Source organism: Strix aluco, chromosome Z, assembly GCF_031877795.1.
Source record: "Strix aluco isolate bStrAlu1 chromosome Z, bStrAlu1.hap1, whole genome shotgun sequence".
In the NCBI taxonomy this organism is placed as follows: domain Eukaryota; kingdom Metazoa; phylum Chordata; class Aves; order Strigiformes; family Strigidae; genus Strix; species Strix aluco.
The window spans coordinates 11,069,960-11,646,675 of NC_133971.1; the positions used below are offsets into that span (position 1 = coordinate 11,069,960).

Sequence of the window (576,716 nt, forward strand, 5' to 3'; positions counted from 1 at the left end):
ATTTTGTTAGACTAGCCTATCTGCAATGAATTAGACTTCTCTGTTGGTTGGTGTCTTCTATGGTGCAATATAATCCTCTCTGACACTGACTTGCTATATTAAGGAATGGCCATCTCAAGGTAGAGGTCATGTAAAGATGCAATCTAATAACTGGAAACCCGAACAGTAACTCAAACAGTCAATTGATCAGCACCTTAAAATATGATAGTATTACGAGCCTAGACAATACATCAGCCTGACACAAAACATCCCTATAATTTTTTTATCTATATCATGTTTTGGTAATTTAGTCTCTGGGGTACTATTCCTGATTGCCACCAAATTGTCATCTGAAAAGGTTATTGAACTGTACCCTGCATGTAACAGCAGCAGCTATACTTCACTGCATATTGTGAAGCTTAATGAGTGTTCTTAATGAGCTCTCAAAGATCATCAAAACAAAGTAACTACCTCATCAGTGCATAGGAAAACTGAAATTAAAATAGAGAATCAGTATGTGTGGGGGTGATTGTTCATATGCATTAATTTCATCTGTCATTTCTCTGTGTGTTCCTTTCAGTTCTATAACGAAGCAATTTCAAACCAGACATTTAAGGTGACATATGCAGCCACATTTTAAAACTACCAATTTAAAATTCTAAAGAGCCATGTCCATAATTTCCAAATTCAATTAAATATGAGAAATATTTATAGGTACAATTATTACTTCTACCATTACACTATGGCAAATTGAATCATCTACTAGAGATACTGCAGTGATCAAAAGGATTCAAATCAATCACTCAGAAATAAGGGAGTGAGAGATCTGCAGGCCTGACATTCCAGCCTATCAATATTATGATAAGATTACTATGTTTATTCTAGAGTTTCTTGACCTCTTAATATCATGACTATTAGAAAGCATCCTGTCTAAAGGTCTTTTTTGTATATCTGTCAGTTCCACTTTTACTGTTCTGTTTTCCCCACATTTCCTGCTCTGTACTTCTACCAAGAGACTTCTATATCAAGAATCACAGTACTTTTCCAAACTGGATGCTGTTGGCCTCAGTTTCCTTCCTTCTGCAGAATGCTCCTCAAATCCTCAGCTCAGATGGTGACTTTTGCTACAAACCCTTCATATGGGCAACCCTTTACAAATTAACTCCACCCTTTTCTCTTGTGCATGGGCCTAAGCCTTTCTCCTGCTTTGGCACAAGGCTTAACAGTAATTCTTTGCTTTTCTTCTGCACTTCATCAAAATGCCTTAAGGCCCCTGCCAACCTTGTTTCTCAACTTCTGGCTGTGTTTGCTGTTGTACAGAAAAGTTCTGGGTTATCCATGTCACCCATGGTAGTGCTTGTCTGACACAGGTGCTTGGCTGCTTTGTGCAGAGGACAATCCACCTGGAGTCCTTGTAGGTCTCAGCCCAGACTGGATGAAACACATCATACAACTGCATCAAAATCTGAACCTGAAGAAAAAAACGGTTTTATTCTTATCACTGAAAGAACCAGGAGTATAAACCTGAGGAGAATGCAGGGAGAGCTGAAAACAGCTTTCATCCAGAGCCCAAGAAGTATGAGCTAATACTGGGGAATTTCTCCAGGTACCGGCTAAAGACAGTTAAAAATTTGCCAATGAGATATTTCATCAAGAACAAAAGGCTGTGTGGAAATATATTCATTTCAAAGTAAGTTTGCTTCAAAAAGGCACTTACAGAGATAAAAAACATTTTGATATAGCTGAAGAATTGCTTTGACCTTTTAAAAAAGGAACGTTTCTATCTGCCACTTCAACAGAACTCTTCACGTTTTAGAGAACACAGAATTACCGTCAAAATGGAAACAAAACAACTCATGTCAAGTCAAATGGATTTCCAGAGTTTGTTTCACTGAGAACACTGAAATGTATTGTTTTCATTAGATTGTGGGACAGATATGACTTTTCTAGCTGTGGATTTGCAGCTATAAACCAAGATCCCACCCAGTTCAAGTCCTTATTGTGCCAAAAGACACTGCTGAGGGAAGCTGCAAATATTGTGCTCATACCAGTACACCAAGCTACAAGGATCTCCCCTTGCTCTCCAGAGAATGGAAAAGAAGCAGATATCTAATGCTGCTTTAATAAGCAATGACAGAAATTAGAAGGAAGACTCTTAAACACTGCTACTCACTTGCATTCACCTAGGGTGGCTACACTGAACATAAACCTTACCTAGAACACCCAAAACAACTCTGGCTCATGCAAGTTGCTGAGGCAAAATGCCACACAGTTTACTTATACATATACAAGACAATTGTTTTACTTTTGTCGTAGATTTCTTTACAGTGGCTCACTTTTGTGATATTTAATGTTTCTGGAGAATGATGGTTTACTTGAATTTAAATCCTTGGACAGAAAAAGTTGCAAAAAACATGGGAGTATGTGAATTGAGTCTATGGAAAAGTGATGACTTCATGTAACAATTCTCAGTAATTTCTACCTACTTGTTCTCAAGACTGTGTTTTCCCAGAAACACTCCTGGAATTTAGGACACAAGGATGCTAGCCTATGCATATCTACTCCAAATAAGGCAATTGTTAAAAACTCTTAGTGCACAAACAATCTTGGCCTAAAGTAAAATATAAGTCTAATCTTGGTGAAACTCATTCTGTCCTATTTTGATGGTAGTAAGAAAAGAGGCAGGGTCAGAGGAATGGAAAGTTCCCAAACAGAAAATAAAGAATCCAGCTAACAAAAGTGGCTTTTAAAGGCTAAAATACTAAGAAAATCAGGAAGGTATAGAGGCACATGATTCTTAGTGGGAGCTTTGACTCCTAGTGAAGCTGAAAGGAAGCTGGCACACAGGAAGAAGCCAAAGGAGCAGCCAGGAAAAACCTTGGTAGAGAGAACTTACAAAACAACATGGAGAAAAATCCCTGGGAAAACTCAAGCATACAGAGGAAACTGACACCAGAAATGGCAAAGAAATAGTTCACTGTGTTGCCCAGATATCCTGCAGCCAAACTGAGCTTGTGTACAAGCGTTACAAAGTGATACTCCAAACAGGCTTAATAGTAAATGTGCTGATTATGGCAGCTCAAAATGAAGTCATGCTGGACTTCTATACCTATACAGACCACTGCCTATTGCTATGCATTCCCTGTACTTTCCAAAGCAAAGAGCATTTGCTTTATAAATACATCAGGATAAACTACATGCTACTTGCTTACTATAATTTGTTCTTGAAAGGATAAAAAGAATACCAATGCAGGGAGGGGGAAATGGGAAATGCAGAATATCTGCTCAAATCACTAGAGAGTTTGGGAGATGTTCAATATTTATGGCCAAGCAGATCATAGTATCCTACTACATGTTCCTTATGGACTCCTGTAAACACCTCTGCATTGGTTACACAGGCCTTGGTTCTGAATGCTTTTTCACATCCAGGGCAGCTAGGTAATTACCTTTTTCCTAAGTAAGACTCTAGAGGAATGATGGGCATCTGTATACCACGAGGAGGTACAAATCGCTCTATACCACAAGGAGGTACAAATCGCTCTATGTTAACATGTCCTGTGCTGACCATGACAGTGGCTGTGCCAGCAGCAGCTGTGCCAGCAGCTTTGACAACAACTAATGGTGCGTGCTCACAGGACAGTGCCTAAGCTAGTAAAATTCACCTGATGCTTGCCGAAAGGGACATGCTAATAGGCTACAACGTCTCAGAGGCTCTTGAAGTAGTGTCAGCTTGTCTTCTGCAGGCCTGGAATACATTAATCACATGATTATGCTTTGGAGAACTACAGCTTGCTTTCCATGTCCATCACATGCCTGCTCTCATCATGGAAAAGGGAGGCAACTGCCCTTCTTGCCTGTTCTGAAGTAGGGCATCAGCTGATCTTTTTCCCCAGAAAACAAATAAACAGTAAAAAACAACCCTTAGAAGACAGTACTGCAGGTCAGAATGATAGTGAAAACTGAAGTGTGGGAATACAGCAACGGGAATGAATGCTGCACTCCCACAGCGGCACAGTGAGGGGGGGGAGGAAGCTGAACAGCTGCTTTGCTTTAAGATATATATTTATACCATTTGTCAAACTTCACAGCTCCTTACTACCCAGTAGACACTGTGGGGGTGGATAGAAGAATGTCATGACCATCTTCATGAATCTCATAATCTTCCAGAGAGATGGATAATGATGTTCTGAGGAAGGGGCTGCAGCTCTGCCTGAATGCTGCCTAACAGGGCAGGAGCTAATCCGCTCATGCAGAGGGGTCAAACAATACAGATGCAGGAAAAATTTACCCAGGAACTGTTTTACTACAGTGGAACAAAAGCCTCGGAAACTGAATGTAACAAACCCAAACTGCAATTCTACAATGAGAAGGACAACAAAAAGCCTTTTCTTCAGCCCCTTTGGAAAGCCAAATTTGATGTCTGCAGCTTCCCCTGCAGGACTCTGCTCTATAGCCATTCCAGGCTGAAAGAACACTGGACTTGAAAGCCAGAAATCACCAAAAACCATAACCACATTGAAACAGGAACTTTCATTATTGCATTCCCACTTATATACATGGGTCATACCACTTCACATAAATCAGCTCAAATTAGAAACCTGTTTTTACCTACCAACCTCGGATGGGGTTATATCAATATCAAAGTTGTTCATGATGATATTTGTGTGACTACTAAACATTAGCTTCTGAAAAGACGTTGTTTGAAGCAAAAAATGAGCTTATACATGTTCTTCACTGGGCGAATGTGAGGGATCATAATTAAAAATGATGCTTATATGTCTGTGTGTACACATGTATATCGCCAGGCTTTGTGGGTTTTTTAAAATGAGCTAATGTGTTTCCCTTCACAAATCTTGTTCCTACTAAGCAACTTACTTAGGGCATTTCCTTTTATGTACATCTTCTAAATAAAGCAGTCTTCTATCCTGCATCTCCCTTGATTCTTATCAGATGCCTGCAAATGCCATGTACAGTCTGCACTGGACTTTCCAGACAGAAAAGTACAAAATCCCTAACCATGATGTATTTTAAGCAGTAAGGATCAAAACCATTCATAGGAGAGGTAGTAAAAGCAAATAAACATATTTATAACATCAGACTGAAAGCATCTGAAATCTTTTCCTGGCCCATACTGCAGTGAATAAAGAACACTACTGACACAAGCAATGATGATATGAGAGAGAAAACTTGGTATCTCTAGGATTAGAAATGCAGATTTCTACTTTTCTACATTTCTACGCTGCACCAGAAGATTGCATTTGCTATTATTTCTTTATCATTTAAAACTGTTATGCTCCTCTAAACATCAAGTTTGTATCAGAGATTTGTCTCTACCACTGTATTTCAATATAAACCAATATCTTCTTTACTCCACCTTAACCTTTGGGTGTTGTCACACTACAATATATCTTCCCTAGAGCAGAAGGGAACCCTTTGGTTGCACTACCAGTTGCATGCCCAACAATACCTGGGAACAAAGGGAAGACCTGCACTCTTGGTATGGAGGAAGGGAGAGAAATCAGTCTGAACTCTAATGACATGTGGTGTGCTTGCTTATTTTCTCAAGTATGGGCCTCAGATGCCAATACAAAGATACAAAGGGGCTCAAATACTCTTTCACTAGACAACTTCAAGAAACCAAAAATATACAGTCAGTGATTATTATCTAAATAAGAGTTATTTTGTTAACTCAGACAAATAATATAACCATGACGTACTTCAAGTTGTCTTGTTAACTTAGGACTAATAAAATATGTTTATGGACAGGACACTTAAAGATTAGTCACTTGCAAGTCACAAGGCAACCTTAAATGAAGCAAACCTTATAAGTGAACAGTCTTATATTTGTCGATTATGTTTTCAATACAGATCTCTTCCATTCAGAAAGATTTCATTTTTCTTTAATTATTTTTTATGTTATTTTTCCTCTTAATAGTAGTTTCATTTTTAATTTTCTACTGACAATATAAGATTATGCTTTGTTGGCTGGAAGATGCATTCTATCAATTTGTGAGATTGGTCATACGTGGGCATAAACAGCTTGAGCATATTCCCTGAAAAATAGCAATTTTAATTTACTGTGAAACAAGGCATAAAAGTAAGTAATTTTGACAGCCGCATGTTAGAAATTGTTTCATTATTGATATTTGCACTCCATTTTAATATATGGCTAATGAATGTAAAAGATACCACATGAAAGTAAATGAATATTTCTCAAATTTTCTCTGCAGATTGCCAAGTTTACTTGAACTGCTCTTATTCATGTCTGTTATACAAAAAAGTCAGTGAGTAATGACAGCTAAGCCAGACACACTTGAAGATGCATTATTAATAAATTTCAGGGATTTTCCTGTGAAAGATGCATAACAAGAACCTTGAACTGTCAGGAAGATAAATATCTTCAATTTAAGTGCATCTTTCCTATCTAGCTTCTTTCATGTCTTTTTCCAATATACGTAGCCATTATATCTGTCATAATAAAAACACATATAAAATTTAGCTAGGCACCTAACTGTGGAAATAGGCAACTAATAGGTTTTTCAGAGGAAATGGGAGTATAAATGCCCTACATAATTTTAATCTTCAGATACCTTAATGTGCCCAAATGATAGCCTAAAATTTTCTTATGTGTGTGCCCATGTTTAGGCACTTAAGTCACCCTTTAGTTCTTAACTAAAGCCAAGTTTAGAAAACTTACCCAGTTGAAGAAATAAAACAGCATGAAACATTAGTGAACAGAAACCCTTCTCCCTGAGCAGCTTTACATACCAGGCTCTCTTGTTTAACCATACATGGCACCATCTTGGCAGTCATCCCCACTCATAATAAAATTTCCTGGACAAAGTGTAGCTAAACTAAGAAATGCGAAGTCAGAGAACACAGACTGTACACAGTAACTCCCAAGTTCCCATTGCTCAAAGATCCTCATCCTCATTTTTGGTCAACAAAATCCACAGCTATGTTTTAGCACAAATGTCATCCCTTCTTTAAAAGTGTTGAAACTGTCAACTGAATTGCCTCCATTAGCTTATGAGTCATCTTTGATTTTTAGTTTGCAATTAGTTTGAGACTATTTTTGTTTTCACTCCCTGCTTCTTCTAATTTTCTCATACTGAACTGGTCAAAAAAAAAAAGGAAAAAAAAAAAAAAAACCAAAACCAAGCAAGCAAACAAATAAAGGCTTCCTTAAATCAGGGTTATATTTAAAGGAGTTACTTCCTCTCAGCTTCATCATACCATACCTCTAGGCATTCTGCTTAAAGTCTGAATTCCTTTCTGCATTCTGGAAAATCATACTCAGTTTCTTGTTTACTGACTGTTTTCTGAAAGTTTTCCCCATATCATTAACTTCTGCTTAAAGGCTAAGCATCCCTAGATTTCTTTATGCTATGTCTTTCATCTTGACAAATACTCTCATCCAGTTTTTACTGTATTAGATATTCTCTACTACCAGATTTATACTATTACTTGCAATTACTTTTTTAGGCCATGACTGACATATCCTTGTGGATCTCTCTGCAGCACTACCTTGGAGTTCTCACCTTTGGCTATTTACCACAATTGCTTGTACACAACCCTTAGAGACAGCATCAGAAGAAGCCCCCATGCACATACCTATAGCATGTTTACAACATAGGTACAACATACAGTGCTCCTGTGTGTACTCACAGCAATCTCATTCTCTTCTCAGAAATAGACTATTGCTCTCCTTTCTGGATCTATTGCCATTTTAGTTGAATTTTGTAGAAGCTCAAAAACCACATTCAGTTCTCTTTATGATCACATCTCCATTGTGCACTGTCAATTACTCTTTATCCCTGCAATACAGGATTTCCAAATACTGCCTAGCACATGGCCATCACAAAAAGGCTGTTCTTCATTTTAAAGAGCTGACCTCACCACGGAATACATTTATTTCATTTTCTATCCTGTAGCATTAGCTCATCACCCAATGGTAACATGTCGTACACTTTGTCTAGCTCCCATCCCACTCTTCAGCATGTGGTATGAGAGTTAACTGCCTTCAAGGCCAGGTTCCTGCATGAAATTAGGAAATTTACCAAGGATGAATTTCAGACGTTTTGTATCAAGGAACGAGTTAGGGGTACAGTAACATCAAAACTTAAGTCTAAATACCTAGGTAGTCCTTGTAAAGAAGGAGAAATTAGAAATGATTCTACCAAGCAAATTTTTTCAGTGCTTTTTTCTCCTCAGTCCGTTTTAAGTAGAAGGCAGTAGAGGAAAAAATTAATTAGTCCTGAGAGGACTTGAATGACTTCAGAAGCTTCTTCATACCAGGTGAAGAAATCATGCACAGAAGAAGAAACGTGTAGAATTCCCAGAGTACCACAGTCCTTGGCAAATCCCTTTGTTTAAGAAGCTGATCGCACTGAACTCCATTCAGTGCTTTTATCAGGACCTGCAAGACCTTGAGCTCTTCTTTTGCCAGGCAGCAAAACCAATGTTTGACAATTTTGAGGACAAACTCTCAAGAGGAGTACCCACACCCCCCACTGAGACTTGAGTTTAACTCATTTAAATGCTATGATGTTTTCTTACAAATAGTCTCACTTTTACAGAATCACAGAATCATCTAGGTTGAAAAAGACCTTGAAGATCACCTAACCCAACCATTAACCTAACATTGGCAGTTCCCAACTACACCATATCCCTAAGCACTATGTTGACCTGACTCTTAAACACCTCCAGGGATGGGGACTCCACCACCTCCCTGGGCAGCCCATTCCAACGCCTAACAACCTGTTCCGTAAAGAAATGCTTCCTAATATCTAGTCTAAACCTTCCCTGGCAAAACTTGAGGCCATTACCTCTTGTCCTATTGCTTGTTACTTGGTTCAAGAGACTCATCCCCAGTTCTCTGCAACCTCCTTTCAGGTAGTTGTAGAGGGCGATGAGGTCTCCCCTCAGCCTCCTCTTCTCCAGACTAAACAACCCCAGTTCCCTCAGCCGCTCCTTGTAAGACCTGTGCTCCAGACCCTTCACCAGCTTCATTGCCCTTCTTTGGACAGGCTCGAGTAATTCAATGTCCTTTTTGTAGTGAGGGGCCCAAAACTGAACACAGTCATCGAGGTGCGGCCTCACTAGTGCCAAGTACAGGGGTAAGATCCCTTCCCTGTCCCTGCTGGCCACACTATTTCTGATACAAGCCAGGATGCCATTGACCTTCTTGGCCACCTGGGCACACTGCTGGCTGCTGTTCAGACGGCTGTCAATCAACACCCCCAGGTCCCTCTCTGACTGGCAGCTCTCCAGCCACTCCTCCCCAAGCCTGTAGCGCTGCTGGGGGTTGTTGTGGCCCAAGTGCAGTACCCAGCATTTGGCCTTATTGAAACTCCTACTGTTGGCCTCAGCCCATCACTCCAGCCTGTCCAGGTCTCTCTGCAGAGCCTCCCTACCCTCGAGCAGATCAACACTCCCACCCAACTTGGTGTCATCTGCAAACTTACTGAGGGTGCACTCAATCCCCTCGTCTAGATCATCAATAAAGACGTTAAACAGGAGAGGCCCCAAAACCGAGCCCTGGGGGACACCACTCATGACCGGCTGCCAACTGGATTTAACTCCATTCACCACAACTCTTTGGGCCCGGCCATCCAGCCAGTTTTTTACCCAGCAAAGCGTGTGCCCATCCAAGCCTCGAGCAGCCAGTTTCGCCAGGAGAATGCTGTGGGAAACGGTGACAAAGGCCTTACTGAAGTCAAGGCAAACTACATCCACAGCCTTTCCCTCATGCAATAAGCAGGTCGCCCTGTTGTAGAAGGAGATCAGGTTTGTCAAGCAGGACCTGCCTTTCATAAACCCATGCTGACTGGGCCTGATCATCTGGTTGTCCTGCATGTGTTGTATGATGGTACTCAGGATGAACTGCTCCATCAGCTTCCCGGGCACCGAAGTCAAACTGACAGGCCTGTGATTTCCCAACAGATTTGTTGCAAACTTTAGCACCAAGTAACCTAACAACCTAGAACATCCTTCTCAAACAAATTTCTCTCAAGCCAAGGGCTCTTGTATTTTTCAGAAATATTCCACTAATAAAAAAAGACAAATATGTTGTTCTCTCTGTGGCATATCTCTTTTACCCAAAGCATCAGCCTCAGTTAGTGAGAGAAGGTCTCAGCTGGACCCTGAAGAAAAGAGGGAAACTGCCTAACTTTCTTGAAGTAGTGTGGTGGTTTGACCTTGGCTAAATGCCAGGTACCCACCAAGTCGCTCTATCACTTCCCCCCCTTCCCCTTTTTTTCTCAACAGGGCAAAGAGGGGAAAGAAAATAAGATAGGAAAAAAAACCCCAACCCTTGTGGGTAAAACAAAAGCAGTTTTAATATAAGCAAAGTGAAGCAAAGGTCCACGCGCAGAGGCAAAAAAAGAAAACATATTTATTCTCTACTTCCCATGAACAGGCGATGTCGGGCCTTCTCAGGAATCAGGGCTCCAATACGCGTAGTGGTTGCCTCGGAGGACCAAGGGTGACCCCACCCCCTTCCTCCTTTCTCCCAGCTTTATACTGAGCAGACGTCATATGGTCTGGAATATCCCTTTGGTCAGTTCGGGTCAGCTGTCCTGGTTGTGTCCCCTCCCAAGATCTTGCCCACCCTGTCCCACTGTGGGGGGGAAATGTCAGAAAGAGCCTTGTTGCTGTGTAAGCACTACTCAGCAGTAGCCACAACACCAGTGTGCTATCAACACCCTGCCAGCTCCCAACATAAAACACAGCACCATGAGGGCTGCTACAGGGGAAAACCAATTCTGGCTCAGCCAGACCCGGTACAAGTAGACAAGAATAAAATGGAAAAAAAACAAAACAAAACAAACAAACAAAAAAAACCCAAAACCAAAACAAAAACCACAAGCAGGATCAACATTGCTACCTGTAGCTGAAAATTTTTAAGATGCAGTTATACATATTTACAAAATGTAGTACTGAGAATTAATCCACAAAGACAGCCTGTATAAAAACTTAAAATTAGTTTCTGCCATGATGGAATCTGCCATCCAAAGGAAAATGCTCCTCTAATTCTCAGTTCTGCCTGACCCTGTTTTCATTTCTACAGATGCTTTTGCTGTTAAATAAATACCAGCTGAGATAGTTTCACACTTCAAGAGGACTCACAGGAAGCAATGTGTTGCACTGGAGCACAACACTATAGACCTCTTTATTTCATCCTGTGGGAATGCAATACTTTAAAGTATTTATCATTCTTCAAAGAATTTAATAAAAATAGTTTTAGGCCTACCTCTAGCACAGACTAAAGAAGGATACTTTCTTGAACATATAATGCCTAGGACTGGAAGGGATGAGGGAAGAAAAGGAAGAACTTATGATTCCAATTATCATCACAGCCTGAAACATCAGTGCTTGTTTAATAGTGTTATCTTAGTCACACCATTCAGAAAATTTATTTCATTATTCCCCTTCATTCCTATCAAAAATCTTATTAGGTGATGACGTCAAATTTTGATTTCCAATAAGGGAATAATTATTTGTGATTTGTCAAAAACCTCATTTATCTTTAAAACAAGGATTTGAAAGACTTTGTCAAACACCTTGACAAAAAATGCAAGGAAATAGTGGAGAGTGAAGCAGGGGGCCAGTAAGATTGTGAACGGACAGGAGCATCCCACATAGAAAAGCTGAAAGAGGTGGGAATGTTCAGCCTGGAGAGCCTGTTCAGCTCTTCCCAGTGTTACCCAGTGACAAGAGAAGAGGCAATGGGCACAAATTGAAATACAAGTGGTTCCCTGTGAAGACTGTGCTGAAGGAGGTTGTCAAGTCTCCATCCTTGGACATACTCAGAAACCCTCAGGAAGTGGTCCTGAGCAACTTGTTCTAGGAGACCCTGCCTGAGCAGGGGAGTTGCACAAGATGACCTCCAGAGGTCCCGGCCAACCTCAATCTTTTTGTGATCTCTAGGGCTTTCCCAATGGAGACCTCAGGTTAGTCCTCACATGACAGCCCTCGCAGAAGCAGAATCCAAGTGCTTCATTGGCAATGAGGATGTCACCAGGGTATCCCACCTGCATTGCTGTACTGCCCCATTGCTCTGTCTGTGCACTTTCAGGCACCAGCCTCTCACCACAGGAGCTGACCTGAGGTTAAACCGTCCCCACAAGGCCATGAGAAGATGGCCAACATCCTCTGAAGCAGAGGTTTTCCTGCATTGGGTCATCTGTTGTCCTCACTTGGACAGCAGCTGGTGGGCAGCCCCAGAGATGTCACAGGGGAGTGTCTGCAATGGCATCAACCTCACTGCTCTGGAGCAGCCACAGGCTCTGCCCTGCCACATTTGTCCCAGATCTCTGGTGGGTGCACACGCACCATGCGCAATCTGTGACAAGACTGTGGACCTACACTGGGAGTGCTGCATTTAAGCAGAGCCTTGGCTGGCCGGGACTGCCGGGTCCCACATGGTGGCTGTCCCAGGGCTGTGGGTGCAAGGCAGGTGCTGGCACCTTTGGCACCACTGATGCCCCCAGCCAGTTCTTGTGCCTTCCTTGACTGCCTCCTGCAGGTATCCTGTGTTAGCTCGAGTCATGTTGGCCCTCTGGGGAGGAGCAGAATGGCAGACGGGTGTGGAGGCAACCCTCAGTGTTGGCTGGCCACTTTCCAGCCTGGAAGGAGACCCTGAGGGAGGCCCCTACCTCCCATTTCCCACCGCCCTCTCAGGTTTTATTTGCTTTTGCGCTCCTGGCACCAGGAAAACTCAAGAACTTTACACCTCTCTCTTGGCAGGACATGACGTTGGGTGCCGAGGAGTCTCGGGAGCAGAGCAGCTCTGCTGCCATGGCCAGCACAAGCCAGGGGCAGCGGGCAGGACAGTGGGAGGCAGTAGCAGGTGGCCCGTGTCCCCTTCGCCTGAGCAAGGCGGACAACACAGCCTATGTCGACACCTGCTGCCACCGCTTTTGCTTCGTCTGCATCTGGCAGTGGGCTGCCATGAGAGCTGCCTTCTCGCTCTGCAGGCAGCCTTTCCACCATGTCCTGTACATGGTGAGGGCGGATGACAACTACCAAGTACGTGTTTGGCTTGTCTGCCTGTTGGCAGAGGACAGCGGCCCGGGAGCAGATGTGCTGCAGATCCCCACAGCAGCACTACCACCTGAGCCGGGGGCCCACCAACACCGGCCCCACTGCTGGGAGGAGGGGGCCTGCAGGGAGGGACCAAGTGGCACAGGGCGACGCAGCTCCAGGGCCCTCCAACACCTCCACCCGGCAGGCTGCACCACCCGTCCTCCACAGCAGCGTGGTGGTGCTGCGCATTGAGTGCTCCGAAAGGAGGCTCCAGGTAACATCTGGACACCTCCAAGCACTGGCACAGGCCTGTCCAAGCCCTCTGACCATCAGCCAGACTGCGGGTCCTGGACACCCGCTAGTCCAGGTGACAGCACAGCCCTGCCCCTGTTGGGTCCTCCTGAGCAACCTGGTCTGCCTCACCCTGCCTGAGCAGGGGAGGGGAACAAGAAGACCTCCGGAGGACCCTGTCAACATACTCCATTCTGGGACTAGTGTTTTAAAGTAAAACTCTTTCCAACTTGACAAAGCAGGTCCCAACGGTGGTCAGAAATACTTTCTTTCAAAGAAGGAACATTTGATCAAGCTGTCCCCAAGAGGCAATAGGTTTCCAGACAAGACAGCACCTCTGTATACTTTGGGCTTCAGCTGAAAGGGAGCACTGCTCCCTACGGCGATTTTACCAAGATGGAGAGAAGCAATCCCATCTATTCTCGCAACAGTACTGCACTGAACCTTCTGAGACAGGCTGGCAGGCAGAGAAGTGGTATTACCAAGCCCACTGCTTCCTTCCCCATCCAGTGGGACCCATCCCATTCCCCCACCATGGGGCTTTCTCTGAGACAGCCCATGACAAGCCTCACATCTGTCCACAAGCCCCTGAACAGCATCCCCTCGCAACATTGGGGCACCCCCAGATGCTCTTGCCCCACATCCTGCAAGGATTCTCCCAGCCCTGCAGGCAGTGATCCCGTGCAGTCAGCAAGACCCTCAGGCAGCGTTGTTGCAGCTGAGCCCTCTCAGCTCTGCAAAAAAGGCCCTGGGGGTCCTGGAGGACACCCACTCACTTGAACATGAGCCACCAACATGCCCTTGCTGGAAAGGGGGCTCATGGACTGGAGCACCCACTACAGGAGGAGGGCAAGCTGAGAGATCTGGGACTGCTCAGCCTGGAGAGGAGGTTCAAGGGAGGATCTCATCCAGGTGTACGAATACATGAAGGGAGGGTGAAGAGAGGATGGAGAAGATGCTATTCCCAGTGGTACCCAGTGGTAGAACAAGAGGCAATGGACACAATCTGAAATACATGTGGTTCCCCCTGAACATCAGAAAACACTTCATTACTGTGAGGGTGATTGCGCACGGACACAGATGGCCCAGAGATGTTGTGAAGGCTATTCTACGGAGGAGAACATCAGCTATCTAAGCACGAAAGCAATCCTATTATTGTGACAGCACTACAGCAAGCCCTCTGAGACACTTTGGCAGTGGGAGAAGTATCACATAAAAGAAAAAATTCCTGCAAAATGTTCTGACAAAATACAGCTGGGGCACGACAGTGCCAAGTATTTATGGATTAACTCATAAGCTTTGGAGGAGGCTACCTGATGATATGAGGCATTCCTGCAGGCCATTGATTTGCTCCCAACGACTGAGTTCTTTTCATGACAAAGACATCTGGAAAGACCATGGTGCTCAGTAAAGTCTTTCATTTGACTTTCTATTTTACTATAGAGCAGATTCTAAATACCTGTAACTTTTAATGTAATCACATAAAGAATTTTTTCATATATTTACATTACCTGCTACTGTACAAGAGATTTATTCTACCCATTCCTACGTTTAGATCCCCATTCTTTTGCATAGTCAAACATCTAGACAAAGGGTGCATTGAGATTAATCTGAGAGTTGGAAATGCCAACTTCTGTGCAATACACAAACATTCAATAAAGGAAGAAGAACGCAAGTAAAGAAAAAACTAGGGTAGGCAGTACTCACACTCCACCATAGGTAAATATCCAAGTATTTACCACTGCATTCTTCTCAATATGGCAATGTGTATTTTTATTATAGAAATACATACGAAGATCTGCAGGGCTTTTATTTTTTTGTCAACAAATAGCAAGTCTGCTCCTTCTACAGGTACATGCCTTAATGAAAATAACCTTTAATCTGCAAACTGTTTGGGAATAAACTTGGTTACATGTCCTTTTTCTTTCCTGTTTGCACCAGGTTTTGCTGGGCCAAGTCAAGACCCCCTGTTAGTTGTTGTAATTCAGCTTGTTTATTTTGTAGACATAATGCTGTTCTCAGGACAGTGTGTTTGTGGTAACTGGGTGAGCCACGAGGCACTTCTGTTTTTTCAAATTTTCTTCTAAAAGAATTTTCAAACTTTCATGTTTTCATAGCCTGAGAGATTTTTGTGTTCCTTATGTGAAAGAGGGACAAGTGTTTTAGGGGAAAATTATCTGGAAAAATATTTTTCCACCAAAAGATGTGTATCCTGGGCAAACAGAGTATGACAGGCACTTTCACATGTTGCTTGACTTAAATGGTAAAAATGTTTTGGTAATAGAAAAATAGTGAAAGAAACTAAATAAAGTATTCAGAAACATTACAGGAACTACCTGACTGGACATGGTCCTGAGCACCCTGCTCTAGGTGACCCTGCTTTGAGCAAGGGATTGGGCTAAATGAGCTCCTGAGATGTCATCCAGCTTCAACTGCTCTATGATTTTCTCTATTGTAATTAAACGGAAACAGAAGATTACTAGGTACAGAATATGATGCATTTTTTCTCCAATTTTAAATTACACATACAACTTTATTATGTCATATGCACTGGTCAGTTGTTCAACAAAACAGACATTCTCTTAAGCAGCTGAATGAACTCTATGCACTTTAAAATATACCTTTCAGCAGCTCTGATGTACATTTGAACAGGAAGATTCATTCCTGACTTTTCTTTAGAAAGGAGAGACTGAAACTATGGAACTATCTTTGTAAATCTGTCTTAATTTAGCCAAACTATCTATACAGTTTCCTTTCAACATCCACTTGGTATTGAAGCAGGAAATGGAAAGTATTATCTTGGATTTTTCTTAGTGTTTTTTTAACAAAACTAATTCAGATTTCAGACTAATGATACTTAACATTTACATAATTTATATAACACAATCATTTACATAACATTTGCAGAACTGCCTTAAAAAATTTTCTGAGAAATTAAAGCCATATAACTGAATTTAAAACTTCCATTTCCTCTGTAAAGCTTGTGCAAAGCTTTTAAAAATGCATTTCAATTCACATGAGTTGGAAGAACCACATTTTTATTTGACCTTGTCTAGCAAATGTTAAAAACAACATTTACATTAAAAATAATAATAATTTGCTCTCTAAAACAGCTTTATATTTAAGGTAAAAATTTCCAGATGTACAGAATCTGCCCTATACATATCAAAAACATATTTCCCAAGTAACAGAATTAAAACTAGATGAATATGTAGCAGAGGGGAATGCTAAGCCTGATTTGGAAAGAACCCTTTAGAAATTCAGGGTCCAGATGGTCAGCTGCATCTCCAGTCGGGCTAATGCTGGTATGTAGATATGCTTTGTCAGACAACAACAAACATAGGCATGTTCTGGTTTAGGGGCAACTGTGTAAGCCAGCTCCCAGCTACAGGAGGAAGCAAGGCAGCAAATACTGCCACAGCTGCCATGGTTCATGACTGTGAAGCTGGCTGCCATCTAGCCTAGCCGCATTGTGTCTTTGAGCAGCACCAAGAGCTCCACTTCCCCACTGCTCTCTGAAGAGACCAACACCTGTCATGTCATCTTTACAGATACAACCACAAAGGGCTCCTGGGATAAGGACTGCTAACCATCCTCCAGCTACTCCTTTTTGATAAAATTCCTTTACTCTTCTTCTCACACGAACCTATTTTCAGTCGTTGATAAATTTTGCCAAACTTCATTTGTTTAGAGTGAAATTTCTCTTAACAGATGTTTACTTCAAACTGAATTTTTGGGATACAGGTTAGCCAGGGAGTGAATCTGGAAAAGGCAATGAAATGAAAATTTGAATAAATGAAGCACATCAGGAATGTGCTTTCAGCTATCCCTACAAACATTCCTAAATAATAAAACCTCTGAGAGGAAGAGAAAAAAAATCATCTGACACATGCATTACAGGGACCAAGTTCTGCAGCTAAGTTTTCTGAAGACTTGGATCAGCTGATTATATTCTGTCTTGTCTCAACTCCTGTAGGCATCACATCTATGTTATGCTTGAGTATGCGGAGACTGAAAAGGATAAACAGTTGCCATGTCTACAGCTGAAGAGTCATAGTAGACTGACATCCCAAATGCAGAGCAAGTACAGGTTCCCTTAACCTCCATGACTTTCCTCACTATTACAAGACTGATTTTGATTTTACATGAGGCTAGTACTAAGGCATAAGCAACCATGATAATACCTCAGGGAGTGTAATTATCTGCATAGAAAAGGAAAAGACTGAGACAGAGAGTTTAACAGCTTGGGAAAAACAGAGGAAAGTAAGTAGGAACAGGAATCAACATGGATAGTTAGCTGGGAAAGGGGAAAAGCTACTACAGACTGACACAGGAGAGGCTGCCAAAGGTCACGACTGAATTGGTGTACAGGAAGGAAAGACACATGGGGAGACACAGAGACAACTATAACTACCAGATTATAATCATAGAATCATAGAATGGTTTGGGTTTGAAGGGACCTTAAAGATCATCTAGTTCCAGCCCCCCTGCCATGGGCAGGGACACCTTCCACTAGACCAGGTTGCTCAAAGCCCCTTCCAACCTGGCCTTGGACACTGCCAGGGAGGGGGCAGCCACAACTTCTCTGGGCAACCTGTGCCAGTGTCTCACCACCCTCACAGGGAGGAATTTCTTCTTTATATCTAATCTAAATCTGCCCTCTTTCAGTTTAAAACCATTGCTGCTTGTCCTGTCATTATAGGCTCTGGTAAAAAGTCTCTGTCTTTCTTTTACGCCACCTTTATATATTGAAAGGCCACAATAAGGTCTCCGCAGAGCCTTCTCTCCTCCAGGCTGAACAATAATCCCTCAGAAAACCTGAAAATTAACCCAGAATTCCAGTGTCCCTAAAAGGGACTGCCCCGACACAGTAAACACACCTGAAACTGCTGCCCACATGCATTCCCTTTCCCTTACTGAATCATCTGCACAGGAGTAACTGGCAGCATTAGTCCTAAACTTTTGCTACAGTTTCATGTTTTCTATGACCTGCATTTTGATTTCAAAGATCCAAATCAAAATCTGTGGGGACCAGCTGCACAGCACATGTCACAATCCAATGCTGGTTTATATTTCTGCTTTCTTCAAATCTAGTGCCATGTAAAGTCTTGCCATGAAACTGGTTTTGTTTAAATCTAGGGTTTTTAGAATTATGAAGGTAAAATGTAATTTCATGAATGGATTATTATAAATGCTTTTAGCACTGTGTTGTTTTAAAATAGGTTATCTGCAATATGATTATTTATATGGTCTTATATAAGTTATTTCACTGAATTTTATTAATAAAAGTGTAATTGAATTCCAAAATTACTGTTTGACAGCTGATCACTTACAAATCTGAATGATGAGAAATGAGTTTAAGTAGCAACCAGGGAAAAAATAGGAATAATAATAAAACCAATAAATTACTATAAACTGTCATTCCATGGTAATTACATGATTTGCCTCTCAATTTAGCTGTTCTTTAATTCAGTCATTAGTGAATATCTGATCATCACAGAGTAGAGCACACTTTAAAATATTTAATGCATGTGTGTCAGCAAGACTTTAAACACGAAGTGGCACGTGTACATTTCAATTGTTCAGTAGTAGTTTTACAGTCAGATTCATTTCACCTGGTGATATATCGAGGGGGGTTTGTGTGTGTATGTGTCTTTATACTTTCACAGCCTGTCTGTCAGTGAATTAACACTCTCAAGCAACAACATTTTGTTATTTCAGATTTCCTAAGGAATTGATCCAGATTTCAGAATCTTGATTTTACGTGCATATCAACCAGTTCCCTGAAGTAAGATGATTTTTTTTTTTTTCACCACAGGAAAGGACAACTTTATTCAAATTAAAGTACATGTGTAATATTGGATAGTCAAATATATGATGCTGTAAAGCAAATCAATAAAAAACTAAGCAAATACAAAGTGCTTTAAAAAATGCCTGCACACTAAGCTGCCTATGGATTATCCCTATGATGAACAGCAAAAACTACAGGCTTTATTATAAGAATAGCACAAGCTACACAATGAGAGAAAAGTTACATTTTTCAAACACTTCACTGGAGTTCTCTGAAATGTATTGCTAACCAAAGACAGCAAGGGACTATGTTAGTGCCTAATTCCAAGCAGGTAAAACCACTGAAATCCATTAGCTTAACTTCTTGTATGCTTTAAAATGTTTTGTGCTGTTTCTTTGTGCTATCTTGCTATATTGTAATTGTAAACACCTTGATGAGCCCAGATACAGCTTCCCATGGCAAAGCCTCAATTCAGTGTTTTTAACACAAAGTTTTCTTAAAGTACTTTTGAACCAAACTCCCAGAGCACTTGCAAGCAAGGTAACTGAAGGAGGAAAGGGGGCTGGTCTGGAGCCACAGCCCTGGGGTCACTCAGGTTGGCTGTTGACTGTGCCCAAAGCCATTGTAGCCCATGCGTACAAATCCCTGTATAAAGGACACAGCTGGTGTCCCTGGTAGTATACATCCTGCGGGAGGTAAAGCACATGCAGACCCTGCTCTGGGGGGAGGAATTCCTCTTACCTGTAGTGTTTTCTTCAGGGAGATGCCCTTCATTAGGCAACCAGAGGGCCTTTGGCTGGGGAGGACCTGCCTTCCCGAGCAACCAAAGAGCGGATTGGGAAGCTGGTCAGCAGGTGTAGGAAGCAGCCTGAGAAGTTACCCAGACAAAAGACAACATGGTAGCACAACAAGTAAACACAGCGGATAGATCTGTACTCCTGAAAGCCAAACAAAACGTGGCTGGGGTGCAAGCTTGAACCCTGGACTACTGATCCCCCACAGGAACTGCAAACATATTCTTGGCACAGTACTAGCTGTGCCAGCTAGCATGTGGGAAAAATGCACGCTAGCTGGCACAGTCTTGAAGGGCAGCACATTATGGAGAATGTTACCAGTAGAAGAACAGACAAGGTTTTACTAGGATTGTCTCCCTCCACCTTTCACTGACCCAAGCCAGCTTTTTATCTTTAAATACTTCCACCGTGCCAGACACCAGAGCATACTGAATATATCACATTTCATACTATGAAAATGTCACCTGCAGGAAATTTTCTGCAGGAAAGCATAATTTCAACATGCTTTTAGATATTTTCCACCAGAGAGGTGGGGTTGAGGGGGGTGGAGAGATAAATAAATACATAAATGAAGCCTGAACTCATTTAGGGCCGTGGTACCCAGAGCTGCATAACATGGCCTCAGGTTCATAGTGAACTTCATTCCTGCATTATTGAGGATTCCAACACTGCAGTCTTGCAAACAGCTACCAGTTAAAAAAAAAAAAATATCACAACAACACAGACTTTGCTTACAATCAGGAAAGTACAGTTATAACTTTCAGTGGTCAACTTGCAGCAAATTGTGATCAAGAAAGATCAGGCCCCATTACACTGACGTAGCTCTTTTCTAGTGTTATGATTTTTGTGGATTTTAAATGCTATCTTTCATTATTCCTCTTGTACAGAAAAACCACTAGAAGACTGCCCTTTGATCAGTCCTTATTGCACTTTTTGGGGACCATGAGCATTGTGACTATCTCTTCCCATGGTTATCCTATACATCAGTATTCCCACAGCTAGGCACATGACATAGCAATTGAATCTGAATGTTTGAATAAAGGGCCTTAGTGTTATTTCTGTGAGAAGGCTTCAGGAAATGGCTGTAATGACTGGGGTTTATGTTCTCAAACTTTGTTTTGTCATCAGGAGTAGCTGTCTTCATCCAAAATAAACTTGGACAGATTATTCAGAGCAACAGATGTTTTTCAAACAGAGACATTTATGTTTAAATAAAAAAAAATACATGACGTCAATTAGCAGGGCATTAGATAGATATTTCTATACCTTTTAATTTTAATTAAATGTGCAGCATATTGATAACTGGTCTTTTCAGGTCTCAGTTAATTGTTTCATTTACTGTATACACACATGCTGTGCCATATGTGCTATATGGGAATCTATTATAAAAAAAGCTAGTGACTAATAGCTTCCCCTGTCTTCATAATTAAATACTTGATAGGAACCATCCATACGGAGGCAAGTAACAGATTTTATATCCCTGAAGTCCAAGAGCAGCATACTGCTGGAAATTTCATATACTAAAAGGATGGAGGAAGGCCAGTGTTTTTAATGGTCAAAGATAGGTGGATGTACAAATACATTTGTGCCAGACACCTCGTTACACCACAAATGCCTGGGACATCACAGACCTTACCATCTGTTTAAATGGATGAGCCACAGATGTTCAAACCTCCGTATGAGCTGAGTCCAGAAGCTGCATACAGCATTCAGATTCTGAAAAGTGCAAATATTAAAAATCCAGCCCTTGATTTAATTTTTAGAGTGGTTTCAAGTATAATTTGCATTTTATAGTTTTTCTCTGTGTAAATGATAGTTTGTACTCATAAATATCTACTCACGATAGTAATTTTATGTCGATACATGTATTACTGTGTTTTCTACTTTCTTTACCCTCATTCTCATACAAATATATCTTATCTTTTATATCATGTTACTCATGAGGCAGGAAAGAAGATACAGAAAAGGAATCGATGTAGACTCCTTGGAGATAAACTAATGAAACTACCACCCTTCACATCAATGCCCAAGTCTCAAAGAGATTAGGGAGGTTGAGAGCCCTAGATAATAAAGTAAAGAATAAACAGACTACTTTTCAACTTCTTAGCTGTTAAATGTTGATTTTTTTAAAAAATCAAAATGTTTTGATACAGATTGAATAAAATCTATTTAAGATTTTAAAACAGCAAGCAAAATCAGCATCACTAAAATTCAACATTTAATTGTGCATGTAAATTTTTATACATGTACAAACACACATTCACTCTGTTTTGGGGGTATATCATCATACATATCACATGCAAAACACCTTTTTTTAAATGCTGCAATAATAACTACATTAAGGAACTTAATGTCAAGTAAGGGCCTACAATTTCAAAATTCTAAGATAAAATGAGCAAAATCTTTTTTTACTTTTAATTGTATCTGCAAAAAGGTTGGACCTTTGGGGAAATACTGTTATCACTGAAAATTGGTTGAGTCATATATTGAAATTCATCATAGCGAGATCAGCAGTATTCCTCTCCTCTACTGTGTCAGGCATTTATGTACTATGGTCAAGTGGAATTTTTTTTAACAGTAACCAAAAAGCTTAAGATGTAGGAGAGCTGTTTGGGATAACCACAGACAAACATAGATTTGATTAATCACGTTTCATGGCATGCACATCCCTTATGTTCTCACAATTCTGGTTTTCCAGTGAAACTGAGTATAACACAGCTTTCAAGCTTTGCCAGCTCAGTTTACATAGCAGAGTCCCTTTAGTCCATCTAGATCATTTTCTGTCACAGGCCATAAAGCCACCTTCTACCTTCTTCCACTTCAGCTCCTAACTTGCCCTCAGACCACTTCCAAACACGCATCAAGCACAAAGAAAATATTTGTCATCCACACCTTAAAAAAAGAAAAAAAATGTATACACAACTAATTCCATACAGCTAATACACAGAAAGCTGTTTCTCTCCCTTAATCATCTTTTCAAACCCACTACTGAACTGGAATAATTTCACTTTGTAGCTTGGCAACCTACAAGTTGTATACTTGCAGTCCTTACTTGAGAGCCTCTGACCATGAAAATTCGAAAAGTTTTGGTCTACAGTGATTTGGCAGAACTGGAGAAATGAATGAGATCATACTTAAGATATGATGTATCAAGAAAGCTAACAGACTATCCATGGGCTGTAATTCAGAACCCAGGCTATAGGAAGGCTGAGCTTTGCTACCTCTCAAAATCACTGTGACAGGTAAAACTTGCCGGCAAATTATTTAACACAAAAGACACCATCATTTCTTATATGGAGAACAGCAAGTTCCAGCGAGCCCCCGAAAGAACAGCGTGTTCTCTGTACAAGAGTCAGGAGCTATGCTACTGAAAATGTAAATACTCCGGTTTGGGTAACAGTACTTTCATTCAAGGAAAGCAAGCTGGAACACAGGAACAGAGTATTATTTTTTCAGATGCCCCAAACTCAAATCCTGACACAACAAAACAAAAGCAATCCCGTCCTTGATCCTTAGAATGCAAATACATGCAAACAAGCATAGGTTTTTGCTTAAGGCCTTTTCCACATATACGCAAATGTAAATGCTCACCTGCTATGAATATCCACACATGCATCTTTGAAGTACATTTTAGTTTTAGCACAAACACTGCACAACTATTTACAAAAAGTGACTGCAAAGACAAAATTACACAAGCAAGCCAAAAGCTGCTTCATTAATAATATGATATGAAGGTTTTTTCTTTTCTCCTCTGAGTCAAATTGCATCATTCACTTTGTTTAAAAGTATAAATGAAACATTTTTGAACATTTTCAAGATTCTTTGAAGATATCAATTTTAATAGCTAATTCTAGCTTCAACATTCCCACTTATTACCTTTGGTTTCCTCCTATCTCCAAATATGATTGGAACTCACTTGTTTTTTCTTCTAGATTTATTTCTTCCCTCTCTCTCCCTGCCTCTCCCACTCCACACCTTTCAATCTGATGAGTAATCTATCAGAACACAGATATCACAGATATATCTTTATGTCATTTTAAGAGGATATAATACATTATTGTACTGATGTGATTACACGATTTTGCTTTTACCAAGACTGTTTTAACTCTTAATGATCAGACAAGAAGAAAGAAAAATTCCTCCCATTTAAAGAGAAAAGAAAAAGAAAATATTTGTTGATCTTAACCTAGTTATTTATTTTTCAGGCTCTGGAATAATCTTTATATAGTGCATAGTTAATTCGGAAATTTAATTGGCCACTTCAAATGAGAGAAGAAAAAGTACACTATACCTTAGGCTAAATGAAATTCTTTTTCTTTTCTTGTGAAGTCTAAATTTCTGTTTATAAATTCTATATTTTTCGTATGAAAGTTTGTAGCATAACAATGCAGTCACATTGATACATTCTTCTGTGAAGCCAAAGTATTTTAGATCTGTAAAACTGAGGTATATAGAAATATTTATTTCCAAGATAAGGAGTGCTACACTCAAAGTCACTTAATGTTATCATTCAAATAATATTACATAGCAACAGCAACAGAAGGTCCTGTCAGATCCTCTACTAATTTTGACCTGTACTTAATTCCCAAGGCTGCCATGAAATACTAGCAGAAGCAAAGGCACAGGCTAACTGCCCTACTGAGCAATGCTTGTGCCCTTCTGGGGTATTTTAGGACCACTCCTGTCTGTTGTCTGCATAAAGACCCCACCACTTCTACAGGCTTAAGATGTGTCCAGTGACTACAGTGGGCACAATTTTTTGTGGGTGTCCCCCACATTTTTTTTTTGTTAGTGTTTTGAGATGGGGTTTTTTTCACACAACTGACATCTGGCACACAGAGACACCAATGGAAGAAACGTTTCTACCAACTGCAAATGGCTTACAATTAACTTCTCATCATGCGACTCTAACACGGGTACAAAGCAGGACACACCTGCAGTCAGTACTCTGTTGCTGTACTGAGCAGACATAGTTTCAATATTTATGAGCAAAATGTTTACAAAAATATTTTCCAAACTGTGTTGGAGTTTTTATATAAATCATGTGGCTGATACGGATACTTGAATTCACACTGAAAATTCACTAGCAAAGCATCAGACCTTCGAGTTTAAAGGGAAGTTTAGTTCTTTTTAAAACCTTTTCCAAATTATGTAAAGCATTTCTTCATCTCAATCTTACATTTAAGCAGACAAACATGCATGAATTTTACCTGCTTTGACCAAGCACCAATACATACAACTCAGCCAGTAGAACTCACGGTAGGTACTATATAAAAGCTATAACTTGGGCTGTCTTCAGTGGAAAGTTAAGCTTCCTTGCATGTATAGAGGAAAGCCTCTGACATGTTTTAAACAAGGATGTAAATCTGAGACTCTCTACTAAACACTGGGAAAACCTTTCCAAAGAGTTCTGAAAAAAAACAGCTATCTAGACTTCCTAAAGTGGATGTAAAATATTGGAATAGTTATTTAATATAATAGGAGACAAAACGTTTCTTTCAAGTAACATCAGTATAGTCAAGGAGGCACTGAACTATGAATTAGGATACCATCTATACAAGAAGCAGTAAAATGTTCAGTGCAAGCTAATTCTGCCCTAATTAGACTTGGCACTATGTACCTATACTGCTTCTGGGATCAAACAGGTGTCCTAATGTGGATGTCCACTGCCCCAGTGCTCTCCTACAGGTATCTCTAATACATCATATTGCAGATATATTCCAGGATTTCATTCCTTCTTTGGCTGCTGACCTGCTCTGACTTGCCCAAGGTTATGTTTAAATTGTGCATATTTCCATCCTGTGCCTACAATCCTGTTTAGTTTATAATCTCGTAAGGGCAGGGACTGCCTTTTACTACTTGTTTGAACAGCATCCAGCACAACAGGACTTTGATCCAGCCTGTAGGCACTGCTTGTGGTATGTTAGATTCCAAATATCACCTATAGAACTCTGTATCAATACAGTTTCTGTTCCTGGAAACATAGTATTAACAGTATTGAAACAGTACAGGTACTCAGCTACAGCACAGGACCAATTTTCCACATTATTCCCCTTAAAATCACAGCAAACACAGTGCCATAAGAAACTTACTTAAACTTGCGAGGTTTTTTCCATAGTCTCTCTTTCTTGTTGAGCACAGGAAAAGTAAAGTGGCAATGTTCAGAGCTAAACAGTCTGACTAGATTAAAAAATTTTCACAGCAGAGATAATTTTCATTCAAATGAGACATGACATGTCACATGGCTGTTCAGACCACAATACCATGTTCTCCAAGTTTAATGTCTCACCGGGTTATTTCCTTGTGCTTCACATATGTGAGAGAAACTATGCTGAAACTAGCTTTTCATATCTAAGAGAACTACTTTGGATTTCTTATTTCAGAAATATCGTAGAACCTAATAGTTTATATTATAATTTGCTACATCACTTAATGCATACCATCTCAGTCAAATTGATTTCACTGTGGTTTAACTTTCATATTACATATATAATATTGTACTTATTTATTATACCTGACCATTAAAGTAAAGACAGCAAAAGTTATCTCAAGTGTTACCTGTGTGAGCAAAACACTTTTTTAACTTCATAAAGGCATTTAGAGGAATTAAACAGTTTACTTTTATGGCCTACATCTAACCAAAATACTTTAGACAGTATCACTGTAGTATTGACTTTGTTTGTGATGGCCACTTTAATTTTGCATGATTCTATGCATTACAACATAAGACATGCAAGCAGCAATGTTGCTAAAATTACATTCTTATTTTCTATTACATGTTCAAAAATAATTCCTTTGCTAGCAAAAAAATATTTTTACAGAAGTTTTACAAGCATATTTTATAACCCCAGAAGCTATAATACTCATTAGAAAGAGCAAATCAGCTGTCTGAAGAACATTTTTAAAATTATTTACTCACACAAACCCGTCTGAAAATCCATGGCTTCAAGAAGGAAAGCTAATAAGAAACAGATAGGCTTATATCCTGCTAGCAGAATGTACTTCTTGGTATAACCCAAGATATTTACCCACAAACGCTAGCTTTATTACACCACACAATGAAATGATGTTTCCAGTGGAAAAACAAGCAACGTGGAAAGTTCTTTGCATGCACTAATAGATTTATACCAATGAATATGACCTTGTAGCATTTACTAGAGAGGTGTAGAGCACTAGATTAGTAGCTTTCTAATTTCTGATTTCAATCTGCTGCTCTATTGTTTTAAACCTCAGTTGCGCAGAGGTAACACCCGACAATCTCAGGAAACCAACAAGGGAGTCACTGTGATAACTCCATCTGATTAAACCACGGATCCTGAACAGCATTTCCCACTGTTTTCTAATTCACTGTGAGTAGAATTTGTTTTTAAACATGTGAACTCTAACGTGCTGGCATTTCGCTTGCTACAAAAACAACTTCTACAAATTAAGGAAAGCATCGTAGCACCATTAAAAAAAAAAAAAAAAAAAGTGTGGGGGGTGTTAGTTAAGCTTTGCAGTTGTTTAAAATACTAGATGGTAACACTGTCCTGCTTTTTACTGGCATGTCTGTTATTTAAAGAGGTGCAGGGGGAGAGTGTGAAAGGAGTGGGGGTTCTTTATTATACTGCAAGCTGAGAACTGTGTTCGTTTTTTCAATAGTTCTACCACAACTGCTAGTATAAAATATACAAATTATATGAAAATGTAAGGCAAACCACATGTCTTGATTAGGCACATATGAGGTGTAATGCAGCATCACTATATTTTATTACAGAAGAACAAAAAACATAGGGATGAAACACAGCCCATTTCTGACATGAATGATGCCCAAATTCACTGACCACATGCAACACCATGAAGCTATTTTAACCCTAGCAAGAGCAGAGCTACAAAGCTAACTGCACCTGGTTTCACACAGCACAGAATCTCAAATGTTAGCTGCTAGTGAACTACTTCCTAAACACAAGCATTCTTGTTTACGGTATGTAATTAACAGAGTAGAAAAAGTCAAAATTACTCACAGAGTCCTGAAGATGCAATACCAAACTATCTAAGACAGGAAATTCCAGTGCAATATTACAAAACAAGTAGGAATAAACATGCATAAAGTCAGGAACTGACAGGCCTCTGGATTACTGCAACTGTAGGAATCATGCTCGTGCATGCTGGGCTATAATTTATGAAACGGAGCCCAGGAAACAACCAATCGCTTAGCTCCTCCTAACAAGTCCAACTGGCTATGAAAAGCTGGAAGTGCTGCACAGAACAATGAAGAGGAGCTACCCCACATATTAATCTGCTTATCTAGGATTGCCTTCTGTGTAGAGAAAGGGAAGCATGTAACAAGGAGAGTAAAAACCAGAAAGAAAAATCAGAGCTTCACTGCTGAAACAACAGAATAAATTTCAATCAACAGCCAAATCTTCCATTGTACTCATATGGTTAGTACTATAGTCAAACATTCATAGCATCAGCTAAAACATTTCAGAAGACTGTCATCCTCCTCAGTAGTGATTTTTTCCACATTATTGACAGAAAGCTATGCAAACTGGATTTATATTTCCTATGCAATTGTTTCAGTGCTCTCCCACTCTTAATTTAAATATAAGGTTACTGCTTAATGTGAAACATCCTTCCATAAAATCTGATTAGAGTAAGATTAATTCTTTTTCAGATCACAGGTGGTTGTTCAGTGCATTAATGAGCAGTCCTTCCTGGAAAGCCATCTGCATGGTCCTAAGGTTTAAGATTTAAAAGACCATCGTTTACCATAGAGATAAGAAGAGGAACTAGAAAGTGTGTCTTCAATTAATAACCAAAAAAGGAACACTTTAAACAATCTGGAACAGACCAGGATTTACACACTAGACCACATGGAGCTAAAGTTGTCCTTCCTGGGAAATTCCATGGTTCCGAAACATGGGTTTGACCAATTTGAAAGTAACACCACTTTGATATTTTCTAGTAAATAACTTTTTGGAAGTGCTTCAGACTACAGAAAACATTTTATACTCAATTCTGGTTTATTTTATAAAAAATTATAGAATAGCATTTATTGTTTCATTTAGTGAAAAATACATAAGAATCTGGCAAGGTAAGAAATTTTGATCTTACAGAACTATCTTCCTGTAAACATGCCCACTTAATTATCCATGTTGATAAATTTCTATTTACTCAAAAAAAGAAGCAAGAAACAAACTTTAACATATAAAAAAGCTACAGTTTTTGAAAAGACCTGTTAGGCTGTTTATACAGAAATCCTAATAATATTGAAAGAAAACAGATATCTTGGAGTGAGTTAGCATGAATTTCACAAGAATGGAAATCACACAGGTTTGGTTACTTTATCTTTAAATCCTTTTTACATATGGTTATTCTTCACATTCCTTCCCTTTTCTCCTTCCTCTTGTAATCCATGCCTTAATCATTTTGGAAATCTCCTTGGCAAAATGTATTTTATAAAACCTGTTCCAGTATTTGCTGTCATGACACCCATATTCAACATATTCTACAGATATTTTGCAGCTTTAGATACTTTCCCAGAAGACAGTAGCTGCAGATGACCATCTGCACCATCTTGTCCTGCTGAGCATCATTACTTGAATTAGAGAAACAGAAGCCTTTAATCTCAAATCAGGTCTTTTTGCATACTTCAGCAGTCTCCTCCCCAGGTCTCCAGTCTGTCACTACATGTAGTAATCATGAGCTATTTCAGTGTTGCGTCCTTTTAAATGGCTCTTGATGAACATTTACTGTGCAAAAAGAAAAAAGTGTGCTGAAAATCATCTGTTTATACTAGATACTCAGAGTGATTTTCAGCTACCTTGTTTCCATTAATTAGAAGAAATTCTCGAAGTCACACAGATTTCTGAGCAACAGATAAAAGGAATAACTTTACTCAAAGATTCTACAATTCCACAATGACCGAAGAGCAGTCACCTCCAAAGAAAAGCATTTGCTAACCAAAAGGGCAAATGGAAGTGATAGCATACATAAAAATAAAATATAAAAATATTCTTTTAAAAGGGTAATATTATACAATTTAACCTAGAAATTTGAAAATATTCTAGTCATACCTATGGGATGCATACTAAATCTTCAGTTATCTATATCCATTGGCAACCTTGTCATAAGCCCAAATTTTATTTGACAAATACTAGAAAGAAACATAGTCTTCAGACTTGGAACTAGAGTTCATTAACTTTGCAAGCCACACCTCCAACTTGAAAAAGGAAACCCTATAAATTTCAATTTCAGCTTCCCTCTGCCATAACATAAGGAAAACAAAGCAATTACCAGCAGATTTCTTTCCATGATGCCCAAGGAATAGCCTCCTCTAAATAGCATTTGCTAACAAAAGGGATAAATGAATATACATACACACATGCTAAGGTGGGATTTTTCAGACTAGTTTGAGTAGGATGCGGCCTTTCCCCCAAAAATAGGATTCATATTCTTCCCTTGCACCCCACCATCCATTGAGACTATAACAGGCTCTACAGGTACAAGGGAGAATGCTTCCCCATCTCACTGACAAAAGCATTCTTTTTACACCTTTTGCTTCTTCTTATGACTTTCCCAATTAAAATGTGAAGGTGTTAGCTCTAGTCCCCTCAACAAAGAAACCTACCAAAACTCTCAGCTCCACCTCAAAAAGTGGCAGTCTGTGGTTTTCTTTCTCAAGATCACAAAGAGCATTAGCTCCTACCATTTCTATCAGTGCAGGAGATATACATAGCCTGACACCCACAGTCAATGTTTTGAAAACAAAATCCCCTGCAGTACCAAAATAAATTGGTACCAGTCCCTTATTTGCTGTATAACTCTGGACAATGTCACATTGCCAGTTTACTGTAGTTAAATTTAAAAATCAAATAATTTACTGAAACAAAATCTGCAGTTAAGAAAAGCCTTCACTGAATAACGAATGTCTGAGGTAAAGCAATACAGTTAATCCTTCAGTACTTAAGATATCATATCCTTGGCATTTCCTTCTTTCTATCTTGTTAAATTATTCGTCTCCATAATAGGACTTTTCTGCATGTAATTCATTCTTTCTGTACCAGGCTCTCTTTCAGAACTCCCTGATTTATTGTGTTTCTGGGTCTGCCATACTGTTATCAACTTCACATCTACTAATAAAGTCAGCAACCTTAAAAGTAGTGCATTCCTCTGCCAGTTACTTTTTTTTTTTTTAATGGTTCACCCACAAATGATTTCTCTTTGTCAATATTTGAAATATTTCTGTTAGCTGAAAACTTTTTAAACACTATAGCATACACCTTAAAAGGAAAACATATCAAGCAGGAACTTCGGCACTTATCTGCCTGGAGGTTAGTCTTTCTGGTAGACTGAAGGGGAATCCCATTTTCATACATGAAAGTGCCTGGGCATAGTAGACTCTGAACGTTTAACTAATTGAAAGAGGCAGGCACAGCCTAGGTATTAGCGACACAGCTTGGTAGTTGCAGCTGTCTCTATATTAAAGTGCTAACGGTGAGCACTTCCTTCCTCATCTCTGCTTAGCTAAGTTGGGACCTGTGAAAAAAGAGATACTCCTGTCAATGACTATTAGGTTGTCCAAAAATAGAATCTGAGATTAAGATACATTCCAATATATTTCAATTTTTTTCAACACAATTTCAAACCCATTGTGAATTATGCTACTCATCCCTTAGGTTTAATATTCCTTAATTTTTGCAGTTACAAAAGTGTCTTATAGATGACCAGATATATGAGCTGAAATATCTGCAGATTTACTTGTTCCTGCAGAACATATTTGTGCTTAGTTTTCTAGGATCACTTGCAATCCATGATGTTCATACAGAGGTGACTGTTACCAATTTCTCTGTATAGACTAACTGTATATCTACAAAATATCTACAAAATCACTCCTTGCAATGCACACACAAAAATTATACGGAAAGGTATATTGCTATCACCCAGCTCTAAAAACAGCAGGGAAATTCTACATACTAGGACAGCATTGAAAATAGCAGACACGAACAATGGAAGTAGAGATCTGCAGGAGGCTACAGGAGAAAATCTGACTGTTTACTCATCTGATTAATCAGCAGGTATAATCTGCTAGTGAATGTTACATGAAGAATATGGTTTCTCTGATAATATTAGAAAACAAGCACTGTGAGTTGAATGACTTGAGGTATAAACAAACATACAATAGTTTAATAAACAATTTGTTCATGTCTCCAGATGCTGATTTTCTTTTATACAGGAGCAATGCCAACAAATACCAGATCATAAAAGATAATTGTACTCTGTGTGATAGTTTTCTGAAGGAAATATTTTGAACAGTGGACAAAGAAACATGGAAAATATGCAAGGAATGGAACATATGATCCATGAATACACATCCTACGTCAGAAGCAAAAAGATCTCTTCCATCATGTAACTATATAATGATTCAGCAAAACAATATGTAAAAAATTGTGAGACTCCTGCTTACAGTAAACAAGAACAACCTCTAGTTCAGGTTACATTATGTGGCTACAAAATCCATGCTGAAGAAACAGAGCGTATGCATAGCAGATTTTTTGGGGAAAAAAAATAAATTATATACATATATTCATTTAGGAATCCAAGGATTCATCTGTACTACTGATTCAGATGCACGTGAACAAGCTCAGCCAATGCTAAACTCGCCACTAGATGCACAGTTACATGATGACTTCAATACAAAAGCAATATAAGCAATCTTCAGTTCTTCATGGAGGGAGAACAGTGTTGTACAGTCTGGCTGTATTACTTGTACACCTTAGTATATAAGCCTGTGCAAAATTATGCTGTATTATATGCATATGCTTGTATCGCGCTCAGGATGGAGGTGCTTCAAGACCCCAAAGAACTTCTAAGTCAACTTGATATTTAGTAAATCTTCTTATTTTGGTAGCTAGAATAACTATCTACTATGTTTTTTCTTAATAGAACAATTGTACTAAGTCAGACTGAAAATTAATTCACCCCAGTATGTCAAATTTGACAGTGAGCTATATGGGATGCTTAGTGGAAGGCATGCCCACCACCACCAAAATAAAAACAAAAGAAAAGAAAAGAAAAAAAAAAAAGGGGAGAAAGAAAAAAGAGCAGGAAGGGAGACAGTAGGCTTTATTATTAGCATCCTTTGCCTTTTAATAAAACCTGGAGGGTTTGACTGAGATCTAGAACCCATTTCACACACAAAGAAAGGAAAAACCCACACTCTGTACAGCACTTATTAAAAAATATGGGAGTGTAGAATTCCTCAGTTTAACACATGCCAAGGGAGACATAATATTAAACAACTTTTCTCATGACTCTGGAATGGAATCCAGTCTTCCAAGTCTTACTCCAGGATTTAAGGCTCAAGATACCCATCTCCATCACTTTCCTGCAGCAAGTTACATCTTATAAATTACCTATGAGGCAGTGAGGTTATATAAACTGCTACTGTATGACTGAGCAACCTGAATATGTAGAATCAAACGCTATCAAAGTTGTATTACCTGTATCCCAGACTAGCAATGATGAAAGATTGGGAAATCAGTCCACCCACACTGGCTGGTCCATGCAGGGAGAACAGTAATAGAATTATTCCAGAAACTGCAGAAGATATGGGGACATCCTTAGGAGTCTCAGTAACTAGAGAGCTATAGAAGAATTTATAGACTCCTACAGATATTCAGGAAGCTTGATCCAAGGGAGAAGATCACAGCAGACATATACAAAAAATGCTTTCACTTGCACATATTCTCTCTCCCACAGAGGTAAGAAATTCAGATGAAGAGATGGGAGAGAAACTCTGTGGTCTAAAGAATTAATTTTCATAAGAAGGGACTCCTTTTCTCCATAGTAACTACCAATATCTGATCAGGAATGATGAAACTGTCTCCAAAAGCCTAAGACAGCATGTCTTTAAAAGAATTATAAAACTTATGCTGAGACTCTTGCCAGATAAGCTAAGAAAGCAACCAACTGAAGTTCAGCACGTCACACACCCAATGTGTTTGCAGCCCTGTTGATAAACCTAGTAAGTACCGAGAGGGGAAAGCCCTACAAAGCTTCCATTTTCTTGCACCCAGAAAAGTCTGACTGTATTAGAAAAACTTGTTTGCACTGAGAACCTAACCGCTAGAAAGTTTAAAAGTGACAGCTCTACAGTTGCACACAAAATTGATGCATTCAGTCCCAGCAGTAAGAAAGTTTGGAGTCCTTTGAGAATAGATAGCAACTGTGTTAGAAACTAGCTATAAAACTATAAAACCTGGCATTTCCAACTTCTGAATACTAGATTTCAGAAACAGTGTAATATTTTGCACAGGATTTTCAGGGGAGGTTTTTCCTGGGGAGAGAAATGGTGATATGTATGTAGCTTCCTAGGTTTATACTGAGAATAAGAGTATACATTATTATCTGCCACTTTAAACCTTTAGCAATGGTTGAAAGGAGCTGATAGTCATCAGCCCACAGCAGATTAAGCACTGAAGCAATACAGTTACCATTTAAAGACATTACTGAAGGGCCAGGAACTTGGTAGCCTGCTGGTGTGGATGGATCACTGGAGCCAAGCACTGACTCTCAAGGAGTGAGAATGACTACTGAAGAATGAACCCTCACATTATCTCTCTCCCTATCCTAACCTGGAAACATCAGGCTTTTCTTTCATTGCTCCCAGGTGGGAAAAGCAGGAATATTCAAAGTATTTGTTGCATCTTGGTCTCCTATAAATAGAACCAGGTACAAAATAGAGTGGGGAAGATTAAACCAGCATATTTCCTGTTTAGTGCACTTCCCAGAGGTACCATGAGTCAGGAGATGCATGCAGAGTGATATTAACACCAGAAAAACCCCTCACCCTTTCTGAGACCCCCAACAAGTCACTGAGAGAGGGAAAGGAGAAGCACAAGGCTGTCAGGAAGAAATTAAAGTTACAATGTCAAGGGAGAAGAGGAAAACAAAACAACTTACACTAACTTTTGGGAGACCCACAAGTTCAGTGGTAGTGATGGATTTGTCCAGGGCTGGACTCTTGCCCCAATCTTCCCTCTCACCCCCTCTGGCAGTCTTAGATGCTCTTAGTGAAGCAGCAGATGTCACTCTGGCAGCAATAGTGTGAGCCCAGCTGAGTTTATACTGCAGTTACTTTAGCACATTGCCATTTTCTTTCTTCTCAGAAAAAACTCTGGCAATTTAATCCTTTGGATAGCTCAGCTGAACCTGGATAGGATTTGACTGGGTAGAGAAAGAAAAAGCTCTAAACAAAACAGTTCTTTCAGTCCTGGTATTCTTTTTCTCAAACAACAGTTGTGAAGAAGGGAAAAAGAAATTTAAGAGGAAGAGTTTTCTTTCTGGTGGGAAATATTAAGCAATCAAGATATAAGCAGAGCAGGTCACATTTTTGGTTGCAAAATGCCAACTGAAATTGTCTGAAGAACATGAAATTGTTTTTTAAGAACTGCCAGTGCCATCTCTAGACCACAATCAAATTGCATAAGCCTGTGACAGAGAAAACCATGCTGGCTCTTGCTTTCACCCTTTCTTCTCTGTTGCTCAACTCATAGCAAGCAATAGCCTGGAAGCTGAGTCATGGTTTAACTCACACTTCTGTCCAATTCATCCTTCTCTAAAGTCACAGTCTATCCACTGTCTAGACATAGATCATCCACAGCTTTTTCTGGTCAAAGGTTTTCCACTCTATACAAAATATGCAAAGATTGGAGAGGACAATTGAACATCCTGTGTCCTTTTACCTTTATTCCAAAGAGAGGCCATATCTTTCTGTCTTCATAAATAAGTTTTAATAAATTCATAAATATCATCACCTTGAGTACTGTGTGCAGTTCTGGGCCCCAGAATTTAAGGATGTGAAGGTGTTTGAATGCATCCAGAGGGGGGCAACAAAGCTGGTGAAAAGGCTGGAAGACATGTCCTATGTGGAGTGGCTGAGGACTTTGAGCTTGCCTAGTTTGGATAAAAGGAGGCTGAGTGGCAACCCCGTTGCTCTCTACAGCTTCCTGAGGAGGGGAAGCGGAGAGAGAGGTCCTGGTCCCTTCTCCTGGGTAACCAGTGATAGGATGCATGGGAACAGTTCAAAGCTGTGTCAGGAGAGGTTTAGACTGCACATTAGGAAGCATTTCTTTACTGAGAGGGTGGCCAAACACTGGAACAGGCTTCCTAGAGAGGTGGTCGATGTCCCAAGACTGACAGTGTTAAGAGGCATTTGGAGAATGCCCTTAATAATATGCTTTAACTTTTGGTCAGGTAGTTGGACTAGATGATCGTTGTAGCTCCCTTCCAACTGAAATAGTCTAGTCTATTCTAGACTAGAGAAGGTAAGAGCTTTGAAATTGCACTGCACTGAAACATCGCTAACAATGGACAACCATGTAGTAAGAATGGCCACACATGTCAAACCTAATGTTCATAGAGTTTGGGATCCTCTCTCACACTGGCAAGAAAACAATGCCAATGAAAGAGTGAACATCTAAAAAACACCTCTCCAGAATGCACTTGCAAACTTCATCAAGCTATGGATTAGCAATGCACTGAGCCAAAGTTGACATTATGACTTAAAATAACTCCCAATTAATTCTTTTCTTCCATTAATTTATCCAACCACATTTTGAATCCACATAAGACTTCAGCATTTATAGGAACTTGTTAGAAGGAAGTCCACAGATTAACGACACAGCCTATAAAACCTACATCCTTTAATTCCAAACATGGTACCTCCCTCTAGGTTCATTGGATGATTCCAAGTTTTTGTGTTTGAAAATGCAACAAATAATTGTTCTCTATTCTTCTCTCTCTCTCATTATATCATAGACATCAATTTTACCTCTCCATCATCTTTTCTCCAGGCTGAAGATTTCTGGTCTGTTTATTCATTTCTCAGGTGGAAACCCTTCCAATATTCTCTATATGGCTACACCAACAACTTTTACAATGGCATAACAATATTCTTTTGATAGTAAATTGTTATATATCTTATACTGACAGCAAGTGTCCTACCTGTCAAACAACTGTCATGTCTTATACTTGGGCTCTGTGAAGAACTGAAAGAGGTTCCTGGTATTGTCCCTTCTGATTCTCTTCCTTCTTATCTAAGAGGGAGACATTTTCCACCTTCTATAGTAGTGAAATAACAGAAAAGCCTCTTACTGCACTGTGTGTCTCAGAATTTTCAGTGTATATTAGAAGACCAGAACTATAAATCAGACACAAGGACTTCTTTCCAGCTGAGGGTCACTTCCAGCAATTCCATTTATTTCCCTTTTTAAGATTGGATTAAGTAATTTAATAGCTACATAATTATTCTTAATATTGTTGCTGAATCTGATCTTTTAGTAATTATTAATTTTCAGTACTTCTATTATATTTTCCTGTTAGCATAAGTTGCTTTGGCAGGCAAGGCAGCAGGCTTAATAGTTGTCCTCCTTGTGCTATCACTTTTTTCAACCATCCATGTGAACAGCTTTGTTTTTAAAGGTTATTAAATTCATCAAAGGTTATGTTCCCGGATTCATTATTGTTCAATTTTAGGGATAGTTCACTTGCTAAACTCCTGGAAAAGGCTTACATTCTCTGAGATTTACTTGCGTCATTGTTGAAACTGAAATCTGTTCATCCCATTTGAGAGACAGAATAATGACTAGTTTTGTTTTATTGTCACATACAATGAGAACCTGACCTTTGCATTTGAGCACAGGTTGAGTGGGAAAAATTATTCTTCAGGGCATCTGTGTAATCAGGCCCTAAATGGAATCTGAACCTTTAGTAGTAAGGGAGACCATTGTCTAAGACTGGTGCTAAACCTTTAACCCCATTTCACGTCCAAATGCATGATAAGCTACTTGGCAGCAGACACCGAAAGAGCAGGCACAAGTTTGACCTTTATAGGGTAGGATGAGTGAAAGAATTACTAGTTCAGACTCTGTTATTGGAAGTTAAAAAGTAAACAAGTTGAGATACATGATGAAAACCCTTTCAATTTCACATAATTAATGCAAGGCATTCAACTCAATTTAAGACCATAAATTCACAGACATTCATTTAAAAAATCTAAGCTGTTTTTTAAGAATCAACTGCCACTTAAAATCATTCTTTGGTCTTTAAGACCATATATCCTGCTGACATGTTTAAGATGGCTTCTCTCTATTGCAAGTTCTCTCTTCTAATTAAATATATGTAAATAGTTTTTCTTTCTCAAAAAATTTATGACACACTTGGAATTGTTACCATTTCCTTACGCACGTCTTCTAGCTTCATGTGATAAAAGTGCTTGAGACAAATTCCTGTGAAATTGGTGCTTATTGTGCTATGCTGGATCTCTGAAGCAAAGATCAAACATTCTAGAAGACAAAGTATACATTTTAATTTAGTAGTGTTTTGTTTCCTTACAATACTGTTACAGATCGAGAAGAGGAAGAAATCTTTATATACATAACTTATCACAATACCAATAAAATTTTGTTGTGTGTTTTTTTTAAATCATTCCATAATAAGACATTCCTCTCAACCCACTACATATCTAAAGAACTGAGAGTCATGCAGCCAATAATTTTTGTATTGGCAGAGTAAAATGACCAGACCTCCAGGCTGAAAATATATTTCAGTCAAATCAAGTGCCCAAGATTTAAAAGCAGTTCAACAGAGTTCTGCAGCTGTCATTCATATACAAATATTTAGTCAGTGAATGGGGAGGAGCAATAGACTAAAAATCAGACCCTGTGTAAAGTTGTAAACAAGTTAAAGCCTTAAAGTGGTCTTTTAGGTGACCTAAAGTTTCTGGATGTATTGGGTCTGTGTGGCAAGGTTTTGGTAGCGGGGGTCTACAGGGGTGTCTTCTGTGAGAAGGTGCTAGAAGCTTCCCCTATGTCTGACAGAGCCAATGTCAGCTGACTCCAAGACAGACCCACCACTGGCCAAGGCCGAGCCCATCAGCAACGGTGGTAGCACCTCTGTGATAACATATTTAAGAGGGGGAAAAACTGCTGCACAACAGCAACCAGAAAGAGAAGTGAGAATATGTGAGAGGAATAACTCTGCAGACACTAAGGTCAGTGAAGAAGGAGCGGGAGGAGTTGCTCCAGGCACCAGGGCAGAGGTTCCCCTGCAGACCATGGTGGGGCAGGCTGTGCCCCTGCAGCCCGTGGAGGTCCACAGGGGAGCAGATCTCCACCTGCAGCCCCTGGAGGACCTCTCTCAGAGCAGGTGTATGACCGAAGGAGGCTGTGACCCCATGGAGAGCCCACACTGGAGCAGGCTCCTGGCAGGACCTGTGGACCTGTGGAGAGAGGAGCCCACGCTGGAGCAGGTTTGCTGACAGGACTTGTGACCCCATGGGGGACCCATGCTGGAGCAGTCTGTTCCTGAAGGACTGCAGCCCGTGGGGGGCCCACAATGGAGAAGTTTGTGAAGAGCTGTCTCCCATGGGAGGGACCCCACACTAGAACAGGGGAAGAGAGCAAGGAGGAAGGAGTGGCAGATAAATGTGATGAACTGACCACAACCCTCATTCCCCGTTCCCCTGCACCACTGAGGGGGAGGAGGTAGAGAATCAGGAGTGAAATTGAGCCTGGGAAGAAGGGAGGGGTAGGGGAAATGTTTTTTAAGGTTTGGTTTTATTTCTCATTATCCTACTCTGATGTGATTCATAATAAATTAAATTAATTTCCACGAGTCAAGTCTGTTTTGCCTGTGACGGTAATTGGTGAGTGATCGCTCCCTGTCCTTATCTTGACCCATGAGCCCTTCATTATATTTTCTCTCCCATGCCCAACTGATGAGGGGGAGTGATAGAGCAGCTTTGGTGGCACCTGGCACCCAACCAGGGTCAACCCACCACACTGGAGAACTATATAAAGCAACAGAGAGTAACATATGAAGATTATATGCATAAGCTGAACAGCAGCCATATGGCCTTGTTGCCAAAAGACTGGTTCCTTATCTTTCCTCCTAACAGAGGGAACTTTGTGCTACATACACACAGACACAGAAATAATATAGGATACTGTAATTTCTATAGTCTTAACATGAGGACAAATGTTCATACTATTCTATGAATGTTAATTATCTTACATTACCCAAACATTCATTTCAGTAATCACTGAAATGCTCAACCATCTTTCTGTGGCTTGTTTTGTACAGTAGCAAGAGAAGAAAGAATAATATTTCTATAATCTCCTTAAAAATAAATGGTTACAGTAAGCAGAATGCCACTCAACTACCCTTAGGCAGTGCCTCAAGCACTTCAGCTACAATACCCACAGTATCTGTGGGACTAGACAAAAAGAGTCCTTACTAACCTGACCACTGAAATTGAACATTTCACTTAAATGTAGATTTTATAATACTTTTTAATCCACTATCTGCCACAGTGAAAGCTACTGAAATTTGGAAAATGTTCAAAAGTGTGGTCAATATATCCTTCCTGTCTTCAGCCATTCATATTTTTTGTTCTAAAAAATCAAACTGTTTCAAATCACTCCTAAGAAATGCCTTCAATTTCTATCTATCTGCTAATTATTTCTTCAGTTTTCTTTCCATTAAACTGCAAACATTAGTACAGAAACAGAACAGTACTTGTAAATAGTCAGATAATTATTTAGGTTGACTAGACATGTCAAGTTGTATATAGTAGTAGACTGTAGCTTTTCAGTCATTTTAGTTATGTCACTAACAAAAAGTTTCCAGATACTGAGGATGAGGGGCCAGTGGAGAGGGATGCAGTGGAAGAGTATAAAAGAAGGGTCAGGTTATAAAAAACATATAGAAAAGAAATCTACAGAAAAGAAATCTACAGAAAAGAAATCTAGAGAAAGCACACAGAAAAACTGTATGATTTAGATTTTTAAACAAATTCACATGTCACATAGATTTGTTTGACTAGTCAAGAAGTGACAAATGTACAGTCTTGGGCAACCATTTTGAAATATACTGTTTCAAAAAAAAAGAAATTTAATTCTCTGTTTTATGTTACTAAGGAAGCTAAATTTACAGACCAAACTCTGATAAATACTGCTGAACCAGAATAAGTTTTTTGATAGTTTGTGCAAAGTATCCAAGTTATCTAACTGATGAATTTCATATTAGAGCTCAAAGTGGTTGATGGTTCACTGGGGACCACATTTCCCATATTACAAGCCACAGGTAAGGGCTTGCAAAGCATCCACAAGGACCTCCCCAGCATATTCTCCCTGCAAGGAAAGTAACCAGATCATCTCATCCCAATGGAGAACAGTATGTTACTGTACCAACTGCATTCTGTGGGCTCAGCCAGCCATGAGCCAGAAGGAGCTCGTGATCACATCTATATATCCTAAAAAGCTAACATTGTGGCAACCTAATAAAATAATTGGCACAAAATGTGTAAGCTTCCAAGTGTAAGCAAGAATGCTAAGTTGCTTTTAGAAAAGAACAGAGTAAGAACTGAAAGTTATAGTACGACTTTATTTTCTCATCTCTTCAATTCCGGTCACTCAGTATCCAAGAAGATACAGCATAAATGAAAAATAGAAAAGGACTATCAAAGTGTTTAGAGTCGCTGAGAACCCTACATATAAAAAGCAATTCAGAGAAATCACGACATAAGCTCTCTCTGGAAAACAGAAAACATATTTGTCTCAAAAAACCCTAGAACCAGTGGATATATACTGAAATTAAAAGGCAACAAACTGACAAAAAGTTGTTTTCTGATTTGCAATTATGTATTCAAAGTAAGTACTTAAAGATGTATAAATATCAACAAAGTTATCATATGTCCAATGTAAAAGTTTGCTAGACTTTCCATTTTTCGTATTCAATAGCCCTTCAAGCTACTTCCAGGTAAGGAAGAGATTGCCTTTACAGATATACCACAATGTAATGAATAGGATTGGGGGTCCCTTTGGAAATATCTCATTTCTGGTACAGAATACTAGCTTTTTTTCATTGGCATTACCTGTTCTCTTTAAAAAAAAAAAAAAAAAAACCTATGCAAGATCAGCAGTGTTAACATGCTTTTGGGTACTTATGTGAGATGAATACTGTAACCTTTTTAGGTGTTGCAATGAAAGAGCACTAAATCTTTTTCTCTTTTAAAAAAAATATTTCAAGTCGCTTGACAACAAAAATGTTAGACAGTCTGTATTCCAGCCAACTGACCTTTAAAATGCATTTGACTATCAAGCACTTTTAAAAAAGTATGGATTTGGCACTAGACACATTCTTGCATAATTCCTGTTTCCATAATACATATGATGCAGTTCAGGAGCTATTAAAGAAAAAAAACCTTACAAAGTAGCCTTTGTCAACAACTGAGCCATAGCTTTCCAGTTACTGAGTTTCCTGCATCCCACCTTAATGCCAGCAAACATCAGCACAAAGGAGTCCTTCATTCTCCCAGGCCAATAATGAACTGGAGAAGGTACCACTTTTTTGAACCTACTGTCTTTTCCCTCAAAAGGACTTAACAGCTCAAATTTGTCTTGCCCTGTTAAGCCAGTGTGAGCATACATTGGAGACAGAGTTTGGGAGATCAATAGCATCTAAGTGATTAATATTGTATGTGGTCTAAATAAAGAAATATTTATAATTATTTTTATCTATAAATAAAAAGTTATTCTATGAAAATTACCTACAAACTTTATAGCCAACATTTAAATGCTTTTATTGAGTATATCTGTCAACATATTGATCACTGCAGAATCTATAAAGATCCAATGTGAGAGACTTTTAATATTGAATCTTACTGATGCGCCATGCAATAGGAGGGGGAAAAGACTTATGTTTCATTAGAGTAAGGAGCCAAGCTAGTCCAATATAGAAGGCAATACCTAACAGAAGTAAAACAATTCTTGTTTTAATTAAGGAGAATAGCTGACTACCTCCTGAACACAAAAAAGTAAGATGAGTTTCAGGAAGGAAGACTAAAGATTTATAGATGTTTCAAATATTACTCCGTACTGATTTTAAGGTTCTGACTGAAAATCCACTACAACATCTTTGTAGGCTTTTTTAATAGTTAACTTTTTCTACTAATATAATAAATATGTGCCTCCTAATTTCTAATCCAGATTTGTCTAAATTCAGTTTCTAGTTTCTTTAGTCTGTTATGTTGCATCTCATAGACAATGAGACTCCTGTTACTAAAATTTCTCTCTTCATAATGATGAAGTCATCTCTTAAAATACTTCGAATGTTATGCAGATCTCTTGTTAGGGACATCATTCCTAACTATAGCAGTAAATTAAAAAGACATGTCCTGTAGGAAGCCATGACATTTAGACATAGTAGATGAAAATTCTCAACTTCTATATAATACATAAAACAAGCTTTCTTTGAAGCTTCAACTCAAAGAACACTCACTTAAACTTTTTGGACAAGCCAACCAGGTTGAAGTCAAAGAAAATGTAACTGTGTAAGCATGACAGCCCTTACCTATGACAGCTTGTTTGGGTTCCTAGGTCTGCTTGCCAAGAAAGGAGTTAAACAAGGCAACAATATGGAAACAGTTATAAAGAAATAGAGTCACTAAAGACAAAAGCGTTCACAGGAAAACAGGAAGGGTGAAATAATTCAAGGGATTGCAGTCAGAGAAGCAAAGACAGTTTTGGCTTTTAAAATGTGAGAGGCAAAGAAGCCATGAGGTAGCAGTAGATCTGTCACAAGGAGAGGTGTGTGGCACACTAAGGTTGGTGCTGAATAGCTGTCGCTGATAAAAGGTTTGAGGCCTTGACATTAGTCTGGAAGAAGTATGGATGTCACTGGTTTAAGACTCTGGGGAAAAGCTTACCTATTAACTGAAAGAAATGCAGTTGGAAACAGAACCTGGAAATATGTTCTTGTGCTTTTTAAGAGGTGTGACGCAAGCTTGGCACATACTGCAGGGTTGGCAGCCCTACAAAGGCAGTTACAGCATCCTGCATGGTGCCAATTCAGTGAAATTCACGTGCAACTGCTCCAAGCAAAGGAAAACCAATGTCTCAGTGAAAACCCAAAGGATGATTAATGTGAGGCATTTCAAGCATTACTAGCAGTGTGTCTTCAAGATAAAAAAACATTATGCTTCTTTACCATCTAAGGCAATGCCTTTGAAGAACTTCCTGCAGCGTCAGAACAGCCTGTGGTGCAGCAAAATTATTTTCTAGCCCTATATCCAAGTGCCAGGCCCCAAAGGTACAGTGGCCCTCTAGAAGGGGCATAATATCTTCAATGCTGCCCTAAAGGAAGAAGATACAACAAAACAGAATTCCAAACATGAGGTGTTTCAGCATCATTGAACAGACTAGAACTGCACTAAAAGCAGGATCCTCCCAAAGCAATGAAATAGGCTCACTGATAGAAGCATCATCAAGGTCTGAGATGGAAAGAGAAGGTGTAATAAGGTGTGTAAAAAAAGAAAAAAAAATCCACAACACTAACAGATTGTACTAGCTTTAGCAATAATACAGCATGTTTTAAAGAATGACCTAAAGCACTAAAGCATATGGACAAATCCTTTGCGGTTTATTATTCATAAATAGGTAGTTCTAGTGATATTTTCTCATTAAAAATGAAACAAAAAATACTGTCATATAGTTTGAATTCCTACCTGTAATAAAACATCCTTGCACATTTGCTGCAGAAGAATGGCAATTAGAAGCTGGATTGATCTTTGTTTACAAGCATTTGTAACCACCTGTTATAATTACAGGTCTCAAAACCTTTACAGCTTTTTGAACAAAGAATTTAACGCCCTGGTCACAATTCCAGGAGCATGCCTTGGATTATCTACAAAATAGCATACCTATTCTCCATACTCTTTTTGAGGCAGGTATGGAATAACAGCAAAACATGCCCGCATGCTCACACCAGACACGAATAGACAACTACAAAAAATAAATGGTAACAAAGTTTCTAATTTAACCTACCAGTTTGTACCTCACAATAATACAATCAAAAAAACGGCTTCGTGAAACCAAGATTACAATTAGCAACTGTTAAGCTCTTAAGGCACTCTGAGGAAATATCAGTCCTGCTACTCTGAAGAGTCCTAAGATAGGGTCCAAAATAGATGAGTATCTCTGCTCATGAAGGCAATACAGATGCAGAAGCTTACCCATCAATCTCTTTCTTGAAACCCACAGCAGTGAACCACAATTTAAACTACAGCACAGTATTGTGAAGCAAGCATCCTCTACAGAAGATGTTGTCTGCAGTATATACAAAGGGAAATACTTACAAGACTAAAAGCATTCTTGCTGATAACTTATTATTTCAATTTTGCTTGTGTTGTTTAGATAGGGAAATGCATGTGATACTGGCGAGACCATAGCTAGTTTGCAACAGTGGAGACATACCTCTCATCCTGAAAGGTAACACAGAACCATTCCCCCTGAGCTGGAAGACAGGGACAGGGAGCAAAATGAAGCCCCCATAATCCAAGCGGAAATGGTCAGCGACCTGCTGCACACGCAGGTCTATGGGGCTGGATGGGATCCACCCAAGGCTACTGAGGGAGTGGCAAAGTGCTCAATAAGCCACTTTCCATCCTTATCAGCAGTCCTGGCTAACTGGGGAGGTGCCAGTTGACTGGAGGTTAGCAAATGTGATGCCCATCTACAAGAAGGGCCGGAAGGAGGATCCGGGGAACTACAGGCCTGTCAGTCTGACCTCAGTGCCAGGGAAGGTTATGGAGCAGATCATCTTGAGTGCCATCACGTGCCATGTACAGGACAATAAGGTGATCAGGCCCAGCCAGCATGGGTTTATGAAAGGCAGGTCCTGCTTGACCAACCTGATCTCCTTCTACGACAGGGCGACCTGCTTATTGGATGACAGAAAGGCTGCAGATGTTGTTACCTGGACTTTAGTAAGGCCTTCGACACTGTTTCCCACCACATTCTCCTGGAGAAACGGTCTGATCATGGCTTAGACAGGCGTACGCTTCCCTGGATAAAAAACTGGCTACATGGCCAGGTCCTGAATGGTGGTGAATGGAGTTAAATCCAATGGGTGACCGGTCACAAATGGTGTTCCACAGGGCTCAGTCCTGGGGCCAGATCTCTTTAATATCTTCATCAGTGATCTGAATGAGGGGATCAAGTGCACTCTCAGCATTTTTGCAGATGACACCAAGTTGGGTGGGAGTGTTGATCTGCTTGAGCGTAGAAGGGCCTACAGAGGGATCTGGACAGGCTGGATCAATGGGCCGAGGCCAAGTATATGAGGTTCAACAAGGCTGAGTGCCGGGTCCTGCACCTGGGTCACAACAACTCCACGCAATGCTACAGGCTTGGGGAAGAGTGGCTGGAAATCTGCCTGGAAGGAAAGGACCTGGGGGTGTTGGTCAACAGCCGGCTGAATATGAGCCAGCAGTGTGCCCAGGTGGCCAAGAAGGCCAACAGCATCCTGGCTTGTACCAGAAATAGTGTGGCCAGCAGGACTAAAGAAGTGATTGTCCCCCTGTACTCAACACTGGTGAGGCTGCACCTCAAATACTGTGTTCAGTTTTGGGCCCCTCACTACAAAATAGACATTGAAGTGCTGGAGCGTGTCCAAAGAAGGGCAATGAAGCTGGTGAAGGGTCTAGAGAACAAGTCTCACTAGGAGTGGCTGAGGAAACTGGAGTTGTTTAGTCTGGAGAAAAAGAGGCTGAGGGGAGACCTTATTGCTCTCTACAACTACCTGAAAGAAGGTTGTAGTGAGGTGGGTGTCAGTCTCTTCTCCCAAATAACAAGTGATAGGACAAGAGGAAACAGCCTCAAGTCGCACCAGGGGAGGTTTAGTTTGGATATTAGGAAAATATTTCTTCACTGAAAGGGTTGTCAAGCATTGGAACAGGCTGCCCAGGGAAGTGGTGGAGTCACCATCCCTGGAGGTATTGAAAAGATGAGCAGACGTGGCGTTTAGCAACATGGTTTAGTGGTGGACTTCATAGTGTTAGGTTAACAGTCAGACTCAATGATCTTAAAGGTCTTTTCCAACCTAAATGATTCTATGATTTTGTACTTTCAGCTTTGTTCCTGAAGACACTTAGTGGTTTTTCTATTTCTTCAAGTAAACTTGCAAGAGGTCCTCTGAATACAGAACACTACATGATTCTATTATTGTTTATTGCAGATTAACAATCCTTTAAAAAGAGATCCTTTCCTGCCTCCTAAGCACACATTAGCTTTCAGCATTTCTTCACACAGAACCGTTGGACACCTTTTCCCTCCCACAGTTTTATGTTTCATTTTGGGAAAGATAGAAACATGTCCTCAGTAGAAAACAACTCAGCCAACTGCAAGCCTTCAAAACTATCAATGGAAAGAAGAGAAAGACAACAGGCTTTCCTCCTCCCTGGTGAACCCCTATCTACCCACATGTAGCCATCTTTACTTTCCAAGTCTCTCTTAGTTTAATTTCCATTAAGTAAAGACAATATCAGACTCAGCCAGTCTCGTTACAGAATCTTTTTGATTACTCTCTTGTGCACTTTTTTAATTTCTGTTGTTCGTATGCTAATATATAAAGTTGAATGAAACCATATTAAGTACTAACAGTGCCAGACAATTCCCACATGGTTATAACAGGCATCTTGCCAACCAGAGAAGGTTTCATCTCCTTCCAATAACATTACTCCATTGATTTTGTCCAAATAATATCTACTCTCATGGCTCACCTTTTTCCACACACCTGTTTTTGTCCCATCTTTCTGTATTACCCTCAACATTTAACTTATTCTGCCAAACTGCATAATGGCCTTGTGCAGTGTTTCAAGATAACATTAAAAAGGTCTTGTTAGTCTCAGAGACAACCAAGTGCAATCATGATCATACTTGGAGAACAGTCTTCTCGAGAGTCAAGCTTGGAGCTAGAATTATAGAGGTCATATACAGAACCTGGTCCTTACTCTGGTAACAGAGAATGTCTAAGTATTCGATATATCAGCATCAGAAAAAATTGTGAGAAAAAAAAAGTGTCTGCATATACTACATTTAGGCAATTACCAACAAAGCAATAACCATGGTGGGACAAGGAGTAAACATATGGGAAGCTGAAGATATCAACTTACTTAATGCTTTCAGTGGCTTAGAAATATTTTTGGCATAAGTTTTTATTAATAATGGCTGCTCTTCCCTGAGCAAAGATACTTACACACATTGAAAAAACTTTCGCACCAAAAGCAAACACCTTGGAGGATAAGTGTTTAAAAAAAAATTTTTTTTTCATAAAGTGGGATGATTCACAGTTTGTGTCTTTCTCCTCAATCTGGAGCAATGTGGATAGCACTCAGCCTTGTTTGTTCAACACTTGTCTCAAGACAGCTTCTACTCTGAGCTAAGCTTCTACTCTGAGCTAAGCCTTTACACTTGTATCAGTAGTGTTGCTTAAGCATACTTTTATCCAGCCATTGAGACAACCTACCTGTACCAACAGGGGTGGCCACTCTTCCCTGCTACACCCATGACATGCCGTAGCATCATTATCAAGATACCTCACCCCACAGCATTATTGCAATTTCTTTGTCCAGGCTAGATGGCAGCAGAAAATATTCTTCTTTACTGTCTGAAATTAAAAATGAAGTATTACCAAAATTCTTCAAATATCACACCAGAAATAATACAAAAACAAGAGGTCCACATGCTCTCTGTGTTTAGCAATCAGTGACATCAGACACCTGTCCATCCTATGCAAACACTCTATAGAGTGACCTCAAGCAGCGTCACACTACTCTTTGCTACTCTTAGATGTCAGTAAAGTACCCTGTGAGCCAAAGCATCAGGGCAAAATTTTAATTGTATGCTGTGAATCGTTATTTGTACAGTTTTCATTTTCTTATTGATTTTTTGTCCATGTGGGGAAAGAAAATTAAAGCTCTTACCATGTCACTGTCCTCTGCTTTGACCTTCAGTTTGTGAGGAATAAGCTGAAAAAAAAAAAGAAAAAAAAAATTTTCCTCTGTATGTTAGATTTAGCATTCAAAAACTTTTGAGGCTAATGTCCCTCCTGCCTCCCTGACTGCTTAACGTCTCCTATTTAAACAGTTAGAGATTTTATATAATTTTTTTTTTTTTTTTTTTTACTTCCCTTCAGTTATTTCATGGCTGGGTACCACTCGTCGTGATTCCTGTGTCAAGTTGTTTTTCTTCAGTTATTTCATGGCTGGATACTCCTCTTATCATGATTCCTGTGTTAAGTTGCTTCTCCCCTATCTTGAAGAAAATATCTTTATACTTGTATGTCACAGCACTTCTTTCATAGATAAATACTGAGAATCAGAGAAAATGTCAGAATATAAAAATTCTTTTCAACTCTTTCGTTTTTGTTAGATACATTTCTAAAGTTAATACTCACCATAACACTCTTTAAGAGATGGTAGAGTCTTTCTTCATTTATCTCATAAATCATGTAGGATTATCAATTCCTTTCTTTAAATGTATGTTTACTACTTACTATATGTTTAAACAGTTCAGTTTTACTAACATTTTTGCAATACAAGCAAGATCATCAAAATTGTATACAAGACAACACTCTGTAAACCGGTATTTGGATTAATATTTTCTTCAAAAATTTCTGGTCAGGTAGCCTCTAAAATCTCCTTTTTCCCAAATACATATTTAATTATATCTACAAAGAGGACACAGCCATAGTTTTGAGCTAACCTAGCACTAATAACAGTCCTAGCAAAGGTCTTGAGGGCAAGGGCTTCGAGTAAGCCAGAAACCTGAGTACACCTCCATGGCTCCTGGCAGGCTTTCAAGCTGCATTGAAAGTTATGTTTCTTCACTGTTATCACCCATGTTACCACATCAAATTGAATTTAGCATATTATAGAGTGCTGCAGTCTTACCTACATTTGGCTTCATAAACATGAGAAAAAAATACTAGGCTGATTTTTTTTGGATTATAAAGTTTATCTACACTTCTGTTACATCAACAGAGCAATACAGGCACTTTCTGAAAACAATTTATCTCAAAAGACACTAGACAAATAGCCCCCTGAAAATAGCAATAAAAAGGGATTCAGTTGGGATTTAGCTTTTACATGGCTAAAGTTGCATATAACAGTTCACACCTTAAGAATAATGAGCCTACCAAGCTTTCTCAATCATTTCACCTCTGAATTTAAATTTCATTTTCATGGTTTCAGGCAATAGTTTTCTTCATTAACAGGAATCTGAAAAATTAACAAAACTGAGTGAAAAGTACAAGGAAGATTGCAATATTTGGTAGTGAATTTACCCTGATAATGCAAGCTTGACTTCCAACTGAATTTAAAGGTATGGAAAAAGAAAAATCATATTTTATGCCAATATTATAAAACTGATATTGCATCTAAGAATATTTTATTCCAACCTGATTCAAGCACCTAAACAAAGGTGTATTCTTCATGTTAACAATAATATTTCAATGTTGCAGTGTTTTTAAAATAAAATTGGAAAAATTTTGAATTTGATCTAATAAAACTTTCTAGATGGGTAAAGATTTCTTCAGATGTTATAAACCAAGTCTATTCTTGTCTTTACTTACACATTTGGCATTGGAATTGTATATAACTTTCTTTTTTCTTTGATTCTATTTTCTGACATGATAGGAACTAAAACCTACCAAAAAATTTGTTTATGCTTTTAGATACCTTCAAAATGAGCAAATAGGTTGTCTAGAATAAATCATTAGTTATTTTATATCAGTTAATATTTTGCAGATATTTTCACTATATTCAGACACAATAACAACCAAATATGCAGAATAGTTTGGGGAATCAGGCAGTAAAACAGGATGCCCAGCACAAACCTGGACTCCCTTCTTTTTCTTTCCTACATGTAAGAAAATGAGCACTATCATGGTAATCACAAACATTACTATTCCACACTCAGGTAATCTGCACAACATCACAGAGCAGTAGATGAACCAGGCTACAGAAAAACACCACCTATTATTATTGGAAATAAAGTTATAAGAGGAAGTCAACAAAGGAAAATTTGAGCCTATTTGACCTTAAGCAAGAAAAAATCCTCTTAGCAGTCTGTCCTGTAAGAAGACTAGCTTGAGGTAAAGAAATTTAGACAGGTGTTTCCCAGATGAACCTAAACAAAGACTTCACAGATGAGCTTGTAGCCTCAGGAAGTCAAACCTTATTTGTACAGTCCACTACATATTCCTAGTTTGTTAAAAAAATGAGAACCATTACAAAATTTAAAGTGTGAACTAGTTGCACATCATAGAATGTCTTGTTCTCCAAATCTGAGCTGAGTAGGCAGTGTTCCTCATTTAGGTGCACATGGTGCAACTTTTCTGTGCAGATTTGCACAATAACTCTTGCATTTTCTCAAGTTATGTAACCTCTTGTATTGGGTTTGCATGGCAAGGTTTTGATAGCAGGGGGGCTACAGGGGTGACTCTGTGAGAAGCTGCTAGAAGCTTCCCCTATACACACAGGGGAACAGAGTCAGTGCCAGCTGTCTCCAAGATGGAGCCACCACTGGCCAAGGCTGAGCCCATCAGCAACAGTGGTAGCGCCTATGTGATAATTTAGATTTTTCATTTAAGAATTTAAGAAGGGGAAAACAACTCCCCTGTGAAACTGTAGACAGAAGACAGGCGTGAGAATATGTGAGAGGAACAACTCTGCAGACACCAAGGGCAGTGAAGAAGGAGGGTGAGGAGTTGCTCCAGGCACCAGAGCAGAGATTCCCCTGCAGCACCTGGTGCAGCCCATGGTGGGGCAGGCCGTGCCCCTACAGCCCATGAAGGTCCACAGGGGAGCAGATCTCCACCTGCAGCCCCTGAAGGACCCCTCTCAGAGCAGGTGGATGCACCTGAAGGAGGCTGTGACCCTGTGGGAAGTCCACACTGGAGCAGGCTCCTGGCAGGACCTGTGGACCCGTGGAGAGAGGAGCCCACGCTGGAGCAGGTTTGCTGGCAGGACTTGTGACCCCATGGGGGACCCACGCTGGAGCAGTCTGTTTCTGAAGGATTGTAGCCCGTGGAAGGGACCCACAGTGGAACAGTTCATGAAGAACTGTAGCCCGTGGGATGGACCCACAATGGAGCAGGGGAAGAGTGTGAGGAGTCCTCCCTCTGAGGAGGAAGGAGCGGCAGAGACAATGGGTGATGAACTGACCACAACCCCCATCCCCTGCCCTCTGCACCAATTGTGGGTAGGAGGTAGAGAATTCGGGAGCAAAGTTAAGCCCAGGAAGAAGGGAGGAGTGGGGGAAGGTGTTTTAAGATTTCTTTTTTATTTTTCTCATGTCCTTACTCTGATCTGATTGGTAATAAATAAAATTAATTTCTCCGAGTTGAGCCTGTTTTGCCCACGATGGTAATTGGTGAGTGATCTCTCCCAGTCTTTATCTTGACCCATGAACCTTTCATTGTATTTTCTCTCCCCTGTCCAGCTGAGGAGGGAGGTGATAGAGCAGCTTTGGTGGGCAGCTGGTGTCCAGCCAGGGTCAACCCACCACACCTCTCCTAACCGCAAACTGGGAAAAAAGTAGTTTTTACCAGAATTTGTTGTTTTCTTACAGCCTATGTTGTTTATCTGTCTCATAATCTACCATGTTAAATTTGAAATGTCAGAAATAGGCTGATGTTGTTTCTATTTCATCTACATGTGCCGAAATTCAGGAGTAACACATGCTGGGTAGAAGTGTTTAGATCTTTTGAAGGCTTAGGACAAGCTTTGTAAACAGCATCCCAGAAGAACCGAGGCAGTGCTGAGTCTTTCCATTCACCTGAATTGCTTGTTTGAATTACTTGTTTGAGGCAAGTTTATGGATGAGGTAAGTTTATGCACCCTTTATGGATGCAGATGTCTAAACTCTGAAGAGGTTATAAGCTGAGGCTTACATACCCAATGTGACACCTTAAGAAGTAGACTTCTTTGTAAAAACCAGAACAGGCATTTCTACACTGTGTTCTCAAAAGGAAGTGTGGTGGGGAGCACAGTGCAAACATCCCAGTGATTTTTCTGCTTAGATAGTCTAAGTTCAGTTGGGTTTATTACTTTCAGTACACCTGGACCCAAGCTGATTCTATTCAGAGCATATGCCTCTGCACCTACTTTTGTTTCTCTTTGTTAAAGGAAGGCTTATGAAATTGAAGATTTGCTCACAAATCTGGGGTTTCTATATAACAACTGAAGTGCTGGGCAAAAGCCATTACGCTAAAGACAAAACATGCTTTTGAGTAAGAGATTTTCAAGAGAGCAGAGCCAAGTACTCAAGATCTAGAAAATACCATAAAGTGATAGTTATCATGCAACATTAATCCACAGTATCTTTTCTTTTGCACAGCCATTAGGTTAGGGCCTAATTACATAAGCACATGCTATTAAGTCCACAGGATGTCCAAAGCATTCAACACTGTTTTCATTTCAGTGGAGTGAGTGGACAGGAACAAGAACAACGTACACTATTGTTGATTAACATTAAATAGGGTTCTCTGTCTTAATACCTTGGCTTTCCTATACTCCAGCCAATAATAAACATTTAGTGTCCTCAATAACATATTCAAAAAGAATGTGTTACAGTATTGTGGTCACAGCACAGTAATAAAAGCTTCCATCTCAGGGAAGCCTTCCATTTGAGCAAAGTTCTTATTTTCTCTCTCTAGTTGGAGAACATTTGTGTAAGATAATGCTCTGTCTGGCAGGGTGGTTTGTAACCATCTTTTGCAAAAGATAAACATAGTAGCTGCTGTTGCTCCAAGCTGATCTTGCCTCCTTGAAGGCAAACAAACAAAAAAAGATAAAAAGAGGGTTTTAAAAGAAAACCAAGTATTAAAAAGCACAGTTTCTATTCCTGAGGCTGATTTTTACTTGCAGCCTTGCTGCTGTGAGATACACAGAATATGTTTTTATTAGCTAGTCCAAAATGTCAGAATATTATTCTCATCACAGTGTGTTTTTAATGTCTGAAAAACAACTTCAGAATATACAAAAAATGTAGTAACAATAAAGGAGTAACACATCATTGCAAAGTTCAGAAGACAAACTGGCTGAATGAAAAAAGGCAACATGTTTTCCCAGTTCCCAGTGTGATGCTCAAGTCATTTAAGCATGTTTTATTGCAGACAACTCAGCTGCAGCCTTGACAATGCTGTTACTGCATACTCAGTTCTACTGTCTAACTGTATAAAATTACTTTGGAGCTCGCTCAAGGTACATAGAAGATTGTGTTCAGGCAGAGCAATTACATCAGCCACTGTTGAGTTTGCCATTGAAACTGAATTTATAAACTGGGTAGTCAGCCAATCTAAGACAGGACTGCCACTATTCCTGATGAGGATTATAATCTAAATCATCAACTTTATATACGATTAGACCCTTATTAGCATCAAAGAAACCAACACTGATCATTCTAGCATTATGACACAACACAGGAATAGCAATTTTTCATTGTGAATAAATAATTTGTGCTTCTGAGCTGGTGTAGGGGATGAATATTGATTTCCCTCCATTTCACAACTTTCTTTTTTTTTTTGGCATCACACAGGAAAAAAATGTTCTTTTATGGAAAGGTAAGAACCCCTTTTATTCTCATAGACTCTTATGAAGAAGTGACAAAATGCTTGCCTATTCTTTCCACCTCCCTCCCCACTTTTTCTTGCCCTACCCCAGTCATTACTGTTATACAGACACACTACTTCAGGACATCATTGTGAACCTGAAGCATGTAGCATTCAAATGACAGTTCCATATGTTCCTTCCTGATGTTTTTTCACTGAACTGCACAACCAACTCTGGAAATACAACACTTACCTAATCAAATCAGTAAGCAAGTATTTAAGTATACCAATGAGGCTAACATTTGAGAAATTTTGTAACAATTTTTCAAAACAATAAACATTCCAATTACATAAAGAGAAGTTACACTGAGATATTTAAACCACACATCTAGCTACCACACAGTAATATCACACCAACTCTAATTTGCAGGAATGTATTTTATAAAACAAAGTTCCAAAGGGTTTTATAATCAGAATTTTGTCTGTAGTCCTTTTCTTTGAGCCTATGTGTTGAAAAATGTCACAAGGCTGACCTCTGCTGGGTCATAAATTACCAAGCATGTAGAATGATACACAAAACATTAAATAATTGTCAAGGAGGAGAAAAGGAAGGAATTTTTCATAGGATCCCAAAATATTTTGCATAGATTTCAACATCAAAAAGACATATTATTCTTCACACGGTCTCTTGGAACAAGAAAGTGAATATACTGCAAGTCACTATAACAAACAAGGAACAAACCATCCCCCTACTCATTCTCTCAGCAGTATATGAATACAAAATTAGCTACAGGACTCAGAACTACTGTTTTTTATGAGATTAAATTTAAAAGGTAGCACTGCATATTAGCTTTGAAATCACATAGCAAATCTTAGTCATGCACAAGGCCAGATCCTCTCATGAATAAGCACTCAGATTAAACAAGGAAACAAAAGAAAGATTTTCAAACATGTAAATATATTACATTGCGCCTTTTATCCACCTTTGGCGTCTGTGTAGAAGTACCAAGGTCAGTTCATCCTCTCTTCAGCAGGCAAGCTCAGGAATCATTGCCAGAAGCTTCTCTCTGTCACTGCTAAAGTTTCAGAAAACCTTACAGCGATTTCAAATCACAAATATAGAGAAAGTATAAAAAATTCACAGGAAGAAGTAGCTATAGACAGCCTTAAGTTAGTGCTAAGACAAGAGATATTTCAGTCTGCTTTGGATGTTCAAGAGTTGTCTTTCCTAGAGATGAATATGATCAGTTCAGACACATAATCCCGGGTTAAAAAAAAACAAGAGTAAGACATAAATTTTAAAATACCTACTTAGATCATAAAGCAACAATGACTGTATTACTATAATTCATACCAGCCAGCAGATCACGTTTCTATGTATCTTATTCTCTCTCTCAATCCCGAGGCAAAGCAACAGCAGCACACCAGAGATATACCCTCCCTGACCAGACTGATGGGCAGAGCAGAACTGATTTTCGCTATCCCCAGAAGCAGCTGTGCCCTGGCAAAAGGTGACCCCTCTTTACCTATATTCACTGAGGTTTGGCTGAAGAACAAAAGTAACAAATGTTGCTTTCTTTAGTTGCCTCAAAACTCAAGAGAGGAATGACAAATCAGCAGTTCCACATTACCTCCTAAATATCATCACTGACTGAAGATAGTGAATTTGAACAGATATGTGACTCACATGTGAAAATCCAGAGTGTGCAAAGACTGAGGAGCCCTGAGATTTTGTCCAGTCTTCCACACATCATGAGTCATTATACTTCCTCTGCCCACCCTGTCCTGAGCTCAATTACTTGGGTCTCAGTAAATATTCACCAGAGAGATCTTGGACACCAGGAAAAGTGAAAATTCATCACATTCCCATCATTCAGTACCCTCAACATAAAAAAATCGTATCTGGCTCCATCTTCTATCCACTATTACTCCCTGCTCAGCTCAAGTCTTTGCTGCTTACCATCTAAGTACTTCTTTTTGTGAATGTACTCCACAAGATAATCAAGTGACCTCCCGTTCTTGTTTCTCATTAAGTGGGAAAGACTGAAGTAACGCAAACTCTTAGTTTAAGGAAATAATTCCAAATACTCACCTTGCATCATCTACAGTTTTATAAAAGCTGGAAAACCTGCAGTGTTTCAGTGTCAGTCAGTCAGTACTGAGTGTAGAGGTCACACGAGATGAGTCAGCTGATTTTATGTAACAACTTCCAATTTAGACCTTCAAGAACCACATTAGCCTTTGCTTCAGCATAATGTCGGAAAGCCTTGTTCACTGTGAGAGAAACCTTTTACAGAGCTGTAGTTTTCCAGAATACAGTCTTTCCTCCTCTTTTTTTTTTCCTTTTTCATGACCTATATATCTTGTTCTCAGACATACAACTTTGAAGTGACCACATTTGAATTGATTTTCAACCTGCACTGTTCCCATATTAATGCCTCTATGATTACTGAACAGCCTGAAAACACTAATGAGATTAGCTAATGATGCTAACAGTTATTTTTATATTTATTTTCACATCCTCAAGGGAAACACTGGCTGACAGAAAAATCTAGCACCGATTTCCTGCAAAAACCCATAAAGAGTATCTCCATCATGATTCCCTTGTGACTACACTTAGGCAGTTCTTAATCACTTAAACATTTACTGACATCATCCAGGGATAACTTTAACAAATATTACTAAATGAAATGCCATAAAAAGCCTATTGTACCCACAATTTTCAGCCATATCCATGGCTCCATCAGTACTTCCAAGGAATCCGTGAAAAACAAATGAGAGCTAAGTTTATTGTCACTGTACCTAAATCTGCTATATAAATATCCCACCTTCACTGAAAAATTTTCAGCAGTCAAAAACCGACAGACATTGTAAAACAAATTTGCAATCTCCATCACTAACAAAAGCAAGTTTACCATGTAAGACAGTATACTTTCCATAAAGAATTAAAACAATGCACTGACTAAGCTTTAGCTCTGTTACTGTGCTTAGGTTTTCCCACTAAAATTCTGTATCAGTTTTTCCACCATTTTGCCCAGGTTTGCCATCAGACTCATTCACTATTGGCTATTTGCAATATTCTCAATTATCCTCTTGAATAACGGTGTATTTGACACTGTTCTGGTATTTCTGCTTTTGCCAGGACAAGCAAGAGATTTTTGCAGGCAGCTTTAGATACACAAAGTTCAAAAATAGCAATGAAATTGAAAGTTACTGTCCCTAAACAATACTGTTTTAATATCCTCCCTCTTTCAATTACTTTTAGAAAGGACTTCACAAACATGTATCAGCTTCCTTCTTTTTAAACACAGACTTGAGCATCTCCTCTATGTTATTTATCTTGGTAAAATTAAGTGGGAGCTGAGCATCCAAACAGAAACTCGTGAAGAGGGATGTATTTCACCTAATTTTATATGCTTATACTTAGTAATTTTGTCAACTCCTTCTACAGACAGTAGAATACAATGCTCACTTCTCAAACACAATCCCTACAGAAATAGGAAATAGTGTCCTGTATGCATAACTATTTTATAATCTGGGTTTCTGGGGAAGAAAAAAAAAAAACACAAAACCCAACAGAACTGAAATCTAACACAGGAAGATATGTGGATAAATAAATACCATACAACAGATACTTGAAAACAGAGTTAAAAACTTGTATAAATTCTAATCCCATTTTACAGGCTTTGTTTTCCTGAAAAGTTTGTCACCTTGTATTTTTGTTTCAAGCCTAATGAACTGATGAAAATAGTAATGTTAATGCATTACAGCTGGTATAAAGTACACCAGCTGTTCCAAGCTAATAAAATTATTTCAAGAGCACTTATATACTTACAGAATGGTATCTACGAGTTTGTGGATGTAAAAATCTAAGAAGTATGAGCTTACCTAGAACTACAATAACTAAAATCATAAGATCTGAGGCAGTAGGAGACTTTAAAAACTGTGATCAAGAGATAAAGCAAGTCATTTGAGTTAGCACAGTCTCTGTGAAAGAAAAAGATGCTGTTACACTGTAAAACAGCTTTCTAGGAAAGAGGGGAAAAAAGCTCTGGCATATCACAGCACCAACTTAAAAAGCATGGTATGTTAACGTGCTACCTTATTCACTTTAGTTCTTGTTTCCACTTAGTAGAATGAGAAAACGAAATAATCCAGATTTTTCCTAAACTTCCTCTGATATGAAGTGAAGTAACATCTGAAAACAGTTTCAGAAAATAACATCAGTCATCAATCATTCTCTGTAGTCATAAGGGTAAACAGCTGATATCACAATCCTGGCAAATTAGGTGAGTTAGACTACTTACAAAATATGAGCAATTAACTAATCTTTATGTATTAGCAACTAACAATGGAAGCTATTACTCAAAGAACATCAGGGGACTAAAGCAGAAACAGAGACATGTGAACCAAAACGTTATCCAGATTGCTGTTTAGGAGTTGGAGCAAACTGTGTTTGCGTAAGTAAAGCAAGCAATGCAACAATCGGCAAGAAAGAGCAGATCCCTTCCCAAGAAAGGAAGATAAAAACTGTTCTTCCCTCTTCCAGGAAATTCTGGAGCAAAGCTCATAGGTATATTACTAGGAACCAATAGGTCAGGAGAGAGGTTATGCTCAAGATGGGGTGGGGGGTGAGGGAGAAGAGATTGCTCTGCCAGGAGCAAAGAACTTTGCAAAGCAAAAAAAAACCCTAACAGCCAAACAAAAATCCCCACTGAAAAACCAATCAGAAACACCCATACAATAGAAGTTTCTACTCAAAGATCTTGTTCAAAAAACCTAACAGTGCCATGACAGCTAATGGCATTATGCTAGAAGTTTCAGTACTAAGGATTTAAACAGCAAAATTTAGCAAGAAATGGCTCCTACTTACATACGAGCTTACAGGTGGGTATTTCACATGCTCCTCTTAGATGACAAACATTTGTCTAAGTAGACTGAAAAAGCAGGTGAAACAACATCTATTTTTATTCAGTCTTCCACCTGATGTGTTTTAAAAAAGTGTCAGCTAGTACTCCATTTAGTAAGCCTTTTCAGAAAATAGCCACTAGCTTAAGCAAAAGAATGTCTGGCTTATGGTCCTCAGAGTTCAAGGGAAATAAATCCAGCAGAGCTCATGTCTTAGCAACATCAAGACACTGCAGGGCTTTAACACAGAAGGTTAAATTCCTGACAAAGTTAATACCAAAACTGAAGTTTCTATTGACTATAGCTTAGGAATACAGAACCTGTTTTTTCTAAGACACTTCATCAAGCCCACAGTCTTCTCTGAACTAGTTTTCATTCTTTCTTTTTCTAATGTCCACACTGAAAGGAATACACAAACATACTTTTGTGTCATACCACATTCATCTTGCATATTTGCAGTTGGTTTAGTTATGAGATGAGGAAAAACTGTAAGCAGCTGCCATAGTCGGATATCTTCTAGTACTAAGATAAGCTTTCTTAAGTGTCTCCCAAGATAGGGCAACAGTTAAAATTCAGTCTGTGCGATTATGATCTCAGATAAAATTCCCTCCCTACAGTCCCTTCAGGGTTTTACAGGACAGTTTGTGGTGGTATTTTTCACAGACTTGGGAACCGTGAGCTTGGGAACTTGCTTGATTTGTTTTTACCAGAGTCAAGGAAATAATTCTTTGAAACAACAGTACAATTGATCCATAGAAACATATGAGATATCTTCAACTTTTCATGAAAACTAATGAGTAAACTCTAATTATTGTTTAAAATAGGCTCATGAAGGCTACAGATTTTTAAATCTGCATTTATTTCAAATGGCAAATAGATTGTCTCTACTTCTCTGCAATTTAGGAACTGATGTCAGAGATCACTTAGGGTGGGTTTCCACTTTTATGCAAGACTTGCTTTCCAAGTAGCCTTACTGATTATTGAGTGCTGTAACCAAATTATTCTATATGAGTAGTCAGATCATAGTCTGACTGCATGTAAGCATACACAGAATACTATGACACATCTAAAAGGTTATGTCACCCTTGAAGACTTAGTACAAAAGGTAAAAAGTGGTCTCAGACTACTTTTAATATTAATTTTAATATTTTCTTATTATTTGAAAAATGTATCAATTTTGCTTAAGGAAAAGATTATGAAAGAAAAATAAAAAGATATGAAGAAAAAAGAAAAAGATATTTAAGAAAAAAATATGAAGTCCAAGTGTAACAGATGTGTGAAAACAGATCATGAAAACATGTAATGTTCAAAATCACATTGACCAAGAAATATTCCAACCTATTAAACCCACAACCTTGTAATATACATCTTAAAGCTCATTGCCTGGTTAAGAGGTTGGCAAAGTGAAATCCTGTCAATGTTGCATTACAGGATAGTTACTGTATTGCTTACTAAAATGTCAGATAGACATTTGTTGAGATGTCAGCTACCTTCTCTCCTGCATAGCCTACTCTGACATTCAATAAAGTATGAAATGTTGCTCTTTATATCCCTAATGGATAATGTGAAATCACCACTCTAAATATGGGAAAATGATAATGCTTTAATAGTTCAAAAGTGCTGTCAGAATCAAGTATGTTATATGCACAGTCAAGTTATAGGTACGGTAGATTTCATAATGCAAACCAAATGAAATCATTAAAGGCATGTATGGTTCAATGTCACTTCAATATTTGAATTCCATTCCCAGAGGAAATGCAAGGTTTCAGATTTTTCTGATAAAATATGTTCTATCATCAAGCATCCAATTTTTTATGGCAATATTTAGTAACAGCATATGGGAAAAGAGTTAAAAGACTGGTTTGCTTAAAAGAATGGGTCAGCAATACAGAAGGTAGGTGTAATGCATCATATGAATCCAAAATTAAGAATGAGTTTTTACAGTTTTCCAAAATAAATCTTTACATATCAGGAACACCAAGGTGTACAACAGCAAAACAAAATCCAGTGTTTCATACTTATTTAAGCATGTACAGCAAATTAATTCCTCAAGCTACGTATGAACAAGCACAGCCTAATTTATGCAAGACTCATTTTCAGGGCAACAAAATCTGTTGACTAGTTACCAAAAATACATTACATACAAATATATTTAGACCTTGAAATAATGGTCAAATCAAACTACAGCAAGTATACTTTATCATCCATGAGATTAATCACCTTGAGTTTGTTGGGTTCTGTTTTATTTTTTTAAAAATAACAGACATTTAAAAAAATAATTATTTACAAAAATATTGATAATGGCTCACATTTCTACCACCTCAATACTTTCCTCTTCTTTTGACCTTTTCTACCATGTCAGCAGTATCTCTGGTAGCTTTTTGGAGTAACTACGTGCTGCTCAGGCTCCTTTTGCATAAGATCCATTGATAATATGCTCTGACTCAGTTCGCTGATATATTTCAGACCATTTACATCCGAAAGCTTCTGGTTCTGTGAAATGGTTGAAAAGGCTTTTTTAAGGCCCACATCAGTATTGGTGGTTTCTGTTTATTTTTTTCTGGAAATAGCACCGCTTCAGTTTCAGGGGTAGGAAATCGTACTCTATACACTTCAGGGTAAGATTTCTGAAACTAGAAAAATATATCAATTTAAATAAACAATTCGCTCAAACTTATAATATAAAAAACTATTAAAGTGCAACCTCCACCTCTGGAGCAGGAAAATTATTATTTTTCTAAGGGACTTTCTATACCTCTATATAGAGAATTAGGTGATATTTTCTAATATGTCTTGATTCATCACAGTACTCCCATTGCAAATTATTAAAAAGTTTGAAAACCCCAAGAGTAACTACTACCTTAAATGCCAGTATTTTTCTAGAGGACTACACGTCTAAGACTTGATAAAGCCTTTTAAGTTAAAATTAAAGACTGTGGAGGAATTTTTATTTACTTTCTTGAGTTTCTTCTTCTTATCTTTCACAGATATTTCTTTATTCATTGCAATTTCTTCCAGTAAGGCTGCCAGCGGTTCTTGAGAGCCAGTTGCCCTTTGGCAAGATTCAAATTCATCTGTACTGATTTGGTGACAAAATGATGGAGGAGGAAACGTCACATCAGTATCAGGTCCAGCATATTTTATCTGAAGAAAGAGTAAAAAATGAGCAGTTATGATTTCTGCAATAAATCTGAAAAAAAATGGCATAATTAAACTGACCACCTAAAATCATGAAGTAAAGAAGACACGGAATAAAGACCCTAAATTATATCTCCTATCTCCTGCACTAACTGGATTCTAGTAAGTCAAAAAACATGACACAAAGGAAGCCTGTTTAACTCTTGGAATAAGTTAAAAATTACTTTTTCAATAAAAATTAAAGAAAGAAGAACTAAAAAGCAGCTTTGAACAGAACAAAATACAGTATCAGGAAACAGAAAGAGTTATGAAAAAGCTGAACAAGTAAGAATGGCTCTAAAAGAAAATCAGAACATTAATGGAAACACTTTTTAACTATCCATAGTTTTCCTCACTACCAGAAACATAGTTTTCTCATTCCATGGAGAAGATTGTGCTGACTAACAGGGTAATACATTTTAGAGTTCTTGTCTCTAAACCATTGAAGATCCGCTCAATTTCATTTAAATACATGGTTATGGTTGAATATCAGCAGTGAATATTAATTAGCTCTTCACAAGCAAGCAGAGACAGAAGAAAGTCTTTAAGAGCTGAGAAACTTTGGGAGCAGAAAGGCTAAATTAGATCTAGAAGCAGAGACTTAAGAGGCTTTTTTCACTAGATACCTACTTGGACTCTCTGGAGATGTACAACATGTTCCTCTATGGAAGATTTTAAGGCAGAAGGAACACTTAAGATCTCTTGATAATTGTCCATGAGAAAAGATACTAGTTTAGCAGCAAGCAGTTCATCCAAGTCCATTTCATCCTTTGAGCAGAGAATACAACGGGAAAATGCCTGAACCATCTGAGACAAAAAAGATCATTATTGTATATTTTTCTGTTTGGGTGTGGGGGATGGGAAATCAGACTGTATTTAAAAAGTGATCTTTTAGAAAAAAAGATTTTAACAGGACAATACTTACCATACTTCCAACACATCAATATATTAATAAAGTAAATATTCTGTACAGTAACATTACCTGAGTGGACTGAAGATGTCTTTTGCCTCATATACATAATCTAACCCTGACATTAGACTTAGAATGGCCGAATTCCATTTTATTCTCAAGACCTTAGTCAAATAGCCACTTCACATGGCTTTTCCAGTTAAACAGTTAAATATTTCAGAGATTTTAAAAATAACACAGGAATTTAATAGAAGTTAAGCACCAGAGGGAAAACTTAATACCATTATTTTGAAATCATCAAAGAAAAATATCAGGTCCAGCTTACTTTATATAGTCTCATGCTCAAGCATTCAGTTACAAGAGTTTTCTGTCTGTGCACCAGTCACTATTAACATTAAAAGCACAGAAGACAATCAAGGTTTTCTGTCATGTACCACAGACTACACTGCTGAATTAACACTTAGTACAAAATACTTGGACTGTAAGGGATTCACTTCTAAAAATAACATTTAGATTATAACATAATTATTTTAATCAAAGACCATTTCCAGTTAATTAAATTATAACCTTAGTAGTCAAAAATTTAATTATTTTAATCAAATACTATTCATAGGTAATTAAAAACTTAATTGCTAAGGAACAAATTTAGATTTATGCATGCTACTACAGGATTTTTATGGAGTGGCTCTACAGCTGAGTTTTCTGTTGCCCTTCTTGTAAAAGACTTGAAAATTAACTGAAAAAAATACATGTTCTTAGCCAGTCAGAACTGCTAAGTTATGCCTAATAACTTTGTAATAACATGTTGTTGCAAACATCAATGATAACTCTACAAGTAATCCTACAGAAAGAGCATTAGCAAAACTAGGGCTTTGTCAAAATCTGATTAAAAATATTTTCAGAGATTTCTGTAGTTCAGTGATTAAAAAAACAATACTGAAATAAACTGGTAGGAATTTTTTTTTTAAATGGCTGAGAACAGGTTAATCAAAACATTCAGCTACATATTTCTAACTATGATTGAAAGAGGCAGTCTGTTTCTCTCACACTGTCTGCAACGATAAAGAACAGCAGACTTCTACTGCATTTTATTTTTTTCCTACTCAATGGTGAAATCAGTGGTGATTTAACTTTGAAAGATAAGGAAACCTCCAAATTTTGAGCAAATTCTTCATTTGCTCACAACTTACCAAGAAATCAGGATTTATTCAAATTCAGAATAGCTTTCCACATAGCTAGAATAGTCAAACTGTTCCTCAAACAAGTAAACTGTAGTTCATATACACACTCCAGTAAGAATCTTTTATCTGTGCTACTCCAAAAGCTTTGTCTATACCTTTTGCCTTACACTATACATACCAAGTTTCTGGTCCTCACTGATTCAGAAAGAGGTGGAAAATCCTTGTTAAAGCTAATTCTTGCCATCATCCTCACCAACAGCTGCAGTCTTTTCCGATTTTCTGGTGGCAGCAGGAGACAAGATATCTGAAGAGCTTCTATGGCCTTGCTGTGTTTTTGCAGCAGACCTGGTTTATACAAGATTGGGAGATTGGGCAACATTTCTCAATTATATATTTCCATAACATTTAATATAACATTTCTACATCTGTCTCTCCAAATTCCTTTCCTACTCATTCAGGACTGCCTTAGAACTCCACTCCCCAAAGAGTCAGGGAAGATATCCCTAGACCTAAACTGCTAGAACTGGGCACCTTGTTTTAATATTTACAGGATTTCCTTTTGATGTATCAGGAGATATTAATAAACACAACCAACAACTCTAGATATTAGCAGACATGAAAAACTACAATGTTTTGGTTTATCCTTTGGTCTTTCATAATCCTCAGCTCTAAACACAACTGAGATGTATTCACAGATGTAGCAACCACATAAAAAAGTCTGTGGAAACAATCAGAGAATATAAACAAAAGACATGCTTATGCATCAGTGACAGCTATGACAATACTGACATGTCCCTCACTCCTATAGAAATTAAATATATGACTAATCCTACTTACAAACTCTTGAGAAAACACAGAATGTGAGAATGGTAGAGATATTAGAAGACTAGACAGACACATTAGAATCTGATAGTAGTTTAGGTACCTGTAAAAAGGTCTCACCACCAAAATGCCATCATCTTGTTTCTAAGGCTCAGTGAAGGGAGCATCTACCACACATTTGCCTAAATAGCGCTAGCATCATAACAAAACAGAAGTCAGGAGCAAAATCTGCACGACTGAAGTCTAACAGTAATTTCTCTTAAAAAATGAACAAGGAATACAACAAAGAGATACACTTCTTTTTTTTCCATAGGATTATAGAGGTTGGAAGGGATCTCTGGAGATTATCTAGACCTCTTCCCCTACCCAAAGTCGGGTCATCTACAGAAAGCCCAGGAATATGTCCAGTCAGGTTTTAAATATCTCCAAAGATGGAGATTCTACAGCCTTTCTGGACAACATCTTCCAGTGATTGATCACCTTCCAATTAAAAAAGCTATTTTCCTATGTATAGGAAGTTTCCTGCATTTCTGTTCATGCCCATTGCCTCTTGTCCTGTTACTGGGTATCACTGAGAGAAGTCTGGCTTCCTCTTCTTTACTCCTCCCACATCAGTCTTTTGTACACATTAATAAGATCCTCCCTGAGCCTTCTCTCCAGGCTAAACAGTCCCTGCTCTCAGCCTCTCCCCATATGATAGATGCTCCAAGCCCTGAACAATTTCTGTGGTCCTCCACTGGAGTCACTGACCAGTGCTGAGGAAAGGTCTCCCTCTAACTGCTGGCAATGTTTTTAATGCAGCTAAAGATGCTGCTGGTCACCTTTGCCACAAGGACACACTGTTGGCTCATGGTCACACTGGTGCCCACCAGGACTGCCAAGTCCTTCCCAGTAAAGCTGCTTTCAAATCAGACAATCCCAGCACAAACTAGTGCATGGGGTTATTCATCCGCAGGAGAGGACTTGGCATTTCCCTTTGTTGAACATTATGAGATTCCTGTTTGCCTTTTTCTCCAGCCTGTCGATGTCCCTCTGCATGGCAGTACAACCCTCTACTGCATAAACTGCTCTTCCACATTTTGTATTATCTGCACGCTTGTTTAGGGCACTCTGTCCTTGTTTAGGACAGTGTTCCACCATCCAGGTAATTAATAAATTATTAACCACTACTGGTCCCATTCCAGCTCTGAGGTCTGATTGAACCCCAGCTGGACTTTGTGCCATTGATCACAACCTTCTGAGACCAGCAATTCAGCTGATTTTAAGTCTACCTCACTACCCACCTATCTAGCCTGTAATTCCTTAGTTTGCCTATAAAGATGTGATGAAGTTTGCCTATAAGGATGTGATGCCTGTAAGGACAGTGTTGAAAGTTTTACTACAGTCAACATAAACAGCATCCACTGCTGTCAACTCATCCACCATGGCAGTCAGTTCCACACTGTGCAAAAATAGAAGCTGTTTGTTATTAAAAAGAGAACAGAAATGTACAGTAGTAAGTAGGGCAGCCAAAACAGTAGCTCAAGAACAGAGTGGTAAAGCAGTGTAGTTAATTTCATTTTCAAAGCCAAGCTTCTTCTAATTTCAAAGGAAGATTTGGCAAGCACACTAGTGCATATGTTTAGAAGAGGCCCTGAGAAATAATAATTAACCTTAATGAGGTTTGTACATAAAGAATCATTTTAAACTGTGCAAAGAATAAGTTTAATCTTACCAAGTCAGTAAAATATCTGATGAGCAGTGGTACCTTAGTCCTATTTTCTTAGCTATTCTGAAAACTGATTTCAGCCAACCTCTTGGAAGAGAAGTGCTCTAGACAGTCTTCATTTGAAAACAGAAGTAAATGAAGCATCTTGATATGGTTACACAAGATACCTATGATTTCTGAAAATATTTCTCAGCTTTTAAGATGGAGCTTGTAGACATGTACAAATCATATTATGGCTGCCTCAAATGACTAAAAATATCATCTGATAACACTTTCTTTGCTATTTCCTGAAGTCTTCCACTAAAGAGAAAGCTTATACACAGAAGGAAAAAAGAAGTTCTATAATCACTGTGAAAAGGTTGTAATTCCCTGAGGGCAGCAACATGAAAAGTCAAAGACTCAAAGACTGAAATCTTGGTTTTAAGTCTTAAGATTGAGAATTATTGCCAATTTAACAAGCCATATTCCATTAAAAAACACAGTAATGCAACTGCAGACATAGATCTGCTTTCCCATGTTTTGTAAATGCACAACTTGCTAAGCAATTACTGCTTCACAAACAGCATTCAGTACTAGCATTGATACTTATTACAAAATAGTATTCTATGGAGTGTGCATTATCCTCTACAGTTACTTACAACTTCATAATGGTCTGTACATTAGCCTCATTGTTAAGACTTAATTACATATTGAGCAGAAACCAAAACTTTCCCCTTTCTCTCTCAGCTGAATCCCCCAAAAAGCCCTTCCTCCTCCCACTCCCTCTCCCCCACCCTCCAGAATCACAGATCAAATCTCAGAAGAGAGTCTGAGTGGTTAGAGAAGACCTTGCTATGGAAACTACAGATCGGACATCTCTGCCTCTTATTTATTTGTTTATTTTCTTACTGCTGGTACTAAGTAGTTTGGAGTACAAAAGGGGGAGTTAAGCTTCACCACGGGTATGTTGAATTGTCTTCTTGAGCTCCTTCCACTGGCTAGATAGGGATTGTAGTCTTGAATTATAAAAAAAGTGGAAAAGACACCTGGGGATCATCTGGCCCAACACCATCCACATCAGTGAGGGTGCCTAACGCAGGTATCCCAAATCTAAGGCCAAATGCAGCTTTTTAAGCCATTCAAATACCTGTGCTAGGTGTCTGAAGGAGGCTGTTAGTCAAGACTTCTAGAGAAATATGACATTTGCAAAGAAGGGCAACAAAGCTGATGAAGGGTCTGGAGGACAGGTCTTACGAGGAGCGGCTGAGGGAACTGGAGGCGTTTAGTCTGGAGAAGAGGAGGCTGAGGGGAGACCTCATCACCCTCTACAACTACCTGAAAGGAGGTTGCAAAGAGCTGGGGATGAGTCTCTTTAACCAGGTAACAAGCGATAGGACAAGAGGTAATGGCCTCAAGTTGTGCCAGGGAAGGTTTAGACTGGATATTAGGAAGCATTTCTTTACAGAACAGGTTGTTAGGCGTTGGAATGGGCTGCCCAGGGCAGTGGTGGAGTCCCCATCCCTGGAGGTGTTTAAGAGTCGGGTTGACATAGTGCTGAGGGATATGGTGTAGTTGGGAACTGTCAATGTTAGGTTAATGGTTGGACTAGGTGATCTTCTAGGTCTTTTCCAACCTAGATGATTCTGTGATATACTGCCAGTATTTTAAAGAAAATTGTTTAAGTATGAAGATGTAAAACAAACTAGGCAGTTTTGAAAGCCTGTATCCTCATGATTTCTTTGTGTAAATCTACTTTTGTTAGTAAGGAAGGATTCCATATTAACACCTAATTTTTTTGTGAAAGAGACCAAAAAATGATTTTTTGACTTTTTGAAACAGTGCACGATTTCCTTTCATTTTCACATAAACATTGGCATGAATTCTTTCTTCTCATTTTTACATCTGTGAAGTACTGCGAAATATAACTCTTAAAACCTGAAAGATGTGAAATACAGTGGAAAAGCAAACAGAAAGAGAGCATGCAAGGAGAGGAAGAATTTGTAAAAATATTATCAAGACTATCTGTTATCTAAGAAAAAGAAGCAGAAAAGGAACTATATTCAGTTTGAAGCAAGATTGTCAACAAACAAGGTATACAAATTTTAAATTCCAGAAATAAAAGTGTTATTCTGAATTGTTTTTTCATCTCCATAATTTATTAAAAGCAATGTTGTTCCCATTTAAACAAGCTCAGAAAAGTGAAGTGCTACAAAGCATGCTTACTTTTCAACTCAGTTGTTCTTTTCTGAAACGCAGCCATAAAATGTAATCAAATATTTTCACATTTATTGTCTTTCAATGGGCCATCTATAGCTACAGGATAGGTGAATTTGGCATAGTGTGAACCCTTGAAAAGTTATAGTTAATAACTAAACTATTGTTTCTTTAAAGCACTAGGTTAGTCAATGTCTTTTCTAAGTTTAAGCAATGAAGGATTTTAATTTCCTTCAGATGTCATATTGCCAGGGTTAAAAACAGTCCTTACAGCCCTAATCCTTTTTAATCTACACTTCAGTCAAGCAATTTCTAAGAGTTTATGTGAGTTTTTAAGATGCTTAGCCATTTGTAAAAAAAGAAAAATCTCTTAAATTTCGTTAGGTGTGGCAGTGTTAAGCAATGAACAGAGGACTTTAAAAATTATAAAGACAACCAATGGAAGAGTTTTGAACTATTGTGATCAAAAAGACACAAGAATAAAACTGCCCTGTGATATGAAATAAATTTAAATATTAAACTGTTCTGTATGTAGAATGGACAGGACAGGTCCTAAAGAAATAAGATGTGATACTCTTTGGGTATGGTAAATTAATTTCAGGAAGTTAATTCAGAAGAATAATTTTTTCATTATATCCCAAACTACTTACCTAACACACTAACAAAAACATCAAAAAAATGAAATGTGAGAAGAGGTTCTTTTGTCTGGCCAAAATAGTCCACTATAGTTTTGAAGACATCTCTTTCAAATCCTGAGTATGTAGGCTGCTTCAAATCTGAGCAGCTGGGCCCTACAATGAAAAAAAAAAAAAAAAACAAAAAAAAAACACCAAAGAAAATTGATTTGCAGCCACCAACTAGATCATTATTTTCTATTCCAGCCAATAAAAATGCAATGTCAAGGAGAAAAAAAAAAACCAACATATTTAGACTCATTCTTCAAAATATAAGTGAAATTGTATTATCTGTTGAAGTGATCTATTTCCAACAGGCCTAGTGAAAACACACAGTAGAGGAAAAATATTAATAGAATAGTTAAACCTTAATATATTTCATTGTAATAAACTGCACTGGCAGGAGAATATATGCTGGCTGATCTTTCCCAGTTTTGTTTAAGGCAATGATCAGAAAAAATAATGACTGTGAATATAAACAGGATTTGATAAAGCGGTAAAGGCACAGTCAGTTCAATTGATTTTTATGGGGGTTGTTTTTATGGGGGTTGTTTTTTTCCCCACCTCCTGAATTTACTTACAATTTGCTAGACATTTCATTGCTGATAAAATCCAGTGAGGTAGTTCCTCTGCATGTAGGAAAAACAGAGAAAAATTAAAAGGAGAAAAAAACTGAGAAAAATGTTAAACTGCAAGATAAAAGTGAAGCTGAAAATTCTTTAAGTTCCTCCTATATAGTAGATTGACTGATTGCAAAGGCAGGCTATGCCTTAATGTAGGATCTAGCTTGAATTACATCTATACTTTACTACCTCCAGTACTCAGTATCAACCAGTTATGCCCACTGCTTTTACAACTAAAATCAACAAAATGGATCATACAGCAAATCCTTAACCTGCCCTACAAAAATCATCCAAACTAGTTCAAGATACACCTTCACTAGTTCATTACAGTGAAACATTCACTCTGCACTGAAGATGATGAAAAGCACTCATACATTCAGTTCTGTGATTTCTGCAAGGAGGAAGTTAATATCTTGAGGTGCTCAAACTGTCTTTAAAATGAACATGTGTATGCTCTGGAGAGAAGGTTTCGTTCACAAACCAAACCAGGTTCCAATCTCATATTTCTCTTCTCTACAAATCTTGCAGTAAACATGGTAGCAACAATATTGTGACATATCACAGTAACAAAGATGCTTTACTTCCTCCCTGATGTGCAAAGCAGTTTTAAACTTGGCACTAGTTTCAAAATACATTGACTGAAAGCTCAAAACTGAGAAATTTTAAGCATCAATCAGTGTACAGCTTGATTCTTCCTCAATTTTTAATACACATTTTGTTCATGTAAAGTCTCCAGTTCAAGCAGTTAAGGGCTGGGCTGACAAAGTCAGCTTGAAGTGAATAATATCCCTGTCTCTATAAATTAAAAGTTGCTGCTCTTTTACCTTCATCTATCAACCCTGCTAAAGCAGGAATATGTTTAAGAGAGTAAATGTGGAATAAACACTGATTCTTACTATTGGGATGTCAGAGGACAACAATGGCATACTTTGTAAAAACTCTAGTATAGATGTGGTCATATGAGTATAAAGGTGGTACATGTTAGTATGTGTTAGAACTAATACTTTTTTTAATACTAGTAAACTACAGTATAAAAAAGTTAAACGAAAACTTCTAAAATACTCACTTGATTTGTCTTCTAAAGTGACAATGCCTTGTTTATTGACATTGTATGCATTTTGGACTATATGCTTTGAATTCACAAGTTTTGTGTCTAACACTTCATCCAGAGAGTCCAAACCCAAAACCTTTTGTAATCTGTAAAAATACATAAACACATAGTTCATACATCATCTAATCTGAAAAAGGCAAACAAGTAGTATTAGGACAGATACAATTCTGAAAAAGAGACTTCTCTATTTCATAGAATCATAGAATATCTCAAGTTGGAAGGGACCCATAAGGATCATTAAGTCTAACTCCCTTCTCCTTGCAGGACTACCTAAAACTAAACCATATGACTAAGAATGTCATTCAGATGCTCCTTGAATTCTGACAGGCTTGATGCTGTGACCACTTCCCTGGGGAGCCTGTTCCAGTGACTGACCACCCCCTCAGTGAAGAACTAATGTCCAGTATGAACTTTCCCTGACACAGTTTCATTCCATTTCCTCAGGTCCTATTGCTGGTCACCAAAAAGAGATCAGCACCTTTCCCTCTGCTCCTCCCCTTAAGGAAGTCGTAGACTACAATGAGGTCACCCCTCAGGCTTCTCCAAGCTGAACAAACTAAGTGACCTCAGCTGCTCTTCCTAAGTCTTGCCCTCAAGACATTTCACCATCTTGGTCGCCCTCCTCTGGACACACTCTAACAGTTTGATGTCCTTATATTGAGGTGCCCCAAGGTGCACACAGTACTCGAGGTGGGGCTGTACCAGTGCAGTGTAGAGTGGAACAATCACATCCCTCAACCAGCCAGCTATGCTGTGCTTGATGCACCTCAGGACATGGTCAGCCCTTTGGGCTGCCAGGGCACTCTGTTGACTCATATTCAATTTGCCTTCAACCCAAACCCCCAGATCTCTTTCTGCAGAGCTGGTCTCCAGCTTCTCATCTCCCAGTTTGTATGTATATCCAGGGTTACCCCATCCCAAGTGCAGAATCTGACACTTGCTCTTGTTAAATTTCATACAGTTGGTGATTGGCCAGCTCTCTAGTCTATCTACATCTCCCTGTGAGGCCTCTCTACCCTCGAGGGAATCCACAGCTCCTCCTAATACAGTATCATCAGCAAACTTACTCAATACACATTCGATTCCTGCATCCAGATCATTTGAGCCCTGGGGAACACCACTAGTGACTGGTGTGCCTGATGTAACCCCATTTACTATAACCCTTTGAGTCCAACCCTTCAGCCAATTGCTCACTCAACATCTTATGGACTTGTCTAGCTGTGTGCTGGACAGTTTATCTAGGATACTCTGAGAGACACTATCAGGAGCTTTGCTAAAATCCAAAAACCCCACATCTACTGGCTTCCCTTGGTCAACTAGATAGGTGACCATGTCATAAAAGGAAATTAAGTTGGTTAAGGAAAACTTTTCCCTTGTGAACCCATGCTGGCTATGACCAATGACTGCATTGTCTCTCAAGTGTTTTTCAGTAACTCCCAGAATAATCTTCTCCATAATTTTACCAGGCATTGAAGCAAGACAGACAGGCCTGTAATTACCAGGGTATTCCTCCTTACCCTTCTTGAAAATTGGGACAACATTTGCCAGCTTCTAGTCAACTGGGACCTCTCCAGACCACCAGGACTGTAGAAAAAAAACGTAGAGAGGTCCCATGATGACATCAGCCAGCTTTTTCGGTACCCTGGGATGAACCCCATTAGGCCCCATAGATTTAGCACATCCAGCTGGAGTGGCAAGTCTCAAGCAAGTTCAGAGGTCAGCTGGGAGTTTATCATCCTCTCAGTCACAGTCTTCAAACACAGGGCTCCAGGAGTCCCATAGCCCATCATCAGTGTTGAATACAGAGGTGTAGAAGGCATTAAATGTCTCCACTTTGTCTACATCCCTATTTCTGAGGTGACTGACTTTGTCAAGAAATGGACCAATGTTATCTCAGAGTCTCTTCTTGCTATTAACATATTTTTAAAAGCCCATTTTGTTGTCCTTCACAGTGCTGGCCAGCTTGAACTCTAACAAGCTCTAGCTGCATGAATTTTCTCCCTACAGTGGTGAACAGGCTCTCTGTAGTCCTCCTAAGTCACCTGTCCTTGCTTCCATAGTCTGTATGCTTTCTTCTTCTGCCTAAATTCTAGGAGAAGATCTCTACTCAGCCAAGCCACTCTTCTGCCCTGCTTGTTTGACTTCCAACACTTTGGAATTGCCTGCTCCTGTGCTCTTAAGAGATGGCTGTTAAAAAGTGACCAGCATTCACGGACCCCAATACCTTCAAAAGCAGATTCCCAGGGAACCTTACTAACTAGCTCCTTCAGCAGCCTGAAGTCTGCTCTCCCCAAATCGAGGGTCGATGTTTTGCTGGCAGTTTTTCTCCTGTTGCCAATGATTTCAAACTCAACTACTTCATGGTCACTGTGACCAAGACAGCCACGAATCACCACTTAGTCCACAAGTCCATCTGTTTACAAATAAAAAATCTAGGAGGGCACCTTTCCTTGTCAGCTCCCTTACTACCGGCACCAAGAAGTAATCTTCAACACACTTCAGAAATTTCCTGGACCTGTTTGTCAGCTGTATGATATTCCATTGATGTCTGGGCAATTAAAATCACCCGTAAGGACAAGGGCAGTTCATCTAGAGATACCCCTTAATTCCTTGTAGAATAATTCATTGGTTTCCTCATCCTGGCTGGGTGGTCACTAGTAGACTCCCACAACAACGTCCACTTTATTTGCTTTCCCATTCATCCTTAACCGGAGGCTCTCAATCACTTTGTCGCCAACTGTAAACGCCATACAATCCAACCCCTCCTTTACATACAGTGCCACCCACCGCCTCGCTGGCCCTGTCTATCCTTCTTGAAGACCCTATAAATATCCACCATGGCACCCCAGACACAGGACTCATCCCATCAGGTTTCACTTATGCCAATGATGTTGTAGCTCTGGGACTGTGCCAAAGCTTCTAGCTCCTCTTTCTTATTCCTCATGCTGTGCACACTAGTATAAAGACATTTCAAATGTGCTCCAGTGTACTCAGCACATCATGGAGCATGACAGAAGGACCTTGCTAGTCCCTCAAACATCGGTATGCTGCCCCCAGGCTTATCTCTACAAGCCTGGTTTTATCCCTTTCCACCTTTAAATCTAGTTTAAAACTCCTTAAATGAGCCCTGCTAACTCCTGCGCAAAGGTCCTTTTCCCTCTTTGACACAGGTGTACCCCATCTGTCACCAGAAGGCCTGGTGTTGTATAGACCAACCTGTGATCAAAAAGCCAACATTCTGCTGGTGACACCAGTCTTGGAGCCACATATTGATCTGTTGGTTCTTCTTGTTTCTTCCCTCATCATTCCCTGTAACTGGAAGGACACAGAACACTACCTGTCCTTCTGATCCCTTAACCAGTCATCCCAAGGCCCTGAAGTCTCTCTTTATTGCCCTTGGACTTCTTACTGGAACTTCATCGCTGCCTAAATGAAAAGTCAATAACAGATAATAATCTGGCTGTACCAGGGTAGGAAGTTTTCTCTTTGCATCTTTAACCCAGGCCCCAGGGAGGCAGCGGACTTCCCTAAGAAGTAGGTCTTATCTGCATATTGGGCCTTCTGTTCCCCTCAGAAGAGAGTCTCCTATGACAGTGTGCCATCTTTTTTTCTTTATGGAAGTGGTTTTGATGCAGGGTGTAGGCCTACTTAACCTTGGTGATACCTCCAACCTAGATGAGCCATTGTCTTCATCATTGTTTGGTCCCACTTGCAGAGCCTCATAACTATTATGCAAAGGCACCTGGGAAGGTGGGGTAGTCACAGAGGATATAGATGTGTCCGTTGCTCCGGGCAGGAACTTGTTTTCATTGTCCTCTGTCTCTTTAGTCACCATGTTCAGCCAGACAGAGGGAGGATATGGAATCCTTCGTACCATGCGTCCTGTCCACCTTCCAGGCCTGTCCCAGGGAAGGTAGGGTGCGGTTCCAGTAATCTGTCTCTCTCTCCAACTCCCTGATACTCCTCAGTCTACTCACCTCCTCCTTGAGCTCTGTCACTAAGCAGAGGAGTTCTGCCTGGGCGCACCTCCCACAGCTGTGCTTGCTGCTGCTGTCCAGTACTGGCCTAAGAACAGGGCCCACCCTGCCGTCTGGCACCTGGGTGTCAGCATGTTCCCACTGGAGCTCTGTCTGGGCAGCCACATCAGTTGTGGTGGATGCAGAGTTTAGAGAGAAAATGTGTTTTTGCTGTGCAGATACCACCGCTCCCTGGTTGAGATGGCAGTTCTACACTGCCCTCCCTGTGCACCCTTCCACGCAAACTGCCATGCAAGCTGCTGCACCGTGCCTTGTTTGCCTGCCCTAGTTGCTAGCACTCCATAGGGGCTTCTTTTAAACTGGTCAGGGGTGGACGGGGGTTGGCCACCATTGCTCCTGGCCCTACCCAGGTCTTGTCAGCCGCTGTTGTGTGAGCTGTGGGCTCCCAGCAGGTCTCTCGGCTCCCTTGATGTTTCCCCAGTTAAGGAAACCCCATTTTGAACCGTGCTAGATTACTCTGCTGCAGATCATGCCAGCATTGGAGCTGCTTGCCTCAGCATCAAGTTTATTACATGGAGATAATGTGCTAGGTTTAGCCGAAAGTAACATAACACCCATTTTTAAAAAGGGAAATAAAGAGAACCTGGGGAACTACAGACCGGTTAGCCTCACTTCTGTGCCCAGGAAGATCATGAAGCAGATCCTCCTGGAAGTGATGCTAGGGCACATGGAAAATAAGCAGGTGATTGGCATGGCTTCACAAAGGGCAAATCATGCCTGACAAATTTGGTGGCCTTCTATAACAGGGTTACAGCGTTGGTGGATAAGGGAAGAGCAACTGACATCATCTACCTGGACTTGTGCAAAGCATTTGACACTGTTCCATATGACATCCTTGTCTCTGAATTGGAGACACATGGATTTGACAGATGGACAACTCGGTGCATAAGGAATCGGCTGGATGGTCGCACTCAAAGAGTTGTGGTCAACAGCTCAATGTCCAGGTGAAGAGCAGTGACGAGTGGCATTCCTCAGAGGTTGGTGTTGGGAGCAGTGCTGTTTAACATCTTTATTGGCGACATGGACAGTGGGATCAAGTGCACCCTCAGCAGTTTGCTGACGACACCAAGCTGTGTGGTGCGGTTGACACGCTGGAGGGAAGGGATGTGCCATCCAGAGGGACCTGGACAGGCTTGAGAGGTGGGCCTGTGCAAACCTCATGAAGTTCAACAAGGCCAAGTGTAAGGTCCTGCACATGGGTCAGGGCAATCTCAAGCACAAATACAGGCTGGGCAATGAGTGGATTGAGAGCAGCTCTGTAAAGAAGGATGTGAGAGTAGTAGTGGATGGAAAAACTGACTATGAGCCAGCAATGTGTGCTCGCAGCCCAGAAAGCCAACAGTATCCTGGGCTGCATCAAAAGAGTTTGGCCAGCAGGATGAGGGAGGTGATTGTCCCCCTCTACTCTGGTCTTGTGCCTGCAGTACTGTACTCGCCTCTGGGGCCTCCAACATAAGAAGGACATGGACCTGCTCAAGCGAGTCCAGAGGGCCACAAAGATAATGGGGGGCCTGTAGCACCTTCCTTATGAGGACAGGCTGAGAAGGTGGGGTTGCTCAGCCTGGAGAAGGCTCTGGGGAGAACTTACAGTGGCCTTCCAGTACTTAAATGGGGCTACAGGAAAGATGGGGAGGGACTGTTTGTCAGGGAGTGTAGTGATCGGATAAGGAGTAATGGTTTTGAACTGAAAGAGGGTAGATTAGATCTAAGGAAGAAATTCTTTACTGTGAGGGTGGTGAGACACTGGAACAGGTTGCCCAGAGAGGCTGTGGCTGCACCCTCCCTGGAAGTGTCCAAGGCCAGGTTGGACGGGGCTTTGAGCAACCTGGTCTAGTGGAAGGTGTCCCTGCCCATGGCAGGGGGGTAGGAACTAGATGGTCTTTAAGGTCCCTTCCAACCCAAACCATTCTATGATTCGTAAGGCCTCAACTGTACTGTAAAAATATCTATTATTTTTTTTCTCCTGTATAAACAGTCTAAAGCAATGCCTTTAACTTTGCATAGGATATTCCTTTTGGAAATAGTAAAGAATATCTGAATCTCAGAGCCTTCAGCACTCAATTAGCTACTCCATTTCTTATCTCATACAAAGTATTGTACTTGTCATTGAAAGGTTCATGTTATCACACTTCTGTAGAAGTGCTTCTATTTCATAGCTATGGCAGTTTGCTCCCTTCCCCAACCCTGCTTAAACTATAACCACCAGTGGCTATTGTAATCCAGCTTACTCTGGACTTCGGGTGACAGATAGCAACATAGTAGCCAAGGGCTCTCTGGAATGGTGAGCCAGACATTTTGCCGGCATGCAAGTATGACTACAAGTCAATCATCTTACTCCATAAATGCTGGACAGCCCAGGGCCCGTTGAACTCTCCTACACAGCAGTGGGCTGCACGCCAGCATCTCCCCTTGAGGAGGGACACCTCTCAAGGTTGCTCCTCAAGCTTGCAAGTCCTTGCTGCAACAGATTCTCATTAAGTGATTAATAACATGCTAAACTTTGAAGTGATAACTATGTGTTATAAAGGATTGATTGTGCATATATAATCCTTTAGACATAAACATTTGACCAAGTCTGGGACTAGGAGTGGATCCAGCTGTGCCTAGATTCCTCTCTGAGGAGGAGTTTAGGATGCAAGTGGGTCCTTTCTGAACTTCATGAGTCAATGGGAGGGTCTCCCTGACAGTTTTGTCTGACCCTGTCCTCTATGCTACAAATAATCTAGTGTACCTTGTCATCTAATCTTGTTAAACGACTGTCACATTTACCATTGAACTTTGTTAACTCACTACTTTATATCAATAAAATATAGTTGCTTCTCTCTTATGAGTGAAGTGCACAACTCCATCTGTGACCATAGCAACAAGAAAAAAAGAGAATGAGGAAAGAAGTGATTAAACAAGACAAAGCCCACACAACAAAAGGACTTGTATAACACAACAGGAAAAAGTCAAAAGGTATTAAACACTGTAAAGTTTCTTTGCAAACTTTATTTGCTGAATTCATTAGTTGAATAACAAGCAGTATAGTTAGTCTAGCCACTGTGGCTTTTATGGCAATGATTAAAAGTGAGCAGGTGAAATTACAAGCATTACCAGAGAAGACAGACAAAACCATTACCGACTACACAGTTTTATAATAGCAGCAAATGACTCACAAGTATACTCACCGTGACAAAGTCATGGATTTCCATATCTCTTCTATATTTCTTTGTGTTAGCTCTCTGCGGAACACAAGTTTGCATGCTGGTACTTCCCCTATAGCTATACTGTGTCTCTTGTACCACATCTCAGAGTTCTGAAATCAGAAAAAACACTCCTCGTTAACTGGTGACTTTGCAAGTATTAAATAATATAATACATTTAAAGCACAGCATGCTCTTTATTATAAGTATTTTAAATATTCTTAAATTCCAGTAGAGTTTCCAGAATACAAATGATTGTTTAGGTTTCACAGACGTGCAGCATCTTTTGTCAGCTACGTAACTTGTCCAAAGGTGAAAAATTATGTGTCAGAAGAACCATTACAGATCAGGAGTCAGTGATCTCTAGTCATAAGTTCAGATCTTCTTCATGATTAAAATCAGTTCAACTCACTTGTTTTCAACTACCACTCTAAGATTAAACATCTGCTTATGGAAAAATTATTGGATAATTATTAGATGAGATAAAGACTTACATTCATCTTTGTTCAGCATATACTGATGATAACTAAACAGTAAGTTCACTAGCAGGTTCTATACATGAAGAAAGTAAAAGCAAATAGCTACAGCTGAAGACAACCATCAGATCTGGTCCACCATTATAACAATAAAGCAGAGAATGCAAGAGACTATCCTTTACTCAACCTTCACATCGAAGCTTGATGCTTGAAGATTATCATCAGCGTGTGGATGGGTGGACATACAATACAGTCTGTCAGCAGTGTTCTTTTCAAGGCAAAACTCCTAATCATTCCCAGTTCTTTGATTTACATCACAGAGCAGCCCTAAAGCACTTTAACAGTATTACTTGTGATCACAACCAAACCACAAAATGCACTCCAGGAATGCACTTAGTTACTCCAAATACTAATCATCTGTCAATCTATGACACTAGATTAGAGCTAGTTTGAAAAAAATAGCACCCTCTGAAATTAGTATCTGGTCTTCCACATCAGTATTTCACTACACAGACCCTTGCCAATCAATCCACACACCGCCAGGAAGTCCTCTGATGCTGAAGCAATTTAAGGTGCCCACATTTTCAGCTACCTATGTACTTCACCATTTCAGTGGAAGATACACCTTTCTATAAAGGAGCCAGCAGAAAGAAGCTTATTCCTTTGCCTCAGTTGCTTCAATTTACAGTCCACTGTATTAACCAAAACTGCTAATGCAAGAGATTTTGAGCTATGCCAGACTGTATGCTGTTGCATCTGAGTCAGAGTTAGAAAAGGACTGCCTATATACATCTGACCAAGAAATCCAAGGCTACTGTCTTGCACTGATAAGTATTAACAAAAAGGCAAAAACTATCAAAGAAGTCCCAAGAGTTCACAAAATATGAGAACATTCACATACCAGATGCACTGGAGGAAGGGTTTAGAATATGCATAACTTCAGAAGCCTAGGCTTCTGAATGTCCAAGTGGCAAGAGTGGATACAGTTTTGGTTTACTAATAAAAGCAACCATTTTTTCAACAACTTTACAAAGGCTGGATCAATGCAGGTAAGTATGGGGCAGGAGGATTATCTAAACTTACAATGTGTAACAATGAAATCAAGACCACTTCTCCTTAGCCACAACATATTCCTTACAAAAAAGGAAACTGAATCACGAACAAGCTCATAGTATCTAGGAGGAAGTAATACTGTATATATTCTGCTACATGAAGTGTCTGAATAAGAGTTACAGTGTAAGTGACAGTAAAGTAACAATTTTGTCTTGCATAATAAATGCCCTGTTGGAATTTGGGCAAACTGCAATGCAAGCATACCAGCAAATACAGACATGCAAATACAGACATGCTGAATTTAGGATGCTTGGGACATCATAATTTGTAGCAGAAAGAACACACAAAGCCAACATCCCCAGCAAATCATTAAGAACAACTTTACTTCATGTAAGTTTAAAATAAAAGCATTTTGCATTTAATAACCAAGTATTTTGTGCCAAAGAGTTTGTTAGTTCAGTTTTGCTTTCCAAATATGCTTATGTCTGGGGAAATGAAAACTGGACATCTTACCATCATGACTGATTTCACTGGGATGTGTTCTTGCGAAGTGCCAGCCTTCGGTTCATTCCAGTCTGGAAATTTAATTACTTCCTTTCCACATGAAGGTTTCTTTGGATATGACTTCAGCGGTGAGGAAGGAGGAAATCTACAATTAGAAAATATTTGTAATGTCTCTGAACTCCAGCCTATTCCATATTTACCAGCGCGAAACTGTAGTAGGCTTTCACATGCAAAAATACAAATAATGTCTTAGACATTCACGGTGCGACTTAGTTGCCTGAAGACTGGTGTTGAGTGACACATAAAGCATCCTAAGGTGCCTTGTTTGGCCTCCCTCTGCTGCTCCAGAACAGTTCAGGTCCTTTGTACCTCCCATGACATAGCTAAGCCTTGGGTGAATGTCTGATATCCCAGTGCATCTCAGATAGCACCAGCTGCCTGTGCATAGACAACTGACTCAGATCTTCATTAGAATATGTTGATTCCACTGAAAAAGCTGTGGGTAGATTTTCCCCATGTCAAGTGCACTCCTAGCATGCATCTCCAAAAGCAAAGCTACATAACTAAGTCACTTGGCTAATGCTTGGATTTAATTAGTGCGCATGCAAGTGTCTACACAAAGTTTTGTCCACATTACCATGATCTTCTGTGTTTATATGCTTTCTACCCGAAGATCATACCCTGCAGTTTTTTTCTGGAGTGTTTTTCCAGCTGATTGTGCAGGAAATTCACTCACTTTCTAAGGCATTTCAAGAAGTGCCTTGAAGAAACTACCAGAAATAAACCCTAAGCTAGCCCTTGCAGAAAACAAGAAAAATAATCTATTCCACATCACATTCATCTCAGTCACATCTCCAGCTTGACCAGAATTAAATTACTGCCAAACCTAGGTCCGAGCATGTGCAAAGGAATTAATGGCAGCACATCAGAAAGACAAATCAGTTTGATGGCAACATATCATCAGACTAGCCCAGGTAAGATCTTGTTTACCTGCATTCCTAGGTTTTAGATGCTGAGATTCCTGATGCTTTAAGAAATGGCTTCAGCCTTTTAATCAGAATGTAAAAGACAGTTATGTCTGCGACCATGCAACAGGGGCTTGTACACTGCTGGATAGCATGCATTTATATCTTAGTAGAAGGATTCTCATGCTCAACAATTCTTCAGGTTTTCTCTAAAATTCCACCCCATCCTATCAAGGCCGTTCCACCATTTAGTTAGTTTTAAAATTAGTTTCGTATTGCAGTTTTATTAGTCCAGTAGTGTTATAATGCATAGATTAAACACGTTATGGTTTTGACCATACACACTGAGCCTATTTGGCATATTCCACAATGTTCTTCAACAGAATACCTGCAACACAAGGAGACACCGCTTCCTTTGGACAAACCCTGAGGGGAAGTAATAAACACCTTGAACTAATCCTGCAAGACGTATTCCGCCTTTTAAAAGTAAATCAGATTGTTGGTGTTCAGCTGTTGAGTGTTCTCTATTTTTCAGCTATTTGTTATTTCTTAATGTTAAAACATCTGCAGCCTTTTTTTACTTTGTCTTACAGTATTCTCAACAGTTCCCCATTTTCCTTCCAGTTCTTCACAATTTTTAGTTTTATGTAATTTGCTCCCCTGATTCTCAAACAACTGGTGAATGAATGAGTTCTTACAAGCAGAAAAAGGAGATACATTCCCCTTTTTCAGATATCATTACAGCAAGATCTAGATAGAGTCAAATTTTTGGATGAACAATAAAAAGCCTCTGATTTTATGATGAACAGAGTAGTGTTACCTAAGCCTAGCAACTGGGGAGCATTCTAGGGTTGACAGGTCAAGATTAGCATCATTTACAGACATAAACACTAGTTTTAGGAGTTTATACAAGGAGGAAATAGATACCTGTTTGTGTCCGGGGCAATGGATAGAGAACAGGGTCAGCTAACATTAGTATCAATGGTATAACAAGTACCACTGCTGAATTCCCGATTTACTAGCACTGCAAGAGTACTAACCCTTTTGCTTTTAGTACAACTGCTTAGATTTCAAAAAATGTAAAGCCTAACAGCTTCCAAAACTGTAACTTCTCATTTATTATTGTAGACTACACTGAGCCAGTAAGTCAGGACACAGAGACAGTCTTTGCTATTTTTAGAAGCCACACTAGTTCTCACCTTCACAGCTAATACTTGCCCAATACTTTAAGGCAAATCAACATTTGGCAACATCTCTTTTGCATATTCTGTGGAGTGAACAACTACACATACAAGCAAAGTTAACGAATGACACAACTGTGCATCACAGCGTACTGTTACAGTAAATTAACACATGAATTTATAGAAAAGGTATGAAGCGTATCAAGGTTTCCAGAGTAAGCAGTGCCAGTGGAATTAAAAGCAACTTGTACTGCTACCATATCAACATGGTGAGAAATGTATTTACAACGTAACATTAGGAAAGTCCACCAGAGGGAGCTGCCAGGACATTAAATGCATGAATAAAGGCGAACTGGAAAACTGATGTTTAGCTCCATAAATAGGAGAAGAGCATGCTTTAATACTTAAAGTCAAACACCAAAACCATGAGTAGCATACATAGTTTACTTATGCACCAAGCCCAGTGGGAGAAAGCTGGCTCCAATTCAAGGTGCATGAAAGGTATGCAGCTTTAGTAAAAAAAAAAAAAAAATAATGTTCAATTAGTAACTTAGTTATCTTTTGAATGGGAGGTAGAGAAATAACACCATTGAGATAGCTACAGCAAGAGAGCTCTCTTGTCCAATAACAGATCATCAGGCAGAGCACACAGAAAATGAAAAGCACAGAAATACTTCACCCAACCAACTTCCACAGCCTGCAGCTCAGGAAAGTCATGGCTCAAAATACAAAGGAGAAAAGAACAAAATAATTTGAATGTGTCACAATGCCAATGCAAAACAAACAAACGATCCAACCACAACAACAACACAAACACAACAAACCCAGACAAAGAGATACCGCATAATACCAGCAGTTACCAAAAAACATATTCAATCTCCTGACAAAGAGTCAATGCCCAGAAAGAATGGAGACGAAATACTTAACTATGGCACATGTGAAAAAACTGTACAAGTAGTGCTGTCCTAAGAACAGACAAAGTGGGACTGGGCTAGGAACATACCAAACCAATAACACACCTACCACCACGTGCTGTACAGCACCTAACTGCTGTTTTACCTTTGTTTAAACAAGTGAAAAGCCCACTCCACACCACTCCTTTACATTTAACCTTCTCTAGGCCGAAGTCAAGATGTAAGCTCCCTGCAGCTCTTCTCGTCTTCCATGCCTGTTTTCCAACCTTAACTAGTCAATGACTAGGTAAACTATCACAGTATCTTGTCCTTCTACAGCAGCCATAAGCAGATGGCCAGAGAACAATGTAAGAACAGGACAAGCATACATGATACTTCCTCAGCATCATTTCCCAGCCTTTGGTCATGTTCAGCTCTCAGACTGCAGAACCACATAGTGTTTTGAGATACTTAGCAACAGAGCTTCTTGGGTGAGCTTTTCCAAGTATCTTCAGATACAAGTCCTTTGATACACTGGGTGCTTCAAATTTGAGTCTCAAATTCTAAAATTTCAGATTTTCCTTGATTAATTGTTACACTGAATTTCCCTCTACAGAGCTACGTTGGGAAAAAAATATTCATTTTTTTTTATTCCCCCCAAATTAGTTAAAATTTCTTCCATTAAAGTTGATTGAAATTGGTTTGAATATTTAACTTATCTGGCAGGGAAGCTGTAGCATTCAGTGTTGCTTCCTTCAGAGGCAGACTGAAAAACAGCAGTATCATAAAAAACAAGTTGAATCAGTGCTAATTTATTAATGGAATTAAACACAAATGTGATCCAATCTGACTGTAAGTCAGCTGAAATGTAGTAAAACAAATTTAACATAAACCATGGTTCTTTTACCATGTATCTTGACCTAAGTTTGTTTATGACGAAGAATTACATCATACATACCTCTTACTTTTAAAGTATTCCAAGTTAATAAATAAAATTAGGAGAGTAATGAACAACTGCTCTTACAGCACAGGCATACAGACTAGACAACAAAAAAGCTTAGGCACACTCTACAAACAAACTAATTAAGAACATGGAGCAAAATGAAAAACTGACTTCATCCGCATCAAGTGGAAATTAGTATTACATATATTTTCTCAAAGACAATATTAAAAATTCATTACCAAAAAACTAATACATAAAATTTCTTTACATACATAACAATAGGTATAATAACTAGAAACATAACATTATCGCTGACTTATTTTCCCTGTTGCTCTGCATGAAGATAGATCTAATTTCCTCAAAAGACTTGCCATTATCAAAGTTACAAATCCATACTTAAGGTAATGGCAATTTTTACACTACTTTTTCACTGAACAGGACACTACAAGATGGTACAAATTCAAAACCTTCAACTTCTGCACACCCAAACCTTAACTGAGGTCACAAGAGATCAAAGAACCCACTCCAGTAATGCTAAGCTTTCATTACAGAGTAACTTCTTTTCCTCTGTTCACAAGCCACCAGCTGAGAGGCTAAATAGGGCTAAGTAAGCAAGCATCCTTAAGGACAAGCAAACCAAACTTTGTCTCTTTTAAGACAATTTCAATCTACAACCCAAGGAGTATAGAAAAAGGTTATATATCATGAATGACTTCTTAATTCAGAAGGCCTTTCTCTTCTCTCCGGAGTAGAAACAGCATCACAAATAGTCAGGGGGTTGGTCAAGAGGGAGGACAAGTAGAGCTAGATGCTCAATGGCATCCTCACTTCCATCCATGTCTTCCATGACATGCACTCTTCCAACACTGACAAATCTGATGTCTACCAACAGCAAACAGAACTCACTACCTTGTAAAAGCTGCAAAAGCTTTTGTTAGTATTCATAGAAAGTAATCAAATGCCCTTCAAAAATATTTAAAAACAAGCAAAAAAAAAAACCCACCAAAACAAGCCAAATATTAAATCATGACAGTTGCCTATCACTAAAGAAAATAAAGCCTTTAAAAAGAAGGAAGGGAAGACATATTAACGCCTTTTCAAACACATTCCACAAAAATATTTGTAAAAACCAATGCACAGAATTATTACTCCCCGTTTCCAAAACCAAAAATTTTTCAGTCACTATGTAGGTTTACCTATATAAATGGCCATCATCTTGAAAGTCCTCTTTGCCCCATCTGCCTTTAATATCTTCTATAACATGATTTTTCAGGAATTTTTTAAGCAGCTTAACTGTTTGATTTCGAGTCACTTCTGGGCCAAAGTTTTGATTAGAGCCAAGCAGTTCATGTAAACAGTCCACTGCCTCCGAGGCTTTGAAGCAACGCTCGTAGCTTTTGAAGCGACACCGATGCTTTCGTAAAGGCATCCCAGCACGAAAAAGTTCTATTATCTCGTTCCACTAGGGAAGAAGCACAAAGCAAACCGTTACGGGAGCTCTCCTCTTAGCATTTCAGTTGTACAAAGCGAGAACAGTATGCAGCCAGATCTGAATGTAGAACTACGTATTTTTTTGATCATCTGCGTTTATGAGCACACTGAAAACTAAAACTATGATTTAAACAGTTGAGATCTGAGAAAAAACACCAAGATTTAGGAAGCTGAAAGATTTAGAGCCCCATACTACCTACGGCTCTAGAGACACAGCTTTAACCTCTCCTTAACTTTTAACTTGACAAAAGGCTGGACTAAAGCTCCAGTCTGCCGGGCTCCACCGCTGCTCCAGTCACACGGGGCGCACGGGTCCAGCCGCCCCACACAGGCTCAGCGCGGGGAGCACCGGACGGCGGCTGGGGACCGCCCCGCCGCGTCCCGACCGGGGACCGGCTGCCCGGGACAGGCGCATGGCCTGCTCGGACACAGGCCGCAGACAACAGGGCAGTGGGGCAGGCCCAGGCGGCCAGACTGGCTCAAGGCGCCCGGTCGGTACCCAGGAGACTCTAGAGAGTCGCCGTCGGACACGGAGCAAACCCCCACCCCCCCGGACGAGATAAGGCGACACAGTGGACAAAGGCGGGACGGGGCATCCCAGGCAGGGGGCGACTCACCAGGCGGGTGGCGCGGTAGGGCCCGGGGCCGACGAGCCTCGGCTCCATGGGCGCGGCCGGGCCTCGCCGTCTCCACGGAAACGGGCAGCTGCACGCGCCGCGCCCGCCGACCGTTTGAATCCGGGCCCGAGAAGCGCCGCCTTCACCTATTGGGTGGCGGCGGCGGCACGTGACGAAGCCGCACCGCCCTTGATTGGCGGCGGGGCGCGCGGCCCGCCCCCCCCCGCCCCCACCCCGGTCAGCGCGGGGCGGCGGCCCCTGTTCTCCCACCGCAGCCCCGGGCTCCCCCGCTACCCCTCCCCGGCAGCGGCCGCCTCTGCTCCACGGGCGGTCCCGCCGACAGGCTTCCATGCGTGCCCGCGCTCCTCGGCCGGAAGGCGGGCCCTGGGGCGCCAGGGAGAGGACGGGAAGCAAGACCGCTAGGGGGAGCGCCGGCGGAGAAACTCGCCTCCTCCCGAGCAGGCAGGGCGGGAGCGTCTCCTTCGGGGCGGCCCACTGCAGGGGGACGTCTTGGCTTCCCAGAAGATAACATCACTTGATTTTTAGAACGTGCTGTTGTTTGTACTTACTCAGACAGTAAGTGGTTCAGGACAGGGGCCCAGGCTTAGGTTTGGAAAACAGTAAAACCACCTCAGTGAAATATTGAGGGGTGAATTGCCACCTTGATGAAGAGAATACAGCCTTTTCATTAATTTACGAAGGGAAGAGAAGGGGAAAAAATATCACACCAATTTCTTAGGAGACAAATAGGTAGTAACACCAGTGTTTCTCCTCCATCAAATCTAAGGAATTCAAAATTTCAATGCCGTTCTCCTCATCATAGTGAACATTCGCTCTAACTATTTTGCTGTTACGCTCCTCTTTCTAGCATAACTCAGATGTATAATACACTTCAGCATGTAAATTGCACAGTTTTTAGGCAGAAAAATTTAACTGTCCAGATTGTGTGATTCTCACAGGTTGCAACATTGTACGTAGAAAGACATAGTTTAGTAAATTTTCTACTGATGTCATGAGCATAGTTAAACTATATGCAACCTCTTAGGATACATCCATACAAGTTGCTGAAACAATGAATTCTCTTTCTCCAAATGCTTCATAACTACAGAAAATTAAACGAGTGTGCAAGAAATTATGCAGTAGGAGTCTGAAATGGCACTTGCCGACAGCCCACTGGATGATTAGCATCTCCAGTTTCTGCTCCTGATTATTAATTCTTAATCTCAAACTGAGTCTGGAGGCAGCTGGCTACTGTAAAACTGCTGGACATTCAGGTTTTTCCTGCCTCCTTTCTGTTCAGCACCTGCCCACGTGCTGAGCTGCTTAGTTTTGAATGTGTATAGTCTCAGCTCCTACTTAAACCCAAGTGAGTTTAAAGAATCAGTTGCAGATCTAGGTCTCAAATCAACAAACAAGTATCTGTCCCCCCACATCCAGCTGCAGGATGCATTCCTCCATGCATATTTATGGGGCAGGGACAGGGAGATAATTGCAAAACTGGAGACCAGAACTAGGACCTTCACTACAAGCACAGGAGTCACCTGCAAGACTAGAGTAATGCCCACTTCCCTCCAGAAGAAGCAGAGTAGCATCATCCAGTTTACACTACCAACTAGCTATTACAGCTTTTCCCCAAAAGGCCTGCATTTCCCAAGCACATTTGAACCTACAGGCTCAAGAAGGCCTAAATGAACCAAATTGCCCCACTTTCTTCATCAGTACTTACTTAATAAATTATTATATAAAAAGTAGGCACCATTCAAGATTTAAAAATATATCAGAGGCTAATCCTTTCTGTTTGAAAAAACAGCAATGAGCTTCTGTCTTTAGGAGATAATTCCCTCCTTTGGAAGCCAGGGGCATACACACAGGCTGGAGGCTGGCAGGGTTTGAGACTTAAGTCAGTGATTGCCTTTCCCACTGAAAATCTGTGTGGCCCCTGACCAGCATCCCAGCTGTCTTGGATTCTGTGCTAAAGCAGCTCTCCACATGCACTGCCAGGCAGCCAAATCTTAGCACTGAAGATTCTAGGATCAAGCATCTAAAATTCAGGAGTCATAATATACATCTCAAGCAATCTATCTTCTATCTGCCAGGGCAGTTGAAAGCTACAGGGATTAAGTAGTGGAAAGATAAAATACAGGTTTTTTTGAATTTGTTTTATAAAGACTACCTGTATGTAATCTCATAAGAAGTCATCTGCAACTCATGTCCAAGATAAAGTTTATATTTTTTTTAGCATTAACAATGCATCATAAATGTGAGTATTCCCATAAAAGTATTCAGGTAACAAAACTTACTTTCTTGGAATTGTACAACAGGGAACCAATTAAAACCTGTCCCAAAGTTTTGGGTATTTGAAAATCCCACAGATCAGATCAAGCACAACTCAAATATCACAAGCTGCTTCTCTGTTAGCAGTGAATATAACAGAAAACAGTACTCTTAAACGTAACTAATCTGAACACCTTCAGCTCCTCATTTAGACGTCTGTTGCATGCACCAATTCTTTAATAAACCCATACAGTACAAATGTAACTTGCACACAGATAGCTAGGTCCTTTGATTTCTGTACATGTGTGACCATAACAATCTGCCTAACCATGGAAAACAACATACTGGAAAACTACATGGACTGGAGTCTTGCCCAGTCACCACTGCCTGCCCCACTCAGCAGCTCAAAATGGTACATATATTTTTGCCTTGTTCAGGACAAGGTAAGTGGTGCTATTAACGGAGAAACTTTAACCTTAAGTTGTTAAAAACAATAATAATAATGAAAAAAACAACAGAAAATCTTTCTAGGCATGTATTTCAGTAGATAATGAAAATGGAAGAAAATAGAGCACAGTACAATCATGCTAGGTGACATTTAGGCTTCAATCAAAAAATATTTTTTTAAAAACTTGAGGACTAAGATTTTGACTATCAAATTACAAGATTTTTTTTCCTTCCTAAACAGCCTAGACTACCAATATCAAAATATAACCATAGATACATTGAATAATAAGTATATTAGGCTTCAGCCATTTTGATCATTATGCTACAAGAGTTCAGATAATCCCCAAATCAGTAGGTTCCTGACATTTAGAATAATATTCAAGTGAGTAGAGCATGAAATGAATTAAGTTATCTTAGTAAAAGACAGTATATCCAAAAATCTATGATCTTCGATGAAACACCATACCTTGACAGATTAACATACATTCCTTTCTTTAAAGTAATATAGTTTGTAAACAGATGTAGCAATGTTTATGTATTAACTATATTAATAAGCTTTAGATTCCATAAACAGTACTTACGGAAGATTCATTCTATTAATAAAATGCAGCTGACAGTCTCAGCAACTTACAACATTTAAGGTGAAGTAATTTTTTCCCCCTCGGTATTCAGACTACTCACTACTTGTCATACACATTTTAATTTTCCCAGTGAGTATCTTCATTTTCATGCATCTTCTAGACAGAGATCATCTATCCATTGATTTCTTATAGGATAGACATGAACAAGTTGTTGAAAAAATGCCTTTTTTTAAAATCAGTGATCCATGCTGCTTCCCTGCTCCCCCAAATTCTGAATCCCAAATAACTTATGGTAAAAATACAAATTCTGTTTTGGAAGAAAACATACAAAATATACATCATGTAGTGTGTGCACCTAAATATCTTGATTGTCAAGTAGTGCAAGTTTCCAATTTGACATATACACTTTTTTGGTTTTAGAGACAAAAATTTTTTTCACTGATCTTTGCTGATCCCATTTCTTGCCATCTTTGGTAGTCTTTGTCCCTTTGTGTAAGCGTGGTACCAGAAGTGGAGGAACAAGACTAAAAACATAGAGCCATATAGCCAAATAATAAACATGAAAATTGGATACTGGTACGGACAATCATCCATGATGTAGATTTGTCCTATATGGCATGTAATCATAATAAACTGGACCTGGAGAAAAAAAGGTGAAGAAAAGAAATACTTTTTAAATAAATGACAAACTTGCCACAGGAGTTTAGAAAGATTCAGCATAACTTGTATACAGAAAAACAGAAGGGAGGGGTCTTTTTAAAATGACAGATATGCACCTTTAATGCTCGTCTCCCAAAACCGTTACTTCACTGAAAAACACTTTCACAGAGTAAAGAAAGGTAAGTCCTGGGATGAACTGAATTACAAGCAGCACTGAGAAACCCATACTAGGAGAATGGGAGTCTGCTCTGGCCAGTTCAGAGAAGAAAGGAGGCAGACAGTGTTTGACCAGTGACAAATGGGAGGTTCCTTTAGAAAAATTAGCTAGAAAAAAACCCAAAAAGGTAACCATTACAGGGTTGGTGAATGTGAATTCCCACCTTCCTTGCACACTAGCATGTGACAGAAAGGCCTGCAGGTCCCCAAAAAACAATTTAATGGAAGATTTTTAAAAAAAAATTTCCACATGAACTCCAAGTTAATAATCTACTGCTAGTGCCTCCAAGACAAAAGGACTTTAAGTAAGTTACAAATATTCAAGCTAATTTGTTTAGAATTACAGATGGTTATATGAACTATTCTGTTAATGCCAAACCTGGTGCAAGCAGACAGCCATGGCTGCTTCTCCCTGCTCTTGTCCATCTTCCATCAGCATACTTGCTCAGGCCAAGCTAATTGTTTAGCCAGAAGCTGAATTTTGAAAATTTGGCTATTAAAAAAACTGGGCATGAAAAGCACCCACAGCACTAACCTTTTGAAAGTGATCTAAGGTTGATAAAACACTTAATGTAATTACTGCAAGAGTGGTTTTTAATGCTCTGAGTTAGAGAGAGGCAAATTCTCTAAACATAAACATTTCCTTGTGAAAGAACACACATGGAATTCTAAAGAAATACTTTATTTCCTTTCCTCACTACTAGTCCCATGTGTATTCTGTACATTAATTATGTTTTCTTGGTGTAAACTTACATTCTAATCATTTTTACACAGGCAATGAGTTTTGTAAGTATATTTATCAAGTACCGCATAACTGAAAAGATCATGTGTCTGAATCTGTGATTATAGTGAAAGCTGAAGTCAGCAGATTAAATATGTAACTGAGGGGAGCTCACGACTTTTGTTTTACTCAATTAAAACATGAGTAAACTTTGTACCAACTGTAAGCTACACACGTGAACATAATTAAATGTACAAATGTATTGCATTAAATTTGTGTTAGCCACAATCAGCTTTGAGAGGTGTTTATGTCAAAAAGAAAGTTACTCACAAGTTGTATAGTTGTCATGTATTTTTTCCACCATAAATATTTATGATAGGCTGGTCCCAAAGAACAGATTCCGTAATAAGTGTACATGACAACATGGACAATACAGTTCAGCAAAGCATGAAATGTTCCTAAACCACCTGTAGAAAACCAAAACATAGTAGTAGTATTATTGCATCAGGTATTTAGAAAGCCACCTCAGGTCCTAGTACTTTGTTCTGAGTCAGGGTAGAAAAAAAAAAATATACCACAAAACCTACAGACCACCAATTCTGAGGAATTGTATCAGTTTTCTTTCTCAGAAAAGGCTTATTTAAGCATTTCCAAAACAGCTATAAAGCCTAGATGATCTAATACTCTGTAAAAGGTTTTAAAGGAATTTTTTGTTCTTTGGTTCATTTTTTATTATTTTTTATTAAAGTATATACATGATGGAGATGCAGAGAATTTAGTAGAAACAGTATTCCTCCTGTTTTACACCTCTTTTCTAGACATAATGCTGAACTTTGCAAACTTCTGGAGGATAAGTAAAAATTCTCTCCCCAACACAAATTTCCAGATTCCTAGGGAAAGAATCACAGTTTCGGACAGTAAGTTTTTGGAATCATGACCTAAATGAGTGTCTCACAAATTCATTGTCCATCTCAAAAGCATTCTTACAGTGAAAAGGAAATTTAAGGCCAAGTAGCCCCATTTGGGGCAAACTCATGACTGAAGCTAGTAAGATAGGAACATTTCACAAAGCAAGTAAGGAAATACTTCCTTTTCCATTGGATCAACTGTGGACTTAGACGATGAAGTCATCTTATTTTAATGAACACAAGAAATTATAGGTAAAAATGATCCAAGAAGTGGCAGACAGCAAAGTATTTTTAAGAGAAATATGAACATGAAAATACTGAGCATCGGGAAGAAAACAAAATTACATAAAAGCAAACATTTAGTGAGGGGAAAAAAGGTAATTTTCCGTTAAGAATCAAGTTAATATAAAACATATTTTGTGACTTTAGTAGCTCACACTAATCTTCCAGCTTGATAGATAACACCTCCAACTGTGATTGCAAACTTTCTTTGAAACTTAGCTATTTGTATTTTTAAAAATAATTTGAGTGTTCTTACAGTTCAAACATACATACTTTTTTTGGCTTGTACAGTGAATATTCAGAAGAAAAAATAAATACTTAAAGCAGAGAAAAAACAACCTAATCGACAGTACAAAACTATGCTCCAAAAAGCAACAACATACATAAGCACCATTTTACAATTCCCTGTTTATATCAGATAAAAGAAGAGTCAGCATTTCCATTCAAACCCGTTTTTTTACAAACAGGTTGAAGACTTGATCAATGTCACTCTTCAGAAGGACAAACAGTGATGAAAATGAATAGAAGATAATCAGCAGCAGGACTGAAATGCTCGGAAAAAAAATGAAGTTATCACACAGACAACATTTGGAAAGATTAGTATAAAGATAAGCAATACAGTTGTAGGAATACACACAGCTCTGCATGAGTATGAGGGACTATTATTAGCAGAGGACAAAACAGTTCTTGCACACTTTGCTGAAAGTATTTGTGAAATTATCACATGGGAAATTTGAATCTGATACAAAATCAGAAGCCTGTAGCTGGTATACTGATCTGATGTCCAGATAAAAGGCAGAAAGTTAATCACCTATAAATGGAAACTTTTCAAGGTTGAAAAGGAGGGACTGTTAGTTGCTGGTTTTTGGTTTGGGTTTTGGGGTTGGGTTTTTTTTGCAAATCTATAAACACACTGAACTGTATGCTGAGAAAGCTATTCACAATTTCATCATTAATTTAAAATACCAGTTACTCGTGAACATTTGAGAATGACACGATTAAGGAACCAGCTTCCTAGTAACAGAAACTCGACAAACAACAGCAGAAGTATATCCTTTTATACACTAGGAAAATCTGCACACCAGACATGTTCAAAATATCCCATTTACAAATTTTCTGGACTGCTTTGTATTCATAAACAGATACTAACAGATCAGATTTAATAAGCAGTTGCTCTCTTCTATTCATCACTGATTTTTCTGGGAGATAAAAACATGCCAGAGAACATGAGTGAAGAAACATGGACAAAACCCCTTATTTTTCAGTAGAAAAAACCCCACACACCTACTACAAATGGACTAGTAAAAGACTTCATTTCTCCACTCTGTGCTTATCAGACTATTCTCATGGCAAGCTATATTTATTAGTGGTGCACACTAATAATGTATCATAGGAAGATGCATGCATAGACACACAGAGCAGGAAAGGAGAAAGTGAAGGTAAGCTAGAAGTGGACAAAGACTTTCAATTCAGTACAATTCAAATAAGCTTCTGTAATAAGTAAGGTCCAGAAAAATATTTCTGTCATTTTGTGAAAGCCAAAGTATTAGATGTAAATGAACCCCAATTAAGCTACCTAAAGCCAGTAAAAAAAAACTGAATTCAAAGACTGAATAATTTCTTAAACAGGTGAGAAAAAAAAATGTTAACACAGTCCTCCCGTACAACTCACTTCTTACATTTCAGGGGGACAAACAACTGTTGAAACTACTTTAAAGCCATCTGCTTCATACATCTCTCCTAGCACTTCTGACTTTGCAGTCACATCTCTTTTTCATGTAATAATGCTCTTTGCTTATATACAACTCTCTCCTCTGCACCTTCCCCCGCCATGAGAAACCAACACTGCACGAAATGCTGTTAAATAGGAAAGATGAGTACTCCCCACCCATTTAAATAATTATGATCTCAGATGTTCCATGAAATACTGCAGACATTTAAATTTAAAAACATTGAGGTTTGCAAGGTTTTTAATTCTGGTTTTTAAATATTTCTGTCCAGCATAATTAACTTTTACTACCAGAAGACAGGTACAACTTAAACTCTCTCCCCACTACCTGCAGCAAATTTGACTCCAAACCACCAGGTCCATGGCATGATGGAATGATGAAAGACATGCAGGAATGTGACTTGGTTGTTTTTCTTACGCAGCACAAAAAATATCTGAAACAGATTTTTAATGAACAGAATGTTACAGGAGATAATTAAGCCCAGCATACTGACAGAAAACTGTATGCATCAGTTTTCTCACTGGTTGCTCACTACTATACGTTTAAAAATTTTTCACAGTTGCAGTCTTGGGAGAAGGGAAACAGGCTCTGGATATGCAGGCTAGTTTTCAAAAAAAAAAAAATTAAGCCAGTATGTAAAATCCACCTGTAGAGTCTGAAAAGCCAGGGCAAGCTCTGAAAGCAAATGTCCAAGGTTGAGCCATCACCTGCATGTGCAACAGACAGCGTAAGATGGACTTGCTTGGATTGAGAAGTATCTAGAAGCATCAGAATTTAAGTCCCCTGAACTACTAATGCAAGGCCATTTGAGAAAATGAACCAAAGGACTAGCAACAGATAGAGACAGCAAAAAATGGTAAGTTACATAAATAGCACTTTTTATATATATATAGAGAGAGAGAGAGAGCACTGACTTAGCTTCCTCTGGAAAAAGGCAAAATTGGACAAAATATATGTAGGTATTCTTAATCAATATTGACAAGCCACATTTTAAAGGACAGACATCAATGGTACTGTTAAGGGAAGACGGAGCAAGAAAACTCTAAGGAGAAGTCAGGTCATGCAAAGGGTAGTATCAAATGGTGAGCAAATGAACACAGAGGAAGTCTGATGTGCCAGGGAAAACATTTGGCAACAGCTGAATTAGACAGCTAAAAATTACTTTTGCAATAAAACCAAAAAGCTGCTGAGAAACAGGTACCTGATTGGGTAGATTCAAACAAACCAATTTTTTTATTAAATTTTTCAGGCCCAGGACTAATTAAAAAGGAGCAGTCTAACTAGTGGGTAGTGAGGGTAAATAGAGGACTAAACTTCTCAGGCTTTTCCAGTTTAGCATTCCTGGCCCTTCCATTACCATTCCATTTGGCTCAGTCAGTAAGATCTTCCAGTGGTGAATCATGGACATTTGCAGATGAAAGTCAGATGGCTAACTTTGCTCCCAGGGTGTAGAACATCCTAACTGCTCATGAGTCAGATCCTGAATCATCACTATTGTGCCCCACACAACAGGGCAAATGACATTGCAGCTGATTCCAACACTCAGAAGCTGGTTTGAAAATAGCTAAATCAATCCTACTAGGTGTCGGTCTCGGGAAGAAGGTAAGGCAGATGGCTGCTGGTGGTGAGCAAGGTCTGCGTTCTGCTTCAGTGCATTGCTGCTCAGACTTTCTTTGAAACAGGTTAGAGTGACAGCCTGATATCAAGCACATCTAAAGTCATGACCCTCAAGACATACACAGGAATTTAGACCAGGTAGGTATGGCAAGTTATGCTGTATTCAGAGCTGCTGATGCAAATGTTGTGAATGTGGAAGATAAAATCTGAAGATGACATGGAAAAAAAAAAATCAGCGTGATCAACACTGTTTATCATCTGCAGTGTTGAGACAATATTGCCATAGCACAACAGGGTAGTGTATTCAGCTGTTAAAGAGACAAGTTATCAGGGCTTCCTAAATCTTTAAAGGTGTGTTCCCTCATTAAAAAATTTCCTGATAACCAAGGAACAACAGTGTAATAAAACAGTAAGATGAACAGAGATAATAAGAGTAAACACCTTGATGGTGTTTCAATAATGGAAGATAGGAGGACTAAATAAAAAGCAAATTGTGTCCCCAGCCCCCAACAGCACTAGTTCCTCTACTGTGAAAAGGAAACATCTCTACTTCTTCTATTAGGCTACAAATACTTACAGTGTCTAATAATTCAATGAACTTGGAAAAGTAGTAAAGCCAACAAGTTCGTACCATCTGCAAGAGCAAAAAAACAGAAATTGTCTAATCATAATAGTAATAAATAAAACTAAGTAGCTGCAGGAAAAATAAGTGACTAAATAAAGGAAAGTATTAGGACAAGTAAGTGGTGTCATAAAGTTGGCAGAAATATTTAAATGTACAGTTTGTTTGGTTTTTCTTTAAAAACACAAACCAATTTTTAATCCTGAAGGAATTTTAAAACCAAGAAAAACAAGCTAACAAATATGTTGCCTCTTCTCCCAAACAATCAACCTCTCCAGTTAACTCATGCTCTACATTATGAAAGAGGGCATTTCCATTTAGTGCATTCCACTCTACAACAGTGCATTTGGTTGTTCAAAAAGCATTTCTAAAAATAAAGTCAGTGTGGCATAACAATTCAGCTTTGTGCTTGGCAACTTACTCTTAGAGCTGTAGGTGACCTCGAGTAGTCAACAATATCGCACCGGAATGAGTACCCTGTGGCCCAACCTGACATAAGAAACTGAAGCAAAGAAAAGGGAAAGGGCAAAGACTTACTTCATGTCTTTTGAAAAATTCATTAATTTCGGATTACTATAGCAATCACTAAGCAGGAAGGGAAAACAATATTAAAAACTTGTTGAGTCATCAACCTTGTCAATCATGTGGTCTAGCTACCATGAAATCCTTTGCTATTGCAGATTAATTAATTTCTAATTCCAGGACTACACCTATAGACACGAACTTTCTTCTTACAACTATTATTGCAGCACTAGTAACTGAAGAGGAGAAACAGCTGCATCTCAAAACCAGAGTTAAAAAGGCAATTTACTGTGTAAATCAGACCACAAAAACAAATCAAAAATATTGAAATTTTGAAAGTTGCTATCACAGCCACCGACCTTAATACTGAAAAGAAACCAGCACAGCATCTTAATACTGAAAGAAAACCAGCACAACAGAAACGTATGGCTTAATATCATTGAAGATAAGGAATGAATCAATATGCACTGTATTTTCAGTTATCATTGTTTCTAAAATTTTGCTTGAACTGCATGGTTCAATTAGTCTTTCACTGATAGAAGCGTGAGAAGCTAGGGTTTTACAATTGAGAGCACATGTATCACCAAAGAACTGCATGTAACAAATATAATTTAATCTTTTCTCTTTGAATACATTAAAGCTTGAACAAGAGCAACATTGTTAATATTATACTTGGCTCATTTCCCTGCCAGCTACTAGGACTACTGTATCTTATATCTGTTTATAAAGCGCTTCTCATCCATTGATCATCATCCACTCACGCACGATAGGAGGTTCAGCTCTCTTAACAGATGGAGGGTTTTAGTCCATTTAACTTCCTAAAAGAATCAGTTACTTAAATAAAACAAGATTTGAAACAACACCGAGACAGCACAATACTAAAACACCCACCAAATGGCTTGGTTCCAAAGAGGAAAAGAATCAGCTTTTTGCTGACCACCAGATAATAGCAGAAATTCAATCTGTTACACTCTATCCATGCATTCTTTCACGGAATTGTAACAGGGAATTCTTGACAGCAGGTTAATTGAATACTGTCTTAGTGTCAGACACTCACAAAAGTTTAATATTGTTTTTGTTTCTGAGGGTTATAACCAAAACCAAACTTGGCACCAAATCACAAAAGGAAGTTTGGTGATTTTTCAAAACAAAGTCTAAATAGCAAATGCATTCATGTTGCCCACCACTTTCCACACAACAGTCATGACACAAAGTAGCTGCTCTGCCTTTAGAGTGCTGTTAGAAGAAATGTCAAGCAGTTCACTAACTCACGATGAAATTTATGCAAATTGAGCTAACAGAAAGGTATCCTGACAATTTGGCACAATAATCTGATAACTTTTCATTAGCAGTTTGCCAAATCTGAAATAGCCACATAGACAGATTTAACACAAAGAGGGTCAATGCTAGCATAGTGGCGCTTCACCAAGCAAATGTATAAGGCTATCATTCACACATTACTATTGTTAAATGGCTACACTTTAAAAAACAAGGAACCAAAAAAACCCCCAATAACCAACCAAAAAACAACTCCACAAAAAACTCGGACATTAGGTATCTTAAGGTTTAAGGTTCTAAATTATAGCTTCTACATGGTCTATACCACTACAGACTGTTAAGGATTTTTAGGTCATTCAACCCATAACACTATACAAATCAGGTCTTCCAGTCTTAAAGTCTAAATTGGCTACAAACTACAGCAAAATCTTAAAATACCTTTTGAGAGAAAGAGTATTTGCTATTTTGGGGTTGGGGGGCGGGGGGGGGGGAATATCAATGCTAAAGATTTTCATGGTTTGGGTGGGGTTTTTTGTTAGCTTTTTCACTGGTTTTGTTTTGGGGTTTTTTTAAAGGATGAAGATCTCCAACTTAGATTTTGTTAACTTCTGTCATTTAAAAGGCAGGTCTAACTGACGATTTTTCCATAGTAAACACACTCTATACAGTGTCTGAAACATCAGTGTTGACTATCACGTAGTAGGGCAGAAACAATTACAACAGACTAAAAAAACATGTAGTCTGCTTTACCTGCTACAGCCCAAGGAAATTAAATATTATAAGACTTGTTAATTTTGTAAATTATATATAATGACACATAAAATAATTTACAATCTTTCTAGGTATGACATTCCCTTTTTTCAAGTGTCAGCTCAATTATTTTAGCATGTTGTAATGATATTCCTCCAAGCAATAATCAGAACAATAGTTTTTTTGAGAATTTCAGAGTAGGGATTATATTTATAAATTTATTAAAAGTTAGTAGACACATGAATTATATAAATACATTACAAATAAAAGTAGTACTTACTTCATAAGTCATATATAAAGAGAGGGCTACCACACTAAAATTATAAAATGCCATTATCTGCCTAAGTTCAAAAGGTTTTTTATTTTCCATGAGTTTGGGTCCCAAGGACGTGACAAAATAAATGTAGGTTCCAATGATAAAGGTTGTTGGAAAAGGGGAAGACATGAGTGGCCAGCCTTCCAGTCTTGGATCTAGAGGAGGGGGGGGAAAAAAAAGAAATCAGATCTTTCCAGTACTTACTAAATCCTGAAACAGTTACAGAAAGATACATAATTCTTAACGGTTTAGGTTTTGCTGTCACTGATGATGTTTCAGAGTCTGTTCACCTCAAATCCATACTGACTGGGTAACAAGATTTAGCACCTGTAGGATTCAATCCTTCTTTCTGCATCAATTCTTCACACATAATGAATAGGAGACACAGAATCATGAGTGACACAATTTTCTGTTTAGAGCTCTCCTTCATGAGAAGTCTGTTTTCACACATGAATGGGGTTCAGAGGGCAGCATAGGATGGCAGTGCACAAGTAGATCACCAAGGCTGTATTACCACATGAGACTTCATTCTTCTGGAAGAGCATGAACCTTATATCACAAGTTCAAGTCACAGAAGGGGAGTTGCCCCATTTTCAAGATCCTTGAGCTTTATAAGCAGTACGATGTTAGACTTAGTAAATACAGGGATTTTAAAGTCTGTCCCATCAGTTGGTATTCATAGCTTAGTACTTGAGGCTTGTGCCTATTCAGTCCAGATACATCACCACTTTCACAGCACTATGAAACACACACTTTCACATTACAAGCCTCCAAACTGCAAAAATGTTGCCGGTTGCTCTCCAGTTATCCTAGAAGTAATGCTGAGAGTCCTCCTCCTATGCATGCCCCACTCCCTTTCCCCCTAGCTGAGTCTGGCAGGTGCTCCCTGAGCTTCACCATGATTCCACTGCACCCTTCTGCAGTTCATCACCAAGTCCCAGCTCACCAAAGACTTCCACATTTCTCCATAAGCAGAACTGATATGAACTTCATGTTTTGGTTTGATTTTTTTTTAATTTTTATAAACTGACTTTTGGAAGATTCATTTCTGAATGACCCCAAACTTAATTATTGACTCAAACTGCTGCTTTCATGCTTTGCTGCTGTATTTTGGGGATGAAATTAGACCACTGCAATTTTTATTAAGTGTGTAATTCATGGCTAAATGTCTTATGTTAGTGATTTTCAACCCACAGCAGTCAAGCAACCTATCACCCATTAGACCCTCTGATGTTGTTTACAGCCACTGGAAGTTTTAAAACAGACTAAGGAGGAAAGCACATTATAATGCTGCTCACAGCCTGAAACGTGCCCACTGCTGCTGTCCACAGACCAACAAGAGTTGTGAACCACAGCACTGGGCATCTGTATGTGTTGCAGCAGCAGGAAGAGAATCACCAGCTCTTCACAACCAACTGCTTTTTCTGCATCCACCCCTTGCACTGGTACTACCAAAACTTTCTCATTGGTCTTCCAAGCTTGATCCTGAGGAAACCATGTCCTGCCACTAACAGCATGCTACGAGATGCCAAATACAAGCATTGGTAGGCAGGGAGATGAGAAACTCAAATTCTGAAGTCATGGACACTGCAGCAGAAATACTCCCTCACCCAGCTCTGTCCCAATCCACTTCACTCCATGAGTCATACTGATAAAAATCCCTTCTCTGTTGCATGCTGTGGTTCTACAGAACAAGAGAAACGGTTCTCAGCTGTACTGGAAAAGATAAATTAGTAATTTTAGCGATCAAACCTTAACTGCTTCTTAAATTGTCTCCAGGAGTTAGCTAATCCCTGTCACTATGTGTCTACCACAGTGAGGAACACCCAGGAATGCCACTGGGACAGATGAGTCCTAACCCCAAAATTGAAATGTTCTGTAATTTTTTGGTAAGCATGTAGAACTACAGAACAACATTAAAGCAAAGTGTGTTTAATATCCTCATACCAGTTGCAACAAGAGACTAACATGCCTTTTCAAAATAGAGTTAATTAATCTGAGGATTAATTTCAAGATACTGTAATTGAACAGGTTTTTTATTTCTTTCACTTTGCAAAAGCAAAATACAGTAACAACACGCAGCTAGCTCAATTAACTGCTAAAATACCATGGTTCAGTACCGAAGAGGAGTTCAAGCTTTCTGTTCAGCAGCACAGGAAAAACATAAACTCTGTATTCAGTCAAGCCAGAAGCTCTTACAGAAGAATCACTGTCTGCACTTTTAGTCTGAGGTTATACCTGTAAACTAGCTGAATTTTGCTTTTTTCCTTTTTTAAAACACAGAAACTAGTCTGTTCTTTATAGTTAAAAATGTCAATAGGTAACCTGGCAACTCATGGAAACATTTACAGGAAGACAAAGCTCCTTTAAGTTGATAAACAAACCCAAAATAGCTACACATAGCTATTCAAAATTATTGAAAATTAGTAAATTTCAGAATTAAATGACTCACCGGCATCTTTAATCCATTCATCATACAGTAGTACAGCCTTTGATGTCAGATTGCTAATGGCCATTTTCACTTGATTAAGATTTTATGATGCTGCCTGCAGGAAAACAAACCAAAACAGAAATATGGATTTTTGAAATAAAGGTCAGTAAAGTGTTTTGGAAAAGATTTTCAGGAAACAGAATGGAAAAAAAATAGAGAGGGCTAACAGAGCACATGTGAAATACAGATCAGGGAGTGTTAGCTGACCACATCGCACTATGCTTGGGGCTAATTTATAGCTGAGCTGTTATGCACAACAATATGATTTCGTAATCTCTATATACCAAACGAGATGCTTCCATGCTATAAAGCATTATCTCAAGAAACCATGCTGTGGTTAACCATTACAGTTAAGAGGAAAATATAAATAAAGAGCAGCTGTTCAAATTCATTTTTATTACCATCTCCACCTAAAGTCCAAGTTACTCATATGTGTAGAAGTTCAGCTTTGCAACATGTACTATTGAAAATTTTAATTTTCGAAGAAGTATTTCTAAGGTAGGTGTGAGGGAAGAAAGTTGCCAATATGTCTGCATACTCCTTTTAAATACAATAATTAGCTATGTTATAATTAGAACACACTCTGATGAATCAACTGTTTCCACACCTGGATCATGAAGTGTCATAGCACCACTGGTAATACCATTAACTCACAAAAATTATCCAGCACATCCAATTTGCATGCAGTGCCACCTACATATGTAAAACTTTTCAAATAAGTATGCTTATATGAATACTAATTTTTGCTCCAAAATCAAGTACTTATCAGCCCTTCTCTTGCCTCATTCCCCCTAGAAAATGCTTTTTAAAAATCACAGCACATTTGAAGGGTGTCTCTCCTATTCCCACTCAGTGTCTCACTTTGCCATATGACTTCTCTCCATACCCCTGTGCAATCACCTTTGTTAGTCCAGACTGCAGCACACCTTGAAAACTAGCTCCTTTTCTCTGGCTGCCCTTCTGCATCTCCTCCAGGCTAAGCCAGCCGCAGGTTTGGAGAGCCAGTTCTGACCTCATGATGGTAATGCATCTCTCTCCTCAGATCTCCCCACTATCACCTTCTCATTTGTCCTCACCTTAACACTCCTGAAAAATAATTTCACCCTTATTTCCACTTCTACAAGTACCTCCTGTTCACTGCCATTTCACTGGAGTTTTTAGGCATCTCAGAGTACACTACACCCACCCTTCATCACAAGATGCAACACAGAGAAGCTTGCCTTCATTGGAGTTCATCTGATCTACCCCTCCCCAATTCTCACTCTGCTACCCACTTGTTTTCCTGCTTGCACTTCTGTCCTGTGTCTGAACATCTGAAATCACCATTAATTTTGTGCTCAGAAAATATTCTCTCTGCAAGTCTCTTTGAAGTCCACATTTTCCAGCATCAGCATTTCCCAGCTCAATGACACTGCCTTTATGCTGACCATTTTTGCGTGCCCTATGTTTATATTACAATGTGTGCTGGCTTTGGCTGGAATAGAGTTAATTTTCTTTATAGTAGATAGCATGGGGCTATGGTTTGGATTTGTGCTGGAAACTTGGTAACACAGGGATGTTTTAGTTATTGCTGAGAGGTGCTTACTCAAGAGTCAAGACCTTTTCTGCTTCACACAACCCCACCAGCAACTAGGCTGGGGGTGCATGAAAAGTCAGGAGGGGACACAGCTAGGACAGCTGACCCCAGCTGACCACAGGGATATCCCAGACGATTTGACATCATGCTGAGCATATAAAGCTGGGGGAAGAAGGAGGAAGGGGCAAAGGTTTGTAGTTAGGACATCTGTCTTCCCAAGTAACTACTACATGTGATGGACCCCTACTTTCCTGGAGATGGCTGAACATCTGCCTGCCAATAGGAAGTACTGAATCAGTTCCTTGTTTTGCTTTGCTTGTGTGCATGGCCTTTGCTTTACCCTGTCTTTATCTCAACCCACCTGTTTTCTCACTTTTACTCTTCTGATTCTCTCCACCATCCCACCAAGGGTGAGTGAGTGAGCGGCTGAGTGGGGCTTAGCTGCTGGCTGTTGTTAAACCACAGCACAACGTTTGCTACAAAGCTCTGTATTTATAAAGGTGCTGGCAAAATCAGATGCAGGGGACATCTTCTTCCTTTTCTAATGGAAATTTGAGTGACCCTCTTCCTTTTGGCACTAGCAATCACACAAGAGAAAAGATTTTATGGGTAGAGACAAATTATAAATATCCCTGCCATCTTGCTTTATAAGCCAAACTATGGATGATAATCAAATATACGAAACCCAACCCTGACCTCAACACCAGGTGCTTCAGACTGCCCAACTACGACAGCCAGGCAACTCAGCTGTAAGTAACTGGTGCTGTGGGGAAGTGTTAAAAATCTGTATTTTATAAATAATTATTTTATTGGTTAGATTGATTACAGTAAGTTATCCTTAAAATCCAATATTCTTTCCATTTCGGTCTCAAGAGAACAGTCTATCAAGAGGCAAGGCATGGCAAACAAGGTACATTGTTCAGTGGTTATAATGATATTCTACCAAAGCCCACAGACACCTTGTGCACATTATGGCTCAATTTTTCAATAAACATATCCACTGAATACAAATCACATTACATTTAATCAGTTCTTCAATAAGAAAAATAGTTTACCAATGTAACTGCCAGTCAGTTTTCTTGCTCTCATTCTGATGAAGATGGTACTGGAACTCAGACTAGCTAGCTCAACACGCTGACCAAAACCTAAACGTGCAACCTAACTTAAACCTTATCACGTAGGTTAAACATGTAACCTACTGCTTCAAAACATGTTCTCAAAAAAATCCAGAAAATTCTGTGCAGATGATGGCTCAAAATGAATTGCCATTTATTATGGGTTTGGGGGTGTTGATTGACTTTTCCCTCTTACAATGCAAACCTCTCATTCTGACAACTGCAACCTCACAAATAGACAACTCTTTACATTTATCCACCTAACTTGTCAACAACCTTAATTTTGTGTTAGGACCCAAACATGCTGCTGGTGTTTAAATAGCAACTCTTATGCCTGTTAGGCACTAAGACCAAAAGCAAGCTTATTTGGAACCAGACTACTTCCAATATATTACTTCTGCTCATATTAGAAAGGCAGCAGATGAAAATAGTCAATCTTCACATTTCCCACCCCCTCCCATACTGACAGAGACACATTTGTCCCACCTCTCCTGACCCCAGCACTCACAGCTCTTCTCCCTTTAAAATATTTCACAAGAGCTAAAGGCAGTACAGGCTCTTAGACTTCAACATTTATTTTCTGTTCATAACCAAGCAAGCAAGATACAACTCCCCAGCAGTTGCTAAACCTACTCTGAAAAGTTTTCACCACTGAGTTACTATCCTGAGAGAAGGATATACCAGAGAGCAGCCACAGCCCTGCCACCATACTGACTGATCAATTACTCTGAATCTGGAGGTAAGCAAAGAACAATAAGTTAAAACTAATTATTTTAAGGGTAGCAGTAATGTGTGCAAGAAAGACAGTTCTGTTCAGAACTTTTCTACAGTTAAGATTTATTCAAAATCAACTTTCATATATAACACCACTACTTTACTTTCACTGTGCTTTACAATTCTACTTATTTTCTTAACTTAGCTAGCTACCTAGTTTTCCTTTGTAAGTTCGTTTCTATGAACAACTGTTTGCATTAATGTCAGGTTTTCAGGATTTTTTTGTTTGTTAACTACCTACAAGTAGGGTGAATGGCAGCACGGAAGGTATTTTGTCTTATCCTGTTACACTTACTTCACACACAAATTCCAACGTGCTGGAAAATAATACAACCAAACCTTGGGGTTTTTTTTTTAAAAAAATATAGAAGAGTAAAAAACCCCACACACAAGATAAACAACTAGCTTCTGCTTCAGGGAAAAAAAAAATTTTTGGAAGACTGCTTTTTTACAGTACAACCATGCTCTTAAGTAGTAACCTGATAACGCTTTGACCATAATACAGTCTTCCATAACATTTGGCAGTTCTGAAGTCTACAGAACTTATACTCTAAATGTGAGACTGGAAATATTTGGCCTGAAGGGACAAAGCCTGAGGGGCAGAGAAGGCCATTTGTTAAATATACAGCTTTAGTCCTTCATGCTGTAAATTCATCTGCAACATTAAGCATTTTTATAGCCACAGTTCAGTCAGGAAAATATGCATTTAGTTTACATACCTGCTAATCTACTTACAGAATCAGCACATCTGCACTTTTATTTCTAATGTTCCACTTTCTGCTTGTAACAAAATTTAAAAATGCAAGTAAAATGCACTAACAATAGGGAACTTTTTTTTTCAAATGCAGTGTCTAGATTGCAGTAAACTCTCTCAAAATTAGGGAAGTCACACTAGCAGACTCATTTTCAAAATTAGGTTATTTTAAATGACATATTGGAAGCAATTTACATGAACTTAAAAAAATGCAGTCATATAAGTTCAGTCTGCCCGGCTTGAAAAATACTAAAGAACATAGAGGCAGTCCTTTCAAGCACACACATCTGGGAAATAAGCACTGAAATTACCTCAAACACATGTGCAAGGTACTCAGCTGTTAGAAAGAAATAAGCCCTATTTTTCTTTTGTCTCCTTTTTATTTAAAAATGTCAATGGAAGTAATATTGTGCACCTAGGTTCAAGTCAGCTGCACAAATATAACTTCTGGAGACATCTTCAAACATATGTGTCTTCACCATTATAAAAATACAGAGTGTAAGTGAGGCAAAGGAGGGAAAGGGCTGTGTTAAAAGAGCAAGGTAATTTGCTGGCCTCTGGTTCCCTGCAGCTCAGCAGACAGCTGAAAGAGGCCACTAACTGGAGCTGAGTTAAGGCATACAGCTTTGCAGAACCAATTTCAAGTTGGACCATTACTTTTACTGGAGAGGCAAGGGTAGGTAAAATCATTTACACCAGCCAAAAATGCCACAAATACAACAGCAAACCATATGAGAATGCCTCATGATGACAAGTAGTAGGCAATAAGTTGTTGGAAGTACTCAAGTCTGGTTAGCACATAAAACTATTAGTGATTCTTGTAATGGGAATTACTGGTATGCCTCAAACATTCCTTATTTTTAAATGAGAACAAGAAGTTTCTCACATTTCTTTGTTTAACCCACATGAAAGATATTTGCCATTCCTGATGCTTATTTATTCCCCCACATAGTTTTTAAATACTAGAGTAGATGTCAAGATCTGCTTTTAAATAGTAATTTTACAAGTGTTACATTGATGGCTACTGAACAAAACAAGCAAACAAAAGAACCTGACAGAAAACCAAGCAAAATTAAACAATCTAATGAAAGCTCCATCACTTCAGAAAAATTATTCTAAAACTCAGTGGGAACTTAAAACACTTAAAGTGAAGAATTTGCATTAGAGAAGAAAGCTAATTATTACAAAGACAGACAAGCTACTTTTACAGGGAACCCTTAGCAGAAGAGTAGAGAATATGACAATGCAGTACAGACTTCAGTGGGATAATTTCCGCCCAAGACAGATCCCAAAAGCAAATGTTCTGGAGCATTACCCCCTGGCCCAACAAGCAGGTAATGACAGGGGGACCCTCCACCCCACAGAGCCCACTGGAAGATGGGGAAAGCCTGCAGAAAGCAATGGCCCATGCAGATCTCATTTCAAAATGATAGCTTAAGAAGTGACAGTAATATTGGCTCACATTGAGGCACAATTATGAAACTTTCATGTTTCAGAATCAGTACTATTCTTAATTCTGCTCTTAAGTTCAGAAGGCAATTAAATCAAAATGTTTCACAGATGGTATCTTGAGCTTTACCTGGGAAATACTGGCTCTGCCCTTCCTATTTCCCAAGGCTGTGTGCTTACATAATTGCAGTTATTTTAACTACATTACTCCCTTATGCCACATGGCAAACGTACATGCTGCCTATTACATTTGATGGATTACTCACCTATATTCTGCAACAAAGCTTTAAAATTTAGCTGGGTGTCGTCTGTTGTTATGAATTTCCATGAGAGAAGTTTCCATCATCTTCCCCATCCTTTACGTCTTCTCTCAACCACCCAGCCCATTTTTTAAAAGATTCATCTCACAGTCAAGTTGGCTACATCCTGCTTAGCATTAGGTGGCCTTTTCTTTTTTGATAATATTGCTTTTAAACACTGTTCCTGTTAGATAACAGTTCTGGCCAAGTGAGTGACAGAAAGAAGGTAGGCAAGGCAGCTCTACACAACTGAGGTACTTTGAGAAATTTCCAAGTTTTAAGAGATCTATTAGTTAGTCATTACCTTGATTAAGTGTCAAACTTTGTCTTTGAAGCAAGTCCACTCTAAAACAAAATTCGTAACTCCTTAGAGTGCATCAACAGTATCTGCATGTATATTATAGAGTAGACATTGGGGAGAGAATAGAAAGTTTCAAAATAAATAAAAATTCCTTCTAAAAAAGTGGAGATCCCAAAAACAGATGAAAGAGGTTTAGAAACTATTATGACAACATCTACCTGTAAAATTCCCCATTGGAATTATTCAATAAGAGATCTAATACACTCACCCCTTACTGAATTATTTACACAGCACCTCTTTATTTAATGTTTTGCTTTTCAAATTAGCATCAAATCTGTCATTCACCAAAGCAAATAAAGCAGTCTGTAAACAGCAGAGCTAGTGAAAAGACATTTCATTTCAATCACACTTTAGATTGGTTTTCTGCCAGACTAATGGATTTCCCATTCTGATGTTGGGTAAAATAAAGACTAATTTGTATTTCCTTCCACACCTGCCTATAAATTGGTAAAAGAACTGATACAGCAGACTTCACAGCAAGGCTAAACACTGGCAATAGGCGTAGAAAAGACCCTTCCTATGAGAATTATTTCAAGGGTACAGCCCCATTGTGTACCCAACTCCAAGCCAGAATCACATGGGCATTCTCCTGGTCCACATACACTGATCCACTCACCAGCAACAGCTGAACAGAGAAGCCCCAGTGTACAGTCCCACAGCATCACTGCCAAAGTTTGGTCTGGTCCTCAGACAGCTGCAGGATAAGTCACAGCAGCTCACTGACCCAACTGAAAGCTTAGTCTTTTGAGAAAAAACTATTTTTCAGTCAACTTGGACCTGAAAGGCTGAACCGGCTTGTGCAAAGGAAACATTGAGACACATGGACTGGGATGTCGCAGGCAAGGAGAAAGTTGGGAGGAGCAGCCCTATCATAGATCCCTTTAAACTGATAGTGAAATGACATAGGGTGGACACAGGATCATCATGTTCAGTCATGCATACTCATAGACAAGCATGTACTAGATCCATAGTCAAGCAGTTCACACACTGCACTTCAGCAAGCCATCACCACCCATCAAAAGCCACAAGGGACACTCTACAACATGAGAACCAAAGCCACAAAAATTACATTGTGCTACAGGAAGGCAGGAAAATATCTGGCATCGCCAGTACCTTAAATGCATCACCTGGGGTTGCAGTAATGCATGTGAAATCTTAGGGACTAATGTCCCACATGACATAGAAAGACACATCAAGTCCGAACAGTCCCTGCAATCATAGCCTGGAAGGAAGTTTCTTTACAAGTTTGAACCCAGTTATCAGTTTAATTCAAGTATGAGAAAGACTTTGGGCAGGCCCCTGAAAAGACTCCTACTTTCACTTGTGAAGTGAACACCATGGATATTAGTGTATCTTCCCAAGGCTTCTCTCCCCATATTGCCAATCTTTCAGAGAAAGGCAAAAACATAAGCAGGGGGAAAAGCTCCTAGAATTTTAACTTATCAGTACCCCCCCCTGCCTTTACCAAAAACTCTTCACTTGAGCATGTGCATGTCAGCCATCCTGCAGTCAACTAGTCTCACCTGCCTACTCTGCTGTGGTGAGTAGTTCCTGCACCCAGCTTAGGACAGAAGCTCTTTTCATTGGTCCTCCAGTGCATGACTTGCATTTGGTTCTTTTAAGTTTGATTCTGGCTCAGTAATGCCAGCTCACCTAGCCCTGCCTACATGGTGAGCCCTGTGGCACATAGTACATGACAACTTTCACCTAAAAGTGAAATAAGGCTCACCTATGACGTAATTCTCACTTCCATTATGATATATCATTAAGCTTATCAAAGATTTTTGTCAAAGTATTGATTTAGTAATTGGACCATATCCAACTCATGTTAATCTCCTCCTTATCCAAAGGACTTAACAGATTCTCGTTTTTCCTCTTTGCTTATTATGTAACTGGAAAACTTTCAAGACCAGATCAACTTAACTTTGGGTCAGTTTAAACAGGCTTTTGCAAAATGAGAACCAGGGGCTAGAGAGCAGTAACACAATCTATTTTCAGCTGTGCTACACAATCACACTAACTCATACACCCCGTGCTCCTAGTCATTCCTCTACAAGCCAACATCTCTGTAATATGCTGAGCTTTTAACCATTCTGTTTTTTTTTTCCTCTACAGCAAAGACAAAATATATGTAAGAATTACTTACAGTTGTGGTGTTTTTAAAGTGCATACACATCATTAGTAACCAAGCAAACCAGAATACAAAATTCTGTACTGAACTAGAGGGGTAAGGAGTGGTATCCACCTGCACTGCAAAGATAGCAGAGTCTTTAACCTGCACAGGAAGTACATTATTTTTAAGATACAATTTATAGGTAAGTTCTAAAAAGGTAGACGGAGTATGAGTGCTAACTAAATACTTTGAATGAAAGGGGTCAAAGATGTCTGATGACATCAAAAGTTTGCATTTTATAAACCTAAAAATGAAGAGGCTTTGTGGATGCATCCACAAAATAGGACTAGTGACATTTAATTTCTTCTCATGGTGGTGATGAAAATTGCTTCTTTTGAATACATACTGTAGTTATTTGAATGCTTTGGTAAGACTCTTCAGCTTTCTACTGGACACCCCTTTCAAGGTGAAGCATATGGAATGCAAGTAAGAGCATCCTCATATCAGTTACATCAATACCTTCCCAACATACCTGACAAAGGGCGGGCCACAGTAAAACAGACTCAGCTAACATTGCCAAGATCCGTGATCTGTCTAAAGCTCTCCCTCCTTCTCCTCTGTGAAACCATTACCCGTGGTCTGTATCATTCTTGAATCTCCAGGTAGGATGGCTTAGAGTTGACTATAGTTATGAGAACTATAGCTTGTATCTACCTGTCTGATTAAAGTAGCCCATGTCAAACTATGAGAAGGGATGTGAGACCATTCTCTTCCTTCTGCAGCAAGCTGAGTCACAATTGGCTCCTTCATGTCATCTATCATCATTAACAGTTAAGAGTTAATGCATTATCTCATACATTCAATTCATTACAGTAGAAGCAGTTTGTTACCAAGAACCATTAAAGAACTTAGTTTGTGTTCACCCATCACTTAATAGATCAATGAAATAAATTGTCATGAAATAGTCACAGTGGGGGGCACTCCACTCCATGGAAGCTAAACAGGGAAAGAAATGCAGAGCTAGACTTCAGCTTCCAGTGAAGACTTCTTAAAACAAATGGAAACACGACTTGTTGCACAGCTAACATCTTGCTAATCTAGCCAACGCCAATGGATAAAAAGCAGACAAGCCCTCTTACTTCCAAAAACATCCTGTAACCACGTAATCAATGGCAATGTACCTGTAGCTATTCAGCACTAAAGAAAAATAAATACGGAAAGATTAGACCATAAATTTCACCTGTGGTAGACAAAGACAGGGAGACAGTGCTCTTTTGTAACATAAAAGTACGGTAGAAAGGAGTTTCATAGGAAGGGGAGATAAAAAGATATATGTAATTACCTTAAGAACATAATATTCACCTTAAGAAAGAAGAGATGAGCAAGTGAAAAGCCTTCATTATCAAAGGAAGAGGTAATTTTTACACTCACATCTTGCCTAGCATACGCTCAACTCAGCTACTGCCACTGTAGTTGCTGTGGCAAAATGACATTGCAAAGTCAATGTCATTTTATGGAACTTTTATTGCACCATGTAATCTTGCTGGGAGTTGCAACATACTTTTTTGTTCACTCTTTAGTGCAGCAACTTACAAGAGCTGGACTGCTCCCACATCACTCTCTCATGCTGAGGCTAGCTAATTTCCTTTACCATTGTTTCCCACTGCCTTGCACTTGCCCAACTTACCCACCCTCTGGGTCCTAGGTGGTTATCCTAGGCAGCGAAATAATGCACCACTCCTGCTCCAATTTTGCGTGCACTGCATTAGGCAGACATAAATTCTAAAGGCAGCTGACCTAGAACTGACATCCCGCCACCTTTTTTTAAGCTACAATGCAGCATAGCAGACATACTGTTGAGCACTGTAAACATCAGCAACTGCATCCTCCTTAGGAGACTCTTTCAAAAGAAAGCTAGAACCAGCTGTGCCCACACATTCTGCAATGACCCACATAGACCACCCATGAACTTTGGCAAGTGTGATGCAGGCAGTGGCTGCATAGCAAGAGGTGATGGCAGAGCTTTAGGGTGACAAAAGCCATGTTAAAGGAAATCTGTGCTAAATGTTTTAAAGTCTCAAAACACTCCCCCTACCCCAATAAGCGTGCTGACAGTATCATAAAAAAAGCTGCCGCTCCCAAATTCAGTCTTGGCACATCAACTACTGTTGTGAATGCGCTTTCTGGAGTGCTCCAGGAAGCTACTACACTGCCACATCCTAAATCTTTCCAGTCTGGAGCTGGTAATTTGTACAGCTGCAGTTGGAGGTTCCAAATCACAGAGGGATATGCAAAGAGATATTAAGGCCTTGGGTTTTTGTTTTTTTAGCTGTTGAAATCAACATTCTTCAGCATGATGAAAGGTCTAGTTAATCACTACAAAACATACTCAAGAATATCAGTGTCAGGCAACCCATGAAGGCACATTATACCATTGTTTGGAGACTCAGGCCTCTCCGCCAGAACAACTAAACAGAGTAGTAAGAACATGAATAGACTTCTAATTTCTCCCAGTGCTCCTGTTTTTTCTCCTGCATCCCAAAGAAAATCTCCACTTAAAAAAAAATAATTAGTTTACACTTGACCAGTTACTGCAGAAGTGAAATATAGTTTCAGAAATGGAGGTGAAGTGGAAAAGCCAGGTGTTTTCCCAGTAAGTGCCTGTTGATGTTGAACTCTGTACTTAAGGGAGGAATCACAGAAGGACGGAGAACAGATGGCAAAGAGACATCTGAATGTTAGGGACAGCTGGAGGAAGTGACCCTGCAGACTCATCCTGCAGTCAAAGCCACTTGTCAAGGTTGCATTGTGCTTATATTTTGAGTCCAGGGATGAATGCATGGAAATTAGTATATTATAAAACCCCATTTGATTTTGTTTGAGTAAGCTTTTGGGTACTATTCAAGCCATCTTGAATGCTCTTTACACTACTTCATGGTTGATAACTTTCCACAGCATCCTTCCCTTTTGAGGTGTCTGCACCCCTTAGAGAGTGATCCAGTTTGACAGAGGTTGGGCACACGGTGTGAACACAAGAATGGGGGCACCTTTGCTTCGACTCAGTACTAACAGCAGTTCCAGAAACACTTTTTTCCGCTTGCTGTGCAGGTACCCTCCTAAGGGCCACAGAAGTGCTGGACTTCCAAAGGGTTCCCATGAAAGCCCTGGGTGTCAGGACTTAACAAACAGTATTGAATAGGAACATTCATAGCTGCCTACAAGCATTAGAGAGAGGAAACATACAGTCAAGGTGACTCAGAGCAGTTAAAGGCCTATGGAGACAAATGAAAAAGGTTGCTCCAAGGGCAAAGCAATGCTGCATGGGACAGTACCCAGATGACAACTTAAGCTCAAAAGCTTACATGAAAACAAAACTCTTCATCACCAAAAAACATTGACTGAGTTGATTAGCAAAATTGTCTTACAACATTTTTTAAAACCACATCCTTTTATAAAAATCCAATTTTAAAAATATCAGTCATTTGTTCAACTTCCAAGCAATCAGCATGCAGGAGTTTGCATAATACAAAATGCAAAGTAGACACTGATATTATGTGCAAAATATATTAATGACATTACACAGCTGTGAAGGTTTACTGCTGCTCCAGATCTAGTTAGCTAGACCTCAGTTCCTTTGCTAAGCGGACTTTTTAAGTTTTCATTATTTTGCACTTTCAGGAAGCTCAAGAAGAGCGTATAAAGCAGCATTATGCAGGCTGTGAGTTTGTAACAGTTGAGCTTTTTAAAATCAGCTTAAAACAAATAACTTCACAGAAGAACAGAATGAAACGCCACATTAAAGCACAGGTTTAATCACAGGTACGGTGTAAGGATTTTCCATCTTCTATGAGTATTTTCCACTACTACAGTAGAGTGTGGTTTTTATCATCTTTCCAAGCATTCAGAGACCACCCAGGACCACAAGACATCACTGCAGTTTAAAACAGATCAGCTCAGCCAGAGAGCATGTAGGGATGAACCACCTACATCTGACCAAATCAACTGCACTAATTTTTTTTCCCCTCTTTACGATTCTGAAAGATTGCCAAATACAAATAGCTCAAAAAAACGTATCACATCAACAAAGTGCATTAGGCAATGGATGCATCACATCAGAATAACACAGGAGACAATACCACTTCCAGTGCAGACGCTTGGCAAGCAGCAGAGTACTCAGCCCAATACTAATATTCCTGTAAAACACTAGTATAAAAGGAACAGACAAGTGTCTAATAGTCTACTCAGCATGCAACAGCAGTAAAAGGGAAGAAAACTGGACTGTCTCCAGTAAAAAGAAAGATTAGGTTTATATATAACTATGCATTTAAGTTATCAAAAAAGGTCTTAGATAGCATTTTTTACATACAGGTTTCAGTGCTTTGCAGAAGAGGTCAGTGTGTTTGGTTGACTCTTTGTATGGAGCACTCAGTCACCAGAGAAAAAGGAGCACCTTTTCCATCAGTGAGCACAGGAAAGCTGTGAACAAAACTAGTGTTGGGTGCCAGTTCAGTATTCCAGTTACTATGCAAAACTACCAGGCCACACACCACTTTCCAAACCTAAAGCAACACCACAGCCCTCATCACTCAAGCAGGCTTCTAAGCACAGTGGTTTGTCTTCACTCTTCTACCTCACTTCAGGATGATTTTATTGTTCACAATCAAACCAAGGATTTGCTTTCACCCATACTCACTGTCTTCCATATACAACATATAGCTGCAAGTTCATCCAGCTGACTATATCCAAAAAGCATGGTGCTTTCCCACTGACTGGAATGGAGGACTAGACCTCTTCCCACTGCTGTTGTCTCAACAAGTGAGCCAAGGTCATATAATTTCACCATCTGTTAAAGCAGCTCTCCTGCTTATCACAGAAGTCCTTCTAGATTTAGTTAAGTTTTGTCTGATGCTCCAGCACCTTGGATGAAAGCAACCAATGGCATGCAATCACACTTGACAAAATTATGTATAAAATCTCTACAGGATAAAAGCAAGTACACCGAATTGCACAACTTGCACAGCTACAGAGGCAATTTTCCATTCCATACTTTTAAACGTAGTTCAAATTGGGTATCTAAGCTGTTCAGTTTTAAAATACAATAGCAACCTCATTTCAACAGATACGAAAAACTCCAGACCAAATTAGAGCTCAGAATGGTCCAGTCCATGTTCAGGAATCTTTTTTCTGCAAATTTCAGATAAGCTTCCCTAGTTGATCAAGTGGACCACTTCAGTTTATGAGAAGAAGTTTCAGGATAACCTGAAATTCAGCTGGAGGATTTTTCACCCCCTAAGATTTCAAACACTCATTAAAGTACTTCCTGAAGGAAGGCACAGAGAGCTCTGTGTTTTGCACTATGTTTTGCTCCTATGTTTTACACACCCTCCTCCAAAATGTAAGAGTGGTGTTCGTGGTTAGAAGCAAAAATGAGTGTATTTCCTGAACCCCAGAGCTATGCACAAAGTTACTTACAGCCTTGCCTTAGAGTTTTATCACTTTGTGTAAAACTAAACTCAAGCAGACTCTTCTTTAACATCCTAACTTGGTACAGAACAAAAGGTGCTACAGAAACAATGTTGTTAGCACAATAGTAGTAATGTAAGTGACCAAAGGAATTGATAACTGTAACAAAGCTTCTGAGTAATACAGCTCAAAAGTAGTTTTGTGAAAGGTTTAATTTCAAAGTTGACAGTGAACACTGAGCTTAACTCCATCAGCCCCTTAGCTTTTTGGACACTGTCTTCTACACATGTCAGTCACAAAAGACAAGGGTGGACAAGGCATTTCCAAAGCACATTACAATAACTTCATTAAGCTTGACAGACCCTTTCTGTACAGTTAAAGTTTCAAAAGTCAACCTTTTATTTCAGTAACGAAAAGACAAGCCACAGAACCCCACTACAAAAGTGATTAAAGTATTTAATCCAGATATTTCCAACTGTACATCTAAACAAACAAAAAGGGGATTGTAGTGGATGTTATAAATGCAAATACTGTAAAATACACCAAAGTATTCACTTGCAACATACCTGAATCTAAGTAATTTTCACCTGTACAGGAAAAGGCAACATTACCAGCTACTACTTCTCTGACCAGACTATAGACATCTCCATGCTGCACACCCCCATCTATTCATAATCATAGAATGGTTTGAGTTTGAAGGGACCTTAAAGATCATCTAGTTCCAACCCCCCTGCCATGGACAGGGACACCTTCCACTAGACCAGGTTGCTCAAAGCCCCGTCCAACCTGGCCTTGAACACTGCCAGGGAGGGGGCAGCCACAGCTTCTCTGGGCAACCTGTTCCAGTGTCTCACCACTCTCACAGGGAAGAATTTCTTCCTTAAATCTAATCTAAATATACCCTCTTTCAGTTTAAAATCATTACCCCTCATCCTATCCCTACACTCCCTGATAAAGGCTTCCTGTAGTTTCCTGTAGGCTCCCTTTAATGCTGCATGTTAAACAAATACTGCAGTATTTACTTAACAGAATAAATGAGCACATCTGATACACCCTGATACTCTTGATGATTCAGCCAATAGCTTTCATTAAAAGCAATACAAAAAAAAAAATTTACCAAAAGAAAACAACTGAAAATATTGGCTGTGAAGTGTTTTCAAAAAAATCAGATACATTTGACAAATATTTTATTTCAAACTTTAACTAAACATAAACAACTCCTCCCCCCCTCCCCCCAAAAAAAAAAAAAGATCTTTTCTCCTCCACCAGTGACAACACTTCTAAACCAAGATGTTTCTCCTTCCCTGTTGCCTTGCACTCTGCTCGTGTACACATCAAAAAACATCAGCATCAACTAGTGGTAACAATTTCCAGGCACTTTACTTTTTAACAGATCAGGCAAAAACCAATTAAAAAAAACCCTCTACTTGTCACCTCAAATAACTTTACTGAAAGAAAGTGCACAGTACCAACATGAACCATACCCACAGTCTAAAAGCATACAGAGAGGCATTGAATCAGGTTTTTGTGACTTTGTTTTAAGCCATTTCAGGACTGAAGATACAATGCAAATTTTTTTCCAAATCAACAAACTGATCTTTGTGTTTCAGATTCCAGCAAGAGTTGTCTCCTCCTTTTGTTAGAAAACAAAGAATAAAAGAAATAGAGTTATTCTTAGTAAGCTATATTTTTATCTCAGACATACCCATAAACTCAGAATGCTGTCACTGGGATAGAAACATTCTTTTGAATTCCAGTCCGGGAGATGCCTGTAGAAATTTAACAACTTTTCGCACTGTACATACCATTCCTTTGTTCAACATTTTGCAGTGCACCAGTTACTCATATTCACACACATTCGGTGAGGTACTGCTTTAAATAAACAAAACAACAAATTTGAATAGAGACTCCAGGCACAGGGTCCAGTGTGCAAGGCAGCATATCAATATAAGAGATAATCCAAACTACAAAGAATTCACAATACAACTAAACGCACACATGCAGCGTGTAGAAATTCACACAGCTGCTACCAGCAGTTTCTCTTGAGCATAGCCTGCTCAAGCAGAGCAAGTCTGACTGTTTACAGGGTAAGTTTGCAATTATAAGAGCACTTTTAATGGTAGCAATGTCATTTTAATAAACTTCTCCCTTGTTGTAATCATACCTGCTCCTATGTTACCTTTGGCTTGTGCTGGAATAACCACTTTTCTGGCTGCATAATAAAACAGATTGGGAAAAAGACCCAGGGCAGGGGAGACAGCCTCACAGAAAAGGAAAGGGTATTCTTAACCCAGACCAGTTCCTCAGTGCTTTTCAGCACCAGCCTTCACCAAGGGTTATACCAGCACAACAGAAAGGTGACACAAGGGCAAAAGCACTTAGGATAAAAGAAATGCTGGTGAAACTACACCACCAGCCTAAGTTGGTATCATAAGCAGAGTGGAGATAAGAGACTTGTTCACTGCTTTTACCATGACGAGTAATATATAGCTTTGACACAGTTAAGAGGGGCAATCTGAACACCATTACTCCTTGCAAATAAAAGGATTCATATTTTATTGACACATATTTTTGTCCTCCTTCTGACATCTGTGACACTCTGCAGGTGGAACCCAGAGCTTGCTTTGGGCTGGACAGTCTTTACAAGTAGTTTTTAAGGGATTGGTTTTGTGTGCTAGATCATGATTTCAAAGTTAAAAATGCTACTGAAATTCAGTTCCTCAGATTGTCATCCAGAACCAAGACAACAACCAAGACACTTTTAAACCTGTGCTGCTCTAAACTCTGTATTCTTCTCACACTATGCAATTTATGAACTACTTACATGTCTCTTCTAGTCAACTTCTTCAGTGATAAAAGGTTTTGTGTACTCATCATAAGCAAACACAACATAAATAGCAGAACAAAAAAAGTAAAAATCAAGACATACATCAACAGACATACAGAAAGCATTTTACTACAGGAATTTAGTAAAGAGGAGACAAAAAAAACCCCCAACCTATTCAACATTTCTAGTTCAATGGTCAGCATTAAACACTGAAACCAAAGACAGGTAGAGAAAAGAGACACCTGAGTTGCTCTTGTGTCTCCCATCAGCAAAAACTTACATATTTAATTTCAGCTGAAATAGTTGAAATTCAAAAAAAAGTAAAAAATAAAGCATTAGAAGGATAGAAAAAAATTCTTAACTTCTGCATAACTTGCAACTCTGCAAAACTTCTTGTAAATTGAACATGTGACAACAGGCTACAGAAAATAAAAACTATTGTATGACCCTTTGGCTTTTATTTTCTTGCCTGTTAAAGGGACTACACTAAAAAAGTACAATCAGGTTTACAAAAGGAATTATTTTCTTAATGCAATGCTTTTGTTCTAATAATTTGATATTTTCAAGGGGTAAAAGGTTTACTTTTTACCATTTAGACTGCACTTGCCCTCTAGATGCAGCACTGAGCCTGGGTACCAGAGGGAGGCCCCCAGGCAAGCACATGGGACCTGTTCCCTAGCACTGTCCAACAATGCAGAGTAACTACCCACCTTTTAAATACCAAGTAAAGTAATTTTAAGTGAGCAGAAAGATCCTAAAATCAAACCCAAAACAACAGTGAAGCTTTTGTGACATGCTTTAAATCTATTTTATGGCAACAATTATTCTTAATTTTGGAACAGCCTCTATTCATTTCCCAGTGCTTAGCTCCCATCCCTTTCCACCTCGGAGGCAGCTTCCAAGCACAGACTAGCTTCCTCCTAAATACTCAGAAAGGCCTACCAGAACTGCTGTTTGAAGCATTCATAAATTGCAATAGAGAAAAACATAATAAAATCTGTCAGTTCTCAAACTTCATATATACTTGGGCATTGAGGAAACTGATAAAAACACTGCACCTATGTGTGTCATCTGCTGTGACTTCAGGAAAGAAAACCAGAACAACGAAGAGCTGCAGAGAGGGACAGAGGAATAGTGAGAGGAATGGAGTATTTCTTCCTTTTCAGCTACCCAGGCTTTGGGAAGTAACTTAAAGCTTTACAGATCCACTAGTCTGAAGTCAATATGACTGTTGGGCTATAAAATTATTTTTACAAAGTCATGTTGTGCCACTGAAGATTGCACCACCCCATCTATTCATCCTTGCCTATGTGCCATAGCTCTACTACCCATATTTTACAAATGGTCCTTAATCCACTTCACACAAAGCAAGTCAGATTAGTTTAACCCATAGTCAGGAGCTAAACGATCTCATTTGGGTTGGGGCAGACCAGAGAGATCACACCCCCTTTCACGAGAATTACAGGGCGACAGCCTCTGACAGCCATGCTGAGACAGAGGGGTATCAGGGAGAGAGAGATGCCACCTGAAGTCTGCCAAATTAGGTCCAGATTACAAACAACATGATTTCACAAGCAGCTAATGAAGATCCAGGAAGGGATCCTGGCTTCCTTCCACCTCCTGCACCTGAACACAACAGAAACTTCCCTCACCACACATGCGGTGCCTCCCATGCCCATCCCATGCGCTGCTCACCCCTCTGCCTTGCTCCGCATCTGCCCACCCCTCCAGAAATCTGTGGGTTAAGCACCCAGACAGGAGCAGGCCAGAGAAGGACATAAGTATTAAACCAGAAGCACTGGGCAGAAGTAGATTCAAGAGGAAGATCAGGAGTTCAAGGTAGCAAAAAAATGTTTATTGCAGTGGAACTAAACAAAGCCAGGAAGGGCACAGCATGGCAAAGGGAGCACAGGCAGCAAAGGTCATCAAGTCATGTAAGGATACAGAAACGTACCTGATTAATTCTTTTACTGGTATGTAATTAGTTGATAGATATTTCATGGTATTTGGCAAGCTTCATAACTAGTTAAGTCCTATTTGGCATGTATTACTTGACTAATACCATGGCAGATTTCCCAACGCATTCCATAAATATTGCTTCCTGTACCATAACCTGCCTCACTCTACTGGTAAAAAATACTATTTAATAGAAAGTTGATTGATACATTGAAATGAAATACCATAAAGTTGCATTATTCCCCACTCTTGCCACAGAGGTTCTGCCTAGGAAGATTTTAAGCCTAGGTTTCACTAGGTTTTCACATCCTAGCTCTTTGTACTTTTTATTCAAGCAAATGTGTAAGTATAAGTGCTCCCATTCCTCAGTGAGGCATTTTCAGGGTATGTCCGCACTGCCTAACGCGGTGTCGATAAACAAGGATGCTACCTCTCCCTGAGGGAGCTCCAAGGCAGCCTGAAAGCTTCCCGGGCAGCAACCCAGATGCTGAGCAGCAGAGTAAGTCAGGCAGCACACAGTTCCCAGGCTGCTCCCAACAACCAGAAAAACTCGTTCAAGCTTCTCCCACATGGCAATGTTCAGTACAGTCCTACACACTGTCTGGAAAGGACTGAGTTACAATGGAGTAAGTAAGAGGGTATCTATACACAGCTGTAAGGTTTCTGGTTTGTCTGAACAGCTTTAGTTCACTTAGCTTGATTTCCTACACAAGCAAGCAAAGAAATCAGTAAGAGTTGGTCTGCAGCGTCACTATGACTTTTCAAGCATTACACAATTCTTTCTTTGTGGCAGCAACACCCAAACTCCAAAGCACCAACGTACTTAAAACATATTTACAAATTAAGTATCAATGTACTTACAACACCCAAACAACATACATGATATCCACAGTTGCAAAGGGTAAGTCCAAGAGACTGGCCCAATGCAGCCTTGTCAGCCACACGAGCCAGCACCCACACGTTTCCTCAGATCATGCTGCTGCTGCTGCCGGTCCTTAAGGAAAGGCCCACCACACACAGCAGCAAAGGAGACCTGTCTCTGAGGAGAAGGAAGGCAGCAGGCCAGACAGATGCTCCTTCAACTTGCCAGACAACCCCTGACTAGACATCATCCCTCCAGCCCTACATTTTAATATCATCATCTCAAGTATATGGGCCACACCTTGCTGCCTCCAACCTTTGCCCCTGCAGAGAAAGAAGCATCCATTTCTTGATGCCTGGGACCACTCTTGTCTCTGGGGGGTGAGTGGGGGAAAAGACATTTTTCGAGAATAAAATCGCTGATGCAGCCTCCTGCACAAGGTGGAGGCCATCCCCACGCCTCATCCTTGGCGTGACTTGTTCTTCAAGACAGGAGGATGAGCTCAGTGCAGTCGGGGCACTGCCAGAGGGCTTGGACGGACAGGCACCACAGGGCGTGGGGCACGGCCAGAAGGTTTGGGGGCCAGGTGTGAGGTACAGCCAGGGGGGTGTGGGAACAAGCACCGTGGGGCACAGCTTGAAGGTCTGGGGGTAAGACACATCAGGGTGCAGAGAGCGACAGGGACCGGGGATGCTGGTGCAGGCACAGGACAAAGGGATTGGGGGGGGGGGGGGGGGGGGGGGGGCGTGGGAAGGCACAGCGTGGGACAGCCGGGGGTTTGCGGGAGAGGCGCGTGGGACGTGGGCGCAATCAGGGAGTTTTGGCAGCAGGTGTGCAGGAAGCACCCTCGAGCCCATCCCCACCCTCCTCCTCTTCCTCCCGCCCAGCCCTGCGCGCCAGAGACCCCGCGGAAGGACACCGGCGACTCCCCGTCTTAACACCACCCCGCGGCCGCGGAGGCCAGCGGGCAGGGAAGCACCGAGCCCCCGCTGCCGCCCCCGCCCCGCAGCTTCCCGCTCCCGCCGGGACCACTCACGCGACACCGGCGCGGCCCCTCCTGTCCCTGCAGCCGCTGGGCAGCAACTGCGCGGCGGGACGGCTCAGCCGGCGGGAAGGCGCCGAGGTGGGGGCGGCCACGCCCCCCCACGCCCGCTCGCCACGCCCCCCCGAGCGCCACGCCCTCCCAGCCGACGGCCACGCCCCCCCGGCGCCCGCTTGCCACGCCCCCTCTCTATCGCCACGCCCCCCTCGCCCGCTCGCCACGCCCCGCCGCTCTCCCACCTGTGCCCGGGGTCGTGCCGCAGACGCCGGATCACGGGCCTCGGCGCTCCCTCCCGACGGGCCGAGGGGGCGGTTCGTGCCCCTTCCCCCGCGGCCAGGCTCCCCGGGGTGCCGGGGCCGAGGAGAGGGAGGAGACCAGACCGCTGGTCCAGTCGAGCTGTTGCGGCACCTCCGCCGCGGCGCTCAGGGGTTTCTCCAGACGCCCCTCCACCGCCCGGTCCCCAGCGCTTGCTGCCAGCACGGAGAAGCGCGGAGCGCAGCGCGGCTTCCGACGCCGCTCCGGGATCGGTGGCAACACGAAGGAGACATAATATTTACTTGTTTTAAGAACCAAAGCACAACCGGTCAGCTTTAGCTCCATGCTTTAGGGCACACCCTCACCCCAGAAAGCCGGCAGTACTCCTCTCTCGGAAGCTAAAATGAAGATAACGCTTCCCAGCGCCTCCCATCCAGAGAAGTGTGGGGCACAAACGTGATGGGGAATTCCTAGTGTATAAATAGGAGCTCCGTTTATAGTTTGTTTGTCACTTTAGTTGACAGATAGAAATTACAGCTTTCTGAGATGGTTAGCATGGAGATGGTAGCTTGAGACAAAAGAAGAGGCAAAAACAAGGAGCAGGCAGAGGGTATGAATCCAAATTGAGGAAAAGAAGCAAACTCCTTTCATGATGTGCAGAAAAGTGCAAGATGGACTGTGAGCTGATGCCATGAAAAGAATACATAGTCAACGTGTAAGTGCAGAAGGGTCCTCTGAGTTGGAGGACAACAATAAACTCAAACAAGAAGTCGAAGACCACAACAGGCAGAACCAGCATAGAAAGCTTGTTAGGTGCGTGGAAATATAAGAGGCTGAAAAACAGGTAGTGGGATGGGGACGGAGAAACACAACTTGTAACAGAGATCCTGCAGAAACTCCACTAAGTGATTGATTAGGCTGGACATTAGGAGGGCTTTGACTTCTTAGATCTGCTTCATGATCCTATTGGAATTGTTAGGATTACAACAGATGAAGAAATCCTGGGGCTTTTGAAACAACATCTTAATAAGGCCAAAAAGGATATGTAGAAATATGATAATCCATTGAGCAATACTGTATGTCTCACCTAGGAGGGGAAAGTCATGAAACCAAATTAAAACACCCCAGCTCCCCACCCCCTTAATTTTCAGCAGAAAAAAAGCAGAACCTTTTATTTGATTTCTTGGTTCAAAACCATTTTTTTCTAAGACATCAGCCAAGAAAAACTACAAACAGACCTTAAAAACCAGCACATCCCTGCTCAGACAGAGCCCTTGGGAGCCTTAAGACTAATAAGTCTTGACTTGTCCAGAGGGATGCGGCTATGTGGCTCAGCAAGCAACTAATATTCCTCTTGTGTTGTAATATCTGTTTTGCCATGCCTGATAGGACTGCCTTGGCTGACACAAAATGGGACACTGGGGTGCATAACAATAAAAAGTAAGTAGGTCACCTGTAGACTTCAAAATGCAAGACTGTTTTCATTAATAGAAATAAACAACAATTACCAGATGCATGCTAACAGCTCTAACACATTTGATGCCAACAGTGTAAGCAACAGGTCCTCTCTCTCTGGAGCCCCATAAAGAGAGGTAAGCGGCCTCACCTTCCATGCAACTTCAGGAGCAAAGGTAATTTGAATCATCAAGCAAGTCTGTGAGGGTTGGGAGAGGACAGAAATAATGGTTGGCCTGCTCATGGCAGGTAAATGATTAACATGCAGCAGGGAAAAGGCAGCATGAAGGAGACAGCTGTACCCTGCACACAAAGGAAAGAGAGAGGACAGGAAGTCAGAGGCATTTGCATTGTAAAAGAGGGAGCCAGCAGGAACCAGGTTTTCTCAGTGCTTAGTGCATGAAAGCTGCACATGAGATTTATTGTAAATCTAAGGAATCTTTTAAGTTCCCTGCATTCAGCATCCAAGAACAGGGCAAGAGGGAATTGAATGTAAGACACTGGAGACAGCTCTCCAGATTTTATAAGACACAAGATTTAACTCCTGGTCTACACTGAATGAAGAACTGTGCTTGCTGTGAATACTGCTAACCAACACCTTTCCTTATTTTGTTGTCTTACTAGAATGAAGATAGCTCAGATGCTACTTTTCTACCGACTAAAGACTCTCATTCTGCTGCTGAGGTTGTGTTTTAAGAGTCTTTTAGAGATGTGTACTCTCTAGGATTGTATTTGAAGCCTGAAGGGCTGATCAGGAAAACCACAGGAGTGGCTCCCTAGTGCACCAACAGTGTTGGTCACTTTTGCTGAAATGGTAACAGTTGTAACCAAGCAAGGTAGTCATCCAAAGAACACCAACACTTATCTGCATACCAATCTTGAGGAGATGCAAAGGCTACCCAAATCTTGTTTGCAAGTTTTGCTTTCCTGGAGAACATCTGGTTTGCCTGTGCACCTGTATGGGTGTTCTGAGTCACAGCTGCCAAACCTGTCCCAGACAGGTTCTATTGCGAACGGCCTGTATCCCACAGCTGTAACAGCACAGAGTGTTGCTGTGTTTGGCAGCTGGACTGGTTACAAAAGGGCTCTTGTGGCCCTTCTCATTTTCCAGTTGGCATTACTTTCAGACTTCTCTTAACTGCTTATTGCAGGGAAAAAATTGCTTTCTCTGTCTAATCTCTGAGCCGGAACAGTGTCCTTTGTGTGGCTCGGGCATTACTGAACATTCCTCTGCCTAGGTCTGTTCTGGAGAGCCATGCATGGGTCCTTGTGTAATGCTGGTGGTGACCTTCCAGGAGCAGTTTCCAAACATCAGAGAAATTCCTCCTCTGACATGTATCACCACTTTTGCTGTGGCACAAGGTAAGAAGATGACACAGTCCTGCTCATCTGTCTGTGGATGAGCTGAGTTGTTCAAGGAGGTTTCCCCCTCTCTCTATGGACATAGACTGCAGGTGACTGTACAGAAGTGAGTAGCTGGTTTTACAAGGGTTCCTGACACCATGAACCCACCGCAAACTACTCCAGTATTGTCAAGTCAGCTCTGTTTCAACAGTTACAAGTTTACCTACATGTTGAGCTCCAGTTTTGCCATTTGAACAATAGTGAATTTGATAAATTCTTGCAAATATGACAAGGCTATTCAGATAGGGAACTTTCCATATAAAGCCACCTATCTTGAGTAAGAGTATTAAAATCATTAGGTCCTTACAATAAAAAATTGGTTTACTATCATGCAGCTGAGACTGGCGCTAGGCAGGAGTGAAGGAAGGTGCTCCAAGAGTAGGGTGAAAAATGGCTATTGCAAAAGTGGAAGAAATAATGGTAAGTGTATGAAAAATGTCTTTAAAGGGGATGTTTAACAGAAATAGTGTCACGGTGTCATATATTTATATATGATATATATATGTGATATATGCCACATTTTATTATACGATATACATATGCGATATACACACATTTTATTATGTATGTATAAATTTTAAAGTTTATGTGTGTATAGTACATACACATTATATACAAATATACATAAATATAATATACTGTATTTATAAATATAATGCACACACACACATTATATAATACAGTTTATGATATACACACTGTGCTTCTCAAATGAAAACTGGTAGTGACACATCTCTTTAAAGTGTATTGCTTAAATACAGGCTGACTGCAACTCAATCTATACCAGAAAGAAGTAAATCACCTGCAAAAAATGTGTTACTGTTAGCCAAAGAAGCCTTACTGAACATAATGAGAAAACCAAAGCCAACACACTTGTCCAGCCTATTCCCAAAAATCATAACCTTGCATCACGAGATTTTTCATTTTAATTTTTCCCATCTCTGAAAACAAGAAAAAAAGAGCCAATCTCACTAACATTGTGAATATAATCTCCAATTTAAAAATGTATAAATGTGAAGATTTAACTGCCTGTTGCACAGGGTGGATAACCATTGAATGAACACTCCAAGCATGTTCCATGATACTGCAGACAGTGGCTATTCTGGAGCTCACAACTTCTTGCAGCTTTTCACAGCTGAGAACTCTAGTTCAGATGCCATCTACCAACTGTTTTGTTATACCAAATTTATAGCTGAATCTTTCATAAGTCAAATTTTAACTGTATGTGTTATTGACACTGATGGGAGCAAATATTTTATTCTGTAGGATCTCATCTAGACGAAGCTAAAGGAAGTAGTAATCTCTTCAGGATGCTGGAGGGTTGTGGGGCATGTTTGTTGTACCTGGGTCACAACATTATGCCATAATCACAGCCTTATCTGTGAGCTGGGTGCATAAACATGTCTGGAAAAATAAGTTCCTTTTAGAGATCAGCGCTCCACAACTGTAAAAGCATTCTAATATGTCTAATTTTAAAAAATAAATAAATAAACAAAATAATGTCAACAAAGAAGTGAATATTAACTCTGCAGAATACCTGTGCTGTGCTCAATAGGCTTTAACTGCCCAAACTGGCAGGTGCAGGAATGTTATGGTGCAATATGCCAGAAGGGTGCAGAGCTCTAGGAAGATCAATAAGCTGTTAGTACAAACTACACCACTTCTAAATCAGAGTAATCAACAAGAATTTTCACATGATTTAAAGTTTGCTTTGTGCTGTTAGAAGCAAGTGAGTTAATTAGGCAAGCTGAAGATAAACCAGTATAGCCTAGGGAGACTCTTTGGTGCTAGTGAAGACTTAGCTGTGCATGTCATCGCAGCATGCCATGTCCTGCACAACATCTGCAAGGATAAGAGTAAGATCTTTCTCAGGTGTGGGCTTGAGTAGCTGCTGATTTGCATTTTTCCGAACACAAAAGGGACAGCTTCTTTATCCAAGCAGCATGTAACGACAGGAAGATGTGTAAACAGCTGTATCTCATATCATTTTCCTATTCCGTTGCTAGTGAAAAGACCACGCTCTGGGAGTTTGTGGGCTGCCATGTTCCCTGAGCAGGAGAGACAGGGATGCCTGTCAAAGATTGCTCTCTTTATCACGTTCAGTGTCCATGCAAAAACTCCAACTAATTTTGCCAGTTTCCAGACATTTTGCTGTGAGAATGCATTACAAAGATGGTACACCTTGGTTAAGGACTGAAAAGAGACCTTCAAACCAGAGCCCTTGAGTTGTTTCATTTGTTTCATACTCAGACAGCCAAGGCTCAGGAGATAACTTATCAACCAACTGAGTATCACAGTGAGAAATGAACATCCACAAAACTTCTGAGGAAGACACTGAAAGCCCACTTCCCCTTCTTCAAAACCCAACTGTCTATTTTCCTTCTCCGGTCTCTTCTCATGTTTCTCATCCTGACATCCGCAAGAATTCCCATGAATCTTCCTAAACTGCAGAGCCTTTCTAACAGAAAACCAGGTTCTCTTTCCTTTCTCTGTCAATCTCTGAGATATGAGCAAAACCAAAGGACCAGAAAAGGGAATTTTACCATTAATTACAATCCACAGTCCATTCTGCCTTGACAGATATGCCAGTACTCATAGGATGCAAAACTACATTAAAATCTTACCAAGAAATTATTTTCCAGAATTGATTCTTAGCCACAGTACATGTAGTTAACAATGCACTATGGAAACCTAAGTCTTTCATTGATTTTTATTTTTTTTGACTTTTCTAAAACTTTCTCCAGTCAGGATAGGGAAGAAGAACGGGAAAGTAAAAGGAAAGAAACAGATAAGCAAAAGGGAAAGAGGTATTCAGCACCATTTCTGTGAATACATTATAGCTTTCCCTGGTTGGGGTTTCCATCTGATTTCAGACAAATCAGGCTATCTTTGCCCCCATTCCCCCATGACACTAATGTCACCTGTGTTTGTTACACAGGCTACAGATTAATAAATTACTTTGAAAGTGAAGATACCCTCTCATGCTCAAGGAAAGTGAAACCATGGAAAAATAAACTTGTGGCAGACATGCTTTTCAAGACACTCAGAAAAGGACCTATAGACAAGATATGTTTCAAATGGGCTAAAATAAGTACTGTCGCTTTTCTAATAAGGGCTTCAATAAATTCAGAAGAAACCAACTGATCAGGTATAAGAACTTGATAATTTAGATTAATTTTTAGATAAGATATTAAGTAGAATTGGCTGGGAATTTCAACACATTTTGGATCTTGCGGCATGATAGAGGAGTCTTTGTAGTTTGTACTGTGTTGTCATAGCTAAGTTGCACACATAAACAGGTTGGTTTTGAAACTGAACCTCTTCACTGGCAATATAAGACCCGTGAGACATCGATTCCTGAAAAAGAAATCCCATGAGCTAATTACCAATCAATCAATCAATCAATCAAAAATCTATATTACATTTCATAGCTAATCACACTTCTGTGGTCTCTCATACCTATAGTACTACCACAGATCAGGTATTTTAATTTAGGCTTTTGATATTAAGCAAAAAGAACAAATTACAAAACCCTCCAAAAAACAAAACAAAAACCCCACCAAAACAAACAACAAAAGAATTCTTCACTTATGTATTTGTTTTTCTAGAAATATTTGCCAAGGCATTAAGGACATCTCCAAATATCACGTTCGTATACATAGAAATTTGGACACCCAATGACTTTCCCTTATGAAAGGATGCACTGCACAGGTCTGCAGTTACATCCATAACTTATTAGAGTCACAAAAGCCCATCTCTCACAGTCTCACAGTGCATGTTCAGATGGAGCAGGTGCGCTGCAAAGTAGTGGTGGCAGACTTGAAGAAAACGCTGGAGAGTCACAGATCTGTTTTAAACTGAAGAGTGAGAAAGCACCATCTGTCACTCAATAGAAAGGCTGTTTTATGCTTCGCTTTGGAGTGAGGAAGACACCGATCAAAGCATTTAAATCAACTAGATGCATGGTAACATTTTACAAGGACTAAGCTGCAGCATCTTAAAGATATTTTTTCCTAGGACAGGTTACAATCTTCCAGTCTCTACAAACGATGAGCTGAAACTGCAGGAGAGAGCAAAAAAGGGAAATGTGTACAAACAAAACTTTTGGAGTAAGCTAAGAAACAATTTCTCATAGAGACACTATCCTTACGGAAATCAGATTCCTGAAGAAGGAGGCTGTCAGCTTGAGGTTTTTCCCCTGTTATTTAGGACAAACATTGTTTTTTAAGGAAACACGGTTCTACAAGAGAATATACCCAGTTGTCTCAAGAGTTTCTTTCTAAAGAAAACCAAAACCATCAGGACCCTAAATGCTGGCTATATGCTGCACCCCAAAGAATAATCATGCTCAGGGAGTAAAAACAGCCAAACAAGGTATACTTTTCTGCTTATTGACAGTATTCCCTGCATGGTGGATCCCCATCTTAGTTATGTCAGTGAGAATTTGGAGCAAGTTCATTGAGTCGGGCAATTTTCATAAAATCTGCAGTAAGAAAAAAATTTGCCAAGAGTTGATATTATTGTATATTTGATCCAGAAGAATGGCTGAAAATATTATTGAGTGATACATCTTCATCCTGCATAAGCATGAGAAAGAGCAGTAAGAGGGAAATGAGTAACTAGTTCTGGTATTTCTCAGTTTAAACACCTAACCCTGAAGCCGCAGCAAATCACACTTTCCCAGTAAGAAGTGCAGCAGCGATGCACTGAGCCTCTCCGTTGTTATCCATCTGCCCATCATGAAAGCCTGGGAAGATCACAGTTCTGTTATACTAGGCTGGTCCCATCAGCACTCTGCCTGGATGGGATGATGCAGATTCCACCTCACAGCATTGTTATCCAAACAACTTTACCCCCAAACCTGCTCAGTTCTGCCCATGGTCTTCCCCTTCCTTTCAGTTGACAAGTTCATGCCATAGAAATAGGCATCAAGAATATACTTCTTTCTTGCATCTTCTCTCTTTTACACTCTCTCCAAGGTGTAGCAGGGAGGCCACAATCTGAGCTTTAAGACTTCAACAAAACAAAATGAAAACAAGATCACATGCACAAATAACTAAGGTGTGCTTGACAGTTCTCATGCACTTACATGACTCTATCCCTAGCCCTCTCCAAACAAAAAATTCTGATCCTTTCTACACTCTCCTGATCAGCTAGCACAGACATGCATACACATCATTATCTTTTCCTTCATGAAGAAGAAGGCAGTGTTAGAGTATAACAGAAACTTTTATTCAAAGCATTACTTGTTGTATCTCTCTTTCCTTTAACTTTTACAATCAAATCTTGCATTTTCACAGGAAGCACCTGAGCCACCACCACACACCAGCAAGACAACACATGATTTCCCATTGTGATTAAAGTTCTCTTTCTAAATAAGGGCACACACTTACACTACTATCACAACAGTTCACATACACATACCTGAATTCCTTTTATCCTTCCCAGCTCGTGTCTGTAGTAGCATAACCACAGCAACAGCAAACTCAGAGCAAGTAACTAGAGCTTTCTTGAGGGCTGAGTAAACACTTTTCAGACTGCTGAGCTTGACAAAGCTGAGCTGTACTTAGTTGGCACCATGGCAGTAGTGGAGGAAAGAGGAGAGGAGCTAACCCCATGAGGTTATCACACAGTTGTTTGGGTTGTTATTGGGCTGGGCATTGCCTCCTTTCAGGGACTTTACTGGCCTGGCTTTATTACTGCCTCACGGAAAAAAATCCTGCACACCCCTTTGCATAGATGCATTTTTGTTGCCATACTATCCTTGATCTTCCAGGCAGCTATGAGAGTGTCTTTTAAGCAGATAGTACTAACAAGCAGCACTACTGCTGATACAGAGGTGACATGCTTACAGAGGTGAGCTAAGTAATCTTATTTTTTTACAAAGTGTTTGAAATTCCTTTATTACTACTAACTATGAATGTCACTTGCAGCAGTTCAGAACAATGAATTTTTGCAGATAAAGATGTCTTCTTTATGTGTTTAAAGGAGGGCAGCAGAGCTACCAGTGAGGCTCCAGGCAAGGCTTAAAGATATTAATAGTAACATGACTGGAAAAAAACATTTTATCTTGGAGAATCTGCAGTGAAACCTAAAATGGTCTGTGAAGGAGTCTAAGGCCAGTATGGAAGAAAGGTGGGGAAAAACCCACCAAACAAACTAGTGAAACTTTTAGCCTGAATTCAGTGAAGCAAATGGTTTCTTCCAAAAAAGATCACTATCTTCCTATTCTAGCTGAGAAATCAGACTTGTCAGTGAGAGACTTTAAATGGAACAGGGTATGTCATTGCTACAGGGTATGTCCTGGGCTGATATTCCCACTGAGAACACTCTCCCAGGCAGACTCCTGTCATCTTCAACAGCTGCATCTGGGGACATGTTAGACAACTGCATGAAACAACTTTATTTCTTACAATGCACTTCATAGTAGGTGCTGTCGTTCCTTCTCTCCTCCTGCTATTTCTTTACTGTTGGGGTTGAGAATTTAAATAGGTCAAGAGTAAAACATGGAAGTGGGAATGTGGCTTCATATCAGACAGCAGAGCGTTATTTGACTTTTAGGTGTAGGTGGGAACTGAGAAAAATCCTTTTAATTGTACTTGTTTTCATATCTCCACCCATTTTTACATGCCTTCACACTCACTCTAGAGTAGCCACTGGCAAAGTAATGAGTTATAAGAACAGCTCAAACAAAGGTTGGCTGAGATTAATGCAACTCTTTACAGCATGTTGAATCTTATTTTAAAATCCCAACATTTCAAAAAACCACTTACACTTCCTTAGTTGTTATCATTCAATGAATTGTTACTTACGTATTAGTCTAGGGCATATTACTATGGAATAATACACAGTCTGATGTTCTCAAGCTGGAGAAATTTTGGGGGCTAAATCTTCAGTGAATTTTACAAGACCTACATTCATAGAACAGTTTTTCATCTGAGGTTTTGTCTGTGCATGTGACAGTCACAAACACATAAAACGATGATTTTTAGACAGAGCGTAGGAAGAACTCTGTATTCTCAGAAGGCAATAGTTTCTCTTCAAAGCTTAATCACTGGATAGTAGAAAACTATTAACTGAGGCTACTGGTCTTTTTCTGTGATTCTAATATGGCTTCTCAAGTATTTCTAAAGAGCACGCTGAAGCTTTCTTTCCACTCTTTTTCCTTCCTGACAACTATTGTCTTATCCAGAGACTTAACGTGGTTGAGGTAAACCATTATTATATTTATTGTGCTCACCTTTTCTACAGAGAGATGCAGTAAGAGGACAGAATGGAAATTTTAAACTTATGTCAAGGTTTTCAGACATTTCAGTCTCTGGTCTTCCAGGCTGCTCTTGGCTTGATCTTGGTCTTTATCGTTTATAATGAGTTCTGCATACATAAAAAATCTCAAAGGCTACACAAGCTTATACATACAAATGCAGCTGAAATCTCTCTCGGCAGATATAACGTCATTGTGTAAAAATAAAGGATTAAATTACTTACTGTTGGTTACTATTTTCTCCTAACATTTTTAAGGCAGCTTGTCTCTTTGTCATGAACTGAAGATAAAGAAAAAGAAATTAACTCCGAATATCTTTTTTTCTTCTGGTGGCAGTATTTTCATATATGAAACCATACAAGAATTAGTGTTATTTGTCAGGACATGCCCCCTAATCTTTCTGGTCTAAGATTCTGCAAATTGCGGAAGATACTGAAGTAAATCATCCTACATATTATCAGTTAATGTAATAACAACAACCACAAAAACCCAACTGAAAATAAATAATTGTGAAAAATCAACATCATTCCCTTTCGCCCACTCTATTTTTGTTTGTCACTTGGGTTAGTTCTTGTCCTAGGATGTTTGGTCTTTGATTCTGCTAGAGGATGCTTCCAAAGCACAAATTAATTTATAATAAAACTAATTACTTCTATTTTTAAGGCAGAAATTGAAAAACCATTTGAAATTTCACTGAAATTCCTAAACCCAAAGAAATTTCACAATCTAGTCTGCCTGCCTGTGATTTTATGGTGAGGTAGAAACAAATATTTCAATATCCCTAAAAAGGGACTAAGCAAAATGCTGTGTAGGAAATCTCTCACTGACACTGGAAACGGCTTTTGATCACCTTGTGTAAAGGAAAGGTCAAAATATCTACTAATCTAATAGGGAAATCCAGGTAAAGTTGTAAAGTTTTGAGCATTTAGACCATGTTTGTCCCCCAAATTCAACATTAGTGTAGATACCTTTTGGAAAACTCCTACCCGTGCCATAGTTTTCTTATGTGAAGCGTATTGAGTGCTTTGAAATAGTAATTTCAGAACTTTGCTTCTTTCCAGCTGCATGTACACATCATCCTCTTTAAAAATCCCTTTTTTTTTTTTATGTCACCCACCTGGGCCTGATTTGCTGTATTCATCCTTTTTCCTCTGTGCAGAGGCATGTGTGCAACCCTCCTCTCTCCACTCTGAAAGCACCCAAGCCACTCTCAGAAAACTTGCTAGAAAGCTTCATCAGAATCAAAATCTCCAACAAATTGTGCCACTGAAAGACAGATTCTTACACCTGCTTGCTCACAGTTAGAGGCATTTGTGGCTCCCCACCCAGGCATACGATACTAGCTTACATTTCTGTATTTTCTATGTATGATCTGAGCTTGTCTTCCTATCAGCCTGTTAAGCATAAAGAACCTATTGAAGCGTTAATAATAGCTGAGTTTTAGAATGCAGCAGGCTGGAGTCAAGTGTCAGGGAAATGCATGCTTTTCCACAGATGTTTAATAGTTAATCTTTAACAGTTAAAAGGCTTTTAGGTTAGAGTTCCTAAAAGTTCCTAAGAAAACACCTTATTTTTCCAAACAGGCTACAGAGAAAGGGAGGCCAAGAATGGTTCTAAGTAATATAAAAGGGAAATGGATGAGACAGAAAAACAGGAGAGAAATAACCAGAGTAGACAAAGCAGTGGAGTGAGTTTCCCTACAAACTCCTTCCATAATGCTGGATTTGTTTTTAAGACTCTGCCAAGACATAGCAGGATTTTCCTGCATGGAAAGTAAAGAAGCAATCCAGTTCTGCACCAGAGCTTTCATTCTTGCCACCTGAGGAGAGGTGAGGCAAAGTTAATTTTAACCATTTTGAACTCTCTCACCCAATTGCCAAGGACCTAGCTGTGCCTGTTTGGCCTGTCTTTAACTTAACAGCCCTGAGGGGCTCAAACGCTGCAGACTGGTGACTGCTGTGCTGCCGGCCAGGAAGGCAGAGATGGTGAAGACATAAAGAGGGCTGTTTCTGCTGCTTGTCCCTGACTTTGTCATCTCTGGACACGCCTTTGTCTTCTTAAATAGGTGATAGCTCTGAGTGGGATAACATTGGGTGGATTTGGTATAATGCAGAATATCTACTTACTTGCAGATTTCTGCAGACTCCAGTCACAGAAATATTCTCTGCTTTGTGCAGCATGAGCTCAGATTTTATAAGATTCAGAGAACTGGTTTTTTCCTCAAAGCTGTTTTGACAACAGCCTTTAACAAAGTTAAGCATCTCTGTCAAGGCACTGTAACTCAATGTACCTTAGATATCCGCTGTATTTCTTGGTTAATTATCCTGTAATAATTTAGAATACACGTGGATGTAATAAAACACTGTTTTGTTTTTCTGCTACTGTTAGATGGTTTACCTCCTATATTAAATAATTCATACATTTAATATACCTGTGTTACAGTATTGAGTGATGTGAGTCCTGATACAATGAAGCGGTTAAAGCTTTAGGACAGCAGAAAGGAAGAGGCGTGGATGATGTGATCATGCAAAAGAAGCAAGATCTAATGCTTGTCACCTATGGTCAGTTGTCCATTTTCTGGGTTAATGATGGCCTGGGACACCCATGACACTGGGACACCATGAGATGCAGCTGAAAGCAGAATGCAGAAAATCTCATGAGTATTTAAAACGTAACCATAAATAAATGTCTGACTCATTTTCTGAAAATAGTGACAGAAATTAATCTTGACACATGGTAAGAGTGAAAAGTTACAACCTGGGTAGACCAGCTTGGAGTAAGGTAGTAAAAAGAGTGGAGGTAGTGGCTGAAAGAGTAAATGAATGAAGCTTATGCAGGCAGGCTAGGTAAGAATTACGAAATGTATTGGAGAGAAAGAAAAGTGATTTAAAGAGGAGGTGATATGTTGGGAGAATAAAAGCAAAGGTAAAAATAAGCAAAAAAAGTGAAGGTAAAAATGAAATAGCTAGATCTTAGCACAGGAGCTATCTTAAGATTTGTGGCACCTTTCATTAAATAGGTGGCAGACTGGAAATGTGGGAGTAGGTGAAGAGGAAGCCATCAAGATGGGAGGTGAGGGAATGAAAGTTAGTAGACTTTGTACACACAAAAAGAAGAAGTTAGGCCAGACTTTAGTTATACAGGAAAAAGTGATAAAATCTCAACACTGGGTGGAGCACAGTTTGCAGCTTTGTATCATGGAAGCTGCTGGTCTTAGTTATGGTGACAGGAGACAAGGCAGTGAGAATACTCTGGGATGAATTAAGTAATTCAGTTTGGACTAGTGAAATGGCATTTAAGAAATTATGGGGAGAAAGGCAGAAATGTGAACTTGGGTAAAGAAATTTCATGGAGAAGTAGCATCTACTAATGAGGACAAGCATCAAAGCTGGCAGCAGTTCTGTATTGCACAAAGTTATAAAACTGAGAAATATTTTGATATGGCAGTTAGTGCTGCTGATTTTCAAAGATTTCTGCAATATTTCACCTAAATTTTTATTTAACTGTCTCTTTTTAGATAAACCAGACCTTGAACATTTATATGGTCACTTTTGTTAATCACTGTAAGGTTTTAGGAAGCTGCAGGTGACAGAGGAAAATAATGATAAACATAGGTCAATTATAAAATGAAAATGTCAATTATAAAGTGAAAATAATATTTAAATGCCAGGTTTTCAAGGCAGCTCTTTTCTTCTGACTGTAATGAACAAATGCTGCAAGTCTGGGAACTTATAAGCTGCTTCTTCATAGAAAAAAAATTGCATTGGGTCCAAGTGAGTTAACAAGCAGCTAATGTTCTTCCAGAAACTGCATGTATGTGTTAACATGGAATTATGAAAAAGCTAATAAAACCTTCCTCCCATTTTTCTTATTCTGTGGGTACAGTTCTGCTCTAACATGGCCAAATGGCTTTCAGATCAAAGGTCTCATGTTCTTCTACTCAAAACACTATTTGAACTGACAAACCACCGTATGCACCTAAGCATGTAGCCATGCCAGCCAAATGGAAATAGAGAAAAAAGATATTTCAAAACTACACAGAACTACCAGTTTTAAGCAGAAGAACTTGATGAATAATACTGGATGAGGACTTCAGTGTAGAGACAGGGCAGGGTTAAGTCCTGGCTTGGAGAGCTGTGTGTGGGCATGGCTCTGTGCAGCAGAGAAAGGGGATGCAAATTAACAGCAACGATTATGAACAGTCTCCTAGGGAGAGAGGGAGAGGAGGCAGGAGTTGGGGACCATGAAAGATCTGTATTCAACTGACCCTAGGTAAAACAGTAGAGACAGAGGGAAGACAGAGCAGTGTGAAAGCCATTGCTTTCACAGCTCCTGTGCACTGACTCATGTGGAGCAGGACCCTCACCTCAGGCTTCGGGGAGGTCAGGGTGCCACAGAAGTGAGCACTGGCCTTGGTGATACACCACGGAGCATGGAGGATTGTCAAACATGCATACCCTGTGTGTCTTGGGGCACAAGCAGAGCTCTACCTTTCCTTTTATAAACTAAAATGGCTTCTTCGTCTCCTTTCTCTATGTGCTGTTTTGGTCTGGGGTAGAGTTAATTTTCTTCATAGTAACTAGAATGGGGCTATGTTTTGGATTTGTGCTGGAAGCAGTGTTGGTAACGCAGGTTATGTTTTCATTATTGCTGAGCAGTAGTTACACAGAGCCAGGAACTTTTCTGCTCCTCACCCCACCCCACCAGCGAGTAGGCTGGGGGTGCATAAGAAGTTGGGAGGGGACACAGCTGGGACAGCTGACCCCAGATGACCACAGGGGTATTCTGTACCATATGGCATTGTGCTCAGCAATAAAACTAGGGGGAAGGTTGATGGTGGGCTGCTGCTCAGGGATTGGCTGGGCATTTGTTTGGCTAGTAGTGAGCAATTGTTTTCATTTGCATCACTTGTCTTTCTTGGGTTTTATTTATCTCTCTTTGTTATTTTCCTTTTCATTAAATTTATTATTATTTTTTAAATTTTTATTTTGATTTTTTACTATTTCAATTATTAAACTGTTCTTATCTCAACCCATGAGTTTTCTCACTTTTACCCTTCCAATTCTCTTCCCCTCATCCCACTGCAAGGGTGAGTGAACTAACAAGCGGCTCTGTGGTGCTTGGTTGCCAGCTGCGGTTAAACCAAGACATTCTGTCTTCATTTTTCTGGTGCCTGTCAAGCTTAATTGTTGAGCAATCTTGGGAACTACTGGACCACTTTCCACTCTTTGACTTGCATCTCTTCTCTCTGGTGGGGAAAAAGCTTTGCTAGCACAGTTTTCAAGGTCACTGTAATATATAATAAGACTTCCTACTGATACGAGATGTGACAGTGAGATGTGTTCAGGGCACACAGACCAAGTCTCCTGAAGCACTGAAACCTATAATGCAACACAGGGGAATTCTGCTAAGCAGTGATATAATCCTTATATCCCAGAGTTCTGCATGTCTCACAGGTATCTACATTTATTATAGTAGCCTATCACTAAGTGTTATTTAAATTACTTTGATATACCTCATTAGTCAACCTAAACTTTAGTAGTTATCCATAGTGGTAGAACAGGATGAAGCAGCTGTTTCAAACATTCATTTAGGCCCTCAGGTACATTAGCTGTCTGCAAAACAATTAAATGTTCTCGAAACTTTCTTTATAAACAATTAATAGCATTCAGATGGCAAAGTTCCACGCAACTCTAGAGATGCATTTTTTTTCCTTGGGAAACAATTTATGCACTACGCTGAGAATGTGCAATACAGTCCAAGTAAGTGCCAAATGTGACCGTTTCCCACCGAAGATGTGCAGAAGAACTGCTTAATATAAGGCTCCTGTTGCACTAGTGGCAGTGCAAAACCACAGAACTGCATCAGACCATTTGGATATTTAAGATGGTTAGCTTCAACTCACATACGCCATAATGCATGCTTCAGGTACAAAAATACGTTCTCTGGACTATATATTCCACCTGGAAGAACTAGTAATGGGCAAAAGAAAAGAGCTTCATACAAACCTACTATTTTATAAAGTCCTAAACCATTTTTTTCATGTTTGCTAGCATGAGAATCACAAGCAGCTGATTTCCTGAGATGTTCCAGAGTGTAGGAGGTGATAGTAACAGTAATTAACTGTTGAGCAACATGAGACACTCCCTACTGACTGCCACAAAACATGAGAACTTGATATTCTTACCATACACCTCCTGTATGGTGTATCCTTTATCACAGAAAATACAGGCTCCCCAAACTGCTGCATTCATTGTGCCATGTTGACACAGCATATCTACAGAAGATAGGAAAGAAACATATTAACACAGTAACAAAGTAGTCTAGCCATGGCAGCATTAAGCTCCATAGAGGTGAATTGATGCAGCATCCAGCTAAGTACATTAGCCTGTGGTGGGATTGATCATGTAAGCCAGACATCTCTGTGTTATGCTGCTGCCTGAAGAACAGACATACCCTAAGTTAGAGGAAAAGATTCTCTTTTTTATCTTTTTTCCAGGCTACTCCCCTTTCTTAAAATGGCACTAACAATTAAACATCCACCATACAGACCAGGATATATTTGTGGGGATCAAAGTAAAACATTGCAGGCAGGCATTAATAGCTACGGTTCCTTCAGAGACCATCCTGAATCACTAAAGAGAGAATTAAGAATCAACTTACAATTTTAAATACAAATGGAACTGGCTGGCTACCAAATATAAGTTTATTCTTGCCAATGATCTCCAGCAAGAGCATAATATATTTCCTCATTTATTGTGAATATATTTTTTGAGCTAACTTTTCTAAAAATATGATTCCAAATTTTCTTAGAATGTTTTAATAATTCCATTGAAGGCTAAGACCTGTAACTAACATAAAACATGTTAAAAAAATACTTTTCAGTCAATAGGAAAGAAAAATTCTCAGTATCTTTCAAATGTGGCTGCTGAGAAGAGTGAAAAAAAGTTTTAATAACTCTCATTTTCTCTGGCCCCCACGTTAATCTATTTTGTATTAAATGAAGGCATATTATTTTTGTTGCTGAATAAATTACCCCATTCTTGCTTAGACACGTTACTTTAGATTACAAACATATGGCTGCAAAAATAACTGGTTGGACTGATTTAAACTGCTGATTTTAATCTCTGATTTGACATGAGGAAATTTACTGTAAAACCTGTTCAGGATTGCAGATGCATCTCTGTCCCACATCTGCATGAAAATGGTGGATTTGTAATCTCCCAAGTGTACAGACCTCAGTGACTGACTGAAAGTCTCCTTCTTAGCCCAAAGCTAAAATGCATAACTAAAAATATCCTGGTTTCTTTCTGCCTTAAATTGAAAGCAAATGGTGACAAAATGAAAATTAAGAACAAAGCTGTATGCCTATGCAATTAAAAAATTCTTTCATATGTAAATAGAAAACTGCGTTAATAGCCCCAAATACTTTTTTCCACTCTCTTGGGCTTGGTGGAATTTGGCAGGACTGGGCGTGGTTAAGGGTTGCCAGTGTGGTGGATGACATCAGTTAGCTGTCATCTGGGCAGAACGTGTGGGTTGGTGGGTAAGGCTGACTACAGAGCACACAGATATGATTAGAAGGGATGAAGCTGTGGGGAGTAGTTATGCACCTGCCTGAATTCCTGGGCACTCAGTCATCTTCTTTTATCCTTCATTCCCACTGTTTTTATAAAATAGACAAAAAGAAAACAAAAGGGGAGGATGGAAGAAGGCACGTCCATTTCATAACTCAGCTTTAGCCACACAACTTTATTGATACATTTTACATACTTTTGTTTAGATGGGTATTGTAAGCGTTAACTGCTGTCCACTGAAACCAATATACTGCCTTCAAGAACATCTCTCAGGTGTCAAAACCTCAGCACGCATCTTAGTGGCTAAGCACATGGCAAATACTCAAGTTCTCTTTCTTTATGGACTTTAACCATGTTAGTTCCCATGTTCTACATGCCAAAATATGTATCTGGACAGTTCCCATGGTTTAACTAATATGCCCATAACTTGACCATGTATTGTATCTCAAACTTTAGTTGTACTAAGGTAACAGTAGGTTTACCCGTTCATTGTGGCAGATCCTGGGCCAACGTTCACTGAAGAGCTTACAATTCTCAACTGTATGCACTAGACCTTTACCTGCATTAAAAAATGACGTAGGAAGAAAACTGAGAACTATCCTCCAATAGTGCTAGAGCAGTGGTAAATATATTTTTAATATATTTATAATCTGTGTGCATATATATGTGTGTGTGTATACATATATCTATCTCTGTATCTCCATTCAAGGTAGGATAAAGACTATAACACAAGTGTAAAAAAAAAAAATGTAACAGTCAGTTCTATTGATGTTCCCAAATCTAAGAACTTTCCAGCTTTACAATGATAGAGGTCTTAAATTCTGAGCCCTAAGCTGACTGAGCATATGAGGAACTCATCCTTGATTAAAAAACCCAGATGTCTTGTGTAGTGAGAAGCCTTGCTGGACTACAAATCCAAACAATGCAAAAAAAGGTGGCAAACAAATCCCCACATTTAGTATTGTCAGCCTGTGTGTAAGAGTGAGTGTACTGGGGACAGAGAAAAGGGCAAAGGGAGGTAAGCACATGGTGTTAACTTGTTCTTCCCAATGCTTGGGAGTTAACCACATTTAAATTCTCATGTGCTAATGCTTTTTTCCAGGTCTGTGTACAGGAAGAAAAAAAGAACCAGGTTTTTGCTTGGATGTCTCTATACTAGATTCTTTCTGAGCATCATAACCTAGACATAAATAATCAGAGTCCTATCTTACTGTCTCTTCAGAACTCAACTTTCACTTAAGCTAAAGGAGGTTTGTCTTAGGCTCTCTGGACTTCTTTAGCTTGGCTGGCTCAGACTGACTCTGATCTCCATTGTTTCCTTAGGCTAGAAGGGAAAGGAAATTCTTTGATCTTTTGTTAGAACAAATAAATTCTTTTTCCTCTTTTTGTACCTGCTGCAAGCCTAAGCAACAGTCAATTCCCAGAACAGCCTGAAAAGATGAAAGCACTTCTCTACATATTCTGATACAGAGTATGACTACTAAATCCCAGTACCACTGCTGCAATAAGAGTACAGTCCATTCCAGTTTAAGCTCTCTCTTTAAACTCTTAACTTTCTTACTGTTTTTAACAGGAATTTAGAATCCAGCTATCAGCTAGTTGCCTCTCAAGTGAATAACTTCATTTCAACATGAATACAGCACCTCTTTTGACACCTGACTGGATTTTCAAATATGGTTTTTTTTCTGACTGACATAAGGATGGGAAGAGCAATTAAGCCTATATTACTCCCCTTGCTGCATTTCTGGTTCTGAAAGAGCTCTGATACTATAAAAATACATGCTATAAGCATAGAAGCAGAATACAGATAAATGAAGGGGAAGACTCTGGTTTAATTATCACATTTAACTTACACACAAGCAAGACATGCACAGTTGCAACTGGCACCATTGGCTTAGTACTTGGTTCTTTTCAGTGAAAAATAATATACAGCATACCTTCACTGTCCTTTAAATTTTTTTCATTTTGAAGATACCAACACTTTACTTGGCAATTAAGTACAGCCACCATAAGAATTCAGCAGAAATAAAATGAAAATAATCTTTTTTTTTTCTAGAAAAAACTTAGATAAGTTTACCACATCTAGAGAAAATGGGGAAAAAAATATAATATATATGCCATTATTCAAAGCAGAATTTTCACAAAAATTGGTGTTTGAGATGTTGGCTAGTACCAAGATGTTTCAAACCTTGCAAACTAAATACCACCTATCAGCTACTGCCATTATATGGAAGGTTTGCAGGTGCTGCATTGTAGAATGTGCCTGGATCCTTGCCCAGAGGAGACACAGATGTTTTTAATTTCCCTCACCAGAAATGCCTCTCCTTCCAGCAGAGGACAACAGTCAAGAGGGATAATAATGACATCATCAACTGATACCAGAAGACAAATTGGAAAGGTTCCTGTGTAGCAGATACTAACTGTTAGTAGGAGCAATAAGCCCCCAAGGCAACTAATTTGTATATTCAAGTATTTGGGATAGCTTCAGACACTAAACCAAAAGGTGACTGGATGGATAGATACTTGGGCTCACCTCTTCCTGAGCTGAATCCCACATTGAATTCATGGTGCAACTTACACAAAACTGATACGCAAAAAGTTATTCAGAAACAGTATGAAAATAAGCCCCATAAAAGTATAGGGGAAAGTTTCCACACTTCCAGATAAATCCCTATTCAGGGTTCTCTCTGGAAAAATTCCATGGGATATAGCCCTGATGAGAAGGATGGTCCAGGAGAGCTGGTTGATTTTTGAGGATGGTCCAACCCCACATGCAGGAAAACAAAGAAAAGGTGGAAGGATGTCTGCATGCATGAAGAGGGAGCTCCTGACAAAACTCAAGATGCAAAAAGGAAGCATACAAGGGGTGGAAGCAGGGATATACAGAGAAAACGTCTAGCATGCACAGATAGGGCTAGGAAACCCAAAACCCACCTGGAGTTAAATCTGGTAAGGAATATGAAAAGCAAAACTAAAACCCACAGCAGCAGAAGGAAGACTAGGGAAAATGTGGGCCCACTGCTAAACAGGACAGGGGAACTGGAGACAAAGGACACATAAAAGGCTGAGGTACTCAATGCTTCTTCACCATGACCTTTAGTGGCAAGACTGGACTTTAGCAACCCCAGGTCCCTGAGACCACTAGAAAGTCTGGAGCAAGGCAGGCATACCCTTGGTGAAAGAGGATCAGTTAGGGCAACACTTACACAAACTGGACATATGCAAGTCCATGGTGCTTGACTGGATGTACCCACAACTGGCTGATATCATTGTAAGACCACTTTCAGTTACTTTGGAAAGGTCCCGCTGAGCAGGAGAGGTTTCTGAGGATTGTAAGAAAGCCAAGGTCACCCATGTTTTCCAAGAAGGAAGATCCAGAAAACACAGGTCAATCCCTCACCCCTATCCCTGTGAAGGTGATAGAGCAGATTATCATGGAAACCACTTCCAGACACATAAAGGACAAGAAGGTACCGGTCAGCATAGATTTATGAAAGGAAGACCATGCCTGACCAACCTGATAGCCTTCTACAACATGGTGGCTAGCTTGGTGGATGAGTGGAGAACAGTGGATGATGCCTACCTTTACACTAGCAAGGCTTCTGACAGTTTCCCAAAACACCCTTATGGATAAACTGACAAAGTACAGACTAGATAAGTGAACAGTAAGACTGAAAAACAGATGAAAGGCCAGAGGGTTGGGATCAGTGGCAAAGTCCCATTGGAAGCCAGTCACTAGTGGCATAGTCCAGGGGTCCATACTTGATCCAGTCCTATTCAACATCTTCACTGATGACAGAATGTACCTTCAACAAGTTTGCAGATGGTTGTGCTGCCACCATTCAGAGGTACCTCAACAGGAGAAGTAGGCAAACAGGAATCTCATGATGTTCAATAAAGGCAAATGCCAAATCCTGCACCCAGGGATGAAAAAGCCCAGGGACCAATCTGCTGGAAAGCAGCTTTGTGGAGAAGGACCCAGCACTCCTGGTGGACACTAAAGTGACCACAAGCTAGTAATGTGCCCTAGAAAGAAGGCCAACAGCATCCTGGGTTGCATTAGGAAGAGTGCTGTCGGTGGGCTGAGGAAAGTGATTCTTCCTGCGGGGAGACACTGAAAGAGCTGGGACTATTCTGCCTGGAGAAAAGACTCAGGGGGATCTCACCATTGTGTAGAAATATCTCATGGAGCCAGGGAAAGGGACAGCAAAGAAGACTAAGTTGGACTCTTCTCAGTGGTATCCAACAATGGGTCAAGATGCAATGGGTACAAACTGAAATACAGAACACTCCATTTAAATCTAAGAAGAAACTTTTACTCTAAGAATCCTCAAACAGTAGAGCAGGTTTGTAGGTTGTAGAGATATTCAGCCTGACTAGACACAAGCCTGAGCAATCTGATTTAGGTGACCATGTTTAAAGCAGGAAGGTTGGACTAGATTATCTCCAGTGATCCCTTCTAATCTCAATAATTGTGTACTCAAAGCACAGGAAGAGGAACTCATTTGAGAAAGGCCATTCCAAAAACCAGGAGAGTTAATGCAATATTCTTACACATGGGTTTAATTTGATTTCTCATCTTCTTTAAGTGTAATTTTTCCACCTCTTCCATTTATATACCATTCCCAGTCCACCACAGAGCTGGTATTTTTGACAGATTTTTTGTTTGTTTTAAAATCAACACCATTTGTAGTCACATTACAGATAACTGAAAATTGACTGAAAAATGCATTTATTCTTCGATAACTGACATACTGAGCACATTTTTAGAAATTCAAATACAAAATACATGCACTGCAGTTGCCATATACAAATGATATGCACAATTATAACATGCACAAAACCCATTACAGATAACTGAAAGCTGATTAAAAAAAGCATTTATTCTTTGATAACTATGACATACTGAGCACATTTTTAGAAATTAAAATACATAAACTGTAACTGGCATATACAAATGATATGTACAGTTACAACACAAAAAAGTCATCCTCTTCAAGACAAAAATCAAGATGTGTAATACCTTTCCTCAGGTTTGTTCCTCAGTTTTTCCAGTTTTAGAGTGAACCACTGGTAATGAAAACTATCATTTAAAAAAAAATAATTATCTTCTCTACTCCTGTAAAGTGACAGTGTCAGGCTGGTTCTTAACTTCAGCTGAAACTTCTGGAAGTCTTCTACCCTGCAGCTATCCACTTCACAGTGTGTCTCTCCCAGCATATACACAGTACATATGGAGCTTGTTTAATTACAATATTCCCTTGATACGCCCACTCCTCACTTTGTTTCATTTTACAATGGTAGACTAGATTGATACAGAAACTGACAGCCTATATCTTTTATAGATATTAAAATACAGAAGCACAGTGAATTAATCCTACAATGCATACAAGTTGTAGAACTAATACACACTATACAAAGATTATATTATTTTCTTTGATTTGTACAAGATTTTTTTCCTATTGTCTGAATGTGTGGTCCTAATATGTGCTCTGGAAGGAATTTTTTCTCTATAGAGCTGCATCTACATCTGATGGGAACCTCTAACTCAGCTCTCAGCTTGGTGACTACACTATGTCTGAAGCACAAACTAGTGATTGAGATTAGACAATATTCCCATAAAGCTCCTCCCTTTCAAAACAGAGCAGGCATTAAGATCACAAATTCAGATGAAAACAGTTTTGAAGGACTACATTGGATATTTTGAACTTGAAATGTGATCCACTCAAGCCTGTTTCTGTCCAGGAATTCTTCATGCTGGCTAAGGAAGTGTGAGAGATTCATATATAAAAGACTGATTTTAAAAACCTGCTAACAGGAACAACACTCTATTTAAACTAGTTCCTATTCTTAACTTTCTGGGACAGATTCAGACACTGCTTGATGGGGTCACCATATAAATACTTGAATAGATGATCCCAGCTATACCTCTTTCTGAACTGAATACCGCATTTAATGGAAAAACACAGAACCGAAAATGCAAAATAGGCACAAAATCCTGTGGGGTCCCACAGCACATAAACAATTGAAAATGGACACAGACTGCTCCATCTAGACATGGATAAAAATAAGCTGGAGGTATCCCTGAACTAGTTCACCTTCAGGTAAAATCCTCTGTATCATGTCTCTTAGAAATAAAATGATTACCTCCTTATGTATTAGTGATACCAGACAAAATGCAATATTAAAGGAAAAATAAAAGCCCTTGGGACCAGTTATCAGCTGTTCAACACTGAATGAAGTGTACCAATGCATAAAGTATGCAAAAGTAATCCTTAGATTTAACTATAACAGTGAAGAAAGAACAGAGAGAACAGTGGAAACTTATTTCTGAAAGACCTTGCTGTGATAGAACTGTAATAAAAATCCAGTCGTAGTAAATCCGACAATATCAAATCCTGTAGATAAAGCCTGTGAATACAGCAATATCAGCACATAATTGAAAATCAGTCTTCACTATCACTGCTGCTCCATGCCTCTTCATATGCTGGATTGGAATGCTGCTGACACAGAGACTAAAGAAAATAAAAATTCTCTCAGTGGTTTGCTCAATTAACAATACTAAAATCAAATAAGGGCAATGCTAAAGGCATTTCCTAATTACTGTATGTAGACAAACGATTGTGTCTCTTATGGGTACTGGATATTTTTCACCACTTCTTTGGCCATTCCACTGACTAGAGACAGCATAAACTATGAAATAGTACTATTATTTAATTGTAATTTCAACAAAAAAATATCTGGAGCACTGACTGGAAGTGTCACAAATGTCTGGTATAAAATATAACAGATAGATTGTCTGTGTTTGTTTTGTGTCATTGGCTTTAAGTCATAACTCCCTTGGCCCAGTGTAACAGAGCACTACTATCTCAAGAAGTAGTCCTGGTCTCTACCCACATCCAACAACTATTTATCACCTCAGCCCTGCTAGGGTCAAGCTAAAGGGTTTGTGCAGCTATGCAGTGTGCTGAATCGCAGTGACTTGGGGTAAAGTTTTTTCTTGTTTCTTTCTATCCTGGGTTCAGATTCTGGTCATACAGGTGCTCAAACAGCTGCTCTAGCACATGAGAGGGTGCAGAAACTAGTGGTCTGCGGACAGCAGAACTGCTTCTTTTGGAGGCAGTCCTCATATACAATATTTGCAAAAGCATCTGTTGGTTAACAGATTTCAGAACAATGGCACATATTACGTACCTCCACCACATCAGATTTAAAGGGACAATTCTAATCAGAGCTGGGTAAGTGATCTTGTTGATGTGGGTTTGTTTTTCAGACTAAGAAAAAGCAATTCATACACATCAACATTTCGGTTACAGCAAAAATGTTTATTTCTGGTGAACTGAACACATTTTGGGTTTAGGCTATCTAACCTTTGAAACTACTTTTTTCTTCTTTGCTTAAGTGTAGGATAGTTCTGAAATAAGTTGTCTTATAAAGCAAAGCAACTGAGAAATTTTATGCTTATTTCCCAGTCCAAAATGGAACATTTCAGAAATTTTTAGAAGTGCAATTTTTGTATGCTATGAGCCAAAACACTAATATAACTTGTCTATTTAACATTAGTACAGTTTGCCAGACTGATACTGTGAATGGATTCAGTTTCTTAAAATCTACAAGTTTTCACCTCAAACCGTTCACTGAAATTTTTATTGCCCAGCTCTAATACTAAGAGAGAGAAAGTACCCGCTTGGAAAACAGTGTTACATATGATCCTCCCTGCAACACCCCGAATGTCTTGCCTCAGACACTGAAATAAGCTGTCTTAGAATCTTCTTTATTATATTTCTACGTCAAAAATATTTGGATATTAAGTGTGGTATCCCTAATCTTCCTGTTTCATACACAGTATATCCTTAAAACTATTTAAAATAGAATCTCTGGCACCTTTCAAATTCCAAAATAGCATAAACTACAGAAAACAATTTGGAAACTAAAGAAACTAAAGTAGAAGTTGAAAAACTGATAGCCAAATGACAAGTACTACTGTTAAATAAGTGATAAGCTAGAAGTCTGCAAAAGACTTTAGTATGAAAGAAAATGTCCTCTCAAAACCCTACAACAATCAAAAAACGGAACAAAACAATAGGTGATTCTCCCCTTAATTAGGAATTGTTACAAATTTTGATGGTGAAACAATGACTTCATACTTAATTTCCACACCACCTCCCCAAGTATAACAGCCATAAAATTACAGTTCAAACTCACAAATTCATTACCTTTTCAGAAGTGTCATCAAGACCTGACTCTTGAGGAGCTGGTATCCACGCAAGGATATTGGAATCTTTGCTACCACTATAAATTTCCTTTAAGAAAGTAAGCAAAAATTACTTTTACACAAATTTACTGAACAGTGACACAGATACAATGCTAGGAAAAAAAGTCCATGAAATATTTAAAAATAAAGACAAATATACAATTTCTAATTTGTACTATATTATTAAAGACTTTTAAATAATATGCCAAAACAAAATAAGTTTCTATATTTTTCCCAGATCGTTCACCAAAACAGCACTGCCCACATTTAAATGAGCTTTATTGCTTAAATGCATTTTTCTTTTTCTTTCTCTCACGTCTTCTGAAAAGACACTTTTTTTAACAGTTAAGAAGCTTAAGAGATGATTTATCTTTGGTGGAGAACTAAAAAAAACAGAGAATATTTTTTATTAAAAAATACGAACCAACTCAGAAGCATCTAGTAATACATGTTAGAAGAGTGCATATGTATGGAACAAAGAGGTATTAAGTCAGTGTAGTTTAAGTATGCATAGGGAAGGAAAAGAACAAATAATTTGAAACCTGTATCCTGTTGGGAAGGCAGAGATCAGAAAGACAATTTTATTATTTTTAGTATAAATAACTATTATGGTAATGACTAAGGACTGAGATCCCATTGCGCAAGGCACCCTGCAAACACATAGAAGCAAACAATCTCTACACCACATAGCTAACAGTCAAATATAGCTTAGTTTTCTTAGTTCTTTATTAAAGGAAATACAGACTTCTTTGTCACTTTAAACTGAGGAAATTTTGCTAGTGAGAAATACTGCACCATCTTTGCAATAAATTTTCCACTAATAATGCTTCTATTTTCTAAAGTGCTATTTAAATGAACATGCATGAAGATATTCTCATACGCTTTCGATCTTGATTCATACTCCTGCATATTATATGCAATGTCTGACAACAATTGAGTATTGCTATGTGTTCAAACTGCCCAAGTGAAATATATCACGTATTTTCTCTGTTTCAGGTTGACAGCATGAAAGCCTAGCAACTACGTGCATACATGCACATTATTATGACATTGATTCAACATAAGTTCAAGAAGTAATTACAGTCCTGTCTCCAAGATTATTTATACTTAATTCTAATTACTTAATATACTTAATTTTAAAACTGCATGAATTACACTGAATTGTGCAGGAACTTAATGTCTAATTCCTATAAATACTCGTTTATGTGGGTAATCTTATTCAAGAGAGCTGACATACTCACTTCTATAAAACTGGTCCCATGCATGAAGTTGTTCATGCATAAAAAAAACAATAAAAGATTAGAGTTTCTAACTTTTGAGAGAAACATCCTACTTACTTTGTTTAAAGGGAAACAGGTTGAAGTCACACCAAGGTATAGGTCAAATCCCACTTTATCCTGTCAGCAGTACTCTACTCAGGTCTCCTGTCTTTGACAGGATACAGGATACCACCAGAACTTTAAAACCTCTTCCCACACCAAAATCTCTCCTTGTGAGCAAGGTCATAGTGACATCACCATAATTCCATTTAATCTTTACTACCACTTGTTGCACTTTCTGATCCTGGCATTGCAAGATCTTCAGTTACTATCCACTGCATTCAGTAATAGTTACAATTAATTATTACAACCTGAAATGGTGAGCTCCATGCATGTTTATGGTACAATATATGGAAATATTATGCTTTAAGACTAAGGAAAGATTGCAAATAAAACCTAATTTAACTTTCAGTTATTTTTACTTATTAGCCTAGCACTAGATTTGCCAAATACCTTTGCAGATGTCACTGGCATTTCTTGAACAATAGAAGCAACTATTATTTAAAGCAAAATTGTTTCCTGATGCATACCTAATATTTTATGATGTGTTATTTGTGCATGGTGCTTTACTCCATTTCCCTTTCAGAAAAGGAAACGTAGGTCTTGTTTGTTTACTTAAATTATTTTAAGCCACCAGTATGGCATAATGGTACCTAGCATGTTAGATCCACCAGTAAAAAAATCATCTAAGAGTCTGCACAATGAAGATTTCTTCTTCCACACAACCCTTGAAATTACCAACCTCCTATTAAATTAATGGCTCTTATTTAAGGGCCAAATTCTGTAGCTCTTACTACTCAAGCAGACTAGCATCTTATTAACTTTACAGAGCTATTTATGTAAAATCAATTTTGGCCAACAATAATATAGTGGATTTTATGGCTCTATTCCCAGGATCTCAAAAGGCATTATACACACATTAACTAAATCTCACACCACTCTGGAGACAGCTCCACACAATATCTCAAACACAAAAGGTATTCCACACAAACCCAATAATTTGGACCACATAAGAACAGATAAAGACTAATATCACTGGATTGCAAATAGCTAGTTGCTTGAGTATCAGTGATCATACAGTTCTGATTAAACAGAAGACACTTCTCACCTCAAATACATAATTGGTGAACATTTAAAGTTCCTTTTAGAACCTGTTCCAGTTATGAGGTGAAACAAAGAGTGATTAAAATACAGTTAGTGAACAGAAAGAACGTGAGGGACTGGCAGCAACCAATATCAATCAGAAGTTTTGAACATAGGAAAAAAAATAGTAAGGAAATCTAAGGACCAGATTCGAGGGCAGGCGGGACTAAAAATCACTCTGCAGGGTTAAAGACAGGAGAAAAGGTTTAGAAGACTATTAATATGAAGAAAACTCTTAATAGAGACTCACTACTAGATGGAAATCGTAGAAACTATGCAGAAGAGATGTTTCATATGAAGATAGTGTACTAATTTCAAATGTACTAATAAGAAAAAAGTTAGAAAGCCATCCGCTACACATTTCACCAGTAGATGCATAACTTATATCAGAGAGACTTAGAGTTGTCTAAGAAAACTTCTTGTTTCCTCAAGTTAATTATGTTTTAATACTTATTGAAATACTAAGCTGGAAGTGAGCTAATATGCCATTCAGGGAAAAAAAGTGGAATGATACAGATACAAATGAAGTAACTGACATTTTTTTATTCTGAAACAAGACAAAGGGAAATGTGATTAAACAATTCAGTTACTGTAGAGTTAAGATATAGTAATATAAACAATCAACACAGTTTGCAAAGCAGCAGGTTTTGTCAAGATTTTATTTATAACTAGTAACTGAAAATAGAAGTGCACAGCTGTGAATAACATTGACTTAATATTGCTTGAAAGAGTGAAATAGAACAGGTAACTACAAATTTTACGAACAACTGCATTCTCAGAAAAGGAGTTTTAACTGGGAAATCATAATTTCTATTATATATACAATCATATGAAATCTGATGAATGTACTTAATTGTTTCAAGACAGAACGAGCTATTTGGAAGTATAGGTGTGAACATAAACAGTCAAAATAACACTTCCACTAGCTTTGGTGTTGACACACTGACTACAGTAATGTTATTCCACCAGAGTAACAGTTTAATACAACTAGAAGAGCATTTAAAGAAAAAGAAAATCCAGTTTCAGTCACACTTCTAGAATATAGAACTGAACTCTAGAAGAGGGTGATTCTGAAAAAGAATCAGAAATCACAACAGAAACAAATGAATTTGTTGCCAACATAAACCTATAGCTATAGTGGCTGAGGCAGTTCTTGTGTGCATGCTCACACATGAGTGATCCTTTTCTAAAGATCTTAAAAGCCAAGACAGAGACACTATGAAGAGATTTACATTTCCAGAGCTGGAAAACATGATTTACAGTGAGATTTAATGAGCCTCATCTCTTCAGCTTATCAAAAAGAAATCCAAAGATGATTTAATATAAACACATTAGTACATTTTTGGAAACTATTCTTAAGAACAAAGGGCTTAAGCTAGTCAAACACAGTCCAGAAAAGATGTGCTTTAGCTATAAATGTGAATATTCCACCTTTCAGTGGATCTCATACATCACTGCCCATTCAGGGCAAAACTGCTTTTCAGGTCTATCAGGGCTTATTAGCTTGGGCTATATTGCCACATTTGTAATGTGTCCAAAACTTTCAGTGAAGTCCATCTCAGTGATGAAAGATTCTTTCAAAGTTACTGGACTCAAAGCAAGAGCTACCAAATTCACTTCTATGATGTATTGTATAAGAGGTCATGAGAAGATATCCACATGGCCCTTCTGCCTCAAATATTTCTGCCTGATATTTCAGAAACAAAAGAGGACCAGTTCTCCAGGAGGACCTGGAACATGGAGTACAATCCTCAACACCTGAGGGCAACTATGTAACAGCCTTAAAATCCATACTAACATCTAACTCTTGTCACACCACAAGCCATAACAACAATCTGTTGTAAAGTATCTCATAACAAATTAAGCCTTGCTAACCTTAAGCCTTTTATTACAAGAGGAAAATATACTATAGGGGGAGAGGAAAAAAAAAGGCTGTCAGCACCATGAGTCCCTGTAATGCTATGGTATTTCTTAAGTGAAATGTTCTCAGATTCATTAAAGAAGCTCATGTTCTCAACGCTTCATCCAAACTGTTCATTCACCCAGTGATTGGTATAACTACAGGCATTTGAGCAAGATTACCTTAGCAAAGTACTTGAGAGGTTCTCAGTACTGATAGCAATACTAATGCACTTCACCTAAACACACTTCACATTCTTTCTTACTGTGATTAGTCTTACACATCTCAGAAAGTCAAATGCCTCCTCTTCAGTCTTACAGAAAACAGGCAAAAGTCTTCATGCATATGATTTACTAATAGCAACACAAGTCAAAAAAATTACTATAGTATATTGAAAAGATACCTGCGTGAGACAAAATGAACAATGGAAGGAACCCTTTCTGGGCCATCCCAAGAACTTAACAAACTTTTCTTGCTTTCCACATAGGTTGCAGAACTCCCTCTTACGTCAAGATCTTTGATTAAAGCACATCCTTGAAAAGTTAATGTTTTTTGTGCAAATGGTTTGGGTAATGCGCATAAATATTCCAGGTTGTCTGGAATATTGTTTGTACTTTACTTACCTGAAAATTATATTGATATGCACAGCAGTTAACAGTACTATAATGCCCTCTAAGCACAGTTATCAGTTCTCCTGTGAAGACTGCATAAACAGCAATGGTACTAGCACATGGTACAAAGGCAAACTCTGGATTGCAGCCATTAGAGACGGTGCATTTGACTGCTTTTCTGCTTTCATTACGGATTTTCCCATAATTCACCTGTAAAATGAAGGATTATGCAGTTAGCTATTAATGAAAACTACAGGAAGTTACATGAAAAGGTCAATTCCATTTCTTCTTTAATACACAATTAAATTTAAGCTTCCCAACGTTAACACAACCCTTGACATTTCCAATTACAGATGTCTACCCAGAAAATTTTCCTGTTCATTGAAGTTCACTCTCCTTAATATTAACTTTAAGAAAGGCAAAGAAAGATATGCCTAAAAATCAGCAGTTCCACACCTGGAAATAGAATTTGCACAGGCTGTTGTGTGGCAGATCTACACCAAGCACCCAAACTATCACTGAAATTAGAACTGGTTCAAGAATTGCTGCCTTAAATATTTTCCTAGGTGACCAACATAATAATTTTCTCTCAGGTATTGAAACTACACAAGAACTCTTTATGCACAACAGTATACAATTATAAAAGATACAATAGAGTAGTTTGAGTAGGAAGGAACCTTTAAAGGTCATCTAGTCCAACCCTCATTGCAATGAGCAGGGACATCCTCAGCTAGACCAAGCTGCTCAGAGCCCCATCCAACCTAATCCTGAATGTTTCCAGGGATGGGGCTTCTACCACCCCCCTGTGCAACATGTTCCAGTGTTTCACCACCCCCATCAAAAAGAAGAGGAGGAAGAAAAATACCATCAAAGGAAGAAAAAAATTTCTTCCTTATATCCAGTCTAAATCTATTCTCTTGTTTAAAACCATTACCTCTTGTCTATCACAATGGGCCCTACTCAAAAGTCTGACACTAGCTTTCTTATAAGCTCCCTTTAAATATTGAAAGGCTGCAAAAACATGTCCCCAGAGCCTTCTGTTCTCCATGCTGAACAACCCCAACTCTTTCAGCCTGTCCTCACAGGAGAGATGCTCATCTTTCTGACCCTCCTCTGGACCTACTCCAACAGGCCCATGCTTTTCCTGTGCTGAGGACTGCAGAGCTGGACGCAGTACTCCAGGTGGGGTCTTACCAGAGAAGAGGGGCAAAATCACCTCCCTCAGCCTGCTGGCCACACTTCTTTTGATGTGGCCCAGGATATGGTTGGCTTTCTGGACTGCAAGTGCACATGCTAGCTCATGTTCAGTTTTCCATCCACTAATGCCCCCAAGTCCTTCTCCATAGGGCTGCTCTCAATCCACTCATTGCCCAGCCTGTATTTGTGCTGGGGATTGCCCCAACCCAGGTGCAGGACCTTGCACTTGGCCTTGTTGAACTTCATGAGGTCTGCATGGGCCCACCTCTCCAGCCTGTCCAGGTCCCTCTGGATGGCATCCCATCCCTCAGGCGTGTCAACCTCACCACTCAGCTTGGTGTTGTCTGCAAACTTGCTGAGGCTGCACTTGATCGCACTGTTTATGTCACTGATGATGTTACACATCCCAACACTGTCCCAATACTGCAAGAATTTAGCTCATAGATTGAACAAAAATTGACCTACAATACCTTCCACCCTGTAAGTGCCTTTTGTTTACCAGAGTTGACTAGTGTTGCAGAAAACTACATTTCTCAAGTGTATATGGCAGTAGGATGGCAAAGAACAGAAGCATCAGTCTAGACAACACACGAACTAACCCTAAGGATTTCTCACAGCAAGTCATCCCTTGCTCAGACAAGAAGGAGCAGAGGAAAAACATCTGCAATGTAGGGAAAGATTCTGCATCGTTCCCTCATGAGTAACAAAGAAAAGTAGGAGATGAATACGCAGTATGAAAAGAATGGAAGGGCAAGCAGAAGGATGGCATAAGTAAAGGGTAAAGTAAAGAGGTTAGAAGAAAGACTCAGGAAAGAAGCAAATAAAGAATAACTTGCTAAGTTATTATGGAATAGTTAGGGTGATAAAAAAGCCCATCTTTTGACTAAAGGTAAATCACCACTGAGATATTCAATACCGTTCCCTATAAGGGCAGCTGGTACAGAAGTAAATGCTACATTTCTAAGGCCTGGCTTCTGAGGTGTGTGGGAAGCCTTGCAAATAAAAGTGGTGTAGGTAGTATAGCTTATTAATGTCTCCATGTTTCAAGCTCTTGACAAGTCCTACATAGATAAAAATATCACCAAGGGTTGAAAGTGGAAAGTTTCCAAACATGCTAGGAAATATTCCAGCTGGATACATCAGTCTAATTAGGTCCTACCAGACATCAGAAGTGCATTAATGAGAAAATACAGAAATATATTAATGAGAACAGTATAGCTTACAGTTAAACAAACATAATTAAAACAATGCATTAGACTGTTGACAAATAAAACATACTTTTTTTCATGAACAGGGAGAAGCCCACTACAAACACCTGAAGTTCACACATATATTTTATGATTTAAAAGAGTTTTTTTCTAATAAAAATAATAGTATTTTAAAATTAGTTTCCATAATACTACATAGCATTATATATAAAATATTTTGTTTTCAAATAGTGTTGTCCTACAAGCTATGCTCTTAATTTGTGATGAAACACAGATTCACTTATACATACAGTGTTAGTAAAGCTCCCTGGTTTAATTTTAAGGCTCCCTACCTAAACCTCATGGCCTATAGTTAAAAAAATATTCCAGTACAAGTGTCCTGCTTTGTCAGGTACTTGATCCATACTGCTTCAATTGCCTGAGTCCAAAGTTTGAGGCAAACTTAAGCATCAGTCAGCATAAGCCAGGCAAGGAAGATGACTACTTGTTGCTGTTTTTAAAGTATGCTTTTTTCATAAAAAAGAGCACACATAACAAAAGCATAATAAAAAGAAGTCCTGAGAAAATATCACAATCATCATAAAATTGTATACGAAAAGAGTTTGATTAGCTTACAGAGTAGGTTTATATTCCTTCATATTGAGAGGATACTTTTATGCTATGTGGAGCTTACGTCATGTCCTTTGTGGATAATACTGCTCATTTTGTAAAAACAGTGTTTGCAAGTATTGACTGTGTTAAGTCTTGTTAACGCTAGTCATTTTAAGAGGCATATTACTCTGCTGATAAAGAGCAATCAAACTCCTTTACACAGCATGTGAGCTGTAACAGCAACAATTCCCAAGCCACAACACTGCTTCTAACAAAGGCATGTACAATGAAAGGGAGGGGTGGAGGCTGGGGAAAATAAATTATATGGATATGTTCAGTGTAAACGTTCCTGCTTGATAGAGGAGCAATGGCAAGGGAAGGATGCTGACAAAACAAGAATTGAAGATCTTAAAAACTGGTTTTGTCTTTTGAGCACACAAACAGAAAACCTGCTTCCTTCTGTTTGATTCTTCCTATACACAGCGAATCAGGACTTCCTCTTCCTTCTCATGATAAAGGATGTACACAAGATGTGCATGACTCCAACACTCATTTCTCTTACTAAGCAAAACAATCCACTAGGCCCCAAATTTGGCTAATTGCTCAAAAAAAAATCATATACATGGCTTAATTTCTTTACCTTTCAAAAAGTATAGAAAAAAATTATGGAGATCAAAACAACTGGCTAGTAGAGGAAATAAAGAGACTATGGTGTGAACTCTTAATACCTGTGCATGCATTTATTTGTCAGTTGGTACCTAAAATTATTTTAAGCAATACCTCTGGTCAGTGTGTGAAAATACAGTACTCTGGACAATATAGTTCTGGACTTGAAAAAGCAAGACAAGATCAAGCTATTCCACACCAAATAAGAAAACTGTAAGATAGCTGATGAAACAAGTGAATGAACTAACAGGCACAAAAAACCCCAAAACCCAGTGATCCAGCTGATGATATGAGAATGAACAAACTGTATTATCTACTTTGGTGATGGTGATTTAAAGACAAAGATGCCTATATATGAAGTGCTGAGAACAAGCTGGCAAATATGGGGAGCATAGAGATAGAAAGTCCTTTCATTTGCATGTCTAGAAGGAATTCTTTCTGCTGTATTCTGAAACTCAGTAGCAGAATTAAAATTTCTAAGGTAGAGTAAAATTTCTTCCTTTCCTGATAACAATGACAGACCAGAATCACAACTGGCTAAATAAACATAGGAAACAACTTTCTTTACTGAACCTTCAGCAAAAAACAAGACATAGAAAGGGCTGGAGCATCAGCAGAGATTTCATCACCCCCCCGCTCCCCGCTTTTGTTTGTAATGCAAATGTAGGGGGATAGATATTTTTAACACTGCTATACAACTCCACAAGAGAGATTCCACAAAACCAAAGGAAGTTGCAAGAAAGCCAGGCAGTCAATCAGTGAAACTCTCAGGTATGGACAACTGCCCTGTGGACAGCATGCTGACAGCTAATAGTTAAAAAAAAAATATTCTACCAACAGTCACTACATATTAAGGTTTTCATTACTGTCTGAAGCGTTTTCAGATACGCTCACAAATTAATGAATTTAAAGTTAACATATTCAACATTTAAGTAGATCCAGGCTTCCTCATACTCTTTTTTTAATAACTAGAAATAAGAAATCTGGAAAAAAATGCTCACAAGATCTTCTAATGATGAGATTAAGCAGGTATATCTTTTATGAAAATGAATAAATATCCGAAGTTGTAATGACAATTGCACAATTATAACTCTTCTAAAACTAAGTGCAAGTAAAAGCATAACCAAAGATCCTTGAACACTCACTAATGTGTTTTCTCCAGTGGAGCTGTTCCAGAGTCGCATCCGATGATCTGTACCAACGGTCAACAGATAAAGTCCATCACTCGTATAGCATAAACCATTAACTCTCCCATCATGAGCAGTGTTTGCTGTCAGGAAAGAGAGCTGGTTCAGATTTCTACAGAAGAATTACTATTTCTATACACATTTTATTTCAATGTATAGTACAGAAAATGCTGTTTAAATGATAACATATCAGTAAATTAATAATTTAACTTTTGGCTTATAAAAGCATCTGGCTGGCAACAGGTCACCAGTGGTGTTCCTCAGGGCTCAATCCTAGGGCCAGTCCTGTTCAATATATTTATCTATGATCTGGATGCAGGAGCTGAATGCATCATGAGCAAGTTTGCTGATGATACCAAACTGGAAGGTGCTGTTGACTCTCTGAGGGACAAGAGGCCTTGCAGAGAGATCTGGATAGATTGCAGCATTGGGCAGTCATCAGTGGGATGACATTTAACAAGTCCAAATGTCCGACGCTGCACCCAAGATGGAGTAATGGCAGGCACAGGTATAAACTGGGAGAGGAGCTGCTGGAGAGCAGCCCTGCAGAAAGGGATCTGGGGGTGCTGGTGTGACACTAAGCTCAACATGAGTCAGCAGTGTGCCCTGGCAGCCAAGAGAGCAAACGGCATCTTGGGGTGCATCCAACACAGCGTAACCAGCCGGTCAAAAGAGGGGATTATCCCGCTGTATTCAGTGTTGGTGCAGCCTCACCTTGAGTGCTGTGGGCAGTGCTGGGCCCCAGGGTTTAAGAAGGATGTGAAGGTCCTTGAATGTTGCCAGAGGAGGGCAACAACTCTGGTGAAAGGGCTGGAAGGCACGTCCTGTGAGGAGTGGCTGAGGACTCTGGGTTTGTCTAGTTTGGAGAGAAGGAGGCTGAAGGGTGACCTTGTTGCTCTCTACAGCTTGCTGAGGAGGGGAAGGGGAGAGGGAGGTGCTGAGCTCTTCTCCTGGGTATCCACTGATTGGATGTGTGGGAATGGTTCAAAGCTGCACCAGTGGAGGTTTAGACTGGATATTAGGAAGCATTTCTTTACCAAGAAGGTGATCAAATCTTGGAACAGGCTTCCTAGAGAGGTGATCAATGCCCCAAGCCTGACACTGTTGAAGAAGCATTCGGACAATGCCCTTAATAACATGCTTTAACTTTTGGTCAGTCCTGAAGTTGTCAGTCAGTTGGACTAGATGATCACTGTAGGTCTCTTCCAACTGAGTATTCTATTCTATATGGTTTAGAGAGTAACTATAATTAATTCCATTGAGTTCACCCTGCAATACTGCACATTAAGTATGTTAAAGTAACTAAAATGCCATTCAGTGCTACCACAGCAAACCTAATTATGGTGCCCATAAATTAACTCACTGAAAAATGGATAAGGTATCTCTGCATTATACAGCAGCACATGACTTAGACATACCTCTTAGGTAAAAAGTGTTATCTTGTTTTACAAAGATTTTATAAAATATCATTAGCTGCATTTGGTTTAGTTCAGCTATATTTCAATATATTTAATATCCTAGTCTACGTGATTGCCATTAATTATCAAAAAATCATCTTGAATCTGTCAGAAAGAAAGTTAAAAAAGAAAGTGGTTGTGTTTGAACAGGACATGTCATTCAAAGGAATGTATAAAATGACACTAATTATCTTGGGAGTTACACAGAATTGCTTTTTTGTAGAAGAAAAATTTGGATAAATTATGTTTTTCCGTAAGTCTTAGATTTAACTAGAGCATCAGTAATTTCTTGAATTTCATCGAAATTTAAAATTGTCAAAACCAAACATCTATATTACCACATTACAATTTACATAGTAGAGAACATGGTTATTAAAAGAGATACTTACTGTTATTTCACATCCTCTAACTGTACATTTTGGAAAATTAGTTTGCGTTCAGAGATTTGCATCTGTTTTCCTATGTGCAATTTAAGTTGCACATAATAAGTCAGAGTGACTTCTAGCTTTAACCACTATGATTTATGCTATGCAAATCCCTTTGTTCAGAGCCATGATATACAGTTTCTATTTTATGAATCAATTCCAAATACTATGTATTTCTACCTCAGAGCAGCAACTGTTCAAGTACTTTTCTGGCCTGCCAAAATTAAGTATCTTTTGTCCAGAATTGACCAAAATTCATGCACTATAATTCAACATTCAGAAGCTTCCCTTTAATTTAGATTTTTTTGTGTTTTAGTATGGAAATGTGAAGATACATTAAAAATGTTAATGTTGTAGCTAATAACTGATACAAGGCACCATTAATGCATTTGACTGTCCTGAAATGGGTGTAATTGAGCTTCCTGTAAAATTAGACATAAATTTTTACTGTGTTGTATACCTAATGCAGTATAAAAGTAATATAATTGATTTTACAGCACCACATATGAGAAAGTATTCTAGAAGCTTGCACTGGAAGCAAGACTAATTTAAACAGGAAAAGGAATGCGCTTTTGTGGGTTTTGTTCATGTTGTCTTTGTTTTTAAAGGAGGGTAATTAACTACTAGAACAGCTTATGAAGTCTGAAGTGATTGCTGTTTATATGAAACCTATTCTACAGTGGGAATTAATTCTTCCACCCATAAAACGGATGGCAAAATTTCCATTTTAGGAGGAAAAGCATTTAGAACAGATACTGCTGCCAAGGAGATCTCTCTAAACGAGGTCCCCAACCACAAACACTGTCTCTGTAACAAAAGTAACAGAATAAAATTCTATGCCCTGTGTTACACAGTAGATAACAACTCGATTATCACTACTTTTCTTGCTGGTCTTAGTATTGGACACATTTGTGAACTGTAAGAATGCTTTGGGTTACATATGGATTACCACCAGTCATATTACCTGCCTCAGAAGATGCTTGGGACTTTTCTCCATTGTGCTGATCAAGTGTACTCAGACATCCAGATGCTCTCCTCACATCCCATAATTTTACTCTACTGTCAGCACTAAGAAAACCAGATTTGCATACATTAGGGAAATTGTGTGCACCCTGGTTCAATAACTCTCTTTAGTCAACCCACCTGGCTCTCACCCTGGTCCAGCAACTACTCTGAACTGCTCATCATGCAGTCACATTCAAGCCAATACAATTTTATGAAATTTTAAAGACAGACTTCAGACATTCATTTACATGTATTAATAGATACAGCTTGTATACTACAGGCAAAGTTAAGAGTGAGTCTTTGTCTACAATACACCTGCCTCTGTCTACAACATAACACCCTTGCATACATGCACAGACTAGGAAGACACTTTCTAGTTCTTATGCTGATTAAACTGTAGCTACAGATTTCAGTATTGTTTATAATGGCTGTCTGGAAACTTGGGCTCTTGCTATCACAGATCTATAGTATGATTGGTACAGATGTTGGCTACATACATGTAGGCTGGATAGGTCTTCACAGAGTGCTATGGCAGAGATAAACTAAGAGCTTGCTTCTGTAGGAACTCACTGGCTTTGTCTACATAACCAGTGTGGCACAAGGAAGGAAAGACCAAGATTCAGGCTGCTGTGATTCATTCTGGTTCCCAGGCTGCACGCTCATGCTTTGCTCACACTGTCTTTGCCAGCAAGAAAAACTGTGATAATTGTTGGTACTAGGTGCATGCTTAGACAGCAACATTGCAGGCAGTGCACTTTGTATGGCACCTTGATGTGCCGTTTAAGCATTACAGTATTCCAGCAGTGTACTTCTGTGTGCACCACAAGACTCCCAGGTGTAGATAGGAGGTAAATTCATAGATAAGACCACTTCCCATGCACTGAATCACCAGTGTAGATCTATTTACTGAAACTTTTTGGACAGTTCTCAGCAACTTAACTGGCCTTTTATAAAAAAAAGCCCACAACATAAATCACTTTTCACACCAGCTAAACAAAAACAACTGCATCTCTGATCTGCAGCTGGGAAATATACCCAATCAAACTGCTTCTTAGATAAGCAGTCTTCTAAGTGAAGTACTACATGCTTTTTCCTGTGTGTTCTCAAGTTACATCACTGCATTAATCTCAGGAATATATATGGTATACATATACCAACTGATCAAAGCAAACTCAATTGTTACTCCTTATCTGTTCTGCATCTGACAAAGCTAATGACTGATTTGTTCTTTTGTGCTCCTCTCCGCTGCAGATTGATTCTATTAACTTCCAAGTGTTATTCCAACTGAACATTACTTTGCTGCAAACCAATACTCCAAGAGATACAAGACAGACATATTGCTGATGTTTGAGATGACTGTAAAGTGAGCAATAAACCGCACGTAGTTCATTGAAATATTCTTAACAAAGTCATAGAAACAGCTTCCTTATTATGAAAGCCTACAGTTGTCCATTTTTGGTGATACAGTTTCTATTGGCTAATCTTTTCTAGCCAATTCTAATGAGCAAGAAAGAGTTTATCATCTTCTCTAGTGCCTGGAACTGAAGTGTGTGAAAGACACAGAAAACACACATCTCTTCTCTGACCATTCCAGTCTCCTGCCAAAACTATGGAAGAGCTCAATATCACAGAGAAATCTGAAATAACATGTTTCACATGCAAGCCACAAACCCCCAAAATATATTTTCCTTCCCCTGACACGATCACAAGCAAACATACAATTGTCCTGGAAAACAGTCACTTCTTCTGATACTCAAGATTAGTCCAGATCCTCTTTTTAGCAATACCAGTCATTTTCTCCTCACTACCTCTTCATTATCTCAGTGTTGCCAGTTCTTGCCCATATCTGTCTCAGCAAATGGCAAAACCGAGTTATGTTATTAGGGACTAATAGTCCAACTATAGTACTGAATTGAGTAATGGAGCCATAAGAAACATGTTTAACATGCAGTTATCATAAGGCAACATGACCACATAGATGCAGTTTACAGTTATACGACTTTGAAGCAAAATGTTTTGGGAGACATCAATAAGTCAATATTTAATAAACAGAATTTACTACTATTTCTGTGATGGAAAAACAAGGAAACAATTTTTCATTTACTAAAGCAAACAAACAAGTTACACTGTTAGAAAATTCCCCCACTATGTTGAGCCTTTCAGAAGCTTGGCATCAGAAGCCAAAAGGTATGCAATTCTGATATCAAGTTACTAGAATTTCACTCTCAACTTATAAAACTGTCATTCCTCTCTGCAATTCAGAAGAAAAAATATGCCAACCATGAAACTGAGAAATGTAATGTTAGAATCAAAAGTTAACATATGCAAAAGTTATAGGAAAGCCAAGAGGACTTTTTAGACTGAAAATGGCTGGAATAGAAAAAAAAAGCCTGGGAGTATCAGCACATAATCCATACTCAGTAATTACTGCAGTTTAGAAAGTTACTACCTGTCAGCTAAGCTGAGTTATGCTCTTTGATATAGTTAAGCATGATTAACCAGGATGGTACTTTGAGCTAAACATGTTTTATTTTGTTATAAACAAGATTAGCAGTGCACACACTAATAAACAGTAAGAAGTAAGTATCTCTATATTGATCTATCATTTTCCTATACCTTCAAATGCAATCACTATTTCAAAATTCTGTATGATCTTCCTATAAAATAAACATCACTTGGATAGCTCTTCAGGCTGAGTTTTTCTAGGCAAGATCTACAAAACTGTGAATAGGTTAAAGCAAATTATGAAGATTAACTTTAAAAGTGCATCTGAATTGTAACACACATGCATAATGAATATATAAAATTCTACCTTCAGACATTTTTAGTGCATATAGCAGCCCAGCAACATCCCTACCTTGCTGTTGCCAATACATATTCATGACGTGGGGACCAAGACACTGCCAGTACTTCTTGCTTATGACCTAAAAATTACATGAAAAAGTTTCTACACACCATTTTATGTAAATAACTAAAAATAAAAGCAAATACTTAGTCCTATAGGATCCACCAATCCAGAACAATAATCTAAATTGTAATGTGAATTTGAATTTCATGAAAATATATTATTTTGGGCTATAGTTTATTTCTCTTTCTTCCTCTTGCTTGAGTGAGATTACAGTGAGCTGAAAGTGATACATGGAGTATTATACGTGTGTAACTTTTGATAACAAAGACGGTTTTACCAATGCAAAACACATAGCAGTGACAGCTACTGAGTTTATTTTAAATACTGTTACTAAATTTTGTGTTAGCACTGGTGTTCTCAGACACAGAAGGGACTTTCCATTTGTTTTACTTCAAATCCTTTTAAAATGTCCAATAAAAAGTATATTTACCGTATGTACTTAAAATTAAAACTTTATTCAGCTTGTCCTCAAATACTCTTGTCCTGAATTTGGGATTTTTTTCCCTCTTAATTAGGTCTGAAATATTAAGATATTAAGATAAATATTGTCTTAGCAATGTTATACCCAGCACAGCTTAGTGGCAAGTAATACACAGATATATATATATACACACACACACTTTAAGACTTGGAAAGTTTAAAAAAAATGTTCAATACAGACAATAGGAAGTGTAAGGTGTCCTATATGGAAAGACTCCAATCACACTTTGTGTAATCACAGAAACACATTGCTGAAAAACAAATGAAGTTACACAAATACATTTTTGCTAATGCAGTTTAGAGCTACATGGTGAACCACCTCGTTTCTGGTACATCTTCTAGTAGATGTTTTTTCATTACCTGAAGTAATCAATAGGCTGTGAGGCCCTGGATGATGGAAAAAATCTCCGTAATACACATACTACAGGATACACATTTATCTGGATCCGTTAAATAAACTACAGCCAAGCATTTAGCTCTATTTCAGCCGCTGGAGTTTACTTATGTGAAACATATTCATACCTATATTCAAGACACTATTGAGTGGTTCAAGTTCTGTAAAGAACGATTAGATTATGTTTAGTGGAGTACACAATCTGCTTCCACTTCTTCCTCTGATACTGCACTTCAGCTAACTGTACCAGGCTGTGTACAAAGATCCAACCAGCTTGTGCCTGGAAACCACTAACTCTTGTGTCAAAATTAAGAAGTCCTGCTGAAACCAAACTGATTCTCTAGAGAACTATTTTCTGTCTGCGCTCTCTGGTGCTCTCAGTTCTAGAAACTGAACATTGAGATGCCCACTGTGGACAATTCTGTCCAGAAGGACTTAATGGCTTAAGCTCTACATCACACAAAAGCACCTAAGGTGAAGCTGCTTTTAGACTTGAGTTTGCTAGTGAAGAAACAGAACTGAATTTGCACATTGCTGTGTCTGAGCTAACACTTCTCTACAGTTTCTAGATCAGATCTGGCTCTTGTTCTGATGGTTTGAAGCATGAAGATTTACCTTGTATTTGCCTTAACTTGAGCTTTTGTATATATACTCATACTCCAAAAAGTAAACATTAGAAAAGACATTAAGGGTAAATTCTCAGTAAGTGCAAAAACTAATGGATTATGGAACAATAAACCCCTACGTTTACTGAATTAGGTAAATGCTAAAGATTAGATACTACCCTTCTATAGCAAGTAATATCTTGCCTGTTATACAGAAACTTGTGAACAAATACATGCAAGCACCTCCATAGGTGTGAAGGCTTTTTTGTTTCGGGATTTTCAATGGTTTGGGGTTGGTCTTTTCTTTAAAAAAAGACCAAATAGAACCCCATATTGAATTTCCATGAACACAAAACCAATGCCTACATTTGACCATGTAATAAATATTAATCACTATTGATTAGATCATGAAAATGCCCAAATAGCCATAATAACTTCATTCATTAACAGTTATATTCTCTAATTCATTAGCACTAGACTAACACCCAGAAGAACCTTTTGCCACTGTGTAACTTTCACAACTGGTAATAAATAAGTTAATCATATTACTTAAAAGACTACATTGTATATGTCTCTTTACAGGACTTGTTTTACTCAGAGTAGTTACTGTTTAACATTCATGTTTCAGACTAAGAAGTACCCTGCAGAATGTGACAACAGGATCCAGACTTCAAGTCACACAGCTGTACTTTGGGGCTTTTGGTACCAACTGTAAGAGAAACAAAGACAGCTAGAAAAAAACCCAGCATCTGAGAAAACAAGATCTTAGCAGTGACAAAGAACTAGAAGAAAAACATTAGCTGCATAACAGTTCATTTAGTCAGAGCAATGGATTCCATCAATAGATTCACATTTTTAGTCTAAGTAAATTTACCATATAACAAATAAAATCTAAAAACTGAGGGTAAACAGGACAGTATTATGAAACTTAAAAATTAAAAATATATTTTTTCTAAGCATACTTAAACTGTGTACATGTAAGCAATACACACACACCCCTATTTACACAATTTTCTATGTTTGGATCTAACAACATCAAATGCTAACTCATGTAGTGAAAGGTAATCTAATTACAGCTAGAAGTTTTTATCTAGGAGAATTAATTGATGCATTATTTCAGAACAAATGTGATCTTCTCATTGACATAATCTGACTAACCAGTAATATTTTATTTTACCAATGACAGTGTGCCTTATGACATAAATTATGCAAAAATACAACAGAGAAAGGAACAAACCCTACTGAGTATTATGTGCTTTTTACTATAAGACCAAAATACACAGGGTATTTCTTAAAAATACATACATACCTGCTATTAAAGTATGTTTTGTAGCAACTGGAGACATGTGATGACTATAGACTGTTCCGTCAAAGCTGAATGTGTCTGCAGGCTGATAATGAAAAGATTAAATGAATCACAGTGCAAGTATGTTATCAGAATGTAAATCCTCATTATTAAGTATTTTTCAAGTAACAGCCACAAATGAGACTAATACAAATATTAGTATTTACATACTAACAATAGCTCTTCTTGTTAGAAACCAGATCACACAAACGTCGCAAAGTCTGTTTCCAAGACTAGCACAACCACGTCAGAGATCAGAAAGATCATTAAAATTGTCTAATCAGAACCATGAATAGAAATTATTAGAAAAACCCCAAAAATTTAAAAAGCTAGCAAGAAAAAACAGGAAACAAGAAGGTTATAATATGGATATAGGAAAGAGGTATGTAAGACTAAATTTTGAAGCCCCTTGTCATTCACAGACATCGCATATAAAAACCTCGCATATAGAAGTCCTCAAAAAAAACCCTGGAACAACCCCATACAAAATTAGCAGCTCTCTTGTGAGTGTGACAAATTATTGAAATATAATATTTGCTTTAATAATCACTACAATTACTTTCAGGCACAATTGCTTCTGTTATCTCATTCTAAAACACTGTATATTTAAAAAACTCCTTAAAACTAGGTTGTTGGTGTGTTCAAATACACCATTTGGTGGCAGAACAGATCAATCAATACCCTTCACATGCACATTGTGCCTTAAGTGATGCTTACAAAGGGAATTGTACTTTGCATTTATAAGAAGATTTAGTAACTGCAAATACAGCTTCACATCTCACAAAAAGTCAAAATTTGTTCTTTATTGTGTCCCTAGGATGACAAACATCTTATTTTTTTTCAAATTCTTTCACTGTGCATGAAACAACATTCAAATAGCATCAGTGTGAATCCATTAATACATGCATACCGGAAACAAGACAAACTGCAGTCATGAATTCATAGTTCAACAATTAGATGTGAGGATTAGTAAGTCAAAGCATCTTAAAATCCTATAGTACCTGTTTATTTTAATAACGCCAGTTACCTTGGTTAGCATTTTCTTAATGTCTTCTCTCATTCTCCATCGATTTTTAGAAATCATGTCTATAGTACTTACAACAGCTGAATTTGGGACCTAATGAGCCTGAATGCCAAGACCACCAGTCCTTCAAAAGCCGTATTTAGGTTTTGGTTACTAAAAATAATCAGCCCTGCTGTACACTACCATTACACTCAATCCCCAAGAATGAACTTCAGACCAGTCCTCAGTTGACAAGTTTACATAGCATAAATTCAAATAGCTGTATTCCTATTCACAGCAAAAGCAGAAGGGAATTGTTCCAAGAGTTCCAAGCTGTCATACAGTTTAGATATTCAGGTCTTCAGAAACAGACCAAGATATGCATGAATACCAGAACGACACCACCCTGCTGCTGCACCCACAGTTCTACCAGCTGATTTTCATTCTCCTAGATGCTTGGTCCTGTAGAGCTCTAGGAGACCTGCAGATGAGGAATAAGATGTATACAAAGAAGCCTGCAACTGTAAAAGTCCTCTTACTTGTAAAACATTTGTATCCCATATTTTCAAGGTCTTATCAAATGAGCTGGATGTAAACATGCCAGTGTCATGAGGATACCACTGAACAGTCTCCACACTGAATCTATGTACATAAGGATGGCTCCTAAAAATCAAGGAAAATATTTGAATTGGTTAGTCTTGATAATCATCTTACAATTGTCTTAATATTCAATGACAAGTTGAGAACACAGTTTAAACATTTTTTTTTTAAATTTATACTGAAATTTTCAAGAACTAGTTGTTTTAGTGCCTCGACTTTCAATCAACCAATGTTAATTACTTTGAAGAGCCTTCACTTCAAGAAACTACAGATTATTTACCTTTTCAAAATATTGTATCTGTAGCATATATCAAGTTAAGACAGTCTGAGGCATAAAAGGCACTAATGTCTTGAAATTTTAAAATTCTAATGTTTAGAGTGCCTAGCACTACAAACCACTTATGCTTGTGGAATCTCACTCTTAGAAATGTATCTACTGAAAAATACAATCACATATACGGTTCAAAAAAATTCATAATTATTAGCTAATAATTACAGCTACAAAATTACTGGAAATTCATGTATACTGAAGTCATCAGATAGCAGTGAACTGAGTTACTGAGAGTTTATTATTTTTACATTCAGAAATAAAAGAGAAACAATATGAAACTTTCAGCTCAGCTATGCATAATAACAGAATTCAACATAATTAATAATACATTAACAGTGGCGGGAAGAAGGGACACCAGAGCCAATCTTGACAGCTCCAGGATATGATTCAACTGACCAGGCTCTGAACAATACAGGTCATTCCACATACCTGCTAGGCCACTCATACCTGAGCTGGATCCACATGGATCCAGATTCAGTGCCCAAATCCATTCTCCCAGACTCAGAAGTACCATGCTATTGTGGGTTAACCCTAGGCAGCTAAGCACCACCACAGCTACTTGCCCATTCCCCCCCACAGTGCAATGAGGGACAGAATCCAAACAGCAAAGGTGAGAAAGCTCATGGATTGAAAGAAAGACATTTTAATAAGTAAAAGGGAAAGAAACAACTCACAAAAAAAAAAGAAAAACAAGTGACACAGAAGGAGACCCTCATCACAGGCTGACTGATGCCCATACAGACCCCAAGCAATGGCAAGCCCTGGAAAAGTCCCCCCCCAGTTTTATTGCTGCACATGACCTTGTATGGTATGGATATCAATATCCCTTCGGTCAATTCAGGTCAGGTGTCCCACAGCTGTGTCATTCCCAACCTGTTTTCCACCCCTAGTCTATTTGCTGAGGGGGCAGAATGAGGAACAGAGAATGCCTTGACACTAAAGAAGCACTGTTCAGCAACAGCCAAAACATTGGTGTGTTATCAAGACTAGTCACAAATCCAAACCAGCACCACACAAGCTACTATGAAGAAAATTAACTCCATCCCAGTCACATGCAGTACACATGCATAGTCCAACTGGCTCTATCTGCAGTTAGTGAAGATCTCACAAGATTTCTTCACTTCAGCTCCTAACTTTGCATTGTTTTCTCAAGCGTCCTGGCCTCCAGTGAGACAACTATTGCAGGGGTATAACTGTGTAAATGCAGATACAGATCTTCTGTATAGATCTGTGACATGGTTTAAACCTGTCTGGCAGTCAAACACCAGAACTGCTCACTCACCCTCGCCCACCCCAGGGGATAGGGGAGAGAATTGGGGGTGTAAAGGTAAGGAGACTTGTCGTTTCAGGTAACAGTTTCTTAATTGAAATAAAATAAAATTGAAATAATAATGGTAATAAAAACAGTAATAATAAAATATACAAGCGAGCAATGCACAGTACAACTGCTCACCACCCACTGACCGATGGACAGCCTGTTCCTGACTAGCAATCCCAGAGGAGATAAAAATCTCAAAACCACAACCCTGGAAGAGGGAGAGGGTAAGCTTTCCAGACAACCTTTAATCTATATACTGATCATGACATTATATGACATGGCATAGTCCATTGGTCAGTTTGGCTCTGTTGTTCTGGCTGTGCTCCCTTCTTAGCAAGAACTAAAACTATCAGTATATTATCAACGTTGTTCTCATACCAAATCCCATGCTAATACAAAACCCAGAAGTATTCTAGCTACTAAGGAGAAAAAATTAGCTCTATCCCAAGGAAAATCAGAACAATCTGGCACTACACCTAGGCTAATAGGTCTTCCTGCTTACCTGGGTTTCTAGAAAGCACAAAAGACTATTTAAATAGAGTTGGCCTGAAGTCAGCACTGACAATACTAAGCAAGAGCCATTGAGCAACTGTTAAGCTTAGTTTAATAACTACTACATTGCTTATCTCTGAGGCATACCCTAGAATGGCCTGTTACTTCGTCACAGTGGTAAGATCAACATACTTGTGCACTTACGCTACAGCGGGTCAAGCTAAAAATCTCCAGTGCCTGCAGTGCCAAGAAATCAAGCCTGATTCCACATGAACTTACTCCTGCAGAGGCATTTGTATGTACCGTGCAGAGAAATCTAAACTCATGGAACTAATTATCCCGGTACAATAAATATAAGTGCACAACACTGGACTGTGTTCAGCACTGCACCAAAGCAATCAATTTTCCCATAATCCACATAGTTGTGGAATGAACTAAAAGACTCTTGAGTAGCTCTGCAGGAACCACCTTTGATCTGGCTAGGCTTAGTAGTGGTCACATGTCATTCAGCCTGGCATCGTGTCTCACTGTTGTATGTTATTCCCAGTTCATTCTATATGCAGTATTCTCTCCCATTACTCTGAATATCCCGACCTTTACTACCAAAGAAAAATATAGAATTAATTATATGGATACTAAGGTCACTGCCATTCATTCTTCCCACACAGGTTTTGAGTACAAGAGACTAGCTTACACACATGCATCAGCTATATATTATCTAGAAGCTGGTACTACTGTTCAGTTACTCTCAAATGCCAGTTTCTGCCACAGGACAGCATAGATCATATGAAACCATGTAAAGCTGACTCCCAGTAGAACAAGGAAAGTTCTTTTTTGCAGTAGTGGCCCTACATTCTAGATGAGAAACAACAGGTAAATAAGTCACAGCCAACCATCAGGAATTACCTCCTCTGATGTTCTAAACTACTAGACCTTCAGTAGGCCCCGTTCAGAGTCTATTCAGAAATAGCTTCAAAGAGCCTCTAGCAAGAGCTTAACCTTTAAGCAACTTTGAGACCTGAGTTGCGTTGTGCCCTGCAAAGTTGGAACAGAGGCAAACTATTCAACACGTTATTATCTGCAAATATAGCCAGATAGTCAGATCAGAAGCCTTTCTTACTGGTAATTATAAATTCATTTATGATGTCATAAATATGACTCTGGATGAATAATATTCCAATACCTGAAACTTTATCTGTAGCTAATTAGCTACAGTAAGCATTTAAAACATACTAGGAAGCTACATGAATACTGGGAATAAGTAATCAAGGCAAAAAACCTACTATGGTTACTTTAAGCAATAATAAGCCTACCATTTAGAACATTGTGTCTGAAGTGCTAAGGCTTGGACAATAAGCCCAAGCCAGAGTTGACCTATAGATGAATCCTGTACATTTTATAACTGATAACCATTGTGCTAACAGGTACTGTACTAAGTTATAGCAAACCAACTATTCTGATGTAAAAGGTGGGAGTACTGAAGCCTGAGCAACAGGCCCTGAACTGAAACTGCTAACTCTGTATGTAGTCATTAGTGAAATATGCATAGAAGATACAGCTTAAACATCATAAAACATGTCTATCTTGAATGTATCCTTATATTTCTTTATGTGTGAGCAGGATAACAAGGCCACAGAAACAGTTGTCTGGCCTTGTGACCTTGCTCATAAATTAACTAGACCAGCAGGGAAACTCCCTTAGCTTCTCCCTTAAGCCCTGGCCAGGCTCTGGGGGGGGAACCTAACGTGAGATGAAAACCAGATGTTTCCGCTTAAAACAAAGGTGCCAGCTATTCTGGCTTACTGATTTTTAGGTATATAAGGCTGGACCCGCTCACAGCGACTTTGGAAGCCTCACCTATGGGTGGACGCACCGCGCAGGATTTCCCACTTGCAGGGAAAGGTTCTCCAAATCCTCACTGTAACTGGGGCTGCCCAGCGACTGCGGATCTGGATGATGGTAACGTATGCAAGTGGTGATGGATCTTTCTTAATCACTATTCTCTCTCTCTCAGGTAGTAATGATTTGATGCATTACCCTGTATTTTCCTATTTGTTTAAGTGCACTATTCTGTCTTTTCTTACTGTATGTTTTCTGTATTATTCTGTTACATTATTTAGTTATTTCTAGTAAAATATGCCTGCTCTTTTCACTCTGGTGTCTGAGTTTAATTGATATCCCTGATCAGCAAAACAGTGTCGCACAAAATCAGATTCTACTAGTATGATTTATGCCTCTACTCAACTGATAAGAAATAAAAGCTGCACCTACAAAAATTAACACCTATACAAGAAACAGACTATCAACTAACTATGCTCATAAACAGAATTTTCAAGTATGGAATATTTCTACTGACCTAACTGAAGTCAATGATGGCATGACTTTAGCACAGATTTGCCAGTTTTCATGCTGTGTCTTCTCAGCATGTATTTCTTCATTTTGCTGTATCTGTTTCAGAATTCATTTCAGTTTTGAGACTTTGAGATGTACTTAAGAACAAATAATGACTATATAATTTCAATCACTTCCATTCAAGAAGTCCCAGCCATCACCACTTACCAAATACAGCTTACTTGCAGTAGATTCTGTTCCTACTCATTTGTTTTGATGCATGTTCTATTACCCTTTTTCTTTCTTATGGTACAAGATACCATTTAGGCCTTTCATTTTTACAGATCTGTCCTGTTCTTGTTGATCTTATTAATGAAGTTCTTAGACCTCAAATAATTTGAGGACTGGGAAACAATAAGAGGAAAATGAAGCTACTAATCTTTTACACTGTAGGCAATAATGTCATTATGAGTCTCAGATAAAGTCCTAACCTAGTAGACAACTGTACTATCTAAACACAAGGAAAAAACAGCTTTTGCTAGAAGACTTAATGCCCATAAAGGGCAAATTTATACTGCCTGCAGGGAAAGCCTGAAAAATTAATAATGGCTTTGAGTCGTTATATAGATCACACACAGTATGGTAATACCCTGTTATTCAGAAAAATATGTTCTGTTTTTGTCAGTAACACACCTGTCTTCATTCAAACATATTCTTAAGAAGTCCGGTATTAATTATGTCTGTACCTGATGAACACCCGATGAACTTAAAATAGCTATTAGTAAAGCTGGGAGCAAGAGAGGGGAAATAAAACCAATACCTTCAAATTTGTATTAGATTTTTTTTTTCCAATCACATGAATAGGTTTTGCAAAGATAATTTCTCTTTTGCCTAAACACATACTTATTTAAAGATACAATTATTATATACATAGGATACAAGGAATATTTCTACAACAGTCCCAAAATTACTTTCTCAAAGTTACTGGCATAGAGTCAGCAAATTTCAACAGTAAGAAAATTCACAGGTGAGAAACTGTGATCTGGAAGAGGGTTGTTTTTTTTAAAAACCTTTTTTCTAGTGTTAAAACAGGAGATTGGACTACTAACTCTAACTTTTTTTTTTGTGTGTGGTCTACAGCAGCACAAGCCTGTCTAGTTTTCATATGCATACAATTAATAACCTCCATTTTAACTTTCAAACTGCCAAAAATCTGGTCAAACAATGTCATAGAGTCACTGTAAATATACTGTAACTGTTAGGGTAGACAATCAAGAAAAACCAATTAGTCTCTGCTATTTAGTAAATCACATAAATCCTCACAAAAGTTTCTTGCTTTATTTTTGCATGTCAAAAAACATAACGCATCATGCTACCCTTCAAAGATTTCTGACAATGTTTTCTACAGTCTTTTTATCCTAGAAATAAGAACACACATTAAATTTCTGAGTTTAATGCTAGTCACACACATCACTATGAACTTTTAATAGAATTTTTGAGTACCTACCTTCCCACAAAATGAATTGCTTTACATATGTAGTGTGGTTCTCTGCTCAAGTTTTCAAGGTCATAAATTACAATAACACCATCTGATCCACCGGATAACATGCTGAAAGTGTCAATAAAGCACACAAGTTACAACATTCACGATCTTAATATAATTGAGTGTTCATCAAGAAAATAAATCCATAGTACCAAAACACAGTGAAGTACTCACATACATTTTTACCTTCTAAAGTATATACTTACTATCGTCCCTCAACAGTCTCAATATCAAGGCTGTTGATACCACTCTTATGTATTCTTTCCACATCTCTATCTTTATTTAATTCCAAATGTAGAACCCTTAAAAACAGCAAAGAAGAAAAACAAAGATATGAACAAGAACAGAATTGTAGAATGTTACTGTGTAACTCTGAACAGCTCAAACCATAGTCTCACACTTCCTCAATGCATTTAACACATCCCTGTTATTTTTTGCAAAACTAGAGTTGCAGACACCATACAGGGCTGGAAATAAATCCTGTCAAGTTGGCAGAAAAAAATATTTTATGCTTTATGTTGTTTGGAAGATAAGAGAGAAATAAATGCGTAAACTGAGCTCAAAGAAATAGCAAAACTGCATTTAGGGTCCACACACGAGACAAAAAAACGTAATTTGAAAACACGGAGCAAAACAAACCATTAAGAAGCAGTTGTAGTCGCAACAATATTAGTTACTTTGAAGCTTCATCATGTAGTATCTTTCCAAGTGTAATCCTACTTGGAAGTACAGGCACCTAGTGGACAATTCATTTAGTTTAACAAGTTACAGTATTTCCTTTAAGGAAACTGTGTTATGCTTTCTTTAACATTAACTAAAAACTACACTATCTACACGATGAAGTCTGCCAGAAAAACTTTTCTGAGCTGCAATTAGTATCCTGTACTATTTTGCAGTAGCCTGTATATTTAAATATGCCAATACTACATAGTCAGAAAGAGACAGATTCTGCTTCCTTTAAACCACGGTATCTAATATAAAATTAGCCTCACAAGATGATCAGAGCTTCCAACAGCACTATTTTGTAAAATCCACTATCAATAAAAACATAAGCAGATAACTGAAAAGCTCTAAGGCAGTGACCCTACTTAGCTTCATCTTGGTTGGCAAAAATCTTGATGTGAAAAACTTGGGCTCCCAGAGGCAGACCCCCAACAGCATGTCTCAAAAGCAGCAAGTCATTTAAGCTCTTTTAAAATATGAGAAATACGACTATGCATAATTGTATGCAAATTGAAACATCCGGTGAGACCGATAAAATAGCAAGGTGTGCCTACTCAGCCTATCAAAACACCATTACTCAGCCCATCCCAGGGCTGCTAATGCACACACGTAAAGAAAAAAAAAAATATATAACCCCCAGACACTGCGAAACGCGGCACAACAGACAACGCGGGAGCCTCCACCGGGGAGCCCAGGCCGGCCCCTAAGGCTCCGGGCTCCTCTGCTCCAGCTCCCCGCGCCCGTATCACACAGCGGGGCACCGGCAGGTCACAGCTCCCCGCTCTCGGCCGGAGCGGCAGCGAGGGCGGCCCCGGGAGCCACCTCAGGCCGGCCCAGCCCGTGTCAGGCGAGAGCTCCCTACCAGAGCTACATCAGGCTCTGCCGCCCCGCCGGCCTGAAGCGGCCGCTCGGGGGCCTCCCCGCGCAGCGCAGCTCGGCGCGGCGCGGCCCGTCCCGGCCCCGCCCCAGCTCCAGGTCCAGGTCCCCACCGGTCCCCGCTACCTCCGGGTGGCCTCGGCCCGGCGCAGCCGCACTGGGTCGCCAAGCCCGATTTGACGAGCCCAAAGGGACGCCAACATGGCGGACCAACGACGGCGCTCCCCACGCCTCGGCCATCTTGGCCCAGGGGCGGCCCAGATTAGCTCTGGGCAGGCCGGCCTCCGCCAATGGCGAGCGGCGTTGCTGGCATGCCCGCCACCGATGGGCGGGGCCGGGCCGGCGCGGGGGCGCAGGGGAGCGTGGTCAGCTGGGCAGGGCGAGGCGCGGGACGGGGCGCGCGCACGTGACGCGGCCCGCCGGGGGTGGGGCTTGAGGGGCGGCGGCGACCTTGGCGACGGGAGTCCCCGCTCGCTCACCCGCCGGGATGAGCCGGGCCTGGCGGGCGCTGCGCGCCCTGCGCCTGCGGCTCTTCGGGCCCGCCAAGGAGCTGGTGGGCACCGACCAGTTCGGCAACAAGTACTACCGGCTGCCCAAGCACGAGACCCGCGCAGGTAGGCACGCGGGGCCTGGCGGGCCGGCGGCGGGCGTCGGCTGCGGCCAGACGTGCGGGGCGAGCCGTGCGCGCTGAGCCGTGCGCGCTCGTGCGAGAAGATGCCAACGGCAGGCAGCTAGAGGAGTGGGAGCGTGGCTGTCGCCCTGTGGCAGGGCAGCAGGAGACGGGCTGGCTCTTCGGAATAATTCGGAGCACTTCTGCGTATGTTTTTAAATGCATCCCTGTATGTGTGTTTACTGCGCTCCTGAGGAAAAACAGTTTCCTAGGTTTCTGCCTGGGTGCTCTTACAGCATGTCCTCGGGTCATTCTCTGCAGATGCTGTGCTCACGCCGCGCCGTTATGTCTAATTTACTGAAGGCAGCTTCCCGGAAGGTGTCTTAAGTGCACGTGCGTGGTCGGTGACCGTGCTGCTGCTGTCCAGCCAGTTAGCAGGGCAGTATGGCTGCTGCTGACCTGTTGCAAAAAAAGAGCGACTTCTAAGTGAAGGAACGGGTGCAGCTTTTCATATTTTACAGTCCTGCTTCCACTCCCTGCACAGGCTTGGTTATCTGCTTGCTCTACTCCATATGTTTTGTATGACCGCATCAACTAGAGCAACCCCAGGCCGTGGAGACTTTCTACTTGATATTCTTCAGAGTACAAGGAGAAGCAGAAAGTCTGAGACTGTGCAGCCACTTAAGTCAGTACCCTTCCTAAAAGGAAGGGAGAGAGGGAGCGCACACTTTCCCTTTGGAAACATGTAATGTCTTCTGGAGTTATTTTGCCTTCAGAGCAATTCCCTTAACCTGTTTTGCTGTGGAACTTCATGAACTGCTGGCAGTGACTTATAGCAGGTGAAACAAAGAGCTTCACTCCACATCAGGATTGAGTATAACTGTTAAGCAAGTATTCTTTTCTGCAGCGCTGGGCAGCGCTGGAGATCCACCACAAGTGCCACACTTACTAACAAAACTCTCTGACTAATATACACGAAAAGTAAACACATGCATCAGATTTCTTAGAAAAGGCAGTCTTATGCTAATGAGTTCTCAGAATTCATGTACATAGTCTGAGTGTGCCTAGTAAAAATAGAGTGAGGGTCATCTCCCCTCCTTAGGGGTCCACACACTGTCTGTGGTTTCTCACACTGTCTGTTGTGAACTTTAGGTTTCTCGTGTCCATATATGGTCATAGAGTGACCTCATCTGTCCTTCAGCTCCTCTTTCTTCCAAGGAGGTTAGTTTAGACCAGCTTCCAGTCACTTATCTTGACACTGGCATCTTCTTAGGCACTTGTTTTTAGGTTCCTGTTATCAGGGATATACTCAGGGAGTTTTTCAGACTGCCCAAGGTCTGTCTTATCTTTACTAGGCAAGGAGTTAAAGGTTTCAAAACATCTTACAAGTGGGTAATGACTACAGAGGGTAGTTAGGAAAAAGTATAAATGAATTATATACATTGCAGTAAAATACAGGAAAAATAAAAGCTAGTAAAACACAAGTGATAGTTAACGTTAAAACTAAATATCCTACTCTACAGGTCCCTGTACATTAGCAATTTCAAGTATACTTGTAGCAACTTACCTTCACAGGTCTGCTCAAACAAGTGTCTGGGAAGAAGATGTGAGCACCCTTTTGTCAGCAGTGTGTTTTTCCTCTGGGTTAATATGATGGTCTAGCACTTCCAGGCTTTCTGCATCTTGCTTTCAGCTTTTGTTCTCCTCACTGTTGGGGTTCATGTTGACTTTGGGGGGTGTGCAAAAAGCTGTGTCTTGTAGCATAACGGGAGCAGTAAAAACTACAGTCAAATTTCTTGTGTGTGATTCCTGGAGTGTTAGTTCTTTTTTACCAGTAAAAATGACTTGTTTCATAAGAAATAGGAGCAGTCTTTTACTTGATGTTTGAATTTATGCTGGCATGCCTTTCACAGTGAAAGCTCTCTGCTGAAACTTTAAGGTTCATCTCTGTATTTAGAACTTAATTATACAGTAGTTGTAGCAGGAGTAAGAGGGCAGGGGAGGTGAGATTTAGCCACTGAACTCAGCAGGAGCACAGTATAAGAGGCTTTTAAAGTTACCAATGTATCGAAATAGTTGTATCTAAGAACCTATCATGGTAGCCTTTGTTTTTCTCAGTTTTTCTTCGGATGTAGGAATACTGAGTATAACACTTTAGAGGCGAAGTTGCGCTGATTTTTCTTTGAGCAGGGAGGGCTGGCTCTTAAATGCTCTGCAGTTTCAACTCTGGCTGAAGTCAGTGAGAACATCACTTCTGTAAATCTTAAGGTTCTTGCACGTTAAGTCTATTTTAGTGGTACAGATAACACAATGTAGGTCTACTGAATTATCAGTACTCTTCTGTTACTGGATTTTCCTCTTTCATTCTTCTTGTCTTACTTTTTTTGTCTTGATACATGGAAAATTCTGCACCACCAGCTTGCACTGATGTAATGTTTCACTGCCACCAAAAGGGAGAGATGTTATAGTGCCCCTGTTTTCTTTCTTACTGCTGCTAACTTTTCACTATCATTTATTTGACCTTCCTATAGAAAACTTTTATAGAAAAATGGATTAAAATGACCTGACAAAGAATAAATTGCAAGCTAGAACTGGCACAGGATCGGGAATGAAGATGATAAGCTGTTAGATAGCATAAGGTTATACAAGACGTCTTGAAACAAAGTGAAGAACTAGAACTTTTACAGAGTCTCTAATACTTCCTAACCATATTCACCAGTTTTCCTCTGCCTTCTACTAGTTTGCTATTAAGCTTTTTAATTCCTTTGATCCGACCCAATCAAATGCGTATTATCTGGGAAAAATTGTGTATTTAAAAAAAAATATTAAAAAGCAGAATAAGAAAAAAAAGTATCTGGCAAAGGGCTAATGTTTTATTCAGTCTTCCCATGCTTCTCTTCTATCTTTGGAATGAAAGTAAGAGAAATCTGAGATATTCAAAATTAATACCACATCTTCCTTAAATGTGTTCATTCACACTCAGTTAAGTCTCCCTTATTGTCCTTTTTTATGTAACTAGAGAACAGGAGAGTGCATATGAAAAATACTACCAGAATTCTGCATGAAAATACTACTTTTGACAATTCTGTTTAATTTACTGACGTATATTTGATATTGTGCACTAGCTGTGGCTTTAGATGATCTAAAAAAACCTAACCCCTCAGCATCACCAGAATGAAAGAACTCTGAAATAATCGAGCAAGACTTCCCCACACAAAGAAGAAATTGATGGTGAAACTTTTTCATGGAAGTGTTCAAACTGCTTTTTATTCTGTTGATTTGTTCTCTGTTACATTAATTGATGGAACTCACTGTTAGAATCAGACATACATGACCATGAGATGTGGAATGTAACAATCATTAAGGAGGGAGGGAAATAAATAGAATGAAAACAACTTACTTGAGGAAAATAGGCTTCAGTAAGTTCAGAAAACAGGAGAACCTGTGAATGTCTAAGAAGAATAAGTGAAAAGGTAAGTAGGGCAATTCATACCTGTACCTTCTACAACTGTTAAAGGCCCAAGTACAAATTACCCTAATGTGAATGAAGGCTAAGAAGTATAGCAATAAATTGACCTGGCTGAATCATGAGTTTTTAGTGACTCAAAAGACAAAAAGCCTCCATGGGTCAGGTTAACTGGCATGGGTGCTAGAAAAATAGGGAAACAAGTAATAACTTCTAAGTATAGTCACAAGGTAATGAGTGAAAACTGATGTGAAATTGTCGGTTTGACAAGGTAGGTTCTTATGAAAATTGTTTTCTGAGTGGACAATACTTCCATGTTTTTTAGACCTTTTTGTGTGCAAAATTTAAGACTGGATTATGAATTTGCTGTATGGGTGCATAGCAGGTTGGAAACTGTTCTTGGAATAGTCAGAAATGTTACCCTGTCAACTGGAGGGGAGTATTCAGAAGGATCCACCAGCTGTCTGTCAAAGTTCAGAACTACTCAGAGTTTTTATTAGTGATTTGTCTGAAAAACAAGGAAGTATTTTGGTTACATTTGCAGGTCAAACTGTGTAGGAGGAAACTGGGAGTAGCCGTGAGCATCTGATGTCAGGTCAACTGTCATACGTTTCAACTGGGATCAAGCCATGCTTATTTCTAAACAAAGAACATATAATTTAGTGATTAAAGGGTTCTGAGAACATGGATCTACACAACTGACTGATTTTCTGTAGTACAGCATGTATTGTATTAGTACTGTTATAAATTTCATTTCTGTGTTCTCTTAATTTGGATACCCATTTTCTCCCTCCATTTCCAACTTACAGACCGTTATCCACTTTCCTTGCAAAACAGACTTCCTCATGAGTGTTCATTATTACTATGTTAAAATATAGTCTTTCCTGAACCTAGCCAGCCTCTTGTGGCAGTCCGTTGGTTTTTGGGTTACTTAGGTTTAGGAGATTCTATATCGGTTAAATTTCCCCACCCACTGGTGACTCATTTCCACTCTAATTTGTGCTTTTACTTCTGTGGATGGCAATCCTTGTGGTGTCAGCAGAGAAAAGATACTAGGTTTGGTCTATTCCAGAGCAGGAAAGTATGCCTGTCCTCCCTCAGGTTTGTATTACTTTGTGGTTGAGGATGAGTCAGTTCATTCTGTCACTAGGGAAGGGATTACAGGTGGTTACACCCACAGCCTTGGGTGATGGTAACTTAACTTGCTCTCACCTTATAACATTTTCGAAGAACATCCTTCACCAGGGTCACACCAGGACTTGCGGGCTTTTAAAACTAATGAAGAAGTTTAAAGATACGGGATGGGGAAGGAAATGTGTTTTAGTCTATAGAAACTAAAATGTACACATGCAGAAAATTTCTGAAGCTCAGTTTTAAAAGAAATCAGGAATTTAAAAGTGTGGAGAAAGCAATGCTCTGTTCTTAAGTGTTGGAAAGCATTATTTATTATACCTTAGGAGAACCTGCAGCATATATAGTTCATATCTTACCCTGTGTCCGAGCTGTATGGAGATCAGTGCAGGATGGGAACAGCACTGGAAAGAAAAAGAAATGTAGAGGAAGCCTTGTAGAGACACTCAGCCATAGTGTATAGGTTCCACTGCAAGGTCACCACAGTGTGTCTGCATCATGCTTTGCTGTCCTCCAGATTTGGGGAGGACTGCATAGCTCTAGCACAGTACTGGACCGGACGTGCTTTATCCCTTTGTACTGTGCTTGAGCAAATAAGATCTTGCAGAAAGAGAGTGCAGAACAGAGAAGTGCTACTTTCTCTTTTATGTCTTAAACACGGTAGGTCTATCAGGACCAGCTGGGCTCTGTTTCAGACCAGCAGGGAGATCCCACCTTCAGCTAAAGGTGAGAATGGATGGCATAGGTAGTAGCTATGCCTTCTTGTGCTTTAAGCAAAAGCTGGCTGACAACTTTCTTTTGGCCTGCCTTGGTCCTTGGGAGGGATTCAGAATAGAAGTACTACGATGCAAAGAATTCATGTTTAGTTTCTTTCAGTTGTGAATTGTTCTCTCCTACACTCAGTCCAGAGTCCATGACACTCTTGGACCCTAGGGCCTTGCCTACATTAATAAGGAGTAGTAGAAACAGATCAGTGGATCCAAGTGGTTGATGCTGAATTTCCTAACACGTCATTATGTGATCATCAACATGTGATTCAGAGTTTACTTCAAATTAAGTTTAGTCTGTTTCCCCAGACTGAACGTCTACAATACGTGTAGTTTGAATATCTCAAAAAGGTAAAAAAGTGTTAGGTAAGTGCTGCAGTTGTGTCTTTCACATTGCTTTGGCACCTAATATCCTGTTAATTTTTGAAATGTTTTATAATTGAGGATTTCTTCTCAAAAAACCCAAGTTGTGCACACAGAAACTACTTTGAGATCCAACTGAGCATGTAGTAAGTAGAGGCAGCATGGGATTCACTACAAAACCACACTTGCTTTGAATCAAGTCACTATGGTAGACATAGTCTCAGAAATATCCTAAACACTCGGACGTCCAGGTCAAACTCAAGATACAGCAGCTGTAACCTAAGACCAACTTTACCTTTTTGTAGTCACAGGTATATTATCTTGCATTCCTGATTTTGATGGTCTCTGAATAATTAGGTTATTGGAAAAAGAGCTAGCAACTTGAATGTATTTCGTTATGATGTAGGGAATCATTGTGGATATTTAAGCAGCGGTATCAGCTGTTAGTGACGTGGAAAGGTGCTGATTTTAAGAGGTATTTTGCCTTATTTTAAAAAGGTCTAATGAGTAATGGCAAAAGGTTAGGAATTTGCAAGGGTATCATAGTTCTCCTGGGTGAATATAGAAAGGATTGGCAGTTTGGGGAGGAAGGGAAGGAAAATGTAAAACTGAGCTGTTTTGAGTCTGCGTTAATTCTCTTGAAAGAGAGAAAGTGAACATTAAAAGTCCCTAGACTGTAAGAATAAGAAGTTAGTAGATTCAGTAAAGAAAGTAATTGCTAGAAATAGAAAATGAGTTAAAAAAAATTTGAGTGTCAATACAGAGGGGAAAGACCCTGAAAAAGGAACTGTTCTGCCCACAGGAATACAAAAGAATTGAGAATTAGAGTAGTTAATTTTCTGAAAACATGGAACTTCAGGCACAGTGGATTGAGAGCAGCCCTGTGGAGAAGGACTTGGGGATATTAGTGGATGGAAAACTGAACATGAGCCAGAAATGTGTGCTTGCAGCCCAGAAAGCCAACAGTATACTGGGCTGCATCAAGAGTGTGTGGCCAGCAGGTCGAGGGAAGTGATTCTGCCCCTCTACTCTGCTCTCGTGAGACCCCAGCTGGAGTCCTGTGTCCAGATCTGGGGTCCCCAGCATAAGAAAGACATGGGCCTGTTGGAGCGGGTCCAGAGGAGGGCCACAAAGCTAATTGGGGGGGCTGGAGCACCTCCCCTGTGAGGACAGGCTGAGAGAGTTGGGGTTGTTCAGCCTGGAGAAGAGAAGGCTCCGAGGAGACCTTAGAGCAGCCTTCCAGTACCTAAAGGGGGCCTACAAAAAGCTGGATAGGGACTTTTTACAAGGGCATGTAGTGATAGGATGAGGGGTAATGGTTTTAAACTAAAAGAGGGTAGATTAGATTAGATATGAGGAAGAAATTCCTCCCTGTCAGGGTGGTGAGACACTGGCACAGGTTGCCCAGAGAAGCTGTAGATGCCCCCTCCCTGGAAGTGTCCAAGGCCAGGTTGGACAGGGCTTTGAGCAACCTGGTCTAGTGGAAGGTGTCCCTGTCCATGGCAGGGGGGTTCAGAACTAGATCCTTAAGGTCCTTTCCAACTCAAGCCATTCTATGATTCTATGACTTTAATTTTCAAGTGAGAAGAAACTATCATCTTCAAAGTCATGTCAAACCTTCAACACTATGGTGTGGTAGGCTCATTTGGAAGAAGAGATGACTCTGTTTAATGACATTCTGCAAGTGGTATTTTTTTACAAGATTATCTTAAAGTGATGACAGCGATTAAACAGTACAACTACACCATGCCTGTAATGAGAGGAACATTCAGCATAAATCATTAACTATGAGATGACTCTTCAGTTGCCAGTACTGAAACTGGATGTGATAGAAGATAATAGACAGTTGGGTAGTGGTGACTGATGATTCATTTCAGTATCTCAGACAAGTATTTCACTAAACAGACTAGATTTATCAATGTAATGCATTTATTTTTCTTCTTGTATAACATACTGAAAGGTCATTGCCATAGCTTTGCTACATGATATGTTCTTGCTGCAGGACATGGAGTGATACTTAAAATGTTCAATTTTTTTTAAATTACAAAACAAATTTCTTATACAGTCTATGCATTTATTACAACCAACTATATCTTACAGAAAATAGCTGATTCCATTTTCCATTGGAAATAACTTACAAAGACTCTTTAATCAATTTATTTTAAAAATGCAGGAATGTGAGGCACTAAATATTTAAGATCTGATATATATTTTTTATCTTTTCTGAAGGCTGATTAATGAGTATCATATATAAACTTTTTCAAGATCTTCATTTTTACTCTCATCTATTATAATGATTAACAGTTAAAATGAGCACTCTCTGAAATACCAGCATATGCAAGTTTTTATAAGAACAGTAGATCAGCATCAAGAGGGTAGTTTCTCTAAAAGAATATGTATCAGTGCTAAAAGCATGACTCAAGTTTTAAGGTTCTCTTTGGGGAAACAGCAGACTCAGGTTTGACTTGATTTGGAGCTGCAACTTATCAGGAGCAGCTGGAAAAAGCCCCAAGAGTTCTGTATTCTATAGGTTTTTATATGTTGCATAAACTCTGCACTAGGGGGCATATGTGGCCTGAGCCTGTGATGATATGGGCTTTAAGAAGGAAACTGGCAAGCTAAACGTGTTTCTCAGTACTCTTATAAATACCGTCCAAAACAAAAGTGGCATTACCAATTTTCAGTTGTAAATTTTATTGCTAATAATTGAATGCAAGCACTGACTTCTGTGGGAAACGTTTTGTTCATGTGAAATGCCTGCTCACATTCACATAAATGGCCTGTATCTTGTGAAGCCTTCTCAACAAACCAGAAATGTGCAGATAACAAAAAATCTTTGTAAGGAAAAGATACTAAGTGCTGAACTGTGTGAAACTTGTGGGATGTCATAAGTCTTATCAAATTCAGACTTCAATAGAAATATATAAATTTTTTAATGAAAGTTAGAAAAAATTACTATCTGTTGAAATGAAAGGAATCCTCTGTGATTATTTTTGTAGCTGGTTGTTTTCTGTTTTAGATAGTGGCCTGTTGCCTTCCTGTGCATCAGAAGTGTAGAGTAGAATTTCTACTTTTCTTCAAGATTTACTATAAAATAAAATTTTATATTGAAGACTAGACTGAAACATTCCTGTCATGCTGAATAGGATAGAGTGGAAGGAACAACATTTTCTCTGCAAAGGATATATCTTCTGAAGTTAGAGCTATGGTTTTCTTTTGGCTCTATTACCTTTCTCACTAACGGGAATGAAGTCTGAGGAAGAGGCAGAAACTGATTCTGATTGTATGAAGCATGCGTGAACTAATTATCAAGTGTTGCAGATAATTGTACAGAATATTGCTGAACATAAAAAAAGTTTTGCAAGCTAATTTTTCGAGTGTTGGTGAACAGCTAGTAAACTCATTTTAGTTTTACATATCTAAAGATAGTAAGGAAACACGGAATTTGAACTTTGATTAATGAATACGAAACCAGATTTTTAAAGGCTTAATTCTTTTGAATATGGAAATAAGTGTATTGAGAAAGTGTTTTTTTACCACACAGTGAGTTTTTAATCGCGGGCCATACGCTTGCACCCAGTAGTAGCTGGCGGGTACAGGTTTGTCCAGAGGGTGGCAACGTTGTTTCAGAAACGGTGCGTGCTGGAGGCGCGCCGAATATTCCTGTCGGGTGAGACTACGTCACAGAGAAACTAGCTCTGAAATAACTGTGTGTATGTGTGTTTGTACAGAAATAAAACTCTCATTGGAAACTGCCAGCTTCTAGGACAGTAGTTCTGGAATGACAAAATAGCTTGTCTGTCTGGGTGACACATTACGCAGCAAAGGAGTTACACTGTGAAGAGCTCACTGCAGATTATAAAAGTGTTAATCTTTGAAAAACAGTGTTTGAGTGCAATGATGTGTTTTTTCCTTCGGCTGCCAGAAGTGAACTGGCAACAGGCATGGTATCTTAATCTCGCTGATTTGAAAACCAGGAGTAGCAGTAAGTAGTCATATGGACAAGCAGTAACTTGCATGTTACCTGTTGCTATGGTCTGGTCTGATCTTCAGTGTGTATATTGGTATTAAACTGAGATGATGATCTTGTTGAATTTTTCCTCCTAGTATTAAGCTTTATATGCTGTATATTTGTTACTTTTAATTATTCTGGGATTGGTTTGAGAACCTGTTTTGATTCTTTCGGTAGAGGTCTGTTGGAGAGGTGATGGTTTGGGGTTTCTTTTTTGAGGTCTGTTTGATGGCCAAAAAAATCAGTAAAAAGAGAATAATTTCCTGTGTTAATAGCTTTCTTCTACTATGTATAGAAAAAGAAACAGTATAGTACTGGGCAGATACGTGTTTTTAATAGGTGGAAAAATCTTAGCTGATTTTGTTAATCACATCAATTTAAACTGCTGCCACCGGCAGGGTTCAGAATAACAGCCCTTGTAGTGGTTGTTACAAACAAGTTTCGTTAGGCATATCCTTTCTAAGAGTTAAAATAACTATAGGATACCTGTGCTGTCTTGATGGAGTTGCTTGCACTTTCTTTTCCTACCTGTGTATTAAAAAGTGATTCAACTCACCTCTACATCATTCCATTGTAAGGTAACACAGGTGAGCTTGTTGTGGGTTCACAGTGGCAGAAGGAAGACAAGCTGTCCCAAATATAGAGCTTTGTTGTTTTCCTATGAAACTGTCAGTCACACTGCCCATATTTCATCCTTGGAACATGATCACTAGAACTAGCATGTTGCAAACATGATCATTATATCAATCAGGATTGTTGGCATATCATAACTGCTTTATAGCTAAATTCTATCGCTTTTAGTTTCATTATCCTGAAATACAAGGAAAATTCAACTTATTTTTGTGGTTCCAAAGAAGGAAAAAAATCCATCATTAATATGTGTAAGAAGAACAAATCACCTTCTCTGTATAAAGCTTTAGGATTTGAAATTGTATTGGCAAACTAAAGAACAGATTTAACATAGAAGAGACTAGAAATGTGTCTGTAGCTGGTGCAGGAAACATTTTTCTAATATGTCTGTATAATTAATTTGAGCTCATTATTTCTAGGAATTTTGGTTAACAAGATTATAAATACTGTCCAACTGCTTTGTTAATTGTGATTGTCATGAAAATTTTCTATGTCCAATTTTGCTGGTACCTTATTTGGTATATCTTTTTAGAAACTTTATTACTGTAAAATAAGACTAGAAAGAAAATTAAAGTATTTAAATAAAAGTGGTGGGGCTACATTATTTTTAAAAACAAGATAGAAGGATAAAGAGCTGAACAAAATCATCCAGTTGAGAAATCTTAGTAAAAGAGAGGTTAAATAAAAGGAGCTGAGGAAGGTTGGCATGCTACCCTGTGGGCCACTGTAACCTTTTCAGTTTCTCTTGAAGAACAGAGAAGGTGGTAAGAAATTAGGTTTGAATTCTGCTTTGTGCAATAAGTTTTTTGTGTTCTTTATAGATCTTTAAAATACCAAATAAAGTTTCTGTCATAAGAGGCTTGATAATTTTAAGGTCAGATTTGCAGTGATAAGAACTGCTTTGCTTTGAGGAGAGGGAAGAATCGGTTTCATGCTCTGTCTCTGGGTACAGGAGTTGCACAGAAAGGAAGGAGACCTAAAAATGAGTGTGATAGGTTGAGGGAATGGAAATGATGAAATAGGGAGGTAAGTTCTTAGTTTCTAGGTGTCCCTTGTTTATGACCATGTGCATATGAAATGCAATGTGTTATCAATTCACCCTTCTTGAAGTGAAAGTCTAATTTGACTACCCTCCTCAGTCTAGATCATCTGGAGACACCGTCAAGGGGAACTGCAGTTAGTACGAGATTTGCTTCTGATGAGGAGAGATCAAAGAAAGGATGGATTCTGGCAGACTTCTGCAGGCAGTGGTCAGTGCTGTCAGAATTGAAAATGTCACAAGCTTTGGAACTCATGAAGACTTGGATTGATTGATGTTTTGTACCTCTAAGGGATATCAAACTGAGGGATGAAGAAAAGTTGGTCCACAGAGCTACAACCAGAAGGGTAGAATGAAAAGATATGTAGCACTATGCAGCAGGATGTCTACTGCAAAGCCTGAGGAGCACCCTGAAGATACTAGCCACAGCAGACTTTAATCTGGCAGAACTAATGTCCTTGAAAGGGGGTCACATCAAGTCACTGATATCCAGAGAGAAAGTGAAAATGGACGTCAGTGAGAGGGGCATCATCTCAGCCATTTAATAGAGAGAATGGGAGATTACAGTTACATAAAGGTCCACTGCTTACATGTCATCACTGCTTATGCAGGGGTGTTGTTCTGAAGCATATTGGAAGAAAATGCCTGTTTGGCAAATAAGTGCTTCTACATTTAGTACCCTGTCTACATTGTCTTGAGTTTTATTTCAGTCTTGCAGCAGAACTTCCTATAATGCAGAATTTCCAACCACCATAGTTTTCTAAGCAACTAAGACTTCCCACACCCTAAATAGTAGTTATGTATTCCCATCAGTTATTTATTTGCTTCTCTGTCAGAAGAAGACAGAAAGGCCCAGGATATAAATTGAGGCTTTTCTTCCAGTGCTATGGAATAATTGTTTCTTTTCTACTAAGGAATCTTAAATTAAGATGATCTAACGACTCAGCTTAGAATAGCGGAAGACTACCAGTATTTCCCAGCCTCACAGTCCTGCCCACTCCCTTTTCACTTTTATCCATAAACAGCATTTTTTTTTTCTCCTTTTTGCTTAGTGTATAGCAGTGACTGTTTAGTGTGGTCAAGAATGCTCAAATTTGACTGCTGTAACAGTAAGATATACTATGTAGTGAAGAAACTAAGATAAATTAATTGAGCTCAGTTGCTTCTTCATATTTTGGTGTGTAGGAAATTAAATGCACCTCCCACCTCCATTTGGTCAGAAATATTATTTGTCATGTTTTGCTCTCTGGATCAGGATGCACCACCCCAAAGGCTGATAGCAGCCAAGGAGAGGTTCTGCGTGAAGCAGGGGAGTAATTCATTCAGGAGCATAGTTTGTGTTTGATTGGTATAAAGGTTAATCATATAGGTTAAGATAATTAAATTTACCACTGCACTGTTAAGTGAGCTGAACTGTTGGTACTGTTTCTCTGAATGTATGGGGGTAAGAGAGGAACTGAACATCTTCTTAATTCAGCATCATCACTACAATAAATTGGCATTCAGAGAAGACTTATTTTTGTAGCCTGCTGGCTGCTTCTGCTCCTGTAATGCAGACTGGGTGATTAGGAATTGAGCAAGGGGAGATAAAAGTTCCCAGTCATGCAGAGTGGCAAAATCTGTGCTTCCAGTAGGATTGCAGGGAGTTATCTCAAGCAGATGCATCCAGTAATAGGGTACTAAAGGAACATGTGTTTTGCTCCCATGACCAAACTGATCACTAAAGATTTAAATTTTTTTTTTTTTTTTTTTTAAGAAATGGAAGGAAATTTGGAAGGCACAGTTTACAATAGCAATGTATGTGGAAAAAACACAGGCGATTTTTAAAAGAACTTGTGATTGTAAAAGAACTTGCAGTTTAAAAGAACTTCAAGGTAGTTGTTTAAGATAAGCCACATGCTTGGTAGTTCTTGTGGGGGTGTTGTGCCATGGTTATGTTTGCTTGGTCCCTGGATCACCACTTCAGATCATCTTGCATCAGGTATTGTTGGTGGTCCTGTGCCCTTACTCAAGGTGGTCCTTAGTTTTTCAGACCAGCATGGGGCCAGGGCACAGTGAGTTCAGTGTTAGCTTTAATTTGGTTGTATCTAGCAGCTTTTCTTGTTCCTCTATCAATAAGCATTCATTCTGTGTTGAAAGACATGAAAAAAAGGTAAGTTTAGTGAAGAACTTCATGCTATACAAGAGTTGTGAAAGGTTCAGGTGCAGCAGGAGAGAAGCCTCAAAGCTGATTATTGCCAGGAGACTCTACAAAGACTGTTTCAAAATTATGTCTGAAAAGTATTACAGTTGTCTGTTTAGCTTTCAGATCTTGCTTACTTGTACTTCAGAAGTGGTGACTTTTTCTGGTATACTGGCTAGAAATCGAAATCCTGAATGCTGGTTGGTATAGTCATCACAGTATTGAAACAACTAAAGGTTATTTTAAACTTCAGATGAACTGATCTTTTAGAAGCTCTAAAAAAGTATGTCCTGATGTCAACAACGTCTAATTGTGGAACTATGAATGTTTCGGTTATAGTGATGTGACTTTCATAAGCATATGTAATGTATCTTTTTCTATTTTTAGTCAGGCAAGAAACGTTAGTTAATAAATGATGACTTGATTGTGGCCAGACCCATGTTATGCTTGCTTTCTTACTACATCAGATTTTTAAAAAATGGACTTTGAATGTTTTTCCCTAAAAAATGAGAATAAACTGCTTCAGTTGAAGTCAATGACAGAACATGTGTTGTCTTCTAGAATTTCATGTCTCTTTTTGCTATTTTTGCGAAATAACTACTGGGAGAGTTCTGTATGTAAATGTCTATTTAATTTAATGTATGTGGTATGCGTTGGTGTTTAAACTGATTTAAAAACACAAACTGTAAATACTTGATCTGAGCAATATGCTAGAAACACTGGACTCTTTAAGATTACCAAAAATTAAACTGTTCATGATTCCATTTCCTGCAAAACTACTTGGCTATAGTAAAATTAACATCCAGGTTTATTTCCATGATAAATTGATCTGAGAGTTAGTAGAAGCTAGTATTTCTATCAAAAAGAGGCAGAGTGATCCTTCTTCTGGCTGTTCATGTCTACCTTCCAACACTGGCCTCTCTCTCCTTCTCATTACAAGTTTGTGCATCCTTGTGCTGGGTCTGTCATCTGTCTAACCTAGTGCGCTTCCTTTTTTCAGCAAGAGTAGTTACCTAGTCTGGTTCATGGCACAAGCTGTGTAAAGGAGCAAAAAGCACCCAGGGATGACAACAGGGCAGGTCTGCTACTTTCAGTGCCTCTTCTAGTTTGAAAGCGAGTTGAACTGCTAATCCAGGTTCACTGTGGAGTAATTCTAGTAACTCTAAAGAATCAAGGGCTGCGCTGTTCATTTTTACTTATCTGTCAGTAACCAGTGGAGATTTGCAAAGTACTGGTATTGTTTTTCTTAGCTTATGTTTGTAATAGCATTTAGAACTTTGCCACTGTTATGTTATCATACAAAGCAAAATTATGCATTAAACAGAATTAAAATAATGATTATAAAATAATCAAAGGAGTAGTTTTAGAAATAAGTTGTGGTTATTGTCTGTATGGGATTTTTTTTTTTTTACTCAGTATAATAGTTTTGTATTTTTGTAAGAATTTCTTCAGATAAAATAGAATTTGGCCATGGTACTAAAACATACTTGATATTATTATATGGATATTTCCTCATCCAGAAAAAAGAAGTTTTCTTAGTCCATTCCTGATTTGAGAACCAAGAATACAGTACCCATAAGCAAATCATGGCATTGCTTGAGTGTGATACACCAAAATTTCCTAGGTTGTTCTTGAAATAATTAAGTGGGAAAATGACAGGTAGTTTACAAAATCAGCTGGTTTTGTGAAACTTCTGTCATCGTGGATTAAAAAGAGATGCCGTGTAAGCAGTTTCTGAGCCAGAGCTGGAAAATGGGCAGCTCCTAGATTTGGGTCTGACCCAGATATGTAATAGTATGGGATGAAGTTCAGAAAAATGGAGCCAAGATCTCTTGTGAACCTGAAGGCAAAGTGGGGTTTTGTCAGTTAATTCACATGAGTTTGCTCTTGCAGAAAGGGAGAGATCTTGTTCTTTCTTTACTTCTCTTCCTCCAGCTGGCAGTAGCACTCATGAGACCTGTTGTTGAGACAGTTTAAATCAACACAGTAGAAAAGGTGAGCAAGTGGTCCCTTGAGCTGTGAAGCTGGGACAAAAGGGGAGGGTGGAACCTTTGAACTAAATGTGACAGGGGAGGTTGGTGAGTCTGGGTGGGGAAACCTAAGAGACTTGCCTGGAGAACACATCCCTCCTTGTGTAGCTTAATTTTTATAGGATTACCTATGAGATTCTGATTTTTGTTTTGTGTTAGAAGAAAACATGGATCTTTTATATGAGAAAGAAATGGTAGTATTTGCTGAAATATGTTTAGTGTGATTTGTTGTTATGATCACAGGGTTTTGGCAGGTATATAAAACATTTTTCCAGTCCTCGAAGACGCCATTTAACTCTGTCACCGGAAGAGAAGCTTGCCAAACTGAGGATTTTAACAGACTTCACAGAAAGTTTCTGTCAGTGGAATCTCTATTAATATTTGCCTTACCTTCAGCTGGAATGAAGGTTTGTATGGTCCCTGCAGATCCCATAGGATGGTAAGGTAATGCTTCTGAGGAGCTCTTTGTCCATGCCAGGCCAGGACTTTCCTCTCAGAGGGGGAAGGAGATACGAAGGCCCAGTCTCTTTGGAGGTCATATTAATTTTTAGACTTTTGCAACAGCCACAGTATTCCTGAGTGTGATTAACTCTATCACTCTGTCCTCTGAAACAGGAATGTAGGCAGACTCTCAAAGAGGAGTAATTAGTTGTCTGGTTTCTGCTGTTCAGATGTGCAAAAAGGCAGTTCAGTACAGTCCATAACTCTGACCTAGTCTTTTCCATATGTCCTTTGGTTGTTCACATCTTCCCCTCAGTAAAAGAAAGGTGGCTATTCCATATCAGAGTTAGAGGCCATGGACTTTTCTTTAAAAATATTTTTGTTTTTCTTCTGTTGGCAAGCATGTCCTGAGACCAGGTATGGCTTCAGTGTCTGGGTTCCTTGCTGTCTAGGCAGAATACATGTATTAAACAGTCTGAATAAAATATTATTAGGTACTGCTTAATGCTAAAATTGCAGCTACCAGGTCATATGTTCTGCATATTGATCAGATGTAGATTTATATAGGCTGCTAAGTGGATTATAGGCATCTTTACTCTTAACGCTGACATCACCTAGCGTAATGCAATAGGTCATTGATTCTGGCAGCCCCCTTTACTGTATCTTTCTCTCTTCAAGTGTTTTTAAAAAAAGTTAGGAAATCTCAAGGGTTAAATTTCCTCCTTACTGTAGTTTCATTATCTGTAGAGACCTGCTGTCTTTCTCATATATTCTACAAAACAAATCTTAAGAAGAAGTGCCTCTTTCTGAAAGTGGAAGAATACAAAAGAATCATGTGAGGAGAAAAATGAAGTTCAGTTACTCCGTGGTGAAACATGCTGCTTTACATACAGTTATTTCATAGAATCATAGGATTATAGAATGGTTCGGGTTGGAAGGGACCTCAAAGATCATCTCGTTCCAACCCCCCTGCCATGGGCAGGGACACCTTCTACTAGATCAGGTTGCTCAAAGCCCCGTCCAACCTGGCCTTGGACACTTCCAGGGAGGGGGCAGCCACAGCTTCTCTGGGCAACCTGTGCCAGTGTCTCACCACCCTCACAGGGAGGAATTTCTTCCTTAGACCTGATCTAAATCTACCCTCTTTTAGTTTAAGACTATTACCCCTCATCCTATCACTACATGCCCTTGTAAAAAGTCCCTATCCAGCTTTTTGTAGGCCCCCTTTAGGTCCTCCTCTGGACCCGCTCCAACAGGCTCATGTCTTTCTTATGCTGGGGGCCCCAGACCTGGACACAGGACTCCAGCTGGGGTCTCATGAGAGCAGAATAGAGGGGCAGAATCACTTCCCTCGACCTGCTGGCCACACACTCTTGATGCAGCCCAGTATACTGTTGGCTTTCTGGGCTGCAAGCACACATTTCTGGCTCATGTTCAGTTTTCCATCCACTAATATCCCCAAGTCCTTCTCCACAGAGCTGCTCTTAATCCACTCCTCGCCCAGCCTGTATTTGTGCTTGGGATTGCCCCGACCCATGTGCAGGACCTTGCACTTGGCCTTGTTGAACTTCATGAGGTTTGCATGGGCCCACCTCTCCAGCCTGTCCAGGTCCCTCTGGATGCCATCCCTTCCCTCCAGCATGTTGACTGCACCACACAGCTTGGTGTCATCGGCAAACTTGCTGAGGGTGCACTTGATCCCACTGTCCATGTCGCCAACAAAGGTGATAAACAGCACTGCTCCCAACATTGACCCCTGAGGAACGCCACTCGTCACTGCTCTTCACCTGGACATCAAGCCACTGACCACAACTCTTTTGATTGTGACCATCCAGCCAATTCCTTATCCACTGAGTGGTCCATCCATCAAATCCATGGCTCTCCAATTCAGAGACAAGGGTGTTTTGTAGGACAGTGTCAAATGCTTTGCACAAGTCCAGGTAGATGATGTCAGTTGCTCTTCCTTTATCCACCAATGCTGTAGCCCTGTCGTAGAAGGCCACCAAATTTGTCAGGCACGATTTGCCCTTCGTGAAGCCATGTTGGCTGTCACCAATCACCTCCTTATTTTCCATGTGCCCTAGCATCATTTCCAGAAGGATCCACTTCATGATCTTTCTGGGCACAGAGGTGAAGCTGACTGGCCTGTAGTTTCCCAGGTCCTCCTTTTTTCCCTTTTTAAAAATTGGGATTATGTTTCCCTTTTTCCAGTCAGTGAGAACTTCACGGGATGGCCAGGACTTCTCAAATATGATGGATAGTGGCTTAGCCGCTTCATCTGCCAGTTCCCTCAGGACCCTTGAATGCATCCCATCGGGTCCCACAGACCTGTGCACCTTCAGGTTCCTTAGATGGTCTTGAACCTGATCTTTTCCTGCAGTGGGTGGTTCTTCATTCTCCCAGTCCCTGCCTTTGCCTTCGTGTCTTGAGTGGTGTGGCTGGAGCACTTGCCAGTAAAGACTGAGGCAAAAAAGTCATTGAGTACCTCAGCCTTCTCCCTGTCACAGATAACCAGGTCTCCTGTTTCCTTCCAGAGAGGACCGACATTTTCCCTAGTCTTCTTTTTATCACCAACGTACATATAGAAGCTTTTCTTGTTGCCCTTAATGTCCCTGGTCAGATTTTAATTCTATCAGGGCTTTGGCCTTCCTAACCTGATCCCTGGCTGCTCAGACAATTCCTCTGTGTTCCTCCCAGGCTACCTGCCCTTGCTTCCACCCTCTGTAGGCTTCCTTTTTATGTTTGAGCTTGTCCAATAGGTCCTTGTTCATACATGCAGGCCTCCTGGAGTTTTTGCCTGACTTCCTCTTTGTCAGGATGCATCGCTCCTGAGCTTGGAGAAGGGGATCTTTAAATATTAACCAGCTTTCTTGAGCCCCTCTTCCCTCCAGGGCTTTATCCTGTGCCACTCTACCACGCAGATCCCTGAAGAGACCAGTGTCTGTTCTCCTGAAGTCCAGGGTAGGGAGCTTGCTGCGTGCCCTTCTCACCACTTTCAGGACCTTGAACTCCACTATTTCATGGTCACTGTAGCCAAGGCTGTCCTTGAGCTTTACACTCCCCACCAGCCCCTCCTTGTTGTGAGAATAAGGTCCAGCATAGCACCTCTCCTCGTTGGCTCCTCTGTCATTTGGAGGAGGAAGTTATCATCAACACATTCCAGGAATGTCGTGGATTGCTTATGCCCTGCTGTGTTGTCCCTCCAACAGTTATCGTGGTGGCTGAAGTCCCCCATGAGGACCAGGGCTTATGAACATGAGGCTGCTCCTATCTGTCTATCGAGGGCCTCATCCACTTGGTCTTCCTGGTCAGGTGGCCTGTAGCAGACCCCTGCTATAAACCTCCTGGCCCTGCCCTCCCTTTACTTGTGACCCATAAGCTTTCTGTCGGCACCTGATCCATCCCCAGGCAGAGCTCCATGTACTCCAGCTGGTCATTGACATGGAGGCTGACCCCCACTCCTTGTCTCCCCTGCCTGTCCTTCCTAAAGAGCCTCTATCCTTCCATTCCAACACGCCAGTCATAGGAGCCATCCTGCCATGTGTCCATGATGCCAATAAGATTGTAGCTCTGTAGGTGTCTGCACATCTCTAGCTCCTCTTGGTTATTCCCCATGCTATGTGCATTTGCACAGAGGCATTTAAATTGGGTCCTTAATGAAGTTGACTCACTGGCTGGAGCAGCTGGAATTCCTTTGTGCTGCTCTTCAGGTGCTCTCCTGCTGACCTGTGATCCCTCTCCAGGCTCTGGGCATCTATTGCTGGCACTGGCACCAAACTGGTAGGAGTGGGATGGACTGAGGTTCCCCTCCACTTGCAACTTTAGTTTAAAGCCTTCTTCAAATTATTTCAAATTACTGACTTCATAGTAGGAAAACACCCTGCTGTAGAACTATTTCAAAATTTGCTGTACTAATGGGCAAAGAGCAAGAGACATCTATGTAGTTTTATCTTCTCTTCCTGGCTATTGCAGCACTGTTTCTCCCATCTGCGTAGTGTGAATTTATTTACAGGTATTATTCTTCTTATATGTAAGTGTATTGTGCTTATTAGCCAGAAGCTATTGTCTTGCATCCCTGAGTACCTCCCTGGTCATTGAGACAGAAGGACAGTCTTTATCCAAATTGTTTAAAGTTGATGCATAAAAAAAGGTACTCTAGATAAATATGGGTAGTAATGGTCATCCTCATCAGCAAAAATTTAACTCACCTGCAGCTTGACTAACCGAGGCTTTTGTTTTATACTTCATGGCAAAATAGAAAGTAAAGGAAAATTTTGTAATTAGTTTGTGGATTTTTGTGAAGTTTTCCTGTCTAGCCAAGGAGGTAGAAAATCAATTTAGGTTGACTGATACAACCCGTATGTGGTAGGAGTCCACCTATCTCAGGCTATAGAAAGACACAGGAGAAGGGGACATTTGCAGAGGAGTTTGAAAATGAAGTGAAAAAGAGAGATCTTGTGGAGGGTCTAAAGACAGAATTGAAGTGCTCACAGTTTCTGACTAGAAAAGCAGTCTTTGCAACAGTGTTATAAATTCATAAATAAGGTAGGATGCATATGCGAAGTCAAGAGAAAATGATGTAATAATTGAGCTTGGATGACAGATTTAGCAGTGTGTAATATCAGGAAGGTTTTATTGTAAAAAATCTTATGCAGAAGGAACCTATATGTTGAAGAGAAATCCTGAGTATAGAGACAAGATAGCTCCAATTCTAAAACAGTACGAGAAAGAAAGGAGAAGGCTGATGGCATTCTTCATCACAATTGTGCGGAAAGGAAGGAGAATAAGATCTGGTTTAGATATTTGATATTTGCTGATTTTGATATAAAGATAAGGCATCTATTTGGAGGTGTCAGAAAGCAAGAGATCTTAAGGCAAGTCTTGAAATTCTTCGAAGGATTTGGTTTTGTGTATGAGATGGGTGAGCCCTGATAGTAAGCTCAAAACAACTGTGGAGGGTGCTTAGCAGTAATTTGTATCGGAAACAATTGGCGAAAGAAATTGACATTATGTTATGGCATTCTGTACTACAAATATTTGTCTGAAGGATGTTTGTGTTGCAAAGACTGCAATGTCTCCAGAGGTGAAATACAGAAAGAGAAGAGGGGATCAAGGACAGCCAGTGCCATGAGGCAGTAGCCTTGTAAGTATTGCAAGATAATTAATAGTTGTGTATTTCTGAGAGCAGCTGTTAGAACAATTGCTGCAAGTCTTGTAGTGCACTGGAGCTTTCTAGCTCATCTTGCTGTTCAAAATGCTGATGCAACAGAAAAAGCTGGAAGCCGATGAAGTAGTGTAAGAGAGAAAATGTAACTATAACAAGAAGGGGTATGGTGGAGTTTTTTTGAACACTGTCATGAAAGGCCAAACAAGTATACACTGGAAATAGGGTGAGAGGGGACAAAGACTTGGGTCAAATCAGAGATTTTCCTTGTAATGCATGTAGTTAGAAAGAAATGGATTTAGAGAGACTGATGTCATGGCTTAACTCCAGAGGCAGCTTAGCACCACACAGCCATTTGCTCACTCTCCTGCTGCACCAGGATGGGGCAGAGAATCAGGGAAAAAAAAGGTAAGACTTGTGGGTTGAGGTAAACACAGTTTAATAAGAGATAAAAGGAAGAAAGTAATAATAATGATGATAATAAAAGAGTTAGAATATACAAAACAGGTGATGCACAATGCAATTCTCACCACTTGCTGACTGATGCCCAGCCAGTTCCTGGGCAGCAGCCCCTGGCCAGCTTTCCCCCTAGTTTATATACTGAGCGTGACATCATATGGTATGGAATATCCCTTTGGCCAGCTAGGGTCACCTGTCCCAGCTGTGTCCCAGCTTCTTGTGCACCCCGAGCCTAGCCACTGGCAGGGCAGTATGAGAAGCTGAAAAGCTCTTGATTTAGTGTAAGCACTGCTCAGCAACAACTGAAACATCAGTGTCTTATCAACATTGTTTTCCTGCTAACTCCAGAACATAACACAGTACCAGCTACTAGGAAGAAACTTAATCTATCCCAGCTGAAACCGGGACACTGAGAATTTAAAAAAAGCACTTTTCAATGGAAGCTTAATAAAACAATTCAGAGGGGGGGAAGAGAACAGCAGTGTATATACATTTGAAATTTAAGAGTCTTACCCTGCTGAGTTTGGGTTTTTTCTCCACCAAATATGGAATGTGTATTTTTTTTTTCCTCACATTAACACACTGTGCATTAATGCCTATTCTTTCTTCAACATTTAGTTTGAAATATTGCATAAATGTATAATGTGATAAAATACTGTCAGTTAAATTTCTGCAGCACTCAATTGTTTTGGGATGATGCACCTGTTTCTTAGAAGGGAGTAACTTTCAGCTTAATTTGAATTATACTTTAAGTATTGGTCCAGTTAAAAATTGAGAAATTCTATCTCTTCAGTTGTGTAGAAGAATGCTTTCTCTCTGAAGCACATTATCATATCTAAAACTGACAGCATGATCTGTTGTTTGTTGTTTTATTTTTTTATTTTGTGCCGCATCCCCAGGTGTCTCTTGGTACAGTTTTGATTAAAAATAATTAATTCTGTACTTAAAACTGACCTGTCTCCAATGATTTTTGTGTGTCATTTCCATGACGCTGCAGTGGCCATGCAAGTTACGATACGTGTGCAGTATTCATGAGATTTTCCACTTACTTGCCCTTATACCCTCAACCTGTGAAGAGTATAGCAATCACTGTGCTTAATTTTAGTAACAATTCACAAGTAGCAATAACATTTTACCCCTTTATGAATACCCTGCTCATCTGTAGCTGGCACACTGCTGAATAGCTGCATGCACTCCTTTTTCTCAGGGTAGCTTCCCAAGGTGTGTTCCCTGACTTGCCTTCTGTTGTGCTGAAGGAGCTCACAGATGATGAAGCTGTTTTTTCTGTGAATTTAGAAAATTTTGCAGTCTTGTATCAAAATTTGTAATTTACTGAAAATTGCTTTATTGTGAGACTTTTCAAAAGAGGTCCAAATTTACTTCTGAAGAGTTATGGGCAGACTGGAACTTTTATCTTATTCTATTGTAGTTGAAGTTCACACAGTAGGTTAAATCATCAGTATTTATATCAGTATTTAATATCTTTAAAGTGTTAGTACTTTAAAATGATGATGTTATCTTGATATCTTACATAATAGAAGACCTCATAACTGCTAGGTGAAATTGAAACAGTTTATAGGAGGTAATTTCTAGGCAAAAGTTGATAGTCTGCATGAATAAGATGGCAAGCGCTTGGACTGACACTGGCATAATGGGGTTCTGATGCATTTTGTAAGTGAGGGAATGAGGATACGGAGATTCTGAAATGTTTCTGTAACATACTGAGCCATTTCAGCTGTTTTCTCTGAAATTCTGTGCGTGGGAGTTCAGTACATTGACTCTGTATTTCAACCTGTGGGGAGACATGTAGCTGTAGTCCAACTAGATGAACTAAATTGGGGGGGAAAGAGAGTACTAGAATGAAGAACGAGTTGAATAAAAAATGATGACATTGCTAATTAGGAAAAGATACAGTGTAAGAAAGTTGGCTAAAATATAAAGAGGGAGCTGGAGTTGGCTCAAAAAACCAAGATGCTTTTGGGTACATCTGATGATATGCATAAGTGTGGATGAATAATAAATTGCTGAAGATTAATGAGGACTTAAACACAGTATTTAATTCTGTGTAGAGAAGAAGAACCTGCAACTTGTTATAAAATGGGAGAGAGAATACAAAATAAAATACACAATAGAAACTGCCCATTAGAATATTTCAATTAATTTAAGTATAAAAAACACTAAAGACCTAACAAATAGTACGTCTGCATCTGACACACAACAAAATAATGGACTAAAAGGAATCAGTAGTTTCCTCTGTATTAATATTGATAACTGTTTAGATAGTATTCCTAAAAGATGTTTGATAGGTGCTAAAGAAAATAGAATGGAGAAAAAATTATTAGAAGACACATGATCCGATGGTTGCATGGGTTCTGATGTTGAATTGGTCTGATAGTTAGCACTCTATCATACATGGGACATCCTGATGTGAAATGTTAGTGTAACTACCCTTTCCACTGCCAGTTTCCAAAAAAGAAGGTGGATCTCCCATTCTTCCCTCTTTTGCTATTCCCAGCTTGTGGGACACCTTGGATGGAAGAATCCATATAAGGAAGTCCACACTCCTGTTTTCCTTTTCAGTGCTCTCCTTTCCATACTTTTTCATCAGGGCAGTACTCTTGAGCCTCCTATTTGTGATGCAGATTACAAAACGGATTAAATTTAGAGGGCCTTTAGCATCTTGGTGTGCACTGTTGACTGCCAAATGCTGAGACTTACACACTCTAGGGAGGGTAGTTTGTGTGGAGGAAATGCTCTGTCATATGAAGCGACTGTGAAACAGTTTTTTGTTGATGGTGGTTGGTTGGTTGGGTTTTTTCCTCTATTAGGGGAAAATACAGAATAACAGAAGGGTATTTGGGCTAATCTTTGAAGAAGTAAGTGAAAGACGAAACATGCTACTTTTAGGAGGGACTAGGAATGCAGTTGTAAATATTCATGAGCACAGAAGGCTAGGATTGGATGGCAGATACCTAAAAATTAAGTTTAGTGCTTGTCTTCTTCCTGTTACATCAAAGCTGTGGAGAACTCTCATATTGTGCACACAGCCGAATTAGGATTTTTTTATAAAATGTAAATGTTATTGTTATTGATGGGAAATATTTGAAAATGACACAGTAGAATCACAGAAAGACTAAAATATGTGCCGGATTATGCATTAACCAGCATGGCCTCACTCCAGATGAGACTTTCAAGGCCATCATAAATAATTATATTGGAGATCACTGAGCAACATGATTATTCTTATAGTTTTGCAAAGCGTACAACAGCTCTGGAACACGGGCTTTTCCAGAAACATGCACACAAATTTGTATTATACTGGGAACTATTTCTGAGAGTCTGGAGACTGACCATGTTTTCATTTGGAAGATAAATCTTGTGTATGTTGGGAGTGGTGCAATGTTGTTATAGATGCCATTATCCAAGCAATGCTTATAGGATTCTGGAAGTGTTTCAGTTTTTGTCTAAGGGATAAAATAAGCATTTCTATCCACTCTTTAATTTCACTAGGGCTTTACTTGGTTAATATGACAATTTTTCTCTATGGATCCAGCAGCTGATGGAAGCACTCAGATTCTGTTTCCTCCTCCCTCAATGGAAACAGAAAAGGAGAGGCCATTGAAAGAAATAAAAGCAGAAGGGATATGAAAATGCAAGCATGTAGGAACCAAGCTGTCTCCAAAAGGACCAATAGTTTTCAAGCTGTAATGTTGTTTCTTTTCTCCATTCTTGCTAGTGTCCAAGTGCTTTTCTGCAAGCTTTTACTGAGAGCACTCAGGTACAAGGATATCACACTGGACAACTTGGCCACTGTTACAGTTTTAAGCTGTTCTCTGTGTATCATTCCTCTGTTTTCTTGTTAATATATCATAAAATGTGGAGACCCTGTAGAAAGTATGAAAGTTAATGTTCCCAGAGAGGGCACATCTTTTATGCCATATGGTGAATTAACTGACAATCCTGCAGGTAATATAGTTTTAACCACTGCATATTTTCTGTTTTGGAAACTATTTATTATTTGCATTATAAGGCTTGGTTAAACTTCATGCCAATTTTCAAGAAGATATTTTTAGAGTATTTTGAGTGCAATGATTACCTTACTTAGAGATTATCACGTTACAAAATACCTCTGATGAGAAAAGTAGTTGACAGTTGCTAAAACAAAGAGCGAAATCAAACCCTTTTGTTTATTTTTATTATGCACTTCACTTTAGCCTGCTTCTGATACTGTCAATGATTATGCTGTATTTTAAAACAAAAATCAGTTTCACAAGGTGGTAGTGCTACCCACACTTCTAAGCAAAAACTTGTTAGATGTCTTGCTATTTGCAAACTTTTGCAGTTGCCTTAGAAAGAAGGTGAGGAAAAGGAAATCCCCGTGAACTTCTGTGCATGTGTGTGGGTGAGGTGTTATTAAATTAAAAGCAAAGCTAAATCAACTGTTTAATATTATTGGCTATTGAGTAAAAGCCAAGGAAAACATTGTTGTGAGGTTTTAGCTGTGATCATTAAAAGAGATGAGCAAGGCAAGGTTTAGAGGTAGAAGGCAATATTTTTATGAAAACAACCAATATATTTTCAGAAAAAATAAACAGAATGACTTTTGATCCCAGAAACATATCTTTAGTTCTGAGTCAGAAATCAAGTATTTCAATGATAAATATGTGAGTTTGCGGGCATCTGGAAGGAGACTAATACAATCTGCAGGTGGTGAACCTTAATGCCATAAAAATTACAATTTTGTTTATTTGTAATACTTCTGAAATTTAATTTGTAATACCTTGCTGAAATGTAAGTTTAGTGTCATCCTAGGTTTATCTGACTTAAGACATTACTGCTTGATGCATTTTTTATATCAGCAGATGACTGAATTCCTCTTCTAGTGCAACTTTTTATATAGCATAAAATTCTAAAACTGTTTTGCTCAGGATAAGGGATTTTTTTGAGTGCTGTTCTTGTTAATCTGCATATGTAATTGATATACTAATGACTTTCAAGGGTACATTGGAAGGAAAAAGGAAATCACACTTGTTCAGTAGCTGTAACTATGGTGCCAGAAGATGGCACTGAAGAAATATGTAGCACATCTTAGATTTTGTAGGATCATTTATTCGATTTGTACTACAGTGAGTTTTCTTTTGTGCCACTATGTGTTGCTTATTAACAGTGTTTTCAATTTTCATTTTCTTCCCTAAATTTTAAAGTACTTTGGTGTTTCCAGTTTTGGTAAGATGCCTGGAAGTTGGCATGTCTGAGTCCACACAGAAGTTGGAAAATTCTGCACTTTAATGTGTTGGATGGAAGTTTAATCAGCTGCATTTGGAAGTGCTTCAACACTCTGTGCTTGCATCATGATCTAAAACTTGGAAGATATGGATAAAATGGAAGTAATTGTTTTTGAGAATAGAGGTGAGGTTTTGAAATAGCGTGAGACAAAGCTGAACCCTAAAACTGAACAGCAACAGGTACCCAGTAATGGAGGATTAATACGATTAGGGTGAATTCTTGGTTCCTGTCTTCTGCATATATTACAGCAAGCTCTATCAGTAGTGCTCTGGATATTTTGAGAAATAGAACCAGATTTTCTTGTTATGCCTCCCTTCCTTTCTGGCAGGCTCCACAGATAAATAACCAAATAATGCAATATTCAAGAAGCTGTTGTAATGAAAGCTATTATAGTACATTCAGTAATTACCATTCTTGCTACCTACCCTACTGGAATGTGTAGCTATACTTGGGTGCTAAAACTTGTGACTGGAAACTATGTGTGTTACAGAACATCTGCTTCACTATATAAAATTACTGGCATTAGAACAGAGAATGGTGTGTGTTTTTGTTTTGTTGTTAAAGCTGATAAATATATGACCATGCGAAACTGAAATAAAGTCCCAATATTATTTGATTTGGGATGTTGTGACTCAAGGAAGAAAAAAGAGACCTGTTGAAATAAGGCTTTGAGCAAAGTTGAGGGCTTTTGTGTCATGCTGAGCAGGGAACTTGCATTCTAAAAATAGCAAGGATCAGTTTAATAAGCATAGTTTAAAAGGAAGCCCAGTAATTTTCTCTGAGCAACTTGCCCCTCTGACCTCCTTATTTGCCAGAGCATAAGATTTCACCTAACTAGTGCAAGTCCCTCCCGAGCTGCATGCCAGCATTATTTCCTTGGGCCTTTTTTTGAGACAAACCTGATTTTTGACATAGACTAGTTCTCTCGCATAAATTTTTGATTTTAATTAGTAAGTCATACTTAGGGTTAAGAAACCCGTTGGGAAAATTGTATAGATCAGATAGTTTTGAGGGTTTGCAAATATGATCAACTCTTAGGTCATTCCAGCCACATAAACCAGAATGCAGTGCAGGTAACCAAAGGAGGCCAGGGGGTGCTTAAGTGCTGTAGTGACATATTAAGAGTGATAAAAACCTCACTACAGTGAAAGTCTGCTGCAAGGGAATTATTCTGTAGCTACTTATTTTTAGGTTTCTTTCCTCGTGATAACTAACTGAAAGTTTGATGTATACAAAAAGAAGATGCTTCATTGAATTTTCTGTAAACTGCAAGACAGTTTTGTGGTTTGGAATATGGCATCTGTACTGAAACATGCAAAACAGAATCACTCTTTTCAGTGTTAATAAAGTACAGTTCAGTAAGTCCCCCACCCACCCCACCACAATATTTATCCCTGGAGAGAAGAAGACAAATAGAAAGACAGTCAGTTATTAACTGCATGAATAGATAAATCATCTTTATCAGTGAATTCCTCTTTGTGAATGCTGTTTTTATATATGGAAAGGAGATTAGAAGAGTATGTAATGAACAGACGTATTTAGTTTGCTTGCAAATTGGAAAAGTAGTATTGTTTTACATATTTCATGTTAGTATCTACAGAAGAGAGAAACAAATATTCTTCTAAAGCAAAATAATTGAGCTTCTATAGTATACCTGATAGGATATGTGTGCTTTCTAAGTTACTGTAAGAAACAGTAATTGAAGAAAAATTTTATTTTCCTTTACTGTATTCAGAGAACACCAAACTGTTCAAAACTGTACTGATTCGATTTTAGTCCTTTATGTATCTAATTTCATTTTTCCATCACCATTTAATGTAAGTTGAGATTTAGAAGAAACAAACTGTCTCTGTGAACTGAACTTGCTCTCCGTGAATATTGCACCATTTTGACACTATAGAAAATTCTTTAAATTTTATTGCAGCTAATTTCTGGGGCTTTGTCACTGCAAAATACTGTAAAAAAGACTAGTGGGTTCAAATAACTAATTTGAGAGCATTTGGAGTGTATTGAAGGTGTTTCTATTTTCTTCTACTACTAAAAAGAACAGAAAATGTAATTTAATTTTTAATGTAAAAGAAAAAAACAGTCGTTTTTCATTGGTTATTATTTAACCCTTTCAACAGTGGAGCAAGATAATGAGGGGAAAAATAACTTGTCTCAAGCTGGTAGGCACTATATCTGGGCTAGCTCTATTTTAGTGCAGCTTGAATTCTAACATGAGAAAATTGCAGAAATTTACAATTCAAAGTGTATTTCATCAGGGAGAAATCCACAGATTGTTTTGACACTCAGTTAGAAATTCAGCATGAAGATGGACGTCTCATGAAATTTGCAGCTGCTGATTGAATTTATATTTCCATAAAGGCCATCAACAGTAGCAGCCTGCAGGGGAAGTGGGGGAAAAATGACAAAAATTGTAAGGCTAGCATTTTTTCCTCAGCCTTATAGTAGTAAATTACTTGTAATAAGGTCCTACACTGACCAGGATTAAAGAGAAATACAGGCAGCCAGAAGGGAATGATTTCTCAGTTTAATTGATTTGAACTAAAAATGTCTGAATTTGATATTTAAATATATGTTTAGTCATCTGTACAATATGTAAAATGCAACTTCAAATCAAAAGTGTCCTTAAACTGAAAAATAAGAGTCTTACTGGTCATTACAGAAGGTTTATCATACAGGTAATTTGATTTTATAATAAATTCCCAGGATAGAAGATGAATGGTATCAAAATGTACAAAAGTAGGTTGTCTTTATTAGGGGTGAAAAATCTCATCTCTGGTGTGCTCCCTCTCATTCATACACACACACAGATAGGAGAGGATGTGTAAGATCTGAATTTATTTTTATGAGTAACAACTCTCATTACATTGATCATTCAAAAAGCAAACATGCATTCACAAGAACAAGTCCATGATGTCAAAACAATTAGTAAAAAATGCTATTGAGACATGCTATAATAAAATTGAACAGATTTATCTTTTGTTTAGAAGGTTTTATATATTACTGTCTGTTTCTGTTTTCATGGAAGGAACAGGCAGAAGGCTAAATATTTCTAACTTCTTTTTTTGGTAGAAGCAGTTTCATTGTTACCATCTTTGAGAGATTTTAACTCCCTTAGCACCTTTGTTCATCATTGTTTGTGCATCTTAAGACTGTGGGAAAGTTTAATGTTTAGGTATTTTCTTTTATCTTGGTGTTAGAGGTTTCTGCATGCAACTCCCAGTGCATAGCAAGGCAGCTATACTTACCAAGTTATATTCAGAAGCCTCTTCCTCAAAGTGAGTAGTCTGCATCTGTGCCATCCTATGCTACAGTTCCATCATGTCTTGTAAACTAAGGAACGTCGGCAGAAGTAAATTTTGAGATCAGGAGACACCTAAATGTTCCAGAGACTGATAAGGGAGTTCTTCATAGATGAACAACACAGAGTTGTGCTTTAGTTTGGTGAGACATAAATCATATGTAGTCTTGATATCAGTATGGTTTCTTAGGTATGGAGATATTTAAGAATGAAAGTGCTTGTGTGATATCTTAATATAAAAACACAGGAATCACATATCTTAGCTGCTCAAACCAGAGAGGGATGAGTTAGAATTCTAATGAGATTAATTTAATAACTTTGCAATAATAAGAATCACTATGAATGTCATTATTTCTGAGAGTTTACGTTTTAGAGATTAAATTGGTAAAGTGTAGTAAAGTAACTATCTTTACTTTTACTTCTAAAAATTAAAATACAGTTTAGGAACCTACAAGTCTTTGACGTACAAGGAAATGAAATTATTTTATTGGAGAGTTCATAGTATCACAGCTTGTTCTTTTAGTGGTCATAAACTCTGTGTATCAAACACTTGTATTATGGTTATTACAAGCTATGCAAGTCTAAATTAGGTTGCTGTCCAAAGGCAGTCTTTCTTCTTTTCTTTCGCTGGCATCAGCATAAATGCTTTCACATTTTTATACATACTTATTGGCTACAAGAGTTGCACTATTGTAGAAGAATAATAGAAGCTTTAACTTCTAGTAACAGCAAAATGCTTCAAAATCAAGGGGCACAGAATTCAGTATTTACCTGATGATGAGGTACTCACATACTGTGAAAGCACACAGACCTCAATATTGGCTGTTTAGTCTAAAATTTAGTTAAGCTGGAACTGTGGAAGTAGAAAGCAGGAAAAACTGTTAAGTAGGGACTGTATGTTGCTTTTTGTGTGTGCATTTGTTTTTCTAACTTGCAAAGTGACCACAGAAACTCTGAGATTTAAGTAGAAAAATAAATTAATGGGTTGACTCGGATCTAAAACGCTTTGACTTTCAGGTAGACCTTGATCCCTGCTGTTCTACGTGAACTGCTCAGAGTAGCTTTGAAAATGGATCAGATATTGCTGCAGTTCCTTGGCTATGTGAATTTTTTTTTTTACTTCTTCACCACCTACACCACTCTGAGCTCACCAAAACCAACTAAAATGTACTTTTTTTCCCAGATTCATTGTTACGGGAAAATACCTTAACAAATGGGTACACACAGGGCATCCTAAAGAAACAAACATTTGAAGCAGAGCTTTAAAAGTAATCTAACAATGTAAAGTATGAGTTAAATCAGACAAAAATTTTCAACTTGTTGAAAGGTAAGTGATTCCACATTACTAATATTAATCCACTAGGTTTTTGTACTTTTTGGTAAGTATTGTTTAATTTCATTTTTAAAAAGTAGCAGTTACCTTTGATGTACTTGTTTCTCTTAGGACTCTAACCAAGCAAACATTTTTTTTATTTCTATATATAATGAAAGATGACATTTTGCAAACTTCAGTTATTCAAAACTATAGAAGTACACACTAACGTGAACAAGGATACTGAAGCTCCTATAAGCATTAGTATAGCATTCAAATTCTTTTTAAAAGCATACTAATTATGCTTGCAATTTATTTCCTGTTTTTACTTCAAAGCCTTTAAATATTAGATATTATATTTATGTAATATGTATATAATAAAGATATGTGAAAGAGCATACTGTAAATTTATTGTAAATATAAACTTGAAAGTAAAGCAAGATGCAATGGCTGATGAACATAAAAAGAATTTATTGTGCTCACATGTCAAGTGTCAAACTAGAGTCAGAAATATGTTTAGAAAGTTGTTTCTAAAATGGTGTGCACCCTTTTTTAGTTACCTCATTTTAAGGATCTCCCTTTCAGCCCTCATACTTTTTAAACTAATTAGGATACAAGAGTAAAATTGTGGGGAGTTTTTTGGCCTATTAACTGTCTACCCAGCTTCTTCTTAAGGATGCGAGGGTGAAATGCTATTATAATGGTTAATATAAATCACAAAGGTTGGGGCATATCCTCTGTTTTTTAGAACTGAGATGACAGTTTTGAATTCAAGATATATCACCCATATCATATTATAGATACGAAGTTGCCTTTAAGCCCTCTTCAGTAATATTTTTTCTTTCTTATAGTGAGAGTAAGGTATGACTTGTTTATGGGGTAAGGTATTCAAGTTCAGTTAGTTTGAGTAAAAAATGAAACTTGTAAAAAATTAAACTTACCAAGTTGGAAATAAGTGATGATAACATACTTACATTGGAACTCACTGCTGCAGTATGTATGTACTACATAATATTGGTATTTTGAAGCACAGGAACTTTTTGTGATAGCTTTTTGATCTATAAGTTCAATGTACCATGCTTCTTTCCCAGGTCAGTCAATGTTCAAGTTCTTTGTTTTGTTCCAGTACCAATTTTTGTTTCATCTCGAACGTGATTGTTTAGAATTGGTTAAAGCACAATACAAACAAAAGGACTGTGCTTTCAAACAGAAACTTCGGTATTGTTTCATATAAAAGGGTCTGTGTTTTCAAACAGAAACTTCAGTATTGTTTCATATAAAAGATGAATAAAATATCTGGATGCAAAAGATGGTTGCAAGATCCCACTCTTCAGCTGCCAGGCCTGTTGTGACATTCTCAGGCAGCAGTGCCCCTATGTGCACACTCAGATGCTGTGGAGTAACACCATTTGTCATGTTGGTGTCTATGGCATCACAGCCCTTTAGGTTGCTTTTTCTGAGAGCTAAAGTTGCCACTTCACCTGGTTGTGTCGATCCTGACTGCTTCATCTCACAAGACATATCTCTGCCATGAGGTTATTTATAAAAGTACAGAACTTCCTGTTAGACCCAGCTGCATGATGAAATGGAAAATGTTTTCTCTTTTGGCAGCCGCCGTGGCAGACTCTACCATTATCTATGTTTATCTCAGTCTTTGTTAGGTATTTTATTTCCTTGAAGTGTACAGTGTTTCTCTTGATTCTAGTAGGCTACTTAGCAGACATCCTTGCAAACCATTTTGTGTGTTCAGGGTCATACTGTAGTCATTTGTCCTGTCATATTAAAATTGCTTCCTCTTCTCTCAGGGAGGAGTTCTTGCTATTTCCTGAGATCCCTGTCAGGCCTTGTCTTGCCTAGCGGGCTGTCTCTCTGAATCCACCCACGCTAACCTGTTCTCTTTATCAGCCTTCCTTTGAAAATGGCATTTTGGTGGTCATCACCCCAGCTAAAAATGTCAGTGAAATCAAGACAGAGTTCCAGGGTCCTACAGGTGGTGTTCTGTGAAGACCACATCATGTTTAGGCCCTATTTTCTGATATTCTGTCGCCTCCATCTTCCCCCACTTTTTCCCTTGAGCCTTGAGCTTTCACAACACTATTTCTTGTTTTCTTCCCACAGCTGTATTTGAACAAATGAAGAGTAGCGTTCTACCTGCTGGATGAACTGAGAGGCTTTTTTGAATGGAATATACACGTTCAGAATGTCTCCCGAGTTGACTGTGACACTTGCAGAGGGAGCCAGGAGCTCAGTCTGGTTCTACTCAGATTTTCAACCACACCACCAACTTCAGAGTCATGTTGGCACATTTAGAGGGGGACTACTTCCACCTTCTGTGTCTGAAATATTAGGACCTCTGTTCACATTTTGCTCATATGTGAACTTTGCAAGAGTTTTTATGTAATTGTTTTATAGGTGAGAACAAGCAACTTAACTACAGTGGGAGTTTATTTGTTGTGTTATATTGATGTATCTGCATTCCACTTTTTCATCTGAGTCTACATTTGTGAGACTTCTGTTAGTGAAAGAACTAGGTGAGGGTTATATATATACATCTTTGCCTGTGTTCTTAAAACTCTCTGTTTTGGAGTATACCAACAGTGGAAGTGCAGCTTCAAAGGATAATTTTGTAATTTATGTGATAAAATGAGTAGCATATAAATTGTGGGATAAAGAATAGTTTTTAATACTGTTTAAAAGAAATGTCTATAGGATATGCATGTATGTGAAATGGATATGTCTCAAAGGACAAGTTACTTTAGCTACCCTCCCTTTTCTTCAGAAGTTTCACTCTTGTGTTGCCTGTGGCTGAAACATATGAGCATTCTCCCCTATACTCTGCATTGAAAAGTAAACACGATAAAATAGCAGTACTAGTATTCTTTAATCCTTCAAGTGCTATGTACAATATTAGCTGTAATTGTATTCAGACATTGTATAAGACTGAAATTTCTTTGCAAATCTCAAACCCGTATTTTTATAAATTTTTTTATAAATTTATAAATTTTATAATTTTTATAAATTTTATAAATTTTATAAAATTTATTAAAATGTACTAAAAACCAGAAATAGCATTAGCTCCTTGAGAGTGTATGTGCAGCTAGCTGTAGTAATGCCATTTATTCTGAAAAAAATGGAGATAGTAAATGAGTGTTTGCAAATGATTTATAATTGAAATATAATTAATCATCCAAACCAGACTCTAACACTGCTGTGTTGGGTCATAGCATTTAATTGATGTTCTCCACAGCTGCAACTTTCTTTTCATTTCATTTACAATTCATACTTTTGCTGTCATTTGCCCATTTCTCTTCCCTGCATGACTGCCTTTTTGTTTATCTGCCTGCATTATGTTTTTATTTATAGAGTACAAGTTATTGTACACTTTCTATCTGCTTGCTGAATTCCCTTTATGTATGCTAAATCCCCATTTTAAGCTGTTTTTCATACATTTACAGAAAATATTCAGTACTTTATTCCTGGATTTATTCACATTTTGACAGTAATTGGTAGAAAACTGTTTCTCGAATTTGATAGACCAAAACAAACCAAAAGAACAGTTGGGAGAAAGCTTCTGCGTGCCAGAGCACCAAGCATCCATCGGCTCTCCAGGGAGGTGTTATTTGTACTAGTATCATTTACACTTTTGTTGCAAATAGAATGTAACATTGCATATTTCTAGTAAGCTTATTGTAGATTCATTTACAAAACAGTAGTTCCTTGTAAAGGTGTAGTATCTGTTGGGCTTCGTGCTGCTTTGATAAGGTAGAAGGCGCAAGGCTTTCCAGTGAGCAGGGAATGGGAACTGGTGTTGATGCATCCTGCTGCCAGATGAAGAAAGCTCGGGGACTAGAATAACAGTGGGCATTTAGTAGAGGGTTTTTAAATATCTGTTCACTGAGGGAACATGCTTCTTGGACAAAATGCAATGAAAGGTATTTTTACTTGAGTTAACTGCCACAATCTCATATACAGCAGGCTTTCAAAACATAAGGTTTGTTTCACGAAATTACAGGTTCATTATTTTCAGGTTATTAATTTTGTCACTCCTAGAAAGAAAATATAGAACACAGAATGCCTTTTTTCATGTATTTATGACACAGATATAAGTGAATACACATTGACTGCTCAGCAGCTCATAATTATCTATGGCATTCTAATTTTATTAGAAGAAACTATTTAGTGTTAGAGAAACACAGTTCTAATACCACAAAATCACAGAATTGTCTAGGTTGGAAAAGACCTTGAAGATCATCCAGTCCAACTATCAACCCAACATTGACAGTTCCCAACTACACCATATCCCTCAGCGCTATGTCGACCTGACTCTTAAACACCTCCAGAGACGGGGACTCCACTACTGCCCTGGGTGGAGTCACCCTTTCTGACTAGCTCGAATGTCCTACAATGACAAAAGATTTAAAAAAAATAAAAGTAAAATGGCAAATTGCATACAGAAAAGACTGAAAAATTAACCCCCAGAAATGCAAATGAGTATGTTTAAATTAGTTTTGTCCTTACATGTAGAAAACATGAATTTGTGCAGTTCAAGTAGAGGAAAGTTTTCACATACTTATCATAAATGGATAGGTTGTGACACTGTCTCACATGACTTACTTGTCTCTAAATTGGAGAGACATGGATTTGATGGGTGGACCACTTGGTGGATAAGGAGTTGGCTGGATGGTCGCTCTGAAAGAGTTGCAGTCAACGGCTCAATCTCCAAGTGCAGTGATGGGCGGCGTTCCTCAGGGGGGTTGGTGTTGGGACTGGCACTGTTGTTGGTGACATGGAATTGTGTGCAACCTCAGCAAGTTCACTGATGACACCAAGCTGTGTGGTGCGGTTGACACAGTGGAGGGAAGGGATGTGCCATCCAGAGGGCAGAGAGAGTTGGGGTTGTTCAGCCTGGAGAAGAGAAGGCTCCGGGGAGACCTTATAGCGGCCTTCCAGTACTTAAAGGGGGCCTGTAGGAAAGATGGGGAGGGACTTTTTATCAGGTAGTGTGGGGATAGGATGAGGGGTAACGGTTTTAAACTGAAAGAGGGCAGATTTAGATTAGATCTAAGGAAGAAATTACTTCCTGTGAGTGTGGTGAGACACTGGAAGAGGTTGCCCACAGAAGTTGTGGCTGCCCCCTCCCTGGAACGGTTCAAGGCCAGGTTGGACGGGGCTTTGGGCAACCTGGTTTAGTGGAAGGTGTCCCTGCCCATGGCAGGGGGGTTGGGACTAGATGATCTTTAAGGTCCCTTCCAACCCGAACCATTCTATGATTCTATGATTATATCTGAAATGAATGTCAAAGCAGGCTTCTTCCCTAGAGAGCTTTTAGGCTGAACTTGTAAGGGTACTTCCAGCAAGTTCAATATTACCTCCCATTGCTTTTACTGTAAATAATACTGCTAAAAAGAAAAGTATGTTTAATTGTTAGAGGAATATGCAGAATAAAACCTTTATAAGGTGTAGTTTTGCACTGTCATCACCTAAACTAAGGATTTGCAGTTGAAGCCTCTGCCATTTGTCTTGCTCTGCCTGCACACTAGTTTATCGGATAGCAAGTTGGAAGTGATCATTTCTTGCTGAGAACTGAGCCATGTTTTCAGGATAACTCTTAAGTTTTTGAGGAAATGCATAATGTATTATGTTACACAATTATTTTGGTACTTTATAAAAGATCAAATAAAGTTCTAGTTAATTTTTAAAATACTGGAAAAAGAACCTAAAACCAAACCCCCTAATCTATCACTGATTAATGGTTGTGTCTTTTTTTCTCTCTTTCCCTTCTCTTTGGCCTCATTAATGGAAGCGTTGCATGTTTTAGTTTTTTTGAGACTGGTTCATAGCTAGAACAACACTAGAGTCAGAGTTCCAGTAATAACTACCAGTTTGTCAGGGAGCATTTGCAAGTATAGAAACTCTGAAACCATCCTCTTAATCATTAGCTGCTTGATAATCAGGTGTGAATGAAAACAACTTTGAGATGTTTCTGGAAAGTTGTACCTGTCCAGAGACTTCTACTAGGACAGATATTGGCACTATGTATAGCTTTTGACCATTTCTTCAAGAATGACATACTCAAAATGGAATAATTGTAAAAATCACTTTTTTGGTCTTTGTGAAAGGAAAATATTTCTCAATATATATGAACACTAGTGAATCAGTGTATACTGTCTGATTGCTAATCTCCCTGTGAAATAATGTGGAATAGCTATACCAAGATTTAATACAGTTATTCGGACTTCAGGTTCTGCCTTCCTGTTATCTTCCTGCTTGTTCTAAAATACATATTTTTAATTTTTGTACAGGATTGGCTTCCTAGTCACACTGTGGCATGGAGTGTAACATTCTGTATCAGAGAGAAGGTTATATCTTTCTTACTGCTTATTAACTACCCTTCTTTGAGAATAGTGTGATTTTTTTTTTTTTAATGTTTTCTTTTTCTTCAGCAGCACAGGCTACCAGAGATAACAAAGAGTAAGTATGTTTTAATCCTTGTCCATGACCCAGATTTCTATGGTATTGGCATAGTATCTGTAATGGTACCCGTATCCTCAGGAACAGTGATGGCATCCGCATCCTCAAGAACAATGACAGAACAAATTATTTCTAAAATAAAAGCATTTGTCAGAATTCTAGACAAATGGACATGGGCCATGTAAACAATGAACAAATTCAACCCAGCAATGTCAGTAATAGTAGTATTTTAATCAAATGATTCCTGCCACACCAAATCCAGTGAACTAACACACCTCAGATGTCAGTTTAGATGCCTCTATAGAAACTGCTGCCACATCTTTGTATTGGTGCGCAGATGTTAACCCAGACTGCACAGGATGGCTTTTATAGGTTTATACTGAAAAAACATCTTCTGGCCTACTGAAAACTTTGGGCCCTCTCAGCCCAAAGACTATTTTGAGGCCATCTTGGATTGGGTTCACAATTGCCATGAAGAAGGATTTCAAAGCAGTATTCAACAGCAATGGAAAGAGTGTATCAGAATTACGCTGTGAAATCTAATGTGGAGTTGAACTGCCACACTGGTGATCAGCAAAGGTTTTCTCCTTCCACATGCAAATGTTTTACTAAGCTTGTCTTCACATCTGGCAGTATACCAAAAAAGCTATTTTCTACTAGCCTCTAAATGGTTCTGTTTTTTTCCTGATGCATTTATATATATATATGTGTGGACATGTATATGTATTTTTAAACTTTTCATCTCTGAGGTGGTTCCATTCAGAGATGGGTAAAGTGATGCTGGCACACACAGTGCATGGTTTGCACTGAATATTTTGCAAGCTTGCAAAAGTTTCTCTCTGAGTGAACTGAATAATGTCTTTTTTTTCTTTTGTACAAATCTTTTATACTTTGTATTTCTAGCTGTGTCTTGACACCATTAAACTTAATAGAAAACTCATTAATTTTTCTGTGTGTGTGTTTTGGGTTTATTTATCATAAAAATATCAATTGTTCTTTGCAGATTCCCCCCTGCTAAGAACAAAGTAAAAAGTGGTGTCTTCCATTAATGACTTTCTAGAATATTCTCTAGACTTTTTGACAATGTTTGTAAAACAGAAATATATAATTGAAATAAAACATTTATTGTAAAGTTTTTTGAGAACTTGAGCTTTCCATGGCAAAATTTGTTTTAGTTTAGAAAAAATACTTGTTCATGCTTAAGCTAATGGTTAAGAGACTTTTAAATACAGTTGGCCATAATCCAGATAGAATTGTTAAACTTTTGGCAGTTGGAGCAATCAGACAGAAATATGGTTTGTAATTTAGAGAGTCCAGTTTGAAAGAGAAATTGGGACACCTGTACGTTAGTGGTTGGAATTTTTTGATTCTACAGTCATTAACTTAAAATTACTTCTGGGAGACTATTCCTGCTAACTTTTGCTTAAAGTTTGAATTGAGAAACATTCTGAAGATCACCTTCTTTTTGTAAAGGTAACCTTACTAACAATGATATGGTACTATATGGTTGGTCTTCTTAAACTGAGTGGAGGAAGTGTGTTGAGAAAACACCTCCTCCTGATTTCGGTGAGGTCTACTGTTGTAGATCAGCTTAGAAAAATGGATAATGAATTTGTTACTAGCGTTATGCATTGTGTAATTGGTTTACCTCTCTAGTGTTTTCTTCTGTTACTGGTTGTATCATTATTAAAATACATGTTTTATCACCAGTTTCAGAAATTATGGCTTGGTGTATCAATAAGCCTTACAACCCAGACATGTGTTTGGTTTTTTGCGTTCAAAGAGACAGCTTCCAGACAAAATTTCATATTAATTGTTTGTCATTCTCAATAGATATGTGCAGAGCAGAGTCCTAGACTAGGGAGGTAGCAGTCTTCAAAAAGAATAGCATAGACATATGACTAGAAGAGAGGAGGGATATGCAGGCATTTAAAAAACAATAAAGCCCAAAGCCTGTGTTGTTTTGTTTTTTAACTTGCTATTCACATTTTAACTGTAGTAAATGCATTTTTAAACTTAAGAGTTCTTTTTTTCTTTTTTTTTCCTCCCCCCCTCCCTCCCGTCCCACCCCATTCCTTCCTGGCTGATTGTGTAGGTATTTTTCCAAAGTCTCATTGTTTTATGCCATGTCCTTACTATCAGCCCTTTGTCTAAGTAGCTTTCATTTTGAATGTTGCTGTTACCTATATTACATGTGTTATATTATTGTGATTTTTTTTTTCTTCTGAAAGCATAATTAGGCAATGGGTCATAGAAAACACACATGTGTGTATATGTTTATGCATTCAGTATATCAGTGACTGGATACGTGTATGGGAGCAGCTAAGGAAAAATGTGATTAGTGTGGACTAATGACCCACATAAGCATAGGCCTTTTCATTTAAAAGGGGAAAAAAAATCTGCCTTTTATGTCAAACTGGAAAATTATAATATGCATAACTGGTTTTAACTGTGAAACAGAATCAAGTTGCAGCCTGTGCACTCTAGATGTCTTGACAGCTGTTATAAAAGTGGATTGCATTTTCAGAGGGCTGAGGGATAAACTTGTTCTGTAACAAGCAAAATACAGAATATGTCTGTTCAAAGAAACAAAGAAACTAACAATGTCAAAATCATTCTGGTTAGTAGACAAAAGATACAAATTGGTATATGAAATCAGAATAAATCCATATGGTTACCCTGCAGTATTACTTGCGTTGGGTTAAATAGGGCAGGATTGAGTTGTTGCCTGTTTGGAAGGTTCTGTTCTAAGTTTTTCTTGTTTAATTTATAGAAAATGGGCAAAATTTATTAAACTAACAGGATAAGGTGTTTAATTTCCTTACAGTCATACATGACTACAGCAAGAACGATATTGAACAGTTTCTCCTGTTATGTATGCATATAAATAATTTTTCTGCAGGAAGGAAATAAAAATATTCTTAGATATAAAGACTGTGGCTCTTGTTTCAAGGAATAATGTATAGTATTCCTTCTGGACAGAGATTTATTTGGGGTTTTTTTGCTTGCGAAATACATATACATTGTGATAGATCAATTACTAGTTAGTAAATGGTTGGATGGTAAGCCTTGTTTGCAAAAACTTCATTGTTTAGCATATGCTTGTAAGAAGGGCAGAATCTAGATGGCATCGAGAGTCAGATTCATTAAGCTGACATCCTGATTATGGTATAGCTAACCATACCATAAGTGTGTTTTGGTCATGTTTACAAGAGTGAGAACTTTTCCAAAGGACCGACACTCCATCCTAGAGAAGCTTTTGAAGATGATTTATATATATATATCTCCCTATAATAACTGTAATAAATTGTTGTAAGCTGTACTAAGTTGTAATAAATTGAATTAAGTTGTAATAAGTTGTAGTGGCCAAAATAATTCACACGTCACAGTGATCTTCTTTTCTTTCTGCAGGGCAGGGGCTGTTTATTTTCTTTAACCTCTCTTTTTCTTCTTACAATAATACAAACTTATGCTCTCATTCAAGCTCTTACTTCATAATAAGCAAATCAGCAACTAGACAGTCATCAACCGTCTCTCGCAGAAACAGTTCCATCCACCTCAGCACAGCCTGGCAGTTTCTTATCTCTCTTCCAAGGCCTGTTTCTCCTCAAAGCCTTCCTCCTCCAGGCTGGTGCAGCGCAGAGCAGCGCAGCACAGGCACTTCTCCAAGCCTGCACAGAACACTGGCCAGTGTCGGTTTGGCTCTTAAATTATTGAATCTCCCACAGCTGCACAGAGCTGACAGGCCAATGCCAACTTGCCTCTTAATCATTTACCATAACACATTGAATCTCCCACAGCTACGCAGAGCTGACACTCCCACATATCCCCTTCCCTGGGAAACAGACAGTGGATCCTATCAAGATGGGAAAAGTCCTTGTTAGTGGAAATTTCAGAGGAGAAGCAAAGTCCTTTGGGACAGCATCAGGTGTGCTACTATTATGTTAATGCCCACTTCTGACAAAAGATATGATGTTGGGACATGTCTCTGGCAAAGCTAGAACTCTCTCATCTAAACTTCACATTAAAACTTGAATCTTCTCTGGTGACTTCATGATGATTAAAACCAAAAATCTTACTTTCCTGTGAGAGACGCAGACCCGTAAGTCTGATCTTACCTATAGACTATAGGGGTTTTTAAAGTACATTGACTAAAGGCTGCAGTAAATATATGCGCTATTTGGACTAGTATTAGCTGCTGAGGCTGAAGTCTGGAAGACTCTCAAACTCAGGTATAACGTGAGAGAAATTATCAAAACTCTGAATTTGCTGTGACTCTACTTTCTGAGATGTAAGTAAACTTGCTCGAAACTAACATGCCTATCTTCAGCTTCTGATGCAATGTGAGCCTACCCTTAATCTTTTTGTACCATGTCAAATCCTTTGTTAGTGGGATACAAATAATATTTAATGAATTGTATTGGTAAAACCTGCTAACTAAGTTAATTAAGCATAGCAATTTGTTTCCACTTTATTGGTCATTAGTTGTAAATGCTACAGCAAATCAGAGCAAGGTGGGAACAATTATTTTGGTATACAGCATGGCATTGTAAGGACAGCAATTCATCCAAAATGACAAATAATACTAAGATGTTGTGTCTATGACACTGGCATTGTCATTTGTCATTTTACTTGGGAAGTGGAAAGGAACTGCGAGTCTTTTCCTTTGACAGTATGTGTTCCCAAAAATTAAAGCAATTGTCCTGACTTCAAAACTACAGTAGGAATCTGAAGAAACAGATCTTCCTTTGGAAAGAATATAATACTTGCAGACAACTCTGTAAAGCTAAATGTATTGTTGATAAGATGTAGATATAAATAGCAAAATCAAAGCATGATTTTTGACCTTGAATGCCCGGTACTTACAGCTTTCTTGGACTTACTCATTCATCACTTACCAAGTTTAATACTGCTTGATCCTGCATCACTGTAAAACTGGAAGTCACCGATCCCGGTTCTTTTGAGGCTAATGGAAATCAGAACCATAGAACAAAGCAGCCTATGGCCTTACTTGCTGCTCTTAAAAGTTGAAATGAGTTTCTAATATGATTTTATAAAGCATAAAGAGTTTTAGATTACTTCAACTGTATGAATTATTGGAGAAAATATTAACTACATGTGTAAGTGATAGATGTTAGGTACAAATATTAAAATTTTTGTAATTTATTTTAGACTTGATTTGTTGTATGAATACCTATTGAAAGCTATTAATTTGTTGCTCAGAAAAAATTAATGTCATAGAAATCTAAATTTTGAAAAAAATAAAATCAATATTATTTGGGAAAAAAGGTATTATCTTAAAATGTTGGTGTCTTTCCTAAGGTGAAGATTATTATTGCAGAAATACCAGAATTCTGGCCATGAAGTAACAGGAAGATGGTTACCAGTGAACAGGGTCCCTCAGTTAAAAATCCATGCAAAGGAGAGATCTAGGCTTGCACAAATGAATGTTCACCTTTAAAAGGGTTGTTTTTTCCTTTCTTCATAACAGACTTTTTTTTCCCTTCTCCTCCAATGGAGATGAGAACTTCATATCTTGCTCTGAAGGTGATGGGCCACTCCTCAGCCTACAGAGAAGTAATCTACTTTTTGTTGCCTCTAGAGTAGTTCTTTCTCTGCTTTGTGTGAAGAACTGCTGATAGTTCAGTTGCTTTGGTGACTTAAGTACTGCTTCATATTTAGCAAAAACTAGACAGTTTGTTGAGGTGTTACCAGACAAGAGGAAAGAAATAGGGGATCCATTTTGTGAGCTTTGTAAGATTCTGCTGAAAAAATTCTTAGAAACCTTGTTTCCAGTAGGTAATGTTTATGTTGTGTTACTGATGATGAAATAACGTACGTTAGTAAATGAATTACAATATAATCTCTTCAAACCACATAGCGCTTCAGTAAATAGGTATGCTCTAAAAATGCTTATTTCATCATAAAGTTTACAGCAATGCTGTGCAACTGAAATTTAGTCCGTTTGTCTTCAAGTAACAAAGACTGCGTTTTCAGTCTGTGCATTAAAAAAAAAAAAAATTTCTTTAAGTAATTTATAAAGTGTTTCTTCCATGGATTCTTACACAGACAGTGCAAATCAGCTGGCCAAAAGAGTCTTGGTCCTGAGTTCTCATGAACATCTGAGATTCATTCAATTTGAATGGGAATTGTGAATTGTTGCTTTAATGTGGTAGCTCTAAGCATGCATGTGTGTGAGAGGGTGATCCCATTTCCATCTGCTGACTGCAAAACATACTGGTATTTTATAGCCGACAAGGGCTCTTGCTCAGTATAGGAACCAAAACCATCCAGTTCCCTGTTGATGATGTTTTAAGAAATTGATATGGGAAGAATAATAATTTGGTTATAGAATAACACAAGTTTGGGATTATTCATTATTTAACTCTTTTTTGATCTGGAAGATTCTTCAATGGGTTTTTCTTAAGGCAAATGTGGATATATCAGATTTAGTGACTGCAGTGGAAATAGCTAGGATGTTTTGTGTGTAGAAGAGGGGCTCTTCCTTAGAAGAAACTCAAAAATTAAAATACTTACACCACCTGTGCATATCTACAGTTAACCATGGTTTTGCTGTGGAAATATAACTTAATTTCTAGGCTTCATAGTCTGTAGATAGGGCTGTAGAAATTTAGAAAATAATTAAGTCATTTGCTAGCCCCTCACATTTCATTTACTATTCCCCTTGCTGGCTTTAGCTACTCCTTTCTCATGCTGGCAGGCTGCCTGACTTCTGTTAAACACTTTTGCTTTCAGGATTTTGTACAAATTCACTTCAGCCATCACACATTGGCTTTCAGATAGGTTGGGACAGAAAGGCTTAGAGAAATTATGTGCAGTAAGAAAGTATATAAATCTAAAATGTGTAAATACTGTATCACTTGCTGAAAGATCTGTCCATTACTTAGATTTCTTGGCCATTTTGCCTGCTTGTAACTGCTGCAAAGTTGCAAATCTTGGCTACTTAAGAGTTTTGTGTAAATAATGTTATATCTGAGTATTCTAGTGAGTATTCTGTACATCTGTTTAATTCTTTCTGAAGTAATCTGCTTTTTGGTTTATGAGTTATTGGCTGTTACTTTTTGGATATGTTGGGTTTTATATAATCCCAGTTTGAAGTATTAATGGTTCTTCCATGTTTCTAAGATCTAGTGGTCACATGAAAATGAGGTTAATTTTAAAGCTAGAACTGTAAATAGTGGTTCTTACATTGCTGTTTGTAATTGAAATTTATTAAGTTGCAGTAGCAAAGTATTTGTTTGCAAATGTGGGAATGGATTAGTATAAAGCAAAACAGTCAATATCTTTACTATGAAAAAACACTAAACAGTAAAAGGTTTTAATCAAATCTAAAGAGGCTTCAGTGTGATCTTCAGTAGAAAACTATGCAAATTATTTGTCAGTGTTAGTCCACCAAAAGAAACCTAGGGGACAAGGCGAATCAGACAGTTTAAGTTAATTCATGTCACGTGTGCATCACAAATGCAGAGGCTTAAAAGCCAGCAGCACTCCTGCGTGATGATTCTTCAAAATAACATCTTTGGGAAATGATTTTCTGAGTTTGGCTCTACAGTGTGATTTGACTGTGGGATCTGGAAAATGAATTTTTTACATGTGTCTTATGAAAGCTTGAAGCAGAATAAAAAGTGGTATATTTCATTAAAAGTAGATTAGTTAAAAACACTTTATTTGAGAACCCATAAAGATGTAACATCAATCACAAGTTGTGACAGCAGGTAAAAAAAATACACTTCTTTGTTACTTTTGCTTATGTCAGTCTACTCAGACTGTTCCACCTGTGTAGGACTCGAATTATGGACAGTTTTTTAAAAGGTGCTGTGCTAACAGTAAAATCTAGTGACTTTCCAACAATGGAGAAGGGTGCTAATTCTGAGATTTGTATAGGATCAGACCTACATAGATAGGTCTTCAGCTTTTCTGGAAATCTTCTGTATGGGAAGAAAGTAATTCTGTATTTTTGGGTTTTTTTGTGGATAAAGAGGTTGAGAAATAGCATTATCCATTATATTGCTGAAAGGAAATTATTTTAAAGCAAGTGTATGAAGTATAATATCTTCAGCATAGAGGAACTGTGTACTTATAAAACAAGTATAAATCATATACCTTTCAACACTAATTAAAAGTACCTAATCTTGGAGATGAAAGTACGCTACACTATTTTCTTTGCCTGTTGGCATATCTGAAACAGAAAAAATGTTGCATCGCTTAAAAATAAAAAGAAATATTACAAAGCTAAAGGAGGTACTTAAAAAAGGAATTGCAGTTTCTATACAAGTTCTTATTTTACTTTATTAAATACTTAATAATGAACAACAGTAATCAGAGATGGGTGAATTTTAACTCCTGACTACTATCAGTTTTAAAATAACTTCATTTGAAATACTTGTTGAAAGCATATTGAAGGAATGAACCGGATTAATTACATCATTATAAAAGAAAATATTTTATGCAGATATTTCTCTTGAGTTTGCTCCATATGTTAAATTTTTCCGTATCAGCCTCCCAGGAAGGGAAGAAGCTGTGAGAAAAAGCCTGGGGAATGTTGTTAGTTTTTTTCCTTGTGAGAGATGGGGAACTTGCACATCTTTGCAGTATCTGCTAATTTTAAAAGAAAATTAAAATACTCTTTCTCCGTACAGTAGCATGATATCTGACAGTCAGTCTGCTGCGTGCTACATCACTGGTTGAACCTTAATTCTTCCTCTTTGGCAGTAGTAGAATCTGTGGGTGGGATGTAGATCCAGATTCTCCACACTGGCTACTCTTTCGATATACTGAATGTTCCCTATCGGAGAGCTACCTACTGGTTTTTGGTTTTTAACATAGAAAATACTTTGTTTGCAAGCATATATGTAAAGGCTCACATGCACAGAGCAATTGCCAGTGTTTAGAGATGATATGGCCTGACCACTTTGCAAAGCTAACCAGTGAACTTTCAGTGCTGGTTTTTGACTCGAGAACAGCATCAAGCTTCTGATCCCTCACTTGGAATAGTGTGGAAGATATCAAGGTGAAGGAAAAAACTGTTCTTGGAAAACTGATCGACAGTTCTTCAGAGAAGCATTCTCTAAGGGATACACTAAGGTGGATAACTTGGGTTAAAATATTTCTGTCATTAATAATCCAAGTCAGCTGTAGGACATGCAAGCTCTTGTTAAAGTTACTGAAACACATAGCATTTCAAATTGACATCTAGATGGTAATAATTTTCTCAGTATTTTAATCCTTCATTTTTATCCTGTAGATATCGTTGCACTTGTGTGAATAGGTACAGTTCTTTCAACACAATAACATAATTAGCAATTTAAATGTTATATAAAAATATATTTAACGGCCTTTTTTTCTTTTCTTTTTGTTTCCTGGCTATAGGGCAGATTATACCAGAAAGAAGATTTGTAGAAGCAATAAATCGTCAGGCATATCTGTATGAAATGGGTGACTTTCCAACAGAATGGGAAGGTAAATCCTGAATATTATGGGTTTATTTAAAGATAGTTTTGCCATTGCATGTAGATTCAATATTTTTAATGGAAAGCCTGACTACATGAATAGGTTGTCCATTATCCTTCATTTTGAGTAATGTGGGCTTTTGTTTAACTGTGTAATTGCAATTAATTCTTAAGGTAACCCCTTTACAAATAGGATAAATTATGTTTAGGAAATCAGTGCTTTAAAAAAATGTAAATAAAGCCTGTATGATCATGACTTGCTCCTATTAAAGGTGAAAATATTTGTGCCTGAGTGGGACATGATAGAATAACGAAAACTTAATGTGTTAAACTTCCTAATTACACCTTCACTGCAGTGTTAATTTGTAGGTTGGTTCAATTATTGGTGGCACAGTGATTTTTATTTTTTTTATGGTGGTATTTGGTTTCCTATGCTTTTCCTTGCACAAACTTGTAGGAAGTTTGAGAACCATTTTTTCCCACTGCTACTGATGAAAATTTTGTCTGAAAATTTGGGACATAAAAAGAAATTTAGGGAGGTTAGAGAAGTAGTTTAGGATCAGCTAAGCAGCCCTTAGAGAAAGCAGATAGGGAGTGTATGTTGGTCCTTGAGGCTGTAGGAGCTCGAGCCAAATGTGGTGTTAAATGTGGCTTAAAATCCAGGACTCTATAGCATAAGCAAGGAACCCCTGAAATAATAGAATAGTCTACCCATCATTCCACATGGTTTTTGGGGAGAATAATATCTAGGCATCTCGCAGAAGCTGCTAGGTTTAAAGCATCTTAAATTTTAAGCAGTATGTAGTTAAACTGTGGAATTCCTTGTCACTGAATAATCTGCTTGCTGGAAATTTGCATGAGTTCAAAAAACGGTGAAAGAATTTGTGGAAGAAAAATCCTTGTCATGCACAGATATTACTGTGGTTTAATTTGTCAGTGAGCTACAAATTAATGGAGGCTACAGTGTGTTTTGAGGAAATATCATATTATACTTGCTTTACCTCATTCTCTTTCCTTTGCACTCACTGTTGGCCCCTGGGGGAGATGATACTGAGCCAAGAGAAGACTTTGGTCCCATTATATCCCGTCATGGAGTCAGTAGAGAAACATCAAATGTTCCCATCTTGCATTTTATCATTGTCATTACACTGATTCCTATGAATTTTTTTTGGTAATCAACTAAGGCTAGGATTAACAGCTAAAAGCTTCTCAAAGGTGTTTGAACCTTATTAGCAGCATTTGCCAACTGTGGTGAAACCACAATATCAACAGCTTCTGTCTTCTACTGCCGCACTACCCACAATTGGCTGGCAAATCTTATTCTAGTTGCTGCTGTTTCTTTATCAGTCCAAGATAGCCATCTTCTGAAGGAGAGCAGCAGCCTGGCAGATTTATCCTTACTAAATCATCTGGTGCTTGAATGGGTATCTACCTAATCCAACTTTCTGAAGGTCTGCTTCCTCATCCCAAAGTTCTCCAGCCACTGCTGGTCATCTGTGTGTGACTGTCATGCAATCGCTCTGCACCACAAACACTGAGAAAAAGCCTCAGGTAACTGCTCTGCTGTGAATGAATTCTCATCTAAGACTTGCAGCTGCCTTTTAAGAGTTGAAAAGTGCAATCTACTAGTCTCTACCTGCACTTGGCTGGAATTAACAGGAAACAACATGGACAGTCAGACTGTCTCAGGTGTAGGCTAATCACCCTTTCACAAAGTGTCTTAGAGCAGTTCAGCCAGCTTGCTATATGAATCTGTTCCTTAGGACCTCCGGAATTGGTGTAGCACTAATAAGCCTGCACTGTAGCTCTCTGCAGAAACCTTAGCACAAATCCGTGTGACTCACACCACAGTGTGGTGCATGGGAGGGTACAGCTGTTTCGAAGGATGCTTTAGGCAAGCACCAATAATACATGGACCTTAGAGTCAAGGGTCAGGTACACTGCAGTACGGACTTCTCTAAAATGATGCAGCTGCCAGACCTGCGATCCACTTTTGCAAGTCAAGGCATCTTATTCAGGTTTGTTTTAAACAAGAAAAGGTAATTGACTAGGCAGTTGAGCTACATTTACACTCTTAATGCTGAACTTCCTCATCTTTGTAACTGCTTTTTTTTTTCTTTGTGATTTTCTCAGCACCAAATAGAATTCACAGAGAAAAGGAAAAGTATGCAGATAGGTAACAGTCTTTTCCTCTTAAGTACTGGATTTCTCTAGAAACAGAAAAGAAAGATACATGCATCTTTGTTTCCCCTATGCATTCCTTAAGCAGAATGGGTGTATAGTACATGTTTCTGACAGATAAAGTATGGGAATTCCACAAAAAAAGGCTAAGCTATATTTTTTGTCCAATGAGAATTTAGTTTTGTGGAAGTATAACATAATTTTAAAAAGCCAAAACTGGTACTTTTGCTGTGAATATAGAGGCTGTTCAAAGAATTATTGTGCCTTTGCTATATATTGAGGTGTGAATTACGGATGTGGGATGCTTTGAAGTTCAGTTCATCACTACTTCTTTTTTGCCTTCTGTAAAATGAAAAATTCTCAATGAGTAAGAAATGGAAAAGAATGGAAAGAGTAGCGATTCAAATAGTACTGTAAAAGCCAGTTATGTGAGTGGTAGCAGTTTAATACAAGCTTTTTAGACACGCTTTGTTGAAAAGCTCATTACCATTCTGTCCCTATTTTTACCTCTTTAAGATTGGCCTAGAAGTTTCCCAGGCCTGCAAGACCTGTGCTAAACTTTCACTCTGTATCTTCTGTCCAGACTCTTGAAAATTTCCCAATTCATTCTTTCTGTGGGTGTTCACTTTATAATTTGTGCTGTCGTGGATGCTGATCATTCCAGCAAACAGTCTGAGACTTTGCAGAAGGATTTCTAAAATACTTGCTGTTTTCTCTGAACAGTAAAAGATGAAGGTTATAAGGTTAGAAGGCTGTATAATATTTCTCACTTCTGTTTTCTCATTACTCTTGGAAATTTTGTGGATTTTTAGTGTTCTGAGTCCTCTCTTCTGGGCATCTCCCAGGGCCTTCTCTCCAAATCCTGTGTATGCACTTTGACATCTGCAGCCTCTGCTTCAGTTTTGAGTGGTTCAGCAATAGCAGTCTCCTTGCCTAGCCTTCTCAGGCTTTTCACTTTAAGGACTGTGCTAAAGTTTCTGCTGCCTTATTTCCTCTCCTTTTTCTTGGGATCTGCAGAGAGCTGCTTTCACTTGTGCTGTCTTTGTTCTGCCAGGGCTCAGTTTTTTCACTTGTGGATAATCCTTAATGGCCACCTGATTTAAAAGCAGTCATCCCAGCACGCTTTCCCTCTCCTTGTTTTCCTACATCACACTTCGACTAGAAAAGAAATCTCTTGTGACTGAAGTGAATAAAAGTATTGTCCCTGGAAACACTTATGGGCATGAGTTATCTGAGGAGAACTTGCACAAAAGGAGGTACAAGTGATTGTTTAAAGGAGCGGGAGGAGGCTTTAGTGAAATTTGAAGAGAGTCTGAGTTAAATCTCATTGTATATCTAAGACATTCAGCCTGGACAGCTGTTAAACTAAGGGGCTGATTTTGGTGTGGTGTTTATTAAGTTATAAACAAGTAATAAGGTAACTGAGACCAAGTAGAAAGCTATAAAGCAAATAGATACAGATAGATTACAGACTTAGTCTCTGCAAACTGTTTCTGAGACTCCAGAGGGAATGTTTGTGTATTAGTCCTGAGAGTTTACTGAATATAGGAATGAGAGTTTACTCCTGAAGGGGTTGCCTGGAACTTTTCTCCTGAAGATGTTAGTTATAATTGCTCCACAGGATTAAATTTCCTAAATTCTCAGACATGAATTTTACAAAAGTTCTGAATGTCCATTTTGTAAAACTTTCATAAAATTGAAACATGCTCAATATTAAAAGAATAGAATCATAATCCCTTGTGTTATCCTTAGTCATAGTGTTAAGCTATTTGTATACAGAAAATTAAGTTGATTTTCATTTTAAAAATCCAAAAGTGTGTTTCCTTTTGTACTGTACTTTTGAATTTGGAATGTAATCCATATGTCCGATACAAATATTACCTGTTTTTGTTTAGGTGAAGCCCCTTACATTTTACTACAAAGTGGGAGTGCATACTTTTCCCTAGGCAATATGGATCCATACAACCTTTCTGTATTCTTTGTTCTGTAGAATGTGTAATTTACCTCTTTGGGAGAGGTCGATAGTGCTCCTTAGAGGAGATTGATAATTTTACAAACCTATAGAGATTCATGAGATTGCACGCTTCATGCAGCATTTTATTGCCCATCTACTCCTAGTCTTTTTTTTGTGTTTCCTGGTAACATTTAGTGATTAATGGGAGTCTTAATTTGCATGCTCACTTTTACGCTCATTACAGTGTGTTATGTGCCAGTAGGATCTTAAAGTTCAATGAAAAACTCATGCATACTAATAAGAATGCAAATGAGTGCTGATGAAAAAATGTGACGGTCTCAAGGTAGGAAATGTCCAGCTACCTTGCAAATTCCTCATAAAAAGTAGCATTGCGATGAGTACAGAACGCAGGAAGTGCCATCCAAACAAAATTAGAAGCAGCATCTTAATTAGTTTGCAATGGAGGCAATGATACATTTTGCCAGAGCTCTGGGGAGCAGGGAAGTGTGTTGTGGTTGCACTCAGTACCTTCTCTACTTTAGCTGGTTTAAAGCATCTTGGCTGACAATGGTGAGGGCATTTTGTTTTGTTAGTGTAGGGAACGAGAGTGTTCATGTGGAAATCTTTTCCAGCTGTAACTGTCACTGGACACTTTTTAATTAAGTATATGCATGTCTGGATATGTGTTCAAATAATATGTAATAAAGCACCTACCTGCCTTGTTTCCATCAACAAACATTTAACTGTACTGTAAATCTGTTCAGTAATTTAAATCTGCTTTGACTAAAAGTGTAACAGAGACCACAAAGAAAGTTGGAAGAGCCTTTCTTTTGCAAAATTGTATACACTGAGTATTTTTCAAAGACAATGCAAAATGTCTTAATTTCAAGACAACATTTACTTGTTTTTTGTTAAAATCAGTGCTAACTCAGTAGTAAATCACTGGCTATATTTTTGTATACATTCATTCTTCCTTTAAATGTTACCATTAATTTCTCTTATGCCCGAGTTATGAGGTGGTGGTGGGCTTCTGAACCTTGTGTTGGATGCTCAAAATATTGTTGATAATGTAAAAAAAAATTGAAAGGCTTTTTAAAATTTCCTGTCTGAAGGTGGGGATTAAATATATTAGAGTCCTTCTATTCTTCTCCCCAAAGACTGATGAGTGGTCATGTGAATTATTAGAAAAATGTATTACTTCTGAAAGACTGATAAAACTATTAAATGCTAAAGTGCAATATATTACAATGTACTCAATTCAGATTATCACAGAATCACAGAATCATCTAGGTTGGAAAAGACGTTGAAGAACATCCAGTCCAACCATTAACCTAACATTGGCAGTTCTCAACTACACCATATCCCTAAGCGCTATGTCAACCAGACTCTTACACACTTCCAGGGATGGGGACTCCACCACTGCCCTGGGCAGCCCATTCCAACGCCTAACAACCCGTTCTGTAAAGAAATGCTTCCTAATATCCAGTCTAAACCTTCCCTGGCACAACTTGAGGCCATTACCTCTTGTCTTATCGCTCATTACTTGGTTAAAGAGGCTCATCCCCAGCTCTCTGCAACCTCCTTTCAGGTAGTTGTAGAGGGCAATGAGGTCTCCCCTCAGCCTCCTCTTCTCCAGACTAAACACCCCCAGTTCCCTCAGCCGCTCCTCGTACGACCTGTGCTCCAGACCCTTCACCAGCTTCGTTGCCCTTCTCTGGACACGCTCGAGTAATTCAATGTCCTTTTTGTAGTGAGGGGCCCAAAACTGAACACAGTCATCGAGGTGCGGCCTCACCAGTGCCGAGTACAGGGGTAAGATCACTTCCCTGTCCCTGCTGGCCACGCTATTTCTGATACAAGCCAGGATGCCATTGGCCTTCTCGGCCACCTGGGCACACTGCTGGCTCCTGTTCAGCCGGCTGTCAATCAACACCCCCAGGTCCCTCTCTGACTGTCAGCTCTCCAGCCACTCCTCCCCAAGCCTGTAGCGCTGCTGGGGGTTGTTGTGGCCCAAGTGCAGCACCCGGCATTTGGCCTTATTGAAACTCCTACAGTTGGCCTCAGCCCATCGCTCCAGCCTGTCCAGGTCTCTCTGCAGAGCCTCCCTACCCTCGAGCAGATCAACACTCCCACCCAACTTGGTGTCATCTGCAAACTTACTGAGGGTGCACTCGATCCCCTCGTCTAGATCATCAATAAAGATGTTAAACAGGAGTGGCCCCAAAAGCGAGCCCTGGGGGACACCACTCGTGACCGGCCGCCAACTGGATTTAACTCCATTCACCACAACTCTTTGGGCCCGGCCATCCAGCCAGTTTTTTACCCAGCAAAGCGTGTGCCCATCCAAGCCTCAAGCAGCCAGTTTCACCAGGAGAATGCTGTGAGAAACAGTGTCAAAGGCCTTACTGAAGTTAAGGTAAACTACATCCACAGCCTTTCCCTCACCCAATAAGCAGGTCGCCCTGTCGTAGAAGGAGATCAGGTTTGTCAAGCAGGACCTGCCTTTCATAAACCCATGCTGACTGGGCCTGATCATCTGGTTGTCCTGCATGTGTTGTATGATGGTACTCAGGATGAGCTGCTCCATCAGCTTCTTGGGCACCAAAGTCAAACTGACAGGCCTGTAATTTCCTGGATCATCCTTATGACCTTTCTTACATATGGGTGTCACATTGGCCAATTTCCAATCTGTCAGGACCTCCCTGGTCAGCCAGGACTGCTGGTAAACAATGGAAAGCGGCTTGGCGAGCACCCCAGCCAGCTGCTTCAGCACCCTTGGGTGTATCCCATCCAGTCCCATAGACTTGTGTATGTCTATGTGATGCAGTAGGTCACTGGCTATCTCCTCCTGGAATGCGGGGGGGTCGTTCTCCCAGTCTCTGTCCTCTGGCTGAGGAGGCTGGATTCCCTCAGTACAACTAGTCTTGTTATTAAAGACTGAGGCAAAGAAGGCATTAAACACCTTAGCCTTTTCCTCATCACTCATTGCCATGTGTCCTCCTGCGTCTAGCAGGGGATGGAGGCTCTCTCTGGTCTTTCTTTTGCTGCTGACATACTTATAGAAACATTTCTTGTTATCCTTGATTGCTGAAGCCAGATTAATTTCTAACTGGGCTTCAGACCTCCTGATTTCTGCCCTGCATAGCCTCACAGCCTCTTTGTAATCACTGTGTGTGACTAGCCGCTTCTTCCAAAAGCTGTAAACTTTCCTTTTCTCCCTGAGTTGCAGCCAAAGCTCCCTGTTTAGCCAGGGTGATCTTCTCTGTCACTGGTTTCTCTCACAGCACCTGGGGACCGCCTGCTCCTGAGCCATTAAGACTTCCTTCTTAAGGAGTGCCCAGCCTTCCTGGACCCCTATACCCTTCAGGACCGTCTTCCAAGGGATCCTTTGAAGCAGGTGCCCAAACAATACAAAGTCAGCCCTTTGGAAGTCCAGGATGTCAGTTCTGCTTCCCCCTCTCCTGGCCTCTCTAAGGATAGAGAACTCTATTATTTCATGATCACTGTGCCCTAGTTGTCCTCCAACCGCCACATCATCCACCAGTCCTTCTCTGTTCACAAAGAGGAGATCCAGCAGGGCACCTTCTCTGGTTGGTTCGCTCACTAGCTGTGTCAGGAAGTTGTCTCCCACACATTCCAGGGATCTCCAGGACTGATCCCACTCTGCTGTGTTGTATTTCCAGCAGATGTCTGGGAAGTTAAAGTCTCCCACAAGAACAAGGGCAAGTGATTGTGAGATTTCTCCTAAATGCCTATAGAATATTTCATCCACCTCTCTGTCCTGGGTGGGTGGCCTATAGTAGACTCCTACTACAACATCTGCCCTGTTGGCCTTCCCCCTGATTCTAACGCAAAGACACTGCACCCTGTCTTCACTACACTTGTACTCAAAACAATCATAACAGTCCCTAACATACAGCGCCACCCCACCGCCTCTCCTTCCTTGTCTATCCCTCCTAAAGAGCTTGTAGCTATCAACTGGCGCACTCCAGTCATGGGAGACATCCCACCATGTTTCTGTAACAGCCACTACGTCATAATTTTCCTGTTTCATCACGGCTTCAAGCTCCTCCTGTTTGTTACCCATGCTGTGTGCATTGGTATACATGCACTTCAGATGGGCTGATGTTTTGCCCCCTTCCCCCTTCAAATCTAGTTTAAGGCTCTCTCAATGAGCCCAGCTAACTCCTGCCCCAAGATCCTTTCCCCCTCTGGGACAGGTGCATCCCATCTGATGCCAAAAGGACTGGTGTCCTGTATACCAACCCATGACTGAAAAATCCAAAGCCCTGCTGGTAACACCAGTCTTGGAGCCACAGGTTCATCTGTTGAGTTCTCCTGTATGCTTCTTCATCCATCCCCCCAACTGAAGGGATGGAGGAGAATGCAATTTGTGCCCCCGACCCCTTAATCAGTTTCCCCAAGGACCTGAAATCTCTCCTCATTGCTTTAGGAGTTCTCCTGGTAATGTCATCACTACCTACCTGAAAAACCAGGAGAGGGTAGTAGTGCTTGGGTCTCACTAGAGCGCGGAGTTTTGCCTTGAGGTTGGTGCAGGCCTTGGTGCAGGCCCCAGGGAGGCAGCAACTTCCCTATGAAGCAGGTCCAGTCTGCATATTGGGCCTTCGACACCCGCCAGAATGGAGTCACCCACTACACTGACTCTTCTGGGGTTCTTTTTAGAACTGGTTTTAATACCTGGTCCAGAACGACCCGGCCTTGGTGGACCTTGGTCTTCCTCCTTGTTTGTCTCATTTTCTTCCTCCTTCTCCATTCAAAAGTTCCAGGGCCCCAAATCTATTGTGAAGGGACAATTATGTTTTCCTTGCTTTTAATTTTGTAATGTATCTTTAGTTGTGGTTTATATACAATATTTCAGAAATATATTTGCACAGAGAGAATGTTATGTATTAAAGCTAACTAACTTCATTTTATGGCTACAAAGAGATTTTAGTAAATTTTGTTACTGTATTTCTCCTTCAGCAACATAGCAGTGAAGGTATCTTTTATTAAATAATGATTTTCTAATGCAGCTCATTAGACATGTTAAAATTAATTTACCTGTAGTAATTTGGAAAATGGTATCCAATCTTTGTGTCAGCAAGTTTTATTTAGGGTTAAACTGAAAAAGATTTGTGGTTCTGAAATTTATTAGAAAGAAGGAAGGTTGGTAGCTCCTACACATTCAAATGCTTGTTAGAGCTGGAAAGAAAAATAGCACACTGTTATAACTGTCCATTATTTCTGTACTTAAATAGATACAGTCTGATAATGGAATGTTTGAAACGAGAAATCTTCCTAAATTATGGATTATTTTGTTGCTTTTGAGTGTTGGTACTAATTGAGATCTATTAATAAATGAAAATGTGTTGTGTAATGCTCCTTGCTTCGCAGCTTCTGTTCACAGGACACATGTCATTGTGTTACCATTCACTGTTCTGTCTGTGGCTTGTTAAACTGAGGCAGATAATTAAATGATAAAAACTTCTAATAGAAGCATTCCATTCATCTCAAAATTATTAAACAAATAACTGCCTAAAAGTTCCATCCGCTATTGAAAGAAAACCTAAATGTAACTGTTATATTTCAGCAGTAGTTTCTAACTGCAGCTTAATTATTGTAAAATTTCAAATTTTAAGAATTTTTCTTTAAGAATCACTAATTGTAAACAGTTGAAGTTGAAATGCATCTGGTGTCTTAAGAAAATACTGGCAATTTCAAAAAAACGAAGCAGTTTTTAGGTGCTGAGAGCTGTGGAATTGGAACTAGTCATACTGTACTTCCATGTGACAGAAGCAGAACAGAAGATGATACTTTGTTGAAAAGAATCCCTTAAATTTCATCCACAACAACCCCCAGCAGCGCTACAGGCTTGGGGAGGAGTGGCTGGAGAGCTGACAGTCAGAGAGGGACCTGGGGGTGTTGATTGACAGCCGGCTGAACAGGAGCCAGCAGTGTGCCCAGGTGGCCGAGAAGGCCAATGGCATCCTGGCTTGTATCAGAAATAGTGTGGCCAGCAGGGACAGGGAAGTGATCTTACCCCTGTACTCGGCACTGGTGAGGCCACACCTCAATGACTGTGTTCAGTTTTGGGCCCCTCACTACAAAAACGCCATTGAATTACTCGAGTGTGTCCAGAGAAGGGCAACGAAGCTGGTGAAGGGTCTGGAGCACAGGTCGTACGAGGAGCGGCTGAGGGAACTGGGGTTGTTTAGTCTGGAGAAGAGGAGGCTGAGGGGAGACCTCATCACCCTCTACAGCTACCTGAAAGGAGGTTGCAGAGAGCTGGGGATGAGTCTCTTGAACCAAGTAACAAGTGATAGGACAAGAGGTAATGGCCTCAAGTTGCACCAGGGAAGGTTTAGACTAGATATTAGGAAGCATTTCTTTACAGAACGGTTAGTTAGGCATTGGAATGGGCTGCCCAGGGAGGTGGAGGAGTCCCCATCCCTGGAGGTGTTCAAGAGTTGGGTTGACATAGCACTTAGGGATCTGGTGTAGTTGGGATCTGTCAGTGCTTGGTTAATGGTTGGACTAGATGATCTTCAAGGTCCTTTCCAACCTAGATGATTCTGTGAAATTTTGAATGTTTAAAACTTAATTTTTATGAAACTTTTTAAACTGCTACTTTTCCTTTTTTCTCCAGCCATATCTTTTATTGGTGAGTGTCTAGTATACATACTTCACTATACCTGATATCTCTACCACTTCCTTGCTTTTCTGGATGACGTCAGAACTGCTGCTAAGTACAGACAAAGGTGACCTGTCAGGAGGAAAGGCTCATGTCTATGATTTTCTCTAGTAGCATTGTTGATGCTTTTACAAAGAGCATCTGCAAGGCTGCCAGCTGAGAAGTGCCAGTCTTAGTCATGTCAGTTTAGTCTCTGATCTTGCCAGATTTTGTGATTGGAAATCCTCATAAAATTTAAATGTTTGATTTTGCTACAGGTACATGCAAGATTTTCTAGTTCTATAGAAGTAATAGAAAGTCATTTAGTTGTATTTTTGATTATCTTAAGGGACTGTTTTTCCTTCCATTAACATAAAACTTTTTCAGAAAGAGTGATGTTGACTGTTCAGTGCTCAGTCGCTTCACTACAATGACAAATTTGGGTCTAATCTTTGTTAGAACCAAAAGACCTCTGAGAAGAGCTGGCAGGGACTGCTTTTAAGAAAATATTTGAGAATGGTATTTAAAAGAACACATCTTCAAAATGTGTCATCTGATAGACAAGAACCAAAAGTAATACCTTGCTTTGTATTGTTACAGATATTTTACCATTAACCTTGAGTTAAGGCTGTTGGCCTTGCCATCATGGCTAAATTCCAAGATATGTAATACCATTTTGCCTCATTTAATTCCATTGTTAATGTTAATTAGAAGCTATTCCTCCTAAAATCAATTTCATAATGTTGCTGAAGCAGAGTGGTGTTAGTGTTTCACCCTATGTGTAACTGCATTTTCAGTAGTGAGGTGACATTATGACTGTACAGCTTCTAGTGTTTTGGACTTGCTGACTCATTTCCTAGTTCCCCTCAAAATACAACACAGATGGTATTAGAAAATTAAAATTTAGAATAGTTCCTTCTTAAAGCATTTCTGAAGCTTTACAGACAGCTACAGATCAGACCAGGAATTTGACTGGTGATAATGAAAATGTCATTTTTGGTTTAATTTTTCAAGCACAGTACCAAAAGTCTTAATTATCCAAACAAACATACAAAAGAACATTTTGCCATATCTCAGCCCTTGGAACTATCTTTCCTTATGTTTGTCCTTCTGTTCATTACTGGCCCCTTACATTCTGCTACTCATTCTTTTGAAAAATATGAGCAGAAAAGACAAATGTCTACAAAATATGCAACCCAATACCTACCAATTGTGTGGATTGGAAAGGCATGAAAAAATGTTACAGTAATGATACTTTTGAAGAGTGATGGAGATTACCTTGTCCACAGTCAGGTGATTTGTTTGTCTAAATAATGACTGTAATAGTTGAAGCTATCTCTAGTAGTTCATCGACTGAATGAAGCAAGACCCGACAGAGTGCCACTTCTCTCTCTGCATTGGGATCCCTTTGGATTGCTACCTCTAGTCAGTCCCACACTAACCATCAGTGTTTGCAGTGGGAATGGGCATAAGTCTATTGATTTTGATTCAGGACAATTGTCGTTGCCATTGCTTTCATTCCTCTGGTGTCTTTTCCAGCATGAATTGACTGAGATGGAGAGAGCCTTCCTTCAGTTACAGTACCTCCCCCTTGATGGAGTGGGTAGTCCCGCACACCCATAGGGCATGGTGCAGTCAGGGCTCTGCAGCCCCTCAGTCAGGTTTGGGGCTCTATCTTGCATCCCTGTAAAGGAATTCCAGTTGGCACTCACATAGATAGGTTTTCAGCTTTAACAATGCCTGAGGCACGTACAGGAATCCTTTTTCTCCAGAGTGGCAACAGTCATCTTGTAATTTTCTCAGGGTGAAGCTCAGATCTTGTGTAGGAAGCTCAAAAATAGGCCTGGGCCATGAGCCCTGCTTTTTAAGCCCTGTTTTGGCATCCAGGGTGGTGTGTAAACTGTGCCCAAGCTCTTCTCACAGAGGTGATTTTCCCCTCCCCTTTTCCTTCTGTGGAGAGTATTGACATGGGAAATGACATCTTGAGTCTTTATGCTTTGGGAAATGATATGGCTTGCCAGGTTGTGGCAAATTCTATTGTAATGTTTTATGTAAACATTTGTTTTCTGTTACGAATTCATCATAATTTTGAGTTGTAATGATCTTTTAAGTTTTGAGTTTTGGTGATCTTCAAAATAATCCATTTGATTTTTATTTCTTTTGCAGCATGGATAAGGAAGAAAAGAAAGGATCCACCCACCACTGAGGTGAGAGAGATGAATTGTCTTTAAATTTTCAACTGTTGTAATTAAACTACAATAACTAATTTATAGTGGACTCATCTGTCCAGTAATTTGTCACTTTTGGGGGAGAATTCAGCATGCTGCTTGCATAATTAATGACATTATACACAGACTAGATATCTAAGAAAAAGAAAAAGAAAAGGAAATACAAACTCCAGTGTTCTTTATTTGTTACTTTTATCTATGTGAATTCTTTAAGATGATCTACATGGATTCTTTAAGATGATCGTGGCCATTGAAGAGTTTCTTTAACTAAATGAATTCTGAAATTATTGCTATGAATTTTTAAAATAGGTCCCCTATGTATTAATGCAAGGATTTTTTTGTGGTAATTGATGTTAAAATGCAGGTTTCAAATCCAGTTGCCAATGGATTCATCAGTACAGGAAAACAAATTGCACTAACATTTTACAATGCTAATGAGATGGAGGAGTTGCAGCCATGACTTCTTCCTTAAGTGGTTTGTAATGGAATGAAGCAGGGAAATATCCCACAGTCTTTCATGCTGAATGAGTTTGTAAAGAGTGGAAGGCGTTTGGCTGTTGATCTGTGTATACAGATGCACGCACATACACTATTTGCCCTGGATTTGTATTACAAGTTGCTAAGCACCAGCTAGGAATGAGTGAGTAGATGAGGCATGGTTTACTACAGAAGATTCAAACTGACACCCACAGAGGCAGATACTTGACTTGGATCAGTAGGAATAACTGTGTTGAATTCAGTGAAGCTATGCTGGCACGCTCTAGCCAAAGATTTGGTCACTGAGATCTGGAATATGCTGTTTTGTGAAAAGTTTGCCTGCCTGCCTGTGTGCTAAGATGATCTGGGGAAGGGCTATAATACACTTATGAACAGAAGAAGTTTAAGTTAAATTTATCCTTGAAGGTTTTTAGGACTTACAGCAAATTAAGACGCTTTTCTTTGCATTAACATTCGGGGAAGCATTAAGTGTGATTTTTAAAAAAAAAATTTCTTTTTTCCCCCTCCTTCCCCATCCTAGTTACTTGTGAGGAAGTGATACTACACCAGTTGTTCTGTCTAAGCTTGGAATGATCTCCTTTTAAGTAGCTCTGGCTTATAGTAACTGTATACAAACAACTTTTATTGTTGAAATTACCACCTCATTTGGTATTTGAAGATGGGGGGTGTTGCATGTCTTTTATCCTATCATTTCCATGAGACAGACTGCCGTGGTAATTGTGCTAAGGTAAACCTGCTCCAGAGAATGCAGGCAGCCTTGGGTTTGAAATTGGTGTGGTAAAGCTCCTCCTGGCACTGGAGTTGTTGGTTCTGCTTCAAAATAGGGAGCAAGGTGAAAGGTGAGAGAACTGTGGTTCAATAGTGTTCTAAATATTTTACCTTCCAGAAAAAAACAGTTTATGGAGAATGAAAGATTATGGGAGTAATGGTGCACTGAGAGTTTCAGGACTGCTTATACCTTCAGTTTCATGAGATAATAGATCTGAAAAATAGTTTAGCGTCTAGGTTCTTTACCTGCGGGGATGTGCATTGCCCTTATCAGAGCAGAAGTGATATACCAGGAATTTGAAAAGTAATTATCTTTTCTTTCAATTAATCTCTAAATTGTTTTTTTCCTGTATAAGAAAAGGTGGTTCAAATATATGTGTGTTAAAAATTCTTGCTAACATTTTGAGAATAATGCTGCAGTCACATTTTAAACATTTGATAGTGCATCTTAATTTTTTTTTCTGTATTAGTGTAGGGTGATATGTATGATCTACTTTTCTTCTGGTTTGAAACTGTTATACCACAAACTCTTATACCACAATATTGTTATAAATATAATCATACTGGTGAAGTACATATAGAATACTGTTTGATACCTATTTGTAGGACTGATTTGCTTTAGTGTTTTAGCTGCATAAACATTATTGGCTGCTATTCTGTATTATATTCCCTTTTTGACAGTAATGCTGATATGGTAAACTGCTGTTTGACAGCTATGGAACGAGGGAGTATTTGTGACCATATTTCATGTTGAAACACTGTATAACAAATCTCCTTGTTGTTTCACATAATTCTCATGAGACTAGACTATTTCTGAAAAAGGATGCAAAGCCCACAAATTTTGCATTTTTGCTATAATGACATTTTACTGTCAACATCATGTTATAACACCACAAAACAGCATTATAGTTCCTAAAGCATAAGTTTCTGGAGCTGAGCCTATGTTCCTACCTTGATGACATGTAATATCACCTTTTTTGATGGTTTTCCTTTTTTTTCTTGTCCTTTGCCCATTGCTTTTTTTTTCTTTCTAAAATGACATACATTAAATTTTATTAAAATTTCTGTTCCCTTTCTCTGCTCTGTTTGCCTACCATCTCCATTTAGTATTTTATGTTTGGTTTTTTTCATATTTGTCAAACTTGTCTTTTATTCAGCTCTCGGCTATGGATGATAGAGGTTGCCAAACTGCTCAGGCTATCAGGTCACATGATAAGCTCTATGATCAAACTTTAACTGAAAATATTGCAGAGACACGGCTTCACAAATCATCTGGATCTTACTCATCTTAGTGATAGCACTGATAACCATATTTTGGGAACAAATGGTTTGGTGAATACTGTAGGCCAACAAAATGGCCTTCATAATCATCATGAAGTGTCAGTCACCTACGTGAGAAGGAACTTGAGTTGTCCTTCCTTACACTGGTCAAGGTAGCTGGGTCATGACACCAGCTAAGTCTGTTGATGATGTTCTTAAGACTTGATAATGTTTTAGGTTCAGCCCATTCTTTCTTCCACAAACACCTAACTGATCTTTCTCTGTTTCTGTTATAAAGCTTTCATCTTCTCCCAGAAGAAATTGCTTTACATATCTTTTTCTTTAGATTCTACTTTTTTTTAAAATGGAAGAATACTCCAGTGACTTCACAAGACAACTTGTTCAGTGTTAAGTGTCTTGCATACTTAACGTTTTCTTTCCTTCCTGTGCCCCCACTGTTTTTCCCTATTTTTGGAGAAAGTCACTTATTCTGTGTACTGGGCTAGTCATAACCCAAGAATGCTGCTCATCGCTTTGGTTGTTTCTAATCTGACCAGTAATGTAAAGCATGTTAGTGGTCGGAAGCCTTGGATTTTAAAAGCCAGCTTCTGGGATACTGGAAACAGTTGGTTGCCTTTTGGTTTTATTACAGCTTGAAATATGCCAAGTATCAACTCAGTTATGATGAGGGTGATAACTTTGCAAATGAAGGCAGATCAAGTTGTTTCTTGTCTTGTACTTAAAAATATTCTGTTCCTATGGTAATCAGGAAGTCCATCTCAATAGAGAGTTTTGTATCACATCTGCACCCAGTGTAAGCATGCATGTGTGTATACACATACATATACACATACTGCTTTATAACAGGTGAAAATCTGAGCTCATATATATATATATTTGCATTACTATCACATTCTGTCATCTGTCCCTTTATATATATTTTGTGTATGGTTATATATGTTTGGCTGAGGAAAAATTGTCATTACCTTTATTCCTGTGCAGCTGTAAATTATATTTTAACCAATCTAACAAGTGATGAATAGTTAAGTAGACTATTACATTTCTTTGTTATGTATATAGGAAAATAGATGTATGTAGTATGGTTTTGGGCAAATAAGAAATGTGTCCTTGTCTAGAGAGCTTGTAGTTTTAAATTAATGAAAATGTTTTTAAAGCTACAAACATTAAAATATCTTTAATCAAATGCTATTTTGTGGAAGCAGGTTTAATAATTTATCACTTTACATGAAAATTAATTTACCTGCTAGGCATTAATATTGTCAGTATTTATTAACAAAAGTTGTCTTGGGATGTAGCAGTTGTTTTACAGGAGTGATGTTCCATCCATGCAAATTATTTAAGAGGCTATTCCCATCCATTCTTCAAGCCATAGTCCACTTTCAGTATGGCTCATTAACTAGGTTGTAAGGTAAATGGAAACGTGCTGTCTTGCATACACTCCTACCTCCCAGTTTTTCCTTCTGGCTACAGATTTCACTCCCGACTTAAAACATGGCACCTTTATGTTTTGGATTTTTCACATCTCATTTGCAAAGGAAAGAAAAAATGCTCTTGGGAGGCAGGGGGAAAACTCTTGAAGACTCCTGTTCTTGGGCTTATTCCATCACCAAATGTAAAAGATGTTAAACAATGTAACACCTATAGGACCACTGTGGGTATGTCTCATTCTTTCTATGCACCGTCATGAATTTCAGGCAAAGTTCTGCTGGTAATAACTTCTCAAGACTTCTCAGCGCTTTGTTGATAGGCAACTTTGCATGACCTTCACAAGCTTTGCTGCATTCAACATCTGTTTTAATTCTGGGTCACACTACCTTTAAAAAAATGCTTCATTTAAAGTTTCAGACAGCATTATGTAAATATACTAAAAATACTAATGAAAGAGATTGTTATTTTCTGTTGGTGCAGCTCCTGATTGAGATAGTGGTTGGATGTATAAGGTACGTGTAAGCTTTGGTTATGGTGCCTGTTTCAAAAGAGTATCTACCTCTCTATGTGTCTCTCATCTTTATACAATCAGTGCATATGTAACATAAAGCCAGATTTTCCCACACACAGATAGTGGGAGTCATATCAAAATCGGTTTAAGTATCTTGTATCTAAGACACATTGAGTCTTAAGCTTCTAAACCTGGAAGAAACTAAGAGGCATATTTTTAAGGATGTAGCAAACCTTAAAAATATCAGATATATAGTGAGCTTTTCAGCCTTTCTGTGCCTAACTTCTGTTTGATTTCTTTAGTATTTCTGATGTCAGAAGGCATCAGATTTGTTGGGGGTTTTGAAGAATCCTTCTGTCTGTAACACAAGGTACCTGAATGTATTTAGAAATCTAACCCTTATTTTTTCCTGTAACAGACCTTGTAAGTACTCACTACTTCTGACAATGTCCTGAGATTCAGGAATATCTGAGTACTCGGCATTGTTCATGGCCTTGTCTGTAGAATGGAGATAGAAATAAAGTTACAGACTATCTTGGGGGGGGCAGAAAATGCGTGAGGAGGAACCAGACAAGGTTCTCCTGACAGTGCCTAAAGAAACTGCTATGGAGAGAAAAGTGGTTTGTCTCTGAACCTGCCAATGCAATATCCTGCAGTTGCTAGAGGTGTACCTGTAGTAACACTACTCCGTGAACACAGATCCTTAAGTCATCTCACTGTTAAGTTAGATGCCACTTCCTCTGTAGTGCACACAGGACTGCATAGCTACAAGTATTCTCAGTTTGAATTGAAAACTCACTGTTGCTTTATATGCATGTGTATATATGTTAATATTTCATGGGAAGTAAGTAGAATTGAATGTTCCTTTAATTAGTGTTAAGAGCCTGAAAATAGTTTGAAATAGAAAACCACAGTAAATTACTGTTTTTCTCATGCATTATGTACTTGTTACACAGTAATAAAACTCAGTGGCTTCTGAATTGCAGAGTTGGATGGAAGGTGAAATGTTAAAAAAGGAAAATTTTTGTGACAGCTCCTGTCTTCTTTCAAACTATTTCTAGCATTTCCATAATTATCTGTTTTGACAACCTCCTTGTCAAGGGAGGCACAATATACTTCAGTGAGTTGTAATAAGCATAAGGTTTCAACGATTGTTTTTCCCTCCCCCCCACTCCAAATAATTACATTGAAATTACATTCTGTTTGGTTGCCACAATGCATACCCACTTCTCCCATTTATTTGATCACAAGTACTATTTATGTGAGAGATTGTGTGATCAAAACTAGCTTCAGCCATGCAGATTAGTTTACACAGAATTCACAGTCCTTTAACCAGAATGGGATGCAGTTTAAAGAAATTCTTTGTTTGACACTGTTGGGATTGCACGTTATAGTTTTACTTTGATCTTCTTTCACAGATGCTTCAGTCAAGAAGTTTTAAAATGAGAACTCTGTCATGGGATTGTGCATTCTTGCATAGAGAACAGGGCTTAGCAAATGAGTATTTTACTCCTGAAGCCACAAAAAGCTGCAGAGTATGACTTACAGTTCTGGGAAATGCTATTAAAAAAAACACAGGGATAAGCAGCTCTCTGAGTGAAATATTTTCCACCATTGTTGTCCAGGATCACAACCAGGATTGAAAATGTGGGACATATTCAAATTACTTGACTTGCACTAAGTTATGCATGATTCCAGAGAGGATTATTACTCAGTGTGAAGGGCACTAAAATTTGACAGTATAAAGATCTAAACTACAAAGGTCTAAATATCTAAATAGAAGGCATTGGTCAAAGAAGTCACTCAAAAAATTTTTTTTCAAAATTGAGAGCTTGAGAACTTTTAAAAATTGATATCTTTTAGCGTTTTTCCCTCTTATTCCCTTCAACTTTCTCCTCGGATTTGAAACACGGGTGCTTGTCAGCCTCCACAGAAGAGTATTGAGGCACCAGTTTGTCCCATTACTTCCAGTTTGCCTATGCTGCAGATCCTAGGGCTGTAGGGGAGAGAGCTGCTGCCGCTCTGCTACTCCTCTGCATGTGGGAGGGAGTGCATGAAGCACTGGCTCTGTCTTCTAATTCACTGTCAGCACAGCTGAACGGGGGTGGAGGGAGAAGAAACGTGTACCAGGAAATGGGCTGGTACAGATTACATCATATGTAGAGTAAGGGGAAAGCAAGGACCCAACTGGGATGAGTCACAGCTATAGTTCCTTGTTTGCTCTGTGGGCATCAAGGCCTCAAGCATTGCCCTTTATTCAGGGCAGAGTGCAGTGGTGCCCAGCTAGTTTGTGATTTTTGCTGCTTCTACACAGTTTCATCTCTGATCTTGAATGTATATGTAGTTCTGTACAAAAATCTTTGCAGTATTATAAAAATAATTCAGGCACAGCCCCCTACTGACTCCATGTGTTGCCAACATGCTTTACATTCCAGTGTCTGCCCCTTTCCTCTTCCTTTTGTGTCTCATTACATGTTCTTGCCAAATACATGTGTGCTACACTGTGGTGCCCTAGAGACTGTCAGCTCATGCCAGAGATTCTGCAGTGCAGAAGTAGCAATATAGTAATTTAGTAGTAGTTAACATTGCTTCACTGTAGATTTGATTTAAACAAAAATTACTGAGAGTTAGAATAGTATTTAACTGATTTAGCTTGGTAGTAACTGTGGTTCTAGCACTGCATTTAAAACTAAACATTGGGCTGTCATCAAAGCACATATTTATACATAGATTTGTAATCAATATATTGGTTTGACACTTACACATTAATTGTGGAGTGCTTTAAACCTTAATTGCAGTTTTTGTGCTGTTCCTGATTGATTCCAAAGAATTAGTGAACCTCTCATTTACAGGATTAGGAACCCAGAATGCACAAACAGCCTTCATCTGGAATGAACTATAACAGATGATCCTAAGGAGTTACCTTTCCCTTACAATAGAGTGGTAGTCAACATTGCCCATTTCAAAAATCTTTAGTACTATTAGAGGTCCATTTCTGTATCTGCTTGTGTTTAATGGGTGGTTGCAGGTTGCAAGCAAAAATAACTGTTCTAAAACAGCAGCTATGTTAGTTTAGTAGTTTGTTTGGATAATTTATCTGATTTATGTTCAAGGGTCAAAAAACCTGTTCTACAAAGCCTAGAGAATGACAGGTGCCATAAATTGTGATGTATTCAACAAAGATCATTCAGATCTGTTTACTTTTGAATGATGCAGGGTGCATCCTTCTAAAAAATGACATCGAGTACATGGAACACAGTCCATATTTTAAAATTGCAACTGATCAGAGATTTGCTCAAAAGCTACACCTACACCTGAATAAAGCAAATCTTACATTGATTTGACTAATATTGACTGTTGATTGACCAAAGATATTTAGCACATATGAGCAGTCAGTTGGCTTGGTGTTTGATTTAAATAAGTATTTTAGGAAAGCCAGATACACCTTTCTATTTCAAACTGCTCCTCTGTTTTTGCCTTGCACTGACACAGCCCTTCATTTACCACATTATTTCTTACTCCCGACTTGTCACTGCTGAGCTCATGCCCAGTTGCTGAGTTAACAAGACCTGCCCTGGATCAAAACATTCAGTGCTTCCCAGTGGTGGGGTCCTCTCACTGCCTCCTACTCTTGAAATATGATGTAATATCCAATTATTTTGTTTTGCCTATTTAACTTGTCAAACTGGAAAATGGAGTTTAGTTATCCAGTTTGGCAATGTTGTAAAAACAGGTGAATTGTCTTAATTTCTAGCACTTTGCTGGACTTTTAGTTAATTTGTCAGTGAAGAAAATATTCTGGCATGTTAAATTGTCTTATAACAATCAACTTTTTAAATGCTGTTCCAAAACAGATTTTTTTCCTTTCCATTTATAATTTTTTAAAGGTTTGCTAACTTGTATGTATGAATTTTTAACAGGCAGAGATCAAAGTTCAAGTTCATTCGTGATTTAATATAAAATATTCAAACTATACACAAAAAATGCAAGTATTCTATGAATACGTAGTGTCTGTACAGTTCAAACATTAGTTTGAAGCAAGAACATTAATCTGCCCAGATATTTCTCAGTTCTGGCATCAAATAGCTATTGAAATCAAGAGAAATCATGACTATTTCAACATACGTAATTAAGATAACTTAGGAAGTTGGAATAGTTTCTAAGACAACATGAAGCTCTTCATTTTTAATTTAATTGAAATACAAACTCATCTGAAATGAAATGGGACATCTTGCTCAAAATTAATAATACATAAACCCTTTGTATTTATAGGTTTGGATATAGTGTCTTTAGAAAATCATCTGGAAAGAACAAAACCAAAACAAGTACTAGTCTGTTAACCTTTAAACAATCCCTCTTGGACATTGTTACATTGGTACTGTATGTCTAGCCACCTGCATCCTTAGAGCTACTTGTTCACAAGTTTGGGTTGCCCTTTGCCTTCAGGAGATTGAAAATGCTTCATGAGAGGCAAGTGGTGTTATAACCGATGGCTGGCTTGAGGACTGAGAGGGAAACAGTAAGGAAGTAAGAGGAAGGGAAGGAGGAGTTCCTCAGGTTGTGGAGTTCAGGAGGTGCTGTGAGATAGAAAAGATTAAGTACAAACATTTGCCTGTGGAAAAGACTAGCAAGAATGGTTCAATAAAGGCTAGGCACTGCTGAGCAAGACGCCAGCTGAAGGAATAAGCAAGTCTAGAGAAACCTCTTTTCCATGTATGGCATTTTCCTGCCAGAAGGAACTAATTTTATTTATTCTGTAAGGCTACTAGTTTATTCAGAAAAGAGAAAGCACTGACAATAAGAGATCCTTTAAGAGTGAAAGAACACTCCATTCCAAATCTTCAGCCTACAAAGCAGGTCTTCCAGTACAGCCTGGTAGGCATTGAAAATCCTCTGTCTGGAGACAAACTTCTAGATATTTTTCCTTCTATGGAGTAGAGGTGAATACAGTTTCCAAGCAGCAGAGGATGACTGGCCAGAGTTAAGTATGATCTTTAAACAAAAATATGGTTTGCGAGAAAAGCGGAAATTTCATACTGGTGGCATGAAATACAGCCTGATCCCATTTGCAGCAATGCACTTGGAAGGCAGCAACATGTCTTGAGCTGCGTTGCCCCAGTGAACAGGCCATCTTTCATTCTTTGTTCATGCAGCTGTTACCACTACTAAGATGTCAGAATATGCAGAAGTCATCAGTTTCTGGATGAAAAGCAGCTGCCTCAAACTCCACATAAGGACACGCTGGCATTTCCTTAATAATAATATTAGGTTCTTCAAAAAAACCTTAGAGATCACTTTCTTAAACCCTGCCTTTCTAAGGAGGGAAGGCAAGCAGCTCCAATCATCAGAAGGATTAAAAACATCATAGTGCTTACAACAAGTTGTTAGCTGCAGTGAGTAAAATTTCTTGTTTTATATTCCACCTAAAAGTAAACTATAGAACATGTAGTTGGACATAGTTCTTGCCACATCATGTGTGTCTTGTTCCAAATGCTGGGAGCTGATGCATTTCAAGGTGAACATCTACATGTAAGGATTTCAACTGCTATAAAACATGGCTGGATGTCTTCAGGAATTTTTCATTTTTTAGTTTTGCAGCATAATCCAAATCCTTAGATTTCTCTTCTAATAAAACTGATGAAGGGCATGTCTGATACTTTTTATATGCCTTGTGACTCCTGAGAACTGTGGGTTCAGAGGGCTTATGTCATTTATTTGTATAAAGAGAGTGTTGGAAGAACAAGCTAACCCTTAGAAAACTGTAGTTACCAGGTAGTTACCATGTTCTCTGTGTTGGATAGAATGATTTTGCATTTCTCCTAAAGGTCAGAGCACATTACATATTTATGTTCTTATGTATTTCAGCAGAAAACTTAAATGGTATGCTTTGGGGGGCAGTTTATAGTGAAGCCTGCCATTTTATGAAATACTTCAATTCATCTTGGAGGAGGAGAGAAGATAAATGTTTTGAACCTGCCAATGTAATTAAAAAAAATAATAATACTTTTAGCTCCTCACTGTTTACAGTGTATCAAATAGTAAAGGATTGGGTAGCAAGGGAGCGTCAAAGTGAAAATGTAGCTGTGTGCAGGTGAGTTGGTAGAGCCTGTGGTACCATGCAGATTTACGAACATGGGTAGAAGAACCCAGCAGATGTCGGCTTCTCCACCACTGATCAGCAGGTGATAGGAAGCCCTGTAGAACCAGGAGGGTGTCTGGGGGGGTACCTTTCTAAGGCTCACTGTATTTAATTGCAGTGAGCCACACAGCTAAACTGAAGTCAGATTTGGAAGATTAGTTATAAAGATCCTGCACATTCCTAGTGTGTTTTAAGGATAATTCCTTCTGTAAATATGCATGCAATAGTTTTATTAAAATTTGCATCTTGAACCAAGTTGATTACCCCTTCGAATTTGGAACTATTTGGATCTTTTATTCCACTGCCTGTAATGGCAGGGAAACTTCAGTCTTGTAACTGCTTCAAACTGCAGTGGCTATAGTAATTGAACCAATTGTACTTAGAAATACAATCACTGTGTTTAAAAAAAAGAAGTATATGTTCTAGTGAGAATTGAGAATGAAGTATTTGTTGGTGATAATATTAGAAACAGGAAGAGCTCAGTGCCTGTGAGAGAATTCCATGGAACAAATTTGCCAGTATCAAGACAAGATGTTTATGCTAAGAAAATTTGTCTATTTGACCCAACTTTTCTAATGTGCCAGTTGGCACAAGATTCCAGATTCATGTATTTTTTAATTTGAGCACAGGAACCCTGATGTACATGTGGTGTACATGTTAGTGGCATGAATTTAATGCATAAAATGGATGCATGCAGATACTTTGAACTTGAAAAATTTTTGACCTGGTGTGGATTGTATAGAAGATTCTGAACAAGTTACTGCAGTTTTTTTTCTGAGTTTGCTAATGAGGATCTTTTCTCATGCTTTTTTCACAATCGACATCGTTATTTTACTAGATCACAACTATACTTTGGCTAGTGAAAACTGATTAAAAGAGCCTTACTTGCTTCTGAAAAACAGATGATAGTTATACATCAACATTTAAAATGGACTTGGAGCATTTGGAATTTAGTTACAGCTGCTGTTAGCTAAGATAACTTTGTTAAAGTAATCACTGGAAAAGATTTGAAGTTAGTAAGTAGCTGTTCACAGTAAGTGAATTACATTCATATTTTAAAAAATCATTTCATGCAGTTTTAGCGGACTATGATGCAGTCCGTCTTTATATATCACAAAGGTATATGACCTTGTTTGTTAGTAGTGGGGTAATACAAGCACCATAGGAGTAATTCCCTTGAAATCAGTGAGGCCATGGTAGATTTATACAGGCATGTGGTAAACAAGGACAGAATTGAGAGATGTTATAATGAGGTTTTGCTATACTGACTGTTGAAAATTTGACCTTGTTACACTTCATAAAATTTCTGTTTGAGTATGGGCGAATTTTCTCCCTCCCCCCATGCAGTTTGCAGAGTTGTTTTTGTACTGCTTGTGTATTTTCATACTATAGGTATGTAAAGTGTTTTGCCCCTGCTCTGTGCATTTGTGAATTTAAGTATAGAGGCAAACTACGGACTAAGAAAAAGGTGTTAGTTTTCGTGATATCTCTAAGATAAGGTTTTCTTTAAATACTGCCTGTTTAAATGTTCTTAAATGTCCACATGCTTGCTAGGTCAACTCTTGGCCAATACCATGTGTATTCTAATGCAATTCCTAAAATAATGTCATGGTCTTCTGCTCAGAGAGAAGAGTACTGTTTTTTCCTTAGCCCTTCCATATACTTGTAATCTGGAGAAAGTGTTCAGGCTTTTTCCTCCTGTATCCCAGTCTAAATGTGGATATTAGCTGCTTCCTTGTTACATGGTGTTGGCTACAGTTAAGTTCTATGTGGGTTCAAAGTGTTACAAAAATTCCTATCACCTTTGTGTTTCTAATACTCTTCACTATCTGCCCTAACAAAAGCACAGAGGAGTCTTGTTAGCAGAATTTTCAAATCATCCTTCTAACAGAAAACATACGCTAACAGATAAAAAACAAACCAGTATTTTTCAGGACTTTTTGTGTTTACTTTGGGAGTTCTTTGTGTCTTCCTCTGAACAAGATGGCAAGGTCTACTAACAGCTTGTTTTCTGTTACACCTGTGGACAAGCCAGTAATTGCACTTGCTTCAACTAACAACCTCAGCATTTGTCAGTGAAAGCAGCCCAATCCCAGTTCAGTCACCTTTCTTAGTGAATTTCCAGCTTTAACCTGTACGCCCCACCATGTTTCAGTACAGAGCTTCATGAAGTTGAAACAGCAAGCTAGCTGTACGAGCCGTCTCTGAATACACATCCCGGCTGGGGTTTTTGGCCTTGCAGCAGGATCATGCATCAGATAGTTGCTTCAGTTTATCAGGGGTAGAGGTAAACCTCTAAAAGTGGATCACTTTTATTTGTATTTTCTACCTGTGCAGAGGCAGTAGGTAAGATTTTACACCTGTTATGAATGCAGTACATCTAGTTTAGCTAATACACCTGCTAGACATCTAGAATTAACATACAGCTCACCTAAGCAGTGTTGTGCTTAGTGTGCTTATCGCAGTACCCAGTTGACCTTCGCTGGCCAGGCAGTCATCAGCTGCAGATGTGTTGGCCTCCCTTGCTTCTTGGACCATGCTGGTCCTTGGCCTTACTGAGCTGTCTTCCCGTCTGGGGCAAGCTTTCCCTTGGATTTTTATGCTTCCCCCACCCCCTCCAATGTTTTTTCTCCTGAATTGCTAGTACCATCTCAGTAGTTTCAGTTCTGCCCTACTTTTTTTTTTTTTTTGGTTACTATTTTATTATTTTTTAATCTTGCATGGCTTCGGCTTATGTACTAGCAAAGTCAAGGTTGCACATCTTGTTTCTCCCCAAACTGTACCCTGGGGCACAGATACCTAACGTCACAGGCATTGTGAGTTACAGCAAGAGATGCAAGTGATAAATAGCTATATAGTAGCATGTCCTACGTAAAAAACAATATAAAATGTAGCCTTATTTTTAGTGCATTTTCACATTTCTTGATGACTGTATTTGATTTTTCTTTTTTGATCCAACAGGATAGTGAAACTGAAACACCACAATGTAGTTTTGCTTCAACATGATCAAAACATTAAGAATATTCTAAACTAGGGCTGAAACTGGAGATGGAAAAACAATCTTGCCACATTTTATTTTACCTACATACCTGAAAATTTGGATAGTAAAATTAAGAAAAAACAGTAAATGTTTAAAATGTTTTATTTCAACATTGCATATTGCATTTACTTCTGATTTATCTAATTATCTTTCTATTGTATTCTTAGGAGATTCTTAAGAATGAAAATTATAGAGAAGAAATGAAACAGAAAATCAAAGATGTATCTGAAAAGGATAAGCTGCTTCAGGCCAAGGAATACAAGGAGGGACTTGTTGCTGAACCAGCTCATACTCATGTTAAAGGCCACGCATCTGCTCCTTACTACGGCAAGAAAGAGCCTTCACAAGATCCAATGAGCACTGCAAATACCTTTCAGCCAGGCTCCTGGATGCCACCAGGCAGTGGTAGTAATCATAATAAATAAACGTTTGTAATGTGCAGCTATTGCTAATGGATAAATATTCTAACAGACAACACAAACAGCTGTTATATACGTGTACAATAAAGCAATATTAAAGCAGTTTGATTTATTTTTGCAGAACTGTTCAAATAGGTTTAATCAGAACAAATTACTAAAATGTTTGGGTTTATTGAAAAACAGGACATGTTACTAAGTAAGTTTGTTTTCGACAGTCTTTCATCAGTTACTCTTGAAATCATAGGTGGAAGGTTTTCTAGCTAACTTAATTTTCTTAGATAATTCTAAATTGTTTTTTACTTGAAAAGTCATTTACTTTTACATTGTGTTTGATGAATAAATTTTAGTTAATCAGTACCCTTAAATTTTCCCAAACCTAGGTGTCAGTTTAAGATAATTCTTCAGAGTGCTTGTTAAGTCCCTTGGCAGTGCCAGTGTGCTTTTCTCTGGCAAGTGGATGGAAAAGTTGATTTCATTAACAGGAATCACAGGAAACACTACACTGACTACACACTGTATTAACCTTGGAGACATTCTTCTTAGATTTAAGAAAACAACCAACATATTTGAATTATTTGATTTGCAGCCAGCAGTATGCACAGGATAAATCTGTTCAACTACGGATAACTACTATAAGAGAGGTTAGAAGCACTTGGTAAAGCTGCTGAAAAATAACACAGGGTTTGGGACAAGGGACTGTATTAAAAAAAAAAAAATTATTTCTAGTGCACGTGGGGACTTCCCTAAATTATTAGATATATTTGGCCATAGTTTAGATACATAGAATGTGCAGATTATTTGCTTAGAGATGATGTTTGAGAACCTAAAGTCAAAATAAAGACCACACAACTTTTTGAAAAAAAGTATCAAATTTATTTATGCAGTGCATCCTTCATCAGTTCTCCTCCGTGTGTTTTAAGCTATGTAGGTATCAAAGGTGGAACACATAACACATTTGACAACACTTGATACAAAAGGTGGAGACTTAATCCCATGTATTTATAAAATGCCAAAATGTCGTATTCTAATAACCTTGCTTTGACCAACAAAATTGAAAGGGGATCAACAATACTTCACATTTACTGTAATTCATCCCCACTTCTAATCCTCCTTGGTGCCAGGCAGCTCCATAGGTCTCCTCATGTGAACAATGGTATTATTTCAAGGTTTTATTTTTAAATGTAATAAAGGACTAGTTGCTAGAAAGCATAACTCTGTGCTGCTGTTTAGAAATACGCTAAGTCTAAAAACTTAATGACTGGCACTAGCTGTTTAGAACTAGACTATTAATAAAAATTAGACTTTGAAACAAAGTAATCACTTCTGTTAGAAAAACATGAATTTTGGCATATTTACAACACAAACCCCACTTGGACTTTTTCCAGTATGACAGCATTTTGCAACCTGGAAGGCAGCAGAGTTTCAAGGGCCATGAAAACAAAGATCCCACCTAAAGCCAGAAGGTCCTAAATCAAAGGTAGCCAGAAGGTAGCAAGTAGGAAGAACTACGGTTACCAGGGTGCACATCCTCCTCCAGTACTCTCCCACAAACAGACCTGCTATAGGTCACCAGGACACAGAACACTAGGCCACCTGGACCTTTGTTCTCACCCCATTTATGGCTATTCTTTGAGGCATAAAAAGTTTCTGAAGGTAGAAACAAATTAGTTATAGGTGGAGTGTTTGGGTGATCATTAGGGAAAGCCAAACCACATGATAGTGCATAGAACATGAGTGGTGTAAGACAAATGAAGTTAGTAAGAACAAGCAGTCAAGTTTCCTACAGTTTGGGCTGAGTTTAAAGACTCTTGATGGCTGGTAGTTCAAGAAACAAAAAGCTATGGTAGGTTCTTTTTGCAGACAAGCCCCCCTCAAAGACACTACAGCAGCCCCTATGGGCACACAGCTGAATGAACCGCAGGGCCACATCCAGCATCTTTAAAGGAAGTCAGTAAGGTATGCTACCCAACTCCGAAGCTAGCTTAACTACAGCTCTGCTGAAGGTATACCCAAACTTGCCTTTCTGTCATATAGTTTACCATTCACATCTTCCCCATAATTTCACAATTTTAAGACACTTGTTAAGTCATATCTCAGCTAAGGAAAAAAAAAAAAATCTAGCTCCAGAGCCACCCAACAGGTTAATTTTTTTAATTTAACATGCAAATTCAGAAAAGCAACCTGCACTAGGACACAAGTAGTAGATTAAATGACTTGCAACGAGTCACTTGGACAAACTTTAACACAAATCATCTCAGCAGAAAAAATACACTGAAGGGATTAAATTCCATACTTCAAGAAATAACAGGATCAAGTATCAAAGGACAGTTAAAACATGAAACGTACAAGTGTTTAATTTAAAAAGTGGATTCTTTGCACAAGGAAGGCCTTTCTTTGCCCATTTAATCCTTCTTTGTTCGTTTGGCTTTTGCAATATTCTCTTGGCGTTTCTGTTTCTTCTTTTGCTCTCGCTCCCTGGCCTCAATCATTTTTGCAAGCTTCCATGAAAGTGCTGCACTAATTATGAACAACGGTGTAAGGGCCAAGATCACTGTAGTAAGAAAGCCGTATGGGTCCTTTGCAGCCCACTCCACGATGTATTCGGCCCAAGCCTTAATATCGAACATTTTTTCTGTTTTTCTATTGGGAAAACCCTATGGAATACACAAATAATTTCTGAGTATTCAGAAAAATAAAAGCACACATACACAGCAACTACCATTTCAATATGAGTCATCAACTTTCATTATTAAAGAGCAAGCTTATTTTTGCTAGAAGAGTAGCGTATGGTGTGTGAAAGTGTAATACAAAGTGTTGACCCTCCCTTCAAGTACAGCGTTTACAGAACAATTAGGCATGTCATCCAACAGAGCTTCAGATACTGCCACTAAAAAATTGTTAGACGGAAAAAAAGTGAAGTCTGTGCTCCTTTGGACGAGAAGGAAAGAGAACCCAGCTGGTCTACCTTTCTGTAGGATTTACTAGGGAGCTGAGGGAGCCGGGGAAGCGCTTTAACTAGTGAACGAGCAATAGTCGGTGAAGTCGGAAACAGCGTAGAAACCGGGTCGGCAGGGCCGCCACCAAGCCGGGTGGGGGCGCCCAGGCGGGCTGGGGAGGCCCGGCGGAGCAGGAGCCAGGCCAGCCAGCCTGCCAGCCTCCCTCCTCTCCCCGCCCGCCTGCCTCCCTGCCTCCTCTCCCTCCCTGCCTGCCAGCCTCCCTCCTCTCCTCCCTGCCTCCTCTCCCCGCCTGCCTGCCTGCCTGCCTCCCTCCCTCCCTGCCGCCGCGCAGCCATTGCGCTGTGCCCGTCATCCCGCCGCCGCGCGCCCCGTCCCGCCCCCTCCCACCGGCCGTGCTCCGGAGGCCGCCGCACCGCCCTCACCTGCGGCGGGGGGGGGCCCAGCGCCGCCTCGGGCACCCTCCGGGGCTGTCGAGCGGCGGAAGGGTGGCGCCGAGGTCCCTGCGGAGAGAAGACAGAGGCCGTGAGGGAAAGGCGCGCGGCGCGGCCCGTCCCTGGCAGCGCTCGCCTCCGCTCGGCACAGGTAGCGCTGCTCGGGCGGGGCCGGAGGACGGCGGCGAGAAGGCATCGCCAGGGCTCGGGGCGGGGGTGGGGGGGCCGTGCCGTCCCGCCTCCCCTCACGTCCCTCCCGCCGCCCCCCGCCGCCACCCCACGGTACCGCTGCGCTGGAGGGCGCCGGCCTGCCGAGCGGAAACAGGAAGGAGGCGCCCGCCCCGCCTATGCCGGCCGGGCGCGGAGGAAACAGAGCCCGTGTGTGTCCCGTGTCCGGCCCCCCCGCCCCGCCGCGCCGCGCCGCGCTGCGCTGGGACGGCCCCGCCGGGCGCCCAACCCGCCGCGGCCGCGGCCGCCCGCCGGGCGTCACTGCAGGGGCGGGGCAGCGCCTCCGGGCCACGCCTCCAGGGGCGGGACCCGCGGCGTGGCGCGGCGTTAGGGTGGGCCCCGCTCTTCTCGGCGAGGGGCCGCGGCCGGGACAGGAGCCGTTCCGGGGTCTCCGAATGAATTTTCCGCGTTGCAGAATAACCCTGTCGAGGCTGGTGGCAGAGCGCAGCTCGTGCCCGGGACATCCTGGCAGCCACCGGTGCCCCACGCAGGACGGTGCCCGTGCGGGGAGCGGTGCCCGGTGCCCCGCGCCCAGCGTGCCGCCCTGCTCCGCAGCGACTCCGGTTTCTCTCCCGTTCCGGTGCTGCTGCAGTGCGCGGTGCGGTCGGGAGGTCGGCCAATAGTGACTCCTGCCCGTGGCGAGGCGAGGTACCGGCCGTACCTCCTGCGCCTCGCAGGCCTCGCGGCGACGGGCCGCGGCCCTCCGTGCGCTTCCGCGGGTAAAACCGCTGTGCGGCGGCTGCTGGCGGCCGTCAGAGCTCTGGCTGTTGCGCTGCTCCCTACCGAGCTGACCTCGGCAAAAATACTCGGCTGATCTCGGGATAATCTCACTGACTCTTAAATATTCTTTAATATTCTCATACTGAAAATTCAGGGTGCAGTTTTGCTTTATGTGTCTTGCAGAAAGCCTTCCCTTCTGCCATTCTACACAAATGTGCACATATACACACTGACGTGAAAAAAAACTTAGTTATGTTTCCAAAGCAAAGTTAAGCATAGATTAGGCTATTAGCTTAATACACGAGAAGATCTTGCAATCACTTAAAATTGTATTGATCATTTCAGAGGAGTTCCTTTCTCTGTAGCATAACAAGAAATGCCATAAGGGCATTCCACTTCTGTCTTTTCTTTCTGTGAATATTTATATTATTTAAAGCACAGCAAGCAGGCAGATAAATAAATATATTCTGACAATGAGAGAGTATGTTGAAACCAATTTCGTGCTATGTTCATTATTTGTGCATTCTTATTCAAAAACCTGTCTGTAGTGTTCAGGCTCTTGTAATATCTTTTGAGAATAGAATAGAATAGAATAGAATAGAATAGAATAGAATAGAATAGAATAGAATAGAATAGAATAGAATAGAATACTCAGTTGGAAGAGACCTACAGTGATCATCTAGTCCAACTGACTGACAACTTCAGGACTGACCAAAAGTTAAAGCATGTTATTAAGGGCATTGTCCGAATGCTTCTTCAACAGTGTCAGGCTTGGGGCATTGATCACCTCTCTAGGAAGCCTGTTCCAAGATTTGATCACCTTCTTGGTAAAGAAATGCTTCCTAATATCCAGTCTAAACCTCCACTGGTGCAGCTTTGAACCATTCCCACACATCCAATCAGTGGATACCCAGGAGAAGAGCTCAGCACCTCCCTCTCCCCTTCCCCTCCTCAGCAAGCTGTAGAGAGCAACAAGGTCACCCTTCAGCCTCCTTCTCTCCAAACTAGACAAACCCAGAGTCCTCAGCCACTCCTCACAGGACGTGCCTTCCAGCCCTTTCACCAGAGTTGTTGCCCTCCTCTGGCAACATTCAAGGACCTTCACATCCTTCTTAAACCCTGGGGCCCAGCACTGCCCACAGCACTCAAGGTGAGGCTGCACCAACACTGAATACAGCGGGATAATCCCCTCTTTTGACCGGCTGGTTACGCTGTGTTGGATGCACCCCAAGATGCCGTTTGCTCTCTTGGCTGCCAGGGCACACTGCTGACTCATGTTGAGCTTAGTGTCACACCAGCACCCCCAGATCCCTTTCTGCAGGGCTGCTCTCCAGCAGCTCCTCTCCCAGTTTATACCTGTGCCTGCCATTACTCCATCTTGGGTGCAGCGTCGGACATTTGGACTTGTTAAATGTCATCCCACTGATGACTGCCCAATGCTGCAATCTATCCAGATCTCTCTGCAAGGCCTCTTGTCCCTCAAGAGAGTCAACAGCACCTTCCAGTTTGGTATCATCAGCAAACTTGCTCATGATGCATTCAGCTCCTGCATCCAGATCATTGATAAATATATTGAACAGGACTGGCCCTAGGATTGAGCCCTGAGGAACACCACTGGTGACCTGTTGCCTTCAGCTGGTTCTTCACTCAGTGCACCATGAACTCACTCTTTCCACGGCTGGACAACTTGTCCAGAAGGATGCTGTGAGGGACAGTATCAAAAGCCTTACTAAAATCCAGAAAAATACACCCACCACCTTCCCTTCATCCACTGGGCGGGTAACCTTTCATAGAAGGAGGTCAAATTAGTTAAACAGGACTTTCCTCCTGTGAACCCATGTTGACTGTGCCTGATGATTGTCTTGTTCTTATTGTTCTTTAAATGCCTTTCAGTAGCACCCAGTGTGATCTTCTCCATAATTTTTCCAGATACTGAGGTTAGACTAACGGGTCTGTAGTTTCCTGGGTCTTCCCTCATGCCCTTCTTGTAAACTGGAATAACACTGCCTAGCTTCCAGTCAGTGCGGTCCTCCCCAGACTCCCAAGACCATGGTAGGTATCTGTACATTTATCTCTGTATGTGGGTTACTCAGCCATTTACATGAACATTAAAACTCTTAGAGATTTTATGGGTACGTGTTTCATCTGTGACTTGTAAATCTTAAGAAAATGTAACAATCTAAATTTATGGGAGCCTTCTACCAAATTTGGTGGCCTCCTACAACAGGATTACAGCATTGATGAATAAGGGAAGAACAACTGACATCATCTACCTGGACCTGTGCAAAGCATTTGACACTGTCCCACACAACATCCTTGACTAAATTGGAGACACATGGATTTGATGGTTGGACAACTCGGTGCATAAGGAATCGGCTGGATGGTCGCACTCAAAGAGTTGCAGACAACAGCTCGATGTCCAGGTGAAGAGCAGTGACAAGTGGCGTTCCTCAGGGGTCAGTGTTGGGAGAGGCACTGTTTAACATCTTTATTGGTGACATAGACAGTGGGATTGAGGGCACCCTCAGCAAGTTTGCCGATGACACCAAGCTGTGTGGTGTGGTCGACACACTGGAGGGAAGGGATGGCATCCAGAGGGACCTGGACAGGCTTGAGAGGTGGGCCCATGCAAACCTCATGAAGTTCAACAAGGCCAAGTGCAAGGTCCTGCATATGGGTTGGGGCAACCCCAAGCACAAATACAGGCTGGGCAATGAGCAGATTGAGAGCAGACCTGCAGAGAAGGACTTGGAGATATTAGTGGATGGAAAACTGACTATCAGCCAGCAACGTGTGCTTTCAGCCCAGAAAGCCAACCATGTCCTGGGCTGCATCAAGACAATTGTGGCCAGCAGGTCGAGGGAGCGCATTCTCCCCCTCTACTGTGCTTTCATGAGACCCCCACCGTGGAGTGCTGTGTCCAGCTCTGGGACCCCCAACATGAGAAGGACATGGACCTGCTCAAGCAGGTCCAGAGGAGGCCATGAAGATGATCAGGGGCCTGAAGCATCTCCCTGATGAGGACAGGCTGAGAGAGTTGGGGTTGTTCAGCCTGGAGAAGAGAAGGCTCCGAGGAGACCTTAGAGCAGCCTTCCAGTACCTAAAGGGGGCCTGTAGGAAAGATGGGGAGGGACTCTTTATCAGGGACTGTAGTGATAGGATGAGGGGTAATAGTTTTAAACTGAAAGAGGGTAGATTTAGATTAGATCTAGAAGAAGAAATTCTTTCCTGTGAGGGTGGTGAGACACTGGAACAGGTTGCCCAGAGAAGCTGTGGCTGCCCCCTCCCTGGAAGTGTCCAAGGCCAGGTTGGACAGGGCTTTGAGCAACCTGGTCTAGTGGAAGGTGTCCCTGCCCATGGCAGGGGGGTTGGAACTAGATGATCTTTAAGGTCCCTTCCAGCTCAAACCATTCTACCATTCTATGTTTCTATATTAGTTCTGAGGTGTTGTATTTGTTGCTACCATTATAAGATGTTTTGCATGCTGTGTAGCTAAGTTAAAAGTATATGGGCTGTTACGTAAGTATAGCCTATTTCTGGTAAAATTGCATATTGGACTAGAGGGGAGACAGTTATATTTCTGATGCTTCAATGTCAAATTTGGGCACATATGCCAAAATAAGCACTGAGCTAGTCAACAACTATATACAAGCTGCTTGATATCTCCACCTTTAGACCTGCTGCAAAATTAATTTCCAGTTCCAGCCTTTCTGTGTCTTCCCTGCCTTATTGACTTAAAGAGGAAAGTGCCTGATTAATTGTGACACGAAAGAAATAAAAAGTAAGGATTTTTAATTCGCTTTTCCAAGAAAACAGATCTTATGTAATTATCTTTTCTGGTGTCCTTGTACCCCTAATAGCTTCTGAAGTTGTTGACAGGTTATACTGGCAAAGAAATAGAGGTCTTGTACATAATAATTCTGCTCCTTTAAGATATGTGAAAATAGACAGCTAGGTAGAGAAGAGAGGCCCAGGCTACAGCCTTGACTGAAAGCTGCAGTGCATCTGTATTAGGAATGAAGAGATGTTATGGGATTACTACCGAATGGGAAGGCTTCATCTGGGGCTTGCACTCTACCTAATTCAGAATAACACAACCACAAGGCCACAAGAGATTAGGGTATTTTATTTGCTTTTCTGAGTTACTCAGTTGTTGCACTTTATAAGTAGTCAAAGAGAGAACAGAAATTCCAGAATGCACTACAACTCGAACAAAGCAGCACAACCCTTAGCACACCATCAGAATACTTTAAAAGGCCACATTAAGCATATGTTTATGTTAGCTATAATTTTGGCAGTTAACTGCTACTTTGTAAGTTCTGCATTTTCTTTTACATCTTATTTAGAATTCCTTTAGATGACCCTGTTCTGTTATTTATAGCTATGTATGTGCCTGTGTGTATTTTAAGACAGGCACTCTGATTCTGTATCTGTGTCCTGGTTTCAGCTAGGATAGAGTTTATTTTCTTCCCAGTAGCTGGTACAGTGCTGTGTTTTGGATTTAGTGTGAGAATCATGTTGGTAACACACTGGAGTTTTAGTTGTTGCTAAGCAGCACTTGTCCTAAGTTAAGGATTCTTCAGTTTCCTGAAAGCAAACAGGTGCACAAGAAGCTGGGAGGGGGCATGGCCAGGACGGCTGACCTGAGCTATCCAAAGGGATATTTATTCCATACCACAGAACGTCATGGTCAGTATATGAACTGGGGGGAGTTGGCTGGGGGGTGGATTGCTGCTTGGGTGTCAGTCAGCGGGTGGTGAGCAATTGCATTGTGCATCACTTGCTTTATCTTGGGTTTTATTTTCTCTCTCTTTGTTATATTCCTTTTCATTACTATTATTATTATTGTTATTATTAGATTTTATTTTTGTTATTAAACTGTTCTTAGCTCATGAATTTTACTTTTTTTTTTTTCGATTCTTCTCCCTGTCCCCCTGGGAGGGGGGATGAGTGAGTGAGTGACTGTGTGATGCTTAGTTACTGGCTGGGGTTAAACCCCAACAATCTGTCGGTTACAAGTGAATGAGCCAGAGAATTGGAGGACTTAGGAAGCAGCATGAAAAGATCCACCAATGAAAGATCACATTGTTTAAACTGTGAAAGTCACAATTCATACTAAACATCCTAATGGTTTGCCTAGATGTCATTCCTGATAACTAGGCTAGGAAGAAACTTAGGAAGGTTTTTCAGCAACTGCATAACCTCAGTGGTAGCAGCTACAGAAGTAGCATCAAACTATAACATAGTATGAATTTATGAACCATCAACTTTGATAAAATTAAGTCACTAGTTAATTTTTATATATATATATATAAACATATATATGAAGATCATTAAAAGTTCCATTCAAATGGAATTTCATGAGAGCATGCTGGAGGGGGCAAGCATTACTGTCCATTGTCACACTTTCAAAGAGGGAGTGGGCAGAGGAATGGAAATGGCACTCCAAAAATCCAGCAATAATAGAGTAAGATACAATGCAGAGAAATCTACTGAGAACATCATACAGGCATGGAAAGTGGGAGAGTTACTTGCATGAAAGCAAAGCCTTTCTCATGCCAGCAGTGACTGAAGAGTTTTAAGTGTTTGTGTGTGTGTGGTGAAGACAAGCATTGAGTAAATGTGTTCATTTCACTCAGATGTGTTGACATGTATCAGTAGTCCAGAATCATTCTGTTTAAGGAAGCTGCTATGTATTTCGTGCAGTGTAATCTTTAACTACCCTTTTATCATTTGTAAATTCTGAGGATAAACTAGTTCCTTGAAGCTAATTTTTTTCTACATACAGCACGAATTCTCCAGTAATCTTTATGTATAGTTATTAACATCCTGGGCATGTTGTACTCCACCTGTTCAATGTCTCTGTTTCTAGAAGAGCTAGATGGAACCTTGTGCCATTGCACAATGGTGGTTTTGAAGAGTTTTGAAAAGTAACTTGACTATTGCTTTTTTCTCCAGCCTGTAAAATCTCTAAGCTGTGAAAGCTTTATTGGCAGTTTTTTGACCGCATATGATATATCCACAGTATGTGCCAGCCAATAAACATTCTGGTTTTATAGCTTTACTTGAGACAACAAATCTCCTTTGTACCACTGGGGATCAAGGTTTCTTTTTCTGCTACAAACCTTTGTTTAAGAACATTTCTATTTTATGTTTAAGTGGATTTGCAATGTATCTTTATACTGTAAATTGCATTAACAACCCCATATATTTGTAGTTCGTCTACCATTCAACACAGCTAGGTCTGAGTATCCAATGCAGAAGTAGTCAAAAACAGGAGTAATATTGTTGCTCTCCTTAATTAACTTTAAACCATCCTTATAAATTGTTCTGGTACTATGTATTTTCAAGGATAGAGGATGTGTTGGGACAGTGCATGACCACAGGCCAAGTAACATGCTGCACACTATCTTAAGAAAGTGATTGAACATAGAAATATATATATCTAATATTCAATTAAAGAATGATCAAATGCATCTGTGTTCTAGGTGGACTCATTCATGTGATAGCATTGTTTTTACAACCCTTATAATGAATGATATAATTGAAGTGGGTCAGGCCTTACTCCATCCTTCATCTGTTCCTATTTTAGGTCTTATTACAGTTCAAAAAGGGAAAGGAATTATCAAAGATACAAATGGAAGTTATTCAAATAATAGAGACCTTTTCTTCTCCTAGATGATTACTGCATCCTGATATGGTCATGACTGATATGAGTATCAAATGGCTTCTGGAAAGGGAAAGAAAGAAAAAATCATTATTGATGCAGCTTTATAAATCCTCAGAGCTTTTCCCAGAGGTAGCTTAGTGTTCAGGTAAAAAAATGAGAATCACGAGATCGTATACCAACTGACACTAGGCCTGGGCTCATTCTGAAAATCTTAGGCACCTCCGCAGAAGCCCAGGAACAACGGAGAAAGGCAGTGGAGAAAGATTGGTGCCTGTGAGCAGTGGTTCAGGCCCGCCACAATGCGAATCGCTCTCTGAAGCTGCCTGTTTCCTCTACGGACCATAGAGGGCACTAAGGATTGAGGATAGCGTTCCCTGCTTAAAACACCTCAGTTAAATGGCAAATGGAAGTGCACGGAACCCAAACCAAACAGCATATCCTTCGGTGAATCAACTCCATGTCTTTATGTATATGTAGGTGATAATATTTATCCACCTTCTTAAAATATTTTGAGGTTGTTGAACAAAAGAAGCAATGCCAGCATGTCTAGTAGTCGAACTTTTAGGAGTCAGATTTCTCTTGATTTTGTAGAAACTTTAGTTTAACAAGCAATTTATTATAAAACCATATGCAAGTAATGAATCTAAACACAACCTTTTGAATTTCAGGGACTATGAGTGCAGTTCTAATACTTCTTCTATTTGTGGTCTTACCCTATTCTCTATTACAAAAACTCACTGAAAGTTGGTACTTCTAGTGGGTAACTAGACATCTCCCCAAAACTGTGTACAAACAGGTTCATTCTGTGTCTTCTTCAACAGAGAAGCCAAAGTTGAGGAGACTGACATTTAAGTGTTAAATGATGTTATTTTTAGAACTTAACTGATGTACACTCTAAGATAAGAAACTTCGCCTGCTCTGTATGTACTATGTGTGTTCTGAGAACTAGAGAACCAGAACCATACTTCTGTCTAATCCATCACATTTCATAGAAGAGCTGAGCATAGTTATTGTTTTTATAGTTTCTTTTCAAAAGCAGTAGAAAGTAATGATACTGCTTCACTAAGTGGTGTTGTAGCTGCTTCACCAGGTTGCACTGTCCCTAAGTGCAGTTGAACAAATGTCCCAGGATAGTGCCTGAAAGAACCTCTTTACCTGAATCATCATGCTCTGCATATGGTGTAAAAACGAGGTTCTGATACTTGTGGTAATAGTAATTGTGCTGTATGGTGTTTCAGTGCTCTAAAGTGTTCATCGCATAGCCAGGGAATATCTCTTACAGCTGTTCCAGTGTTCTTGTTAAATTCTAGTTCAAGTAACACATTTTCCTAAACAAAAATTCCTTTTCACAACTCCAATGATTTTGATTTACATTTTACAGGATACCACAAGGATTCCTGGTGATCCACGGTAAAAGTGAAGCTTGAGACTCTCGTATGAGTCAGGACTGCTATCATAACAAAGGACCCTAATTCTAATTCCTTATTCCTTTTTGGGCAACTAGACTTCTATGCTATGGAACATTTTTCTCATGTGTTGTATGGCTGCCACTTTCCATCTGAACATGACAGTATCTTTTTTTGCTTATGTGTGTTTAGAAACACTTTATAAAGTATTGTGAGCTCTCTGCTGATGAAAGACACTGTATAAATCTTCAGTACTTATAATAGTGCCCATTTCAGGATTAGATTAACTTACAAGAGTAGTATATGTATGAGTTGCTGAGATCTGAAAGACAGCCAGCATTGTTGGCTGCTTCCTGCACTGTCTTATATAGAAAGAAACTGTTGTCAGTGGAAGTGGGAGTCTGTACCTCATTTGAATTCTTAGTCCTATGGAATAGAATGCTATAGCAGTCTGTAGCATTATGTGTACATCTCTCCTGCCTTCTGCTTGGCAGCAAAGTAGTGTTTAGCAAAAAGGAAAATTTTAGTATGTTCCCTTAGTTCTCATGCTAGAGTTAAAACACTTGAAGTTAAAAGTTTTCAGTTCATTCTTAGCAAAGCAGAATGATCAAACATAAAGAAACATTGCCAAGACTAGAATGTCTAAATATCAGCCAGTCTTGACACCGATTTTGAAGTCTGAAACACCTCAGCTTCAGGATCACATATTTAAACGTACTGCATGTTCAAAAGACAATCAAAAAAGATACATGATTCACTTCTATGGGACTTGTACTTATTTCCTTCTTCCTCAAATTATGGAAAATAATGTTCTTAGAAATGCCCTCACAACTGTGATATCTCACTGACATAAATTTACCTTTAGTTGTAACACCAGTGGTCAATTTTGCAAAACATATAAATGTACGTTCCTGAAATCAAATTGTTAATGACATGCTTATCAGTTTGGGTAATTGTCAGCTTGCCTATCCTTGCCAATGCTAGGTCCACTCCTAATTTTCAAACATATGGAGTATATGCTTAGAACAGGCATCACTTAGCAAAAACTAAGTAACGAACTAAATTTGTGTAGCTTAGATTGTCATGGAATACAGTAGTATACATCTGATTTGTTTAGAAGCAGCTTGGTAGCCTAGCTTGCAAAGCTCAGACAGTTGAGCTCAGGCAACTAAAAATTGCTGTCAGGATGTTTCATCCCTGCAAGAAAATCAGGTGCTGTTTCCTTAACGGTTTCTCCATTCCGAGGCATACAAGAGCAGTAGATTCAAATGAATGCTCATCTGACTTTCCTTTCTCTCAGTAGCAGAAAGGCTTTTTAGAAGAGACCAGATATGTTTTCAGAGGTGGAAATATTCCTTCCTGTATGCATGCATTTTAAGAGTATGAATTAGCATAGGAATTTATTCTGTACCCTCCAAAGGTCATACTTGGCAGGAAGCAGCAAGGGCAGGCCACTCTATAAGGGAAGGCGAGCCAGTGGCCAAGGCAGGCAGGATGGTGGCCTCCTTGACAAGGGTGCAGTCCCACAGTACCTGAACGCAAAGAGCAGAGCAGGCCTGGTGGTGGTAGCAAGGATCAGCCAACACTTCAGATCACCAAGTCTCTACTGATGAGACAGGTCCAAGATCAAGCTAGAAAGTCAAGTGAGGAGGTCAAGATCAGAGTCAAGAGTGAAGAAGGTAGAAGATCAAGCACAGGCATTCCTGCAACAAAATTCAGCAGAGAGAAAGGGCCTAAGCTTAAAAGCACCTTTGAAATGGTGGACAATACTCCACTTTCCATAGGTTTTTCTCACATCACTCTTTCTGCACAGCTCTCTGACTCAAGGTCACAGAGCTGTGTGAAGCTGGTGCAGTGCTTGAGCCATAGACAGCTAAATCATATAGTATCAATCTGGAAGGGACCCATATGGATCACTGAGTCCACCTCCCTGCTCCTTGCAGGACTACCTGAAGCTAAACCATGTGACTAAAAATGTCATCCAGATGCTCCTTGAACTCTGACAGTCTTGGTGCCGTGACCACTTCACTGGGGAGCCTGTTCTAACTACCCGCTCAGTGAAGACCGTTTTCCTAATGTCCAGTATGAACTTCCCCTGACAGTTTGATTCAATTTCCTTGTGCCCTATCGCTGGTTACCAGAGAGAGGAGATCAGCACCTCTGCCTCCGCTGCCCCCTTGAGGAAGTTGCAGACTGCAATGAGGTCACCCCTTGGCCTTCTCGTCTCCAAGCTGAACAAGCCAAGTGACCTTGGTTGCTCCTCCTAAGTCTTGCCCTTGAGGCCTTTCACCATCTTGGTTGCCCTCCTCTGGACACACTCTAATAGTTTGATGTCTTTCTTATATTGAGGCGCCCCAAAGTGCATGCAGTACTTGAGGTGGGGCCACAATCCCTGGTGAACAGGTTCAGCTGGGGCCCTAACAAAGTTTGATACACTAACTGCATGGTTATTTAGTCTGAGTTGACTTGCTTTAATGTCTAGAAAAAAATTAAGTTTCACACCTGTAATTTTGGGCATGGTAAGGTGAACTGTTCTGCCTATAGCTGACAACAAGTTAAGAAGCTGGGCCCCAGTGTTACTTGTGAAAGCTTTTATGTGAGGGGCCACCATCCAACTGAACCTGTGTTGTAATTGCTATCTAACAGTTCTGTCAAAATTACCAGGTTTAAAAACATCTACTAAAAACATGTTTAAGATAAACAGTGTTTAAGATAAACTGAATCATTTAACAGAACTGGGTTAGGGAGCAATTGCATATGCACTCATCCTGCTAGGCCTTTAGGGGAAGCAACCTCTTAATTCAAACTGATTGTGGATAGACCTGGATGTCTACAATGTCCTTACATACCTCATGCTGTAAAAGCCCTAGGTTTGGAAATTAAGACTGGAAGGAATCTTCTGAGTGGATTAGTCTTACTACAAGCTATTGCAGGAAACTGTGTCTTCTAATTCTTTTCATAAACTCATCAAATTCAATCTTTAAACTTTTTTTTCCTGTTGGAGGGTTTGTGCAGAATTTATTCATTCTGAAGGTTTATAACATTTAAATTTCTGATCTAAGTGTATTTATGGCCAGCTTATAAACATTTTCTTGGGTTTTTTATGCCAGCATTGTCCTCTAGTTTCATAGAATCATGGAATGGTTGAGGTCGGAAGGGACCTTAAGATCATCTAGTCCAACTTGAGCAAGGGTAGCCTAAAGCAAGGTGCTCAAGATCATGTTCAGTAGGATTTTGAGTATTTCCAAGGGTGGAGGCTCCACAACCTGTTCCAATGTTTGGCTACCCTCCCAGTGAGAAAGTGTTTTCTTACATTGAAATGGAATTTCCTGGTTCATGCTCATTGCCTCTGGTCCTTTCTTTGGGCTCCAATGGGAAGAGTCTGGCTCCACCTTCTTTGTGCCCCTTCTCCTCCCCCAATCAGGCATTTGTTCAGATTGATGAGATCACTCTGAGCCTTCTCTACTCCAGACTGAACAGTCCCAGCTCTTTCACCCTTTCTTCATACAAGAGATAGTCCAAGCGCTGAATAATTTTGGTTGACATCTGCTGGACTTGCTCTGGTCTCCTTGTCTTTCTTGTATGGAGGAGCCTAGAACTGGACACAACACTCCAACTACCCAACTTTGTCATGGACATATTATGTTTTATGCCAGGCTTATTAATAAAGAATAAACTAAACAGATTCTCGAGATTAATCAATTCTACTAGGAAAATTTTCACTTTATTTTTCAACAATAACTGTTGTAATCTACCAGTTCTTTACCTGCAATAAACCCTATTTTTTACACTTTTTTTTTTTTTTTTGTTTACAGTCTTTCTTTTGTTTGAAAAGAGTCTTTTTTATCAAAATTGTGTTGGGTAATATGTACCTTTCCTAAATTTGTGCTTCATATTTTCCTGTTTCATTAAAAAAAGCTGTAAAATAATTAAAAGCTAAATAACTTATTAAGAAGAAGTGTGAGTGATTATCAGAAGCTTTTAAAGAAGATTTTACTATATGTTCCAAAATCAAAAAGTAGATGACACTGTCTAAAAAACCCATTTAGTGAGAAAATTAAAGCAGCTATTTCAGAAATAATAGATATCAAGGAAGTTAAAACTATCGTATTCTAAAGCAGAAGGTAGGAATTGCAGCAAGGTGGTAAGAGAAGTAAGGACAGGATGACAAGCTTATAGCCAGCAGAGTTAACGGCAACTAGGAGTTTTGATTATATTCTCTTCTAATAAAAAACTGGTCCAGGAACAGTTGAAATGTTCAGTAAATATTTATGATCTACATCTGGAGAAGAGTCTTGTTTATGGCCTAGTATGTGTGTACATTGGCTTATAAAAGGATAGGTCAGGTTTACATATCTCAGAAAGACCCTTTTCCAGGGAAAGAATGATTCTATAAAGAAGCTGGTATGAAGAAATCTCATAGCCAGAATCAAACAGGAGGTAGAATAGGTGGTCACAGGGGATTTCTTATATTACATATTTAATGAATATTCTATCGAATTGAAACTAGTGCTTCTATCAACAATGATGCCAGTTGATGGTGGCACCTGAAGAAAATTTTTGCCTCGTATACTTAGTTTTTATATCCAATTAGAAAGTGTATTTTTATCACTGTTGCTTTTGAAACTGTCTTAGTCAATAGTATTTTACATTGCATAACGGTCTTCCAAATTAAGGGACAGGATGTTTTTGCTATTCTGTTTCTTTTTATTTCCCAACTGTATTATCTTTCATCTATCTTGGATGATGAGGTAGGTGTTCATGCTCTCTGTCACATTTACCCAAGTTGTTTTACACGTTATATAATGTTTGTTGGAGAAAGCAAATGGCTTTGGTGTCCTTTTTGAATGGAAGTGTTTCATAATGTGATTGAAGACTATGATTCAGCTTAACCTTTATATCACATGGGTACTGAATTACCTACTCTCACGTTTCAAGACTCTTTCAGCCTAACATGGCACAATGTTCTTGATTCTGAGACTTGCCAGTGAATTGTGATTAACAAAGAAACACCTGCATAACTAGGACTATTTTTTTCCATTCAGAGTTTTCCTTCATTTCTCTCCTTGAATTTTATGCTTTTTCCTCCAATTTGCTTCTGAAAAGGGAAGCCTTTTCCTCCCTGCTTCCATCAGGCATACATTATAGAAGGCAATGTATTTTCTGCAAGGAAAGCTTTCACTTCATCAAAAACACCAAGGAAGTATTCCAAAAAACAGAGGGCAAACTTTTTCCTGTTCTGATTCAAAACTATTTTCACATTAGTCACAGTTCTTTTCAAGGCAGGGAGAGGAGGAGCCCCTTGTTTTCATTCTCAAAACATTTTGAACGAAACAACTGTGTTTATACTCAGCCCTGAAGTTTAACTACTCCATACTTGTTGTGTTTATTTAATTGCTCAAACATTTCCACTGGAAATGTTGTTCTCTCCATTTTGGAATGGAGAACAGAAAGAGATGTGACTTCTGGTGGTTCCCACAAACTGTCCCAATAATTGCATTGCCCACTCCAGCAGCGGAAAGAACAGCCCTCAGACTCCTTTTTTAGATGAAGGATATTCATGACTTCTGGACCAGTTCTGCCTTGCTGATGTTGGTATTGAATTTCCCATTGACTTGATTGGAAGGAGAATGAAACACAGAAATTACAGTGAGAAGCACGATTCAAATTTTATACCCACAAAACCATTGCTTGCATCAGCATAGGAGAGACAGGTACTGAATTACTTGGCTTTTTTGGAAGCTGCTGCTCAATTTTACACCACTGGAGAATCTGCAGAGAAAAAAGTTGAAGGCAGAGGAGAGGGCTGTTTGATTTGTTTAGAGATGATTACCTATGCTGAATTTGCATGTTGGGCAAGTACTTTACAAAATGCCTCTGCCTCAGGGAGCTAATAAATTAAAACAGATGCACATAACCAAGACAGGTATAACACATAGGAGGACTCCTTCCTTGTACTGCACTCTCCTCAAAAAGCACAAAATATGTGTCTCCCAATCCTCTGCATCAGCTATTCAAATTAGATCCCTTAATGCTAGCAGTGGCTGAGTGGGGAGGAGATATTCTCAGATATTCTTTGCTCTCTTTAACATCCTGGTAGTTTCAGAGAAGTGTAAAAAGCTTCAGTGTAACTGAGGATTGGGCTGCCACAATGGTAGGTTTGTTGCTTCTGTCATAGGAAATGCCTATATTAATTTACAAACACTCCTATAAATCACAGCAGGAAAAAAATGTGTAAGTTAAATATCTTTGCTGCCATGTGGTAGAAGTTGGGGCTTTACTGGCTATTAGCCCTTTGGAGAGAAATCAGTAATGTGATGTTTGGATATCCTGCAAGAACAACTTCTGCAGTTACACTATGTAATGCATCCTTCATTAGAGGTGCTGATAAGCCACACCCAAACAATTCAGTTTTCTCAGAAGTCTTAGGTCTGATTCCGGTCAGCTCCTGGAAACAACTTTTAACAAGACTATGACTTGCTACCAATTCTAGGCTGTGCAAAATGTCCCCACAAAGAATCTGCGTTATAAATAAAACCGATGTGATCCATTGCGCTACATATTTGTCTCTCATGCTGTGTTTAGTGTCTTTCACCTTAAGTTGAGAATGCATTAAAACATGAATTGAACACAATATAGTAAATTCAAATTTAATAATGTAGTGATTTCATGAAATGGTATCAGTTTGATGCTCCCTTAAAAGTAATTTTTTATTATCTGTCCTTCGGCTCTTTAAAATATTGGCCAGTTCACTAATGTGGTCAGTAAATATGGAAGAGAACATGAGATTCTGACATTTACCTTCTACATTAGAGTGCATCACTTTGTTCACCACCTCTGAAATGTTTTCTTGTAGGCAGGTTGCACTTTGGTCATGGTTGCACCTCTCATATGTTTGATGTTCGATACAGAAACTTCTTTGACTGTAACTTAGCCAGGAGTTCTCTCATGGCCACACTTCTCTGCTAACTGGGGAAGTCCGTAGTGAGAATGATATGTAATGGTGTGTACTAATGTATTGTTAAAGCTGTAATTTTATTAATGCACAAGATAGGAAATGGCAAACTTATTTTCAGAGATATTTCTTCTGTCATTTTTCACTTTTACATCCTGATAGGGCATTGAATTGCATAATCCCAAAACATCAGATGCCAAGATGTAATATGATGCAGTCAAAACTGAACTGCACTGTTGTCTGTAATGAGCCGTGCAGATGTATAAATATATGCATATAAATATATGTAGATGTACATATATAATTGAACACATATATATAAAACCACACACGGAGACTAGTGTTCTATCATACTGTATTTGGGGATGTGTATTGTACAATCATGCAATATAAAGGAACACTTAACAGTAATGTCTATCATTGCTGTCTTTAAAGGCATTTGGGATTACGCTATTTGAACACAAGAGGGATTGGATTTAATGTCTGTGCAGAATTCTATAAACGCAGTTCTCAGTGGCACCAAAGCTTCTTTTAGATGGGCCTAATTGTATCTACATTTATGCCTGCTTTAATGAGTGATATAAAGGGGCCATAATGTGGACACGTCTGTCTTTGTAGTTAGTATTATTGCACTTACGTTAAAGGTTTTTATTATTTTGATTTGGAGGGAGATTTGCCTATAATTATTTATCACTAGTTTGGTTAACAATTATAGCATAAACACAGTGCATTAAATAACCTTACAGGCTGCTGAAACTAGATATTGCTCAGACCACTTCAGTTTTCAGACCACTTCAGTATTATTTTAGCATTATTGTATGAATCTTTCTCAGTTATGATTTGTGGTGTTTAAGAATTGTTACTCTTACTGACCAAAATTACTTCAACCATTGCATTTTACTTTTTCTCATAAAAAAATAAAGGACAACATAGTGGAATGCTTTCTTTTTACAGTCTGCATTTCTTTTTATTTATTGATTTGATTTCTGCAGCACCAATTTGATTTCTTAGCGTATAAGGGTACGTTAGTGTCTCTTTAAATCAGTTGTGAACCTTTCAATAGCACCCTCTGTGTTTATAGAAGCTGCCAGAAACCAGTCAGAGCAGCAGCGTGCCCCTAGCTATATCTTCCATGTTTGTGTATTATTTAGTAAGTGCGGTTATTTGGGACTCAATTATACTGCATAGTTTCTTCATACTGGTTTTGTTGTGGATCAAGCAAAAGACATGTATAATGACCCACAGTTCTAAGTACCTTTCAGCATTTAGCATGCTGAAAGCCTGAAAGGTTTAAGTACATACTTCAGTTCATCAAAATTTCCCAACTGTGAATGCTTCTATTTACATATTCTCCCACAAAAAATAAAGACACTCTAGGGACCAATGTTATGAAACCCCACCTACATTGTTCTTCATATTTCCAGCCCTTCCATCTCTCAAGCCTCATCCTCTTTGAAAGCCTGCAAGATAAGAGGGACTATGTAGCATGTCTGGAATGTTTCTAAATCCGGGAACTAGTACACCAAAGCAACAAACAGATTCCAGAGCCTAGGGCCTCACATGGGGAGTACTCTGTTATTCCTGAACTCCCAAATAGTTTGCAAAGCATCAGATTTGGGGCTCCGCTTTTGGGCCACAGCTATCTAACACATATGTAGTGATAACATACAAGAAATGTAAAGAAGAAAATAAGGAATATGTAGTTCCTTTGTCTAAGTGATTGAGAGCAGTGGTAATTCTGAAGTCTGGAAGATTTTTCTGTTCAAACATAACTACATCTTCATAGAGAATGCATATTTAATACAACATTTTCTGCTTATTAAATACAGCTAATTAAACTTAGCGTTTAGCTATTTAAAGAGGAGAATTCTAAATGGAATAGAATATGAGTGAGTGTGAAAACGTGAAGTGTCCATCTCAGGGAGACTGTGGCATTTTCTGTTATTTACCTGAGATTTACTCTTTCTAGAACACATAATGCAGTGGTAAGAGCCAAGTGTTTGCCCTGCACTTTGGTCCATTACTGCAGATGTGTGCAGAGACTGTGGAAGATACAGGTTGCTTTGTGAACTTGATTGTAGAATCATACTTCTTACACCTGTTCCCCCTTTCCTAAGAGATATTGTTAGAGCCCAGAATTTCCAGTTTTTCATAAAAGTTTCACAAAACAAACAATTACATGGGTTCAGGGAAAATACACCTTGCATAAAGCAGGAAGTGAGAGGAATATGGTTTGGGACAGTTTTTATTTAGGTCAATTTTAAGAAAGTATACTGGATTTTAGTTTTTATCTTTTTATTAGCTGAGCGTTCTTCCATATGAAAGACATGTACCACTACTACCAGTGAGTCAAATTATTTTTATTTGTAAAATCCTTAGTGTGTGCTAAAAGATCTCCTTTCCTAGATTAGATTACCACCAAATTTTTACCAACAAAACAGCTGAATACTTGGAACTCATCTGTTTGTGATTGTTAGTGTAAAAATAGAGTGGGATAAGCATTACAGAATAAGTCTGTTTGTGGACACTCAAATTGTGTAAACAGGTTTTCCTGTTTACATTATCTACTTCCAAAGTGAATTAAAGACAACAAATCTCCATTTTGCCTTGATGCTAAGAAATTTGGAGCTGCTGTGGCTACTGAGTCCATTGACAAAGGGTTGTCAAATGAACTAATTCTTATGCCAGGTTAGCTCTCTAGCCCATTTTGCTGCTATGTAGATAAATGCCAGTCCAGGTGAAGGGACAGGACCTATGTGCTAGCATTTCCCCTGCCCGCACCACTTCTTCTCTTCCCTTGAGTCAGAGAAACTCCTCCAACCTTTTCACTTGCCAGGGCATGAAGAAAGAGTGGTGGGGGGAAGAAGTGCCAGTGTTGGTAGCAGATGGTTTGGCTGTAATGTTAAACTACATCATCAGTAACCCAGTCATGGAACTTGCCTGGCATAACAGAATCACATCAGGTCTCTGTCTCTAGGTTCTTTCAGGGATGAGATAGAATTTGATTCTTTTAGATAGCGGGAATAATACAGAGCAATTGTTCTGTAAAGCAAGATTTTCAAATGGTGGTCCATGGGCCATCTCTAGACTTTAGGGCACATCAAAAATATCTAACTCCAGTAGTTGCTAATCCCTAGGATAGATCTAGATTGTAGTGTCACCCACCAAGCCTTTCAGAGTGAAAAGCTTTTAGAAGGTCCCATTTGAATTGGCTCTGCTAGGCATCACAATATCTACCACCTGCATTTTCAGTTCTTCCAATCCGATGGATAGTGCTGTCAGCAATATTGTGGAGGTCAGAGAAGTCTGCTCAAGCAGGAGTCCACAACATCTTTTTCTTCTTCTATATGGCATATAGGGTGAGGAACAATCACTTGCATTTTGGTGCTATGCCAAGAAATAGCTGTGACCTGGGAGATCGATTCCATTCATTCATTTACACTGTGTGCAGTGTTAAGTATTTTGCCTGCAAGGACTTCTCACAAACTGCTGGCACTGTATCTCTCCAGCTAAGGATGGGCCAGAAACAGAGAACTGTTCTGTCCCTAATGCTCTCTCATCCCATCCTCATCCTGAATTTCTAGATGGTTCCCTTTCCTAGATGGTTTTATACATGCTTCTTCCCCTACTTCATGCACTGGATTTTTTCTTCTCTGCTTCTAATTCAGCTGTGTCTCTAACAAGTATTGGTGGAAGGATTCATCTTGTCTGCCCGCTACAGCTGTGCCCTAATACCTCATTACAGCTGCTAGGAAGAAGTGCCAGTTTAAAGGTGAAATTTATCTGATTCGACTCAGACATTCAGTCTGGGATAAGATGAACTGTAACCGTGGAAATGCTTAGTTGTTTCTGCAGTAATGTTAAAGGGACTTCATATGAGAAGTTCATCCATAAACATCTACTTACAGTTCAGTTAATCCCAAATGCATGTGCTGCTCCTCTCCTCCTTCTTCTCATGCTGTACCATAACAGTCCTCCCACTCAAAATTGTGTGACTCCCCCTCATTACTCCAGAAGCACATGTGTGCTTCAGGCACACATACTCTTCAAACTGGACACCTTAAAAATCTAGTACAGCAGTCCTCACAGCAAAGAGAATGGCATTCAGAAGCCATTTTTCTCCAATGTAAAACGAATTTGCACTGTATAGTTTTCATGACTAGACTGGGCTTGCTTTTCATACTACATAAACATTTAGTAAAAAAGATTGTCTCCTTGCCTTCAGAAATAAACACAATTTTATGTTTCTAGGTTTTGTGTTTCAGTACAGATTTTTATATTTTCTTTGCCTGCCACTTTCCAGAATGACACTATGCTTATTGGATTGTATCACGAACTACCGGGTATTGCCTAAACAGCTTTGAAAGCAATTTATAATCCAGAAAGTTACATCCAAGAGAGCCTTTATAAATACACAAGAGGATCTTTTCATTACATCTGGAAATTAAAAGTGGTTGTATTGAGATCATATGTCAGAAATTAGAGAAGCAATTTTTAACATGCATACTTGGTTAACCTGTTTGTCTATAGAAAAAAATACCAATAAGGAAAGAAAAATTTATGATATAAAAATAAACATCTTAGTTATCTATCTAAAAACAGTTTTATTAATGGCAACATTGTGTGTATAAATGTCTATATGAATTTGACTAATTGCATATCACATAAAGGAGAATAGTCTGGTCTCTCAAGTCAGTGCTGTCCCACATAACAAAATTAGGTAGAGAGTGCTGCAGCATCCTGGCAACAGAATCTTCTTGAAGTCATATGATGAGGAGGTGGGATTTTTGTGCTCTCATGCATATCTATGAAGCAAAGCACATGGAAAGACCTTTACCAGCTAAAGGAACATCAGGGTGCCTGTCAAATGGCTTTTCTTACTATTCTTTTTCTAGCAGTACAACTCCTTCCTGAGTCTCACTCCCATTATACAGGGCCCTCACAGGCCTCTCTGCACAGTCAGGATATGTGTGCTGTTGTGAACTATGGAAGAGAATTGCAAAAGTGCTGAATGACCCATAGCTTCAAACTGGGATGAACAGGATAATCTTGCTCTGGCTTGCTCTCACTCTTCCCATATTTATTTCACAGAAAGTGTGTGTCCGTAATTTGTGAAATTCTTTGTGTTAAGTAAGCACTGTAGAAGTCAAAAGACACAAATTGATAAGCTGGAAATGTTTTTGAGAATCTCTCTGAGAGTCTCATATCTTGTACCTTCTCACTCAGTCTCTTGTCCAAAACCAGGAAACACATAGGTCCAGAGCCTGTGCATAGCAGCTGCTGTGCCCCACATGAAGGAAGTATTTCTGTACAAAGTGTAATGCTTTTCAAGTATTTCTGCAGGTGCTTAAGTCATCTTCTTTTTGGGAGTCAGCGCTTGCCTCAGAATATCCTTGAGGTAGCCCAGGGAGATGTTGCTATAAGTAATTCTTGTTCCTGCTGTATATAATTGTTATATAACAGAATCACATATTTTCTTTAGGCTTTGAAATAGCTGTTTTCATTTTCACTTTGTTTGGTACTTGCATGGAAAAATATCTAAAATGCTGTGGATATCCCCTGGGGATGGATACACTTCGATTGCATGGGATAGCTCCCACCTTTGGTAGTAAACCGTGATTAATTTTTGTTCTGTATTTGCCATGTATTTACCTATTCATAAAAAAAAAATAAACTGACTTTTTTTCTGTTGTCCTACACTGGATTAAAACTAGCTCTTTGTTGTATCCATTAAACTTGACTGCAGTCCTCTTATCTAAAATGGAAGTTAAAAGTTAAGAGGTAAGCATATGAGAATCTGACAAAACTCCTGTTTTTCCTTATGTATGCAAAAACTTTTCTATTTTATTTATTTTTGGACATGCAAGATGTTTACTTTAAAAAATCTTATTCCTATTTTCTGTTGAGCACAAGTAAAGATTTGTAAAGAGAACTCTACTTTAGTGATTAAAATATAAGCATATGTATTTATAAGAAGAAGCTACCCATTTGTACGTAGTTTTAAAATCATGCAATGGTGACTAACCACATGACTCAGTTCACTTAGAAGTCAGTGGAAGGAATTCTGTTAATTTCAGTGGGTACTGGATTAATTGGTGCTGTGCACCTGCATTTTGGGACCTGGTCTGGTTTAAGCTCAGGCATATTAATGGATGTAGATATATTTCTGTGTTCACAAGTGTAATAAAGAAAATAAAACAATGCAAATGGACATTCTCTCCTGCATTAAATTAAATTCTGTTAATATTTACTTTGAATGGCTGTTTGCTTAGTGCAGCTGATGTGGAGCATAGTCTACTTCATCCACAGAATGACATTTCCAAGTGCTAAGTAAATAGATAAAGAATTATAAAATTAGTTGTTCGAAATTTAGTCAAAGGGATGATGCCAGTTTCTGCAGACTCTGTGTATATTTCAGGTACTAAGTAGTTTCTGTTTCATTGCCGAAGTGTTAACAAACCAGTTGCAAACAGAAGTGGTGCAAGGTTTTTCTTTCCCTATTTTTAAGAGAAGTATTGTATTATACCTTTTTTTGTAGATTTTTTAAAAATCATTTTGAACAGGAAGCACTAAAAACATGCCTCGCTGAGATTGTTTATACTGTTTATAAAGTACTTTCCATGCACAAAAATATAATTGTGAATCCAGCAGTGAGCACACAAAGAAAACAACCTGTTAGGGTTTTTTTCTCCATCTTTATTTTATAACATACTGCACTTCTATTTATAGGCTAATGTTTCACAGCACAAGTTGCCCTGTTTCTGTGCAGCTTCCTTGCATATAGAAAGCTGGTTCTTCTGTCCCCACAGTCCTACTACTTTACTCATTTAATTTCTCAGCTTGCTTTTGGATGAGGAATAATTCTAGATACGTGTGACTGATGCAAGCCACTTTCAGTTGATGAAGGTCATTCTTACTGAATGTACTGTACTCAGTACATAAATAATTGGTGTGATTTCAGCTAGATGGTCCTAATGATGCCCTAATGTGGTTGCACATCACATTATCAATCTTCAGAATAATATTTAGATATTAATCTTTAATAATAGCCATATATCATCAGTTATATATAAAGCATGAATTTGGGGATATTTGTGTATATTTGAGACTAGGCACCATATTTTGTCCATATTATCAGCTGTCGTGGTTTACCCCCAACCAGCAATTAAGCACCACACAGCCACTCGCTCATTCCTCCTCCCTCCTAGAGGGACGGGGAGGAGAATCGAAAGAAAAGTAAAATTCATAAGCTGAGATAAGAGCAGTTTAATAACTAAAATAAAATATAATAATAACAATAATTATAATAAAATAATAATAATAGTAATGGAATATAACAGAGAGAAAATAAAACCCAAGAAAAGGCAAGTGATGCACAATGCAATTGCTCACCACCCACTGACAGATACCCAAGCAGCAATCCATCCCCAGCCAACTGCCCCCAGTTTATATACTGAGCATGACATTCTATGGTATGGAGTAAATATGTTTTTGGATAGTTCAGGTCAGCTGTTCTGGCCATGCTCCCTCCTGGGTTCTTGTGTACCTGCTTGCTGGTAGAGCATGGGAAACTGAAACATTCCTAACTTAGGACAGGCACTACCTAGCAACAACTAAAACATCAGTGTGTTATCAACATGATTCTCACACTAAATCCAAAACACAGCACTGTACCAGCTACTGGGAAGAAAATAAACTCTATCCCAGCTGAAACCAGGACACCAGGTTATAGGAAGATTACAGGAGTATAACCACATAGCACTGGCTTTTGTTTATTGGTTAGATTGTGTTTCAGTCAGTAAATCTGCTTATAAAATATTTGTATTAAGAAGCAAAATTAATATAACTGAATTGGTTATTGCTATTACTATTATCACTGAGTTGCATAATGAGTCTATCTGTTCATGTGGAAGGTAAAAAACTAAGTTCATGTGAATTTTTTCTAATTAGTTGCTGACAAATGTAGCTTGGTGCTTCTTGTCCTCTTCTCCAGGTAGTCTTTCAGTCTGAAATGTATGGCAAAAAATCCACCATACCTTTCAGCACCTCTTAACTCTAAACATGATTTCCTGTTTAACATCTACCCTGCTTTTCTCACAGCCATGCTAACTGACATATCTATCTCTGTGGGGGCTTTCGTGGTGAAACAGTGGGTGGTCCATAACTACAACAACTCCTGAGTTAACTCAGGAGCAGGGAATAACCTTTTATGGATGAGCCTGAAAATCCTGAGCCCCAGAATGCTGCAACTGCACTTCAAAATGGGTGAAATCTTGGCTTCACTTCACGCAAGTAGCAAAGATCCCACTGCGCTCTTCAGTATAGCCAGGATTTCACTAATTGAGTATTTGAAGTAGTAATCCCTCTCAAAGGCTGACTGTTATGGAGTGTCATTGGCAGACCAGCAGCTATCCATCCTACTGCAAGACTTTTCCTCCCAGCTGATGAATTGGAAGCAGCACCTCCTGTCAGGCTCTAATAAGAGGCACTGATTGAGGAAGTGCTGTTTCAAGGCACAAGAAGCGGCAGCATAGCTGGCGTGAAACTAAAAGTGATAGTCCTGGTTTCAACATACAGGCCTGATTAGAAGTACTATACAGTGGTCATAGTTCAATTAAATTTGAATTGAAACAAATATACGTGTTTAACAGCATTAATAAGGAGAGAGATGAAAATTACTCAATCATCTTAAAGGTCTTTTCCAACCTAAATGGTTCTATGATTCTATGACAAGAAAAGAATACAGTGGGCAGGGCTGTGGAAGAAACATGAAGATAAGAATGTTTTAGTTAAGATTTGTGTTTATATGAAGTTTCTCTTAGTCTTTGTACTTTCTCATTCTTATTCCCATTAGTGTAGGCTTGCAATAACCTGTCCCCATCTGTATTTTACAAATGGTGAGACTGAATCAAGTGAATGGGGAGAATAAGTCTTATGGGTTCAAAATTAGCCTTGAAATGTGGCTGCCTCTGGTCAATCCTTACTCCTCCTTACTGCCTCTATGCTCCCCTACACCCCTCTGGTGCTTGTGAGACCACAAAGGAGGATGACTCAAGGAGCTAATCCAGAAGATATGTAAGCCCCCTCAAGTGGGTATTTCTGCCAGTTTAGCCCCTGGCTCTGTGAGGTCAGATGTATCCCAAGAAAAGCAAAAGCAGCTCGTGGGAGAATCAGGTGGGAGCCGGGCAGCTCTTTTACCGGCAGTTAGCCAGCTGATCAGTTTTGCCATAACATGAAACCTCACTCTTAGTTATTCAGAACTTGACTTCAGATATTTATGACTTCATCCAAAGAGTATCCCATCTGACTGCAAAGAGACCTGCAGGTGTCCAGCACTTTTGAAAAGACAGATTCAGTGTCTAAGGCAAAGCATCTGGAATTAGAAACTGCTTTTGAATATTTGAATCTTTGTGATTCACTCAGTTAAGAAACAAGCCAGTGGCACAGTCTGAAATAGATCTGCTGCCTCCTGCCTCTCAGACATGCTCCCTGTGCAGTAACGCTCATGCTACACTCTGCCATCTCCCACATACTTTGTGACTCATTCTGTCCCTAAAATTATTTGCACCTGGTGTTTTATTAACATTGTAATGGTTAAAAATATGGCCTTCAGAAGTGTTAATTAAACCACAATAATTTTCTTATCACAAATCTCCAAGCTTTTATCCTTTGTATGTTCTCCATACCTGTATTCTTCCATGACATTTTGCCCTTGATTCTATTTAGCAGCAGTTAGGCTCAGATGCACACATATGGGGAGGATGCAACTTCCATCTCCCTTACCTCCACTTGCTCCTTGGTATGCCCAGTGTACTCTTCTTTATCACCATTAAATCCATCTTTAAAAAGCCTTCCTTCCATGAAGCTCTCCTCTCATGCTCCTCAGCAAAGACACATCACTTTTTAATTTCTGTACTGTTCTGTGTTGCTAAGTCAGAGCATATCTTTAGAGCTGTGTGCTTTACTAGAACAACAAAGGCACCAGCAGCCCTCATTAATATTACTACTGCCATTGCTCCCCTGGAATCCTTAAACTCTTATTCCCTTTTACAGAATAATCGATACACAGTGTATGGGTTTTGTATATCTTCTGGCACAAAATTAGGCAGAGCTGAGTTTGTGAATGTGACATACATATCCCTGAAAATAAAAGATGAAGTAAGCTGACTATCTAGCCAGCTAGAAATTTCTCTGCTTAAGGAGCCATTGAGGATTGCTTTTGTGATAAAGGCATAATATTTACAAAGCAGCACGCCTGCATAGTGAAAATATTTTTGAGCATTTTGCACCTTAAAATGAACGCTGTGCTTATGTTTGTTTCACTCTTTCCACTCCAAATGTGTTTGAAGATTCTACCTGGAGGAGAAGCACAAGGTCTATTCTGACTTTTTCGCCAGGAGAAGGCCTGAGAGACACTAAGCACTGCAGAATCATGTCTTTTGCTTGCTATTCTGCTGTCCAGTATATCTTGCTTCTTTGCTTACATTGCCTTCATAGCCTGTATCCTGTGCATTTGGATTGTCTTCTATGAAGGGAGATTTGTGGACTTGAACTCACTGTGGCCAAAGAAGGATCTGAGCTTGGATTTCCCACTTCAGATAAGTGCTCTAGGCATTGGGCTTGATAGATAAATTACCTGTGCCACCAGAAACGGAGTCTGAAAAGAATAACAAATACACTTGCATTTTGTGAAGGATATCATTCTGTCAACTTTACTGAGCAAGGCTTACATGTCACTCTCCAAGTTTCTAGGTCCTGTGGTGATTGTATAGTGCTTGCCTGGTCTGATGAGAGCAGTCACAAATCTGATAGTGCTTACAGTACTCCAAAGTCAAAGGCTGTGAGCCTAATTTATAAAAAGACCACTGTGTGGATGAAGGGTGGCATCACAGATAGGGACTTAAAACACCTCAAGCATACCTAAATCTGATTTTGATTGCTCAAATCTATTGCTATATCTGACTAAGGCTATGAGAGGTAGCAGGAAGAAGAGATGGGAGCAGAATCCAGGGTGGTTTCCGGACCAAACTCTTCTGCTCAAAGTCCTGCTTCAGCAAAACTCATGTATGTAGGTCTCAGTGCTTAAGTTCTCTCAGTGACTTCAACAGCCTGTTTGGCTAATATAGGGCTTTGCTGTGCTATATTAGTCTCAGATTCTTTGTTTTAAGACACTTGCCATTTTGAATTTTGATTCCAAAGGACACTACAGAAAAATAAAAACTTCTGTAGTTCCAGGCTGTCCACTGAGCTCATCCAACAAGGGGTAAAGTCCAGGTACCACACAAATGGCACACAATTTACTCCTAGCATTTCAACCTGTAGCGCTCCAAAGAGAAATTTTTAGATAGAAGTATTTGCCTTTCCTGCAAATTCTCAGTTACAAAGCATGACATTATATGATTTCATTAAAAATAACTGATTCATTATCAACCGGAGTCAATAACCAGCCTCAGGTGGAAAGCTTTTGGAGTGACATTTCACATACTGGAGTGTCATACTTCTACAAATATGCTAATAAACCTTTGTTAGGAGATCTAAAATTAGCTTTGGGGTAAGGACTGGGTTTAAATGAGGTTTCAGAGGCAAATATGTGTATCTGTGATTAAATTATACATTATAGAACAACATATTTTTTGAAATGAAATCAAATTTGATGCTCTTGTATCTTCTGTAGCTGAGGCCAGTGAATTCAGATCCTTTTTGTCAATCACAAGTGATGGGGGTTTCATTCTGTTCACAATTTTGTGGACCACTCAGTCTATTCACAGATCTGGGGGGAGCCTTGACTTCTGCCACTGAGGAATAGTTCCTTTCTGTGAAAGTGCCTGATCTAAACCCTGCAGAAGCAGCTGCAAATGGAGATGAAATCAGCTTTGCTGACAACAGCTGAGCTGGCAGTCCATCTTTATTCTAAGACTTGTAGTTCCCTCCCAGTTTTACTGTTTTTTTGTGTTTTGTTTTATTTTTAATTTTGTGGAAAATACACAATATACTCTAATGATGAGCAAAGAATGGCAAATGTTGTTCTGGATTCCTAGACAATTACACCAATCCTGGTAATGGCAAACATCAGAACTACCAAGTAATACCAAAACAGGAGAGCCATCATGTGTTCTTTCCCTTGTACTTCTTGGGTTACTGGCTGTGTGTCCATTTCGCTAGGACAAAGGCATTGTCTATTTTATAGGCTTAAAATGGATGATTATAATGAGTATCGCATGATTTTACTGGTCTCGGGGCAATGATTAACATGTGATAAGCTCCCCTGAGAGCAAAACCATTAAGTTGTTAACAAGTTGCAAAGTGTGTGTGTGTAGAGTTTACAGTAAGATATTGGATGTCTGCCATAACATGTTTAAGAGTGGCTGAGAAAATCCTGCCAATTAAAGTCAGTGTAGCTTTGCCTCTAACTGCAGTAGATTGGGTTTTCATGTGTTGGGGAGGGCTACTGGAAAGAATTTTGAGCAAAATTCAATATTAGCAACCTGTTTGTCTCTCGTTCAGGAACTTAACCTAAAAGGCAATTTAGTAATGTCTTCATGATAAATGTTTACAAATCTTGTGACAAGAACTAGGGGGACATTTAAACTTGATGAAAAATCTTGATTAAAAAGTAGCAAGGTGAGAATAGTTCATCATCTCCTCTCTGAGGGACAAGAATGGCCACCACCCAGACAAGTTATTTGTTTTGGAGAGTGTAATTCCTCTGATTTTTCCCCCTGCATGGAAAGTAACAAAAAAAATAACCAACCCAAACTTCAGTAGAAAGCTTCTAAGATACTACAGGTTTTCAGTAGCCAAACAGATGTGTCCAATCAGTATGCTATGGAGTGCGTGGGACAACAATGCCAAGCAGCAGAACTGACTATTTGGCTTTGACTTCTTTTTTTAACCTTCACAATTATTCTTTATTCTCATTTTAGTCTTAGTGATTTTGTATTTTTAAATGCCATCGGGTATTTAAATCCATTTTGGTCAGAATTTTCTCTATAATACCAGTTTTCTGTATCAACAGAAAAAGAAATATCTACCACAGGAGCTGACAAATGCTCTGCTTTATGTAGCAGCCACTGCCATGAAATGAAAGAGCACTTGTCTAGTCTAGTTCCTAATACACTTGTATCTATATCAGAAGTCACTGTTACCTGTTGAACAGCTATGCAGAATGGTTCCTGAGAATGACTGGATGTTGAGACCTGCCAATCTTCTCATCTTTACATACAGCCCCTTCAGTAGCTCATGGTAGACCCCTGCACTCTGAAAATGCTTCTGAAGTTGAGAAATAAAGTGCATTCTGAAAGCTGCAGCAGTAGGCTTTGCGTTCAGGTTAGCTAGGCCCAGAAAAATTACCCAAATGATCCTGTCATATGACTGTGTTCTGGTGAAAGGATGGAAATCTTATTTGTGGAAGCACATCTGTTTTCATGGCGTGCAGAACTCAAAGCTAAATTGTCAAGACATTCCCCTCTGAATCAGAAAACAGGGGAAGTGCTGGTAGAAGAGTGCATCTCTGAAGAAAGCAGTATTTCTGTCATTTCAATGAATTGTTAGAGAGAAATTCACTTTGCTGATCAGACAGTTTTGCAGGTGGCAGTTAGAGATCGTGCAGCACTTTTCTGTAGGGGCAGATCCTTGATGTTTTACATAACTTTCTCTGTCACAATGAACAGAAGGGCTCAGGGTGAATGACCATTATTATGCCACCAAAACAATGCCACTAAAAACAGTTTACAAAAAAATAGGACAAATTTCTAGAAGGGAATCACATCCTGAAATTAAAATGAAGGAATATTCTTACTTGAAGAGGGAAATTTCATACAAGCGTAAAATGATATTGAAAAAGCTACACTCTGAAGACACGTTGTCAAAGCAAGTAACAGGATTGTTTGATGTTTACTGAAGAGTGCAGCAGGAAAGAGGGATCTGCTTTCACACTGTAAATGGCTGTTAGTGAAGAAAAAATTGAGTAGTGTTTAATACTTAAGAGAGACAGGTACATAATACTGGAGTTTTCATATAAGCAGAAGAATCAAGCATCCAGTATAAGCTGAAACCATGTCATTCAGAGAGAGACTTAAGGACAAAATTATAGTCTCACCCCTTAAGCTTGTATTTTTTCCTTCATTATTCCCAGACCCCTAGTGTTTTTAGATATCCATGGAGGCTAGACAGCAATGTTACTATTCTGTTGTCTTGTGCTAACATTTACTCTATGTATCATTTATCTTACAGACAAAAATGATTTAAAGGGACATTCCAGTGTATTATTTCAGTGAAAAATCCCACATCTGAATAGCCAATTTGACGGTTTAGAAAATGATTACTCTGACAAATGCACTGCAGTTTTACAAAAGCATGTTTTATTTCTCTCTCACACACATTTAATCAGTATATTGGATTGTAATGGTGCAAAGTCTCATAAGACTTTAATGGCAAGATTTTGGAGCAAGCATGTTTTGGCATAGATTTCTTATGCAGATAATCTAAAATTTTCAGTAATTAAGCCTTCACGGTATCTGTGTGGATTACTGATTTGTTTGTAGAACTTATTTTATCTTTAGTTTTTTCCTCCTCCTCCTTCTCTTATGTTTTTCTCTTGGAGGTACACTATTTTCCAGAGAAACAATGTTGTTATTGCACTAGAGGTTCATCTATGCATTGTATATCAGTTTTAATGACATTTAAAATATTTACAGTGGTTTTTGATAAATCAAAGTTTCTGATAACTCTTTTGATTACACATGGTCAAAGTATGCTTATTGTTACCAATAACAGACTAATTCCTCCCCATTGTATAATATACAGTTCTGGTATCTATATTGCATGCCTATCAAGTTTAGATGAATTAGAAAATATAGTTGTTATGCCTGTGCAGCTTTGACATTAAGGAGATGCTGGTTTGGGGAATGTTTCTGACACTCTTCTGCTATATGAGATGACCTTTTATTTTTAGTTTACATTTTAATTCATTGATGGTTTGTAAAAAAATATTCCATGCTAATGTGGCTCTATTCAGCATGCTTCCTCTGCTGTTACAAAGCCAGTCAACCAGTAAATGGAGCACAGGCTAATAAATAATTATTAATCCCCCAGTTATGTTGAAATCAAACATGTCTAAGACACCAAAATGATTAAAGCAGGATCTCTTTATATCATTCCCCTTAAAAAAGGTTGTTGTAATATTTGCCAAAACAAAGCTGGCAGACAAATGCAATTTAATTTCAATTTTTCTGGTATTACAGTCAACAAGGGTTTAAAAATAAATACTCTAATAATAAGATTAATGCTGTAATAATAATAAAAAGGGCTGACACCTAGGGTTAACAAATGCCAAATGCAACTTTAGCATTCATGTCAAAGATGATCCCCTTGCCATCTTTGCTTTTCTGAGCAAACACATGGACCAGATTTTGGCTCCATTACAGCCTTGTCCATTTATAACACCAGCGGCCGGTATAACAACAATTTAAAAATATTTCCAGGACAGATCCTCTGTAGGCTGAGTCTTAAACATCTTCTACTTCAGGGAGTAGTAGAAGCTGAAGTGGAGAAGGAGAGCAGTCTCAGGAGCCTTGGCCATGAACAACCTGTGGGCAGGTGTGCAAGGTGGTCATGCAGGAGTTGGTCTCTGGTGTAAGCTACAAAACTGTGGGGACCATCCTGCCAGGGTCATCCATATGTCTGTCACAACTCACGCAGTGTAACAGTGTGCATATTTGTCCTTCCTCACAGAGCTGAACTTCTGTTGTACCTCCTTAGTGTAATACCTGATTTGTCAGGTATTACAGTTCTCTCCTTGGATGCAATGGAAAGATTCTCACTGACTTTGGTGGGCTTTGGGACAGTCTGTGATTAGCTGCTGATCATCTTCAGAAGATCACCATGGACATATGTATCTAATTTTCTATTTTAGAACTCTGATCTTCCAGCTGTGCTACAATTACAAAGACCTATTAATTAAAAAAATAAAACCATTTCTTTATACTATGTACAGCAGCTGACGCAAACTATCAAGTAGGGGTTTTTTAATCACCACATAAATAGAACTTCTTAGAACACTTAACACATACCAAACTTCATCAAAGTCATTGGGAGTTTGGGACAGAAGGAATGCTCACTTGTGACATTCTCTGTCTGATGTGCTTCAGATGTAAATCCCGCCAATGGACACTGCTGCAATAACATGCCTGTAAGGAAAAGCGAAAGGACACTTGCTCGCATTTAGGGATTACTTTTTAAATTGGCCCTGAAAGATGGTTCAGAAATTATGTCTGGAAGACCCAACTGAATCACTAAAGCCTACACAGTTTACTTTTAAGGGCATTGTATAAGACTAGTCACAGTTATACTGTTAACACACGCTCTAACCATATGCACAAATGCTGCATTGTTCAGTGTTAAGGACATGACAACTTTTGATCTTTGCTGTAAGTATGTTCAGGGCAATGGCACAGAACAATCTGACCTATTAAAATTCCTGCTGCATGCTTACTTCTACTGGTGAGTGTGACTCACCATGAAATGGGACAGAAATCACACACAGGCTCACAGCTCAGTGCTATAAGACAGAAAAAAAAGAAATTTTTTACTATTTGGATCCTATGAGTTTTTTTCATTAAATCTGAGGGGTTTTTTTAAGCATCTAAGTATTAGGCCTGATCCTGCTGCTTACAGTTAAATCCTGTTCATCCTGTATTTGTGGGTTTCCACACATACCCCTAATTTCAGTAGCATTACGTTTACCTAAATCTGCAGTAAGGAAGATCAGAATCAAAAGAAATAGAAATAGAAATAGAAATAGGGATGAATAGAATAGAATAGAATAGAATAGAATAGAATAGAATAGAATAGAATAGAATAGAATAGAATAGAATAGAATAGAATAGAATAATTCAGTTGGAAGGGACCTACCATGATCATCTAGTCCAACTGACTGACAACTTTAGGGCTATCTAAAAGTTAAAGCATGTTATTAAGGGCATTGTCCAAATGCCTCTTAAACACTGACAGGCGTGGGACATTGACCACCTCTCTAGGAAGCTGTTCCAGAGTTTGGCCACCGTCTTGCTAAAGAAATGCTTCCTAGTGTTCAGTCTAAGCCTCTCCTGGCACAGCTTTGAACTATTCCCATGCTTCTTATCAGTGGATACCCAGGAGAAGAGCTCAGCACCTCCCTCTCCCCTTCCTCTCCTCAGCAAGCTGTAGAGAGCAACAAGGTCACCCTTCAGCCTCCTTCTCTCCAAACTAGACAAACCCAGAGTCCTCAGCCACTCCTCACAGGACGTGCCTTCCAGCCCTTTCACCAGAGTTGTTGCCCTCCTCTGGCAACATTCAAGGACCTTCACATCCTTCTTAAACCCTGGGGCCCAGCACTGCCCACAGCACTCAAGGTGAGGCTGCACCAACACTGAATACAGCGGGATAATCCCCTCTTTTGACCGGCTGGTTACGCTGTGTTGGATGCACCCCAAGATGCCGTTTGCTCTCTTGGCTGCCAGGGCACACTGCTGACTCATGTTGAGCTTAGTGTCACACCAGCACCCCCAGATCCCTTTCTGCAGGGCTGCTCTCCAGCAGCTCCTCTCCCAGTTTATACCTGTGCCTGCCATTACTCCATCTTGGGTGCAGCGTCGGACATTTGGACTTGTTAAATGTCATCCCACTGATGACTGCCCAATGCTGCAATCTATCCAGATCCCTCTGCAAGGCCTCTTGTCCCTCAAGAGAGTCAACAGCACCTTCCAGTTTGGTATCATCAGCAAACTTGCTCATGATGCATTCAGCTCCTGCATCCAGATCATTGATAAATATATTGAACAGGACTGGCCCTAGGATTGAGCCCTGAGGAACACCACTGGTGACCTGTTGCCTTCAGCTGGTTCTTCACTCAGTGCACCATGAACTCACTCTTTCCACGGCTGGACAACTTGTCCAGAAGGATGCTGTGAGGGACAGTATCAAAAGCCTTACTAAAATCCAGAAAAATACACCCACCACCTTCCCTTCATCCACTGGGCGGGTAACCTTTCATAGAAGGAGGTCAAATTAGTTAAACAGGACTTTCCTCCTGTGAACCCATGTTGACTGTGCCTGATGATTGTCTTGTTCTTATTGTTCTTTAAATGCCTTTCAGTAGCACCCAGTGTGATCTTCTCCATAATTTTTCCAGGTACTGAGGTTAGACTAACGGGTCTGTAGTTTCCTGGGTCTTCCCTCATGCCCTTCTTGTAAACTGGAATAACACTGCCTAGCTTCCAGTCAGTGCGGTCCTCCCCAGACTCCCAAGACCTTTGGTAGATAAGAGAGGGGTCCTTCCATAACATCCACTAGCTCCTTCAGTACTCTGGGATGAATTCCAGCAGGGCCCATGGACTTGTGAACATTCAGCTGATACAGCTGGTCCATTACAATTTCAGTGTCCACAAATGGAAAATTGCTGTTCCTGCAGTTGTGGTCCTTCAACTCAGAGGACCAGGTAGGCCAAGGTCTATCAGTATTATTAAATACTGAGGAAAAGAGTGCATTGAATGACTCTGCTTCTTTTTCATCCCTATTCATCATATTACCACCTCCAACAAGTATTGGTCTAATGTTTTCCTTAGACCTTCCCTTGCTATTAACATACTTAAAAAACCCTTTCCTGTTGTCTGATAGAACACTGGCCAGTTTCAACTCTAGCTGAGCTGTGGACGTGCATGTCTTCTCACTGCATATACGAACCACAGCTCTGTAACCTTCCTGTGAAGCCTGACCTCGCTTCCAGAGATCATACAGTTTCTTTTTCTTCTTAAGCTCCACGAGGAATTCCCTGTTCAGCCAAGCTGGACTTCTGTCCCACTTGCTTGTCTTATTACACACTGTGTCATAATTACCTGTTTCTGTGCTTCTAAAAGGTGGTTCTTAAAGACTGACCAGTACTCGTGGACTCCTAAGCCCTCAAAAGCAGATTCCCAGGGTACTCTGCTAAATAGCTCCTTGAATATCTTAAAGTTTGCTCTCCTGAGGTCCAGGGTAGCAACTCTGCCACCCTTTTCTCTCATTACACCGGAAATTTTAAACTCAACTATTTTATGATCACTGTGGCCAAGACAGCCACCTACCATCACATCTCCTGTAAGTCTTTTTCTGTTCACAAATATCAGAATATAAGAGCAGAATAATTGATATAGCTCCATGTTGAAATATGTAGGTACGAAGTGTTGTGATCTTGGTAGATCAACAAAAGGCCTGAGTTAGTTGCAATTGTTTTAGTAGTTGTTCTGATCTCTAAGTGATGACAAAATCTCATGCTATTGGACTGTACAGACAGCTATGGCTAAGAATAATGGCAGCAAACAGAGATAGGAAAGGTGCATGTCCTGAAGGGAACAGCAAGAAAAATCCCCTTCTAAAAATATCTTCTTTCATCTTATGGAAGAAGAGCCACACATACCTATGAAATGCAGATAGAGTTTAGAAGAATCATAACCAACAGAGACGGTGGGGGTGAGCACAGAAGAACATGGTGGAAGTAGGAACACAGGCTGTGAAGCAGGTGTTGCTTTGCCACATCTTCTCTTTGATTTGAAGGGTTCTTATCAGCTGGATGTTCTTCGAAAGGTCACATCTCACCTCCTGTGCTCTCTGCTTTCTGCAGTAGGCTCATATGCAGTGGTTCCCCAGAAAGGCAGTTGATGTATCCTCTCACCAGTGGAACTTTTTCACCTGAGTAGGCATAAAGAAGAGCCCTGAGATGGCTTAGTGACTGGGCCCTCTCAGGGACATAGCAACTCACAGTGTATAAAGTTGCTCCACACCGAGACTGTGATTCTGCTTTTGGCTCTGTCTTTGGGTCTTGGGTGAGTGGTGACTAGTTTTGTCATCTCTTTGTGCCTTCCTTTCCCAGTCTGTCAGACCAAGGTGGGGGGAAACACAGCTCCAATGCTAAAAAATACTAGGTTAAGTATGAAGACCTGAAATTATTGTTGTTTGAGGTTTTATTATTAATGTTATTCTTATTCAGCAAAATTATTGTATTCTGTAACTACTGATCATGGACTGATGCACACACACATTTCATACAGATACTTGTTCATAAACATCTAAATATTTCTTTTTGCAATCATCTTTAATTGCAAATTTGAGACTTTTTTTCATTAATGCTTCTTATGAACACTCAGAGAAAGAACTTCCAAAATATGTAAAAGTTTCTACAGTGACTTTGTTTATAAAAACAGTGTATGTGTATATTTTCAACATACACATCCAAGTGTGGTTGTTACTTCTAGTCATTATAATTTGAAAAGGCTATTTCCTGGTGGAGTGCAGTTTGTTGTTTTCTTTTTTTCCCTTTAAATGAAACTTTTATCAACATTTCAGTTTTGTAAATTAATAACTAGTAGACAAAACTGTTAGTAAATAGTAGACAAAAACTAACTGCAGATAGGCTTCTAATGTATATGAACAGAGACCTGATGTGTATCTTATATTACATCAGAAACAATACCTAATCAGACAGCTTTTTTTTTTTTTTTTTGTTAAAGAAAACAGGGCAATGTCTTTCTTTGGTTTGCATCTCTACAACAAAGTTTTCATTGGGTATCTTTTTCCTGTGTGCCTCTTCAGTGCATGTGTGTATATATATGTGTGTGTGTGTATCCATATTATTATATATGGTAGGTTAAAACTGACTCTCAAACATGTCACCTGTTCAGAAATTATTTTTGCCTTAAAATAGCATGGAGAGTGAGGAATTTCCCTGGAGCATTCCAAAAGGAAATCTGATTTTTCAGCTTGGGAGAAATGGCTGCTAATTCTAAACTACCATTTTCATTTTTCTACAGCAGAAATGCACATTTTCCCCAACCATAAAATTTTCTCATAATAGAAATGAGCCAGTCCCCAAGGGTGTGGTTATCAAAAGATAATCTCACCCCAATCTGATTAGAGGCATAAGGCTCATGCCTCAAAATGTTCCAGGGTGTGATTATCTTATGATAACCATACCCTGTATCATGTCTTATTGATTAACTAATAAAGCTTCAGCATTATTATTCAGAGGAGGAACTAAGATATCAGCAAGAGAACTGATTCTGGAATGGGAAGGATTCTTTGAAGCTCTCCAAATAATCTCTCTTGTTCTGACTATAGTATGTCTGAAATTATGGGGTCACCAGATGCCAGTTTTTATTTCTTATTGGTGATTATATCAATGGTATATTAAAACTGAACCATACCCAGATATATGCTTATATAAAGACACATTTACACTAAACTGTTCACTTTGCATTTTTACTGGAGATTTAAATTACACAGCAGAATAGAAATAGGTTCTCTGGAGAGACACTAACTGTGCTCTTCATTCAGGGCAGCTCTAAATTTTGTGTATGGTTATGGTGTAGAGGGATCTCTATTCTGCCAGGGGATCGCTCCCTCCTTGTCCACACACTGTATACAAAAAGGGATGATAAAGCCAGCCCTTTGGCTCCTGAGTCTCCAAGTCTGTCATCCAGAGCTACAGGCTTAGTAAGGTTGTTTATCCCTTAAATATAAACAGTAGCACAAAGAGGCCTTAAACCAGTATCAGAGCTTTAACTGCAAAGCTACCTCCCCCCTCTCTGTAGTGTAGTTTTGTTCTGTACAAAAAAACTACTTAATGATGTGGGACTTGCTTGAACAGGCAATCTGAAGGTTTATGTCACAGCCAGCAAATTCTGATCTCCTCCGCAATAGTGAAAACCTGGAATTGTTTCACTGACTCCATTGGAGTAAAACCAGGTTAACAGATACATCTAAGAAGAAAATACGGCTGGTGTATGCAAAAAGAAGCTCACTAGGAATTCCCTTGCAGAGCAACTCCTATGTACTGATGGCAAAGGAGGCAATATGCTCCCTCTATTAAGAGTTAGATGCTTTTTTTGAAACAAATGGCAATATTTACATCTGTATTGCAATCTCATCTTTAGAGGAAAATTTAAAACAGTGAAACATTTGATCAAAGCTCTCATGTAGTGATGCGCAGCTTATACCTAACAGAGGGATCATTATACAATAGTGCAATCCACACCACAATAATCCAATATAATGAATTCTTCAGCAAATTTGCTGTGTTTGTTGTGTTGCCATCCATTTCGTTAATGCAGAATGTTAATTTCTGGAGCTAGCTGGAGAGTTGTCATCCTGCCCTTTCATGCTGCGTAGCAAAGATAGCTTGCTGTTCCTATTGCCAGCACAGCTCCCTTTTGGCTAGTCACAGAGGGAATGTGGGTATAGATCTGGTTCTGGAAACCACAGGTATTTGCATTATTGTGTTTCCTACAACAGCCCTACAACATGAAGCAGGTTCACATGACTAGTAGCCAGAAATATTTTCCTTCAGCATTCTCACAGATGTTTCAGCCACTGTGACAGTGCTGCCATTTTGAATTGGGAATTGCTAAAATCTCTGGAAGAGACAAGATGTTAAGACTGTAACCTGTCTCTATTAAAAATTTCTTTCAGAAGGTGAGTGATGTTATCCTAGGACATGAAGGATAGGATAAATCAGCCTCTGGAGTGTCTGTATCTCACCATTAACAACAGGGAAAGAGTCAAGATTATTAGTTTGGATGGGATGCCTTTTGTTATACAGCTAGGTGATGTGAGGGGATTTCTGCCTTTATTATAACCAAGTCTTAACTAGAATGTGGCTTATTAGTATACAGTCTTCACTGTTGCACCTCCTTTACCGATCTGCATAGTAAAAGCTGCTTTGCCAGGCTGTATGCTGTGTAGCTCTGTGCAGCAGACCTGCCTATCTTCTGCACTTAAGATTTGGTGCCAGATGCCAGGCTTGCTCTCAAGTATCATCTTTCTCTGTACAATGTTCTCTTGAAGCAAAATGTACAGTTCCTGCTAAAGACACATCCTACTGAGGAAATCTCCCTCTTCAATGGTACCTTTCTGTTCCATTGTTAATTACTATGAATAGAGTTCATGCTGAATCATAATACATGTTCTTCTTATCTTGAATAGGTTACACTCCAGGTGACAGAAAGGGAAGAGGCAGGGCAGATTTAAAAGCCCAGAAAGCATAAAGTGGTCTTTTAAAATGTCAAGATATTTTATCGCTTTCTTTCAACTCCCTATGACAATTACAACTTTGTTTTTCTACGGTGTCCATAAAGTATTTTTGCAAAAGTGTTTCTGGTTTTGTCCATACTTTTGTAGTGGAAAATGTCATGTTCTCCAAGTATAAGCCTATGTACCATGAACTTAATCTTGTTCCAAGAATCCTTTTTTAATTTTTCCAGAGAGAAAAAAAACAAATGGTCATGCTGACCATCAAAAATAAAGTCAGTATATTTCCATTCCCTGAAACATCCTCGAATGAAAAGCACACCTTCAGGACAGGGCAAATGGGTGACTACTGAAGCAAAGTACTTGCATGGTCCTCATTGTACATCACACTTACTGCTCATCTTAAGCAAAAGCCCACTGGCTAAAGTGTATGTAGAAAGCAGCTCTGCTTCCTTCAATAATATAGACAAGGAACCCAACTCACACTTGAAGAAGAGCTTTGTAATAGTCCCAAAGCCCTTTTGAAATTTAAGAACTGATCATCTGTTTTCAACAGAATTATTTTACATGAAGAAAATTTTAGTTGAATATAAAATCTCTACTCCTTCAAAATCTGAGGTATATCCTTATGAATGAAAAAAAAGCTTGAGGTCCTCCCTGTCAAATTCAGGCTTACATTTAGTGGCTGGGTTTTTTTCCACACTGGCCACAGATGTACAAGCCAACAGCAGATGCTGTGAGAATGTCCATTTGCCTTCCTTTCTTTGCATACGGCTTCTCTCACGCCGCTCTTGTTGCTTAACTGCCCTGGCCCTCACTGTGGGTTCCTGTGAGGTATCTGTTGCAGCAAGGCCCTCCATGTGTGAGCAGGGAGGAGTTCAGAACCCTGCACAGCCTGCAGAGTGCTTCTAGTAGCTACACAGTTAGTCACCTTCCAGCCCCTTTCGTTGTCAGCACAGATCATCAGCAATGAAAAAAAGTAATTTCAATGAGGTAAGGGTAACGCATCTGAACCATGGTGATGCTCTAGAACAAGGTATTCTACATTACTGTGAGCCTAAATGTGTGTGTGTGTGTACAGTCTTCAGAAACTGGTAATACCTCATTTTAAACTTCAAACTTCCCTGATTTCTTGACCCATTTTCCCTAAATCTTAACAATGTTTTAAGCATCTTGGAGGAGTAGAGCATGTGAACAGACTTTAATTTTCTGCATTATAATTCTTAAAAACTAAGTATTTGTTTAAATCCTTATATAAAATAGAGACATAAAAGATATTATATCTGGAAAGTACTAATCCAAGAATTCATATGAAGTTTGTTGTCTATTTAAATGTAAGGACATGCAGTTAATCATGAGGGAGGACTTTTGCTTATTTGTTAATTTGTTTAAGTTTTTTATTGGCATTATTCTAGGCAATGTATTGGGTTTGGTACATGGCTACACTTACAGAGGAACTGCTGTAATGTAGGATTAAATGTCAGTATTTTCACTGTTCCCAAATGGTACCTTATTCCACAGATAGTTTCACTGATTCAATAGGAAAACTTGCACAGTAAAATATTCTACAGTACCAGAAAAGGAATGAGAGCCTGGTTCTGTGCCATCTGGGACACAGTTTTGTCCGCTGGAAGTTAAGAGTAGTTTTAAAAAATGTGTTACTTTCATCCCTGCAACAGGAAATACAGCTACCTAAATCATAAAAAGGCAACCCATAGAGTTAAGTGTGATGCCTAAAAGCAGTGATGCAAGAGAAATAATACTTTAAATGCTGTACAGTGCTATTTTAAGCAGAGGTTTTTGGCAGATATTAATTTTTTGTAAAGACCACAAAAGTGGTGTTATTGTTGGATAAAAATAACAGCTGCAAGGGAGGCTGAAATTCTTTCTGAGATAACAAAGAACAAAGGAAAGACTTTGCATCAGGATTTGTGTCAGCTTTAACAGCTAAATTGTGCTCTCAGCTCAGTGGGCAGTATCACCACTGAAGGTATTGTGTGACCACATTAGGCCATGCCCAAGGGGAGAATTTGGCCCAAGTGGATGACCAAATCCAGGGCTGAAGGCCAGCAGCCAGTGAATGAATTGTCCTTTCATTGAAGCCCTCCAGAAAGTGAAGACGCTCCTTTCTAAGTCTGTGTGCTTCGACAGAAAAGGGAGCAAGAGTGATTTAAGCCATGTTGGTCCTCTACGCTGGCTGATAGTGCAGCCCAGCAAACTCCAGTGCTAGCACAAATAAAGAGGGAGTATGTTGCAGCACAAGACTGAGTACTTACTCTGCCCATTTTAGAGTGCAGATTGGTTTTGCTACTGTTAAAAAAATGAGTAATAACCCTAATTGAAGTCTTTTGTTTTCAGGTCTAAGACCAAACAAAACACAATACAGTCCCCAGTTCCCTAAGCCAGAAATGGGCCTTTGTGTATGATGTGTATCAGTCTGGAATGTTTATTCTGTGCAAACCAAAGAACAACAGGATAAAGCAGAGTTTACTCATTCCTGAATAAGTTAGTACATGTGCCCTGAAGAGGTTCTCATCTCGCAGACTTTGGTCTACTGGCTCTTTGGTCCATGGCTTTGGAATATTATATGCTTTTCTAATTCTTTAACACCCCTTTTTAACAGATAGGGCTGGCTCTGCACATTTTGGCAGTGCAATGTGGAATGAAAAATGCAGATGTGAATGCTCTAAGAATGTATTCTTTTAATTACTAGAATGTGTGTTTCATTTCACTGCAAAGACAAAAGGCAGAAGGGACTAGCAATGTGGAAGGCCCTCAGAGACTGAGACTAAGATACAATGCATCATATTCTGCCCTTGAACAGTGGCCCTGGGTCATATTGCCACACAGGCAGTGGCCAATCAAGCATCATCTTTATGGGATGATAGGCTGAGACAGAAGGATGCAACTTCTGTCAGGCACGGTCGGTGCCAGCAGCCACTCACAGGTCACCAAAGTCCTCAATATCAATCTTATTTGGGACCTAGACTAATGCACGGGACTGTGCATTATGGTTCTCTTGAAAACATGTTTTCTCACTTTGGAAACTGATAATATAATTTGCTTCCAGTTACTGTGGATGTACAATGGGTTTGCTTGATTTAAAAACTTTTCTCCATTTGGGAATGAGAGACAGAACAGAGTAACTTCATGTCGGATCCTTTTGGTGACTTACAAGTTATATTTTAAGCACAATCCTATATTTTCCTGGCTTTTGCCTTGAGCTGGGCAATATAGACCCCTACAAGATATAAATTCAAGCATGTAAATAATAAATCACAGAAAGATGTTCCTGCTGAGCAATACACACCTGAAAACAGGGTAAAGGGAAAGAAAAGATGTACAAATGTGTTTGAATATGAAAGAGATGTTTGTGGCCTTTTTGTTCGCTTCTTACAAATATTTCCATGCTCTCTGATTACTGCAAAGATTGAATATTAAGCTAGACCTGAAATAAATTAACCCTTGCAATGAGTAAAAAGCATATGAGCCCCTCATGAGCCACTAGCACCTCGCTTCTGCTCCTCCAGTCTGAGCCACCAATGCCACTAGGCCACGGAGGACAGGAGGTGAGCAGGTAGGGCTAATGAGGTAATGATCTACAGTTCCTCTCCACTGTGCTGAAAGTATGGGCTAATGGAAAGCAGCCAGGCTAGTCCTACTGCCTTTCCTCTCCAACTCTAAACTGAACTGCTTAGCAATGATCTCTTGTAAGCGAGTTCTCCAGGGTCCATTGCACTCAGCAGTATGACTTGTTTGAATTTTGTATACATTTGGCCCTTGTTCTTAATGTAGCACTTGTCCTATGGATCTTGTTGTAAACCTGGTCTTTTTTCATTTCTTTAGAAAGGGATGGACTGAGCATCCAGTGTGCTCCATATTGGAAGCTGGCAGGGCACAATCTGAGGCAGCCTAGGAAGAGTTGTCCTGTCACTAGCTAAAACATAGGTGAACAGTTTCTCTATTTCTTTTTCTGTGAGGCCCTTCAGTGTCTTTGGTCTATAGCCAAAAAGTGGCTTGAACATTATAATGCTGAAGGTCATAGTTGCTGAGTTGTAGGCACCCAATGGCATTTCTAACATCCAAATCTGATCCATGGGTATGCTGGAAATTTGGCACCCTGGAGAGGGATTTGTGGAAGGCAGCTGAGCGGGGAGCTGCCAAAGCTGGGCAATAGCACTGCCAGGGAGAGAAGGCTATGTTTTAAATCGTATCCTTTGTTGAGAATTGACAGTCTTATTCTGGGCAACAAAAGATGCCATTTTCTAATCAATCTGCTCAACCTTCTCCTTTCTCTGAAGGAGTAGAGAACTTCATGTTGGGCTTTGAGAAATCCCATGTTGTCCTGGTGCTCTGGAGACCTCTGCAAGACTCTGCAGAATGCCAGCTTGTCTCCATCAAGCTCTTTTCTTCCATGACGTTTGCAGAGACTTGAATAAGCCAGGCTGCAGATGTGCAGTGTGTACTGCCTGACAAGCTGTCCATTACTGCCATTTTTCTTGCACTCCCCTCTGTGCTTGCTTATTGTCTCTTTTTTATATTAAGACTGTAAAGTGTTTAGGGAAGGATATGTCATTTTGCTCTTTGTTTTCCTTTTTGGTCTTTGCATGACATTAGTTCATTGTTGTCCTAGACCAGGAAAGAAATGCAGATCTTACTCTGTGTGTGTTCTTGCATCTATTCAGGGAATAGATGCAGTGTCACCTGATGTGTAACCAGGAGACCAGAAATTAGAACTACTGGTGGTAAGCTTTTTACAAACACTTTGTTAGTAAGGAACTACTTGCTGACTACCATCACAGATAAGTAATTTAGAAATCTGCAGTGGTGGGTAGGTTCAAAGACTCTATATACTATACACTGTATATTTATACATGGCCAGCCACCTTTACATCTGAGCAATTCTTTGTCGTCTGGTTAAACAGTAGGGAGTGGAAGAGAGAAACCTTTGAGAATCTTCCCCCGGGATGTCACGGGCTCTATGATATCTTGGATAGACTTTGATTAAAAGGCTACCATGGCACAGGATGGGAATGGTGTGTTACTTGTCTTAAAACTGCTGCTAATCAACAGGCAGATCTATAATAGCTGGTTTGACCTGTTTCACTACTAAATAAATACTTGGCTTCAAATAATAGTTACCATTAAAAAGGAAAAAATCAACAACATTAACTTTGTAGAACAACAGCTGGGGGATGGTATCCAGAGGAAACTCTCATGCCCATGTTTATTTTTATTTATGTTGTGTTGAGCTCATCTCACCTAATTTTTGTCATTTGAAGGTTAGACACCTAGTTGTCTAGACTCCTTTTCTAGTCTGTGGAGAAAGTGCTAGATGGGATGAATCACCTGTCAGAGGTGCTGTCTTTAGATATCTGTCTCAGATGGCATGAATGTGTCTCTGGAAGTGCCTGCTTCTCTCCTTTGTAAGTGAAGGCTTATGACTGCCCCAGCTAAAAGCCTAACTTTTAAATACACACAGCTGAGTAAGAGCAACCCCACCCTTCCATGTGTGCACTCCTCGCCTTTCCATTCGCTCTCTTTCACTGGAAATGGAAAAGTCAGGAATTGTCTTCTATGCCAGAGTGATGGGGTAGCACTATACTACCCCTCACTTGACAGCTTGTCTGGACAGGGAAGGGAAGTCCTGGGCTGATGAGGCACCTCATATCCCACAAGAATCAGTGGGAAGTGCCAGGGCTCCTGGGTGAACCAGCACCTCCTGGCCTCACAGGCCTCGAGGTGGGGTCAGCAGAGGTTCTGCAGGTTACTTGTGGCTATGGTGCCATGTATATATGCATGCACCACAAGAGCTGATTAAGCTAGAGGAACACATGTCAGATTTGTCTAGGAAGCAGGAAATAGATTTCCATGTGTAAATAGTGAGACAGGCACGGAATAGACATGTTTTTTCATGGGAAGGCGAGACTGGCAGAACTGCAGCTACATCACCTCCTGAAAAGCTCCTCCTTTACCCTGAGTAATTCCATCTGCAGCGGACTCCTAACTTGGGTCCCTTGTAGGAGGTGTGGAAAGAAATCAGACTGTGGCTGCCTCTTGTTTCTGCCAATAAAGCAAGAGCCATTCAAGTCATTCATTCCTGTGTTCCATGCAATAACAATCAGTTGTGGACAAGCTGAGATGATTGCCAAATTTCAATTTTCTTAGCAAAAAATTTAATAAACAGCATTGTGAAGCTTAGGTAGAGCTAGCCAGCTTAACCAGCTGCCAAACCCTGCTCAGGAAAGAAAACAGATCAAAAACAAATATATTATCACTCCACCTTAGCTAGCCTGTACCGCAAACTTCTTTCTCTCCACTTGTCTGCCACTCAGACATTTAGACAGGCTGTCATTATCAGCCACCCGCTGCCCCAGCTTTGCCCCAATTTTTTTAAGCCCTACAGCACTGTCATTTGATGTGTCTGGTGAGAGAATTAAAGTAGATGAAGACCAAGGATACCACTCCCTTAGGTAATGATATATTCTGATTCCCTCCAGCTATCTTCCTGACAACCCAGTCCTCCTCATCCTGGCCTTACTCCCCTCTTCCACAGACTGAAGAGTAATTAAAACTCCTCTGCATAAGGCATGGCTTCATTCAACATTCAGCTTAGACTCTGTTAAAAAACGCTTGTGACAGATGGGGTATATTCTGTGCCATAGCAATAAGTTAGTTGGCATGCAATAGCCAGCAGGAAAAGCAGACAAAAATACCTGGCATGCAAAGGCCAGGAAGGAAAGGAGACAAAACCTCTAAAGTGTTATGTACTTTTGAAACACAACCTTAAATAAGGCCTCATCAATTTGAACAACAAATGCTAGACCTTGAAATTTTTATGCAGGTATTATCCTGAATGCATTCAGCAGAGATAAAACCACTGAAATATATTTCTTGATCCATCAGGTATGCAAAAGAGCTTAGGATGAGATAGGATGTACAGTTATTTTGGAAATCCATCAGCACTACGAGGCAGGAGAGCTGCACCTTGGAGGTCAACATGAGTGGGTTGAACTCCCTTGCTCCAAACTGTATTGGAAAGCAAACAGGAGATCTGTAATCAAGTGAAACACAGTGACTTCAAGTTGCCTAATAAGGGAACTTCAGGAAGAAAGTTTCTAGAATAAGCAGTTTAAATACCATCATGCTGTCAAAATGCGAATGCTGGTGTGATCCTGGAAATGTTCATTCTCAGAACTCATTCTTCCTATCAGTGGTAGTACTGCTTGTCTCTGGTGTAATTAGTCACATGTTTAGATGCAGCATTTGGCATTAGGAGACTTCCTTCCTATCTTAAAAGTTCAGGCAAGAGAATCAAAAGCTGTGTCCAGAAAACCCTGCAATACTCATTTTTAATCCAAAGGCATGCACACCCAGTCATTCTGACAAAATCATACTCTCAAAAAAGCAAAGCTCTCATGACTTGTGATATTATCTGTTGCGGATGAAAGTATTAACACAGTAATGATTTAGCAGGAAATCTAGATTTATTAATAGCTAACAGCAATTTATCATTACAAAATAATTCAGAAATGTTGAAAGAAAGAAAAGCGACTTATTTACAGATTCTAAAATGACAAGATTCACACTAACTTACTTAATGGTACCTTAATTTATACATACATGTGTGCGCATACACAAAATGTACAAACACACACAGAGAAACAAAAGTATTTGGATCCAGTAGAATAAGTACATACCCAAACACCAAGAGGCAGAAAAAGAATGGGTGAAAGAGAAGCTAGCTCAAAGTAAAATTTCCCTCCTCTCGAGTTTAGAGTAAATACTCCCAATGCCTTGGCACTCCTCAGTGGGCGATAATTGAGACTCGAGTGGGTTGACTTCACCCTGGCCTTCCGTCAGCTCTGGCAGCAGATGACACCTTAAGGGTTTTGATACCTGAGAGGTGTCCCAGCTCAGGGGAGATGCTGGTCACAGGCCCACTGCAGTCCAGGAGAACTCAAAGGGTCTCCCTTGTGGTCACAATTTATAGGGTCCAAGATAATGACTTTTGTCAAGTATCTTTTGCTCACACGCAGCTCGAACAAAGTAATCTGGTGCCTTCCAGCAGTTGCACAAGAACTTGATGATCATGCAACTTCTGTTATTGTTCCCATTTGACCGCATCCCAGGTACAGGTGTGCCAGGCCATTAGGAAATGATGGGCTGTTATAACGATTTCTGAGCAATCAGGAGGGTTAGCAGCCAGGCTCGTTTAGGGGGCCCTTAATGTTATGAGTCCTTATCTCCACAGATCGGTGTATAGCTCGGGTGAAGTGGATGGAATCACACCTAGCACCAAGCAGCCCAACAAGAAGGGGCGGGGAGGGGTAAGAATTGCACCACCACATTATCACAGCCTTGGACTGTGTGCACAGCCTTACTTGCAGAGTTACTGCTTTTTTTCTTAATTGTATTAGCTAGTTGATGGATCACATGCTGTTGTAACAAGAAAAACAGGTTTGATAAAACCAAACAAATACACCAGTGAATAGAATGTGTAGTCATAATTATTTTTTAAGACATAAAATAGGCAAACATGAGATGTAGGGCCAGAATAAGACTGAATGTGCCATGGTTTCCTTAATTGTGTGGACACAGTTTCATGTTCCTCAAAGATGGTACAAAGAATACATGCTGGCCACCAGATGATTGTTCTCCAAGCAGTTTTTCTTTGCTGCGTATTGGGCAAGGCAACACACATGGCTCTAACCCAGGCTGAAAATGGAGTCCTGGCTGCAGTGAGCCAGGGAACCCTGCAATGTGTACTTATTCTATTCTACAAACTCCCCATCACTTTCAGTGTGACCTGAATCGTCCATTTTATGTCAGGAAAGGGAGACTGTCTGAGAAACTGAGATATTCTTTTAAGAGTAATAATCAATAGAGCTGTCTTGCCTGGGCAATGAAGGGTACCAGCTGCAGACTGCTAACAACTCTTGGTAAGCAAGTTTAAAAGAGGAAGGAGAATGGCAACACCAATAATGGGGAAGAAGTTCTCACCATGACCAGACTGGAAGAGTAGTCCTCAGAGAGTTAAACTGGGAACTGGAACAGCTATGTCATTGACTGCATAATCCCCCAAGAGAGCACCTGTGCCTCAGGAAGATCCATGAAGGCACATGAAGGCTTAGACACTCTATTGGTGCAATTCCAGCTAAGCTGACTTGAAAACAAATAAGATCCAAAAGGTGGATCCAATACCTCAGTCCTGTGACTACTCACAGAGGGGGGGGCTATAACAAGAGTTCCTGTGGGTAAGGGACTATGACTGATGGTGTCAGATAGTCCCAAAAGTTTTGTGGGTTTTCTTTTTGGTTTCATAACCTTCACAGATTAAGTTTTCAGGAGGTGTAGTTTATGTATCAGGGGTCATATATCAGCAATTATACACTTGATTAAAATTTATTTTCATGTAAAATCCTATTGCTGTTTCACTCTATAATTTAATGAACTGTCAGATACTGTTTTTCTCCTGTTTGATTGATGCTGGTAGCCATAATTTTGGGCTTACATGGTGAAGGGACTGGAAGAATCCAGCAGAATGGTGGCTGGGTAAAAGTGTTGTTATCACCACATGTGAGGTATCCACTCTGCACATGGTTATAACCGTAACTAGCCAGTTACAGAAGAAAAAAGAGAATAGACTGTTCCTGGTCAAGATGTCTTGCTTTATTGGCTAATTGAAGAGTCCTTCTGCCAAACTTATGAAGAGGAGAATGTATTTACCCTCTTACCTGGTGAGATATGCAGAAGGTAGCTTGCAAGAATGGGATCTGCTCAGGATTGCTAAGGAAGAAGGTCTGAGCTTGTGGATATGCTTCCTAAAGACGGTTGTGCTGAGCTGACTGGACCAGGAAACTGAATTTCCATCATGTGTGGACTTTGCTTTGATATTTCCCGGTCAATAGTTGACCTTCTTGCCTGAGACTCAGAGGAGGTTTTATGGGAACAGCTCTGCTGAAGGTATAGGCTTTAACACGGAAGGGTCTGGGTTTTCTTGCTTGCATCTGTTACTAATAAAGGAAGAGGGGTCACTTTGTAACATATGCACTTTACACTGTTGCCTATTATTCATGAAAAGACCTGGGATAACAAATGATGCATTGAGCAGAGCCAACCTAACCATTTGGAAGAACATTCACAGCAGGAAAAGCAGGGGCAGTGTGGAAGAATATGGGATGAGAGAGCAGCCTCACTCCTCAAAACTGCTCTTGTAAAAAACCCTGTTAGACATGGGTGGCCCTCACCCTTTTGTTTTTTCTTAAGGGAAGTAAGTTACAGCAGAGCATATTGCCTACCAGTAATTGCTACCTATGCCAAGTGATGGGATAAAATAAACACATTTAAAAGGATATTGTTAAAAAAAACCAAAAACATATTACATATGGTATTTTCATATGAGCGCATTGATCTGAGGTTTGTCCTTTATAACTAGTTAAGTCTAAATGCATTTTTAAGACATTTCAAGTTTTCTAAGCAAGTCCAAGATTTAACATGGCACTCCAATGACAACATGAGAATATGACTTTTCAGTAAGTTGTAGTAGTTTTGCTTAACTTTCCTTAGATCAGCTTGAATGCATAGTGTATGAAGTAAAAATAATTTTGGGATTGAGAGGCCAAATGCTAAAAATCAGAAAATTCTTCAACTTCTGGGTGCAATATTAATTTGTCGGTGCACATCTCGTATGATTTACACAAGAAAGCTAGTAACAAACTGCCCTATGCTTTCATTAGGACTGCATGTACCATATGGTGAGAATATCTTGGGTGTTCCTGGGCATAGTGTCGGCCATCAGAACCATTCTGTTTATCTTAGCAAGGGTGTCAGAGCACATTTGAGACCAAATGGATTCTAGATCTGCCTGCTTCATGTTTCCTCTCTTTCTCTACTTCATTGCTCCCAACCATCTTCCTGACTGTGGTTTCCTGATGGAGTTTTCCTCATTGCTCCATCCCCAGCCACTCCACCAGATCCCACAGCTCTTCACCTTCCTCCCCTGCCTGCGTACCCACTCTAGTCACTTCCCCAGTTTCTGTGACAACCTCAGAGCTCCCTTCAGCTGTCCTACTCCCACCTTTAAGTTTTGTTGCCAAACAACAAAAAGAATGTGAGAATTGAGAAATTAAATAAAATGTGAAACTTGGGGCAGAGTTGTGATTGCTTTGATGCTGATTGTGCAAAGGATCTCAGCGTGAGCCCAGCTGCGTAAGCTGCCTTCTGCAGTGTGACTGGGAGTGTGTGCATCTGCTAATTCTGACTCTGCCTGCATCCAAGGCTGTGTTTAGTTTCACTACAGAGCTATTATTCCTCCCCTTAGTCTCTTTTTTATCTATCCCTACACAGTGAAGTATCAGGTGCACTTTAAGCCTCATAACAGAACAGTGTCAAGAGAGTAACAGGGATTAATGCTGGCTGGAGTGAAAGTGAACCAGTGACAAGAGAGAACATTAAAAGTTCACTATTTGTGATATATATTGTGGGTTTTTTGGTATCTGAGAGGCATTTGGAGACATAGAACATTAGGTCTTTATTGATGCAGCGCTAGAGAGATGTAAAACAGTGCACTCAAACAGGTAAAATGCTGCTGAAAATACTTTTGAGAACATTGTAAGGGGAAATACTGAATCATCATTCAAGGCCTCTTCTCTGTGATATGAGCATTGCTGCCATTATTGGTGACACTAAGTTAGTATTGGCCAACATGACTTACAGTGGCATAAACCTTGGGGTTAAAATCAGCTGGAAGTCTTTTTAGAGATGTCACACCAACTGCAATTTTTCCTGGGAGTGTTACCCACTTTCAGCTGTAGCCCCAAACCTGTTGTTATCACTACAAAACTCAGGAATGACCAAGTGGCAGTGGAATAACTGAAGCATTCTGCATAGCTCCAATCTCTCTTCCCCAAATCTCTCTTCCCAACTTCTCTGCTCCTTGCCCAATAACAGAGGTGATTTGAAGACCATCTCATTTTTAGGTAGGACATCTTCCCATCTCTGCTTAAGAAACTAACAATCCTAATGGTTTCTTTACCTCTGTTCTCACAGTTATAAGTACTGGGAGGCTAAAGCTGTGAGTTCAACCTGTGCAGATTGAGATGAATGCATAGGGTGGAAATAGAGAGAGCTGGTGCTTTCAGTCATGAAGATAGCCATCTGCTTCTTGACTTCCAGTGCTTCCACACTGCCAGTGATATTGAACTGATAGCACCAAATAATTCAGTGTCATGCTCTTGGGTCAGTAAGATCCGTTCTAAGGCAAGCACAGGGATAAACACATCATGCAGGTAACAGAAAACTTTAATCCAGGTGAGGAGTCTTCTGTCCATTCCCCTTTTCCTTATTCATGCACTGTAATTTGCTTAGGCATTTACCGTGCAAATATAAACCAGTGCTGCAACATGAACGGCACCTGATATGCCACTGACACTAGGAAAAAATGTAACTGCTTATTCTACCAGCATGTTATGCAGCTTGCAAGAGCCTAAAAAGTGCAACAATAGGGTTTAAATTCCCTGTAAGAAACAAGACAGGGATGCCCAATCTTGTTCTCCCCTGATTGATTGCAGTGTGTGCTGGCATGCAGCCAGACACCCTGCACTGTGCAAGCCCTGGCAGACCAGCAGAGTGGGTGAACTCAGATTCTTGGTTTGCCACTGCAGATAGGTGCTTTCTGTTTTCTCCAGAATGAACTGTTTGTGTACTTGGTCTTTAGGAGAAGTCCATGGTCCCATGGACATCCCACCGTGCTTCTGGCAAAGCAGGACTCCAGAAGGGTAACACCACATGGTGGAGTGAGAAATGTAGCATTAAAATATTTCTTTTTGGGGCAGTAGAGTATGTACTTGTTTCTCATATACACCAAACAGATCAATGTCACTTGTTTATTTACCACTGTGAATGCACAGCTAGGTGAATGACAGTGTTCTTCAAACTTGAAAGAAGGAGCATATAACTTTTCTTAAATGTATATATATAGGCAAGAAAGACAAAGACACTGAGACACTCTAGCACTGTAAGGTATGGAACAACCTACATGGCTTGATATCCACATTGTTTCAACATCCAAAGGTAAGTGGACCTGGAGTCTAGCACAAACCAACTACCACCTGTTTATTAAATAGGAAACCTTTTCAATAATAATGAGTAATAGGAAGGATGCCAAAAGTTCATCCAGAACTAGCTTGTGCATCCATTCAATGTTAAGTTTATGCACAATCAGCTTTTGTATTTTTTTTATTTACTTAATTTTGTTTATAAAAATCCAGTTTCCTTAACAACAAATCTGGTGTTGAGCGGGAAGAAAAAGGAAATTATTAGGGCTTCCCTTCTTTGCTCCTGTCAGGAGAAAAAAGAAAAGTCAAAACCAAATCTTAGTAGAATAATTATATCTATTGTCCTTTGGATCTTCTCTTAGGACTCCCCATGACCCATCTCAAGTCAAGATCTTTCTCAAAAAAAGTCCTTTAAGAAGCTTTTCTGTGCATTAGGTATCATGAAATTGATTGATGGCTCACAAATGGAAATTATTTGGTGATTTAGACCAGATCTTGCTGCTGAAGTGCTGGTAGGCTGATACACTAAACCTGAATCTCTTTATGTTAGTATGATTCAGACTGGAAAACCTGTATTTATGCAATGTATTTATTAAATGAGTATTTAGGCTGGGTCTCATATGTCAGTGATGCAGACATAAGCAAACATTTTTTTTTGCTTCTTAAAACAGAGTATATTAGCTTTTCTAATTAATTTGCAATGTTGTTAGAAGATGGTGCTTATGATGCATAAGACAAGCATACTAATCATAAATGTGTACTACTACTTAGTAGCATCAGTGTCTGCAGTGCAGGCAAAGTAGGGAGTACTGAAATTGGGATGATTTAACTTGGTTTTGTTGCTTTTAACATCTAAAGAAACACTTTTCTCATCTACAGCACTAGTTTTATAGTTTTTCTTTTTTTTCTGTGAGAAGTGTTCTTCTAAAAATCTCTAACCAAAACGAGAAGGAAGATACTTCTATTGCATAAGGATGATTATCTTGCACCAGTTTGCAGATCTTTTCACATCTAAAGGCCAAAACAAAGGTCAGAAGGGCAGGCTGGGGCACTGGCTACATCCTGAAGCCCTTACTCAAGCCAAACTCCAATCCACCATGTCGCTATAACAGTTTGTAATATAACAGAACCCATGGGTTAAAATCAGATTTAAACACCACAGACCGCACAAATAAATACCAAAATGCCAGCTCCTATCTTGTAGATGTTCTACGTTTATGACATGGTGTAACAGCCTTTAGTGAAAGGAGGGTGAGGGCGGAAGCTAAAGGGAAAACTGAATGAGCAGGGTTTGCATGGCAGACAGGAGTCTTCTCACCTGGTTAGTTCCTATCAGCTGGCACAGTTAAATAGTATCTGTCAGAACTTCAATCACTGTAGTTATAGGTTCAGCTACAATTTTTTTGCATTACTCACAATGTTGCTGCTAACCATCGGCTGGCAAAATTTTCAGTATGTATGTGCAACTTTTTTTGAGCTTTTAACAAAGTTTGAATAAAGTAAGGCTGAAATTAAACTGTTCTGCATGCTCCTTTAAAAAAATCCTTAGTATGGCCATGATATGCATCAGACTTACTTGTTCATTTTATTAACGCCTTGATACCAGCGTAGGTCCAGGACTCACACCGTAAGTTCTTCAGGCACATGGACAGTCATTTGGTTGGTTGCACAGCACCCAGCATGCTGGGCGGGATGCCGGGCAAGCGTTGGTACTGAGGGGCATGTGTAACGGATGGCTGGAAAGGAGCAGTGTTGGTTCCATCTCAGTCAGCTGGGGTGTGAGATCCAGACTGCCTTTGCCTTTACTGGATGGCTTGTGCAAAGTCACACTACCCTGAGTGCTTCTGTTCACACTCTTCTTTCTCGGCATGCTTGTTTCTCCTTGGTGCCCACCCTACTGCAGGAACAGGGCCAGGTTACATTGCAGTTGGCATTTTTCCCTCTGAACTATGTTTAGCCTTTTTATACCTGTTGGGCAAAGCCCTTGACTAGTGCTTGGGCTCTCCCCACTTCTTTGGGCTAAAACCGAATGGATTCTTTAATACTAGTCTGTGCTTTGGGGTTTCCAATCTCTAAAAGGGGTACTAAAATGATGGCAAACTTGCCTTGCTGCTGTTCCTAAATATACTGTTCTGTCCCATTTCTTTTTGTCTGGCTTGAATAGCAAGAACAGACTGGTTTCACTTGCAGTTCTCACTGATGAGAACATTGTTATTCTTCTTTCCAGAAGAGCAGTATTTTTTTTTATCATTACAATTGTTAGATTCACCTCATTGCCCTTCTTTCACCCTTTCTACCATTAAAACCAACAATAAACCTGATACGTGTTAGCAAAGCACAGTCTGTTCCTCCATTGTCTCATCAGAGAACTGGGACACTACTTACTCCATGATATCAAAAGTAATTGATCTGATGCTTTTAATAATGTCCTAGTTTAAGTAAATGTTTTTCTCTATTTTTCATGTCTAGGTCATAGGTATTTTAGCATCATTTTCCAGATTTTTACATACTTACTGGGTCTTAAGACTATAATTTTATTAATATGACAGATACTGATAAAATAGAAATGTGAAACTTCTGTGTGGTATAGAACCAGAAGTGGTACACAAAACTGCTATAGAGATATTGTATATTTATTTAATGAATTTTTGTTTTGATTCTGATAACACCTAATCAGGGCTAATGTAGTTCTCATGAAATTTTCCACAAGTTATCTTGAGGCATGTATGGAGTAATTGGGAGTTCAAAAAATGTGCTTTAGAAACAGCTCTAGACAAGTACAGTCTGTATTACTCAGGAAGCTGTAACATGTAAATACTTAAAGTGCATCTTTGAAATATAATGATACATAAATTCCTAGTCTAAGCATTGTCAGCACAAGGATGTTATTGACGTAGGTGGAAACATTTTGGCGATACGGAACTTGTTTCTTTTCCTCTTTGTTTTGTGAAAGTGAAGTATAGCACTAAAGATGTGAAGGGGGTCTGGTCTTGGCTTGGAGAAATCCAAGAAGTCCTCAGCCCTGTCAATGGCCTGCCAGTGTTTTTGTCCTCTTGAGTCTGACTGGAAAACAACAACTTTGTCTGTGAAAAAATTCAGAATGTCTTTTCTTTCTATATTGGCAGCAGATAATTCCTTTTACATTTTAAAGAGAAACTGTAGAATTTCACTTTCCAAGAAAAGGAGAAAAGATAAGCGAGATGATCCTGCAATGACCAGTTCTGCAGAAGCTCTGGTATTCCCAGGCATGGGGTGAGAAGGCGGGATGGCCTCGCTGCCCCGCAGGGCCTTCAGGCCTGGCACCCACCTGCGAGGCTGGCACCAGCAGCTGGACCCTCTCTCCTGCAGCCCAGCCCAGACAGCTCTTGATTATTTCTCTCAAGTGGAGTATCTCTAGCAGGAAAGCAAGAAGGACAGCATGGCTCTGTGGTCAGGATGTTGGCCAGGGAGATGCGAAAACCCTTTTTCTCCTGATGCATCTGATCAGCCCCGGGGGCATCCCCTTCCTTCTCATCCTGCAAAATCCACCCTGGCCTGGGGATACCATTCATATTTCTGTGTTGTTGTTGCTGTTGTCAAAACTGTGACATTCCTGGGAAACATTCGGTTTAACCAACTGTTATTTTTAGATGGAAAAAAGCTTTCCTCAAAAATGTTTCCACCTGCTGTGCTGAATACACACACTCACTCCTGTGCACAACCCAGTCATTTTGGAAGGACCATTCATGGCAGTCGTTATTTGTGAGACCTTTGCCCTGGCCTGATACCCCATTATTTTAATTGGGGAAAATAGTAACACAAAACTGATCAGGCTGTTATGAATTATTTGAGCCCTTCAAGCTACCACTCACTTAAAAATCAGACCCTATAAACCCAAAGCTACTACAGACATCAAGGTTGCCAGCTAATCAAAAAAGCAGTTGTTAAAAAAATTGACATTTTGTCTTCAAACTTCTCATAATTAGTAATGCTGACAACATGTCTGCCAGCTTTGCAGGAAAAGGAAACTTCCAACACTTGCCTATGGACATTTTTATAGAAATAGAAATATGTTTATTTGGTTTCTTTTTTAAAAAACAATTAAAGAGAAGCATAAAACAAATGACTATCATAATTTAAAATCTGTCTTTGTAACAAAGCAGAGCAAAGCCTGCTGATGCTTTCAGTGATCTGACAGAAGCATATCCAGCTAGGAGAGGACTTCAAATGTGAAAAGAGGGTAGGAGAGGTGTCCCTTTCCATCAGACACCAGCTTGTCAGGAAGCCTTTCTCCCACTGGAGCAGGAGTAGGGCCAAGTGGAGCACCACCACCTGCAAGCCAGCCCAAAGCTGGGGGATTTGCACATGCAGGCTAGTCTCCTCCTTCCTCTGCCAAGCACAGCACTGCTCCAGAAAGGTGCCCCTGGGGGGGCAAGGAGGGCTGGCAGGGTAAGAGAGGCAATTTAGTCTACTTTAAGACCCTTTTTACAGAAGTGTTTGGTAATTACAGAAAATACGTTCGGACTCAGTATTTACATTGTAATTGGATTTATCCAGGAAAATCATTTTGGATTTGGTTTGATAAGGTTTGAATTGCAAAACAAGCTTTGTAACTATATTAATCAAGTCAGTCTGCTATGAGAATGATAGCCTATTTTGCCATAGTGGGACTTTTTTGTTGGTAGACTCAAGTGCCAAAACAAGCAGAAACGATGCGCTTATTCTCTAGGGGCAAGTATAGGCCAGTGTGTTTTCAATTCACCCTTTGAAGACCTACCCACAAAATGATATAGGTGTAAGCCCTGTCAGAAGCTATTTGCAGCTGAGAGGACAGCATGGGAAATGTCTGCACATGGGTCCATGGAGCAGACAGCTGTTCTCTCCAGCCGCAGCTCACCTGCATGGGAAAGCTCAGTTTAGACACAGCATCTGAAGGCTGGCAATGTGGCTCCTTCATTAACTGCCTTTTCAGAGGCTGACCAATGAGACTGAATCTTCACAACCCCGTAGCTTGCAATCCATGACCAAAACTGAAATACATCTAGAGTGGGGATGCTTGCTTAGGGCTCACTGGTGTTGTCCAGCCCCACAGAAGACTCCTGAGTGCTGCATGCTGCTCTCTTCTCCAGAACCCCATGACAGGGCCAGGGAATCACTCTAGCAGCTGTTTCACCCTTGTCCTAAGGGGTCTGTGCGTCTTTCTCCACTACATGCTTGGGAATGCACCCATCCATGACCATGATGTGACTGGTCTGTTCCTGTGGTAGGAGGGTACATAATACTCTCTCTTCTGACCGCACTGTAATGGAAAGCTGAGGAGCTGGAGCCTGTGGGTGCCCCAATAGGAGGTAACAGGGCCTACTAACACTAAAAAAAATCAGATAACACTGCTTTAACATAATAACAAGATGTAATGTAAGCACTTTTGAGGTGAACGTTCACAGACGAAAGGTCTCTGCCAAGGTCCTGTCCTGAACCCCTTAATTAAAGGAGTAGTCCTGTTAATTTTGTAAGATTACTTGCCTAAATACATACCATTCCTGTGAAGAAAGTGGTGTATTATTTAACCCTAAACAAATTAGGCTATGTTAAGCGGATTGACATGTGAGGAGACCATGAAAAGATGAAAGGGATCACAGAGGCTCTTTTGTTTTGAATGTTTGTTTGATTATTCTTTACAAGGGTACAGAGTGGAAGATGTTCACATTTTGTTTTTATCAAAAGTAATCCAACCTTCTCTTAACCTTCGTTTTAGGAGGGTAAATAAGCCAATTTATGGAAATGTCTTTGATTTGTCACTTCCTCTCTGAGAACGGTTGCTGTATGTCCCCAGGACACTCTGCCTCTGGAAGGCTTGTGTCTCCCCAGCACCCCAGCCTGCTTGCTTTCCCTGAGTTTCTCCTGTGGTGCAGATACATCTGAGATCATCTAGAAATCTTCTCCCACTGAACCCAATAGCCTTTTGGGAGACATCTGTGCTGCTTCAGCATAAGCTGGATAAGCAGAAGATAGAAAATAAAACCTCTTTCAGAAGCGTTAGGTGCATTGGTGGCAATGTAAAAAAAAATCGGAGAGAGAGAGAATGATCATTTCATGGTTGCAGTTCCTCATAACTTTCTGCCTAAAGGCACATTTAGAAAAAGTTCAGGCAACACTTTTTTTTTGCAGAATCAGCTATAGAGCCTCAATGCTAGGGTAGAAATAGAGAAGTTAGCGCTCAGCCCAACAGCAGAATGTCTCCGCATGTCTCTCTGAATTTTGCATTTACATCAGCTGAATGCTAAGTCTTTGAAAACTGTATTTATGTATGGTCATTGGTAATTGTTCATATAAGCATTTGCCAACAACTGCTAAAAGATCTGCATTCTGCTTTTTACTTTGTTTATCTGCACTCAGGTGTTTAGAGCTCTCAAGCCAGATAGGTCCTACACCCAGATATCTTTGCCAAAAATCATGCCTTAGAGAAAAAATAGTGGGGTTTTTTTTCCCCTTCCTGAAATTTTATCTTTCAGTTCAGTTAAGAGCAGGCATGTTACTAGCTGATGGTAGTACTTTACCTTTCCTTTGCCATCACTGACTGCTCACAGGCTGTCACCTTCTACCAGAGTCCCAAGGTATCATATTTTGGAAGTTGGTTATTGATGAAAGGGGCTTTATAAATATACTTAATACTTTATCCCAATTCAGTGAGAAAGGGTGTATCAGATCACTTGTTTCACTTAGGTATGAGCTTCAGAAAAAACTTAGTTAATGATACGGGATAAGAATATAAGTTTTGGTTTCTAAAGAAGCTGACAAATCAAGTCTAAATTAATGGGAACAAGAGATATTTATCTAATTTTCTTTCTCCACAATTACTTTTCATAATTGCTAGGACTTCATTTCATGCACTTTCTATGGCAGTGAGGAACTCTTCCACAGCATATTCTAGTGGGGTGCTTTTTTACATATACAAAGCATATTATTTACTGAATGTAGGTTTTTAGATTAAAATATAAATTTGGGTATTTAAGGCAATACAAGTAAAGAGCCCTTCCAGGTAACTAAAAGACTCCTTTTTAATTATAGCTTTATTATCACAGGTTTATTAAAATAATTATCAGCAAAATTAATTTCCTTCCAAGGAACAGAACACTGAATTAAACGAAAATACTGAATCATGTGCTAAGATACCCAGTAGAAGTTACATTTATTCAGTAAGCATTGCATCTAATGAGTCCAGTTGTGGAGCTACCCAGTTAATGTATCCTTGTTATGATGGAGTTAGTCTGAATTAAATGCATAGTACCAAGAAAGAACTAGCTGTTCAATCAGCTCTGTTAAAACACTAGGTTTTTAATCTATTACTACCTAAAGCTGCTACATAATGACGCAAATATCTCTGTCAGTGAAGACAGGAACTTGATATCAAAGACTGAGACATCTGTTTTACTACAAGTATCCAAACATCAGGTAATTTCTCTTAAACAATTACAAGGTAAATTTTCTTTGGTATTGGTTTATCCTCACTAATTTTTTAAAAAACAAAACAAACAAAAAGGATGGAACAAATGCTTGAATGAATGACTCTGACAAACTAACATTGAAGAAATCTCATTGATTTAATATTGTTGAATGGGTTGAGTGGCAAAGCAACTTGGAAGCCAGAGTGAGAGAAACAGAAAATTTTAAAATACAGTAAGCTTTAAATAAAACATAAAAACATTTTGTGTGTATGTGTGTAGGGGAGGACCATTACACGTAAGTCAGTGTTTGATATGTGGCATATAATTACAGGAAGTTTGTAGAAGGTGCCATGATACCTGTCAATTATGAGCAGGCAGAAAATGCAGTTAACATACATAATTCATGAGCATACTGTCCTTTGTTGTTAAGCTGACTGATTTAGCTCCATAACATAACTGCTTATTCAAAACAAGACATTTAAATTTAAATGAAATACTGTTACCTCTTCAAAATGTGTTCAGTTATTATACTGATTCAGATGTATATGTATGCATTCCTAAATGTTAGCATGGAAGACTACCACTACACAAATATGTGTATATATACAACTACACATACATGAGCACACAAATCTGTTGTATTATGAGGAGGAAAAGAGGTGTTATCAGTATCAGTCAGCCCTTATATTCTTGCATGAGAGAATTTGTTAGCCAGTTCTGACTTTTAATAGAAAACATTTAACAATTAAAATTATTTTAATGTTCTTAATATATTTATTGTTTATTCTGCTAGTCTCACACAAATTATTTTCATAATTGCAAATATACTTTAAAATTTATTAAAAATATAGGGTAGAGGTCAATTCAGCTTGATTTCTCCAGCTGTAGCCTTTAATTGTGCCTGCTTGAAGTCAGATGGATTTTAATAAAAAAGCCATCTATCCAGATAAGGGCTAGCAGTAAGTACTGATCAGATACTGTGTGGAGGATTTTCATGCTTTCTTCTGAGTAGGTGTGCCCTCACCTAAGATAAAAAAAGTAAAAAAACTAACATCTAAACTGACATCTACCAAGATTGAAAAAGCCTAACAGAAATACAGAGATTCTGGAAATTACTCGTATCCATTGCTTGGGTATGAAGAGACAGAAAACAGTTCAGTGTTTGGATGGAGACGGATCTGAGATACAACAGAAATTTGTGTACAGTACAAAAAACATAAGGAGGAAAGAAATGAACTGCTTTTATGTACTATTTCAGAATACGAGAAGAAGACACATTGTGAAATCAAAAGGATATCAAATAGGAAACTCATCAAGGGAAATGCCTTCAACATAAAAGAAAGGCTTCCGCAGTTGGAGTGCACTCCCACAAGGTGGGTGGGGGCAAAAAGCTCTTTTGCGTAAGTAGGATTTCTACAAAGTTTGAACTTCTATGGGTGCTGAGTGCATTCGCACCCATATATAAAGGAAGCTGTGAATATTCTTGTTGTGTATGAAGGTCCATGCTAGTGTACCAAAGCTGCCACTATCTGATGGATGCATTTCCTTTATGAGGAGGTTGTCTGCATTTGCCTGTGCTGGGTTGGATTTTGGATAGGTAGACGTACTGTGCACCCAGAGTACACTACATCCTGTGTTATTACTAAATAAGCACAAAAGCCTTCCAAGAGGCAAATCCTCTTTACTCAGAAAATTATTTTCCTAGGAAGAATAACAAAATCTAGTAAATGAGATGACATGTAGAGACACATGACATGGAAGTGATCTGAAAATGTGAAGAAAGGTAGAAAAAAGGGCAAGGGATCTGTCCTCTCCTGCACTGCAGTTAACTAAAGACCCTCGCTGGCAGCTTGGCGTTGGCCTGTAACTCTTTCCAAACCTCTATATTTCCATTACGACCTGAATGAGGCCTTGAACAGGTATAAAGTCTCTCACAGCTGAAGGAGATATCCTACCAGTTCAGCTTTGTAAAATGTTTTGGGTTAAGTTTTCAATAGATTGTTGATGGGAATAGCAAAACAAGAAGCAATTGATTACATCCCAGTTTATAAAGTTTTAAAAAAGGCAGGACAGGCTGAAAAACTAGCTTTGTGGGAGGAGCTCAGGCTGACTCCCTTCTGCGCCTCTGAAGATTCCCCTGGTGCCCAAGTACTTTCCTCCCCAGCTGCCAAGGTGTTTGTCCTTGCTGTGGGGCTTCTGGAGCCAATTGAGGACACAGTGGCTGAGGCATCCTTTGGCTAGACCTGGGGAGAAGTTGCAGGTACTGCATCTAATTTTATATTATATCATCCAAACTCATCTCTGACATAAGATGCTGTCTATTTGTTCTAGCAAATGCAAAACTGAATATCCATAATTAAGATCAGGTTTTGGATATGGTGCTTTGGTTAGCTGCAAATAAATTCAAATCAATTTGTCAGCATGTAAAACAATACAAAGTGTTGCCATATTTGTGTCCAATACATAACATACACTATTTATCTATCCATAGAAGCATTGCAAAAAAAAAAAAAAGCAGCATATTTTGAAGCTCATGCAGAATAAAGCAATTTCTCATTAGAAGGTAAAGCTGTACTCAAACATATGTGCTGCATAAACAAAACATTTATTGTACTCACAAACTATTTGTATACCCTAAATGTAAAAATTACTGTACTACTGATTATTTCCTCTGAGTACACATAAAATAGTGCCAAAGGGCAGAACATTACCAAACTAGTTCAACCACACCTCAGGCTTCCTGCAGGCTCACTGAGACAATGATCTCCATACATTTACTTGTCTTTGTTGCCCTTTCTCTCACCCTTTGTGATTACTTTACACAGGGCAACTACGTGGGAACAAGATGGCAGGAAGACGAGGAATGTAAGAGCTGGAAAACAACTGCAGTTTGGGATGGGCAGATGTTGTCCCTCTGTAGAAGGATGGAGTAAACCAAATATGTGGACAGTGGTCAAACAGCAGTGAGGGTAAAGACACTGGAAGGCCGAGAAAAGGAAAGAAAAGTTCTGGGAGGTCCTTGCTTAAGTTTTGCCACCAACCTACAGACAAGAACATTCTGGTTGCACTTGATGGTGTTTTATTTACCTAGGGCCAGCTGGGTAATTTTTGTCATGCTTCTGGTTGTACCTCCAAGAACCTTCTCAAGGGCAAATGTGTTTCCTTTGTGTGTGGTAGGCTATGTTGGGTAATACAGCAACAGCCATTGTCCAAAGCAACTAATTGAGGACACCCTTAACAGGTCCCATGACTGTGGTAGAACTTGACACATATTGCCAAAATATTTCTCCCCACTTAGGATTGTAAACACCTAGTTTCTTTAGATTGGTGGTTCATAACTCATTTGACAATGGAGGAAAAACCAAAAATACTTCCCCTGCTCTCCCCCCAACACCACCACCATAATCAGAGGGTTTAAGTCTTAGTACTACATAAAGTACATAGAAGGGTATCAAACAAAGGGGATGATGTGGAGGAAGTATGAAACAACCAGCCCTAGATATGTAAAAGATGACCTTCAGCTAGCAGGGAAAAAGTTAATCTCCTAAAATCCAGCGTTCTGTCATTTACCAATGCTTCTACTCATGCATACCAAGTTACTTCTAGGTCTAGATGAATGTAAAGTCTTTGCAAGATGTAAAGACAGTCAGACCAGTGATTTATGAGGAACAAGCTGAAATAAAAGTTTATTCTTTTTCTTGCTGACCTATTAAGGATGTTTTTTGAGCATGGACAGAAACTTGTGTCATTCACTAAAAGTGTCCCCACTGGGTAGCCATCATGGAGTTTGCCTGAGCCAGGACTGAACGTGATTTATAGAAAAGGTGGTGTTTAAAGCTACACCCTGTTGTTACTAAAAGAGCCGAACTGTACATAAATTTTAAAGTAATAGGGGAAATTTGATGCTTTATGGCACAAATAGTTCTTTACAGGCAAAATTGCATAACATACTCTAATATAAAAATCATGATTTGTTCTGTGTGGAGAGTTAAATGAAGAACTGTAAATGAAGACACATTTTCCTCAAACATATAGTGATAGGCACTTTATTTACAGTATCACATTATGACATAGGTATCATGCTTTAAGCCCAGCTGGCAACTAAGCCCCACAGACACTCGCTTACTCACCCCCTGTGGGATAGGGGAGAAAATCGAAGGGTGAAATTGAGAAAATTCATGGGTTAAGATAAAGACAGACTAATAGGTAAAGCAAAAGCCATACACACAAGCAAAGGAAAACAAGGAAGTCATTCACGGCTTCCCATTGGCAGGTAGGTGTTCAGCTGTCTCCAGGAAAGCAGGGCTCCATCACGCGTAATGGTTACTTGGGAAGACAAGCGCCATGACTCCAAATGTCCCTCCTTCCTTCTTCTCCCCCCAGCTTTATATGCTGAGCATGATGACATATGGTGTGGAATATCTCTGTGGTCAGTTGGGGTCAGCTGTCCCAGCTGTGTCCCCTCCCACCTTCTTGTGCAGCCCCAGCCTAGTCACTGGTGTGTGGTGTAAGAATCAGAAGAGGCCTGGGCTCTGTGTAAGCACTGCTCAGCAGTGATGAAAACATCCCTGCGTTATCAAGTTTCCAGCACAAATCCCAAACATAGCCCCATACTAGCTACTATGAAAAAAATTAACTCTATCCCAGCCACACCATAAAATATTGCATATATGTAATGTTCATGGTCAGTATAAAGATATGACTAGCTTCTAGCAGAGCCAAACTCACAGGCTTTCAGGTTTCCCAGCAAAGTTGCTGTCAAGGATTATAGCAGTCTCTGTTCAACTTTCATTCTTGATAAAATACAGGACACGATCCCAGTTACTCAGATGCAGGACAAGGGACTTTAATTCTCCAGTATGCAGTGGTGTGCTGGCAGCTGAGTAACAGGTATTATGACAGCTAGACTCAGACACATACTAGGCACTTATTTTTCAGATTAGTTAAAGTAACAGCTGCTTTTTATTACAGAGTTTTCAGATGCAGAACCTCAGATGGCATACATTATCAAATCCATTGAAGTCAACTGGAACTATGATAATTTACATCAGATGAGAATCTAAGCTATCATTGGAGATACAGCCTCACTACAGGAATCTTAAATGAGAAATGCTGCCTAGTGGATATAGCAAAGAGTCTGGAAAATCATTTGATCTGATTGTGTCAGTCAGCCCATATGTTAAAAGCAAGGTGTGATAGTCTGGGGAATGCCTGCCAGTTTATGGATATGATTTCATTGTAATTTAAAGTGCAGATTAGACTCACCATTTTGTAGCAGAAACAAGATTATATCTATGGAGCTGAATCAGCTTCAAGACTACCTCAGCCAGGAATCCTTTCAGCCTGGAAGAGCAATTAGATTGCTGCTACAAACAACTGACAGTTATCACAGCACTTTGACATAAGCCTGGTGTGTATCCCAGGAGAATCTCATCAGAAGTCTAAAAGACCTAGGCTCTTTCAGGAAAGAAACCTCCTTAACTGCGAAGACAGAAAGCAAAACTGGGGACAGTAGGATAGAGAAGGCTTTGTCTCCTTTCCCCACAGCCACATTCCTCAGATGCCCATGAGAAAGGGGGAACTGATGGTCAAGAGTAGTTGTGCATAGACCAGCAAATGCTGTGCTGCTTTGTAAGGACTTTGTTGCAACACAAACAATAGCATCTGAGACACAAGACTCCAGCAGGAGAAGGCAAAGATCAGCTGTGGAGGTGTGAGGTACTAAGTCATCATCTCATGACATTTGTACGTTGGAGTCTCCTGCCTCAGTGAGAGTTTCCAGGCAGAGTCTTAACCATGGGGGACACACACAAAGGTCCAAAGTTAAAGATGATTCTTAAAAGCACTCAGTCCAAAACTGGAGTTCCCAAGGCATGGAAACATAGGATCACCCACCCAAGAGGTTCAGGTGTATGACATAAGGCTTACAAATTTGATGCTTTGCTTACCTGTAGATTTCCAGAGTAGTTTAAGTATACTGGAACAGCTATCTGACACAAGGATGGATGAGGAAGGAGCGATACATCACACGTACTCCTCAGTGAGTGGTGACCAGTGAAACTACAAAGAACATGCAAGGCACTCTGATGAGAACATAAAAGAGAAAAACTACCTCTAAAAGAGAATAAAGAATATCCTCAGAAGTAAAATACTGTTTGGGAGCTTAGTGAGAAACTGGCTTCATCTGAATAGACCCTGGAGCTACTGATACCAAGGGCAGCAGTTAGTACAGCTCCATCCTGGTCAGTACTGCAATGGTGAGGTCACCAGTGCTACCTACTACTTCCACGACACTACTGTGGCTCCTTCTTCTCTTGATTTCTTGAGCTCACGCAATTTATTAGCTTCTTCAGCACAGGACAGGAAAACACAGCGTCCTTTGTGATGCTTTTTTTTTAAACACATCCCTTCCTTGTCAGTATTGAAGTAATTAAAAGAAGTTGGGAGACTTGTCTAGGATACCAAGGCCAACTTTGCGCCAAAAGCCTGTTAAGGTATCAAGTATAAGGTTTCAGCTTGGAGGAAGCTTAACAGAAAAATTCAGATGATCAGTCATTAAAAAAATGAGTGGCAACAGAGATACAAATATCCAATTCTTGTTAGGGACTACTTGGAATGCTGATCTCACTGAAACATGCCCCCCAACTTATTTTAAATTTCTTACATCATTATACTCTGTTTTCAAGTTCTTGTCACTGCACAGAGGTCCCTTTTGTATAAGTTCATATTCAGGTCAAGTTCAGAGAGGCTTCATAGCCATCAGAGACAAGACATTGTCCTTCTGCCAATGCGGTTATGCCTCAAGCTGCAATGAGGCTGAAGTAGCCATTGTAAGGGATATTTGCATTTTTTATTACTTGCAGAAAGGAAGTTTTCAGCCAAGCAAGGATATAATTTTAGTTCTCTATGCACAAAGAAGGAATTGGTTTGCTGTAAATAATGATAAGCTAATGTTACTAATTACTTCTGCACTTTTTATTTGAAGGACTAAGTATCATTTTACAAACGAGCCCAAACACAAGTTGCAAGTTTTGGACAGGCATACAAGGGTTAATACATGAGCTAAGACTGTTAATCCAAAACAGTATTTCACCTCCTGCATATGACCACAAGCTTATAGAGTAGCTCAGAATCATCACATACATTGTTAATTCACAAGGCTGTTGCTCAGAAACTGGACTAAACATGAAAAGGAGTGCTAAAATTCCATGTGTGGCTGTCTGTCCTCTGTGTACATCTTTAGAACAGGTTTTAATGCAGCCTGTATCCCTTACAACACTATACCATTTACAGACGATTATGCACTTTCTTACACCGCTGCTGAAGTTCCCGTACAAATGTTAGCAAAAAACTGGATCATGAAGTAAGCCCACAGCAGAGCTGAAGGAAGAACCCAGACTACCTTGGTTACCATCAGAGATAAGGCTAGAACATCCACTGTGAGCACATGGGCTGGTCTGTTTTGTCATAGAAGTCCCTGAGATTTCCTAAACTGCTGCAGAATTGAGCTAGAGTATGTCTTTTAAGAAAGACATCTCTTGAGATAAAACTGCTAGAGATGGAAAGCCCCTTATAATTTTAATTAAACTGCTCCAATGATTAACTGCTCATTATTCAAGGAAAATTGTACCACTCAGTTCTAGTCTGATTTTGTTCAGCTTCAACATTGAGCAATCGGATCCTGTTACGTCTTTGTCAGCTAGATGGAAAAAACAGGCATTAAGTTTCTTTCATTGCAGATACTTTTGGACTGCAGTCAATATACTTTTCTGGTTTATAAACCAAATAGAAAAACTTCCTTGTATCATGCCACATGAATCAATGATTTTTCTGGCTCTTCTCTCAACCTTTTCTGTCTACCAACAGTCTTCTTGAATCCTAAACTGGACAAAGCAAATTCCAACAAAAATTGTTTCAGTGCCAAACATATAACTAGTATTGTCTTTCTAGTCCCCAGAGATTTCTCTTTGTATAGTCAACAATTACATGCGGTGTTTTGACCAAAGCACCATATTTAAGAGTTCATACATTGTTACCTTTCTCAACAAATCTCTCTGCACCTCTTCATTCCTCCTCCAAATCCCTAAATAAAAACTCATTAACAGAAGAAAAATTCCAACCAGCATTTTTAGTTCTTCTTAAGTCCAGCAAAACACAAGTGTCTGAAGAAGGCAACAGCAGCCTTAGTTTTGCCATAACATGAAGGGTGATTAGACTATGGGAATTATCTGCAGACATCGGTTTATTCCCTTATTTGTTACAGCTGTACCAATACATGTGAAAAGGCTATTCAAGGCAGAGAAAGGGTAACAATGACGCATCTATGGTATAAGACATATTTAAAAAGACTGCCTTGAGGTTCAAAAGTAGAGTCAATCTATAGCATGGGGATGTTTTAGCGTTACTCTGAGATGCCAAAATAAAGTTGTGTAGGCGTGTAACATAACTGAACGCTTTAGAGATGATCAGACACATGATATACACGGAAACCCAGGAAAAGAAATTGGAGGCTTAGATGTTCCTAAAACAAAAAGCTGAGTTTGCTACGGAATTTTGAGAACACCTTGCTCAACTGACCTTCAATGGCTCCAGATTTGGGTGTCTTCTCTGTTCTTGAGCTCTGGTATTTGGTGGGCAGACCAAAAGTACAGGTAAAAAGGACAGTCTGCTTTCACTCTTCACAGATGTATTACTTTAATAGCTATCCACAAAACATTTGTCTGTTTGCCCTCAACTTATTAAATAAAGTCATGTGGACTGCATCACATCAATGACTTACCTTTGTTGCTTATTGCATCCCCAATCTTTTGGGTCATCTGAGTATCATTAATAATTTTGTACAATGTTTGATGTAATTTAAAATTAAATAACACATGGTCAAAAGCAATTTCTAAAACAGCCGTAATATGAATATACTTGCTCAGTTAGAATCCTCCATTTACTATTTTGTTTTTTGCTGTCAGTTAACCAATATTCTGTTAATTAACAGGTCATATTGATCAATTTAGCATGACATACAGAAAGCGTCATGCAGTGGTAAGTCAAAATGTTTAGAAGAAGTTTAAGTATTACATAAACACTACTGTTATGTAAGCACTATTTTTTTAATCAAGTGTGTTGTTTAATAAAACTGTGGCCAGATCTGTTTTTCATACACCCATATTGACCAACATTAATTCTACTGATCTCCTTTAATAGCTTACATATCAGTTACACATTTTTTGCCTACATGGATGCTAGCCAGTAATCATTGTCCTCTTTACCCTTTCTACTGCCAGTACTTTTAACTTAATCAAGTCCTCTGGATTGTCTTTTCCAATTTCAAATTTATTGGAAACAAACAATAGCAATACAGATAGATATTTGGTCAGTTTGAATATAAACACTGAGTTAAAGTTATCTGGACTTGTTACTTTAAACCTAGCTCCTGAGTTACTGCTGGAATAGGATTTGTTTTCTCACCCTGCGAAGCGATAGAAGCTTGGGGCTTACCCATATGCTTCAAACATAGAAAAAATATTTAATTATTCAGTCTTTTTTGTTTTTCTAGGAACGTTTCCATCATTTCTATAGATCCATTTGATTCTTAGGACTAACATAACCCTCTCTAAATGTACCACCCTAGCCATGAGGGCAGCAAGAGACATGAATGATGCTGTGTTCTTTGCAGACGTAATTGCCATTTACAGCACTGACTCACAGGAAGTAGTAAGTCTACATAAAATATTCCATCAGACTGGCTGATGTATTATCCCAAGATGGAGTGTTGAGGCAATAAAGAGCAGTCACTGTTCTGAGCATCTGTTGAAAGGACAGAGGCAGCTTAAAATCTAGCCAACTTTCAAAAGTTAGTTAAAAGCAGTTCTGTATTTTCTTACACATCTCCTAAATGACTTGTTAAGCTTATTTACAGAAACATGTCTTTCATGCTATGTGACAGATGCACACAAAAGAAGAGACTGACTTAAACAAAAACAGTGAAGTTAACCACAGATAAAAGTGCAGGCAGAGTAACCAGGGAATTATTTTTGTTCAGCATTACTTGCAACAGCTGGTATGACTCAATGAGAAAGGTGTAGTTACATTGACTCTGCTTCTTTCAGAAAGTGACCTGTGGAGGGACATGAAGAAGCAAACTGTAATTCAATCCACCTTCATTCTGCCAGACCACAATTTCCCATATAAAAGATTTCTGCAAGAACATCACAACATGCAACAACAAAAAAATACTTACTCAACTAAATTTATCAACAGTTTATACCTGGGACAGCAGAGAACTAAATCAGATCTAAAATTTCCTTTTATATTCCCCTCTTTATTCCCATTCACCCCACATCTTTTTTCTTTATATGGAGACAGTAGAACCTTCATCTTGTCTAGGAGCTGTCATTATTTTTTTTCCAAGTAAACTTGTAAAAAAGATTTTAACTATCTTTGCACTACCGGTGAACATGAAAGGCTAGTAGTATTTGTAATTTTTAAGTATTCTTCACACAAAATTATGATTGTTATAATCAAAAGGAGAATCACCACTGTCTATCAGTATTTATACCATTGTGCTTTCACTCATCAAGGTAAGATCTATACAAATGCTACCACAAATACTCTTGCTGAGATCAGCATAAGTCAAAGTAGTAAATTTTGCATAATTTTCACTCTGTAGATGCTGAAGTGTATTCTCATCCGGACCGTAGTCTGAAACATTATTTTTCAGTTCTCAGGCTACTTTCAAACAGTTGTCTTCTGAATGCTAATTTCAGTTTTACATTGGCAGCTCCATACAGAGCATGTCATGAATGTTGCTATGGTTATACTCTCCATTTAGTAAACAGTATGAAATAAACCCACATTCAATGGCAATAATGAAACTTAGACCAATCCCCAGGTACTCTTAAAGTGGTTCTTCTTAATTTACACGTTTGAAAATCTAAGTAAGCAGAGACTGCAGTTTCATTTCCAAGACACCAGTATAGGGGACACCATCCCTTTTGATAAGTGCTCAAACTTAGCAAGCAATTTTGTACTCCTAGGACATCACTGCAGGCAAGGCAAGAGATTCTGAGCAAAGGGAAAAAGTTCCCTTCTTCCCCTTAGCAGATGCGGTGACTACAACTCATGAGTGCCAGATGGAGGTTGTCACCACAGCATCAATTATTGGGAGAGGAAACTGCAACTTTTGCAAGGCCCAGAGCTATTTTAGGAGGATTTTCCTGACGCTAGAATCAGTCCTGGGTGGATTCAATTTCCCCAGCAGTAAATGCCATTTAGAGGGTGGAGTTGGCAAGGGACTGGGTTTATACATTCATCTTTAAATCTTATTTGCACTAGTTCTGCCCTTCTCTTCCTCAGTTCTTCCACTCCTAACTCATATCCTAGTGATTTCTCATTTTCTTTTTAAAGAAAAGATCTCTAGCTTTCCTAGTGAACTTCAAAAGCAGCCATTCAACTGCAGCCAGTAAACTTTTGTTTTAAAAAACAAAAAGCAAAGCCTTCATGTTTGCAGGGATAAATTGAAAGGTCAGAGTAGGGTGCAAACCGACTTAGTATTGGTTGTCCAAATGTGCATATGGAGGGCTCTGGTGCCTGTGTGTTGCCCTGAGCACAGTGAAAACTGTGCTCAGGCTTTGCTGCTGCTGCTGCTCAGAACCACTGGAACCACAGAAGAACAAGGTGATTTTTGTGCCGTCTGTAACAAAGCTCTGAGAAGCACATATTAAAATTACTAACTGGGAAGCAGTTCTGAGTTAGGGTACTGGGGAGATGCTTCCATCTTCTCAGATTGGGGGAGCAGTAGCATAGCGTCGGACCTTCACTACAACTGGAATTCAGAGGCTCCATAGAGATCTGTTCCTGCCCAGAGGCTCCATTTTTTTGGAACCACTAAAAAATGTATTTTACATGAATGCAGCAGGATAGATTTTTACATCTTCTGCTCACGAATCATAACATCCGCAGGATGACTGATGGCGACATCTGCCTAAGCTTGCAGTCACAGTATCTGACACAGTATCTCCTGGAGCTTTTGAACCATAACACACACAGTGCCTGTAGCTATTCCCTCTGAAGGACCCCAACACAGCCCAGCAGAGGACAGTGTCTAGCAATAAGACAGCTGTCCCGTGAGTCCTGCCTAATGTACTGAAGCAAAGAAGCATGGATACATATTAAGTATCAAGGGGTCCCTCCCTCTTCAGTAGTAAAACTGCCAAATTCTTGCAACTCCTAATACCCCCCTGGAAGAAGCTCAAAGCACTAACTTTCCGGAAATACAAGAACACATTGTGCCACCATTATTCCAAGTAGCAAGGTGCACCAGAGCATATCTCTCAACTCATCTTAATCCCTGGAGCACAAAAGAGGGAAAAGAAGAATGGTCTCCCTTTCTATTCGGAGCAACTTCAAAAGTTAGGTGCTCTTTAGTGACAGATCAGTAGGAAAAAAAAAAAATATCCCTGCTCCATGAAATGGCTTCTAGTGAAACCTTTGAAGGTACTTAAGTAGAAGGAGTACTGTTTTCTCTGACATAATTTTACTGCAGAGCTCTAACCACAGTTTATCTTCTGAATTTGATTACAAGGCTTAGCTTGAGATATTAGCTCTGGTATGATTTCCAAGACTGCAGGACAGGAAGAATATGAAGAAGGAAGGTAAGCCAATGGAAAGTTTACGGGACATTAGTCAGGACAGAGCAGTACACTGTACTGGCAGCAGCAAAGTATGGTCAAACAAATACGGGAAAGAGAAAGAAGGAATAGAAACTGGCAGAGAGACAATAAAAATACTTACAGTTGCGGTATAAAATAAAGGTGAAAGTATGTCAACATCACCCAAGATATATGTCAGTAAGCTATGTTTAACTTTGAAAATGGATGCAGTTCTGTTACTCGGTCTTGCAGGGGTAACTTGGTAAAACAAGTACACATCAGTCTAATTAGCACTTGGGCTAAAAAAATGTCAAATACTTTCTAAAGTCCTGGAACAAATGCCCAAATATTACTCAGTTAAACCCAGCCCGCAAAAGTACTTCATGCCACTTTGCTTAAGGATGGAGTTTACACCATACAGATACAAACACAAGATGAAATCTGGGTGAGGAAAAAAAAAAAAGTGAAAACAACTCCTCAAAATATTACTCCCTTGCATAGGGTCTTTATTAATTATTCCTCAGTGCACAGTTCTCTTTGGTCAAATGAAGTTTAACCAGATGGTACAGTGTATTTTTTCTGCAATACAGAAAATTCTCAGTATCTGATTTCATAGGGTGTCTGAATTACACAGAAGCTCTCATATTTAGAGCACTACCTTTGCAAGTTTATCTCTGATTCAACCCAAGGAAAGAGCTGTCTGCAAATCCTGACTGGGTGTTTCAGACCCAGCAAAGGAAAAGTCAGGTTTGTGATATTGTTCAAATACTTGTAAACTAAGAATTTAATCAGTAGGAATCAAATTTTAAATAGACTGTTAAGAAAAAAATCCTAATGTCCAGCTCAGTTTCCCCTGCTTGCTAAATGCAATCACTGGAGACCAAGTTAGGGGAAGCAGACATTGTACCCAAGCTTTTTAAAAGAATGCCAGGTGTTTTAGGAACCATTCAGGTGTTGCTTAGCGATCTCTATCTTTTCTCTGCCTCCATACTTTCTGCAGGTCCTCTGTTACAATTCATAAAGGCAGAGAAGTTCACAGAAGACTGGCAAGTATCTGAAGGAATCGCTGGCCAGTTAGCTATACCTTCCTCTTCCTTGAACTGCTGTCTTGGCTGTGCTGGTGGAGGCAAGGATCCTACTGATAGGCACCACATAGTGCCTGGGCAGCAGCTTCAGCTTTGGGCATATCTAAGCTGTTCCCTTGTAAGAACAGCTCTCTTACCATCACAAATGAATCTGGAAGCAGACTTCTTGAAATGGGAGAAAGAGGGGGTTTGTTTTGGATTTGGGGGCTTTTTTTTTTTTAAATTAATGCCATTTTAAAAGCCATTTTACCAGCATTTAGCATCCTCAAAAATGCACTTTTGAGAATTTTAGTATATGTTGTTTCTCTTTCTTTGACACAGGTGAAAAATCTAGGTAAGCAATGTCTTTTGTTCCTAACATTAGCAGATTGAGGTCTGCATGCCCTTCCTCATGCAGAGTTTCTGCCCGAGAATTATTATGTTGCCTGCCACAGCAAGGTAGTTATTTGGTCTAATGCAAGGAAGTCTGAAGTTAAGTGCAGTTTAAAGGGAGGAAGCCCGAGAAGATAAAAAGGAGGTTTGTTAGTGTAGGATGCTTATCCACAGGAAGGCAGTTCAATAATGTTTCCTTTTAGACCACCAGTCCACTTTCTGTACATTGTATGTGCTGAGGTGTTCTTACACATGCTGGTAGACTAATTGGTGGCATTTTGCATCTGATTAACTTCTGAACTGGCCTATCACATTTTTGGTGGAGGATGTCTGACCAGAAGAGGATAAAGCTTTGAGGAATCTTTTTCTTTTGTAACCATGTTACCACAATTAAGTGTATGTGTTTGCAGTAAGGAGAGAATACCTATAAGAAAGTTATTTTAAAACCTGAAGTTTTCATCAAATTTGCTTTTATTTTGATAGTAGAAAAACATAATCCTTTAAAAAGTTTACAAAAGCCTGTGGGAGGAATAACACTGTTTTTACTTTGAATGTTCACGAATTCTGCAACTCAGACCTACAGAAGGTCACAACAAACCCAGAGGCATGTTAAATCTAGAAACCTCTCAGAGACAGGATTTTCTGCTTTTGAATTTTTGCAAATGGTAAGTTAAAACTCTGAAAAAGGTGAAACACTTATTCCTCTATTCCAAGACTTTGAAATTCTGAACCCTCTAAATCAGTTCAACATTTAAGAAGTCACTTGCACATTACCATTTTACTTGTAACAGTGATGCTTTTATCCCTAGTAACTTAGTAGTGAGCTAAACTGTCCCAACAGATATCCCAACACAAGGCTCCTTATAAGGAAAAAATAATTCATTCCCAAGGTCTATTCTCAATAAATGTAAACTGAATGTGCTCATTCCTTGAGGAAATACAGAGCAGCATTAATGCACACAGCCCTGAGACTATGGCATACACAATGCCCTCCCCTTCAGTCCATCTCAGAATGACTTCATACATCAAGTATCAAGCCACAAAAAGGCAGAGGTCACAGAAATGAGTGTCAAGAGGATTTAGCTCAAATTAAGATGTTTGTCTCTTTACATTACTCTAGAATGCTAGTAAAGCATGCTTAATATTTTAAGTACATTTTCCTAAATGCTTTTAGATTCTAGTCTCTGACTCCAGTTTTGGAATCCTCATGGAATGTAATTAGAATAAAAAGCTGCACTTTGAAAGGGCTCATTCAGTGCTGCTGGTTTATTTTCACTTTAATAGAGAGACTCTGAAGAACTGGCAATATTTATCCTAGAGTATTTGATTTAAAAGGCTAGTATAAGGCAAATGTTCTTTTTTTAACTCCTTAAATTAAAAATAGTTTCTGAACATAATGAAGGAAACTATTTTAAGAAAACATTGTAAAACCAAAGATATTGACCAACTACAGCATTTTCTCCCCTGACCATGCTTAAGATGATGCCTTCATCGACATCATTACTGTCTGTTTTTCCTGTATTTGAATTTCCAGAGTCACTACACTGCAAAGCGCAGTGGTAGCCACTACCTTTACCTACAGCAGTCTTTTTCAGGCTTTGAAATGAGAAATACATTTGGTATCCATAAAACCTATAGCTTTCTTATAAGCACTGAAGAGCCTAGCTATCTAAAAAGGCTTAAAGAAACAGGATAAAAAGACTTGGTTTAGCATTATAAATTCAGCTCAGTAGATCCATCAGTCTTTCTTGTATTTGATTATTTTAGTGCTGTCACCTCAAGTTCTTGTGGTTTTTTTCTTAAAGTTCTAGCTCTGAGAACCCTCTAGTCTCCCTTCCTGAGTTTCCTCCTCTTTATCTCTGACCCCCTACCCTCCCAGCATTTAGAAGTATTTTATGAAGCACATAAATCCAGATTCTTGTTCAGCTTCAGTGAAGGAATGCTGAGTCTCATCTTTCCAGATAAGTTTTAACTAGGAGGGTGACTTGTGCTGGCCAGCATTAGGTTGTCTGCCATCCATTTTTCTACACTTAAGACGATTATTTGCTTCGTACAAAGACAACTCTGCAGCTGTAGCAATCTTTGTTCTAAATTAGCTCAACTGGTAGAATGCTCAAGCCCTGTATGTTTTACTGGAATGAGCAAAAATGACTGCAAGTGGCCTAATGCTGTGAAAGATTATTAAGAAGGAATTTCACTGAGTGGTGTCCAAGGGTATTTTTCCAAGCAGCTCCTAGAATAGCCTTTGATTACATGCAGGAAGTTAACCACGTTAAGGTTGCTGTTTTGCAGCCATTTCTTCCTCTCTGCGTAGCTCTGGAATACAGACCTCCCAAAACCGTGAGGCAGAAAAAGAGGATAAGGGTGCTCAGCTCAGCAAGGTCTTTCCACAGGAAGAACATCCACTGAAAGAAAAACTAACTAGAAATTAACATACTTTTCAGGTGTGGCTTTAACACATTTTAATTTCTTCCCTGGAGCTAATACATCTTTCCACTTGCTTTCAGAAAGTTAAAGGAACTCAAGGGGCAAAACTGGCAGGACAAAGGAACTTCAGCCTCAGATGATAATTTGGACGCTGTTACGGTGCTACACCAGTGCAGAGGGAGCCTAAGGAGAAGCATACCTGGTACTTATGGCTGAATGTCAAGAGCAAAGATGCCATTACCTCTTCATGTGCTCCCTAGCCCAGAAATAAAAATGCTTCACCAGCATCCTGTGTAGCTATTAATATTCATAGACTTAATGGGAAGTAGCTAGTCCTGCTGAGTGGTAGACAGATGAAAAAGGTGGATCTATGGGATTTTCCACATGTTTTTCTCTGGGATTTCTTAAGTGAATTTAATAATTTCTGCCCAGATCTGAAAAGATAGAAGAACGACTAAGTTGAGATAACTGACACATGGGCTACTTCTGCTTATTATGGATGTTTGGTTGTTTACTGGCATTCCTCTCATTCCTCTTATTTCTCAATTTTTACTGTAAAGCTCCTTTACTATAATGGGAAGAATTCTTCTGGTGGCATTAGTGTGTTATTTTTATTGCAGCAGGTGGCTAAGACCTGCTAAAGAACAGCCATTACCCAAATTAGAAGAGCATTTTTACTGACTTGCTAGACACTTGTTTAAAACAGAAATAGCACTAGAATAACAGAGAAGAAAAATTGCTTTGAGATGTGAGCAATTATGAACAAAGAGTAAGTGATGGGGTGAAAATTAAGTATCATTTTCCTCTGCTCTCATACACATGCAGTCATGAAGTTTTTTTTTTTTTTTTTTTTCACCTTCTACATATTCCATTTCTCTGCTCTCAGAAACACAATACCGTACTAATAGTAAAAGAAAGTACTATATCCTCATCTCTGGCCTGCAGCATTCAGGCTTCCTAACACCTCCAAAATTTAGTTAGAGTTAAGTTTGTAAATCCTTTTAAATTACTTTTAAAATACATGCCTAGAATGAGGAAGGAGTCAGTTAATATCCCAGCAGAATATCTGAGGACTTACAAAACTGGCATCTCAAAAGTAACTGTTTTGTGCAGTCTATATTCAGAAACACAAGCATTAGTTTAAACTCCTTTCTTACCCAGAAGGTAGCTCTGACGATCCCAAAGAAAAAACAACTTGTACTATATACAAAAAATAAACCATGCAGAACATACACCCTGCCTGTAGTCTGCAGTTTAAACTCATTGGTTAAAAAACATTAGTCATTTTATTAGCATGAGCGACTGACAATAGAAAAAGCAAAAAAAGTTCTATACCTAGACATAAAAAAATTCTCTACCTCTGAAATTTCAAATCAGTGCTATTGTCTAAGAGCTTAAAAGCATATGAAAAAGCCAATACTTGCATATTGCTGATCTTACTTTAAAAATCAAAGTCAGCATACCGACATGATTCTTTCAATTTCCCATCCATTTTTAATCGAAAATGCAGTTTCTGCAAAGCCCTTCAATCCCCTGTTCAGAAAATAATCTATTGTTCTAGTCTGGGATTTTGGTGGAAACAAAAAGTAGATGTCAAGTTTCAAGTCAACCCGGTGCTATTCGCACTTCTTGGATCCCACGCCTGGCACTCTTGGTATTCCCTGACGGATCCACCTCCCGCCTCCGCCCCTCCCAGCTGGAGGGTTGCATTGCATCATGGAAAATGTAGTCTAGCTGGGTAAACCAGCCCACCTGAATGGAGACACTAGGCACTCAAATCACGGCTTCTGCGTTGCATGCTAGCAAGTGCTGTTCATTGTCAAATCCAATACAGATGAGTAAGTATTGTTTTCAGCTGTGAGTCGCCAAAAATGCCATTTCCAAGATAAAGTTCCAATATATTTCATTAATTAAAAATATTGTTCTAAAATGATGCATCAAAGTCTCTCTCCATAGGAAAGGCAGTATCAGCTTTAATTGCTAGCCCTGATCCTTATTGTATGGTATTTTTGCAATATTTTACATTAGCAGCGTGGCTGTAATTAAGGCCAGAACGCCTTGCTACAAGCAGGGGTAGCATTTGGTATTTCCTCAGTGCTGTGCAGGAGTCCGATATCCTCAGCCTGCCCCTGCGCTTCATCTTCTTTTTTTTTTTTTTTTTTTTTTTGTTTTCTCCAGGAAGGCCATTTAATTTGCGGAGACGGTACGATCACGAACGGTATGTCTTTTAACGAACAGAGTAACAGAGGAAGAATCCGTTCGACTTTACGCTCTACTGCAACTGCACCGCCTGCTGAAAATGAACCGGGACAGATGGCCGGCGCCGGCCTTTCCACAGAGCCTCTCCGACACCGAGGCGAACGCGACGCCTTGATTGCGTCAAACTGACTCACCGCGGGTCTGTGGCGCCCAGCCCTCCACCTTGGGCTACCGGAGCCGTTCCAGGCCGGACCGGACCATCTGCGGAGGGAACCGGTCGCCGGCACCTGGCGGCGGGGCCGCACACCCGCCCGCGGCGCGCCGCCGGGCCCGCACGCGCCGGCCGCCCGCGGCCCAGCGGCCGGGCTTACCGTATGCCCTCTAATAAAGGGGAAAAATAATAATAAAAAACATTGGGGCGCATCTCACTGAGGTACCTCACGGGCTTGTTGCGGGCACGCGTGGGGGCACCCGCCCAAGCTCCTGCGCCAGAAGCTTCGCCCATTTCAGCCCGCCTCTGGGACCGCAGCCCAGGCCTTTCCCCCGTGTGGGCACCTCCTACCTGCCCTTCGAGACTCCCCCGCCGCAGCTCTCTACTCCCGTGGAGACCCGGCGAAAAGCGGGCGTTGCTCTGCAAAACCCCCCCCCTCCCCGGCAACGTGCGGGGCGCCGGGGCCGTGCCGACCCCCGCCTCCGCGCGGGCGAGGGCATCCGCCTCAGCCGTTACCGTATTTTCCGGCTGCGAGGCGCGGCCGTCCCCGCCCGGCGGCTTTCCCGGCAGAGGTGACCGGGTTGAGGCCGCGGCGGCCCCGCCCCCGCATTCCATTCCCTAGATGGTGGCGGAGAGGGGCGCCGCCGGCCACGCCCCCTTTCCCACCACGCGCGCGAGGCGCGCCCGGGCCTGCGCGCGTGACATCAGCGGGGGTGGGGGTGGGGAGGGGAGGCAGGAGCGCGCGCCAACCCCCGCCCCCCCGCGCCAGCGCGCGGATCTAGCCTTCCTCGGGCCGTTGTATTTACGTTTGTGGCGCCGATTTGCATAAGGCACCGGCCGTTGGCGGGGCGTCCGGCACCGCCCCCCGCAGCCATATAAGGGCGGGGGCGTGTCCCAAGGGGGCTCGCGGCCGCTCGCTGCCTTCCTGGAGCCGTTTATAGGGTACAGCCACTTCCGCTGTCTGCTTAGAAGCGGCGCGATCATGGCGGAGCGCGGTCAGCTCCCTGCCCCCGCCAAGCGCCTCTGCTGCAGACCCGGCTATGGCTCGGGGTGCAGGCCGGGCCAACGGGCGGGCGGCGCCGGGGCCGGCAGCGGGGCGCTCTGCGCCGGACCCTCCTCCGCAGCTGCCGCCGCCGCCCTGGGGCTGCTGCCGCTCGGCAAGACCCAGAGCCCCGAGTCCCTGCTGGACATCGCGGCTCGCAAGGTGGCGGAGAAGTGGCCCTTCCAGCGGGTGGAGGAGCGGTTCGAGCGGATCCCCGAGCCGGTGCAGCGCAGGATCGTCTACTGGTCCTTTCCCCGCAGCGAGAGGGAGATCTGCATGTACTCCTCCTTCAACACCGGCGCCGAGGACCCCGCCGCCGCCCCCGGGGGGGCCGCCACCGCGCCCGGCGGGGCCGCGGACGCCGCCGCTGCCGCCGACGAGAACCGCCTGCCTTTCCGCAGGGGCATCGCTCTGCTCGACGGCGGCTGCGTCGATAACGTCCTGCAAGTCGGTGAGTCACCGGCCGGGGCCGCGCTCCGGAGCCGGGCCGCCGCCACCCGGGCAGGGCGCCGCCGGCCTCCCCCGCCGCGGGTCTCCCCCCTGCGTGTCACCCGCCTGCTGCCCGGGGAGCCGCCTCCCGCCTGTCCTTCCTCCGCGGCCCGGGCGGCCGGAGCCTCCCCGCCTCGCCCGGCAGCCCCCGGAGGGTGGGGGGGGGGGGGGTCCGGCCGCGCGGGCGGGGAGCTACCCCCTGGCCCCGCGGCCCGGTCCGCACGACTCTTCGATCCCCAGCTGTAATGCGGGGCCGGGCAACTTCCTCCGCCGGTCTCCTCCCCCTCGCACCCAGGACACGGAGTAACTCCCTTGCTCCGTGACACGGCTGCGGCCCCCGGCGCCGGGCGGGCCGTCCCTCGCCTGTCCCTTTAACTCCCCCCTGCCCCCCCCCCGCATCGCACCGCACCGCGCCGTGCCCGCTCCCGGTAATCCAGCCCGTGTAATCCCGTTTGGCTCTGCCCCCTCCCAGCGCCCACCCCCGGTAATCCGGGTCATCGCTTTACCCTGAGCCACAATAGCGAGGAGATGCCTCCCCCCATCCCGGGGGGGACCGCCAGTGGAAATGAATCAGCAGAAGGGCGGCTGGCGGGGGAAGGAGCGGGGGGGCGGGATGTGCCGCCGTCCAAAATAAAGACATAAGAGCAGTGCGAGACCCCGGCAGCGGGTGTGCGGCGGGGGCGGGGGGGGGAATCCGCGAACAAAGGCATTTCTAGGGCAGCGGCGGCGAGCAGGAGGGAGGGGGCGCGATCCGCCCCGCCTGGGGGGGATATGGGGGGAGTGCTTTGGGATGAATCGCTTCGTGACAAGGGGAGGGGGGGGGGGGCGGCGGCGGCGAGGAGCGCTACTCTTTCTCCTCCTGGAACAATACCCCCTCCCTCCTCCTCTTCCTCGCTCCGCCGCCTGCCGCTGCTCTTCACCCGCTGCGGGTGTCTCTGGTTAACTCCTCCCCGCCTGTGTTTAAAGGGCTGCAGAGCTGGGTACCCCCCCACACTTTAGGGGGTCTGTCTGCCGGGGGCGGCTTCTACCCATTTGGGGGAGCGGCTCCCAGCAGACAGGCGCCCCCCCCCCCCCCCCCCCCCCCCCCGCGCCGGTGGGTGATGCTCTTTGTGCGACCCGGCCACTTTGTTCTCATTTTCATGTTTATTTGTGTCCTTCCACCCCCCCACCCTCCCACCCCCAGTTTTCTGTCGCTTCCCCTCCTCCTCCCCCGAAAAGGGGAAGCCAGACAAAAGAGGCTGCTGCTCGCCTTTTGTTGGCGGCGGCGGCTCGGGGTGTGTTTGGGGGGGACGTCGGGATCACCCCTCCACCCTCCCCCAAAACCTCGATCCTGCCAGCGGGAGGGCAGCTTGCAAACGTGCCATCAGTTTTTTTTTTTCCCGAAGGGAAGCCGTGTCCCTACACCTAGGCTTAGTGCCCTTCCCTTCTGCCTAGGGGGACTTCAGTCTTGTTTTTTTAATTTTTTTTTTTTTTAAATCTAATTAACTTTCTGTAAGTTTTATCTTTCGACTTTCTCTTTCCAAAAGTCTGAGGCACATCTGTGGCTCCTCAGGACTGGCAAAACCAGAAGTAGGGCTTTTTTAGTTTGGTTGGCAGTGCTGAGATTATTTTTTTTTTCCTTTTGCTTGCACTTGATTCTGTTTGCAAGAGATGAGGAATGACAGGAGTGCACATAGGGAGGGTTTCTTGGCTGATTACATTTAAGCCAGGAATTCACTGTGAAAATAAAGCCAAGGGGCGATAAATAAAAGATGCAATCTTCTCTAGGAGACAGACACCCAGCGTGGGCTTTGCTTCACTTGCTTTCAGCACTGGAATAGGCCTCAGTGAGTAGTTGTGAAAGAAAAAAAAGTAACTTTTTGTATGGCTTCAAAAGGGGGGGGGGCACTGAGTAATGTTGGCAAGGGTCAATGTGAAGAAAGAAAATATGCATAAATACAACTGAAGTGTTGACTGCTGCTACTGGAGCCCTTAAATGCATTCCAAACAAGTGCTATACCTGCTGCTGAAAATACATTTGCTTTGTGTTTTGGTTTTTGTTGGTTTTTGTTTTTTTTTTTTCTCCAACCTTATGTGAGCCTCTTTTGGAAGGCTGCACAAAAATAGTAGTGAAAGCTGGTGATATGAAACATGTCAATTGTTTTGACAGAGGCCTTTGGCTTGCCTGGAGAGGGAGTCGTGGAGCATTTGGGTAGGCTGGGTCTTGCTGTAGGAAAGTTCTTGTGTAATTTGGATAGGTAGCTGTGTCATTAGGGCCGGCAAGATATTCCTTGTGAAGCAGAAAGGTTCAGCTATTAAAGCCAATTCAAGTGGAGTGAGTTACACTGGGTGGAGAATGGAATTGGTTCCATATAATACGGCTGAATATGTAGCATTGAGGAAAACTTAACATTGAGTTTATGTAAGTGCATGTTTTGTGACCATATAAATGTGAACTTATGTTCTTTGCGGTATGAGTAATGGAAATTCTGTAAATGTTTACTATTGTACTATGGAAAAGTGCTGTTATTGGACAAAGTACATTTCATTACATATCGGTTCTAACAGCCTTACTTGTAACCCTAAGTATTAATATAAACAGGGAATACAGGATTTGATTTCTGAGGGAGGTGCATAAATTTCAGTTCAGTGATAGTTAAATGGAACTGTTTGCTTCTGATTTCTACTTTTTTTTTTTTTTTCAGTCTAGCCCTGAATAAACAATTTTATCATGGCAACTGATTTCAAGTGGGAGAATTTCAAAAACCTTGTGTCTGTGTTCTGCTAAAAATCTTCATGGTATCCTGCTTTGTGCCCCCCAACTTCATCTCATGTGTCTGATGAAAAGAAAGTCCTAAATAAAAGGAAGATGACACATTAGTGATATGCACAAATAATGTTCTTAATAATCAAGCAGTAAAGTTGTCTGCTAACCTATTTTGAAGTTGAATGATACTGTCCTAGCATAATAATTAGCATCACTTAATTTTGAAAGATCTTTCTCCAAGGAAGTTGGCTTCAAAATCTCATTTGCATGTTATTTATTGATGTTTTTATAGCTTTTTGATATGTTTCAATTTAGACATGAAGGATCTTAATTTTGGGGTTATTTTAAAAAAAGTACAGAGTGCAGGCTCCTAAAGCAAACCTTTTCAACTGCATAAAACAGAGCTTTTCTACCATACATGTTTTTCATTTATTTCAAACCAAGTATTTTTAGTAAAAATTGCAGTCTAAACATGAAAGCACTATGTGAGTAAATACAACAATCTGGAAGGAAAATTAGAAATTGTGTTTCATTTGGCCAAATTTGTGAAGATGCCAGGAGCGAGCAGACAGTTTTAGATGGTGAAGTGTATATTTGGTTTCTGAGGTTAGTCCTGAATTAGTATACAGTACTGTATTGTCGTCACAGCTGTGGCTGTCAAGGTTAGGAAGAGGTGTGATCCCTCAATAGCACAGTTGACCTGGCGAGAGCCCTTAATGCAGCTATTCTAGGAGAAGAAAAAAAACCCTGTGCCTCTGCTGGTATGACTCTTCTTGCTTGGGGAAAGACCGAGATTGCCTTTGCTGTAGTGCTGTAAAGCTCGTCTTTGTTTGCTGTAGCTGCATCCACATTAGAAGTAGTTGAAGTGTTTTTTTGATATGTCATATAAGTACTCCTGGAGTATCCTTGTATGTCTGTAATTTGAGGTCGATTTGTCTTTGTTGCATAGACCCTGCTTGCTCATACAGGCCTTCCTTTAAGGCGTTACAGTCCTTTCCATGGCAGCATGAGGCTTTGTAATCACAGTAGTCATGCCTCTTAGGTATGAATGGCAAGGGAGTGAGTTGGAGGGAAGAGACTCCTAAGGAAGGAAAATAATGTAAAGAATTAATTGACTGGCACTTACCATAGCTCTAGAATTTAATGTTAATATTGTGAGCTAGAGAACTGCCTTGTCTGTGGAAGAGGGTTTAGCCAAACAGCCGTCATCAGTGTGAAGCTGCAGGCTAATTTCTCTGAAGCGCTTCAGTGGTATGTGATCAGGGGGATGTAACCAATATACTTTTTAGAGAGAAACAAAGTAAAATTTCTCGAGTGTAAAATAATGGTTGGAGATCTCTGGATGTTTCTTTCATTGGTTCTTAAATAAAGTTAAAGACTTGTGTCTTTTTTTCCCAATTTTATTTCAATGAGAAGTATTTATCTTCTGACTCAGAAGTGCTTTTATCATCTATTCCCCCCTTTTCATTTTTTCTTTTTTCTTTTTTCTTTTTTTAAATATGAACTAAAAGTTGGTGATTGCCATTTTTTTTTTTCACCAGGAAGAGGAGAAAGCTTTACAAGACCATATTGGTAACTACTACATGTAATTCTGGTGGAATGTGTATTGTAGTCAGCAAATTTCAGATCCTTTTAATGGATGATGATTCCAGTTAATAATTTTTTGTTCTTTCTAGCCATCTGTACTCAAAATAACATGAAATTGTGGAACAGGTAAAACAAACGTAATTTGTCTTTTTCAAGGTTTAGTTGAGTGCCAACAGTATAATGTGAAACACCTTTCTGTTGGTACAACCACACCAAGTATTTTATTAGCAAAGCCGGCACAAATGTTTTTGTGCTGTGACTTGAAATGCACCTTTTAGGAGACATGATGATCTTCACTGATGCATGCAATATATACCTAATTGTTGATGAGGCCTGTAGGACACAGGGATTTAGTAAAAAATTTGTATTTAATGCAAGTAACGCTAAGTTGCATGACCAAATGAAGGCTGTCATTTGTGGAGAGGCAAGCACTGTTTTTTGCCTTAATTTCTTGATGTCCCGTGATACCAAATTGTCCTGGTATGTATAGTGAACTTTTTCCAAGAGGAAAAGGTTTTGTTGAACTCTGCCTGTTTAAGGAGGAGAAGTTTATCTGCTGACATGCCAAAGGAACAAGCATGGTTTCTTCTGCAGTCAGCCTGATGCTGGGGTTTGGTTAGGAATGTATGACTAAAACAAGTAATCCAAAATTTGTTAATACAATATTGTGGTAGGGGAGTAAACAAATTATATCTGACTTTTTGCTGGACTTTTTTTTTACTTAGTTCCAAGACTATTAGTCTTGGGAAAATATCTTCATTGATTCCAGTTTGTTTGCTTTAAGAAATAACTACCAATATTTTCAAGTTCTGTAACAGAAACAAGTAAACTAATTTTTAAATATTTCTTCCTGAAAGGGAGACATCTGAATGCATTCCAGTTTCCTTGTTAGATTTGGAATGCAATGCGTTAATTAGGGAATGTTCAAGCTATTTTCAGTGTGTGTGCTCTGATGTACTGTCCTTGACCTTGAATAATTTCTTCGGAAACCCTAAAAGGGAGGGAAAAGAAGGAAAAAAACTTTCGTTCAAGAACAGATCGCTACATGCGGAAAACTTTGTAAATTGGCTCCTGCCTTTTTTCAGTCTTTCTAAAAATACCTAATCTGGATTTCCAGAGAAAGTAAGCATTTTACATGATTTCACAATACAAAAATAAAACTTTATATTAGCTTTCTATGTAATTATTAATAGTAGGATAAATGTAATAGGGCGGTGTCAGTACTGCTCTAGAATTTATTTAGTTTTTAAGGAGAAAATGAATTGTAAATCACTTCCCATCACAGTTTTAAGACAAATAGTCTTCTTTTCTATAAAAGTGTTATATTAGGTTGACCTAACTAATCTTTTCGTTGTTTTACATCAGTTTTCCTGTTTTTCCTGTTTCATTTTTCCTCTAACTTCAAGGCTTTCATCACTTCCAAGAAAACAGTTTTCATTTTCAAAGCTTGCTTTCTGTTTTAGAAAGTGATTCCATCTCTGTATATGATCAGATGTTTTGGTATGTAGTAATTCTTGAATTTGAGCCAGTTGTCATGCCAGCAACTGATGCCTGCGCATGCTCGCTCTCTCTCTGTACTCTAACTTTCAGAGATAAACAAATAATTAAAAGCAAAATCTGTGTGTGAGGGTAGGCTGGAACTATTTGAAAGTCAGCGTTGGATAAACGGGTTTCCTTAAAAATCAGTATCTAGTTGCTGCATTTTGCCATATCATTTGTCTTTTTAATGAACCTGTTAAAACTGAACCCTTATATAAGACACTGGTAAGATTCTAATTTACAAAATATAATTGAGTGAAAAGTATATTATAATGTACAGCAGTTTTTACAGGTGAAGGATAAAGTATATTAGATGTCATTCTGTAAGATATGTCTGCACGGGTTCAATTTTAATATCACCTACTGTGTAGCTAATCTAGTTATGTCAAGACAAATTGTGAAGTTTAGTAGTGTAACAAAATGAGTGCAAAGTTATGGTAGGATAGGGATGCAGCTGACATCCCTTAACTTGCTTTCTCTTTAGCTGGTTTTCTTTGGGGATTAGGTGGGAGAATTTACTGCATCTTTTACACTGCCCCCCCCCCCCCCCCCCCCCCCAAAAAAGAAAAAAAAGGCAACAAAAATACCCAAAGAAAAGACGAAAAGAGACCGCACTATTTTAACTGACAAAAGCTATCCTAATTTATGAATATGCTGTCTGTGACAGGAACTAATTTGAAATTTTAGAAAGCTTTCATGTGCAACAAGGGTACAGATTTAATGTGAATTCTGATTGCCTGGAATGCAGTCAGCCTGACAGCATGTGAATACTTGAGTACTGTCCAACAACTGCACTTGTTCTGGGAGATCTGTCCCCTTGAACTTCCAGTTTTTCCTCTCTGTTTACTATCTAAGACTACCTATGTAAAATGCTTCTCTCAGCTGGATATGTATGCAGCCCTTGACATGGCTTCATAACCTTCTGTGACCTGGATCACTGGAGATGTCGTCTGGTACTGTACGCTGGTTTGCATTCTCTTAGCTACATGCCAATTACCATGATTTATGTGATGCCCTTGCAGTGCATTACAGTGCTATCTCCTGACGAAGTAGCAATATGCAGTCTTTGTTGCCTTGGCCCCGTTATTGAAGACCAGGAAGTCTAGCAAATGTGTGATGTAAGTCACTATCTTAAAATAGTTTTTTCTGACTTAATTCTGCAAATGTGCTAATAGACCAGAGGAGTGTAGCCTTCTAATAGTAACTACAGTGTAGAGAATTCCTTTGTGGTTAAGTCAGAACTGATAAAAGGCCTGCAGTACGAGCTGAGCAGTCCTACAAAAGACTTTCTGGTTTAACACAATCCAGTATAAACTGAAGTGTCTTCTAATGTGGGCTTTTTACCAACACTTTATTAAACCCTTCTGAAAAATGAAAAACAAATTATGAGAGAGGAATCTTTTACAGTGTTTAAAGTATATTTTAAGGTAATTGTGATGCACACCATCACACACTTAATAAAAAAAATCTTAAGCTCTCCTTTTTAATTTTTTCTTCTGACCCTCTATTCCTTGTTGCAAGTGAGTGCATTTGACAGTCTTGAAATGTCTGGAAATTTTTCCTTTGGAAATGCATGGGCAATGGCTCAGAAGGTCTGACGTTAATTGGAATGATGCAGTAAAACCTGTCAATAAGTTTAAACTCACGCTAGTAGAGCTAGCTGATCACATAAATCGAAAGCTCGTTTACTGAATTAATGTGTTAAAAATTCAGGTGACTTACCTTTTGTCCTGCTTTATTTAACAATGTGCCTGTTTACATAAGTCATCTTTCATTGTTAATTGGTGTCAGACCTTTAATATGTTATGGGATTGTTGGAAAAATAAAGTGGGGGGAAATGGCATAATAGAAAGAAATTTCACAGAAATAGGCTTTAATGTATATCTTTATCATGTCTGGTTTTTTTCTGGACAAAAATTAATTGCATTCAAACAATTGTTTTAAAGGCTGGGAAAATCAAACGTTGCATAGCTGTATGACTTTTAAGAAATGAGACACTTTGTTGTATGCATGCTAAATTTAACTGCTAAGTGGTTACTAACAGCCTGTAGTAATGCAAATACAGTACAATGACTGTGCAGGAATTGTGCAGCTGACTACAATGTTTAATTTATACTGACTAATGAAATAAAGAACATTTGACCATAGAGGTACTTAAAAGTTGATAAACTGTTTTATAAAGTGTGAGACAAATTTACAATCTGTAATAGAGGATCAAGTTTGCATGCATTCTAATTATTTTTGTATTTTTAAACTTGTGCTAAGAGCAAGGTTTTGAGTTAAAGTCTTTTACCGGCACTGGCTGTCTCAGATTTGTTTTCTTATGCTTCAAATTTGACTCTTCCTTATTTTATACTAGTGGCCTGCCTTCTCTCTGCATAGCAGTATTCAGCTATGTGTGCAAGGCTTAGTGGCAGCACAAGCTCTCTTCAGCAAATCAGCTTCTAGCTTACCCTTGTCAAGAGCAGCTGCTGAGCTTTATATTAGTATTTAATTTATGCATTCAGCTTTGATGTTCTGACTGGCCTAAAGTTTGTGGAACACCAATCCATATTCAGTGATTAATGATGGGATTGATAGTGCATTATGGAAAGTAAATAAATGCAGATAGTATGGTCTTCAGGGTTTTATATGCTTGGTGGTTGGCCATTTTTGTCACTTACCTGCAGCTTTGGCTATGCAAGGACGACAGATAAAACATCTGTGTTAAGAATTCATTAACAAATAACATCTACACATAATCTTCCTGGAATCTTCTGGAGAACGTGAGCAACTCAGCAAAGTTAAGAGGAGAACCTTACAGTAAGCTATTGATTACTCACACAGCAGTTGCCTCAGTGAAGCATTTATTTTGCTTCTCCTGTTTGTGGAATACAGTGCACTGCTTTGGGAGGGTGAAAAGTAGTTTTAGTAAAACACTTGTTTGCATATTTACAAAGCTGGCCTCATTGACCACGTTAAACATGGCATGTGCTTCTTCAAGACAATTCTGCTGAGTCTGCTGATTTTAAAAGTTCAAGAACAGCGTAAGATCGATAGTCTAAATGAATCGTTTAACACATTAGCTAAAGAAAGAAAACCTGGAATGTTTTTATTCTGAAATACTGTGTTATGACCAGTGACAACTAGGACAAATGGCTGTGCTGCTGCTATTGTACATGCAAAATGAGTCTCAGTTCCTCCATTGATTTAGGATGTAAACTGAAACCTTGCAAACTGACTACAATTAGTGTCTTGGGGATAAAACATCAAGTCCATTATATTCCGTGTCTGGATTTAGTGTAGCTGTATTACAAAGAAGTCTGAAACTTCAATTTTGCTTCTTCTAGAGCAGAGGGATGAGGATGACCTGAAATGTGTAGCTGTTTTTTAGCTTTTTGTTATTGCAAGCCACGATACATGAGAGTGCCATCATACAGCTTTCCTGGTCAAATCTAAATGCATGAATTAGAGGTGATTTTAGCTAAATGTGCTACTAATGCATGAATGAGAAGCAGTGACTAGGAATGGGACTTGATATAACAGATGTCATGGCAGTCTGGAGGGATAAGGAAGCTGAGAATAACTTGATTAGTGCTACTTAAAAATTTAGAAGCAGCATACCACTTAGTTTTGCTGACAGTTTTCAGTGATCAAACTTTACATTGTCATGTATCCTGGAAATAACGTACAGACTTGATTTCTGGGTAGCTATGTAGATGATAAATGTAAGTGGCTGTTTGGTGGCAGGAGTGAGGAAGTGTTTAGGAGTAAACAAGAGTTTGGCTCACTGAATAAGATGTACTTGAAGAGAAGAGACTTTGTAAAATGCTGAGTTGACCTTTACAGATGAGAGGCTAGGAAGAGAAGTGGGGAAGTGGTGATGCCTGAGAGAAGGTAGAGGTCAAAGACCTCAGTAGATCCCTGAAAAGGTGTATTTAAGGAGGATATAGTCAGAATGACTGCTCCCTCTATATGATCTTCTTTCAGTGAGTATTAGTGAAGGCATGGAAGCTGATAGATTCTTTCATACAAAATGAAACAAAGCTTTCAAAGTGGAAATTAGGTTGGCAAACTTAACTTAGCTGTCCTGTAGCTTCTGAAGTTGTAAAATATGTTTAAAGTTATGAAGTGGGTGTTCTTTCACTCTCTCTTCAACCTTATGTCCCAAATTTAAAGGAAACACTCTCTTCTTCAGAAAGTGCAAACTTTATTTATTTGAGGGGTGTTTGTTGGATTGTACTTTGTCAGAAGCAGAAGCTCACTCTGTTGAGTCATGGTGGAGGCTCCACCATTACAGTGGTAAAACAAACCCATTGTCTTAATTTTGTACAACTATTTGAAACAAATTTATTCATAGAGTTAAATATGCATTGATAAGATCATAGAATATAACTGAATTTCCTTTACTGTAAGCCAAATTGTGGCTTAATTCTCCTCAATAGGCAATAAATAGCTTAATTTTCAAGCATTGTGTTGCTTGAAGAGTATTGCAGAAGAGATGTGTTTTCTTATCTTTTTTTCCCACACTAGTGAATATTTGTGGTACTAGACTTTTGAACAACAGAGATTTTTTTTTTTTTTATTTCCAGGGCTATATATTGTCCTGACCTGAATAAGGATTGGGAGTGCAGTGAGGAAAGATAGGAATCTGATGAAGAGTGATGCACAGCTTTGTTAGGCACTTCTTTAGACAAAGGTAGGAAGTAGAAAGGGGAAAGAGGAAGAGAACTGTCTGAGTTGCTATGGTGCTGATCTGAAGGACTGGAGAAGTTTTTCCTTTGGATGAGGGGCCGTGTGGAAGACAAACCTGATATTGATAAGGGACAGAAAATAAATGGTAAAGATTGGAAATGTAGAACAAATGTGAGCATTGTAATCTCAGTAGGTAAGAGAGCCAAAGTTTTTATTTGATTTAAAAGGAAGGAGTTGTATATGTGTGGAGGGGACAAGGAAGGGTGCTGGTGTGGTCAGAAAACTGAATATTCCCAGCATGTAGAGTAAGCTTTAAAGGAGCAAGATGGCAGTAAGATCAAAGCTGCTACTTCCTGATTACTCAGTATGAAATGATAGCTAGTGAAATGTTAGACTGGATGAATGGAAAGAGATGTGAATCATGGGCATGCATTTCAGTGAATCCTGCCTGTTATGAGGTCCATCTTGCCCTCCCTCTTTGAATAACAAAAGGAAGTTAAGAAGTGTTGAGAAATGTCTACTGAAAGGAGGAAGCAGAGGAGGTTGACTGTGCGGTGAGACACTAAGCTGTGATTTTAGGAAGTAAAAGGAGAACCATAAAGTTCTGGGACAGGAATCATCGATTTATAGAAGTGCTGAAAGGTAAAGGAATCCAAATTCTGAAAGGCATCCAGGCAAGATCCCCACCGGGGACCTTGGTGAGAGCCATCCTGGTGTGATGCACTGCACTGGAACCAGCAAAGGCCCAATGGCAGAACCACATTCCAGGCAAGGGCCTTGGCATAGTCAGTGACTTGGCCGTGGGAGCAAGAAGATGGTGTGTGATATAACACAAGCACCTCAGGCAAAAGTTAATGATTGAATGAGGTGGGAGAGTCAGCAGCATAAGGATGCAAAAAGAAGTCTGTATATTAGCCTAGCATGCATGTAGCTTGATTGGTAGGCATGGGGGGTTTACCTGTAGCTGTGTTTTGGGCCAGGCAGCCTGGGAATGGGGTAGCATTACTTGCAACCTTGGTGAGGAAATGAATGTCCTGAGCCTGGGGATGTGGGATTGTGGTGAGTGAATAAGATAGAAAGTCAGAGCAGATCCACCTGTATTGCAGCTGCTGCTGGTTTGAAGTGCCAGAAATAGAGTAGGAATGGTATGTTTGCAGGGTGGGCTGGAGGTGGGGACTGCTGCAGAGGTAGCCTGCTGCTTAATCTTCCATCAGTAGATGGATATAAGTAGTGCAAGTCAACAGCAGCACATTCAGCACAGGCTGGAGGGACCTGTGACAGGACTGTCCCCTGCAGAGCTCAGTGACCTCGCACCCTGCTCTCAGCACTGAGCAGCTCCTCTTCCACAGGCAAAAGCACTGCTGGGCAGTTGGTCAGTTTACTTTTCCACAGGAACCAGTATATTTGTGAGCAGGGGGATATTGTGAGGTTTGTTATCAGTACGTGCTGTAGGTGTCTAATAGCAGTGTCTAGTGTGGTGGTTACAGCTCGTTAGCCCTGACATGGGCATGCTGGTGGTGATGCAGGGCCTCCATTAGCTTGAGCTGTGCTTGTCAGCTGTTCAGAGGCTCTTGTACTGGCCTTCAAAACCTGGACTGTGTCATGAAGGTGGTGTGCTGATCCAAGGCCAACACCAGTAGTCTATGGTCTTTGTAAATGTGAGTTTAAAACTAAAATACAAGCCTGATGTCTATCTTCTTTCTAAGGCTGGTAACCTTAGGTTGCCTGTCAAAGACTATAAAGGACAAAGGCCATAAACCTTTACTCTGAGTGAAGTTGAAACTATATTTCCAGTTACAATTTAGCAGTGTTATCAGTCTTGCCCCTCCCTTTTTCTAGGGAGGGGGCACATTCCTGGTTGACCAAGTCTGCTGTCCTAATGAAAGCTGCTGATATAGGAGCACAGAGCGGTTGTGAGTGCGGGAGCCCCTCTCCAAGAGCCCATTCCAGCAGACTTGCTCCTTCTTGTCACTCAGTGAACTCCTCCAAGGATGGGGTATGAAACAGGCCTATGAAAATAAATGTTTTCCACTGTGAAATACTCTAGTCATGAATATGGTAAATGAAATAACTGACTCATTTGCTGTGCTGTGACTCATTTACTGCTTTGTGCCTCATTGTGTAACTTTTAGAACAGAAAATGCACATTGCTGTGCATATAAACTTGTATTTTGGAGAGGTTTTTCGTGATTGTCATTAACAAACTTCATCCACTGTGAGACCACTGTGTTATTCACCTTGAAGTTACCTGGTTGCTTTAAGCTGGCTTAAATGCAGAGCGCTGTCAAAGGGATGCTGCAGTTCTCAAGCTTGCAGCTTGTGTCAGGGCTTGTGGAGTTGCATGGTGAGACAGAGAACTGGCCTGCTTATGAATTCAGATCTCGCTGGGTGAGTTTTACCTGGTTTATTGGCCAAGAAAATGCTACTGTTGATTCAAGGGAGAGGAGATTGCAAGAGGGGGTTACCAAGAAGGGCAGGGCTCCTTTCTGTGTCAGTCACGCTTAGACTAGCTTAAAGTTATCATGAAGCCCTGACTGCTGCCTGGGGAAAGGAGATGGCTGCTGTGCTTGCGAATGCACCCATGGCAAAAGGTGGCCTGTTTGTTCCAGAGACAGCAGCACAGGCCTTTCTGACCCCAGGTTGTGCGTTGGGCCTATATGAGTGAGCAGTCTTCCACATCTCTTCATCCGCAGTGTTCTTCTGTGTTACAAAACCTCAGCCAAGTCATGAGTACCCCTCCCACACTCCACCAGTAGTTAAAAGAAAGCCAGATAAACGTTTACCTTAAGAGTGCAGGAAAGGGGAAGGAAATACCAGACTATTCACTCCAGTCATACATGTTCATGTCTCTCTATCTGCATAGCTGTTGCAAAAGGTGCGTTTTGCCTTCAAAGTTCATATCTTCTGTCTTTCGAGACAGTGCTGAGCTTCAGCGTATGTATGTGTAACAGACTTTTGAGGCAGTTTTTCTGCTTATTACGCAGTTTGTTTGGTGACCAAAGAATGTATTCTATATTTATTTTCATTCATGGCTATTGATTTCCGTTGCTAAAGTGTTCATAGCTTTTTGTCTGGTTAGGCCTGCTGAGCCAACATAGCTAAGAATGAGCTGGAGTCTCCTCTTTGCTTCTTGGACTTTGATATGTTGCCACTGAGCAGTCTTACTGGAGGCTGCAAAATCATGGTGGTATAGCAGACTTCAGTTGTCTTGCTTGGTCTTTACTACTGATAGTATGCCTGAGAAGAAAATGATAGAGATAACTTGGAGATCTCAAGCTGAGTTTGTAGGGCTAGCACACAGGGTGAAAAAAACACCTTATTGCTTGTAAACTGAGTACTTCTGATACGTACCTCACTGTGAGTCTAAAATAGCTTTGTGAGTTTCCTCAACTGCTTGCACTGGTGGGAGATTAAAGCTTATTACTGGCTTGCTTTCAACAGTAGCCCGCTTTGATGCGGAAGGATTGATCTGAGTTCCTTACTTCTTAGAGCCCTCCTACAGCTCTGCCTAAATGATTGTGGCTGTCAGACTCTTTAAGGCATGCATGAGTGAGAGACCAGATCCTTAAGTTGGACAGAGTTTAAGGAAGGTACTTTACCTCTCTTGGTTTTCTCCTAGAAGGGAACCTGCATGTTCTCCAACCCTAATTGAAGTGTCTAGTTCCTTCCTGACCTCTGCAGGTAAATCATGTTTTAGGCTGATCACAGGTGTTTAATGGGATACTTTTGTAAGATGACCATGATTTCTGCAAGTCAGGATTGTTAAAGAAGTACCAGCTTGAACTCCTGTCCACTTGGGAGAATGAAGAGCAGTCACGTATATCAGTCCTTCAATTTTTGTACCAATTAGTGCGGTTTCACGGCTGTCGTCTTTTTAACCTCTCCACCTCTACCCCTACTTCCTCTTTGCTATTTTGTAGACAAATACAATCAGGGGAAGCTGGTTGTTCAGAACGGGGTATTGAGCTATACACAGTGCTGTTGCTCAGATGAAGCTAGCAAATAGAAAAAAGAACAATCCCTGTGAGTAATACAAGAGGTCCTTTAAACGCAGTCAAATAAAAAAAAATATTCAATTTTGAAGCTTGGGTAAGTTATATTCAGCATAAGAAGTACTTTCCCAGGAAGGATGAAGGCATATGGGATCTGAGTGGGGGAAAAGGAGAGGAGCAGTGCTTCTAGGCTTCTGTTAATTTCGTGAAACTCTTAAGTTATTTCATCTACTATGAGTGGATATGTGAACTTTAATTACTATATTTGCACAAATCCAGGATTGTGACAGATTGAGGTTAGTCTAGGAAAAGTATTTTAAGTCACGTTTTATAACTGAGTATAACCTCAGTATAAAAGCATTATTTTATCAGAAAGGCATGTAAAAGAGGGTTAGAAGCCTAGAATTGTTGTCCACTACAGTTGTGTGAACTTCCTCAAACCTGCCAAACTTAACTTACTGGGGTGGATGTTTCTTAATGGAACAGACAGCTCAGAGTGGATGTTCTTATGATAGCTCTGGGGTTGAGTGGAAAACAGTCTTACCGCGAAAACCCAAAAGAACATACCTAGCTCTTTGCATATAGATTTGCTCACAAGTTCAGAATTTTGCAGAACTGGTTCAGGAATCCTGACTTGCACTTGCCATCCTTGCCAAAGCCCTCCAGAAGTATTACGTAAATACCTTCACACCAGCTGGAGGTGAGAATGCTGCCTGTGGGTGCATGGCCATAAGCTGCTGCGTGTCAGCTGCTTGCTGTAATTTCCTCTCTTCAGTCCTTTATCTTGCACCTTCCTGAAAGACAGCTGACTGCTTTCCACCAAGGGGTAAAGTCCCTTTGTGGATTTGGTAAAGTGGATTACGTTCCAGTCACTGTTGGGAGGCTGTCCACGGGGCAATTTCTGTAGAGGAATGAATGTGCCACCAGCTGTGCCTTAGCATGATTTTTGTTGCTGCAGTAGGTGTGAAGTTATACAAGGTTATTTGACCTAGTAGAGAAGTCTAAGACAACTCTTGGATTTTAAATTTTGAAGATATGAGGAAGAGGTCATAGTGGGTTCAGATTACTATTACTAAAATTGTTCGCTTAGTTTTATCCACTTGGGTGCTATTCGAATTCAGGAGAGAGTTCTGACAGGCTGTGCAGATGGCAGGTTTAGTTCATCTAGTAGTCTCTTTAAAATGTATCCATCTTCAAAGATAAAATTGTGTGCAAACTAGGAGCTGGGACTCATGAAATTACTTTCACCACATAACTTCTGCTAACTTCATCTGAGAAGAATTTAATGGTGGACTTAGGTGATCTTCAAGGTCTTTTTTTTCCAACCTAGATGATTCTGTGATTCTGTGAATTTAGAGGGCGTACAGTGATTTGATAGGCTTCCATCAAGCTGAATCTGTTACAGATTCAGGATGCAAGTACTGGGTCTGTTTTAGCTGATGATAGCACAAAATTGACTAGTCTGAGTCTTTAAGAGGTGCCCTTTAATAGTATCTTCCCAAGAATAGCACCGCACCAGGTAATAAAGGAAACAGAAGATGTTTTGTGCATAATGATAGAAACCTTGGCTATTGGGAGGCCTCAGAACATCATTCATTTGAATCATGTGTATGAAACTTGCTTTTAGGTAGGAGTGGCTATTCTTGACTTAGACTGTTATGAACGCTTAGTAAATCAAGAAATTAAAAGCAGTGGGTCAGTTTTGAAAATACTAACATCCTTAAAAGAAGGGAAAATCTATAATGAATGATGGATTATGGTGAATATACAGGTCCACACTGTGCTTCTCATTGAACTTCGTGATGGTTTCAGTTCATTTCCTTCTCTTCCTCCCCCCTCCCTCCCATGTGGTAGTGATGAGAAAGAAAGGCAAAGGCAAACCTGAACCCCATGCTGTTTACAAAGAGATAGTAGAGGTTTAAACCACCTATTTGTAAGCAGAATGTGACACTGACCTCATTAGATGCAGTGGTTGTGAACCTTTTGAAATCCTTCACCTCTTAATTGCTAAAAATTTGAAGTACATTCTGTATGATTGCTAACTTTTTAATATCTTTTTGTGTTCTGGTTATTCTGAATACAATTTGGCATATCTTTATTAAGCCTGCTTTAACTTGATGCATATGGAGAGAACAGAACAAGAACACAAACGGGAAACCTCAGCTGAAAGTAGAATAGCTTCACCCAACCTGGTCGCTTAGGAAACTGTTTCTCGAAAGATGGGATGAAGTATGTGTGTGCTGTATCTTGGGCATCATTTGAAGTTTATACCTCAAATAAAATATCAGATCAGGAACTGTACCATAAGTAGCAGGTTATTTTAGAGAGAAAAATATAGCAGGTGAAGGGAATCTGTGGCTTTTAACCAGTACACTGAAAGTTATGAAATTGTTGAGCATGCCTGGAAAGGTAGAATAACTTTTTTCTTTTGTTGACAGCGTTCAGAGTTGATAGACATCTACCCTGTTAGATTTATATCAACCCACCTAGCCTTTTACTTAAAGCAGGAACAGAACCTGTAGGAAAACCTTTATTAACCCTATGTGCTGAGGGTGAGACTGCTGCTGTTCTTGCTAATGCTCTCACATTTCATGTTAGCAGTTAGCAGGGGGATAGCCTATTTTTGGCACTCTGAGGTTAACTACATTTATCGTGCTGTTTACACAGACTAACTTTGAAGGCCACTACAACATAGGTGTAAGAGGGAGGAAGAAAAAAAATCTCAGAATATATTGAAATGCTTGTGTGTTTTGGAGACTTTCTTCTGCTGTAAAAACAGAAACTACTTGCCAGCTTTCATTTTCTGTCAGTGGTAACAGGTTTTCCATACATCCACAGCTGTTTATTGTGTGAACAGCTGACAAAAGCTCAGGCTTTTGGGGGTAAGGTGAGCTGGCCTCTGGGTAGAACAAAGATCTTTAGTAGGGGGGGAAAGGCTTTTTTCTGCAGAAGCACGTGTAAAGGCAGCTGGCAGCATGAGTGCAAATCGGAAACGTATCTGGAATCTTAATTCCCCCAATTGTGGTGTTACTGAAGCATAAGGATTTATTTTTATCTTATTGTCTTTAAGGATGTTAATATTTAGTGAATAAAACTGTATGCTTTTGTATACTGCTTTTTGGATTGTAAAAAATGCTGCAATGCACAGAGAATAATTCTGTTAAAATAGAGGGAAGGAAGTGCTTGCACAAGTGGTGTGATTTTGTCTTGTGGTGAGGAATGGGGGGGGTCGCTGAGGTTAAACTAGATTAAATAAATAAACCCTGTAGGTCTTGGAGCTCTTGGGTTTTCCTGAATACAGCATTATGTGGGAGTGTTATGGAAATACTCATTCAAAATAAGCAACCCCTGATGTTTGTAAACCAGTATCTTGATGTGCTTGATTTTGTAATGCTCCCTCCACAGCCATAGTACCTCTTATTTTGCATGTGTGTTATTACTTAGATAACCTTAAAGGAATGCTACTCATCTCCTCCTTAGTTTTTCTTTTCTTTGTATCTAAACCATGACCACAAAGCCTTGATCTAGCTCTGTGACTGCTTTAACTCTTTAGTTGTTTGTTTATTCTGCTGTTTAACCCTATGACTCAGCAGCAATGCTTGGAGAGAGCTTTCTTGAGGAGAAATTTGTGTTCCACTTTGAGGGGTAGCTGCTGCTAACCTGTGACTGAGCTGGGGGAGGGCTGTGCTGGCAGAAATAAAATCAAGTTCTCCAGCCACAAAGAAGAGGAGCTTGAGTGCAACAGCATGATAACAAGAAAGCAGCCCAATTGCACTGTACAGGCTAAATGACATATGGAAAGTAAGCTCTTGTACAAATGGAGCAAGGCGGTGTTGCACAATTCAGCTCGTTCATTTGCTGAGAGCAAATTGCTTTGCCTTGAAGAGCAAAACAAAAAAGAGGTTTTATTACAGCCTTCATAATTGGCAAACAGATGTTTTTGTACTTCGACTTATAAACTGTTATGAACCTAGCAGTCTGAAACCAACAACAGTAACTACTTTCTTCTTTTGTTTGAAGAGCATTTCTAATACAACATGTTACCTCTTTTAAAATGTGCACTATTGAACACTTCGGGAGGCTTCCTGGAGAAAAGAAATTTAAACCTGGATGAGTTGTGTGGTCTCAGACAAAATAACATTTCATTGTTTAATGTTTCACTGGGACCTTTAACAGATACTGAATATTGAAATTGAAATATTTAAATTTACTGTTTAGAATAAGTTGTTATACTGTGTTAGTTGAAGTACATTTTTTACCTTGTTCAGTTCTGTGTCAGTCAAAATCTTAAAAATATTGTGGTTCTAAGTTCCATGTCTTGCATGTAGCAGGCATTGAGCTTAGATACAGCGGAATTGAGTGCTTATGCTGCTTTTACAGAGGATAAGATGCAGTGTGTTCATTAAACAATAGAAAACAATTTAAAATTGGTTACAGCCACGTTTTTTCCTAAGCTCTTTACACTTTTTTTAAATCACTGCTTTGCAATTTTTCGACTGTGTTGTCTGTAAAGAGCAAGAGGTTGTCAGATTTTAGGATTTTTTTTAAAGGGCATAGTGCATATTTGAAAACTGTTTAGAACAGTTCACTGACCGATTATGCAAAGGGTTATCAAAACACAACATGCTCAACACTAAATAGTATAGTGAATTATACTATTAAAAATGTGGTTCTGTATTAGAGATAAAGCTGAGCTGACTCTGACATAGAAAGATCATGAATGGCAATTGCTCTCTTCACCCCACCAAGCCAGAATGACTTGTCTCTATTGTAGACTTTTGCTTTTTTTTTTTTTCCCTTCTTAATCTTTCTTGTGGCAAGCTCTTTCTCGGCTATTGAAGGCACCTTTTGGATTATGTAGAGCAGCATTACTGGAGCTAAAAAAGTCATTTTGGGTTCCCTTTGGCTAGATACTGGTATCAACATGTTCCCTTTCCTGCTCTTCTGCCCCCCTCTCCAAATTTTTGTTCTATACTATGTTCTTTATGTGTTGCAAATGAGTAGTGGAATGAAGTCTCTTGTCTGTGACCCTCATTGCTATAGTTTTTTCTTATGTCATTTGAAAGCTTGGTTGGTTTTTTTTGTAGTTTGATACTTAAATCAGTTCCTTTTCTTACCATATTTATTATGGGTTGTATTTTTGAAAATTTGTATAAAAAGTCTTAAACCTTTTTCAATGGACATCTGCAGTTCTTGAAACGTTCATCCTGTAAAGAGCTGTATGCAGTGGAGCTAATTAGAAGTTACAGTTTACTTTTCCTTTGCTGTTTTAGAACTTGATTGCCTCTGTTGAAGGATGGGGCTGGGTTATACTACAGTGTGTGTCTGCACAGTATGTCATTGGACATTCCTAGTGCTAACATAGCTGTGGCTACATCTGCAGTTGAAGAGCATGTACTCTTGCAGTGTTGATGGGCCTTAAACTGAGTTCACGTGAATTACATGGGCTATGAGGCATATACTGCTAATGTGGAACCTACTGAAAGCTGACTGATTGCAGAACTTGAACCTAATTTTCACCAAAACCAGACATGGTTGGAGTCAGATTTGTATTTTATGCCTAAGTCCATGGACAAGTGTATAGCTCAACAGCAGTTATGCAGCTAATTACTTGGTGCGTGTTTGTATTTGTTGGCACTAAAATGTCTTTAAAAAACCCCAAACAAACAGGTCCTTACTGGTTTCTTTCAAGAAATAACTGCTCCATGAAGAATGAGCTTTAACAAGAGATTTTTAAACAAAAACAACACTGCCCCTTTTCTTTTGAGCTTTTCAAATCTTTCATCAGACATTAACCACTTTTGTGTGTTTGCTGGCAGCTGAATTTAAGCTTTAGAATTTTTGGACAGTTATCAATATAGTTCAGGCCTTTTGTGTCCTTCAGTTGTGTTGTGGTATGGGTGGTTTGTTTTTTTTTTTAAATGACTAACTAAGAATTGAAACTCTTCAGGCAGGATTTTTGGCAGAGTTAATCCAGGGAGAAAACTAGATCTATCTTTCCAATTTTGACCTCTCAGTCAAGATTGAATAATATTGATGGGCATGCTTATCAAACTGATAGGTCAATAAATGTGGGAATCAACTGGTTTAGCTGATTCCTTCCTAAAATTTCTGTCTAGTTTAAAGCCATGGCCTGAAAGACTGGTAAGGAAGTACTCGCACAGTAAAAAAGTGTTTCCTTATGTTCAGGAGGAACCTCCTGCGTTTTACTTTGTCCTGTCACAGGGCACCACTGGCAAGAGCCTGGATCAGTCTTCTTTACACTCTTGCTTCAGATATTTGTACAAATGGATGAGATCCCCCTGAACCTTCTCTTCTCCAGGCCTGAACAGTCCCAGCGGTCTCAGCCTTTTCTGCTGTGTGAGGTGCTCCAGTCCCTTCCTCACCTTTGTGGCCCTTTGCTGGACTCTGTCCAGCATGTACATGTCTGTCTTATACTGGGGAGCCCAGCACTGGACACAGGACTCCAGATGTGGCCTCAGCAGTGCTGAGCAGAGGGGGAGGGTTGCCTCCCTTGACCTGCTGGCAACACTCCTTCTCCTACAGCCTAGGATGTCACTAGCTGCCTTTGCTGCAAGGGCTCCTGTTGAACTCGGTGTCCACAAATAGGTTCTCTTCTGCAAAGTAGCTTTCCAGTTGGTTGGCTTGTAGCACTATACAAATAGGTGGCCACATAAACAAAATTTCTTTTATAGGCTGTTGATAGAAGAGAATGTTACATTTTCTGTGCAGCAGTACAGATACAGCTTGCATTACTGCAGAGCTGAACATTGGTGACCAGAGGCTTGCATAAGCATCGGAACTTGATTTCTTCTTGGGCATGAGAGGCTTCACACAAAGAAGTTCTGACCAAGACAGTGGTGAATCTGAGCTTGCAGTAGCTGCCTTTCTGCGGCCTATGGGATGCACTGGCCCATTAGGGTTTGGGTCTCATTCAGTAAGCTCGGTGATACTGTGCGGGTGCAGTTTAGTTTATAGGAAACCACTGCTAGGACTGAGAAATCTTGCACTCAGTCCTAGTGTACCTTTAAGAAACATTTTGGGTCTTTATTTCAAGCACAGTGTGCATCACTTTGGTTAGTGGGGAGGGGTTTAAAAAAACCCCTTCAATCCCTTTACTCCTTAAATTTACTCAGCATTTGCTTGGAAGGTGGATAAGTGTTGGAGCAAGAGAAAGCTATGTGAAATGGCTAGCCATGTTCTTAATCCAGGGTGTGGGTACCATGGTGATAGTTGTAAACAGCAGTCATGTGTTGGAGGTTTAAAAAAGTTTCTGCTCTATTTAGAAGTGGAAGTGCCACTCATATTCTTCAAACTGTAGTTCTTGGTGGAGTAGGACTCAGTAGAAAGAATTTGTCTTTTTTCAGTCTGGAAGTTCAGAGTAGTTAATGGTGATTCTGGCCAAAAGTAGAATACAAATTACTCACTTATGAGTATCCTTCCAAGCCTGTTAATGAATGAGCACTTGCATTTGTTTGTGAGGTTGGGATTTTCTTTGTTGTTGTATTGATATTTTTTTCCTAATGTAAGTGAAGAGTTTAAGCATTTTGAAGCTTCTAATCATTTTTCAGCTAATAATCAAAAAAGCAATTTAACTTTTTCTGGTTTCAGGAGTTTCAGACTACCCTTAACCCCAAACAGCAGTGAAATAAAAACATGTGCTTAAAAAGCAGTCACAACTCCTCATTTGCCCTGCCTGTGTAACTGGAACAATTTCATTTTTAACTCTTAAGAGGGAATAGTTTTCAAACTAGAATTTGTAACACCAGCATTAACACCAATCTGTTAGTGGATGGGGATTGGAATTGGTGCTGCTTCTATTTGAGACAAGCTACAGAATTCCTCAATGAATTGTGTGTTTTCTTCTCGGTTAGCATATTGTTTGCTAACCAGTGTTAGTTTGTTATAGTTGTTTCTGTGATTTGCTTGGATTTCTGCTTAATAGAGCTTGGTTGCAGGTGACCCGTTGCTGCTTTGGTTCTCACAAACGGTCTCTTGGGGCATGAAGATACTGATGTGAGGTTTACTTGGATTGTCTCTCTTCTCCCCTTTTCCAATTCCCCTAGATTATCTTGAATAGAGCAAAGCATGGGTAAAGAGGAATTGAAAGATAACTTGGGGAAATTTTTGTTATTGTATCTTCTGTTCTGCATACAGTAGAAAACTACTGTGGTTTTTGTTAAGTCCTTTGAATAGGAGGTTATCAGAAAATTCTACAGTAGTTTACCTTGTGGCTTTATTACTAGCCTCAGCTGAAAAGGAAACGATGTAGATGGAGAATGCTATCTGTCAGGATCTATTCCTTACCCTTTCTTTCCTCTCCCAATCTCCCTTTCACCAACAGATGTCAAGATGGCTCCTTCTGACTCTTCCAAAATGTAAACAAATCTTATGATGAATCTCCTACAACTAGATGATACTTAAAAAACAATTATAGTTGCAAAATACATCTCAGTGGCTACTTTCTGGTCACATGGCAAAGAATGTTTCAATGTAGAGTGGAGAATGCTGTGAAAGCAAACTAGTCTTCATGACAATGATTATTTGTCCTTAATAAACATTATATTTTTATAGGTTCAGTTTATCACAGTTAGAAAAGTGACAGGCAAGGAAAAAAGCTACAAAATTATGTTTAAGTGAAAGTATTGAATGTTCTTTTACCAATAAATCTTTTACCAAAAGTAGTCTAAAAGGCTCCCAGTTTCCAGTGTATATGGCTCTTCTGTGTACAGTAAGGCTTACAAAATAAACATTTTCATGCAGGTGAAGGGGTAACTAGCAAGTGTGTACTGATGACTTCTTTTCCTTTCCTAAAGAAAAGTTGGCTTTTCTGTTTGCAGTTCAACTCAGAAGCTAGCTTGCTAATGGAGTGGTAGACAACTGATCCATGCTCCCCTCTCTCTTCCATGCTGTTTGAGAAGTCACTTGCATTTGCAGAAGATAAGTAGTGCAGGAGGGATTTAAAAAAAAAAAAAGAAAAAGAAAGGATTACCACCTTTTTAAACAGGTTTATTTCCTAAAGCTTACACATAGGATCTGCTATTGTATTTGTTGTCATTATAACAAAAAACTTTAAGTTCTCTTTGGTTTTTGATTACACTTGAGAAATACAGGTAGGCTGTGGTTTAGTTAGATAGAAGGCTGGTGTATAGATGGAAGACTGGAAGGTAGGTGATAAAATAGATGTAGATACAGATACCACCTTGCAGTCAAAATTTTAGTCTTCACTCAGAGGAAAATTTGAAGTGCAGTAGTGATAAAAATGTATAGATGTTTGTAGATGATTCCTCCCAAATAAAAAGAGAAGCAAGAAAATTTTCTGGAAACAAGTAAGCAACACGTCTTTGACTTTTAACTCCATTTTATGTGCTTGACCCTATCTCAGTACAATGTATTGTTTCCTTTGCAAACTCTCATGTTCTAAAATGGTCTTCCTTTAGGGGAATTTTGGCAACATTTCCTAGTCCTTCCCCTTCACCTCCCCAATGGTGAAGATCTGCTTATGTCTTTGAACACTTGGTGGAAAACCTCAAGCATTTTCAACCATTACCTCTGGATGTGTAAGTGTGAAGTCATAACCACAACCTAATTGTCAAATACTCGCTTCTTGTTGGGTGTATTAATTTAGGTGGACCTAAACTGACTTGGAATCTGTAAAGCTGTAGCCTTCCTACATGCTCTTGAGGACATCTTGCAGCAGGCGGAGATGAAATGCAGGAAGAGTTCGTGGTAGAGATTAATGGCTGACTCAGTATTTTAGAATACATTACAAATTCCACTGTTCCTTTTAAGAGGATGTTAAAATTTTAAGTTATAGAGAAAGACATAGAGTTGACCTTGAATGTAATACAGAAGATTTCACGCTAATTAAAGATAAGTTCATATACTGTGTAATGGATCACTGAAGATGTGTGACTAGGCAAAAATTTAAAATGTTTAGTATCATGCCAGACACAGGAAAGTATCTCAAGTACAGCTAAGAGGACTCATAATTATTACATTAGTGACAAGTGAGCTTTGCTGATTCGTGTTCCTTCCATGCCATGAACATGTTTAGCGAACTATTCATTTCACCAACCCATCTCCATTAAAATTTTGCCTTGCATCTTGTTTAAAATTATTTTAATCCAGTCATTGAAATTGATAAGAAAATGTCTGTTGGAGTACAAGGGAGCTAGAGTAAATTCGGTTCTTCCAATATGTAATTAGGGAGAATTCAGAGTTTTACAAGTCCGCAGTGAAGTGACAATGTAATGGAATTTAGGGACTGAAGAACACGTTAAAGGCTTTGAATTTGAATACCTAACCAGTTGAGGCAAATGGATGCTTTCAGTCCAAAAGGCAAAGTTATTTGCGTCTAAGCAACTTGGTTTCAAAGGGCATTGGTGATTGGTGCAAATATGTGGGTAGGGTTTTTGTTTTGGATTTTGTTGTTTCTTACTGACAGGGAAATAGCCAACTAATAAAACTCATCTTGGCTCCTTCTGTTTGGGTCCTCTGCCTCAACAGTTCCCTATCACTGTCACTGGAGAGCAGTATGACTGAGATGACATTGGCATGTTTGGGATCTTCTTTAGAAGTTCTGTATACTTGATTTGGTTTTCTGATATGTTTTGTCAAGATGACAATAATGGAAGAGTGCTCAGCAGCAGAGGATGTAAGCAGGCAAAGCAGTGTCTATTGGCTCTGATGGTGCTTCAGACCCTTTCCTCAGTAATTAAGAGTGGCAGGTTGGGCTAAGCTCTGTCCTTCCTAAAATTTTTGGAACACCAAATAGAGCTCTGTGAGATTCAGGCTTTGGTGAGCAGATGTGCCTCTGTTTTGCTGAAGCAGAAACCCTGTCTTTTCTTCAGTGTCTTTACATTAATAAGTTGTTATTTTGTTCAGAGGTTAGGCTATGTCTCATATGGCAACTAGAATGAAGCCATGTTTCCTTCCCAGCTCTCTCATTCTGTGAAAGACCGGTGAAGCAACAGGAGAAACTGGCTTAGAACTTCATCAGTAGATTTCTACCTAGCCCATTTCATTTAACAGAAAGGGAGGTGGCACTTTTGTTCTGGCCAGGACCATCCTAGAGGGAGAAGATAGTGTAACATGGAGAAGTATTTTCTGGCTTAAAGCAGATGTTGCTGCAACCAAATCTGTGACAGGAGTTAAATACTTTGGTTTCACCTGTAAACCATTCATGTCTTCAGCTTCCACAGTAGTTACTAAGGTTGTCCCTTCTGTCAAAAGCCAGCTTCTGTGGAACATGACAGAGTGAATTCTTAGTAGGAGTTTTCGCACAGCTTTGGCTTACATGTTATAATTTATACCCTTGTATGGTGACTAAGTATGGTATCAGGTTTTCAGATAAAATCTGAGGTCACCACCACCACCTAATTAAAGGACTTGAAAGGCTGCTCTTTGTAAAGATAATTTTAAAAAGTTGTGTTCCCTGAAGTAACAGCGATGAAATAGAGGGGTTTGAAGTAGAGAATTTTGATTATGACTTAGTCCTTGAGAAATATGGTAGTTTAGGAGTAACAGGAAGTTCTGTGTATATGTTGTTTGTATTTCATTGTTGCTAAATTATTTGTATTAAAACTTAGGAGACTTTTCTCCAGGAAAGTTAGCCCATCTGAGGAAACAGGTACCGTTTTCTTCCCTAAAGATCTTTGGAGAAGGTGATTTATGAGAGTTTGAGCTGGTTTCTACACTTTAACTTTTCAAAGCCAGTTTCTGTCATTTTGTCTGTTGTGAAGTTTCCAGGAGACAACTAAGAGGTTAGGTGTTTGCTAATCTGCTTTGACCTTCACCCTCATCTTCTCAGAGAGGCTACCCCTTTACAAAGGCAGTCTGAATCAAACTCCCTAGGACCTCAGTACTGTTGTCGTTAGTTAGGACAGTCCTTCCTGTTTTTTAGATCCTATCCTTGACTTGGAGACAAAAATCTTTCAATGCATCAGGATACAAATTACACACCCCCCCCCCCCACCCCCCCCTTCCCTCGAATTCTCTAAATAGAATTAGAGCCTGGAGGCTTTGTTACTAAGTGTGAACATCACTGCTGTAGGTGGTTGTTACTATGATGTTCAAACATCCTGCAAGTTTGGTATTTTAGTAGTGTCTCAATTTTCTTTTTTTTCTGTAATGGTAGCTTTTCTTGGATAGTAAATATGATATTACCCACTTTTTTGGCATTTGGAGTAGCATTGAGTCACTAATGCCTTTTAATTTTGCCCTGTAGCAGTTACACTGCAATATTTCAATATACTTGGCAATCCGGTTTGTTCGTTTTGTTTTATGTTTTGTCTCTGCAATACCACAGTTTTAACAACTGGCTTCTCTGTGATGGTGTAAGACGGGAATATTTCCAATTTTTTCTGATACATTAGAATGTCAATAAGATGGGGTGTTTCCTCAGAAGAGTCTGTTTTGAACAGATAATTGGCTAGCAGCTTATGAGCTACGTTTATTTTAAGTATCTGAAGCTCCTTCTTTGTGTGATGATTTCTGTTGTCGGATACACAACTGTAAGGACTGTACTGCTGGAGCATCCTGATATACTGCCATTGTATTTCTACATTTTGTTTGAACCCTGTGATGATGACACTCCTTCAGTTGCTAAAGCTGCGGTCCTATTCAGGTGATGCTTCCTTGCAGGTTATTGCATTTAATTATGAATGCTGTATTGTAGGCAGAAAATACAAGAAAGTTTGTAGTTTGAACTAGAACAGCTCAGTGTAAGGGCTGGAAGGTACTGTAGTAAACTCCAGCATGTTGCGTAAGCAGGGTTCATGCCCCTTCTTGTAGGGGCTTGACATTTCAAGAAAACATGTTTAACCCTTGCTAGACATGTGCAGAACTGATCTGCGAGAGATTAACTATCAATATATACCCTGAGCCATGTCATAATGAAACACAGAGATTGGAACTTAGTGTCTTTTACTTGAAACTGCATGGGGTACAGTTTTCTGTATTTAGGCAGCTTGTGAAAGTTTCATACTGCTTCATGAGTGTTTATGCTGTGTTGGCTTGTTAGCTAAAGGAGTGGTGAGAACAAAAGAAGTTCAGGGACTGATGTTTTCATGTCAGGTCAGCTACTTAACTGAGTGTAGGTTCTGGTTTTTTTTACAATTTGAAAGTGCAGTGGGGAGAGAACGTTACTGGTGTGTGTGTGTGTGTTTTTACCTACTGTCTTCATGTGAAAGCTGTTTCATTTTTGGTTTAGCCAGTTTTATTTTGAAATTTACATTTTAAACTAGTAGAAGCCTATTAAAATAATTCCAGAGATGGGTTAAATGTTTGCAGGTACATTTTACCATGTGCTGTGGCCAATGGAGGAACTCAGTGCATACTTAAGTATGATTTAGGCTGTACTTTCAAATACATTTATTGCGATGTCAGTATGAGCTGCTTCTTTCTGTCTTTGCCCTGCTCCTTTAATTGTGCCAGTAGAAGTGGGGGTTTTGTTTTGTGTGTTGCCTGGTGTGCTGGTGTGAGTCAGGGAACTCACCCTGTGAAAGATGGTGTGGGTTTTTTCAGGTTTGTTTTTTGTTGTTCTTATGGTTTTTTGTCTTTTTTTCTCCTAGCTGGGTCCATTCCTTGGTTCAGTTCAGGATGTAAGATCACAGAGAAGTTTTGATGAAACTTGAGAGAGTAGAGTAGGGGACAGAAATGAGTGTCAGTGGCTGGTGCTGTCTTCTGCAGTTTCTGCGCTTCCCTCATCCTGAAAGTAATACAGATGAGGTCATGCCTGTAGGTATGTTAACCTGAGGCACTATGGATTTCCCAATCTTAATCATAAACCATTAATGGAATACTTTATCTTCTTTCTTCTAACTTGTGCTTATGCTAAGGCAGCAAATCTTTGAGGAGCAGTGGGGAGTCCCCTTTATATCTGGCTTACCTAGTTTTTCCTAGCCAGCTCTTAAATTACATTAGGCCTGGCTGCTGAGAAATTTTTCAAAAAAACAAGATGTAAGGAGGAAACAATAGCTATCTCCTGCCACCCAAAACTGAGAGGAAGAAGAAAAACACCTGACAGCAAAGTGCCCCTTTCCCCTCTTTGGCTCTTTCAAGGATTTGATCTATCTGATGTAATTCTGCATGTAAAACAGATCGTGTAACAGCTTTGGTGGACTAGCTTCTTCCTACTCCTGTCTTTTGCTGATTAGAAAAGGAATGTGTGCAGCCTTGCTTCCTGAAATATATCTAGATTGGCTGAGAAAATAGAAGGAGAGTTGTTCCCTCTGCAGCATTTGTTGTTCCTTAAGTCTTTGCTGTAGAGTCCATGAAATAATGAAGCTCTGAGCATCAGATTGATACACCACAATGCAAGGTAGTAACAGCTGCCTGAAATCTCTTGATATCTGTACACTTAACTATTTATTGCAGTACAAGCTGTAAAGGTAGGTAAGGGGCAAGTTAAGGTCTTTTGAAACTCCCTTTTTAAAAATCTCTTATGAATGAAATACAGGTTTGTAGAGGTGACCAGGAACAAGATCTTTTGAAAGTGCAAATCTCACAGGAGAAAACCATGTCTTAATCTGCATAAATGAAATGTAGTTCAGTTTGGTCCTAAATAGAACTTGTATATTGTTGCCAACTTTAAAAAGGGTGCAGTTTAGCACTGGAGTTTGTCTTTAGAAATAGTTACAATGCTAGTAATTTTTACTTAACCGCATTAAAAATAAAAGTGCTTCTTGGTTATAAGAGCCACCTTAGCTTTTCTCTTGAAATGGAAATTTTAACTGTATGAACTTGATGCTGAATTGTCCTTTTGCATCCCTTTGCTTCTTTGTTCATGTGTTAGATGTTTTTCCTCTCTGGATTTTCTTTCGTACTATTAATGCTTAGAAGCTTTTTATAATCATACTACCTTACAAAGGATGAATGATTTGGTTAGAGTTTATAAGTCTTCGTCTTTGGTAGACTTTGGTAGAGAAGTCCACAGATGACTGAAGAATTTCTACAGAGCTTGTGTACACTGCCACCCCAATACTTCCTCATCACCTCTGCCCTTACCCACCTGTACTCTACTGCACAGTGTTTTTTCCTGTTTGTGCTAGATCCTGTGTAAACTCACATTACCAGTCAGTCCTAGCTCTGAAAAGTTTATTCCTAAATTATGATGCAAAAGAGCATAGCAAAAAAAAAAAGGGAAGGGGAAGAGTGAATGAGCACAAAGATGTGAATGTGTGGTTTCACAGGCTAAATAGGTATCTAATTAGTGTTGCATAATTGTCAAATGAAGTGTTCAAGAATCATGATTAACTTCTGAAATCAAAAGGCTTAAAAAATAATAATAAAAAAAATGTAGGAGATAATTTTGAAATTCCATAGTTATTTGTCTCTTGTAATGCTTTAGGTGTTTGCAGTTTTCAAAATGGCCTCTGCAGCTAAAAAGCTTATAAGCAATCCAAAGGTCAGAAATCAGACACAAATGAAACTTTACTGTTTTAAATGAGAGAAGCCCAGTGGCAAGTAGAAAACCCTGAGAAATTTAAGAATAGGATTATTCTAAGAAGACTTCTGAAGATAGCAACAGCTGCCCATGCTAGTATTGAGATGTTCAGCTTTTTCAAATGGTAAGCTAGTAGTGAAATGCAAACCTGGTGACACTGAATGCTGGTAGGATTGTAACAGGCTGTAAACCATCAGTCATTTTCCTGTCAAATACCTGAGAGGAGCCAGAAAAAGCACATGATGTGGTTGGCTTCTGTGCTGATGACCATTTTTCTTTTGAGGACTACTGAGATAATTGCGATGGTGATACGGTAAAAACCACCCAGAGGAAAGTGTTGTCAATGAGAGCACTACCTGGAATCTCCCTGAGGAAGTGTTATAAACATGGTGGAAAGTTAAATCTAAATTTAAAGTGTTTGTCCACTTGTACATCTGAAAGTAATCGTTAATTTCAATTTTGTAACACTCGGTACAATGTAGTTTACCTTGACTTCAGTAAGGCCTTTGACACCATTTCCCACAGCATTCTCCTGACAAAACTGGCTGCTCGCGGCTTGGATGATCACACGCTTTGCTGGGAAAAAACTGGCTGGCTGGCCGGGCACAAAGAGTTGTGGTGAATGGAGTTAAATCCGGTTGGCGGCCGGTCACGAGTGGTGTCCCCCAGGGCTCGGTTTTGGGGCCACTCCTGTGTAACATCTTTACTGATGATCTAGACGAGGGGATCGAGTGCACCCTCAGTAAGTTTGCAGATGACACCAAGTTGGGTGGGAGTGTTGATCTGCTCGAGGGTAGGGAGGCTCTGCAGAGAGATCTGGACAGGCTGGAGCGATGGGCTGAGGCCAACTGTAGGAGTTTCAATAAGGCCAAATGCCGGGTGCTGCACTTGGGCCACAACAACCCCCAGCAGCGCTACAGGCTTGGGGAGGAGTGGCTGGAGAGCTGCCAGTCAGAGAGGGACCTGGGGGTGTTGATTGACAGCCGGCTGAACAGGAGCCAGCAGTATGCCCAGGTGGCCAAGAAGGTCAATGGCATCCTGGCTTGTATCAGAAATAGTGTGGCCAGCAGGGACAGGGGAGTGATCTTACCCCTGGACTCGGCACTGGTGAGGCCGCACCTCGATTGCTGTGTTGAGTTTTGGGCCCCTCACTACAAAAAGGACATTGAATTACTCGAGTGTGTCCAGAGAAGGGCAACGAAGCTGGTGAAGGGTCTGGAGCACATGTCCTATGAGGAGCAGCTGAGGGAACTGGGGGTGTTTAGTCTGGAGAAGAGGAGGCTGAGGGGAGACCTCATCGCCCTCTACAACTACCTGAAAGGAGGTTGCAGAGAGCGTGGGATGAGTCTCTTTAACCAAGTAACAAGCAATAGGACAAGAGGTAATGGCCTCAAGTTGTGCCAGGGAAGGTTTAGACTAGATGTTAGGAAGCATTTCTTTCCAGAACGGGTTGTTAGGTGTTGGAATGGGCTGCCCAGGGCAGTGGTGGAGTCCCCATCCCTGGAGGTGTTTAAGAGTTGGGTCGACATAGCGCTTAGGGATATGGTGTAGTTGGGAACTGCCAATGTTAGGTTAATGGTTGGACTGGATGATCTTCAAGGTATTTTCCAACCTGGATGATTCTGTGGCAGTGTCTAAAAAGGAGATGGACTAAATGTTTCTCACCTTATGTTCTTTCAGCAGAGGTGGCTTACAGGCATTACTGAAACAGAAGAAACAGGGGAGGTTCATGGGGAGGTATTTTTAATAGTTCACGCAAGTACCACAAATGAAAGCCTAAAACTAGGAAAGTGGAAGCTCAGTAACTGAAATCCCTTTAATGCTGCTTGTCAGTTACCCAGTGGAACATTTTAGTCAGTTTGTGGAATTGGTATTGTTAGGAGTATTTCAGGAAGATTAATGTCTTTATAAATCTGTGAATTGTACACAGCAATGGTGGAATAGATCAGATACAGCAACAGATCCTTTCCAACTCAATTATCTATTAAAGGTAAAAGAAGTACAGAGCTTGCATGTTTAAAGCAGAGACCAAATTTGTAAATGTCAAGAAAACTAAAAGTTATGGCCCCCACAGCAAGTATTAAGTCATGCCTTAGTGGACTTGAGTTTTTTGTGTTGCTGTATATGTTGATAATATCTTGCCTTAAAATATGTATGTTGTGGCAGTTATAGTAGCTATGGGGAACTTTTATTCAAATAAGCGCCCTGGTGCTTTGAAGACATTGAACTGATTCATTCCATGCATTTAGATACTGGTGTCAGTTATGCATTCAGACAAGGTGCTTTTACTTGTTGTAGTTAACTCTTCAATTTGTCCGGCTTGCCACCACAATGCAATCTGTGCAAGACTTATGAAACTTAATATAAAAGGAGTTGTAGAAATGTTAGGTATTTGTTAATATTTGAAAGTCTTTATGCTCTCAGTGAAAATTGTATGTGCCACATACCTTACAGTCTTACTGTACAGCTTCAGCTCTGGAGAGTCTTAACAACTGGGGCTTCTACACTTCCTAACAGTGATGGTTACAGAACGCTGGAAAAGGCACTTTCCTTGAAACCATGCATAGATGTCACAGAGGGAGTGTGAGGGAAGAGATATCCTTTCTTTTCTCCCACCCTACCTGCTCATTCAGTTTTGGAGCACAGGGTGATACTATGATCTCTCTTTCAAATTAAAATGTAGTGTGAAAAAATTATGGTTCAGAAGTCACAGCTCTTGTTTTGCTTTAACTGTCCCTCAGCAATGTCCTGTTCTGAGGAATGCTAGATGAGATTTGTTTCTGTTTTGTTTTGTTTTTCTTTTTTTAAGTGGGGAACTTTAAAAATCAGAGCTTGTTTTTATGATTAAAAACACGAACATCCACTTTAGGAAATCTAATTTGTCATTTTAAAAAGTAACTGTAAGTGTATTAGTCCTTGCCAACACTGTACCTGCCCCTCTTCAGGAAGTACATAGATGTGGTTTTTTTCTTCAGACTTGGGTCATGTAACATGATTACAGGAATATGATTACTTATGTTGTAAATGGTATCGGGGATCTGGAAACAGCTGATCAAAACTAAACATCTGTAAAATGCTTTCCTGCTTTTTGTAAAAAATTTTCTGTGACAGAGTTGCACATTGCCACCAATCTACTTGCTAGCTGAATTAAAAATTTTCTCTAATTTTACGATGATATTTCTCAATATATGATTCAGGATTGCAATATTTGTATTGCTGTGGTATTGAAGTGATGCTCACAGTCAAAATCGGAAGAATTTTGTACAAATATTTCTTAGGGTGATTACTATTTTAAAACGAGTGCCCCTTGCTGAGTGAGGCAGTGTGTACTAGATGTTCATCTAAAAGGGTAAAAACTCTGTTCTGGAAAAGTATTTTTGTGTGGCATGTGCACAGAAAATGGGAGCTAAACTTGGTGTTGTAGGATAGGGATCTGTGATGAGAGAATGTTACAAACTAGCAGACTGAGTATACTTTATCTAGGAATTTGTGTATGCTGTTGGTGACACTTGCACTTGACAGTGTTAAACCAGTTTGAGCTCTTGTGTTTAACTTCACTCTTGAAAAACTGCTTTTGAAAAAGAGGGTCAAGGGTAGTGAAGCTTTTCTTTGATGTTTGTTGTTATTCTTGGTATTAGTTGCAAAACAACTGATCAGTGTTTAGAGGGGGAGAGTTTGAGCAGTGACAGTTCTGTGGCTGTAACAGAGCTACAATCTGGGTGCGGAAGCCTAAAAAAGGGTCGTCTTCTTCAGAGAGTCACAAAACACTGTGGGTGGGGTGGTGGGAAGGAATTTACTACACTGTGCTGCCTTAGATTAGGAGCCATGTGGTCTCAAAAGTAGCAGCGCTGTGTGAATGAAATGTGGAAAGTAAGGTTACATGACCTTCAGAAAGGTTCCTTCATTTTCTTCACATTTGTAGAGCTTATTGGAAATCATTTGCGTAGCAGATGCAGCAGGCTGTTACCGCAGCTATTCTTAGCCTCCTCCCCACCTCTGGTTTTAGATCTGCTTGTTTTGAGGCTTTTCTTCACTCAGGCAGCCAGCTCGGCATAACAAGGGCCACATCTTCCTGAGTCGACCCTGGGGCCCGAACCCAGCCCCAGAGCAGTACCAGTGGCAGTCTGCCCTGTTCTCTGTTTGTATGGATCAACCTGGGTGACCAGGGGCACCGTCAGGATTCGTGCGTAGGTATGGTATACAAAAATATGATTAAAATCAGAGCTGCTGTAAATATGGTCCATGTGTCTGTCAACACACGGACTTGGGTAAGAACCAGAGGAAATCGAGGTGAACTGGCTATGAATGTTACTGCCCGATTTGCACCTGCTTTGCGGTGCTCAGGATGAGTTCCTCTTTTTCCAACACTGCGGTTTTGGGTAAGCGTGACTGTAAGTCCCTGGTCACCTCTCCGTTCGAAGCGCCGCAGTCGTGAATCCGATTTCAGGGTGTGGGCGAATAAGGGGTTAAAGGTGGAAGGGGCCGAGGCATTATGCAAGCTGTTAAGTAAAAAGGAAGTGCATTACAAAATGCTGAGCTCAGTAGCCTGGCTCCCGGCCAAGCCTGTGCTTTCTTCACTACAGCTGAGGGCTTTGTAAGCTTCCCACCAGTGGGTTTGTCTGAACTGTTGAGGAATGCTGCCGCCGCCGCCGCCAGCTGACGTCGGGCGGGCGGTTCAGCTGAGGGCCAGGCGGCGGAGGGGCGGGGGAGGCAGGAGGCCGCTGCCCGCCACAACCGCGGGCGCCCGCTGCTCCCTCGGGTGCCCTCTTCAGCTCCCCAAAACGCCCGCCTCTTCCCCCCGCCCCCGCCAGGGTCCCGCGGCCTCCCCGCCGCTTCCATCCCCTTCTTCGCCTCGCACCGTCACACCAGGGTCTACGGTGGAAAGGTGAAGTTGTCGTCGAACTGAAAAAATAAGTGTGCCGCCCCCCCCCCCCCCCCCCCCCCGCCAGCGGCGTACAAGTTCTACTTTTGTATTTCGTTGTCGGTGCTGCAGATGACGCCGTGAAGAGGGCGCAAAAAATCGCCCTTAGCGTTTAAGGTGTCAGGGTCGGAGGATTTCGGGAGGCAGTGTGTGTCTAACACCGTCGGAGCTCCTTCCCTGCCGGTCCTACCGGGTGACAGAAGCACTGTAGCAGTGAGGACACCACGGTGCCATCACAGCCCCTTGTATCTTAAATTAGGGGAAACTTCTGTAGAAAAGTATTTCAGGGTGTCAAGGTATTAAGCTTTCAGTTAAAAATGAATAAAAATAGCCTGGTTTCAGATTTGATTGTCTTCTGGATGATGTTCTTTTCAGCTCTATAATCAGATTCAGTGTGGATCTATTGTTCTGGATTATTATGAAACAAATACAAAAAAATGATCATATCTGGAAAATATGAAGGCTGTGGAAGTGTGACAGAAAGCATGTTTCACTATCAGCCTTACTGCCAATACAGGTGAATGGACCTTTATTTAAATGTTTCTCTTTTTTAAAGGATTTTTGGAGAACTGTTGATTGCAGAGGCTTCTGGGCTGCCTGGATAGTTACTGAGCAGGTCCAGGGAGCTTCTTTGAAGCTTCTTCCTTGGCTTTTTTAATTCATTTTTTTGGAGGGCTACCTTTCCTCCTGTAACCAGTCTTGTTGCTTCTAGTCTTCACTGGTAAATCTGTAGAATTTATGGGGCAGTGTTTCTCATCACAGGTCTCTGGTCAGTGTGCGCTTGTCATTAAGTCTTGTATAAAACAGTCTAATCCTGTTGTAAATTAGAGATACAGGTTGCAGGACTCCATTTGGAGTTTAAATATAAGTACATGATGGAACCAGTTTTCTAGTAGTTCTGTGAAGGAGAGGAGAGGTGGAAAAAAAAACCTCAAGTGAAGCCCATTTATCTTTGCTCTCCCACTTCCTATCCTGTGATTGATATTGCAGATGTAGGTGGTATCGGTATAGTTACCTGTTCCTAATAATAAAGAAGACAAATCAGAGAACAGTCAGCAGACTGGAGATAACAAATTTTGAAACTCTTAAAAAGAAAAACTTGTTTGTGCAAGGCAGGACTAGTCATGAAATTAATTGTCAGATGGTATTGGGGCCAAGTCTTAAGCAGAGCCAAAAAAGCTGTGATGTACTGGTAGGGAAAACACCATTTAAAATTTGAGACATAACCTAGTCAGTGGTTGGAGCTTTAGGAGTCAGAAGTAAATTTCTCTGAGCTATTGAGTGCTGCATGACTCTGGGTGAGTCACTCTGCTGTGTGTGTTGCTTTCTCCACTGTTCTTTTCCTGTCTTGTCTGTTGGAGATTATTATTAAATTGCACTGTCCAGCAGCAGTTGTGAATACCACAGCAGTGTCTCAAGTTCTGTCTGGAGCATCCGGGCAGTAGTAATACAGTAGTGTGACTACAAGGAAGCCTCTGGGTTGCCTCTGTGAATCAGACTAGTTTTACACCTCTCATTCCAGCAGGCACAATCTGGGATTTCCTCTTGAGCTATGAAATGACTAAGTCTGGTTAAATGCAGCATAGACCATATAAAACAGGAGTTTGGAGCTTTCAAGCTTCCTAAATATTGCTGTGTATTGAATAGAAATTGCATATACTGGGTTTGAGCCATGAGAGAGTCATTGAAGTTTTGCATTTCCACAAAGGCACCACATAAAGCTTAATGTATTGCTTGCTTCTGAAATTCACTGTCAGAGATTTAATTTGGTGTGTGGAGATGGATTAAACTAAGGTTGTGGATTTTACTAAAATGTCTGTATAAGCATGCTTTTATTTTTCTTTCTTGATTCAATTATGAATTAACATGGCAGAAGCAAACTTGGTTGTGTAGTTGCTTTGCATTGGTGTTATGGTAGATAGTGTTCCCTGTATTTGCTGTTTCACTTCTCTTTTCTTGGAGCCTTTTTTTCAAGGTGCAGTGCTCCTTGCTCTTGTACCTCGAAGTCGCTCAGCATCGTGACTCATAATGAAAGAAATCTCGAAGCACTTCGGGCAGAGAGAGAGGCTCTTCTGCTGTAAACTGAAGGGAAACAAACCCAGTAATGTATCCACTGAGAAATCCTGTGCAGCATAGCAGTTACTGTAATTTTGGAAAGAATAAAAGTATAGACCAGTGCTGCAGTACCAGTACACAAATGGCACATTGTTTTCCCTTTGTGCTCCAACTGGATGATGATCCTGTCTTGTACAGGTCTTGACCGTCTGTACTGATGCAGCATTAGCAATTCAGTACACTAGCAATGTCAGTGTAAGTGTGCAGGAACAAAACACCAGAATACCTCTAAAAAAGCTAAAATGACATAGTAGCAACCTCTTTGCAATTATAGATGGTGTGTCCCTCTTAATAGGCAGAGAGTAATAGTCAAAGTTATCAAACTCCTGATAAATGCCTTGTGTGTACTAGCTGCTTTCCCTGGGTGCTTCTCCTTTCCCTGACAGAGTATTGTGTCATATATTTTTTTTCCTGTATCAGTTTACTTGGCAAAGTTATTTGTATAAAGTAGATTTGCATCCTTGAGTTTTAATAACTAAAGAAACTTGAAACACAACATGTCCTTGCCTCACTTCTTTTCTAGAGGCATTAGCTAAAAGACAACTTCATGTACAGCTTCTACAGAAACTACTTTAGTAAGGGCTGTGATTATGACACCACTTTTTTCCTTCCCCACTGCCCCCTTTCCCCCACTAGGTCTATCTTTGGGGATTACCCAGCTGGTGAACTAGTGCAGCCTGAGAGCTGAGCACCCTCACAGCTGGTGGATAAATTAGGAATAATAAATTAGGCAGCTATTTGATTAGGTAAGAACAGAACTAGTTTCCTGAGTATAAGTAGCCAAAAATAATTTGGTTTTAAGTGCAGCAAAAGGCATATCTAGTGATTTTGAATAGAACTCTTTGCAGAAGGTGAATATGAAAGTTTACCAAGTGTCTCCTCCCCTGCCCTGCCCCCTCCCCCCTTTTTTTTTTCTAATGTGCTGTGACACAAAAATGGCTTTGTTTTGCAGCTGTTTCTTAATTTTCATGGGGTGGGGATGGAAATGCCCCTCTAGCTTTAAAAAGGAAGAGGTTTTATTGTTGTTTTGTTCTCTCTCCCCTCGGTTTGGTAAATCAAGAGAATTAAAATCTCACTTGATGATTGTTTTGGTGGGATTTGGACACAGTAGGGGTGACAGATAAACCACCTTTCTGTCCCATCCCATTTGCTGCCTATCACTTCCTTTTCCATCTCTCCTTCCCCAGATACTTGGCAGCTTTTGCTTCAAGTCTGTCTGCCCAGCATCCCATATTGTCCCTACACCAGGATGTGAGCCATAGTGACAGTGTAATTGGTGCCCTTTGCCAGGAGATCCTGGGGGGGCTACAGGAGTCTCCGCTGAGCAGCAGCAGGGAGACACTGAATGTTAATCTCTTTGGGAACTACACACCAAATGCAGCGTGTGGCTCAGAGAACGCTTCTGCACCATGTAGACTTGACTGCGGGTGGCTGGCTTGACCGTTTTAAGTTATTTAAATTTTTCTCTTGATGCTTCTAATAACAGTAAAACAACTATATCCACAGGGGACTGTAGCTAAATGAATGAATGCAGCCTTTTCTTAAACTTTTTATCAGTCCCCGTGGAAAGTTTTTTTGTGAACTTGTGTCTTTTTGATTTGAACCATGATTTGAATCCTGTATCTTTCTTTGAATTTTGATTTTTGTTTTGACTGTATTCCACTCTTTTTCCTTATTCTGCAAAATATAAACTTCACTTTATTAACTTTTAGGATGTAAATGGTACAGCTCATTGTGCTGAGTGTATCTTCTGTCTGCATACGGAGAGCAAGACAGCAGTTGGCATGGTTTGGATGTGGCTGGTCTGTCATAGTAGGAGGCCCAGAGTTAGGAAAAGCTGGATCCTGCTCAGTTAGACTTTGGTTAAAGAGATTTTGTGTCCTCTTTGTTAACTGCTTTTGATAGCTCAAGTATGGATGATTATTTTCCATGAAACATGGTATAACCTTGTTGTAGCTTTGAAACATATTACAGAGCTCTTTCGTACTAGCTGACAAGTTCTTGTAACACAGTGTGGTACTTATGTCACAGAGATACTGTAATAGTACATTGAGATACTACAGCATCATCATCTGCATTTCTCCAGTGCTTTGAGATTTGTTGTGTCTGTAGGAGCAGACTGGAAGAGTACAGGCCTGGTTTGGATGATTTCATGAAATTTTGGAAACTTTTTCTCTTGAGGCTATGCTGTCTTCAAAGCATGCTCTTTCAAGTGACAGTTGCTGCACAAATCCTTATAATTGAAATGTAAAGCTAGCTGAAATTAGAAAATAATAAGGAAAAGGACTCAAGTTTTGACATAGTTGTTGCTGCCTGTCTGAAATTACATGGTAGTTTTAATGAGAGTCTATTAAAAACTTATTAGCTTCAAAATTGATAATGTAAAAATACAGTCTCTGGCTTTTCAAGCTCATAAATGGCATACTGTAAGAGAATAATTCCTCTGTGTTCAGAAGTAACTTCTGTGTTTAACTCTGTATTAATGGTCTTTCTTTTCTGTGCATTGATGTTTCAACAAATAACGCAAATAATATCCAAAGCGGCATTTTTGTGAGCAGATACATGCAGGTTGGGTTTTTTCTTTGCTCACTGCTCTTTTCCCTGTTTTGGTATAAAGCAGTAAGATACTTTTCACATCGACAGGTGGAAACACGAGGAAAATTTTGACTTCACTTGCGTGTGTAAGGATCTGTTGTCTGAAATTTTTTGCTGCCTTCAAAACAGCTGTTTTTGTACTAGCAATTAACAATTGTATTTTCTATGAACTAGTGCCTAGCAACATCTAGACAGTGCTTTTGCTGCTATGTATTACTCTGTCAGAGTGTAATACTAACCAGTTGATTTTTAGGTGAGCAGTGTCTGTGTAAGGTACCATGAAGTGTCTGAGTTTTCTGTGAGTCTTGCCCTGGCTGGAAGTGAATTGTTACATTTGATAATAGATATTTGAGCTGTCAGGGATGCTGAGTCTGAAATGGTTCTGACTGTGAAAAAGCAGAGAGGAGATTCTTCTTTTTGGCTGAAAGGTTTGGACAAATCTTAAAAGATTTTATGGTGAGTGTGGCTTGTTCTCCATAAATACAAGTTTCCCATTGAGTGGAGCACTAAAAACCAATCCCTGGTGAATTCTGGGTGATTCTTTTTGGCAAGCAGGGACGTTTTCCAGGGAGCTTGCCAATATAAACTTCTTGTGTGTGTACTACCTTGGGCTCCTCCCGCTGCCCCACCTCTTTGAAACAACTCAGTTGGCCCTGGCTTTGCCAGCTGCTCTTGCGCAGGCTGCTGGAGTTGAGCTGGTGGTGCTATTGTTTGGGAATTACTGCCTAAAATTAGACTCTCTTTAGCCAGTAAGACCTCCATGTGGCCGGGAACGTCATACGCAGTTTATCTTCCTGCTTCCATCTACTGGGAGGTGGAAAAGAATGTAACACAGCCGAACAGATTTCGGAGAGCTGGAGAAAGCAAATGACCAGGTATGAGCTTTTGCTCAAACTTTACCTGTTTGGAATAATTTGAGTTCAGCTTGATTGTTTTTGAAGAATATTTGTGGGTTTGTGAATGTTTTGTAAGCTTGTAAGTTTTTCACAGAAATGCAGTTCTCAGTTTAGCTGGTGCTAGTTGTGAAAAGTTGGTGAAAACCACAGGTGCTTTCAGAGGTGAAGAGTAGAAGGCTGAGTGTTGATATCCTGGTCCCAAATACTTAGTTATCTAGCACATAGGCATTATTTCTTTTAAAAACCCCAACACTTACAAATAATTGTATTTGTGTTATGAGTAAAGATGTAGTTTATTAAAATCAGGACCAGAAAGATGAGCAGTGTTGTGTTAATGATTACAAGACAGTGAAAAGCATCCTTGGAAGCTGTTGCTGTTAGTGGGGATTTCACATTGAGTATTACATGTGGAGGGGAGGGGGAAAGTTGTATATGATATGCCAAAAAGTATTTCTTTAGTAACTAAACAATATTTTTGTTTGACACCATTTCAACTACCTGCTTAATTTGTGCCGTTTAATTAAGATATAGTCAGCTTGTACTCACATGGACATAAAATCAATGCCTAGTTTGCCTGAGGAAAAGGCTCTTTTTTCTTTTGGGGTCTGGCTATGCCTTTTTCTTTTTTTCTTTTTTTTTTTTTGTAAGGAAAAATCATTAACAATTCAGAAAGCAGAAGCAAATAGCCATCTTTAAAATTCATGTCCTCAAATGTTAATTTGATGCTTTGAGGCATAAATGACCTTTCTAACCAGCCCAAACTTGTCAAACAAAAGAAGGATAGAAACAAGCAGCTTTGTTCTAATACAACAGGCAGCTTTTCAGGGAGAATTTCAAAACAATTCTGCCTTCCTCTTCTCAACAACATTAAATTAAACTTTGGCCTGTGCTACATTTGAATTTAGCTGTCTATGCATCATGAGAGAGATAGTGATGGAATCTAGACAGCCTGTGCAAATTGAACCATAGACTTCAGCTCCTGAAGCCCATGGCAAGTGAATAATGCTTTCATCCATAGCTACCCCAGCTGGTATCACTTAGTACTGGAAAAGCAGTTAGGTGTGGGTCAGAAGCTGAGGGGAGGATTAAAAGGGGATTTCTTCTTGTCACCAAACTGAAGGTGGGGGAAGGGGAGACGAGAGAAATAAAAGCACCACTTCTTGAAACCTTTCATTTAAGTGTTTAGATTGCTGCATATACCTTGGAGGTCAGATTAAAAAAACTAAATATGATTTTTTTTCTAGCTCCTAGGGATTTCATTGAGATTGGAACTGTGTGTAAGTATACACCGTACAAACAGGAAAAACACTTAGCGCATCCGTGGCAACTCTTTACAATAATCAGATTTACCAGATAAACACGTAAAAGGTCAGGGTGGAAGGTAGCATGCAGTATCGAAAATGAGTATGTCTTTAAACAAGGTAATGCATTCTTTTTCTACCTCTTGCCAAAAAGAAAAACTAAATTTGGGACTTGAATACCATTCTTCCCTGCCAGCTGTGCTTGTAGGATCTCAGATTAATCTATTGAAAGAGTGACATGTTTCTGAAGCAAACACCACAGTAGTAAACTGTTTCTCTGGTGTATGAGTTAGAGTAATAAGCTGGTGTTGCAGTTCTTGTATCTTGTCTGGTTTTGCTTTATCTGTACTCTTTTGTCTTCACTCACTGATTGATCTGTATCCTGAAAAGGAGTATCTAATTCTTGAATTTGTTCAATCTTTAGAAATTGAAATATGTCCTTTAATTGTTGATTATTTTTTTTTTGTTGCTTTTTTTTCCATTCTTTACCTGTTCAGAGATTTGCCTGGCATGTTCTGCTGTATAACCTGTACTGGCTTTATCTAAAGTACAGTCCTGCCATAAGTTGCCCAGCTAGATGGGAGGAGGCAGCACTGGTCATTTTCAAATACTCAGCAGCTAAGCGGTATCATAAAATCGTAGGATCATGTTATTACTGTTCATTAAGACTTGGTTACTGGAGTCTTTAGGCTAGGGTTTATTTTATCTTAGAGATGAAAAATGCAGTATGTTATGAAAATATTTGAGGAAGGCCAATATGGTTCCTTCAGCTTTTCTTTTTGGATGATCTTCTTAAAGCTGTTTTGTATAAAACAGGAATAAAATAGTTACCTTACTGGTTTCTCTTTGGCTGAATAGATGGTTCATATATAACCCTTAATGGTAACTTTTCTGACACTTCAGGATCCATTCATGAATGTATTGTGTTTTGATAGACTCATAGACTCATAGAATACCAGGTTGGAAGGTACCTCAAGGATCATCTGGTCCAACCTTTCTTGGTAAAAGCACAGTCTAGACAAGAAGGCCCAGCACCCTGTCCAGCTGAATCTTAAGTGTCCAGTGTTGGTTTTCACGTGTATTGCATGATTTTCTCATATAATTTTGTAGTGTTGGGTTTTTTGATTGCTTGTGGATCAAATGTATGTACATTTTGGGTTTTGAAATTTTGTTTTGATCCCTAGCAAGAGGAAGCTGCCTTTATGGCCTGAAATCTTATATAAAGCACTCTGGTCAGCTCAGGCTAAAACTTGACCAGATGCTGTACCTGTGTCAGTCATGGTGGACTGGAACATATATCACTTTTTACAGGAACCAGGATTATCTGACTCCAGAGAGAGGAGAAACAAAAGTAAAAGCCCAATTATTACTTCCAAAAATATTAAATTCTTCCTAAAACATCAACACGTGAACAAACTGTAAGACACAATATTCTGCTTTCTGGATGAGAACAAAGAGACCCTTCTTTTCTACTATAGTGTCTCCAGAATCAGCCTGCAGGCTGTTCTGGACTGTAAAGTGCTTTATCAGTCTGCAGTCTTCATTCAGATCTAGGAATGAGCTGTGACTGCCACAAGGAATGCATATGCATGTACCAAACATATACAGAGTTGCTGGTGGAAAACTTGGGCCAACAGCACATAGCTCACCATATTGACATAAGTACGAACCATGCTTGTTAATTATCCCATAGCTTATTAAGTTTGCACTTGATTCTGGTAGTTGATCCAGATTGCTGTCAGATTGTATTTTCTTGCATACAAACACATGTGCTTTTTCTTTAAATTGGTACAACTATTTCAATTCTAGTTGTACATACTTTAAGCAACTGCTAGATTCTTTTGTATTTGGCTATTTGAGTACTGAAATGAGTAAGTATCTGGATGAGGCTTTAGGCAAGGTTTTAAGCACAGCAGAACTTCAAGAAAACCTCTGCTGTAATTACATGGTCACTGGCTTTTATCCAGCCAAGGTGTATTTGCGCTCTGAGGCCACAGCCTTTTAAAGATTGTAATTCTTCTGTATACTGTACATCTATAAGATATCCACACAGTAAGCTGCTGAAAATGCTGCTTCATCTGTTTGGTCTTGAGTGTGTTTTGTGCTGCCATGACAACTCGGTCACAAAGAGCCTTGGGTTTGTGGTTTCAAGGCTTGATTAATACAATGTACTGTAATTAGGCAAAGGAAAAAACCCCACAGGCTCTCTTCCAATTTAAATATTCCCGCTGCTCCCAAGACTTCCCCAGCTTTCATTGTGCATTGTTTCGGATTAGTCATAATTGAAATATTTGTTTTGTTTAGTGCAGCCCAGATACTGGGAAGAGTCCCTGGAATTTATTAGAGGTTTCAGCCTGTGAGCAGCTTGGTTTTGGGTTCTCTTTGAGAGGGTTGTATGATTTGATATGCACCCTAAGAACAACCTGAGGTACTAGTGTAACAGCATTTCCATGTTGTACTGTTATGGCACCAGTGCTTAGCCAGGAGAAAATTTCAGATAATACAAGCAAGACTACTTATTTTGCTCTTGACACGTTCTTCAGTCACTCTTACTACTTTCCTGTACCAGAGTAGATGGGGAAATGAGTTGAAGAACCTTAAAGCACTGAAATGGGAAAGAAAGCAAAACACAAAGCTACATATATTTAATTTTTCTAGGTACAGTGGTAACTGATTTGACAAAATAGTTGTAGAGTTTTCCATTTTTTTTAATGTGAATTGTAACTTAACCAAATGGCATTACTTAAATTTTTTGACTACAGCTGCTGTAGAAATGTGTGCACAGCTACTGTTTTGGTAAACAAAGCCTAGTAGCCAGATGGCAGTAATATTTAAAAAGTTGAGCGATATGGTTTGGGAAGCATCCAACTGGAATATGCTGTGCTTTGCCTAGGTACCTTAGATTTAGTACACAGTGGAAGACTTTAAATGTGTTATCACTGCAGTGGCTTGAAAGAACAAATAGACTATTATGTAGAATACAAATAATGCTTATTAAACTTGCAGTTGATTTTTTCTGATAGATGATCCAAATTGCTGTCAGACTGTATGTACTTACACATAAACAGATGCGCTCCTGCTTTAAATCAGGATAACTATTCCAAACCTAGCTATGCATATTTTAAACAACTGTTAAAGACTATGTTTCAAATAATTTCTGGTTTCCTGAAGGCCTGACTTCTCTAATAGGTCCTTTCATCATCCTTCCTCCATTCCATCCTCCTACTTTAAAGGTTCAAACTTGGTACATTTGGCTATCTGCTGTGTGACTGGAGAACTGCTGTTGAGGGAAGAAGAAAAGTAGTTTTCTTGCAGGGTATGGACGCCCAGAGTACTCCGCTCTTCTTTTTATATTTTTAATCTGTTGTGTAATTGTTTACCATGGTACATTAAAATAGTCAGTGGTTTTGCCTAGTTTCTAAAAGTAGGCTATAGACTAGACTGCAAGATTCTTAGCATCAATTTAGCCACCGTCAAATTTATTGGGAGATAATGAATTGGATCCAGCTCTTGGTGACGCAGCTATGGGAAAATATGATCCTCGAACTATTAAGCAGCAAAATAACCTTTTCTAAGACATGAAGTAAGTATCATCAGTAAATGGTGGCAGACTACTTTCTTTCTTTATTAAAAAATGGGGTAGGTCTTCCTGCAAGGCTGCCTGCCTCTTCCCCTCTCTCCCCCCTCCTTTTGATGTGGAAGCAGTGCATTGTGAAACAGTTGAAGCAAACAAGCCGGACACCTCCCCCCCCATCCTGTCTAGACTGCCTGTTTCTCATGCACTGCTCTTCCTTGGAGCAGACATTACTCACAGGTTGTGCTGCTTGCTCCTCTGTGAGCAGCAGCGTCGGCTCTTTTCCTCTTTTGTTTGGAGTTCACCTTCTGCTGGTGCTAGACATCCTTCTCATCTGAGGGGGTCAGTTTACCCTGCAAGCTTTTTACATGCAAACTAATGCTTTTTAGAGTTCTGCAAATAGGAAGCAGTTTTTGGCCACTGCCGACTGACTCTCCTCTGGGGCTGGGAGAGGCCGGTGTCGCACGGGCATTCCCCAAGGATAGCTGTCAGCCTTGTAAGCCATGTGGCTTAGCCTGCTCTGCCATCGTGCTGCGCCTTCACTGCCTTTCTGCAACATGACACTCTGCAATCCATAATAAAGAGAGAAATAGATGCCCCTCCATGACCTCCCCATACACACCAGTGCAGATGATTTTTGTGAATTATGAGCATAAATAATACTCTAGTGCTGCAAACTGCCTCTGGTGTGTTCGAGCTTTCTTTCTGCCCTTTGAAGTGGTGGTGGGGTGGGTCAGTGGTGTGCAGCATCCAGGTATTGGAGTGAGCAGCTTCCTTACAGCAGGACCTTTGGAGTCCTGGGGAAAACAAAGAAAACCAAACCTCCTAGGTCGTTTGAGGCACAGGTGCTTAGTAAGATTACAGTCATTTTCTGTCTCTTCGTTACCCTTGAAGAGTAAGAAGGGAAGTTTCCTCTGCTTTCAAGAAAGCGGTTTTCTTACTGGAGAACTCCACGCCGTGAGCTCTGAATCTAAACAAATGATGTTATTTTTTTTCATTAAGGCTTTTTTCTTGCTTAACAATTAATTAATTTAAAAATAAGTAAAAAAAAGGTTAAGTAGTTTGGTTTCAGTAAGTTTGACTCCTGATTTCAATATTAACTTTGAAAGAATAACTACAAGTAGTGGTTATTTTGTGCTGGTCAGATAGTAGAACATCTTTAAAGTAATTACTCCTTCTCTTACTAAACTGCCATTTCATTGCAGCAATAGACCCTACAACTGTCCTCAGAAACACTTGAACTATAAAAATGCATTCATATAAAAATTCCTTGTCCAAAAGTGATAAATATTCAGGTTGCAGGGACAGCTAAATTAAAAACAAAATCCCTGAAACTCACCTGATATAGAAATAATGCTGGTGGCTTTTCCAGTGTTCATTTATTTGGAAGACAGACTGAAGAAAAAATACAAAGGTTACTTCTCTTAATATCCTGGACAATTTATTTTTTTCTGTTTAGCTTTTTACTAGCCTGCTTTAAAAAGTGGTTTCTTCAGCTGTCTTTTTGTCTTTCATGGTCTAGAAGGTTTAGAATTTGCATTGCCCTCTCATGCAAAAAGCAAACATCACCTTTCAAAACAAAATGTGTGGACTGTGACATACATACTCTTAAAAAGAAAATGAGGTTTTTTCTGACCAGTTTTATCTCTGGCAGGAATATTTTAAAGCATAATTTGCAAAACCAGAATATAACAGTTCCATTTTATACTTCTTGTATTTTATGTAGATGAATTAAAAAAGAAATATTAGCCTTTTTTAGAAGAGTCTTGGTTCTGGTTCATGATTTTGGTATTCAGATTGTTTCTCTTCATGTGGACTACAAGGGGGTTGTCTGTTAAATATGCCTGTGATGGAAGAAATGGATATTTTTTTGTTGTTGTTTGTTCTGAATCTGGCATAATCCATTTGAGAAATTACTCTGCTTGCCCTCATGTGCTTCATAGATTTTAATAGTTGTGACAGTCCTTCCTCACCGATAGGGTCACCATTGCCTCATCTTGAAAGGTATTGTGTGTTGTTTGAGTAGCTTACTGCTTTAAAAAGAGAAATTTTGTATATTCCCATAGCAGCATTAAAAAAAACTGTTGCGTTATAGAATGCCTTAAGCAGATCCAAAATGGAGATTAACTGACAATTTTCCTGTTCTGATTGCATGCAAACTGTTGTGCCTATGTGTGTAAGGGGCAGAACGTTGGTCTTTCCTTCTGCAGTTCCTCCCTCATACAGTCTTCTCAGAACCTGCAGTCCATACTCTGATCAGTGATGCATAGCAGGCAGCAACCTACTTCAGCCTGTTGATTTCTCTAAGCTGACAGGCAATGTGGTGATGCTGTGCTTTACAAAATTCTCAGGGCAGCATTTGGGTTGCACATCAGAGCAGCCTACGTCTGTGTGTGTGTGTGTTGGGTGAACAGAAAGGCCCAGTCCACTGGAGTCCTTTGGTCCTCAGGAATGAGGCTTGTCTACTGTGTAAATAGAGACAGGAGGGATAGGAAAGCCTTGGGCATGCTTTCATATTGAAACAATTGGCTATTTGACTATCACATGTTCATAGCAGATAAGAGAAGACTAGATTGAGGCTCTGTCTGGCCAGCAAGGGTTGTCTCTGTCACTTCTTTCTCATCTGTAGGTCTGTTCGTAGCTTAGAACAAAGAGAACGCCCAGTTGGGATTTTGTTCCTAATATCCTAAAGAAGCCTGTGGGACTACTTCAGTGCTATCATAGCCCTCACATCTTCCTAACATCAAAATGATCTGAAAACTAATTCTAGAGTAAATGCCTGCCTGCATAATCCTGAGTGTTGAGATAAAGCTTGTTTTATCTAAGTATATTGAAATCTCCTTGGCCTTGCATTACATTTGTCCTCCAACAGACAGCAGATTATCATTTGCTCCGAAGCAGGTTTAAAGTAGCATTTCCCAGAGGGCATTGTGTTAGTAACACAGACTAGATTCATTACCTTTACTTGGGCTGCTCTGGAAGTATGTAATTCATGTCAAAATAGAGCTGGGAACCATACATGCTAATGCTCACTGCCTTTTAGACTAGATGTCCCATCGTTTTGTCACCATGTTCATAATCAGTTTTCCCTGAGTTAGGTGTAGGGAGGATTGGTGACACTGTCTTAAGAAGACATTTGATGTAGAAGCATACTGAAATCTTTCCTGAAGGACATGAAACATCTTACATGTGCTGGTCCAACACTTGACTCCAGAACCCTTGTTTTTCTGGTTTAAAACTTTGATTTATTTCCTCTGAGGTAGTTTGCTGTTGTGAACAATAATTATTAATTATTATGTATGTAATAGAACTTAATATTACTGCTTCAAGTGTCCTCTAGTAGAAAGAATAATATCTGTTGCAAAGGCCATTGCTCAAATACAAGTATTCACATTTCTAGTGGCAAAAGTAGCCTGGAATAGGCTTCCCACCAGTTGTCGAGGTATGATTCCCTTTCCACTTCCCTTCATATCAGAACAATGTAAAACTATCGACTGGAGAGTGAGACCCAGGAAGTAAACTAAATAACATTAGTAGTTGCAGGCCGGAAGCTTGTCACATTTGGTTATCTCACCCTCAGTCTGGGTTTTTTTAGTCTAGAGTAGTCTGAGCTGCTCATTTGGGGCTCTGTTGCAAAGAACATCAGGGAGAAGGCCTAATAAAAAGTACAGTGTTTTTCAAGGAGAATAATGCTACTTAAGAGTACATAATGTCTGAACAAACAGGCGATGAGCAGCATATAATTCTGCACATTATGCAGTGGCATTAAATATATATGTTAGTAAGGTAGTAAATGCTGTAGTTGTGAAATTGCCATGTAAAGTAAGCAGTCTTTAGCAGCAGGGTACTGCTTCTGTGTGAGACTCCTTCACATGTAATGAATAGCTAATTTCAGCTCTAGTCAGTGGGAGACCAGAAGGGACTGAGGAGGGTTAGAGCGTTCCAGCAACCAAAACCATCAGGATGTGCTGCGATGTGCTTTTAATGGTGCAACATTTCTGAGCTCTTGGGCGTAAATTTATAAAGAGGGATTCTCGTCTGTAACTTTGTATTCAAACTGAGCAATTACTGCTTCAAACGGACAAGCAGGCATGTGAAATGCATGTCGCAGGAATGAGAAGGTGATGGGTTTCGGTGCCTCTTCTGAGGTGGTGGGTGTCTTGTTTTTTTACTTTTTTGTGCAACCAACAGATAAAAACAAGCAAAAGCATTCATGGGAATTGGCGCTGAAAAGATAAGCGATGTTTTCACTCATACTTCTTTCAGAGCATGTGAGTGTGCTTGTTGATCCAATTAATGTATGTCACAGGTTGGAAGATTCAGCTAGCAACTGAATCTCACACTCGCACATCCCATGGCCATTGTCTTGCTAGAGGTGAGAACTAGGAATTTTCTTGCTGAGGAACAGTGTTTTCTTGCTGAGTAAGCAGGGGCCAACAACCTTTGGGTATTCCAGGTTCTTTATTGGTATTATTCTGTGTTTTTAAAGTATTTTGAAGATAGTTGGTCTGATGTTCAAATATTTATGGAGGAAAATGACCCCATTTAACCTTAAAACATCACCATCGTTTGATGGGACCAACCTAGGTCTGTGACTCTGAACTTCTAAGACTTGGTAGAGAGTTTAAGAAGGGCAGGAGGTATCATATGGACATCTGTCACACTCTCATCCAGAGATTCAGACTGCAGAGAGGAAAGGCAGATTTCTAAGGAAATGGCTGCTAATGTTTGCAGCTCTTGCTATCTGTCTCACTCCTTATCAGAGGAGTTTTTTCCTGTTTGACTAAACATGAAAAAACAGATGTAGGGAAAAATCTTGCTACATAGTCTAATCTACCATGGTATAGTGAATGATCTATTTAAACCATTTCTCAGTAGATAAAAATAATCTAAATCATAGTTGACCTTCTGGAAGCATAATGCTAGTTAAACAGTTCTTTTCCTTCCCATTTGACTGAAGAGGGTATTGATGGGTTTTTTGGGGGCATCATTTTAATTTTAGAAAGTGGAGAACTCTGGCATAGTACCCAGCTGCTTCCTTCAAAATACTCTGCTGAGGGAAAGCAGAGGAGTTTTTTAGAAATAAATCAGGATGATGTTGCAGGGGTCTAGACTGAGAGCATTCTTTCTAGATACTTTACATCTCTTTTGAACTATTTAGTAAAAAGAAGACAAATCAATAGCCTTCTATGGAAGGGGCCTGACTTTGAAGTATTTCACTTTATGTTGATGAGACCTGGGATATTGGGCCTTTACCTTTTAACACGGTCAATTTTCACTTTATGGTTTTTCATCATCGTAACAAAGGCTAGATACAGAATTTAACTCTTTTTCTGTCTTTCTTACTGTGATACAGATACTTCAAATGCTAGCAAGTCTCTTGATCGGAGTATGTTGGGCAACATTGAAAACTAATTCAAACATAATCTTGTCTCTGTCTTACTATTTAAGTGCACTGTGACGACATAACCTTGGACAAGTGACAGTGGTAATGATGTAATCGTCCAGTATGTCACTGAATTTAATCTCAATTTTTAATCTAAGCCAGAAAAGAATCTTTAACCATTAGTAAGAATATCAACAACTGATGTTAGAGGCATGATTCCTGTTCCAACTTTTCTTCTCGCAAAGGGCACTGTCTGTCTTTACCTGCATCTGTTTCAAAGTTTGTATAAACATTTGTTTTTTCTTCAAGAACTTGAAATGGTATTCCTTTTTTTTCTCCCAATTGTGTTTACGTAGGTTACAGTAAAAGTTAAGAGCATAGACAGAGAGCCTTTTCTTATTGCAAGAGGTAGACCTGCAGGCATGAAACCTGCATCAAAAAGATTTAGAACCTCTACAAAACCAATGTCTAGTTTGAGATAAAATCGATAACCTTGAGTCACAAAATTAGTCAGCAGTGTACTAATCTTGTGGGTTGGGTTTCATGTTCATCATGAAGTCTAACCCTTGACTATTTTAGTAGGCAACCAAAGCTAACAAAACAAGCCATTAACCACATTTCCACAAGTACATTACCTACCAGCTTATCACAGATGCTAATAGTTGTAGTATAGATAGGTTATCAGAAACTGAAGCACAAAAATAAATGTCAAGAGAATGCAGAGATCTGGAAGGGAGAGAGTTACTTCATCATTGCATTAAAGCAGCTTGTTTCTTGGCTCACTGGTAGAGAGACTTGCCATCCTTGAGGTTTTTGTCTTCTGTCTCCTTGGTTTTGTGTCTCCCTGTAGTGCATTGTAAAAGTGAAATAAATGATGGTGGTTTTGTAATTGTTTCCTTTTCCTCTGTCGAAAGGTAGTTGTAAGGTATTCCTTGGCTTGTCAGTGGAAGTTAAAAATATTATATGTTACCAGATGTGCTTTTTATTGGGGTCCTCAGTCTAATAGCTTATGTACTGTAAAACCTGGTCTGAAGGCCAAACCAGAGCATGCTGAATTCCAGTAACTTGCTTAATAAATCTAAATGACAAATTAGATTGTGTTTAGCTGTATAATTTGTCCTCCTTCCTTAGATTGTCTTCTTTAATTTATCCTGGAAGTTTTGCTTCTTTGATTGTGCAGTTCTGTTTTTTCCTTCTTCCCTCTGCCTTGCCAAACTTTTAACTATCTTTATGTTGTTGTCTGGAAAGTTTTGATTTTGTGGGTCTGAGGCATGAGTTTAAAAAAAGAAATGTTGCAGTTCATTGTTCAACCCTATGCATGCTAATAGAGGCTTAGATAACATGTACTAACATACTATCGAGAATCTGATTAGCAGTCAGAATAACTGTAGGTTGTTAAAATTCTGGGTGCTGCAGGTTAAAGGTAAATATCCCTAAGAACTTCTTGACTCTGACAAGGAAGCATGGTATGCCTTGTTCATTCAAGGAGAATTAGTGTGTGGCTTGAGAGGAAGGGGTGGGCTTCTAAATTACGTCTTTAAGAAAATTGCATATTAATCTTACCTACATTGTTTGAGGAGCAGCTGTGTGCTCTGAATGTGCTAGAATTGGTTTAGTCAGTAGAAGAATGTGTATCAGACTCCCCCACCTGTACACACCTACCCCTACTTTTTCCAAATGCTTGCTATGCACAGAGTTCCCAGAAATAAAAAGAAATTAGGGCATGGGAACATAAGTATTTTTTGTTTGAACTAACAGATATTTGTATTTTATAAATATGAAAAGATACATGAACAACTTACACTCAAAACTGTGCCTTTGGAAATCCGTTTTTCTTACATGAAGCGTATTCATTCTGCACCCCATGTCTGGAAAGAAGTGGTGCACGTGTATATATGGAGGAGTACTAGTATGGCAAGTCTTATCAGCCAGTTTTGACTATGGGGTGCACTAGCCATATCTACTATATATTGATTTGATTTCATCAAGTAATAACTGGAACAGCGAGAAGTGAATTAGGATCCTAGTAACAGTATGGAGAAACTGTGAACCACAAGAACCTGATCTCATACTGTATATCCACTTGTGTGGGTTTAGGCTGTGTGCCAGTGTTATCAAGGATATTTTCATGTATGTGACCTTTGCATGACCTTTGTTTAATGCCTTTATTGTTATTACAGTAGTTTCTTGGGATTCCAGTCTGCATTTGGGGCAACACTGCAGTTGGCCCTGGACAGCTAGAAAAAAGGATACTTCCCCTGATGTTGGCTTCAGCCCTGCAAGGGTGACTCACTTATGACGGTGGTTTTTTAGATTTTCATTCTAGAACTCTTTCAACACTATGGGTTTAGTGGCTTTTTCTCTGCTGCTTTGTCAGGAAATACTATGTTGTACTTTCATTATTTTTGCTGGAATCCCTTGTAGTGCTCTGGTGACCAGAGGAAGTTGCTGAAAATGTTTATCTTGTGAGATTTACTGTCTAAAACGTACTGAGCCCCTCCCAAATTCCTGCATAGTGACTGTTTTTTCTACACTTAAACCCCTCTTTTTCTTTTTTTTCTTCCACTTTGATTATGAATAAACCAGGAGTTCAGTGAACATCCTGACTCTTGCTAGTAACAAACATTTGTTAAAAAATTAAAGGAACAAAAACATTTTGTAAATGTTAAGAATTAAATCTTTGTGAATATTTAGTATACAAGTGGAAGAATAGCATCATGTCCATAAAGAAAGGGTCTCTTACTTTCTGGGAGTTCTAATGCTGTTCTTCATTTGGCACAAGTGCAGCATTGATCTCTTCTTTTTTTTTTTTTTCCCCTCCCCTTTTTAAACAAAAGAAAATGATTTATTCCACAACTAGTAATGGAAATGGGAGTGGCAGTTTCCTCTTAGGCCAAGTATAACATTTCCTGATAGAGGGTCAGTTTAGTTTCAAAATTATATTGGCTTGCACTTTTGCATAGTTTAAGCTTGAACTGTTTGAATGCAATCTTAAATTACTCAATCAGTTAAATGTTTTGTGTTGTTGGAATGACCTAAATACTTTTTACTGCAGGATGACTGTTTCAGAAATCCTGTGCGGGTTTTCCCAAACTGTAAGGAGGGCTATGGAAATGCAGACATACTCTTTTCAGGAAGTAGTAATTTTCTAATCTTTTAAAAATCTCTTCTGAAGTTTGTATCAGTGATTGCTATTGTCTTCCTTTGTAGGATATTATCCACCTCCCATTAAAAAATACAGTGAGAGTTTGATCAAGGCCTTATCAAGAAGACGAAAAGGCAGTTTTTCCTGATGATAAAGCAGTGTTGAGTCAACCTTTAATTTTTAAAGGTTTTTCCTTCTTGCTTTCATGCATCTTCTGATGAAGCTCTGTGCTGTTCTGTGGCCTATGTTAGTTGAATTCAGTTTATCTTTGAAAGGCCATGTAGACAACTGCTGCTAATAATGCTTCATTTGTAAAAGCCAAGCAGCGTTGGAGCCTTACAGAGTCAGTGTACAAATTAAGTCCAAGATGAACCCTAACTTAAGATGATAAAGTGAAGCCGATATAGCCTGTGTGACATAAGCAGAGAACATCTAGTAGCAGCACTAGAGAGTGTGAAAAGAGCAGAGATGTGGTTGAACTGGTGGAGGGAAATTTGGTAAGACTGGGTTCTTCCTCTCTTTCCCTCCCTTAAAAATGAGCAGGTCTTGCTGGAGGTTTTCTTTAGTCTCAGATGATTTAACTTCTGTTATTTCCTTCTGGTGGAGACAGGTGATTTCTTAGTTGAAGGTAAGCCTTTAACTGTAGACATGTAATACAGAAAATTTCCCCTCTTAACATTAAGCATCTAAATAGTATATTGAAAAAATGACTGTATTATATCAGTTTGACAGGCAAGGCATCTTCTAAGTTTCTTAAAACAACTGATAGTCTCTAAATATTTATTTTCATTGTTGTAAGAGCAGCCTATTTCTTGTTGTATTGCTTTTAGGATATTTTAATGAAAGCAGGAGGTTTAATCTGAGTTTGTTTGGTTTCATTGCTCTTCCCCATATGCAGTGACTTTCCCATTTGTGATATTTATACTTGTGCTGCAGCAAGTTAGCATAATTTCTCCCCACAAATGTGATGCGAAAAGTAAGTAGCAATAAAAGCTGAGGTGGCATCACCTTGGGAGCTAGATATCCTGGGCTATGAGATGAATCTCTGCTGCCTGCTTCCTAAGCAGGAGGGATTCCAGCTTCTGCTCACCACAGTAGAGGGAATTTGTCCTCAAAAGCTAGGAACAAATGTCTTTGCACTGATCCTCTGAAGACTGGTCATAATCAGTCCTTGTTCTTGGGCACCCTTAGCATGTTCCCAGGATGCGGATCCTTGCAGACTGTTTGCACATCCTGCTGTCTCAATCTGTTTCCTTTGCAAAAAACAAGGGCTTGTGAATTTCATCAGCAGGGTGAACGTTTATCAAAATTTGTATGTAGATCAGTAATCTGTCTTAACCTCTTGTTTCCAGCTTTTGTTATGGCTGAATGTAAACTTGGGCCTGATGCTGGCCTACATTTATATTCTATTACAATTCACCTATAAACATTTTAGTGTACATTAGCTGGATGGTCTGGGCAGTGTGGTTATCAAAAGCTCGATTATTTTGGAGTAGTTCCACTTCTAGCAACTTCTGTGAGTATTACCCTTTCTTTCCTTACCCTTCATTTTGAATTTACTTCCAGTTTTTCTTTAGCACCAGTGTAGTTTTGATAACTCCCACTTCACACTTCTGCTGCCGCGAGCTGCTGCATGACAGATCCAGCCAGTTTCCCTTAGCTCAGCCTACCAAGTCTTCCTCAGAAGGTTGAGGCGTACTATATTCCGTGTGTCATAACTCAGAGTGTTAACTTGCCCACATTCTGCAAAGCTTATGATTTCTTTAGCATTCTTGATTTTTTTTTTAATAACTGTCACGTGATCTCTGTGGGGTGTATTATTAGAAAAATTGTAGTATATATAAATAAATCTTCTCTCTGGTGTATCACAGTAAACTGTAGTTTTCTACCCATCAGCTTCAGGGTTTCCATGTTCACACTGAGATTAGTTTTTTATTTTGTTTACTGGTGTTCTTATGTTATGTTGTACTGAGAGGGGAGCATAGAGAAACAAAGTTTGTTTTAAACCGATGCCCTTTAAAAACAAAACAAGCAAAACCCAACCAAACAGCAACAAACCACCAAGCCAACAAAAAGGCTTGGATTTTTTACCTGGTAGAGGGCGACCTGCAGCCATGGATTGCTAGCCTTCTTGATCTGACAGGAGTCAGTCAGCATTCACACTTCTAGAGGATGCTTGGCACTATGTTAAGCCTTTGATTGAAGAGACTTCTCTGCTTCTGCTTTGTGAGCCGTATCGTTTGCCATAGCATTCTAGATCCCAATTTGAGCATCAGTGTGCTAGAGGTAGAGTTCTGTGTTACTGCTGTCTGGAAGGGATTTTTTTAACATCTCTTATTTACACAAAGATTTTGCAGCTTTTGCTTTGCCCACAAAGCTAATGCTGCAAACACCGGATATATCCATATTAAATGAAGTGCAGACAACTTTCAGGTTTTGCAGAGATGTGATCCAAGGCTGTGAGCAGTGCTGGTGAGAATGTCATTCTGTAGTTTGTGTGGGGTTCCTGTGGGGTGGGTTGCAAGTTGTTCAACCACAGGGATAGCAGTGAAACATTGAAGGACCCTTGAGGCCGTGCTCATGGGGTGCATGTTTTGTTCAATGCCTCCACCTCCAGACATCAAGAGCTGCTGCAGTTTGCATCTGTCTTAAAACAGTCCAGATCTTATATGGGTGTTAGGCAGGGGAAGGCATTTTGCTGTATTGTTTGCTGTTTGAACAGCCTTTTCCTCTCTTTAGGGAAGAGTAGTCTGGATGGATGTATCCCATCCACAGTCATTCATGACCCCCACTTAAACCACAGTGGTAAGTGGCTGCTTTTGAGCAGCAGATATGTGATCAAGCTTGACTTGAGGGGTTAGTGGAGGTCTTTGTCTAATGAATGTAATTAGTTGAACAGTTCTGGGACTTGGAAGGTTTGGACTGCTGAAAGAAGTCCTGAAAGATTTTTTTAATTTTTTTTTTAAATGCAACTGTTGAATTCACAGTGTTGGGATAAATAAATCTTGCTGTTGAAGTCACTAGTGCTGTCAGGGTTACAGCATGCATGTTTTTGGATGTACGCCAGCAGTAGTGAACTTTAAAGTTGTCAATGGAGCATGTGCGTGCAGTTATTTAATACTTCCACTCTCCCTTGCAAAAGTCCCAAAACATTAAATCCTGACTATTGTCTTTATGAAAGAGAGTTGTGGAATCCAGGAGGTTGTTTAACAGGTCTTCTGTTAGTGTTTGGATGCAGTGTTAATACCAATTTTATCCTAGGTGGCAGTGCTTTCAGAATACAAGTTTTTCTATACCCTGTGCATTCATTGCATACAATAAACATCTTATGTACTGCTTTTGTTAATTAATCTTTTTTTTTTCTTTCACTCCTCATTACCTTTATACTGGCATGTTTAAGGTACTATGGGTAAGTATTTTCCATTTTAAATCAATGTTTTCTCTGGTTTATAAATAGTCTGTTAACATTAGCTTCAGGCTGAGTGGTGGCATGCAAAGTTTGGACTTCATAATAATTTCGAAGTGTGGTGTTAATCTGTTTTTAGAGTGTTCCAAAGTTCAGACAGAATTGAATGTAGGATACTACTTTACTATCTTAAAGGAAAACCACTTCTTAAAAGACAAAATTTGAATGAGGTAAACATGGTTTAGACTTTTGCTTGTCTTGGGGAAAAAAAAAATGCAACCACTGGTCTGAGTTATGAAAAAATAGCTAATGGGCATAGTTGGAAACTACTTTCCATAAGCATTTCTTGTTGTTGTTGTTTGGTAGGCAAGATGAAGCAGAGGTGTTTTTTGCTTTACACAGTGATTATGTGTTTGCCAAGTAATATAGTAGTCTGAATAAATCTTAGCTGGTAGGCCTGCGAGTTAATTTAAATGACTGTTAAAGATGGAGGGTATGATTCTGATTACCACCATAAAGTTATATGGGGGGAGGTTATCCATGTAGGTCTTGCATGCTGAAGATTCCCCAGCTCACAGAACAAGCTCTTCAATATTTTTTTTTTTCCTCTTTAAGTAACCTCATCTGCTGGTCTCTTCTGTGAATGTAAAAAGCTCATGCATTTTCCTGACTAGGAGTATATATATGGTTTTTGAAAACTACTTTGAAAAAGGGTCAGTGAATCAATATTCAGGAACACATCCATGTTCCAAATACAGTTGGTAGCATATTTCCTAATTTTAGGATAATGTGTGCATAGTGGATGAGGCATGCATGGTGTTCTCAAAATGTACACGGCAGAAAGCTATTCAGAAGCACCATTTTTTAAGCTTTAGGGCATTTCTGTAATCCAGTTCTGACACTTTTAAATTTTCTGTAAAGGATAAACAATACCCAGTGGTGATGTATGGTTGCATTTAAATCAAAGCTTTCAGTTGCAAGTGTGAACTTAAACTGGTGGTGTTATTTTTTTAAAGACTGTAATTCTTGACAGCACAGATATATTTTTAAGATACGCAATACAGGTTTGCATTTTTTAATAGATTTTGTTAAAGTACTATTACTGTATGTTTATAAGAATAGCCTGCTATTTTTTTAAGCTGGTAATGTGTTTGTTTTGATGTCATGTTATTGGTATTTTTCAATAGGCAGCTAAAAAGTTTGAGAGAATTGTTTTTTCAAGTAAAGCCCACTCCATAATAGCTTGACTGAATCACAAGTGAATGCGGCTCCCCTTGAATGAGAGGTTTTTATCTTTAATTTCTTTTTTTCCTGTGTCTACAGGAGCATCTTAAAATGTTTAATTCTAAATTACTGAGAGGAAAGAAGCCAACAGTCTAAAACTTTAGATTGAATATTGAATTGCTATATTGTACTCGTTTTATTTCCTTGAACCACAACACCATACAATATCGGCATAATTCCACCCTGCCACTGCCACCCACACCCACCCACCCACCCCCTGCCACTTGTTGTTCTGAATACCTTTTGTTCATTTTGGTCTTTATCTTTTTAAAATGCGTCTTTGGACTTGGGTATATTATGGAAAATGCTTTGTAACATCAGGTGACCGCAGAAATGAATTAAGCTTGTGAGATGTCATTGATGATGCTTATTTAGTGCAGTAACTTTTCTTATTCCTTTGGATTAGTGGAACTCACGATTTCAAAATTTCTTTTTGACTTGAGTAACTAAAAGCCGACCTGCTGCTTCTTCTCCACATGCCACTGTCATTTCTCCTCTTTAGTGCCTTACAGTTTGAAGTTTCTTTTGTTTTATTCTAAAGTAGTTCTTTTTTATGATAAGCATATATACTTGTGCTGGCAAATACTGCATTGTAGTAATGTGAATTTTCATTTATCAGGCAGTTTTACAATCCCAGAATGTTTGTAGTTAATGGATCTGATGCTGTCAAACAGATTTTGGCAAAAATTGCTTTGTAAAATTCACTGACTACTTAATGCTTTCCTCCTGATGGTACTTTGGCACAGTCCCCTTCCAAAAGTATGGCAGCTGAAAATGCTGGTTTTTTGGCTGTTAAATAATTTTTGTGGTGTATTTGAGGTGAGTGTTCAACAGAAGCAAAATCACTTTGTAAAAGAACTTCATTTGATACATTGTCTTAATGCTCCAACTGCTTTTCTAAATGCATTTTTGCAGAACGTAAAGCCTCTGCGCATTGAAAATGTCAGCAGAGCTTGAATTACTGGTCACGTGCTGGTTTGAAAACAGTAAAACATTTTGATCTGCAGCAGCTGAAGGGAAAAGGTGAAACAAGCCTGCTCTATAAATAGCTTCTGTAGCGAACGCACACTTTTCTGCCTGCAGCTCTTTTGTCTTTAGATAATAATGAATGAACTTTTTAGTTTAAAAGTGAAACGTAAGTGTTCTTGGGGTGTTTTGAATGGATAAATATTTCCAGCAAAGTTTTGTAACTTTGAGTAAGAGAGGAATTTTTCCCTTTGAAGGGAAATATGTATTTGGAGTGAAGGCTTGCAGCTTATAGCTGAAAAGACTTTTTTTCTGCTCTTTTGGATCTGTTAGTGAAATGTCATTATCTTCAGTCCCCATGCAGATGATTCCTTTTGCCTTCTTCCAGGAGCATATAAGGTCTCTCTTCTCGGCAGGCTATAAATTACTGGCAGTGAAAGCTTTCTAGCAAAGCAGTGTGTCAATTTTTTACCTGCTACTAACTTTTCATACTTTATTTGGAGAATATTAGATGGTTAGGTTAAAAAAAGGTTAAGGATATGTCTGTGGGAGGGGAACAGACCTCCCTGTTGAGAACTGGGCAGTGTTGTAGGCAGTAGAGAAGGTGGCATTTGATGTCTCTGGTAGGTTAAATTGTAACAGCCCTACCAGGACTTCTGAGCTGAAATTTCCTGGTTTGTTTTCTCTGGTGTGTTGAAACCTTTTTAAAGGTCATATTTACTAACAACAATTTCTTTCTTTAAAAACACAAACAGAAGAAGAGGAGGAAAATAGTGTTTCTTAACTACCAGGCACAGTATATCATTGCAGCATAGTTAAGACAGAGCTTCTACATTTTAGCCTGCAAAAGCAGCTGGTGTTTTTGTTTAAACCCTCTGTAATTTAAGAAGGGTAGGTTAGGTAACTTGGCTGTATTAGTGCTGTCATTGTTCAGACCAAGATCCATGTTTATAAATGTTGCTGGTTGTAATATGAATTCTCAAAAAATCTCAATGGAGAGGAGGAGCTGTGAGCTGCATTTGTGTCTGAACAGTGTAGGGACTTAGAGGCATGTCTGCTGTTAACTCTAATTATTTCTGGAGACATTCATCTTTCCAGGAAGTTTTTAACTTTTCTGAATGCTTGAATTATATACTGCCAAATTAAAAGTGATATTACTGTTGGAGTAGCTGGTTGGACGTTTGTGGGGTTTTTTTTAAACCAGTTTAACAGAAAATCTTTCATTGGGACTTTTTCTGTTGGAATTAATACGAATCCAGGTACTTACTGAGGGTAGGAAGGAGTGAGATCAGGCCCTTTCAGTGTTCAAGTGTTAGGCTTTTCCTCAGTTAATAGATGAGAGACAGTTTTATGTATGCTTCATAGAAAAGTGATATTAAAAAGAAAAATCTCCCATGCAGTTTCTCTGGGACCACCAATCCAACTTGCACTTACTGGGAATTAACCTGAAATAAATAGAGCTGACTAAGTTTTAATGAAATATCTCTTCTTGAGAGAATACACTTATAGGAGCGTGTGTGACTACATGAAAAAGGAAGGGAAAGGCAAAGGGAGGAGCTCATGATGCGAGGGGCAATTCCACTTCCCTTCTCTGTATTGAGCAGAGGTGAGCAAGAATACTGCCTACGCCTGGGCTTGTTCGTCCACTCCCCTTCCTCTCTGTGCACTTTTTAGCTTACTGCCTTTTCAGCCTTGACTCTTAACTACTTTAACTGGTAAACATCCTCTTGCAAAGTCGAGGTGACTGTGTGCCTATGACCTTCTTCAGGGTAGAATATCAGAGTACTGCAGTTGAATGTAATCCAAAAAGTGATGCTGACTGCACAACCTGCTCTGAAATGTACAGTGTAAACAAATGGAAAAAAAGAGAGATTGTCCTCTGTTTCCTGTAATTTGGCAAGTTTTTTAAAACACTTGGAGATAACATTTTGGACTAGAGCTCTGTATGTGTTTCTTTTTCCACCTAATTTTCATGTGATAATGCTTCCTACAATACACTTTTTTGGTATTTCAAGAATACCAAATCAGTTTTGGACTTTGACGGAGTGTGGTTTTATATTATTTCCATTGTAAATAGTTATGTATGACACCTTACTTGTAGTGTCCATCCCAGATTTTATATGCCGTCTGTTTAAGTTTAATACTGGTACGGCACGTGAAATTTAGTTTTATTGCCCTATATTTATGCGTCTGACTTAATGCTTGAGCCAAAATTGGTGTCATGCTTACATAAAATCAAAAGAAACCCCCAAATTCTGCTATTCAGTGATAGGAAATATTGAGCGCCAAACCTGGGCCTTCATGTTGAACAAATAGAGATGGGTTTAGTTCTGATCTTCAGAGTTTGAGACCTTGGTTCAACAGGGTGCTGTGTCAACTAGTAGCATCTTTGCTGAAGGGAACATCTTTCTTATGGTATACCATACCTTCTTATAATACAAGAAAACCTAGCTCTTTTGCCTTGTGATTTACTGTGCTAAATGGAAAACAGGACCATCATTCAGACTTCTGAGACAGTACCCACCTGTCTCATTCTGTATTATAAACCTGGTATTGTGTGTATTGGTAAGTGCAGCAGTTTCCATCTCCAGAGAGCTACCAAACATAGCCATCCTACTGGATTGCTTGGGTGAAGGTGAGCTTTAACATGAGCTCAGTGGTGGGAGAGGTGAAAGCAAAGAGTTTAAGTGACTTGTGTCTGTGAGTCAGTGGCAGAGTTGAGACTAGGACCTGGGTTCGTGCCACTAGAGTGCACTACTTCCCTCTTACTAAGAGGTGGTTAAATTTGGTGGTAGGTGCTGCAGGCTCCCTGGTGTGGGGTTAGGAAAATTGCTGCCAACTTGCTGAGGTACTGGGAGTTTCATGTTGGTCTTAATTGGATGTAGCTCTGCTTCTGCAGCTATCATTTACCAAATAAATGTTTTTCTTACTGTCAAACTTTTATGAATGTTGTGATGGAACAGCAAAGAGGGCTTGTAAACTAGCTTTTTACTCCCCTTCTGATTTTATTGGAGATGAAAAGGGTATGAAAGAAAGGGCTAATCATATTTGTAATTAAAGCAAGCTTGTTAAAATTTATAATTCTTCAGAAATAGATGATGACTTTTACTTTATTAACAAAAGGCTACTGATAATGAGATATAGTGTTTTACTTCCATTAAGTTCTCTTTTTTTCACTGCACAGGTTTCCACTTGAGTGGCACAGTGACAGAGCCTGCAATGCAATCGGAGCCAGAAACTGTTTGCAATGTAGCTATCAGCTTTGATCGTTGCAAGATTACCTCAGTGACCTGTAGCTGTGGAAACAAGGACATATTTTACTGTGCCCACGTTGTGGCACTCTCTTTATACCGGATCCGCAAGCCAGATCAGGTCAAACTGCATCTTCCCATTTCAGAGACACTCTTTCAAATGAACAGAGACCAACTACAAAAATTTGTACAGTATTTGATCACAGTGCACCACACAGAAGTTTTGCCAACTGCTCAAAAATTAGCAGACGAAATTCTTTCTCAGAATTCAGAAATCAATCAAGTCCATGGTGAGTTTGATACTTGTTCTTCCTTCTGCTTCTTTCCCTCTTTGGTTTTGAGCTTTTTTTTTTTTTGTGGCATTTAGAAGTGTGACCTGGTGAGGCCCCTTCCAGCCTGAATTATTCTGTGATTCTATGGTGTTTTTACTAAAGAGGGTTTTGCTATTGAACTTTCGCTGCAAGATGTTTAGAAAGCAGTACTTTTTGGAAAACAGAAGAATTCATAAGCAGTGAGCTTGTCTCCAGTGGTTAATATGTGGCCTAATATGCTTCACGCTTATATTTTCTAGCTATGAAAAACTGAGTAGTGGTGTTCTTTGTATAGACACATTGCTTAAAGGAACTCTCACCAACTTACCAATGCCATCTTTTTGTTATTTTGTTCTTTTTGAACTAATCTTATAACATTTTGATTGTGTAATTTTGTTTTAATGGCAAAGCGTTAAAGCGAGTAGTTGTTACTTTTTTTTTTTCATTTTGTAAATATGCTTTTATTATCCTTTGGAATTTGGTTTCTGTATGAAGTCAGGAGGAATATAAAACCTGTATTTCACTGCCTTTTTGCTGTTGGTGCTGCAGCAGCCTACAGCATCAGCAAAGGTCCTGATCTCTCCTGCTATTTCTGCTGTACATGGTTTTAATGGCTCTCCGTTTTTTTTAATACTGAACATCTTGTGTTAAAGGGTGCTGGGTATGATTTGGGGCTTCTGGGGTGGCTTTTCTATGGACCCAGCTGAACTGAAAGTGGGTTAATTGTGGGTTTGAGGTGACCCAGCTAGTTATTAGTCCTTTGTTCCTGTAAGGTCCCCTGATAGAAATGTTAAGGTGACCAGAGCTGTAAGCACAAGGATATCTTAGAGGGGAAAAATAAGTTACCTAAATATCTAAAAGTATCTTTTTTGTCTGCTCATTGATAGGAACAGTTCTCGTGTGTTAAATATTTACAATTGCAAAGAATTGGCAACACAAACACAACCAAGCTACTTAATATTAGAGAAAGAAAACCATGTGAGTGTTACAGTATAGGTGGAACAAAAGAAGGGAGTCTTTCCATTAAGAGGACTCATCTGCAGCCTAGTCCCTGTCCTTAGAGTCTGGTGATGCTGGCAGGCCCAGGCAGGCGGTGCTGCAAGAAGGTGAATTTCTGGAACAGTGCTCTTTTTTGGCTTTTGGGGACTATGGGGATGTGGCTGGAGGCAAGGCAGTTGCTATAGTTGTTTTGGAACGTAATGAGAAGGTGATGGGCAGAGGTGCCTAGTGATGGTGGAAAGAAAGGGAAGCTAAAGCAGATGCAGGACATCAAGCAAGAGAGGAAGATGCTCAGGTGTTGTAAGATCAAGACTTGTATTGCATGAGAGCTGGAAATAGCCTGAACATAAGGAATTAAGGGGAAGGAAGGATTATGGTGAATATGAGAGTGGCACAGAAGATTCAAACAGTCAAGGGTGGGAGAAGAGGAAGGAAGGGGTGGGAAAGGAAGGACATATGATGGCTATATATGGCTGTATTAGCTATACTGTGGCGAATTAAGAGACATGACAAGCTGTTGCAGAGTACTTAAACTTGATCAACATTCAGTCTGTAATTATACTAATCATAGACAAGTTGGTCTTTGTCAGCTATTTTCTTAATGTCAAAATATCTCATTACTCATTATTTAAGACAGATATTTGATGTTTATACCAGCCCAAATAGCAAAAAGAATAGGAAACAAACTAAGTTGATGATAAATTCATTGTGAAATTTCATAATTTGAATAGGGTAGTTTAAAAATATCCATAAAACTAAAATGTTTCTTACAAATGTTGCTGTTTTCCTGGTAAATGAGACCGCGGTATGTCTTTATTGATTGTTGATATTTCTTAATAAAATACCAAAAACTGAAGTAGAAAATCCAGGTAGCATAAGAAAATAAACTGCTGTTACCAAAGTAAGTGAGGTTACGAAAGAAGATCTATAGTCCCCTGCTTTTCCTCTCAGAATCCCATAAAACCATGGTCTGTTTGGTTTTGTTTTTTTTTTCTCTTTATGTTTACAGTGTTAAACACAGGATTCTTTTGTGGAAAAACTAAGTTCTGATTGTGTAGCAAGTAAACCTTCTTCTGGAATTCATACTGTAATTCTACTATTTTGATCTTTAATCAAATTCCTAATAGTTAACCAAAAGAAAACTATAAAAAATAACCAAAAGGAAGATATCTCTGGTTATAATAGCAAAGGCTGGTAAACATAAGATCACTATTCACTCAGCCATATCTCCTGTGCTGCAGATGTTCAGTTTGTAATACAAAACACTTTTAGACCTGTCTTGCTTTGAACAGTTTAACCTCACTAAACTAGTGTTTGAAGAGGAATTATGTTGAACACTATTTGAAGACACAGGTAAGTAAGAGGAAAAATTGGGAAAAAAAAAAAAAAAAAATTGCTTATAAAAGTAAGAGGACAACTGGCACAGAAACACCAGAAACAGCTTTGATCAAAGAGAAGTCCTGAATCTGGAGTTGGATGAGGAAGTTCTTTTCAATGTTACCTGGAAGTGTTTTAATTTCAGAGTTGTTTTATATAAAACTTCACTTTAAATGTTTTTTTTCTCATGGTGGCTATACTTAAGTTTTCATACATTTCCAGCAATAGGCAAAAGAAATCAGCTCTGGAATACTATTTGTACATAAGAATGATGTGGGACTTTGAAAAGCTCTGACCACACCTGTCTTGTTGACTTATGAGCTGGCTAGGGAGATGGAACAACCCTGCAGTACTTTCACAAAAGGTGAATTGGGTTCATTTGCTCAAAATTCTGTCATTTAGTGACTGGTTTTGTCCACCTTCCTTGTGAAGGAGATTACTGGGACAACTAGTGAAGTGACTTACACTGGTGATGTGGGGTTTGAAATGACAAATCCCTTTGAGTTCCTTCGTGGATATAAATGATGCGGTATCCTTTCTTGCTTTATGACTGAGCCTCACTGCAGGATAAAATAAGGTGATGCTTTTAGAAGTGCTGGAATGTGTTGTTTGTTCACTGACCTCTTCAGGAGAGCAGAGTGACTTATTTGGAATCCTCTTCTGTATTTGGGATGCTAATTTCCACTTGGTGGTGATTACAAGAGGGGTTTGCATGTTTTTAGAGCACAAAACCCCCTCTTATATTTGAGATTTGTCACGTTCTGATTTTCTCATGTGACGTTGCTACAGCTGTACGTGTTCTGATGATTTCAAAACTGGAGGTCTGTGGGGTCTAATCTTCTGTGTTGAAGACAACTGTAGGTATTCATACTGATACCCTGATGTCTGCGCTGCGTAACTGTTGGCTTCACATTGGGTTTTCTATTCGGGGATGCTGACTCAGGAAGCTGGATGTAGATTTGGATCCTGCTTAGCTGAGGCTTTTTTCCTCCCTGTTAATTTTTGTACCATTGTAGCAGAGGAAGCTGACAGGTGTGTAAGGCTAGAAAGAGAACAGCCAGGATGAGGGATTATCAGATGGGTTTGTCATTTTGGATTTGTCTTTTCTTAGGTATGAAACTTTCACTTAAATAAAGTGGTTCAAATGTCAAACTATGTTCCTGAGATTTTGAGTAGAAGTAGGAGAGTAACTGCAAGATGGGGAGGGGGGAAGAAAGTCTGTTTGCATGTTAATCTCATACTAGCACTGCTTTGTTATGTGCATAGTGAAAAAGGGTCTGCCTTTTATTGGTATCAGGACAGCCTAGCAAACCAATTTCATTTTTACCTTTTAAGCTGTATTGTTCCTTTCCTGAGTGTTTAGTGCTGCTGTTGCAATCTTTGCTCTTAGAAGAACTATATGGATTTCTCCAGACTTTCTCCCGTTCTCTGGTTATCTGACTCACATTGTGAGTCACTCACCAGTACAAAACCACATGCAGATGAACTCACATTTAAGAGGGAGGACCTGGGCAAAAGCAGTTTAAATACATTTTTCTTCTCAGAAGCAGAGGCACCCGGGTAGTTGTTTCTGTGTTTGTCCAGGCAGATCCTCTGCAGATATTAATCTCTACTATGTATTAGGAGTGCTGGTGGAGGCATTTGAGAAGGAAACATCTATCCAAAGAAATTGCTTTAAAAGAAATTTTCGTAGTATCTAGTGTTGTTCCTATATATTGTAAGTTCCAAAGGGCAATCTGGAGGTACAGGTGAATATCTGTTAATATGAATTTAATGTATTTAACTGAAATGATGGGGATTTTAGTGGAAAATTGTAGGGTAGGATAGGACTGAACAACAGAATTCAGTGTATTGCCGATCTTCTAGAAAAGGGAATGTTTAATGTTAAAGATAATACATTATTAAAAAAAAAAAATTTTTTTTTCATATGGCCCTGCTTAAACTGGCAAAACTTACTGAGAGACTAGTTGCAAAAGAAGACTGTGGGAAACAGCAGGGGAAGCAGGGGAGTTTCAAAAAGGATGAAAGTGAAGTAGTCCATTGCTTAGTATGAGAATTGTTTAGTAAACTAGATTTGGAAGTAATAACAAGAGTAACCAAAACTAGAGAAATTTCAGAAACCCAAGTAGAAGTAAGTAGTACAATGTAAAATAAAATGAAAGATTGCTAACTGCAAAATAACAGAAAAATAATTTGTGAAATTCATATTTTTAAGAAAGGTTTTTTCAGATACATTAAACACTAAAACTTGTAATATAGGAAGTAGCAAGATTTTGGTTTGATATGTGGAAGGTAAAAATAAATGAAAATAATGCATGCTAGTCTATACTGATCAAGAAGTTCTTTTATCTGCTACGTAGAAATAGACTTTGAAACTTATTGCTATATAAAGTTTGAGAGACCCAGATTTTAGCAGGAGAGGTTTGATATTGTCAGCAGATAAGTTTATGTATTTTGCTGTATGTGCAGATGGAAGAGAAAGAATTTTTTTGAAGTTAAAAACTTGTTGGGGGTTTGTTAACTTTCCTTAGCAACTTCGTGTAGCCTGTCCAGTCTATTTTCTGTTGTTAGCACTGTCTGCTTCACAGCAGTTGCTGTTTTCCTGTGCTGTGCGCTGCTGAACAGGTGTTATATTCTACCCAAGAGTACTGAAATTACAAGATGAAGTGACTTGATTCAAAGTTTTGATATATTTTGGGAATCAAAAACATAATATTTTTAAATCATTAATTTTATGATCTTTGGGTTTAGGTAATTATTGTTTAGAATAATTATGAGCATGCTGAGTTTATAAAATCAATTTTATTTGAATCAGTGTACGGCAGTAATGGTTTCTAGCTGGGACCACTCAATCTTTGTGTAGTACTCAGTCATGTTTTATATTTGTAATCATTTTTACGTGTCTTCTTCTCCTTGATGCTGCCACGGGATGATATTTAATTAAATTTAACTGATTGACAGTTCATTTGTACAATGAAATAAGATTTTTATAAAACGAAGTTCAGAACAGTTTCAGTATGGCTATGAGTGACTAATTTGGCATGGCTTCATATGAAGTTTAAAACAACTCTTGTGATACTTCAAAAATGAGGATCACGGAAGCAGTTTGCCTTAAAGACTGGTTTTTGTTGTTTTAAACAAATTTCGCTGTTGATCTGTACCTGAGTAGTTTGCATTATAGGCAATTCTTAGCCTATGTTAGTCAATGCTCCTTTCTTTGTTTCTACTTACTTTTCAGAGTTAAGTTCTCCATATATAACACCAGTTCTTGAATGTGGTTGCTCATTTTGAAAGCAGTTGCTCTTAAAATTGCTGTGTAAATGTTTATTTCTTTTAAATGCTTGGGAGTTGATTATATTTAACATGTAACCTGCTATGACCAGAAATATTAAAGGCTGTTATGCTGTTCTCAAATTTTATTTGGGTGTTCAGTGTTACAAACAGTTGTGCACACTATTCCTGCTTTGGTTGTTAAGATTGCAATTTAGTAATTTTAGTAAAAGAGCATGATTATGTATGGCTTTATCTATACACTGAGTATAAATACTTTATTTATTGTACTTAACTGTAAGCACACGATATAAAACCTATTTCAAAGAGCAGTCACAACAGAAGTTTGAAAAGCCAGAGGTTGGAGGGAGAAAGATTAATATGTTAGTGTCTATAAACTGACACAGTTTAATTACAGGTTTTAATATTCACTATAATTATACAGTGCTTTTCACTTTCATAGTTCAAATGTGAATTAATTTATCCTCATGACACCTCTCGAAAGCATGTAAGTAATACTTATCCTCAGTTTACAAGTGGGGAACAGGATTTACTCTTGGTACCAAACTGTGCTGCAGAGATTAAATTCAGGGCCACCGATGTTCCTCTCCACAGCCAAACTGTCCATCTGCTGAAGCCTCGTGGTGGCCGTTCGGGCCCGTGTGGCACCTTGTTCAACCTTTGGGTTGAACCTTCAGCTCTGCCTGGTGTTGAGTGTGAACCTTTCTGCGGCTACTGCTAGGGCTTCATCTTGCAGCTCCCCCCTGTTACTTGTTCAGATAATTCCGTGTCTACTCACCCAGTCCCATATCTTCAGAAGAAAAGCAGCAGTATAAAACTCCCACCCATTGCCCAAGAGTGATCTGTGTTTGAGTAGGAGAGGAAACAGGCTGGATCAATCAGTGTTCACCTGACTGTAACTGAATGCAGTAATCTTGCAAAGTGCCTGGTTGAGAGAGGTGGAGATGTTTGTGTCTTGACCCCAAAACAAGAGTGACCTGGGCAGTTGAAGCTGAGGCTTCCCCAGTGGCACTACTAGGAAGCCTGGCTGCTGCCGTGGTGGGAAGGTGGTTTGGACTTGTGCCTGATCGGACATGCCAAATCTATGCCTTGTTAGTCCATGGCTATTGCTGAAGACTGCCAATGGTGTTGAAGGAATTACAGCTGTAGCTGATGCCAGTTACATGTATACTGATATTTCTTTATAAACCTCAATTAAAAATTATCATACTGAGTGTAGCCTATATAAGATCTTGTAAGGAAAAATTGGTCGGAGTCAGATTGTACTACTTCACTGAACGGCATCATAGAGCTCAGACTCTTGGCTTGGTGTCTTCAGCTTTTATTATCTTCTAGCCTACTGACATGAAAATAACACTGGTGTTAAGTGTAGTGATGCTGAGCCCCTTGGGAAGGTATACTTGGGATCATGCTGGGAGAAGAGGCCTTGGTGGAAGCAGTGCTGCTGACCCAGGGCAGCAGATGCCCTTGTTTCCTGTAAAGGAACCGTGTTGTTAAAGAATCTGTGGTAGCTGTGTTGAAATTCAGCTTTCTAGCACAAAATGACTGATGAGCTTTTGATAAAATGTAAACAGTTATGGAAGGAATTTCGTTTTTTTCCCTAAATAGGGAAACTTAGCTGGGGAATCTTGGGTTATTTTTAATTCAATTTAAAAGTAGCCATAGCAAGATTGTTTAAAGATAAATCTCCATTGCAGTAAGAGATAAATATAAGCATATTTTGTATATTGGTACCTTTACATAGTTCCTTTTCACAGGTCTTTGTTTTAGAGCAATGAAATATTTAAACTATTTGCAAGGTGATACTGCAAACTCGGGTCTGTGGAACAGCTGCACTGCTTGTTCTTGTGTGGCTTGATTTCCCTTTTTATCTTGTCCTTTGCAACTGAAGACTTACCAGTATGAGTTTTGTGTAGCTAACTGAATTGAAAAGGCCCTTAAACCTAGCATACTAAAGATGGAAACACTGACAGAAGAGGAGGATTTTCATCCCTTGATTTTTTTGTAGTCTTGGACTTGATTCCTGTCTGAGACATTGTTGTGGTTCCTGTGGAAAGCAGGAGAGTTCATTCACATCTTTAAAGAGACAATTTCTTACTAATGTAAGTGTGTGTATATATGTATACATACATATGTGTATATATGCATCAGTGCAGTGTTCCCAGCTGTAGGCTCTGAAGTTGGAGGCAGTTTAGGAAGATGCTGAGCTGGAAGATTTTTTTTTTTTACTCTCTCAGCAACTTAGACAAGACATCCCTCTGACCCTTTTAATCTTCCAGTTGTATTTTCGTTGAATAAAGATTCCAGCATTCCTTATGACTGCTTAAAAGCTTCACCTGTGTGGCAGAGCTGCAACTGTGAAATGAAGGCTTGAATCAACAAAATCAATGTTTAATTCCTATACATCTGAAGACTTGTAGCTATCTTTGCCTTTCAAGTTTTCAGGACTTCTTTGAAAAAGCAAGTTTTTACAAATCTGACTCTAGTTTTCCTGCCCATATCTTTTTTTTTTTTGTTTGCTGCAGAGGTAACAGGGACTTGGATTTAAAGTGATAGATTGTGTAACAGTTTCTAACATCTTCTCAAAACGTAATAGAGGTAGAGATTACACAGTTGTTACAAGCCTAAAGTCAAAATGTGAAGTTAACTTGAGTCTTGGGCATGCTTAAAATACCTTACATCTGGTATGGTGATGCACTACCTTCAGTTGTTTCCCTGACAGTCTTAAATAAGTGCTTTTCAGTTTGAATACCTTTTAAAAAATACCCAGTGGAGGTACAGTCATCTTTACAAAAACATGGATTGCTAGACGGTGGAAGAACTTGTTTTAGTTAATTTCGTTAGACTTTAGCAGAGGCCACCAGTGGAAAATCACTGATCTCAACTGCAAAATTTGAGTTAGAGCAGCCTGTGGCCGAAGCACTGTCTGTTGTAAATCTAGTCACTTCAATTCATACTAGGCTAATTCAGGTAAAGTTGCTCTGAATTGGCTCTGTGCTGATGACATTGGCTTTGTAAAGATGCTTCTTTTGAAGCACCACAATCTTACACAGCTGTAACATTTATGATGGAAATGCCTTTAGTGCTTTAAGACTTTGGATTTGTTTGGGGATATTTTTTACTCTTTGTTTAGCTTTGCAGAGCCATCACAGCTCAGAGGCACCGAGGTGATGATTTTCCTCGTGTTCATCAATAGCAGCGCTCACTAGCAGTCACTTAAACCTGAGCAAGATTGCTGAAGGTACAGGAATTACACAGGTGTTTTGGGGAGAGTGGTTTTAACATCACAGTTATAGATATACTATGCAAAGTCTAATTTTTGCGAAGTCTAATTTTCCTCGTGAAAGCGTTACTGTATAGCTGCTGAGAATGGGAAGAAGAAAACTCACCTTGATTTTAATGTTTTATTATAAAATATTTATTTAAATACATTTTCATAGGCTGTAATTTCTCAGTGTTTAAGACTACTGAGGAGAAATTTAAGTCTATTTTAAAGAATGTTTAGATTAAAGCCAAGGCATCCAAAGCAGGACAAAACACAAAGCCAAAAAGCTCTGCAGTAGTCCTCTTCCCTGGACCCATGAACCTCGCTTTCTTTATATAGGACATAATGATTTCTTTTCTTCCTGTTTGCAGGTGCGCCTGACCCAACAGCGGGTGCTAGCATAGATGATGAAAACTGCTGGCATTTGGATGAGGAACAGGTCCAAGAACAGGTTAAACTCTTCCTCTCCCAGGGCGGATACCATGGATCAGGGAAGCAGCTCAATTTGCTTTTTGCAAAGGTGTGTTGAGTACTCTAAACCTTCCCTTTTTTCTCTCCCCCATTCCCCAAGCCAGTCTGTACTTGTTCGCATCTTGCTCAAAGTCCTTTTGTTCTCAAACAAGACGAAGCCTGGGGGACACGATAGCAACTTAATAATGAATTGTACAGCAGTGGACCACAATCTGGTGTGTATTGAGATTGGTGTAAGGATACGAATTAACATTTCAGCCGCCTACAGCTTTGCTGTTCTCTTCCTTCCCACCCCCCAGAATGTTGGAGAAACCTGTAGAGATTAGTCTTGCAGCAGTTTGTATAATACACCTGTGGATTACTTGTGGAACAAGTGTCTTGAAGAATTACAATGGGATACTGAAACGAAAAATTTAAAATTGGGAAGGCAGACTATTTTTTTAAAAAAATTTCACAGCACGTATATAAATTACCTTCCTTATTTAATAGAGGTGAAATATTTAACACTGCAGCATTGTCTGTACTGTGATTTCTTTGCTTTTTCAAGTTTGTGTTAAAAGACTCGTTTCCTAGGTGCGAGAGATGCTAAAGATGAGAGACTCAAATGGAGCTCGCATGTTGACGCTGATAACAGAACAGTTCATGGCTGACCCTCGTCTGTCGCTTTGGAGACAACAAGGAACTGCAATGACTGACAAGTATAGGCAGCTCTGGGATGAACTGGGTAAATGCACAGACTTCAAAATCATTTAGGTGTTCATATGTATAATGAAGAAACAATTACATATTCGGGGTGGAGAGAAACTTTATTGTGGTACTAGGTAAAGCAGGTTAGAATTTTCTGCAGTTTTGCTTGTTTAGTTAGGGTTGGGCAAAATTGAATTTCTGATCTACAGCATGAGACAATTGCAGTTGGAGGGGAAGCATGATATGAAACGAAGTACAGTTGCAACAGGTTTTAAGTATCGGAGATCTAAAAAGAATAAAGCAAAAAGTGGAAACGTAGCTACACAACTGAGGGTAAGTATGTAAGCCACTAGTACTGAACTGGAAAGGTTAAGGGAAAAATCAGTTCACAACTAGAGAGAAATAGAAGGCGGAAAGAGAAGATTCATTGGGTATGAGAAGACGGCAACAAAGGAAAGTAGAAGTCCATTACTGAACAGGAAAGGAGATCAAATAACAGAGGGCTGAAACAATTAACACTGTTTTACAGGAAAGGTCAGTTGTGACCAGATACATGACTTGGTTGTACAATGGAGAGAGGAACAGAGGCTGAGATGGGAAAGGAATATTTAAACTGCTGAGTTCTGAGGACACTTGCTCTAAGGCATTCCAGAAACTTTCTAATACAGTTTTGAATTACTGGTTTGGAAGTTATCAGAATCTATAGGAATTTGTGGTAGGAAGGGAAAATTCAAAATAACTTGAATGTAAATGTCACCAGTATTTTAAAGGTGGGTAGCTGAGTGGAAAGAATATTAAGTAATCACAAGCATTGCTTTCCTAGATAGAAGGTAGTGGTACTGGAAAAAAATACTAACCAGTTGGTGTGTAAGTGTGTATAAGATAAAAGGCAACCTGAATTATTTAAAATACAGTGGTAAATCTACTTTGTTTGTGAAAAGATAATTCACTGAATGTATGAGAAAGGATTAGTGTGTCTGAAAGGATTAGTGTGACTATCTTAGCTGTAATAAGGTTTTGGATGCTGTCTTGGAGGCTTTCTCAAAGCAAACTGAAGACACACAGCCTAAATGAAATCACCTTGCAGTTCACAGAACTTGGAATAGTTACCTGCGTTCTCACTCAATCTGGAAAGACACTTCAAGTCTAGACTTAAAGCAGTGTGTCTAGAGACGTGTTCTGGTCAGTATTGCTGTGTTTGACTTATGTGGCATGGAACACATAAATGAATATTAAAATCCAAACAAATGAAAAACCTTACAGATGATGCCCTATGGGACATTATGTAAATACTGCAGAGAAGAGAGCCAAAGACCATAATGCTCTTGATACATTTTAATAGTCCAAAATCAAATTGAATGAAACTAAATTCAAACAAGACTAATATGCTTCATTTAGAAAGGATGCATCAAAAGCAAAACTCAAGTTTTCTACTGTTAAAGGTTAAAGATGACCATGATTGATTGCATGTTGACTGTTAGAGCTAAGACTGGGTATAACCTGTTAGCATAAATTATGTTCACTTTAAATGAAACATTAGACTAATAAAGCACTAACCTATATAGTTGAGATTATAGACTTATGTGGTGGAAAGCCTTAATATTAGAGCAGGCAAAGCTCTGGCAGAGAAGGTGTAGGTATAACTACTTGTCTTCAAGTGTAACAACCCTTCTAGTATATCACTTCTATGATGCCTTGATTTATTGGGGAATAACAGTTTTTGCCAAGCTGGGCATGTGCTTATCTGGACATGTATGCAGCAGAATTGTATGCCACCATGCTGAAAACTGGAGGGTCTCATGCTTCATTGCTCATGTGGGTTGAGCTGGTAGGTGGTGGGAGAGTCAGAAATGTGTTCTCCATCTGTTACCTGTAGCAGTCTTACTACATGCTGCCAATAAACATAAAAGGTTCTGTTAAATTCTCTTAGTGGCTCTTCTTGTTTCATCAGTTTCATACTAACATAATTTTCTTGACAGCACCTGTCAGAAGGTAGAGGAGGTGGAATCTCTCTGCCCGCAACATCGAATAAGCAATATTTTAGATTAATTGAATTAATTAGTTCTCCTCTGTTTAATCAGAATTATAGGTGCCACTTCCAAAAAGCCACAGTGCAACCTCCAGCCTCACCATTACCTCAGCTGCTGTATTTGTAATCTGAGGCAGACCCTGTTGTTTCAGTCTGAAACTGCTCTGCCACCTCTAACAATATCAAAATCTATGGATTGTGAAGTGTGGTTTCAAGTGCAAGTAAATTTCAATTGCTTGAGTAGTGCAGTAGGCTAAAGGTAGAACTTGGTTCTTCCACCTCCATCTTGTGTTTATGTTACTAAATGGTCCATTTCTTCCCTACACCACTAGGATTCCTTTCACTGATGCTTAGCAAATTCCCTCAAAATTGCTGTTAATTGTGTGAATCTCTCCAGCCTGACTTCTACCTTCTGTGAAAGTTACAAGCTGCTGCCATGTTTTTGCTAGGATTTTGTCTTGAGTTTCAGTCAAATTAAACACATCCCTTTTTCCAGGTGAAATGTCCATCTCTTAAAAAAAAAAAGTGAATGTGCAGAAGTTGAAGTCATTTTAAGGGAGACCAGAGTTAGCAGGTTGCAGAAGGAAGAACGGGATGGTCCTAGGAGCACATGATCTGTGCCAGTAGTGGCAGAAATAACTCAGACATTGAGTTAAAGGGGGGTGATGTTATCATTAAGTTCTAAAACAATGTTGGCATCCTGTTTTGTCATATTCTAGGATGTCAGAGAACTAAAATATCAATGAAGTGAGTGAGGCAGGCCTTTTCATACTTTTTGCATTATCTGTTCAGAGTAATCTGGGAGTGGCATATATGTATGTCTTTAAAAAAGTGTTTTATCTGTGATCTCATTTATTTCACAGGTAGGCAGCAATTTAACATTGTAGTTACGGAGAATTTTAGGACATAAAAAGTATGTAAATACAGATTCTGCTTAATAAAGGCTTGCTTGCTTGCCCTGGTATGCTGTCTGCCAACTGCTAGGCATATGGCCACTTTGTCAGTTCCATTTTGGCATAGGTTTTAAACATACTTAAATAACTTCAGCTTTGCTTCTTGACTGGGTCACTTTAGCCTTTCATTAGAACTTAGCTGATGCTTCCTGCCTGGCATTGGACATTGGCAAGGGTACTGGAAGGACACACTGGGCTCTGATCAGAGTTCCTGATGAAGTTCATGGTAAATTGTTGACTTCGATAGAAGTCAGATTGGGTTTGAATGTTTGAAGGTGCTGATTTAAAAGAAGAAAAGACAAAAAAACACCAACACCCAAAACCCACAAATACTTCACATCAAGGTATGAACCCGGCGATTTTCTAATACAGAGTCCTAATTTTGTAAGCAATTTACAGTTCACAAGCCTCAAAATAGCGTTACACATAACTAGCTGTTTTATAAAGCCTTTAGATCAGGAGGAAGAATATAATAATTATGCTCAGCAGATTCTCGTGTTGTACATCAGAGAATGCTTTGAGGTAAATGCTACTTACTGTACTCCAAAGATGTAGTGTTGGAAAGATCAAGATTATAGGTCAAAGCTATAAGGCTTGCTCATATACTTCTTATACTAGAAGAATTTAGGTACAACTTCAGTGATGAACTGGTGAACGCTTCCAACTTGCCATAGTAATATATGAACGTGTTTTCCAGAGTTTAGAACAGACTTGAAATTCTTCATGTTGTTGCTATTTGGAATGTTGTCTCAGTGGATAAATTTCATGTGCTGATCTTTAGATGTTTAACTCTTGGTGACCATGGTTGAAGACTTCAGTATATCAGAATGGTTAATTATCTGAAGCCCCTTGGCTTGCCTTTTTAATTAAATTGTGTTGGTAAAATGGGGAGATATGGAAATGCACAGTAAATATCTGCCTCTTGAGCTGAGATCTCTGTTTTGAAGAAAAGCTCAATTAACCTTCTTTGGAGTCCGGAGGGGAAAAAATGGATCATGCAATCTTACTACAGCAGTAATTTGTTAGTATTCATCTATGAAAAATTAAGTAAAAGTTACTTGTTCTCTACAAAAATGAAAAAAATTCCTTAAAAAGGGGAAAATTTAACTTTGTGCCCCAGCCCAGGGATCATGATGGCTTTGAGGCTCTGCTTTGGAATTGAGTGTTGAGCACTGCCAGATGCCAGACATTGGGAAGAGGCTGAGTTTTGTCGGCAAATGGGATCTGCAAGTTAATTGGTGTTTTCTGCAAGCTTCTGGCTGTGAAATGAAATTGGAAGCCCTTTAGCCACATGGATAATACAGGACCTGAATACAAATGTCACATGTCACCATCAGGGCCCACTGTGAAACAATAGTGTTCCCACTCGAATGCTGCACCATTACAGATCATTTAAATATGGGGATTACATTTAAACTAAAAGCCCCATTTGCCTTTTACTGCAATTTAAATGTCCTTTTAGCAAAAGCTAAGTGACAAATTAAATGAAAAAAGTGCCCACATTTTTAAAGCTGTAATGCAAAACAACCTTTTATTGCTTCTCATGTGCCACGAATGAATCATTATACTTGTCAACCCTAAACCAAGCCATAATTGGAGCAGCTACTGTTATCAAAGCGGGGCTGCTCTTGTGACAGCTTAATAAAGCTGAAACTGTTAAATTAAATCCCAGATGCTTAATCTGATGAAAGCAGTCAAGTAGAAGAATCTAAAACAAGTATCTAATGCTTGGTGGAGTGATGGAGCCCAACAGCTTGTCAACACGTTGATTACAGGATCAGATTATTTTTTTGTAAACTACCGTTTTCAGTATCTTTATATCCTCTTGTTTGTCTTTGCGGTGAAGAAACTTCAAGTAATTTGCATGTTTCAAAACAAACATTTCTGGTAGATTTCCTCCATTTTGATATTTAAGAACTGTTTAAGGAGGAGGAGAGCTGGTTTCTTAAATTGAGGATTAGTTTCTTGTGGAACAAAAATATGATTGTTGTGTTTTGGGGAAGAGGATGTGTCCAAAGAACTCTTGCAAGGCAGAGCAGTGGATAAAATTGGTGAATGTTTTCTGGGTTTGCATCATGGTGATCCTGGTCTCTGATCCTCTTATTTTATGACATTGAGGAGAACTTACAAGCTATTCTGTACTTCCAGCTGGGTAGTCTCCACATTTTAATGCATAAGCTTCTCCTGTCTTATCTCAACCACTTGTTGGTATCTAAAGTTTTTAAGCGTAGGAACCTCTCACAATATTGCCATGAGCCTCATTCATGGGTTAGAGCTTTCTTGGGTGACATCCTTAGAATCCTTCTGTTATGTGTACAAAATGGTTTGTTGTCATAAAGGTATTTCCTAAGCAGAGTGACATGTCTTTGCCTTAGTAGTTCTAGTAGTTGTATTTCACTAGCACTTTGCCCTGTCATGGGCCACTTTTTAAATGCTGGAACAGCCTGATGGTCTACTTTGAGTTCACATTTGCTGATATTTTGGCCACTTCCTGGATGAAGAATACATTTTTGTGTTAAAATTTGAAACCAAAATATAATTTTACAAGGTAATGTCTTGTAGAGCAATAGTACAGTATATTTTCTGAGGGATCATGCCTGATTTTTATTAGTAACACTTTGTGCCTCATCTAAAACTTCTAAATGTTGAGTTTGGGTCAAGAATCATTACAGATTAATCAAGAGAGATTTAATTACAGTTTTGCCATAAGCAAACTAATGATTGAGTGTTAAATAATGACTTTTTTTTTTTGGAAACCACTCTGAATTTTTATGATAAAGTTTATATTAATCTCTAGAAAATACCAAGTTAGATTCTTTTAACCTTAACTAAATGAAGCTATTCTCCATCTATAATTCTACCTGGGCATTCGTTCCCTTTAGAATTAGAGATGCAAACTTGTATGAATGGGACATGCCAACTGTTCTAAACAGATTATCTCTGCTTAGTACTTAAGTGGAGGAAAAAAAAGGACGAAAGCAGCTAGGGTTGTTGCCAGTATGCCCCTAGAGAAATTCCTTCCTGATGACAAATTTGGTGACTACTTCAGGGCTGCTATGAAAAAGATTTGCTAAAGTTAAGCATTCATTACTGGTTTTGTGCTCTAATACCATTTTTCTGGAGCTGCATACTTTGTGCAATCCCTTTTTAGGATCAGATATGCAGTGGAAACATTCACTTTTCCTCATATTTTATGGTACTTCAAAAATGGTACAGCAAGGCTCTTAAGTTTCAAATTTCAGTGCCAAGCTTATGTACATATTATGATTTCTTTGAGTGTCCCAAGTTCTATTTGCATCATGTTCTGCCTTAAAGCTAAGGAGAGTACCAGTGCCCTGCACTTGTAGAAAATAAAGTTAACTTAAAATTTTTAAGTTTAGATTAATCAGTTGCACATAGTACGTTTCTGACCTTGAAGTTGAAGCTCTAGGAACACACCTGTGTTTCAAAGAAGGTTGGATGCAGCATGCTTTGCACCATTTCCCTTGGTCTTTCATCATGGGACTCCTAGGTAGAGTGATATATTAGACATATTTATGTCTTCAACTGTATCATATCCGGTAGGCTGTCTTTCCTTAATTGATAATTCTCTTTTTGTTTAGTCTTAGCTGCCATGGCTGTGGTTGCCATATAGTTACAAAATACGTGTGCCTTCAGTTCATGCACTTAAGGTTACCTCTGGTCTTTCACAGAATAAGCTGTTAATATACATCAGTGTATTTGAATGATTTGTCGTATTAGGGGCACTAAAATTAGCAGTACTTCTGAGTTAGTGTCACAAGACAGTTTTGCTGTTCTAAGGCCTGAGTTATGGATGACAACTTAAAGAAATTGCTGTCATGGCCCTGGAGTGTCTCAGTTGATGCTGTCACCTTCATTTTCCCAGTGAATGAAGCCAGGCTGCAGTTCTGTGGAGATGAGTTCTGTCCATCTTCTCTGAGGAAGATTTCCTTCTTCCTTCATTATTGGCATGTGTCATAATGGTATTTGAAATGAGGGTATATGAGGCCAGAGTATGACAGTAAGTTAGAGCTATTTTCAAAGAGGGTGTTCTTTCCTGTGGCACTTATCAGATTTGAGGAATAATGGTGAAAGTAATTAACTTTAGTCTGTAAGCATAGCTTGAGGGGTGTATTTTTAATGCTATACAGAAAGTTTGGGTTTCCATTTAGTTCATTTGAATGGAAAGTACTTTTACAGCAGGAGCCAAATTTCTTGGAAGTACCCACATTAAAACAGGTTTTGAGGTTTATATTGCTAAGGTGTTGAACTGATTTACTTATAAATGTCCTAAAAATTGTTCTGTATTGGACCTGGTACAAAACTCATTGCAGCCCTAGCTGTGGAAGTATGATGAAGGACAGAGTTCTAGCCCAAGCTAGTACTTAGCATTGCTTTTCTCTTTCTTCTCACTCTTTAATACCTTGGTAACATTAAGCTGCCATTTAATTTTCCAATACCACTTCTAGTAAGTACCAAAGCTAGAGAGAAGTAACAGATACATGGAGAGAAATTACTGAATCTTCACTGATTTCTCTGAGCTTCACTGTGGTCCAGCAATTGGATGGATATTTTCCAGTTTTCTGTCTTGAGTGGATACTGGAAAAACAACTGGAAAATTGGAAAAGTATTTTAAAATGAAGAGTGCAAGAATCTCAGTCTGCTAGGATCTACTAAAACAAGACAAAAGAAATCCTTCATAATTTACGATGCCTGTGTAGGCTAAAAATTGGATAGGGAAGACACTTCTGCTAAGCAAACAAAAGGTTGCTGAAAATTGTAATTGGAGCTGGACAAATTTAACTAGAAGACTAGAAATAAGCTTAGAATTTTCAGTTGTGGTAGCTAGGTAGTAGATAAACTAACCAGGAGCTGTGCTAGATTCTTGTATTAGAAGTCTTAATTGAAGTATGCTGTTTTTGTAAAAACTTGCCTTTCAGTCCAAAAGCAATTGTTGAAAGTAACTCAGGAAATCTTAAGAGTAGGAAGGAATTCAGACTAGACAATCAGAATGTGTTTTTCTGGCTAGTTACAGTGGGTTATTTACATTCTCTGAGCATGTTCTGGCAATCATTTTTTTTTCTGAACTTCCCGCTATGCAAGGGATTGTTTCCACTTGTCCATTTCATTAAAAAAGAGAGGTATTTTCATCGCTTTCTTTTATGAATGCCTTGTTTTGCTTGATGAACGTACCAAACTTTCCAGTTTTGCATCTTCCTAAAAAAATTAACTGAGATTAATTCATCTCAATGATAAATTTACATACAGGTAGGTTAGTGTATTTATAGTTAGTAGTCACGTTAACTTCTGAATATTGTCAAACTCTCTGAAAACAGACTAACTGCTGAGAGTGTATTACCAGTTAAAAGTCTGGATGAAATATCTGATGTCTGTTTTGGGCAGGAGCACATGTTGTGTTAACCACCTAGTTGTAAGTATTTGCAACTACTTAAAATTGTGAAGAATCATATTAAGATACTTACAAAGGAGTGTTTTCATACTATTTGTGCTAGTATTATCAGTGGTTTTATCTTTGATTGATTATCTGTGAACAAATGAATGGTTTTATGAGTATTAGGGAAAATAATCAGTGAGATCCATTTGCAGGTGCTTTATACATTCCTTTAGCTTTGTAGACTAAATAGCCCCTGACTTGCTGCAGTGGTTAGGTTATAAGGGTGCTATCGATGCACAGAGTGGCATCTAATGGATATGTGACAGATCCAAAGTGCTCTCTTAGGGAGATTGTAGTCTTAGTCTATGATACTGTAAACTGCACCTTTCAAGCAGATTTCTGTTCATACATGAAACCATTTTGTCAAATGGCACAGTGTCTGCAAAGATGCAGCAGTTTTTAAAACTAATTCAAACAGGCATAACCCAGAACAAGGGACTCATGGAAACCAACAGAAGTGCTTAGTTCCTTTTTCCATTGGGCTAAAAGTTGAGAGCAGGAGTTCTTTGTTACTTGACACAGAGATCAGAGCATGTAGTTGATGATGGCTTAGAATAGAATCTCAATATATATATTAATGCCTGTTTCCTTTCACCCATATGCATGTGTGCCTTTAACCCTTGAGGCAGCAGTATGCAGCAAGAGTGAAAGGGAAAGTGAAGGAAATAGGTAATTTTTTTTTTCTCTGGGTTACACTTCCTCTTTCTCTAATGCACATTCAGAGTTTAGTGTGCAGAAGAGCAATGATTCCCTCTTGCCATCAGTGCTGCAGGTAATCTATTGCATTAATCAGCCAGCTAGTGTGAAATGCATGGGGAGTGATTATACTATCATACACAATACAATCAGCATGAAGCGCTTGTCAAGACCAATACATCAAGGTTTAATTCAGTAATAGAATGAATTAGAGCAAAATGAAACATTCTGTTCTCCAAGAAACACAGCACCCACAGAAAGCCTTTTTTTCTGAAGGCTGCACAGAGAAACCGAAATGCATTAAGGAATTGTTTTTATGAATAAAATTGCAACTTGGATCCAGCTGAATACTTTTCCTTGGGGTTCTTACTGAGGAAAGAACAGCACTGAAGTGCTTTGCCTATCTTCACTGTTCCATAAAAGCAACTGTTTAATTGAAGGATTCTTCCATGGGACTTCTGGTTATGCTTTGTTCTAATGGAGATCGCTCTGTGCCTGCAGGAAGGAGGTGGCTTTGCCACTCATTCTGAAGGCACTTGTCCTTGTTGAGAAGCAATAAATACCATACACTACCTTCTTTGAGGCTTCCAAGTGGCTGTCCCAGTGAAAGTGCATATATGTTTAAAAAACAGATGTAAACCACTTTACAATCCTTTGCTGACACTTCTACTTTAAAGGGGTCATAGGTTCTGTCTCCTAGTATTGTTTCTGTTCTGGCATGCTGGGAAATTATGTTTTTGTAATAGAACTGATTAGGCTTACATGGGGCACAGCAGCAAGTGTGCAGCAAGTGCTGAAGCCGATTTGTCTGTTGCACAAAGGGAACGGTCTTGATTACATGGCTCCATTTTCTTTGAAATGATCAAATGCTACTAATCTGGTAGTTATGGGATTTTATTTTTTAAGAAAGAGATGTGCGTTAATGGGAAGGGCAAAGAAATGTCACAGTAGATGTGTATCTGTTTCTTGCATATTTTAATTTTGCAAATGAATGGATTGATCTTAAGTATACTAAACGTAAAATGCCAAAGCAAAGGCCAGGTCTCAGCCATTGATTACACAGATATTGTAAATGAGAAAATGCTGACCCAACCTTAGCTACACAGCAGCCCTGACAGGGTAGCGTAATACTTCTAGGAAAAGCAGATTTCTTGGGAAGACTGTAATCAGTCAAACAGAATTGTACTCTGGATCTTCAATCATAGTCAATGTCCTCGCCTCCCACTAAACTGTTTCCATCACCAACTTCCCATTTACTGAGACGAGTAAAATATAATGGGATTTATGAAAACTGAGCAATGCTTAATCTTTCAGGAGGGTCTGTGTGCAGTCCTTGCACTTCCTTTGGCTTCATGAATACATGCATACACAGGATGTGTATGCTTTTCAGTTTGCATATTTAAATCCTAGTCATTGTGAAGGCATGCTGTCTCTCTCCCTCATGAATTCAAAGGTATGGATGTCTACTGAGAAACACAAAAGTACTGATGTTCCCTTGTATGTACAAGGAAGGCATGCATTGTGTAAAGCAGTAATTTAACCAATTTTTTTGTGATGTGAGGCACACTAAAGATGAATGACAACTGTGCATTTTCAAAAGGAGAGCTGTCTGAACCAAAGGCCTGTTTTGGCAAAGATGGCTTTTTCCAGGTCAAAAGGATTAGTGTTGAACCAAAATAGTCAATTCCTCACTTCATTATGACAGTTCTAATATTCATTCCCTTGTGAATTGAATATCAAATTGCAGTTGCAGCATGTCTTATTTTCCAGTTATCTTCTGGGGGAAAAATTTTTGTATATTGAGTTGTGATCATTTTGCCACTTTGCTGTGAGAAGTTTTATGATGGAAAGACGTATGTCACAGTCAAGAGATCCAAATCAGAACTTTACTTTTGGTTTAGTAGTATGTAGTTTGAGGGGGGAAGATGTGTCAGCCTTCTGAAAACAGTATGAAAAGATACCTGGTGCCTGGGGAAAGGGAGACAGGAAGAAGAGAGCAAGCTGTGTTAGAGAGAAAAACAAGAGTGTGTAAACACAAACATTCTCTGGGGTTTTTTCTTCATTAAATAAGACACTTTTGATATTGCAGATGGCATTGGTGACGTCATTACATCTAGTCAAACAGGTAAACTTGAGAATGCCAGGAATTTTGGGAAACTTCAAGTAAAGACTGTCAACAGCAGTGTCCAGGCTGAAGTCACTGGAAATGGATTTAGACACCTTCCCCACAAATTACAAGTAGCTGCCTTTCATTTTTCCATAAGCTTTATCTGTAGTAGGGACTAAGTGTGATCAGCAGTTTCCCCCCTGTCTGGGAGCCGTTAGGCAGAAAATAGAGAATCTTTTGTTTGAGGCCAGCATAAGCCTTCAGGTGGGTGGTGACATTTAAGGGCCAGCTCAGGGGGGCTTCCACTGAGCAGCATCAGAGTGAAATAGGAAGAATATCCTCCACGCTCCTTCCAGTTGGCATGTAAAAATCTGGGCACAAGTCAACACTTTCCTCGGACTTTTCAGTGCTAGAAGCAGGACAGGAACCAGTGAATTGAAAGAGCCAGAACAGAGCAGATGTCAGGGGAGGGGGAACATGCTTAGGGAACAGGAGGAGGAAGAAATATGAATACAGGCAAACACACACATGCTAGGGAAAAACAAAAAAAATCACACACAAAAAAACCCCAACCAAAAAACCTAGAAACCCAAATAGGCTGAAGAGTGTGGGGTCATTGGCATTGTGCATCCTTCTCCCAGATGGTAGCCTTTGTAGCAGTACAGGAGCTGAGCCTGAGGCTCTTTCTGTTCCCTTCACTTCTGGTGGGGGAGTTTTGTCTCGCACTCCTCTTCCTGCAGGGAATCGACAGCCGTGAAAGCTGGGTGAGAGATCTCAGATGTGCATGCAGCTCGCCCTGAAGTCACTGGGAGCAGGGTGCAGTTGGGCTCTATTGAAATTTTAAGTGGTTTGTGTGGGGTTTATTAGTAATACACTTGTCCTTGTGCTTCATTTGCATAAAAATAGCCTGGGTTTCTGAGACAGTCACCGCTAACAATGTAGTTATGCTTGACATAGTTTCACTCTTTAAACCAAAGAAGTTTTTAAAGGATTTTGGTACTTGGGGGTATCTCTTCCCTCTCCTGCCTTTGAGATGTACCGCACGCATAGTGTCACTTCTGAAGAAGGCGAGTGAATTCCTTTGCCTCTAGTGGTGTTTCTGGGACATGTAAAAAGAAGAGGCCACTCAATTTGTAGGGACATGGTGTAAGCAGTAATGTGTTCCACCTTGCTGGATGATTGAAATACTTAACAAATGCGGTTAAGGTATTCCACTTTGCTCTGGCTACAAAGTATCAAATTAGCTTTTTTTATTAGATGCTGAGAGGTACGGTGTCTCCTTAGTGCCCTCAAGAGATACTTGATTTTGAAAATAAATAAGCAAGCCCAAGTTAACTATTCTCCAAGGCTTCCAATATGCCCCATCTTTTGTTTTGCTTTGCAGATTGCAAGAAATGTAGTAATTCTGTTTTGGGCAGTGCTGAGTGCATTGATGCTTAACAGTAAGAACCAGTTGTAATTTGACTGTTTGGAGAGTGAAGCATGTTGACGAGTGTGTTCAAAGAAAGTCATAAGATTTGATTTTAAAAGAACTTATTAAAAAATAGCATTGGCCTAATTCACTCCCATGACAAGTTTTAGACACTTCAAAAAACAAACAAACAAAAAAACCCAAACCCAAACCACTTGCTGTACTGTATTTAACTACTGTGGAGTAATAATCTGCAGTACTGTAGTAACTCTGGTGTTCTGCACTGTACAATATCATATTTTGTTGTGGTTTTCAGATTTCTTTGCTACTACTTCCCCATTCCATGTTGATCTGAATAGCAGGGGACCTGCAACCTTAAGGATCAAGCTGTGTTTCCACTGGCTCCTGTGCTTGTGGCATACCGACATGCTGAGTTACTTTAGGAATGAATGTAATGTGATGACCTGTGCTCTGGGTATCCATCTTGCTTTCTTAGTTAGCAGAAGAATACTTGAATGTGAGAATTTTATTATCTTAGAAGAACCAGCTTCAGTTTTATTATTCTTTTTTTTTCCCCAGCCTGTCATGAAGATTGCGTAGTTTAAGTGTATTCTCTAAATTTCTTGTAGTGTATAAGGCATATTCTTAATGAGCAAATGAACTGTTGCTGAACAGTACTTTCAGATGTCTTCATGCTTCTGTCAAAGTTCACGCTGATGAAGACAGCTGATTTAGAGAAAAATCTGTGCGTTTGAAAATTGTTGCCGGAGACCCTGATGTATTTATGCTTGCCCTGCTGTATAGTCCCAGGGAGCAGGTTCCAAAGTGATGGTGTGTGTGAAATGTCAGCACAAATTAGCTTTCCCTTCAAGCTCTGTAAACAGCAAATGTAAAACAAATTTTCTAGTGTAACCAAATTACTGAAGTAATTGCAGGAAAAATATCTTATTCCTATTAGACTGCACAAAACCAGTGTTTACTGGATCTATGAGACCCAGATGTGTTTGGAACAAGTTACATGATCAGCAGTACTTCTGCTGAGTTCTGAGTGTGGAAGTATACATTTACAAAATCCATGTCTTACTAACGCACTTCTTGGGTTCCTGTAATGTGAAGCTGGAAGATAACATAGTTCTTGTTTGTAGAAAACAACATTCGCTTCTGGTACAAAAACTAGAAGACAAACTTTGGTAATTTCCTGCTGTAACTTTATGTGAATTCTTCTTTGCTTTTGACTGATGTTCCTGTCTGATAAGCCATACATTGTGAACTCTGGATTTTCTAATACAAAGGACTTTGTAATGCCTTTTAATTGAGAAGGTTGGCTTGGTACTGTCTCTCAACTGCTTCAGAGGGGCCACGCCAGCTCCAAGATCCTGCATTGGGAATTCAGTCTGCCTGGTGTTAGGCATAGCTGGGAAGCAAGCAGTGTAGCCTTTGAGGGGAGAAAAAGTGTTATAGTATAGAAGTTTGGAATTAGTCATTGGCTGCTGCGTTTTTAATAGAAAACATAATTTAGCAATTTTTTTAAAATCAGGTGCTCTGTGGATGTGTATAGTCTTAAATCCCCACTGCAAGTTGGAGCAGAAGGCCAGTTGGCTAAAACAGCTGAAAAAATGGAACAGTGTGGATGTTTGTCCCTGGGAAGATGGAAACCATGGAAACGAGCTGCCCAATTTAACCAATGCTTTGCCTCAGGGTGCAAATGCTAACCAAGGTGAGCCTAAACATATGCACTGACTGCAACATATAGTATAACCTCTATCTTATATACTCTAGCCTTGCAGAATTCAGCACTCTTTCCTGGGACAAGTAACTCTCTTGTTGAGGATTGACCAGCGAAAATTATTTTCACTAATATTATCCTTGGAGAAAGGATAAATAGGTGTATTTTTCGTGCTGGGGCTGCAATGTTTTCAAAGCAAGTATTTGTGTTTAGTTAGGTCTTTTAACTTTTCACTTGGTGCTTCTAAGTACATGTTGCATGAAAACTGGATGTCCTTGAACTATGTCATGTAAAAGTCTGTTTCTTTGCTTGACTATAAACTTGTATTCCTTCTGGTGTCAGGGTTTTTATTGCAGTTACAAAGCCTTTGATACCTATTTAAAGAGAGATCTGTTGAAACTGCGTTAAACTTGAGTGTGTGAGAAACTGAAGCAGCTATCCGTGGGATGTGCTCTGGATGTGCAGTCTTCACTGCCAGGTGTGGGGGGGGTGCAGAGGCAACACTGCTGTCTTGGAGGAGGTGTCTCTTCTTACTCGATATCATGCTTCTAAATCTAAAATGTTGTTATCAAATCTGACAGAAGCCTTGTCCAGTCCTCTTCAAGCAAAGATGACTACTTTGCTAATAACTGGGGAAGATCAGGATATTTACCTAGGGAAAAAACCTTCATAATCCTCAAAACCCTCAGTATATTGATATGTATTTAATTTAATTATGATAAAGTTAAAGTTAAATGCTTGGGAGGTGACAGATTTGGACTTAGATGGGGCTTTCCTTGTTTCTTTTTCTTGGAAGACTACCTCTGAAGGAAATGGATTTGGTTCATTTTTAAATGTCACAGCTAGCTGGGAGCAGAAGTTCATTCAGCATATAACTCCCTACAGAGGTATTTTGTTTTCTGTATCTCACGATATTCAGCCCAACCTGGGCAGGCTAGTGGTAACTGACCCAGCATCTCAACATTCATAGACATAGTGCCATGCTGACAGCAATTTTGTCATAGGAAAATGTCCAGAAAGGATTATGTCAGTCCCGTGGCCTTAATACCTCACTTTCTTTACAGTATTGGTATATGTTTATGACAGAAAAAAATACACAAGTGCTCAAAGTTAATATCACTTCTCAAAGAGAACAACTGAAAACTTTCCATGCGATGTTTATCCATCCCTCATCCTGACAGCTCTGGGTCTGAGGAGGAGAGAAGCTGAAGATGCTTGAGTAGCTGTGTGCCATGTACTTCCTAGTCTGTTTTTACAGGAGTTCTGTACATGCTGTTGAATGTCCTTCATCTCTAGCTGTTCCCTCTGCAAAGTCCTGTTTAGCATCAGCCATGCTGGTTTTTAGATCTCTCTCTGAATGCAGAGTGAATGGTGTACACTTTGAGCTGTTGAGTAATAATAGGATGTGAAATGTCATCTGCGGGCTGCTTGTTTGCAGTGGGGGGCAAGGCAGGCTGCTGTCGGTTGGGAGTTGGTGAATAGGCAGAAGACAAGAATACTGTGAAATACTGATTCACATATGAATGAGTAAAAGCTGATGCAGCTTTCTGAACTTGTGAAAATGACAGATTCATCGAACAGGCCACATCGGACAGTGTTCACTCGAGCCATTGAGGCCTGCGATCTGCACTGGCAGGACAGCCACTTACAGCACATTATCAGCAGTGACCTATACACCAACTACTGTTACCATGACGACACTGAAAACTTGCTCTTTGACTCTCACGGGTGGCCCCTCTGGCATGGTAAGTGGCTAAACCGGAAAGACGTTTCCATGACTTGCTGCTTTGTTCGTTTTCTATGGCATTATTTGGGGGGGGGGGGGGGCACAGTGGGGAGATGAATGAAAAGCCTGGCAGAAAGAACAGAGGCTCCCTTGAAATGCTGGCTCAGAAGTAGTCCTTTAAGTCTCTCTTGCATAGTTTTAAAAATAAAAATAAATTAAAAAAAAAACAACAAACAAACAAGCCCTTTTGAGTAACCTAGCAAAACAGGCCATTGCAGACATGGAAGCATTGCTATTTCTCAATTATTTTTTCCATTTTAGAACATGTTCCTACAGCCTGTGCGAGGGTGGATGCATTACGATCTCATGGATACCCACGAGAAGCACTGAGGCTAGCAATAGCTATTGTTAATACACTAAGAAGGCAACAGCAGAAACAGCTGGAAATGTTCCGGGCTCAGAAGAAAGGTAAATGTGGGGAAGAGAAGGGCAAAGGATATGCGAGGTGACAATAACACCGAGGTGACAATAACACCATCAGACTGGATCTTTGCATGAGAGAACCAGTTTTGAAACTAAAGAGGTGACTTTAACTCTTCTGGTCCAAATGATCATAGTGGTAATGTCACATTCTGGATGTCAGAGGTTTTCTGTAAGCTGAGTTGTAAGCTGTGCAGGCCAAAGGCTCTGTTCTGCCTTCTGCAATATGTCTAGCATGATGGAGCCCTTATCCCAGTCATGGTTTTGGTTACGCAGTGAAAATATTCACCCTGTGTAATTTCCAGGCTTTTAAACAGAGCTTTGCATTCGGCATGTCAGGTGTTTAAAATATTTTTTTTGTATGATATATAATTTAGCTGAAATATATGTTTCTGAGGTGTAACCTAAAGTTGACTTTGAAAGTAACAATGAGGTAAGGTCTGCACTACAGAAATTCATCAAATTTAGCAGTTTGTTCCAAAAGAGTCTCTTACAATGCTTAAAATTTTAGTGTTTCTGGATAGAAGCTAATTGCTTTTTTTATATTTGAAACACTGTTTTTTATAAAATGTTCTGTGGTGTTCTTCTAATGAGGACTACCCCTGCTTTTTTCTGAAGGAACCTTCTCCTTCACATGCAGTTTCTATGCCATGTGATCCTTGCTACCCAAAATAATCCTGCACTGAACTTTGTCGTTAGTTTGAAGAGGCAGTGGCAGAAGGGGATGGCTTTGTCGTTAAAGAATGAACACGGAAAAACTGGAATTATTTTCTCAGCTGCTACAAGAATACCTTAAAACTTTATTTTAGGTCTTCGTTTCTACTCTTTAACTATGTGTATCCTCATGCATTGTAGGCAGTAATACCAGTGTGAAGTCATATGTGTAAATTTTTCAAGTGTGTCTCTTCTGTGCAGGTGTTTTCCCAGAAATGAGCATTTAGAAGACAAAGTAGACACCTGACTGAAAAAAAACTAGCTGGCAGTTCCAATGTGCCTCCATTTTTTCTTTCCCATGGTGCCTAAGGAAGCAGGCTTTTTTGAGCGCTGTTGTGGATCCTAGATTTGAACAAAACTTAAAAGTCCTTTGTGTTATTACTTAGTAGAATTTAAGTCTTTTTATCATGTAATGTGTCTCCTTAACAAGTGTTCCCTTAAAAGCTTTGCAGCTTTTCTAGCTTCTCAGACTAGGGGGGTAAGAAGGGAGGGACGTGGGTGTGGCGGGGGGAGGTGTGTGTGTGTCTGTGTACGCCACTGGCAGGTGTGAAGGGTCTGCTGCAAGGGTCTCCTGAAGGTATGCTGGTCATAGTACGGCTCCTTTTCATTCACAGTTGCTAATGCAGTATCTAGATATTCAATACTTTAAGTTGCTTTCCCTGTGAACAGTTCCTATAGTTGTCAACTAATATTATGCTATTATAAATTAAAAATGGAGTGTATGGAATGTGATCCATCCTCCCCCAAAACAAAGAAGTTTTTTGTTTCTATGTTGTCATTCGCTGGTTTTTTATTTTTTTCCTCTTAGGTGTGGAATTTTTCAGAAACACTCTTTTAATACTGTAAAATGTGCTGGTCTTTAAGTAGATGAATTCTGCTGCTACAGCCCAGTTTTAGGTTTTAGTTCAGCAAACACCACATGCTCCTACTTAGCTTTTATTCATGTGACTGATCCTGATGTCTGTGGAACCACTTGCGTGATTTAAAGTTAAATGTCTATGACTGGAGGACTGAAGCCTTTGTTTGGCATGACAGGAGTGAAGCTTGTAAGTAGGCACAATAGAATAAAGAGAACATAAGTGAGTCAGTAAGAAATCACTGTGATTAATCCTTTTTGGTAATATTACTTGCTTCTGTCTGTCATCTTTAGTACATGCTATTTGTTAGTAAGACAATGATTTACTTGTTTGTTTTTCATATTACATATCAGTGGCTTCTTTAAATAAAACCCCACTCTCCTGACAGTGTGGCTGTGTTTCATTATGTAGCCCCACACATTTAAACAGACAAGAAGCAGGATTTTAAAGCTCTGTGATAATATGTATGGTTACTCAGAAAGATGGCACTTGATGAACAAGAGAGAGGGGAGGCAGGTACAAGTTAGTGTGTAACAGGCAGAGAAGCAGAGCATCCCTAATGGCTTGTGGACAGCTTTTAAATGTTGACCCATAATGCATCTAATCTCTCATAGTTCAGTTGTGTGTATGTCTAGGAAGAAAAAAAGTTGGGAGTTGGAGTCAAAGGGGAGATGTTGCCGTGAGACTCCTAGTAGAAAAAGGGATTTGGGGAACCTCTAACATCTGTTACCACAACCATGCTTCCTTTAATTCACTGTGCTAAACAATTTTTTCATGTTCTAACTGAATGATGGGTGAGTGCTACAAAACAAAGTATCTGTGGAGGTATTTGTTGACTGAAGTTTTAGAATGACAAAAAATGTATTTGATCCACTTAAAGGACAATTTTTTCTTGTATACCTCATTTAAACATTTTATTCTTTTCTTTTTAAAGGAGCTGTCATCCTGAGTTTATTACTTCAATAAATATTTAGATGCAGGATAAGCTCATGTTTTATTTATGAATTTGGAATGTATTTTAGAATATTTTCATTTATTTCAATGCCATCAGATTAACTAAAAATGTAAAAATGGTATTGTGTCTTTCTGAGTGAGGAAACTGTTGTGAATATTTTACCAAAAATGTCTTTGCTAGAATTTTTCAGCAGACATTTTCAGAAGAGTTACTGATATTGAGCAAGAGATTTCAAAAGACACTGCAGTTGAACTTTTTGACCCATAATACACTTTGCTAGTGCTCAAAATGTTTGGCTTTCAATCCCTTTCTTTTTTTTTCCTCTTAACATATTCACATGAATTCACCCTGAAAGATACTATTTTCTCTTTCTAAGCAGAAGCTACTGGAAATACTTTGTATTCTGTACTGAGAGCATTTTAATCAGTTTTACTTTTATAATTGTTTTGAGGGGCTAACATGCACTCTCTTTTCCTTCCTCCATCTTTTCTGTCACAGAACTTCTCCACAGAGGAGTAACCTCAATAACAAATCTTGAAGGTTGGGTGGGACACCCTTTGGACCCTATTGGCACCCTCTTCAGTAGCCTGATGGAAGCCTGCAGGGTAGATGATGAGAACTTCCATGGATTTTCAGACTTCATGGGTAAGGCCAAGCAAAGGAAGCAATCTTCTATAAATCTTCATCTACCGGAGGCATTTTTCTATCTTGCCTTTCTGAATCCACTTCATAGCCAGTGTTTTTATAGTATAAGAACTCATATTTGCATTCCTTAAGAAAACACAAGGGACAGAAAATGTTTAAAGTAAAATATGAAAATACTTAGAAAATTACCAGTTGCTCATTCTTGAAGACAATTCTGTATTTCACACTTGAAATTAAACCAAGTAAGACTTTATAGCAGCAGCAGCCCTCTGCACATACATTGCTCTGTCCTCTTTCTGAGAAACTGCAGGAAATCACAGAATTGCTGAGGTTGGAAGGCACCTCTGGAGATCATCTAGTCCACCTGCTCTGCTCAGATCAGGGTCACCTAGAGCAGGTTGCCCAGGACAGTGTCCAGTTTGGTTTTGAATGACTCCAAGAATGAACACTGTACAACCTCTCCTGGCAACCTTTTGCAGTGTTCAATCACCCTCACAATAAAAAAGTGTTTTCTTATGCTCAGATGGAATTTCATGTATTTCAGTTTGTGCCCATTGCCTCTTGTCCTGTCACAGGATACCACTGAGAAGAGTCTGGCACTGTCTTCTTTACATTCTCCCATCAGATATTTATACACGTTGGTAAGATCCTCCTGAGCCTTCTCTTTTCCAGGCTAAATAACCCCACCTGTCTCACTCTCATATGAGAGATGCTGCAGTCCTTTAATCATCTTTGTGGGCCTGCACTGGATCTGCTCCAGTATATCCATGTACTGGGGAGACCACAGCTGGACATGGCACTCCAGGTGTGGGCTCACCAGTGCTGAGCAGAGGGAAAGGATCACCTCCCTTGACCTGCTGGCAATGCTCCTCATGCAGCCCAGGATGTTATTGGACTTCATAGCTACAAGTGTACATAATACTTAAAACTGATGACAAAACACTTAAAACTGATCACATACACGGCCTATAAATGATATGAGTTGGAAAGCAGTGTTGCAGTATTGAGACATGATGTGAGATAGGATGTGTATGACCATTTTAATTTCAGTTTTTGCTTCCCAGAAGCTTAACTGATTAATTCCTTGTTCTCAGTCTCTTTCCACCTCTGCAGTAGCTTCTTATCACCACCTTATCTGTGTGGACAGAAACTGGATTCGTTCCTCTACCTGCAGCTCTTTTATATGCACATCCACAGTCTTCTTGGAGCTTTGCCTCAAAACTCCTTTTATTCAATCAGATTTTCTTCAATAAATTTCTAATCCCATATCCACCAATTCTGGAAGAAATTTTAATTAAAAGAAATCAGAAATCAGATTCTTTGCAATCATAAAAAAACCAGAACAGTGTGTGTTGAAAAGTAACTTCCTCCTACACACTCATATACAATCTGCCAAATGCATTCAGCCTTCCCATTCGCTGCAGTTGTCTCTCTCCTTATATCTGTCCATTATAACTTTTTGTTCCCAGATTAGACTGTAAACTACTACAGGTTGGAATAGCGTTTTGTCATATGGTGTGTCTGTGAAGTGCCAAATGAATTGGTAGTACTCTTTAAAGCAGTTTATGGCTTGGTCTGTGTGGAATTTACATGTAATCTTTACTAAAAGTAGGACTTCTAGTGTTAATAATATGCATTTTTATCATAAATACAACTGTAACAAAGCCTAAAAAGAGCGCTAGCAAACAGGGAATGGTTTTAAGTTGTGGAGTTCCCAGACCTATTGTATTTGCACAATCCTAGTATCTTAAGCCGAAATCTATGCAGGTGTATAAGCACCTTTCCCTTCCTCTTACACATCAAGGCTTTAAGGACATACAGAGATGGGTGGGGGAAAAAAATGACATGGATATTCCAATTTTGGCTTTGTTAACACGAAGCTGGAGAAACCGCCTTTCTCTAAACCATGCAATTTAAAAATGAAAACCTTTATTTTTACTTGAGTGGGTTATTTAAAACCTAATTGTTTTGTGTATTTCTGCCATGTGGAATTGGATGGGATATTTTAGATTGGATCACTGGATGTTGAGATTGTGCTAATTTAAATGATTTTTAAAAAGTAATACTAACAGAGGAAGCATTTCTATATGTGGCATTGTAGGCAGATTATGGGTTAGAATGTTCTGCTGATGTGTTTTTGTTTGTGTCACCCCTTACAGAGAACATGGGGCAATGCAAATCTCTGGAGTACCAGCACCTGCCTGCACACAAGTTCTTAGAAGAAGGGGAATCTTATTTAACACTGGCTGTGGAAGTAGCATTGATAGGGCTGGGACAGCAACGAATAATGCCAGATGGCTTGTATGCACAAGAGAAGGTTTGTCGAAATGAGGAGCAGCTCATTTCTAAGCTACAGGAAATTGAGTTGGATGATACGCTGGTGAAGATTTTTCGAAAACAAGCAGTCTTCCTATTAGAAGGTAGCTCAATATAGATGCTAACTTCTTCTTTAAACTGTCTTCACTTACACAAGCACACAGAACTAGTATTGCTGTGGAAACTGCCTTACATACTTCAGATGTTTTTTTGAAATAGAACTTCAGCAAAATTTTGTTTCTAGTCTCTTACGAAAATCAAACAGACTTCAGATATCCCATGACTGTAGACATAAGGCATCTGTTGACCTATAAGCCTTTTGTTTTAATTTTAATTACGTTTTGTTCTTTAAATTTGTTGCTTGTCATGCTCTCAGTATCCTGATTATACAACCCAGGGTCACAATTGAATAATACAGACATCAGTTACCATCAACAGTTCTCGGGTAGAAAAATTCTAAGTGTTCCTTATATCCTGAAAAAGGGACTGGCAGCTTTGTAAATGTATCAAGGTTTTTACCTCTCTTCCCAGGTGAAGAGCTGAGAAAATTCACTTAGAATTACTGGGACAGAAATGTAACATTTTATTTGTAGCAATTAGGAAAATGACTTGCCTTTTGAAGTTTGTATCGTATGTGAAAATTGAAATACGTTGTCAAATCTGGAGGCTTAAGGCCTGGTCTTGTGACTGAATTTTGACCAAGACAAACAATTTGTGTTTGAGAATTAGCTGGTGTGTTGTAATAAAATCTGTGCAAAAAAGTTCATACTTTTGTTTTAGCTTTTAAAAAGGCTTAACGTGTAGCACTTAAGCCTCATGTTCACAGAGAGTAGTCTCATGGGTTCTGAGGTTGTCTTTTTGGTTTTTGTTTAGTTTTTTTAAATGGAAGAAAAAACTTGAACCAATTAGCCAAAGGCATGGTCCAAGTTTTCAGTGCTTGCTTAAGGGATGGTGGGGAGTGTGGTACTGCTTTAGGTAAGCTGAGAAGACTGTAATACAGCAGTCAGGTTTTGCTTTTTTTTCTGCAAGACATTTATCTTTTAAAACTTCCTCTTTAATGGAAGAGGTCTAGTATGTTGTTTAGGGTTCTCAGCTTTGAGTCACTATTTTTGCCCAGATCCTTAAAGACTTTGGTACTTACTGATGGTGCCATTTGAAACTGCAGAGAAGCCACACCATGGGGAAAGTTTCCATTATGGTGTTGCTGTACTGCTGCTTTCTGGCCTTTGGACAAGAACAGCTATTCACCGGATCCAGCTATTAACCACCATACAGGGATCCTGTGGACTATAAAATCAATTTGCTGCATCTGTTTACTGGTAAGGATGTTTTATGAGGAAAAAGGCAGGATTTCCCTGATAATTCTAGTTTACTGAAATTCTTTTATGTTGTCTTAGAGTATTAAACAAGTGATCGTAGCAGGTAATCTGCTAATATAACTACCTACAAAATTGCTGTGGTGAGCAGTGTGCAATGATGGTCTTGTATTCCTGCGTGCAGAGAAATCTGGCTTTCATAAAATACTTCAATTTACTCCGGGTTAGGCAGAAACTGCCAGCTCACATGGAGGAAAAACACTGCAGTGGTTTAAGATGCTAATCATATCAATTGTGTTTTTATAGTTAAAGTCCTGTAGATACAATAAAGAAAGCTTAATCCAATATTAAGCTGGTTTCTATGCTGTTAATGCAGATTAATGCATGCTGTACACAGTTCCATTTGAGTGCGTGGGAAAGTAGAACGTAAGACTGTTTTGCAAGAACTGTTCTAATTTTTTGCTTGACTGCTAAGTTAATGGCAGAATATATTTTCATATAAATGCTTTGTCATGTATTCTTTGTGTCCTAACTGAGTTTCTGACTGGACCACCAACTGGCAAACATATATGAAATGGCTTCTTTCATTGAAGCAATGCCAGCTGGTTTTGAATGGCTTTCAACTTCATTTTAAATGATTGAGACACACTGTCACCTACTAAATCTTCATTGATGTTTCCTTTGTAATCAGCCCCAGTCTTCAGAAAGGCCCACCTATGGAGCTCAGAATTTTTTCATGCATAGTGATTTTATCTTTGCATGTTGTGCTAAAGCATCAGTCAGAAAAACATTGCTGAAACAGCTTGGCTGGTTTTCCTCATCTGCTCTCCCCGTCTGCTTCAGTATAGTCAGCCGTATTAGTTTGAACTGCTGCTGGAAGCAGTTTAAATGACACAGGTGACTCCACAGCAAAGTGTGCTCACATGGTCATTCATTCATCCATCCATCCAAGTGTGGTGGATTGGAGTCTCTAGTAGAAGTAGTAGTAGTAACTTCTGGGACTGCTGGCTGCTATCTGTGCAATAATAGTCCAGTAATACTTAATGTAAAACTCTTATTCTGTATCTTGCAACATTTAATGCCTGAACCTCTAGTTGCTGAAGTCAAAAACTGTTTGACAGAGTTTTCTGGTTAACAGGGACAACAGTCTTAAGGTTGCAGGAAAATGTAAAAATGGGATTCATGTGCACTGTGAACATTCAGAACTTGGCAAGGAAATAGTTGCATTTAACTTTTTTGTTGTCAATCTTGATGGTGCTGTTACGAAGTCGAAATACTACACTGTCTGCACTGAATGTGAGCAAAATCCATTGCCCCAAAAATGGGAATAGTTTTCCGACAGCAAACAGAATTTTTAAGATCACGTGGCTATAATGGACTAACAAAAACAGCTTTTGTGCAAGATCTGACCTAGTCTTCTTGGGAGACCAAGTCCAGACCAATGGGTTATTTAAATGCCTAATGAGATGTTAGTAGGGATCAAATACTGCTATGGTGGTTGGTTGTGTAACTTCAATTAAAGATACACGTTTTTCCACTGTAGCCACTCTTTTTCTTTTTTTTTCCCCTTGGATTTATGATAAAGCGGTCATGCACCAACGGATTGCACAGAGATTAGTGTGCACAGTGTTACTATGTGGAGGCAAATCTAGGATTATCACTTTCTACTTTTGCATACCATAGCCTTGCTGAATGAGCCCCATGGAGCACTGGAACCATTCTGTCATTCATATGCACACTGGTAGTGTGCTTAGTACTATACAATTTGCAATCTGTCTTGTTGGCTCAAAGAATTTATGATATTTCATACACTTGTAATACATTGTATATATGTGGTATACATGTAATACATTTCATAGAAAATAGCAATATAACTTTAACTGTTGTACAGCAAAATCTGTCTCTGTATACCAATTCTATTTGAAGGTATAGTGAATGTTTTAGAAGTCTAGAAGTTGGGTTTTAGCAGTATGTGAAGACTGACATTTCTTTCCTCTTTCCTACAGCTGGACCATATAGTGGTTTAGGCGAAGTTACCCATCGAGAGAGTGTTCCAATGCACACATTTGCCAAGTATCTCTTCACCTCTCTCCTACCTCATGATGCTGAATTGGCATACAAAACTGCACTGAGAGCCATGCGGTACGTATTCACAAGTCACCTAGAAAAAGCATGAGTAGTGGTTGGGAAAAGGGGGAAGAGCTTGGTAATCAAGAGCTAGTCTTTTTTTTTTTTTTTTTTTCTGAAAAGCATTCTTCCCTTTAAGGAGAAATTAGTTTGGTTCTGTCATCTGTAAAAGCAAATGGTTTCTGTAGTAACTACAGCGTATAATCATTTATAAATGTACAATTAGTGTTTATCTACAACTGTAAAATGGCATTCTCTGTTACAAATTCTTTTACAATCCCACTCTTGGGGCACGTGGTTTTGTGTTAAACAACAGCTTTAGCACGTGCGTTCTCTCAACCATGTGGTTGTGTGTGTGTGATGGTATTGGTGAGGAAATGAGGAAAGAGGTGTCTCACCAGCAGTCTCAGGATCATCTGCTGCCTACCCTGTTCAGTAGGACTGTTTGTTCCAGTGGCTGCCTTTATAAATTGACTCTCAAAGATAGACTTGAATCCATACAGTGTGGTCTGAGCCAGTACCTTTTTTCTTGTGCTTCATAACAAAGCAGTCTTGTCCCCTTCTGCAGGAATATTTGGATTTAAATGGAGTATGTCGTATGACAACAAAATGTCTGACTTGCATCCCGTTTGCCTTTAGTAATCAGGAAAAAGATGTTTCTCAGGAAATGCTCAGTGTCCACACAGGTCAATGACCCATGATGGCAGCTCTGGAGTATTGTACCTCTCTGTATTCAAAATAATCTCTTGCTGTTTCATTTTTTGAATGCTCTTTTAGTGTGTGGAACACTCAGAATGAAATCCTTGGAAGCTGAGACCATAAAGCCTTTCATGCATACACCTCAGGTCTGCAAGGACAGGGTTGTGCTGTCCCTGATGGTCACTTCTGTCTACAGTTCTCTGCTCATAGCACTGAAACATGGAGCGGAGCCTTGGAGATATGGATCTGCAGTGACCTAGCTGACTGCTCACTTGGAATCTGAACTTGGATGTTTGGCTTAGTTTCGCTGATCCCTTGTAAAGCCTGAATGTCACCCAGGCTTTGGGAGCCAGACTTTAATGGTGATGTTTAATCACAAGGTAGCTTTGCTAAAACCTAGCTAAATAATTGAAGTTTGAAAGGGGAAAAAAAAAAAGTGAAGAATGCTAAATCTGCTTGTGCTTGTTCTGATGTTCCCTAATCTTGCCAAAATAGTGTGAAAGTCCCCAGTGCACAACAGCATTTCTTTTCACAGGAGAAGAATGTAGAAATTCAACGTAACAAAATATGTCCCCAAAACAGCCTCTTTCTTTCATGCTCTTTGTCCATTTACAGTAACTGATAACTTAATAATCCCTTTTTGCATTAGGTAGTTCGGATTTTTACTATTTATTGAAACCATCTAATAATGCATCTTTCCCCTGCCCTCTGTCTATGCTTGGAAAAAATCAGCTGAAGTCTTTTTTTACATTATCATGCACATACATGTGTCTGAAAATGTTAATATAACCTACTGGTAGTTATTTATATGGTGTGTTGTATTCATATGTGCCTGCTAGATACCTACAATATATTTAGAATTGCGTTTCTCAGGGACTTCATAAAGCTACTCTAATATGCTTCAGGAACCTACAGAAAACTGATGGAACTTAAAACTCTCTTATTGCGAAAAAGGCATGCACTCCAGTTACTTAAAGAACTTAGGTGTTTAAGTGCAAGAAATTGTAATTTATGTTTAAATTAGCTTATTCTGTAAGAAATACTCTATCACAGAAAATCATAATGCATTGGATTTTCAGTATTCAGTAGTTGCAGTTTTATTGACGAAAGAGATCCAATTTCCATTGTCCTCCCAGGTGACTTCCTTCTAGAAAATCAGTTGCATATGAAAGCTGGTAGAAGCAGAACTCGGATGTTAATCCTGATCAAGAAGCTAAGCACCAGAAAGGCTTTTCTTCTGGACATTCTTATTAGTATTTGATGTCTCATTGACCATTCATGTCCTGAAACTGTGCTTAATTATATTGAATAAAAATGCCTAGTTTTGTTCACGCCTGCTTTTTGCATTGGCATTTATATAGTATCTGGTTTACTGCTTGTATCTAGTGTATTGTAAGGACCATCAGTTGAGTCTCTGTTGTAGTAATCACTTGTGTTACAGTAGTCAGCAACAAACACATTAATTTGAATTTTCTAAGTATGAATTCTTATTCACAATAAGACTGTTGTAGATTGATGCATACTCAAAAGAAATTTTTGCTTCAGGACTAGAAAATGGAGTCTGAAAAGTAATGTTGAGGAAACTTCCTCGGTCACTGCTGTTTGGGACACTAACATCAGATTATAGTACATTATAAAAACGTTGGTAGGCTGAAGTTTAAGGACTTCAAAAAGTAGTCAGCTGAACAGTAAAATGCCCTTTCTGGACATAAATACATATCTGAATTTACTGCAAGGTCAAAATCTGAATGACTTATTGAATATCCCTCTCCCTTACTTTGAGCATTTATAGGTGAAGAAAGTATGTTCCAAATACTGAAAAATATTTACATGTTATCAGTATATCCTTCCTGAGGGCTGTGGTTCGAAGACTGAAACAAGGCAGGGAGAAAAACTTCAGCTCTCTGCATGATACAGAAAGTCTCTGCTGCTGTGGCTAATGGAGAGCTTAGTTGTCCTGTGAATTCCTGCAGATGCCTACTTGTAGGCAAGTTTGACAAATGGACTTTTAAGGTTCCCTGAGAAGTGATTTTCCAATCTTTTTTTTTTAACCAAAAAGGCACATTTCATAAACAAGGTCAAGTGTTCTTGAAGCTTTAGTTTTGCTCATGAGTAAGCTAATGTACTAATAATTTAATGAAAGAGGATTTCTTCCTTATTTCAGGTTGCTAGTATTGGAATCTACAGCTCCTTCAGGAGACATGTCCCGCCCACACCACATTGCATCAGTTGTTCCAAACCGGTATCCCCGCTGGTTCACCCTAAGTCACATTGAATCCCAGCAGTGTGAGCTGGCATCAACCATGCTAACAGCAGCCAAAGGTACATTGGTGTCAGTTACGTACTCAGCTAAATGTATGCTTTTAATATTGCATGGAGTAAACAGATTATAAAACTTGTGTTTAGGAATCCAAATTGCAGTCTGACAGGAGCTTGAAATGGGTACAACAAACTGAGCTGGCTTAAACCTGTCACTTAATTTTCTAGCAAAGTAGTTAAGCTAGCTAGATGGTAGCCAGATGAGCTTGATTTGAGGCTGATGAGACAGCTTTTTGTTCTTCTGACACACAACATAGACTGTGACAGGAGTGGACAAATCACTTCTAAAATTCACAAATCAGGATGACTTTTGGCCATGTACCGCACTAACACCATCAGACACTGGAGGAGTTTGTGCTGTCTTGTATCTTTCATTCATATGTGATTTAATTGTGGGAGGTTTCTAAAAACAAAGTCTAAGTGAAACATCATACTATTGCATAGCAAGGGCAGGCTCAATTATAATGCACCTCAGGATGTTTTGGGAGCTTGTTCCATTTTGGTGATTCTGTTTACACCTTGCAGGTGATGTTCGGAGGCTGGAAACAGTGTTAGAATCCATCCAGAAAAATATCCACTCCTCATCACACATCTTCAAACTTGCCCAGGATGCATTTAAAATAGCAACACTCATGGACAGCTTGCCAGACATCACTCTTCTGAAAGTTTCTCTGGAGTTGGGCCTTCAGGTATTTGCCTTATTCATTATTATTACAGTAGAAGAAAGGAATTTGACCCGATGTTGATTGGTATAGGTTTTAAGCACTGAGGACCATACACTCTTTGGGTGCTATCTGGAATTCTTAGATTCTGTTTTCAGATACAAAGCACAGACCAAGGGTCTGCGCAGCTCCTTTGTGCCATTCAGGTGGAAGAGAGCTGGGAGTGGCTGGCTGCAGGGCACTCCTCTGTTCACGGGTGAGAGAGGACCAGTGCAATGGGTTCAGGAGTATATGTAAGGCTGGCTAGAAAGCAAAATTATTCTGCTTGCCAGAAATGCACTGTATTTTCTGCATGGCCTTGAGGGGTTTCTTACCATTTCTTCCCTTCCTTTCCTCTAAATGAGATTTGGCAGTGCTTGTTTTCAACTAGAGAGTGCCAAGGTCAACCATAATGATCTGTTTCGAAGGCAGACTGTGCTAACAGCAGCGCTGTCACTTCCTTAATCTAAATCCTGTATTCCACAAGCTGTGGGATGGTCAGATGCATCAGACTCAGCTTGATCAGAACTGAACCTCAGATCAGTTTTCAGGCTCCTAGGAGAGACTTTGCCAGCTAAAAGGAGACAGCTAACTTCTAGGTATCTGGAGTAATATTGCCTGACACTGATGAATCTTAGAGTTTACCCAGTTCATTTCAACAAAAATAAATCTCTTCATCCCTCTTCAGGGAGTTCTTCAAAAACATGCAAAGATCAGAAAACCATTTATTACTTTGCTTCAGTAAACAAAGCTCCAAAGACTTCTGGGGAAAGGATATTATCCCAGTTGCTTCTCATGCCAAAGAAAGGTACTATTTGCCTATTCTAGATGTTTAGAAGCTAAAGTCTTTAATCAGCAGGCTGAGATTATGTATGCTTTGTTAGCCTTTCATATTCCCAAAGTTGCTATGGAAATCTGCTTCTTCTTTCACATCTTGGTATGTTTCTGCCTTAAATGTTTGTTTACTTGGGAGAAAGAAAGATCCTTATAATTGACCTGTGTGTCAGCTCAAGTATTCACCAAGTATCGTTCAGTGGTAGCAGCACACCTTGGATATCACTGTGTTCACGTATACCCTTTTGTGGTTGGTGGTGTGATCAGAATGTCTTCATTGAGATCTAGTGAAAGAAATATCATGAACCCTTACTTTCTCCTCAATCCCAGGGTTTGGAGCAAACTGGCGTAGAACTTGTCCACTGTTCTGTCCCAAGCTTATGAACATGTTTTAAGAATCTTTAAGGTAGTTTGCTTTCCAGAAGGAAGATGCATAGCAGTTTTCTGGTACTAACTCACAGCTGTGTAGATTTCTACAGTATCTCTTTTCCTGCATAAAACTTAGTGTCAGCACTGTCTCTAGTGGCCCACAGGTGCTTCCCCTTCTGGCTTAATGGCAATTAGATTGTCTGTATTCACTATGTAGTATCTGACTAGTGATAACATTTATGTACCCTAGAAAACTTTCTCCCCTCATGTGGTAAACTAAACAGCACAGTGTCCCCAGAGGTATACTGTTCTACCTCAGCTACAGCAATGACAAGTTGGCCTGGTTGGACTAAGGAGATGATACCAACAATTTCACAACTCTGGTATTGGGATCTCTGTGACAGAAAAGCCTCTTACATTGTTCTAGATTTGGTGGTAATGTGTAGACTCCTGGGTTCTTTCTCCCTGTTTCCAGCAGCAGCATGTGTTACGTGACTGAGCAAAGGGAAGGCTTTTAAAGTGGCTGAGGAGAGAGGTCATCAGCATGGCCAGATGGGTGTGGAGCATCTCAGGTGTATTCTGACCTTCAGAACCTTACTTGCACAGACGCTGTAAGATCTGCAGGTTCAGGAGGGGCTTCCATTCCTCTGCTTGCCAGTTGTATGCTACATCAATGCAAGTATTACTGCACACATGCAAACAGGTACTGTTGGCAGAACTGCTGAGCAAGTCAGTGCAGGTAATCACTCAGTGTGTATTTGGCAAGTGGTGTCCTTTTCCCCAAAACCTGTGAATGAATTAATAAATAAACCTCCTTCCAATGTGCATGGCAAAGAGGTTTCACGGTGGTATGGGATCTAATGGTTGAGTTGCCATTTCTTGTATCTCTTAGGGGTGGTAGGGGTGGTGAGATCTTCTGTTCCTCTGTAAGAAATGTTTATAAAGATCCATCAAGATGAAGTCACAGTTATTCTGTGTGGAAGAGAGCTTGTCTTTGAAATAAGCTGTGTAATTCCCAGGGACTTCTTGTAATTTTCAGACTTCTTGACTTGTTAAGAAGCTCTCTTCAATTGGCAGCAAAGATCTTCATCAGGTGTGAAACTCCTCTTTTAGGAGGAAGTAGCTCAGGAATGTATTGAGCAAAAGGGAAATAGTTCTTTGACTACATGTGCTACAGTATAAGTTAACTTCAGCTCTTCCTTGGTCAGGACATGAATGCATGATTTATTTGAAATCCTTGGGGGTTCTCGGCTTGTCAGTTTAATCAGATGAAAGGAACCTAATTCCAGAGTAGTTTGTCAAGAAACTTTTCCATGTCGAGAAACTAGATGTGGTATTCCTTTTTGCTCTCAAGTTAGGACTGTCTACACTGGAACTATTACTATGCCCACTACATATGCTGAAGGCTCTTGTGACTGCTGATCCTGTTATAGACCACCACAGTGATGGAAGTCATCAGAGAAGACTTTCAGAGAAGTCAGCATTCACACTGTTTTGGTTTTTTAACCTCCTTCCCTCCCTCACCAATAGCAGAATTCAGCCCTTTATCCTGTTTTCTCTTGTGTTCACTCTACTTGCAGAAAGCTGAAAATTCATCATGGATATTGAAAAGAATGTTAGTCTTCAATGTGTGTGTGCATCAATACAGGAAGTCACCTAGACTCCTTTGCTTTGATGGACAGAATGAGGCAGATAATAGCACTTCAAAGCATTTTGACTTGGGGCTGCCTGTTTTTCTTCCAGAAAGACTTCAAGCAAAGACTGGTTCCATGATTTACCTTAGCTGTATTTTCGTATTTTAAAAAGTGTTGGGTTGCTTCTTACAGGTGTTTGCTTTTTCTTTCAAAATGGTATTCTCCCAATCTAGCACTTAGATTACTGTTCAGTTAAAATGATACCACATTGTCTGAGGCCAACAAAGCTGGCCTTATCCTGTACTTTGGGTGATGTACAACCAGTCACTGGGGTCTCAAGGTGAGAATGTTTGGAGGCCAGCTTGGAACCACTCATGGTTGTTTATAACCAGACTTAAAGATCATCTGTGTACTTGTGCTTCTCAGCAATTTTTCCATCTTCTTAATTATCCTATTGACAGCATAGGACTAAAGGAGATGGCAGGAGTAACAAATATGACAGAGGGCTACATGCAACTTTGAAGTAACCTTAGGATTGGGAGGGGCTATGGATTGAGAACCCTCTTACAAATGCTGCTGACTCCAAGCTGTTTTGTGAGTGCATTTGTTGAGTTTAATATGTGAAGATCATAGCTGAGAGCTCTGTGATTGACCTATTATGCTTTTTATTTAATTGCCTCAGTAATACCATAGTACCATCACTGATATTGTAAGGGGAAAACTACTTGCTGTCTTCATCTAGATATCTGTGCGGTCTGTCCAGGTAGCTGAAGCAAGCTCTACATGCAATTCTCATGCAGTGTTTGTTTTACTGATAAACATATTTGCCCATGTTTTGAGAAACAACTACAAATGATGTAAAATATGGGCACTACAATCAAAGCTTAAAGTCCTTTTTCTAGGATTCGGATGATTTTATGGTAGAACTTCTTTGCAGGGACTCCTCACTCAGAGAGAAATCATTGCTGTGGCCTTCTTAATAATACCTGAATATATCTGGAATTCTATATGTATCTTCTCAGAATAAGCAGCCAGTCAAATCACAGTATACTAACTCCTCTCTGTATTGTTGAAGTCAATGAAAAGAAATGCAGATGAGGGAAAAATTAAAAAGGGTTAGTTTGCCCAACAAGAGTTGATGCATTTCCACTTTGACTACTGTGTATAGAGGGAGGAAATATGATATGATACAATTTAATTTGAATAATTGGTAATTTATTGGGATTTTTTTTGTTGTTTAGGGGGGGCTTTTTTGTAGGTTTTTTTTTTTTCTTCCCCATGGATAAAACAGTCTCTCTCCTCTAGCCTTGAAGGATGTGCAGTTGGAATTACCCTCTGCATGCTATTCTGAGGTAACTGAGCAATATCTTTCAAATCTTTTGACATCAGCTAAAAAGGAGATAACAGAGTAGAGAGGGCAAGAGACTGCCATTTTGAACCTTACTGTATCTGAGTAACTTAAAAATGCCTAACTTGGCATATTGCCTTTGTTTACAATAGGATTAATTTGTATTTTTTTTGTGTTGTTTTAATAGGTGATGCGGATGACACTGTCAACACTGAATTGGCGACGACGGGAAATGGTGAGGTGGTTGGTAACATGTGCAACAGAAGTAGGTATGTTCTGAGATGCTTCTCTTGTCAGCTAATCTTAGAGGGCTTGATCTTGCTTATCAGCACACAGGTTCTGCAAATGTCTCCCACTTTCTGTTTGTCTATAAAATTTCTTTGGTGAGAAGACATTATGGCAATGATGAGTGGATTTTTTTAGGCACAGACCAAGTGAGACAATAGTTGAGTAATGCAGTGTGACTTCTTTCCCCTGGAAGGTGGGGGTGTGCATAACCTATGGGAAATACCCCAGATTTCCCCATCATGTTCCCTCCAATGATGAGTTTGGGTTTGAGGCTGCAGTAAAGAAAAGGCTCGTGGTTATGGGTTACACTGTGCTACAACTTTGCTTGCTCTGAAAGGCCAGGTGAGGCTGTGAAAGGCAGGTGAGAGCACTATCTAGTCAGCTGTGGGAAAAGGAACTAGAAAACAGGTGAATGAAATGCTGAGCATGCCTTCTACTGTGTGGCAGAGAATCTCATGAAGGGGGATCTCATTGTTAGGGGCTTTTTAAGCCCCTGAGTAAATCCGGGTTTAGAGTGTTATGTATCTTAGTTATGTGTCTGTGATGTGCAGGCCTCTCATCTGCACTATAAAGCAAACCAAATATCAATGCACCCATCATTAACTATGTAAGGTGAAAATAAGGTGGGACCAGAACCAGCCTTATGCTTAGAGGACAGCAGTGGGAGAACAGTGCACTCAGCAGGTCGTTCTGTTCATTTCTGGGCTTCGCCACAGATTTCCTGTGTGTCTTGATGAGGCATCCCTTAGCTTCTGTATTCCAGTTTACCATCTCCTAAGATGAGGATACAGAATCTGAAAGTGGAGATGAGTGCATTAAAAACTGTGTAGCTTAAAAAAAAAAAAAAAAAATCCAGCAGCTGTGGTAGTGGGGACAACATAAGTACTTTTGATAAGGGAGCAGTTTTAATTGTCACTAAAGATATTTCTGGAAAGCATGTTTCCCTACTGTATTTATTCCTTTTTCATACAACTGAGTTGGATTGTATCGCATGATGCTTCTCGACTTTCAGAACATCAGAGGATTGCTGCTGCTTATTTTCTGGATTAGTTCATTCTTTTCTTTATACTTAACTGGGAAATTAATGTTGTCAGTAGCATGGGAAAATGCAGCTTGCCTTTGTATGCCCTCAGCCAGAAAGTAGTTTGTGTCTGCAAATTTTCATGCAATGCTCTTGTTTTATTGCTTTTATATCTTTGCTAAGATAATTATCGCTGAGGCTATCTTACAGATATTAGTGCCTGGGTATTATTTTGTGCAGTTGCATATCAGCAAATAAAATGCTGGTTTTAATAGTGCTTTAGTTTACATATTCTAATAGAACTATCCTATAAAGAACCTATAATGTAATGGAAAGTACTCTTGAGACTTAATCAGGTTGGTAAAGCAAGGAATCTGTGTATTTAAATGAAGATCTGGTATTCTCTGGCTATGCTGAATAGTTGCACATGAGTGCAGGGGTGCACAGAAAGCATCAGAGTCCTACAGAGAAAATGAGGACCTCTGGGTGTGGTTTAGGTGGGCTCACAGATGTGTGTAAACTGCCTCCAGCAATAATAAGGCACTCTAGTTGGCTATAATGTTCAATTTATGAAACCCATTATTCACTGTTTCCCCCTTCCTCCCCCTGCCAAACACACACACAAACTCACGCATGCCAGAAATAAAGTGATGCTAAGGAAAAATACCTATTTCAGATAATATCCAGTAGTTCATATTGCTCAGAGTATTTCCCTAGTAAGGATCTTGATGTTCAGGTGCATATGAACTAGATACAAGATGTATCTGAAAAGCCTGTTGGGAGAAGGGGGGAGTTAGGATTATTTTTAAGGTGTGCTTTGTGTGTTCTGTTAAGGTGTGCCATGGTGTTCTATTAAGAAAGCCATTTAGTTATACTTTCGTATTCTTTTGTTCATGTGCTGTGCATTGAGATACACAGTGAGAAAAGAAGTTAAACTTGCCTTTTAAGTGTTCAATGTGAGGGCTGCTTTTGAGTGATGTGGTGAGACCAAATGAGCCAGAACTTGTTATCCAGATTGTCTTAAATAACAAGTAAAACAGCTCAGTTATACCAGAAAATTAAATCTTATCTTGCAGGCTTTTTTTGTTATTCTCTGCATTTCTTTGATTGCTACAGAGTTTGCACAGTAGCCTTTGTTTTAATGTACTTTTCCAGCCATGCTGTCTGGTTTAGCCCTTCTTGCTGAAGCACATCCCATTGATGTACTGGCAATGTCTCAGACTTTGCTGCAAATGGAATGTCTTGCTGAACATCTGTATCTGCTAGGTTTTATCAGTTGTGGCTAATCCTTTCTTTCTCTCCCCAGGTGTTTATGCACTGGATAGTATCATGCAAAACTGGTTTACACTTTTCACTCCAACAGAAGCCACTAGTATTGTTGCTACAACAGTGATGTCCAACAGCACCATTGTCCGTCTGCATCTGGACTGCCATCAGCAGGAGAAGTTGGCCGGCAGTGCTAGGACGCTTGCTCTACAGTGTGCCATGAAGGATCCTCAGAACTGTGCCCTTTCTGCACTGACCTTATGTGAGAAGGATCACATAGCTTTTGAGACCGCTTACCAAATCGTTCTAGATGCTGCTACAACTGGCATGAGCTACTCGCAGCTTTTTACTATAGCACGATACATGGAGCACCGTGGTTACCCCATGCGGGCCTACAAGCTGGCCACTTTGGCCATGACACATCTCAACCTGAGTTACAATCAGGACACACACCCTGCCATTAATGACGTTCTGTGGGCATGTGCGCTCAGCCACTCCCTTGGGAAAAATGAGCTAGCAGCTATAATACCTCTGGTGGTCAAAAGTGTCAAATGTGCAACAGTACTGTCAGACATTTTGCGTAGGTGTACTTTGACCACTCCTGGCATGGTGGGGCTTCATGGAAGGAGGAACTCTGGTAAGCTCATGTCACTGGACAAAGCCCCTTTACGGCAACTCTTAGATGCCACGATCGGAGCCTACATTAATACAACTCATTCACGTCTCACTCACATCAGCCCGCGACACTATAGTGAGTTTATAGAGTTCCTCAGCAAGGCCCGAGAGACCTTCTTAATGGCTCATGATGGTCACATCCAGTTTACACAGTTTATCGATAACCTAAAACAAATCTACAAAGGCAAAAAGAAACTGATGATGTTGGTTCGTGAGAGGTTTGGTTGATGAAGATGTGTGAATGGGGGGACTGGGGGGTGGGAGGGGTGGTTTGTTTTTACTTGAGCCTGCCTTTGTATCCTTTTTAACTTAAAGAAACAGAGCCACACCGGTATTATATGTGTATAGTTATATTGAGTTTGCAGACTAAACTGTCATGTTGTGAAAGTTTGTGTGTTTAATTTTTTTTCCTTTTTTCTGTTTTGTATGAGAGAGGTTAAAAAAGGTTTGGTTTACACTGAGTATATGTTGTCAAGTGGCAAAAGCCCACATCGCTCTCCTGTTCTTTCTGTATACGTTCACAGCCTCAAAAACAAAACATATATTGCAATGGCTTTAAAAACCAAACAAAACACCTCCATCCTGTGATAAGTACCTCGAATGGATTCAGCTTTACTCCTTTGTAACTCATCCTTACATTTCAGCATATTTAAACAAACCAACAAATGAAATACTAATAGTTAAAAGGCTGACCACGTGGCTTTGCAGTGCTGTTCATCCAGAAGCATGGCACACAATGCTTGTGCATGTGGAAACTTAGCGACTGTCAACATACATTCTCAGGGATTTATCAAAAAAATTAAAAAAAGAATGAGAGCATTTATTGTACTGTATATATATTATAGTATATGTCTGAATATTGAAAAATATAACATTAACTAATTTATAAAAAAAAAATCTATGTAATGCAAAATACTTGAAGCTGCAGTAGCTTGGTTTTAAACAAAAAAGGAAACCTATCAGAAGGACTAAAGTGCGCCTTGCTTCAGGGTTGGCTCAGGTGGTGAACTATATGCTGGGCATCTATGCAGAGCCACCTTTTGGATTGCATGGTTGGACTGATACCTATTGGGGAAAATTTTATATATATATATTTATACAACCCGTGTATACATATACGTGTATACACACATACACACATGCTTGTAACAGGCACTATAGTAAAGAGGGACAACAAAAAATACACAGCCAGAGCAGCAAGCCTTAGCATTAAGAATACAGTATGCCAGAATCGGGGTTTGTGCCTCCTAGCCTAGAAGACTTAAAGAAATATCCTTTTTGACACAAAACGCAAAATGTTTTCCAAAATGATTGACATGATACATTACGCCTTTGCAGTGAGCTAATAATAAGCTAACCTTTGTGCACAAATAACATATATATATATTATATATATATATTCTGCATAGGTATTTTGACTTTGTGCAGGACAGAAAGTTGTGTAGGTATGACTGTTCTACTTTTCAGTTTGTTTTTTTAATATATTTTATTTTCTCTAGAATTACTCAAACAAAAGCAGCCTTCTATCTTGCCTTGTCTTAATGCTTTAAAATAACCAAACTGGAGATCTAACTACCAAACTGTTCATTATATTATTAAATACCAACTTTGGTTACAGTATAGTGTCTTTACTTTAGCTGATGGTTCTGTATCCTTGTGCTTTTTAAAGCAATTTTTATGTTTTGGTGCAAAAGTTGTCCAGTGTCTCTTGTTCCCTTCATTAGAGAACATGCTTAGAGGTATGTTTGTAGGTATTTTTGTTTAGAAAAACTATTTCATGCTCTCCATTTTATTTATTATAATAGGTAAAAAGGTTGTATTTCATCACCCATGTAAACATGCTCATGAAGTTGAAAGTAATTAAGATTTGATACACTGATATCAATTTATTTATGTAACTAAATCACTGTTTTATAAACTTGTTAATGATCAACAATTTTTTTGTTTTGATTAAAATTAGTTTTTTGAAAGTTGATTCTGCGCCATTTATGGTGTCTGTTACTGGAGTTGAACTGTGTATGGATAGTTCATAGATCTTAAATGCCCAGCTTGCAACTTTGGTGCATTATGGTAGTAAGCAATGTAACCACCAAGCCAAGGAAAGAAATGTTTGTTCCTCAGAAAATTTCTGAGGAATGACAGTGTTCACAGTTGCTGGTGGAAGAAGGCCTGGTGCATCAGAGGAGGGACTAAATGCTGCTTGAGATTGAAGATATGTGGTCTATACAACAAACAGTAAGCCTTGACCTATTGCTCTGGTAGGATGGTAGAGTGTGGGGGGTATGTTCCCACTCAGTGAGTTATTTGTGTGAACCTGGGAGTTGTGCTGCAAATACATGTAAGGACAGTTCTTGCTGTTCTTGGATTGGCTTTTCTAAAGCATTTTGTGTATTTTGAGCCATGCAGCTCAGTCCACCCAGCATGAAGTTCTTGCTCACTGGCTGACAGCCAACACTTCTGCTTTTTTGGAGCCCTTGCTCTATAGGAGTTGTGTGAGTTTTCCAGCCCTCAGTGAAGAATGGGATACAGCATGGATGAAAATTGAAGAGGAGCTTTCCACTTTACCAACATCTTTATCATCTTAGGAATGTTATATGATGTCATATTTGACTACATGACCTGAACACCACCACTTTCTTTTTTTAGTATCTTCAGCTGAAAAGAGAATCACTATGCAGCTAGCAACTATTAGGAATGTCTGTGTAACCATGAATTCTGACAGTGAGGCTTGTGTCACTGGAAGATTAAGGAGGAAAAGGTCTGAATCTTTGTACAACTTGTCATGTAAAATACAAGTCTTTATCAAGCCTTGCTAAAGCTGAGGTGTCCTGACCTGATAGTACAAACCTTCTGTAGCTTCTGCGACTTCTATCCCTTCCAAGTATTGAATCCTCATTACATTTTTCCTTTGTTCTTTTGTCCAGATGAATTTTCTGATACAGACAGTAAGGAACAAGAGGCATACTCCATTCTGTAATAGGGTTTGCATGGGTTTGGGGTTTTTTTTTGCCTCTTAGAAATAATTCAGTATTAAGGATATTGTGGATTATGTAGATTGCAAAACTGAAGCCTATTTGAAAACCAGGCTTTAGAATTAAATGCAGTCCTGATGGTTGTCACCTGCTTTTGATGAGCACAATGGTTTATTATTCTTTCAGAACTGATGGAAGTTTATTTGTCTTGTTTTCACAGCTGAGTAAAATCTCTTCTGTATCAGCAGTGGTGCTGTGCAGTGCAGTTCACACAGTGTTAAAAGCACTCAAGAACCAACAGAGGCCTGGCCAATCTCTCTAGCAAACATGTCTAGATATGTACTGCTCTTGTTTTGTGGAGGTAGGAAGAACTCAGGAATGGGATTCCATGAAAAAAAGCCTGGGGCTCTTTTAGTGAAAACCAGTCAAATATTTCTGTAATTTCTAAAACTAAACATTGCAATTAATTCTGAAGTGTAAGGAAGCCTAGTCAAAATACAATGTCTCAAATTCCTTATCTTCTCTTCAGAGCCATATATTTGAGATATACAACTGAACACCACTGCTATCGTTGTTTCCAAGTGTTTGAATGCTTCTCAACTCTCCTTTAAGTGAGAATTAAATCCAGGATTGCTGTTCAGTAGTGAAGGGAACTGAGCATGATTCTTCCATGTCATAGGCTACCATTGAATCTTTATTCTTTTGGTGAGTTGAGTGAAATCCTGAAAGATGTGATATTATATCTGTATTATGAGACTCTCTTGCAGCCCAAGAAACTGATAAGTTTGTTTTCAAATTTCCTTTATTGATTCTGCCAGAACAGAAGTCAGAGATTTTCCTTACACAAATTACATTACCTTCATTTAGCTTTTTAGTGTTCCAACACTTAGTTCATTTCCATGTCCAGTTTCCCCATTAGAGAAAACTGCACAATTTTCAGCATGAAAAAGAGGAAGGCAGGCACATACGGGACACTCAGACTTTAAGGTGCAACTGAAATCCAAGACTGCTTCCCTTGGAGTACTTCATGTCTTATTCTCAAAATCTTTTGGTTTTAATGCTATAGCAGTGGAGCTAAACCTGGATTGCAGGTACATGGCAAGGAATTTATAAGGTTGTTGGAAAGAAATTGCAGGTAACAATCTGAGGCTAGAGCTGCCACAAGAAGACTGGGACTGTATGTCAGTGTGGTTGTCTAGTAGAACAGATGAAGCTCTTCTATGTTACTAGGTGCAATGAGTGCTTTGGGTGACCAACCGGCACTTCTTGCAGTACAGATGAAATTCTGGAGGACTTTTTTTTTTACTGTCAAAGTAAAACTGTCTTCCTAGTATTTTTAAGGATAGAAGATACTCTTGAGTATTTTGCATTAGCGGATTTCTCTATTGTAGAAAACCCATATTCCATTGTTTTCTTTGTATATTCATACAAAGTTTCCTGCTGCAAGCTTTCAAAAGTCTCTGTCAAAGTTGCTTTTCAGTAATGCTTTAGTGTTCTGTCAAATTAGTTTGAGCTACAATTTTCTTTCAGGTTTGTCTAGTAGCAATTAAATTTTTCATGTAAGTGGGTAGAAGTGACATAAGTGCATCAAAACTGGGGTGCTACTTCCATGGAGGGGAATTCTTGCTTTCTGAGTTGTGCCAACTTAGATTTGTAGTTCCATAGAGTGGATTTGTACAGAACTAAATTTGTTTCACTGAGGAGCTTTCAATTTGATTAAAATATGTGTTTTTACTGAAAAATCATTCAGCTTTCCATTTCTGCTTTAAAAACAAAAGTCCTGGTAATTCATCTACTTTTAATGGAGGATATAAATTGGAAATACGGCTGATACTTCCCAATTCTGTAAAGGTATGATACCCTCAGGTATTCTCTTGCTCTGCAGTCTGGCTGGAGATAGTGTTCACAGACAAACATTTTCCATACTTTTAAGTGCCTGTTCCCTTGAAAATATACTTTTTGCAAGGATAAGTGGGGAAGCAAGGAACACAAACCACACAGTGTTATGTCCAACCTTTGCCTTGTGACAATGCAACAGGTAGTAGAGACTTAGGGATATCACAGCATGTTTACAAACTACACTGAATGAGATGAAAAGCTCTGTAAGATTCTTAACTGGGGAGAAGATGAAGTGTAAGGGATAGCTTTACTTGACAGAAGAGGTTGCTAGGATTTGTCTCCCCTTGTATACTCCATACCACACATGGGAAGACAAGAGCCTTACCTCTGGTAACACCCTGGGCTGTCAGCATCAAGTAGCTCCCCAGCTGTCAGCTGAAATGTTTGTGATCCATTGTTACAGAGAGTATTCCTAAAGTTAGTAAAAGTAGAGAAAAAGAACCTGCCTTAAAAAGAAAATTACATCAGCTGCTATATATGCAGACATCTGCAACGTGATAGGATCAGAGATTTCTATTAACATGTATTGGCTACAAAGCACAAGTTATTTCTAAAACCAACCTTGACAGATTTCTGTAGCTCTTGTTGTAGAGAGCAATTATGACTAGAAAGTACCACAATCATGAATTGCTCCAGGAGCCAGCCGGTGAGTAGTCCTTCACCAAGTCCTGTACCAACTACATTTCATTGTTATAACTTTCCTTTTCTTCCTCTAGCCTTTGTGGTTTTGTATACATAATTTTAAGAGCTTTGTATTTGGAAAAAATGCTTACCTGGAAGACGATGTGCTTGTGGTCTGATGATATAAAATGAGTAATGGAGCTATGGCTTGGTAACCATGGTCCATGGTGCTGGAAGTATCTGTGGAGCAGTGAATGAGAAAGGTGAACTGTTTAGTCATGCTTAACTGTAGGGGCCTCTGAGCTGAGACCTAAGGCAGCAGCCACAGCTGGCATGTAGAACCAGCACTGACCGTCTTTCTACCAGTCTGACCTTGGAATTGGTTGTCCAACCACAGAGAATTCTTGGTTTGGTGTCCCAGGAATCAAGGGCAAATCACTGTTCATAGAAGGATTCTGGAAAATTGAAAAATGGATGAGGGTGATTAAGGACAGAGCTAAATATTCCTCTGGTGAAGTTGCTGGAATTACATCAAGGCTAATCTTGGCAGACACTTTTGGGAAGCCTGTTAGTTATAAGAACAACAGTGGTGAGAGAAGTAGTGCCAAATTCTGCATGGTCAGTGGGCAGGAAAAATCATTTGGGGTTTGTGGCCTCCAGTTCCAGATGACCCGAATCTCATTAAACAGCACAATGTCTATTTGTAACGCTTGCTTTATCACCTAGCTTATCTAGTGCGCAGGGAAACGAGACAGGCAGACTGCAACTCATTTCTTATCAGATGCATTACAAATGGTATCACTGAAGCCCTCTGTCCCCTCTGAAAATGAGGGGTCTGGGACAAAGGTTGGCCTTGCTTGGGCCATCTTGCCTACGTGTTAAGGAACCCTTAGCAACACAGCCAAACCAATTCAGGAGGCTGAGGTTGCAACAGGGAAAATTGCATGAAAAGCTTTCCCAGCAAGATCTTACTTGTATAATGCTCAACAGCAGTTGTTTGCTTAAAAATGAGTGGAAATTGTGGTTTCTGAAGAAAACACGGTTTCTTTTGTGCCTTTAATTGACACTTTAAACATATTTAGTAGATCAGTATGGTAACTAAAAATACTCAAAATAACCACCAAAGTGGAAGACATGATTGTCCTGCTAACTTTTTGCTGAAAGGAACAAATGTACTTGAAGAAGAATTTCTTCCCAGTCATGCTCTGCCTGCCTCACTGCGAAGATGGAGCTGTGAAAGACAGCTCTTACAGACCGTGCTGTGACAACCATCGCCCCTCTCTGGCTGGTTTTGGTGGGAGAGAGGGTAAGGAGGTATTTTGGAAGGTGTTTCCTGAGTTTAAAAACCTTTTTTCTCTAGCCACCTGATGGTTGATTTCCAGGTATGGTGTGAATGCAGCAGTAACCATAGGAAGACACTGCCAGGTTACTCAGGATGTCTTTGCTCCACCTAAATACAAATGTCAATACAAATGTCTGACCCAACACATACTTTGTTCCCCAGCACGCTTCAATTTTTACATCCTTGAGGAGGCTGTCTCCACTCCTGTCATGCTGTGAAGTCTGGGGACTTTCAGTTTGGAAAGCTGAACTTCTCCAACCATTTTCAAAATCGAGGTTCTAAATTAAAAACACTAAGCACTACAAGACTTTTGATACTGTGTTTTAAGGACTCTTGCTTGGCTGCTACTTAGTCATTTAGGAGGTCTTTAATATAATATGTCTAATTCACGTAATGGGCAACTGAGAAGCTAATAGGCATGTTGGGACATTTTTATGTAAGATGATACCTAAATACTGAAAAAGAAACTTCAGCATTGCCTTATGGAGAGGTGATTGCAGAGGAAGACTGTACTCACAGTTTTCAAGCTGCTCTGAACCTCTCAGTCTTTTAAGGGAAGGTTACACCATCTGAGAAGGGTTAACTGTTGCACTAGCACAGTGGTTTTAGTTTCACACCCTGCATTTTCCCAACTGTCACTGTATTCTCCATCTGGAATGATCCAGGACTGTTTCCATACCTCAGCAATTCTCTTTTTCCATTTCACCACTTGCAAGGCATGTACAGTGTTACACTGTGTTCCTCATGCTGAGCTGCATTACCTTAATATAGCAAATAGTTTGGCCATATTTGGTTTGATTTTGTCTGAAACCTTGAGCCTTACACTGGTCAGTTCCTGCCTCTTGGAGATAATCAGGGACTATATATGCTGTTCTCAGTTGAGGAATAAGTGGCCATGGCTCATGAGGAAGTAATACAATGCTATTCAAAGTTTGATGTCATTAATTTTGTGAATGTATTGACTTCCTTACACAAGAAATGCAGGCCACAAAAGCCAGAAGCTAACAAGAAGCAATTCTTTTGTAAAAGGCAATGATCAGAAAGAATAAAATTGGGAAAACAGTAATTACCAACAAGAGTTTGGAGTGCATCACTAAGCGTATACACTGCCAAGGCACAAGTTCTCTACTCCTAGAAAAGTCCAGACAAACCAGACAGCATGATTTGGTCTTTTAGTTGCCTGTTGTTTAGTACCCAGATGGTTTGTTTAGTTTGTGTGTGTGGGGGGGGAGATCTAATTGGATGCTCTAAAATGGCACTGACTCTATTTAGCCCAGTGTGAAAATGCTAGTTTATGCACCTGTTTGTCCTGCTAAACTGGAGAATAACATGTATTTCTGGCATGCTTGCCACATTGGCAATCTCCCTGTGGTATCTCATTGCTCAGCCCAGGTTACTTACAATACATCTAGGTTATCTGTTACCAGCAGCAATCCTGGATCTCTGTTTTCTACTGATGGGAAATAATTTGAAAGATGTTTCTAGCATTTGGACTGGTGCTTGAGAAGTGCAGCTGCACTGATAGCTCTGAGCAGAAGCCCGAGCTTTAGCAATTGCTGAGTTCAGGGCCTAAATTTGCCAGTAATTTCACAGGGGTTTTGTCTTTACTGCTATTCAAGTGTGTGCTTACAGGTGAGCATGTTTAGCAGGGGCAAATGTAGAGTGACCTCATGGTGTGGGGACAAGGGAGGTGTCCAAGGCCAAACATGGCTATTGACCACAGGCCCAAGCTTTTCTTCAGGCATTGCAGTTGATTGAAGCATTTGTGGACCGATGCACGGAACAGACTGGCTTGCTAGCTGATATCCATAGTTTTGGTCTTTCCAAGCAGCATGTACATCCTGTAAGGCCATACTATGGCCAAGCCAGAGGACAGTGAGAGGGACAAAACCACCAGGTAACATTTTTCTTTCTGTCTACAACTACACATCTTAATAAACCGTGGGCATAGGTAGCCCTGGAGAAACTGCTTGTTTTCTCTTTCCCTGTTGCTTCTCTATTGGACAAATGATGGTGAAGATTAAGTCAACGAGGTGAGTCCCGTGCAGGGCAAGTGACTGAGAGAGATCACAGATCTTCCTTAGAGCCTTCCTGTATTGTGTCATCCCATTCCGTCCCATCTGTGAGCCTGCTCCTGTGACTGCTGCCTCTGTGCCTTTGTTAGACGTGAACGCCCTATTGTGCAGCTCTTGGCTTTCTGCAGATGTTTCAACTTGCCAGCAATTCTGGTGATTTTCTGTATGCAAGAATTGTGAGGAATTAAACTGCTTATTGAACTGCCACACTGTGGATTTGTGATTAAATTCAGAAATTATAGAGCTCTGGAATTCTGCTATAAAGAATATTCCTTGGGTTCTTCAGTGGGTCCTTGATGTCTGGCTTTTACAAACAGCGGTGGTTTTCAGCTTGCTGTGTTTATTTCACAATCTGCAGCACAACTGCAGAGCCCTCTTGACACTACAGAAAGCACATACAAGGCACAGGTCTCTGGAAGTTGTAATTTCAAAAGACTAAATACATATGACACTTGATTTTCCACAAATTCTTATGCTATATACTGGGCGAGTAGCAGTTTCCACAGCAGACCTCAGGGATCCCTAACATGAAAACCAAGTGTAAGTCTGGAACAGTCTTATTGATTTAGGTCTCTGGATCAGCAAGGTACCCGAGTAGGCAGCTGAGTTTCTGTGCATGAATAGGTCCTGTGAGGTCAATGGTGCTTCCCGCTTCCTTAAAGTACTTTGTTAAGAAGAGGATTTAGAAGTACAGTGGAGTACACAGCCTGCTCCTTCAGCAGCTGGCGGGAGCCAGGGTGTCTGTGCAAAGCACATCATCCTTACCGGCATCTGCCCAGAGCTGCTGGGGGTGACTCCCCACTTTCAGCCCTCCCTGTAAAGCTCCACTGATGGGTCCTGGGAGGAGCTCGTCCTGCTCTGCCTGGAGAGACCTGTGGGAGACACTCCCTCCTCAGAGTTTCAGCAATGGACATGAGGGGGGTATGCAAGGGATACTGGGGAGGGAACAGCCAGTCTTTCTTAAATGGAGAAGCTTTTCATTTTATTTCCTTTGTTTTCTTTTTAACAGCTTAAAATAAAAAGCCTAACAGGAGTAAAAAATAAAACTTAAACAAATTGCTTCTTGGCAGCTATGTTTTGCAAATGTTTCAAAGCCCTTTGCAGCCTAGTGTTTAAAAAAATTGTCCTATTTAAAGTCAGCATTTGTAAGCACCTGCTAAAGGTTTTCAGACTGCTGCTTGTTTACTAAATAGCTCATTATAGGCCTTCTGCAGAAATGTGCATGGGGAGGGTGAGGGAGGCTCCCTCCCTAGGTGAAACTCCCATGACAGTAACATTATAACCCTCAGGAGAAGTGGGTACGGTATAACAGCAGTTGCTTTTAAGGTTTGTAAAACAAATTATAACTGGCTACAACAGGAGAGCAGTGAAAGTGAAGAGCTATGTCAGAGGCTGAAGACAAATTATTGTTTTGGGCTATAGAACTGCATTAAAGACTGAGATCCCACAACTGATTTTGTATGTGTGTGTGTACACATTTTAAGTCCTGGTATAGAAACAGATGAATTGTGTCTGTCTCTGGCAAGTGCCATATGTTTACATCTGAGTTATAAAACACTTTAAAATAGGAGTTTATAATGGAAACACTGACACATCCTTAAATATGTTGATACTAATAGGCACCACCATAATAAATCCCATACAGGCTTTAAAAGATCTATCTGTTGTTCTGGAAGAGGATATACTGGCTTCTACCTGAAGTGAAGCTTGTCAATTCTGTTCTTCAAACTATTTGAATCTTCAGTAGCATCTAAGAAGCCTTGGATTATATCTAACACTTCAGATGGTGCCAGTATGTAACAAAATAATGTGTGTGATATCTAAAAGCTTTTCCAGTTCCAGTATAGGAACCACAGCCCTTTTCAGAACATGTAATTTTACCTGTGTATGTGTGATAGAGTGCATAAATGTATTCTAGCTTCTTTCCTATGTTTTATTTCCTGAAACAAATCCTAATATGGAGCAACTGTTCTAGTTTTTTTGTATACTGGGTGCAATCACCGAACTCCCGCTTTTGTTAAAATTCCTCCCAGGAGAAATTTACCTTCTTGTCATTAGCTTTATTCTAATAATTTTCTTACAGATTTTAATAGGCTTTTGACTTTCCTATAGATGACAGTAGAGACAGAAGCATGCTGTAGTATTTAGCATTAGCTATAGCTAAAGGTTTTCACCCAAGCTCTTGCGAGCACTTTTGGAGGGGATCCTTCCCTGTTGCTAGCAAGAGGCCAGAGTGGCACAGCTGTGCAGCATCATGTGGTTGCTCAGCAGCATGAAGCTTGCCTGCCACAGTCAAGATGGCAAAGCAGATCTGTAGTCTGAGTGCAGTGATATGGTTTTGACTTCAGCTGTGGTCGTGGGGATAACATCTTCACTCTGGAAAGCAGTGCAAGCAGGGAACAGGGGTATTAAACACAGGAGTGCTGCTGTTCTGTTGGACATTGTTGGAGCCTTTCCTGGACCCGCTATCACAGTCTTCCCTTTCTCTTGAATGAAGTCTAGTGACAGCACATTTTTTCTGTGGTTGTTTTTTGTTGTTGTTGCCTTTCCTTGTTGTTCCCCATGGAACAAAATGTCCCCTGGTGCAGAGTCTCCCAGTGCGTGCCAGCAGCCTGCTGCAGCCTCCTGCCCCAAGTGAACCACATGGGATGAAACTATGTTGACCGTAGGGTGAAAAATTGTGAAGTATGTCTGAGGAGGCTCAAAGACAAGGCAGGGAGTGTTGCACGGTCAGACTCTGGGGTCACACATTCACAGGGACGTGAAAAGAAAGCCAGGTTGCTTTGGGGTGAAATGCTCAACCAGCTGCTGCTGGGAAGATGCTGAAAAATCCCTGTGACAGAGAAAACGAGGTGACTCACACTGTTTGTGTCTTCTGAGCTGTGGTGTGACCAGTGGTTATTACAACTGGGGCACCAGAAAGCAGTCTGATAGAAGCAGAAAGCACAGATTTCCCCTCTGCTGGAGGTGCAGTATCACACAGTTCCTTCTGTATCTTGAGCAAATTCCTCCTGCAAACCTCCCAGAAGCTTCCCAATTTCCAGTGTGCACCAGAAGGCTGAGAGGAGGTAAATGCCATGTTGGTTGACAGGCAGAGTAGGGAACAAAGCAACCTCCTTCAAGCCTCAGGCCAGAGACGTGAGTTGCAGGCTCGTACAGTACAGCACAGGGTGGGATGAACACAGCTCATGACGGTGGCAGCTTTGTCCTTTCAACAAGCCAGGCAGTAGCTCAGCTGCGGTATTTCCAGTTACAATTTCGCATCTATGTGCATGTGTAATTCCTTGGTGCAAGTATTAGGTGAGAGCACGTAGTCTGTGAAGTGACCTACACAGCCACTGCAAAGGCACCAGCTTCCTGTCAGTCTGCAGTTCATGAATGTGGATCTAATATGGCTACTTCTGCAAAAGCGCGCCAGAACATTCAATTCAACATTCTGAAGCCTCATGATCTTATTTATCAGGTTTTTCTTCTGAAGACTCAGTTTTTCCTCTAACCTGCCTTCCTTCTGTATCTGTCCCAGAGAGACATGACTTTCTCAGGTTATGGTCTTATTCTTAAGTAAAACATCCCAAGGGAGACCCACAGCATGTGACTTGTGAGGCAAGAAAAAGTAAAACTTGTGCCACAAATTCAGTGTTTAAACTACATCAATGTTTAAACAAGGCTGTACTTTTGTGAATGGTGGAGTTTGCTTCAGTAAACTTCAGAAGTGCAAATAATTATGAGAAACCTACTGTTTGTATCAGACTAATCACAAATACAGCAGTAGCTAAGTTACCTGAATAAATCACTCACTGTGAGCTGCTTTGTGGCTTCCTGTGATAATAATTCCTGAATTGAAGCTGTCAGGCAGGGGTGAATGTTTGTATTACGCTAGTATGTAAAGACCCCAGCATGGGCCTATGTCTCTTTGCATCACCTATGCTTCCAGCATAGGCATGGGAATTGGCACAGAAAGGATCCTTCCATTCAAAACTATATGGCACTTCTCTGGCAATTCCTTTTCTTCCCGAGTCTGGTATCTTTCCAAGAAAGGAGAATGGCTGCTGCTGTGCAGTATATTCTGGTTAATCTATCTATGTCTCCATTGCGTAGATAGTATCAGTGTGGTAACATACGAACCTCAGATATAAATTGCAGTAACATAATTTATGTAGTAGTTGGAAGGAAAATTGAGTTATAAGCTGGTAATACTTGTGGGATTGTTTACTATCTTCCACAGAGCAGAAGAAAATTGGAGGCATCAGGAGCAACAGGCTGTTTAGCTTTCTGACACAGCTGGATAAAAACAGCTTTAGCTGAATAGCATTGCCGTTAGCACTAGGTTTCTCATCTGTGCATTTTAGTTCCCCAACAGTGGGACAGTGGATGAGTTGAATCCTATTATTAACTTGTCTCAAAGTACCATGTAAAATTAATAAGCACAGAGAAAGAGTGCTTTCAGATCTTAAGAGAATTAAAGAGTGTCAGAGACAACATGGACATAAATGTGTAATGGGAAGTAAGCTGCATTCAGGGATTTCTATAATAAAGATAATGAAATCTTTAAATGCAAGAGGGTCAATGAGCTTTTGTTTTGATCTTATCTACTCTGTAGAAACTGTTCTAATGATGGATATAGTTACAAAACATTGGTATCCCATCATGTTTACAGCATGACTTGGGTAATATTGACAGGAACCACCTGTGCTGTAACCACATTCCCAGACTGCGCCCCTCTGAGGTCCATTGTTAAAATGCAGATTGGGAATTCAGTTTTAAACACAGCCTGGTCTTGGCAAAACTAAGTGTTTCTTTTAATGATGCTGTACTGACTAGCTGGTCTTCTAAACAGTTCCTGATGGGATCACATTAAAATCAGTTGCCTTCAATATGGCTTACTTAACTGAGGTAATTTCTTCAGCTCATCTTAACCAGTCTTTTGTCTCTTGTGTACCTTTCCAGAAAGATGAAGTTTAATCTCTTCTTAAATGATGATAAGTTGCGTGCTCCTCTTGGCTTGTACCAGAATTGACTGTCAGAATTAACTGCTGTTGAGCAGCCTTTTCCGAAAAAAAATAGTAATGAAATGCTATGGTTTGCTCGGTAGGGACTTTTTAATTAGCAAAGAGTAATCATGTGTTTGGTGGTTGTTTTTTTTTCCAGAGTAGCCCTCTGTAATCTACAGAACACAGCAGAATGCAACCAGCCAGCGCAGTGACCTGTTCAGTTTAAGCTTTGGGAATTTCCCAGGTTTGAGTGCTTACAGGTGGCAGGAAGTTTGAGACATATGAAAAAAGCACCTCAACATGACTCATAAAGAGATTGGCTGGAAAGGAAATTTTCATTCATCATATGCTCTCTTGGCAGATTTCTTACAGGTAAAGCTGGTTATGTTCAGTGGTAAATATGACATTGTAAACAAGAAACCTAAGGGGAGCTGAGGAACCTTGTCTGTGGTTAAAAATGTTTTAAAGTCCATTGTCCTGGAACATGTATTGTCATGTTTGTTTCAAAAGTTTTCTGGTTAAAGTCACGTGCAGAAGAGACTGTACCCAACTGTTATCCCCACAGGTACCTCTACTCTTTCCCAAAGAGCACTGCGAAGGTAGTGCTACAAGTCTCTCCTCAACAAGCAGAGGTTGGCTTTAGTGATACCTACTGAACCAGGTAGTGACAGAATGGAGGATGCATATGGGTTATTTCATACCTTTTTTGCTCAAGCATGTTCAGTTCTTAGGTGATATTTTAGGAGTACCTATTTTAAAATAGAGAACCATCAGCATGACATTCAGCTCATAAGAGTTTCCAGAATGGGACAGAGGTGTGTATCTGTCACTCACAGGTGTTATGCCCACTCCATACAACAGCCAAGGCTCTTTCAAGGAAAAGAGGTTGATTTCACCCAAGAGATTTCTCTCACAGCAGGAAGTCAACAAAGCCAGCTGCCAAGGTACCCAGGGCTGTCTGGCTGTAAGAATACGTAGGTATGCTTTGTTGCATTAATTCACAAATTATGTAAACTGTGCCCAGAAAGACAAAGCCAACACAGGCTGCTGAAACTTGTATTAGGACTGCGGCAGTCTAACTGGCTTAATAAATCATTTTTGCATCAGAGCCACTGTTGAGTATAAGAGAATGAGTAACTCCTCTCTGACTCTGCTGACGTATATGTCTCCTGTTGTTCCAGTCAGTCCTCCCCAAAATGCAAGCACCTCATCCACTGATGTTCTTTTAATATGGAGAGTGAGCAAAAATATTTAATTTATAGCTACCACAAATATACATTATAACTTTTCAGAATGTGTGATTGCAGCTTTTAAAGGCATATTTGCACTAGCTTTGTTTAGCTTGGATAACAAGAGTGAAGTCATGCTCTTCAGCACAGACTACACAAAGTAGTCTTGCTACATGCTTGCTCACATGATCACTTTAGTGCTTAGTTCAACAGAACAATGAGTAATTATTTCCACATAATAGTTCCTTTATTTCCATATATTTCTGTATGTTCAAGTGGGAAGGAAGAACCACTAAATTCACACTACAGTAAATGAGCTGAATATGACTCATACATATGTGTAGCACTGAAAGAGAATGATCTTCATACATGAAATCTGAGAGATTCACAGTCATTGTGGAGGCCACATCTGCAAAAACAGACCAAATGCAACAGTTAGAGTCACTGGAGAGCTAGCCAGCAATTTGGGGTGGGAAAAAAAGTCAGCAATGTGTATTATTCATCATTTGTCATTTGCAGTTGAGGAAATGGAACGCCCTCTGACACATCTGAAGAAGTTCATGATTTATTGGAAGTAGTGAAAGAAGTATAAAACCAAATAGTAATATAAACCCCTAGGGATGTCTTGCTACAGTTTTTTACATAGCATTAGAGCCACTGTAAATAGTTGGACTAAGATAAAAATCCTGGCAAATATTTGGCATGAAATGCTTGAGATATGAAACTATTCATTCTTTGAAGTCAAGAGATTTTAGTCTTGTCCAGCCTCATAATACTAAAACTGCTACCTTCATTTAAAAATCTTTCAAACTCTCTTTCACTGTACATCCATCCTCTTTTTACTGGAGATGCCCTGGATGATCAATAGCATTAGCTACAACACCTCAGCTTTGTGGACTTCTTGTCACAGCAGGAGAGCCCTATTAGTTCGTGGTGATCACAGCGGGCATTGTATGAGGTTTGCTTTTGACCTGTGACAATATTACCGTCATTCACTTTCAGTAGCCAGTACAAACAGAACCATTTCGTAGAAAGTGGCCAGATGGAACAAAATATTTGATAGCTTAAAAAAATAGTTATTACATATATGCAGTAGTCATTATGGAAATTTAGTGAGCGCATTTGAGTAACTGTTTTCCAAATACTACCTATAAACTTAATTTCTGCATGCAAGCCTAAATGAGCAGCAGTGTAACTTCCTAAACTGGAAATCAGCAAATACTCCTGAGAGGCAGCATCACTTTAACAAATGATATGTATGCAGCCATTCATGCCCGGACTTGCTCCTACACAGCTTGACATTTGTGGCATGAACACTCACTGGTTTCTTCCTCCTGCTGCATTGCAGGTTACTTACTTTGTTTTGTAGACCAGGAATTCCATGCATTAGAGCATGGATGGAAATAAGAAGAAGATGGTATAGAGAAAACTAAACCAAGAATTCACCTGTCGTGGGTCTAAACACCAAAAAATACATGCTCTCAAAGTATGCTTGCTGTGGTCTTTTAAATAGCACTCAAGCCACTGTAAATAGTTGGGCTCAGACAAAAATAAATGGTGCTAGAGATGTAGTTTATGGATGTATGTTGTGCACCAAATCCAAAATTCATCTAAAGCATTGTGTTTCATCTTTTGACAGTGTTTTTCTTCTAAATTATCACAAACATGAATTTGTCTTGGAAATCATCAGCAATACACATACAAAAAAGCAGCAGTTCAGACTTTGTGCATAGTAAGTAGGGGAAAAATCTAAAGCTGGTAAGTTACCAGTGCAAGTTCAAGTCAGTTCAGTGATTTGAACTTCAATAAAGTGCACACAGCAAATAAGATGGAATAGTGCTGTGATATCCTAAGGCAGGAGAACAAGAACCACATGTCAGTGTCAGGTAGCTCCATGAAGTTATAAAATGGCTGTGTCAAACTGTCCAGGGTTAAACTCACTTTTGTGAGTTGAAGTGGCATCCTCTTGCACTTTAAACACAAAGTTCCTTTATTTTTTAAATGTCTCATTTTCATATGTGCAAGAACTTATCATTAATAATATTAGATTTTACCATCACACCTCTGTCATTGTATTTTTCCCTATACCAGGTAATTTTAGCATCCAGTTTCAAGAATGAAGGTGCACACTTCATCTGGCTTTAGACACAACAGTTCCAAATTCCTACATAAAACAGGGCTCTGAGTTCACACTCTGGCAGTTTGGCCATAGAAATCATCAGCCATTTAAGCAGAGTTCAAACACAGCTGCTTATAGCCGGGAGTAGACACAGCTGAAGATCAGGAATGCCTAGTGAGTTTTTCCCAAGTGTGCTGCAGGGCAGACACATCTGTGTTTTGCAGTGTGTGCAGCTGACTAGTCCAGACAGTTGATAAAATGTTCCTCAACGTCTGTTGCCATTCAAGTCTCTGGCACCCTTCACAAGTACCTCAGCACCTACTGACATCTCTTTCCTGTGAGTAGAGTATAAAGATTTGGCCTGTCTTGTCTATTCTCATTTTCTTTGATTATTTTTCTTCTCCAACTGATAGGTATTTGTGGTGCAGTGTGATGTCTTCCGAGCTGCACATCCCCTTTGGACAGTCTGTTACATGACCCATGTGAAGCTATGTTGTCTATTATATTCTTCATAGTCTCTCAGAAGTGAAGGTACCTCTCATTATGTGTTACTGTCAGCAGGCTAGCCCTTAGCCTTACTGCTAAAGGAGTTAATGTTTCTGAATCAGCCCAAACTTCCTCTTTCTTGCCCAGATGGTTTTTCTACTGATGAGCTGAAGGAGTTAGCAACTTCGATGCAGTTGCCCAAAGATTCCACTACCTTGGTCCCTTACAGGGCTATATGCCACATACATTGTCTTTCGGTTGCATGTATGCTAAAGATTTCCTAGCACAGAAAAGCACTAGAAGGATTCTGCAGAGACTGTAAGTGAATACATAGATGGAAGTGTAAAAGCAGGATTGAAAGCACTGGTTTAATCTTATTGAAATAAATATTTACAGCTTTTCTGACCTTTTCCTGTAGATCATGTCAAGCCCTTCATCAAGTTCAGTGTGATTTAAAATCTAGAGCAACACTCCCTTTAGGCTGTTGCATTAAAGTCCAGATGTGAGTGAATGTTCAGGCTCAGTCTGAAATTTTCCACCAGCCTCCAAATTCATAACCTGCAGGCAATTGCAAAAAGGTTGGCTGCACATGCCTATTCATTGATCCCAAGCAGGGACTCTGTAAGCAATGGCAGAGGGATGATGTAGTTTCCCCCTTACTGCTTTGAAATAAAGATAATTTACTAACATGGCAATTTTTTGAAAGCCTGCTTTTGGCACGTTTTATTCTAATCTTTAGTTTGCAGGTTATTTTCTTATTTACTCTACTGAAATATTGTCAACGTCTAGGCTAAAGAAATATTATTACCTAAAATTTATACTTCTGTTGCAACATCAAATATTCTGCAGCTGTTCTTAACTTAAGGCCATAGATCTCTTTCATGGTGATGTGCACAGAATCATTTAACAAGGGTGATGCAAATAGGACTTCGGGAAACCAGCTTTGACTTCGGTCAAGGGGGAAGGAGAGAATTTAGGATTATGTTTTGGAGGAACAGCTCATATTGCTGCAGGCCCAGGGACAGGAGTGAACATGTTTCAGCTACCTACCTGCTGTACTCCTTCTGGTTCATGCTAGCAGGGAAGGAGTCTCCTCCAGCCCAAACTGCAATTGCCCAGCCCTGGACACCTCTGAACTAGCAGCACTATTTGGCATTACTGTGTTGTTATTCATTTGTAGCCCCAGCTCCAACTCCATCCTTCATTTCTACACTGAAATTTCCCTGAGGCCCTACACAAAGCCATATCCTTACCCCAGCCTCAGAGGGTAGTCTTGCCTAGTCAGCAAGTGGCCTTCTCCCCCTGTGTTGTATTGCTAAAGCAACTTCTGAGGGACTGGAAGATAGAAATACTTTCTCTAGATGAATGCAGCCCTTCAGCTTGCTGCTGAAATTTTGTCAAAGTGCTCACATTTCTAGCACTCCAATTCTTGTGTCTACAGTGTCATTTATGGTCTAGACAGCCATGGTGCATGTTTCTCCATGAACAGCCAGCCTTGGGCCTGTCTCAGGCACCTTGGTTGTTTTGTGTAAGCCTGTGAAGCCTGCTCCTGCTCTTAAGTCATATCCAGGAGTGAGGCAAGCAGGGATGCATCCTGTACTCATTCCTTGCTTATGTGTATGCCATTAAAAGGAATGCAATAATGTAGTGTGTTTATTGTTGTTAATAATTTGCTGTAACAGGTTTAGATTTTTTTTTTAGCCTAATCACTTCTTTTTGTTAGGTGTAGAAACTCATGGTTGAGCATCTCTCCTTAAAAGGGAAGAAATACAGATGCTTGAGACAGCAAGACAGGAAAACAGTTAATGGATTCTACAAATGGCCATGCTGCTTAGTGATAACTATTCAACTCCCAATCTGTGACCCCAGTCCCACCACCCCTCTCTTGTGTGAAAGTTTCAGGAGTCTGAAGTTTGCATGTCGGTGTTGCCCCTTGGCTCCTCCTGTAACTTCATGGTTACTAGAAAATCACACTGATTCACCCTGCTGGTGCCTCTTGCACATCCTGTGTTTCTTCGGACTTCCCCATTCTCTTTCCTTCTCTTTCCACCTCCTCACACCCATTCAGAATTGCGCACACTATTCCGAGGTTTCAAACTGTGCTGTGCTAGGCCACCCTGCACCCTGGGATTTGTCTCCTTGCCCATGGTCATAAACCTTTGCTGGAGCTGGGCTTTCTCACTGAACACCTTACCTGAGCTATAAAGCTGTGTAGCAATAGAGGAAACTTTAAAAATCTGGCACATTTTTAAACCTTTTGAATTTCATATGAGAATGAATCATAGAAAGAGTCATTTTCTTCTCATGCTGAATAGGGAACTGCATTAAAATTCGGGAGCAAAATGATTCCAAAAGCAACTTTGTTTGTTTCATGTTAAGACATCCACCCTAAGCTTTCTCAACTCCCCCTCTGCCTTTTTTCCTAATTTTGAGAAAAAAACCACAGTTTTACTCCCACATCCAAAGAATGAAATGAAACATGTTTTGGGGTCGAATTAAGCATTTTAAGCCATTGTGAATTCTCCCTTGCTAAAAAACAGATAAACTGCTTTAGGTTGGCTCATAACAAAAAAAGTGTTCTTGGTGTCACCAGCAAACTGAATGAATCTATTATTTACACGATGTCATGGTCTGAGCCCAGAGGGCAACTGAGCACCATGCAGCCATTCACTCAACCCTTCTCCCTCAGTGCTGGGAAGGAGAAAAATGAATCAAAAGGCTCAGGGATGGGAATAAGGACAGGGAGGCTTGGCTCACCCATTATGGTCACAGGCAAAGACAGGCTCATTAGGGGAGGAAAAACATGACTTTAATTCAAAACACTAACAATAACACTTAACAGACAGAATGGGACAGTGAGAAGTGTTACCATATCTTAAAAACACCTCCGACCACCCCTCCCTTCTTCCTAGGCTCAGTTTTGTTCCCAATATCTCTACCTTCTCCCCCAGTGGCACAGTGGCAAGGGATGGGGGGTGCAGTCAGTCCACCACTTCTTCCTCCAAGGTGGGGGGGAATCACTCTCCTGCATTCTTCCCCCTGCTCCACGTGGTGTCCCTCTCATGAGAGACAGTCCTCCACAAACTCTCCCCACCATGAGTCCTCCCCACGGGATGCATTCTTCTCGAGATGCTCCGGCGTGGGTCACCTCCACGTGTGCAGTCCTCCCAGCGCTGAACTGCAACAGCGGGGGCTGCTTCTTCCCACAGAGTCCCCAGTTCTCCACAGATCGCAGGTGAATCTCTGCTCCTCTGGTGACCTCCATGGGTGACAGGCGGGTCGACCCTGTCGTCTCACCATGGAATAGAGGGGAGCTGTCTGCTATGGCACATCTCCCCCACTTCCTCCTCTTTCCTTCCACTGACCTTGGTGTTCACATATATGTCCTTCTTGTGATGCCACCTCACAAGTCCCAACTCCCTCTCAGGTTCCCCTTCTTAAATACGTTACCACAGAGGTGCAGCCACCATTATTAATTGGCTTGGCCTTGGGCAGAGGCAGGTCCAACTTGGAGCTGGGGGAGCTTTCAAGAAGCTTCTCACAGGAGACTACTGCTGTAGCTCCCTCCCCTGCTACCAAAAAGTCCTCCACACAAACACAGCACACAAAGCTTGAGGGAAAGGCCTGCTTTGAGTCAAGGGCTGGAAAAGAAACTTGATGTTGCATTTGACTTTGCCAATCCTCAGAAAGGGAGGATGCTTGAGTCAGCTGATCAGTGATGTTCTCAAGTGCACAGCCACATGTGGAAGAGGCACAATGTATGATGAGGTGGCTTAGGCAACAGGCCTGGTGTGGACAACAGTACTGAAGCGCCTTTTACATCACTATCCATAAGATCCACCACAGCAACCTCCATTTTCTCTGCCTGGGTGCAGGAGAGCCGTGAGTGTGGTGTTCTTCCCCGACTGTGATGATCATTACCTCATCAGTACTCTCAGCCCCACTAATTCTTGGAGCAAATGGCCCAAGGCAGCTCATCTGATCCAAGCCTACCATTTGACAGAGCACTGCATTTGGTTATTAGGCTGAAGCCTGCTGCTTTACTTTCCAAGTTTTATTAATTTCAGTGTATATTGCTGTTGGCTGTGCTTCTCAATAGCTGGTGTTTCTTGTGCTACAGATGGAAAATAGGCACATACAAGGAGCTGCCTTCAAATGCAAGCCTTGAGGGGTCTGAACTTGAGAACATTAGCGTACTCTTGTGTTGTGCCACCAAGTGTAGGCAGCAATTTAAAAGCATCTGCACCTCTGTTTACAGGGGCTGTGTTCAAGGACTTTCCTAAGTGATGTGAAACAAAGTAGATGTGGCAGAAAACTGCGCTGTTGAAGCAGCTTCTCAGCACTGATGTCCCCCACTGAGCAAGAGATCATCTAGGCCATTTAATTACCTTCATGGGCACTTGTGCTGATGCACAAGACTTTTCACTGCCAGCAAAGCAGGAGGAACACATTCAAGCTAATGCATTTGAGCATCCTAGGAAGGTGGGAGGTGGCTGGGTGGGATTCCTCCAGCTAAAGGGGGATCTGAGCTGCATGTTGTCAAAAAGAGCTTGAAATGTGTTGTAAGCTCACTGTAGCTTCACCAGAAGAAGTTGTGATTGTCCTACTGTTCCCAGCCTCTGGAGGAAGGGATTTCTTCCCCTGTTCCCATGGCAGGAGCATTTGGGGATGCTTCTTTTACCCTTCACTCCCCAGTTTTACTGGGGTGCTCACCTGAGCTGGGTCCTCAGCCATGCTGGCTGCTCTGGAGTGGCTTCTGCTTCCCCTGGCTCCTCACTCAGCAGCATCTCTGGAGAAGGGGATCAGTAATTGCCATGCTCACATTACACAGAGCTTTTAGGGTCTGTACAAATATCAGTTAACCCTTGTAGCATCTGAATGATGTTGTTAAGTGTGTATTTACCTGAGGAAACCAAACTTATTCTCCTGACTCTTGGGAGATAAGGGAGGAAAACTGGTGGAGGGTAGCATGGTCAAGGGGTGACTCATTCCATCATCTTTGAGGAGGAAACGTGACAAATCAAGCCTTTCCCTACATGAGACTTCCCTTTCTTCTGACGGACAATAGGAGAAGAGAAACCCAATGTGCAGAAGCAAAGATGTAAACCAAGAGGAAACAGGAAATAAGGATGGAGTAAGACAGAGTGGCAGAAAGGACTAACTGCCACAAAGCTAAGATGTGACTGTGAAAACAAATCCACCAGATGACAGAGGGAGATACACTGACATCTCTGGGGTCATGGATTTACCTCAAGAGCCCTTCACTGTATAGCTCCACTCCTCTGACAACATCTTCTGTTGCACAGTGTTGTCTTCATGTTCAATATTTCTTGTTCAATGGACACTGCAGGTGAAGGCAGTTTATACTCCTTCCTTCCTATAAAACTTCTACCTTCACAGCTTCTCTCTAGCCTTTCCTCACCTCTGCAACTTTTGTTTCTATGGCAGTTCTGGAAGACCTTCCCCCTCCTTTTGAAAAGGTATCTGTTAAAAACTTTACTTTTTCATTGGTAATGTGAAGGACTATCTCATGCCTTTTCTTGGGCCTGGACTTGGAGGTCGTCCCCATGCCCTGCCTTATCCCTGTGCTTTTGATGCACTCAGGGCCAAGACACACAGAGAGCTGGAGTGAAGTGAAGTTTCTGTCAGCTCTTCCAGAGGGCCTGCAATGTCTTTTACCTCCCCCTTGGCTGTGAGGAGTGACATGTGAGAATAATTTCCAGGGTTAGTGTGAGAGAAATAATTGAAAATAGGAACAAGGGGCCAGATTCAAAGCATCTGCTTGGGAATTCCTGTGTAGACCTTGCATTGTCTGGAAATCCAGGCATCCAACACAAGCAGGGTGGTTCAGAAGTCAAAACAGGACCTGTGCAATCACAATGGGAAGGGTAACACAGCTCCAAAGGGTAACTCCCAAATTCCCAATACCAGCTAGGCAGCAACCCAGAGTCAGTCAGCAGGAGACATGAGCCCAGATGTCTTCCTCCATTCTTGCTCCTCTCTGGAGCCTGAATCAGAGCTGTACCCTGGGTGCTCTCCATCCCTTCAGGACTCAGCATGTAGCAAACACCTTGGTGCTGGGTAAGCAGGCCTTGCTTCTTGGAAGCTGTTTTTCACTGTGCCAGTGCTACCCTCAGATTTTATTGAGTTTGGGGGTTTGTTTTTTGGTTTTTTTTTTTGTTGTTGTTGTTGTTGTTGTTGTTGTTTTTTTGTTGTTGTGGTTGTTTTGTTTTGTTTTGGGTTTGGTTTTTTTGTTGTTATTGTGTTTTTTTTTTTTTTTTTTTTTTTTCCCAGGAGGGGAGTTCATGTGGGTTTTGTTTGTCTTGGTTCATTTTGTTTTTCTCCCCCCTCCTTCCCCGGCTTCAGGAAAATCATCATTTTGACTGGTGAGAGGGAAACTTTCAAAATGAATGGTGAGGGGTATCCCTACCTGGAGGACTCATCTGGGAAGGATAGCCCTGCAGGAGCTGCAGGGACCTGACTCCATGCCTTCAGGCTGAGAATGAAGTTGAACACAGGTTTCCCATTTCCTAGGCTAAGAGCTGACTTTATTTATTCATTTATATTTGCAGGTTTTTTTCACGTTTTATTGACTGCATACGTGAACACAAAATTTATTCTCTTAGGAATGCGTAAAAGAATTGGAAATGTTATAAGTATTGGTGAAAAGGTGCATATGACTGATTATTCTCATTTTTAAAACATGCAACTTGAAAATGTTTCTTCATCTGGGGAGAAAAATACTTTTTGGCTTTGGTGACCAATCACACAGTCCAACCAGTGAGCAAGCAGTAACTGTGGCACAGCATTCACAAGTAAGTACACAGTCTGCAAGATGTTCCCATGCATTATTCAGTGAATAATTCTAAATAATGAAAACACTGAAATCTGTGTGTAGATGTAATAGGAGAGACCAAATTAAATGCATTGTTCAATAGAAGTTGACCCAGCTCTAGTGAAGAACAGCAGCTGTTCAGAAAAGCTGTGGGTCTATGTAACATGAATTTACTATGTGCTAGCAACAGTAATCCAAGTCCAGCATTCTGTAGGGGATGGTAGGTATCATTCAAAGCAATGAAGCAGTTGCCAGACTACATAAACTTCACCCAGAGGCTACAACTTCACTGCAAAGTCACCTTCTGAGTAATTTTCTTTTTCCTCATTGACTCCTCGGGAGCTGACCATAGTTGGCTGAGAACCAGCTGTGGTGCTGGGCACTAACCGCATGGCACCCATCTGGGGTTTGCAGCACATGGTGACCCCAGCCATGGCTGATGAGCTGTGGGTATTTGGGCTATCCCCCCACTTCACATTACATATGTGTTGAGACCTGTGTGTGTAGATTAGCCTTGAATTAATGGCAACACACAGGTTATAATCTGCATTAATTCTTGCAGGCAAGATAGGTACTTATTTATATCAACTTGGGGATGTTACAGCTTTGCATGCATTTGGTGTTTTTATTCTGAGCTGTAGCACATATTATAGAGCAGAATGATAACTCTTTCTTCCCATAAGGTACCCATTACAGTAATCATATGGGTAAAAAAACCCGAACTGTTGAGATCAAAATAGCTTATGACCAACACCACCTTGGAATTTTATTTCCTATGTTATGCTCTAAAGAACAGTTAAAGCTCATAGCTGTTGCAGCAAATTTCCTTGTTGTTTTCAAAATGTTCCTACCTGATGCAAGGCAAAACCTTAGAGAAGTTACTGAAAGGCAGTAGGGAATAACAGTGGATTTATATTTAAACAAGAAAAACTAGACCATGGTAAAATGTTTTGCTAAGCCATAACTTGTCATAAAGCCAAACACAGGTAAGTAAATTGTAGTAAAAAGTTGCACATGCTTTTATTGATTTTTGATTGGATTTTTAATTCCGTCCATGCAGCCAGTGTGTTGCTGGCTTGCAATCAAGACCTGACAGTGGGAGAAAGAACAGTAACAAGAAATTGAATCAGTCATTCATTTGAAAGTAAGCCAAAGCCAACAGTATGGAGAGAAAGGAAGGAACTTGTGAAAGATCTACTTACTGTTTTATTTCCAACATTCAGCTCCTTAGCTTTAATAGTGCTTAAAATACCAGTCACAAGTCATGGCTGTGAAGGAGAATACACAATGTTTTCCGATGACTGAGTGCTTTATTCTAAAAGCACCACAGGAGAAGAATGTCTTGGGGCTTCAGAAGGTTGGAAATGTTGTACAAGAAGTCAGAATAAAATTGATCTAAAAGATGCAGTAAATGGATTTACAAGTCTTATTGACTATCCTGCTGAGTTACTGCTTCCAAAAAGGTCTCAAGTCCAAGCCTGTACTAAAGGCTCTCCTTTCAGATATTCAGCCTGCACAATCTGCTTGCATTCAGCATTGATACACATTTTTATTTTTATTGGAAAAATACAAGAGGCAGGTTGATGAAGTTTTGTTTTTCTCAGGCTTTGGTGATCTGAAATTGTAAGTGTTTTGGAGTATCCAAGTCCTCTTTGTGCAAACCCTCAAACTTTTGGGATGTTGTTACGAAACATAAAACACACTTTATTTTACTAAGTCCTTATAGAGTTCCAAAGTACTGTGGCTGTATAGCTGTTAGGTTTTATTCAAAACACTTCAGAAATCTGGATCAGGTTGTGTTTTTCCTAGAACCACAAAGTTGGATGGGAAAGGCTAGATGATTTTGCCTTGCTGCCTCAAACCTCTTACTTTTTACTGCTGTGAAAGAGCATGGCTGTTATCTAAATGTGTGTTGTCACAGGCTGCAGTGCCATGCAGTCATCATGTGATCTTTACATCCATGCCTCTAAGAGGCATGTCAAAATGAAGAACTGGCCACCAAGTGCCATGATAAAGAAGGTATGTCTGTAAATTGTATTCTGATTTGGCATTACAGAGTGGGAATGACCTCCACCTTTAGAATTTGGTAGTGAAACTGTTCTGGCCAGTTTTACCTCATTTGAGGAGCTGTAGCTGTGGGAAGGGAGTTTGGATTATTTTGGAGGGAGAAAGGAGTATGAGGGGAACAGCCTGAGATTTTGGAAAGACCTATTCTTCTGCCTGTGATTGTAGGGCTCTAAGGCTATTGTTGTCTCAGGAATTTGGGCCAGAGCTCCCATGGCCAATTCTGGAGAGCTCTCAGCTGCTCTGCCACTAAAATTGAGGACAGCAGGTCCTCTTGGAAAATGTGGTACCATGAGCAGCTCTGGCAGTTGTTGTTGCTTGGAGCAGGCTGGGACTGAACAGAACTACAACAGCAATCTTCAAGAAAGCCACGGAAAACCAGAAAGGACCCACGAGTCCTCTAGAAAGGCACAGAAAAATATCTCATCCCTCTACCCCCGAAGTTTGTTTCCTAACCAAAAGCGTTGTTTTGCAACATCTCCCCATCAGGTTCCTCTTTGGAGGACATGAATAATTTTAAGTTTGAGAAAAAAAAAAAAAAAAAAAAGACATTTTCAAGTTATTCCAGTTTATTTAGGGAAAATTACAAAGGCATGGTCTATCCTCTCTTTGTACTTTCAACACAAAGAAAGACTGGCAGAGTTCAAGGCTAAGCAGAATTTTACCTGCATTGGTGAAGGGCAGCCATTAAAGAAACTTTGAAGGTCATTCTGTCAGGGTTAATGACCATGGAAACGTGAGACTAGGCAGGGAATCCTTAATATCAACCCTCCAAAAGTCTACTTTCATTTTCAAGAGCATTTTTTAAATAAAATAGTCATCAAAACAAGGTGTATAAAGAACCGAGAAAAACCTGTTTTGTAAGGGCAAAAGTTGCAAAGAAAATATTTTTCCCATTTGTAACTGTATTCTATCTTCTAGTTTAAAGTAGTTATGATATATTGGAAAGAAGGAAAAACAGGAGTGAAACTTAAAAAAAATGCAACTTTCCACTGGTTTTTTTTTTGGTTTTTTTTTTTTTTTTAATTGAAGCAATCAAATCGTTTTTCTCTATTTTTCTCAGCACCATCCTTTTTCTCACCAGAAAAAATACCACTGTCAGATTTGGAACAGGCTGTCCTCCTTCCTAAGGGCATTCCTTCAATGCATCTCTAGCTTTGAATATATCTGTGCCAGCTCTGACCAATTTAAATCAGATTGGTTGAAACAAGCAGAGCAATTGCAAAAACTGGGAGCTCTAACCAGGTTAGCAGTGAGACTCACCATTTACCCAAGCTCTTGGTCAGGCTTTCTGCCTGTGTTGAGCCTCATGTTGCTGTAACCTCCTGCTGGCTATACCCAAGTCAAACTACTGTCAAACTGGCTTGCCCACAGATGCCTATATGAGCAACCAGTCTCACCACTGATTGTGACAGTAACATCTCCACAGTGCTGGCACACTTCTAAGGTAGGATTTTTCCATCACCACAATCCAGGCTTGCAGTTTCAAAGGGGAAATCTGCAAAGCAGTTATTGCAGAGTACTAGTTTCCAAAGATTTGTTATCAGCAGTGTAGGAACAGCAGCTTGAGTAAGTTTAGATGAAGATTAGAAAAATATTTCCTGCCTGTGAAACTAGAATAATATGCCAAGAACGTGTGTGAAGCCCATAATTTGGTGCTTTTCAATTCCAAATTAAGAAACAGCCCCTGCGGTGTCAGGGAAGGATGTGACTGCTCTAAGTGATTTATCTTCATCTCTGTTTTTAAAATCTATATTGTGTTTATTAGATACCTGTTTACTGACACACTGGGGTTAATGTAACTCTATATGTGAATAGATTGGGAAGGCATGTTTCTTAATGCAAGCACACCTTGTTTTTTGAATGATGTACTAGGATCGTCCTTGCGTGATGGATCATGTGAGGGGAAAGGCTGGTAGCAGACATCTTCAGCCAAGAAGTGTTAGAACCTTCACTTCCCATCTCTTCCTCCTCTGCAACTGCACGAGCCCCGTATGTTGCCAGTACTGCGCTCACTTTCCATGTGTGTCTGAAACTGGGGAATTAGAAAGAAGTTACAGTCTCACACTGGAAACACCAACACACTGATGAGGGCGAGGGCAGGGGAAAGGGGCAATAGACAGGGAACAAAAGGAGAAATTAAATCCCCCCTGGCGCCAGTGTAAATCTCTGCCTGGAATACAGTTCCAGTACAAAGTTCTTGCAAAGTAATTTTGGGCATGCAGATAGACCACGTCAGCTGTTTCTCGATTAGAGACTGTGAGCATGCTCTTGCCCATGGTGTATGTGGAGCAACTCTCTCCCTGAGGGGGGAGAGAGACACTGGTGTACATCTGTCCTGGAGTAAAAGCATCCCCATGGGTGGCTACCCAGAGCTGCCAACAGCATCCTGTTTGTTCACATCTCAGCTTAGCCTGTGGTAAGCTTATTTAAGACTTAAATATCAGCTTTCTCTTTCTAAAGGAGAGAGGATTTCCTGGCATGTTTTAATCTGGAATTTATTTATAGTATTTGTAGTATTTACATTTGAATTCAGTAAAAGTTATCAACACTCACAATGAAAAACTCAGTAGCTCTACAGCAGCATCACAGACAATGCCAACAGGGCCTTCGGTATCACTTGATATGATTAATAGGAAATTCTCTCTTCCTGCAATATATCACTACAGTGTTTAACAGCTTTTTCTCAATGGATGCTGAAGGTGAGCATAGGTATTTTACGCTAGCAGACAATTCATTATTCCAGGCACAAAATCCTCTGCTACATACCACAATACACCATCATTCAAATCAGCCACACACAGCAGGAGAAAAATATCCAGAGGAAATATACTTTTTTCTTCTTTCCTTCTGCAACGTGTTTTTGGTTTGTTTTTTCTTTTTCCAAGCACTGTAATTACAAGCAGTCAGGTAGTTTGGGTATTGAAGCATATGAGATATAGGGGTGTCCTCTCTATTTTATTTTGTACACAAGTACTCTGTAATTACAATACCAACATGGGCTCTAGTCAGCCTTGCTCCAAAATAGCTTTTTTTTATGGTGCATTTTTTTCAGGTTTTCATGTTAAAAATGTATCAATGGGTAAAGTTTTTATGTAAATTTTTCTGTAAGTTTTTACTTTCAGAATTGTGTTTTGGCTGGTATCAGTTCCTTACATTTTGTGTTTTAACATAGCTACGCAGGTGGTTTTTGTTAGTTTTTGTTTTCTATGCCATTATCTTTTATTTCAGTCATAATACCATGGGAGTACATTCTTCTATTTTTCTGTAGTATTTTCAGTGGTACATGTAATGGAAAACACAGCGCATTTCATGTCCTTTTTGTCAGGATATTTGTTGTGTCTGTGTACATGTGGATAAGGAGATAATATATACATTTTAGTGGTTAATTATAGACTAAACTTTTGTCTGATAGAAATCTAATCTACTCTATGAAGATAGCTATTGCATAACAGAAGAAAATAATACAAGCACTGGACAAAGAATGTTAAACAATTAAACCTTGAATGCACAAATCTCATTACTGGGTTCCTTTTGTGTCAGACCTGTTATATTCCCCTCTGCTGTGGATTATTGGGGTTCCCACTGACCCAGCTATCACATAATTATGATAAACAGGACATGCATGACACTAACTACAAGGGCCCAGAAAGGAAATGACAGCATCATGACCATTTGTCACATAAACGAAGACTTACTCCAAGGTCATGGATGTATGTCCCAGGAATGGCTGATGTTGCTGTGGGACTCAGAGAAGCCCGTCCAGTGCCTAGGAAGATCGGTCTGTCTTGCAAGAGCAGGTCACAAGAGCTGGAATTCAGGTGCAGAGGAATGACTCGATTGGCATTAGCAGGCGGAAAGCATGGCCTTCCAGCAGGGAGCCGCTCAGCTGATTGGTCCCCTGCCATAGGGCATGGCAGACACCAGGAACCCCCTGTTCTAGGTACCTGCCGTACACTTGGATCTCTGGGTCCAGACCTCAGACTTGAAACAACATCTGGAAGAAACATAACAGTCTATGTTACTCAAAGAAGGAGACAAGACAGCCCAAAAGCCCTCCTGCTCTTACAGTGTATGACAATTTGCTCTTTGATTTTTTCATGTTAGGCTTTGAGACACATCAGAGCAAGAAAGAAGTAATGAAACAGTGCTGGCAAGAGTGCTGATACTGACATGTTTTGCAACAGCATTCCCTTGTAAACTAATGAAGACCTCACTTGGCACCTCAGGGTACTTGGCAGGAGGCATGCTACTGTGTACAGTCATACAGCTATAACTCATGACACCAAGTCCCCAACTTGGGTGTCTACCAACGCCATGACAGCAAGCATGCAGAAGGTGGGTCACCAGGGAGATGGGCTTCTTGCCTGGAGCCCACTTTGCTGGCTTGTTCAGCAAAGAGACAGACAGTGTGCACCCACCACCATCATCTGGGAGGGAGAAACTGGTCCTGGAGGGAAGACCTGACTCTCATCAGCCCGAGGTACAGCTAGTATGGCTGTGCCTGTCTGGGTAGATACAGGTGCCAAAGGAGCTCCAGCTCTTTCCAGCCTGGCTTTCACACATGATGAAGGTGTGTGTGCGGTATCACTGAACGAGTGCCCGTGGATCCCAGCAGACATCAGGAAATGTCCGTATCTCTGGGGCACTCAGGCTGAACATCAGTCCATGTCTGCAAAGGCCTCATAGACCAACAAATATGAGCCTCTGCAGCCTCCATTTGATCTGATTCCTGTATGTCCACATTGCCCAAAGCCTCTATGAGAGGTGTTGTGATGTGATATTGACATGAGATCCCTTCCTGTAAGCACAGAAAGAGTAGATGCCAATAGCTCAGGTACTCTGCCTTGGGTACAGGCACCACTAGGGATGCAGCTGATGGCAAACCCCGATGCAGCTCTTGGTCTGAGGGTCCATGCATCAAGAGACACTGCCAGGTAGTGAGAGCCCAGGTGCTACAAGTAACGATGATACAAGATGGTGCAGCTGGTGCAGGTGGGACTTTCCTGTGTTTTCTTGCTGACAGTGCCCTGTCCTTCCAGTGCTGTAGGGCTCTGCCTTGTCCCTCATGGGACATGTCTGAAGGATACAATATCATCAAGAAAACCATATGTGCAGAAGAAGGCCCTAAGTGGGCTGATCCTGGACTCAATTTTACAGCATCTGTAAAAGTTTCCAGATGTCAATCTTTCTCACTTTCACCTTTACTTTACCATTTCAAGGAACTCCATCTCTCCCTCTTCCTGCTCTGCTCTGAGCAGCCAGGATTATCTACTGACCTGGGAGGAGAAATGGTGACCTTGGTAAGCGAGATCCTAACCTCACCTTTTCCATGGTTACTTCATTCCTAGTGGACTCATAACTGTTTGGGAACTTAACTTCCCAGAAGCTGAATGTGGCTTAATGTCTTCAGTGGCAGACATTCTTCTGTTGTTTTTTAAAAAAATACATATTTGAAATATAAATTTTAGGAGGCAGAGAGGCTCGGTATAGATTTTTGGCATTTTTCTTTCTGTTGTGTATGAGAAAGATGTTTTTTCCTGAGATCTGGTCTATGTTAAATGGTTTCTGTGAGATTGCTTATGGACCTTGATTACACAGTAAAAATATAAATTCCAAGCTGTGGTAATAGCCATCAGTTTGGTGACAAAAGTCTGCTTGGGTGGGGGATATGAGGAGGAATGGAATGCATGTTAATGCAGCAAGAGGTAAGTGAGCTGTGTGCTGGTGGAAAGGCTGCAAACAGGAATGAAAAGGAGTGTAAAAATGCAGTCAGCCACCTAGGCTTCCTACTGCTATTTTTGTGAATACATTCTTTGTCCAAATGAGGAATGAGAAATTACAATGGGCCGTGTGGTGGCTGCTGGAGGTGTAGGAAGCACTGCTGACACTGAAGGGGATGAGAGGATCTCAGAAGAAGGACCAGATGACATTTCAATGGAATTAACAGATGTGGTGTGGGATTTGCTGCTGCATACACGGGGTCACTCACTCACTAGGGAACAAATATTTCTGCTATAAGGCTGCTGGCTGGCAGCAAAAGAAAGTCCTGAGACCCTCTGCTGAGCATAAGGTAGCTGTAAATATAATGGATCTGTTAAAAAAAATTGCAATCCTAAGTGGTGTCATTAGAGTTAGGGAAATATTTTGTACGTGCCAGAAGGTGCAATGGTGAAGAAATCCCATCTGGAAATGTGTATATAGGTCTAGTCTCCTGTCTTTAGTAAAGGTGCTCAGATGGGAGTCAGCCAGAGGAAGGCTCCTAGGACTGCCACAGCAATGGTAGCCTGCCCTAGGTGACGGGATCCCAGCTTCTTGCCTTCATGGATAATAACTACCACTGAAAAAAACTGAGTGAGAAATTAGCAGCAAATTTTTTTTGACCATTGGAGTGAGGTGCTTTAACATATACTTGTACTGTTGGGGACATAAACCTGTTTTTACATTTTGCTCAACCTGTTTATGAAACAATAAATTTTGATGCGTTTGCCTGGAGCATCAGGGTCTGTCCTTCATGTTCCTTCCAGCCTTGTTTTCCATGGGAACTGGATTCCTAGGAGACTTTAATTTAAGTAATGCTTAGAGCAGATCTGGCTTGGGGACAGCTTCCTTAAAGGTGTAAGTCAGAATCTTAAGAGCTGTTCCTAGAAAAAGTGGAATAAATGTTCAACTCATACCATAAGAGGCAATCCCTTACTTAATGCAAGACTGTCAATCATCAATCACATTTGCTAAGAATCTAACAAGAACTATTTTATCAAAGAGGAAAATGTATATTTTTATCAACATTTGCAGAAAAAAAAAGCCTCCAAAACTCGTAATGTTGTGCAACTGTGAGTTGACATGCAGCTCCCTTCCAGCGCTGCCAGAGTCTGGCTGCAGCAGGCTGGGTATCACAAGTAACTTCATGGTAATGTATTTAATCTGAGCCATATCTAGAGAGACGGCAGTTACTGTTTTGGATGTGGTAGCCCTTGTCACAGTGAATCACTCATTCAAGACAGTGAGAGGGGGTTACTGTGGGGATGATGAAGGGACAAGACTGAGCCTGTAGAGGAGAGAGTGGTGTACATCGCCTGGTTAGGCGTGTGCAAGCACACAGCGTGAGTCAGAAGAGAGAGGAATTATTTGGGAATCCTCTTGAAAAGCCCACCTGCAACTCAGCTAGGATAAGTGGCCAAGATGGTTTGTACCTCCAAAGTGTGTTTCCCAAAGCACAGGAATTTTCCCTTTTCATGCTTTGGCTTTCCAGGGTCCAAATCTGGCTCAGACCTTTAGTATGGTGACCTGGAAACACCATCCCTCTTGAATATTTATAAGAGAAATGGACTGATATTTCAACCTACTTATCTTGACCATAAAGATAAAATTGTGCCAGAGCATTCAAAGCCTTGGTAACAGCCTCAGGAAATGCATCAATGTGCTGGAAGACCCCCTGCATTTTTTTAAAGGGTAAAGTGTCTCCTCTTCTCTCATCAGCACAAAATATTTTGGAAAATTTTGAAAAAGAATGTTCTTCTGTAGCATTTGGCATGCTTGCCTTCTCAATGGACTTGTATGGTATTTAAATGAAATACCAGCCAGCACATGCAGTCCTGCAAGAAACAGTGATTTCTCCTGAAAATTTAGAAATGGCTTGCCCTTAGGCTGTTGTAAATGGTTAAAAGCTTTGTCTTATTGCAGTCATTCTTCTGGAAGAGAGGAGTGGTAGCTGCGGTGTGATGTTTCCCATCACACATGAAAAATAAATATTTCTTATTGTGTGCACTGGGGTAAGCTCAGTGTCCTGCAGTGCTGGCAAATAAAATACTGTTCAGAGTTGAGCTGAACCTCAAAAACTTCAGAATTGCCCCAGAAAAAGTTCAGTTTGTTAAGGAAAGCTCTCCAAGGCTTCTCTGGGAATTCCAAGCCCATACCGCCTGCTGCCCAGGGAGGACACAGAGAACTCCCTCCTCCCCCTTATCCAGCAGGCATCTATCATGCAGAGTACATTTTGGCTGCTCCTGCCTCTCTCATGGCTTGAGTTTGGGGTGCTGCAAGACCCTCTCTCACAGGTGAAGCACTGCAGGTTGGGTATGTCCCTTGGAAAGGCATCGTCTCCAGCATTTTTGGGCTCTGATTTGGGAAGAAAACATATTCTCTATGAAAAAGCTTTATTAATTAATTCAGGGAAGTCCTACAACCTTTGTTACAAAAGTGGTCAGGTCAGATGACCATAGTTGCCCTTTGAAGTGAGAAACCTTAACAAAATAGATGCAGGCCTCTCAGCAGGGTGGGCTCTCAGCAGGATGGGCTCTTGAGATAAGGGAGGAGCTGCAACTACTGAGTCCCAAGATAAGGAAGGGAAATTCAAAGAATGCTAAATTGACATGCTGAAGAGACCTAATTGGGTGAAAAGTCACGAGAGGAAGAAGAGGAATCTTCAATCTTCATCCTGAAGACCCCTGCCCAAGACCATCAGGAGACATCGCGCAGGTGCAACGGGGAGGGACTTGGGGCGGGATTTATGATAATGATTTCTCAAAGCTAATTGTAATATCGCTCCCTATTCTCGGGATTATCATGAATATGTAAACACTTACACTATAGAAAGGAGCTGCTTTTCGCTCCAAAGTGTGCACGTTTGTGGAGGAGCGATCCCCCGTGCACCCAGCGCCGAATAAACATACCTTCTGTATAACCTTACTGGTTATAAAGTCGTGACTCCGCACGTCACCTTATCTGCCCTTACATGATGCGTTTAGTTTATATATATGGTGGGATATAGCAGTATAAAGAACTATAACCACATACATAATGAACAACAACATAAAGAACTATAACCAAGTACCTTGGGGTGTGGACTTGCAGGGTCCCTGAGAGGGACTCCCTGTTAGAGATGTGACCGCTTGAGCAGACCAGCTCCACTAAACTCAAACCAAAACTCTGCTCCATCATGTTACTTCATGAATAAAGGACTGTCGATGCTTAATGACCCTCCATTGCCAACTCAGTGTCACTGCTTGCCAGAATTGTCATCCACAAGGAGATAGAGACAGAAAGGAGGCAGGCAAACCTCATAGTTAACATCAGGTTTTCACACCACTGTAAACACAAGAATCAAATGGAGTTAGTATATAGACAGAGTCCCTAATTTAGTAGAGGCAAATGCTCATTTTCTATGAGAAAATTCTCATGGAAATCAACCAGTTCTCATATCCCATGTCTAGCATTGAGACTATTACTTTTTGGTGCTGTTCTGATGATTGCATTTGGCAAAGCACTCCGGAACTGCAGAGATGATAACTTTCCCACTGAGCTTTTTCCAACTACCAGATAGAATACATAGAATTACACCGCGTTACTACAGAATTTCATGGGACTGTTAAAATATGTAGAAAGGAGATTATTCTTCATGAAAGTTACCGGATTTTGGAATTATTTCTTTGTGTTCCTACTGACCTCAGCCCTATTACTTACATGTAACTTTTCCGTACAGAGGCAGGTATTAGGCCTTTCAGAGGCCCATAGCTGCGGTCTGCCATAAGGCTCCTGAACTAAACGCAGTGGTCTCGACTTACTATAGGATGAGCTCTATTTGTCTACCTTTGGGTAACTCTGGTGGAAAAAAAGAGGCACTTTTCACAGCCTAAAAATAGGATAGCATTAAATTTAATATAATAAGGCCTTGCACTGTATAGCTAAATATATGCATAGTCATTCATTAATAAACCCTAATAGGTTGTGAAGAAATAATATCCCCATTTTATAGATGAAGAAACTTAAGAAATGGAGTTTAGAATAACATTTAGAAAAGGAAGGGGTTCCTAGCTCTTCTTTAATAGATTATTCTTCAAAATAAAGGAGAGTGTCTGGGCCTCAGACCACCTATTAGGAGAGAGAAGCCCAGAGCATAACACCTTGGAAGTTTACACAAAATAAGAAAGTGCCAACAGTGTTGCTCAAGCCCATCTCTGTTTCATGTGGTTTAGAAAAGCTTTATTTGTCTTCAAAGGTCTTATAGTTTGCTCTCTCATTTCTCACTAATGAGCCCTTCAGAAATGTAAAATACTTCCATAGGGAATCTACTTCAGGAAATCTCTCTTCTTCCCAAGCTGGCTGCTTGCACCAGTGGAGGCAGAAACCACCTACAGCACTGTGGGCACAGGTTTGGCTACTGATGACTCCACCACAGATGTACCCTAAAACAGTGGTTGACCATGCATCATTGTAGTGATTTTAAATGTATGCAGTAGCAAACTCCACTGTCACGGTGGAGGGCAGGGGGAAGGACTGGAGTCAGGCAGGGCTCCCAGCTCATCTTTGGCATGTGGCGATTCCCGCAATGTGTCAGTATTGGTTATTGCCCCCTTCCCATGCATGTGTGGTTGGTGGAGATCACTGGGATCCTGACTGGAGACCTTTGCTCCCTCCCAGCAGCTCCCTGAGCCTATGGTCAGCTGTTGGTGACAGGCTTACCATGCCCACTGTTTCTTATCCTCAAAATACACTTGTTTTTCTCCAGATTGTTAATGACCTCTTGAATAGCTCCCCTGCCTCCAGAAAAGGCAATCTGGGGTAATTTCTGGAACCTACTTCCAGTCCTGATTTTCCCCTGTTTTTTTTTTTTCCCCTTGATCTTCTACTCCAAAAGAGGTATTTTCACCCAGGATGTCACCACTCTCTTGCACTGTTTTCCTCTATGTTTTGTCTTATCTGGCAGTACATCAAGCTGCATACTGCAGAATGCAGTGATACAGAAAGAAGCAGGAGCCTGAAATTTGTCTTGGTGAGTTGAAGCAGACTCCTCCTGCTGCCTCTGTGCAAGCTCAGGGACTGGGGAGAAAATTCAAGAGCACATACAGAAAAGGATCATGTAAAAATAAAGCTGGAAAGATATAAGGAAAAATGTATATATAAAAAGCTCAGCACACCTTCTAACATGATAGTGGGAAGATATTTAATATCAGCAAACTATCAAAGCAAGCTGAGGTTTGAGAGTCTGTGGTCGTGCTACTTGTCTCTGTATTCTTGTCCAACCTTCAAACACTGTTCACTGTGTTCACAGCACAAGTAATAATCAGACCAGGCAAAATCAGTAAACTCACACAATAGCTCAGTGTAGTGACTGGTGTTACGTCATTCAGGACATGACTATGTACTCAATTGGTAGGGGAGAGATAAGGGCTGACTTTTCTAAGCTGTGATGCATATGCACATATGTGGATCGCAATGGAGTAAGGAGGTGTGCAACTGGGTGCACAGAGCCTCCAGACATGTGACAAAGTCCTGCTGCCTCCATGCCCGCTGTCTACATCTCCCCCATCCATGGAACCACATGTGCGGATTTTGCCTTCTGCCTATTCCTACGAAGTTCTATGAGAGATCACCAGTTAAAACCTGGAAAATGCAAAAATATTAATGAGAGGAACTGAAACAGTCCATTTTCAGTATTTCAACTTCCCCAGAATCACAGCACAGAGGGATGCCCATGTTGAAATGCTCCTCCTAATGTAAACAAGGTGCAAAGGCTGTGCTCAGTGATGTTTCCACTTTCCTTCTGAAGACCTAGAGATACTGTATCAGCCCCTCTTCCTGGTGAAGTTAATGAGCCCTGGTTAACTTAAACTCTAGAGCAGATGCAGAAAAGCAGGTTTGGCTTGGTTTTGTATCCAGATATGGTTCCATCACTTGCCTGAACAAAAGTGCAGGACTTGAGAGACTACCTTGGTTCTTTCTTCACCTTTTTTTGGAGCATTCCAGGTTTTGCTTTCATTCTCCCATGCCCATGAAAATCAAACTTAAACACATCAAAGCAGGCACTAACAAATGAAAAGGAAGAGCACGCACTTTCATATGCAATTATATGCCTTGTACATGAAGCGTTTGCTTCCCAATACAATTTTAAAACCATGGAAGTTTGCCAAATCCCACTGTATACTGAAATATTTTCTGGAACTGGAGAAGTAATTAGAATTTTTTGAATTAGAATTTTTTGACTAGCCATCAGTGTGGATACATAAATCTCAGGAAAGGTATAATTTATTTGTCTGTATAAATTTTTCTAGTATTATAATTAAATCTGTTCTGATAACATAAATTCATAGGCACATAGGACTGAAAGGTACTTCTGTCATCACATCCAGTTCTTTACTTTTGAAGGCAACTCTATCATATAATGCCTGCTGCAAACTGCCCTAAAGATAGCTTAATGCTCTGTTTTCTTCTTTTTTTTCTTTTCCCTGTGTTGTTGGAGACATAGGCTGTGGACTCACAGTTTGATAACAAGGCTTCACAAAAAATGAAATTGGGCTAGATTTGTTAAACACCTAAGTCTTGCAGCTAAGTTGAGGTGATCTACTAATGATGCAATGAAATGCTACCTAGGCAATCATTGTTCTTAAAACAAGAGCAGTCTAAGGTTCTACTACTGAGAAATACAGGCCCGCTAAAAGTGTGGTGCTTATGTACAGGTCCTAAATCATGGAGCTTCTCTAACTGAGAGCACTATAAAGATAATGTACAGAGTGAGTCCTTGGATATGTGATTTGATAAAAGTTGAAAGTATTGCACTATGTTTATGTAGTGTATTCATGTAACCCTCAAAGCTTACGCTGCTCTATAGGAAAGCTTAGCAGCTTTACTATCATGACAAATGGTGCAACTGCATTTTTCTGATATATTTGGCTCTGCTAATATGATATTAAAAAATCCTTTAGATGGTGTTTGCAATAGTTAATACTTTTCACTGGCATGGAAATAATTTTTATCCTAATTATTATTTAAGATTTTCACCAAACACTATTGGCTGGGCGCTATTTGTAAGGGCTGGCCTCAGTTCTTGAGGTTTCCTTCCTTCATTAATAGAGAGAAATGGGTTTCTCCAGACATTGTTCAGAGTGTGCAGTTGTGCTCCCTGTTGTCATAACCCCTCACGGGAGCCTTTCTGTGTCCAAACACAGTCACACTGGTTTCATGACTACCCATCAGCAGTGGTGACCATGATCAACATGCTTCCTCCTGGAAGGTGTACGCTCTGGTGTTTGGTGTGATAGAAAGACTGAGCCTGAGCCCAGAAGACAGAAACTTTCTCACTGCTTACAGAGCTGCAGGACCAAACTCTACATCCTGCTGTTGATTACTTGCAGCATACAAGCTTTTTCATTAGCTGAGCAACAGTATGACAGTGGTGAAATCCTTGTTCACTTGAGAAACACACAGAAGCACCTACCTATCTTTTAGAGGAAGCACCCTCACTGAGCATACAAGCTTACATAAAAAGCCATAAAAGAGTGAAGGAAATTTCCAAAAAGCCATGTCTATAAAGTAGCCCTACTACCAAAGCACACCTACTCCTATCTGTTGCAGCCCCACACCCTCAGGGGCATTTGGGATTCCGTAAAGTGTACCTAAATGGTCATTCGATCTCATTTCTGCTGCCCACACTGTATTAACCTGTATTTGTCCATATTGCAGACAAACCAGGGTTTTGCTAAGAATGTGTGAAAGGGTGCCAAGGCTGACATGAGAAGGGAGCTAGGCAGCTCAGCTCTTTTCTTCTTCCCTCTTACTTTTTTCTCATCCAGAGCACTCCAGACTCTGTATTTACTCATGGGGAAAGGTGGGAACTGAAGCTGATGAGAGTCATGGTGGGTGCTTGCAGAACTCTGAGCTCTATGGACATGTTGTCCAGGGCGGACTAGCCAGATCCAACACCTGCAAACAAAAAAGTTAGTACTGAATGTGTTATCCTCTTTACTGGGTTCACAGAAAATCTAGAAAATACTAAAATTACCACAAAATACATGCAGGTCATGGTTCACAGAGCAGGCTTGGCCTCTCACTTTTGGATTTGTACTGGAAATGGAAAACAATAAATCTGGTTTTGTGGGTCATTTAATATGCTAAGTAGGTGGTAGCTGGAAAATGAGAGACAGGTAAAAAAAACCCCTTTTCTATTTACTGAAATATGTAGATCTGTCTCCATCCAAGAAAAAAAAAAAAAGATAGATGTTCACATGCAACTCCAGGGGCTTATTAATTAGGGGCTAGAGGAAGGGAAATATGTAAAAGTTCAGTATCTTAATGTTTGAAGGTACCAAAATTTCTCTTGGGTCTTTAGTGACTACTGCTCAGCTCTTTATCTTCTGGAAGTTCAGTAAAATATCTTATTAAATTCCAGACCTGATATGTATTGCAGCGCAGAAGCAGCTGGTAATTTTGAAGGAATATTTGTGTTAACTGCTGTGTTCTGTGGAGACTTAATATAAAGAAATGTATTCAGGAACTCAGTTCGCTATATTGGCAATGGGAATTGGGAGTGTCACTGAAAGGAGCTGCCTCTTATTCATTTCTCAGGTTTAATTTTATTAACAGATGCAAATGATTTGTTAAACAAATATAAAACAAAAAGAAAAGGAGAATGAACTCTGTGTCATCACTGGGCTCTTTGGTCTAAACATCCCACTAAAAATAATGAAAAAACCCTGGCACCAGGTGCATTTTATCTTGGATTTACACTACATTGTAATGAAAGGCCTTGGAAGGAAATGGCTAAAAAAACCACCTTAAAGCTTCAGCATTTTCATGTCAGTCACACACTTCCTTGAAAGCCAGGTCCCTGTTTAAGGTCTTGGAGAGAAAAAAGAGCTATGTGTTATTAGGCAGAATCCCTTTTATACACAGGGAATTGGATCAATTTGACCCTGATTTTCTCTCTCCATTTTATTGTCCCACTACTTCATACAGCTGGCCCTTGGCATTATCTTAAGGAAGCGGCTTGACTGAACTGTAGGTCTGGCACTTGTCAGTTGTGGATAACATTGGCTTCAGTCAGTCATGTTCACACATAAATGAGCCATGACAGAGATAGACTGTTGAATAGGAAAAGCAGTTTTACTGCGGGTAACCTTCTTGTGTAAATGCAACAAATAATAAAGTCTGCTCCTCAGGAAAACAGCCTTAAATGCGTAATGGAGTGATATATTATCTCTTTTGCTAGCAGGAATTGTCTGTTTCGAAATGGGCACCTTGTGGGGAGAAACAACTAAAGGGCTACAATTATAAACACTGCTTCTGTGCCGTAATGTGAGATAACAAATGAGGCTCTCACTCATGAACAGAAGACGTTGCTGCGTACAGAGAACTGTAGTGGCATCATTGTGACATCAATTCTTCCTTAGAGAAAGGTGACGCACATCTTGAATAAAATGGCAGAAATAGAAATTCCCTCCCTTTTCTCTCTTTGGGTTTTTCTTTCTTTCAGCTTGTCTAGAAATCAGGACTCTCAAAAAAAATCTTCCTTTCAAGCCAGAGTGGAAAGCACAGTTCAAGTGCAGAGCCCTTTAACTGGAAAAAATTAAAACCAATATAAGCTCATTTCTATCCATGTGATGTCACTACAACTCTGCTGTGTGCAGTGTGAAAAGAAATTAAAAAGAGAATGGAAGGAAGGAAGGGCATTTTCCTAAAGCAAATACAACTCCAACACACTTTCAAAACAATTTGCATGAATGTCTCTCCCATGATATTTTTATTTATGGCCCCTAAGTTTCTAATTAAATAATAATTAATACTATCACTAGAATTGTCTCCCATCCTCAGCTCTTCATAGCTTTGTCACCTTGATTAATGCATAGTCATTTATTAACTTATTTAACAAGCTGAGGTGCCTCATGACAAACCAGATTAAATTATCCCTATAACAGTCTCATTACTGCAAAAAAGGAGTTTTAAACTTAATAAAAATTATCCTCAATAATATCAAAGCTTTTTCATTGGAACCTTAGAAGATGGAAGTAGGATTTTTGTTTGATTTATAATATATGGAGTTGTATAAAGCATCTATCAATAAAATTTATATGTTCATTTAAGCTTGATCACTGCAGTGCTTCTGTAGCTCTGGGTGTTTATTATTTAACTTTTGCTGTATTTATGAAGATAATTAATGTTCTGACCAGACAGGGACTAAAATACCCACTAGAATGAGATAATTAGAGGCATAAATAACATTTAGGTGTTGTATTTTGCTTTTTTAATTAATTGCTTTATATTCCAACTAAACCTGATAAAGAGGAAAACAGAGCTTACCTGGGGATTATGATGACATTGAATGAAACAATCTACAGTGGAGTAGGCTGGGAGGCTGTGCTGGAGACTGTTGGGCTCTGTCCAGCAGAGAGGGGTGAAGGGCTGTGGGACCCCACTGCCCCCATGTCAGCAGGGCCGGTCTCTCCCTGGGAATTTCAAATTCCACCTCTTTCCCTCCCATCGCCACTGAGAATGGAGTGAAGATGCGGTCTCGCATTCCACAAGAAAGCCTCCCTGCCATGGAGGAGAGAAGGATGGAAGCACCAAGTTTGTGGGTAATGAGGATGTTCATAATGAAGCCGTGCTGAACTGCGAGGGATGGGGAGCTGCCACCAGCTGCAGGAACCCCTCCAATGTGCAGGTTGCTGGACTCCCGGAGGAACGTTGGATTTTTGAGCTGCAACCCTTCTGCTATTCGATTTCCACAGGCAGGAAGGGTTGAAACCGGCTGTCAGGCAGTAGTTCACTGCATTTGCTCATAGAGTTTCCTTCTTCCCTTGGGTTATTTTCATAATGTTATATTTATTATTTATTTATTCCAATTTCCTTTAACAAGGATCTCCCTGGCATTCTACCTACATGTGCATTAAACACCACCTATGAATCATATAAAAATAACAAGAATGTAGTGATTTAATGGGGAAAGCAGAGTCACCCCTCCTTTCTCTTTATTCCTGTACATCCCCCAACAGGGAGCAGAAATAACGGGAGCAGTCTCAGGTGGTAGCAATCACATTGGAACTAAGAGGAAGATATGTTCCTGAGCTGAGGAGATGTGGAGAAGACACTCACTGTTCGCTCTTTTGCCTGAGAAATAAATCAACTGATACTTCAGGGAGCAAAAAATCTACCATGGTCTGATAATTCGAAGTATGTTTTTGCAAGTTCCTAGTCAGCACATGGAAGGATCAGTTGCACACCTAAACAGCTTTTGAGATCAGACTTTAAACATAATTTTGCCATCTATGAGGTTAGTCCCTATTCAGGTAAATAAAGGTCACCTTTCAGGGTTTTTTGTCCTCAGTGACCTGGGTTTTACTATGTAACATGACCCAGTAAAGCTAATTAGTATGATGGTCTTTTTACTAACCTCTGATGAATATTTGCAGCAAAATTACACTTTCTAGCTGAAGAGCCTTAGGACATAAAAAGCAAAAGTATGTGGCATCTTAAAATTAAAAACCAATGACAGCAGTCTCTGTAGAAAGTACTCAACAGCCCATACTATTCTTGCATTTCTTCTGAGGTAAGTCAGCTTTACCATATTCTCACTTAGGGCCTCTTCTTTCTTTTTCTCTTGTCTCTTTGTACTATCCCCTCTTGGGTTTTTATCTTGTGAAGACTGAAGATGGGTGATGGCAGGTTGCTGTGCAGATAGTGGTCGAGCTTGACAGGACACAACCCCCAAAGGCCTTTGCCCAGGTTCATTTAAGAGTTTGGTAATGGTTGCAGGGTCTGGGCTAAGCCCAGATTAAATAAGTACATCTTGATTCCTGCTATTAAGTAAATCAAAACATATGACTCTCCAGAGGAGAAAGAAGCATAGAAAAACACAGCAGTGACGAAGAATGAGGCAGTGTTTTGAAGGATTATTATGCCATAATGAATGCTTGACTGATTCCTGACTGCATGAGAGGGCATGTTGGTGACTGTGCAAATCGGACAGAGGGCTCAGCTTCTCCCTCTGTATGTGAGCATGGAAGATTTCTATCCTGTTACCTCTTCATCCTGCTCGTGAGAACTCTGCAGAGACCTTTCACTTTGCAGTTGGTCCCTCTGTGATGTTTGTGGGTTGCTATGACTGCAAGGGTAGCTTGAAGGACCTTCACCAGTCTGGAGACCCTTTCAAAACCTTGACTTACAGGGCCAAAAACGTGTCTATGGAAAAGTTCAAGGATTTTGAACCTGTGTTGAATTAGGTAGCCTGAGGCAAGGGATTGCTACAAGTAACAAAGAAGTTATGCTAGATCCAAAAGGAAAAAGAGAGAAAAAAGTACAAAATGGGTTTGAGACAGTTGGGACATACAAAGTCGTGGAATCAGTTCCAGGGGAAATGTCATTAAATATACTACTAGGAATAATGAAGGACTAAAATTAATGAGATCTGGTTTTAATATCTGATACATACAATATGAAAAGCTACTTACAGGTTGATCTTAAAAATAAAAATTAAAAGCAATACAGCTTAGATGCTGATTCCTTAGCCCTCCTGTTCCATCTGAACAGAAGACTGACGGGAAGCTAGAAAAGTAAAGCATTGCTATTAATAAAACAACCAGCCCCTAAAAGACACCAATAGACATTACAGAGGATGCTTAATAGAACAGGATTTAATAAGGAGAAAGTCCCAATACCTTTTTCGAACTAAAACTCAAGATTAAACCTCTAGGTAACATTTCTCAGGTTAGAACAATAAACAGTATTATTATTTTACTTGCAGATCTTTACAGCTTCCTTCCTCATGTACAATACCTTTATTATACCAGTCTTAGATCTCTCTTGACTAGCAGTTGTCAATGTTATACAATTTTGTTGAGTTATAGTGTGGTTGATCTTTCTGTATAATAGCTCCATGTTGAAATATTTAGTTTCTTGCCCCAATAATTCCTAGGAGAAGGTTGTTTAACCACCTCTCTCCCCTGGGGAAGACTCTGTCTTATTTCCATCTTACCTCTATTTCTGTCAGTCTTATATACATATGTTCTCTCCCCAGCATTGTCCCTTTGCTTAAATAGCATTTCCCTATCCCTCTGTTTGTAAGCATGGGTGGCAACCTCCCTTAGCCTTCATTTTCTCTGCTAAAGACATTGAGGTCCTTTCTGCCACAATTCACAGAGGCATGTACCTTGCTGGTGGTTCAAATTCAACCCCTGCTTTTCTGATAGAAAAGGTCCTTTCTTTTTCTCTGGTGTTTTGTTCCCAGTCAACATTACCTTATATTTTCTGGCCAAAGTTCCTGTCATTGATGTCTCAGCAGATGACCTTCATTCTGACTATAAATTTAATCCTAATTGTATTGCAGTCGTCTCCAAGATCATCCAGTGCTTCTCAGATGACATTGTGATCCTCATCTGTACTGCTGATGCCTCCCATCTTAGAGATATTAGTGAATTTAATTAACACAATACTAAATTCTGTGACATGTGTCCATGTGTGTGCATGCCTGTGTGTATACATGTTCGCTTGTCTATATACGTAGAGAAAAAATAAGACTTTTTTTAAAGAAATACAAGAATTTTCAGTGTACAAATCCCGAATGGGATTTTTCAGTGGGTTCATAAATTAGATAGCTTAGTTCTATGGAATTTCATACTGAGGTGTCTGACTTCCTTACTCTCGCTTAAAAATCTTAACCTTAAAGAAAAGAAAATATATAAATATATTTATAAGTGCAAGCCATTATTTGTAAGGACTAAATTTGCCTGGAAGAATTTAACTAAAGGTGAGTTTGAATCATTAAATGAGATATTGCATCCTTAATAATTTTCTCATATTTTCTTGATAAGAGTAACCTGTGAAATTTCACAGGGCAAGGAAATGTATGGCATCTAACTGCTGAAAGAATTGCATTCCTACCAGCAAAACTGATGCATGGTTACCTTGGAGAGCAGAAAACTGTTGTCACTTCTCACTCAGTTGATAGATGAGATGTAAAGTTAAATTTCAAGGTGGAGAAGCACCCAAGAGGTTGCTCAGATTCCCTTAATACATGAGATATCTTTGACACCACTGCATAGGTTCTGTACTTTTTATACAGCAGAGTTGATAAATGCATTAAATGCTTAAAATATTTATTGGTTCTGGGACAGGATACAACGTGACAAGAAATGAGACCTCTTCCTATAGTGCTACAACATATGGAAATTGAAACTGTATTTTTCCCCCACTCATAAGCATTATGCAAGTGGTAATTTTTCTTTGAAGAATTAAAGTACAGAAATGCTCTGGCAATTGAAAGTTGCAGGTTTGCAGAATCAGTTAATATTTATTCTGTTTTTAAATAAGTCATTGTATGAATCGAGGAAACAATATTGCTAGCCACTATCTCTTTAGTACATTCTAATTTAATGTCAGCCGCTAGGTAAGATGTAACAAGATATGTCAATTTTACTACATCAAACTAGATGACAAGAGACTTTCCTGTCAGGAGAGGAATGAAAATTTTGTGTACGTGGAAAGGGGGTGGTGGAGTCATTCTCACTGCATGCTGTGTGCACTAACATGGTGTTTAATTATTTAAGTGGATTGAGGAAAGGCACTGAATGTATAGCTGTAGATACCTCTGTCAGCAGCAGAGTAGGCGCAAGGCGACTGCTGTGAGTGCAGCTGCAGTGCACTTGCTTCAGCAGTGATCTGGGAGACTCCTGGTGACAGGTGGTTCATTCTCCATGCCCGCTTAACCCTCCATCTCTGTTAATGTGTCACCAAAGGTGGGACAGTTGATGCTTCTCATCAGGGCACACAGACCCTTATGATTGTTGTCATGTGTTCAGGCATCACATCCAACCTCAGCTGTGCTTCAACTGTGAAAGAGACATTACCCATCTCCTGAGGCATCACCTTCTCCATCCTGGACTGGAAGAAACGCAGAGCCTCATGCCAGGGCTGAACAGCAGAGCTGCAGCACACCAACAGGGGAGACACGCTGGCTGACAGAAAGTGAGTATGTTAGAGGTGAGGGCCAGGTCAAGATGCCCTGGGCTTTAAACAGGAAAGTATCAAGAGACCAGTATCAATTGCTGTAAAGTTTGCATCCACACCGAACTGTAATTGAAGCAGTTTCATTTTTCCAGTGCAGAAAGTTATAGTTTTTGTGTGTTTGCATGCATGGATGTGTAAATACAATCACAAAGGATTGTCAGGGACTCTAGGAAGGTATAAATCAGAAAAAACATTACTGACACTTAATCAGTCTTTATAATATGCTCTGTAACTCCACTAAGAAATTAATTCTAACTGGAAAATGAAAATTCCTTGTATTAACATGTACTCTGTAGGTTTTAAGTTGCCATCTGCTGCCTGTGGGTGTGTCAGTTCATGGGGAGTTAACAGCACAGGTATATGGCAGGACCTTCCTTTGCACTCTGCTTCTTAGTCTCCTTCATGATGGAAGATGGGAGGATGTCTGGCATATCCTAGGAGTCTGAATTTAGTCCTTTGACATCATAAATATATCTCATGCCACCCCTTTCACGACTTTATCTTGATCCGTCCTAGAGCTAGTTGGATTTCTTGCTCCCAGTATTTTTACTAGAAGTTTATTGTAGAAGGTCACTTCTCAGATAGCTAGTAACCTCCTTCTGATTTTCAGTCTGTGGGTATTTATGGCCATCTGATATCCATTGCTCTCCTTCCAACACGTCATTTAGCTTAAATAGCACCTCTCATTCCCTGGTACTTAAAAGTGGCAGCTCTAGTTCATTTTAGCCTATACTCACTAGACAAGTTGTATTTGCCTCCACTCCCCAAAGGCTCTCCTGTCCCCTAGTGTTGCCAGTTGTCTTTTCACATACCTTTTTTCTGTTTTAACTCATGTTCTTTGAAACACAGCAGCCAGAACTCTGTGTGGATGTTGTCTGCCCAAGGCCTCATCTCATGGCACCACTGCTCCTTATACATCCTTGGTTTGTATTTGTCTTTCTTGTGGAGCCTCACAGTAGTAGTAGCAGCATATAGGCATCCTCAGAGAGATCAGGGTATCTAAATCTTTATCCTGTTATACCATATCCAGATAATGAGCTCCCTGTTTTTAGCAGAAATTTGTATAACTTCCAAGTTCTTGATCTTGCGTCTGAATGGTTAAATTCAATCCTGTTTTGTAGTCTCAATCTCACTTTTTACAGATTTTTTCCTCTGTGGTTCTCTGATTGACATTCATTCCACAGCCCTGCTTTCTGTGCCACAGTAAGAGAATGAATTAATATCTGCTCTGAAATGTATTGATAAGAGGCTGCATTGGTAAATATCTGCGCCTGTAGTTTTCTTTCATAGAGATATTTTATCTCTCTTTTGGCTAGTTTAATGCATATCTTAAAATCTGACTGACTCCTATTTTCAACATTCTATTTAATAGTTTCTCATGTGGCACAATATTAAATAATAGGTAAATAATATATTTTACTGAGATACAGTCTAGATTTAATCAAGCTTCTTTTTAGAAAAATCTACTACTTCAGTAAAACAGGATTCCTGTTGTGATTCACCTTTCCAAAGTTTCTGTTGCACAGTCTTCCGTCTAAAGCCTTTAATAATACTGAAGTGAGTCTAACAGTCTTGTTCAAGTCCTTTTTCTTCTGTCTTCAAATACAGGGCCTATGTATGCTGTTCTGCAGTCATGCAACATTAATTTAACTGTAAAGATTTATAAAAACGTCCTCACTCCTGAACCCGGAATTCACGTGCTAGGACTTTTACTGCTCTTGATGGCTATTGATTACTACCTATCACCTCCTTGGCTTGAATACATTAAGTGATTTAAATTTTATTTCAATCCCAGCTGTGGTGATCTTTGTTCCCAAATCTTCATTTCCATTAGCCATCCTGTTCTTACCCCCCTATTCAACACCTTCTTTCTACTGAAACTACAGCAAACTATTTAAATTTGCAGTCATACTTCCCTGTTCTCTCCCATCTCTAACTGCAAAGCAAGCCCACTGTCCCACGTCTTTTGCCTCATTATTTATACGACTAACTCACTTTTCGTAGTTTGCTCCTAGTTTTCTTTGTAAAGTGTAGCTAAACCTAAATTTTGAGCTCCAAGAGGTGCTTTTCCTAGTAGTTCTTTTACTATTTTGGGTGTTCTTTGCTTACTCCTAATAGCTTTTTGAAAATGGCAGCTTATCCAGCCATTTCTAAAGTCTTACCAGAAATTTTTTTTCTCTTTTCTCAGTTCCAATAGTTTTTGTATTTTTTACTTAAGAGTATTCCTGGATTCCACACCAATTTCTTCAGAACTTCAGATTTATCAGCAACTTGTTTAGTTTATTTTGCAGGTTTTCTTTTTAAAGAAACAATGTTCTAGACATATTTTTGTTTAACTCTCCATTTTATTCAAACTAAATATCCTCATGTTCTGTCAACCTGAGTCTATCTTCTATGGTCAATTATTCTATACTTTTCTGAGTACTTACCACAGTCATCTCTAGTAGGTTCAGTGGTTATTTGGCAAGATATTTGTCAGCCATCATGTCCAAGAATAAGTAAGTTGTACCATTAGTTGTCACATTTACTTCTTAACCTACGTATGGGAGGTCAATGACACAACAGTGATACATCCCTGTTAGTGTTTTCCTCTATAATAACTTTATAGAGATAATCCATTTCTAAATCTGACCCTGTAACTGACAACAAGTACTATTCTAGGAGAAGTCTGGAATTTGATACTTTAATATAAATCAAAGTTTCACAAGCTGTTCAGTTGTTTCTCAATGTCCCCATCCAACAGTTCAGCCAAATTCAGTCCTTTCACAGACAATGATGCCTCTTTGACCAATGTTCACACTCTTTTTTGTACATTTCCTTTCTCTGTACTATCCATCCATTGAGGATCCTTGGCTTGTTGCCACATTTTTCCTTTTTTTTTTTTTTTAAAAAAAAAACCACCTGATTTTCTGATCCTTGTATGTCAAAATCCAAAGAGGAGATTGTCTATCTCCTGCCCTTCTTCTATTCCAAGTCTTTTAAAGCAGACACATATGTCCAGCCAAATTTCAGCTACTTCACAAATGAGAAGATGAGCTATCCAACAGAGCATCCAATAGGCTCTTCAGGGAGCTGCTGTATAAATAAATAAATAAATAAATAAATAGCATAATAATTGCTCCTGATGTCACATCATAGATGTCATTGGGTGCTCAATAAGGTAAGACCTGCTCAGCTTAATCTTACAGTCTTTTGCCTTGCTTAAATGTCACACAATGACATTACTAATACAAAAAGAGCTGTCAGAAGTGGTTATAATTAGATAACATTATGCAGATTACAATATTTCTGTTTAAAATGCTCATGGAGAATTCTGGCTTCAATCCACCCCAGTATAGACTGCCTCTCTGTGCTACATGGCAGATTATATGAAATATACAGTCATCGTTATATGATGGCATATTCAAAAAATATTATCATCAAAATGGCAAATAAATGATAATCTTACTATTTTATTGCACCAATTGTGCAAATAAAATATAACCTTTTCAGCTTTCTGGTGATCTCTTTGACTTTTGAAATCACATAATCTTGACATAAATAATGGTTCATTATTCTCTAACAAAGGCACCTAGGAAATTAATCTACAACATTAAGACTCTGAAAGACAAGCTCTGGAAAATATTGCTGCAGAGGTCTAGGAAGTTACTACTGCAGCTGTCTTTTTGTCTTTCTTGATGGAAGTTAGCTTCTCAGTAGCAGAGTGGGTAGGAAAGAGTGTGTCCTCTTACATTGGCTGCTCAAGGGCATGTGCCAGTGTGTTTGCTTAACCTGCTGAAAGAAGTGCATTAAGTCACACTTTTTCTTCTGTCAGCTATGCAAGGTGTGCTGCTCAGTAAGGAGTGGCAGCAAATAGCTGATGAACTCATAACATCATTAGGTGCTGCAGTTGTCACCTGAGTGCCCATATCAGATACCCAACACCCATAGGTGCTAGACAAGGACTTACATTTAAAGCATGGAAGTCTGGAAATGTTTGCAACTTGCAGACCTGCTAGATACATTTTTGATTTTGAAGAGAGCCTTTTTTTGTTTATTTACGCGAATGGTTTACTTGCAGTTCTGATCCCATTAAGACAAAAGCTCTTTCTGTGTGCTATTGGTACTGTCCCCATACAGTTTGTTTAATGATGATAGACAAAGCTATTCTTTGCCCCATAAGATCTAAGAGATACAAACAGAAAACAGACAGTGCCTTGGGAAAGACAGAGACAGCTCTTAAATATGCTCCCCTATCTTTGTAGAAAATATTATTATGGAAAGAAATGCTTGCATACTTGCCAAATCTAAGACGACTGCTTTTTTTTTTTTCTGTGTAAACTATTTCCTAACATTCGGTCCTAAAAATTCACAGTCGTCATCCTCTGAATACATCCTGTCTCACATCCCTTTCTGTATCTATTCCTGTTCAAATCCTGTATTGAGGACAAATACTATTCATCATCAGCCACATTCTTTTGGCACATATGCTGGTACCAAAGAATGGTAGAACAGTCTCTATATAGCTTCTGTCAGAAAATATTAATTCAGAAAGGGAACAGCTACTGCATCATTATTTCTGAATGGGTACCTTTCTTTCCTATCAGCCTTTGGGGTTGAAGCACTCATAAACTTCTCAACATGGGTGCATTTATCAGGCTATTTTAATTAATCTGCTGGCAGCTACCAGCTTATCATTTTGTCACAGGTATCACACGCCCTGCCTAACTATTGCTGAGAGCATCTCTGTGTGTAGCGCCTGTTCCTTAAAAAGAGATCCATGGCTGAGTCAATCTCCAAGAGCATCCCTGGGACTGGAGTTGTGCTGGGATTTGGGACAGTATGAGATCTTCCAGAAGACAAAGGTGGGAGAGCAGCCCATTCCCTCCTCTCGGGCTGTGTGCCCAGCCCTTCATCCACTGCTGCGGCCACAGCAGAGGAAGAAAACGTGGGAACACAGCCTGAGAGGAGGGAAGCAGGCTGCTCTCCCACCTTGCATATCTCCAGGTATGGAGGATGAAATAATATCTCAGGGTTGCAGCTTGAGCCAGGATCAAGTTGGGGTTTTTTTGTAATGCTGGTGTATAATTGTAGAGTAGCCACTTTCAGCCTTTTTTAATTTCTGTGCAGGGTGAGGGCAGGGATGTCTAGTGGTCACACTGTTGTCAGTTGGGGAGGTGGGAGACTGCCCCCCGATGGTTGACTGGTGACTTCCCCATGGCTGCAGGTCAGATGATACACTGAATGCACCTCTGCTGCATTCCTCTTGTTGGGGTCCAGCAGATGAAGGATGAAAGCTTACTAGATGGCCTGTAGTAAAACCTCTCTAGAGCCATGTTGATGCCCTGGCTTCTATGCTAATTTGGTGTTACCTCTTTTTGCTGCAGTGAAGTTTTCTTCTCCCACAAACCCATGAGGCAGAGGTGTGTATATGGAGAAGTACAGCCTTTTACGGGTGTTAAGCCTAAGTAAATCCAGAACTGATGGAGAACAGCTTTAAATTAGGTGTATTAATTTGGGGCCCTTAACTGTTGAAGCTCATAGAAACCACTACTCATCACACAGCAGCTAAAACATGACACCAGGATGTAGAGATTACCTGGTAGACTGAAAAAAGACAATTACAGAAATGAGTGTCCTGCAATGGTGTGTCCAAAAGACAAAGAGAGGGGTTCACTTTCCAAATTTCCAGAAAGTCTTTGCCAGCAGCCAGCTTTCTAGATTCTGATGGGTGTCAGCTTCCCAGGCTCTCTCTTCAGTCTCTGCTTGCTCTAATGAGAGTAGAAAGGAGGAACGTCAATGAAATACTTCCTGAAACAAAACTCTAAGAGCAATGGCTTGAGCAGCTGGCATATTAAAATGTGATATACCTACTAGCTCCGTCTGCAAGATCTGTACTCCTTACATTTTCTGCAGAGAAACGCTGCCACCCATCCATTAGGACTTGTATACAGCACCACACGGAATCTGTTTTTAGTTAAAGTGATGCAACTTCTGCATGTTTATTTTGTTAAGAAAGTCTTCAAATGTGTTATATGCATTTAACTTGTTCACCAGTGCAAGATGGACTAAGATAAGCAATGTTTCAACTGATAATCAGTGTCTACGTATTCATGACGACTTTATATCAGCTAAATTAAGCTAATGAAGCTTTATGCAACATAAATTATACCTTTAGTCACAACAGCACAACTTTGTATAAGGATGAGATCAGATAAAGAACTGGTAAATGAAATGTATTTGGGTTTCCAAAAAGCTTGTTACTATCCATTGCCAGAGCCTACTAGGAAGTCTAAGTAATTGCAGAGGAAAAGACAATGTCCTGTCATGGTTTAGAAACTGGCAGGGACAGAGATTAATGGAGATAAAGTAATTTCCCAACAGGAATGGAGAAAAACATGAGGATTCTATGACTGGCATCATGACATGACTCTTTTGGTTTTCTTCTATGTACTGTAAGAACCATTTTGAGCCCTGCTTTGGCAGAGATAACATGCTGATCAAAGAGTGCTAAGGTATTTTTTGCAGAAAATTACAGTGTTAATTTCCACTCTGCTATTTTGGAAGGGTTTTCTTCTTTTATTAAACCAATCCCATTGTTCAGTGCAGGTCTATCAAAAATCCTTGCAAAAACTGGGGCTAAAAGTGGAAGGAGATACTTGAATATCAGATTTTGTCTCCCAGTATCTCTGTCCCTTCTGCAGTTCTCTCTTTTCTCATTTTGCCCCTGAAAATAGATGAAAAAGAGATGTGTTTCCAACCAAAGGTTCTTAAAAAAATTCCAGCAGGTTCTGTGTGTAGTAATCACGGATAATAACCAAGTGAGAGAAGGAACAGGCCCCTTCACCACCCTGCTGACCTGATTACCCCCTCTGCCGCTGTGAGCAGGGCGGGGGCCCCGCCAGTTCAGCCAGTATCACCACCTCATACCTTGTCTTGCAGGGGAGCCTGACCCTGCGAACCGCCCGAAACCCCTGACTCACTCGTTTGACCTCCCAGCCTGGGTGTGGGCTGGGGCCGCTGTCTGTCTGTGGAAGAGGAAGGGAGGGAGAGGAAGGGAGTTACTCTCGTGTTCCCTCCTCCTCCAGCTGCACTGTGCCGTTGCCCCACGCGTCCCCTGCTCCCCGCCCTGGTCAGCGCCGGGAGAGCAGCCGTGCGGGGGGTGCAGCCCGCGCCGCAGAACGCCTGTCAGCAGGGACGGGCAGGGGGCGGCCCTGCAGGGGTGGCTCCGTGGCTCTGCCGCTCGCCAGCCACCTTGGGTGAGTGATGGGGGCCTGCGCCCCCTCGGGCGCACAGCGCTGTCCGAAACGACATTGGGGACGGCTGCGGAGAGAAGCTCTAAGCGTGAGTAAACAGCTCAGATAACCTGATACGTGAGCAAATGATTTGTAATGAATAATGTATTGATGATTTTCATCTCTTTCTGATTACAAATCGTCCATGAACAAGTCATAATTTGTCAAATATTCACTTTTCAAACCACCAAATTACTGCGAATAATTCATGAGGTACAACTTGTTCCTGTGTTACTTGTTTTAAATATTTAACACTCAAAATATGAGTTGTTTTGATTGAGCACATATGCCACGTGGTGCAGGTCTGTTATGCCCATGCATGATCCCACACCCTCAAGTCAGGTGTATGGCAGGGATGGTGATGGCGGCGCACTTGGGGAGCTTTCTGGAGGATTTCCTCTCCAGCACATCCTCCAGTGTAGCAGCTCTCCTCCACATACCTGATGAAGAACACAGAGGGGATGGAAGCAAACCGAAGCAGCCATGACCAAGTCGCAGCAGAATTATTAGCAGCTTTCCTCAATGTGCAAGTTGGGGACACTTTTAGCTTTTTACTGTCAGTGTCTGTTCCAGTCCTCATGAGAACATTCAAAAACTTCTCCAATGCAAGGTAAAACCAGCTTGAATCACCCCCTTGCCCCCTCTATAAACCTTGCATTACAGTGTTTTTCATACATGCTGAAATCAAGCAGATCTGTCTCTCCTCCCCTTTTCCTCGTGTTCAGAAGTCACATCATTTTGGGCTTTCTGGTTCCTCACCTATCACTCAGGAGTCCCCAGGGATAACACTAATGACTCAGCCTGTCCCCTGAGCACCTTAAGCTGGAGTTCATCATGACAAATGATTTGAAGACATTTAACTTTTTCTTGTATTCTCTAAGCTTATCCAAGGCAGATATTTTGCTCTTTTTTTTACTAGTGTCATTTGTGTTATTTACCCGCTCACAATTACTATTTTTGTAAAGCTTTCCTAGATCTCTGAAGCTGAATCACAAATACTGTTCTCTCAGTTTCTCATGCTGGAGCTGTTTCACTCCTTTAAATAAGAAAAAGTTTACTGGAACAGGACCTTGAACAAGAACGTATTGATGGCTAGACATCACATAAATCAGCAGATCATGGGGTCTCTTCTGGATCCTGATGAAAGCATTTTTTGTTGGAACATTCCTGATCTATCATACTACGTACTTCACTTTCTACAGCCGGGCTCCTTTGCTGTCATTCTGCTTAAAACAGGGAAACATTACTCCCCTCTGCACATGTTGCATTAACACAGCTGGAAAAAGGGCATTAGACAGGCTAATTCTACAAAAATGAAGCTAAATATATGTCTGCATATGTCTTTAATAACAAATTGTATGGCAGGTAAGGGAGGTTTTTCAGAAACCCTTACTTTAACTGGATTTCTCAACTGCAGGGTGGATCAATCCCATGGAGATCTTTTCCTTCCCTACATTTTGCAGAATTTTGCTACATCTTGTGGGTTGTAGTACCATGTCCTCCATGTGCTTCAGTGGAGCATATGAAATGGCATTCGTCTGGGTTCCATATGTCTACCCATCTTGATTCATTGTGCTATGTGAGGATGAGGACTTGTCCAAACCAGAAGATGCAGGATTGCAGAATTTTTCTGATGAGCATGATCAGACTGTTCAGACTAGTTAAAGAATGCAGGGATGGGAAAGGCTCCCAGGCTAGCAAGTCCGGTTATTCTGGGCAACAATATTATATAGCTTGTTTGTAGCCCCATAGAAGGATTCAGTAGGGTATTTGCTTTTACAGTGTGTGCTGCGCAGCAGTGGTTATTTCATATGTTTTCCCTGTTTTCCTGATAAGAAGACAGAGGTACACACTTTCACACCAGCGAGTGTAAGCTCATTGTATAAATCCATACTCAAACTTCTGAATAAGCAAGCTAATATTCAGAGGTACTCCATTTCTCAGATCCACAGATTTAATATCACTTAAAGTTAAATGCATAGCTGTTATCTCCTGTGTTTAAAAACATTGGTCCTAGCCACCCTTCCATTCAGATGAAACTTCTGATGTGAAGAACTTGCCAAAAGCCATGAGGCCAGTTATGAGCAGAGCTGAGAATAGAAAAGAGCCTCCCGGCTTGGTGCCTGATTCACCCAGTTTCATTTGGAGTTACGTAAGGAAGCCAAGTGTTGATGGTGTCTTATTTAGCATTCTATGTCTGCAGGATGCACTGATCTCATCCAAGGTAGCACAGAAACTCCTGTATTTTTGGCCTCAACTTACGGATTTGCAAAAGTGAACTGTCTTCTGGGGGAAAAAAAAAAGGCAATTTTTTTATTTTAGCATCTTCTTTACTTTCATGTCTCTTCTTTACTGGCTCCTCAGAGCTAGAGATTCACCAACATTTTGTTACAAAATGAAACCATCAGTGACAGTATCTGCTATGATCTAAAACTGCTGATGACTACACACTTTAAGTGAGAACCAAATGGTTTAAGCTGTATATTTTTTTAGGATTTAAATTTGTTTTCCACACAATTTGATAAAAAAAAGTTGCTGTCACAGTCTCACATGCTGGTTTTATCTCATTATTATCACTCTGTCCAATATACCTTTGTCTTGAAACCTACATACATAAGTTTGCTAGCATATACAATAAGGTGGGTATTCAATTTAACAATGCTTCCTCATGTGCTATTGATCTGCTTCAAATAAATTGTTTTTGTTTCAGGGGGCACTGCTGCTCACCTTCCAGGAGAAACTAATTTTAACTTAATCACTAAAATTTGTACGTAAAGTACGTATTGCAATTAGAGTACCCAGTATTGCTAAAGGGAAAAGGCTTTTGGGTCTGGGGTTTTGGGATACTTCAAAGGCTGCAGAAAGAAATGTTCTAATCCTGCTTTCCTCGTGTCAAAGAGTGGTGGAAGGGGGAGAAAGAAGAAAGAGGTTTTCATATAAAATGAGGGGAGTAGGAGAGGGCGGCTGCAGTGTGTCTTTGGTGAGGGGTGTTATGTGAGGCAGAAGCCATATGTGAACAATTCTCTCATGGTAAGAGTTTTTATATGGGAAATCAAACCTAACAGGCTTGCCTCACTTCAGTCTCTTTACAGATAAGATGATAAAAAGAATTCATCACACTTGTGCCCAGGATATTGCTAGCCTGCTGTTCCTGAGTGTCTCTGCACATCAGCTGCCATTCAAGGAGTAACCAGACCTTCATTCTCCACTGCCCAAGAGGCAGAAACACTGTAACAGAGCTGCAACCAGGGGGAAAAAGCCGGGATTTCAGATATTTTTGTTTGATTTGGCTTCAAAAATCAAATTTAAGAAAAGTGGAGAGAACGTTTTATTTCAACTTCATTCACTATCATTTGGTTTCAATGAAACCAAAATAGTTTCATTTTGAAGAGGTGAGTTTTTTCTTTGTGTTTGACTTTTCTCTTGCATTGTCTTTTGGGTGGTACACACACTCACAGCCTTGCTGAGGCCTTGGATTCCACCACTCCACATTTTCCAGTGAAAAACAACTCTACAGGAAATTTTTGGACAAACTTTCCAACGTTTAAACTCATGATTGAACGAAGAAGGAAGAAGTTATCTGTGCCAGTTTCTATCCATAGCAGGAGATCCTCAGTTTGCATGAATGATTTTAATCTTTAATCTTGCCAGGAGACTGTTAGAAGCAAAATAAATGTCAAGAAAAGCAATAGGAAAGGTATTATTAGTGTGGCTCCTACCCGTGGAGCTAACAGTGGTAGAATTGTTGGGGAATATTTGGTGCAACTTGCAACTTGTCTCCTGACCAGCAGCAAAGAGGACATTCAACTATTAAAGCTGCCACTTCTGGGGAGATCAAGGGTGGAGCAGTTGGCAGTAACTGGTCATGAAGCTTTGAGAAAGAGGAAGAACATTACTGCAGATGACAGGGTAAAACAAGTTGTGCCAGGAGTGTTCCCAGGCTCTGGGACAGGATCATACTCACAGCAAAGTTCTCATGATGTCCCCAGCCCAGGGCAGCTGACAGGGGCCCAGACCCCCAGCGCTGTTCAGGGCCCATTCCTCACAGGTGGTTTGCAGGCAACAGCCTAGTTTTGATGGGTCAGAGTATTTGCTCAGGTAGATGTGGGCTGTTGTGAGCCTGTTGGCCTCCATGACAAGTATGCTCCCTGACATGAGTCCTTTCAATAAATTCCCAGTGAGCAACAGAGCTGTGAACCCTTTCTGCAGTGCTGGAGGAAGCACTGTGATACCCCTAGGTCTGTCTTCTCGCAACAGACGGGTTTTGTGGCTGCACACTGTTTTACATCCTGCAGATTACTGAGTTACAATAATACCCTGGAAATTAAAGTTAAAATACCCTGGAAAAGGCAGATCAGTAGTCAGAGAGATCCTCTTGGGAGACCAGCATAAGGTTCTCTGTCTGGAAGATCGTCATCTTGGGAGCACCTTCATCAGAGATGGGCTTCATCTCAGAAATTGTCAGTTCATCAACCCCACATCTGCTTTAGGATACACATGATCCCACATTGGCAGTGCTGATTTCTCTCCTTTCTCTGCTAAGTGTCCTTAGAACAGCTAATCCATCTGCACATATGCGTGTTTGGCCAGATTAATATCATCCCACACCTCTGGCCTCACAGAAACCAGTGTGATGCTCACTTCTGTAAGTTAATAGAAAAGAGGAAAAAGAATGACTACAGAAATTTTCATTTATAAGTACAGAAGAAAGCAGTGTGTGCAATTTTGTTGCAGAGGACTTCTTTAAGTAGGACGGTCTTCAGAACCCTAGATATAGTTAACATAGAACCTGGATTGAGGTCACAGGTGGGAATTACTGAATATCTGGACCAGAAAGAAAGATTAGGATGGAAAAAGATATGTTCCCGATGAGAGAGGAGAGAGATACATGGAAGGCTGCTCCAGAGCACCAGAGCATCCAGGGTAGGAGGCTCACATTTAAAGCGTGAGAATCAGCAGATCAGAGGGAATGGAGTAGGGAAGCTGCAGGAGCAGAGCTTGGTCACAGTGCTTCAGCGGAAACAAGTGAAAGTCTTGCTGAGGCCATCCTGGGGGCTGGTGGGATCATTCATCACCTCCTTCCCCCAAAAAATGTCACTGAAAGTTTGGAGGGCTTTGGTCAGCAATCGTTTTCCTTCAGCCCCATGTAACCTCACTGAGTTGTGCCCATGAGCTGGACCCAGGGAAAGTGGGGAAAGCAGAACTCCTGGCAGCCTGTTTTTCCTGAATCTGTGCTGGTTTTCGTTGGATGAACAGGTGCTCCATGTGCACACCCCCTACCTGTGACACCTTCACCTGAACATTGCTGCCCAACTGCAAATCTCATGGTTTACAGGATATTAAGGGATTGGGCTTGCTCCATGAAAGTCAAAAAGCCATGACCTCCATGCCCCAAATGGCTGAATGAGGTGGCTTGTCTGCAAGTCAGTCCTTCACGTATGTCTTCCTGCTTATCTCATTTCCTTGAGTTGTACTTTAGGTAGAATGAAAAAAGCTGGTAGGAAATCTTAGGATTTGTGCCCTGTGCACTGACGGCAGATCATGCTTTTTAATGGATTCAGTCTTCCTTCACAGCAGGGTCAGTAGTAAAAAATTCACCTGTATCATGAATTATATATAAACCTTTAGTTTATGCCATTTTTTTTAGAGCAGGATGCTGAACAGAGTATTGCAAATTCACCCAGCCTGAAGAAGGCGGGTTTGTAACTATTAGGACAGCTATCCCTAGAGCCTGCTTCTGTGTGCAGGAGGGGAAATGACTGTCTCATTTTAAGGAAAAGGCCATGAGGAAGAAGGAGGATTTAATAATTTTGTGCCAAGTCTTAAGGCAGGAGCAAGAGGCTGATAGTGATGTTTTCATTTCACAGGGAGATGAAAGCTTCTTTGGTCTCCTAACCGAAAACATTCAGGTTTCATCCAGTTAAGGTGGTATCTACCTTCTTAATAGGACTGTGACTCAGAGAGCAGGTGACAGTTGCTTCTTTCTGTGTATAGAACTATAATCCTTCTCAATTATCAAAGACATAAATTACTATTATTTCCTTACCAGATCGAACATCTTCCTTAAATACGTGAAAGAAAAATTGTAGGTTGTCTAGTGAATTTTCATCTTGGAAAAACTGCCTATTCTTAATATACAAGTTCAATGAAAGTTCAAAAGTTTATCAGTGCAAAGACTGTATTCTAATAATTTATCTGCCAGTTTCTCAGCTCATATTTTGATACGTTGAATTAAGAGATATTTCTGTACTGCTTTCATGTAAAAGTATTCAAACAGCACGTTTCACAGGACTATCACAATATCTGTTGATCATAATCAAACCACAGATAGTTTTAGTATTAGGGGGCTCCTGTGTAAGACAATTTGTCAATCACCAGAGCAAACCAATGTAGACTGTCACAAGACACTGTTTTCCTTGGCCAATATAACTCCACCAGTTTCCATCCTCTGAAGAAGTGCCACGAGGCAGTGCGCAAGGAGTTTGCAGGTAAATCAGAGGTTTGCACACTTCCTGGGCTCAGTGACCATCATTCACAGGGTAGCATAAGGACTATTAGATGTAGTCTCAGCACTACTGGTAGTATCATTAACAGCCTGCTCCAGAAAAGTGAGATGTCAGTGGGAAAGAACAAACTGCTTATCTCTATGAAGTGGGGTAAAATAAAGAGTAGTTCAGAATTATGGAGGTCCCAGGTTATTCTTAGTTCCTGGAAAATGTTGAAATAATTACCACAAAGCATTTTTAAACATCTAGGAGAAAACACGCTGAGTAGAAGCAAGCATAGATTTACCAAGAATAAACAACACCAGTCAGTCTAACACCACCTGATGAACAGTTTTCAGGCAGAGAAACAGGAGTGACCCAATATTTTGATTTTAGGGAGATTTTTTGCCAGTTCATATGACTTTTTCCTAACCTGACTAACTAAGAATGGCCTGGATTGGACAGTCTCTAAGATGAGGGCAGTATTATCTGGATGATAAGAAACAGCAAGGATGGACTACTAAAACAAGTTGTAGGGTTGAGTCAGTCCTTGGTCCAGTTCTCTTCAATATTTTCGATATCAAGCTATATAGTGGAAAATAAAGTATGTTTATTAAATTTTCAAAAGACACCTCACTGGGACTCACCACAGATAATTTGGAAGATAAAGCTAAAATTAAAAATTATCCTAACAGCTGGGGAAGATGCTTTGAAAAGTAGTGTCAGTAATGTAAAATGCAACATACTATTATTTGGAAGGTTTCATCACGTAAACATAGGATGGAGACCAGCTGGCAAAATACAGGTTCTTCATGAAACCATTGGAGGACCATTGTGAATCATAAACTGAGGAAGAAGAATTACTTGCAAAACCAGCAAAAGTTATAGTAACATAAACAGAAACTTAAGATGTGAGAAATCCTTCTACTGTGTGCAGCCCCAGTGAGCCTGAACTGCCTGCACAACTGCAAAGCTGAGTCCCATATTGTGAGATATCTTTTGAAAAACATGTGGATCAATAGTAGAAGGTCCAGAGGAGACCACTAAAACTGAGCAGGAGTCTAGAAAGGAAGTGAACACACCATCTGGGGTTATTTAACTTATGCTGCAGAGGACAGAGGGAGGAATCAACCCTAACAACACAGCAACACAAAACTGTAGAAGGGGATGATTTGTTTTCCTCATCCATGGTGACCAAGACAAGTTTTAGGCTTAAACTGGAGCAATTTAATTTCAGGTGATACACTAAGATAAGAAAAGCCTGTTACTGGGAAAGATAATGAAGGACTGTAACAGAAAGACTGAGCTATAAGGAAAGTCATCCCAGAAAATGATGCACACCTGTGCATCCTGCACACTCCCTGTGGGCTGCTGACTGGTGGACTGGTGCTCTTAGAGGACAAAGATTTCACATAGTTCCAGCAGCTATTTCATAAACAAAAAACCAGCAGAATTTCCGTTTTAAGCCTAATTATATTCCTTCTTCCCCTGGCCTTACTGTTCTCAACCTAGACAGGTTTTCCTAATACCAGCTCTAGCCTATCTACAAAACCTGTGAAAAATCAGACACAATATCCCAAAATGGAAATTAAAAAAAAAAAAATCTGATTGAAATCCATACGTAGAGAAAGAGGTAAAACTTTTATTGGACAAAACATTCACTGCACTTCTTGAGCTGTAACTTAATCCCTGGGACCAAAATTACACATGTTTTTTTGCTGAGCAAGACATTGACATGGGGATGATGATTACAGCATGATGGATGGCTGAAGGAAACCTAAACTTTGGGATATTGTTAGGGAAGGATTGGTCTAGTTTGGTTATTTTTGAAGTAAACGCCTACAAAAACAAATCTCAGAGTACAAGTTGTTCAGTCTGGAGGGACATCTGTAGTCCTAGAAGGAGTCTTTCTAAGCTCTCTCAAGATACTCTTTCACAGCTCATCTATAACCAACACCTTTTCTCAGGACAGACATCTTGGAGTGAACTTAGCAGAGTCATGCTGCTGCAGACTTTGGGTAAGTGACAGGCATGTGACTTGCATTTCTTTCTCTGACTCATAAGTCAACAGAAAAGATTTTAATGTGCTTGCAGTTTATTGCTCCCCCAAACAGAGTGCGAATTATGTTACTTTCTAGATGGCCACCCGAGGGTAGAACACTTTTCAAAAGTGACAATTATAAACTAAAAAGAAATGTGTTTTCAAATAGGTTTCTCAGTTTGAAACACAGTAACTTGTCTCACCTTCCAGACTAGTACTAGAAATGTGAACAAAGTAGGCACCATTCCCTGGTTTGGCATTGGTATATGGTGTAATAAATACTGCCATTTAGTGTGGAAAAAAGTCCATTCATTTTTATCATATGCAGTAACATGAAACAACATTATGTAGCAAGTTCATTGCCTCTGACCTCATGCTTGCTAAATGGCATCCATAAATACTGAAGATGCCTGTGACATATTTTTGGTATCTCAGATTACACATTTCTAGAGTTTAGGGAATGCCTGACCAGGGGTGAACTTCTCTGGCACATCATCTTTTTTCCAGAACATATTGTTCTTGGCTCTATCCCAAAACATACACTGGGATGGTCCAGTGTTTCTGTGGACAATCTTTATTTTCGCTGGGCAGTTCAACTTTTGTTTTGGATGCCAACTAATCCTTAACAATATCATCATTTAAACCTGTTTATTATTTAGTGTTCATCCCTAAAGAAAAATAATGTTCTAGAAAAATACGATAAATGCTAGTAGAATCAGCCAATGTTCAATCAATCCATTTGTTTTGCATACTTAATCCTTTCTATTCATTGTTATTCAGATTTTTTATGAATTGCCAAAACACACTTAAGAACACTCCTTTTCTATGTCTCTTACTAATTTATTACCATTTTCTGAAAGCACTGTCCTGTTACCCTTGAAGATAATGAAAAACTCCCCTTGACTTCAATATTGGCAGAAAATTACCCTAAGTGAACAGTTATGTCAGTTGGAAATTATTTATTTCTTAAAGGACTTAGTCTTGTGAGTTACTGGATGTCTGCTAGTAAAGACTGACAACATTCAGCTTCCACTGATGTCCACAGGGCTTGAGAACGCTCAGTAACTTGCAATACTCCATCAAAATTACCAAAGAGAAGTAATTTCTAGTAAAGTGTAAAATAAAAACTAACATCTTCTCTGGCATCTGTATTTTCTTATCACAGTATATAACCTGAATGCTGTGTGGAAATTATACCTTTTCAGCTCTAACAACTTTTTCCAAAGTTTAGACACATTCTTACACTGAGAAATGTTTGCCACATTCTGTTCATTCTCATAAGGTCGTGACTAAGATAAATAGATTTTAGAGAAACATTAGAGTGGGAGTATGTGGGAGGAATTTCATATTACTAGATGATTTTTTAGCAGATAGAAATTTAAAAGCTTGTTGAATTTTGTGCTTGATTCCATTAGAAGGGATTATGACAATGGTTCCTATAGAATATACATCCTTATAGAATAGCACAATTTAATTTGGTATGAAATGGTACATATTATGGAAAGCTACTGAATAACATCTGAGGAAAACAACTTTAAATCCTGACATTTAGAAGCATGGCAAATGGGTGTCGATGGCGACAAGACTTTAAATAACTTTAAAAGGCTGTAAGACTTGGCCCAGTTTCACTCTGAGCTAGTGACAGGACTCCCAGTGTGTGTTAATGAGAACTGGATGAGACACCAAATCCCGAAGTCTTTATTTGGTGTACCATAAATCCCCACTGGCACAACTCTGCTGGAGCTGTGTCCTGGTCTGTCTATGCCTTCACCAAGACTCTGCCACTCCCACCGACCTCTGCCACATAGCTTCAGAGACTTGTGGCTGAGTCAAAGCGAGACTATTTTATGTGTATTTCAGCTGCAGTAATGGATTTCTTTTGAAGAAGGCAAAAATCATATTTGGAAGCCATGAATAAGACCTCATCCAGGGAGATTTCCACAGGAGGGAGGGTGGAGAGTGACTGTATGTGAGAATGGACCAGGAAGAAACAGGACATCCAGCTGATGAGTTTAGGCCTTTTCTCCAAGTTATATCAGTCATACAGGTATAATAATCTGATTCATAGGCAAACATGTCTCTTGGTAACAGAAGAATTACTGCAAGCATAGGAACAAACAGTCCAAAGTGTGTGGGCTCTTGAAGGACAGTAAGAGATGAACTTCAGCAAATGACAGAGAGAAACAGGACAGTCTTAGTGTGAGAGCCAAGGATAGGAGTCAAGGAGAAGTCCCAGTCTGAGGAAAGCTGAAAGTGTTATCAACAGCCATGGAAATCAAAAGATAATAAAGAGTTTAGCAGAAGAGTTTAAGAGGTTTTATGTGTCACCATCCTCTGTTGGTTTCATCCCATCATCCCCTCTCACTACATCCTTTTGTGAAAGAGTAAAGCTGAATTTGTGACATAACTGTAATATTCAGTATGTTGAATATTACAGCCACAGGATATTGACTTTACTGGAGAATGAACTCAGGAGGAAAGCTGTTATTCTAGACCATGTATCTATCTAAATCACAGAAACAATGAAAACACATTACAAATAAATGATTTTCTTTTAAGCATATGATCAGTTTTGCCAGGACAAGACCTTTTCTAACCCTTTAAATTGTATGAATTGCTTCCTTAGGAGCCCTTGGGACAAAAAACCCAGTGCTAGACACAGACTCAAAACTTGTACCTTTTTCATGGCTGCTGGTAGGGTACTTTACAAACCAAACCCCATGTACAATGTATTGCATATTGTTTATTTCTCAGTTGGGCTGTCTCATTAACCTTGCTGTTCCCTCCCATGTGCTTGCTGACACCTCCAGGCTTCCTCAGCCTGGGACTTCTCCTGGACAGCAGCAGTTGCGAAGGGGACACTTGAGATCCTCCTTTGCAGCCATCTGGATAGGCTGGGGTTGCTCTCAGGATGAAGGCCCATATTGGTTTATAGATGCAATGAATAAACTTAACAAGGAAAAAATGGTTTGCTGTCTAGTGCTAGTTACGTGCCATAGCCAAGTCCTACCAGACCAGCTGTAGTTAAAGGTTTGCCCCTGCAATCTGGAGGTGCACCCAACTTGCATTTACTGCAACACTTGAGGATGTTAAACCCACCTGTGCTGTTTCTGCTTTCGACTTCCTGTGCCTTTAAATGGAATGCTTGCATTCACTCTAATATCACTAAGCGAGAATACCTGTCAAGAAGTAATGAATATTTGCCAAGCAACCATGTTAATCACCTCATTTCAGTCTGCTTGTATACTTACAGCAACATGACTGCACGACGTGCCTTACTTGGTATTCATGTGAAAAGTCGCATGAGCCATGGGAAGAATGGAAAAACCTCCTGGGAAGATCTAGAAAGCACTGCAGGGTAAGAAGGACAGTGCGCCATGACCCCTGGGAGCAGGCAGCAGGGGCTGCCAGGAAGTACGTTTCCTCTCTGGAGGGGTTATGTTGGTGTGTGTTGGCTTTGTTTGGTTAATTAGACAGATGCTTCATCTTCATGCTCATAGATGGTGGTGACTCACTTTAAAGGAAGGGCTGGGAAGTCAGGAAATGGACAGAATAAAGAAGATCCACAGCAGGATATTTGCTATGCTTCAGCTTTTCTGCATTTAACCAAAGTTTTTTCATCCTCATGTTGAGCTTTTCCATAAAATGTTCATTTCAAATGCAGGCTCTGTGTTTTGAAGGGCACTTTGTAATGGTTTTATCCAGATTCAGATTATTTGCAATCCAGAGGGAAAGCATGCATTCCTTGCAAGGCAAGTAGAAAACATATCTGAACACAAATCAAAAGAATGATTACGGCACACACGCTCTGTACCCATTACCGAATCCCCAAGGCTCTTTCTGTTTGTTTAGTCACTTTTTCTTCTGCTGTCTCTGGTTGGACTGGGTTTAAACTCAGCAATGAATAAGAATGGTTAAAATAGATAACATAAAAAGATGTGACATTCTTGAAAGATCCCATGTTTCAAACTTAGATTCAAGTGAAAGCTACCAAAGGAACACCTCCCAGTGGCTTCAAGTAGACCTTTCCTCAGCACATCAGAGGTTTGCATATTCTTCTGTCATAGGGTGCTCTTCTGATCTCATTTCAATCCCAGACAAGCTCAGATTCACTGTGTAATGAAAAATGGCATTTGCACAAAGTGGAGAGAAAAAGCATTGTTTCTACAGCACATTATGTTTTACACTGCTCATGAGACGCCGTTTCATATCCCATAAAAAAAACATTATCTGTAACTTACTGTGCATGCTAGAAAAGGCAACATTGTGCCTTTAAAAGAGATACCTTGTTTCTGAAAACACTTTATCTCTCACATTTCCTCACCCACAGAGTAACCTGTGTTTATAAGCAAATCCACTCAACCCCCTAATAATGACCTAGAGTAAACATCTGACATGCACTGCCTTCAACCTCCTCTTTGTTTAGGCATGAATTGTTCATTTTTATGTCTTTTGTATACTGCCTAAAGGAAAGATAAATGATACAAGAGATGTTTTACATTATCAATTGTGGCAGAGGTTATGCCTGTGTTTATCTGATCCTCTTTTATTGCATTACAAATGGTAAGATAAACTGCCAGGCACAGAATGGTCATTAATTTCAGGACACATTTTCACATCGGATTTTTAATTTAAAATGTATTAGATGCAAGATAGCCAGGTGTCAAGGTTCCTAGTCATTTGCAAAACCTGTGGCAATCTCATGTAATAAAAAAATTTCTTCCCAACATTAGTGCTCAACTCATCTTAAAATATAAGTGCCTACTCTGTTTGCATTAGGAAACACCTATTTTGCTGCGTGTTCAGTTTCACAGTTCAATCAGCTGTAGCAGTTTTGGAGTGTCCCATCTCACTGAGCACACTCTCCACTGTCATCCGCCAGTGCCAAATGAAACAGCAACATCAAAACCTGTTAAATGTGAGACACAGGGCAAGAGAGAAGGAGGAAAGAAAGGAGCATGGCAAATATGTTCCTGTAAAATACCTGTGTATCTGAATATACCCTCTGTCCTTGACACAATTTTCTCTCTTGGGAGAGCTTAATAAAATCAATACAGAACTCTGAAGGGGAAACAAATAACACAGAGAGTATGCACTTTTTTTGTTCTGGGTTTAAGATTTCTTTGCTACTTGATGACTTGCTGTCATATACACTACTTGCTTTTGAAGCTCCAAACATAAATCTATCAATGAAGCAACTTGCTGCCTTGCTCTTCAGCTCTGGATCTTGAAAACAACAGCCAGTTTTCTGAGTTTTCTGAGAAAAAACACTAGAAAAATGTTTACAGCACTGGCTGTGCCTCAGTCTAGTATCATCCAGAGAGCTGAAGCACTGGAACAACTGCGGGTGCCTAATACTTCCTAGCAAAGGTACCAGTTTTCAGACTCTCACAGCTTTGCCATGGCTTGGTCTGGCATTTCTGTGCTTCCTCCTCCAGGAAGAAAAGAAGTATGTTTTGAACTTTCAGCAAAAAGCATTCAGTGAACTCTGAGAATGGGGATAACAAACAAGAGGCAGTTTTGTTAGCAACCCTGGATTTTGTTTATTTTGTATCTTTGATGGCCTCTAGTAGTCTGAAAATTGACAGAGGAGTCATCCAGTGACTAGGCAGGTGTCTTTTGCTGTCCTCATGAAGGACCACTAGGATGTGGCTAAATTATAAGACCAAAGGCTGATCTGCTTCATGCTGAAAGAATTAAGTGAGATCTAGTCCAGACTTCTCCCCTCATAGTCTTTGGTTTTTGAGAGCTGTTTTATATGTAACTGGGAGGATGATACTTCAGGTAGATACTGTCCTCCTGATCTAACACAGAGGTGTGAGGAAAGTCTTTGTGAGATGCTTTCATGTGCTCATGTGCTCAGTTGCTGGCACGTGAAGAACAATCTTTGAAGATGCTGCCTTCTTCCAACCAGGTCTTTGCAATAATTTTGACTCCTAAATTTCAAACCTGGCAGAACACATGACTGTGCGGCATCTCCAGGGGACTGCTTCCAAAGTACAAGAAGTGATTTTTCTCCTCCTCTGTGGGACCACTTCACTGCTCCCCACCAAAAGAGGGGAAGGGGTTACCTCATTTCTGACACTACAGAAGCAGATCAGTATTTTCTTTTCCACAGAAACTGTGCTTTCATTGCAAATGTTCTGGGCACCTCTCCTCCCTCTCCCCAGACAGGTTCTTCATATGGTCCCTGGGGAGGCAAAGGGTGGGTGGTGGCAGAGACCCCAGGGATGTTGGGCTCGGTGTTGCACAGCCACGCTGTGCGCACTCTGTGCAAGGCAGAGGACATAGCCAAGGTCAGCTTGGGGAGCTGAGAGGTGGCATTTGAATTATTTCATCGGTCATTTTCCTGCTCCGTATAGCTTGTGCAGTGCAGCTGGGCTGCTTCACAATAGATGTAGGGTCTAGTAGTTCCATCCTGAGAGTGTAGAAGGACCCTGGAGTTAAATGGGGGTAGGACACTGGAGTTATGCGGGCTGTAGACTCCAGGACACTACAAGACTGTGCATTTAACTTTTTTGTGTCTTTCTGTGACTGCACTGATCCTTACCAGACAAGCTGCGCAGCTCAGTAGGAAGGGAAATGGCAACAGGCTATTTTCAGGTCTGTATAGTCTTATCCTCCACTTCAGAATTACGGTTCCCTGAGCATTATATCCCACTATTGATTGGCTCTAAATAGCTGTAGCCAAGCTCATGGTCTTTGATAAAGTAAATCCTACTTAGGGGCTAACAGAAACAAAAGACAACATGTCCTTGCATACAGAGCACAAAAGAGTTAGCAGGTGGGGTGGGGGAAAAAAGATTGAAGTAATTTTATTTAACAATACCAAAAGTGCAAGCAGGTGAGAGCAAAGCCACTTATATTGCTTTACTTGCTGTTATTTGCCTGCTCCCAAGGACCTGCATGGGCAGGATGCTGTGCAGAGAGAAGATGGGTGACTATGGATAAACAAGAAGCCATGCAGGGTCTCAGGGTGTCTGAAAAGGAGAAAGGAGGATGCTGTGAAGGAGTTGGAAAGACATAATTCTCATTTCCAAGTGTCTCTGTCCCTTTTATCACATGTTCCCTGTCAGCAGGACTGTGTCAGCACCAACTTGCTGCTATGTGGCACCTAAATTACAACACAGTATTGCTGTACCCCAACAGTCTGTCTGGGCCTGATGAAGGCCATGACATCAGTCTAATCACAGCAGCATGAAGCATAGTGCCTGCTAACTGCCCAGATATTTGACTTGCTGCCTAGACCAGTTTGGCATCCTGCACTGAACTTTGTGCTGTCCCATCATGATTTTCCCAGTACCAGCTGGGCTTGCTGGGAGCTAGCTTGGATGTGCCTGAGCCACAAAATAGGCTCAGTACCTGGTGTAGCCACAGCACGCCATGCTTGCCTCTAGAGAAAAATCTGGGGCAAAACCAAAGAAAAAAATGTCAAAAATAAGGTTACTACTGTAACCATTTCCTTCCAGCCCTTAACCACATTACTGTCCCCCAGGCTCCAAGGGTTTGCTCGTGAACTGAAGGATCCCTGTGACTATAACCCCCTCCCCAAAAAAGAGCTCTGGATGGGGGAGGTGTTCTTCTAAATTCGGTTACCAGTGTTACCTCCTTGTGCTCCCTCATCTGATATTCAGGCAGTGCAGCGACAGATGAGCTGATATTCTCTCAGTCAGACATCTGAAAAGTGTCAAGTTCCCATCTGGAAAAAACCCCTCCTTCCCTGAACGTTAAGGTGAAACTTCTTCAATTTTGGGTGCCAGCTCACACTAAACAACTCCTTTCCAAATCCAAGCTGAGCAAATATTTGGTGGTGAATAATTTATTAGGTCATTGTTGCTTCCTTCCCTTTCCTCCTCTCCTCTCTAGAAACTCAAAGTGAGTCCTGTCACTGCTAACAGTGTACACCAGACAAACTGTGTCCTGTGGTGGGAGGCACAGAGGCAAGTCATTAAGCTGTAGAGGCAGATCCCCAATCCCCTTCCGGAGGTGAGTCGCACCATATTTATTTGCAGATTAATGCTGGTTCATGTGAGACTGAACCTGGGTCCTCTTGGCAGCAAGAAGTAATCTTCTCCACACCCACCATCCCCATCTCCTGCCCCCCAGCTGCTGTTTCTAGCTGAACCAGGCAGGCTCTGTTTTCTGTCCTAGAAGGCTGGGTTGTAATGCTTTGCATCACTACTGCATTCATCACAAAGATGACTGTGCCTTAATTAGAGAGAAAGCCGTCCCTGTGTAGAGTTGGTATGTTGGTGTATGTTTATAAAGCAAGCTGAGGTTCTTTGGGAAGAAAGGCACCACGGAAACATAAGATCATAATCATTATCACCATTAAACATACAAAGCAAGAAAATTAATATTTTCCCCCATATAATAAAATCACTCTTTTGTGGTGGAGTGTTGCAGCACATCTCACAAAGAACACCACATTAATCAGTTTATTAGACAGTTGCAGGAGCAAGCAGCTAACGAAGGGGCAAAGAAGGAGACTCTTTTGTCTCTTGCTTTGTTGGGAGGAGGGAAATGTGGAGGGGGGGAAAAGAGAGATAAGAAAGAGCTGTCCTCTTACTGCAGTAGCTCTCCATTTATTAAAAAGAATACCGCCTGGAATTTGTGGTGAAAAGGTGCCTGTGTCCATATTCATCCTAAAGTACAGAGGGGCTGACTGCAGATGTCTTTTGTGTTTCCCCAGGGCAATAAGAGGACAAGTTTCCTCCCAGTCACCTACATTGGCTGGAGAAGCACAGAGAGGAGCAGCGGTTTTCCCAGCTGGTACCTCTCCAGCCCTGCACGCAGCAATGCAGGAGCTGAGGGAATTGAACTCTTTCTGCCAGCTTCAGCAGGCTTTATGGCAGGCCGTACAAAAACACCTCAGAACATCAGATCCTAATTGTCTTGGGGCTTATTAGGCAAATGCATTGCTGAAAGTAAAAAAAAAAAAAAAAGAAAAAGAGAAAAAAGAAAAAAAAATATTTCTCTTCCTCCTTACTGTTTCTCTTCCCACTCTCAAATTTCTGAACTTGAGATATTTTTCTTTTACCTTATATTGTAAATTATGACTGACACCACCATGTAAGAACATGAGGAAAAGAAATTAAAAAATCACACTGATGTCAAAACTTGCTGATGAAGTAGCATTCTAAAAATCTTTTTTTTTAATGTATATGGATTAGCACACCAAGGAAATGGCAGATATTAGCTTAACATAAATGTGTATCAACATATAAATGTATATGACTGGGTAGCTGTGGAGTCACATCTGAAGGGATTGCTCTCTGCTAACATGGAAAAAAGACTGGAAAATGTTCTGATGCTCTCACATAAATAAAAGCTAGATAACTGAAAACTGCTGATTTGAATGTATATCCCTTATTTTTTCCATTTTATGTTTTCTCTAACAGTAATGAGCACCCAAAATGATTTTAAGTTGGGCAAGTTATTCTCTAAAGGGTGCTTCAGTAATTCTTGTTACATTGAAATAAATTGTAAACATTCCCTGTGAAGACAAGAGAAATAGGTTTGATGCCCTGAATTAGCATTTTGACAAATAGAGAACTGACTTTTAATTTCTTCTTAATTTTTCTGCCAGTTTCTGTCTTGTGGTATGCAGAGTGCAAGGGGCTTGGTCTGGTCAAACACCTTGTCCTCTGCTCAAATGCCTCAAGATTGTGCATGTCAAATGCCTTACCAAGATTAGTGATGATCCCACTGAGAAGGAACAGTTTCACCACTGGCTGCATAAGAGCTAGAGGATCTGATCTGCACAACAGACGTGTATGATCTCAGATATATGGAATTTGTACACATTCCTTTAATATTGTCAGGTGTTGCCATTTACAGCCTTTCCTGCTAAGCTTGTTTAGATTGTTCATTAGTGAAGTGATTGTCACAATACAAGGGTTGCAGATCTGCAGACACTCTTCTCCTCCTCTCAGGGTCCTCTCAGTCTGTGGATTGGGTGGGCCGAGAGAAACAAATCCTCAAGGTGAGAGTGTGCAAACCACTAACTCTGCCAGCGTCCTTGTTATTGCATCTACTCTTCCACCAAAGCAATTCCTGGGTGATGTATCCAGTGCCTGAAAAAATCCCCCTTACAGAAATACTGAAAGACCTATCACAAAAGTGAATGAGACCCGGGTACGTCTTTCCGTTAATTCATCAATTTCAATGTTTGTGGCCCTCAACAAAGCAGCATATATGGAGAACAGGACAAGGGTAAAAAGATTTTTTTGGGGAGAAGGCAAAGGAGAAATAAGTCAGAGTGACAGTGGTTGCCATTTCTTTGCTCTAATGGAGCACAGGTCTGCTCTCCAATCTTCTGCTTCTCATCAGTTGATGACAGACTTCGTTGTTAGGACGTCGCCAAAGCTCAGTCCCAGTGTTCCTCATATGCACCTGGATGGGTGGTAATTGACACAGGTCTGCTCCTGCCCTTATGTACTGTCTTATTTACTGCAAAAATGGTGTAATTGATTTCCACATGACATTGGGATCTTAACTGGTGGCTCATCTTATCTCTGAAGCCCTTATGAGTGTTGCAGCAATACGAGTATTAGACATTTCAAAGTGATGTCTTTTGCTGTTTACCTATATACTCTTCTCTAAGATACTTGCTTTCAGATTTCAACTCCTTCCCTCTCATTGGATCACAGCTTTATATGCCATGTTTTGCTGCAAATGTTCAATTTATGCAAATTCTTTTTAACTCAGTTGCTGCTGAAGGGAGAGATGGTTGGCTTATGCAGCCCTGCAAAACCTGGGACTGTAAAAAACCTGCAAAACCTGGGAAGATCAATAGATAAATCAGCTGGTGCCCATAACCTGCACGACAGTAATTTCAGAGGTTTTACTTTGAATGGGACAACCTGGGTATTACTCACCTCTGAAGCATGCTGCTGTTCCAAACCAAACATCCAAATATAGATGGAGCCCACCTCGACCCCATGTCATATTGAGACAGATAGAAGTGGTCTGCTGGTGTCTTTATACCCAGTGCCCAGTGCTGAATTTGTTTCTGGGATATAACAAGTAAAGAAGTGATGCCACTTCTTCATCCATATGTTGCCTTCATCCAGGTGTTCCTCACTACTGTCAGCTCCCTTCTTGAGCTAACCTGATGGACCTCTGCTTCTCATCAAAGGAAGCTTCTTCCCAGGATGATCAGTTCTGATCTCAAAGAAATGTTAAGTAATAGCTAAGAATGCACATATTTTTAAAGTTATAAACCAATGAAATCAGTAAAAAATTACATCTGTCACGTACGTGCGATTGCTTCTGCCACATCCCTGTGTGATCCCTGCACTTACACAGGTGCAAAGTAAGACACTCTGTCAGGTTACTGCACTGGTTTTGGAAGTGACTGAACTAGATGATTTCCCATCTTAAGTAATTATAATTCTGTACTATTCATCCTGTTTGCTGATTAATATATATATATATTTAGTGCCAGGTTTCCTATGACACTTTGAGGAAGTCCCCCATAAACTTTCACAAGACACTATCATTATTATCCTCTTATCTCCCTTACCTCCCCTTTCCCATAGTGTCTATAAAAGCCCAGCAATACTCAGGCTGCTGATTTGCTATGAGTGTTCCTACCCTGCTGAAAAACAGTACTGGACAAGATGACAGCAGAGCTCAGTCTTTGTAGGTAGGAAAGCTGGTGGTATCTGAAATCTGGATAGGCATAATTGTTCTACCAGATTTTTTCTATTCCAGATTCCATCAAAATAATTTTTAAAAAATGGTTTTCTTGCTCAGAAAACATATTTGATTTTAAGGATGAGGTGCTGTTGGAGGTAGAGGTATCCCATAAAATTTGGTACTGAAACAAAGTGATAAATTGTAAAGGAGTAAGCCACTTGGTTCAGTGGAAGGCACCCAGCAGCACCAGAAGGCTTAAAGATGAAATGGCTGAGCTGAAGCAACAACTTCACTGAAACTGGAAAATTTATGCGTGGAAAATTCTGTATTTACCTTCAAAAGTGCATAATGTGGAAGATCTGGCAGGCTAGTTTTTGAATTGTTGGAATTATAATTAAAACAATAATAAAGTGTTAAAGATCACAATGGAGTCCAATTAGCATAGTTTCTTAAAAGCAAAATGGTGACTCTCAAATCTCCTAGAATGCACTAATAAATTAATAAGGGATAAAAATTATTTGGACTTTTGATAGCTTTTAGTATAGTCCACCAAGAGAAGCTACAAAAGAAACAAAATGGCCAAACACAGAGGAAAAACTCTCCTGCTTTGGAAACTGGCTAAGAGACACGAAGAATAGGCTGTAAATTGCTGAAATGGCAAAGCTTAACAGTGGGCATTTTTGAATGCATTTTTAATAGAACAAGTTTCTGCTTAAAAAAACCCCAAATTTATTTAAATCACATTGTCTCATAGGAACATGTTAATTTCAAAGAAATTTGCTATGGAAAAGGTCAAAATGAGTCATCTGAACTTTACAGTTTTAATTAAGTTGCAATGTTTCATTATAACTAGAATTTCATTTCATGACATGAACATTTAAGGTTACAATTTTACTTATATTTACAATTTACTATAGAAGTGAAAATGCTAAAGCAAAAATATTTGAGCAAAGTGAAATTAGAGATATCAAAACTACAGATGAAAAAATACCTCACCTGTCTCAAATCCTTTTTTACCCCAGAACTTTTATTCTGCATGAAATTGAAATTTTGTTTCTGGACAAGAATAAAAAAAAAAAAAAAAAGTAATCAAGTTTCAAACTACTATTTTCTTTATGATGGTGCTTTATTTCATTTAATAATAAAAAAGATGGACCAAGTCCCACTCTAGAATTAGCATTCCCTAACCTATTTGTTAAAATCATAAAAAGAAGCTGGGAAGTTGAGTTAGAGCTCTTGCAATAACCCTCACATTAACGTTAATCAAACACTGAAAAGATTTAGAGAAAATGCCCAGGCTGAGACAAGCAAGATGAACACACGTCAGCAGTTTGGCAGGTGAGGCTCAGTGTTGCTATCTGAGCTGTAAGGGGGGAATGGTCTGTCCTACACATACATAATTTTCAAATGCTAAGGGCATGTCTACAGGGCACATCCACAATGAATTTACTGATTCGGTACCCAACAGAGCTTATTCATTGTGGAGATATCAGTAATTAAGTGCAGTTATTCAGAAAATACACCCAGAGTATAATTTTCCAAAACATGTAAAAGTCACCTGGGAGCCATCACTGTGGACAAATGGATGAAGACCTTAGCTCAGCAACAGCAGCAGTCAGCAACCCTACCAGGACATAAGGATCCATCACGAATAGCTTCAAGAATAACACATGAGAGACCACAATGCAATTATATAAATCAAGTGTATGCTCTCACCTGGAGGGCTGTCTTCAGTTCTCACCACTCTGTCCCACAGATGTGACAGAAATGGTAAAAACTCAGGGGTAACTTCAAAGACAAGAAAGATTTAGAGGGCTGGAAAAGCTCTCATGCTGTGAGGTGTGGAAAAGACCAGCAGCAGTCATGTACGTGTTTCGCTCTGCAAAGAGCATCCCAAGGTCAATAGGATGCCAAGCTCTGTCCCCTGAGTGAGCATTGGTGTTGAGGTACATGTGAACATGAGCCTGTGCAAAGAAAGTGCATAGCTCCAGCCCTGGGAAACAGTTTCACTGGACCTTCCCAGCACAGGCTGATCCTGCAGGCAAAGCACCAAAAAGAAAGGGACACAATGAAAGCACATCAAATAATAAATGGTACAGAAAATGTGCATGAAGGTGCATAAAGTCTTATTTAATTAAGATAATTTAATTAAGATAAAGGTGTCATATTAAAAATGAAGTAATTGCTTTTTCACACAGCACATAAGCCAGTTTACAGAACTCATTGCCACCCTGCAGAACTGAACCAGATTTAGCAGAATTCAGAACAGAATTAGGAGCAGAAGTGAAGTGCAGGAACATCCACTGGTAAAGTGGTAAATAGTTTTCAGCAGTGGTCTGTAATTATAAGTGGTCTTGTATTCGTGTATAGTCTTTCTGTAGTGAGGGTTGGACAGAAAAATTAAGTCAACTATCTTTAAGACAGAGGGGTTTTTTAATATAGTACTGAAACTTTGTGGAATTCTGGAAATGGTGGCAAACACCTAGCTCATAGAGAATATTATACCCAATCTATAAGCATTAAACCAATTTAGGGAATGCCCTTGAGAGAACAATACCATTGAAGAATTCTGCAAATAAAGCTGTGGGGTTTTTTTAATTTGAGCCCAGTAAGTGGGCAGGTAAGAATACCTGTACAGGTGAGAACAAAGATTGATAGTTTCTCTCTGAAACTGGTTTAACTGATACAAACACTCCATAGAGAGGGCTTTATGCCCTTCACATGTTCCAAGGTGCATTCCTCGTCTTAGCTGTAGATCTCTCACTTTATAGCAGAAAGGGCTCCTAAAGCCTTGGGGTTTTGCCAAGGGCGCTTTCACCACAGAAGTGTGAAGGAACTGTATTTGAGCACAGCTGCAGAGGTCTGGGTTGCACGGCAGCCCTTGAAGGCATGGGCCTCTCTGGGTGATTCTGGGGTGGGAGAAGAGATGATGCCCCAGCCCAGCCCATGCCTGGCAGGGTGTGAGGCTTCCCCCCTTCTGCTGTCTCAGGTCTGCACCATGAAACCTCATCCTCTAGATTTTTGAGGTGACTTCTAGACAAGCTTCATGGTTCCACCCCTCTTAAGCACATCTTATTGATTTTCTTTATAAGCTTGTTTTGAAAAAATTCTTTTGCATGACTTGAAACAACCACCAAAACCACAGTGGTTTTGTGCAACTAAACCAACCAACTCAAAGCCAAGTTGAAAGGAGCTGTAGCAAAATAATACCTATGGGCAGCTGGGAGGTCTCATTGCCTGGTTCGGATATGTTGCTTTTAGATTCATCTTTGTTCTGATGCCTGGGAAGTTTTATCTCTTTCTAGAAAAGCCCCCTTCTACTTCATGAATATCTTTTTAGCTAGTTGAAAGTGTTCCCATGTTGGTTTAGGTGAAATCAGCTGATATGCAAATAACTGTATATGCCCTGTACAAATTTAGACTCTGCTTTCTGGCCTACAGATGTCCCAAACCACTGTTTAACTATTTCAGTTTTTCCTTATGGATTACAAAAACTCTACAGCTCTTGCTATGACAAAAAAAAAACACCAAAAAAAACCCCAACCACCCCAACATAATTTCTTCTGCACTGTTGCATATGGAGGTTTTTTTAAGCATATAATAGATATCCACGTGATTTAAGTGAAGCTGCCTATTTTTAACACAATATGAAATGTATCTCTATATAAATACATTCCATGTGGCACTTTGTGGTAGTGTCTTGAAAATATTGTAATAATTAGTGGGGAGTACAATAGAAAACCTCTTAGTTCTGTGCTGCTATCCTCTCATTCCTCAGTACCACAGATGAAACAGAATGGCTCACATCTGCAGTATTATGTAGGGGTTTGTTTGATATACAGTACTGCATTATACACATATTCAAAACTGTAATAACACTAAAGCGTGAAATAGCTTACTCCTGAAAATATTCATGGCAGAATGTAGATGCAGCCTCTTGCTCCTGAGCCAACATATACGTCTGGATCAATGACCAGAACTGGCAGCGGTCTGCTGGAAGGAATCCATTACCAGGCTCTGCCACGCCACACTTTTGTGCAGAGAAGCTGAACAGTGGGATAGGAGCAATCAAAATACGTATATAATAAATCACCAGCAAAATTTTTCTATGTTCAGTTTCCATAACATTTTCTCTCCGGCGTCACCTTCTATTAGAACTAACTTTTTTTTTATATAGCAGAACAATGATAAGGAAAATGTTTTGCTGGAGCCTAGGCCTTTTCCACTGTGCCACTGCCCTTGGAATCAATTTCTTTATTCTTAGTCTGACCTTGGTATCCATTTTCCTCAGTATTCAACTCAGCTGTAAAATCTTGAACTTCTTTAGACCTTCCCCCATCCTCCAGATACCCAGTGCAAGGAAAGCAGAGACTGAACGGCTTTTGCAAAGAAAAATTGTAACTAGACAAACAGAACCTGAATGCACTCAATCTAACATGTGCCTCATTTACACAAAACACCATTAGCCCAATCCTGTTACCCCAGAGTACAGCAGAGGCAACTTAGCTTGCATGTCTGAATAGGGTACTTTAGATAATATTGTGTGTCTTCAGACATGCAAGAACTATTTCCATAATATATAAGGAAAAATGTTGTATTTAATCCATCACCAGTGGGTTCACAGAGCGTAAGGACTGGATTTCTTTTTTCACATTCTTACATTGCTGCCTGCATTAATATTAGGCTGGAATTGAAGTGAAAATGAAGTGCCAATTTCAGCATACAAGCTAGGGAAGACAAGCGACAAATAAAACAGAAAAGAAACTATCTTACCAGCCAAAGAAATAAAAATACATTTAAAATTAATAATCTGCACTGCAGAAGCTCTCGCTATCTCTCTCTTCTCCATGTGAGCCGCACTGGAAAGCCATCAGTGAGGAGCAGCCTGCTGCACCTCAGGGCACTGGTCATTGGCAGAGGAGAGTGAGGAGGGCTAGGGTGGGCTGCTGTGGGGTGGCCAACATGCCGCATCAGAGGGGTGCACAGCAAATGAATGGTAGCCAGCAAAGCATCCACAGCCCATGAGCCGGACACTGAACTCTTTCACCAGAGGGTTTTCACCCTGAAAATGATGTGGCTTCCAGCACAGCCATGCATGCCAGGAGCTGAGCAAAGTGAGAAAAAAGCAATTAGTCATGGAAGAGGTCCAGGGAAGGTGCTGGGTGTCCCTTGCCAAGTCTGCTGTCACTGCAGATTTGCCAGAAAATGCCTCAAGCAGTTCAGTCCCAACAGAAGTCATCTAAGAAGGGCTGTGAGACTGTGATGAGGGCACTTGTTGGCTTACCAGAAAGGTCTCATGATCACGATGTACCAGCGTGGGATGCTCTACTACCGTGCTAGCCTTCAGTTTTCCTCCTGGGCAGGTTTCTGTTGATGTGCATCCCATGAGTGAGGGGCAGTTGCAGAAGGCACATCAGGACCCTGTCTGGAAAGATGAGTAAGTGAGGTCTGGTTGTAGGACTGAAAAGCTTCTTGTGCATGTGTTTGGGTCTCGGCAATAATGGCACACACTTTTGTCCCTGAATGCCTCTTTCTTTCCACAGCTCCAAGTCACGGCTGGATGGCCTCCACCTACATGGAGATGTCTTCTCTGACTCTGGAGAAACTGTGGGGGGAAAAGGAGCAAGCCTATAGAGGTGTTACCAACAGTATTAGCATGAGACTTTGAAATAAAAGAAATATCCCTGGTGTGACAGGGAGTGCAGCTGTACTGGTGATGTAGAGAAGACCCATGCCTTGCCAGGGCTTGTGGATGTTTCTGCAGGATGTTTCATTCTTGTTGCCACAAGCTGTTAAATTGTGCTTTAGCTAACAACTAAGACAAACTTTGCAGAGGGGATGCTTTCACTTACAAGCTGCTCTTGCCCATGCTGCCGGGCAACGAGGATGCTGCTAAGGCAACCCTGGCCCCTCAGGGAATGCTCTGTGCCCTGGGGATGAGGTTGCTTTCCTCAGAGAGGACATTGGTTTTGGGGCCAGGGGCAAAGTGTGGTCACCTCATGGCTGTCCTCTGCTCCCCACGGCTCCCTATGTCCCACTGCCATTCCCATCCAAAGAGTGAATCAATAACCAAGAAACAAACCAGAAATAGGGTCCAGAGGGGTCCTGGCATTTGAATGTCACCACAAGCACACAGCACAGGAGAGTAAAGGTTTCGTTCCGTCCCTGTGTTTACTGCTGTCTGTGCATTGACTTGTTTCCTGACGCATGAGCCATGACTTGAAAGGAATTCAGGCTCCAGCAAATTTTGCATTGCACTTCAATGTGGCCTCTGGGATTGAATAAGGGCAAATCTATTACAGTGTTGCCATGACGACCCTGGCACAGCCGCGATAAGGAGTGCTGATGCTGGCCCGCACAGGGCGGTGACACAGGCAGCACAGCTGGACGCAGGGACACCCTGAGGCATGCAGCACCCCCACACCCCACCTCACCCATGCCTGGCAAAGACACCCATCGGACATGGCTGTGCCAGGTGGATGGGACAGCAGAAGACACCAAGTTCTCTCCCTGGGTCCAGCAAAATTAGTCCTTAATTTATTTTGGGGGAAATCAGGCTCCTGCAGTAAAAGTGAGAAGGGTGTCCTTCATCCCAGTTGGTATAGGCAGTGTGAATCCCAGTGTCTGGCTCTTTAGGGATCAGTGATGAGCCTGTAAGGACAGCCTGCACTTACTAAGGAGGGTGATTACAGTGATGGATTTCAATCATTAAAATGATTTTATAACAAAGAAACAAAGGAAGCTGATATTTCTTCTCCTTCTGGTGAGCAATCTCAGCTTTGCAGGTATTGATTCTTCTTGCTTGGATGGACTTTATTTATTTTCTACCATGGACATGAATGTTTAGTTTTGCTAAATTCTATTTTAGCCTTTTTGCCTTCATCTTTTTCCCTTCTGAATGGTCAGCAATGGAAGTTCATATTTCCCTGGTTTGCTCAAGCAATGACGGTACAGTTTGTCGTGAGCTGCACTGATGATAATAGTTTGATTCAAAGCATCTCAGCTTCAGCATACAGTAACTAAGCCCAGGATTGAAAAGCACTAAGAATGGAAGACTAAAACCTGCCTCCGACACTTGATAAGATTATTATTATAGAGCACAAAAAGCTTTTGCTTTCTTTTCTGCTGTTTTGCAGACCTCATAAGGCCTCACTCAGATTTCTGCATAGTTAATTTGTCAGTTTATAAATTACCACATTACGTTAACACTGAATGCTTCAAAACACAAATATATGCACAGAGGGCTTGAATATTTGAAGTGTTTTAGTACTATAGGGAAATAATTTTGTTGTCAAGCTGTGGCAGATATAGAAGTGCTAGGGGATACATGACCATTTCATCAGGACGGTGTCGATGATGGCCTATGAACATCCAAGGGGGGAAATCATCTTTTATCACTATTGTGTACCATGCAGGTCCAGATGGAGGATAAAACATGCATGAGTTGCCCGCAGCTCTGAAAATAATTATACTCATTTGCCAGAAATGTAGAAAGTGCATCCAACCAAGTTACCACCCATCATAGTGACACTCCGTTTGCATACTGATGAAGTTTAAAGCCAGAGACAATGGTGTTGGTGTCAATAGCAGAGGGGGCTGGGAATCACCAGTGCTATAGGATTAATAGCACCATCATTTTATATTATGCAGCATTTCACTTATGCTGCATATCAAAAAACTCCTAGTGCTGATCCTCACCTAGCTGTTTACAGGATTGCTTTGGTTTGAGACCCCAAATGTTACAAGAGATTCTGGGACGTGGCGAATGAAGACTAATCCACCCCACATGAAGGGCTTCTCAACAATTACGTGCGATGCGGTGTGAATGTATACACAGATCTATGTGTGCATGTGTGTATGGCAGGGGAGTTGCACATACTATGCACACTTGCAGTCTCTCTCTTCCTCTCCAGAAGACTGCACTGGAATATGAGTGGAAGATAATATGCACATGCTAGGCTCTGGTGCCACTGCAGAGTAATTGATGAATGGGTTTTTAAAGTGTAGAATGAGAATGAATACAAGTAGGACCCAGGAGAATAATTCTTTATATTGCAATCAGCACTGCTTGTATGCAGTTGGTTCAATAGTAGAAATCAGCAATAAAGAATACAGACTTTGTTATTTAATCCTTACCAACTGAAAAAGAAAATTCTTCCACGTTTAGATACGTTATTTTAAAAATGAATTATTTTAGGTCATTATTGAGTTTTAAGTGTCCATCAAGTAAAATAACCAATCAATGCTATCATAAAGTGAGATGATTTTCACAATTTCTTTAAATAATTAATTCAAGTTATATATACATATATAGACACTATGATGTATGCATAATATGCATATATGCCATTTTGGCTATTCCAGTACTCCTTGCATTCCTTAAAATATTCATGGTAAAGTACTGTCTCAATATGCTTTCACATATGTGCTTGTTACCACATTGCTAGTTAAAGTATGCCTTCAAAAATAAAACATAATAAAACCTGAAGTAGTTATTTTATTCATTGATTTATATAGGACCTTTCCTATTCTAATGAAGAACCTTAAGTACAGCTGAAAATATGTTGGCAAATATAAAGAAAAGAATATTAACATCGCACGTACCCAAGTGTGGGCAGAAGAACATCTTGCTTATCTATAAAATGACTACTCTATAGTGTACTGCAAGCTAGAGGACACATCTAATAAAAATGGGTAAAGTAGTTATGTTTCATAAAAACATAGTTTAGGCTTCCAGTTTTATTTTATTTCTAGTAAAACTAGTACAGAATCACTGTAATGACATAAGGACCCAAGATGATCTCTGATGTAATTCCATAGATCATTTGTGTGACACCAGCAATGAATCAGGCTCATGTGTTTTATCGTTTGATAAAATCTCAACAGTTTGATACTTTATACTTTCAAGGCTTTAAAAAATATCTTTGGAAGAAAAATGGGTAATGGAGTAATGAAAGTGTGCTTGCTCATCACTAGCAGATTGATATGAATCTAAGTATACCACTAGGCAAAATTAATTCTTGTCTTATGTAAACAAAAAAGAGCAAAGAAACTATGGACTTTGTGGTCTTAGTGCTTGTGGGCCTGTTTCCTTTTCCTGGTTACAGATTTCACTACGTGATAATGCCGTTTTTGCAAAGCCCAGCTGTCATCAGAGGCTGCAGGACAATGTACACTAATGCTGACATTAGTGTACACTGTCTTATTAACATGCACTGTATGCTAGTGTGGTGGGTTGGCCCTGGCTGGACACCACATGCCCACCAAAGCCACTCTATCACTCCTCTCCTCAACCAGACAGGGGAGACAAAATATAATGAAAGGCTCATGGGTCGAGATAAAGACAGGGCAATCACTCACCAATTACTGTCACAGGGAAAATAGACTCAACCTGTGGAAATTAGTTAAATTTATTACCAATCAAATCAGAGTAGGATAATGAGAAATAAAATTAAATCTTTAAAAAACACCTTTCTCCACCCCTGCTTTCTTCTCAGGTTTAACTTCACTCCCTCTTTCTCTACCTCCTCCCTGCAAGTGACACAGGGGGACGGGGGGAATGGGGGTTGTGGTCATTTTGTCACCCTTTGCCACTCCTTCCTCCTCAGGGGGAGGACTCCTCACACTCTTCCCCTGCTCCAGAGGGGGGTCCCTCTCACAGGAGACAGTTCTCCATGAACTTCTCCAGCATAAGTCCTTCCCATGGACTGTAGTTCTTCATGAGCTGCTCCAGCGTGGGTCCCTTCCACGGGCTGCAGTCCTTCAGGAACAGACTGCTCCAGCGTGGGTCCCCTATGGGGTCACAAGTCCTGTCAGCAAACCTGCTCCAGTGTGGGCTTCTCTCTCCACAGGTCCTGCCAGGAGCCTCCTCCACCATGGGCTTCCCACAGGGTCACAGCCTCCTTCAGGCATCCACCTGCTCTGAGTGGGGTCCTCCAGGGGCTGCAGGTGGAGATCTGCTCCCCCGTGGACCTCCATGGGCTCAAGACAGACTTGGCAGCAAAAAAAAAAAAAACAAACCTCACCTCAAACATAACACATGACTTTACACAGTATTTCTGCAGCGATAATAAGGAAAGTACTCACATGGGTAGCTAAACATAAGGGCAAAGGCAGAGGTAGTTGAAGCCAGGTTTCATAAGGGGGCCTTCTGAAGCATAAGGGATGCACAAGTCTCATCCCTGGAGGTTTTCTTCTAGCCTCAGAGGCCTGGCTGTCAGGCCATCTTGCCAGTCATCAGCTTGTTCCTAACCTCCTTTACTTGAGAAAAGCCTTTGTGGAGTTGCCAAAAGGACAAGCTCATTTACCTTCTGGCTGGCTTGGGTATTTCTGTGTGGGAAGCAGTACCTCCAAGGGGCTCTGAAATGCACTGGTGGGACCCACTCCTGCATCATGCCCTGGGCCAGGTGAAGTAGAAGTCTGTAGATGCCTTGATTCTGGCCAGTTGCTGAACAATACCTGCCACTACCTAGAAAGGAAACCTCAGAAAAATTCCCAAGTGTCAGAAGGGATCAGTTAAAAACTGCATCATGAAATTCCTGGATGTGGCAAGGACAACTGGAGGTGATTTAAACAGGACTTTCCCCTGTCTCTGCAAGCTGTAACCACCAAGGGGGCAGAGATCAGAAAGTAGCTTTATTTCTGGCAATCAGTATGCTGATTATTACACAAAATATTGTTAATTGACATCGTTATTGTCACTGTTACCTTTATTATATGTTTGGTTAGGATGTTGTTAACCATTGTCAGTGTTAATATTGTTTTATTTGTTATTTGTAGTGTTATTGCTCATTTACCTTTGTTTAAATCTGGGATAGAAGTTTCTAGGCCCAGATGACACATACGCTTTAGGATAAAGGGGCGTGGAAAGCGATTTTCCTGCTGCATATGCTGACCCCAACTTCGGCAGAGCAGAGCAACAGACTGCGTGGACTACCAGAGCCACAAACACCCAGTGGTATATTACCAGAATCACGGAAAAATAATGGATAATATGTTAGTAATAATTTCAATTCACTTTATAGCCTTAGCCTTGATAATCATTTTCTTATTTGTTCTTATAATACATCTTTTTTGTCCCTGTGAATGTCAATCATGTAAACTGCCGTTGTGTTCTTCTACTGATTCCTTGCAACCTTAAAATCGGTTTGTAGAATGTTTTGGTTTTGTAGAGTTAGTTAATTTTGAGCATGACATGTTTGTTAGAGATGTTGTTAGCTATATGCTTGTTAACTGAAGATATTCGTATTTGTTAAATATATTGTTAGTTACATGTTTATTAACAGAAAATTTATATATCTGTTAAAGATGTTATTAGTTATATGTTAGTCAGAAATATCGTTAGTTGTCATGCTGCACGCTATTTCTGTCCTTTCTTTCTCTCTCTTTATATCTCTATCCTTTGCACCACCACGAGGACAGCAATGTCAAGCCATGTGGCAGTGTGAGAGACTGTATTGCCTTGACATTGCTGCTGCACCACTACCACTACCTGGCCTCAACATCCTGTCCCGTGAAGGAGTACGCTCTGAAGGAGATGAATTGTCCCCGAAGAAACCACTATATCTGCCTGAAGCCAGAACAGCAACATCCTTGACAGTGCCTGCCAAGCTGCGCTTGCGCACGAGCCAGGTGGAGAAGAAATCAGGGTGAGGAAGACGTGCGGAAGCTGAAGACGCCACAGGCCGACATCCCTTCTCCAGCACAACCACTGTGAACACCTGGACATGCGCACCTGGAGGAACACGGGGCAGCACGTACGACAGTGAGCTCCGTGGAAATGGGCGGACTCTTTGGAGAAATTGTGGGGACTGGGACAATAAAAAGACTGCGTACTCCTCTCTCAGGGCTCAGAGCTGAGATTTCAGGAGAGACTGAACCAACAGGATATCACTGGATTCATGGTGGTAACTGATTTTGCTGCATCTCTTCTGTTTGCTTACTTAGGTATTCTGACTTTTTCTTTCTTCTTCCCTCTGTCCTATCGCTATTATTGCTTGTTACAGGAAATAGAGTTTACAAGGTTGCATGGTATCTAACCTCGTTTGTGTCTTAAGATCACTACTGATATCGTTTAAGAACCCTCCCTGATATTGGATCGGGACATGCCTGACAAAACATTATCAGCTGATGAATGAAAACTAATGTCACTATCCATAGAGATGGTTTGAGAGCCATGATTCACCCATAGGTCAAAGGACCGAATGAAGTGCTAAGGCTTGGACAATAAGCCCAAGCCAGAGTTGACCTATAGATGAATCCTGTACATTTTATAACTGATAACCATTGTGCTAACAGGTACTGTACTAAGTTATAGCAAACCAACTATTCTGATGTAAAAGGTGGGAGTACTGAAGCCTGAGCAACAGGCCCTGAACTGAAACTGCTAACTCTGTATGTAGTCATTAGTGAAATATGCATAGAAGATACAGCTTAAACATCATAAAACATGTCTATCTTGAATGTATCCTTATATTTCTTTATGTGTGAGCAGGATAACAAGGCCACAGAAACAGTTGTCTGGCCTTGTGACCTTGCTCATAAATTAACTAGAAAAGCAGGGAAACTCCCTTAGCTTCTCCCTTAAGCCCTGGCCAGGCTCTGGGGGGAACCTAACGTGAGATGAAAACCAGATATTTCTGCTTAAAACAAAGGTGCCAGCTATTCTGGCTTACTGATTTTTAGGTATATAAGGCTGGACCCGCTCACAGCGACTTTGGAAGCCTCACCTATGGGTGGACGCACCACGTAGGATTTCCCACTTGCCGGGACAGGCTCTCCAAATCCTCACTGTAACCGGGGCTCCCCAGTGACTGCGGATCTGGATGATGGTAACGTATGCAAGTGGTGATGGATCTTTCTTAATCAGTATTCTCTCTCTCTCAAGTAGTAATGATTTGATGCATTACCCTGTATTTTCCTATTTGTTTAAGTGCACTGTTCTGTCTTTTCTTACTGTATGTTTTCTGTATTATTCTGTTATATTATTTAGTTATTTCTAGTAAAATACGCCTGCTCTTTTCACTCTGGTGTCTGAGTTTAATTGATATCCCTGATCAGCAAAACAGTGTCCCCTCCCAAGATCTTGCCCACCCCGTCCCACTGTGGGGGGGGAAATGTCAGAAAGAGCCTTGGTGCTGTGTAAGCACTACTCAGCAGTAGCCACAACACCAGTGTGCTATCAACACCCTGCCAGCTCCCAACATAAAACACAGCACCATGAGGGCTGCTACAGGGGAAAACCAATCCCAGATCAGCCAGACCCGGTACAATGTTTTTAAATAGAGGTAAGAGGAAGAAGGAGGAAAACAGTAAGAAGTCTTCCAAATTATCAGATCCTGAGGGGGCAATCTCACTGTCGGGCTGGAGGGGTTAACTGAGCCCCTGATTATGGATGAGGTCCTGTGCCAGGCACTCTGGGGAACAGCCAGAGGACCCAGAAATAACTTTTGATGAAACAGTCAGAATTTGTCAGACAAATGTAGTCGCCCGCTTCTGTCTGAAGCTGAGGAAAAGCAGAGAGTGCTACAGACTGTGAGCACTGGGGGATCCAGAAAGTCATGAAAATAGGCAAGTGGCAGAAAGAGTCACCAGGATCAAAGCTGGAATTGATAAAAGCTAGCACTGAGCTGAATACACTATGGCAAAGTACGTAAGTCAAGACAGTGCCCAGCATTTAAAAAAGGAGATGTTACAATGATTATACAGCTTCAAAAAGTTTCCAAGGATTTGCATAGTGCTCGACTTAGAAAGGATGGCAACAGCACCATTGGCTCACAGAAAATCCTCTGCAAAGGATTTACCAGTATCATGGATCAGGGTGAATGGACCATTAATTTATACTAGACATACAGAAATGCTGTCTGGGAGCTTTCTGCTCAAAGCAGGGCTTTCACCAGCACCAGATCACATCTGCCATGGCGTTGTCTACTCCAGTCTTGAAAATCTGCAAGGATGGAGATTCACCAGTATCTTTCAGTAACCTGCCACAGGGGTGTGCTGCCCGCCTTGTCAAGCTGATCCTAGATGGATCATTCAGCAATAACAGGATGGGAACATGTGTCCACAGTGCTGGGAACATGTGTCCACAGAAACTGTGATATGAGCATGGCAAGGAAAGCACAGACAGCAAAGGTGACTAATACAACAGAAAACTTACAGAGTAGTCTTTTTTTTTTGAACAAGGATTTTTTTGTTCAAGGATATCAAAGAGGCATAAAGGCAAAACTCAAGTGTTTTGTAGTGCTGAAATAATTGTTGATTTCCCACTCTGAGCTAAAACTCTGTCTTATTCACAGGTGTTTCCAAAGAGCATGCTTGTGCTGTGCTCATACCTCTGTCAAGGACATGTCTGGAGAGATTTGTATGCCATAGATATCAGTAAAAAATGGAATTCAATAGGCTTACATAGGCAAGGATGCTTAGTCCGTACATGTAAAAGGTTTCAGAACTTTACTTTTGAGAGGCCAATGTCAGTGGAGAGTGATCGTACAACATTCAACATTATGACCAAAATGAGCTTCACAAATATTATCCAAGAGTAAAGGGATCTCATTTTCTCCGAAGATTTATGATTTGCTGTTTGAATGCAATAGTGGGAGAGATCTGGCTATTGCAAAAGCACTTGGTAGAGCATTTGACAATAGCAGTAGAACAAAATCCAGCAAAAGATTTCATGTATGTATCAATCAGCTTAAAAAAAAAAACCTCAAATGAAATATGGATTCTAACTGCCAGAGATACAGTTGGAAATGAGACCAGACTGGTGGTGGGACATGAAAAATGGAGTCTCTGTAGATGTGTTTATGTCTTTTGGAAAAAACTGAATAACATAGGAATGTCACAGATGATTGCTTCCACCATAAAAGGCAATATAATTAAAGATGTGATCATGAATATCACACCTATTATTACTAGATGTAGAAACCTTGACATTGTAATATCTGACAAAGGTTGTTTATGCTCGTAGGGAAGGACTTTCAAGCAAGGAAGCCTTGTTTAGACAAGGTAATCACTAGTCCCTGTTATCTTTCATTTGGTTTCGTTGTGTCCTGGTTTTGACTGGGATAGAGCTTATTTTCTTCCTAGTTCCTGGTACAGTGCTGTGTTTTGGATTTAGTGTGAGAATCATGTTGGTAACACACTGGTGTTGGAGAGGAGAGGAGAGGAGAGGAGAGGAGAGGAGAGGAGAGGAGAGGAGAGGAGAGGAGAGGAGAGGAGAGGAGAGGAGAGGAGAGGAGAGGAGAGGAGAGGAGAGGAGAGGAGAGGAGAGGAGAGGAGAGGAGGGGAGGGGAGGGGAGGGGAGGGGAGGGGAGGGGAGGGGAGGGGAGGGGAGGGGAGGGGAGGGGAGAGGAGAGGAGAGGAGAGGAGAGGAGAGGAGAGGAGAGGAGAGGAGAGGAGAGGAGAGGAGAGGAGAGGAGAGGAGAGGAGAGGAGAGGAGAGGAGAGGAGAGGAGAGGAGAGGAGAGGAGAGGAGAGGAGAGGAGAGGAGAGGAGAGGAGAGGAGAGGAGAGGAGAGGAGAGGAGAGGAGAGGAGAGGAGAGGAGAGGAGAGGAGAGGAGAGGAGAGGAGAGGAGAGGAGAGGAGAGGAGAGGAGAGGAGAGGAGAGATTATTTGGGATCCAAGAAACTATACCAATTTTAGAAAAACAATGCTATCTACTCTTGCTGCAAACAGTATCAGGGCCAGAAAAGTAAGAGCTTCTGTTATGTGAGGGTATCTCCTAAAATGGACACAAACTAGCGGCTATAGCTAAGCCATTCTCCCAATCCCAAAATTCTCACAGAGATGAGATATAGAATTAAGTGTTTTGTCAAGGAAAAGTGTCACACAAGCTTCAATCATCCTTGCTTGAGACAGCTGACAATAGGAGAATGGTTTGGAAATAAACAGAGGTCTACCACTACACAGTGGCTACCATCTCTAGTTATACTACATGAGTTATAAGAATTTGAAATGTTGTATCAGAATGTTTGTTAACTATTATTGATTATGTGTTTAATTGGAAGGGATAAGTGTGGGGACTTGGATCTTGAAAGGCTCCAATAGCACCTGGCTGAGACAGGGGACAGAGACATTTGTGTTGCACAGATTTGATTAACTAGGGCTCAGACAGTGAGTGGGTAGGCTTAGTTGGGCTCTTGATTCTCAGCAAATAATGAATAATGCTGCCATCTAAATACTGCATAGATAAAAGCTGAGTTTCCTGGCAGATCTGGTACTTCTGACTAAGGAATAACATGGCTAATGTCTCCCCAGAGGTTAAAATCAGTAACAAGGACTGGTGTCAGTCAGTGTATCTAAAGGGCCCTGGTAATACCAAGTCCCACATCTCTATCCAACAGCATATGCTAGCTCTGATTCTCACAATTAATCAAAGAGATCATGTTTTTGTAATGATCCATTTCTTCCCACTCAGAAATAGGAGTGAAACCCTGAGAATGCCAAACCTAAATATAATTTAATTGGAGAAACAAACAAACAGAAAAGACTTAACTAAATATATGTCTTATATAATAAAATCATAAAAGAAAGTATGCATCAGCAAAGAGCAGAATGTTGGCTTGTTTTTGGAAAAGTAAAATATTATAACATCCCAGAAAAAATAAATGAGTTATAATTTAAAATTATTACTAAATGTGGTAAAATACATACCAGTGTTGCAAGTTACTCATTCCTAGAAATGATGGGAAACGGGTTGAGAGATGAAGCTGACTATAACAAGGGAGGTGTCTTTAGGTGGGATTGCAGCAGTGGGGTTTCTTTTGTCTTTCTACCTCAGTAATAACGAAGGGGAGGTTGTAATAATGAGGATATGAAGTACGAGTTTTTATGATTCCAATTCAGGGTAAATAAATCATTACATAATTGATAAACCAAAACCTCCACACCATGGTTTTTTAGACGAACATTTTTCCATATGCATGTAATGAATGATAAACCAAAGAAATCAGAAGCCATTGGACAGAAAATTCTTAAGAGACACTACAAAGTATATTATGTTCTAGACCTTAATCCATATTTTGCACACAGTGCTGTGCATGCAGATGAAGCACTCACTTGAAAAATGTTCACCCAAATAGGGCATATAGTAAGAAAATGAGACCCAAATTTTAAAGCAATGCATCCAGGCCTGTGAGCTGAATTTACTTCAAGAAGTCTCCAAACAAGTCCACATACACACAAAAAAAATGTTCACCTGTGCAAACCTTATTCATCTCAACAACTTGATCATTCACAGAATCACAGAATCATTCAGGTTGGAAAAGACCCTTGGGATCATCGAGTCCAACCATCAGCCCTACTCTACAAAGTTCTCCCCTACACCATATCCCCCAGCATCTCATCTAAACGACCCTTAAACACATCCAGGGATGGTGACTCCACCACCTCCCTGGGCAGCCTATTCCACTGTCTGACCACTCTTTCTGTGAAAATTTTTTTCCTAATGTCCAGTCTAAACCTCCCCTGTTGCAGTTTAAAGCCATTCCCTCTTGTTCTGTCACCAATCACCTGTGAGAAGTGACCAGCACCAACCTCTCTACAATGTCCTTTCAGGTAACTGTAGAGAGTGATGAGGTCTCCCCTCAGCTTTCTCTTCCTCAAACTAAACAGTCCCAGCTCCTTCAATCGCTCCTCACAGGATTTGTTCTCCAGGCCCTTCACCAGCTTCATTGCCCTCCTCTGCACTCACTCCAGCACCTCGAGATCTCTCTCATATCGAGGTGCCCAAAACTGGACACAATACTCCAGGTGTGGCCTCACCAGTGCGGAGTACAGGGGGACTATCACCTCCCTGCTTCTGCTGGTCACACTATTTCTAATACAAGCCAGGATGCCGTTGGCTTTCTTGGCCACCTGGGCGCACTGCTGGCTCATGTTCAGCTGCTTGTCAATTAGAACCCCCAGATCCTTCTCTTCCAGACAGCTCTCCAGCCACACCTCCCCAAGCCTGTAGCCATACAGGGGGTTGTTGTGGCCCAAGTGCAGGACCTGGCACTTGGCCTTGTTGAAGCTCATCCTGTTGACGTTGGCCCACCGATCCAATCTATCCAAGTCTCTCTGTAGAGCCTCCCTATCTTCACGCAGATCGACACTCCTGCTTAACGTGGTGTCATCTGTGAACTTACTGATGATACACTCTATGTCCTTATCAAGATCATCAGTAAAAATGTTGAACAGAAATGGTCCCAACACTGAGCCCTGAGGAACACCACTTGTGACCGGCCGCCAGCTGGATTTAACTCCATTGACCACCACTCTCTGGGACCGTCCATCCAGCCAGTGGTTGACCCAGCAGATCATTCGCTCATCCAGGCCATGAGCAGCCAGTTTTTCTATGAGAATTCTATGAGGAACTGTGTCAAATGCTTTTCAAAAACCCAGGTAGACAATATCCACAGCTTTTCCCTCGTCTAATAGTCGGGTCATCTTGTCATAGAAGGAGATCAGGTTTGTCAGGCAGGACCTGCCTTTCATAAACCCATGCTGACTGGGCCTGATCCCCTGGTTGTCCATTATATGACTTGTGATGGCACTCAAGATGATCTGCTCCATGACCTTCCCTGGCACCGAGGTCAGACTGAGAGGTCTATAGTTTCCTGGATCCTCCTTTCTGCCTCTCTTGTAGATGGGTGTCACATTTGCCACCCTCTAGTCCAGTGGGACCTCCCCAGTTAACCATGTCATTCATTTCAACCGTTTACACTTTTCAAACATCATTCAATTGTCCAAAGTCCCCAGAGACTCAACAGCCAGACAAATGGGGCCCCATTTGAAAGCTGGAAGAGCATGAGGAGAAGGGGTATGCCACCCCCACCACTGGTCCTGTCAGCAGTCATGGGTACATGCCTGGGGAGCCATGTCTTCCAGTGACCCTGGTGTGGCTCAATGCCCAGGGAGTAATTTCAACAGACACAAATCAGTATCACTGCCAAGCATCAATATATCTTGTAGCAATCCTTTCCCTCAACAAGACGTAAATAATTGTGGCTGCTTCTACATTGACAGATCAGCCCACACTCAGATGCTGGGAAGTGTCTTAGCAAACCTTATGTCCACACCTTTAAGTTCCTGGTTTAATTTTGCAGCTCAGGCTTTGGCTCTGTGGGTGCAAGGAACAAGCAGTCAAAAGCAGGCATCCTGTCAGTCCACATTGTGCCAGAAGGGTGCAAAAGGTAGATAGGACTCAAGTCTTGCACAGAAGCATCTCCTAAACATGCTAAGCTCATGTGAACACCTACTCCAGACGACAGATCGTTCACTCACTCTGCCAGTCCCCCTTCTTGTTGTTATCTTTCCCAGATTTAGAGATGAATCAGATCAAACCAAAGCACTCTTTGTTCTGCCTACCTCTAACTTCACCTCTACTGAGAAGTGTTTTCTTCACAACTACCTATAAGAAGCAGAACCTAAAAATGCAAAGGGATGCATCGAAACTTTGAGAGCAAACAGCATCTCCTCATGCAGTCTCAGTGCACTGGTGTGCGAGGAACAGGTAAACCTTCCTTCTTAGGCAGCCTGCCAAGGTATATATGCTTTGCAGTATCTCCGAGCTATAATAGAAGAAGCATATAAGAATTCAAGTGGAAGGATTCCTTCATGTTGATTTAGTCCAAAAGTCTTCCAAATTAATTTCTTGAAACTGTTAGGAAAGCTGATTGAGTATAATAGTAGGAGAGTCACTTTCATTGGTCTTGGTGGAGACTGTTGATTAGGCTTTAGTATAGCACTGCACATGTCAACAACCTACAACATCGCTGTTAGCACTAGAGAAGCCTCTTGCTATGTGGCTCGGCTTAACATGGAATAAGCCGTATGGTCTGGACACAAATTTAGCATATTTAAAATAAAAAAAATATGCTCAGGATCTATACAGCATATCCACATAGACATACCTGGCATCTCTGCTGTGAAACAAAAACCTAAAAGTCACCCTAGCAATAAGGTATTTCTGACAAAAATGTCTTCAAAAACAGAGGATCTCTGGGCCTTGGAAACTCTACTCTCATAACTCTACTACCCCCTCAAAATCCTCACCTTGTCCTGGCCAGCAATTTATATAAAATTTTGTGAAGAGAAAAAAAAAAAAAGTTATTTATTTCTGAGTAGATAGTAAAAAGGAACTGAGAAATCTTTGTGCTCTGGAGTATTATGGAAAAGCAGACAAAATTGCAATTCTGTTTTCTTCTAGGTGCTCAGAAGAAACAAGTTGGAGCTTCTAGTAATTGTCTTGTGTGGAATGAAGCAGCAAGGCAGCCCAGAGTTGCAGGGGACAGGGCTGCAGGAAGGACTGTTATTCACATCAGCTGTGATTATGTTATGCTGTGTTGTTGAGACCACATTGAAAGGATTATTTCTCTATTGTTTTCCTGCACCCTGTGTTTATCAGTCAGGCTGTTTGGAGCCCCTTGGTTTACATCTAGCTAGAGAAATATGGATGACTAATTTTAAATTGGTTAACTGTGCCCAGGACTGTCCTCTCAGGTTGCTGAGCTCAGTGTCTTGTTGTAGTGGTTTGCTTTTCTTCTTTTTATTTTTTTCTTTTGTTTTAATATACTTCTGGCATATAGACAATTTGTATACAAAAATCTGTAATGTCACACATTCCTAGTCCTGTACTAATTGCTTTTCATATTGTGGCTGGTAGATCAGTATGCATTTAATCTGTGTTATTTCTGTTTAATGCTTTTGTTCTTCTGGTTGCAAACTGAGATCTTTCCGGGTTTGTTTCCCTCAAAATAAAAGAATAAAAAGATTGATAGGCCCATTCTTTCCCTCACCTGGGGCCATCCTGTACCAGTGCACTGGAGAACATTTCTGGCTCCAGTGACAGGTCCTGTTTCCTCCAGGGTGGTGGTGTACCCTGGCAGGGACACCCTGGGTCCTGTGTCTTGCTGATGGGCTCCCCAGCCCACTGGCCACCTTGCCCAGCTGCCCTGAATTCCCATTTAACATCTTGGCAGGAATGGCTGTCTCTTATTTTCCCATGCCATACCAGCTTTTCAAATCACAAATCAAAAGAATCATGAAAAGGTCCATCAAAATTAGCACAAGATTGGGTGGTCTATGGCTTTGGGGGTTCTTTCTTAATTTGGGTAGTTGTTGCCTGTTGTGTGTAGTGCTCTATGACTGTAAGAACGAATCTTTGCCTGAAGGAGTTCACAGTCTAAACAAGGAGACCAGATAAAAGTGTAAGGGGAAAAAGATGGGACGTGTTGCCCAAGTGACGTGTTTTGTTAGTGGTTGATCTAAGATAAGAGCACAGATTTCCTGCTGCTCAGTCTCCATTTTGCCACTCACACTGTCTTTTGTACAGCACTGCTTGAGTGAGACCCAGGGAGCTACTGAGTAGACTTCTCTCAACTGCCAGTTAAACTCTGGAATCCCATTTGGCCATAGTGTGATTGCACTGATCTACATGAAACTTCAACTACAAGCTAGGAACCCAGCTGGTTGTTTTATGGATGGTGTTTTATTTGTCATAAGGTCTTCGCATCATGCCTTTTTTCTGTTTCTAGCTATGGCAGTATTAACCCAGCCAGACTTAAAGCCTACCCCAAATGCTGAGCCCGCTTGTTCTTAGCTCTGCACAGACACAGAATGAAAAGGTACTACTCATACCCATCAAAGCCAAACATATAACCAGATACAGACGGTGGATGAGGACAGGAAGGTAAGGAAATATGAAGGCACCACTACCGAGGGAAGACCAAGTGTTGACCTGGACTGGAGAGAATGGGGGACTATGGAGCACCACAGCCCCAGCTGCCTCACAGGAGCTGGGCACGCACAGAGATAAGGGCAGCGTCAGTGAGAAGTTTTCGGCTCCAGGCTCTCCCTGGTATCTTCACGCCTGGCATGGCTCTTCACAGACTTTCACAGTGTGACCTTCAACAAGTATGAGTCATAGAAAAGGAGAAGAGGAAGGTGAGACTCCAAGGAGAAAAATGGATATTTAAGGGGACACCAGGGGCAGAATGATAGGAAATACCTGGCTGTTTGGCTTTAAGATTGCTGACGCGGAAGTCTCGGACACGACTTAGACGACCAATGTGATCAAGTTGATGCCACTTTATTAAAGGCTACACAGCAATTTATACTCTATCTCAAGCTTCACGCGCCGCTATCTTATTGCTAATAGTCTAAAGCTACTTGTTCACGCGCCCTTCTGCCCTCTATGATTGGTCCCAGTGTGGTGTCCACGCGCTGCTCTCCCCCCAGGTAGACCCCCTGTTTTCGACATTCCAACATCTTTATCTCTTGGGAAGGAATGTAGTTTCTCAGGCCGTCTCGGCCTTGTTTTTGTCCTTGAACACAGCTGCAGCTTGCTGTTACAGTGAGGCCCCTTGGTCTGGATCGCTCACAACATGTCCGTTGTTCTCCAGCGATGCCACATAAGATAAAAAGAGAGATGATTGCAGCAGGTAGGTCTGACAGACACAAGGTCAACACCACTGCCTTTGTAGAGGAGACAGGGAAAGAGAGTAAAGTCTGATATGATGGAGAAAAGTCAGGCAGTGGATGCACACAAAATGCCCCTGCATGGTATTACCTTGACCATACAATATGTGCCAGAAGAAACCTCAGTAGCATCTCTGCTGTCTACACTGAGACTGGGATTTCAGCTGGACCTAAACAAACTGGACATAAGGGTCAGAAGGATGATCCAGGAAATTACAGGCCTGTCAGCTTGACATCGGTGCCCGCAAAGCTGATGGAGCAGCTCATCCTGAGTACCATCACACAACACGTGCGGGACAACCAGATGATCAGGCCCAGTCAGCATGGGTTTATGAAAGGCAGGTCCTCCTTGACAAACCTGATCTCCTTCTACGACAGGGCGACCTGCTTATTGGATGAGGGAAGGCTGTGGATGTTGTCTACCTCGACTTCAGTAAGGCCTTTGACACTGTTTCCCACAGCATTCTCCTGGTGAAACTGGCTGCTCAAGGCTTGGATGGGCACACGCTTTGTTGGGTAAAAAACTGGCTGGCTGGCCGGGCCCAAAGAGTTGTGGTGAACAGAGTTAAATCCAGTTGGTGGCCGGTCACGAGTGGTGTCCCCCAGGGCTTGGTTTTGGGGCCACTCCTGTTTAATATTTTCACTGATGATCTAGACGAGGGGATCGAGTGCACCCTCAGTAAGTTTGCAGATGACACCAAGTTGGGTGGGAGTGTTGATCTGCTCGAGGGTAGGGAGGCTCTGCAGAGAGATCTGGACAGGCTGGAGCGATGGGCTAAGGCCAACTGGAGGAGTTTCAACAAGGCCAAATGCTGGGTGCTGCACTTGGGCCACAACAACCCCCAGCAGCGCTACAGGCTTGGGGAGGAGTGGCTGGAGAGCTGCCAGTCAGAGAGGGACCTGGGGGTGTTGATTGACAGCCGGCTGAACAGGAGCCAGTAGTGTGCCCAGGTGGCCAAGAAGGCCAATGGCATCCTGGCCTGTATCAGAAATAGCGTGGCCAGCAGGGACAGGGAAGGGATCTTACCCCTGTACTCGGCACTGGTGAGGCCGCACCTCGATTCCTGTGTTCAGTTTTGGGCCCCTCACTACAAAAAGGACATTGAATTACTCGAGCGTGTCCAGAGAAGGGCAACGAAGCTGGTGAAGGGTCTGGAGCACAGGTCGTACGAGGAGCGGCTGAGGGAGCTGGGGGTGTTTAGTCTGGAGAAGAGGAGGCTGAGAGGAGACCTCATCGCCCTCTACAACTACCTGAAAAGAGGTTGCAGAGAACTGGGGATGAGTCTCTTTAACCAAGTAATAAGCGATAGGACAAGAGGTAATGGCCTCAAGTTGTGCCAGGGAAGGTTTAGACTGGATATTAGGAAACATTTCTTTACAGAACGGGTTGTTAGGCGTTGGAATGGGCTGCCCAGGGCAGTGGTGGGGTCCCCATCCCTGGAGGTGTTCAAGAGGCGGGTTGACATAGCACTTAGGAATATGGTGTAGCTGGGATCTGTCAGTGCTAGGTTAACGGTTGGACTAGATGATCTTCAAGGTCCCTTCCAACCTAGATGATTCTGTGATTTTTAAGGGAAGTTGTCTGGCTAATAGAGACTGGAAAACAACAGCCAGCTTTAGTAGTGTGCATTCAAGACAACTGAAAATCTCTGATAGTGGGGGTCCTCAAAAGACCTGGGTTTTCTTGACAGAGAAACGGGACCAAGAAGGGGCAAGATAAAAGTATAGGAGTCAGTGGTTGGTTTGCTGAAGAGAAATAAGAGCACCTGTGCTCCCTGCAGCCTCCCGGGAGAAGAAAGAGATATTCAGTTAGAGTAAAGGTGGGAACAGGACTAAGGAAATCTCTGAGGTCAGTACTTTTAAAAGGACCAATATTTCTGTGGATGTCAAGAATTTCCTTGGATAATAAAGTTACTTAAAATAGTAGCAGTAATTAGCTTGGACACTTAATCCAATAGTAATGTGCTTGTAATGGCACCTTTATAGACATCATCACAGCAGAGGAAGTATAGTAGGTGAAATGAACTTCTGCTCGACCCTGCATGACAGCCCCATGTTCCCAGGGTGACAGGGCTTTCTTGACTTTGTTTCAAGCCCTTGGCCTTTTTTGTTTCCATATTTCATTGACTTCCCATAGTCCACTGATACCTTCCATGAAGAATTTTTGTCATCTCTTTCTGATGTTAGAGCTGGTAAAGTGTTATATTCTTTTGATTATTTTTAATGTGGAGACTTTTTCATGTTTCTTTTGTATTTGATTACCTCACTTGTTTTTTATGGAGCACTTCTCCACCAAACTAGTCACTGCAGTGACTGATCCCAGTTGCAGTAAACTTTTCCCAGTATAAAAGAAACCTGAAATAATAATAGTAATAATAATAGTAATAATAGTCTTAATAGTCATAATAGTAGTAGTAGTAATAATAATAATAATAATAGCAGTCACCTCAAACTCTGAAACTAAAAACAAGCATATAATTTTAACATGAAATGGTTTAAGTACATTTAAAGTGACTGATAAGCTTTTATAGTGTTGAACAATATGACCGGTACTGAAGAATTCACATGGGTTTTGAATCACAGTTTATGTTCAAAGGACTATAGATGACTGGAGATCAATAATTGCAATGAAATCTTTAGACTGCTGCTTTGGAATTATGTCCATTAGTAGGCCAGAGCAATTAAACCAATTTTAAAAAATGAGAAGTCTGTATGTGTATTTACATTTGCAGATACAGTATATGAGGTTGGATTGAATATAATAATTTTCTCTCAACAGTATATAAAGATACACACTTCCTACACTCATTTGGAAGATGTCTTTGAAATGTATTCATTGAAGCTAATTATAGAGGTCTAACACTTCTCTTCATTTAATGCTATAAAATTAATGGCCCTTCATTTTTACCTCCAATGCAAATGATCATGTCATCTCCAAGTATATGCAGCTCTTTTTCTCATATGTTGAATATGATTAGTTTTCCTTAAGCAGAATTAGAGCAGTGATTCTCTGAGATCAGGCAAGAGTAACGTCTCCTGGTGCTATTTCAAAACTTTTGTTATGATGTAATATTCTTAACAAACAGGATTTCAGAAATGCACACTGCAAAAATGTTAGACAAGTGAGCTCTAGAGGATGTGGCCTTCAGAGAGCGCACACAAAAGCAACAATGGCAACTCATAAATCTCCAGCATCTTTATGTGAGATCAGTCAGACATTACAATAAGCACTGCAAAAAAAAGAGGGATACAGCTACTTCTGAAAGAATATGCCATGAGGTTTGAAAATACTTCCATAGAGCTCCATCCAGCTTCAGCTGAAGCAAATGGCTTCAACAATTTTAATGGGAGCCAGATAAAGCCTGTAACAGTCTTGGTTTTTTTAACCAGTATTCTATATTTGCCTGAGAGAGAATTTCTCAAAAAACAGACAGACATGACCTAATTTTCTAGAAGTTAGACATCTAAGCTCAAAGCACAAAGATGTGCATGCTTACAGCATATATTCATTTTCCTCCATTTTGGTTGTCAATCAACTGCTTGTACATGAGGGTGACAGAACAGACATTTACCATTCAAGAGTGAAAACTAGACATACTTTTTAACATGTGTTTCTAGCTGTCAAATCTTCTGCTTGCAAACATGGCAGACAAATGCTGCAGTCATAAAAAATAATTTGTGATTGAATGATTTTAAGATATATTCTCTGCAGGAGTGAACTCAGAGTAACTATCCACCTCCTTTAGTTAGGAGGAATATTGATGGATGGGGTGTTTTTCCAGAGGGACCCAAAGAGAAGAAAAATAGAGTTAAAATAATAAAAAGAATATATTTTAATCTGTCATGGTTTAAACCCACACAACAGCCAAACACCACAGAGCCACTTCCTCACACTCCCCTGCCCAGGGGATGAGGAACAGAATGGAGGGGTAAAGGTAAGGATACTCATAGGTTGAGATAAAAACAATTTAATAATTAAAATAAAATAAATTTAAAATAATTATTTAAATAATTATAGTAATAATAGAATATACAAATGAATGATGCACAACACGATTGCTCACCTCCCACCGACTGATGCCCAGCTCATTCTCAGCTAGCCATCCCAGAGGAGAGAAAATCTCAAAACTGCGGTCCCAGAAGAGAGAGCTAGCTTCCCAGTCAACCCTCATATATATGCTGAGAATGACATTATATGGTATGGAATATTCCATTGGCCAATTTGGGTCCATTGTTCTGGCTACGCTCCCTCTCAGCTTCTTCTTTACCTGCACACTAGCAGGACATGGGAAGTTGAAAAAAATCCTCGATTCCTGAGCAACAGCTAAAAACATCAGTATATTATCAACATTCTTCTCATACCAAATCCCATACTGAATTCAAAATACAGCAGTATTCTAGCTACTAAGAAGAAAAAAGATAGCTCTATCCCAGCCAAAACCAGGACATAATCTTAAAATTTTTTTTTGTTGCTGTTGTTTTTGTGTTCATTATTCTATCATGGAACTTTTACTAGACAATGGATATGATAACCTGGGAAAGTTGGCATGCAAGCAAGGAGGAGCTTGTCCCACAGCCTGGACCTGCAGCCAGGTCCAGCCCAGACTTCAAGTGTCAGGTGAGCAGGAGAGGAGCTGGCCGTAGGGTAGCGGTCGGGGTGATCAGGGTATTAGGCTGGCAGGGGAGAACTGGGGTGCTGTCTCTGGCTCTCTGGAACAGGAATAAATCTACACCAGTCTTTCACTCAGATTTCACCAAACAACTCCTGACCATCTCAATCAGAGTTTAAAAATGTGAGCAAAATATCCTGGGGAAGTATCCCAACTTTTCTCCCATAGATAATAGATATAATAGCTACTGTCAACAGGGTTTTCACTGAGTTAAAAATACAATGAGGCAAACCAGGACTGCAAAATAATGTGTGACCAACCTGTGGGTGTGTGCCAGCTGCCTTAGCAAGGTTTGTATTCAGCTACCACCCTCAGAAATTCACTGCACCTTCTTAAGGTAGTGTGAAAGCAAAGGTCTTTGGTTATGCTCAGTGAAAAATTCTGAGCAATTATTGGAGAAATACAAGCACAGCAAGTTCCCACAAACAAGTGTTTTGTATAAGCAATGGCAATCACAAAGCTTATTCTTTCCTTATTCAAGCAAGACAGGGGAACTTGAGACCACCCCTTTAAAATGTAATGAAATTAGAGAAGCAACAATACTTCTAAATTGTGCCTTGCAGGTTATCACCTAACAATTTTTGGCTTCTTTATCAAGACAGGATGTCAAACACAAGTAGCTTGAGAACAGAGAATGCTCATTTGCAAGTGATGGAGCAGTGGTTTTTGCTAAAGCATTATGCAAGGGAAGTTGATTTTCCATGCTTACTCCCTAGCATACCTGAAGTGTCCTGTTGCTGTTGGGACTGGCTCTGAGCTGGGCACAGGTGACTGTCCACATACCTGAAACACTGAAAATCCTGAGGAAAATCTCCCATCACAGCTCCGTAGATAGATATATTTCTCGTGGAGGGTAAACATCTGGCTGGAATTTCCAAGCAGCTGCACATCCCTGAGTGCAGAGGACATCCTCTGTGAATAAAAAGGAGATTTTAAATTTCAGCCCTCCATGTTATCTCTGTGGTATGGTCCACAGGCAAACAAACACTTTGTCTTTTTTCTTATCTTCAGGGAAAGATGCTACAACCTCCAATTGCAACCAGTCATTTCAGATACTGCTGCAGTGCCCATGTGAGATTTCTGGTGAATGTGCAGGGAATATTCCTGATACTTCAAAATAGGTGTTGCTGCTCACTCTGTGTTCCATGGAAAGCTGGGCTTGAGGTCCAAGATCTCCTCCCGAGGACAAGTGTAATTTTGTGCTCCTGTGTGAACAGACTACAGTCCTTCTCCTAATAGGTCAGTCCTCTCTTAAACATTGCCAAGTATTTGTGTCTAGTCCCCAGTAACATTTTGTTGATGGTTATTTAAAGAACACCTGTAGCAGCTGATGACTTCCCAATTGTTTAAATGGTTGCTGAGATGGTTTCACCTATGGCCATTTAAACGTTCAAAACTCTAACTCATAGAGTCACTCATTTTTCAGCTTCACAAGTGGTAGGCAATGGGAGGCACTTTGTTCTAAATCTCTACACCATGTTCCCTGAGTAGTTTTTAATCTCCTTTTTGATAAAATTAAAGGTACATTGTCAAGCATCAAGATCAACTTTTGCATTCCTGGCTCTGTACAAGTCATCTTTGCCACAAACCCTTTACCTGCTTTCTCAGTTCTCTCAGGAACATTGCAGTCTCTCATGCATTAGGTCCAGACATGTAGAAGTTGAGTTAGGTCATTCTAACTAGCTCTTGTTTGGAAAAATGACACAGTTCTTCCCTTGTCTTTTCCTTTCTGCTTCTTAGATATATTTTGGAATACATATATACATGTACATGTATATGGCAATCCTGCTAGTAATTATTATGCTCCTAAAGCATAAATTTAATACAGTAAATAACTGGGTAGAAACAGAAGTCAGTTCTTAATTATGCTTGTTAAGCATGAAAAAGCCTGCTAAATCAGAAGTCCACCAGAGCTGAGAGGTAATCCAAGGCTAGATACCTACTTTGCATGTGGTTTTGATTATATAAAGAAACAAACGCTTGAATCTCAGCAGCTCAGTACTTTTTGGAAGACAAGATCCAGATCTGTCCTTTGTAAAGCCCTCTGCAATGCCACACCATTGGCAGGGAATATGTATTTTTCTAAGGTACTCACGATTTGTACTAACTACCTCTGCATTTTCAGTCTGTGTGTTGTGCACTCAGAGGGCTGAGCTTCACTTTAAGTTGTAGATTTAAAAAAGCAGAAGAGCTAAAGGCTGAACCAAAGTTGTAAAGGCCAGCTGATTTCATATAAGCTGTGTGAAGCTGAGAATTTTGCCTCGTTTCCACAGAGAGTTGCAGATTTGTCTGTGCTCACTTGGAAAGGCTGCAGACCTTCAGTGGATTAGAGCACAACTTTGTGCAGTGTGTACCAAAATTTGAGCTCAGGAGAGCAGGAGAATGGAGGTGGAAATGTTACTGTATGTGCACCATACTCCCTGTTAGACAGGACTCAGGGGAATGTAGCAGGTGCTGTACCAGGGTGCTCATCTTAACCGAAGAGGAGATCTTACAAAAAGCATGATCCTGAGAATACATTAGGGTGGCTACACGTTTAAAGCTCAGGGTCACAGATCCATTTAGGATGCACCGTAAGGAAAGCAGTGGAGATCACTTCTGGATCTCTTTATAGAGCCTGGAACAGGAGAAGTGATGTCTAAATAAAAAGAAAGGGAGAAAAAAGAAAGGTGGTGATGGGAGAATAAGGCTAAAAAGCAATGAAACCTTTCCAGCTTAATTTTAAAATCAGCTGGGAGCTGCCATTTTTTATTAACATCAGGCAAACCTGTCTCTCTGATGCCTTTGTCCTTTATGCTTCCCATGGAACAGTCTCTACTAAACTGTTAGAATTCAAGTCCAGATGATCCCATTCTTATTTCCATTCTTATTTGACTATGTTGATGGTTATCTAGAAAAAAACAGATTTTGAATCCTCTCTGACTGTCTTAGTCCTCTTGCAGCCTGTCTACTGCTTGATTGCTGCTACAGTCTCTACTAGAGACAAACAGGGAATCCATGGGCTTAGAAACGTTTCAGCAGTAAAACAGTAAGGTGCTACCCTGAGTAAATCTCTGTGCAGCAGCCTGTAACACTGCACGTTGCACCCTTTGAAAGAGGAAAGCCCAAAATATGGAGTGGCAGTGTCATTTTTGTTATTTTTGGTGGACACTATCTTTAGAACTGCATCCATCCAACAATATGGTTGAATATTTGACATAACAGAGATTATTTTATTTTATCTTTTTTCCTAATAATTTCAGAGAAAGCTGTGATGAAGTGAACCCCAGCCTGTGGAGCATATCCCTATACAGACTTGAAGCTCTATTGCAAGAGTATCTCCAGCCCCACTCTACACCATGGTGCTGCTCTCTGGGAAGCTGTAGTGAAGCCTGGGAGAGACACACTACCACAAGATGAGCCTTGAGTCAGGGTAGTGATGGGCTTACATCTTCCCTTTCCTCTTTCAGGCTTCAGTGGAGGATTTGACTAAAGCAAGGGGGTTATGGCTGAGGTTACTTTATGTAGCTGCTTTTGCTCATCCTGAATTTTGGGGGTCAACATGTTGGAATCTGTAATAAAAAAAATCCTCTGTCTACCAGCTTACGTTTGGTGTCCCAAAGATCTCCCACCATGCACAGTCAGCAAACACCAGGAGGCAAAGTGGGACAGCAGAGTCCTGTCAGATGACGCACCAGTAGCCTTAGACAGGTTCATAAGTGAAGCCCAGTGTTTGACTGTGTGTCAGAGTGATCCCTGGGAGAATCTCCTTGACATTTGCGGGTGTCCCTCCCAGGGCTCCTTACTGAATTTATAGGAAAATTGCAGTGATTTTTAACAAAGAGCTTGTAGAACTATTGAGATGGGCTAACTAAGAGTAAATGAAGCAGGAATCTTTGAAATAATCTAAAAAATTACTCTTCTGTCTGAGATGAGTTCTAATGAAGACCTGTTTCCACTGAAATTAGGGACAATTATCTGCCACCAAATCAAAGGAGAACTGATTTAATAAGATGTCTCTCAGTCCATCTTCTCTTCGTGTTTATTGGACAACCCAGTGGTGCCTATCTGGCCCCAGGTAATATCACTTGCAAGGTCAGTCCCTGCACAGCAGTGCAGGTGGTGGGACAGGAGGGAAAAGTCTCTTCTGAGCAGGACCTGTCCACCTGTGCTATCAGGAAAGGTTTTGAGCAATTCTGCATTCATTTACATAGCTTCCAGCAGCAGTAACCATCATCTCATTCTACAGTTATGCAGTAATCAAACTCCAAATAGGGAATTTAAATGGACTTAATTTATGAAGTGTCTTATTTTTAAAATCAGAGTATCTCCAGTATCCCTTTGGTGGTCATAAATTCCTTGGAGGGAGGTGGGGCATGCCTACTGCCATTTACTACTTGCTGCTTACCAGTCTGTCAAAGGTAATTGGAAAGGTAAACTGTTTTCAACATTATCTTTTGAAATGCAGGTGTTCTTTTTCTTATTTTTTTCTGAAAAAGCTGCAATGCTGACCTCAGTTCACAGATGCCTCATATCTAGTTAAACATCTGTACAAGCCTAGTGCTGGTCAGAAGACATGACCCTTAATCCTGAATGCTACTGAACTATCTGACCTGATCCAGGAAAACATTTAACAGAACCACTTGTTTGAGCACATAGAGATACAGTGCATAACTAAATCTTCCCAGAAAGACCTTTTTGTTTTCTAGAGAGATCATTATTCAACAAAACAAAGGTTTGGGTTTACTGAAACTGTTCACTTGAATTCAGGATCAAAAAATGCACTTTGAAAAGTGAAAAAGTCTTGTTTCTTTTCTAACTTGAAAAAATAACCATATGTTGACCATTTAAGAAAAATCATGTGTTGAGAAGATTGATATATTCTTTATATTACACTGGAAAAAATTTTAACACTACCTATCTTCCTCTGATCAACATTTATCTTCTCTCTCTGGAAACATTTCAGCCAGTAGAAATAGGAAGGCAATAAAAGAAGATGTGTTACAATGTAAAGTAAAAGCAAGTAAAGAGCCTTACAACCGTTAGATTTGTGAATTTTATTTATTCATAGTGGTAAATGTTATAGTATTTCCCTGGCCCACATCCATAGCACTGTTTCCTTGAGGACAAAGAATTTCAGATTATTTTGCTGGGTTGAGTTTTATTAGTTAATGCTGCTACCCAAATAGTGGATGGCTGCCAGTTTCTTCATGGTTGTTGTTTTGGGCCTGGTTACTAGTTGAGGGTCTTTCTAGAAAGGATTTTTTCCCCCTTAAATAGTTGTTTTAGAAGTTTGATTATTGTTTGCACTTTTAAATGTGTAAAAATCTTAGGAAGCATAGAGGTATATATATCTATGTAATGTGATCTATATTTATCTCCTACCTAAGGCTGTACATTGCATTCATTTTACTTAACTGTTCTTCTGGTCCTGCACAGTCCCTTACCTGTTCCAGAAGAAAGACTGTTAGTGATAGCTTTCAGATGTAACTCCCCGGTTGGAAAACAAAGCAACATATAGAGGGTTTTTTTGTCTGTATGGGGTTTTCAGGAGGGGAAGAAGGAAGGGAAGTATGTCTAACAGGCAACCCAAGCAGGGCTGCTGCTGGTTGGAAGACTGCAGCCTACAGGAAAGGCATAGCAGGCATGGGACCTCCTTGATGTGCCCACCCAACCTCCAACTTCACCTCAGCTCTAGATCTAACCTAAGACTGACTGTCCCTGTGGAGACATTGGAGAAGCAATAATTTTAAGTAACATAGGTAAAAACAAACTTTCATTATAGTCTTTATTTTCTGAATTGGTCTGTAACCCACTAGCTGCAGGTACTGTAGTCCAAAATATGCATGAGGTTCAAATGACAGAGAAGTGCAGAGAGAAATTAATCATGATGGCATGAAAGCAATTTCCTATAGTTTCAGGATTAAAAGTTACCTGAGCAAGTTTAAAATATCTGTGTAGAAAAGAGGCATCACCGTGAGACCAGTTTACAACTTCATTTACATGATTGGCACCCATTACTAATGTTAGCTTTCTGGGATCTGTACCATTTCCAGAAGAGTGCACTCTTCCACACGTGTGCTGAGCTGTTGGTTGTGAGGCCCCTCAATGGCAATAGTGGCCGGCTCCTGGCCCTGGGGTTCACAGCTGGACCACACAGGGACCCATGCACCTCTGTGTGCATATCAGCCTTCACCCCTCAGTGCTGGCTGCTCGTTGCTGTATGGACCAATGGTTTTTCCAGATCCATCAGTCCTCAAAGTGCTCAAAGATCAGATGCTTCATTTCTTGTGCGGTTGGTTCTAGATGTTGGCCAACAACAGAGATATCTTTACACTAGAGGCTTCAAGTTAAGCAATACATGGCTCTTTTTTGACTTGACCGATCTAGTCACCCCAGGAGACCAGGTGACCCACTTGTGCTGTGCTTTTCTACCTCATTATCCTTAGCATCAGCCCTATTTGTCTGCAACACCCTTTTCCTGCCATCAGTCAGACTCCCCTGATGACACCTACCACTACCCTCCCTTGTTCAATGAGCGGCTCACCCAGGATTTCTTTCAAACCACTTTACACAGTATTGCTTGAAAAGATGACACTGATATCACCAGAAATAGGTTTCTACTGTGAAATTATGACATCTAAATGAGTTTAAAATTTCTTCTTTCTCTGTTGCTGTCTCAGTGACTGTGCAAGTTGTGACTGAATCAGTAACTGACAGGTTTTGGCAAGTGCAACTTTAAAGTAGCTGTTGAAGACGATGATGCCCAGAATAACTATATAAAACAGTAAATATAAAATAGTTTAAAGAGGGATTGAATGAGTCACACTTATCTTTTATATGAAGAGATTAAAAAGTCCATTTTTGCAGACTTTTTCCATCTTATGGAGAGGGAACATGCAGATCCTTGCATGTCACATTCTGCCATCAGTTTGTAGGGAAATCAGCTGTCTTCAGTGGGGATATGTAGGTATAACTGAGGGCAGTATTCAGGCCTATATCTCCAATCTCACTGAAAAAATGTGTTAATTTAAAAATAAAACAAGGCTCTGGAAATTTTTCAGGATCCTATTAATTAATTTCAAAAGTTCCATTAGTTTGATGGAAGAAAGACCATACACTATAATCATCTGCCAGCTGGTGACTCATGATTTTGAAGTAAATTTAGAGATGCAGTCTCAACCTCTGGCTCATTTGTTTTACTGAGCAACCAGAGAGTCTAAAGTGACTTCCAGAGACCCTCACACATGTCAACTTGGATGTTTGCCACCTGTTTCCCACATGTGTCCTCACCTCTCAATGGAAAATGCACACCAGATCTCCCTGATGGGTATTCCAGCACTGGATCGGCATGGCAACACACATCTTTTAGGACAGTCCATAGTCTGCGGTAAACTACATCATGCTGCTTTGGCTCCAGGAAAGGTCAATCATGGGGAAAGAGGACAACGAGTTCTTCTGTGTCTGCTCAGCTACCCAGAGCACCACCTTCATTTGGCTGGGGACCTAATCCCGCAAGGATTTCTTCCAAAGTAGCACCCTGAGAATAGCATCACTGGCTGTCAGGTTTGTCACGTCCCACTGGCTCCCAGATGCGATTTGCTCAGTGCACAAATAACACCCTGTCTTCCCTCAGTCGTGGCTTTGAAGACTCAAGTGAGTTTGACAGCCAGACTGGGTTCTTTTTTTTTGCTCTGATAATGACATGTGAAAGTGGAAATTCAAAATTTTCCACAGAAATGCTGTCTTGCATATTTAACTTTTCTCCTTTATTTAGAGACATAGCCAAATATGTGAGTTTACTGTGAAGCTAACTTTACACCAGGAGTCACCAGCACCAGGCACCAGGAGCGTGGACAAGGGAGGACAGAACTGTGGCTGATGCTCCTCCCAGTCCTACTCCTGCTGATACAAGTGGCCAAACTACTGCCACGCCAGGACCAGCACTGGGAGGAGTGTGGGACTGTTGGGATGGGAAGCTGAGATGAACTGACACTGGTGGTAGGATATGCTACATGAAGAGCAAAGGATAGTAGAGGGAAAGGGCAGGGTCCGCTCATGCTTGTAGAGGAGGAAGGGGAGTCTTGCATCTGTGTGAGAGCTTAGAATCATAGAATCATAAAATATTAGAAGGGACCTTTAAAGGTCACTAGTTTAACCCCCCTGCAATGAACAGGGACATCTTCAACTAGATCAGATTGCTCAGAGCCCTGTCCAACCTGACCATGAATGATTCCAGGGATGGGGAATCTACCACCTCTCTGGAAAATCTGTTCCAGTTGTCTCACCACTTTCACAGTAAAGAATTTCTTCCTTATAGCTAGTCTGAATCTACCCTTTTTGAGTTTAAAACCATTACCCCTTGTCCTACCACTACAGGTCCTACCAAAAAATCTGTCCCCATCTTTCTTGTAAGCCCTCTTTAAGTATTGGGGCTATAAGGTCTCTCCAAAACCATCTATTCTCTAGGCTGAACAACTCCAACTCTCTCAACTCTTCCTCATAGGAGAGGTGTTCCATCCCTCTGATCCTTTCTGTGGCTCTCCTCTGGACCTGCTCCAACAGGCCCATGCCTTTCTTCTGTTGGGGACTCCAGAACTGGATGCAGTACTCCAGGTGGGGTCTCACCAGAGCAGAGCAGAGGGGCAGAATCACCTCCCTTGACCTGCTGGCCACACTTCTTTCGGTGTATCCCAGGATACAGTTGGTTTTCTGGGCTACAAGTGTACATTGCTTGTTCATGTCCAGTCTTTCATCCACCAGTACCCCCAAGTCCTCCTCCACAGAGCTGCTCTCAATCCCTTCATCCCCCAGCCTTTACTGACTGTTGCCTGTTGTCCCAACACAGGTACAGGACCTTGCACTTGGCCTTGTTGAACCTCCTGAAGTTCACATGGGCCCACTTCTTGAGCTTGTAGAGGTCCCTCTGGATGGCATCCCATCCCTCAGGAGTGTCAACTGCACCACTCAGGTTGGTGGTGTCTGCAAACTTGCTGAGGGTGTACTCAATTCCACTGTCTATGTCACTGATGAAGATATTAAACAGTACTGGTCCCAGTATGGACCCCTGAGTGACACCACTCATCACTGATCTCCATCTGGACATTGAGCCGTTGACCACTACCCTCTGGATACGACCATCCAGCCAATTCCTCATCCACCACACAGTCCAACCATCAAACCCCTATCTCTCCAATTTAGAGAAGGATGTTGTAGAGGACCTTGTTGAAGGTCTTACAGAAGCCCAGATAGATGTAATTCATAGTTCTTCTCTTGTCCACATATGAAATCACTCCACCACAGAAGGCCAGTAGGTTGGTCAGGCAGGACTTGACCTTGGTGAAGCCATGCTGGCTGTCTCGAATCACCTCCCTGTCCTCTATGTGCCTCAGCACAGCTTCTCTGAGGATCTGTTCCATGATCTTCCCAGGCACAGAGGTGAGGCTGACAGGTCGGTACTTCCCAGGATCCTCCTTTCTGCCCTGTTAAAAAATGGGTGGAATATTTCCCTTTTTCCAGTCACAGGTGACTTCGCCTGACTACCACGACTTTTCAAATATGATGGAGAGTGCCTTGGAAACTACATCAGCCAATTCCCTCTGGGATGCATCTCATCAGGCCCCACAGATGTATGTATATTCAGGTTCTTCAGGTGGTGACAAACCTGATCTCTTACAGTGGGTGCGACTTTGCTCCCCCAGTCCCTGTCTTGTGGTCCATCCACTTAAGAGGTCCATCCACTTAAGAGGTCCATCCACTTCCAGTGGGAAGAGAGATTGCTAGTGAAGACTGAGGCAAAAATGTTGTTGAGTACCTCAGCCTTATCTTCATCCGTTGTTACCAGTTTGATAGTTGTGTTCATTGGAGGGTACACTTTGACCTGCCTTTTCTGGCTGATATACCTACAGAAGACCTTATACTTTGCATCCCTTTCCAAGCTCAGCTCCTTGGCCTTCCTGACCCCATCTCTACACAACCAGGCAACATCTCTATAGTCTTTCCAGGATACCTGTCCCTGCTCCCACTGCCTGTGTATTTCCTTCTTGCCCTTTAGTTTGACCAGCAGGTCTCAACTCAGCCATGCTTAGGCTCTTGCTTTCCTTTCTTGTTTCTTACACCTGGGGATTGAGAGCTCCTGTGCTTGATGGAAAGCATCCTTAAAGATCTGCCAGCTCTTTCTATTCCCTTGTTCCCGTGGACAGTTTACCAGGTCATCCTATTGACTAACTTCTTGAACAGCTGGAAGTTTACTTTACTAAAATTCAGGGTCCTGACTTTACTCTTTGCCAGTCCCATATCCTTCAGGACTAGAAACTCCACCAGTGCATGATCACTGCAGTCGAGGCTGCCTCCAATCTTGACATCACCAATTAGCTCACTTGTGTTGGTGACCATCAGGTCCAGTAACGTATCCCCTCTGGTAGGGCTGTCTATTACCTGGCCTAAGAAGTTAGCCTCAATGCACTCCAGGAATCTCCTGCATTGCCTGCAGCTTGCCATGCTACTTCAGGAGATGTTGGGGTGGTTGAAGTCCCCCAGCAAGATGAGAGCCTGCGAGTGTGATGCCTCCTGTAGCTGGAGTTAGAAGGCTTCATCAATAGGCCGCCCTTGATCAGGCAGCCTGTAGTAGACACCAACCACAAGGTTCACTTTGTTGCCTCGGTCTTTACCCATAAGCTTTCAACCTGCTCATGGCTATTCTTCAGAGAGAGCTCTTCACAATCTATCCATTTCTTGATGTAGAGGAATCCCCTCCTTCCTCACTTGTCCCTTCTGAACAGCCTGTAGCCATTGATAGCTGCACTCCAGTCTTGAGATTCATCCCACCAAGTTTCAGTAATGGCAACCAGGCTGTAGCTTTCTAGCAGCATGGTGGCTTCCAACTCCTCCTGTTTGTTGCCCATGCTGCGTGCATTGGTGTAGAGGCACTTCATCTGGGCTGTTGACCATATCACCTTCTTAGAATAACACACCTGAATTCCTCTGCAGTATTTCACTGGTGTTCCCCTGTTGGTTCCTATTACCTCAGGATTCCCTGGCTCACCTCCATAAGATTATTTTATTCTGAAATAGGACATCTTTACCCAAGTGTCACCGTTATCTATGATATATCAGACATATCTTGACAAACCTTTGCAGTTAAGAGGTTAAGATGAGTTGTACTCTTAAAAATTAAGGATGGCTTAGATATATCTCAGCTTTCCAGACAAAGAGGACTTCTGGCTGCCAGCCATGAACTAGCAACGTTTACCTCTAGATTCAGGAGTTTTCCAGTCACCAGCTATGGAGTGCCCACTTAGTTTAATGAGTTATACAGAGGGCGCAGAGCCAGTTTAGTGACATGCCACCACCGTTCAATAAATAAAATAAAAAATAATAAAAGAAAAATATTTTCCTCACATTTATCTTTAAAATACCCACGTAATCAATAACAATGAACATAGTGAGTACCTAAGGAATTACACTGAAGTCCATTCATTTTAATGTTTGTCATCTAACTCTGAAACAATATCACCAAAGTCAATTCATCAAGTATATGGGTATACCCCATTTAGGCAGCTTGATAAGAGAATGGCCAGGACAAAAAGAGGTGTACCAATTTCACTAAGTAAGACCCATTAAATAATGAAGATACCTGCTGCACTGCCTTTCTCCTCTTGGAGATTTCAGAGGAGATATTTCGCTGCCTTTCAAGATAACACTGCCCCAGTAAAATCAGTATGTCCTTATCTCCTGCATCAGGCATCAATATCTAGGCACTTTAAGTTATATGTCTCCCTTGAAATCAGTGAAGGTACAAGGACACTGGATTAAGGAGAATCAGCCCCCTAAAGTGGCTGTGGTTGTAGAAAATGTAAGGGAAATCTTGGTGTGGAAAGAACAATTCAAAAAGATCATCCCAGCCTGGACTGAGTCCATCACTTTTCCCCATCTTTGTGCCATTCCCTTGCCCAGAAATCCCTTGGAGCCACAGGCTGCGCATCAGGTTAGAAGCAATCAGTACAGAGGACGAGTTGCTCCTGGACAAGGTAATTAGCTCCAGCTAGCTCAGATCAAAGCCTCTTAAAAGTAGAGCTCCCCATACCTTCCTTTTTCAACCAAACTAACAGTAATAATAGAAAGCCTTACGGGCAATGCCTTATTTCAGATGCTTACTAGCCATGTACACCTGATTTGCGGTGTGCCCTGCGCTGTTGCACTCATCTGCAATGGTGGTGTGTTGGGTGCAGTCACCTGCTCTGCTGTCACAGCTGCTTGCCTGAGGCCTTCTGAATCGCCCTTCCCTTTTGGGGTATGGACTTGCTGCTAAGTTTGGTGTGATATATTTCCCTTGGGGTGATAAATTCATGTTGTCTACAGGCTACCTCTTGCAATACTACTGCTGTCCACAAACCTTGTTTCCTGTTCAAGATGCATTTTGGAAAAGTGGAGAGAAATGTTGGGTTCTCAGTGTACGTGTAGAGGCTTTTCATGTCACCCTATATAGTTGCTAGCTCCCATGGATTCCCACACGAGTTTCAAAGCATGCTAGTATTCCAGCTTCAGGTGCTCAGTGGGACAAAACATTTCACATGACACCTATGCTTCATTACTCACAACCAGGCAATGCTACATGCAGAATAGACTCCAGCTCAGCCTGCTGCAGTCCATCAGAGATCCCTGGAGGTGGGAGTCCCATGCTCCCCAGGGTTGAAATCATTGCAGAGCTCCCCCAAAGGCTTCCCTGTGCCTTGAAATCATCTTGTCCCCTAAGCACTACTGCGTGCTTAGGAGGATTTCTTTTCACCAGATCAGAGCTGAGAGCTGTAAACAGAAAGTATAGGGAAAACTCCTACTGTGTTCAGCTAAATTAAAAAACTAAGTACAGAAGGCCAACGAATTTCTTGGTTACTTGGATAATGCAAAGGTTTGTACATTTGGGGATTTTCTTATCCTGAATAAATGTAACGCATTTTTAAACATTTCTCTTTCCTTTATACCTTTAAGCAAGCAGAATCTATACTATTTAGACACACTGTTTAAAAAAATTCTCCTGTGTTACTAAGGACACAGGAGTTAGTAAGGAAAGACAATTGTCCCTTTTAACTATCACTACTAATCAGGCAAGAGAAAGGTCCATCCCTCCATTGATTTAGATTGGTCCCTTAGTTTCAGTATTATTAATTACACGAGTTATTGTACACCAGTTTAGGGGCAGCTCTTTCTCCCTGATTCTTTGAGTTAACTCTTTAATTTGCAATTTCCCACTGGAGACCCAAAGCTAAGTCACTGACTTTGAATGCAAATAGTCACTGTGGGCAGTTTCTGTAAACCAGAATAAAGCTATTAAAAGAAACTAGTGGCTTCCTTTTGATCTGTTTGTGCATCTCTTCCCTTGAAGGAAATCAGAAGATACTTAAGATTTCATTTACGTAGTAACACTCAATACTAGGGTTCTGACTTGTGCGTGTTGCATGGAAAATAAAAGGGTTAATTTAGTGCTCTAATCTATGGTTATAAGCCTAATTATTTTACATGTCTTCATTTCATTAATGAATTGCTGCTTTTTACATGCATCTCCTTCCCCATTGCTTTTGTTTAAACCTCCTGGTGGGAAGGGGTAGATTAATTTTGTTGTGCCTTAATGAAACTGTATGCTACATTAGATTTAACCATTTGGCATGCACTGCCAACATCACCATTATGCATAATGAATTACTTTTTGTGAGTCCCAAACTAGCACAGACCTTCGATGTTCCTCTGTAGATGTTGCAACAACACAGCTGGCAGACATACCAAATTCAATCATTACCTTGAACTTACATGGAAACCTAGATCTTGACACAGCAGCTTTTGAAAATTTTTCATGAAGAAATAGGAAGTTGGCTTAAATAATGCAAATGCTTTCAAGAGATGTGGAAAGCTCATTAAGCTTTGCTGTTATCTACCATTAACTGTTTGATATACATATGCGTGTGGGTGGATGTGTATGCAGGTCTGAAGCCACACGCAGAAGCTCCAGTAAGGCAGCATGTGCTTCATGCTGGAATCAACCAACCTTCCCGTCCTCTGTCCAGTTTACCTGCATGTACACAGATTAATATGTGTTTGAGCTGCTAAAGTTTTTAACATATGAACTCTTCGTCTCAGCAGTCAATCTGATGACCCTGACAGGATTTGTCTCGTCCAGCTTGCTGCCAGTGTAGTGACACAGGGAAATAATTGATTAAACAGGCAAACCTTCTCCTAGGTCCAGAGTTCTGTCACCTTCAGTTTCTTTATTTGTTATTCATCAGAGGTGCTCAGCCTGTTCAACACCAGGGCTCCAGATGCAGTTCTTCAAGAATCAGACATTCAGTGGCTCCTTTCACAGCTCCTCCAGTCACCTGGCTACACCTGAAGACATGGGAGTCCGAGGTCTGACCTGCAAAAGCAGGGCCCTTTTCCAGGAGCTTGACAGTTGAATTATCCAAGAAGAGAAGAACCAAATGGGCTCCCATGCACCTACTTCTATGCCTTGTGCCAGGGTCAGTTAATGTCTGGCCATTGTAGCTCAACCTCCATCACACCCACATCCGTCATCCCATCCATCTGGGACATCTCACTGTCAGGACAGTTACAGAAGTTGTTTGTCAGGGAGTAACAGAAGTTGCTTGAACCAAGAGACAAAAGTGACATACCCCAGCATGTGTCTGTTAATTACTAACTGGTTGATGTGTGCTGAGGGGCCTCTGCTGGTGACACCTGCCTCACTGTCTTGGTGTCCTCCACCACCATCCACCTTCAGCGTCCATGTCTCCAGTTCTGAGCACTGCCCTCTGTCTCTCTCACATGTGTCCCCTCTGAGCTTTGCTCATCACCCTGTTCTTGCTGGACAGAACAAAGTTAAGCCCGAAACAGCACTGAACCCTCCGGTACAGTGCAGCAACTCTGTGGGACTATTTTATTTACTATATTCTCATTTAACTCGTGAAGAGCTTAATGTGCCGATGAGAGGAGTTCACATGCCTGAGCAAGATAAGCAGCATTTGGGCCAATGTTTCTGAAGTGGATCAAATGTAAGAATGATAAATGTGCATTTATAATACAAATAAATTTTCTTTTCTCCTGGTAACAGGAGATGCTTTCAGATTCACTTCAGTGATTGTTGTCCCAACCTATCTTTTTAATTTTTTTAACCTTAAAATCCTCCATGTTCTGCATCTATAGAAAACTATCTTTACTGTGACAGGGTTTAGTTGGTTGGATCTAACTTTGAAGCTGACGCTGTTCTGAAGAAGACCATGGTGGTTTCCAGTGAGTCCTTGCAGTTACGCAGCCTGCGTATCTGATCCAGATCTGATGGATTTTCTCCAAACTTCTGACCCAAACCTATAGAGGTGATTTCCATGTACACATAAAGGCAGCTTCTTCTTCATAAAACAGCTGGAGGAAGGAGTTGATCCTTCATCTTCCCTCTCCTAGCAGAGTGATTAGTTCTCTCCCCAGGACCCAGTTATAATTTCTACTTCTGCCTTAGAGGATTCATTTCCTTTTGAGAAGTGAGCTTTACCTACCACAGCCCAGGGTCAAAAGTTAAAGAGAGGGGGTTACCATAATGAATGCTTTTGGGGAAGGCATGGTCTGTAATAAGAACACCTTGCATTCTTATTCCTCTTCTATCACATTTACTCATGTAGCCATTGCATAAAATGCATAAACAACCTTTAGAGGCAGACTTGGCATCAGCCTTCCCCTTCCCTCCCTGACTCCTACCTGTGTCACCCATTTTGCTATAGACCTTTATGACTGTGTGGTCCCCTTGTCCTGCTGGGTGTACTGAGCCTCACCAGGGCTATCCGCTTCTTCCCATCACCTGATGCAAACAGGTTGGGTGCCTCTTCCAGCTGCTGGATGCCTAAAACGAAGAAGGTGCTTCACCTTCCTGTGTCAACAAAGCCTTTCTTGAACATACGACTTCATAAATTTAAATATATAAACACATATACATACACGCATATAAGCATATGTGTGCACATATATATATATTCATCTACATAGATGTGAATGTGGCCATACATAGCATTTCCAATGTTTTTTCCCTTGTAACCAATGACAGTACCCTTCTAATTGGGGGATATTTTTCTCCTTTCTGAGCAGATGTGTGCTGGTTCAGTCTTGCAGATGCCATCCATTGCTTCTGAACATGTGTGTGGAAGACAGCCTTTTTAATCTTCTCTTGTAATCAGCTCCCAGGAGCCCAGGCTCTGAATTTTTGAGAGGTACAAGTATTGTACACTGAACCGGCACAGACACAGGACTCTGAAAAACTGCCTGTATCTTGTCTGTGCCAATATATCTGTTATAAACACCAATGTGTGTGATAAGCTGAACAAGGTTCTCAGACAAAATCTGGCACTAGACTAAACAAAGCATAGGGAAAGCCAGTTCTGTGAACTCTTTACTGATCAGTGTTTAGAACTCATCAATGAAAATTAGGAGCTATTAATCCAGCACATATTCCCTGCAATTTTTAATTACAGACATTGAAACTAATGGGTACAGTGCAAGACTACAAGCAGGGACACTGGCTATAAAACTGAATTTGCAGAGATGTACTTTTGTATGTTCAAATGTCCTTGAAAAATACAAATAAAACTGCTTAGCAACACCAAGGCAAGTCAAACATTTTCCTCAGCTGGCAAGGTTCTCTTCTAAGAAATCCTTCTTTGTTTGCCAATAGGTAATATTAATGACAAGGACTGGATCTGAAGGGAATTAATGTACAAAAACTGCATTAAAGTTACATTAAGGGGTACATTGTAAAGTCTGATTTATTTTAGATCCATGAAAGCAAGGAAATTTACCATCAAAGCAGTGCCTCAGCTGACACTCTCTATATAACTCACACTGGACCTCTCCATCACTGAGAATTCGGGAATATGTAACTTCAGGCCCTTCCCTCAGTGTCTTATGGTGCTCAGGCCCAAACAAGTAACTGCCTTCACTGATCTGAAGGGAGATCTGCCAGCCTTGCTGCAGCTCCATGTGTGGTTTCTGGTGCAAATGACTCAAGAAGCTAACATGTATTTCAGGAACTATGCACCACAGTTACATCTGCTGCATTATTTTTTTACCTTCAACTTTAAGAAACAGTTGGTGCCAGCTGAAGAACAGTGTGTCCTGGTTTGAGTGTTCAAAACACGACACAGTGAAAGACATGAACCTCTGTGACCCCAGTGCCAGCAGAATGGCTCGGCAGAGCACTCTGCTTAGCACCCGTCATCCTGGGAAGCCGCAGAGGAAATTGGTCAGCATCCAGGAAGTGCAGACTGGCCATGTAGATGCACCAGGACAAGGAGATTTGGGTGAAAGATGTTGGTGTAACAGCCCTGCTGAATGAAGTTGTCTGTCTAAATACAGAGATGAAGAGGTTTTACTCCAAGCTAGGGATTAGTCCTGTGGCGAAAAAGCAATAGCTTAATTTCCAAGGCCCATGGTAGTTCTGATGAGAGTAATGGACTTGGAGACTTCAGAAACACTGTAGATACCACACAGAGGAGCACCTAGGTGGGTATGCAGCATGCAAAGCAGTCCTTAGAGACCCATAGAACATATGCTGCATCCTAGAGGTAAATCAACTGTGGGGGAGCCATGTGTAATATTGGGTGTCAGGATACCTTGGTTATATTCTCAGTCTAGGGATTGGATTTGGGGTTGCAGATCATGTAATCAGGAATTTCAATATGGCATGCAGAGGGAATTGATTTAGATATGTGACTTTAGAGACCTGCGTTCTCTTCACTGGCAGAACAATGTAAAGTCTAGCTCAGTAATGACAGTGGTGCCTTGTGGAAATATTAGCAACAGTCTTGGGAAGTCATGCTCTTAGAAATCCTGTCTTTCAGTCTGATGTTACTTTCCTTTGGTTACAGGGTATCTTAAACAGGGAAGCCCTCTTCTCACTTTTTGCCTTATCTGAAGCAGGCACAGGAAGAGGTATGACATTTGCCTATCCATGAAGTTAAGGACTTGCACTGTAGGAGTTGAAATGTAAAATGTAGCCCACTGTCTTGAGATATGATCATAATTTTATGGATTTTAGACTCCCTTACAGCATTCGCATCACTCAGGTCAACAATTTGCATGGTGTGGTGCCTGTTTTGATGCAGCAAAGCCCTTGTTCAGGCCTGTGAGGAGGTTTTAGAGGAACTGACTCTTTGCCTGCCTCACTGGTTTCTACAAAACAGGGCCAGGAAGATTTTTTGTGAGGTCTCATATTTCTGGTCATGTGCTTATGACTGAGCATCAGCTCTCATGTTCTTGCAGAGATGTGAAGTAAGAGCTGCTGGGAACAGGGGCAATCCCAATGAGAATGATGCTGGGAAGCAGTCCCAGGGAAAGGGCTCTTGCAGACCTCACACAGAGACCTCTTGTAGCAGCACTACTTAATTGTCAGTATCTAGATGGACAGATAGGCACAATCCCAGGGCAGCACAGGGTTGCTGCACCAGCTTCCTGAACCACATCACCTCTCAGCTTCATCATGAACCTCAATATCAGTATGCAGGTGAGCTGGAGAGAGCAAGTCTGCCTTATTAAAGCTGGCTTGTTTGAGTCACTGTGTAACCCACACAGTTTGACTGACCCCAGGCTACTTTTCTCTCAGCCTCAGATCTGCCATTTCCCTTCTGCTGTATCTCAATCACTCCGAACTTTTTATTGTGCAGAACCATGGACTACCATCATGTCTGGCTTCAACCAAAAGCCAGTAATGACTGGCTGAATGAACACACTCCATCTAGCTGTTGTGTCAGGCTGCTAATGTATAAACTGATATTGAATTAAAGTTTGAATGAATAAAGATAGTTGATAGCAAAATGCAGATGGTGAATGACCAGTGTTGAGGGGACATTTGCCCTTGTTCTAAAGTGCATTAAGGACTGTCATCAGGAGGACAATTAATTGTCTCCTGAATCTTAGATTAAGGGAGACCTCTGAGCTTTGATCTTGCAAGTATGCAAAGTAGGGGTAGTTTTATTTCATTTCTCCAGCATCACCTTTTTTAAACTCATGCTAACTATTTTGGAAATTGGAAATAAAAGTTTTTGCTTGAATTTTACACAAGTTGAGTCAGCATGACTTTTGCACAGCTGGTTAAAATCAAGCTATTCCTCCTGCCAACAAATGTGGCAAAACTAAAAGCAGATGAGGACACCTTAAAAGTGCTCCGGTGTTCTAAATGCATCTAGTAAGTGAAGGTAGTCCCTCTTGCCTTCTCTGCCTCTGACATGTGTTCCTATTACGTTCCTTGCATTAGATTTCACCATCAAATTGTTGACAAGTGTGTCAGACCAGCCTGCTGACTGTGTGGAGAGCCAATTAACAAAATAAAAACATATGGATTTTCCTCTAAATGCATTATCCTGGGTAAAAAGTGTCAATCTTACACAAGTATAGCCTGGTTGCATGAGTGGTCTAAGGATTTTTGGGGTAGATAAAACCAAGGACCATGAAAGCACCCAGGCCACATCCAAAAACAGAAGCTTCAGAGCTCCCCAACTCCCAGAAGTTTGCTCAGACCACCAAGCTACAACATAATTTTTAAGTTTCCTAATTTAACAACAGGAACAATTTTTTAAAGAGCATCTATGCTCATATTTTAAAGATGTGGAAGATTTTTCTTGTGGTGTAATATTCCTCTTAACTAGTATAAAATTTAGCAGAGGACCAGAATAAGTCTCTTTCAAAAACATACAAACATTGACATTTATTTATCCAGCAGACCATAGCCAGAGCCATGGTTTTATATTCACACAGGTCAACTGTGTAAATACAGTAGATTATTCTTAAAACTCATACAATGCATTCAACAGACTGCAATGCTTCTTTTTTACTAATGTTTGGTGCATGAATACAAAAGATTCTAGGAATTAGTTCCAAGAATAAAAAAGAAAGTCCTGGAAGTGAACCAGTACCACTCCTGTAACAGGGGTACAAGGCCCATGTGGAAAGAGCCATCTCCACTAACAGGCCTGAGCTTTCTCCATTAGTTTTGGTTCCATTCATAGGAATGCATTAGCTTTGGTTTCATTCATCACTGCATTTTCAGTATAGTCCATCAGTGGCTGCTTCCATCCAAACTAATTTCATTTTCATTTTGCATTTCTATACACAATGACTGTTAAAACAGTTCCTGAACACCTTCTTTTTTCAGGCCCTACACTAAAGTTTCAATCAGAATGTAATTTCTCAGTGCGAAAGGACCTGCTCCAGAGAGAATCCTCCCAGCTCCAAACTGGGAGTGCAAACAGAGCACACTCAGCTCAGCCCAAAGTACTGAATTCCCTAAGTTTTGGGTCCAACACTTTATAGAAACATGAGAAATCATCACTGTGTGCTTTTCTGCCTCTTTCTATTTAGGTCTAAATAAGACTCCTACCAAAGCCACTATGATTTAGAAGTTAATTTCAGTGGGATCCTTCCTGAAACTTTCCTGGTCATTACTAGGACAAGATGCAGAAATACTGAAGGGAAGTCCTGTACAACAGTCATGAAGATATAAAAGGAGAGGGAGAGGGAGAGGGAGAGGGAGAGGGAGAGGGAGAGGGAGAGGGAGAGGGAGAGGGAGAGGGAGAGGGAGAGGGAGAGGGAGAGGGAGAGGGAGAGGGAGAGGGAGAGGGAGAGGGAGAGGGAGAGGGAGAGGAGAGAGCTCTTGGACACTTTGCTCCAGGTCCTAGACATTCTCATGTGCTCCATATAGCTCTCCAGAATTTGCTTGTTTTGATGTGACCCTGCACACCTGAGCAAGCAGTACCACCACCAACACCCTTCGCATACACATCATTTTGATGCAGGAATTCATGTACACCTATTGTTAACAGCCTCTTACAGTGGGAAAGTGTGGAAAGAAAATGAAACCTTGAGCCAATTCTTTGCTCACTGAAGGCATTCAGTGTCTGCCACACAAATGGGCATTTCGTATAGATGTTAACCAAAACGCGTTCCTTTGTCAGCTGTGTTATTGCAAATACTGTTCAGGGAACTGTAATGGTCTCTGTAGGCTCTCACAACTTCCCAGCCACCACAGAAATCACAACAGGTGAAAAGGTGAGACATGATTTTGCCTTCATTTCTTCCATATTTCTTCTGTGGTTCTTGGAACTACCTCATTGTTGTTCTCTGTCAATACAGTGATGTTAATCTCTGACCCTGGCATACCTGGGGTCAGCCAGTATGTGTATGTATGTGTATGGGTATATGTATATGTTTCATATTTATATAACATATATTTAATTTTTTTCTAAATAATATGATTTAAGATATGTTAATTTGAATTCTTCTAATTTTTTTTTTTTTTTTGCTAGGCGTGTGCTAGCAAGTCAAAGAACGTAAAAACCCCAGCACCACCACCACCACCCTACATTTTAAACATATAGGAAAAAATACTAAAAGCAAATGTGAAATCAGCATTTTCTCAGAACTGAAATGTTTGCTAATAAACTGGACATTTTTTCCTGTAGCCCAAGTAATTTACTATTATTTTTCAAATTACTGGATTCACTCTATTTATTTTCTATATTTACTCTAAATGTGTTATTGCAAGAAAGAAATTTCTGTGATTTAACTGTTAAATTACAGATACCAGAGTAGAAAAATTAAAGTTGCATTTCTTTGGGCATGTAGATAGCTTTTAGACAGTCATTTCAATGTTTTCTTGGCAAGAAATGGAATTTTCTAATGCGTACTCATTATTTCATAGTCAATGCAATATGTGTACCCTGATGACTTAGATGTTTTGGAGTATCCCATCCAAGAATAAATTCAGGAACTTTTTATAGTCACAGATTTCCTTAGGGTGTTATAGTCATTGAGCTTCTATTTACTCTGTGCAGCATGTGAAGGGATTTGTATAAAGTTTGTACAAGTAGAGACATTTTAAAAACATTGTGTGAAATAGGTTCATATTAGCAACTATTCATGAACTATGAAGCCAACGATTAAAGTGTATGTATGAGATTAAGAATGGAAATGGATATGAGTCACAAGCTCTTCTGATGTGGAGAAGGGCAGCAATCATTTAGATGAGACATCTCTTGGGTAGATCAAAAAAATTCCCATTAGCTTTAATTTGGCACTGACCCAACTGACTTACAATATGTTTTGTTTTCCTATGATTCTGTGGTTTAACTAATTCTACTTCCATTCCATTGTAAGATAATTTTAAAAAAACATTCAAATTATTTCTCTGCCACAGCAGTGCAATGCCATTGATGCAAACCTTCACAGCTAAAAGGAAAATGGGACCTATTAATATTTAAATGGTTTTCAAAGTTTTATTAGACATTTTGAAGTTTTTGCTGTACTTACCCAGGAAGTATTTATAATGAAGCACGGTACATACTAAAATGGCCTTCAATAACAACTATATTGACTCAACCTTTCAAAATAAAGTTTTCTATCTATCTGGTATGGCATGAAAAATGTTATTCTACATAATAGATATTAGTCTTCATCCACATTTCCTTCATGAAAGTCAGACTTTTGGAGCAGTATCCTCATTTCTTTCTGTGCATTTTTAATATGGTTTCTTTTACCAGCCAGGACATAAAAGAACACCTTGTCAGAAACTGCTTTTATTTTGCTTTTTAAAGTGTAGCATAATAGTTTCACGCTTTCTGCCTCTTGTCATCCAGTGAGAGCCTGTCCCAATTACCAGTAGTTTTACTGCTGAGTTTGCTGGGTGCAGGACCAAGCCCTTGGTGGGCAGTACTGCATATATAATTGATTGCTGCTTCGTTTCAGTTTTGCCCTCACTAAGGGGGCTTTTCAGGAGGAGACCGCAATGTGGGATAGGTGTTACACACCATGGGACTGCAGAGGCAGGGTGATACTACCCATGATCCAAACTAGGCATTGCCATCCAAGCATTCGCTTTCCCATAGCCATGGGCATGACTGCAACTGCCGCAGAGCTGCATACCCTCTAGCAAAGGTCCTTACTGCAGAGTTGCTCTGCCAAAACTGCATAGCAGCCGATGGTGGATTGCTGAGCAGCAATGCTGCTGGAGGAGGCTGTGCCCTTGCCAGACAGCATGCATGGTTGGATGATGCTCAGCAATCAAGCCAAGTGGGGGAAAAAAGTTAGAAATATAAGGACAGGCAGAGATGTATTTTCAGACTGAACCATGAGAGAAGATGCAAAGAAAATGAGCAGAGGAATGAGACCTGATTTCAGCTGCAGCCTCAGCTAGCCAGTCTGTTGGAACAAGGCTCTTCCTGAGCTGCTGCAATACAGGATCAGGCTGTCTGGGTTGAACACACTGGTTTTCACATTTTCAACCAATACATTAACAGCAGTGGCATGACACAAGAAAGCTTGCAGCCACGTGCTGCATTATGCAGTGAAAATTCAGTGACAATGGGAACCTAATTCTTGAGTTGGGGGGGGGGGGGGGGCGGGTGGAGGGGCTGGTGGCACAGAGAGAAGTAATGCTCCAGCACCCCCCAGCCAGCTTTCTGGCAAGACCTGGGGCAGAGTGCATGATCCTATGACCCTGCAGGCATCGGCAAAGCTATTAACTTCTGAATTAAAATGGTGGGCAGCACCTTCCGGAGCAGACAGAAGGTTATGAGGTTTGGGATGGGAGGAGGAGAAAGATAGGAATAAAAATAGGGAAAGGTTAGAGAGGAGACACTAAAAGAGAGCTTCATCAGCAGGAAAAAGGACCCTATTCCTTAAAAAAATATAGTGGTGGCTGAAAGAGACATAGGTCATGTCATTTTCCCAGAAACAGTATAATTCTACACAGAAACTGCTATGTGAAACCTTATGGAGACCAACCGTGGATCTGGTGAGTGCTGTAGCTTGTCAGAGTCAGCCCCAAGCAAGGGTGCAGTATCAGCCACAGTTAGGTACTTGGACATATGTCCACAACATGGAAAAAAAGGTCTTTTTACCTCAGATTCCTCTTCAGGTCAGACAACCTCATTTGAAATGACCTTTGGCAGCAAATGCAGAGGCAGTTTAACATAGCATTGGTTAACCAGGACATCTTTCCTTCGTCTTGCAGCCTCTCCAGGCTGACACACAGAAACAGGAAAGAAAATCAGGGAGCGTGTTTCTGGAGGATGTTCTCTGAGCCTTCCTTTTCCTTTGTTATGTAATCCCTAAGTGACGTGTTTCATTATTTTCAGCTATAAATTCTTAAGATAGATTCTATGAGAAATCTGCATAATCAGAGGACACATTCCCTTTCCCCTCTTCAATGTTAGGAAAAGAAAACACCAAACAAACCAACCCAGAAACTGTTTCACTGTGGAGAAACAGACACAATGAAGTAAATTACTTTTACAACATCTTCTTAAACTGTTAAATTATTAACAAGAACAGAAATTGGAAAGTGGCACCTTTAAAAAAAAAACAAAGCTTTTTTGTGTTAAAATAGTAGGAACTATAATTTTCAGAGCTGTGTACAGTACAGTATGTACAGAAAATGTAATAGTTGTCTCCATTAATTTTTAAATCATTCTCCTTCCTTAGTCAAGGTGCTATTTTTCAGGCCGTATCCTTTGTATGGAAGCTATAATGTTGCCTGCTGTGCAAAAGAAAGAGGTGAGAAAAGAGAGAAATAAAGTCAGTAGGGGCCAAATCATGCTCCCACAAAATTAATGGAAGTTTGTTCCTTTGTCTTCAATGGAAGAAAAACACCAAAACACAAAACCTAGTAATTGTACCTTCTGTAAATGTTGAGAAAATCAAGCATGACACATGGTTTGGGGATGGAACACTGTTTGCTCATATGTCCATATTCATGTAACAAATTTTCTTTCATTTAAAAAGAGTATTTCAAAACTGTAGATAATAATCTTCTGATCATTTCCCCTTCTGTCTGTAACACTATAGCCTGATCAAAAGAGAACTGACATAGCAAGTTCTGGGCAAAACCTAAAGTTCCTGAATTCAAGCTCTTAGGAGTGATATAAGTGATAAAAAAGTATGTTTTACCAATAAGACAGATTCTGTATATAAATATTTTGTTTAGTTGCACTGAAATTTCTTTATCTGCTAATGCTAAACCTTTAAGAATCTAGTTCTCAACAGAAAAAAAAGGTATGCTACCTTTCCATTTTTTATCAAAAATGCTAAGGATTAAAAAGAACACATCTAAATATATTCATAAAGTCGGAGAACAGCAGGGATCTTTTAGCTGACTCTGGTGGCCTTTGTCACAAGTATTAGACTAAAAACATGAAGTACCAATCCCTAGGAAACTCCTCTGCCACATGTATCTTTAAATATACAAGTCATATCAGTGGCTTCAATAGGATCACTCTTATGACCGAAGCTCAGCTGGATGTGACGGTGTCACAGCTTCTCCTGCCTAGAGCTGCTGTAGAGGCACGGTTGTGGTGAGGACCACCCAGTGCAGCCCCCTCCTCTCCCAGACCAAGCCCTTGCCGGTTGGGCTTGGGTCTCTGCAAAAGCACCATCCACACACACCTCATGCCAGGGTTTTAATCCAAGCAAGTTAGAGAGAGACTACTGAGTCAACCAGCTTTGATGCTATAGCTAAAACCTGTCAACAAAAGATATTGACCCAGTTATGTTTAAAAACATCAGTTCTACAGCAGAAATTTCAGCAGCTGGTAGTGAAACTCAGCGATTAGAAAAAATCAGAAAAAGTTAAAATAAATAAGATTATAATTACATTATATCAACGAAACATGACATGATCAAGTTTTGCAACTCAGTTGCAAAATCCAGGCAAAAGTGGTGACCCACATTTGCAAACACCTCTGTAAACTGGAGTTATTTTTTTTTCCCCTCAATTAGTATTCTGTATATAAGCAGACTCAAAGGCTATTTGAATAACCTACATAACCCAGGCAAACCTGAGATAGGTAAGGTCATAAAATACAAGTGCAAACAACAGCAGTAGCAGAAAAATACTGATTGGCACCACTGGCATTCAAGTGGTTCTTTGGTTTTAAATTAGAGAGAGGTGCAAAATTTAAATTGGTTAACTAGGAATGCCTTTGATCATCGAGTGAGCGTCCTACACAAGAGGAATATTTAGAGCTGTGTCCCACATACGGCTCCTTAGCAGCCATCCCTCAGAGAGAGGGAATCTCCCCCATGCTTGAAGAAAAAGCATACAGACTGCATAGGTTTTGAAAAGCTTGTTTGAATATAGATCATAATTTAATTCTGCTTTGTTATTCCTAAATGCATTTGGAAAGACTATTATTTTTCTATACGTATCAGTCAACAAGTCCTATCATTCTACAAAAAATCTCTTGCAAGTACAGAGGGAGAGCTGAATATCTTGAAGGATCCATGAATATTCTATGGATAGCCGAGTAATCAGCCTTCAAATGAAGGTGCTTGTCAGATCAGAACAGTCAGAGATGATTAAACCTTGCTTGGTTTATTGGCATTGTCTAGCATTCCACAGATTAAAGCAGAAACTAGTTTAATAGGACATGAGAGCAAGATTTGACACTTTTTTTTTTAACGGATAAAACTGGATGTTTGCAAACAGGGTATAATTAACCAGACCTGACTGGACTTGACAAACACAATGGTATTTTAGGATTTTTAACAAGGTTCTCAGGGCTTTCAATGTATTTTTGATGGTCACTTATCTGTGATGAAGTTCCACTGAAGGTGATGGCAACATTCTTCCAGGGCAGGAGTTTGGCCCTAATCTGCTAATAATCTGAACCAAACATAACTACCGACGAAGTCAGTGGTGGATATCAGTGTATACATCTAAGTTAGCTTCAGAATCACAGACCTTATAAACACAACAGCAATCATAAACATCAAAAACCTTTATTTGGGAGCATAATACATTTGACAGGATCTCCTTAATGTCAGGCAGGAGTTCCCTGGGGTGGCAGTGTCTTCTTCACAGCCTCGATCTTTTCCTCTCAGAACTGACCCATCTCTGCATGTGCATTTGCATCTCTCCAGGAATGTCTGGGACAAATACATCTTATGAAGGAAGATAGAAAGTTACTGAGCAGAGAAGAGACAAAGTTTTAAAGAAGATCCAGTAATGCAACAATCTGGAAATAAAAACCCTGAAGTCTGCACAAGCGTCATACCCTTCATTTGAGTTATGAGTCATGGTTCCTTGTCCACAGCACCAAGTTATTTAAGAAGCCTGTTCCACCAAATACTTGTATCTGAACCCATTCTAGATAGTTTAATGGGCTATATGTGGGAGACAGATCTTATCTCCAGATTACAGACTGAATTCAACCCAGGTCAACTAGCTGACAGCATCTGAAAACACACTGAGAACATAAGGTAGCATATGCTATATGAAACAGAAGATGCTAATAATTTAACAGCAGTGCTGTGGTTGGTCTAAAGATGGAAATGAACACTTTTGAAGGGAGAAGTAGTATCTTCTCTTAAGCAAGTTAATAGAGTTGGATAAAGCGGATAAATTTTAGGGTTTACTGTTCCTTCAGGTGGCGTGACAAAACAGTAACAAACTCCAAGCCAAAACAGGTCAGAGACAAAGAGGTAACGATTCAGTCTGAGACACTGCTCTAAGGTTCATTAAATCATCCTTGTATCCCATCCTCTCCTAAACTTTCTCTGCTCTACAGATGCAAAAAAAGTATTTCACTCTCTGCTCTTAGGACCACCATGTCTCCCTTCTCCAGCTAACAACCAGCTTCACGTTTTCACTCAGTACCTTCTTCTGTTTTATCCATTCCTAAACCTGTGCTTGTGTCCAGCAGACTGCTTCCCGGGTGAAAGAAGGGTGGAGAAGACAACACTGACCACCCTGTTGCTTATTTTCACAAAGCCTCTAGAGACATCATCTCTGAGGCCTTTTCCCTCCAGCCAAGTGATGTGGAAAATGGTCAATGAGTTGGTAAGTTGAGGAGAGAAACAGATACACCCAGAGCAGGCCCCCAGATCACACCAGACAGTCCTTAGGAAACCTTGCTAAAAAAATGCAATGCTTGATTTTTTTTTACCGAGCACTTTGTATTTCTCTTCTCTAGTATTCATGGTAATTATTGTAGCAGAGCTGAAGCTTCTGCATTCACTATCTTCTTGAAGAACTAGAGTCTACCTCTTCCTTTTTTTTACACTGCTATCATATATGTAATAACTAATAACAAGCAGTGTTACATGAGCCTCCAACTAAGCATGTCAAAGACTTTATGGCTGTATTTTGGACTTTCCTTAAATGACATTCGCTGAGATTACACCGAACTGACTTAACTGGTGTAAACCTCTCCACAGGCACTGCACCTTGTACCACATGCTCCCATTTAGGCTAGATGTAAAATGAAATTAGGATATAATCTCACAAACCTGCATGCAGCAGTTTTAAGCAGTTTTAACTGCCCTCCAGCTGCTTGTTACTCCTCTGCAGTGTAAGGACTACATCCCTAAGCTGAAGTAGGTGCTGAACTGAAACAAGCACCTCCATACAGAGGGATACTCCACCAGCTGAACCATCATGTTTTAAAGACATTACTGATGTTGTTATAAGGTTGTAGGTGGACAAGACTTGATGCATACATTGGCAAAATATGAACTGTTAATGTTCAGAAGCTCTCCACATACGCCAAGTCCACTAATGGTATTTAAATGTATTCTTGCTGGGTGTTGAGGGACAGCTTTGTGAATTGAATAGTTCTTTAGTGTTCTTTCTCTCAGAAACTGTATGTAGAACTGCATTATTCTGTAATTCCTTTCACACAAATTACGTTGTCTTTAATTTGTTGCTCCTTCTGTGCCCTGAGGGTACTGGGAGATCCCTGTGTTGTGCTTTTTTGCCACTCAAAAACCTTGAGGGCTTATGTTCTGCCCTGTCTTCTAAGGGGCTTCCTGGCTGCCTCAGCTGGGACCTCTGCAAAGCCTGGCCCATTGTTTCCCTATGCCAGGGAGCTACATAACTTCTCAGAGAATAGCAGGCCCTTCTCCTCCATCTCATTATTTCAGGGAAGCTGCAAGTGAGTGGCTCAGTGAACATCCAGAAGGAGCTGTCACAAGCCCAGTCTGCAAAACAGAAGGAAGGAGTTATGCCTGAAGTCCAGCTACCCACTACATGGGCTGTTTGGTGGGATTTGCAAGGAAGCTAGATGTTGTCTCAAGGAAAAGGATACCAGAGCATCCTCTTTGTCCTTGGTCCATGCTACAGTTGGAGATTTGAGGCATGTCTGTAAAGTTTTTGTTCAGCTGGAGAGGCTGGGTGTAGATCAACAGAGTGCTATGGTATAGACTTCCATTTATTACCATATAGGAGGATATGGACATGTGGAGGATCCCAGATATATTTTGAGGACATGACTCCTGCCATATTCTGAGTGTTGCTGGAACAGTTGAAGCCCCAAATTCAAATATCACCTGAGAGTAAACAGCTCTGTATTTGCTCTTCCCTGACAGGAACCAAATATATGGCAGGGCTGGCTGG

The 576,716-nt window shown here is 40.0% G+C and overlaps 6 protein-coding genes and 2 long non-coding RNA genes across 27 annotated transcripts; 3 read left to right on the top strand and 5 right to left on the bottom strand.

Moving 5' to 3' along the window:
- Window positions 1–60,399: 60,399 nt before the first annotated feature.
- Window positions 60,400–87,021, bottom strand: DEPDC1B (DEP domain containing 1B). Its single transcript, XM_074812225.1, has 11 exons — window positions 86,974–87,021; window positions 86,062–86,327; window positions 80,893–81,028; window positions 78,836–78,963; window positions 71,584–71,714; window positions 70,476–70,523; window positions 69,871–70,011; window positions 64,676–64,842; window positions 63,037–63,213; window positions 62,185–62,373; window positions 60,400–61,862 (listed from the first exon to the last, which is right to left on the bottom strand). The coding sequence occupies exons 1-11, from the start codon at window positions 87,019–87,021 to the stop codon at window positions 61,701–61,703; spliced, it is 1,593 nt and encodes a 530-aa protein (XP_074668326.1). The 3' UTR covers window positions 60,400–61,700.
- Window positions 87,022–89,767: 2,746 nt separating this feature from the next.
- Window positions 89,768–123,014, bottom strand: ELOVL7 (ELOVL fatty acid elongase 7). Of its 3 annotated transcripts, XM_074813299.1 has the most exons (8): window positions 122,974–123,014; window positions 102,350–102,443; window positions 99,862–100,052; window positions 97,453–97,533; window positions 96,987–97,043; window positions 95,120–95,225; window positions 92,203–92,339; window positions 89,768–90,914 (listed from the first exon to the last, which is right to left on the bottom strand). In XM_074813299.1, the coding sequence occupies exons 2-8, from the start codon at window positions 102,411–102,413 to the stop codon at window positions 90,711–90,713; spliced, it is 840 nt and encodes a 279-aa protein (XP_074669400.1). In that variant the 5' UTR covers window positions 102,414–102,443; window positions 122,974–123,014; the 3' UTR covers window positions 89,768–90,710. The 3 variants fall into 3 exon arrangements, with proteins under 3 accessions (XP_074669400.1, XP_074669401.1, XP_074669402.1); XM_074813300.1 differs by lacking the exon at window positions 97,453–97,533; XM_074813301.1 differs by lacking the exon at window positions 99,862–100,052 and having other exon boundaries at window positions 122,974–122,995.
- Window positions 123,015–126,636: 3,622 nt separating this feature from the next.
- On the bottom strand, window positions 126,637–177,098 carry ERCC8 (ERCC excision repair 8, CSA ubiquitin ligase complex subunit). 11 transcript variants are annotated; one of them, XR_012621764.1, is made up of 14 exons: window positions 176,973–177,098; window positions 175,454–175,549; window positions 175,212–175,313; window positions 169,172–169,295; window positions 167,594–167,675; window positions 166,925–166,993; window positions 164,755–164,821; window positions 161,857–161,960; window positions 158,969–159,093; window positions 154,174–154,371; window positions 149,151–149,237; window positions 139,545–139,634; window positions 135,914–135,988; window positions 126,637–131,106 (listed from the first exon to the last, which is right to left on the bottom strand). XR_012621764.1 is itself a non-coding variant. In XM_074813450.1 (12 exons), the coding sequence occupies exons 1-12, from the start codon at window positions 177,047–177,049 to the stop codon at window positions 141,482–141,484; spliced, it is 1,143 nt and encodes a 380-aa protein (XP_074669551.1). In that variant the 5' UTR covers window positions 177,050–177,098; the 3' UTR covers window positions 141,103–141,481. The 11 variants fall into 11 exon arrangements, 8 of the variants coding, with proteins under 8 accessions (XP_074669551.1, XP_074669550.1, XP_074669553.1 ...); XR_012621763.1 differs by having other exon boundaries at window positions 135,789–135,988; XR_012621762.1 differs by lacking the exon at window positions 126,637–131,106 and adding an exon at window positions 133,584–135,681 and having other exon boundaries at window positions 135,789–135,988.
- A 158-nt stretch (window positions 177,099–177,256) lies between these two features.
- NDUFAF2 (NADH:ubiquinone oxidoreductase complex assembly factor 2) lies at window positions 177,257–252,205 on the top strand. Of its 3 annotated transcripts, none has more exons than XM_074811799.1 (4): window positions 177,258–177,460; window positions 224,907–224,996; window positions 237,958–237,998; window positions 251,852–252,205. In XM_074811799.1, the coding sequence occupies exons 1-4, from the start codon at window positions 177,334–177,336 to the stop codon at window positions 252,107–252,109; spliced, it is 516 nt and encodes a 171-aa protein (XP_074667900.1). In that variant the 5' UTR covers window positions 177,258–177,333; the 3' UTR covers window positions 252,110–252,205. The 3 variants fall into 3 exon arrangements, with proteins under 3 accessions (XP_074667902.1, XP_074667900.1, XP_074667901.1); XM_074811800.1 differs by lacking the exon at window positions 177,258–177,460 and adding an exon at window positions 186,674–187,168; XM_074811801.1 differs by lacking the exon at window positions 224,907–224,996 and having other exon boundaries at window positions 177,257–177,460.
- Window positions 252,206–252,953: 748 nt separating this feature from the next.
- On the bottom strand, window positions 252,954–255,936 carry SMIM15 (small integral membrane protein 15). 2 transcript variants are annotated; one of them, XM_074811803.1, is made up of 3 exons: window positions 255,778–255,936; window positions 255,483–255,560; window positions 252,954–254,757 (listed from the first exon to the last, which is right to left on the bottom strand). In XM_074811803.1, the coding sequence occupies exon 3, from the start codon at window positions 254,728–254,730 to the stop codon at window positions 254,506–254,508; it is 225 nt and encodes a 74-aa protein (XP_074667904.1). In that variant the 5' UTR covers window positions 254,731–254,757; window positions 255,483–255,560; window positions 255,778–255,936; the 3' UTR covers window positions 252,954–254,505. The 2 variants fall into 2 exon arrangements, with proteins under 2 accessions (XP_074667904.1, XP_074667903.1); XM_074811802.1 differs by lacking the exon at window positions 255,778–255,936 and having other exon boundaries at window positions 255,483–255,758.
- LOC141917975 (uncharacterized) lies at window positions 255,508–334,266 on the top strand. Its single transcript, XR_012621535.1, has 3 exons — window positions 255,508–255,642; window positions 316,248–316,362; window positions 333,696–334,266. It is a non-coding gene; the product is annotated as an uncharacterized LOC141917975 (long non-coding RNA).
- Window positions 319,020–334,521, bottom strand: LOC141917974 (uncharacterized). Of its 3 annotated transcripts, none has more exons than XR_012621534.1 (4): window positions 334,444–334,521; window positions 325,032–325,100; window positions 320,938–321,049; window positions 319,020–320,332 (listed from the first exon to the last, which is right to left on the bottom strand). It is a non-coding gene; the product is annotated as an uncharacterized LOC141917974 (long non-coding RNA). The 3 variants fall into 3 exon arrangements; XR_012621533.1 differs by lacking the exon at window positions 334,444–334,521 and adding an exon at window positions 332,981–333,698; XR_012621532.1 differs by lacking the exon at window positions 334,444–334,521 and having other exon boundaries at window positions 325,032–333,698.
- Window positions 334,522–334,909: 388 nt separating this feature from the next.
- On the top strand, window positions 334,910–447,327 carry ZSWIM6 (zinc finger SWIM-type containing 6). 3 transcript variants are annotated; one of them, XM_074811951.1, is made up of 14 exons: window positions 334,910–335,420; window positions 398,218–398,574; window positions 407,899–408,047; window positions 408,572–408,722; window positions 422,874–423,053; window positions 424,631–424,807; window positions 425,110–425,256; window positions 428,293–428,439; window positions 430,599–430,859; window positions 434,078–434,213; window positions 437,062–437,219; window positions 437,742–437,905; window positions 442,290–442,371; window positions 444,718–447,327. In XM_074811951.1, the coding sequence occupies exons 1-14, from the start codon at window positions 334,910–334,912 to the stop codon at window positions 445,578–445,580; spliced, it is 3,483 nt and encodes a 1,160-aa protein (XP_074668052.1). In that variant the 3' UTR covers window positions 445,581–447,327. The 3 variants fall into 3 exon arrangements, with proteins under 3 accessions (XP_074668052.1, XP_074668053.1, XP_074668054.1); XM_074811952.1 differs by lacking the exon at window positions 422,874–423,053; XM_074811953.1 differs by lacking the exon at window positions 398,218–398,574.
- Window positions 447,328–576,716: the final 129,389 nt, after the last annotated feature.

Coding starts and splice junctions, on each gene's coding strand:
- NDUFAF2 (XM_074811799.1), top strand. CDS start 177,334: ATGAGCCGGGCCTGGCGGGCGCTGCGCGCCCTGCGCCTGCGGCTCTTC. Junction 224,997..237,957: donor CTTTCCAACAGAATGGGAAG/GTAAATCCTGAA, acceptor TTTCTTTTGCAG/CATGGATAAGGAAGAAAAGA. Junction 237,999..251,851: donor AGGATCCACCCACCACTGAG/GTGAGAGAGATG, acceptor TTGTATTCTTAG/GAGATTCTTAAGAATGAAAA.
- DEPDC1B (XM_074812225.1), bottom strand. CDS start 87,021: ATGGAGCCGAGGCTCGTCGGCCCCGGGCCCTACCGCGCCACCCGCCTG. Junction 86,328..86,973: donor CCTACCGCGCCACCCGCCTG/GTGAGTCGCCCC, acceptor CTTCTTCCCTAG/TGGAACGAGATAATAGAACT. Junction 62,374..63,036: donor TACATCTCCAGAGAGTCCAA/GTAGGTATCTAG, acceptor CTCTTTCTTCAG/ATAAAATATGCTGGACCTGA.
- ZSWIM6 (XM_074811951.1), top strand. CDS start 334,910: ATGGCGGAGCGCGGTCAGCTCCCTGCCCCCGCCAAGCGCCTCTGCTGC. Junction 425,257..428,292: donor GTTCCGGGCTCAGAAGAAAG/GTAAATGTGGGG, acceptor TTTCTGTCACAG/AACTTCTCCACAGAGGAGTA. Junction 430,860..434,077: donor AGCAGTCTTCCTATTAGAAG/GTAGCTCAATAT, acceptor TCTTTCCTACAG/CTGGACCATATAGTGGTTTA.
- SMIM15 (XM_074811803.1), bottom strand. CDS start 254,730: ATGTTCGATATTAAGGCTTGGGCCGAATACATCGTGGAGTGGGCTGCA.
- ERCC8 (XM_074813449.1), bottom strand. CDS start 177,049: ATGTTGGCGTCCCTTTGGGCTCGTCAAATCGGGCTTGGCGACCCAGTG. Junction 175,314..175,453: donor GAGACTGTTGAGGGACGATA/GTAAGTATATAC, acceptor TGACACTTTCAG/CATGTTATCCGGTGGATCAG. Junction 167,676..169,171: donor GGGATACAAATGTTTTACAA/GTAAGAGGACTT, acceptor TTTCATTATCAG/CCTGCAGACACATTCAGCTT.
- ELOVL7 (XM_074813299.1), bottom strand. CDS start 102,413: ATGGCCATTAGCAATCTGACATCAAAGGCTGTACTACTGTATGATGAA. Junction 97,044..97,452: donor GGTCACCTACAGCTCTAAGA/GTAAGTTGCCAA, acceptor TTGCTCTTGCAG/ATGGTACGAACTTGTTGGCT. Junction 92,340..95,119: donor TGGAGTCAAATTTGCTGCAG/GTAGTGGGGAGA, acceptor GGTTTTCTACAG/GTGGTTTAGGAACATTTCAT.